The sequence below is a fragment of the Homo sapiens genome, chromosome 12, assembly GCF_000001405.40.
Source record: "Homo sapiens chromosome 12, GRCh38.p14 Primary Assembly".
Classification (NCBI taxonomy): domain Eukaryota; kingdom Metazoa; phylum Chordata; class Mammalia; order Primates; family Hominidae; genus Homo; species Homo sapiens.
In genome coordinates, this window is record NC_000012.12 from 7587031 (window position 1) to 8100091 (window position 513061).

General features: G+C 44.5%; 11 protein-coding genes, 1 long non-coding RNA gene and 8 pseudogenes across 31 annotated transcripts, besides 83 other annotated features; 10 read left to right on the forward strand and 10 right to left on the reverse strand.

Moving 5' to 3' along the window:
• Positions 1783-2077: an enhancer, noted in NCBI's record as "tiled region #13430; HepG2 Activating non-DNase unmatched - State 12:CtcfO, and K562 Activating DNase matched - State 12:CtcfO". NCBI's record gives its function as "activates a minimal TATA promoter and a strong SV40 promoter by Sharpr-MPRA in HepG2 and K562 cells {active_cell/tissue: HepG2 | K562}" and the evidence as "EXISTENCE:reporter gene assay evidence [ECO:0000049][PMID:27701403]".
• Positions 17224-18202, reverse strand: NIFKP3 (NIFK pseudogene 3; annotated as a pseudogene).
• LOC100131676 (clathrin light chain A pseudogene) lies at positions 19870-20591 on the forward strand (annotated as a pseudogene).
• Positions 21599-22099: an enhancer, noted in NCBI's record as "H3K4me1 hESC enhancer chr12:7761225-7761725 (GRCh37/hg19 assembly coordinates)". NCBI's record gives its function as "activates a minimal SCP1, AML or CMV promoter by ChIP-STARR-seq in primed H9 embryonic stem cells {active_cell/tissue: H9 hESC(primed)}" and the evidence as "EXISTENCE:reporter gene assay evidence [ECO:0000049][PMID:30033119]".
• Positions 23210-23410: a silencer, noted in NCBI's record as "peak1559 fragment used in MPRA reporter construct". NCBI's record gives its function as "represses an SCP1 promoter by STARR-seq MPRAs in K562 erythroleukemia cells {active_cell/tissue: K562}" and the evidence as "EXISTENCE:reporter gene assay evidence [ECO:0000049][PMID:32103011]".
• Positions 50816-51350: an enhancer, noted in NCBI's record as "OCT4-NANOG hESC enhancer chr12:7790442-7790976 (GRCh37/hg19 assembly coordinates)". NCBI's record gives its function as "activates a minimal SCP1, AML or CMV promoter by ChIP-STARR-seq in primed H9 embryonic stem cells {active_cell/tissue: H9 hESC(primed)}" and the evidence as "EXISTENCE:reporter gene assay evidence [ECO:0000049][PMID:30033119]".
• Positions 51792-51921: a silencer, noted in NCBI's record as "silent region_4202". NCBI's record gives its function as "represses an Ori minimal core promoter by ATAC-STARR-seq in GM12878 lymphoblastoid cells {active_cell/tissue: GM12878}" and the evidence as "EXISTENCE:reporter gene assay evidence [ECO:0000049][PMID:35858748]".
• Positions 53003-53102: a silencer, noted in NCBI's record as "silent region_4203". NCBI's record gives its function as "represses an Ori minimal core promoter by ATAC-STARR-seq in GM12878 lymphoblastoid cells {active_cell/tissue: GM12878}" and the evidence as "EXISTENCE:reporter gene assay evidence [ECO:0000049][PMID:35858748]".
• Positions 62370-83569, reverse strand: APOBEC1 (apolipoprotein B mRNA editing enzyme catalytic subunit 1). Of its 3 annotated transcripts, NM_001304566.1 has the most exons (6): positions 83556-83569; positions 78827-78852; positions 67575-67602; positions 65408-65805; positions 63993-64111; positions 62370-62666 (listed from the first exon to the last, which is right to left on the reverse strand). In NM_001304566.1, exons 2-6 carry the CDS (start codon positions 78840-78842, stop codon positions 62517-62519), a joined length of 711 nt encoding a protein of 236 aa, NP_001291495.1. In that variant the 5' UTR covers positions 78843-78852; positions 83556-83569; the 3' UTR covers positions 62370-62516. The 3 variants fall into 3 exon arrangements, with proteins under 3 accessions (NP_001291495.1, NP_001635.2, NP_005880.2); NM_001644.5 differs by lacking the exon at positions 83556-83569 and having other exon boundaries at positions 78827-78878; NM_005889.4 differs by lacking the exons at positions 67575-67602; positions 83556-83569 and having other exon boundaries at positions 78827-78878.
• Positions 79583-79877: an enhancer, noted in NCBI's record as "tiled region #10898; HepG2 Activating DNase matched - State 8:EnhW". NCBI's record gives its function as "activates a minimal TATA promoter and a strong SV40 promoter by Sharpr-MPRA in HepG2 cells {active_cell/tissue: HepG2}" and the evidence as "EXISTENCE:reporter gene assay evidence [ECO:0000049][PMID:27701403]".
• Positions 85309-85810: an enhancer, noted in NCBI's record as "H3K27ac hESC enhancer chr12:7824935-7825436 (GRCh37/hg19 assembly coordinates)". NCBI's record gives its function as "activates a minimal SCP1, AML or CMV promoter by ChIP-STARR-seq in primed H9 embryonic stem cells {active_cell/tissue: H9 hESC(primed)}" and the evidence as "EXISTENCE:reporter gene assay evidence [ECO:0000049][PMID:30033119]".
• Positions 85811-86310: an enhancer, noted in NCBI's record as "H3K27ac hESC enhancer chr12:7825437-7825936 (GRCh37/hg19 assembly coordinates)". NCBI's record gives its function as "activates a minimal SCP1, AML or CMV promoter by ChIP-STARR-seq in primed H9 embryonic stem cells {active_cell/tissue: H9 hESC(primed)}" and the evidence as "EXISTENCE:reporter gene assay evidence [ECO:0000049][PMID:30033119]".
• Positions 90413-90482: an enhancer, noted in NCBI's record as "active region_5919". NCBI's record gives its function as "activates an Ori minimal core promoter by ATAC-STARR-seq in GM12878 lymphoblastoid cells {active_cell/tissue: GM12878}" and the evidence as "EXISTENCE:reporter gene assay evidence [ECO:0000049][PMID:35858748]".
• On the reverse strand, positions 102754-108745 carry GDF3 (growth differentiation factor 3). Its single transcript, NM_020634.3, has 2 exons — positions 108431-108745; positions 102754-103674 (listed from the first exon to the last, which is right to left on the reverse strand). Exons 1-2 carry the CDS (start codon positions 108696-108698, stop codon positions 102848-102850), a joined length of 1095 nt encoding a protein of 364 aa, NP_065685.1. The 5' UTR covers positions 108699-108745; the 3' UTR covers positions 102754-102847.
• Positions 106589-107226: an enhancer, noted in NCBI's record as "H3K27ac hESC enhancer chr12:7846215-7846852 (GRCh37/hg19 assembly coordinates)". NCBI's record gives its function as "activates a minimal SCP1, AML or CMV promoter by ChIP-STARR-seq in primed H9 embryonic stem cells {active_cell/tissue: H9 hESC(primed)}" and the evidence as "EXISTENCE:reporter gene assay evidence [ECO:0000049][PMID:30033119]".
• Positions 117281-117954: an enhancer, noted in NCBI's record as "H3K27ac-H3K4me1 hESC enhancer chr12:7856907-7857580 (GRCh37/hg19 assembly coordinates)". NCBI's record gives its function as "activates a minimal SCP1, AML or CMV promoter by ChIP-STARR-seq in primed H9 embryonic stem cells {active_cell/tissue: H9 hESC(primed)}" and the evidence as "EXISTENCE:reporter gene assay evidence [ECO:0000049][PMID:30033119]".
• Positions 120681-121306: an enhancer, noted in NCBI's record as "H3K27ac-H3K4me1 hESC enhancer chr12:7860307-7860932 (GRCh37/hg19 assembly coordinates)". NCBI's record gives its function as "activates a minimal SCP1, AML or CMV promoter by ChIP-STARR-seq in naive H9 embryonic stem cells {active_cell/tissue: H9 hESC(naive)}" and the evidence as "EXISTENCE:reporter gene assay evidence [ECO:0000049][PMID:30033119]".
• DPPA3 (developmental pluripotency associated 3) lies at positions 124403-130529 on the forward strand. Its single transcript, NM_199286.4, has 4 exons — positions 124403-124622; positions 128153-128397; positions 129168-129209; positions 129937-130529. The coding sequence occupies exons 1-4, from the start codon at positions 124541-124543 to the stop codon at positions 130045-130047; spliced, it is 480 nt and encodes a 159-aa protein (NP_954980.1). The 5' UTR covers positions 124403-124540; the 3' UTR covers positions 130048-130529.
• Positions 130530-142352: 11823 nt separating this feature from the next.
• On the reverse strand, positions 142353-162511 carry CLEC4C (C-type lectin domain family 4 member C). 5 transcript variants are annotated; one of them, XM_024448873.2, is made up of 7 exons: positions 162083-162511; positions 160288-160453; positions 159301-159393; positions 154391-154501; positions 150399-150544; positions 143767-143882; positions 142353-142710 (listed from the first exon to the last, which is right to left on the reverse strand). In XM_024448873.2, exons 2-7 carry the CDS (start codon positions 160316-160318, stop codon positions 142566-142568), a joined length of 642 nt encoding a protein of 213 aa, XP_024304641.1. In that variant the 5' UTR covers positions 160319-160453; positions 162083-162511; the 3' UTR covers positions 142353-142565. The 5 variants fall into 5 exon arrangements, with proteins under 5 accessions (XP_024304641.1, NP_001358320.1, NP_001358319.1 ...); NM_130441.3 differs by having other exon boundaries at positions 142415-142710; positions 160288-160448; NM_001371391.1 differs by lacking the exon at positions 154391-154501 and having other exon boundaries at positions 160288-160448.
• Positions 150310-150510: a silencer, noted in NCBI's record as "peak1561 fragment used in MPRA reporter construct". NCBI's record gives its function as "represses an SCP1 promoter by STARR-seq MPRAs in K562 erythroleukemia cells {active_cell/tissue: K562}" and the evidence as "EXISTENCE:reporter gene assay evidence [ECO:0000049][PMID:32103011]".
• Positions 162121-162200: an enhancer, noted in NCBI's record as "active region_5920". NCBI's record gives its function as "activates an Ori minimal core promoter by ATAC-STARR-seq in GM12878 lymphoblastoid cells {active_cell/tissue: GM12878}" and the evidence as "EXISTENCE:reporter gene assay evidence [ECO:0000049][PMID:35858748]".
• Positions 162221-162400: an enhancer, noted in NCBI's record as "active region_5921". NCBI's record gives its function as "activates an Ori minimal core promoter by ATAC-STARR-seq in GM12878 lymphoblastoid cells {active_cell/tissue: GM12878}" and the evidence as "EXISTENCE:reporter gene assay evidence [ECO:0000049][PMID:35858748]".
• Positions 162581-162660: an enhancer, noted in NCBI's record as "active region_5922". NCBI's record gives its function as "activates an Ori minimal core promoter by ATAC-STARR-seq in GM12878 lymphoblastoid cells {active_cell/tissue: GM12878}" and the evidence as "EXISTENCE:reporter gene assay evidence [ECO:0000049][PMID:35858748]".
• On the forward strand, positions 178186-187091 carry NANOGNB (NANOG neighbor homeobox). The gene is made up of 4 exons (NM_001145465.1): positions 178186-178357; positions 182953-183285; positions 183409-183488; positions 186770-187091. The coding sequence occupies exons 1-4, from the start codon at positions 178256-178258 to the stop codon at positions 186819-186821; spliced, it is 567 nt and encodes a 188-aa protein (NP_001138937.1). The 5' UTR covers positions 178186-178255; the 3' UTR covers positions 186822-187091.
• Positions 179297-179896: an enhancer, noted in NCBI's record as "H3K27ac-H3K4me1 hESC enhancer chr12:7918923-7919522 (GRCh37/hg19 assembly coordinates)". NCBI's record gives its function as "activates a minimal SCP1, AML or CMV promoter by ChIP-STARR-seq in naive and primed H9 embryonic stem cells {active_cell/tissue: H9 hESC(naive and primed)}" and the evidence as "EXISTENCE:reporter gene assay evidence [ECO:0000049][PMID:30033119]".
• Positions 179897-180496: an enhancer, noted in NCBI's record as "H3K27ac-H3K4me1 hESC enhancer chr12:7919523-7920122 (GRCh37/hg19 assembly coordinates)". NCBI's record gives its function as "activates a minimal SCP1, AML or CMV promoter by ChIP-STARR-seq in primed H9 embryonic stem cells {active_cell/tissue: H9 hESC(primed)}" and the evidence as "EXISTENCE:reporter gene assay evidence [ECO:0000049][PMID:30033119]".
• Positions 185266-185433: a silencer, noted in NCBI's record as "fragment chr12:7924892-7925059 (GRCh37/hg19 assembly coordinates)". NCBI's record gives its function as "represses an EF-1alpha promoter that drives an FKBP-Casp9 reporter gene in an ReSE screen in K562 erythroleukemia cells {active_cell/tissue: K562}" and the evidence as "EXISTENCE:reporter gene assay evidence [ECO:0000049][PMID:32094911]".
• Positions 198722-198884: a conserved region, noted in NCBI's record as "conserved region; CR4". NCBI's record gives the evidence for it as "COORDINATES:sequence alignment evidence [ECO:0000200][PMID:19522013]".
• Positions 198722-202611: a biological region, named in NCBI's record as "NANOG 5' regulatory region". NCBI's record gives its function as "regulatory_interactions: NANOG".
• Positions 199941-200208: a conserved region, noted in NCBI's record as "conserved region; CR3". NCBI's record gives the evidence for it as "COORDINATES:sequence alignment evidence [ECO:0000200][PMID:19522013]".
• Positions 200284-200884: a DNaseI hypersensitive site, noted in NCBI's record as "-1.8 kb (P2) DH site; the nucleotide coordinates are approximate for this feature". NCBI's record gives the evidence for it as "EXISTENCE:in vivo cleavage assay evidence [ECO:0001075][PMID:25077040]".
• Positions 200512-201356: a conserved region, noted in NCBI's record as "conserved region; CR2". NCBI's record gives the evidence for it as "COORDINATES:sequence alignment evidence [ECO:0000200][PMID:19522013]".
• Positions 200581-200632: a promoter, noted in NCBI's record as "-1788 to -1737; P2 promoter". NCBI's record gives its function as "bi-directional promoter" and the evidence as "EXISTENCE:reporter gene assay evidence [ECO:0000049][PMID:25077040]".
• Positions 200595-201284: an enhancer, noted in NCBI's record as "OCT4-NANOG-H3K27ac hESC enhancer chr12:7940221-7940910 (GRCh37/hg19 assembly coordinates)". NCBI's record gives its function as "activates a minimal SCP1, AML or CMV promoter by ChIP-STARR-seq in primed H9 embryonic stem cells {active_cell/tissue: H9 hESC(primed)}" and the evidence as "EXISTENCE:reporter gene assay evidence [ECO:0000049][PMID:30033119]".
• Positions 200779-202368: a promoter, noted in NCBI's record as "-1286/-1 promoter fragment based on primers from PMID:21689639". NCBI's record gives the evidence for it as "EXISTENCE:reporter gene assay evidence [ECO:0000049][PMID:21689639]".
• Positions 200879-200928: a protein binding site, noted in NCBI's record as "PBX1 site 1; probe 11". NCBI's record gives its function as "positive regulation of promoter activity" and the evidence as "EXISTENCE:protein binding evidence [ECO:0000024][PMID:19522013]".
• Positions 201349-201365: a transcriptional cis regulatory region, noted in NCBI's record as "Lef #2 site; -1020/-1004". NCBI's record gives its function as "mediates positive regulation by Wnt/beta catenin" and the evidence as "EXISTENCE:site-directed mutagenesis evidence [ECO:0005528][PMID:21689639]".
• Positions 201971-202571: a DNaseI hypersensitive site, noted in NCBI's record as "promoter (P1) DH site; the nucleotide coordinates are approximate for this feature". NCBI's record gives the evidence for it as "EXISTENCE:in vivo cleavage assay evidence [ECO:0001075][PMID:25077040]".
• Positions 201988-202611: a conserved region, noted in NCBI's record as "conserved region; CR1". NCBI's record gives the evidence for it as "COORDINATES:sequence alignment evidence [ECO:0000200][PMID:19522013]".
• Positions 201989-202392: a promoter, noted in NCBI's record as "-380 to +24 promoter". NCBI's record gives the evidence for it as "EXISTENCE:reporter gene assay evidence [ECO:0000049][PMID:15743839]".
• Positions 202111-202402: a promoter, noted in NCBI's record as "-258 to +34 P1 promoter". NCBI's record gives the evidence for it as "EXISTENCE:reporter gene assay evidence [ECO:0000049][PMID:25077040]".
• Positions 202221-202300: a protein binding site, noted in NCBI's record as "probe containing 4 SBE (SMAD binding elements)". NCBI's record gives its function as "positive regulation of promoter activity" and the evidence as "EXISTENCE:protein binding evidence [ECO:0000024][PMID:18682241]".
• Positions 202252-202265: a transcriptional cis regulatory region, noted in NCBI's record as "Oct/Sox box". NCBI's record gives its function as "important for promoter activity; mediates response to hypoxia" and the evidence as "EXISTENCE:site-directed mutagenesis evidence [ECO:0005528][PMID:25271810]".
• Positions 202319-202368: a protein binding site, noted in NCBI's record as "KLF4 sites 1 and 2; probe 4". NCBI's record gives its function as "positive regulation of promoter activity" and the evidence as "EXISTENCE:protein binding evidence [ECO:0000024][PMID:19522013]".
• NANOG (Nanog homeobox) lies at positions 202372-212116 on the forward strand. Of its 2 annotated transcripts, none has more exons than NM_024865.4 (4): positions 202372-202735; positions 205920-206182; positions 207427-207513; positions 207649-212116. In NM_024865.4, exons 1-4 carry the CDS (start codon positions 202585-202587, stop codon positions 208063-208065), a joined length of 918 nt encoding a protein of 305 aa, NP_079141.2. In that variant the 5' UTR covers positions 202372-202584; the 3' UTR covers positions 208066-212116. The 2 variants fall into 2 exon arrangements, with proteins under 2 accessions (NP_079141.2, NP_001284627.1); NM_001297698.2 differs by having other exon boundaries at positions 207697-209031.
• Positions 202419-202468: a protein binding site, noted in NCBI's record as "PBX1 sites 2 and 3; probe 6". NCBI's record gives its function as "positive regulation of promoter activity" and the evidence as "EXISTENCE:protein binding evidence [ECO:0000024][PMID:19522013]".
• Positions 211316-211881: an enhancer, noted in NCBI's record as "OCT4-NANOG-H3K27ac hESC enhancer chr12:7950942-7951507 (GRCh37/hg19 assembly coordinates)". NCBI's record gives its function as "activates a minimal SCP1, AML or CMV promoter by ChIP-STARR-seq in naive H9 embryonic stem cells {active_cell/tissue: H9 hESC(naive)}" and the evidence as "EXISTENCE:reporter gene assay evidence [ECO:0000049][PMID:30033119]".
• Positions 211882-212448: an enhancer, noted in NCBI's record as "OCT4-NANOG-H3K27ac-H3K4me1 hESC enhancer chr12:7951508-7952074 (GRCh37/hg19 assembly coordinates)". NCBI's record gives its function as "activates a minimal SCP1, AML or CMV promoter by ChIP-STARR-seq in naive H9 embryonic stem cells {active_cell/tissue: H9 hESC(naive)}" and the evidence as "EXISTENCE:reporter gene assay evidence [ECO:0000049][PMID:30033119]".
• Positions 214767-215268: an enhancer, noted in NCBI's record as "H3K4me1 hESC enhancer chr12:7954393-7954894 (GRCh37/hg19 assembly coordinates)". NCBI's record gives its function as "activates a minimal SCP1, AML or CMV promoter by ChIP-STARR-seq in primed H9 embryonic stem cells {active_cell/tissue: H9 hESC(primed)}" and the evidence as "EXISTENCE:reporter gene assay evidence [ECO:0000049][PMID:30033119]".
• Positions 217763-218284: an enhancer, noted in NCBI's record as "H3K27ac hESC enhancer chr12:7957389-7957910 (GRCh37/hg19 assembly coordinates)". NCBI's record gives its function as "activates a minimal SCP1, AML or CMV promoter by ChIP-STARR-seq in primed H9 embryonic stem cells {active_cell/tissue: H9 hESC(primed)}" and the evidence as "EXISTENCE:reporter gene assay evidence [ECO:0000049][PMID:30033119]".
• Positions 218285-218804: an enhancer, noted in NCBI's record as "H3K27ac hESC enhancer chr12:7957911-7958430 (GRCh37/hg19 assembly coordinates)". NCBI's record gives its function as "activates a minimal SCP1, AML or CMV promoter by ChIP-STARR-seq in primed H9 embryonic stem cells {active_cell/tissue: H9 hESC(primed)}" and the evidence as "EXISTENCE:reporter gene assay evidence [ECO:0000049][PMID:30033119]".
• Positions 219943-220102: a silencer, noted in NCBI's record as "silent region_4204". NCBI's record gives its function as "represses an Ori minimal core promoter by ATAC-STARR-seq in GM12878 lymphoblastoid cells {active_cell/tissue: GM12878}" and the evidence as "EXISTENCE:reporter gene assay evidence [ECO:0000049][PMID:35858748]".
• Positions 220771-221270: an enhancer, noted in NCBI's record as "H3K27ac hESC enhancer chr12:7960397-7960896 (GRCh37/hg19 assembly coordinates)". NCBI's record gives its function as "activates a minimal SCP1, AML or CMV promoter by ChIP-STARR-seq in primed H9 embryonic stem cells {active_cell/tissue: H9 hESC(primed)}" and the evidence as "EXISTENCE:reporter gene assay evidence [ECO:0000049][PMID:30033119]".
• SLC2A14 (solute carrier family 2 member 14) lies at positions 225484-304166 on the reverse strand. Of its 6 annotated transcripts, NM_001286233.2 has the most exons (16): positions 285777-285885; positions 285081-285342; positions 284843-284918; positions 284149-284253; positions 283811-284032; positions 282833-282907; positions 276339-276427; positions 245692-245784; positions 244574-244734; positions 242736-242976; positions 241674-241836; positions 240465-240652; positions 234191-234295; positions 232452-232553; positions 230801-231004; positions 225484-227504 (listed from the first exon to the last, which is right to left on the reverse strand). In NM_001286233.2, exons 7-16 carry the CDS (start codon positions 276423-276425, stop codon positions 227286-227288), a joined length of 1563 nt encoding a protein of 520 aa, NP_001273162.1. In that variant the 5' UTR covers positions 276426-276427; positions 282833-282907; positions 283811-284032; positions 284149-284253; positions 284843-284918; positions 285081-285342; positions 285777-285885; the 3' UTR covers positions 225484-227285. The 6 variants fall into 6 exon arrangements, with proteins under 6 accessions (NP_001273162.1, NP_001273164.1, NP_703150.1 ...); NM_001286235.2 differs by lacking the exons at positions 276339-276427; positions 284149-284253; positions 285081-285342; NM_153449.4 differs by lacking the exons at positions 283811-284032; positions 284149-284253; positions 284843-284918; positions 285081-285342 and having other exon boundaries at positions 285830-285885.
• Positions 239295-239831: an enhancer, noted in NCBI's record as "H3K27ac-H3K4me1 hESC enhancer chr12:7978921-7979457 (GRCh37/hg19 assembly coordinates)". NCBI's record gives its function as "activates a minimal SCP1, AML or CMV promoter by ChIP-STARR-seq in naive H9 embryonic stem cells {active_cell/tissue: H9 hESC(naive)}" and the evidence as "EXISTENCE:reporter gene assay evidence [ECO:0000049][PMID:30033119]".
• Positions 246659-247159: an enhancer, noted in NCBI's record as "H3K4me1 hESC enhancer chr12:7986285-7986785 (GRCh37/hg19 assembly coordinates)". NCBI's record gives its function as "activates a minimal SCP1, AML or CMV promoter by ChIP-STARR-seq in primed H9 embryonic stem cells {active_cell/tissue: H9 hESC(primed)}" and the evidence as "EXISTENCE:reporter gene assay evidence [ECO:0000049][PMID:30033119]".
• Positions 252297-252970: an enhancer, noted in NCBI's record as "H3K27ac-H3K4me1 hESC enhancer chr12:7991923-7992596 (GRCh37/hg19 assembly coordinates)". NCBI's record gives its function as "activates a minimal SCP1, AML or CMV promoter by ChIP-STARR-seq in primed H9 embryonic stem cells {active_cell/tissue: H9 hESC(primed)}" and the evidence as "EXISTENCE:reporter gene assay evidence [ECO:0000049][PMID:30033119]".
• Positions 255240-256124: an enhancer, noted in NCBI's record as "H3K27ac-H3K4me1 hESC enhancer chr12:7994866-7995750 (GRCh37/hg19 assembly coordinates)". NCBI's record gives its function as "activates a minimal SCP1, AML or CMV promoter by ChIP-STARR-seq in naive H9 embryonic stem cells {active_cell/tissue: H9 hESC(naive)}" and the evidence as "EXISTENCE:reporter gene assay evidence [ECO:0000049][PMID:30033119]".
• Positions 264086-265285: an enhancer, noted in NCBI's record as "P300/CBP strongly-dependent group 1 enhancer chr12:8003712-8004911 (GRCh37/hg19 assembly coordinates)". NCBI's record gives its function as "activates an origin of replication core promoter dependent on BRD2, BRD4, P300/CBP, MED14 and CDK7 cofactors, with strong dependence on P300/CBP, by STARR-seq in HCT116 cells {active_cell/tissue: HCT116}" and the evidence as "EXISTENCE:reporter gene assay evidence [ECO:0000049][PMID:35650434]".
• Positions 272763-273558: an enhancer, noted in NCBI's record as "OCT4-NANOG-H3K27ac-H3K4me1 hESC enhancer chr12:8012389-8013184 (GRCh37/hg19 assembly coordinates)". NCBI's record gives its function as "activates a minimal SCP1, AML or CMV promoter by ChIP-STARR-seq in primed H9 embryonic stem cells {active_cell/tissue: H9 hESC(primed)}" and the evidence as "EXISTENCE:reporter gene assay evidence [ECO:0000049][PMID:30033119]".
• RPS20P29 (ribosomal protein S20 pseudogene 29) lies at positions 273419-273734 on the forward strand (annotated as a pseudogene).
• Positions 273559-274353: an enhancer, noted in NCBI's record as "OCT4-NANOG-H3K27ac-H3K4me1 hESC enhancer chr12:8013185-8013979 (GRCh37/hg19 assembly coordinates)". NCBI's record gives its function as "activates a minimal SCP1, AML or CMV promoter by ChIP-STARR-seq in primed H9 embryonic stem cells {active_cell/tissue: H9 hESC(primed)}" and the evidence as "EXISTENCE:reporter gene assay evidence [ECO:0000049][PMID:30033119]".
• Positions 275710-275910: a silencer, noted in NCBI's record as "peak1563 fragment used in MPRA reporter construct". NCBI's record gives its function as "represses an SCP1 promoter by STARR-seq MPRAs in K562 erythroleukemia cells {active_cell/tissue: K562}" and the evidence as "EXISTENCE:reporter gene assay evidence [ECO:0000049][PMID:32103011]".
• Positions 276599-277100: an enhancer, noted in NCBI's record as "H3K27ac hESC enhancer chr12:8016225-8016726 (GRCh37/hg19 assembly coordinates)". NCBI's record gives its function as "activates a minimal SCP1, AML or CMV promoter by ChIP-STARR-seq in primed H9 embryonic stem cells {active_cell/tissue: H9 hESC(primed)}" and the evidence as "EXISTENCE:reporter gene assay evidence [ECO:0000049][PMID:30033119]".
• On the forward strand, positions 283791-284640 carry LOC100130582 (myosin light chain 9 pseudogene; annotated as a pseudogene).
• Positions 285400-286080: an enhancer, noted in NCBI's record as "H3K27ac-H3K4me1 hESC enhancer chr12:8025026-8025706 (GRCh37/hg19 assembly coordinates)". NCBI's record gives its function as "activates a minimal SCP1, AML or CMV promoter by ChIP-STARR-seq in primed H9 embryonic stem cells {active_cell/tissue: H9 hESC(primed)}" and the evidence as "EXISTENCE:reporter gene assay evidence [ECO:0000049][PMID:30033119]".
• Positions 293880-294465: an enhancer, noted in NCBI's record as "H3K27ac-H3K4me1 hESC enhancer chr12:8033506-8034091 (GRCh37/hg19 assembly coordinates)". NCBI's record gives its function as "activates a minimal SCP1, AML or CMV promoter by ChIP-STARR-seq in naive H9 embryonic stem cells {active_cell/tissue: H9 hESC(naive)}" and the evidence as "EXISTENCE:reporter gene assay evidence [ECO:0000049][PMID:30033119]".
• Positions 294466-295050: an enhancer, noted in NCBI's record as "H3K27ac-H3K4me1 hESC enhancer chr12:8034092-8034676 (GRCh37/hg19 assembly coordinates)". NCBI's record gives its function as "activates a minimal SCP1, AML or CMV promoter by ChIP-STARR-seq in primed H9 embryonic stem cells {active_cell/tissue: H9 hESC(primed)}" and the evidence as "EXISTENCE:reporter gene assay evidence [ECO:0000049][PMID:30033119]".
• Positions 303883-304177: a silencer, noted in NCBI's record as "tiled region #8483; K562 Repressive non-DNase unmatched - State 4:PromP". NCBI's record gives its function as "represses a minimal TATA promoter and a strong SV40 promoter by Sharpr-MPRA in K562 cells {active_cell/tissue: K562}" and the evidence as "EXISTENCE:reporter gene assay evidence [ECO:0000049][PMID:27701403]".
• NANOGP1 (Nanog homeobox pseudogene 1) lies at positions 305332-312216 on the forward strand (annotated as a pseudogene).
• Positions 318303-318832: an enhancer, noted in NCBI's record as "OCT4-NANOG-H3K27ac hESC enhancer chr12:8057929-8058458 (GRCh37/hg19 assembly coordinates)". NCBI's record gives its function as "activates a minimal SCP1, AML or CMV promoter by ChIP-STARR-seq in naive H9 embryonic stem cells {active_cell/tissue: H9 hESC(naive)}" and the evidence as "EXISTENCE:reporter gene assay evidence [ECO:0000049][PMID:30033119]".
• Positions 320957-321488: an enhancer, noted in NCBI's record as "NANOG-H3K27ac-H3K4me1 hESC enhancer chr12:8060583-8061114 (GRCh37/hg19 assembly coordinates)". NCBI's record gives its function as "activates a minimal SCP1, AML or CMV promoter by ChIP-STARR-seq in primed H9 embryonic stem cells {active_cell/tissue: H9 hESC(primed)}" and the evidence as "EXISTENCE:reporter gene assay evidence [ECO:0000049][PMID:30033119]".
• Positions 322551-323080: an enhancer, noted in NCBI's record as "H3K27ac-H3K4me1 hESC enhancer chr12:8062177-8062706 (GRCh37/hg19 assembly coordinates)". NCBI's record gives its function as "activates a minimal SCP1, AML or CMV promoter by ChIP-STARR-seq in primed H9 embryonic stem cells {active_cell/tissue: H9 hESC(primed)}" and the evidence as "EXISTENCE:reporter gene assay evidence [ECO:0000049][PMID:30033119]".
• Positions 325862-326851: an enhancer, noted in NCBI's record as "H3K27ac-H3K4me1 hESC enhancer chr12:8065488-8066477 (GRCh37/hg19 assembly coordinates)". NCBI's record gives its function as "activates a minimal SCP1, AML or CMV promoter by ChIP-STARR-seq in primed H9 embryonic stem cells {active_cell/tissue: H9 hESC(primed)}" and the evidence as "EXISTENCE:reporter gene assay evidence [ECO:0000049][PMID:30033119]".
• On the reverse strand, positions 332200-349157 carry SLC2A3 (solute carrier family 2 member 3). The gene is made up of 10 exons (NM_006931.3): positions 348990-349157; positions 346780-346872; positions 345957-346117; positions 344215-344455; positions 343450-343612; positions 342654-342841; positions 338814-338918; positions 337380-337481; positions 335791-335994; positions 332200-334601 (listed from the first exon to the last, which is right to left on the reverse strand). Exons 1-10 carry the CDS (start codon positions 349002-349004, stop codon positions 334383-334385), a joined length of 1491 nt encoding a protein of 496 aa, NP_008862.1. The 5' UTR covers positions 349005-349157; the 3' UTR covers positions 332200-334382.
• Positions 347265-348218: an enhancer, noted in NCBI's record as "H3K27ac hESC enhancer chr12:8086891-8087844 (GRCh37/hg19 assembly coordinates)". NCBI's record gives its function as "activates a minimal SCP1, AML or CMV promoter by ChIP-STARR-seq in naive H9 embryonic stem cells {active_cell/tissue: H9 hESC(naive)}" and the evidence as "EXISTENCE:reporter gene assay evidence [ECO:0000049][PMID:30033119]".
• Positions 349286-349335: a silencer, noted in NCBI's record as "silent region_4205". NCBI's record gives its function as "represses an Ori minimal core promoter by ATAC-STARR-seq in GM12878 lymphoblastoid cells {active_cell/tissue: GM12878}" and the evidence as "EXISTENCE:reporter gene assay evidence [ECO:0000049][PMID:35858748]".
• Positions 351184-351531: a transcriptional cis regulatory region, noted in NCBI's record as "candidate enhancer chr12.441 targeted for multiplex CRISPR interference". NCBI's record gives its function as "positively regulates SLC2A3 gene expression with high confidence in K562 cells {active_cell/tissue: K562}" and the evidence as "EXISTENCE:mutant phenotype evidence [ECO:0000015][PMID:30612741]".
• Positions 371736-371845: an enhancer, noted in NCBI's record as "active region_5923". NCBI's record gives its function as "activates an Ori minimal core promoter by ATAC-STARR-seq in GM12878 lymphoblastoid cells {active_cell/tissue: GM12878}" and the evidence as "EXISTENCE:reporter gene assay evidence [ECO:0000049][PMID:35858748]".
• Positions 372781-372906: a transcriptional cis regulatory region, noted in NCBI's record as "candidate enhancer chr12.444 targeted for multiplex CRISPR interference". NCBI's record gives its function as "positively regulates SLC2A3 gene expression with high confidence in K562 cells {active_cell/tissue: K562}" and the evidence as "EXISTENCE:mutant phenotype evidence [ECO:0000015][PMID:30612741]".
• Positions 373679-374013: a transcriptional cis regulatory region, noted in NCBI's record as "candidate enhancer chr12.445 targeted for multiplex CRISPR interference". NCBI's record gives its function as "positively regulates SLC2A3 gene expression with high confidence in K562 cells {active_cell/tissue: K562}" and the evidence as "EXISTENCE:mutant phenotype evidence [ECO:0000015][PMID:30612741]".
• LOC124902871 (uncharacterized) lies at positions 376584-379991 on the reverse strand. The gene is made up of 2 exons (XR_007063198.1): positions 378157-379991; positions 376584-377978 (listed from the first exon to the last, which is right to left on the reverse strand). It is a non-coding gene; the product is annotated as an uncharacterized LOC124902871 (long non-coding RNA).
• Positions 380896-381608: an enhancer, noted in NCBI's record as "H3K27ac-H3K4me1 hESC enhancer chr12:8120522-8121234 (GRCh37/hg19 assembly coordinates)". NCBI's record gives its function as "activates a minimal SCP1, AML or CMV promoter by ChIP-STARR-seq in primed H9 embryonic stem cells {active_cell/tissue: H9 hESC(primed)}" and the evidence as "EXISTENCE:reporter gene assay evidence [ECO:0000049][PMID:30033119]".
• Positions 381609-382321: an enhancer, noted in NCBI's record as "H3K27ac-H3K4me1 hESC enhancer chr12:8121235-8121947 (GRCh37/hg19 assembly coordinates)". NCBI's record gives its function as "activates a minimal SCP1, AML or CMV promoter by ChIP-STARR-seq in primed H9 embryonic stem cells {active_cell/tissue: H9 hESC(primed)}" and the evidence as "EXISTENCE:reporter gene assay evidence [ECO:0000049][PMID:30033119]".
• Positions 383747-384460: an enhancer, noted in NCBI's record as "NANOG-H3K27ac-H3K4me1 hESC enhancer chr12:8123373-8124086 (GRCh37/hg19 assembly coordinates)". NCBI's record gives its function as "activates a minimal SCP1, AML or CMV promoter by ChIP-STARR-seq in naive H9 embryonic stem cells {active_cell/tissue: H9 hESC(naive)}" and the evidence as "EXISTENCE:reporter gene assay evidence [ECO:0000049][PMID:30033119]".
• Positions 394826-396025: an enhancer, noted in NCBI's record as "BRD4-independent group 4 enhancer chr12:8134452-8135651 (GRCh37/hg19 assembly coordinates)". NCBI's record gives its function as "activates an origin of replication core promoter dependent on BRD2, P300/CBP, MED14 and CDK7 cofactors, and independent of BRD4, by STARR-seq in HCT116 cells {active_cell/tissue: HCT116}" and the evidence as "EXISTENCE:reporter gene assay evidence [ECO:0000049][PMID:35650434]".
• Positions 405706-406595: an enhancer, noted in NCBI's record as "H3K4me1 hESC enhancer chr12:8145332-8146221 (GRCh37/hg19 assembly coordinates)". NCBI's record gives its function as "activates a minimal SCP1, AML or CMV promoter by ChIP-STARR-seq in naive H9 embryonic stem cells {active_cell/tissue: H9 hESC(naive)}" and the evidence as "EXISTENCE:reporter gene assay evidence [ECO:0000049][PMID:30033119]".
• Positions 407709-408630: an enhancer, noted in NCBI's record as "H3K27ac-H3K4me1 hESC enhancer chr12:8147335-8148256 (GRCh37/hg19 assembly coordinates)". NCBI's record gives its function as "activates a minimal SCP1, AML or CMV promoter by ChIP-STARR-seq in primed H9 embryonic stem cells {active_cell/tissue: H9 hESC(primed)}" and the evidence as "EXISTENCE:reporter gene assay evidence [ECO:0000049][PMID:30033119]".
• Positions 407740-408048, reverse strand: RPS20P28 (ribosomal protein S20 pseudogene 28; annotated as a pseudogene).
• Positions 427930-429378, forward strand: HSPD1P12 (heat shock protein family D (Hsp60) member 1 pseudogene 12; annotated as a pseudogene).
• Positions 429697-430840, reverse strand: LOC100462988 (heat shock protein family D (Hsp60) member 1 pseudogene; annotated as a pseudogene).
• Positions 439786-439975: an enhancer, noted in NCBI's record as "active region_5924". NCBI's record gives its function as "activates an Ori minimal core promoter by ATAC-STARR-seq in GM12878 lymphoblastoid cells {active_cell/tissue: GM12878}" and the evidence as "EXISTENCE:reporter gene assay evidence [ECO:0000049][PMID:35858748]".
• Positions 445371-445520: a silencer, noted in NCBI's record as "silent region_4206". NCBI's record gives its function as "represses an Ori minimal core promoter by ATAC-STARR-seq in GM12878 lymphoblastoid cells {active_cell/tissue: GM12878}" and the evidence as "EXISTENCE:reporter gene assay evidence [ECO:0000049][PMID:35858748]".
• Positions 445541-445780: a silencer, noted in NCBI's record as "silent region_4207". NCBI's record gives its function as "represses an Ori minimal core promoter by ATAC-STARR-seq in GM12878 lymphoblastoid cells {active_cell/tissue: GM12878}" and the evidence as "EXISTENCE:reporter gene assay evidence [ECO:0000049][PMID:35858748]".
• Positions 445686-468487, forward strand: FOXJ2 (forkhead box J2). 5 transcript variants are annotated; one of them, XM_011520761.3, is made up of 13 exons: positions 445686-446803; positions 447037-447147; positions 452789-453135; positions 455628-455702; positions 456671-456739; positions 456921-457061; positions 457730-457928; positions 460852-461259; positions 461667-461768; positions 462332-462541; positions 463320-463410; positions 463492-463590; positions 465732-468487. In XM_011520761.3, the coding sequence occupies exons 3-13, from the start codon at positions 452803-452805 to the stop codon at positions 465778-465780; spliced, it is 1776 nt and encodes a 591-aa protein (XP_011519063.1). In that variant the 5' UTR covers positions 445686-446803; positions 447037-447147; positions 452789-452802; the 3' UTR covers positions 465781-468487. The 5 variants fall into 5 exon arrangements, with proteins under 5 accessions (XP_011519063.1, XP_047285108.1, XP_011519062.1 ...); XM_047429152.1 differs by lacking the exon at positions 463320-463410; XM_011520760.3 differs by lacking the exon at positions 447037-447147.
• Positions 450282-450381: an enhancer, noted in NCBI's record as "active region_5925". NCBI's record gives its function as "activates an Ori minimal core promoter by ATAC-STARR-seq in GM12878 lymphoblastoid cells {active_cell/tissue: GM12878}" and the evidence as "EXISTENCE:reporter gene assay evidence [ECO:0000049][PMID:35858748]".
• Positions 451890-452019: an enhancer, noted in NCBI's record as "active region_5926". NCBI's record gives its function as "activates an Ori minimal core promoter by ATAC-STARR-seq in GM12878 lymphoblastoid cells {active_cell/tissue: GM12878}" and the evidence as "EXISTENCE:reporter gene assay evidence [ECO:0000049][PMID:35858748]".
• C3AR1 (complement C3a receptor 1) lies at positions 469814-479329 on the reverse strand. Of its 3 annotated transcripts, none has more exons than NM_001326475.2 (2): positions 479248-479329; positions 469814-473162 (listed from the first exon to the last, which is right to left on the reverse strand). In NM_001326475.2, the coding sequence occupies exon 2, from the start codon at positions 473153-473155 to the stop codon at positions 471707-471709; it is 1449 nt and encodes a 482-aa protein (NP_001313404.1). In that variant the 5' UTR covers positions 473156-473162; positions 479248-479329; the 3' UTR covers positions 469814-471706. The 3 variants fall into 3 exon arrangements, with proteins under 3 accessions (NP_001313404.1, NP_004045.1, NP_001313406.1); NM_004054.4 differs by having other exon boundaries at positions 469814-473165; NM_001326477.2 differs by having other exon boundaries at positions 469814-473165; positions 479191-479329.
• Positions 490099-490600: an enhancer, noted in NCBI's record as "NANOG hESC enhancer chr12:8229725-8230226 (GRCh37/hg19 assembly coordinates)". NCBI's record gives its function as "activates a minimal SCP1, AML or CMV promoter by ChIP-STARR-seq in naive H9 embryonic stem cells {active_cell/tissue: H9 hESC(naive)}" and the evidence as "EXISTENCE:reporter gene assay evidence [ECO:0000049][PMID:30033119]".
• Positions 494506-495705: an enhancer, noted in NCBI's record as "MED14-independent group 3 enhancer chr12:8234132-8235331 (GRCh37/hg19 assembly coordinates)". NCBI's record gives its function as "activates an origin of replication core promoter dependent on BRD2, BRD4, P300/CBP and CDK7 cofactors, and independent of MED14, by STARR-seq in HCT116 cells {active_cell/tissue: HCT116}" and the evidence as "EXISTENCE:reporter gene assay evidence [ECO:0000049][PMID:35650434]".
• Positions 495137-495356: an enhancer, noted in NCBI's record as "active region_5927". NCBI's record gives its function as "activates an Ori minimal core promoter by ATAC-STARR-seq in GM12878 lymphoblastoid cells {active_cell/tissue: GM12878}" and the evidence as "EXISTENCE:reporter gene assay evidence [ECO:0000049][PMID:35858748]".
• On the forward strand, positions 495244-510851 carry NECAP1 (NECAP endocytosis associated 1). Of its 2 annotated transcripts, NM_015509.4 has the most exons (8): positions 495244-495353; positions 502906-503006; positions 503165-503269; positions 504739-504820; positions 505646-505754; positions 505842-506025; positions 508571-508673; positions 509012-510851. In NM_015509.4, exons 1-8 carry the CDS (start codon positions 495259-495261, stop codon positions 509058-509060), a joined length of 828 nt encoding a protein of 275 aa, NP_056324.2. In that variant the 5' UTR covers positions 495244-495258; the 3' UTR covers positions 509061-510851. The 2 variants fall into 2 exon arrangements, 1 of the variants encoding a protein (NP_056324.2); NR_024260.2 differs by lacking the exon at positions 504739-504820.
• Positions 495427-495486: an enhancer, noted in NCBI's record as "active region_5928". NCBI's record gives its function as "activates an Ori minimal core promoter by ATAC-STARR-seq in GM12878 lymphoblastoid cells {active_cell/tissue: GM12878}" and the evidence as "EXISTENCE:reporter gene assay evidence [ECO:0000049][PMID:35858748]".

The following is a 513061-nucleotide window of genomic DNA, read 5'->3' on the forward strand; positions in this document are numbered from 1 at the left end:
GACAAGAGAAAGAAATAAAAAGGCTTCCAAATAGGAAAAAAAAAGTCAAACTATCTCTATTCACTGGCAATATAATTCTATACTTGGGAAAATCATAAAGATTCTGCCAAAAGGCTCCTAGAATTGATAGAAAACTTCAGTAAAGTTTCAGGATTAAAAAAAATCAATGTAGAAAAATCAGGAGCATGTCTATACACCAACAACATCCAGGCTGAGAATCTAATCAAGAATACAATCCTACTTACAATAATCACAAAGAAAATGACACACCTAGGAATATAGCTAACCAAGGATGTGAAAGATCTCTCCAAGGATAACCACAAGACACTGCAGAAAAAATCAGAGATGACACAAATAAATGGAAAAATGTTCCATGCTTATGGATTGGAAGAATAAATACTGTAAACATGGCCATATTTGCCCAAAACAATGTACAGATTCAAGATATTCCTATCAAGCTAACAACATCACTCTTCACAGAATTACAAAATACTAATCTAAAACTCATATTGAATCAAAAACCGAATAGCCAAAGCAATCCTAAGCAAAAGGAACAATGCCAGAGGCATTAAACTATCCAACTTAAAAATATACTATAAAGCCACAGTAACCAAAACAGCTTGGCACAAAACAGGTACCAAAAAAAAGTACAAAAACAGACAAATATACCAATGGAACAGAATAGAAAACTCAGAAGTAAAGCTACACACCTACAACCACCTGACCTTTGAACAGGCTGACAAAAACAAGTATTAGAGAAAGGACTCCCTATTCAATAAATGGTACTGGAATAACTGGCTAGCCATATGCAGAGGATTGAAGCTGGGCCCCTCCCTTTTACTACAAGCAAAATTAACTCAAAATGAACTAAAGATTTAAATGTAAGACCTCAACCTATAAAAATTTTGGAAGACAACCTAGGAAATACTCTTATCAACATCAGCCATGGCAAAGAATTTTTGGCTAAGTCGCTAAAACCAATTGCAACAAAAACAAAAATAGACAAGTGAGACATGATTAAACTAAAGAGCTTCTGCACAGCAAAAGAAATGATCAACATAGTGTGAAAAAAACATTTTAATGGTCCATCATTATGGTATGATACACCTAAGTACTGGTAACCAGCCTGTAGACATGACAAACCACATGCCTCATGCACCTAAAAAGTCACGATAAGTGAACAGAATGTAGACGAGGGGTGAGCTCATAAAAGAGAATAAAGTTTTGTTATTGGGAAATTGAAACTTAAGCAAGAAAAGGGACTGGGGTATGACCCTTTAAGGGGATAATGGAACTTGGGTGACATCTGGGAAGATTGTAACCCCATAGTACTCAACCAATGAGGAACTGGGGGAGGGACTTGTGTGCTAGGAAATGAATTGCATGCTGTAACTGCCCCAGGTGTGTCTGCCTACCAGACACCCAATCTTGCAAGACTGCCACTAAAAGTCTCACTTCTGCTGTTCTTTGTGTCTCTGAGTCCATTCTTTGGGGTTGGACAGGTGAATGTGTTTCTCACAAGCTTGGGGGCTCATCTGTGCCTGCATGAGGTGGGACTCTGGCTGAGACGGGAGATGTGTCCCACCCAATTTTAGGTGGCCCACTCTGAGCATTTTGGCTCCCCACAGAGGCCATAGACAAATTCAAGACTATTATTCAGGAGGCAGCAAAGGTGACACAGGGAGAAAAAGCAGGCACCATGGCAACCAGTCAACTTGTGCATGAGCCAAGGTAGGAAAATTGGACTGTAAGTACTGCCTTGGTGGTTGGGCATTTTTGGAGGTCATGTGTGCGTGACTGAGACACATCCCAGATATGAAGCAAGTGCAGAGTCCCAATCCACCATTCTGTTCTCCCATGAAGCAATTCTCTAGGTGTGCAAGAAACCTCCAGCAGGGGGAGTTGAGTACATAGGAAAAAAAACTCAAACACAGAGACTTACCGAAAATGGGAAACAGAAATTCTGGGCGGAGGGAACAAAGGAAAGCGGAAGCCAAAGTGACTTCCTCTAATATTCCCCCAGATAGCTCCTTGGGGAGAATTCTGCAGTTTTGGAGAGACAACCCTCCAACCAGGGACAAGAAAAAGCAAAAGATGATAAAGTATTTCTGTTTTATCTGGATCAAAGACTTTTTATTTTTATTTTTATTTATTTATTTATTTTTATTGATCATTCTTGGGTGTTTCTCACAGAGGGGGATTTGGCAGGGTCATAGGACAATAGTGGAGGGAAGGTCAGCAGATAAACAAGTGAACAAAGGTCTCTGGTTTTCCTAGGCAGAGGACCCTGAGGCCTTCCGCAGCGTTTGTGTCCCTGGGTACTTGAGATTAGGGAGTGGTGATGACTCTTAACGAGCATGCTGCCTTCAAGCATCTGTTTAACAAAGCACATCTTGCACTGCCCTTAATCCATTTAACCCTGAGTGGACACAGCACATGTTTCAGAGAGCACAGGGTTGGGGGGTAAGGTCACAGATCAACAGGATCCCAAGGCAGAAGAATTTTTCTTAGTACAGAACAAAATGAAAAGTCTCCCATGTCTACTCCTTTCCACACAGACATGGCAACCATCCGATTTCTCAATCTTTTCCCCACTTTTCCCCGCTTTCTATTCCACAAAACCACCATTGTCATCACGGCCCGTTCTCAATGAGCTGTTGGGCACACCTCCCAGACGGGGTGGTGGCCGGGCAGAGGGGCTCCTCACTTCCCAGTAGGGGCGGCCGGGCAGAGGCGCCCCTCACCTCCCGGACGGGGCGGCTGGCCGGGCGGGGGGCTGACCCCCCCACCTCCCTCCCAGACTGGGCGGCTGGCCGGGCGGGGGGCTGACCCTCCACCTCCCTCCCAGACGGGGCGGCTGGCCGGGCAGAGGGGCTCCTCACTTCCCAGTAGGGGCGGCCGGGCAGAGGCGCCCCTCACCTCCCGGACGGGGCGGCTGGCTGGGAGGGGGGCTGACCCCTCCACCTCCCTCCCGGACGGGGCGGCTGGCCGGGCAGGGGGCTGACCCCCCCACCTCCCTCCCGGACGGGGTGGCTGGCCAGGCAGAGAGGCTCCTCACTTCCCAGTAGGGGCGGCCGGGCAGAGGCGCCCCTCACCTCCCAGACGAGGGGGCTGGCCGGGCGGGGGGGCTGACCCCCCCACCTCCCTCCCGGATGGGGCGGCTGGCGGGGCAAAGGGGCTCCTCACTTCCCAGTAGGGGCGGCCGGGCAGAGGCGCCCCTCAACTCCCGGACGAGGCGGCTGGCCTGGCGGGGGCTGAACCCCACCTCCCTCCCGGACGGGGCGGCTGCCGGGCAGAGACACTCCTCACTTCCCAGACGGGGTGGCTGCCGGGCGGAGGGGCTCCTCACTTCCCAGACGGGGCGGCTGCCAGGCGGAGGGGCTCCTCACTTCTCAGATGGGGCGGTTGCCAGGCAGAGGGTCTCCTCCCTTCTCAGACAGGGCAGCTGGGCAGAGACACTCCTCACCTCCCAGACGGGGTTGCGGCTGGGCAGAGGCGCTCCTCACATCCCAGATGGGGCGGCGGGGCAAAGGCGCTCCCCACATCTCAGACGATGGGTGGCCGGGCAGAGACGCTCCTCACTTCCTAGATGGGATGGCGGCCGGGCAGAGACGCTCCTCACTTTCCAGACTGGGCAGCCCGGCAGAGGGGCTCCTCACATCCCAGACGATGGGCGGCCAGGCAGAGACGCTCCTCACTTCCTAGACGGGGTGGCGGCCGGGCAGAGGCTGCACTCTGGGCACTTTGGGAGGCCAAGGCAGGCGGCTGGGAGGTGGAGGTTGTAGCGAGCCGAGATCACGCCACTGCACTCCAGCCTGGGCACCATTGAGCACTGAGTGAACCAGACACCGTCTGCAATCCCAGCACCTCCGGAGGCCGAGGCTGGCGGATCACTCGCGGTTAGGAGCTGGAGACCAGCCTGGCCAACACAGCGAAACCCCGTCTCCACCAAAAAAATACGAAAACCAGTCAGGCGTGGCGGCGCGCGCCTGCAATCGCAGGCACTCGCAGGCTGAGGCAGGAGAATCAGGCAGGGAGGTTGCAGTGAGCCGAGATGGCAGCAGTACAGTCCAGCTTTGGCTCAGCATCAGAGGGAGACCGTGGAAAGAGAGGGAGAGGGAGACCGTGGGGAGAGGGAGAGGGAGAGATGCTGACCGTGGAAAGAGAGGGAGAGGGAGACCGTGGGGAGAGGGAGAGGGAGAGGGAGTCAAAGACTTTTTATAAAAGCCATCAGTGTTTTGGCCTAAGTTTGGCTCAGATGAGGATTGGGTGTGCCAAGCTTTAATTCTCTATGTGAATGATAAAACCACATCCTCACAAGAAAAGATACGTTATGTTCTCTGTTGGATCAAGGAATTAGCCCCCATGTTGCCCCTCAAGGAATAAGAAGAAAAAGAGCTTAGTAAAAAGCCCTTGCCTGGTGAAAAGCCCAGGGACCCCCTGTCACGCTTTCCCCCTCCATACGTCTCACAGAATAGGGGACGGGAAGATTAAGGGGCATCACGAGGGTTAGAGGAAGAAAGACCTGGAGACTGCGGGGGAGCCAAACCAGATGCTCCTTTAGAGCCTTACCCAAATTTAAGAAAAGAATTAGAACAATGTAAAAGGGATATTAAGGACTACTCTATCCTTTCCAAACAGCAGACATCTTGCATGTTCCCCATTAGGGAACTTCCCACGGGACAGGAAGAGATTGGCTTTGTAAATGCTCCGCTTACAAGTACTGAAGTCAGCAATTTCAAAAAGGGGATGAACCCACTCCTAGAAGATCCCCTTTGTTTAGCAGATAAGCTGGACCAATTCCTATGGCCCAGCTTTTACACCTGGGCTGAATAATACCTATTATAAATATTCTGTTCATAGGAGAAGAAAGGGGAATTGTTGGGAGAGTGGCCATGACTATCTGGGAGAGGCATCACCCTCCCAGAAAAGGAGTCTCATCAGCTGAGTAAAAATTTCCAAATGTCCATCCTGAATGGGATAATAATTATCCCATGGATCAGGCCCAAATGCAGTACCTCAGGGAAATAATGATTAAAGGGATTAAAGAGTCCACTCCTAGGACACAAAATATCTCTAAAGCGTTTGAGATTCAACAAGAAAAAGAAGAAATCCCCTCTTCATTCTTGCAGAGGTTCAGAGACCAAATGAGGAAATACTCAGGATTAGATCCATAGGACCCAGTAGGGTAAGGCCTTTTGAAGGTTAACTTTGTAACTAAAAGCTGGCCTGACATTACTAAGAAACTACAAAATATTGGTAGATGGAATGAGAAACTGATTAAAAAATGACTGAGGGAAGCTCAGAAGGTCTTTGTAAGGAGAGAGGAAGAGAAGCAGAAACAAAAAGTGAAAATCATGTTTTTCACTGTGGAACAGGTAGTTAGAAAAAGGTTAGATTAAGATCTCCCTCAAAAGAGACAAGGGAATGATAAATTTTGACACAGAGAGAGAAGAGAAATGCAGGGAAAAGCTCCTAAGACTATAAATGGATGTTACAAGTGTGGAAAGCCAGGGCATTTTAAAAGAGAATTTCCCAAATGGAAAAAAGAAGAAAAGGTGACCCCCTTTATGACCTTTGATGAAGGTTGGGGGGGGGGGTCAGGGGTTCCTTCTGAGTAGGTACCACCAGGAACCCTTGATAGATTTGAGGGTGGGACTCGAGGGGGAAAAAGTGACATTCTTAGTTGACACTGGGGAGGCTCGCTCCTCCCTAACTCACTGACCAAAGAGTACAGAACTCTCTAAGGAAAAACTGACAGTATCAGGGGTAAAAGGGGAGGGATTTTACATTCTGATATTCAAGAAAATTTTAATTATATTGAGACCAGATCAAATTGAGGGGTCACTCCTATATGTTCCTGAAGCAGGAACTAACCTGGGTCGAGACTTGATTGTGAGACTGGGTTTAGGATTAGGAATAGAGGAGGGACAAATAAAAGTAATGATGGACCTCCTAATAGAGGAGGAGGAAAGAAAAATCAATCCCCTTGTGTGGGTTAGGGAAGGCAACAGGGGAGGGCTAAAAATGACATCCTTATAGATTGAACTAAAACAACCAGGAGAAGTAATCTGCAGAAAACAATACCCGATTCACATTGAAGGGAGAAAATGTTTCCAACTAGTAATAGAGGGATTGATTAGAGATGGACTATTGGAACCCTCCATGTCATCATACAATATGCCAATTCTCCCAGTTAAGAAGCCTGATGGGTCATATAGATTAGTGCAAGATCTAAGGACCATAAATCAAATTCCCCAAACCTGCCACCCTGTGGTGCCTAACCCCTACACCCTCCTCAGTAAGATACCCTATGAACATAAGTGGTTTAGTGTGGTAAATCTAAAAGATGGATTCTGAGCATGTCCCCTAGACTTTAGGAGTAGGGATCTCTTTGCCTTTGAATGGGAAAATCCCATAAATGGGAGAAAACAACAGTACCACTAGACTGTGCTACCACAAGGTTTTACAGAAGCCCCAAATTTATTTAGTCAAGTCTTAGAAAAAGTCCTGGAGGAATTCCAACCTTCCAGGGGAACCCAGTTATTACAATATGTGGATGATGTTTTAATTTCTGGAGAGAGGAGGGCCAAGATTTCAGAAACCGCCATAAGCTTGCTTAATTTCCAAAGAGAAATGGGATTGTGAGTCTTCAAGAACAAATTGTGGCATGTTAGTGGCCATTTGTTAGTGGCCACAAAGCCATTGTGAGCTTTGGGAAGCTTTAGGTGGTATCTGGTTACCTTGGTAAGCCAAGCAGCTCAGCCACCCCTTTTCTCCCAAGGTTCTCCATGGAAAGAAGTGTACACAAAACAATGGGGAAGAAAGTGCCGTGTTACAGTTAGCTGGACTTGTGCTGAAACCCCAGTGTGGCTCTTTTTGGTAAGCTGGGGCGATTACTGGCAAGATGGCTGAATAGGAGCAGCTTCGGTCTGCAGCTCCCAGCGAGATCATCACAGAAGGTGGGTGATTTCTGAATTTCCAACTGAGGCACCCGGTTCATCTCATTAGAACTGGTTGGACAGTGGGTGCCACCAATGGAAGGCAATCCAAAGGGCATTACCTCACCCGGGAAGTGCAAGGAGTCAGGGAATTTTCTCCCCTACCCAAGGGAAGCTGTGAGCATCTGAGCCTGAGGAACTCTGACAGATACTGCACTTGTCCCATGGTCTTCGCAACCTGCAAACCAGGAGATTCCCTCCAGTGCTTACCCCACCAGGGCCCTGGGTTTCAAGCATAAAACTCGGCAACCATTTGGGGAGACACAGAACTAGCTGTAGGAGTTCCTTTATTCCATATGCCAGTGGCACCTGCAATGCCAGTGAGACAGAACTGTCACTTCCCTGGAAAGGGGTACTGAAGCCAGGGAGCCAAGTAGTCAGGCTCAGTGGGTCCCACTCCATGGAGCCCAGCAAACTAAGATCCACTGGCTTGAAATTCTTGATGCCAGCATAGCAGCAGTCTGAGATTGACCTGGAGGTTCAAGCTTGGTTGGGGAAGGGACATCCGCCATTGCTGAGGCTGGAGTAGGTGGTTTTACACTCATAGTGTAAACAAAGCTGCTGGGAAGTTTGAACTGGGCAGAGCCCACTGCAGCTCAGCAAGGCCACTGCTGCCAGACTGCCTCTCTAGATTCCTCCTCTCTGGGCAGGGCAACTCTGAAAAAAACGCAGCAGCCCCAGTCAGGGGCTTATAGATAAAACTCCCATCTCCCTGGGACAGAGCACCTAAGGAAAGGGGAGACTGTGAGCAAAGTTTCAGCAGAATTAAATGTTCCTGCCTCACAGCTCTCAAGAGAGCAGCAGACCTCCCAGCACAGCGTTTGAGCTCTGCTAAGGGTCAGACTGACTCCTCAAGTGGGCCTCTCACCCCCGTGTATCCTGACTGGGAAACACCTCCCAGTAGGGGCCAAGAGATACCTCATACAAGAGAGCTCTGGCTAGTATCTGGCAGGTTTCCTTCTGGGATGAAACTTCCAGCAGAAAGATCAGGAAGCAATCTTGGCTGTTCTGCAGCCTCTGCTGGTGATGCCCAGGCAAACAGGGTCGGGAGTGGACCTCCAGCAAACTCCAGCAGATTGGCAGCAGAGGGGCCTGACTGTCGGAAGGAAAACTAACAAGCAGAAAGAAATAGCACGTCCCCTCAGAGACCCCATTTGAAGGTCACTAACCTCAAAGACCAAAGGTAGATAAATCCACAAAGATGGGGAGAAACCAACACAAAAACGCTGAAAATTCCAAAAACCAGAATGCCTCTTCTCCTCCAAAGGATTGCAACTCCTCACCAGCAAGGGAACAAAACTGAATAGAGAATGAGTTTGATGAATTGACAGAAGTAGGCTTCAGAAGGTGAGTAATAACAAACTCCTCCAAGCTAAAGGAGCATGTTCTAACCCAATGCAAGGAAGCTAAGAATCGTGAAAAAAGATTAGATAAATTGCTAACCAGAATAACCAGTGTAAAGAAGAACATAAATGACCTGATGGAGCTGAAAAACACAGCACGAGAACTTCATGAAGCATACACAAGTTTCAATAGCCGAATCGATCAAGAGGAAGAAAGAATATCAGTGATTGGAGATCAACTTAATGAAATAAAGAGAGAAGACAAGATTAGAGAAAAAAGAATGAAAAGGAATGAACAAAACCTCCAAGAAATATGGGACTATGTGAAAAGACCAAATCTACGTTTGATTGGTGTACCTGAAAATGACGAGGAGAATAAAATCAACTTGGAAAACATTTTTCAGCATATTATACAGGAGAACTTCCCCAACCTGGCAAGACAGGCCAACATTCAAATTCAGGAAATACAGAGAACAGCACCAAGATACTCCTCAAGAAGAGCAACCCCAAGACATATAATTGTCAGATTCACCAAGGTTGAAATAAGGAAAAAATATTAAGGGCAGCCAGACAGAAAGGTCGGGCTACCCACAAAGGGAATCCCATCAGTCTAACAGCAGATCTCTCAGCAGAAACTCTACAAGCCAGAAGAGAGTGGAGGCCGATATTCAACATTCTTAAAGAAAAGAGTTTTCAACCCAGAATTTCGTATCCAGCCAAACTAAGCTTCATAAGTGAAGGAGAAATAAAATACTTTACAGACAAGCAACTGCTGAGAGATTTTGTCACCACCAGTCCTGCCTTACAAGAGCTCCTGAAGGAAGCACTAAACATGGAAAGGAACAACCAGTACCAGCTGCTGCAAAAACATACAAATTGTAAAGAACAGCAACACTATGAAGAAACTGCATTAACTAATGGGAAACACAACCAGCTAGCATCATAATGACGGGATCAAATTCACACATAACAATATTAACCTTAAATGTAAATGGGCTAAATGCCCAAATTAAAAGACACAGACTGGCAAATTGGATAAAGAGTCAAGACCCATCAGTGTGCTGTATTCAGGAGATCCATCTCATGTGTAAAGACACACATAGGCTCAAAACAAAGGGATGGAGGAATATTTACCAAGCAAATGGAAAGCAGAAGAAAGCAAGAGTTGCAATCCTACTCTCTGATAAAACAGACTTTAAACCAACAAAGATCAAAAGAGACAAAGAAGGCCATTACATAATAGTAAAGGGATAAATGCAGCAAGAAGAACTAACTATTCTAAATATATATGCACCCAATACAGGAGCACCCAGATTCATAAAGCAAGTCCTTAGAGACACCTACAAAGAGACTTAAACTCCCACACAATAATAGTGGGAGACTTTAACAGGCACTGTCAATATTAGATCAATGAGACAGAAAATTAACAAGGATATTCAGAACTTGAACTAAGCTGTGGACCAAGCAGACATAATACACATCTATAGAACTCTCCACCCCAAATCAATAGAATATACATTCTTCTCAGCACCTCATCGCACTTATTCTAAAATTGACCACATAGTTGGAAGTAAAACAGTCCTCAGCAAATGCAAAAGAACAGAAATCATAACAAACAATCTCTTAGACCCACTGTACAATCAAATTAGAACTCAGGATTAAGAAACTCACTCAAAACTGCACAACTATATGGAAACTGAACAACCTGCTTCTGAATGACTACTGGGTAAATAACATAATAATGGCAGAAATAAAGATGTTCTTTGAAACCAATGAGAATGAAGACACAATGGACCAGAATCTCTGGGACACATTTAAAGCAGTGTGTGAGTGAAATTTATAGCACTAAATGCCCACAAGAGAAATCAGGAAAGATCTAAAATTGACATGCTAATATCAAAATTAAAAGAACTACAGAAGCAACAGCAAGCAAATTCAAAATCTAGCAGAAGACAAGAAATAACTAAGATCAGAGCAGAATGGAAGGACATAGAGACAGAAAAAAACCCTTCAAAACATCAGTGAATCCAGGAGCTGGCTTTTTGAAAAGATCAACAAAACAGACCACTAGCCCAACTAATAAAGAAAAGAGACAAGAATCAAATAGATGCAATAAAAAATGGTATAGGGGATATCACCACTGATCCCACAGAAATACAAACCATCAGAGAATACTATAAACACCTCTATGCAAATCTAGAAGAAATGGATAAATTCCTAGACACATGCACCCTCCCAAGTTTAAACCAGGAAGAACTTGAATCCCTGAAAAAACCAATAGCAAGTTCTGAAATTGAGGCAGTAATTAATAGTCTACCAACCAAAAAGGCCAGGACCAGATGGATTCACAGCCAAATTCTACCAAAGGTACAAAGAGGAACTGATACCATTTCTTCTGAAACTATTCCAAAAAATAGAAAAAGAGGGAATCCTCTCTAACTCATTTTATGAGGCCAGCATCATCCTGGTACCAAAAGCTGGGAGAGATCCCACAAAAAAAGAAAATTTCAGGACAATATTCCTCATGAACATCTGTGTGAAAGTCCTCAATAAAATACTGGCAAACTGAATCCTGCAGCACATCAAAAAGCTTATCCACCACGATCAAGTTGGCTTCGTTCCTGGGATGCAAGGCTTGTTCAACATATGCAAATCAATAAACATAATCTGTCACATAAACAGAACCAATGACAAAAACCACATGATTATCTCAATAGATGCAAAAAAGGTCTTTGAAAAAATGTAACATCCTTTCATGTAAAAACTCTCAATAAACTAGGTATTGATGGAATTTATCTCAAAATAATAAGAGCTATTTATTACAAACTCACAGCCAATATAATACTGAATGGGCAAAAACTGGAAGCATTCCCTTTGAAAACCGGCACAAGACAAGGATGCCCTCTCTCACCACTCCTATTCAACATAGTAATGGAAATTCTGGCCAGGGCAATCAGGCAAGAGAAAGAAATAAAGGGTATTCAAGTAGGAAGAGAGGAAGTTGAACTGTCTCTGTTTGCAGATGACATGATTATATATTTAGAAAACCCCATTATCTCAACCCAAAATCTCCTCAAGCTGATAAGCAACTTCAGCAAAGTCTCAGGATACAAAATCAATGTGGAAAAATCACAAGTATTCCTATACACCAACAACAGACAAAGAGAAAGCCAAATCATGAATGAACTCCCATTCACAATTGCTACAAAGTGAATAAAATACCTAGGAATAAAATTTACAAGGAATGTAAAGGACCTCTTCAAGGAGAACTACAAACTGCTGCTCAAGGAAATAAGAGAGGACACAAATAAATGGAAAAACATTCCATGCTAATGGATAGGAAGAAGCAATATCATAAAAATGGCCATACTCCCCAAAGTAATTTATATATTGAATGCTATCCCCATAAAGCTACCAATGACTTTCTTCACAGAATTGGAAAAAAACTACTTTAAACTTCATATGGAACCAAAAAATAGCCCACATAACCAAGACAATCCTGGGCAAGTAGAACAAAGCTGAAGGCATCACGCTACTTGACTTCAAACTACATTACAAGGCTACAGTACAGTAACCAAAACAGCATGGTACTGGTACCAAAACAGATATACAGACCAATGGAACTGAACAGAGGCCTCAGAAAAAACACCACACATCTACAACCATCTGATCTTTGACAAACCTGACACGAACAAGAAATGGGGAAAAGATTCCCTACTTAATAAATGGTGTAAGGAAAAGTGGCTAACCATATGCAGAAAACTGAAACTGGACCCCTTCCTTACACCTTATACAAAAATCAACTCAAGATTGATCAAAGGCTTAAAGGTAAGACCTAGGACCATAAAAATCCTAGAAGAAAACATGGGCAATACCACTCAGGACATAGGCATGGGCAAAGACTTCATGACTAAAGCACCAAAAGCAATGGCAACAAAAGCCAAAATTGACAAATGGAATCTAATTAAACTAAAGACCTTCTGCAATGCAAAAGAAACTATCATCAGAGTCAACAGGCAACCTACAGAATGGGAGAAAATTTTTGTAATATATCCTTCTGACAAAGGGCTAATGTCCAGAATCTACAAAGAAGTTCAACAAATTTACAAGAAAAAAACAAATAACCCCATCAAAAAGTGGGCAAAGGATATGAACAGACACTTCTCAAAAGAAGCCATTTCTGCAGTCACCAGACATATGAAAAAGTGCTCATCATCACTGATCATTAGAGAAATGCAAATCAAAACCACAATGAGATACCATCTCACACCAGTTAGAATGGTGATCATTAAAAAGTCAGGAAACAACAGATGCTGGACAGGATGTGGAGAAATAGGAATGCTTTTACACTGTTGGTAGGAGTGTAAATTGGTTCAACCATTGTGGAAGGCAGTGTGGAGATTCCTCAAGGATTTAGAACGAGAAATACCATTTGATATGGTGATCCCATCACTGGGTATATGCACAAAGGATTATAAATCATGATACTATAAAGACACATGCACACTTATGTTTATTGCGGCACTATTCACAATAGCAAAGACTTGGAACCAACCTAAATGTCCATCAATAATAGACTAGATAAAGAAAATGTGGCACATATACACCATGGAATACTATGCAGCCATAAAAAAGGATGAGTTCATGGCCTTTCCAGGGACATGGATGAAGCTGGAAACCATCATTCTCAGCAAACTGTCATAAGAACAGAAAACCAAACACCACATGTTCTCACTCATAAGTGGGAGTTGAACAATAAGAACACAAGGACATAGGGAGGGGAACATCACACACTGGGGTCTGTCAGTGGGGTGGGGGGCTATGGGAGGGGTAACATTAGGAGAAATACCTAATGTAGGTGACAGGTTGATGGGTTCAGCAAACCACCATGGCACATGTATACCTATGTAACAAACCTGCACATTCACACATGTACCCTAGAACTTAAAGTATAAAAATTAAAAAAAGAACAAATTGCAATTTGTTGAAAAATAAGTTAAATATTCAGAACACCTGATTAGTGAAGGGAAGTGGAAAATAAACCCAGAAAGAATATCAGGAATAGTGGGTCTGCCTTTGTCTAAGACAAAGCGAGAACTCCAAAAAGTTTTTGGTTTAACTGGCTACTTTAGGTGCAGGCCCTCATTACAGCCCCAATCCTAGCCCTCCTATTTTTAGAGAAACTAGCCCATCTGTTTGTAATGGTAGACCAGGGTGTGGCCCTTGGGGTGCTCATTCAAACCTGGGGAGGGAAGAGGCAATCTGTTGCTTTTGTCTCCAAGCTTCTCGATTCTGACTCTCAAGGATGGCCCTAATGTGTGCAAGCAGTACCTGTCACCACCCCACTGGTAGAGAAAGTTGAAAGCTAATCTTTGGTGAGGCCCTAATAGTGAGCACCCCACATCAGGTCAGGAATATATTAAATCAAATATCTGGGAGAGAGTTAATGGATTCTCAGATTCTAAAATATGAAGCTATATTATTAGAAAAAGATGATTTGGCTGTAAGAACAAATACTTGTCTGAATCCAGCCAGTTTCCTATGGGAAGGAGAGGAGAACAAAGAGGCATAAGACCATAACTGCTTAGATATCGTAGAATACCAAACCAGAGTTAGACCAGACATTAGAGAAGCTCCTCTACATAATGGGATTAGGCTGTTTGTGGATGGGTCATCCCAAGTGATAGATGGCAAGATACATAATGGTTATGCTGTCATTGATGGAAATGAACACTCGTTATGTGAGGAAGGTAGATTACCTAATGGCTGGTCAGCCCAAACCTGTGAATTATATGCCCTTAACCAGGCCCTAAAGCTCCTTGAAGGCCGAGAAGGCACTATATATACTGACTCCAAATATGCCTTTGGGAGGTACACACTTTTGGAGAAAATCTAGCCAGAGCAGGGCTTAAGAAATAGCAAGGGAAAGGAACTGATACATGGGAAACTAATCAGCAGGTCTTAAAGAGCCTTCTGTTTTCAGCAGAGATAGCCATAGTTCATATAAGTGACCATGAGAAAGGGAACACTATGGAAGCTGTAGGGAACAGGCTTGCTGATGAAGCTGCCAAACAAGCCTCTCTACAGGAAGAAATTAGACTATTTAACCTAATTCTAGACATCTTGAAGGTAATATTAAGGCCCCAATTCACTAGAGAAGAGAAAGAGAAACTAGGCAAGATAGGGGCCACTCAGACTGAAAATGGAGGGTGGGTACTTCCTCATGGGAGAGAAATGATAAGTAAACCCCTGATGACAGAACTAAAGTCTATATTACACAAAGGGAGTCATTGGGAACCCCAGGCTCTGTGTGATGTAATACTTAAGAATTATGGGTGTATAGAGATTTACACCCTCACTAAATAACTATGTAGAAGCTGTGTAACTTGTCAAAGAATAAACAAAATGGTGATTAGAAAACAGGCCTTTGGAGGAAGACCTCCTGGACTAAGACCAGTTCAGAGCATTCAAGTAGATTTCACAGAAATGTCCAAGGTAGGAAGACCAAAGTATTTGCTGGTGATTGTAGATCACCTTTCCAGCGGGGTGGAAGACTTTTCCTTTCTGACAGCCACTGCTTGGAATGTGGTAAAAATAATATTAGAACACAGTGTACCTAGATTTGGCCTGGTGGCAAATATTGATTTGGACAATGGAAACCACTTTACCTCAAGGATGCTAAGGGGAATTATGGAAGGTTTACACATTAGATGTGAGTATCACACTCCTTGGCATCTCCATTCCTCTGGAGAGGTAGAGGGAATAAATCAAACTCTCAAAAAGCATATTACCAAACTAATCTTAGAAACTAAAATGGCTTGGAGAAAATGTCTCCCAATAGCACTCCTTAGGATTAGGACAGCCCCAAGAAAATACTTGGGATTGTCCCCCTCTGAGTTATTATATGGGCTCCTGTGTTTGGGCAGAGCTACAGATCTTCCTACTAGGGAAACCAAGGACCAATTCTTAAGAAATTGCATACTGGCTACATTCTCCATCGTGTCATCCCTTCGGTTAAAAAGACTTCTGATTGAAACTCCACCTCTTGAGTTCATGACTCACCACTTCCAGGCTGGTGACTCCGTGCTGATTAAGACTTGAAAAAAAGACAACATCCATCCAAGTTGGAAAGGTCCATATCAAGTACTCCTAACCACCAAGACAGACATGCAAACAGCTGAACGAGTGGACTCACTTTACTCAAGTCAAGGAACTGGTAAAAAAAGAAAAAAACAAAAAGAAGCCAGAAGGGAGAGGAAAAAAAAAATGGAGGCAGGGCAGGTTGGCTCATACCTGTAATCTAAGCACTTTGGGAGGCCGAGGTGGGTGGATCACTTGAGGTCAGGAGTTTGAGACCAGCCTGGCCAACATGATGAAACCCTGTCTCTACTAAAAATACAAAAATTAGCTGGGCACGGTGGTGTATGCCTGTAATTTCAGCTATTTGGGAGGCTGAGGTGGGGGAATCACTTGAACCTGGGTGGTGAAGTTTGCAGTGAGCCAAGATCGCACCACTGCACTCCAGACTGAACAACAGAGCAAGACCCCACCTTAAAAAAAAAAAAAAGAAAACCAATGCAAAGTGCATGGGTCACCTGAGGAAACCTTAAAATTAACTCTGAGAAAAAACTAAAAAGAAAACATGAGCTGGCCTCATCTCTGGAAGTCAGTATGGCTGGGATGGGTTACTATACAAAGAGCAGAAGGTCAAAATGGAAATTGGCAGGGGACTCTTCCATACCCAATCAAGTTAGTGATTAATTTGACCAAGACAGTAGCACCCCACACTATAAGATTTGATGCCTGCCAGGTTTTATCTCATGGGAATTTAGAAAACCAGAGACAGCTCTCACAGGTGGATAAATATCTTTGTCCTGAACCAGATACAGCTTATGATAGGGCATCACCCTGCTCCAGCTGGGATGATGTATGGTGGAGTACCAAATTTCATGGTTGGACAATAAACATGGGGTGGGTAACACTGAGCTGGAGACCCTTGAAGAATAAACTACATCTGTCCAAGGGCTCCCCACCAAATAACTGCCAGAATATAGAATGCAGTCCTACACTCATCACCATTGACAATCCAGCCGTTCTAGACCAAGAACCAAAAGTAGTGTCTTGAGTATATGGTTAGGGGCAGACATCACAGGAAAAGCCCCCATAGAGAGATTTGTTCTCAAACTGATTAAGAACTTGACCTCCCATTTGCCTGGGACTACTCCAACCCCAGTCCCTAACACACACTTTAATCCATCAAATAATGACCCTAAAAGAGTAGAAATAATTGAAGTAAAGGATTTATGGCAAACCTTAGAAACTGAGACAGGGAACAGAGATGTGAATGCCTGGGTCAAATGGCTCAAATTTTTGGTATAAACACTGAACAAGAGCAACTGCTACACGTGTGCTGTGGGAGGACCTCAGGCACAGGTGTTTCTGTTTCCCCTAGGCTGGGTATTGATCCTGAAGGAATGTGTTGCATGTTGGCTCTAAACCAGGACAAGGATGCATGGGGAAATGAGACTCATAAGAGTCTGTCATTGATCTTTCCCACATTGTGGAGGTCAGATTCCAGAGCAATCCCCTCCTTCTCTATAGGGAATATGAACCACTCCTCTTGCCTCTTTAGGCAGGGGCAGAGTTCAATAAGCCTATGGGAGAACTCTCGACTTGTACCCACATTCTAAACATCACAGGTAAGTCAGGCAATGGCAATTACTCAGCTTTTATATACCCTGGGCTGATGTCTGATGGTATTATGGGAACAGGAACCTCGGTAACCTGTTACCATCTAATTGGACCAGGACTTGTGCTTTAGTTCAATTGGCCATTCCCTTCACCCTGGCATTCCATAAAATACCTGAAAATACACATGGCCATTGGAACAAGAGAGACTTAACAAATTCTTTTTTTCTCATAAAAATATTATATTTTTCAGAAGAAATATTACACATAATACATTGAAAATCACTGATTGTTTTTCTTCTTTTTTCTGTGAATGTGTAGGTGTTTGAGTCTCTTGTATTTCTTCTTTTATACAGGATATGGGCTGTTAGAAAACTATTTCATTATATTTATCATCATCATTCATTTCAGCCACTTCAGATTTTTGTCTCTCCAAAAATACTGGTGTACAAACTGGTGTGGGGCCCTGGCTATCCACGGTCTTCTCAGGAGTGTCAAGAGTGCCAAAAACCCTTTTCTTCTTCTTACAGAAAACCTGGCCTTTTGTAGATGTCTGATGATTAGTTTTTAAAATACTTTCTGTTTTCTGTAAAATCAAAGAAGGAAAATCATAATCAATTCCTTTTTTAGCTCATTTCTTCCTGAGTAATCTTTGTTTCTTTTTAAATCACTCCTCCATCCGTAGCTTTTGTGTTAGTGTCCGATTCTGATTATAACATTTCACTGATGATAAGATGGCTGCTTAAATGGAATATTCCAGTCTTTAAAGAGCTCTTTGTGTACTTTTTCAGGTGGCATATAATGACACTCCAAGAGTCTTTCACCAAACAGGTACTTGTTCATTGTTTCATCAACTATCTTGGCAACATCCTCAAACTCAAACTTGCAGATGCATAGCCTTTGCTATTTCCAGTCCTTTTACTTCTGAACAGTCTGAACCATGTAACAGTGCCAAACTGGGAGAAATACGAAAAGATCTGGGTTTCATTAAGTAGGTGGCACACAAAGACTACTCTAGGAGTAAGTTGTTCTTGTTCTTTTTGCTGGGTTGTGCACTTGCAAACCTCTACCACCTCCTTTTGAAACTCGACATCTTCCTGCGGGTTAAGTGACAGGATTGGCCCAGCTGGTACAGAAAAGGCTGCCATGCCAAAAGCGGCCATCACTAACTCTACGAGGCACTCCTAGAAACGTCAGGTTCTCAGCTCCCCAACAAATTTTTTTGATCGTAATATATATGTTGCCTTCATAGGAGTCCCTAGAGGGGATGCCTAATGAATTTAAGGCCTGAAACCAAATAGCTGCTGGGTTTCAGTCAGCACTCCTCTCATGATCAGCTATTAATAAAAATGTGGATTGGATTAATTCTATTTATTATTATCAACAGAAATTCATCAATTATACTCGGGACACCCGAGTTTAATTAACTAGCCAGTTACATGCCACCAGCTGAATGGCCTGGGAAAAGAGGCTTGAGCTAGACATGATACTAGCAGATAAAGGGGGCATATGTGTTATGCTGGGTGGGAAATGTTGTATTTTCATTCCCAACAATACTGCCCCAGATTGAACTATTACAAAAGCATTACAAGGACGGAAAACTCTCACCAACAAACTGGCAGAAAATGCTGGAATTGATGACCGATTTACTGGTTGGCTAGAAGGTTGGTTTGGGAAATGGAAAGGCATGGTAGCTTCAGTCCTTACATCTCTCATAATTGTAGCAAGGGCCTTAAGGGCAGTGGGATGCTATATTATCCCTTGTATACTGGAACTAGCACAAAGGTTAATTGGAACAGCTATTAACAAACAAATGCCCATGACCTACCAGCAAAATAACTTACTGTTGTTAGACACTGAACCAGACTATGAAGAAGAAAGTAAAGTAGTCCTAAAATGATTTGAGGACGAAAGGACCCAAAAATTAAAGTAAAAATAAGACCAAAAGATGAAAAGAAAGAAAGAAAGAAAGAAAGAAAGAAAGCAAGAAAGAAAAGAGAAGAGAAGAAAAGGAAAGGAAAGAAAAAAAAGGGAACTTGTAAGAAAACATTTTAATGGTCCATTTTCAAGGCATGATAGACCTAAGTACTCGCAGCCAGCCTGCGGATATGACAAACTGCACAGCTTATGCACGTAGAAAGTCATAATAAGCAAACAGAATGTAGAGGAGGGGTCAGCCCATAAAAGGGAATAAAGTTTTGCTATTGGGAAACAAAAACTTAAGCAAGGAAGGGGACCAGGGTGTGACCCTATAAGGAGATAATGAAACTTAGGTGACGTCTGGGAAGATTGTAACCCCATAGTACTCGACCAATGAGGAACTGGGGGAGGGACTTGCGTGCTAGGAAATAAATTGCCTGCTGTTACTGACCCGGGTGTGCCTGCCTACCAGACACCTGATCTTGCAAGACTATCATTAAAAGTCTCACTCCCACCTGGTGCAGTGGCTCATGCCTGTAATCCCAGCAGTTTGGGAGGCCAAGGCAGGTGGATCACTTGAGGTCAGGAGTTCAAGACAAGCCTGGCCAATATGGTGAAACTTCATGTCTACTAAGAATACACAAAAATTAGCTGGGCACTGTGGCATGTGCCTGTAATCCCAGCTTCTCAGGAGGCTGAGGCAGGAGAATTGCTTGAACCCAGGAGGTGGAGGAGGCTGAGGAAGGAGAATCACTTGAACCCGAGAAGTGGAGATTGCAGTAAGCTGAGATCGTGCCATTGAACTCCAGCCTGGGTGACAAGAGCAAAACTGTGTCTCAAAAAAAAAAAAAAAGAATGACGAGGCCTTCACCATCCTGGAAGGTGGTGCCCCCAGGCCCCAGGCACATGGCAAGCTGGATGCTGTTGATGGAGTAATGAATGGTAAATACTACCAGGAAAGTAATAGTCCAACAGACAGTTGTGCAGCATTTCACAAGTGGATAGATTGCAGTCAGAGCCTGAAAGTATCCGTAAATGGAGAGAAGAGCAAACAGAACGCTTGGAAGCCCTTGATGCCAATTCTCAGAAGCAAGAAGCAGAGTGGAAAGAAAAGGCAATAAAGGAGCTAGAGGTGTGATATGTGAGATAGGATGAGCAACTACAGAAAACAAAAGCAAACAGGGCAGCAGAAGAAGCCTTTGTAAATGACATTGACCAGTTCTTCCCAGGCACTGAGTGGGAAAGTGTGGCCTGGCTGTGTAACTTTAACCCCAAGTCCAGAAGGCAGGCTAAAGACATCTCCCAGAGGTGCTCAGTCCTCATCTCCCTCAAGCAGGCCCCGCTGGTGCACTGAAGAGCCACCCTGTGGAAACATGTGCAGGAAACATCTGCAATATCTTAATCCTACTCAGCAAAGTTCTTCACAGTTATTGGATTAATTATGTTGAGTTATTTTGGACCAAACCTTTTTGTCTTTAGAGTTGATCATTGTTTGTGATTGCATGTTTCCTTCAACTGTGTTCTACCTGGCATTCAGAGAGTAGGGGGAGTAGGAAGAGGAAGAGAGAGAAGCCTCCCAACAGTAGCCTCGACCTATGCTTTTGTGCATTATTCTGAGAATAAATTTCTGTTTCAAACTATTAAAAACAAAACAAAACAGGCAAAGGATATGATACTTCCCAAAAGAAGTCATACAAGTGGCCAACAAACCTATTAAAAATACTCAGCATTATTAATTATCAGATAAATGCAAAGCAAAACCACAATGGGATACTATAACATGAGTCAGAATGGTCATTATTAAAAGGTCAATAACCAACAGATGCTGGTGGCATTGTGGAGAAAGGTAATGCTTATGCACTGCTGGTGGGAATGTAAATTCATCTAGCCAGTCTGGAGATTTCTCAAAAAACTTAAAACAGAGCTACCATTTGACTCAGCAATCCTGTTACTCTATATATACTCAAACCTTCCTAGCTAACATGGTGAAACCCCGTCTCTACTAAAAATACAAAAAAATTAGCCGGGCATGGTGGTGAGCCCCTGTAGTCCCAGCTACTCAGGAGGCTGAGGCAGGAGAATGGCATGAACCTGGGAGGCGGAGCTTTCAGTGAGCTGAGATTGTGCCACTGCACTCCAGCCGGGGCAACAGAGTGAGACTCCGTCTCAAAAAAAAAAAAAAAAAAGAAGATATATTATTTTACCAAAAAGACACATGCACTGGTATATTCATCACTGTGCTACTCACAGTAGCAAAGACAAAGAATCAACTCAGGTGCTCATCAATGGTAGTCAATGACAGATTAGATAAAGAAAATGTGGTACATTGCTTTGCTGGTGCATGTGCTTGTGGGCAGAACTTTCCTTCACTTCCCTGTCAGTGCCTGTGTGGGCATGCACCCTGACATGCCACAGCTGCTGGCATGAGTACACTGCACACCTTCAACACCCTGCTGTGCTGCTATTACCATTGAAAAAACAGCATTCACAGGCACAGAAACCACCAGACTTGCACTCACCAGCACCCTTCCCCCATGCCAACACTGCCACTGGCAGAAAACTACCGAGGGAGACCAGCAGACCTGTCCCCAACTCAGTGGTAGATGCTGCCCATGTTAACGTGCACACAGAGGATGTACACAAGCCCATGCCAACCGGTGCGCTGCCAACACCACTGCCAGTGCAAATGTGTGTATGGGCACCACTGGGTTCCCCTACCCCCATGCCATACAGCCACCACCAAAGCTGTGACTGCCTGCACAATGGCTGGCATATCTGCACTCACCAGCACCCCACTACAGTTGATGAGCATGCACCCTGCTGCACTGCTGTTGTTGCTGGCATATGCAAGTGAGGATGAATCCCACTGCTACCTTGCTACAAAGTGCTGTAGCTGGCACCATCCATCAAAGTGTTGTGACCAGTGGTCCAGGAACAAATTGGCCTCTCCAGTGTAGCAGGCTTCTAACCTTCAGGAGCTACAAAACAAAGCAAGGGGCTAATACCAGCTGCTCAGAATTACAGCACCACAGTCCAGTCCAGAAGTCCTGAGCTGAGCCTTGGACCCCTAAAATCTTCCAGAAACAAAGCCAGTTGCCTGAACCCACCTTATATCACAATCAAATCCCCAAGGACATAAAGAGAATAAAAGAAAAAAAAACCTACCCAAAGCTTAGCAACTTCAAAGTTTGAAGGAACATCAGACCACAAAGAGAAGAAAGAACCAGTGCAAGAACTATGGCAACTCAAAAAACCAGAGTGTCTTACTTACAAATGACCACAGTGGTTTCACAGCAATGGTTCCTAACCAGGCTAAGATGGCTGAAGTGACTGACATAGAATTCAAAATACAGATAAAAATGAAGATTATTAATATACATGAGAAAGTCAAAACCCAATCCAAGAAATCTAAGATTATAGAGCAATATAGGAGACAACGGATGAAATGGCCATTGAAAAAAAGAACTAAAATTATCTGAGAGAGCTGAAAAACACTCCACAAACATTTCATAATGCAATCACAAGTATCAACAGCAGAACTGACAGAGTTAAGAAAATAATCTCAGAGCTTGAAGACTGGCTCTCTGAAATAATTCAGTCAGAGAAAAATAAAGAAAAACAATAAAGAAGAATGAACAAAACCTCTGAGAAATATAGGCTTATGTAAAGAGACCCAGTGTATGACTCATTGGTGTGCCTGAGAGACAGAAAGAGAAACTAAGCAACTTGAAAAACATATTTCAGGATATCGTCCATGAAAATTTTTGCCAACTCACTAGAAAGGCCAACATTCAAATTCAGGAATTGCAGGGACAGGGAAGCCATGCAAAATACTACACAAGAAGACCATCCCCAAGACACATAGTCATCAGATTTTCCAACAACAAAATGAAAGAAAAACGTTAAAGGCAGCTAGAGAGAAGGGACAGATCACCTACAAAGAGAATCCCATCAGGCAAACAGCAGACATTTTAGCAGAAATCCTACAAGCTAGAAGAGATTAGAGACTATATTCAGCATTTTTAAAGAAAAAAAATTTAACCAAGAATTTCATATTCAGCCAAAGTTTTACAAACAAAGGAGCAATAAGATCCTTTTCAGACAAGCAAATGCTAACAGAAATTGTTACTGCCAGACTTGCCTTACAAGGATTCCTGAAGAAGGTGCTAAATATGGAAAGGAAAGACTGTTACCAGCCACTACCCCCCCAAAAAACCGCAAAACTTAAGTGACACTATAAAGCAGGAACACAAACAGCCTGCATCATTACCAGCTAACAACATGATGACAGGATCAAATCCACACATATGAGGGCTAACCTTGAATGTAAACAGGCTAAATGCCCCAATTTGAAGGCACACAGTGGCAAGTTAGATAAAGAGGCAAAACCCAGTGGTACGCTCTCTTCAAGAGACCCATGTCACATGCAATGACACCTATAGGCCCAGAGTAAAGGGATGGAGAAAAATCTATCAAGCAAATGGAAAATGGCAAATAGGAGTTGCTATTCTAATTTCACACAAAACAGACTTTAAACTAACAATGATTCAAAAAGACACAGAAGAGAACTAAATAATGATAAAGTGCTCGATTCAACAAGAAGACCTGTTAAATATATACACACCCAAAACAGGAGCACCCAGATTAATAAAGCAAGTTCTTAGAGACCTGTGAAAAGATTTAGATAACTACACAATAACAGTGGTAGAATTTAACACCCCACTAACAGTGTTAGACAGATCATTGAGGCAGAAGACTAACAAAGACATTTTGGACCTTAACTCAACACTTGACAAAATGGACCTGATAGACATCTACAGAATTCCCCACCCAAAAACAACAGAATATACATTCTTCTCATCTATGCATGTCACATATTCTAAAATTGACCACACAATTGGACATAAAACACCCCAGCAAATACCAAAAAAACCCAAACTCATACCAACCATACTTTCAAACCACAGTCCAACAAAAATAGAATCAATGCTAACAAAATTACTCAAAACCATACAATTAAATGGAAATTAAACAATCAGCTCCAGAACAATTTCTGGGTAAACAATAAAATTAAGGCAAAAATCAAGAAATTCTTTGAAACTAATCAGAGGGCCGAGCGTGGTGGTTCATGCCTGTAATCCCAGCACTTCGGGAGGCCGAGGCGGGCAGATCATGAAGTCAAGAGATTGAGACCATCGTGGCCAACATGGTGAAACCCCATCTCTACTAAAAATACAAAAATTAACTGGGCGTGGTGGCGCATGCCTGTAGTTCCAGCTACTGAGTAGGAGACTGAGGCAGGAGAATTGCTTGAACCTGGGAGTCAGAGGTTGCAGTGAGCTGAGATCGTGCTACTGCACTCCAGCCTGGCAACAGAGCGAGACTCCATCTCAAAAAAAAAAAAAAAAAAATTAATTAGAAAAACATACAACATACAAGAATCTCTGGGACACAACCAAATCAGCGTTAAGAGGGAAGTTTGTATCACCAACCACCCACATCAAAAAGTTAGATCACAAGTTAACAACCTAACATCACAACTAGAGGAACTAGAGAAACAAGAGCAAACTAACCCCAAAGCTAGCAGAAGGCAAGAAACAACCAAAATCAGAGCTAAACTAAAGGAGATTGAGATGTGAAAAACCATACAAAAGATCAATGAATCCAGGAGCTGGATCATTGAAAGAATCAGTAAGATAGACTGCTGGCTATACTAATAAGTAAAAATGAGAGAAGATCCAAATAAACACAACCAGAAATAACAAATGGGATTACCACTGATCCCACAGAAATACAAAAAACCCTCAGGGACTATAACAAACATCTGTATGCACACAAGCTAGAAAACCTAGAAAAAATGGATAAATTCCTGGAAACATACAATCTCCCAAGATTGAACCAGGAAGAGATTGAATCCCTGAACAGACCAATAATGAGTTCCAAAATTGAATCAGTAATAAAAAGCCTACCAACCAGAAAAAGCCCAGGACTATATGAATTCACAGCCAAATTCTGCCAGATGTACAAGAAAGAGCTTGTGCCATTGCTTCAGAAAGTATTCAAGAAAATTGAGGAGGAGAAACTTTTTCCTAACTCATTCTACGAAGCCAGCATCATCCTAATACCAAAACCTGGCAGAGACACACAAACAAAAAGGAAGTTTCTGGCCAATATCCTCAATGAACATATAAGGTTGGTGCAAAAGTAATTGCAGTTTTTGCCATTGAAAATAAAGGCCAAGTGGCCAAGTGTGGTGGCTCATGCCTGTAATCCCAGCACTTTGGGAGGCCAAGGCAGGCAGATCACTTGAGTCCAGGAGTTCGAGACCAGCCTGGCCAACATGACAAAACCCCATCTCTACTAAAAACACAAAAATTAGCCAGGTGTAGTGGTGAACACCTGTAGTTGCAGCTACTCAGGAGGCTGAGGCAGGAGAATCGCTTGAACCTGGGAGGCGGAAGTTGCAATGAGCCGAAATGGTGCCACTGGACTCCAGCCTGGGTGATAGAGAATCCATGTCAAAAAAGAAAGAAGGAAGGAAGGAAGGAAGGAAGGAAGGAAGGAAGGAAGGAAGGAAGGAAGGAAGGAAGGAAGGAAGGAAGGAAACAAAGAAAGAAAGGGAAAAGAAAAGCCAAAACTGCAATTACTTGTGCACCAACCTAATAGATGCAAAATACTCAACAAAATTCTAGCAAACCTAATCCAGCAACACATCAAAAAGCTAATCCATATGAACACGTACGTTTTATCCTATCCCTGAAATGCAACTTTGGTTCAACATACATAAATCAATAAATGTGATTCATCACATAAACAGAACCAAAACCAAAAACCACATGATCATCTCAATAGATGCAGATAAGGTTTTTGATAAAATTCAACATGCTTTCATGTTAAAAATTCTCAACAACCTAGTCATTGAAGGAATAGACTTCAAAATAATAAGAGCCATCTGTAAAAAACTCAGAGACAACATCATACTGAATGGGCAAAAGCTGGAAGCATTCCCCTTGAAAACCAGTGCAAGAAAAGAATGCCCTCTCTCACCATTCCTATTCAACATAATAAGGGAAGTCTTAACCAGAGCAGTCAGGCAAGAGAAGGAAGTAAAAGACATCCAAATAGAAAGAGAGGAAGTAAAACTATCCCTGATTGCAGATGATGTGATTCTATACCTAGAAGACCCCTATTCTCTGCCCAAAAGCTCCTAGATCTAATACACAACTTCAGCAAAGTTTCAGGATACAAAATCAGTTTGCAAAAATCAGTAACATTTCTATATACCAACAACTGTCAATTTGAGAGCCAAATCAGGAACACAATCCCATTCATAAAAGCCACAAAAAGAATAAAATACCTAGGAATATAGCTAACCAGGGAGGTGAGATATCTACAATGAGAATTACAAAACACTGATAAAATAAATCAGAGATGACACAAATGGGAAAACATTCCACGCTGATGAATAGAAAGAATCAATATTGGAGAAATGACCATACTGCCCAAAGCAATGTATAGATTCAATGCTACTTTTATCAAACTATCAACATTTTCTTTACAGAATTAGAAAAAAAAGCTATTTTAAAATTCATATGGAACCAAAAAAGAGCTCAAATAGCCAAAGAAATTTATTTAGTTATTTAGTTATTTATTTTACAAAAAGAAAAAAACCTGGAGGCATCACAATACCTGACTTCAAACTACCTTACAAGTAATGAAAACAGCATGGTACTGGTACAAAAACAGACACATAGACCAATGGAACAGAATAGAGGGTGCAGAAGTAGTACCACACACCTACAATCATCTGATCTTTGACAAAATCCAAAAAAGCAAGCAATAAGGAAAGGACTCCCTATTCAATGAATGATGTTGGGATAACTGGCTAGCCATATGCAGAAGATTGAAGCTGGACCCCTTCCTTACATCATATACAAAAATTAACTCAAGGTGGATTAAAGACTTAAATCTAAAACCAAACACTATAAAAACCCTGGAAGATAAGCTAGGTAATACCATTCTGGACACAAGACCTGGCAAAGACTTCATGACAAAGAACGAAAGCAATTGCAACAAAAACAAGAATTGGTAAATGGGACCTAGTTAAACTAAGAGCTTCTGCACAGCAAAAGAAACTATCAACAGAGTAAACAGACAACCTCCAGAATGGGAGGAAATATTTTCAAGCTAAGTATCTGACAAAGGTCTAATATCTACAATCTACAAGGAACTTAAATGAATTAACATTCCAACAACCCCATTAAAAAGTGGGCAAAGGACATGAACGGTCACTTTTCAAAATAAGACACTCATGCATCCAACAAACATATGAAAAAATGCTCAACATCACTAATCATTAGAGAAATGCAACTCAAAAGCACAATGAGATATCATCTCACACCAGTCAGAGTGGCTATATTAAAAAGTTAAAAAAAAAAAAAGTAACAAATGCTGGTGAGGTTGAGGCAAAAAGGGAATATTTATGCACTGCTGGTGGGAATGTAAACCATTTTACCCATTGTGGAGAGCAGTTTGACCATTCCTCACATAATTACCATTTGACCCAGCAATTCCATTATTGGGTATGTACCCAAAGGAATACAAATTGTTCTACTATAAAGACATACGTGCATGCATATGTTTGTAACCGCCCTCGATCCCTGGTGGATCGAGGAGGGAAAATGTGGGAATAAAGACAAGAGACCAAAGAAGACAAGCCTGGCCAACATGGTGAAACCCCATCTCTACAAAAAATACAAAAAGTAGCCGGGCATGGTGGCCGGTGCCTGTAATCCCAGGTACTCAGGAGGCTGAGGTGGGAGAATTGCTTGAACCCAGGAGGCAGAGGTTGCAGTGAGCCGAGATTACACCACTGCACTCTAGTCCTGGGTGACAGAGTGAGGAAGGAAGGAAGGAAGGAAGGAAGGAAGGAAGGAAGGAAGGAAGGGAGGGAGGGAGGGAGGGAGGGAGGGAGGGAGGGAGGGAGGGAGGGAGGGAGGGAGGGAAGGAAGGAGAAGGGGAAGGGGAAGGGGAAAGAAAGAGAGAAAGAAAGAAAGGAGAAAAGAAAGAAAAAGAGAGAGAGAAAGAAAGAAAGGAGAAAAGAAAGAAAAAGAAGAGAGAGAAAGAAAGAAAAAGAAAGAAAGAAAGAAAGAAAGAAAGAAAGAAAGAAAGAAAAAGAAAAGAGGGAAGAAGGAAGGGAAGAAAAGTTGAACTCAGAGAAATAGAAAGTAGAAACGTGCTTCCTAGGAGTTAGGGGTTTGGGGAAATGGAGAGATATTGGTCAAAGTGTGCAAACTTGCAGTTATAAGATGAATACATTCTGGAGAGCTAATGTGCTACACAGGGATTACAGTTAACAACTTGTTCTATACTTGAAATTTGCTAAGAGAGGCCTTAAGTATTCTTATCATAAAAAAGGTAACTGTGTGAGATGATGGATATGTTAATCAGCTTGATAGAAACAGTCGTTTCACAATGTACTTCAAAACGTCAACAGTGTACACCTTGACTGTATAACATTTTGTCAATTACACCTCAATAAAGCTGAAAAACATACGTACTAAAATAAAAATAAAGACATCTTATTTACTATATGTTGTTGATTCATTAACATTGAACTCATGGCCAACTGCACTATTGCTCATGCCCAAACAAAGCTTATCTAATACATATTTTCTCTTTAAAGCATGTCACAGACTTCTCGCACTTAGGAACACTATATAGGACTCTAGTACTGGGCTTGGGGATCATTTTAAACAGCAAAGTCACCAATAAAGGCACTCTCTCAGCCCACATCTTTCTCCTGTGTTGGATGCTTCTTGCCCTCGAACATCAGACTCTAAGTTTTTCAGCTTTGGGACTTGGGCTGGCTCTCCTTGCTCCTCAGCTTGCAGACAGCCTATTGTGGGACCTGTGATCATTTAAGTTAATACTTAATAAACTCATATATATTTATATAATAAACTAATATACATATAAACTCATATGATAATATGAATTCATTCGTTTTGTGTTATATATTATTACATTAGTTTGTTAAACTCATATGAGTGTATTATATAAACTCATATATAATACTCATAAACTCATATATATATGAGATATATATATGTATCCTATTAGTTCTGTCCCTCTAGAGAACCCTGACTAATACAGGCACAAAAATGAAAAAAAGTATCACCCCTAATAAACCACGAAAAAGACACAAAGACACAGACATAAGTAAGAAGCCAGTTTCCCCTTGTTCACTCTCAGCTGGGAATGTGCCCACTGACAGACACAAATTTTTTGCTGCTCTGCACATTTTCATGAATGACCTTGAGTATTAATTTTGGAGTTACAATCTTAACAAGCACGCATATTTGCAAATGCAGTATCCATGAATAATGAGAATTGACTGTACATGTAACTAGCCCCAGAGTTCTAATCTGTCATCTGGGTTTTGGATACAGTATCTTCTTCTTTTTTTTGAGACAGAGTCTTCCTCTGTTGCCCACCTCAGCTCACTGCAACCTCCACTTCCTGGGTTCAAGTGATTCTCGTGCCTCAGCCTCCTGAGTAGCTGGGATTACAGATGCATGCCACCATGCCCGGCTAATTTTTGTATTTTTAGTAGAGTCAGGGTTTCAACATGTTGTTCAGGCTGGTCTGTCTGCCTCGGCCTCCCAAAGTGCTGGGATTACAGGCATAAGCCACTGTCCCCAGACTGGATACCTTATCTTATCATGCCATTAGGGCCAATTGTCATATTATCTCCAGGCAAAAGTGATCAAGCATCAAATGTGCACTCTTACATTCCAACTATGGAGTGATAACCAGACTGTTAGTCTGCACAGGCTGTAATATCTCTGATATTACAAGCTCTGAAGGCAACTGAGCATGGCAATTCTGGCCATGGTCTACAACAGCATAATAGAGATCATCTGGCTCAAAATTTAAATTTAGCTCCTATACTGTAATCACCTTGAGAGCAAAAATCCCTTTGTGTCCATCAAGACTTATTACTCAAGGCCTTGTATGGTGTCTAACAGACCAATTGTTTTAGTATAATATGACCATGACTGCAGAAGGCTTACTGTACCTCCTTTCATGGGTAATAGGTGTCCCATTTAATAGAATTATTCAAAACCTTAATAGGCACACTTCAAACTGAAATTCCACGAACTCTGGCAGCTACGTGAAAAAAGTTTTAAATGACGTGGAAAGAAGACCACTGTTACTTCTCAAGTCATGCCATTCCTAACAGTTCACTTACTTCCCATGAGCCCCAGATTCCACAGTTGCTTGGCTTGTAAGGCCATTTATTTCCTGAAAACAATTTTCTTTTCTGAGAAGATACATTAGCTTCAATGCAATTTGTTATGGAATCATACTAAAAACAGGATAGATTCTGATTCCAAATTGTTGTTAATGAATTAAAAAGCTGAGGATTTCCTTGTATCTTTGAGTGACATTCTTCTTCAAGTCTCATCACCATCTTTATGTCTCTTTGCAAGATGTAGTAAATTATTTGGGAAAGTTTTGGATCAGAGAAAGTTGTTCTCAGGCTCATGTCATTTTCTTTTCTGTTTAGAAATTCATGAAAGACATTTTAAGAAACAGAATGAGAGCTATTCTTGGAATCATGGAATTTTAAAGCAGGAACATAAATTTTGACATGATTTTTATATAATATATTACATAATTATATAATTACTATTAACCTTATTTTATTTATTAATTTATTGATCAAGACTCAAAGAAGTTTTCAGCATGGTTCAAACTGTGGAGTGATGACGTATTGAGTCATTAGCAGCTAGTGAAAGCCTTTTAGCTGTTGGTGACCATTAATAAAAAATAACTACAAAGCATTACAAAAGAAAATAGAGTACGTCACATATAATCCTGGTAACTACAGTTTTATAAAACTTTTATTTGTACTTTATGAAAGTGTATGTGTGTGCCATACACATGTATGTGTGCATTTGTGTGTATGCACTGGGCCATGCTATTTCTTACTTTGGGCTGTCTCAGTCAAAAAAGTACAAAAATCACTGATCTAAATGAATTACTGATAACCCAAAGGAAATAAATAGTGTATTAGGAAATTGAACACAGGTTGCCTACTCCACATTTGGTACAATTTGTTCTGTACCAAAATTCAGAAAGATATGATAAAACTGTAATTTAAGGGATTTGGTATATTAGATTTATGAAGTCAAAATAGAGAAAACACTATAAAGTACAATAATCAAAATGATTCCATATTTCCAATAATTTTATAAATTATTAGTTTGAGTGTAGATTGAAGTATAAATTGGCAGCTCTTATCAAAATTTAATTATGCATACCTTTTGCCCAAAAGTTCTATTTCCAAGTACACTTTAAGAGATATGCTAATATGTAAGCATATATCCACAAGGATGCTTATTGCAGTATTTATTAAGCAAGGCAATAAAGGGAAGAAAAAGGAGACTCATGCAGTATCCATCAATAGGTGTCACTGTGGGACAACACAAAAATTGAAATTAGGCGTTAAGGTTTCATTCTGTAATAATCAATATTTTTGTTAGAACTCGGTTGAGGCCGGGTGCGGTGGCTCACGCCTGTAATCCCAGCACTTTGACAGGCCAAGGCAGGTGGATCACGAGGCCAGGAGTTCGAGACCAGCCTGGCCAACATGGTGAAACCCCGTCTCTACTAAAAATACAAAAATTAGCCGGGTGTGGTGGTGGGCACCTGTAACCCCAGCTATTCGAGAGGCTAAGGCAGGAGAATCGCTTGAATCCAGGAGGCAAAAGTTGCAGTGAGCCGAGATCGTGACACTGCACTCCAGCCTAGGTGACAAGAGCAAGACTCCATCTCAAAAAAAAAAAAAAAGAAGAAGAATTCGGTTGATAAAATATATGAATTAACTCTTTTGTGTATGCTTGTATCATTCTCTTACCAAAAAGACTTTGTGCAGACATGCCTATCTTAACCAGACCCATTTATGTATAACCTTGAACTGTGAAGGCCAGGATCTGTAGATAAAAGGATATATAAAATTAAGTTATTCCAAGTATTTAAATAGAACTCTGTTTTCTGTTGGCCACAGTGATCTATTTTACATGTAGGAATTTCTGCCACACAATATAAAATTGTTCAGGTATATATACTACCTTGCCTCAAAAAAATCCAAATTGACACAGATATATAATTTAAACCGTGATTTCAAAACTCAGACTATCACATGGTAAATATGAGTAGATGCTGAGGAAGAACAGGTGCTATATTTTTATAGCATCCATATGTTTTTTAGCCAACAGATACAACAGATATCTAAATCTAGAAACTTTTTTCTCCATGACTTCCCCAGGGTAAATAAGTATACAAGGAGTAATGGCAGATGAAAATGTCCTCCTCTAATTTTCTTTTTACTTTCCTAGTAGCATTTTGTCTTGACTACTAAAAGAATATATCTTCTAAATTTTTTTTTCTTTTTTAGTTTTTAATGACTGCCTTCCACAAGGAGCTGCCTCAAATACTGAAAGCTTGGTTTTTCCTCCAACTCTGAGCTTTGTTGATTCCTAGGGCCAGTGATTCCTGAAACGAACCTATTGCAGAGAGGGGCCTATTAAGTTTGATACTTAATCCTAGCATTAAAGTTACATAGGAAATATAGTTAGAGTTATATAAGGAATAATTCCCTATAACTTTTCTCTATCTCCCAAGAAAATAAAACAAGCCATATATAGTAAGTGTTCTCATTTCTCTACGTTAGCTTCACCTGCATCTGTAGTTGAAACAGTCTGGGCCTTTGAAACTTACAATCATTATAAAGATTTACATAATAAATAAGCCAGAGACAACTTTTTTTTACTCTCAGTCTTTAACTTAAAAGGTTGTTATTTAGCTTCACAAGGATATTATAATATAGATATTGATCAATTTTCAAAACGTTTTGATGGTACTAATTCAAGTACATTGTACTTGAAATTTGATTCACAAATTTCTGAGCATTGCCCATAGTATAAACCTGGCTGGGTATATATATTGAAGTTTCTTGATTTAAACGTATGAAAATTGTGTCAGTTTTTAAGCTTAATGAAGGTATGGCTCATGAGTATAATATATCTTCAAATGAGATTAACACACAAATTGACTTTTCTATGGTCATTGACCTTGATTAGTTATGCTTCTCTGGCTTTTGGTCAGCTGTGGAAATTATATAAGGGTTGCAGTTTAGGTCTTCATAGTTTTTGTATTCATAACTTCAGTAATATTGATGGCCTATGTTTTTTAGACTCAAAGAAGGATTTTAATAATTGATAATTTATTAATTTTAATAATATAATAATATTCATCCAATACATTAGTTAGCGGCTAAATATCTTAACCAACTGGCTTTACTCTACTTTTCCCTCCCTGGAAAAAAAAATGCAGAAGTGCCCCCCTACCGCTGCAGAATTGAAGCTGCTCCTTTAACTTTGCAAATTCAGTGTGAAATTTCACCTCAGGACTTGGTGAAAAGAGGTTTAATCTCTGTCTTTAGATTTATAGACTAATGCTCACTCAGCCATTTTTACCTTGCTTCTCCCTATGTTCATTAATCGTTGATTATTCTCAACAAACCACAAAAACACTGACACATTATAATTTGGTGCCTAAGCCAGAATAGTGGGGACTGCCTTCCATCTTCTTTTTGTTTTTTTGTTTTTGTAGCTTGTGGGCTTTTTAAAATTTTTATTGTTATTTGAAGTTCTAGGGTACATGTGCAGGACATGTCCATACCAAATTGGGTCAGCCAGAAGCTATGTATTAGGAGATGATCAAATCTGTAATGTTATCATTGCTGCCTATATATTTGCAATAATTTTTTATGGTTTTACCTATTCTAATCAATGGTTTCAGTAATTTATTAATTCCATTAATAATTGGGGCTCCAGATAAAGTATTCCCAGAAATACAGAATAGGTTTCTGACTTCTGCCCCTATCATTCCTCCTCTTGCAATAGTCTAAGCTGCTGCTAAACAGGGTGACCAGTCTACCCACCTGTTTGGGGCTTTGCCACAGTCTGAGCTGTCAAAGTGTCTGTCAAAATCTTAGGTTTATATGTATTTTGGAGTTGAGGTCAATTACTCACATATGTGGTCTGATGAGGTGTGACATAACACTCTTGCAGGGAGGGGGAATTACATTTTCCTATCACATCAAAATATACGTTACTCAAGTAGCAAACTATGGAAGTGGAATCATTTTAAAGCTTTAAAACAGCACTTTTAGCTGGAAATTTAGCCCAGGCAGGAGCTTCTGTAGATCAAACCATTTTCTCATTACACTTAGCAAATATTTCATCAATGTTAGATGCTACTAATTTTAACAGTTATTAATATTCAACCACAAACTATATCCAACATCAAAAATTGATATTTATTTGATCTGTATTAATTACAGCTGTGCTCTTGCTACTTTCTCTTCTAGTTTTAGCGCTGGCATTACTACACCTGTGCTATTCACAAACATAACCTTAATACTACTATGTTTGATCCCACAAAAAGAGGACACTTAATTTTATATCAATGTTTTTTTCTAATTTTTTCTCTTACAGAAGTTTATATTCTTATTTTATTCAGATTTAGAAGAGTTTCACATGTTGTAACATATTCAGGAAAAAAGAATTATTCAGTTACATAGGAATAGTCTAAAACATAATATCTATTGGTTCCCTAAGATTCACTGTATACACCTGATATGGCTTATACACGATTGAAAAGGCAAGCCATAGGCTGGGAGAAAATAATTGCACATCAAATATTTAATAATAAGTTTGTATCTAGAATACATAAAGAACTCTCATAACTCAATTTTAAAGAGTAAACAATAGGCAAAAAGATTTGAACAGACACTTCCCCAGGGAAGATAGTCACATGGAAAATAATCACCTGAAATTAACACCATTAGTCATTAGAGAAATGCAAATTAAAACCACAATCAAATACCAATACACAATGATTAGAATAGCTAAAATAAAAAGACTTTACAATACCACATATTGGCAAGGAGGAAGAATAACTAAAAATTTCTTATTGTTTAAATGCAAAATGGTACCATCATTTGGAAAACAATTTGGTGGTTTCTTACAAAGTTAAACATAAATGTACCACATAACTTAGAGACCCCAATCCTACATATTACCAAAATGAAATGTTTACACAAAAACCTGTACAAGATTGTTTATAGCGGCCTTATATGTAACTACCCAAACCAGAAGAACCCAAATGTCTCTCAACTAGTTAATGGATTAACAAGTTGCAGAACATCCAAACAATGAAACACTACTCCACAATAAAAAAGAAGAACTACCTATACATGCTACAACAAGGATGAATCTCAAATGCACTGTGCTAAGTGAATGAAGCAAGACACAAAAGTTTCCATACTGTATGAATTCACTGAATGACATTCTGGAAAAGACAAAACTATAGGAATAGAAAGCATAGGGTTTGGCAAAGGAGAAGTTAATCACAAAAGGACGGAGGGAAATTTTTTGTTGTAATTTAACTGTTCTGTATATTAATTATGGCAGTGGTTACATGACTATATCCCTTTGTCAACACTTGCAGAACTAATACACTAAAAGGATATATTTTGCTGTATTATACTTTAATATAAAGTACATAAAAAGATAAAGCAATAAACTTTTCAGAAGAAAACAGAGAACATCTTCATGACATTGGAGTAAGTGGTTTTCTTAAATAGTATACAATTACCAGAGGAAATAAAGACAAGTTCCAACAATATTAACATTAAGAATTTCTTTTACTCATTTATTTATTTATTTTGAGATGGAGTCTAGGCTGGAGTGCAAAGGCACAATCTTGGCTCACTGCAACCTCTGCTTCCTGGGTTCAAGTGATTCTCCTGCCTCAGCCTCCCGAGTAGCTGGGATTACAAGTGTCTGCCACCATGCCCAGCTAATTTTAGTATTTTTAGTAGAGACAGGGTTTCACCATATTGGCAAGGCTGGTTTTAAACTCCTGACCTCAGGTGATCCACCCGCCTTGGCCTCCAGAAGTGCTGGGATTACAGGCATGAGCCACCATGCCTGGTCTACATTAAGAATTTCTGTTCATTAAAAAGCACTACTAAAAAAGCTTTAAAGGTATCTCTCGTAAGGGGAGAAGTTTTGCAATTCAGATGTCTATGAAGGGCTTATATGCAGAATATATAAATGATTCCTACAGGTAATAAAAAAAGATAAACAACTTAGAAAAAATTGGGCAAGATACTTGAACAGATATGTCACAAAAAGTGATTTTCCAATAACCAAAGAGCATTTGAAAATTGCTCAATTTCATTAATCATCAAAGAAAACTCAAATGTTATATAACTACATCCCACTATAATGGCTAAAATGAAAAATACCTGAAAATTCCAAGTGTCAGTGAGGATGTGGAGCAAATAGATTTCTCAGGCTTGAGGGAGTATAACTAATACTGAGAGGTGAAACCAGCTGGACATCCTGGGTGAGTAGGGATTTGGAGAACTTTTCTGTCTTACAAGAGGATTGTAAAATGCACCAATCAGCACTCTGTAGCTAGGATTGTAAAACGCACCAATCGGCGCTCTGTAGCTAGGATTGTAAAACGCACCAATCAGCGCTCTGTAGCTAGCTAGAGGTTTGTAAAATGAACCAATCAGCAGGACATGGGTGGGGACAAATAAGGAAATAAAAGCTGGCCACCACCCGCCAGCAGTGGCAACCTGCTTGGGTCCCCTTCCGATGCTGTGGAAACTTCGTTCTTTCGCTCTTCACAATAAATCTTGCTGCTGCTCACTCTTTGGGTCCATGCCACCTTTAAGAGATGTAACATTTACCGTGAAGGTCTGTGGCTTCATTCTTGAGGTCAGCGAGACCACGAACCCACCAGAAGGAACCAATTCCATACACAAGACATCAAAAGACATGTACAAAATAGCCATAACAGTTTTATTTATAATAGCGCCAAACTAGAAAACACCAGCAGTAAAGTGAATAAATGAAATGTGGTCTATTCACACAATGGAGTGCAATATAGTAATGAGAATGAAAAAACTACAACCACAGCCAACAATATTATACATGGATCTCACAAACAATATATAAAATAAAAAATCCAACAGAGAGGATTATATCCTTTATAATTCTATTTATATGGATTTCCAAAGTACACTGGAAACGGTATTGTTAGATGTTTACCTACTGGTTATGTGATGGAGGATGGTAACTGAAAGAATGTACAAATGGGATTGGGGGTGTCAGCAATGTTTTTTCTTGACCTGGATGACAATTACATGAGTGTGTTCAATCTATGAAAGGTGTAGAAAAGAACAATGTAATTGTATGGTTTTTCGTATGCACTCAAACTTCAAAAACAACTTCAAAGTGTACTAAAAATTCTACTGAAGAAACTAGAAAAATAGGTTTAAGTAACCTAGAATGTGAGAAATATTTCAGTGTCTGAATGGATCCCACCTCCCCTTCAATTTTACTTTCAAGGCATTTCCCTTTCCGAAGTTGAGCAGCAGCTAAAATTCTTTCATGCCCTTGGTAGAAAATGTAAGGCTTCAGGCTCTGTGGAATCCTCACAGAGATAATTGATGCAACATTGTCATTTCTCTGGGTTAATGAGAGTTTATTATTTTCAGAAGGCTCTGGGGCAAGGATGAAGCATAGTGAATTGTAAAGTAACTGTGACTCACAGGGAGAGGGAGAACCCTGCTCCCTGTGAGCATGGCTTGTTCCTTCTGCTTCAACCCATCTGAAGAGGATTGTCGCAGATTGGATTTTTCAGAAGCAGATGCTAAAACAAAGTGGCATTTATTCCTAAAAAATAAATGTTTTTAGGAATTAACACCTTGGAAAGAAAGCAGAGTCGGGGAATGATGAGACAACAAAATGTGATACGAGAAGAATTTGAACTGTGATCCAGGCACAACAGAGACCAAGCTGAGTATCTGGACCGAACTGAGGGTCAGGCTGCTATTTCTCATGGCCCAATAACAAGATGATAATGTACTGGGGAGGAAGAGAGTTTTTATCTCTGTAACCAATTATAAGGAAAAGGCCCAGAAATTTTCGCCAGACCAACTCAAAATTACAAAGTTTTCCAGAGTTCATAGACCTTCTAAGCTATATGTCTACATGTAAATGTGCATTCATCTAAAGACATAAGTGATTAACTTCTTTTAATCTATAACTAAGGTCTGAGTCCTGATGACCTTCCTCTGGAGCCTCAGTAAATTTGCTTAATCTAAATGAGTCTAGATGCTGGGGTGATTACCCTTATCTTGTCTCCTGCTAAATCACAAAGGTTTGGGGAGTTCCTTCAGACTTCCAATAGACATGTTTAATCATGCTTTAAGGTTCGGGAAAGGCCTAGGCAAAACTCTTGCTGGGCTTTTGTTACATTCCAACCTGTGTATAAGAGCACTGGCTTTTAATAGTTAACCACTCTGAAACAGTTGTTATGGAGGCCTGCATTAGTGAGACCTGGCCTGCCACAAAGCCATCTTGGTAGGGAGGGCTGCAGGTGCTGACTGAGTATTTCAATAATAAATTTTTCTTTTTTTTTTCTTCTTTTGAGACGGAGTCTCCCTCTGTCACCCAGGCTGGAGTGCAATGGCATGATCTCGGCTCACTGCAACCTCCGCCTCCCAGGTTCAAGCGATTCTCCTGCCTCAGCCTCCTAAGTGGCTGGGAGTACAGGCGCACACCACCAGACCTGGCTAATCTTTTGGTATTTTAGTAGAGACAGTGTTTTGCCATGTTGGCCAGGCTGGTCTCGAACTCCTGACCTCAGGTGATCCATCCACCTCAGCCTCCCAGAGTGCTGGGATTACAGGCATGCCTAGCCATAAATTGTTCTGATGATGTATTTCTGGTTTATGGAAAGGAAAAAAAAATTACAGGAGCCACAGAGATCACAGTAAGTATGATGGCGGGGGGAAAGAGCTACTCTTCGCACCATCAGAAGTATAATTCAAGGCAATAACTGTCTCATTTTCTGCCCTCAGAGCTGTGTTTGCTACTTAAAATATCTGTGAACCAATGAAAATTTCAAATGAGCAGCAGGATGTAAAGCAAATGAGAAATTTAAGCTGTGCTCCCAGAAGGCAATTATTATTAAATATATGTACCACAGCATTATCATCATCATACACATGAAATCAATTATCACCCTAAGCAACCACAATTTCAGTTACCTTATTTTCCTTAGGAAGTCTACCATCACTTACCAGATTTTTACCTAAATGAATTATTATTCATGTCAAAGAACAATAGTTTATTATACCAACATTTGTAGCTATCATAGCTTTACTTAGTTTATATTTTTATGTCTGACTGATTTACTCTACACCACTTAAAATATTGCCAACAACCAACAACATAAAAACAAAATGCCAGGTGAAGAATACAAACAAAATAGCCTTTCTATCTCCACTTAGGATATTATCAATCTTTTCTTTCCCCCTTGCACGAATATTTTTAGCATTGGATCAGGAATTTAGGTTAGCCAGAACAACAACCCTCAAAGTCTTAAGCAAGTATATCATACTTAATTCCTGAAAAATAAGGACTGTAAAACTTTATCCCACATTAATTGAATGAAAATTAAACACTTTTATTAAGCTAAAACCTCATTAGACTAGTAGGCTCCAGCCCCATGGTACCACTCTGCATTTAAACAATAAGAAATTTTTAGTTATTCCTCCTCCTTGCCAGTATGTGGTATTGTAAAGTCTTTTTATTTTAGCTATTCTAATCATTGTGTATTGGTATTTGGTTGTGGTTTTAATTTGCATTTCTCTAATGACTAGTGATGTTAATTTCAGGTGCCTATTTTCTATCTGAGTATCTTCCCTGGGGAAGTATCTGTTCAAATCTTTTTGCCTATTGTTTACTCTTTAAAATTGAGTTATGAGAGTTCTTTATGTATTCTAGATACAAACTTATTAACTATATGATGTGCAATTATTTTCTTCCAGACTATGGCTAGCCTTCCAATCTTTTAATGGTCTTTTGAAGAAGTAAAGTTTTTAATTTTCATAATATCTACCTTATTAGTTTGTCCTTTGGTGTTGGTCTTATGTCCAAGAACTCTTTGCTTACCCAAGGTGACAAAGATTTTTCTTTTAAATTTTCTTCTTCCTAGTGTTGGTGATGAGAAATTGGAAGTCAATATAATTGTATTTCCTTTGAGTATTATGTGTTTTTCCACTCTGAAGTTTAGATGAAGATTTATGTTTTAGCTAAATCCTGAAAATTTCTCATTTATTGTTGTTATAATTATTATTGATTGTACTCTACTCCATTTAATATTTCTATAACTTGGATGCATATTGAAATTTCTGTATATGTATCCTCCGTATCTCTTTTATATTCTTTGTCATTATTCCCCTTTTACTGTATTTTGGGAGAATTACTTATTTAGGTCTCTCGGGTCAAAATTTTTCTGGCATTATCCATTCTGTTCTTCACCTACTATCTTAAGGATTTTCTTTCTATTTTCATAGGGCAAACTTTTATTTTTATAATCTATGGCTTTTAAAATTAATAAAATATCGTTTAGTCTCTCTTTGAATATATTACTTATACTTCTTTTCTATATCTTCTCTGTTTTTTAAAACATGTTTCCTTGAGTGTAAAGTATTTCATTTGTTGTACTTACTGTTTTCATGGTCTTGCAAACCAAAAATGAAGATTTCTTCCTTCTCAGGGGAATCAAGGAAGAAGCCTCTCACTCAATTATGAGCCCCCAAAGCTGAAATTCTATTTAAGCCATTCCCTGAATTTTCTACATGAGAAAACAAATTATTTTCATGTGCCATATCACTACCAAAAATAAATATTAAATACAGTTCCATTATGTACATGGTGTGTTAGTGCTCTTCAACATTTAATAATCTACTACTACTGTACATAATCATATGAATGCATATATGTAATTGTACGTGGAAGAATATACCCCATGCATGTCAAGTGCAAGTGCCTGGGCCAGGCAATTTCCAAAGCACCTCTTCAGGTAGTCAGTTTCCATCCTGGGCCCAAGTTCAATTTCCAGGTTTTTTTTGTTATGGTTTGGTTTTTGGGTTTTTTATGTTGCAGCTGTTTGTTTTGAGACAGGGTCTCACCATCCTGGCTGGAGTGTAGTGGCGCGATTTTGTGTTGTTGTTGTTTTTAGATGGAGTCTAGCTCTGTCGCCCGGGCTGGAGTGCAGTGGCGCGATCTCTGCTCACTGCAACCTCCGCCCCCCAGGTTCAAGCGATTCTCCTGCCTCAGCCTCCCGAGTAGCTGGGACTACAGGCGTGAGCCACCGCACCCAGCCCCCAAGTTCCAGCTTTGATTCTGCCTCTTACTAGCTGTGTGATCTTCAACAAGTCACTCAGTCTCTGCAAACCTCGGTTTCCTCATCTGTCAGTCCCGCTTCCTCTTTGCTGCGCGCGCTCTCGTTGCCTGGCAACGGGAGGCGACGCCCGGATTGAGAGAGAGTAGGTGGGTGCATTGGGTGAGCGCCCACGACAGAGGCCGTTTTGACCGTTGGGCCTTGTCAGTTCCTTAGGACTCGCCTGGGTCTCCAGTCAGTGGCCGGAGGCGACTCCCGGATTGAGCCTAAGTGCGTGCGTTGGGTGCGCGCCCACCACAGAGGTGGTTTTGACGGTTGGGCCGTGTGAGTTGCTAGGACTCACCTGGGTCTCCAGTCAGTGCCGGGCTGCCGCCCCTGCCGCCGCCGCCGCCGCCCCTGCCGCCGCCGCCGCCGCCGCCGCCCCTGCCGCCGCCGCCCCTGCCGCCGCCGCCGCCGCCGCTCCTCTAGCGCTCCTCTGTGGAGAGCGCCGCGGGCACCTGCAAGACGGGGGGCGCCCCTTCCACAAACCCGAGTAGGAAAACCAACCTAAGGGCTCCAGGTGGAGCGTTGCCAGATACAATACAGTAACGCATGCGCAGTCAACTTTGAATTTCAGATAAACGAGTTACTTTTGAGTACAAATATAGTATCATACAAAGTTATTCGTTGGTTATCTGAAATTCAGGGTTACCTGGGAGTGCTGTGTTTATTTGCTGAGTCTGGCACCCCGGCCCGGGCCGCCTCCCTGTCCACTCTGGCTGGGTCTCCCAGGCATGGGCAAGGGACCTCCTTCTACCTCCTGTGGCAACTTCTTCAGGCTGGAGGCAGCTGTCTCTGTGGAAAGGGGCTTTCGTATGTTGAGCCAAGATGCCTATTGGTGTATGTGAAAAATAACACTACTAGGCCGGGCACGGTGGCTCACGCCTGTAATCCCAGAACTTTGGGAGGCCGAGGCGGGCAGATCACAAGGTCAAGAGATCGAGACCATCTTGGCCAATATGATGAAACTCCGTCTCTACTAAAAATACAAAAATTAGCTGGGCGTAGTGGCGCGCTCCTATAGTCCCAGCTACTTGGGAGACTGAGGCAGAAGAATCGCTTGAACCCGGGGGGCGGAGGTGGCAATGAACCGAGATCGTGCCACTGCACTCCAGCCTGGCGACAGAGCGAGATTCCTCTCAAAAAAAAAAAAAAAAAGAAGAAGAAGAAGAAGAAAAAGAACCCTACTTAAAACAGGAAAGTTGGGTTATTCTCGTCGTTCATGGACAGGAAACAAGTGCTCAGGGAGATGACAAGCCTTGCACACTTCCCACTGATATGCTCAGAATTCCCACACAGAACCTTGACTTGGCCCAACCCTTAGGCCGGAAGTTTTCCCGTTAGAGATAATGGTCCCCTTCTCATATTCATCTTTCCGGAGCATCAGGAGGAGGCTGTTCCCGTTTTTATGTTATTTCACTTCAAGTGACGTTGAGATGTCTATGCAGTATTTTTGTCTTTGGAGTATATCATACTGAAGAAATACAGTGAAGATACTGTGTTCCAAAGTCAGATGTAATAATGCTTTCCTCTATGTGGTTGAGACAGCAATGCCAACTCAATAGGGAATTAGGCTTATTTGTGCCATTTAGTTTTCAGTTTTAATGACTGTATTTACATATACATGCATGCACCTTTCTCTGCTGCTTTGTATTCCTTTTCCCAGTACAAAAGATGGCATACTGTGTGCAATTTCTGCACCTTGCTTTCTTCACTTCACTCTGTGTCCTTGAGTTCACACCCTACTTTACAGAGCTTCCGCATTCTCTTGTATATCTGCACAATAATCCATTGTGTTGCTCTGCCTCATTAGTCCTGAATTTGATGAATATTCAAATGGAGCTCCAGTTTTATTATTGTAAATAACGGTGCAAATAACCATGTGCATCTGCCATTTCATATTTTTGCAAGCATATCTTTGAGATAGGATCCAAGAAGTGAGATTGGTGGTCAAAGGATAAACACGTGATTTTGTAGATTTTGCCAAATTCTCCTCCATAGGGGTTATATCATTTTGTTCTTTCACGGCTACCATATGACACAAGAGCAGTACTGGAGCCTATGAACCTCAGGATGTCAATGTTTCTGAAATTTTATGCAAATATTAGGTATATTTGTCCAGGGATAGGTCTAGATGCATTGGCATTCTGTCCTCTATAACTGCCGTGCTCATTCCTGTATCAGAGCCCTTCCTCATACCTGGAAGGCTCTTCTCTTCTTTGCCTTGTTTTCTGTTATTTCAGTAAATTTAAACTGAGCTCAAATGTCACCCCTCAGAAAAGCTTTAATTCACTTCCCTGACTTGTTCAGATCTCCTTTTGTGGGTTAATTTTAAACTCAGGGGTTCATGTGCATGTTTGTTACGTGGGTATACAGCTAATGAGGGGATTGAACATTGTAATCAATCGGCAATTTTTCAACCTCTACCCTCCCCACTTGAGGGTCCCCAGTGTCTTTATTTCTGTCTTTATGCCCATGTGTACCCATTGTCAAGCTCCCACTTTTAAGAAAGAACATGTGATGTTTGATTTATTGTTTCTGGGTTTGTTCACTTAGGATAATGGCCTCCAGTTCCATCCATGTTGCTGCAAAAGACATGATTTCATTCTTTTTTTCTTTTTTTTTTCTTTTTTTAGACGGAGTCTCACTTTGTCACCCAGGCTGGAGTGCAGTGGCCCAATCTCAGCTCACTGCAACCTCTGCCTCCCGGGTTCAAGCGATTCTTCTGCCTCAGCCTCCCGAGTAGCTGGGACTACAGGCGCGTAATAACCAGCTAATTTTTGTATTTTTAGTAGAGATGGGGTTTCGCCATGTTGGCCAGGCTGGTCTCAAACTCCTGACCTCAGGTGATCCACCCGCCTCAGCCTCCCAAAGTGCTGGGATTACAGGCATGAGCCACCATGCCCGGCCGGATTTCATTCTTTTCTATAGCTGCATAGTATTCCATGGTGTATATATACCACAATATCTTTATCCAAACAGCCATTAATGGACACTTAGGTTGGTTCCATGACTTCGCTATTGTAAATACTGCTGCAATAAACATATATGTGCTGGTGTCTTTTTTATATAATGATTTCCCTTCCTTTGGGTAGATACCCAGTAGTGGGGTTGCTGGGTTGAATGGTAGTTCTATGTTTAGTTCTTTGAGATATCTCTATGCTATTTTCCATAGAGATTGAACTAATTTACATTCCCACCAATGGTGTATACGTATTCCCTATTCTCCACATCCATGCCAACATCTGTTGTTTTTTGACCTTTTAATAATGGCCATTCTGACTCGTGTAAGATCATATCTCAGTGTGTTTTTAATTTGCATTTCTTTGATGATTAGTGATGTTGAGCATTTTTTTTTCCAATGTGTTTGTTGGCTGCTATTTATTCTTTCGAGGAATATCTGTTCGTGTCCTTTGCCCAGTTTTTAATGGGGTTGTTTGTTTTTCACTTATTGAGTTCCTTGTCAATTCTGGGTATAAATCCTTTATTGGAGGAATAATTTGCAAATATTTTCTCTCATTCTGTAGGTTATTTCTTTTGCTATGCAGAAGCATTTTAGTTTAATTCAGTCTCGTGTGCCTGTTTTTGTTTTTGTTATATTCGTTTTTGGAGCCTTTTTCATAAAATATTTGCCTAGGTTGATGTCCAGAAGACTTTTTCCTAGGTTTTCTTCTAGATTTTTTATGGTTTTAGGTATTTAATTTAGGTCTTTAATCCATCTTGAGTTAATTTTTAATATGGTGAGGGATAGAGATCCAGTTTCATTCTTCTGCATATGGCAATCCAATTTTCCAGCACCATTTATTAAATAGAGTGTCCTTTCCGCATTATTTGTTTTTATCAACTTTGTTGGTTGTAGGTATTGGCTTTATTTCTGGGTTCTCTTATTCTGTTCCATTGATCTAATTGTCTATTTCTGTACCAGTACCATGCTGCTTTAGTTACTATAGACTTGTGATATAATTTAAAGTCAGGTAATGTAATGCCTCTGGATTTGTTCTTTTTGCTTAGGACTGCTTTGGCTATTCAGGCTTTTTTCGTTCCATATGAACTTTAGAATTGTTTTTTCTAAGTTCGTGAGGAATGAAGTTGGTAATTTGATGGGAAATGCATTGACTGTAGATTGCTTTGGGCAATATGGTCATTTTAAGTATATGGATTCCTCCAACCCATGACTATGGAATGTTTTTTTGTTTGTGTCATCTACAATTTCTTTCACCAGTGTTTTGTAGTTCCCCTTGTAGAGATGTTTCACCTCCTTGGATAAATGTATTCCTTGGCACATGATTTTTTCATGGCTATTGTAAATGGGATTGAGTTTGATTTGGTTCTCAGATTGAACATTATTGATGTATACAAATGCTACTGATTTTTATATGCTGATTTTGTATCCTGAAACTTTACTGAAGTCGTTATCAGGTCTATGAGTCTTTTGGAGGAGTCTTTATGGTTTTCTAGGTATATGATCCTATCATCAGTGAATGGAGATAATTTGATTTCCTCTTTTCCAATTTGGATCCCTTTTATTTCTTTCTCTTTCCTGATTGCTCTGGTTAGGAGTCCAGCACTATGTTGAATAGGAGTGGTGAGAGTGGACATCCTTTTCTTGTTCCAGTTTTTAGGGGAAATGTTTTCAACTTTCCCCCATTCAGTATGATGATGTTTGTGGGTTTGTCATATATAGCTCTTATTATTTTGAGGTACATTCCTTTGACGTTTCATTGGTCGAGGGTTTTTATTATGAAAAGATGTTGAATTTTATCAAATGCTTTTTCAGCATCAGTTGAAATGATTGTTTTTTGCTCTGCATTTTGTTGATATGGTGCCTCATATTAATTGACTAGCATATGTTGAACCATCCTTGCATCCCTGGAATAAAGCCCACTTAACTGTGATGAATAATCTTTTTGATGTGCTTTTGGATTCAGTTTGCTGATATTTTGTTGAGGACTTTGGCATCTATGTTCATCAGAACAGCCCTCATTCAACTCTTCAGCTACGTAACTTCTACTAGTGACCTAATTCTTTGAGATGTCATTCCCTGCAGGAGGGCATCCTTGCTCTTCCAAGTCTAAGTTAAGAGGCATTATTTGGTTTTCTTACCTCGTCTTAGGCCTTAACAACACTGCCTTTTATTTGCTTTTAATATCTACTCATATGTAAATGTAACCTCTTCATAATAGGAAATATGTCTAATTTGCTTCCTAATTTATACCCCAGGCTGGCACATTGTAAGTGTGGAATAACTATTTGGGGAATAAATTCTTACATGGAAACATAACTGTTGCCCCTGTGTGATATATGTACTTTCAATATACTGGCATATTATCTACAGAAATATTAGAAGCTAAAGAAAATTAGAAGCTAAGAGAAAATTCTTAAAATCCCATATTCCCATTTAGGATATTGATTGTGATCTTATAAGCCAAGTTAGACTTAGATGACATGGAAAAGGACATATGTAGGACCTAATCGCCTTTTTTCTTTTGTAGCTTGAAAATGACAGCCTTGGTTTATTTTTATTTTTTACTGATCCATAATAGTTGTGCATATTTATAGAGCACATGTAATATTCTGATACGGGCATGTAGTATATAATCATCTAATCAAAGTAATTGCGATATCCATTAGCTCAAACATCATGTCATTTTCAGGGACATGGCTGGAGCTAGAGACCATTATTCTTAGCAAACTAATGCAGGAACAGAAAACCAAATACCATGTGTTCTCACTTATAAGTGGGAGCTAATGATGAAAACACATGTATACATAGAAAGGAACAACACACACTGAGGCCTGTTGGAGGGTGAAGGGTAGGAGGAGAGAGAGGATCAGGAAAAATAACAATGGGTACTAGGCTTAATATCTGGGTGATGAAATGATCTGTACAGCAAACCCCCATGACACAAGTTTACCCATGTAACAAACATGCACATGTACCCCTGAACTAAAAAGTTAAAAAAATTTGCTGAGCACGGTGGCACACGCCTGTAATCCCAGCACTTTGGGAGGCCAAGGCGGGTGGATCACGAGGTCAGGAGATCGAGACCATCCTGGCTAACATGGTGAAACCCCATCTCTACTAAAAATACAAAAAATTAGCTGGGCGTGGTGGCGGGCGCTTGTAGTCCCAGCTACTTGGGAGGCTGAGGCAGGAGAATGGCGTGAACACGGGGGGTGGAGTTTGCAATGAGGGGAGATCGCGCCACTGCACTCTAGCCTGGGCGAGAGAGCGAGACTCCATTTCCAAAAAAAAAAAGGTTAAAAATTTTTAAAAAAAGAAAGTCTATAGGGCCCAGACTTACCCAACATCTTTATACTTTATTGCACTGTGGCCCTATTAGACTTTCCTGTGAGTTGGATCCTGTCCAACTTCCCAAACAGATGCTGATACTTTGTGGGTTGTGTAGTTACTGATAATTCGTCATCATCTTCTCATAACTGAAAGCTCATGGAGAAATTTTGCCATCTAGTTTTGCTATAAATGGGTTTTGTTCATTGCTCCTTGGTTTTGCTGCCCTAGATGGAGATTTTTAAAGTGCACTGTACTAAAACCACCTACCTAGAATCTTCCCCATCTTCATTCTTAAAACACTTTTCTCTCCACTTGGCTTCTGGGATAAAAGTTTTCTGATTTATCTTTTATCTTATTGGCTACTGCTACTCAGCCAACTTTGCTGTTTCTTCGTCTTTGTCTTGATCTCCAGATGTTGGTAAATCCTGTGGATTGGTCTTCAATTTTCTTATGTCCACAATTCATATTCACATGTCTAAGTAAGGTCAACCATTCCTGTGACTTTAAGACAATGCATATGTAAAGCCCATTTTTTTAATCCCCAGATTTTACCTTTTCTATCAAATTCAGACATGAATAACTGTCCACTTGTATGTCTAATAAACATTTTAAAAGTTAACATAATTAAATGGAACTCTTGACTTCACTTTCAAACCACTCCTAGCCCTGTGTTCCTCATTTCAGTTAAGTGACAGTATCATTCATCTGGTTGTTCTTGCTAAAAATGTAAAAGTCATGAGTTTTCCCTTTGTAGCATACATTTATTCCATCAACAAATCCTGTCAACTAAACCTTTAATATATATCCCAAATCTTACTACTTCTCACCACTTGTATCTTTATTTCAGTAGAGATAATAGTCATATTTCCTAGTATGGATGAAAATAGTCAAACTCTATAAAATATGTGAAGAGATTTATTCTGAGCCAAATATGAGTGACCATGGCCCATGACACAGCCCTCAGGAGGTCCTGAGAACATGTGCCCAGGATGGATGGGGTACAGCTTGCTTTTATATGTTTTAGGAAGGCATGACACATCAAATACATTTAAGAAATACATTGGTTTGGTTCAGAAAGGCAGGACAACTCAAAGCAGGGGCTTCCAGGCTATAGGTAAATTTAAACATTTTCTGTATGACAGTTGGTTGAGTTTATCTGAAGAGCTGGGATCAATAGAAAGGAAATGTCCAGGCCGGGTGTGGTGGCTCACACCTGTAATCCCAGCACTTTGGGAGGCCAAGGCAGGTGGATCACCCAAGGTCAGGAGTTCGAGACCAGCCTGGCCAACATGGTGAAACCCTGTCTCTACTAAAAATACAAAAATTAGCTGGGCATGGTGGTGGGTGCCTGTAACCCCAGCTACTTGGGAGGCTGAGGCACAAGAATCTTTTGAACCCAGGAGGCGAAAGTTGCAGTGAGCCGAGATTGCGTCATTGCACTCCTGCCTGGGTGACAGAGTGAGACTCTGTCTCAAAAAAAAGAAAGGTATGTTCAAGTTAAGATAAAGAATTGTGGAGACCAAGTTTTATTGTGCAGAGGAAGCTCTCTGATAGCAGACTTCAGAGACAGCAGGTTGTAAAATGTTTCCTATCAGACCTAAAAGGGTACCTGGCTCTTAGTTGATTATCTCCTGGATCCAGAAAGGAAGAAAGGAAAACAAAGGGGAAAGGGGATTCTCTATAGAATGTGGATTTTTCCCACAAGGGACTTTGCAGGGCAATTTCAAGGTATGGCAAGAAAATATATTTTGGGGTAAAACATTTTTATTTTCTTTCTAGTTATGCCAGAGTCAGATTGGAAAGTAAGTCGTAATATACAGGATTAAATAAAACCCATCTGATGAGAATTTATGGTTTGTGGGTCATGACTCCCCATACCCCTTAATAAGGAATTTAGGCCAGATAAAAAATCAGAGCTTAGTCTTTACTAGATATCTGCTGTATTTCTAACTGGACTTCCTTACTTCACTTTTGCCCCACTATATCTGTTTTCCATACAGCAGGCAACCAGTTCTTGTTAATACATAATAAATCCTGCACTACCACAAATTTCTAAAATCCAGTTTACTCAAAAGAAAATCCAAATTTCTTTCCATGACCTATACTTCCCTACATAATCTTACCTTTGCTTGTCTCCCTGGCCCTATTTCCTACATTTTCTCACCTCATTTATTCCACTCTAACCACATTTTTTATTCCTTAAAAAATGCCAAATTTGTTTTGTTCCAATTTCAAATGCCTGCACCTTCTTCCATCTGCTTGAAATAAACTTTCTCCAGATTTTCACATGACCTGCTCATTTACTTTATTACCAGTATCCGCCCAGGTGCAGTGGCTCATGCCTGTAATCCTAGCACTTCGGGAGGCCGAGGTGGGCAGATCACAAGGTCAGGCGTGCGGGACCAGCCTGGCCAATATGGTGAAACCCCGTCTCTACTAAAAATACAAAAATTAGCCAGGCATGATGGCACGTGCCTATAATCCCAGCTACTCAGTAGGCTGAGGCAGGAGAATCGCTTGAACCCCAGAGGCAGAGGTTGCAGTGAGCCAAGATCAAGTCACTGCACTCCACTCCGGATGACAAAGAAAGACTCCATCTCAAAAAAAAAAGAAAATTACCAGTATCCTTGGCAAGTCCATCTAAAATAGGATTCACTGCTTCCAACACTCTCTAGCCTTTTACTTTGCTTTACTTTGACTTTACTTTCATTTTACTTTGCTTTACTACAACAATATCTATCATGAAGGTTGATATCAAATGATAATTTAGCTGATACAATTTTTGTTGAGCCTCCAACTGTGAATGAGAAAATAAAGCCTAAAGTTCATAGTACAGCTAATGACCATTAGATATTTTCTCTGTGAAAGTTTGCTAATCAGCTGAATAATTTTTCTCCTATAGGAATAGCAATAATTATAGTGGCTCATATAAAATATGCTCATGTATTAACATCCATCTCTACTGTAAATATATAATGAGCTTTGTGTTAGTCTGCTTGCATTACTATAAAAGAATACCTGAGGCTGGGTAATCTATAAAGAAAAGGGGTTAAGTTGACTCATAGTTCTACAGGCTGTGCATGAAGCATAGTGCCAGCATCTGCTTCTGATGAGGGCTTCAGGAAGCTTACAATCATGGTGGAAGGCAAAGGGGCGACAGTGTGCCACATGGTGAGAGTAGGAGCAAGCGAGATGCCAGACTCTTAAACAACAAGCTCTTGTGTGAACGAACAGTGAGAACTCATTACTTCAGGAGGGATCTACCCACATGACCCAAACACCTCCAAATAATACAGGAATTATTAAGAAATAACTTTTAGGCCGCTAGAAAGGGTAAAGGTTCTCAGTGGAAATTTTCCTGTAATAAGAAGCAACCCCCAAACCATTTCTTTTCTAACAGAAAGGCAGCTTGAAAAACCAGGCCGGCAAGCTTTGATATGCAAATGCTGGCGATTAGAAACTGGGTCCACCCAACATGGCCAACAGGAAGAGTGCCACCCTCTCCTCCTCATCACTACATGTGCCAAGTGTCATGATTGCCTCCAGATAACATGGATATCATGGTGACCTGCATTTGCATATTAAAGGAGTAAGGTAGGAGTGCCAGGTTTTTCACGGGCTATGTGAATGACACGCCTGGTCAAACCAATCTCCTGGGCCCTATGCAAATTAGACACCTCCTCCTCCAGCCTCCTGCTATAACAAACTACTCTGCCACACACGGGGTTTCTCTCTGGGAGCCCCCCTCCCTCTGTCCCTGTACTGGGAAGCTTCTTCCTTCTTTCTTGCTTATTAAACTCTCCACTCCTTAAAACCACTCTACATGTGTCCATGTCGCTTTATCTAAAACGATGTTAGACCAAGGACCCTGCTGTTCTTCCATTCATCAGAGCAGTTATCATTTTGGTTGCATTGACCGGGAATTCATTCATCGGAGTGGTGACTATAGAGCGAGCCCCAACCTCAAATCTCTCCTTCAATTTCAAGGCTCTCTTCTTACTATCCTGTTGCAAAATTTTCCTTCTTTCTCTATCCACGGTCTCTTACTCTCTCTCTGTGAAAAGTGCAGGGAGTTTTACAGTTCAGTGAAACAGGTCTGCTAGGAAAGATGGCAAACGCAGCAGGCAGTAACTCAACAAGCCCGCTCTCTGTGGCTGCGCTGGTGAGCATATAGTATTTCTAAGCCAACAGCGCCACCTAGTGGAAGTAGAAATCCTCTTCAGGGGCCACATTTTTTACGGTAACACTGAACTTCCTTTTGCACCACCAGAAATCAGGCTCTAACCTACTTCTGTGAACCGGAAAGTTCTGCCTTCAGCAATTAGAAGTAATATGTCCTCGACCGGGCATGGTGGCTTACGCCTGTAATCCCAACACTTTGGGAGGCCAAAGCGGGTGGATCACGAGGTCAGGAGTTCGAGACCAGCCTGGCCAATATGGTGAAACCCCGTCTCTACTAAAAACACAAAAATTAGCTGGGCGTGGTGGTGCACACCTGCGGTCCCAGCTGCTCAGGAGGCTGAGGCTATTGAATTGCTTAAAACGGGGAAGCAGAGGTTGCAGTGAGCTGAGATTACGTCACTGCACTCCAGCCTGGGTGACAGTGAGACTCTGTCTCAAAAAGAAGTAATATGTCTGCTGCCACATTTTAGTCTTGATATTGTCCCATAAGCAGGAAAATGGCCATTCTGTTCCTACGCTCTTTTAAGACATCTAATCTGTTTCCTGTTAAAATGGTATAATTAGTAGGGAGATTTTAAGTTCAGAAGTTAACCAGAACCATTTTTCTGAGGGTAAATGGTTTGGCATGGGCCATAATAGCAGGCAGTCTAGCACATTGCCTCTGTTAAAGGAGCCTTGACCAAAAACAACACAGTCTCTCCAAAGATCAATTTTTCAGGGAGCCAGGTAGATCACATAGGCTTAGGAAGTCAAAGGGAATCACACAAGGCAGATAAGCTAAGGTTGCGTGGGTAAAGTGTGGTTAATCCCATTGAGAGGTGACAGCGTGCTAGCAGTCCTCACAGCTCTCGCTCGCTCTCGGCGCCTCCTCTGCCTGGGCTCCCACTTTGGCGGCACTTGAGGAGCCCTTCAGCCCACCGCTGCACTGTGGGAGCCCCTTTCTGGGCTGGCGAAGGCCGCAGCCCGCTCCCTCAGCTTGCAGGGAGGTGTGGAGGGAGACGCGCGAGCGGGAACCGGGGCTGCGCGCGGCGCTTGCGGGCCAGCTGGAGTTCCGGGGGGGCGTGGGCTTGGCGGCCCCGCACTCGGAGCAGCCGGCCGGCCCTGCCGGCCCGGGGCAGTGAGGGGCTTAGCACCCGGGCCAGCGGCTGCGGAGGGTGTACTGGGTCCCCCAGCAGTGCCAGCCCACCGGCGCTGCGCTCGATTTCTCACCGGGCCTTAGCTGCCTTCCCGCGGGGCAGGCCTTGGGACTGCAGCCCGCCATGCCTGAGCCTTCCCCCGCCTCCGTGGGTTCCTGTGCAGCCGGAGCCTCCCCGACGAGCGCCGCCCCCTGCTCCACGGCGCCCAGTCCCATCGACCGCCCAAGGGCTGAGGAGTGCAAGCGCATGGCGTGGGACTGCAGCGCCGGTGCGGGATCCACTGGGTGAAGCCAGCTGGGCTCCTGAGTCTGGTGAGGACGTGGAGAATTTATGTTTAGCTCAGGGATTGCAAATACACCAATGGACACTCTGTATCTAGCTCAAGGTTTGTAAACACACCAATCAGCACCCTGTGTCTAGCTCAGGGTTGTGAGCGCGCCAATCGACACTCTGTATCTAGCTGCTCTGGTGGGGCCTTGGAGAACCTTTGTGTGGATACTCTGTATCTAACTAATCTGATGGGGAGGAGGAGAACCTTTGTACCTAGCTCAGGGATTGTAAACGCACCAATCAGCGCCCTGTCAAAACAGACCACTCGCCTCTACCAATCAGCAGGATGTGGTTGGGGGGGGGCCAGATAAGAGAATAAAAGCAGGCTGCCCGAGTTGGTAGTAGTAACCCGCTCGGGTGTCTCTCTGCCTTGGTGGGGCTTTGTTCTTTCGCTCTTGGGGTCCATACTACTTTTGTGAATTACAGCACTCACCACGAAAGCTTGCGAGACCACGAGCCTACCGGGAGGAACGAACAACTCCCGACGCGCTGCCTTAAGAGCTGTAACAGTGACCGCAAAGGTCTGCAGCTTTACTCCTGAGCCCGCCAGACCATGAACCCACCAGAAAGAAAAAACTGAACACACCTGCACATCAAAAGGAACAAACTCCAGACGCGCCACCTTAAGAGCTGTAACACTCACCGTGAGGGTCTGCGGCTTCATTTTTGAAGTCAGTGAGACCAAGAACCCACCCATTCCGGACACACCATCACTTAGTTCATCCGCTCCCATGGCTTGGGGGACCATGCTTACAATCGTGGGTGGCACATTTAACAGGGTCCCAGGAACCAGGGAAGGAAAACAGGACACTCCACTGTGTTATTCTCCGTCGGGGGTCATAGGGAATCAAAGTAGATTAAAAGGACACTTTTATTGCTTTTCTTTCTAGATGGGTAACAGATTATCTTCAGTTTGTGCCCCTCTGGCGTGCACTCTGAAACACTGAAACTTTCTTAGCCTCAGGACATTAAAGAGAAGAGCAACTCATTTTATTTTGCACAAGGGCATGGTATTTTTACTGAAACTTTGCAAGCAGTGTAAGATCAACCCAGCTCTTTTAGGAATCATATCAGGCACGCTCACTGAAAATAATTCCCCAAAATTAGAAAAGCAACTTCCAGAGGAGCCATCTGAAGATCCCCCTTCTTTGGGGGCCCCTTCAAGTTCCCTTCTCGTTACAGCCCCTTAGGCCTGTAATAAAGGGAGACTTAGCCAATTTTCTCACAACCCTGATAGGTATATAAAAGCTTTCCAGGCTGGGCGCAGTGGCTCACGCCTGTAATCCCAACACTTTGGGAGGCTGAGGCGGGCAGATCACGAGGTCAAGAGATTGAGACCATCCTGGTCAACATGGTGAAACCCCGTCTCTACTAAAAATACAAAAATTAGTTGGGCGTTGTGGCATGTGCCTGTAATCTCAGCTACTTGGGAGGCTGAGGCAGGAGAATCGCTTGCACCCAGGATGTGGAGGTTGCAGTGAGCCAAGATCACGGCACTGAACTCCAGCCTAGCAATAGAGTGAGACTCCGTCTCAAAAAAAAAGCTTTCCAAAATTTAACTCAGGTATTTCACCTCAGATGGAAGGATGTTATGTTGCTCCTAAGTCAGACCCTCACTGCAGCTGAAAAGCAGGCAGCTCTGATTTCAGAGATTAGCAACATATCTCCTATAATACACCAAAAGGGAAGAAAGCAGATAAGGAAAGAGAAGAAATAGCAGAAATGCCATTCCCAATTGGGAGGAAAGCAGTTTCCCTTGACAACCCTAATTGGGACCCCAATAACTCAGGAGATGAAAAGGAAGCTCTTTTTTAAGTGTGCATTAGAGGGCCTACGGAAAACCAGGGCCAAACCTCTCAATTACTCTAAACTGTCCATGATAAACAGCCAGATGAGAATCTTGTAGCCTTTATGGAAAGGCTGAGAGAGGCACTAACAGAACACCCCTCCTTATCCCCTGATTCAGTCGAGGGACAGCTCATCCTAAAGGACAAGTTTATTAGACAGGCAGCTGCCAATATTAAAAGGAAACTACACAAGCAAGCTATAGGACCAGATAGCACCTTAGAGAACTTCCTGAAAGTGGCCACTTTGGTCTTTTGTAATAGGAACCAGGAGGAGGCCCAAAAGAAAGAGACAATGGTCAGAAGGACAGAGACTCTAGCAGCAGCTTTGCAGGCTTGCAAAGTCCAGGATCCCGGAGGTGCATCTGCTAGTTGCTATCAGTGTGGCAGGCCAGAGCATGTTAAGAAAGAATGCCCATACAGCAAGACAAAGCCACCTCAACCCTCTCCAGCCTGTGGCAGAGACAACAGGAGATGGAACTGCCCCCAGAGGTGGAGGTCACTGGGTTCAGAACCAGTCTTACTGATGATCCAGCAGAACTGGATCCCGGGGCTCAAACTCCAGCTCCAGCGGCTCAAACTGCCATTACAGCACAGGAGCTCTGAGTGATTCTGGAAATTAAAAGAAGGAAAGTAGACCTCTTTCTAAACACTCAGCCAGTCTCTCTTTTTTCTCCTCTCTAATCCAGGCCTCCCCTCTTCCCATAGCACAACCAGAAGGGGCATCTCAGGAAAAACTCTACTCCAGTATTTTTCTCAACCTTAGTTGACACGTGCTTCCAAGCCATTATCATGACAGCTCGCTAATCAGAAAAGCCTCCAAGTTAACCCTAGGAAATAATTTAACTGTTTACACCCCACATAATGTGGCAGGATTACTGTCCTCTAGGGGGAGCTCTTAGCCAACAAACCGCCAGTAAAGCAAGAAGTACATAAGGCAGGATAAGCAGTAGTCACTCTAAATAACGTCTCTCCCCAGGCACAAGCGCTCAATTAGCTGAGCTAACAGCTTTTACAAGCACACTTGGATTAAGCAAGGGAAAGGTAGCTAACATTTATACTAACTCCAAGTATGCTTTCTTGGTTCTCCATGCTCATGCTGCCATTTGAAAGAAAAGACATTTTCGGCCAGGCGGTGGCTCACGCCTGTAATCCCAACACTTTGGGAGGCCAGACGGGCGGATCACGAGGTCAGGGGATCAAGACCATCCTGGCTAACATGGTGAAACCCCGTCTCTACTAAAAATACAAAAAATTAGCCAGGCGTGGTGGCAGGCGCCTGTAGTCCCACCTACCTGGGAGGCTGAGACACGAGAATGGCGTGAACCTGGGAGGTGGAGGTTGCAGTGAGCCGAGATCGCGCCACTGCAGTCCAGCCTGGGCGACGGAGCGAGACTTCGTCTCAAAAAGAAAGAAAGAAAGAAAAGACATTTTCTTACCATTAATAGATCCCCTATAAAAATATCACCAGGAAATTAGCAGGTTATCTTCAGTTTTTCTTCCACAAGAAATAGCAGGAATGCATTGTAAGGAACATCAAAAGGGAACAAATGAGGTAGCCAAAGGAAATAGGTTAGCTGATCAGGCAGTTAAGTCAGAGGCAAGGAAGCCTCAAGCCGTTAAGGCACTTAAGCCCCTTCTAATCTAGGAAGGCTCCATAAGAAAAATTAAACCTCAGTATTTCCCTGCAGAAATAAAATAGGCCACTTCTCGAGGACGTAGTTCCCAGCCCTCAGAAAGGCTACAGTCAGAGGATGGCAAACTCCATTTGCCAGCCTCCAGCCAATGTCCTTAAAATCCTTCACCAAGCTTTTCACTTGGGAAAGGATAAAACTTATCAGTGTGCTCAGAGATTGTTTTCAGGCAGGAAACCTCTAAATTGGTTAAGCATGTAACCTCTCTAGCTCACTTCCAACAAGAATTAACGCAACTAACAGAAGTCCAACCCCAGGAAACAGAACCACCTTTATTTAACCCAGGAAATTTGGTGTTAGTGAAAACCCTCATCTCTGTCTCCTTCCCTAAGCCAAGCTGGGAAAGGCCCTACACTGTTCTTCTTTCAACACCATTGGCAGTAAAAGTTACAGGAATCAACTCCTGACTTCCACATTCAAGTCAAAGCCTGAACAGCTGAGGGATCAACCTCTGACAGCCCAGAGGCACGTCCTGAATATCAATGTGGAGAAATAGAAGATCTTAAACTGAAAATCATAAAAGATAAGTAACTGAGTGAGGGCTACTCCTACCTCATCGGGTACTTTTTATTATTTCTGCCTTTCCTCTCAAAATCTGCCACCAAATATTAAAATTCCTTTTAAGGCATATTTGCAGCGAGATTTAATTATACATGGGATTGCATTTGTAACTTTGTAGATCCCCAAAGGGAAATGTTATATCTAGGCAAGTAAAGACTTAAACGAAAATTATTTACTATGCCACTCTTGTGGGAAATGTTATAGTTACACCACTATTTGCGATGGAACTATACACCGTGGCACCCACAATGCGGAATTTTGGTTGTAAAATTCTAATTGTTATAATATTTTGCCTGATTATCTTCCTTATCTTAGGATTAATAATTGCAGGAAAGATTTAGTCAAGGTTATTTTGCTTATAGCAGGAGTGATAGTTATGGATAAGAAGCAAGCATAAGGCCGGGCGCGATGGCTCATGCCTGTAATCTCAGCACTTTGGGAGGCCGAGGCAGGTGGATCACCTGAGGTCGGGAGTTCGAGACCAGCCTGACCAACATGAAGAAACCCCATCTCTACTAAAAAATACAAAATTAGACAGGTGTGGTGGCGCATGCCTGTAATCCCAGCTACTCGGGAGGCTGAGGCAGGAGAATTGCTTGAACCTGGGAGGAGGAGGTTGTGGTGAGCTGAGATCGTGCCATTGCGCTCCAGCTTGGACAACAAGAGCGAAACTCCATATCAAAAAAAGAAAAAAAGCAAGCATGAAAGTATAAAAGTTTTACTATCATTAAGTTTGATATGACTTTTTACTGAAAGTTGGTAATAGGATGCATTCTAAACTATTAAAAGAAGTTTATAAAGAAAGATTTTATATAAGGAAGGATTGTGTATGGTAAATTCTTGTCCTAAAAGGAAATGACTGGTTGTTTACAGGAAGGATGTTTAGGACAAGTCAGAGAGTTTGAGTATGTTGTAAGAGGGTCTGTGAAAGTCACAAAAGAATTTACTAATTAAAGGAAAGGAATTGCCAAGATTAATGCTAAAGTTATTTTAGCCACCCAATATCATATTTCTCCCAATCATATTGCAACTCACAAAAATGGCCTATGCCAAAAATTATTCTCTAATGGGAAGTCAAGGGGAAAATGTATGCTTTTCTCAAGGAAAATGTATGCTTTTCTCAAGGAAAATGTTACTTTTATATAAAGTCTCTGGTAATGTACAACGGCATCTAGTGGACGAAAACCGGTATTGCAACCCTTTGGTGTAACTAACAGATTTCAAACTCAGTTATGGTCTACAGAATTCCCTCTAATGGTGGTCATCTTAATACTCATACTCTAACCCTATATTTTAAATCTTCTTGTAAAATTTATCTCTTTTCACCTAGAAGCAATCAAACTCCAAACAACGCTGCGAGCAGAGCCACCCATGGACACACCATTCTTCCTAGAACACTTAGATCAACCTCAGGAGGAGGACCAACTGCTGTCCCTCACGTGACGAGCCTTTTCAACAGGAAGTAGCCAGAAAGAATTGTCATCCAACACCCCTTAACAGCAGTTAGGTTTACTTCTCTTGAGGCAGGGAATAATACAGGAGTTATTAGGAAATAATTTTTAGGCCACTAGAAAGGGTAAAAGTTCTCAGTGGAAATTTTCCTGTCATGAGAAGCAACCCCCAAACCATTTCTTTTCTAACAGGCAGCTTGAAAAACCAGGCCGGCAAGTTTGATATGCAAATGCCAGTGATTAGAAACTAGGTCCACCCAACATGGCCAACATGGCAATTCCCACCCTCTTCTCATTGTCACCACATGTGCCAAGTGTCATAGCCACCTCCAGATAACTCACACATGCTCAGGACATCTTGGTGGCCTGCATTTGGATGTTAAAGGGCTAAGGTGGGAGTGCCAGGGTTTTTTGTGGTCTACGTGAATGACACACCTGGTCAAACCAATCCCTTGGGCCCTATGCAAATCAGACACCTCCTCCTCCAGCTTCCTAATATAACCAACTACTTCCGTACCACACACGAGGTTTCTCCCTTGGAGCCTCACTCCCTCTGTCTCTGTACAGGAGAGCTTCTTCCTTCTTTCCTGCCTATTAAACTCTCTACTCCTTAAAACCACTCAAGGTGTTTCCGTGTTGTTTTATCTAAATCAGCAGGAGACCAAAGACCCTGGTGTTCCTTCATTCATCAGAGCCATATCGCCATTAGGATCCACCTCCAACATTGGGAATCACATTTCACCATGACATTTGGAGGGAACAAATATCCAAACCGTATCAGGCTTATACAGTGAATCTTAAGAAACCAATAGATATCATGGTTTAGACTATTCCTATTAACCGAATATGTTACATGTGAAACTCTTCTACATCTGAGTAAAATAACAACATAAACTTCTGCAAGAGAAAGAATCAGAATACAACATTGATATAAAATTGAGTCTCCTTGTGGGATAAAACAGCAGTATTAAGGTTATGTTTTTGAATAGCACAGGTATAGTAATATCAATGCTAAAACTGGAAGAGAAAGTAGCAAAAGCACAGCTGTAATTAATGCAGATCAAATAAATGATGATTTTTGACATTGAGATATAATTTGTGGTTGTATATTAATAATTGTTGTGATAAGATTAGTAGCACCTAACATTGATGAAATACCTGCTAAGTGTAATGAGAAAATGGTTTGATCTACAGAGGCTCCTCCCTGGGCTAAATTTCCTGCTAAAAGTGCTGTTTTAAAGCTTTAAAATGATTCTACTTCCATAGTTTGCTACTTGAGTGATACATGTATTGCTGTGATAAGAACATAGATTGTAATTCCCCTTCCCTGCAAGAGTAGTATGTCACACCTCATCAGACCACACATGTGAGTAATTGACCTCAACTACTAGACTCCAAAATACATATAAACCCAAGATTTTGACTGACACTTTGACAGCTCAGACTGTGACCTTAGTTAGTTACACAGAAGGCATTTTTATGGTGGACCTTGCCCCCGATCTGTGCTTGCAGCTTGATCTTTCAAGCTGTTTCTTTGTTAGAAAGGAATTCTACCAAGGACATGTCCTAGCTATCTGCCTAACTGGTACTTTTCACTCTCCTCTCATTCGTAAATTTATTATTTATTTATTTATTTATGGGGTTTTTTTTGAGATGGAGTTTCACTCTTGTCCCACAGGCTGGAGTGCAATGGTGCAATCTCGGCTCACTGCAACCTCCGCCTCCCAGGTTCAAGCGATTCTCCTGCCTCAGCTTCCTGAGTAGCTGGGATTACGGGCGTGCACCACCACGCCCAGCTAATTTTTGTATTTTTAGTAGAGACCGCGTTTCACCATGTTGGCCAGGCTGGTCTCGAACTCCTGACCTCAAGTGATCTGCCCTCCTCGACCTCCCAAAGTGCTAGGATTACAGGCATGAGTCACCGCGCCCAGCCTCATTAGTAGATTTAATATTATTATAAAGGAGTTATAAATTAGAATTGCTGTTACTCAGCTTATATGAGTAATTGATGAGTAGGCTAAGAGTTTTTTGTAATTGTGTCTGATTTAGCCCTTCTCATCCTCCTACTAAAAATGATAATATAGCGGTGGTTAATATTATGTTTAGGTTTGAGAAAGAAAATGAACATTTTATCTGAGGAATGTGAGCTCCTTTAAATTATCAAGCCCAGAGGAATATTTAAAATGTGACAGCAGGCTGGACGCAGTGGCTCACGCCTGTAATCCCAGCACTTTGGGAGGCCAAGGCGGGCGGACCATGAGGTCAGGAGATCGAGACCAGCCTGGCTAACACGGTGAAACACCGTCTGTACTAAAAATACAAAAAATTAGCCGGGCGTGGTGGCGGGCGCCTGTAGTCCCAGCTACTCGGGAGACTGAGGCAGGAGAATGGCCTGAACCTGGGAGGCGGAGCTTGCAGTGAGCCGGACATTGTGCCACTGCACTCCAGCGTGGGCGACAGAGTGAGACTCTGTCTCAAAAAAAAAAAAAAAAAAAAAAAAAAACTTAAAAAAAAAATGTGACAGCAATCACATCTCACTCTCTGCTTGAGCTAATTACCTCTTAAAGCCCCTTGCAACATGGGCTCTAGACTGACACTAAGCAGCCACAAAATGCCCTGTGCTGGACACCATGTATAGCCAATCACTAACCAATATTATTTCTGTAAACCAATGAGAATTCCTATCAAACAACTTCCGCAGGCAAGTCATGCAATGTCTCTGCAGGTCTCCGAAGCTCTCATGGAGATGGTAGCTCCTCTCTGCATCTGGTCATCCAGTCCTCTATAAATCACCTGTGAATCTCATGATATTCTAATTAAGAAACAAATAATAATAGATGTTACTACTTTGTCTTTTGTTTCCCTCTATCTGTGTCTTCAGAAATTGATTCCATGTAATTATTTGTCTGAAAACAGAGAAAGCCCCTACAGGGAAAATCCAAGATGGCTTCCAGTGATTTTCATGTCCTGAGTTTCAAATCCTTGTGTATGAGTCCCCTCTTACTCTGAGTCATGGCTGGCCTGTGTAACAAATAGAATACTGCAAAAGAAATAGGGTGTGATTCCAAGATGAAGTCATCAAAGTCGTGGAAATTTCCACCTTGGTCTCTCTTCGATCACTCGCTCTGGGCCAGGTATGGTGGCTCACACCGGTAATCCCAGCACTTTGGTAGGCCGAGGCTGGTGGATCACTTGAGTCCAGGACTTTGAGACCAGCCTGGGCAACACAGCAAAACTCCATCTCTACAGGAAATTTTTCAAAAGGTAAATTAATCTGTAGGAAGCCAACTGCCATGTCCTGAGGTTATTTAAGCAACCCTGTGGAGAGGCCTGTGTGGCAAGAAACTGAAACCTTCTACCAGCCACTAGCACAAACTTGCCAGCCATCTGAGCCTGCCACCTGGGAAGCACATTCTCCAGCCTCAGTCAAGCCCTCAAATGATTGCAGCGCTGGCTGCCATCTTGACTACAACCTCGTGGGGGACCTGAGACAGGAACACACAGATAAGCTGCTTCTAAATTCCTTACCCACAGAAACTGCCAGAGGTAATACATATTTATTGTTGGTTTAAGCTACAGAGTTTTGGGGTACCTTGTGAACATTTCTAGATTCTAAATGGCATTCACTCTTTAGTGGGTCATCATTGCTTGTTCTTGAATCAGTACACACACGGAATCATCCTATTCATCTCCAAGCCACAGAAGGATGTATCAGCCCTGTAGCTAAAAGGATGTGTGGCGGAATCGTTTGGTAATGGCAGTTTTGAAGATGAAGTCTGAAAAATGTAAGATGATTTTGCCATCTTCTTGAAATCTTTAAACAGGGTGGAAGACTCTGGAATAAAAAAGGATTATATTTAATCCTTAGGATGAATATTTTAATTAATAATATTATCACCACAAACATTTAAAAATGTCAGTTGGAAGACGATTTAACTATTTCTTCTTTTTTTTTTTTCCCAGACAGGGTCTGGTTCTGGACTCACTGCATTCACCCAGGCTGGAGCGCAGTGGTGCAATCACAGCTCACTGCAGCCTCAACCTCCTAGGCTCAAACAATTCTCCCACCTCAGCCTCCCAAGTAGCTGGGACTACAGGCACGCACCACCACACCCAGCTAATTTTTTTGTGTTTTTGTTGAGATGTGGTTTCGCCATGTTGCCCAGGCTGGTCTCCAACTTCTGGGCTCAAGCCATCCACTCCCCTCTGCCTCCCAAAGTGCTAGGATTACAAGCATGAGCCACTGCACCCAGCCTGAACCACTTTCAAGAGAATCCAATGGAACACGTACATTCTCTTCAATAAGATTACACACACTAATAAGAGAAAGGAGAATATCTGAAATACAGTAGAGCCAATATGTGTTGTAGTAACAAGAACAATAATAATGATAAAGCCAGACATGATGACACACGCCTGTAGTTCTAGCTACCCAGAAGGCTGAGGTCAGAGGATTGCTTGAGGCTAGGAATTCGGAGTTTGAGGCTGTGGGTTGCTGTGATGGTGCCTGTGAATAGCCGCTACACCCCAGCCTAGGCAACACAGCGAGACCCTGTGGCTTAAAAGATAATGATAATAAAATAAGAATAAAAATGATAAAATGTAATTAATATGGGGACCACCCATATCTTAGATCGGTTTACCCAAATTCCCTTCTCCACTTACCTCCCACAAACACACTTCTTGTTCTTAGGCTTAGATGTTGTTTGTTTGCTTGTTTGTTTACTTTGTTTGATACATAATTTTCTTTTTTATAGAGAGGGGGTCTCATTATGTTGGCCAGGCTGGTCTCAGACTCCTGGTCTCAAGCAATCCTCCCATCTTGGCCTTCCAAAGTGCTTGGATTACAGGCATGAGCCACTGTACCCAGCTGTGTTTTAGAAACAGGATCTTGTTATACCACGCAGGCTGGAGCATATTGGCGTGATCATAGCTCACTGCAGCTTGCAACGCCTAGACTCAAGCTTCCTGCGTAGCTGGGACTACAAGTGTGCACCACCATACCTGGCTCTGAGATTTTCTTAAGAGGAGCTAGCTAGTTAAATAACTAAATCTCAATATAAATGTCAAAAAGAAGATATGAGTCAAATTTTCTCAGGAAAGACCTTTGAAGAAGGATGCTTCTTTTTGCATCAACATTTGTGTCCCTAAAGTGACTTACTAGAATTATGCAGTGCAGCTCCAGTGCGTACAACATCATCCACAGAGGTGGGTATTGTGGCCAGTGAGCTTCATCCCCAGGTGGGTAGTTGACAAAATTCCTCCAGCAGTGATAATACTCTAAGGAAACACAAATCTTGGCTCATTCAACAAGCACAATGGTAAATTACTTAAGAAGATCCCCAACCTAGCTTCCCGTATAGAAAGCCTGTAGTCTCTAGTCTAGTTGCTGCTGGACATTAGACCCCCTAAAAAGAATAAAGCAGTTCATTTAAAGATGGCTGAGAGGCAAGACTAGAGAAAAGAGTTGTTGGCTGGGTGCGGTGGCTCACGCCTGTAATCCCAGCACTTTGGGAGGCCGAGGGGGGTGGATCACAGGTCAGGAGATCGAGACCATCCTGCCTAACACAGTGAAACCCCGTCTCTACTAAAAATACAAAAAATTAGCCGGGCGTGGTGGTGGGCGCCTGTAGTCCCAGCTACTGGGGAGGCTGAGGCAGGAGAATGGCGTGAACCCCAGGTGGAGCTTGCAGTGAGTCGAGATTGCACCACTGCACTCCAGCCTGGGCGAAAGAGCAAGACTCCGTCTCAAAAAAAAAAAAAAAAAAGAGTTGTTGTTTGTTTTTGTTTTTGTTTTTTGATACAGGGTTTCGCTCTGTCACCTAGGCCAGTGTGCAGTGGTCCAATCATAGCTCACTGCAGCCTTGAACTTCTGGGCTCAGGAGATCTTCCTACCTCAGCCTTTAAAGGTGTATGCTGCCATGCCTGTCTGATTTTTTTATTTTATTTTTTATTTTATTTTATTTTATTTTATCTTGAGACGGAGTCTCGCTCTGTCGCCCAGGCTGGAGTGCAGTGGCGCGATCTCGGCTCACTGCAAGCTCCGCCTCCCGGGTTCACGCCATTCTCCTGCCTCAGCCTCCCGAGTAGCTGGGACTACAGGCGCCCGCCACCACGCCTGGCTAATTTTTTTGTATTTTTTAGTAGAGACGGGGTTTCACCGTGTTAGCCAGGATGGTCTCCATCTCCTGATCTCATGATCCGCCCACCTCGGCCTCCCAAAGTGCTGGGATTACAGGCGTGAGCCACCGCACCTGGCCGGATTTTTAAATTTTTTTTAGAGATGGGGTCTCACTATGTTGCCCAGGCTGATCTTGAACCCCTGGCTTCAAGTGATCCTCCTGCCTTGGCCTCCCAAAGTTCTGGGATTATAGGCATGAGCCACCATGCGTAGCCAGGAGTTGTATTTTTGTAACTTTCCTTGTCATGAATTTCAGACCTAGTCCTTTATGACATTATTTTGGACTTTTACTTCTGAGACTTCCAGCCTGGGCTAACCAATCTTCTGGCCTAAAAACAGCTACTATCACCACAGTCTGTTGTAAACAATGAAGTTTCTTTGTTTACTGTTTTTACCTGATGCTCTCATAATCTGAATAGTTACTCCACTGTTAACAAGGTCCCTGAGACCTTGCCGATTTTGTTGATCCATGTGCCAAAAAAGCCGAGCTACGTAGATCACTAGAGTCACACCAGGGTGCCGACTCAGAAACTCTCTAATAGCCTGGGAGCATTCCCAGCAGGGACTCCAGGACAAGAACCAGGTGATGGAGCAGCTCATGGATGGGTGAAAATCTCTTTCTGACGTAAATTTTTTTATAAAATTAACTTCCACGTGATTGGTGGTGTTTTTGCCTGAGCTTCGCCAGATCTTCCGGCTCATGCCCCACTTGATTTCGTAGAGCAGACAGGCCTCTTTACGAAGTTCTCTGGGGTCATAGAAGACGTCAAACTCCCAGGGTTCGATTCTTCTCCTGAAATACAAAAAGCAGCCCACACTGTCATGCCACATTTAGAGAGATCTTAGAAATCTTTTCCTGCTCCCCTCTTCTTTTTTTATTTTATTTTATTTTATTTTATTTTTTTAAGATGGAGTCTCACACTGTTGCCCAGACTGGAGTGCAGTGGTGCAATCTCAGCTCACCACAACCTCCACCTCCCAGGTTCAAGCGATTTTTCTGCCTCAACTTCCCAAGTAGCTGGGATTACAGGCTCCCGCCACCATGTCCAGCTAATTTTTTTGTATTTTTAGTAGAGACGGGGTTTCACCATGTTGGCCAGGCTGGTCTCAAACTCCTGACCTTGTGATTCGCCCACCTCAGCCTCCCAAAGTGCTGGGATTACAGGCGTGAGCCACCACGCCCAGCCTCTGCTCCCCTCTTCTATCAGGCTGATCTGAGACATAACATCTCAGGAAACTTCTTTTTCTAGTATATGTCTCAAAGTTATCTGAAGAGGTCTGTTTGAATTATCAGATTTTTTTTTCTCACAAACATAGTGCACAGGTTTCTTCCCCCAGTCACATTATTTGGTGACCACTCTCTAATACCATTATGTTTTAGTCTTGAATTCAGGTGTAAGCGTGTCTTTGTTTCTCTTTTAAATTTTCCTTCATTATATTCTAACCCTTTTTTTTTTTTTTTTTTTTTAAGACATGGTCTCTCTAAGCTGGCCAGCCTGATCTCCCCTTCCTGGACTCAAGCTACTCTCCTGCCTCAGCCTCCTGAGTAGCTGAGACCACAGGTGTGCCCCACCATGCCTAGCTATATTCTAACTTTTCTATTTTACACCTAGAGGTGCTATGTTCCAATCCTTATCTTTTCTATTCCTCAATGGACTCTAACCAGATTTTCTCAAGTGTTGACGCCTCAAATTGCCAACAAGATTGTATTGTCAAGAACAGACAAAAGAGCAATTTAGCCTCAAGATTCTTCCACATTAGGATTCTATATACTAACTCCTATAAGAAAGAAATTCTACTTGCTCTCAGTGGTGTCTTTAGATTTAACACTCTCTATGTCTGAAAGCTGTAACTCAAGGGAAACTCAGAATTGAACTGCAGACTCTTCTTTGCAATATGGTTAAGTCACAAGCTTATTACATCCTAATAGTTCCCACTCATCCCTAAAGTATCACATTCATTTACTACATAGATCAATCCTTCCACCTATCAAGAGATAATATATTCCTTAACATGACTTCCCTGTCCTATGTCTGAAAAATGGGCAGACATTATAAAACGAAGATGAAGTTAAAGTGACAAATGAGTTTCCCAGGTATTTCACTAATGGCTATAAAAGCATGCGATTTAAAAAAAGAAGAGAAATTGTAAGACAATAACAGATAAGCAAGCTAGAAAATCATTTATTTAAAGAGATCAAAAGACATAAGAGCAAAGATATAAAAAACAATAACCATAGAAAATGAAACTGGAAAAGGCAAAAATGAAAGAAAGAATGGAAAATGGCAAAAGAGAAAAGGAACAATAAAGAAAGCTATATCCACAGTTCCTTTTTTTTTTTTTTTTTGAGACAGGGTCTCAGTCTGTTACCCCGGCTGCAGTGCAGTGGTGCAATCATAGCTCACTGCAGCCTTGACCTCCTGGGCTCAAGCGATCCTCCTACTCCTGCCTCAGCCTCCTGAGTAGCTGGGATTATAGGCGCATGTGCCACCATGCACAGCTCTTAAATACCCATTGATTCTTGATCAAATTAAATGGGCACTGTGATAGTGTTATTCTTACCTCAGAGTGGGGTCACCGGTTGAAGGACCTGTTGACCAAGATATGATTATGTCAAACAACACTCAAATATCAAATGAGTTGCTAAGAAAAAGTGCTCTATTATTCCAAACCTCCAAATCATCTCAGAAAATGGAATTTGAAGATTCTCTCATGGATTAATTGTATTGGACCAGCTCATTGTACCCAAGAAAAGCAAGATTTTTAAGGACTCTGCCAAAATCTCTTTTCCCAGATGCCCAATCCCAAACAAGGTAGTCTGCCTTAAGGCTTCAACAAAAATGATTAAGCACAATGGGAAAGTCACTTCTTAAAGCCTCTTAGAGGCCGGGTGCGGTGGCTCACGCCTGTAATTCTAGCACTTTGGGAGACCGAGGCAGGTGGTTCACCTGAGGTCAGGAGTTTGAGACCAGCCTGGCCAACATGGTGAAACCCTGTCTCTACCAAAAATACAAAAATTAGCCAGGTGTGATTGCGGGCACCTATAATCCCAGCTACTCGGGTGGCTGAGGCAGGAGAATCACTTGAACCTGGGGAGAGGAGGTTGCAGTGAGCCAAGATCGCACCATTGCACTCCAGCCTGGGCAAAAGAGCAAAACTCTGTCTCAAAAATAAAAATTAAAAATAGGCCCGGTGTGGTGGCTCACGCCTGTAATCCCAGCACTTTGGGAGGCTGAGGCGGGCAGATCATCTGAGGTCGGGAGTTCCAGACTAGCCTGACCAACATGGAGAAACCGCATCTCTACTAAAAATACAAAAAAAAATTGGCTGGGCGTGGTGGCGCATGCCTGTAATCCCAGCTACTTGGGAGGCTGAGGCAGGAGAATTGCTTGAACCCAGGAGGTGGAGGTTGCAGTGAGCCGAGATCACGCCACTGCACTCTAGCCTGAGTGACAGAGCAAGACTCCTTAAAAAAAAAAAAAGAAAGAAAGAAATGGAAATACAGGAAATGTTATGACACGATGGGTAGAGAAGCCTAATGTAGACATGGGCATGGACAGCTTTGAGGGGCCTCACAGGGAGTGGTGCAGACCATGGTGGTGGAGTAGTTTGGAAAATAGAAAAGGAGGTGGCATTGGTGGGGCTTTGATTTTATATATATAGAGAGAGAGTGCAGTGGCTTATACCTATAATCCCAGCTTTTTGAGATGCCAAGGCAGAAGGATCTCTTGAAGCCAGAAATTTGAGACCAGCCTGGGCAACACAGTGAGACCCCATTCCTACAAAATGTAAAATTAGCAGGGTGTGTTAGCACACACCTGTGGCTACTTGAGTGGCTGAGGAGGGAGGATCACTAGAGCCCAGGAGTTCCAGGTTACTGTGAGCTATGATTATGTCACTGTACATAGCCTGGGTGATACAGTGAGACCCTGTCTCTTAAAAAATTAAAATTTTATTTCATTTGTTATTTTTTTTGTGGAGGCGTGTTCTCTCTGTGTTGCCCAGGTTGGTCTCAAACTCCTGAGCTCAAGAGATCCTCCTGCTTCAGCCTCCCAAAGTGCTGGGATTACAGGCATGATTCACCATGCCTAGGCCAAATTTTTTTTTTTTAAAGAAAGAAATAAGGAAATAAATGGAAGATGTGTATTTGAGAATTTATATACCGCAGGCCTGCTGCTCCCCTGCATGACCCTGGTCAGATTACTCCATGGTTATGAAATCATGCCTCACCTGGCCTACAAACTAATCAGTGTCACTCCGTGGAAGAAAGTCTGGGCTGGAAAGGACAGAGGTTCAGTTTCCTGGGGTGCAGTGTGAGTGGCCCCGGCTTTGGAGTGATCTAAGCAGTACTTTGTTTAGATGGCTCTCCTGGCCCTTATCATCAGAGGAATATGGACCCCGCACTCTAGAGGAGGAAGTAAAACCAGGCAAAACCACGTCCTCCATTCAGACTCTCAAAGGTGGTTACAAACTTAAAATGGTCCATGAATCTCAGTCTAGTCTAAAGAAGCAACACAGTGTTGCAATCAAGAGCCAAGGCTCTAGGGTCAGAGAAAAATGGGTTATAATCCCAGTTTAGCCAATTACTTGCTCTAACACATTTGGCAAGTTTCCTAACCTCTCTAGACCTCAGTTTCCCCATTTGTCAAATGTAGACCCTAAGATTGCCTATTCCACAAGGTTGTCGGAAGACTCACGTAACACAATGAATGGAAAACATTTGCAAGGTGCCTGACGCAGCAGATGCTTCATAAACGTTAAGCACTGTTATTACGGCAGCCTTTCAGAGGGTTAGAAAGATGCCTGTTTTATGTTTATTTCAATGGCATGAACATCATTGACATTAAATGTCAACTTGGGAATTTTGAGGAGGTGAGAGCCTCCTGTGTAAGAATACTTCTCTTTCTTATCTCTACTATTCGGTTTGCCATGCATATGCTTATGGATTTTTAGTTTGGGTTGCAAAAATACCCACTTGGTGTCCTAGTGTGTTGTATATACGTGTGTGTGTGTGTGTGTGTGTGTGTGTGTGTGTGTGTAAATAGCTATTTAACAGAGGAAAAAGGGAACTAATAATACTGGTAACATAAACATCTCAATTACATATTTGGCATCCCAGCCAGAATCATTTGAACCAACTGCATTTCGTACTAAGTTACTACCCTTGAATTGAGCCTCATGTGTATGTTTCCTCGCCATGACTGCCAAATTGTTAGCTGAATGTCTAGTTGCATAACATAGAACCTAAGTTGAGCCAGTCCTTGGAATATGTCTCCAAAGTCAGAACACTTTTGAAGTGACTCTGAGGCTTTTTGCACCTTTAAGGCTGGAGAGAGGTGGATTGCACACTTTCTGACGTTTTATTTTTCATATAGAGGGCTAGCCATATACTGTGAAGTATGCTTTCTACGGTAGGCCCAGGCCATTCCCATGAAAAGAAAGTGAGCAAGGGCTGTGGAAAACTGAAGATAAGCCTGCATCTAGAGCTACTAAATTCCTTAAAATAAAAACAATCAATAACAACAAAACAAAATTAAAAAACAAACCAGGCTGTAGGCAGTGACTCACACCTGTAATCCCAGCACTTTGGGAGGCCAAGGCAAGATGGTCGCTTAAGCCTAAGATATCAAGGCCAGCCTGGGTAAAATGGGGAAATTTCCGTCTCTACAAAAAGATACAGAAGTTTAACCAGCTGTAGTGGTGCATGCCTGTAGTCCCAGCTACTAGGAAAGCTGAGGTGGGATAATCACTTGAGCCCAGGAGGTTGAGGCTGCAGTGAGCCATGAGCATGCCACTGCACTCCAGCAGGGGCAAGAGAGACAGACCCTGTCTCAAAAAAAGATAATAATAATTAAACTAAAATTATAAATAAATAACAAAAAAAATACCCAAAACTATTTCCTGGAAAAGAATTGAAGTCTATGACAAAAATGCATGGACTGATCAAAAGTCCCTAATTTCTTCCAATTTCCGAAATAGAATCACCTGGAAATTGATTTGTTCTGTTTTGTTTTGTTTTGTTTTGTTTTGTTTTGTTTTGAGACAGAACCTCACTCCACCACCCAGGCTGGAGTCCAGTGGTGCAATCTTGGCTCACTGTAAACTTTGCCTCCAGGGTTCAAGTGATTCTCGTGCCTGAGCCTCCCAAGTAGCTGGGATTACAGGCATGTGTCACCACACCCGGCTAACTTTTGTATTTTTAGTAGAGACGGGGTTTCACCATCTTGGCCAGGCTGGTCTCAAACTCCTGGCCTCATGTGATCTGCCCCTCTCAGCATCTCAAAGTGCTGGGATTACAGGCGTGAGCCACCGTGCCCGGCCAAAATTGGGTTTTTATTTCAGGTTTGATAGATGATTAAATAGGTGTTGGAGTCCTTGGTTACAGGTACATTATTTTTCAGACTCAGGCTGCGTTTTGAGAAAGGCGATACAGGAATTGGAGACTAAAGATTTTGATTTATGGCTTGATTACCCAACAGAGGTGTCACAGTGCCAGATGGTCTCAGAGTCAGTGGCATGAAGGAAAAAGGAAGTCTGTGAGACCTCACTGTAAGAGGCTCATGACAATAAAATTGAGTCTGAGAACTCTTCTCAAGCTAATATTTTTAAATAATAATCACTTGGCACATATTGATTGAAAATTTAGGCCAGGCGCGGTGGCTGACTTTGGGAGGCTGAGGCAGGTGGATCACCTTAGGTCAGGAGTTTGAGACCAGCCTGACCAACATGGCGAAACCCCGTCTCTACTAAAAATACAAAAATTAGCCGGGTGTGGTGGCACATGCCTGTAATCCCAGCTACTTGGGAGGCCGAGGCACAAGAATCACTTGAATCTGTGAGGCAGAGGTTGCGGTGAGCCCAGATCATGCCGTTGCACTCCAGCCTGGGCAACGAGAGCAAAACTCCATGTCAAAAGAAAAAAAAAAAAAGCACTTCCACCAAAAAAAGAAAATTTAAAAATATATTTATAGGCCGGGCGCGGTGGCTCATGCCTGTAATCCCAGCACTTTGGGAGGCTGAGGCAGGCAGATCACCTGAGGTCAGGTGTTCGAGACCAGCCTGACCAACATGGAGAAACCCTGTCTCTACTAAAAATACAAAATTAGCTGGGTGTGGTGGCGCATGCCTGTAATCCCAGCTACTCAGGAAGCTGAGGCAGGAGAATTGCTTGAACCCAGGAGGTGGAGGTTGTAGTGAGCCGAGATCGCGCCATTGCACTCCAGCCTGGGCAACAAGAGTGAAACTCCCTCTCAAAAAAAAAAAAAAAAAAAAAAAAAAAAATATATATATATATATATATATATATATGTTTATATTTGAAATTTAAAAATCACACACACACACACACACACAAAAGGAACTACCGGCAACCTGGAGTACTTGTGACCAACTCACCATTTAATTTGCACCAGGGAGATACAAATTAAAACCACAATGAGATATTCCTACACACCTATCAGAATGGCTATATGTGTGTGTATAGGTGTGCGTGCACAGACACGCATGCAAAACACCAAATGCTGGTAAGGATGCAGAGAAACTGAATCTGTCATACTTTGCTGGTGGGAATGTAAACTGGTACAGCCATACTGGAAAACAGTTTGCAAATTTATTTTAAAAAAGAAAAACTAAAAATGCAACTACTGGCCAGGCACAGCGGCTCATGCCTGTAATCCCAGCACTTTGGGAGGCCGAGGTGGGCGGATCATGAGGTCAGGAGATCGAGACCATCCTGGCTAACACGGTGAAAACCCAACTCTACTAAAAATACAAAAAACTGGCCAGGCGTGGTGGCGGGCGCCTGTAGTCCCAGCTACTCGGGAGGCTGAGGCAGGAGAATGGCGTGAACCTGGAAGGCAGAGCTTGCAGTGAGCCGAGATCAAGCCACTGCACTCCAGCCTGGGCGACAGAGCGAGACTACGTCTCAAAAAAATAAATAAATAAAATAAAATAAAGTTTCAATTTAAAGAAAGGGTATTTGGGCCGGGTGCGGTGGCTCACGCCTGTAATCCCAACACTTGGGAGGCTGAGGCGGGTGGTTCACAAGGTCAAGGGTTCAAGACTAGCCTGGGCAACATGGTGAAACCCCGTCTCTACTAAAAATACAAAAATTAGCCAGGTGTGGTGGCAGGCACCTGTAATCCCTGCTATTCTGGAGGCTGAGACAGGAGAATTGCTTGAACCCGGGAGGCAGAGGTTGCAGTGAGCAGAGATCATGCCACTGCCCTCCAGCTTGGGTGACAGAGCAAGACTCTGTCTCAAAAAAAGAAAGGAAGGAAGGAAGGAAGGAAGGGAAGGAAGGAAGGAAGGAAGGAAGGAAGGAAGGAAGGAAGGAAAGAAAGAAAGAAAGAAAGAAAGAAAGAAAGAAAGAGAGGGTATTTGGGCCAGGGACAGTGGCTCACACCTGTAATCCCAGCACTTTGGGAGGCCTAGGTGGGTGGATCACCTGAGGGTCAGGAGTTCGAGACCAGCCTAACATGGTGAAACCCCGTCTCTAATAAATACAAAAAATTAGCCAGGCATGGTGGCCCATGCTTGTAATCCCAGCTACTCAGGAGGCCGAGGCACAAGAATCGCTTGAACCCGGGAGGCGGAGCTTGCAGTGAGCCAAGAATGTGCCACTGCACTCCACCCTTGGTGACAGAATGAGATTCCATCTAAAAAAAAAAAAAAAAAGGGTATTTGATGGAAAACTATACAGCTATACAAAAGAATGAAATCATAAATCATGTCCTTTGCAGCAACATAGATGCAGCTGGAGACCATTATCCTAAGCAAATTAACACAGAAACAGAAAACCAAATATTGCATGTTCTCACTTATAAGTGGGAGCTAAACCTTGGGTACACATGGACATAAAGACAGGAACAGCCAGGCATGGTGGCTCACACCTCTAATCCCAGCACTTTGGGAGGCGGAGGCGGGTGGATCACAAGGTCAGGAGATCGAGACCATCCTGGCTAACATGGTGAAATCCCGTCTGTACTAAAAATACAAAAAAAAAAAAAAAAAAATTAGCCTGGTGTGGTGGCAGGCACCTATAGTTCCAGCTACTCGGGAGGCTGCAGCAGGAGAATGGCGTGAACCCGGGAGGCGGAGCTTGCAGTGAGCCAAATTTGCGCCACTGCACTCCAGCCTGGGTGATAGAGCGAGACTCCGTCTCAAAAAAAAAAAAAAAAAAAAGACGGGAACAATAGACACTGGAAAAGTCCAAAAGGACTGAGGGAGGGAGAGGGGAAAGAGCTGAAAAACTTCCCATTGGGTACTATGTTCACTATCTCGGTAGCAGAGTCAATACAAGCCCAAACCTCAGCATCACACAATATATACCCTTGTAACAAATCTGCACGTGTACCCCATGAATCTGAAATAAAAATTATAATTAAAAAATAAGAAAGAGTATTTGGTAGTGTGGAGAGAAGCCAGGATATCTTTGATGACAGATGATAGATAGATAGATAGATAGATAGATAGATAGATAGATATCTCTTTATAATTGTAATTATACATATTTTAAACCACAACTCGAGAGGAAGGAGAAAAGATAACTGAATGAGTAATAAGTGTAAAAAGATACTTGTAAAGAACATATGGAAAGATCCTATTGAACCAGCAAAAAAGGACCAGGCTCCAACTGGAGCCAAGTGGTTCCTGAAGACATTTACAGGGCAGTCCTGCTACATAAGGGACCTCAAGTGGACACAGATTCTCCCTTTGAATCGTGCTAACCTGGAAGGGGAAAGAGAAAAAAGCAACAATTGCTGCTCTTAGGTATAGAACCTAATAGTAGGTCCAGCACTAGAATTGAGAGATGGGAAGTAACAATTGATGTGGAAATGAGCAGTCATCTAAATTCCCAATGCACAGGGCTTCAGGGAGTGGGGATTATCTTGATCTCTCCCTTAGTCAAAAGAGTCCCTGGCTGGGTGCCATAGCTCATGCCTATAATCCCAACACTTCAGGAGGCTGAGGCGGGAGGATTGCTTGAGGCTAGGAAATTGAGACTACCGTAAGCAACACAGCAAGACCCCGTCTCTAAAAACAAAACAAAACAAAACCAAACCTTTTTTAAATTAGCCGGGCATGGTGGTGTGCACCAGTAGTCCCCACTGCTCAGAAGGCTGAAGTGGGAGGATCACTTGAGCCCAGGAGTTCGAGGCTACAGTGAGCCATGATCGCCATTGCACTCCAGCCTGGGCGACAGAGCAAGACGTTGTCTTTAAAAAATAAAAAAAATTTAAAAATTTAAAAAAAGACGGCCGGGTACGGTGGATCATGCCTGTAATCCCAGCACTTTTGGGAGGCCAAGGCGGGTGGATCACCTGAGTTCAGGAGTTTGAAACCAGCCTGGCCAATATGGCAAAACCCTGTCTCTACTAAAAATACAAAAATTAGCCGGGCATGTTGGCACGTGCCTGTAATCCCAGCTATTCGGGAGGCTGAGGCAGGAGAATCACTTGAACCTGGGAGGTGGAGGTTACAGTAAGCCAAGATCACACCATTGCACTCTAGCCTGGGCGACAGAGCGAGAGAGACTCCATCTCAAAAAAAAAGGAAGAAGAAAAGTACTGGAAGGAGACAAAAGGTGGTGGGGGCACCATATCGACCATATCAGAGATGGCAGTCAGAGAAGACATCTATAAAGAGGGACATTAAAGCTGAGACCTGAATGTAAATTTAGAGAGCAAGACATGTGGACGTCGGGGAAGGGGAGAGCTTTCCAAGCACAGGGAACACCAGGTGCAAACGACCTGAAGTGTGGACCTTGACTTGTTCAAGGAAGAGCAAGCAAGTCAGCTTGGCTGGGTCGGAGTGATCAAGACCTGCAATGGAGGGAGATGAGCAATGGAGGGGGTAAGCCACAGGGCCTTACCAGCTCTGGATAGTATGCTAAGTGTAAGAAGCCATTAGAGAGTATGGGGATGATTCAAGGGAGAGTACTGAATTTTAGAGACCTGCGCCTCTCAGGACTCAGAGGCTTGGGGATGTTCCTGGCAATAAAATGGGCGCTGACAAGGCCTGAACCTCTAAGGGTGATTTGGGGAGATGCAGGCAAGAAATTCATCCCACGCTCCTGGCCAAACCTTAACTCGCAGGTGCTATTTTTGAACAGAGAAGAGTCACAGGCTCTGGAAGACACTTCCTTTAAAACAGAGCATGCTTTACCCTAGGCTGTGTGTGTACCTGTTTGTGTGTGTTACTTTTTATGCATTTGCACTGGATGGTAGAGGAGTTGTAGAAAGGACTTGGGCATGGCATGGTTTTTTTGCAGAGAGTGGTTCTAGCTGGGGAGAAGAACTAAAATGAGAAATTAGCCAGATATCTAGGAAATAGGACGAAGTCAGGAAACACTATTCCAAGTGTGACCTGAAGAACAAATCTCTTACTTTTAAAGGAGGAATGGGGGATTTGAGCATTGGGAGGAAGGAGGAAGGGGGTGGCTGGCACGTTGGAATGAGCTCTTCTCAGATCTTAGTGCAAATTGGGGCCCTTGAACCAGTAATCTACTCCGAGGGAGCCTTACATAAACAGAGGCCACATCATAGGAAAAAGGCATTTGATGATGGGAAGACACTTTCTCTGAAAGAGCTGAAGCAGCAGTGAGAAGTTCAGAAAGGGACGGTGAGACATATGCTGTGTCTACACTGATCAATATTATTCCTGGGATGCAAAGACAAGGATACCAGCCACATGACTGGGGACAGTTTGAGGTATAGAACACACCACCTTCATAAGAAAAGTCCAGGGAAGGTATTAGCTACTACAATCAAATAATGTGTTTGGTCTTTCCCCCAGTATGCCACTTAAAAAAGAATTTTTTTTTTTTTCCCGAGATGGAGTTTTGCTCTTGTTGCCCAGGCTGGAGTGCAATGGCGCGATCTCGGCTCACTGCAACCTCCGCCTCCCTGGTTCAAGTGATTCTCCTGCCTTGGCCTCCCAAGTAGCGGGATTACAGGCATGTGCTACCGTGCCCAGCTAATTTTGTATTTTTAATAGAGACGTTGTTTCTCCATGTTGGTCAGGCTGGTCTCAAACTCCCTACCTCAGGTGATCCGCCTGCCTTGACCTCCCAAAGTGCTGGGATTACAGGTGTGAGCCATCACACCTGACCTTAAAAAAGAATTCTAACAGATGAAGAACATAAAGGAGAAAATAAATTGTTACTTCAACTCCAAACTGATATCTATATTACCTTCTGCCCCATCACACTCACACTATTGCAATAGTCTTCTAACTGGTCTCCTTGCTTCCAGTCCAAAACCCATCACATGTCAAGTAAATGTGTCTAAAGCACTATTTTAGTCATATCTCTGTGCTATTCATAAATTCTCCAAAGATATTCCCTCTACCATAAAGAAAAACTTTCATTCCTTGAGCCTGGCATTCGAAGTCCTCTATAGTATAATAACACTTCAAATTTGCTTTCTGGTCTTACTGCAAATTGTTTACATAAATTTTTTGTAGCCTAACCAGTTTATTCATTATATTCCAGACACAAGTCTCTATAAAAGCTTTTAAATTCTGTTCATCAATAGGATTCAATCAACCTGGAATCTCCTCTTCTTTGTCGATCCAAAGTCTGCCCTTCTGGCCTGGCATGGTGGCTTACACCTGTAATCCCAGTACTTTGGGAGGCCGAGGCTAGTGGATCACTTGAGCCCAGGAGTTCAAGACCAGCCTGAGCAATAAAGCAAGACCTCATCTCTACAAAAAAATTAGCAGGGCTGGTGGCCCATGCCTGTTGTCCCAGCTACCCAGGAAGGTGAGGCGGGAGGATCTCTTGAGCCCAGGAGGTCAAGACAGCAGTGAGCAGTGATCACACCACTGTACTCCAGCCTAGGCAACAGGGCGAGTCTTAAAAAAAAAAAAAAAAAAATTTGGTTAGGCATGGTGGCTCATGCCTGTATTCCTAGTACTTTGAGAGACCAAGGGTGGAGAATTGCTTGAGCCCAGGAGTTCCAGACCAGCCTGGGCGAAGTAGTGAACCCACCCGCTAGTCTCTAAAAACAAAATAAGATAAAAATTTTTTTAGGTCTACACTTCTCTTAGAATCCAGCTCAAATCCTAGCTCAGCTGAAATTACTTCCTTCAGCCTGAAGTGTTCTTCCTCTCCCATGCATTTTTCTAACACTGACTGTGCACAAATTTATCAATTAGTTATAGTCAATTCATTTGTCAATTAGCACATTGTTCTCATGCTATCACGTCTGTTGTTACCTTAAACTGTTATTTAAACAGTTGTACTTTTACTTAACTTTTTTTTTATTTTTGTGAGACAGAGTCTTGCTCTGTTGCCCAGGCTGGAGTGCAGTGGCGTGATCTCAGGTCACTGCAACCTCCGCCTCCTGTGTTCAAGTGATCCTCCTGCCTCAGCCTCCCGAGTAGCTGGGACTACAGGCATGCGCCACCATGCCTGGCTAATTTTTGTATTTTTAGTACAGATAGGGTTTCACCATGTTGGCCAGGCTGGTCTCAAACCCTGGGCCTCAAGTGATCCACCCTCCTTGGACTCCCAAAGTGCTGGGATTACAGGTGTGAGCCACAGCGCCTGGCTACTTAATTTTTTATCATGGTGAAACAAACACTGATTTGGTTAAAGTCACTTGGAGATGTAAATATTTACTAATAATAAACCATCTTATTTAAGACTAATATATTAATCAATAATAGGGAAGTTTGAAAACACCCACAGATGCAAGAATCAGCAGGACACACACACACACACACACACACACACACACACACACACACACACACACACACCATTCTTGCATTGTTCAAGAATACTTGCCAAGCCCCCGGATCCATTTTACCTTTCTCAGAAGTCATGGTGCTCTGTCTCTGGACTTCCTCCTCTGGAGTCATAAGTTGTGCTGATTGTTCCTGGACTTTGTTGCTTCAGGTGTGCCCACTGCCACCTGCTTGGGCAGAGGATGACTCATTCCCGCATCTCAGGCAGTTATGGGAATCTGAGCTGTCTGTACAAACAGGGGGCCGACTGAGAGGGACATTATCGTGGGGATTTGCATCTTTAGTGATGAGAAAGCCTATGATGCAAATGACATGAATTTTGTAGGGTGGATCACTGGGTACCAAATTCCAAAGTTCTTCAATGACATCTGAATTTGGTAAACTTTCTCTTTCTTTAAATAAAGATTAAGGCAAGGTGGATCCATCATTCTTTTTTGTTTTGTTTTGTTTTATTTATTTATTTTTCATTATCTCCTACTCTGCATCAAGGATGCATCATTCTTTTTTTTTTTCTTTGAGACGGAGTTTTGCTCTTGTCGCCCAGGCTGGAGTGCAATGGCACAATCTTGGCTCACTGCAACCTCTGCCTCCCAGGTTCAAGCGATTCCCCTGCCTCAGCCTCCCGAGTAGCTGGGATTACAGGCGCCCAACACCACGCCCGGCTAATTTTTTGTATTTTTAGTAGAGACGGGGTTTCACCATGTTGGTCAGGCTGTTTTTGAACTCTTGACCTCAGGTGATCCACCCGCCTCGTCCTCCCAAAGTGCTGGGATTACAGGCATGAGCCACCGTGCCTAGCCTAGGATGCATCATTCTTTAATGGAGAGATGAGAGGAAAAATAAAGTTAAGAGAGACTTAATCTGTAACTATAGCTTGAAAATTTTTATGTTATCTGGTGAGCACACTGTGGCCTTGGCTTTCAGCTGTTATTCACCTATTTCCAACTTCCTCTCATTTTGCTCTCTGTCCTACATCCGTGTTGGAGAGGGGAGGGGAGCTATTAGATACAAAATGAGAAGGACCTTGGCCTCTGAGTCAGCTAATTTGTGTACAGGTCTTTGGTGCTCTCTTCATCCTTGAATCTAAGATTAAGTGTGTGGCCAAGTCCACTTCTGCCCTTTTTTTTTTTTTTTGAGACAGAGTTTCGCTCTTGTCACCCAGGCTGAAGTGCAATGGCGCGATCTCGGCTCACTGCAACCTCTGCCTCCCAGGTTCAAGTGATTCTCCTGCCTCAGCCTCCCAAGTAGCAGGGATTACAGGCACCCACCACCACACCAGGCTAATTTTTATATTTTTAGTAGAGACAGGGTTTCTCCATGTTGGCCAGGCTGGTCTCAAACTCCTGACCTCAGGTGATCCACCCGCCTCAGCTTCCCAAAATGCTAGGATTACAGGCGTGAGCCACCTCTCCCAGCCACTTCTGCTTTTTTATCCCCCTTGAAAAAGTAAATGCCATACTTCCCTATGCCATTGCTCTCTGTTGCCTGAACCCTGGGTCAAGTTCAAGCCAAAAATTCCTCTGAGTCTCAGCACTTACTCCTAGAATTGAGGTCACTTTTTCAAGGCCTAAGTCTCCCTCTAGTGTCTCAAATCTAGAACTCCTGAACTTTGAATCTCAAGGCCCCATGAACCTGAAACCCGAATCCTACATACAAGACTTTACTTAGTTATGAAAGTCAACCTGGAGCCTCCATGAGATAAAGCAGGTGTTTCGACAGGGGCAGACCAGTGTTTTGAAGAAGGGGCAGAAATCCCACATCATCAATAAAGGCCCTTCAGAGACCAAGTTTTTCTAAGTTAGGTAAGAGTAGAATCATTGTAGAATAAAAGTAGGTTAGGCCAGGCGCAGTGGCTCGCGCCTGTAATCCCAGCACTATGAGAGGCAGAGATGGGAGGATCACCTGAGGTCAGGAGTTCAAGACCACCCTGGCCAACATGGCAAAACCCAGTCTCCTAAAAATATAAAAGTCAGCTGGGTGTGGTGGCAGGTGACTGTAATCCCAGCTTCTCGGAAGGCTGAGGCATGAGAATTGCTCGAACCCAGGAGGGAAGTTTGCAGTTAGCCGAGATCTCACCATTGCACTGCAGCCTGGGCAACAGAGTGAGACTACGTCTAAAAAAAAAAAGAAAAAAAAAAAAAGGTAAGATAATAGCCATCAACGATATCCATGTCCTGATCCCTGGAATCTGTTAAACATATGAACTTAAGTGCCAAAAGGGTCTTTGTCGTTAATTAAAAATCTTGAGATGAGAAGACAATCCTGGATTATGCAGGTGGGCACAGTCTAATCACAGGGTCCTTATAAGAGGGAGGTAGAAGAGTCAGAGTCAGGATGCGAAATGGAGATATGAGGATGAGAGCAGAATTCTGCTTGCTGGCTCAAAGGGAGCCACGATTCAAGGAATGAGGAAAGCCTGTAGAAGCTGGAAAAGGCAAGGAATGGATTCTCCCCCAGAGCCTCCAGAAGAAATGCTACCCTGATGACACCTTGATGTCAGCTTAGTGAGACCTGTTTTGTACTTCAGACCTCCAGAACTATAAAACAATGTGTGTCGTTTTATACCATTAAGTCTGTGGCAATTTCATGAAGCGGCAATAGGAAACTGATATGGTAGGACATGCTCCCAGGAAGTAAACATGCAGCAGCCAAGAGGGTGCAAAACTTGGGTTTGTTTTCTACTAGAATGCCTATTGAGCGCTTCGTCCATGTTCTGTTTTGTTTAAGAAAACTTGGAACTATGACATATGACAGACTATCATGTGGTTAATTATTTGTAAGTGAGGTCAAAGATAATCAAGGATGAAATGTAGCTATTCAGTTTAAGTCTGTCCTGCACCTGAAAATTTATGAATTTTGAAAAATGTATACATACACTTATGTAACTACTCCAGTCAAGATATTTAAAATTCCCATCACCCCAAAAGTTCTTTTGTTTTTTTGTTTTTTTTTAAGACAGGGTCTTCCTCTATCGCCCAGGCTGGAGTGCAGTGGCTTGACCTTGGCTCACTGTAGCCTCAGCCCCCCGGGTTCAAGCCATTCTCATGTCTCAGCCTTGCAAGAAGTAGCTGGGATTACAGAGATGCACTACCATGCCCAGCTAATTTTTGTACTTTTAGTAGAGATGAGGTTTCACCGTGTTGGCCAGGCTGGTCTCGAACTCCTGACCTCAAGTGATCCACCCACCTTGGCCTCCCAAAGTGCTGGGATTACAGGTGTGAGCCACCATGCCTGGCCAGCACCCCCCAATTCTGTGTGTTAGCAGCTATCCTCCTACTCCTAGTCCCAGGCAAATACTGCTCTTTCTGTCTCTATAGTTTAGTTTTGACTATTATAGAACTTCATACAAATGGAATCATGCATTGTGCACACTTTTGTGTGTTCTTTTGCTCAGCTTTTCCTTTTTTTTTTTTTGAGACAGGGTCTCACTATACAACTTTTTGTATTTTTAGTAGAGACGGGGTTTCACCATGTTGGCCAGGCTGTTCTTCAGCTTTTCTGTAAAATCGGTCTACATGATTAGGTGTATTGGTGGTTAATTTTCATTGCTGAATAGTATTCCATTGCATAGGTATGCTACGATTTGTATATTCTTCTGTCGATGTGATGTACTTTGGGTTATTTCCAATTTTAGGCTTTCATGAATAAAGCTGCTGTGAACATTTGTATACAATTCTTTGTGTAAACATGTCTCTTTTTCTTCCTCTTGGGTAAATACCCAAGAGTGAAATTGCTGGATCAAATAGGTAAATGCACATTTAACTCTTTTTTAAAAAATTGATTTTATTTTTTATAGGGACAGGGTCTCACTATATTGCCCAAGTTGGTCTTGAACTCCTGGGTTTGAGAAATCCTCCTGCCTTGGCCTCCCCAAAGTTCTGGGATTACAGGTGTGAGCCACTACACCCAGCTACATTTAACTGAAGAAAATGCCAAATTGTTGTTACCAGTTTACATTTTCATCAGGTGTATAAGAGAGCCCCAATTGTTATACAACCTCATCAGTACTTAGTAATGTCAGCCCTGTTAGTTACAATCATACTTGTGAGTGTGTGGTAGTATCTCATTGTGATTTTAATTTGCATTAAAATTAAATGCAATGAACATCTTTTCATGTACTTATTAGTTATTTATATATCTTTTTTCTGAAACTTGTTCAAATTTTTTGTCTTCCCTCCCTACCTCGCCCACCTCCCACCCACCCTGGAGACAAAATTTTGCTCTTGTTGCCCAGGTTGGAGTACAATGGCCCCATCTTGGCTCACTGCAACCTCCTCCTCCCGGGTTCAGGTGATTCTCTTGTCACAGTCTCCCGAGTAGCTGGGATTACAGGCGTGTGCCACCATGCCTGGCTGATTTTTGCATTTTTAGTAGAGATGGGGTTTCATCATGTTGGTCAGGCTGGTCTCAAACTCCTGACCTCAGGTGATCCACCTGCCCCAGCCTCCCAAAGTGCTGGGATTACCAGGTGTGAGCCACCACACCTGGCCTTGTCCATTTTTTAATTGGGTTCTTTGTCTCATTACTGAGTTGTAAGAGTTTTTTACGTATTGTGGATACAAGCTTTGTCATATCTGTATACAAATGCTCCTCAGTTTACAATGAAGTCATGTCTCCATAATCCCATCATAATTGCAAAATATTGTTAAGTTGAAAATTCATTTAATACACCTAACCTGGCCGGGTGCAGTGGCTCATACCTGCAATCCCAGCACTTTGGGAGGCCAAGGCGGGTGGATCGCCTGAGGTCAGGAGTTCGAGACCAGTCTGACCAACATGGAGAAACCCCACCTCTACTAAAAATACAAAATTAGCCGGGTGTGGTGGCACATGCCTGTAATCCCAGCTACTCCAGAGGCTGAGGCAGGAGAATCACTTGAACCTGGGAGGCAGAGGTTGTGGTGAGCCGAGATCGTGCCATTGCACTCCAGCCTGGGCAAGAAGAGCAAAACTCTGTCTCAAAAAAAAAAAAAAAAAAAAATACACCTAACCTACCAAACATCATAGCCTAGCCTACCTTAAACATGCTGAGAACACTTATATTAGCCTACACTTAGGCAAAATCATCCAACACAAGACTATTTTTAAATGAAGTGCTTAACATTTCATTCAATTTATTGAATACTGCACTTAACAGGAAAAATCGAATGGCTGTATGGGTACTTGAAATACAATTTCTACTGAATGCATATCACCTGTACACCATTGTAAAACTGAAAAATTCTAAGTCATGCCATCATTAAACTGGGGACTGTCTGTATATATTTCCCTTAGTCTCTGGTTTGCTTTTTATTTTCCTTAATGGTGTCTTTTGAAGAGCAGAAGTTTAATGAAGTTTTAGTAAAGTTCAGTTTATATCGATTGGATTACTTTTTATGGTTAGTGCTTTTTGTCTATGAAATCATTGTCTACTCAAAAGGCACAAAGCTATTCTCCTATATTTTCTTCTGGTACTTATATATTTTTAGTTTTAGCTTTTACAATAAACCTATGATACATTTCGAGTTATTTTTGTATATGGTGTGATGTCAGGGTCAGGATTCTTTTTTTTTTTTTTTTTTTTTTGAGATGGAGTCTTGCTCTTTCACCCAGGCTGGAGTGCATTGTCGAAATCTCGGCTCACTGCAACCTCTGCCTCTTGGGTTCAAGCAATTCTCCTGCCTCAGCCTCCCAAGGAGCTGGGAATACAGGTGTGCAGCATCATGCCCAGATAATTTTTTTTTGTACTTTTAGTAGAGATGGGATTTCACCACGTTGGTCAGGGTGGTCTCAAACTCCTGACCTCAAGTGATCCACCCTCCATGGCCTCCAAAAGTGCTGAGATTACAGGCATGAGCCACTGCACCTGGCCAGTATTCTTTTTTTTTTTTTTTTTTTTTTTTTTTTTGAGACGGAGTCTCGCTGTCGCCCAGGCTGGAGTGCAGTGGCGCAATCTCGGCTCACTGCAGGCTCCGCCTCCCGGGGTTCACGCCATTCTCCTGCCTCAGCCTCCCGAGTAGCTAGGACTACAGGCGCCCGCCACCTCGCCCGGCTAATTTTTTGTATTTTTAGTAGAGACGGGGTTTCACCGTGTTAGCCAGGATGGTCTCGATCTCCTGACCTCGTGATCCGCCCGCCTCGGCCTCCCAAAGTGCTGGGATTACAGGCGTGAGCCACCGCGCCCGGCACCTGGCCAGTATTCTTTTCTGTACATATGAATATCTGCATTATTTTTCCCTCATATGGATATTTAGTTTTATAGCATCATTTGTTTTAAAAAATATATACTTTTCTGACCAAGCACCATGGCTCACGCTTGTAATCCTAACACTTTGGGAAACCGAGGCGGACAGACTACTTAAGGTCAGGAGTTCAAGACCAACCTGGCCAACGTGGTAAAACTGTCTCTATTAAAAATACAAAAATTAGCCGGGCGTGGTGGTGCATGCCTGTAATCCCAACTACTCGGGAGGCTGAGACAGGAAAAGTCCTTGAACCCGGAAGGCAGAGGTTACAGTGAGCCAAGATCTCGCCAAAGTACTCCAGGCTGGGTGACAGAGTGAGACTCCATCTCAAAAAAGAAAGAAAGAAACACATATATGTGTATGTGTGTGTGTGTGTGTGTGTGTGTATACACTTTTCCCATTGGATTATCTTGGCACCTTTATTTAAAAACCAATTGGCAGGCTGGACACTGTGGCTCACACCTGTAATCCTAGCACTTTGGAAGGCAGAAGCGGGTGGATCACCTGAGGTCAGGAGTTCGAGACCAGCCTGGCCAACATGATGAAACCTCTTCTCTACTAAAAATACAAAAATTAGGCTGGGCACTGTAGCTCACGCCTGTAATCCCAGCATGTTGGGAGGCCGAGGCGGGCAGATCATCTGAGGTCGGGAGTATGAGACCAGCCTGACCAACATGGTGAAACCCTGTCTCTACTAAAAATGCAAAAATTAGCCGGGCATGTTGGTGCATGCCCGTAATCCCAGCAACTTGGGAGGCTGAGGTGGGAGAATTGCTTGAACCTGGGAGGTGGAGGTTGTGGTGAGCCGAGATCGAGCCTTTGCACTCTAGCCTGGGCAACAAGAGTGAAACTCCGTCTCAAAAAAATAAAATACAAAAATTAACCAGGCGTGGTGGCAGGTGCCTGTAATTCCAGCTACTCGGGAGGCTGAAGCAGAGAATCTCTTCAATCTGGGGGGCGGGGGTTGCAGTGAGCCAAGATCTAGCCACTTCACTCCAGCCTGGGTGAAAGAGCAAAACTCAGTCTCAAAAAATAAAAAATACAAAAAATACAAAATCAATTGGCAGCTAGGCGCAATGGCTTAGGCCTGCAATCCCAGCACTTTGGGAGGCCGAGGTAGGTGGATCACTTGAGGTCCAGAGTTCGAGACCAGCATGGCCAACACGGTGAAACTACATTTCTACTAAAAATACAAAAATTAGCTGGGTGTGGTGGTGCGCACCTGTAATCCCAGCTATTCAGGAGGCTAAGGCAGGAGAATCGCTTGAATCCAGAGGGTGGAGGTTGCAGTAAGCCAAGATCGTTCCACTACACTCCAGCCTGGGTGACAGAGTGCAACTCCATCTCAAAAAACAAACAAACAAACAAAAAAAAACTGGGTGCGGTGGCTCATGCCTGTAATCCCAGCACTTTGGGAGGCCAAGGCAGGTGGATCACTTGAGGTCAGAAGTTTGAGACCAGCCTGGCCAACATAGTGAAACCCTGTCTCTACTAAAAATACAAAAATAGCCTAGCGTGTTGGCCTGTGCCTGTAGTCTCAGCTACTCGGGAGACTGAGGCGGGAAAATCGCTTGAACCCAGGAAGCAAAGGTTGCAGCAAGCCAAGATCGTGCCACTGCACTCCAGCCTGGGTAACAGAGTGCGACTCCATCTCAAAACAAACAAACAAACAAACAAACAAACAAACAAAAACTAATTGGCCATATATGTGCATGAATTCATTTTGGAATCCTCTCATTCCATTGATCTATATGTCCATTATTATGTTTACACCACATTGTTATGATTATCATAAATTTATAGTAAGTTTTATTTTTTATTTTTTTTCGTTTTGAGACGGAGTCTCGCTCTGTCGCCCAGGCTGGAGTGCAGTGGCGTGATCTCGGCTCACTGCAAGCTCTACCTCCCGGGTTCAGGCCATTCTCCTTCCTCAGCCTCCCGAGTAGCTGGGACTACAGGCACCTGCAACCAAGCCCGCCTTAGTTTTTGTATTTTTAGTAGAGACGGGGTTTCACTGTGTTAGCCAGGACGGTCTCAATCTCGTGACCTCGTGATCCGCCCGCCTCGGCCTCCCAAAGTGCTGGGATTACAGGCGTGAGCCTCCGCGCCCGGCCAGTAAGTTTTTTTTTTTTAAGATGGAGTTTCTTGTCACCCAGGCTGGAGTGCAACGGCGTGATCTCGGCTCCCTGCAACCTCAGCCCCCCCAGGTTCAAGTGATTCTCCTGCCTCAGCCTGCCGAGTAGCTGTGATTACAGGCGCCCACCACCACGCCTGGCTAATTTTTTGTATTTTTAGTAGAGACAGGGTTTCACCATGTTGGTCAGGCTATTCTTGATCTCCTGACCTCAGATGATCCACCCACCTCAGCCTCCCAAAGTGCTGGAATTACAGGTGTGAGCCACCCGCACCCGGCCACTCTTATTTCACTTAACATAGTATCCTCAAGATTCATCCACGTTGTAGCATGTGACAGGATTTGTTTCTTTTTAAAGCCTGAATAATATTCATTATACGTGTATATCACATTTTGTTTTTTCATTCGTCAATGACATTTGTATTGCTTCTACCTTTTGGCTATTGTGAATTGTGGCGCTATGAACATAGGTGTGCAAAGATCTCTCTGAGATCCCTCTAAGTTTTTTGTTTTCTTTTTTATTTGTTTTTTTTTTTTTAAGTGAGATAAGGTCTCTGTTGCCCAGGCTAGAGTGCAGTGAAACAATCACAGCTCACTGCATCCTGAACTCTTGGGCTCAAGCAACCTGTCTGCCTCAGCCTCTCAAGTAGCTGTGAATACAGGTACTTGCCACCATGCTCAGCTAATTTTTTTATTTTTTATAGAGACTAGGTCTCACTATGTTGCCCTGGCAGGTCTCAAATTCCTGGGCTCAAGCAATCCTCCCTCTTCAGCCTCCCAAAATGCTGGAATTACGGGTATGAGAAACTGCACTCGGCTTCCTCAGGGTAGTTCAAGCTACTAGGAACTGAAACAGGAGGATTGCTTGAACCCAGGAGGTCAAGGCTGAAGTGAGTTATGATCACACCACCGGTACTTTAGCCAAGGCAACAGAGTGATTCCTGTTTTATGTTTATTTCAATGGCAAGAACATCATTGACATTAAATGTCAACTCGGGAATTTTGAGGAGGTGAGAGCCTCCTGTGTAGGAATACTTCTCTTTCTTATCTCTACTATTTGGTTTGCCATGCATATGCTTATGGATTTTTAGTTTGGGTTGCAAAAAATACCCACTTGGTGTCCTAGTGTATTGTATATATGTGTGTGTTTGTGTGTGTGTGTAAATAGCTATTTAACAGAGGAAAAAGGGAAACAATAATACTTGTAACATAAACATCTGAATTATGTATTTGGCATCTCAGCCAGAATCATTTGAACCAACTGCATTTTGTACTAAGTCACTGGGATTACAGGTGTAAGCCACTGCGCCCGACCTAAATTTTCAATCAATATGTGCCAAGTGATTATTATTTAAAAATATTAGCTTGAGAAGAGTTCTCAGACTCAATTTTATTGTCATGAGCCTCTTACAGTGAGGTCTCACAGACTTCCTTTTTCCTTCATGCCACTGACTCTGAGACCATCTGGCACTATGACACCTCCGTTGGGTAATCAAGCCATAAACCAAAATCTTTAGTCTCCAGTTCCTGTACTGCCTTTCTCAAAATGCAGCCTGAGTCTGAAAAATAATGCCGTAACCAAGGACTCCAACAGCTATTTAATCATCTATCAAACCTGAAATAAAAACCCAATTTTGGCCGGGCACAGTGGCTCACGCCTGTAATCCCAGCACTTTGAGATGCTGAGGCAGGCAGATCACATGAGGCCAGGAGTTTGAGACCAGCCTGGCCAAGATGGTGAAACCCCGTCTCTACTAAAAATACAAAAATTGCCAGGCGTAATCCCAGCTGCTTGGGAGGCTGAGGCAGGAGAATCGCTTGAACCCGGGAGGTGGAGGTTGCAGTGAGCTGAGATTGCGCCACTGCACTCCAGCCTGGGCAACAGAGTGAGACTCTGTCTCAAAAAAAAAAAAAAAAAATTAGCCCGGTGTGGTGACACACACCTGTAATCCAACTACTTGGGATGCTCAGGCACAAGAATTGCTTGAACCCTGCAGGCAAAGGTTGCAGTGAGCAGAGATCGCACCACTGGACTCTAGCCTAAGTGATGGAGGAGAGTCTGTCTCAAAACAAAACAAATCAGTTTCCAGGAGAAATTTCAGAAATTGGAAGAAATTAGAGACTTTTGATCAGTCTGTGCATTTTTGTCATAGACTTCAATTCTCTTCCAGGAAATGCTTTTGAGTGTGTATGGGGTTTTTTTGTTTGTTTGTTTGTTTTTTTAATTAAACAATTAATTGCAGTAAGGCAAACAAAAGTGAAATAAGTGGCCGGGCGCGGTGGCTCACGCCTATAATCCCAGCACTTTGGGAGGCCGAGGCGGGCGGATCACGAGGTCAGGAGATCGAGACCATCCTGGCTAACACGGTGAAACCCGGTCTCTACTAAAAATACAAAAAATTAGCTGGGCGTGGTGGCGGGCGCCTGTGGTCCCAGCTACTCGGGAGGATGAGGCAGGAGAATGGCGTGAACCCAGGAGGCAGAGCTTGTAGTGAGCCGAGACCGCACCACTGCACTCCAGCCTGGGTGACAGAGCAAGACTCCATCTCAAAAAAAAAAAAAAAAAGTGAAATAAATGTTCTAAGGAAAATCAGGGGGTTGTCTTCCCTAAGGCAAAAAATAATTCAGTACCACAGGGAAGTAACATGACTAGAATTGGGGTTTTTTTAATTTATGTTTTATTTTTTGAGACAAGGTCTTACTCTGTCACCAGGCTGGAGTGCAGTGGTGCAATGAAAGCTCATCATAAGCTCAAACTCCTAGGCTCAAGTGATTTTTCTCTCCTCCTCCGCCTCCCAAGTAGTTGGGACTATAGGTGCTCAACACTGTACAAGCTTATTTTATTTTTTTAATTGTTTTAGTAAAGGCGAGGTCTCGTTATGTTGCCCAGGCTGATCTGAACTCCTGGGCTCAAGCAGTCCTCCTGCCTGGGCCTCCCAAAGTGCTGGGCGTGCACCACAGCACCTGGTCCAGAATCGGGTTTTCAAAGAACCACCACAGCTGCAGTGTAGGGAATAGGTTAAAGGGCAATTGTCGTAACAAACCTGCCATAGATACATGGAAATAGAAAAAGCTGGAGTGGGAAATAGGTTACTTAAAAGGAATTGAATACTGCAAAAGAGTTCGTGTGTACTCACACACACAAAATCATAAACAGAGACAAAAGTAAAAATACCTGACTCAAGAGGAGTGTGCCTTTCATCGTCCCATAGTTTATCCATGCAGCCACTGAAATTATATGCAAAACATTTTGTGTTTATGTGCATTATTTTCTGGGGGAGTGTCTACATGTTTTATCAGGTTCTTAATGGGTCCTTCAATCCCCCAGACGTAAGGGTTTTCATAGATTTGCTTTTCCCCATTTAAGTCAGCAGAGGGCAGAAAAACAATAGAATTAGTAGAGCCAACCACAACACAGAAATTGCTCAAACTCCTCCAGTCCCTCTCAGTTTCTGCCATCTGTTTCCTGCCTTTGCTCTAGATAAAATTCCCTGACATCTCCCTCTGTCAAAATACTACTATCTCTGAATAACCATATCAAGATAAGCAGACCTTCTTCTTCTTCTTTTTTTTCTTTTTTTTTGAGACGGAGTCTTGCTGTCACCCAGGCTGGAGTGCAATGGCGCCATCTCGGCTCACTGCAACCTCTACCTCCCGAGTTCAAGCGATTCTCCTGCCTCAGCCTCCCCAGTAGCTGAGACTACAGGCGCCCGCCAACACGCCTGGCTAATTTTTGTATGTTTAGTAGAGGCAGGGTTTCAGCGTGTTGGTCAGGCTAGTCTTGAAATCCTGGCCTCAGGTAACCCATCCCCCTTGGCCTCCCAAAGTGCTGGGATTAGAAGCGTGAGCCACTGCGTCCTACCTCTTCTTTTATTTAGTTGGACTCAGTCTTTAATTTGCATTTTTCTTTTTTTAAATCATCTTTCCGGAAGAATTTAATTTTCTCATTTCTGTTTACACCTGCGGTAGTTATCATATTCTCTTTCACAACTGATATTGTTTTAATTACTATTGTTCCAGGAGACCTTGAACAATTACCCCATGAGGAGCCTAAAGCTCCCATATCACTTACCATATAATTATTGTATATTATTTACTTTTTGAAAGATGAAAATAGGGCCGGGCCCGGTGGCTCACAGCTGTAATCCCAGCACTTTGGGACTCCGAGGCTGGTGGATCACTTCAGGTCAGGAGTTCGAGACCAGCCTGGCCAGCAAGGCGAAACCCTGTCTTTACTAAAAATACAATAATTAGCCGGGTGTGGTGTCACGCCTGTAATTCCAGCTACTCGGGAGGCTGAGGTTCGAGAATCGCTTGAACTCGTGAGGCAGAGGTTGCAGTGAGCCCAGATCAAGCCACTGCACTCCAGCCTGGGCAACAGAGTGAGACTCTGTCTCAAAAAAAATGGAGGAGGAGGAGGAAATAGTTTGTGGCTAAAACAATTCTCAAGTAAGTTTCACTATCTCAGAAAGATAAATTTTACATTATCGCAACAGGGTAATAATGATTGCAGTGATAAATTTTTGATCAGAAAGAATTGCCCCTACTCTTGTTATTTAATGCTTTTTGTTATTAAAAGAGAGAAGAAAGAATCTATCTGTCCATCAAACCCACTTGAATATATATGTATATATGTATGCATGTGTGTTTGTATATATGTGTGTCTGTGTGATATACTTTTTTTTTTTTTTTTTTTAGACAGAGTCTTGCTCTGTTTTCTAGGCTAGAGTGCAGTGGCGCAATCACAGCTCACTGCAGCCTTCGACTCCCAGGCTCAAGTGATCCTCCCATCTCAGATGCGGCTGTAGTCCCAGTCTAGGACTACAGGGCGTGCCACCACACCCGACTAATTTTTTTTTTTTTCGGTAGAGATGGGATGTCCCTGTGTTGCCCAGGCTAGTCTCAAACTCCTGGGCGCAAGAGATCCTTCCGCCTCAGCCTTTCAAAGTGCTGAGATTACAGACTCATGCCTGTAATGTAAAGGAAAAATACAAAAATTAGCTGGGCATGGTGGCACGTGCCTGTAATCTCAGCTACTCAGGAGGCTGACGCAGGAGGATTGCTTGAACCCAGGAGGCAGAGGTTGCAGTGAGCTGAGATGGTGCCACTGCACCCCAGCCTGGGCGTGCACAGCCACTGTGCCCGGACCTAAAGGAATGCATTTATGTTTGCATGTATTGAAGAAAACCTAGAGCTAAACAGTAGCTGATGTGGTAAAAATAGATTTTATTCAGGGCGATTGCAATAGGGGAAAAGGGGCCTAGTTTAGAGTGGGCTTAATTCCAAATACAACAAGGAAAAATGGGTATGAAAGTATGAAGTGCCAAAGACCAGTAATTTTCCAATCTCTGACGGAAAACTTTCATCTCTGATGGAAAATTACTACGAAAAAAACATCAGGAGTAAGGGGGGATTCTGGCTAAATCAACCTAACAGAATTCTTTCTTTTTTTTTTTTTTCAGACTAGAATTCTTGCTGAAGACAAGCCAAGGTGATCAGACATCACCTGGGGGCAATGCAGGATGAGGAATTTGGTCACTTAATGACAGTGATCCTATATCAAGTTTGGGAATTCTTGCCAGAACTGAACACAGAAGCCCAAGGTCAAGCTGAGTAGAAAAGCAAGCTCAGAAGAGCCCCACCAAAGTTTGGTCCAGGAGAAAATCTCGGCATATGCAATCACTGACAGTGCTTTCTGACCTACGAAGAGTGGGAAAAAACAACAGAACATACCCCTTTCCTGTTGAAACAGGTGCCTGTTTTCAGTCAAAACTCTCGTCAAAAGTCAACAGATTCAAATATTTAAAGACACATGCTCCAAATATTCCACTCAAAAACAAAGCACAGAAACCACTGCGATAAAAGTTAAAGTGCTCAATATCATTTTGAGGAGAGAATAAAATGTTGAGAAAACAATCCTGCAACCACCCCTGGTGTACTGATGTTTATGCTCCATTGCTTTTTTGTTTTATGTAATTTTAATTTTTTCATTTATTATTATTATTATTATTATTATTATTATTATTATTATTATTATTATTATTTTGAGACAGGGCGTCATTCTATCACCCAAGTTGGATGGAGTGCAGAGGTGCAATCTCGGCTTACTGCAACCTCCACCTCCCAGGCTCAAGCAATGCTCCCGCCTTACCACAGGCCCACTTGTTCACACCCAGCAAATTTTTTTTTTTTTTTTTCAGAAATGGGGTTTTACCATGCTGCCCAGACTGGTCTCGAACTCCTGACCTCAAGTGAACTGCCCGCCTCGGCCTCCCAAATTGCTGGGATTATAGGCGTGAACCTATATGAGTCCCTTCATTTCATAAAAATGAATCCCTTTATTTTTAATTTTTTAGAGATTTTAATTTCTTGCTATGTTGCCCAGGATGGAGTGGAGCTCCTGGCATCAAGTGATCCTCCCCCTCAGCCTCCTGAGTAGCTGATAGCATGCCACTGAGCCTGGCTTGTTTTATTTTATTTACTTATTTATTTTTAGGCTAGTCGAGTGAAGCAGTGGGAGTGGATAAGGAGAAAAGATTGTTTTATTTTAAAAGAAACAAAAATTGCCGGGCATGGTGGTTCACACTTGTAATCCCAGCACTTTGGGGGGCTGAGGTGGGTGGATCACTAGGTCAGGAGTCTGAACCAGCCTGACCAATATGGTGAAAACCCATGTCTAATAAAAATACAAAAATTAGCTGGGCATGGTGGCACATGCCTGTAATCTCAGCTACTCAGGAGGCTGATGCAGGAGGATTGCTTGAACCCAGGAGGCAGAGGTTGCAGTGAGCTGAGATGGTGCCACTGCACCCCAGCCTGAGCGACAGAGAGAGACTCTGTCTCAAAAAAAAAAAAAAAAGAAAAAAGTCCGGGTGTGGTGGTTCACACCTGTAATCCCAGCATTTTGGGAGGCTGAGATGGGCGGATCACCTGAGGTCAGGAGTTCGAGACCAGCCTGATCAACATGGAGAAAACCTGTCTCTAGTAAAAACACAAAAAAATTAGCCAGGCGTGGTGGTGCATGCCTGTAATCCCAGCTACTTGGGAGACTGAGGCAGGAGAATCGCTTGAACCCAGGAAGCGGAGGTTGCGGTGAGTTGAGATCATGCCATTGCACTCCAGCCTGGGCAACAAGAGCGAAATGCCTTCTCACAATAAATAAATAAATAAATAAATAAATAAATAAGGAAAACAAAAATTAGGCCCAGTCTGAATTTAGGAAGTATAGTTTTACGATAAACTACTACTCAAAGGCCGAATCTCTATCTTATTTTTCTTTCTCCCTTCAAGGTGATGGGGTTCAGGACATACTATCCCAAAATACAGCACCTTGGTATCTGAGGAAACAGAAGCCCGAAAGTTCTTGCACTTTCTCCTGCCCTTCCTCTTAAAGCAGGCCATGAAAGAACTCTCTGCCCTTCCTCTGCATAAAAACTTCATTCTAGATGTATCCTCTCTATACCCAAAGAAAAGGAACATCTTTATCCTTAAAGACACAGAGGCACTAAGAAGAATCAGAACGAACAGGCTTGCTAAGTACTCCTCCAGTTCCTTTGTTTGTTTGTTTGTTTTAAGAGGTGGGGGTCTCACCATGTTGCCCAAGCTGGTCAAGCTGGTCTTGAACTCCTGGGTTAAAGTGATCCTCAGGCCTTGGCCCCCCAAGCAGCAAGGACTACAGGCTCACACCACAGTGCCGAGCCATTCCCAGTATATTACCATTAAATCAGACCTCCTTTGTCCAATCATACTTCTGCACAACTGTCTACCCTTTATCAAACTTAGCACAAGTTTCCCTGTTTGAGTCTTCATTTCTGAAGGTTCTCCTTTCACTAAAACTTAACGTTAAATAAATTTGATTGCTTTTCTCTTGTTAATCCTTCTTTTCTTTCTTTCTTTTTTTTTTTTTTTGAGACGTAGTCTCGCTCTGTCGCCAGGCTGGAGTGCAGTGGCGCAATCTCTGCTCACTGCAACCTCCGCTTCCTGGGTTCAAGCGATTCTCCTGCCTCAGCCTCCTGAGTAGCTGGGACTACAGGTACATGACACCATGCCTGGCTAATTTTTGTATTTTTAGTAGCGACGGGGTTTCACCATATTGGCCAGGATGGTCTCTATCTCCTGACCTCGTGATCTGCCCGCCTCGGCCTCCCAGAGTGCTGAGATTACAGGTGTGAGCCACCGTGCCCCACCAATCCTTCTTTTCTTATGTTATGTGTGCATCAGCCATGAATTGAACAATGGGTAAAGAAAGAAATCTCTTTTCCCTCACAAAGGCATTCAGTAAATGTGAAACTGAATAGAAATAAATTAAATTGATGGTAAAAATTCCTGCCATTAAATAAGATCATGAGTCTTAAAATGTTCTAAAATAGCTGTGCTGTACACATATGCTTAATTTACTTAAATTTTAGAATAAAGAGTCCTATCTTGCCCCAACCTGCCCAAATCACAGCCTATAACTTGGCTTACAGGGCACATACTCTGCCTATTGTAGACTGGTCTGACGAACATGAAGATTCTAGTAGAGAAATAGAATAATGTGGATCCCAAACCCATGAAGGCAGTTATGCATGCATTTCTTTAGTTTTAGGCATGATAATGACCTCAGGAGATAATCTGATTCATTCAGGAACAGAACAAACCAGCCAACCTCAGAACAACTGGAAAAAGGCAGTAGCCACTATTCTTTTTTTTTTTTTTTTTTTTTTTTGAGACGGAGTTTCACTCTCATTGCCCAGGCTGCAGTGCAATGGCGCGATCTCGGCTCTCCGCAACCTCTGCCTCCCTGAGGCAGAGGTAGGCGGATTGCTTGAGCCCAGGAGTTCAAGACCAGCCTGAGCAACATAGTGAAATGCCATCTTTACCAAAACAAAACAAAAAACAAAAAACATATATATATATATATATATATAAACACAAAAATTAGCTGGGTGTGGTGTTGCACACCTGTGGTCCCAGCTACTCAGGAGGCTGAGATGGGAGGATTGTTTGAGACTGGGAGGTTGAGGCTGCAGGCTCAAGCAAGATGAGGTGAGCCATAATCACACCACTGCACTCCAGCCTGGGCTACAGAGCAAAACTCTTGACTCGAAAAAAGAAAAAAAAAACTTTAATGTGAGCATTTTCAAATATGCACAATATATTAATTAAAAATAATACATACAGTTTGTGAATAATTAAATATGCCTACATTGGGATATATGCTAAATTTTTTCACACGTACATATTCAAATAATTTATACTCAAGTAATTTGTAGTGCTAGAAAGGCCAGGTGTGGTGTTACACACCTGTAATCCCAGCACTTTTGGAGGCCGAGATGGGCGGATCATGAGGTCAGGAGTTCAAGACCAGCCTGACCAACATAGTGAAACCCTGTCTCTACTAAAAATACAAAAATTAGCCAAGTGTGGTGGCACATGTCTGTAGTCCCAGCTACTCAGGAGGCTGAGGCGGGAGAATTGCTTGAACCCAGGAGGTGGAGGTTGCAGTGAGCTGGGACCCCACCATTGCACTCCAGCCTGGATGACAGAGTGAGACTCTGTCTCAAAAAAAAAAAAAAAAAAGTGCTAGATTTTAACCTCTACAATGAAAGTGACCATTTATTCTTATTTCCGAGGACCTAGTACACTAATTGGCATATAATAGACACACAATAAATATCAGTTGAATGAAATAAAAGTGAAACTGTGCAGATAATTTACTTCAGAAATAATCTGTGCTATGATTTGTAATGTTTGGCCAACATGATTTAGGATTACACCAATCAATATAAGCCCAAGGAAGCAGGTTTGACATATGATACAAATAAGAAAGCTAGGCTGGGCACGGTGGCTCACACCTGTAATTCCAGCGCTTTAGGAGGCTTTAGGAAGCGGGTTTGACATATGATACAAATAAGAAAGCTAGGCTAGGCACAGTGGCTTACGCCTGTAATTCCAGGGCTATATGAGGTCTGGCAGGAGGATCGCTTTAGCTCATGAGTTCGAGACCAGCCTGGGTAACATGGTGAAACCCCATGTCTACAAAAAATACAAAAAATTAGCCGGATGTGGTGGCAGGTGCCTGTAGTCCCAGCTGAGGTGAGAGAATCTCTTGAGACCGGAACGTGGAGGTTGCAGTGAGCCAAGATCACACCACTGCACTCCAGCCTGGCGGACAGAGCAGGATTCTGTCTCAAAAAAAAAAAAAAAAAAAGCTAGAGTTCTATCAAGCATATTGTAGACTAATTAGAATATTAATAGGAGAGATAAGATGTAAAATGACTAGAAAATGTCTTCAGTGTCTGGACCTGGAGGTTAATAAATCTTGCCATTGGGATAATTTACCTAATTCCTTTCCTCTGATTTCCCAATACACATTCAGATGATAAACTGATTTTCAAGTGTACTTTGTTTTTTCTTTTCTTTTTCATTCTTTTTTTTCCCCCTCCAACCCTAGCAGAAAGTTTTACTTTTTGTTTTCTGTTTTGTTTTTAATCAACAAGAGTGCTGGCTGGCCCTCTTCCCTTGGCATCTTTTTGTAAACTCATAGATTAAGTATACAGCTGGGTGCGGTGGCTCACACCTGTAATCCCAGCAATTTGGGAGGCCCAGGTGGGCGGATCACGAGGTCAGGGGTTCGAGACCAGCCTGGCCAACATAGTGAAACCCCATCTCTACTAAAAATACAAAAAATTAGCCGGGCATGGTGGCGGTGCCGGTAATCCCAGCTACTCAGGAGGCTGAGGCAGGAGAATGGCTTGAACCTGGGAGGCAGAGGTTGCAGTGAGCCGAGATCGCGCCATCGCACTCCAGCCTGGGCGACAGAGCGAGACCAGTCTCACAAAAAAAAAAAAAGAAAAAAAGAATCCTAGACCCACAGACAGAGGTCAGGGTTGAGACCACCGCATCCTCACCAAAGCACTGCTACCTTCACCAAAACATCCACCCATCTTTCTTCTGTTACATTCTTTTTTTTTTTTTGAGACGGAGTCTTACTCTGTCGCCCAGGCTGGAGTGCAGTGGCGCGATCTCGGCTCACTCCGAGTTCCACCTCCCAGGTTCACGCCATTCTCCTCCATCCTCCTGCCTCAGCCTCCCAAGTAGCTGGGACTACAGGCGCCCGCCACCACGCCTGGCTAATTTTTTGTATTTTTAGTAGAGATGGGGTTTCACCGTGTTAGCCAGGATGGTCTTGATCTCCTGACCTCGTGATCCGCCCACCTCGGCCTCCCAAAGTGCTGGGATTACAGGTGTGAGCCACCGTGCCCGGACTTTTTTTTTTTGTTTGTTTTATTTTAATTTCAGCGGTACAAGTGCAGGTTTGTTACATAGTTGAATTCCGATCTTGGGGATTTGTTATACAGATTATTTTGTCATCCAGGTACTAAGCCTAGTACTCAATAGTTATCTTTTCTGCTCCTCTCCCTCCTCCCACCTCCACCCTCAAGTAGGCCCCAGCGCCTGTTGTTCCTTTATGTCCATACATTAATTTCTTAGCTCTTTCTTCAACAAACGTAATCTAAAAGTGCCTTGTTATCATATTCATGCAGGTTATTACTGCGTTATCCAGGTTAGTGATTATTCCACTAATTTGTTCTAAATGATTGGTCCAGAGTCAATCTCCTACTCTCAGTCATAACAGTACCTTTCATTCAAATGATGCATTTGGCGAGGCGAGTGCTTTTTAAAGACCAGTTTCAGTTATGTTCAGGGACATACATTCAGAGTGGCCACAGGCTCCCTATGCTTTTCTCCATTCTCCTTACAAATTGCCCAAACTGCTGCCCTAATGAAGCTCTAGCTATGCAAAGAGATTTTGTGTCCCTTCTACGGGAATGATTGTTGCAATCCGTTTGAATGTCCTGAGTATCCAATAACGAGATAGCAAATCAATAAATCATGGAACATGCATATAATAGATTGCTATTCAGCTAGGAAAAAAATTAATTATATCACCGGCCGGGCGCAGTGGTTCGCGCCTGTAATCCCAGCACTTTGGGAGGCCAAGGCGGGCGGATCACCTGAGGTCAGGAGTTCAACACCAGCCTGACCAACATGGTGAAACCCCTTCTCTACTAAAAATACAAAAATTAGCCAGGTGTGGTGGCAGGTGCCTGTAGTTCCAGCTACTCGTAAGGCTGAGGCAGGAGAATTGCTCGAACCCGGGAGGCAGAGGTTGTAGTGAACCGAGACCACACCATTGCACTCCAACCCGGGTGACAAAGTAAGACTCCTTCTCAAAAATAATAATAAAATTGATTATATCTACACCTATCAACCTCTATGAATCACAGAAATAATAAATTGTGAGCTGGATTGAGTAGCAGGTGCCTGTAGCTCTAGCTACTCAGGTGGCTAAACAAGGAGGATCACTTGAGTTCAGGAGTTCAAGGCCAGCCTGGACAACACAGAAAGACCCATCTCAAAAACCATTTTTTTTTTCTTTTTGTTTGAGATGGGGTCTCACTCCGCCACCCAGAATGGAGTGCAGTGGCACAATCATGGCTCACTGCAGCCTCAACCTCCCAGGCTCAAGTGATCCTCCCACCTCAGCCTCCCAAGTAGCTGGGACTATAGGCACACCACACCACACCTGGCTAATTTTTGTACTTTTTGTAGAGACAGGGTTTTGCCATGTTCCCCAGGCTGGTCTCAAACTCCTGGGCTCAAGCGATCTGCCCGTCTTGGCCTCACAAAGTGCTGGGATTACAGGCATGAGCCACCATGCTCAGCTTCTGACCTAATTTTTTAAAAAATATCTTTGGAAGCCAGGTGCAGTGGCTCACACCTGTAATCCCAGCACTTTGGGAGGCTGAGACAGGCAGATCACTTGAGCCCAGGAGTTCCAGATCAGCCTGGGCAACATGGCAAAACCCCATCTCTACTAAAAACACAAAAATGAGTTGGGCTTGGTGGCACGTCCCTGTGGTCCCACCTACTTGGGAGGCTAAGGTGGGAGGATCACTTGAGCCCGAGGAAGTAGAGGCTCCAGTGAGCCATGATGGTGCCCCTACACTCCAGCCTGGGCAATGCAGTGAGGCCCCATTTCTAAAATAGATAGATAGATATTCCAATATGATTTGTATAATGTTTACATATTTGTGAAATAATGTTTTATACTGTTTATGGATAAAAATATATGTAGTAGGTCAGGGGTGGTGGCTCACACCTGTAATCCCAACACTTTGGGAGGCCGAGGCTGGTGGATCACCTCCTGAGATTGGGAGTTTGAGATCAGCCTGACCAACATGGAGAAACCCCATCTCTACTAAAAATACAAAATTTGCCGGGCACCGTGGTGCATGCCTGTAATCCCAGCTACTAGGGAGGCTGAGGCAGGAGAATCGCTTGAACCCAGGAGGCAGAGGTTGTGGTGAGCTGATGTGGCACCATAGCACTCCAGCCTGGGCAGCATGGAACATGTACATAATAGATTGCTATTCAGAGCCAAACTCCGTCTCAAATATATATATATATATGTAGTAAAATTTTAAAGAAATAAACAGAAAAGATATGCAACAAATTCAGGTTTGTGGTTTCTTTGGAAGGATGAGAAAAAAGATTGAGGGGGTTATGCAGGGGTCTTCACATATATTTATAATATAGTAAAATTATAATCTACATTTTATTATTTTGTAAATTGTTTGTTTATTACTCTGTTGCCTAGGCTGGAGGGTGGTAGCGCAATCACAGCTCACTGCAGCCTTAATCTCCTGGGTTCAAGCAATGCTCTCACCTCAGCCTCCTAAGTAGCTAGGACTGTAGACAAGTGCCACCACACCCAGCTAATTTCTTAATTTTTTGTAGATATGGGATCTCACTATATTGCCCAGGCTGGTCTCAAACTCCTGGCCTCAAGTGATCCTCTCACTTCGGCCTCCCAAAGTGCTGGGATTACAGGCATCAGCCACCAAGCCCAGACTAGAGTTTTTCTATATATATGCAAATTTTGCATTTCACCCCAAAATTTATCCATATTTGTTTTAATATTGATTTTATGTTAATTATACACGAGTCAGCTTATGCTTTTGACTCTGCAATTCCATGTCTGAAAATTTTCTAAGGGGGTGGGGACTAAAAAATGGACAATGATATGTGAACACAGAGTTACAACCCTATTCCATCATGAAAACTGCAAACTTCATAATGTCTAGTGATAAACGTTCTCTGAAGTAAATTATGGTATATCTAAACAAGCACATACAGTTGCAGCCATTAAATTAACTAACTAGGGCTAGGCGCAGTGGCTTACACCTGCACTCCCAGCACTTTGGGAGGCCAAGGCTGGTGGATCACCTGAGGTCAGAAGTTCAAGACCAGCCTGGCCAACATGGTGAAATCCCGTCTCTACTAAAAATACAAAAATTAGCCCGGCGCCGGGCGAGGTGGCTCATGCCTGTAATCCCAGCACTTTGGGAGGCCAAAGTGGGCGGATCACCTGAGGTCAGGAGTTCAAGACCAGCCTGACCAACATGGAGAAACCTCATCTCTATTAAAAATACAAAATTAGCTGGGTGTGGTGGCACATGCCTGTAATCCCAGCTACTTGGGAGGCTGAGGCAGGAGAATTGCTTGAACCCAGGAGGCAGAGGTTGCTGTGAGCAGAGACAATGCCATTGCACTCCAGCCTGGGCGACAAGAGCAAAACTCTATCTCAAACAAACAAAAAAATTAGCCAGGTATGGTGGCCTATGCCTATAATGCCAGCTACTCGGGAGGCTGAGGCAAGAGAATGGCGTGAACCCGGGAGGTGGAGCTTGCAGTGAGCCGAGATCGCGCCACCGCACTCCAGCCTGGACGACAGAGCAAGACTCCGTCTCAAAAAGAAAAAAAAAAAAAAGATTATATGTACAATGTGATCTGCACTATAGGAATCATATGGAACATCAATAAAAGACCAGAACGGGGCTGGTCTAACTAGGGCCCGGTGCAGTGGCTTACACCTGCAATCCCAGCACTTCTGGAAGCCGAGGCTTCCTTTAAAAAAATTAATTTTTTTTTTTTTTGAGACGGAGTCTTGCTCTGTTGCCAGGCTGGAGTGCAATGGCACGATCTCAGCTCACTACAACCGGTCTCCTGGGTTCAAGCGATTCCCGTGCCTCAGCCTCCCAAGTAGCTAGGACTACAGGCATGCACCACCATGCCCGGCTAATTTTTTGTATTTTAGTAGAGTCGGGGTTTCGCCATGTTGGTCAATCTGGTCTCGATCTTCTGACCTCATAATCCACCCACCTCAGCCTCTCAAAGTGCTGGGATTACAGGCGTGAGCCACCACACCCGGCCTCAAATATTTTTAATGTAATGCTGTTAGCATATCAGATTTGCCAGGGAGAGCCAGGGAGAGCTGCTGACCTTAGGAAAATTTGTTAGCTTCTCTAAACCTCAGCTTCTTTGTCTGTAAAGCATAAATAACAATACTTCCCTCAAAGACAGTGAAATGTTTGTAAAGTAACACGTAGGATAATGCCTGCCCATAATCGGCCATCAGTAAATGCCAGTGTCCATACTGTCATATGCATAATGAGTATGTTAGAACAGAAATTAACTATGATTATTAGGGCTCCAGGATGTGTGTGTGTGCACACGCATGCAAGTATGGGCATTGTTAATTATGGTGGGTTTTTCAGGAAGACAAATTATAAACACAGGTATATTGACATTTCGATCTAAGTGGTCATAAACCAGATAGGTAGTTTTATTAAAAGATTTACCCTAAGAACACTCCTTCTATTCCCATTTCTGACATCCTACCCACACCCACATTCATCGACTACCATGTCTTCATAATGTCGTAGAATGACATTGTCATTATTGTCCTGGTAGAGCATGGAAATGGGAGACAGCTTGGTGGGGATACACACAGCCTGGGGGATCTCTGGGTCAACGGCATGCATCAGGGCTTGCATGAAAGCATAATTGGAGCTGTTGAGAGAGATGGTCAGTGAGAAGGGACACTCTCCATGGCAGTAATTTGCCATGAACCCCTTGGGGGCAATGATCCACTTGTGCCAACCCAGGTCCCGGAAGTTAATGAATAGCTGGTGACGGTGGCAGAGGTTCTTACAAGAAAGCTTGGGGACAGGGATGGCTGCTCTCCTTTTCCGAGAAGGGTGGCACTGATCAGGGTTGAGAGTCACCACCAGCAGGGAAGCATGAAGGGAGCATCTTAGTCTGGCACAGGTGTCTTCAGGCTGAAAATTCACCCCTGAGTCTCTATCTTCTTTGACCAGTATCTCCAGGAATAACCCGAAATTTTTCCGGGGGTTGTCATTCCAATCCTTAGCTACATCCAGCAGGTTGAAGTGAACAGCACCTTGTGGCCATGGGACTGACCGCAACACAAACATTTTACCTGGCTTAGGGGTGGTCTGGCCCCACACATGAGGCTCCTGAACCAGGAACAGAGCCAGTTCCAGCTCTGGTCCCAGGTTATAGTAAGAATTGGGCCCCAAGTCCAGGCCCAGCTGGGCCAATGTCAACTGTTCCCTTTCTTTGATGGCAGACAGGTTAAAGTAGAGGAGCTTCTGCAGGCAGGAGGAAGCTTGGGAAATTTTCTTTGGGTAAAGAAAGAAACCTAGATGGGAAAAGAGACATGTCAGAGTCATAATGATGTATTTACTTCATATCCACCTATATAATAGAAATGCCAGACACCCACATATACAATATAAGGGCAGGGAAAGACACAAGCCCTGTCATTTGGGAGGGTTTGTTTCTCTATTCCTGAAAGCCAGAGGGTCCCCAGGTGCGGCGGCTCACGCCTGTAATCCCAGCACTTTGGGAGGCCGAGGCGGGCGGATCACGAGGTCAGGAGATCGAGACTATCCTGGCTAACATGGTGAAACCCCGTCTCTACTAAAAATACAAAAATTAGCCAGGCGTGGTGGCGGGCGCCTGTAGTCCCAGCTACTCAGGAGGCTGAGGCAGGAGAATGGCGTGAACCCGGGAGGCGGAGCTTGCAGTGAGCCGAGATCGCGCCATTGCACTCCAGCCTGGGTGACAGAGCAAGACTCCGTCTCAAAAAAAAAAAAAAAGAAAGCCAGAGGTTCTTATCTTCACATCCACAGGTTCCCAGAGATTCCTGGATGAAATGTAGAGGGTGCACGAACTTAGATGGGAAAAATAATTACATCATTATTTCCACTAAACTCTAAATGAAATTTAGCATTTCCTTCATTATGAATATAGGTAACAAATCCCAGTAATATCATCAGGGCCTATGACATTGTTATCAATAAAATCATAGGTGTGTTCATACGTTTAGTTGTTGCAAATAACTTAAAATATTTATGGAGTCCAGGCAAGGTGGCTCATGCCTGTAATCCCAGCACGTTGGGAGGCTGAGATGGGAGATTTGCTTGAGGCCAGGAGTTTGAGACCATCCTGGGCAACATAGTGAAACCCCATCTCTACAAAATAAATAAATAAATAAAAGAAAAGAAAAAGAAAAAAAAAAACAAAACACTTATGCTAACACTATGCCGAAATTTATGGTAGTTATAGGTATAGTCACCTCCCTAAATCTTGTTATGTATTACATGAATAAAGCATTATATATATTACTATATATACATTTGTCTTTAAAATATTTTAAAAGCCAGGCGTGGTGGCTCATGCCTGTAATCCCAGCACTTTGGGAGGCCGAGGCGGGCGGATCACGAGATGAGGAGATCGAGACCATCCTGGCTAACACGGTAAAACCCCATCTCTACTAAAAATACAAAAAATTAGCCGGGCAAGGTGGAGGGTGCCTGTAGTTCCAGCTACTCAGGAGGTTGAGGCAGGAGAATGGTGTGAACCCGGGAGGCGGAGCTTGCAGTGAGCCAAGATCACGCCACTGCACTCCAGCCTGGGCGACAGAGCAAGACTCTGCCTCAAAAAATAAAAAATAAATAAAAAATAAAAAAAGTTTTAAAAAAATTTTAAAATGTATTTCAATATTTAATTGGTTTCTTTTGAAATCCTAAATATTTTACTTTAGGCACTTAAACCATTATTCTGAGAAAGAGTCAATAGACTGGGCCGGGACATGGTGGCTCACACCAGTGATCCCAGCACTTTGGGAGGCCAAGGCGGGCAGATAACCTGAGGTCAGGAGACCAGACTGACCAACATGGAGAAAACCTGTCTCTGCTAAAAATACAAAAAAATTAGCCGGGCAGGGTGGCACATGCCTGTAATCCCAGCTACTCGGGAGGCTGAGGCAGGAGCATCACTTGAATTTGGGAGGCAGAGGTTGTGGTGAGCCGATATCACACCATTGTACTCCAGCCTGGGCAACAAGAGCAAAACTCCGTCTCAGTTAAAAAAAAAAAAAAAATAGCAACCTAGACAGTCAGGTGTTGTTGGCCAAAGTCCAATCATTCAGATTGGCTTTAATTTTTTTTTTTTTTTTCTGAGACGGAGTCCTGCTCTGTTGCCCAGGCTGGAGTGCACTGGCTTGATCTCAGCTCACTGCAACCTCCGTCTCTCGGGTTCAAGCAATTCTCCTGAATCAGCCTCTGGAGTAGCTGGGATTACAGGTGCACACCACGTCTGGCTAATTGTATTTTTAGTAGAGACGGGGTTTCACCATGTTGGCCAGGCTGGTCTCAAACTCCTGACCTCAGGTGATCCGCCCACCTCGGCCTCCCAAAGTGTTGGGATTACAGGCAAAAGCCACCACACCCAGCCAATTTTTTTTTTAAGTTTTTGTAGAGATAGGGTCTCTCTATGTTGCCTAGGCTTATCGAGAACTCCTGAGCTCAAAGGATCCTCCCACGTCTCAAAGTGCTGGGATTACAGTCACGAGCCACTGTGCCCAGCCTCTCCTCATATTGAAGTACAATGTGATTCTTCGATTTTTGTCCATGGATGCCCCTCTTCTGAAGTTACAAATGTGCTCTCCCTGTTTTCTAAGCTAACTTTCCTGCCTGAATTTTCAAATTTTACCTATTCCTCTAGGAAAAGGCCCAATACAGTCTACTTTTACTATTTGCATCTTCAATTTCTCCCTTTTCACAAATAACTCATTTGGCCTCTAATGCCATCATTTTGTTTGGTAGAATGACTTCACGCTTGAGTAGGTATTTTCTCTCTTTTTCTTTCCCCGAGATGGAGTCTTGCTCTGTCACCCAGGCTGGAGTGCAGTGGTGCGATCTTGGCTCACAGCAACCTCTGCCTCCCGGGTGTTCAATCGATTTTCCTGCCTCAGCCTCCAGAGTAGCTGGAATTACAGGCGCCCGCCACCACACCTGGCTAATTTTTTTTTTTTTTTTTTTTGGTATTTTTAGTAGAGACGGGGGTCAGGGGAGTGGGGGGAGGGCCTTACCATGTTGGCTAGGCTGGTCTCGAACTCCTGGCCTCGTGATCTGCCTGCCTCGGCCTCCCAAAGTGCTGGGATTACAGGTGTGAGCCACCACGCCCAGCCTTAAGTAGGTATTTTCTGAGGTCATTCAGCTTAGGGAGAAATTACAACTCAAACCGAAACACTCTTAAGCACCCCACCACCACACCTCTTCATTCTCAAGCATCATTCAAAACCTAACAAAATTTGGCTGGGCATGGTGGCTCATGCCTATAATCCCAGCACTTTGGGAGGTCAAGGCAGGCCATTGCCTGAGCTCAGAAGTTAGAGACCAGCCTCATGGTGAGACCTCATCTCTATAAAAAAGTACAAAAATCAGCCTGGCGTGGTTGCGTGCACCTGTAGCCTGTAGTTCCAACTACTCTACTCGGCAGGCTGAGGTGGGAAGATCGCTTGAGCCCAGGAGGTGGAGGCTGCAGTGAGCCGAGATTGTGCCACTGCAGTCCAGCCTGGGTGACACAGCAAGACCTGTCTCAAGGGGAAAAAACAAAAAGAGGAAGAACAAGAGGAAGAAGAAGAAAAGCCTGAAGTACTTGACCAGGCAAATTCTGAGGGAGTACTTCAGGCAGCCTGGATACAGCACGTGTGAGGATGAGACAAGAGTGCATGCTCTAGAAGGAATAGACTACTATGAGCTTGGAGTTGAGTGTGCAAGGAGAGGGTGTAAAAGGTGAGACTGGGGAAGTAAGCAGCAGGGTCAGAACAGGCAGGGCATGGTGGGTCAACTCTTGCAGAATTTTGCAGACGAGAATTTTACGTGGAGGAGCAGTACGACTCAATACGCATTTTTAAAAGGTAATTCTGGGCTGGGTGCGGTGGCTCAGGCCTGTAATCCCAGCAGTTTGGGAGGCTGAGGCAGGCGGATCACCTGAAGTCAGGAGTTCAAGACCAGCCTGGCCAACATATAGTGAAACCCTGTCTCTACTAAAAAATTAAAAAATTAAAAAATTAGCTGGGCTTGGTGACACACGCCTGTAATCCCAGCTACTTGGGAAGCTGAGGCAGAAGAATCACTTGAACCCAGGAAGCGGAGGTTGCAGTGAGCTGAGAAAGTGCCACTCTACTCCAGCCTGGGGGACAGAGCGAGACTCTCAAAAAAAAAAAAAAAAAAAAAAGGCAAACTTTATCTTGTATTCTCAAGGCCATACACAGTTCCTGGCTCACCATAGGTATCCAATAAGTGCTTCTTGGACAAATAAATATTCAAATCTTCTCTCCAGTTGCTGTAAAACTAACCAAGGCTCTAAATTCTGCATCTGAAACACCCGGGAGGTTGTATAGACATGCAGATTCTCAACACCCATTTCAGACTTTGAATAAGAATTGGGTGGGGAGAACTAGGGGCAGGAATGGGGTTGGAGGATCTACTGTTAATGGAAGACCTAAGTTATTTGGTGGGTGGTCAGTTTGGGAAAGTACTGGATCCCACTCACTGAGATCCTTTTAAAAGGATATGACAGTTGTATATATTATTGCTCTCTATTCACAAATCTAGAATAACCTTTGCCACCCAACAAGAGTAGCCAGGAGGTACAAATAAGGGAAGCAGGACTCCTGGGCAAACCAACCTCAAAATTTTCATACCCTGCTTGCCACATGGAAGACGGCAGGATGTGTATATATGGGCTGCAGGGTGGGAGACTGAGCTCTGATTCCTCCCTCACCTCTTTCATCTCAACTGAAGCACAAAGCAGTTGATTCAGAAAACAAAAACCTATTTCAAATCCTGACTTTGTTCTCACACACTAGCTGTATGATCTTGAATAGATTACAGGTTACCTACTGTCTGAGCCTAATTTCCTTACTGTTAGGAACTTGATAAGAATATCTAACTTCCTCTCAGGATCGTGGCTGGAATTAAATGAGACAAAATATGAAAAATACCAGCACAAGGCCATCAGTAATTGTCATTTCCTATTGTCCTTTCCTTTCTTCACACCACCCAGTTCCAGATGTTTTTCTGGATAACACTCTATTTCCTTACCTTGGTCTGGGAGAAAGCGAAGTACATTCCCGCGGACGCCCAGCTCCTTTACGTAGCATAAGTCTCGGGAGACCCCAGTGGTCGCTGCTGCCTCGCGATCCTGGAAAATTTTCTTCAAGATATAAGGCACAGGTTGGAACTTCTGGGGTGAAGGCGCCTTATCTAAGCCCAGAAATTGGAGAAAGACATATTCTTGAAATTGGACTGCCTGGCCCAAAGCCAGAATTAACAGGAAGCTGAAAGCCAAATCTGGCAAGAAACGAAGCATGGCCTCTGGAGTGGCTGTCAGACCGGGGAGAGCTCCACTGCCAGACTGCCCAACAATTCAGAGGCTGCTAATTTATCTGATGTAAGATAATCAAGTGTGAATTGCTCTCTTCCCAGCTCCTCAAAGGCCATTGGATGTGAAGAGGGAATTTTTTTTTCTCTTCTCTTGCTCTACTCTTCCAGGAAAAAGTTCACAGAACAAAGATTACCAATGCATGGACATAAATTCTACAACAATGTGAGGTTGTCAGCAGTAGACAGAGTGAAAAGGAGACATGCATTTATTCATTTAACAAACAGTTACTAAGCATCTATTATGTGCACGGTGCTGAGATAGGTGCTAGGAATAGAGCAGTGAATAATTCATAGACTTGTAATTAATCATCTACATAGACCAAGCTTGTCCAACCTGCGGCCGGAGGGTCACATGAGGCTCACGATGGCTTTGAATGCAGCCCCACACAGATTCATAAACTTCCGTAAAACATTATGAAACTTTCTTGTGATTTTTTTAAGCTCATCAGCTATCATTAGTGTTAGTATATTTTACGTGTGGCCCAAAACAATTCTTCTTCTTCCAATGTGACCCAGGGAAGCCAAAAGATTGGACACCCCTGGATTAGACAAATACTCAAGTAGATTTCATTATTTTATTTTTATTTTTATTTTTATTTATGTATTTATTTATTTTTGAGACAGGGTCTCGCTCTGTTGCCCAGGCTGGAGTGCAGTGGCCTGATCTTGGCTCACTGCAAGCCTCGACCCCCTGAGCTCAAGAGATCATCCCACCTCAGCCTCTGGAGTAGTTGAGACTACAGGCATAGGGCACCACTTCCAGCTAATTGTTTTATTTTTTACAGAGATGGGGCCTTGCCATGTTGTCCAGACTGGTCTTGAACTCCTGGTCTCAAGCAGTCTTCCCACCTCGGCCTCCCAAAGTGCTGGGATTGTAGGCATGAGCCACTACACCCAGCCGCCAGCCTTGTTTCTCACCACCCACCATCCTTAGTGTGGATGCTCTAATTACATTGACCTATTTGTAGCTCTGTGAGCTCATTTCATCTCAGAGCCTTTACACAGACCAAGTTCAAAGGTCACCTCTACTTCCACAGTTTCGACTCACCAAAATAGATTGAGATACTTCTTTCTCCCACTGAGCCATACTTGGGCATCCATTACAGTTTTTTTGTTTTTTTGTTTTTTTTGAGACGGAGTTTCGCTCTTGTTGCCCTGGCTGCAGTGCAATGGCACGATCTCAGCTCACCACAACCTCTGCCTCCCAGGTTCAAGCAATTCTCCTGCCTCAGCCTCCCTAGTAGCTGGGATTACAGGCATGCGCTACCATGCCCGGCTACTTTTGTATTTTTAGTAGAGACGGGGTTTCTCCATGTCGGTCAGGCTGGTCTCAAACTCCTGACCTCAGGTAATCCACCCACCTCGGCCTCCCAAAGTGTTGGGATTATAGGTGTGAGCCACTGCACCCGGCCCTCCATTACAGTTTCTGCAGTGCATTTTACTGTGTTTGCCTCCTTCCTTTTCAGACAACTCACACCTTGAGGATCAGAACTGTGTCTCTTTGCCTAAGTATCTTCAGTGTGTCTTTTTCCCCAAAGTATCTCCACTGGTGAAGAAAGTGTCCGGCAGGTAGCAGACATTTGATAAGTATCTGTGCAAAAAATAAATTAAGGAATTAATTGGTTGCTATTTCTAGAGGTCTCACTCTTTTATATAGTGAGGTCTTCCCCATTTCTTTTTTTTCTTTTTTTTTTTTAGAGACTAGGTTTGGGGAGTGTCTCACTGTGTTGCCCAGGCTGGCCTTGAATTACTGGATCAAGGGAATCTTCTGCCTCAGCCTCCAAGTAACTAGAACTACAGGCAGGTGCCACTGCTCGCAGGTCCCACTTCTCTTATCTCCTGTTTCTATCTTATTTAACACTTTTAAATTAATCTACAATCTTAACCTTTTTTCAACAATAAGAGTAGGTTGTATTTGGGTTTTCTTTATTTGACTTTCCTGACTTAAGGTCAGAAATCAGACTAACTGGTTCAAATTCTGGTTCCACTACTGATTAGTTATGTGACCATGAGCAAGCCACTCAAGTGTAAAATGGGAATAAAATATTCTTCGTTGCTGGGCGCGGTGGCTCATGCCTGTAATCCTAGCACTTTGGGAGGCCGAGGCGGGCGGATCACGAGGTCAGGAGATCGAGACCATCCTGGCTAACATGGTGAAACCCCGTCTCTACTAAAAATACAAAAGAATTAGCCGGGCATGGTAGCGGGTGCCTGTAGTCCCAGCTACTCGGGAGGCTGAGGCAGGAGAATGGCGTGAACCCAGGAGGCGGAGCTTGCAGTGAGCAGAGATCGCGCCACTGCACTCCAGCCTGGGATAGAGCAAGACTCCGTCTCAAAACAAACAAACAAACAAACAAAAACATTCTTTGTTAAGGTGCTGAGGGCAACTCGTAAAATAATGTACAGATGACATTCAGGACAATGTCTGCCGAATGGAAAGCACTCAATAAAAGTTAGCTATTATTATTATCGTCATTATTATTAATTAAAGAGGAGGTCGATCAGGTGCAGTGGCTTGTGCCTGTAGTCCCAGCCGCTTAGAAGCCTGAGGTGGGAAGATCCCTCGAGCTCAGGAGTGCGACGCCAACCTGGGTACTATAGCAAGACCCAGTTCCTAAAGGAAAAAAAAAAGGTTCAGCAGAGCACAAGCTAAGAGAAAAAGAAAAAAAAAAAAAAAAAAAAAAAAAAGGCAGGGAGAGAGGTAGTTTGATCATGGAGGGAAAAAGAAGTAATAGAGAATGTGCAGTTGCCTAGCAGGAAAAGCACCAAATCGGCCAGGGGATCTGAGTTAAGCACAGCATTTCCAATTACGATGTAATCGTAGGCTGGGCGCGGTGGCTCACTCCTGTAATCCCAGCACTTTGGGAGGCCAAGGTGGGCAGATCACCTGAGATCAGGAGTTTGAGACCAGCCTGACCAACATGCTGAAACCCCGTCTCTACTAAAAATACAAAATTAGCCTGGAGTGGTGGCGTTTGCCTGTAATCCCAGCTACTCAGGAGGCTGAGGCAGGATAATCGCTTGAACCCAGGAGGCGGAGATTGCAGTGAGCTGAGATCGCACCATTGAACTCCAGCCTGGGCAACAAGAATGAAACTCCATCTCAAAAATAAATAAATAAATAAATAAATAAACAATGTAATCTTAGGCAATTCACTCAGTCTTTTATGATATATACTCAGGCATGGAAATTTTTCAAAGTGAAGAATTGGAATGGTCTGATATGTCATACAGGGCTAACCTATTTGGGACTCACTTTGCTTACCTAAGAAATCATAGGATTGAATTTTATTGTTTTTAAAGATTCTATAAGCAGACCAGGTGCAGTGGCTCACGCATGTAATCCCAGCACTTTGGGAGGCCGACATGGGTGGATCACCTGAGGTCAGGAGTTCAAGACCACCCTGACCAACATGGTGAAACCCCATCTTTACTAAAAATACAAAACTTAGTGGGGCATGGTGGCAGACGCTTGTAATCCCAGCTACTCGGAAGACTGAGGCAGGAGAATTGCTTGAACCCAGGAGGCAGAGTTTGCATTGAGCCAAGATCACGCCACCATGCCACTGCACTCCAGCCTGGGCAACAGAGCAAGACGCTGTCTCAAAAAAAAAAAAAAAAAAAAAAAAAAAGATTCTATAAGCAAAGCCACTGTAATTCTGGACTTTGAGCCCAAATCAGAAAATAAAAATCAGCCAAGCACAGTGGCCAGGTGGATCATTTGAGGTCAGGAGTTCGAGACCAGCCTGGCCAACATGGTGAAACCCCATCTCTACTAAAAATACAAAAATCAGCTGGGCCTGGTGGTACATGCCTGTAATCCCAGCTACTCAGGGGGCTGAGGCAGGAGAATTACTTGAACCCGGGAGGTGGGGGTTGCAGTGAGCTGAGACTGTGCCACTGTTCTCCAGTCTGGGTGACAGAGCGAGACTTGTCTTAAAAAAAAAAAAAAAAAAGAAAAAGAAAAGAAAATCAAGGCAATATAGCTAGGTAGTATAGAATTGGTTCTGGAGTCATGGACTTAAGACTAAAATCCTAACTCAATCGCTTACTGGCTGTGGGTCCTGGAAAAATTGTTTCTCTGGTCTTTAGTTTTCTAATCCATAAAATGCGAAAAGGAGGGAGGGTGGGAGGAGGGAGAGAATCAGGAAAAATAATGAATGGATACTAGGTTTAACACCTGGATTAAACAATCTGTACAATGGGTCCCCGTGACACTCATTTACCTATGTAACAAACCTGCACATCCTGCACATGTACCCCTGAATTTAAAATAAAAGTTGGCCGGGCACGGTGGCTCACGCCTGTAATCCCAGCACTTTGGGAGGCTGAGGCGGGCGGATCACGAGGTCAGGAGATCGAGACCATCCTGGCTAACACGGTGAAACCCCGTCTCTACTAAAAATACAAAAAAATTAGCCTGGCGTGGTGGAGGGTGCCTGTAGTCCCAGCTACTCCGGAGGCTGAGGCAGGAGAATGGCCTGAACCTGGGAGGCGGAGCTTGCAGTGAGCCAAGATCACGCCACTGCACTCCAGCCTGGGCGACAGAGCAAGACTCCGTCTCAAAAAAATTAAAAATTAAAAAATTAAAAATAAATAAAAGTTAAGGACTGAGCGCAGTTGCTCATGCCTGGAATCTCAGCACTTTGGGAGGCCAAGGCGAGCAGATCACTTGAGGTCAGGAGTTCGAGACCAGCCTGACCAACATGGTGAAACCCTGGGTCTACTAAAAATATGAAAACAATTAGCTGGGCATGGGGGCGCGCACCTGTAATCCCAGCTACTCGGGAGACTGAGGCAGTAGAATCGCTTGAACCCGGGAGGTGGAAGTTGCAATGAGCCAGGATTGTGCCACTGCACTTCAGCCCGGGCGACAAACAGAGACTCTGTCCTCAATAATAAATAAATAAATAAAAGTTAAAATGATACAATAAAATAAAATGAGAAAAATATCAGTCCAGCAGAATTATTGTTATCATAAACATAAAAAATTTTCAACTTCACTAGTGAAAAAAAGAAATGCAAATTAAAACAATGAAATGTCTTTGTCTATCCAATTAGCAAGATGAAAAAAGACAACGGCTTGTGTGGATGAGGAAACAAGGAAATTAACGCTATTATACACAGGTCTAGGTATACATTAACATAACTTATCTGGAAGAAAAATTTGTAATATATACTAAATGTTTAAAAACTATTCCTGGCCAGGCGTGGTGGCTCACGCCTGCAATCCTATCACTATGGGAGACCAAGGAGGGTGGATCACATGAGGCCAGGAGTTCAAGAGACGTCTGGCCAATATGACAAAACCCCACCTCTATTTAAAAATTAAAATTAAAAATAAAAATTAAAAAAAATTTGAAAACCCAGCTGGGCATGGTGATTCATGCCTGTAATCCCAGTGCTTTGGTGGAGCAGAGGCAGGAGGATCCCTTGAGCCCAGGAGCTATGATTGCTCCGCTATGTGATTGCTCCGCTATGTAATTGCTCCACTCAGCCGGGCGCGGTGGCTCACGCCTGTAATCCCAGCTCTCAGGGAGGCACAGGCGGGAGGACAGCTTGAACCCAGGAGTTCAAGACCTGCCTGGGCAATATAGCGAGACCCCGTTCTCCACAAAAAGGAAGAAAAAAAAAAAGAAAAAAAAATTAAGTGTAATTGCTCCACTCTAGCCCAAGTAACAGAGCAAGAGCTTGTCTTGAAAACAAACAAACAAAAAACACTCAGGAGGAGAACGTCAAATATAATGAAGCTTCTTCTTCAACCCTTATACTCTACCACCCTCCCATTGATAAATGAGCTCCTTTTCCTAATAGAAATGTCTCGTTGTTGTTGTTTGAAACTTTTTTTCTCAACTGAATTGTGGACACCTCTTCCATCTGTTCTAAACATGATATGATCATTAGTAGGGATATAAGAAAGTTGAGGCCAGGCACGGTGGCTCATGCCTGTAATCCTAGCACTTTGGGAGGCCGAGGCAGGTGGATCACTTGAGGTCAGGAGTTAAAGACCAGCTTGGTCAACATGATGAAACCCCATCTCTACTAAAAATACAAAAATTAGCAGGGCATGGTGGCACACACCTGTAATCCCAGCTACTTGGGAGGCTGAGGCATGAAAATCCCTTGAACCCAGGAGGCGGAGTTGGAAGTGATCCGAGATCACAACACTGCACTCCAACCTGGGCAATAGAGTGAGACTCGGTCTCAAAAAAAAAAAAAAAAAAAGTTGAGAAGAATCTTCAGAAATTAAGGAAAACTCCTTGAGATGTCCTGTACTAATTACACGCCATGCCCTGGTGACCATTTCTACCTTTCTTACTAGTTTTCAAAGAAAGGAAATGAGTACAGGCAATGAGACATTATCGAAATAGGTTGAATAGAATTTGCCGAGGGTACATACAAAGCCAACATACCAAAACTAACTTTTGAAAAGAATCTCACGTCCAGGCACGGTGGCTCACCCCTGTAATCCTACCACTTTGGGAAGCCGAGGTGGGAAGATCACAAGGTCAAGAGATCCAGATCATCCTGACCAACATGGTAAAATCCCGACTCTACTAAAAATGAAAAAAATAAAATAAAATAAAATAAAATAAATCAGCCGGGCATGGTGGCAGGCACCTGTAATCTCAGCTACTCGGGAGGCTGAGGCAGGAGAATTGCTTGAACCCTGGAGGTGGAGGCTGCAGTGAGCAGAGATTGTGCCACTGCACTCCAGCCTGGGTGACAGTGCGAGACTCCATCTCAAAAAAAAAAAAAAAAGATTTACATTTTATATTATCTTCTTTTTTTTTTGAGATGGAGTCTTGCTCTGTTGCCCAGGCTGGAGTGCAGTAGTGCGGTCTTGGCTCACCACAACCTCCACCTCCCGGGTGTTCAATCGATTCTCCTACCTCAGCCTCAGCCTCCCAAGTAGCTGGGATTACAAGTGCCCGCCACCACACCCGGCTAATTTTTTGTATTTTTAGTAGAGATGGGGATTCACCATGTTGGCCAAGCTGGTCTTGAACTCCTGACCTCGTGATCTGCCCTCCTTGGCCTCCTCACTGGAATTACAGGCACGAGCCACCGAGCCCGGCCATATTATCTTCTTATTAAATTATGTCTAATTATCAATTCAGGGTACATAAAGGGCCAGGCATGGTGGCTCACGCCTATAATCCCAACACCTGATTTTTTTTTTCTTTCTCTTCTCTTCTCTTTTCTTTTCTTATTTTTGAGATGGAGTCTTGCTCTGTTGCCCAGGCTGGAGTGCAGTGGTGCAACTTTGGCTCACTGCAACCTCCGCCTCCTGGGTTCAAGTGATTCTTGTGCCTCAGCCTACACCACCAGGCCTGGCTAATTTTTGTATTTTTAGTACAGACAGGGTTTCACTATGTTGGCCAGGTTGGTCTTGAAACCCTGACCTCAAGTGATCTGCCTGCCTCGGCCTCCCAAAGTGCTGAGATTCCAGGCATGAGCCACCGCGCCTGGCTCCATACTGTACACTTTGATTTTGGGGGTTTATTTTTATTTTTATTTTTATTTTTATTTTTTTGAGAGAGTCTTACTGTGTCACCCAGGCTGGAGTACAGTGGTGTGATCTCGGCTCACTGCAGCCTTCGCCTCCCACGTTCAAGTGATTCTCCTGCCTCGGCCTCCCAAGTAGCTGGGATTACAGGTGTGTGCCACCACACCCGGCTAATTTTTGTATTTTTAGTAGAGATGGGATTTCACCATGTTGGTCAGGCTAGTCTCGAACTCCTGACCTTGTGATCCACCTGCCTTGGCCTCCCAAAGTGCTAGGATTACAGGCATGAGCCACCACACCCAGCCATACTGTACACTTTGAAAGTGTAGCAGGACGAGTCTCAGACAAAACTCCTCAGACACCAGATTAAAGAAGGAAGAGGTTGTTTTATTCGGCCGGGAGCATCGGCAGACTCGTGTCTTAAGAGCTGAGCTCCCCGAAAAAGAAATTCCTAGCCCTTTTAAGGGCTTACAACTCTAAGGGGTCTACGTGAAAAAGTTATAATAGATCAAGTAAGCATGAGAAACGTGACTGGGGGCTACATACATCAGCTTACAGAACAAAAAGTTTTACAGTGCTTTCTCATACAATGTCTGGAATTTACAGATAACACCAGTAGTTTTGGTCAGGGGTTAATAATATTATTATTATTTTAGCCACCAGGGCCAGGTGGTGGCGCCAAGGTCGTCTAGCTATTTATCTTACTTCTGTTTCTTTCCAACTTTTTGCTTTCTCCCTTTTCTCCTGTCTTATAAACTAGGGAAAAGGGGAGGTTGGGGAGAAACTGAGAAGGCCAACAGGAGAAGTGGTGGCCTCATACCATAAAAGGAGTCACCATGTGCAGTTCACACCTAAGAAGTGGGTAGTTGGGTGTGCCCCCCCACCCCTGTCTTGAGCATACATTGTTTGGAATTCTTCTGCAATTCTAAAGAGAGTTGGAACTCTTGTCCAAAACTTAAAAAAATTAGCCGACTGTTGGGGTTCATGCCCGTAATCCCAGCTATTCAGGAGTCTGAGGTGGGAGGATAGCATGAGCCCAAGAGTTCAAGGCTGCAGTGAGGTATGATGACGCCACAGCACTCCAGCCTAGGAGGCAGAGCGAGACTCTTTGTCAAACAAACAAACAAAAAATAGCCCAGAGAGAGAGTTGTCTCTTCCTGTCCAATTATTAATTTGTCCTATCATTTATTTATATCAGAGTGACCTCATGAATATTTATTTTAAACTTTGGGTGATAATCCAATACTACTTATTTATTTTGTGGCTCAAGCTGTTCCAGGTCTTTTAGTTGGCTCCTGTGCTCCTACCAACAGGTGTGTTGTTTTTGGTTCTTTTTTCTTTTGAGACAGTCTTGCTCAGTCACCCAAGCTGGAGTGCAGTGGTATGAACAAAGCTCCCTACAGCCTTGATTTCCTGGGCTAGAGTGATCCTTCTGCCTCAGCCTTCTGACTAGCTGGGACTACGGGCGTGTGCCACCACTCCCAGCTGATTTTTGTGTTATTAGTAGAGACGGGGTTTCACCATATTGGCCAGGCTGGTCTCGAACTCCTGACCTTGTGATCTGCCCGTCTCAGCCTCCCAAAGTGCTGGGATTACAGGCATGAGCCACTGCTCCCGGCCATGTTGTTTTATCTAATTCAAGGAGAGACAAGAGCCCTGGTGTTCCTTCATTCACCTGAACAGTATCAAAGTGATCCACCTGCCTTGGCCTCCCAAGGTGCTGGGATTACAGGTGTGAGCCATCACGCCTGGTCTGACAATGCTCTTATCTTACATATTTTCTTCCCAGTCCTAGAATTAGCCATTTCTCCAAGGAGCTCTCGTTCTTTTTATTGGAGAATGTTACTAGAAAGTAAGATCTCGCCGGGTGCGGTGGCTCACGCCTGTAATCCCAACGTTTTGGAAGGCCGAGGCGGTGGATCACCGGAGGTCAGGATTTCGAGGCCAGCCTGGCCCACATGGCGAAACCCCGTCTCTACTAAAAACACAAAAATTAGCCGGGCGTGGTGACACGTGCCTGTAATCCCAGCTACTTGGGAGTCTGAGGCACAAGAATCGCTTGAATCCGGGAGGCAGAGGTTGCAGTGAGCCAAGATAGCGCCACTGGACTCCAGCCTGGGCGACAGAGCGAGACTCTGTCTCAAAAAAGAAAAAGAAACAATGAAACACAAAGTTATTCTTAGGCAACACCCCACCAGCATTACTCCCTGTACATTCTGTGGAGCTCTATAAATACACAAAACAAGTCTTTCCTGAAATCTCATCCTTAAGCAAATCTGGGAATGCTAACAGTATTTACTACCCTCTTCTGAGAGGCCCGAGTGACCTTTAGTCAGGGTTCCAGATAGCCTCACTCAAACAGCGCATTTTGGGAAATCTACCACCCATCTTCCCCTCTTTCTATCAGAGCCACCATTTCTTCCAGCAAACTCTTTAGAGGGCTGTCATCGTATTGTCATCATTAAGTATTTTCCACTAAGCTATTAAATAATTGGCCCTGGGAGTATTAATTTCTCACTGTGGAATTCCAAAAACTAAGGAGGATTCCTGGAGAGGAAGGCAACTGAGGGCTGCGGGAGGTGAGGAGGAGGCGTGGACGCCAGGAGTTGTTTTGCTCACACGCCCCGCGGCGTCCCGCCTAGGTGAGCTCCGGACCCTCCCGCCCCACCCCAGCGGGGCTGCTCGACTCCGTCGTGCCCCCTTGGGCTTCCACTGCAGGAATGCAAGGCGGGTAACCTTCAAAGCCAGGTGGAAACGTCCGGTTTGAACCGCACATATGCTAGGGTGGAGAGTGAGAACGAATGCAAAGAGAGGCTAGCGTTGGGGTGGGGCTGCCGGGGCAAAGGGACAGGCCCGGGGGAGGCCCGGGCCGCCACGGTTAGAAAGCATGGAAAGAGCTTAAGTAAAATAGCTGCGTGTCGGCAGGGCGCGGTGGCTCACGCCTGTAATCTCAGCACTTTGGGAGGCCGAGGCGGGCGGATGACCTGAGGTCGGGAGTTCCAGACCAGCCTGACCAACATGGAGCAATCCCTGTCTCTACTAAAAATACAAAATGAGCCGGGCGTGGTGGCGCGTGCCTGTAATCCCAGCTACTGAGAAGGCTGAGGCAGGAGAGTTGCTTGAACCCGGGAGACGGAGGTTGAAGTGAGCCGAGATGGCGCCACTGCACTCCAGCCTGGGCAACAAGATCGAAACTTCATCTCAAAAAACAAAAAAAAAAAAAAGAAAAAAAAAGAAAGAAAAGAAAAATAGCGGGCCGGGCACGGTGGCTCACGCTTATAATCCCAGCACTTTGGGAGGCCGAGGCGGGAGGATTACCTGAGGTCGGGAGTTTGAGACCAGCCTGACCAACATGGAGAAACCCCGTCTCAACTAAAAATACAAAATTATCCGGGTGTGGTGGCGCATGCCTGTAATCCCAGCTACTCAGGAGGCTGAGGCAGGAGAATCGCTTCAACCTGGGAGGCGGAGGTTGCGGTGAGCCGAGATCGTGTCATTGCACTCCAGCCTGGGCAACAATAGCGAAACTCCGTCTCAAAAAAAAAAAAAAAGAAAGAAAAATAGCTGCATGTTGGTAGGGTTTTCCAAAATAGCAGCCCTCATCTTCCCCTTACCAGGCTTTCCCTCTCTGGAATACCATACACACACATACACGCACACACACACATATACATGTGTGTATGTATATATATATGAATTTGTTTCAAAATGGGAGGTCAAAAAAATATATATTTTTGTGACAGGGTCTCTGTGGCCCAGGCTGGAGTGCAATGGTGCAATCATAGCTCACTGCAGCCTTCAACTCCTGGGCTCAAGCCATCCTCCTGCCTCAGTGACCCGTATTGGGTACCCATATCGGGGACCACAGGCCTGTGCCATCAGCCCCAGCTAATTTTTACATTTTTTGGGGGAGACCTTGCCTCGCTTTGTTGTTCAGGCTGGCCTCAAACTCCTGGGCTCGAGAGATCCTCCCACTTCAGCCTCCCAAAGTGCTGGGATTACAGGCCTGAGCCGCCATGGTCGGTCCACTTAAAATACGTTTAAATAAATTTGTTATGCTTACCTCTTGTTAATCTGTCTTCTGTTATAGAAGTGTCAGGTATGAGGCTGGGCACGGTGGCTCACGCCTGTTATCCCAGCACGTTGGGAGGCTGAGGCGGGTGGATCACCTGAGGTCAGGAGTTCGAGACCAGCCTGGCTAACATGGTGAAACCCTGTCTCTACTAAAAAAAATTAGCTGGACATGGTGGCTCATGTCTGTAATCCTAGCTACTCGGGAGGCTGAGGCAAGAGACTCGCTTGAACCTGGGAGGCGGAATTTCTGCTCCCACTTCAGCCTTCAGAGTAGCTGGGACTGTAGGCACGAGCCACCATGCCCAGCTAATGTTTGTATTTTTTGTAGAGACAGGGGTCTCACTATGCTGCCAAGGCTGGTCTTGAACTCCCGGGCTCAAGTGATCTTCCGGCCTCCGCCTCCCAAAGTGCTGGAATTATAGGATTGAACCACCAGGCCCAGCCCTGTTTCCTCTATACACATAACAGATTTTCATAACTGAACTTACGAACTTTTTAAAATTATAACTCTTTACCATGTATCATTAAACACTTAAATAATTTTCATTACTCATCCAGACTCAATGCAATGTTCTTGTGGATTTCCCTATGTTCATTCTTGCTCCCCTTTCCCCTTCTCTTATGTGTTTTACAGCTGATAATTGTTTTCTCCCCCATTTTTTTCTTTTTCTTACTCCCCTCTTTCCTTCCCCACCTTTTTTTTTTTTTTTTTTTTTTTTTTTTTTGATACAGAGTATTGCTCTGTTGCCCAGGCTGAAGTGCAGTGGCCCATCCAGGCTCATTGCAACCTCGCCCTCCCTGGTTCAAGGGATTCTCCCACATCGGCCTCCCAAGGAGCTGGGATTACAGGCACATGCCACCATGCCCCGCTGATTTTTGTATTTTTAGTAGAGATGGGGTTTTGCCACGTTGGCCAGGCTGGTCTCAAACTCCTGGCCTCTCTGTTGGCCTTCCAAAGTGCTAGGATTACAGGCATAAGCCACTGTGCCTGGCCCCTTTACCCCTTTTTCCCCCACTTTTTTAAATTCAAAAAGTTGTATGTGCATATACTATAAAGTAGCACATAGTTCTAAGTTTCTTAAAACAGACACATGTCCCAACTGCCGTCCTCTGTTGCATTTTTCATTTTCTTTTTCCTATAAGCACCCACTTTAAACTTTGGTATGGATGGCTTTTGGGGGGCATTTGTGTATTTCTTTTCTTTTTTTTGTTTTTGTTTTTGAGACAGAGCCTCTCACTGTGTCACCCAGGCTGGAATGCAGTGGCGCAATCTGGGCTCACCGCAACCTCTGCTTCCCGGGTTCAAGCAATTTTCTCACCTCAGCCTCCCCAGTAGCTGGGCCTACAGGCATGTGCCACCACACCCGGCTAATTTTTGTATTTTTAGCAGAGGTGGGGTTTCACCATGTTCGCCAGGCTAGTCTCAAACTCCTGGTCTCAAGTGATCTGCTCCCAAAGTGCTGGGATCCCAGGCGGGAGCCACCACGCCCGGCCTTTGTGTATTTCTGTAGAGCAAGTTTTTTTGTTGTTTTGTTTTGTTTTTGAGATGGAGTTTCACTCTTGTTGCCCAGGCTGGAGTGCAATAGCATGATCTCGGCTTACTGCAACCTCTACCTTCTGGGTTCAAGCAATTCTTCTGCCTTAGCCTCCAAAATAGCTGGGACTACAGGCATGCACCACCACGCCTGGCTGATTTTTGTACTTTTAGTAGACACGGGGGTTTCACCATGTTGGCCAGGCTGGTCTCGAACTCCTGACCTCAGGTGATCCACCCACTTTGGCCTCCCAAAGTGCTGGGAGTCCAGGCATAAGCCACCGTGCCTGGTCTATAGAGCAAGTTTGTAATGATATGTCTTGATTTTTTCCATTTAGGCATCCTTGCTTGACTTCTAACGTGCAGATGTGGCTTTTTTCCTCTTCCTTCTCATGTATTAACATATTTCAAATTTGGTTCCTCATCCTTCTAATTTGCTTCTTTTCTTTTTTATTTGTCTTTTTTTTTTTTTTTTGAGACTGAGTCTTGCTCTGTCACCCAGGTTGGAGTGCAGTGGCACGATCTTGGCTCACCGCAACCTCCACCTCCTAGATTCAAGTGATTCTCCTGCCCCAACCTCTTGGGTAGCTGTGATTACAGGTGGTTGCCACCATGCCCGGCTAATTGTTGTATTTATTTTGTTCTGAGATGGAGTCTTGCTCTGTTGCCCAGTCTGGAGTGCAGTGGCATGATCTCGGCTCACTGCAACCTGCACCTCCTGGGTTCAAGCAATTCTTCTGCCTCAGCCTCCTGAGTAGCTGGGACTACAGGCGCCTGCCACTACGCTCAGCTAAATTTTTGTATTTTTAGTAGAGATGGGGTTTCACTGTGTTAGGCAGGATGGTCTTGATCTCCTGACCTTGTGATCCGCCCACTTCGGCCTCCCAAAGTGCTGGGATTACAGGCGTGAGCCACTGTGCCTGGCCTAATTTTTGTATTTTTAGTGGAGACAGTGTTTCACCATGTTGGCCAGGTTAGTCCCGAACTCCTGGCTTCAAGCAATCCACCTGCCTTAGCCTCCCAAAGTGCTGGGATTACAGGCGTGAGCCACTGTGCCCAGCCTAGGTTTTTTACAAATGAGAGTCTATTTCAGCCCTTTTTGTTATCTCACCTCCTAATCCTAAACCCCCTGCAATGGGATTTTTTTGTATTTATCTCTCCAGTGAAATTCTTGCGGACTGATTATCAGAGATTCCCCAGGCAAGAGGGAGATTAGCCAAGAGCTGAACAACAGAAGTAGAAAGTTCACAGTGCCGTAAAGCAGGGCTGCTTAACTTGAGCACCCATCAGAATCACCTGGGGATCACTTCTGGGTCTTCTGGCTAAATGCAGAATTGCCTGGGAGGCTTGTTAAAGCATTACCACTGGGCGCCAGTCTTTGATTCAGTAGGGCTGGTTTGGAGCTCAGAATTTGTATATCTAAGTTAACTAGGTGCTTGTTGTAAACTGCACTTTTTTTTTTTTCCCAAGAGGCAGGGTCCTGCCCTGTCTACCAGGCTGGAGTGCAGTGGCACGATCATAGGTCACTGCAGCCTTTAACTGCTGGGTGATTAAGCGATCCTGGAGACCACACTTTTGAGAATCACTTGCATAAAGTGTTGGGACATGATCTATGCCTATGGCTGCTCATTCTCTATGAAAATATTTCTTAATCATAACTTCAATTTTTGCTTTTTACCAAACCCAAACAAGGTTGCCTTTGAGTATTTTCTCGTGGTTTCCACCTAGAGAGGGAATGGGGGAACGTGCGTATTTGAATAAGACGGGAAAAAGATGAGAGGGGCAGCTGGGGACTTGTTCTTCCACCTCCTGCAGACAATCAGTGGTTAAATGTTGTTGTGCTTTGCTACAAATACAAGCATTTTTTTGTGGGGAGGGAGTAGCAATTTGTAAGGTTAGTTAATTTCAGCTGCTCAGAAATGTTAGGTACTGTTTATAGTTTATAAAGCAAATTAACAAATAAAAAATACATGTCCCTAAAATATCAAGCTATGAAAGTGTTCATAACAGATACTTCTTCATTATTCCTCTCTTCTTAGTAGCAGCAAAGGTTTAAGATGATTGAAGCAAGGAAAACTTAAAGGAAACTTTCTCAGCTTAATTGGGAGTTTATGGGCAGTGGTGGTGGTGGGGCGGGGGCGGTAAAAACTGCCATTCTCCTCTGCACTAGAACACTTAAGCCCAGTTCACAAAACAGAAGCCATCTCCAGGAGTAGAGTTTGGGAAAAAAAAAAAAAAAAAAAAACAAGAAAAAAACAACTTATATGTAAGGCAACCTCAGGGAGACAGAACCACAAAAAGAGGATTTTAATAAATTTTCTAGCAGATATGACATCCGACAGATTATTTTAATGCAAAGCAGATGAAGAACTACCCTATGAGTCTAAACTACACCCATTCACCTTTAATCATTTGGATCCCTTAATCCTCTAATCATGGGATCATTAACATTCAAATATCCTGGAAGATTGGCTTATCTGTATTTTAAAAGGAAGCCGGACCTATAGTTTACGTCAGTTCTTTGACCATTCGTTGGAGCTCCGGTTTTCAGCCTCTTTCCGGGCTACCTGGTAGCAATTTGAGGCTCTGTCATCAGTTTCTGCTACGTTTCAAAGATCCTGGAGAAGCCTAGTGTTGTGTCAAGACGCCGATGGACCCATCACAGTTTAATCCAACCTACATCCCAGGGTCTCCACAAATGCTCACCGAAGAAAATTCCCGGGACGATTCAGGTAAGCCAGATAATGCCCTTCTTGACTATCTGACTATAGGGGGGTTGGGAGGTCAAAAGGCTGCCGTCTTTTTTTTTTTTTTTTTTTTTTTTTTTTTAATGTTGACTTCAGTCTTTGCAAGAGGAATGTATTTAGGTAAACCTCAAACCAGAGGGAGTCAACACAGAGAGGTCAAAGACTTTATTAAAAGCGGTGATGGTGGTGGTGAGAAATGTATTATTTTATTCACTATGCTTAGGAGTACTTCAGATTTCTTTCTTTTTTTTTCTTTTTTTTTTTTTGAGACGGAGTCTTGCTCTGTCGCCCAGGCTGGAGTGCAGTGGCGCGATCTCGGCTCACTCCAAGTTCCGCCTCCTGGGTTCACGCCATTCTCCTGCCTCAGCCTCCCAAGTAGCTGGGACTACAGGCGCCCGCCACCGCGCCCGTTTTTTTTTTTGTATTTTTGGTAGAGACGGGGTTTCACCGTGTTAGCCAGGGTGGTCTTGATCTCCTTACCTCGTGATCCGCCCGCCTCGGCCTCCCAAAGTACTGGGATTACAGGCTTGAGCCACTGCGCCCGGCCAGTACTTCAGATTTCTAAGACCAGTTTCTGGGGATAAATAATTGGAATCACAGAACGCGGCTCGTAGCGTCGTTGCATCAGTATCTTCCCCAACAGCAAATACATGTCAGGAACGGTAAAAAGGAACAAATACAGAGACCAAATAAACAAAAGATAGGGAAAAAAAATGAAACAATATGAGAAACTTTAACTTCAGTTGAACCTAAAGTTTTTCTTAATCTCTCGCCAACATTATTTTTATTTATATATTTTTTTGAGACGGAGTCTCTGTCGCCCGGGCTGGAGTGCAGTGGCGCGGTGTCGGCTCACTGCAACCTCCGCCTCTCGGGTTCAAGCAATTCTCCTGTCTCAGCCTCCAAAGTAGCTGGATTACAGGCATGTGCCACCACGCCCGGCTAATCTTTTGTATTTTTAGTAGAGACAGGGTTTCACTATGTTGGCCAGACTGGTCTCGATCTCCTGACGTCGTGATCCGCCCACCTCTGCCTCCCAAAGTGCTGGGATTACAGGCGTAAGCCAGCGCGCCCGTCCTATTTTTATTTTTATTTTTATTTTTGACAGTGGGTCTCTCCATGTTGCCCAGGCTGGTATCGAACACTTGGGTTCAGTCCATCCTCTTGCGTAGCTGGGACTGCAGGCGTGCGCCACCGAGTCCGGGCTCTAAGCCAACATTTTTGAGACAGGCTTTCCAGCTAAATGTTAATAAACAGACTAACAGCTTCACTGGGAAAATGGAAGGGAGAGGCCGTAAACGTGCTCCGTAATGTAAATTAGTAGCAGGACCTCCACCGGAGGGCGGCTTATCTAGAAACTGCTTGGGTAATTCTGCTCCCTGATAGGCCGGGTCTTCCGGTGGAGAACTCCTTTCTTACAGCAGCACCCAAGCGCGGGCTTGGCCACAGAGGCCCTCCACGTGGTTTGAAGTCTTATTTATGACCCTGACAGCGGGGCTGGGTGTCTAGGGTGGTGGCGGCAGAAACCCTGGAGCCAACACCTTCGACTGCCCGATGCTGGGAGGTCTGGGAACTGGGCCGCTGGCGCGCTGACGCCCTCTGCGCCTGGTCTTAGCTGTGTCCCCTGCGTCCAGAAGAAAGAATGCTGGTCTATATATCCGAGTGGGAAAGAAAAATGAACGTACCCCCAGTCTCTCCCTTTCCTTGCGTCTGCCTTAGTACCTCACAGTTCCACAAAGGATCCTCGTTTCTATGTGCACAGGTCCCTAGACTTTGAGAATCGATCTCGAACTTTGATATTGTTTAATACTTTCACATATAGGGGGCAAAAAACAAAACAAAACACACATACACGGGCAGTTAACGATAACCTTCTTATTGTATGAGATATGCGTATGTATGGGATACGCCTCACAGTTCGGATGGGAGAGACGAGAATGAGTGGTTGATTTCCCAAAATAGAGTTTGAGTGAAGAGATCTAATACCATGAAGGAGCTGGGCAACTAAATTAGGGCTAACTGGAGAGGGTAACAGCCACTTACTTCGACTGCCCAGTTTTGCTTAAGGATGAGGATTCTGGGAGAAAATAGTATATGGGTTTTTCTTGTCTCTTTCACAAGATTCCACAGAATGTACGGTAGGTAATGCTTGTGAGATACTCAGTGGATCTCTTAAGTGTAAGTGAACAAAGCTAGCTCAGGGCAGCGTGTGGGACACGCTTGTAGCGCCAGCTACTCTGGACGCTGAGGTGGGAGGATCCCTTGAGCCTGGGAGGTAGAGGCTGCAATGAGCCATGATAGTGCCACTGCACTCCAGCCTGGGTGACAGAGCAAGACCCTGTCTCAAAAAATAACAGTCTACCATCCTGGCTAACACGGTGAAACCCCTTCTCTACTAAAAAATAGAAAAAAATTAGCCGGGCATGGTGGTGGGCGCCTGTAGTCCCAGCTGCTCGGGAGGCTGAGGCAGGAGAATGGCGTGAACCCGGGAGGCGGAGCTTGCAGTGAGCCGAGATGGCGCCACTGCACTCCAGCCTGGGAGGCAGAGCGAGACTCCGTCTTAATAATAATAATAATAACAGTCTAGAAAACAAGGGATTACAGTCATCCCTCGGTTATACTCTGGGAATTGTTCCAGGACATCCCCAAAATCTGTAAGTGATCAAGTGCCACAGTGGGCCCTGCGAAACCTTGTGAAAAAGGTTAACAGTGTGTGTGGGGATTTCGAATTTTGTGATTGGTTGGAAAAAATTCTCGCGTAAGTGGGACCCAAAGTTTAAACCCGTGTTGTTCAAGGGTCAACTGTGTTATCATGTGCCCCTGTACAAGTGACTTCTTCCTGCCTTGACTTTCCTTTTTTTTTGAGACGGAGTTTTGCTCTTGTTGCCCAGGCTGGAGTGCAGTGGCGCAACCTGAGGTCACTGCAAACCTCCGCTTCCCGGATTCAAGCGATTCTCCTGCCTCAGCTTCCCGAGTAGCTGGGATTACAGGCATGCACCACCACCACGCCTGGCTAATTTTGTAGTTTTATTTCTATTTTTATTTTTATTTATTTATTTTTTTGAGACGGAGTCTTGCTCTGTCCCCCAGACTAGAGTGCAGTGGCGCGATCTCGGCTCACTGCAAGCTCCACCTCCTGGGTTCACACCATTCTCCTGCCTCAGCCTCCCAAGTACCTGGGACTACAGGCGCCCGCCACAACGCCCGGCTAATTTTTTGTATTTTTTAGTAGAGAGGGGGTTTCACCGTATTAGCCAGGATGGTCTCGATCTCCTGACCTTATGATCTGCCCGCCTCGGCCTCCCAAAGTGCTGGGATTACAGGCGTGAGCCACCGCGCTGGGCTAACTTTGCGATTTTTGAGAAAAGACTAGAGGTTGTGCGTTGTTTACTGTGACCTTCCACCCTGAGGAATTTCCCACACAGCGCCCTGTTCCCCTGCTTAAGGGCAGACCTAGTTGATGTGTGAATGTTGAAGATCCCCTTAATGTAATGGCTTTTAACCTTCTCTTTCAGGGGCCTCTCAAATCTCCTCCGAGACGTTGATAAAGAACCTTAGTAACTTGACTATCAACGCTAGTAGCGAATCTGTTTCCCCTCTATCGGAAGCTTTACTCCGTCGAGAGTCTGTAGGAGCAGCAGTCCTCAGGGAAATCGAAGATGAGTGGCTTTACAGCAGGAGAGGAGTAAGAACATTGCTGTCTGTGCAGAGAGAAAAGATGGCAAGATTGAGATACATGTTACTCGGCGGAGTTCGTACGGTATGTTGATGTGATGTGGCCGGGGCTGTCCAATTCCGGAGAGTGACACTCATAAATTAAGACCTAATTAAGACTCCCTAGCTCTAGGCCCGGTGCGGTGGCTGAGGCCTGTAATCTGAGCACTTCGGGAGGCTGAGGCAGGTGGATCACCTGAGGACAGGAGTTCGAAACCAGCCTGGCCAACATGGTGAAACCCTGTCTCTACTAAAAATACAAAAAGTTAGCTGGGCCTGGTGGTGGGCACCTGCAATCTCAGCTACTTGGGAGGCTGAGGCTAGAGAATTGCTTGAACCCTGGAGGCGGAGGTTGCAGTGTGCCGAGATTGTGCCATTGCCCTCCAGCCTGGGCAACAAGAACAAAACAAGCGTCTCAAAAAAAGACTCCCAGCTCACGTCTGTAATCCCTGCACTTTGGAAGGCTGAGGTGGGAGGATCACCTGAGCTCAAGGAGTTCCAGACCAGCCTAGGCAATATAAAAAATTAATAAAATCAGCCATCTCTACAAAAAATTAATTAGCTGGGTGTAGTGGTGCGTGCCTGTAAGTCCCAGCTGCTGTGGGGTGGGTGGCTGAGGGCTGAGGCAGCTGGATCACTTGAGCCTGGGGGGTTAAGGCTGCAGTGAGCCATGATTGCTCCACTGCAATCCAGCCTGGGCAACAGAGAAAGACCCTGTCTCAACAAATTCCCTAGCTTCTCTCCCTTATATAGATGTGTAATATTAGTAATCTTTTTCTTGATAGTTTTCAATAAACATATTTTTTTCCCATGAAGCATGAAAGAAGACCAACAAACAAGGAGCCTAAGGGAGTTAAGGTAAGTATAATTTTTTTCTTTTTATTTTCCTTTTTTTTTTTTGGCTATATATGTGGATGGGTATCTGGTTTGTTTCCTTTTGCCGGAATAGGGAATTAGGGAATTTGCTTGGACTTTCTGAATCCCCAGGGACTCTGGATAAGTCAGTTCATGTTTGTAGTTTTTAAAAATATATTCTTTATTCTTTATTTTTCAGAGAAGTTTTATGTTCATAGCCTTTCCCCCACACCCCACACATGCCGCCTCTACTGTCAACGTCACACACCAGAATTGCACACTTTGCAGCTGATGAACTTACCCTGACAGGATTATCATCCAGAGTTCATAGTTTACACTAGGGGTCACTCTTGGTGTTAGGTTGATACTTTCACGTGCTGTCACAAATATCTTCACGGTAGCACTGTATAGTAAGAGGACAAACACTTCAGCAGAGTGTCTAGTAGCAGAATGAGTTACATTTAAGGCATTCAGAGAACGGAGACTAGAATGTTTTATTGACAGTCTGCACTTGTTACCATTACAAAATGACCCACAAGCTGCCATTCTGTGGTACCCATATTTTGATCTTTTTTTCTCCTAAAATGTTTTGCTTTTGGCCCGTGTGTCCTTTTTTGTGTGTGTTCCCTGTTCCAACACTTACCAAAATAAACAACATTATAGTTGAGGGCTTATTACATTTCTCTGGGGTACAATATTCCAATTAATCCATTTCATCATTTTTTTTCAGAAGGAATCAAGACCATTCAAATGTCCCTGCAGTTTCTGCGTGTCTAATGGATGGGATCCTTCTGAGAATGCTAGAATAGGGAATCAAGACACCAAGCCACTTCAGCCATAAATCTTATTCTTGCACCTTTTTTTCTTGGTAGTAATTTTATATAGCAGGTTGAGAAAGCTACTCTATGCTAGTATAGACTATACACCAATAATTTTGATAATGAGTTCTAGGATGTATTTTTCTTGTATCTTTTTCTTCCTACTATGATACTAGTAATTCATAAGGGATCTGTGTAATCTGAATGTATTTGAATAACTTTAGCTCTACTGTTTGATTTGACCCAAAGAAGCCAAGATGATATAAGTATTCCCATGTGTCTTAGAAGCCCAAAGTCAGTGAGATGAAACCCAACATCAAGAAATTGAAGCAAAGTTACTTATGGATAAAGAAAGCATTAGGTAGTTGGGCTATAGCATAATTAGATTTTCTGGCTTTCAAAAATTTGGATTGCAATCACAGCAAACTTTGTTATTTTTACAGTTTTCAGTACAAAAGTGTTTATATAGAAACAATAAAGTTGACATTTGAGTACCTTTTAAAAATTGTTCTTGATTTTATTCTTTTTCTTACTAACAATTAGATGAACAATAGTTTTATTACATTTCTAGAATGTAAATATCTGGCATTCTAATATTTTATATCTTCCCACTGGGAAGAAACTTCATTGTACATTTGGGTGAGATTGGAAAACACAGGCACAGATAGTTGCAAATATCAACTTCCCATTAGAGATGTGAAAATTGGAAGGAGGTAGAACAGAAGTGGAGCTTACTACGTTGTTGATAGGAAATATGCAGGGGTCCTCACACCAGGCAAGCAATTCTTTTTTGTTTGTTTGGTTTTCTGAGACAGTTTCGCTCTTGTAGCCCAGGCTGGAGTGTGATGGCACTATCTCAGCTCACTGCAACCTCCGCCTCCTGAGTTCAAGCGATTCTCTTGCCTCAGCCTCCTGAGTAGCTGGGATTACAAGCACCTGCCACCACGCCTGGCTAATTTGTGTATTTTTAGTAGAGACAGGGTTTCACCATACTGGCCAGGCTGGTCTGGAACTCCTGACTTCAGATGATCTGCCTGCCTTGGCTTCCCAAAGTGCTGGGATTACAGGTGTAAGCCACGGCACCTGGCCTCCAAGCAAGCAATTCTGCCATAGATATCAGCTGGGTGTCTAATTCAATTCCAGCACTGTCTACCTGGAAATAGCTCCAGATCTTACAGGTTGAAGGCTCAGTCCCACAAGACTGCCTGCACTTCTAATGCTAATCACAAGCTTCAGGTTGTCTTACCTGTGCTTTTGACTGACCAGCTACAAATCAGGGTTCCCTCGACCCCTTGCTTGAGTTTGATTAATTTGCTCTAGTGGCTCATAGAACTCAGGGAAACACCTTACTTATTGTGAAGGATATTACAAAGGATACAGATGAATAACCAGATGGAAGAGATGCATAGGGCGAGGTATAGGAGAAAAGACAAGCAGGGTGAACCACCCTTAAGGAGTGTGAAACTGTCCAGGAGCCCTCAGAACTCCTTTTGTGTTTTTAGGGAAGCTTCATTAGGTAGGCATGATTGATTACATCACTGGCCATTGGTTTATCAACTCAACCTTCAGCCCCTGTCCCTTCCCCTGGAGGTCCCGGAATGGGAGTGAAACTTTCAACCCTCCAATCACTTGGTGGTTTCTCCTGGCAACCTGCCCACATCCTGAGGGTATCTTGGAGCCCCCAGCAAAGCAGTCACCATTAGCATACAAAAGTTATCACTCCAGAGATTTTGAAGATTTTAGGAGCTATATGACAGGAAATGGTGACTAAGAACAAATATGTTTTATAATATCACAGGGAGAATTGGAAAGGATATCTGCATGATATGTAATAACCCAAGAAGATGCTATCCAGTGATTTCTTTGTGGTTTTTGTTTTGTTTTTTGAGATGGGGTCTCACTTTGTTGCCCAGGCTGGAGTGCAGGACCACACTGCCAAGTTTGGTCATCAGAAGTTACCCCACTGAAGAACTAAATTTAACATGGTCTACCAGCAAGGACAAATGTGGGGCAGATTGAGCATTGGTTATATTTCTTTTTTTTTTTTTTTTTTTTTTTTTTTGAGATGGAGTTTCACTCTTGTTGCCCAGGCCGGAGGGCAGTGGCGCAATATCAGCTCACTGCAACCTCTGCCTCCCATATTCAAGCAATTCTCCTGCCTCAGCTTCCTGAGTAGCTGGGATTACAGGCATGTGCCACCACACCCAGATAATTTTGTATTTTTTAGTACAGATAGGGTCTAACCATGTTGGTGGTATCGAACTCCTGACCTCAGATGATCTACCCACTTCAGCCTCCCAAAGTGCTGGGATTACAGGCATGAGCCACTGTGCCCGGCAGAGCATTTGTTATAACTTACAAATCGTTCCTAGTAGCAAAGCTAACTTTTATTATTTTTCTGTATGAGCTTGAAAATCACTGACTAGTTAAAAAAGGCAACTTATTTTTATTGCAATCATGTTAAATTTGTAAATTAATGAAAACATTAATTCTACATGTCACATGTCCTTTCGTATTCTTTTGAGATGCAGTCTCGCTCTGTCACCAATGCTGAAGTGCAGTGGTGCCATCTCTGCTCACTGCAACCTCCACCTCCCAGGTTCAAGCGATCCTCCTGCCTCAGACTCCCAAGTAGCTGGGACTACAGGCGTGTGCCACCACGCCCAGCTAATTTTTGTATTTTTAGTAGAGACAGGGTTTCACCATGTTAGCCAGACTGGTCTCGAACTCCTGACCTCAGGCAATCTGCCTGCCTTGGCCTCCCAAAGTACTGGGATTATAGGCATGAGACACCGCGCCTGGCTAGTATTTAGGTATATTTTTAAACCTTTCTATAATAATATCTTCCTTTCATGTATTTCCTGCTGAGAGCATCAGTTCAAGTTGCCCTGAATCTTTATGCTCCCAGTTTACATTTATTGAGTGCTAGGCATTATTCTAAGGATTTTACGTGCATTAGCTTATTTAAACCTCAAAACTTCTGAGATAGGTCACTTTCGGTGTCTTCATTTTACAGAAAAAAAAAAGCACAAAAGTAGTGAACTTGCTCAAAGTTACATAAGAAGTGGCTTATCCGAGATGGAAGTCAGCTAAGCCAAGTCGGTACTTTCTTCTTTTTTTTTTTTTGAGATGGAGTTTTGCTCTTGTAGCCCAGGCTGTAATGCAATGGTGCAATCTCGGCTCACTGCAACCTCCGCCTCTTGGGTTCAAGCAATTCTCCTGACCTCTCCCCGTGTCGGCTTCCCAAAGTGCTGGGATTACAGGCGTAAGCCACTGCGCCTGGCCCAAGTCGTACTTTCTACAGATATCTTCCTCTTCAGATTATATTATGGTGTGTTAAAATATTGCCATTACATTTTTCAACTGGTTGTAATATATGAAAGTTGTTTTTTTTCTATATTTACTTATTTGAGCCAGGGTCTCTCTCAGTTGCCCAGGCTGGGAGTGTAGTGAGGCTTGGCTCACTGCAAACTCCACCTCCCGGGCTGAAGCAATCCTCCCACCTCAGCCTTCTGAGTAGCTAGAACTACAGGCATGAGCCACAATGCCCGGCTAATTTTTTGTATTGTTTGAGGAGACAGAGTTTCACCGTGTTGCCCAGGCTAACGCTGTTAATTTCTCTATTTGCTGTTCACTCAACATTTTTTGTTTTACTTTAAACTTTTTTTAAAAAAATTTCAAACTACATAAAGTTGCAAGCTTAAGCTCATAAACCTGTGTGTACATTTTACCTAGATACAACAATTGTTAGCATTAGCCACATTTCATTTAACATTCTATATTTTCTCTTTTTAAACAGATATTTGAGAGTAAATTTCAGATAACACTTCATCCCAAAATAGTTTGTGTTTTCTTAGAACAAGAATATTGACTTATATAACCACAGTAGAAGGATAAAATTCAAGAAATTTATGGCCAGATGTGGTGACTCATGCCTATAATCTCAGCACTTTTGGTGGCTGAGCCCAGAGATTTGCTTGAGGCCAAGAGTTCGAGACTAGCCTGGCAACATAGTGAGATCCTAGTCTCTACAAACAAAAAATAAATTAGTCAGGTGTAGTGTTGGGGGCCGGGGGGAAGATGTGGAAGGGATAGGAAGCGGGAAAGGGGTAGGAAGGGATAGGAAGGGAGGAAATGGGCTAGAGGACCCCAGGGGTTCAAAAGGCAACTTATTTATTTATTTATTTATTTATTTTGAGGCAGAGTTTCGCTCTTGTAGCCCAGGCTGTAGTGCAATGGTGCAATCTCGGCTCGCTGCAACCTCCGCCTCCTGGGTTCAAGCAATTCTCCTGCCTCAGCCTCCCGAGTAGCTGGGATTACAGGTGCCTGCCACCTCGCCTAGCTAATTTTTGTATTTTTAGTAGAGACGGGGTTTCACCACATTGGCCAGGCGGATCTGGAACTCCTGACCTCAGGCAATGCGCCCACCTCAGCCTCCCAAAGTGCTGGGATTACAGGTGTAATCCCAGCACAGGCACCACGCCCGGCCCAGAGTTTATTTTTGTATTTCTGCTGGCCCACGCAGTCCAGCCCAAAGGGCCTATGGCCCAAGGCCCCACAATCAGGCCCCAGCGGTCACCAGCTCTGGTCTTGGACCAGCCCTTGGTGCCCACCTGTACCCCCACCTCACCCATTTGGTCACATGCACTGGTTGTCACTTTACTACAGCTCATTCCTTCCCAATAAAAGTTTCTGTGACTTAAAAAATATACATATATTTTTCTATATGATGTTAGATAGGGGTCCTACTTAATTCTTTTGCATATGGTTATCTAGCTGTCCAAGCAACATGTGTTGAAAAGACCATTCTTAAAAAAATAAATAAATAAATAAAAAATAAAAATAAAAAAAGACCATTCTTTCCCTATTGAGTTGTTAACAATCAATTGACTATTAATGTGAATGTTTATTTTTGAATTTGCTTATTACATTGATCTATACATTTGTTTATTTATTTATTTATTGAGATGAAGTCTTGCTCTGTTGCCCAGGCTGGAGTGCAGTGGTGCGATCTTGGCTCATTGCAACCTCCGTCTCCTGGGTTCAAGCGATATCCTGCCTCAACCTCCCGAGTAGCTGGGACTACAGGTGTGTGCCATCACGCCGGGCTAATTTTTGTATTTTTAGTAGAGACTGGGTTTCACCATGTTGGCCAGGCTGGTCTTGATCTCCTGATCTCAGGCCATCCGCTCACCTTGGCATCCCAAAGTGCTGGGATTACAGGCGTGATCCACCTCACCTGGCCTGATCTATATGTTTGTTTTTATGCCAATATCACACTGTCTTGGTTACTCTTGCTCTGTGGTACATTTTGAAATCAGGAAGTGTGAGTCTTCCAACTTTATTCTTCTTTTTCAAGTTGTTGAGACTTTATTAATTTAAAATATTATTAGGCCGGGCAAGGTGACATAAACCTGTAGACCCAGCTACTCCTGAGCTGAGGAGGGAGGATCATTTGAGGCCAGGAGTTCGAGGCTGTAGTGCCCTATGATCACACTGTGAACAGCTGCTGCACTGCAGCCTGGGCAACATAGTGAGGCCCCTTCTCTAAAAATAAATTAAAAATAGGCTGGGCACAGTGTCTTACGTCTGCTCTCCCAGCACTTTGGGAGGCTGAGGCAAGAGGATCACTTGAGCCCAGGAGTTTAATGCCAGCCTGGGCAACATAGCTAGACCTCATCTTTACAAATAATAAAAAAAATTAGCTGGGTGTGGTGGTGTGCACCTGTGGTCCCAGGTACTTGAGAGGCTGAGATCACGGCCCTGCTTGGGCAATAGAGTGAGACCTTGTCTCAAAAAATAAAAAATTGTTATAAGGATACTTTGGTTTGATATATCACTTATCAAATTTGTGCTGTGCCATAATGAGATTTCTCATATGCTTGTGGGCTTTTCTCTATTCTTTTGAATTCCTTATAAGATTGAGGCCAGGCACAGTGGCTCATGCCTGTAATTCCAGCACTTTGGGAGGCTGAGGCGGGTGGATTACCTGAGGTCAGGAGTTCAAGACCAGCCTGGCCAATGTTGTGAAACCTCATCTCTACTAAAAATACAAAAATTAGCCGGGCATGGTGGCGGACGCCTGTAATCCCAGCTACTCAGGAGGCTGAGGCAGGAGAATCGCTCGAACCTGGGAGGCGGAGATTGCAGTGAGCTGAGATCACACCACTGCACTCCAGCCTGGGCGACAGAGCAAGACTCCATCTCAGGAAAAAAAAAAAAAGAGAGATTGAAAATTAAGTTTATCTTAAGATCCATTATTTTTCAAAACAGTGAGAGTCTTGGCCAGGCACAGTGGCTCACGCCTGTTATCCCAACACTTTGAGAGGCGGAGGCAAGGCAGGTGGATCACCTGAGGTCAGGAGTTCGAGACCACCCTGGCCAACATGGTGAAACCCCGTCTGTACTAATAATACAAAAATTAGCTGGGCGTGGTGGTGCGTGCCTGTAATCCCAGCTACTCGGGAGTGGGACGCAGGAGAATCACTTGAACCCAGGAGACGAGGTTGCAGTGAGCCGAGATCACGCCATTACACTCCAGCCTGGGCAACAAGAGTAAAACTCCATCTCAAAAAAAAAAAAAAAAAAAAAAAGGTGAAAATCTAGTAATAAATATCAGGAAGAAATGGTGTGTGTAACTTGCTAAATGAGAGGTGGTAGATGAGATCTTTCCTATTTCCTGGTTACCAGGACCCATAGTCACATTTTAGTTTCAGAGTAACTCCAGCTCAGTTTCCTTCCTGCAGCGTTTGCTAAGGGACACCGTTTTGTAAGATCAGACACAAGAACGTTTTTCACTATCAAAAGTAGGCTAGCGATAGGATAAGAGAGTACATTTGGGAGAATGCCGACCTTATGTTACTGATTCCTATCTGCTTTATCTTTTTTTGGGAAAGGGCAGGGCATTTTATATGTACCCCCTCCTCCTTGCAGGATCAGATGTGACCAAAGTATCTTTGCCCACAAATAAAACTGGAGCTGGTGATTACATCTAATCTAATTGCTGAGCCATTGAACCAGCAGAGAGCCTGATAGCCAGGCCTGATGCTGCCGGTTGGTGAGAAAGGAGCGCAGGGTGATGCTAGGCAGAGTGTCTGCAAACAGCTGGCATTCCCACCATTTGGTGACGCAAGTACAGTTCAGAAAGTGGGTGGAACACAAACCATCTTGTAAGTAACCACCCATGACCTTCCCCCAACAAGGGACTGCTGGATGAGAATTCCCCAAAAGCAAAAGGTTGTGGGGATGGAGTAAAAGTTTAAGCCTCAGTTCCATTTTTATGACAAAGGACTGGGCAGAGACCAACACCCATAGAGCTCTCTAAAATCCAATCAATGCAACCCCATGAAACAGCCAAGTTTTAGGCCATTGCCACAGAGAGGAAACTGATGGCTGGTCAGTGTTGAGAATCCAAAACCACCCCTGACTATCACTGGAATGGGAGAGCTTTGAATCAAGTATAATTCAAACATTTAAAGTGAACATTTACACGTCAAGTATATATTTTATTACAAATTACTTTTTCATTATAGAGTATTATATTTCTAAATTCTAAACTTAATAACTGAAAGGTTTTTTTAATTTTTTTCTTTTTATTCATCATATCCAACCCCAATAAACTGGTTTTTTAAACATTTTTTATTTTTTTGAGGCAAGGTCTTGCTCTATAGCACAGGCTGGAGTGCAGTGACATGGTCATATCTCACTACACCCTCAACCTCCCAGGCTCAACTGATCCTCCCACGTCAGCCTCCTGACTAGGTGGAACAAAAGGCACACACCACCACACAGAGCTAATTTTTAATTTTTTTTGTAGAGATGGGGGTCTTGCTATGCTGCCCAGGCTGGTATCAAACTCCTAGGCTCAAGCGATCCTCCTGCCTTGGCCTCCCAAAGTCCTGGGATTACAGACATGAGCCACCATGCCTGGTCAAAAGTGTTTCAGTAACTGAAAATGACCCAAATATCGTGGAACTGGACTAATATTTCATTAATGAAGACCTGCTACGCTGGAAAAAAAGGGTTTCACAGACCCCAACGGTAGCAGGTATTGAAATCAACAAAACAATTTCACATTTATATCTTAGTTGAGTTTCCTCAATCAAACAAGCTTTATGTATATAACTTTAGGTTTCATGCTTCAATATTACATTATAACTTAGGTATCTTGAAATAAATGAAATAGAATTCAATGAAATTCTGATTAATCTTTCTACTCTTGTATACTTTCTGTCAAAAGTTACTGTAAGGGCTGGGCGTAGGATTACAGACTCATGCCTGTAATCCTAGCACTTTGGAAGGCTGAGGAGGTCGGATCACTTGAGGCCAGGAGTTTGAGACCAACCTGGCTAACGTGGTGAAACACCGTCTCTACTAAAAATATAAAAATTAGTTGGGCATGGTGACATGTGCCTGTAGTCCCAGCTACTCGGGAGGCTAAGGCACAAGAATTTCTTGAACCCGGGAGGCAGAGGTTGCAGTGAGCTAAGATGGTGCCACTGTATTCCAGCCTGTGTGACAGAGCCAGACTCTGTCTCAAACCAACAAACAAAAAGTTACTGTAATATGCTGAATGGCCCTCAGATATGCCCACACTCTAATCTCCAGAGCCTGCAAATGTTACCTTATATGGCAAAAAGGACTTTGTAAATGTGATTATTTTAAAGATCTTGAGTCTGGGAGATTGTCAGGATTGTCCAAGGGGGCCCGGTGTAATCACAATGATCCTTATGAGAGGGACACAGGAGAAGTCAGAGTTAGAGAAGACAGTGTGATCACAGAAGCAGAGATTTTGGAGAGGCGCTCTCTGAAGGCAGATGAAGTGGCCACAAGCCAAGGAATATAGGTGGCCACTAGAAGCTGGAAAAGTCAAGGAAGCAGATTTTTCTCTCACAGCCTGCAGAAGGAACTAGCCCTGCTGCCTCCCTGACTTCAGAGAACTGGGTCTCAGTTTGGACTTCTGACCTCCAGAACTATAAAAAAAATTAACTTGTGGCCAGGCACAGTGGCCCACACTGTAATCCCAGCACTTTGCGGGGCCGAGGCAGGTAGATGGCTTGTACCCAGGAGTTCGAGACCAGCTTGGGCAACATGGCGAAACCCCATCTCTGCCAAAAATACAAAATAGCTGGGCACGTTGGTGCATGCCAGTCCTAGCTACTTGGGAGGCTGAGGTTGCAGAGCTGAGATCATGCCACTACACTCCAACCCGGGTGAGAGTGAGTCCGTCTCAAAGAAAAAAATAATTTGTGTTGTTCTAAGCCATTTTGCGTTGATTTGTTACAGCAGGAACAGGAAACTAATGTGGCTATCAAATGTAATTTTCCCATCTGCTCAGGAGGTGTCCACCTCATAGTGCTGAGCTTGTGTATGAAATGATATTGCACAACAGCAAATGTAGATCAGGGGTTCTCAATCCCAGAAACTTAAACATGAGGATATCTGGGGTGAGGCATTTTTTAAAAAGCTCCCTAGGATTCTGATTATAATCTGCAAGCAAGGCTTAAAACTACTCATAGGGATGGGCAAATGAGAGGAATTGGTTAAGTTGATTTGTAAGAGTTAAACTGATAAATTCTACCTACAGTGGTTAAGGTGAGGTCAGATCTTTCTGGCTTTTTGTTTTTTTCTTTTGAGATGAAGTTTCGCTCTGTTGCCTGGGCTGGAGTGCAATGGCGTGATCTCGGCTCACTGTAACCTCTGCCTCCCAGGTTCAAGCGATTCTCCTGCTTCAGCCTCCTGAGTAGCTGGGATTATAGGCACCCGCCACCATGCCTGGCAAATTTTTTTGTATTTTTAGTAGAGAGGAGGTTTCACTGTGTTGGCCAGGCTGGTCTCAAACTCCTGACCTCAAGTGGTCCACCTGCCTCGGGCTTCCAAAGTGCTGGGAATACAAGTGTGAGCCACTGCACCCGGCCAAGTTCAGCTCTTTCAAAATAGCCCATCCTAAAGGAGAGTGAAGAAATCAGTGGCCGAAGAAATGAAATGATTCTGTTGCATCAAGATGATCAGGGCACAATCTCAGAAAGTTGGAAGTCATATTGGGAAAATCTACAAAAGTAGTCATGGATGGAACCAGCTTTATTGTAATTCTGATCACTATACCAGAGCAATGCATTACTCTGATGTAAATATGATGTATTTTTACTATACTAGAAATAAAGTGACCTGTGGGAACTTCAGTAAAAAGAATAAGAACAAATCGGGGAACATTTGAGGTGGCAATCCATACACAGAAACTTTGAACCAAAGAAAAACTTATTGGGGGCCAGGCGCGGTGGCTCACGCCTGTAATCTCAGCACTTTGGGAGGCCGAGGCGGGTGGATCATGAGATCAGGAGTTCAAGACCAGCCTGGCCAAGATGGTGAAACCCTGTCTCTACTAAAAAAAAAAAAAAAAAATAGAAAAAATTAGCCGGGTGTGGTGGCGCAGGCCTGTAGTCCCAGCTACTTGGGAGGCTGAGGCAGGAGAATCGCTTGAACACAGGAGGCAGAGGTTTCAGCGAGCCGAGATCGTGCCATTGCACTTCAACCTGGGTGACAAGAGCGAAACTCCGTCTAAAAAAAAAGAAAAAGAAAAAAACTTATTGGGATATGAGGACAAGGAATATAATTCTGTTTGCCAGCTAACCAGGAGAATAATCATCTCTAATCTCCCTCTCTGTGCACCTTGAGGTGAGGTGCCAGCCCAAGACTGAACGAATATCAAGAAGCCCAAGTAATTTATTGGACCTAAGCAAGAACACTGCCTTCTTTGGATATCTTGTGTTCTTGTGTATCTTGCTGCATAGTCTGCTTTCAGCTAAAAGTAATAAATCAGAACGAAATGGAAAACCTTTTGACCAAACACAGAAAGTACATCAAATACTGACATCAGTACTGCATGATTGGTTTGCTAGGGCTGTTATAATAAAATGGCACAGACTGCGTTACTTAAACAGCAAATACTTATTTCCTCTCAATTGTGGAGGCTGGAAGTCCAATATCAAGGTGTCAGCAGGGTTGGTGTCTTCTGAGGACTCTCTCCTTGGCTTGCAGATGGCCACACTCTTGCTGTGTCTTCACATGGTCGGCCCTCTGTGTACGTACACCCCTGGTGTCTTTGTGTGTGTTCAAATATCCTTTTACTTATTTCTTTAATTTCTTTCTTGAGACAAGGTCTTATTCTGTCACTCAGGCTGGAGTGCAGTGGCGTGATTGTAGCTCACCGCAACCTCAAACTCAAGCGATCCTTCCACCTCAGCCCCCTGAGTAGCTGGGACTACAAACGTATGCCACCATACCTGGCTATTTTTTTTTTTTCCTTTTTTGAGACAGAGTTTTGCTTTTGTTGCCCAGGCTGGAATGCAATGGCGTGATCTCGGCTCACTGCAACCTCCGCCTCCCAGGTTCAAGTGATTCTCCTGCTTCAGCCTCCTGAGTAGCTGGGATTACAGGCATCCACCACCATGCCTGGCTAATTTTTGAGTTTTTTAGTAGAGACGGCGTTTCACCATGTTGGCCAGGCTGGTCTTGAACTCCTGACCTCGTGATCCACCCACCTCGGCCTCCCAAAGTGCTGGGATTACAGGCGTGAGCCACCGCACCCGGCCACCTGGCTAATTTTTTAACAAAAATTTTTGTAGAGATAGGGTCTTGCTATATTGCCCAGGCTGGTCTGGAACTCCTGGACACAAGGGATCCTCCTGCCTTGGCCTCCCAAAGTGCTGGGACTATAGGCATGAGCCACATTACCTGCCTGAATTTCCTCATAGGACATCAGTCAGATTGAATTAAGGCTCCTAATGTCCTCGTTTCAACTTAATTTCCTCTCATAAGGTTCTATCTCCAAATAGACTCCCATTCTGAAGTACTGTAGGTTACGGCTTCAACATACGAATTTGAGGGGACACAATTCAGCCCATAACAGGCACTTCACCCGTCAGCTGTCGGAAAATAAGAGCAGATGTGGCCGGGCGCAGTGGCTCACGCCTGGAATCCCAGCACTTTGGGAGGCTGAGGTGGGTGGATCACAAGGTCAGGAGATCGAGACCATCCTGGCTAACACAGTGCAGTGAAACCCCGTCTCTACTAAAAAATACAAAAAATTAGCCAGGCGTGGTGGCAGGCACCTGTAGTCCCAGCTACTGGGGAGGCTGAGGCAGGAGAATGGCGTGAACCCGGGAGGCGGAGCTGGCAGTGAGCCGAGATCGTGCCACTGCACTCCAGCCTGGGCGACAGAGTAAGACTCCGTCTCAAAAAAAAAAGAAAAGAAAAGAAGAGCAGATGCTCATGCTCCCTCTGTTTTTCTGCAAAAGCATTCTCCAGCAGTCTCTGGCACATAGAAAAATGTTCACTAAACACTCATTTTATGAATGAATAAATGAATAAATGAATAAATGAATGTGTGAATGGATTATATCATAAGTGTAATAGGTGACAGCCTGCTGAAACATTTTAGGGGCATTCCTTGTACAAAACTTACACATAAATTAAAAAATCAATTTAGCTTTCTACAACGGTGGATGCCAACCCAAACACATTTCCAGGGAGAATATTTCATTTATATGTAGATCTTCTTCATCTTGCAAATTGACTTCTGAGGTACATGACAGTGAATGTCATTCCAGCCCCATTCTTCTGAAGAACGGAAATTTATTATCGCACAACGCTCATCAAGGTTATTGGGTTCACCTGAGTGCCAGAATCTGAAAGGTAGATAAAGGACAGTGGTGTTTTGAAACCGTGGTTTGGAAAAGGTTAGAGACTGGGAGAGGGCTAGGGTTAAACAGTGCGAAAGTCAAGGTCACGTCTACCCAAACCACCTTCTCACTTCTGCTGCCACGTTTTGTAAAACCTCATGTTCAGGCAGTTTCCTCTCCACTTGTGTCTCTGGTATTTCCCCTGAAAACTGTTCCCATATGACCTAGTACTCTGTCATCTTAATCAACTCAAGCATATGTTGAACATCCTACTGGCAGATGTCCAAGAGGATTCCTTCAGTTTAGCCATCCCTATGTCCAATTGCCATAGAAATTCCAACTCACAGAGTTAAATGATTCAAATATTTTTTTTCCCTAGTCACAAGTATTAATCAGGTTCTATGCACTGCTTTTGGAGTCTGAAGAACTAGGTAAATTCCCTGGATCTGCTACTTAGTCTCTGTTATTTAGTGCAAGTAATTTAATTTCCCTGATTCTCAGTTCTTCTATCTGAAAAAATGGGAACTAGAACAATGTCCTTACGTATTTGACATAGTTGATACAAATGTTAAAAGTGGTAATCTGTACTAAAGTGCTTTAAAATTTGTAAAGAAATACATAAATGGCCGGGGATGGTGGCTCACACCTGTAATCTCAGCACTTTGGGAGGCCAAGGCAGGTGGATCACTTGAGGTCAGGAGTTTGAGACCAGCCTGGCCAACATGGTGAAACCCATCTCTACTAAAATTACAAAAATTAGCTGCGTGTGGTGGCACATGCCTGTAATCCCAGCTACTCAGGAGACTGAGGCAGGAGAATCACTTGAACCCAGGAGGCAGAGGTTGCAGTGAGCCAAGATCATACCACTGCACTCTAGCCTGGGTGATGGAGTGAGACTCTTGTCTAAAAAAAAAAAAAAAAAAGCACAACCCTTGATGTCAAATAGACCTAGGTTTTAAAAAGTGTTGTGGGTTTTATTGTTTGTTTGCTTAATAGCTGATGGAACACCCTAAACCCCTACATGATCAGGACCCAGTGTCCTTTACCTCATTCTATACTCACGTGACATTTTCATTGTATGGTGTCTGGTCAACCCATTGCCAATGTCGCCGACCCCCTGGATCTGACAGCCCCAGAAAATAAGAAGAATTTCTTTTCAGATTCTGAATGATGAAATCCTGAGGGAAGAAAATGGAAGAGTCATAGCTGATAGAGCAGGAGCACCCTCATCTGGGACGAACACCGCCACTTTAAGTTCCAGCTCCCTTTCTAGCCTCATGCATTTCAAGGAAATCACTTCTCTTCTAACTACAAGCAGACAGAAAGAGCAGACAGCAAAACACAGATAAGACAGCTCAGGCACATAGGGAGGTGGAGGAAAAGTCTCTTGGGTAACTGCCAAACTTCACCCTCATACAATGGACCCCAGTAAAACAGTGGGCCTTAATAAGCACATTCCTTTCCCTTCAGGTGCACTAAGATAGGAAAGCTAAAGGCAGACTGGGGGGATATGCCTGCAGCTGCACAAAGATGTATGGGAACAGACATACAACTCTCCCTCCCAGATAAGCACAACAAAGAGACACAGAAGCAGTCCAAGCCTCTGATAAACTCTCCCACCCTGAATCCTTAAAAACTCTTGGTCTGTAAGAGAGTGGGCCTCTGATCTAACTCAGCCAGAAGCTCCTCTCAGGTTTATTTTCTCTAAAATAATTCTCTAAAATAGACTGGCAAGCCACCTTTCGTATTTCTTTCCTCTTTCTTTAATTCTTACAATAGCCTTTAGGGGACTCAAGTTGAACTGAGTTCTTACCGCCATAGGAAGAAAAGAATAAAAGGAGAAGACCCAGGAGTAGCCACAAAGGGCCCCTGTCCAGCAGCAGAGGCCTCTGGCTGAGCAGGGCTGGATCAAAGACATCACTTGTGAGCATGATGTTTGGCACGTACAGGAGCACGCTCTAGCCATGGCCATCATAAATCCTCATGTCACACTTGCTTTCCTATTTCTTTGCTAAGTGACAGCATTCTTCAAGACTCTGCATGTAGTGAGGAAATTCTCCCTCACTCCTAATATATTCTTCTTGTAAAGGGAGTCTGTAATCTCAACTACTCGAGTGGCTGAGGCATGAGAATCGCCTGAACCTGGGAAGTAGAAGCTGCAGTGAGCCGAGCTCACGTTATTGCACTCTAGCATGGGTGACAGAATGAGACTCTGTGTCCAAAAAATGCAAACCCACCCCCTGCCCAAAAATAAAAAACAACTTTGCATGAACACTCCAAATGCTTCAGGTCACTTTTTTTTCTTTCTTTTTTTAGACAGAGTCTTACTCTGTTACCCAGGCTGGAGTGCAGTGGCACGATCTCGGGTCACTGCAACCTCTGCCTCCCGGGTTCAAGTGAGTATCCTGCCGCAGCCTCCTAAGTAGCTGGGATAACAGGCATGCAACATCATGCCTGGTTAATTTTTGTATTTTTAGTAGAGACGGGGTTTCACCATGTTGGCCAGGCTGGTCTCAAACTCGTGACCTCAGTTGATTTGCCTGCCTAGGCCTCCCAAAGTGCTGGGATTACAGGCGTGAGCCATGATGTCCAGCCACAGGTCACTTTATTTTTTTATTTTTTTTATTTATTTTTTTGAGATGGAGTCTCACTCTGTCGCCAGGCTGGAGTGCAGTGGTGTGATCTCGGCTCACTGCAACCTCCAAATCCCTGGTTCAAGCGGTTCTTCTGCCTCAGGCTCCAGAGTAGCTGGGATTACACGCACGAGCCACCATGCCCAGCTAATTTTTTTGTATTTTTAGTAGAGATGGGGTTTCACCATGTTGGCCAGGATGGTCTCGATCTCCTGACCTTGTGATCCACCCTCCTCGGCCTTCCAAAGTGCTGGGATTACAGGCGTGAGCCACCGTGCCCGACCACAGGTCACTTTAAAATAAAGATATTTATGGCCAGGTGTGGTGGTTCACGCCTATAATCCAAGCATTTTGGGAGGCTGAGGATGGCGGATCACGAGGTCAGGAGATCAAGACCATACTGGCTAACATGGTGAAACCCCGTCTCTACCAAAATACAAAAAATTAGCCGGGCATGGTGGCAGGCAGCTACTCAGGAGGCTGAGGCAGGAGAATGGCATGAACCCAGGAGGCGGAGCTGCAGTGAGCGGAGATCGCGCCACTGCACTCCAGTCTCGGCGACAGAGGGACAGAGCAACATTCTGTCTCAAAAAATAAAATAAAGATATTTATAATAGTAGTAGTTAAAATTAGTCATTGTCTACTATATGCCAAGTATTATGCCATGAGTTTGCATAAGTTACTTCACGTAAATTTTACAACTACTACTGTGAGGAAGATAGTGTGGCTGTCTCCATTTTACTAAGTCTCAGGAAACAGATTTAGAAAGATAAAGTTGTCAAACGTCACACAACTAATAAATAACAGAGATCTAACTCTAGAGCCAGTATTCTTAACCAGTACATGTTCTGTGTTACAAGAAAGATAGAGGTCTATAATCAAATTTTAGAAAGCCAAATTTTTTTTTTTTTTTGGAGGTGGAGTCTTGGTCTGTTGCCAAGGCTGGAGTGCAATGGTGTGATCTCGGCTCAGGGCAACCTTTGCTTTCTGGGTTCAAGCAATTCTCATGCCTCAGCCTCCTGAGTAACTGGGACTACAGGTGTATGCCACCACACCTGGCTAATTTTTGTATTTTTAGTAGAGATGGAGTTTCACCATGTTGACCAAGCTGGTCTTTTTTTTTTTTTTTTTTGAGACTGAGTCTTGCTCTGTCGCCCAGGCTAGAGTGCAGTGGCGAGATCTTGGCTCACTGCAAGCTCCGCCTCCTGGGTTCACGCCATTCTCCTGCCTCAGCCTCCCGAGTAGCTGGAACTACAGGCTCCCGCCACCATGCCCTGCTAATTTTTTGTATTTTTAGTAGAGACGGGGTTTCACCATATTAGCCAGGATGGTCTCAATCTCCTGACCTTGTGATCCAGCTGCCTCAGCCTCCCAAAGTGCTGGGATTACAGGCGTGAGCCACCGCACCTGGCCCCCAAGCTGGTCTTGAACTCCTGGCCTCAAGTGATCTGCCCACCTTCGCCTCCCAACATGCTGAGATTACAGGCGTGAGCCACCACACCCAGCCGTCATATATTTTGTTTTGTTTTACTTGTTTCTTTTTGAGATGGAGTCTTGCTCTCTCACCCAGGCTGGAGTGCAGTGGTATGATCTCGGCTCACTGCAACCTCTACCTCCCAGATTCAAGCAATTCTTCTGCCTCAGCCACCCAAGTATCCGGGACTACAGGCATGAAACACGTCGCCAGGCCTCAAATAATGTTGTACAAACAAGAAAAGATATTTTGACATAGGTTTTCAGATTATTTTGAATGTACATGAACATATACGAGACATTGTTAGTGGTTTGTGTGCTTCCCTCCCTCTCCGCCATATCAATTTATCTATTCATTCATTCATTGAACATTCAAGCAGTCTATTGTCTGCCCAGACCCTGTGCTAAATGTGGCATAAGAAGTCAAAACAAATAAAAGTTTACAACATGGCTGGGGAGACAGGATGAACAGCACTTTTGAAAACTTTGTACGGTTAGGCAAAAATTAGAGTCCAGAGCCAAGAAAGAGGTAAGGGTAAATAGGCAGTAAATCAGACCTCATATAGATTATGATCTGGCTTTGAATCATTTGGATATTGTAGAAATTTCAAGCCCTGAAATTGCCATAATGTACTGTAGGACTTGTGCCAAGGCATGTGGCAAAAGCAAATGAAAATACTCTTTGGAAGAGAATAATATCTGAGGCCTCCAATTTTTTTTTTTTTTTTGAGACAGTTTTGCTTTTTCACCCAGACTGGAACGAAGTGGCATGATCTTGGCTCACTGCAACCTCTGCCCCCTGGGTTCAAGTGATTCTCCTGCCTCAGCCTCCCGAGTAACTGTGATTACAGGCATGTGCCACCATGCCGAGCTAATTTTTGTATTTTTAGTAGAGAAGGGTTTCGCCATGTTGGCCAGGCTGGTCTCAAACTCCTGACCTGAGGTGATCCACCCGCCTCAGCCTCCCAAAGTGCTAGGATTACAAGCATGAGCCACCGTGCCTGGCCTCCAATTATTTTTATAAATAATTTTTCAAGTACAACATCCATCACACAAGGATAATTTGAAACATTCCATAGGCCAGGCATGGTGTCTCAGGCCTATAACCCCAGCACTTTGGGAGACCGAGGCAGGCTGATCACTTGAGGCCAGGAGTTTGAGACTAGCCTGGACAACATGGTGTAACCCTGTCTCTACTAAAAATACAAAAATTAGCCAGGAGCGGTGGCATGCACCTGTAATCCCAGCTGGTCAGGAGGCTGAGTCAGAAGAATCACTTGAACACAGAAGTCAGAGGTTGCAGTGAGCCGAGATCACACCACTGCACTCCAGCCTGGGGTGACAGAGAGAGACTCTGTCTCAAAAAAATAAAAAAAGAAGATCTGGGCACAGTGGCCCACACCTGTAATCCCAGCAATTTGGGAGGCTGGGGCAGGTAGATCACCTGAGGTCAGGAGTTCGAGACTAGCCTGGCCAACATGGTAAAACCTCATCTTTACTAAAAATACAAAAATTAGCTGGGCGTGGTTGCAGGCGCCTGTAATCCCAGCTATTCAGGAGGCTGAGACAGGAGAATCGCTTGAACCCAGGAAGCAGAGGTTGCAGTAAGCAGAGATCTTGCCACTGCACTCCAGCCTGGGCGATAGAACAAGACTCTGTCTCAAAGAAAAAAAAAAAAAAAAACGGCCAGGCACGGTGGCTCACGCCTGTAATCCCAGCACTTTGGGAGACCGAGGCAGGCAGATCACGAGGTCAGGAGTTTGAGACTAGCCTGGCCAATATGGTGAAACCCCGTCTCTACTAAAAATACAAAAATTAGCCAGGTGTGGTGGTGGTCGCCTGTAATCCCAGCTACTCGGGAGACAGAGAGGAGAATCGCTTGAACGCAGGAGGTGGAGGTTGCAGTGAGCTGAGATCGAGCCACTGCACTCCAGCCTGGCGACAGAGCAAGACTCCATCTCAAAAAAAAGAAAAAAAAAGCAAAAACCAGTAACAGCAAAAAAACAAGCTTAAGTGTTGAACATTATAAAGTTTGACAGCATATTTGAAAGAGAAGCAAGATCAATTCTAGATTTGAAAAATACAATAATTGAATTTAGATGTTAATATATGGCTTTAATAGCAGGATAGACATAGTTGAAGAAGATTAGTCAAGTGGGAGGGCCAGGTGTGGTGGCTCACGCCTGTAATCCCAGAACTTTGGGAGGCCGAGGTGGGTGGATCACGAGGTCAGGAGTTCAAGACCAGCCTGGCCAACATGGTGAAACCCCCGTCTCTACTAAAAATACAAAAATTAGCTGGGTGTGGTGGCACGCACCTGGAGTCCCAGTTACTCGGGAAGCTGAGGCAGGAGAATCGCTTGAACCTGGGAGGCGGAGGTTGCAGTGAGCCAAGACCGTGCCATTGCACTCCAGCCTGGGCGCCATTGCACTCCAGCCTGGGCAACAGAGTGAGACTCTGTCTCAAAAACAAAAAGAAGATTAGTGAACTGGAATAGAAGGACAGAAGAAACTGTTTAAAATCAAGTACAAAGAGAAAAATAGATGGAAAATGTTGAAAAGAAGGTAAGAAATGCAGAGGATACAGTATGAAGGACTAATGTTTAATTGGTTGACATTTCTTAGATGGCAAATATTAATATCATTTTTCCATTTTTCAAATTCACTATTTTATTTGCCTGAATTTTTTTTCTTATATTTTTAAAATTAAAATTCTTCAGGATCAAATTTCAACATCAATGTTTGCCTGAAGTTTGCTCCGGAATTTGTTTTATTAAAGTTATTGTTAGCCAGACGTGGTGGCTCACACCTGTAATCCCAGCACTTTGGGAGGCCGAGACGGGCAGATCACGAGGTCAGGAGATCCAGACCATCCTGGCTAACACAGTGAAACCCCATCTCTACTAAAAATACAAAAAAATTAGCCGGGCGTGGTGGCAGGTGCCTGTAGTCCCAGCTACTTGGGAGGCAGGAGAATGGTGTGAACCCGGGAGGCTGAGCTTGCAGTGAGCTGAGATTGTGCCACTGCACTCCAGCCTGGGCAACAGAGCAAGACTCCGTCTCAAAATAAATAAATAAATAAATAAAAATAAAAAATAAAGTTATTGTTGGCCACACATGGTGGCTCACGCCTATAATCCCAACACTTTGAGAGGCCGAGGCAGGTGGATCATTTGAGGTCAGTAGTTCAAGATCAGCCTGACTAACATGGTGAAACCTCGTCTCTTCTAAAAATACAAAAATTAGCCAGGCGTGGCGGTACATGCCTATCCTCCCAGCTACTTGGGAGGCTGAGGCAGGAGAATCACTTGACCCCGGGAGGCGGAGGCTGCAGGGAGCTGAGATCGTGCCATTACACTCCAGCTTGGGTGACAAAAGGAGACAGTCCCCCCAAAAAAAATAAAAATAAAAGTCATTTTTGAGTGTTCCAGATTAAGGAGATTTTCCTGTGTTTTTTGTTTTTTGGGTTTTTTTTTACCCAGAAGTTTTTTTTTTTTTCCTGTCTTTGAACTTTCAGGGCAATAAAAAGACTCTTTATCAGTTAAGAAAGGAAACAGATTAGCTGACCACCTTGCCTGTTAGAACATACCTGTTCTTCCCTGGTGTTGATCACCACCAGATCAGCCCCCATCACAGAACAGTTCTTTTGACTCTTAGTCCAAGATTGCATCCCAGTAGAAATAAAGTAGCAACTAGACTGAAATGAAGTCCAAGGGGTTGGGCAGCAGCTCCAATCTTCCCAAATGAGTATAGAAGAAGAAAAAATATTAACAGAGAATTCTCCTCACATAAAGTTATAAGCTTAGCTTGCTAAGGTTTAATTAGTTTTCACCTATGGATCTCCACGGATTTTCCAAAGCTGAACTCATTTACTGGTGTATTTACTAATCCCTAGATCATTTCACTCTATACAGGGACCAGCAAACTTCCTGCAAAAGGCCAGATAGTAAATATCTCAGGCTTTTTGGGCCATACGGTTTCTGTTGCAACTGCTTAACTCTGCTACTGCAGTACGAAAGCAACCACTGGCAATATGTTACCAAAGAAAAAAAAAAGAACATGAGTATGGCAATAAAATGCCATTTACAAAACTAGGCAGCTTGTTGAGTTTGGCCCATGCCTTAGTTTTCCAGGCCCTGCTTTAAACCCACAAAAATGATCTGAAAGACAAATACTTTAACTTCAGGTTCTCATCATTCATTGGTGGTCATATATGAACCATGTCCACATCTTTAGCAAAAATAAGCTTCGCAATGTTATATTTGTCACTAATAATTATAGATATAAATATCATTTAGAGTTTAGCATCCCATTATAAAGAATGAGTCCAGAGTAAGACATATCTGGGTTGCAACCTCATTTTCTGTGCTGTAATTTTGGGAAAATTATATAACCACTCTAAGCCTTAAATATTTTTCTTTTCGTTTGTAAATGGGAATATTTCTCACTCAGAATGTTGAGAGGTTGAGGTGACATAATACATGCAAAACACTTAAGAGCAGTACGTGCTGAAAAATATCCATCTCTCCTCCTTCGAAGCACCAGTTTCTTCCACTGTCAGCACAAACGAGATTATATACATTCCCTCTAACAAACAGTGACAATGTAGACCATATCAAAATGTTTTTCTTTATATTTTGACATACATTATACCAAAATAAATATTTAAAAATTTTTTTAGAGACAGGATCATGCTTTGTCATCTAAGCTGGAGTGCAGTGGCATAACCATGGCTCACTGCAGCCTTGACCTGGATTCAAGTGATCCTCCCACCTCAGCCTCCCAAGTAGCTGGAACCACAGGGGCACGCCACCACACCCAGCTAATTTTTTTTGTATTATTTGTAGAGACAGAGTCTTGCTTCGTTGCCCAGGCTGATCTGGAACTCCTGGGATCAAGTGATCCACTGGCCTCAGCTGCCCTGAAGTGCTGGAATTACAGGCATGAGCCACTGAGCCTGGCCTCCTATGATAGTTTTGTTTTGTTTTTAATTATACTTTAAGTTCTAGGGTACATGTGCACAACGTGCAGGTTACATATGTATACATGTGCCACTTTGGTGTGCTGCACCCATTAACTCGTCATTTATGTTAGGTATATCTCCTAATGCTATCCCTCCCCCCTCCCCACCCCACAACAGGCCCCAGTGTGTGATGTTCCCCACCCTGTGTCCAAGTGTTCTCATTGTTCGATTCCCACCAGTAGTTTTGAAAAAGAAACTCTTGTCATCTTTTTACCTCTCACAGTTTTTCCCTATAAGTAAAGAATGAATTATTTCATTCTTTTTTTTTGAGATGGCATCTCGCTCTGTCGCCCAGGCTGGAGTGCAGTGGTGTGATCTCGGCTCACTGCAACCTTCGCCTCCCGGGTTCAAGCAATTCTCCTGCCTCAGCCTCCGGAGTAGCTGGGACTACAGGTGCCCGCCACCACGCCCAGCTACTTTTTATATTTTTAATAGAGACGGGGTTTCACCATGTTGGCCAGGATAGTCTCAATCTCTTGACCTCGTGATCCGCCCGCCTCGGCCTCCCAAAGTGCTGGGATTACAGGGGTGAGCCACCGCGCCTGGCCTGTTTCATTCTTGAAATAATTGTTTGATGCCCTTTGGGTCCATATTTCCTTCCTGCAAAGGATTAAGGCCATAGAGGCATTTCTGGGGTGGAACTTGTCTCCCTCCGGCTCTGCATACGACGCTGTAGGCAGTCCCTGATCCTGGACACAGCCGACCAATTATCCCTGAGGAGGTGAGTAGGCCTGGACTAGGGAGCAACAGTTTGGCCTCACTCTAGGCCATATTTCATGGTTTGATTTTACCATCAATAAAGCTGATAATTTTATTTTATTTATTATCTTTTTTTTAGACAGGGTCTCACTTTGTCACCCGGGCTGGAGTGCAGCAGTGTAATTGCTGCTTACTGTAGCCTCAACCTCCGGAGCTCAACTGATCCTCCCACCTCAGCCTCCAAAGTAGCTAGGACTATAGGCACATGCCACCATAGCTCGGTAATTTTTTTTTTTTTTTGAGATGGAGTTTCACTCTTATTGTCCAGGCTGGGACAATCTCAGCTCACCACAACCTCCACCTCCCAGGTTCAAGTGATTCTCCTGCCTCAGCCTCCCGAGTTGCTGGGATTACAGGCATGCGACACCACGCCCGGGTAATTTTGTATTTTTAATAGAGACAGGGTTTCTCCATGTTGGTTAGGCTGGTGTCGAACTCCTGACCCCAGGTGATCCACCCGCGTCGGCCTCCCAAAGTGCTGGGATTACAGGCATGAGCCACCGTGCTGCGCTTGGGTGATTTATTTTTAAGTATTTTGTAGAGTTGAGGTCCCATCTTGTTTCCCAGGCTGGTTTCAAGCTCCCGTGCTTAGGTGATTACCCCTCCTCAGCCTCCCAAAGCACTGGGATTACAGATGTGAGCCACTATGCCAGGCATAATTTTATTCTTATCTGAATCCTGTGTATATTTATTTTTCAGTTAATCCAGAACTGTATAGGGAGAGGGATATATTTACTGTTGAACTTAGTGATTAATTGGATGCAGGGGTGAAGATGATAAGCAAAGAAAAACTGCTGGCCAGGCACGGTGGCTCACGCCTGTAATCCCAGCACTTTGGGAGGCCGATGCGGGAGGATTGCCTGAGCTCAGGAGTTCACGACCAGCCTGGACAACAAGGTGAAACCCCGTCTCTACTAAAATACAAAAAAATTAGCCGGGCCTGGCAGCGTGTGCCTGTAGTCCCAGTTACTTGGGAGGCCGAGGCAGGAGAACTGCTTGAACCTGGGAGGCAGAGGTTGCAGTGAGCCGAGATCGCGCCACTGCACTCCAGCCTGGGCGACAGAGTGAGACTCCGTCTCAAAAAAGAAAAAAAAGAAAAGAAAGAAAAAAGAGAAAAAAACTGCTAAGAATGATTCTTGAGTTTTAGGCTTTAATATTGATGGGAGCAGGAGGAAGTGAGACAGTTCTGAGGACCCCTGTTTGATACTTTAATTTTGAGGTGTCTATTTTTTTTTTTGAGACGGAGTCTCGCTCTGTCACCCAGGCTGGAGTGCAGTGGCGCGATCTCGGCTCACTGCAAGCTCCACCTTCTGGGTTTACACCATTCTCCTGCCTCAGCCTCCCGAGTAGCTGGGACTACAGGCGCCTGCCACTGCACCCAGCTAATTTTTTGTATTTTTAGTAGGGACAGGGTTTCACCGTGGTCTCGATCTCCTGACCTCGTGATCCGCCCGCCTCGGCCTCCCAAAGCGCTGGGATTACAGGCTTGAGCCACCGCGCCCGGACTTTTTTTGCATTTTTAGTAGAGATGCGGTTTCTCCGCATGTTGGTCAGGCTGGTCTCAAACTCCAGACCCTCAGGTAATCCACCCACCTCGGCCTCCCAAAGTGTTGGGATTACAGGTGTGAGCCATTGGGCCCAGCCTGAGGTGTCTATTTAAGATACCAAGTAGATAGTTAAAGAATGCAGTAGGAAAAACCAGGCTGCAGTTGATAATTTTAGTGCTGAAGATATAAACCATCAGACTAGGAATTTGATTAATAGCAAGGGAAGTCTTGTTGCCCATTGCAGAGTTGTACCTTCTATGTCCTTTCCTTCCATGACGCAGGTCAGGCTTGGATGATACTGTTGATACTCTCGTAACTTGGACAGCCTCTTGACAGTTTTGCTATACATAAAATTGTGAGGCACTGGGAAAGAGAAATCGGAGTTAGTTCTCATTCTTTTAAGTGGATCTATGTTGTACTATACAATCTTATGCTGTGGACAGGCACAGTGACTCACGCCTGTAATCTCAGCACTTTAGGAGGCCGAGGTGGGAGGACCATTTGAGGTCGGGAGTTAGAGACCAGCCTGGCTAACATGGTGAAACCCCGTCTCCACCAAAAATATAAAAATTATCCAGGTGGCCAGGCACAGTGGCTCACACCTGTAATCCCAGCGCTTTGGGAGGCCGAGGCTGGTTGGATCACTTGAGGTCAGGAGTTTGACCAACATGGTGAAACCCCGTCTCTACTAAAAATACAAAAATTAGCTGGGTGTGGTGGCGGGCACCTATAATCCGAGCTACTTGGGAGGCTGAGGCAAGAGAATTGCTAGAACCCAGGAAGCAGAGGTTGCAGTGAGCCGAGACCGCGCCATTGCACTCCAGCCTGGACGACAGAGCAAGACTGTGTCTCAAAAAAACAATTAGCCAAGGGTGGTGGCAGGCGCCTGTAATTCCAGTTACTCAAGAGGCTGAGGCAGGAAAATCACTTGAACTTGGAAGACAGAGGTTGCAGTGAGCCGAGATCGTGCCATTGCACTCCAGCCTGGGTGACAAGAGTGCAACTCCATCTCAAAAAAATAAATAAATAAATAAATAAAAATAAAGAATCTTATGACTTTACGGCTGGGCATGGTGGCTCACACCTGTAATCCCAGTACTTTGGGAGGCCAAGGCGGGTGGATCACCTGAGGTCAGGAGTTCAAGCCCAGCCCAGCCAACATGGTGAAACCCTGTTTCTACTAAAAATACAAAAATTAGGTGGGCATGGTGGCACATGCCTGTAATCCCAGCTACAGGAGGCTGAGGCAGGAGAATCACTTGAACCTGGGAGGTGGAGGTTGCAGTGAGCAGAGACCGTGCCATTGCACTCTAGCCTGGGCAATAGAGCCAGACTTTGTCTCGAAAAAAAAAAAAAAAAGCCTGGGCACAGTGGCTCATGCTTGTAATCCCCAGCACTTTGGGAGGCCGAGGTGGGTGGATCATGAGGTCAGGAGTTTGAGACCAGCCTGACCGACATGGTGAAACCCCATCTCTACTAAAAATACAAAAATTAGCCAGGCGTGGTGACACGTGTCTATTAATCCCAGCTACTCAGGAGGCTGAGGCAGGAGAATCACTTCGACCTGGGAGGCGAAGGTTGCAGTGAGCCGAGATCGCACCACTGCACTCCAGCCTGGCAACAGAACGAGACTCCATCTCAAAAATAAATAAATAAATAAATAAATAAATAAATAAATAAATAAATAAACGTTATGCTCTTACAAAGTCTGCAACATCTCTCTCTTGCCCATCCCATTTCAAGCCGTACTGTTTTTTTCTCATGCTTCTTTCTGTGCAGGTCCAGTAAAAAATATGTTCTTAACCCTATCTTATATTCATTTATCTTGTTTGTTTATAAGTTTACATACGTATATATCTTGATTTCCCCCTACAATAACATACAGTCTAGTGAAGGAATTTCATTGTATTCACGCTATATACCCAGCACCTAGAAAAGTGGCCTGCTCATAGTAGGTGTTCAGTAAGCATTTGTTGACTTACTAGGTAACAGCATCTAATTCTATTAATCCTGAAATATCACAGGTCTTTTGGTTTTTCCATAGTTTTCTGATGGCTGTAACTGTAAGTAAACCATTTGGGTCAAATTAAATATAAGGTAAAACCTAACCCTTTGGAGACATTTAGACATCTTTTGCTAAAAACGGTCTCTTTTGTTCACTGGCAGGCACATAGAGCAAGATCTGACTTTTCACTTATCCTCACTTAATTCTTTTTTTTTTTTTTTCTTTTTTTGAGATGGAGTCTTGCTCTGTCGCCCAGGCTGGAGTGCAGTGGCGCGATCTTGGCTCACTGCAAGCTCCGCCTCCTGGGTTCATGCCATTCTCCTGCCTCAGCCTCCTGAGTAGCTGGCACTACAGGCGCCCGCCACCGCGCCCGGCTAATTTTTTTTGTATTTTTTTTTTAGTAGAGACAGGGTTTCACCATGGTCTCGATCTCCTGACCTCGTGATCCGTCCGCCTCGGCCTCCCAAAGTGAGCCACCACGCCCGGCCTTAATTCTTTATTCATGTATTTCATCATTCTGATTTTGAGACTAAACCTAGTCAAACTCTTCTATTTTCTCTGAATTTATGTCTTTAAGTTCTTGCATGTCTTCTTTCCTCTCAGATAATTAAATAACCATCTTGTATTAGTCCGTTTTTGCATTGCTATAAAGGAATACCTGAGACTTGGTATTTATAAAGAAAAGACATTTTACTGGCTCACAGTTCTGCAGACTGTACAGTAAGTATGGTGCCAGCATCTGCTCACCTTCTGGTGAGGCCTCAGGAAGCTTTCAGTCATAGTGGAAGGCAAAGCGGGAGCTGGCATATCACATGGCAAGAGAGGGTGCAAGAGAGAGTGAGGGGGAGGGGCTGATCTCACCCCAACTCAGAGCAAGAACTCACTTATTCCTTCGAGGAGGGTGCCAAGCCATTCATGAGGGATCCATCTGCATCACTCAAAACCTCCTGCCATGCCCCACCTCCAACAGTGGGGATTTCAAATTTCAAGTGATAGTTGTCCCTTCCAAATTTCAAATTTTCAACATGAGACTTGGAAGGGACAACTATCCCAACCATATCACATCTTTAAGCCCTTTTGTCTCTTGCCCTTTGTTATAAAAAGCAAAGCAAAGTTTAACTTTAGTAATAATTCTGCCTCTTGGGGTTACATTGAAAACTGTGAGATGTATTTACAACTAGAAAGAAACTGAAGACTGTATCATCAACACATTTTTACTTGACATAGGAAGTCATCGTATTCAGTAACTTCCTCACAGATGTTTCATTTCTGTTTCTAATCATAATATTAGATAATAGAGCACATTTTGACACCCAAATAGTAAACAAGAGAGTTGGGAAATTTCTCAGGTGTCACAAAAATATAAAACTTGGCAAAGGGAGTAGCAATTAAATAATAGTTTACTTTGTTTATTTTTCCATTGTATCACTGTATAAACATTTATTTTTATTTTTATTTTTTGAGACAGGGTCTCTCTGTCGCCCAGGCTGGATTGCAGTGGTACGATTATGGCTCACTGCAGCCTCAACTTCCTGGGCTCAAGCGATCCTCCTGCCTCAACCTCCTGAGTAGCTGGGACCACAGGCACATGCCACCATGCCAAGTTATATTTTTTATTTTTTATGGAGACAGGGTCTCATTCTGTTGCCCAGGCTGGTCTTGAACTCCTGTCCTCAAGCGATCCTCCCACCTGAGCCTCCCAAAGTGCTCACAGGTGTGAGCCACTGCCTGGCCATATGAACAATTTTTCCTGTCATGTTGGGAAGAATCTCACATGAAGATTAAAACCCCACAGTAATACAATTATAGCATCATAGAAAGAATAATAGTTATGTTCCCAATAGAGACTTTTTTAAAACAAAGGAGCAGATCAACTAGATGGTACCCACCATCAGCACACCCATCAAAGTGGAGTTATTGTTATAGAATGAATTGCGTCCTCCCCAAGTTCATATATGGAAGTCCCAAGCTCCAATTTGTGGTATTTGAAGATAGGGGCTTTGGGAGGAAATCAGGTTTAGATGAGGTTATGAGGGGGGGCTCTCATGGTGAGATGAATGCTCTTATAAGAAGAAACCGTGACGAGCTAGCACTCCCTCCATCATGTGAGGACACAGCAAGAGGGCATCAGCTGTAAGCCAGGAAGAGGGACCTCACCATACCCAACCATCCTGACATCCTCATGTCAGACTTCCAGCCTCCAGAACCATCAGAAAATAAATATCTGTTTTTTAACTCACTCAGTCTATGCTTTTTTTTTTTTTTTTTTTTTTTTTTGAGACAGAGTCTCACTCTGTCACCCAGGCTGGAGTGCAGTGGCGTGATCTCGGCTCACTGCAACCTCTGCCTCCTGGGTTCAACTGAGTCTCCTGCCTCAGCCTCCCAAGTAGCTGGGATTACAGGCGCGAGTCACTGCACCCAGCTAATTTTTGTATTTTTAGTAGAGACAGGGTTTCACTATATGGTCCAAGCTGGTCTTGAACTCCTGACCTCAGGTGATCTGCCTGCCTTGGCCTCCCGAAGTGCTGGGATTACAGGCATGAGCTACCACGCCTGGCCCAGTCTATGGTATTTTGTTATGGCAGCCCAAGCTGACCAAGACAGTTATGATCACATTTGAAAAATGCAACTAAAACCAGGCAAAGAAACCTGGAAGTACACACAATTATCCAGAATAATTAATAATAGTAATAACTCATTTTATTAGAAACATAGCCTTCTCAGTTAGGGTTGCCATTTTATGTCAAGAAAGGGGAACGTGGCCGGGCGCGGTGGCTCACACCTGTAATCCCAGCACTTTGGGAGGCCAAGGTGGGCGGATCACGAGGTCAGGAGATCGAAACCACCCTGGCTAACACAGTGAAAACCCGTCTCTACTAAAAATACAAAAAATTAGCCAGGCATGGTGGCGGGCACCTGTAGTCCCAGCTACTCGGGAGGCTGAGGCAGGCGAATGGCATGAACCCGGGAGGTGAGCTTGCAGTGAGCCGAGATCACGCCACTGCACTCCATCCTGGGCGACAGAGCGAGATTCCGTCTCAAAAAAAAAAAAAAAAAAAAGAAAAAAAAAGAAAGAGGAACGTGTTTCTTCAGGAAATTGATAAAATGTGATTGGGAAAAGGACCAAGAGATGACTGCACTCCAGCCAAGAACTTACCCACAGAACTCACAGTGAAACAGACACTGAGGAGCAAGATGGATACGACTGCCATGGACCAGACCTTCAACTGGAACCACCAGAGTCCTTTCTCTGTCAGATCAGCATGACAAATGCACAGTCATAATCCCCACTGCCAAAGAGCCAGGAAACCAGAGTCCCAAAAATCTTAGAATAATAAAGTCAGGCTATGATCAAAACTAATTAAAACAGAAAAAATGTGAAAGCAAAAAGAGATTATAGAAATTATCTCAGAACAAATGACCAGATAGTACCCTGGAACCCAAGACAAATCCAGGCAAAACTCTCAGAGTAAACTGTACTTTCCAATTCCTTACTCTCTTTTCCCTTGAATTGCACAGCCTTGGCCTCAAACTTCCAGGCTTAAGTGGTCCTCCTGCCTCAACCTCTGAGTAGCTGGGACTTTAGGCATTTGCCTGCATGCCTGGCCAAATTCATATTCCTTTAAGGCCTTCTAGGCCCGAGTTGTTTTTCTTTTTTTCTTTTTTTTGAGATGGAGTTTCACTCCTGTTGCCCAGGCTGGAGTGCAATGGCACGATCTCGGCTCACTGCAACCTCCGCCTCCCAGGTTCAAGTGATTCTCCTGCCTCAGCCTCCCAAGTAGCTGGGATTACAGGCATGTGCCACCACGCCTGGCTAATTTTCTATTTTTAGTAGAGACAGGGTTTCTCCATGTTGGTCAGGCTGGTCTCGAACTCCTGACCTCAGGTGCTCTGCCCACCTCGGCCTCCCAAAGTGCTGGATTACAGGCGTGAGCCACCGCGCCCGCCCGGCCTTTCTTTTTTTCTTTCATCTTTCCCTGATCCAAGTATCTTGGGTCCATACCTGTTTCCATACTGAAATTACTATTATTTATGAAAAGCTGTCTACTTCTTCTTCCAAAGTCATCCCTATCACCTCAATGCCTGTTTCCCACTCCATCCTGCTCCTACTACCTTCCCTAGAACTGAGAAGATGAGTGCTTACCTCGGTCTTGAGGCTCTTCTTCAGGCACCATTGTGTGTGCGCACACCCTTTGGACTTCCTCTATCAGGTGGGTGCAGAAGCTCTTGTATCACTTTCTCCAAAGATGTTACTTTCGGGGTGTGGTTCTTTCAAACAAGCCAAGCCCTTAGATCCTTCTTCGCCTACTCTTGCAAAGGAAGAGATGTGACTTAGGAGACTCTGCAGTGAGCTAAAGCTTTCAATTTAAAACATACATCATGTTCAGAAATAAGGAAACACAAACAAGGAAATCGAGAAATACATGAAAAACAGTTCATGGTTGCAGGTCTGATTGTCTTTTTTTTTTTTTTTTTTTTTTTTTTCTAGACAGGGTCTCACTCTGCCACCCAGGCTGGAGTATAGTGGTGCAATCTCAGCTCACTACTACCTCTGCCTCGCGGGTTCAAGCGATTCTCCTGCCTCAGCCTCCCGAGCAGCTGGGACTACAGGCATGTGCCACCATGCCCAGCTAATTTTTGTATTTTTAGTAGTGACAGGGTTTCATCATACTGGCCAGGCTTGTCTCGAACTCCTGACCTCCTGCCGTTGCACTCCAGCCTGGGCAACAAGAGCAAAACTCCATCTCCAAAAAAAAAAAAAAAAAAGCCTCTTTCATTTGTAAATTGCCCAGTCTCAGGTATGTCTTTATCAGCAGTATGAAAACGGACTAATACAGCCTCCCAAAGTCCTGGGGTTACCGTTGTGAGCCACCACGTGCCCGGCCACTGCTGAGTAATCTTAAATAGAGAAAATCCATTATAGCCTATGCTACTCAAATGGAGATGTTTGGTTGAAGGATGGTTACAACTACTGGTGAAATAGACACTGAGAAAGAAAGAACCTAGGTATTCCAGAATCTTCCCAGAGTTCAACTGAGATTTAATTGTAGAGTAGTGAGAAAAAAGTTTTGAGCTGGGCACGGTGGCTCATGCCTATAATCCCAGCACTTTGGGAAGCTGAGGTGGGCGGATCACGAGGTCAAGAGATCGAGACCATCCTGGCCAACATGGTGAAACCCCGTTTCTACTAAAAATACAAAAATTAGCCAGGTGTGGTGGTGCATGCCTGTAGTCCCAGCTACTCAGGAGGCTGAGGCAGGAAAATTGCTTGAACCCGGGAGGCGGAGCTTACAGTGAGCCGAGATCGTGCCACTGCACTCCACCCTGGGTGACAGAGCAAGACTCAGTCTCAAAAAAAAAAAAGTTTTGAGTTAGCAGCCATCCTTTGAGATATTTTAGGACCCAGACCAATGAGATCCTTTCTAAGCTGTATACTTGCTGAAACAACTTAAAGTCCTGTTTGGTCTCTTGTCTACCTCCCATTTACAGTTCCCTGAACCTCCCTCTGCCCCTGCCTCAGGGGTTCTCCCTGTTGCTTTCCTCTGTCTTGGATTAAAATGTAGAGTATGAGGGTATTCCTTTGAGTATACAATGCTGAGAAGAAAGGAGCAAAGGCAAAAATGAGAAAAATAATTTAAAATAGAACAAATTATAAAAGCAGAAAGAATGACAAATTATTTTCTCAGAAGAAAAGCAGAATTGCATGTAGGCCCAGCTCAGGTGACATCCCAGCAGAATGCTTTGAGTATGACCAGAGTATTGCAAAAGCTACAGCTGAAGAGGATAAATCTAGATAAGAATTGGTAGATGGTTTGCTCACTACTTCTTCCCCCGGTTGGTGAGGGAGGGAGTCCCAACCCAGGGTTATGGGTGGCTGGACACACAACACCCGACACTGGACAGATAAGACTGACAGCAGTTCAGCTGCATGTACTCACGGCCTGAGGCAGGAGGGCACCGCACACCATGCAGGGTCAGACAGAGGTTGCACTTGGGAGCAGGGTGACTGTGGGAGGCAGGATCTGCTGTAACAAGAGGGTGAGGTGGCCCCTTGGCTCTTGAGGGAGGATGGGATTGGCTTCTTTAAAGAATTTTGTGGCCAGGTGTAGTGGCTCGTGCCTATAATCTCAGCACTTTGGGAGGCTGAGGTGGGCGGATTGCTTCAGGCCAGGAGTTCAAGACTAGCCTGGCCAACATAGTGAAACCCCATCTCTACTAAAAATCCAAAAAATTAGCCAAGCATGGTGGCACACGTCTGTAATTTCGGCTACTCAGGAGGCTGAGGCACGAGAATCACTGGAATTTGGGAGGCAGGGATTGCAGTGAGCCGTAATCGTACCACTTCACTCCAGCCTGGGTGACAGAGTGAGATTCTGTGTCAACGAAAAAAAAAAGAGAAAAAAAAGATTTTGTGGGCCTTCAGGGAAGTGAAATCTATTAGCTTGAGGACCAGGTGGAGTGCAGCTGGCCCAGCTGAGATGGAAACTGGCTGAGTGAGAAACAGAAATATTTTTTTTTTTTGAGATGGAGTCTTTCTCTGGTCACCTAGGCTGGAGTGAGTGCAGTGGCTAAATCTTGGCTCACTGCAACCTCCACCTCCCGGGTTTAAGCAATTCTCCTGCCTCAGCATCCCGAGTAGCTGGGACTACAGGCATGCGCCACCACGACTGTCTAATTTTGTATTTTTAGTAGAGACAGGGTTTCTCCATGTTGGTCAGACTGGTCTTGAACTCCCAACCTCAGGTGATCCGCCCACCTCAGCCACCCAAAGTGCTGGGATTACAGGTGTGAGCCACAATGCCTGGCCATTTTTTGTTTTTGAGACAGGATATCAGTCTGTTGCCCAGACTGAAGTGCAGTGTCTCGACCTTCACTCACTGTAGCCTTGACCTCCTGGGATCAAGTGATCCTCCCACCTCAGCCTCCCGAGTAACTGGGACTATAGATACACGTCATTACACCTGGGGATCTTTTAAATTTTTTTTGTAGAGACAGGGTCTCGCTATGTTATTTCCCAGGCTGATCTCGAACACCTGGGCTCAGGTGATCCTCTTGCCTTGGTCTCCCAAAGTGCTAGGATTACAGATGTAAACCAGCATGCCTGGCCGGTGATGCTCTTTTAACATGAGTACCCAGTGTTTGGAATCAGGACAGGGCATCAGTTAGGTTTTGCTGTATAATCAATTAACTTAAAACTTAAAATACACAGCTATTCAATTAGTTCATAGTTCCCGAGAGTCAGCAATTTGGGCTGAACACCACTGGGTGATTCTGGTTTGGATTGGATCGGATCGGTTCCATCTCAGCTGAGCTCACTCTGCAATAAGCTGGTGGGCTGGGTGGGGCTGGCTGATTCACGTCTCTCTTTGGTCATCCTCTAGCGGATTAGCCTGGATTTACGTACATTGTGGCAGGAGGATTCCAGTAGTAGCAAGAAAACAAACCCTATTGTGTACATGCTTTTAAAAACCTGTGTGCCAGGAAATCACCAAATCACTCCAGCTATAACATTAAAAGACAACCACTCTCTTCCACTTAAAACTTATTGGCTGGCCACAATGCCTCACACCTGTAATCCCAGCACTTTGTGGGGCAAAGGCAGGAGGATTACTTGAGGCCTGGGCAACATAGTGAGACCTTCTCTCTACCAAAAAAAAAAAAACAAACAAACAAACAAACAAAAATTAGCCAGGTATGGTAGCATGTACCTGTAGTCCCAACTACTTGAGGGGCTGAGGTGGGAGAATCACCTGAGCCTTAGAGATCAGGGCTGCAGTGAGCTATAATCAAGCCACGGTGCTCCAGCCTGAGTGACAAAGACCCTACCTCTAAGATAAAATAAAAACCAAGAAGAAAAAGAAACCTCCCCAATATGTCAGTATTTACGCCTTCAGAAAAAGATTTCTATGTGAATAATGTTATATATTTGCAACATATTATCAAGCAAAGAAACCAGTAAGAGGCCAGGCACAGTGGCTCACACCTGTAATCCCAGCACTTTGGAAGTGTGTGGCAGGTGGATCACCTGAAGTCAGGAGCTTAAGACCAGGCTGCCCAACATGATGAAACCCCATCTCTGCTAAAAATACAAAAATTAGCTTAGTGTGGTGGCACTAGCCTGTAATCCTAGCTACTCAGGAGGCTGAAGCAGGAGAATCACTTGAACCCAAAGGCAGAGATTGCAATGAGCCGAGATCGTGTGTCCAGAATTGATAGGTTCTTGGTCTCACTGACTTCAAGAATGAAACCACGTACCCTCGCGGTGTTACAGCTTTTAAGATGGCACGTCTAGAGTTACTCGTTTCTCTCGGCGAGCTTGTGGTCTTGCTAGCTTCAGGAGTGAAGCTACAGACTTCCGCGGTATCACAGCTCATAAAAGAACCGTGGACCCAAACAGCGAAAGAACAAAGCTTGCACAGCACAGAAAGCAACTCGCAACCGGTTGCAACTGCTAGCTCGGGCAGCCTGCTTTTATTCTCTTATCTGGCCCCACCCACGTCCTGCTGATTGGTAGAGCCGAGTGGTCTGTTTTGACAGTGCGCTGATTGGTGCGTTTACAAACCTTGAGCTAGACATAAAGGTTCTCCACGTCCCCGTCAGATCAGTTAGATACAGAGTATCCACATAAAGGTTCTCCAAGGCCCCACCAGAGCAGCTAGATACAGAGTGTCGATTGGTGCATTCACAAACTGAGCTAGACACAGGGTGTTGATTGGTGTGTTTACAAACCTTGAGCTAGATACAGAGTGCCTATTGGTGTATTTACAATCCCTGAGCTAGACATAAAGGTTCTCCACGGCCCCACCAGACTCAGGAGCCCAGCTGGCTTCACCCAGTGGATCACTGCACTGGGGCTGCAGGTGGAGCTGCCTGCCAGTCCGCGCCCTTGCGCCCGCACTCCTCAGCCCTTGGGTGGTCGATGGGACTGGGCGCCTTGGAGCAGGGGGTGGCGCTCATCGGGGAGGCTCGGCCGCACAGGAGCCCATGGCGGGGGAGAGGTGGGAGGCTCAGGCTTGGCGGGCTGCAGGTCCCGAGCCCTGCCCCGCGAGAAGGCAGCTAAGGCCCGGTGAGAAATCAAGTGCAGCGCCGGTGGGCTGGCACTGCTGGGGGACCCAGTACACCCTCTGCAGCCGCTGGCCCGGGTGCTAAGCCCCTCATTGCCCGGGGCCGGCAGGGCCGGCCGGCTGCTCCGAGTGCGGGGCCCGCCAAGCCCACGCCCACCCGGAACTCCAGCTGGCCCGCAAGCGCCGCGCGCAGCCCCGCCTCTCCCTCCACACCTCCCTGCAAGCTGAGGGAGCCGGCTCCGGCCTTGGCCAACCCAGAAAGGGGCTCCCACAGTGCAGCGGTGGGCTGAAGGGCTCCTGAAGTGCCGCCAAAGTGGGAGCCTAGGCAGAGGAGGCGCTGAGAGCGAGCGAGGGCTGTGAGGACTGCCAGCACGCTGTCACCTCTCAATTGCGCCACTGCACTCCTGGGTGACAGAGGGAGACTCTGTCTCAAAAGAAAGAAAGAAACCAATGAGAAAAGCAGTCCTTAGGGTTTAAGATTCTATTTTATAGCTAGCCAGGTGGAGATATTGGGCTTGTGTAAGAGGAAGTTAGTGGTCAGACCACGCAGGGTGAAGTGAGAGTTTAACTTATCCAATAGCAGAAAGAGCCATTAAAGGCACTAAAGCAATGTGGTGAAAGGATCAGATTATATTTTTTTATTTATTTATTTTTTGAGACAGAGTCGACAGAGGAAGACTCCGTCTCAAAAAAATAATAATAAAAAAAAAGTCCAACTTTGAATGTATTGTTTGCAGAGGATGAAGTGGCAAAAGAGACAAAGAAGAATATCCAGAGAAATAGGAAAAGTGAGTGTCTTAGTCCATTCAGGCTATTATTATTTTTTTTCTGAGATGGAGTCTCGTTCTGTCACCCAGGCTGCAGTGCAGTGGCACGATCTTGGCTCACTGCAACCTCCACCTACCGGCTTCAAGTGATTCTTCCGCCTCAGCCTCCCCAGTATCTGGGACTACAGGCGCATGCCTCCACGCCCAGCTAATTTTTGTATCTCTAGTAGAGATGAGGTTTCACCATGTTGGCCAGGCTTGGTCTCGAACTCCTGACCTCAGGTGATCCACCCACTTTGGCCTCCCACAGTGCTGGGATTACAGGCATGAGCCACCAGGCCCGGCCCATTCAGGCTATTATAAGAAAATACTGTAAACTGGGTGGCCAATAGCAGCTGCAATTTATTTCTCACAGTTTTGGAGGCTGGAAAGTTCAAGATCAAGGCACTGGCAGATTTGGTGTCTGGCAAAGGCCCACTTTCTGGTTTATATATGGCTCCTTCTTGCTGTGTCCTCACATGGTGGAAGGGATGAGCCAGCTTTCTGGGGTCTTTTATTATAAGGGCACTAATTTCACTCATTTGGTTGAACCCTCATGACCTAATCACCTTCCAAAGTCCCCACCTCCAATACTATCACCTTGGAGGTTAGGATTTCAACATATGAATTTTGGGGAGACACAAACATTCAGACCATAACACCAAGTGTCAAGAAAGCCAAGGGGGCCGGGCGCGGTGGCTCAGCCTGTAATCCCAGCACTCTGGGAGGCCGAGGCGGGCGGATCATGAGGTCAGGAGATGGAGACCATCGTGGCTAACACAGTGAAACCCCGTCTCTACTAAAAATACAAAAAATCAGCCGGGCGTGGTGGCAGGCGCCTGTGGTCCCAGCTACTCAGGAGGCTGAGGCAGGAGAATGGAGTGAACCCGGAAGATTGCAGGCATGAGCCACCGTGCCTGGTAGTTCTTTATCACTTTTAGCATCTATTTCATTTTAAAAATCTGATTGATTTTTAAAATGCTACTACTAAATTTTGGCTTTCCCTAAAAAGAAGCACCAGGGCTCATGGACAGCATGTATTTTTTAGAATTTTTAAATCAATGAGGAAATGAAAGCCAACCTCAAAAATGAGAAGCAGAAACTTCCAGTTTGGATTGTGGCTTAAATAGCTTGTGGCAGACCAATTGTTTGCTGAGACCAACCAGGAAAGCTGGATCAATACAAAAAAACTATTAGGAAGCATCAGAGAGGCTTCCACAGAACAAGGAATTTCAGGAGCCAAGACCCTAGAGAGAGAGAAAGCTGGACATGGCATCTGCTGGCTCTTCAGCAGTGACTGAAGGACTGAGTGTCTGTGCAGTGTCTGTACAACTGGGAGGCTGGTAACTAAATAATAAAACTTTAGACAAGGACTCCTCTATGAATAATGAAGAGCTGAGAATGGACCTTTTTTTTTTTTTTTTTTTTGGAGTAAGGGTCTCATTCTATTGCCCAGTCTGCAGTGCAGTGGCCCAATCTTGGCTCACTGTAACCTCCACCACCTGAGCTCAAGCCATCCTCCCACCTCAACCTCCCAAGTAGCTGGCACTACAGGCACACACCACCATGCCCAGTTAAGTTTTGCATTTTTGGTAGAGATGGGGTTTCACCAGGTTGCCCAAGGTGGTTTCGAACTCCTAGGTTCAAGCGATCCGCCCACCTTGTCCTCCCAAAGTGCTGAGATTACAGACATGTGGCACTGTGCCTGGCCCAAGAAGAGACTATTAATTCATAAAGAATGAAATCCAGTTTGTTATATATTTATTTATTTATTTATTTATTTATTTAGGACAGAGTCTTCCTCTGTTGCCCAGGTTAGAGTGCGGTGACCTGATCTCAGCTCACTGAAACCTCTGCCTCCCAGGTTCAAGCGATTCTCCTCCATCAGCCTTCTGAGAAGCTGGGACTATAGGTGCGCGCCACCACTCCTGGCCAATTTTAGTATTTTTAGTAGAGACGAGGTTTTACCACGTTGGCCAGGCTGGTCTCAAACTCCTGACCTCAGGTGATCTGCTGGCCTTGGCCTCCCAAAATGCTGGGATTACAGGCGTGAGCCACCATGCCCGGCTATTTTTTTTATTTTTTTATTTTTGAGATGAAGTCTTGTCTGGCTCTGTCACCCAGGCTAGAATGCAGTGGTGCATTTTAACTGATTGCAGCCTCCACCTTCCAGGTTCAAGCAATTCTCGTGCCTCAGCCTCCCAAGTAGCTGGGATTATAGGCATGAGCCACTGCCCAGCTAATTTTTGTATTTTTATTTTTATTTATTTATTTATTTTTTAGACGGAGTTTCACTCTCGTCGCCCAGGCTGGAGTGCAATGGCACGATCTCAGCTCACCACAACCTCCGCCTCCTGGGTTCAAACGATTCTCCTGCCTCAGCCTCCCAAGTAGCTGGGACTACAGGCGTGCGCCACCACACCCAGCTAATTTTTGTATTTTTAGTAGAGACGGGATTTCACCATCTTGGCCAGGCTCCTCTCGAACTCCTGGCCTCATGATCCACCCGCGTCGGCCTCCCAAAGTGCTGGGATTACAGGTGTGAGCCACCGCGCCCGGCCAATTTTTGTATTTTTAGTAGAGACAGAATTTTGCTATGTTGCCTAGATTGGTCTCAAACTCCTGGACTCTAGGTATCCGCCCGCCTCGGCCTTCCAAATGGCCTGTAACTTCCATTACAGGCGTTAGCCACTGAGCCTGGCCTAAAATTTTGAAATTAGTTTTGAACAAACTCAATGCCTGTTTGAATCAAGGTAAAATCTACTTTAACTCCGTCTGCCAAAGCAAAAGCAAAAGCAAAAGCAAAAGTAAATTGTCGGCTGGTCGCAGTGGTTCACACCTGTAATTTCAGCACTTTGGGAGGCAGAGGCAGGCAGATCACCTGCGGTCAGGAGTTTGAGACCAGCCTAGCCAACATGGTGAAACCTTGTCTCTACTAAAAATACAAAAATTAGCCAGGTATGGTGGTGTGTGCCTGTAGACTCAGTTGCTCAGGGAGGCTAAGGCAGGAGAATCGTTTGAATCCGGGAGGCAGAGGTTGCAGTGAGCTGAGATCGTGCCACTGCACTCCAGCCTAGGCAACAGCGAGACTCCATATCAAAAAAAAAAAAGTAAATTGTCTCTGGAAAAAAAAGAAGATTGGCCGGGCGTGGTGGCTCACACCTGTAATCCCAGCACTTTGGGAGGCCAAGGCAGGCGGATCACCTGAGGTCAGGAGTTCGAGCCGGAGTATGAGCTTTCATATTAAAAGAAAGTCTGAGTGTGGTGGCTCATCCCTATAAACTCAGCACTTTGGGAGGCTGAGATGGGAGGGTCGCTTGAGGCCAGGAGTTCAAGATCAGCCTGGGCACCAAAGTGAGAGCCCCATCTTTACAAAAAATCTTTTAAAAATAGCAAGGCGAGATCAGGCGTGGTGGCTCACTTTGGGAGGCCGAGGCAGGAGGATCACCTGAGGTCAGGAGTTCAAGGCCAACCTCACCAACATGGCGAAACCCCATCTCTACTAAAAATACAAAAATTAGCCAGGTGTGGTGGTGCATGTCTGTAATCCCAGCTACTCGGGAGACTGAGGCAGGAGAATCACTTGAACCCAGGAGGCAGAGGTTATGGTGAGCCGAAATTTTACCACCGTTGCACTCCAGCCGGGGCAACAAGAGCAAGCCTCCACCTAAAAAAACAAAAAACAAAACAAAACAAAACAAAAAACAGGTGAGATGGCATGCACCTGCAGTCCCAGCTACTGGAGAATCTGGGACGAGAGAATTGCTTGAGCCCAGGAGTTCGAGGCTGTAGTGAGGTATGATGGTGTCACTGCACTCCAGCCTGGGCAATAGAGCAAGACTCCATCTCTAAAACAAATAAACAAAATGAAACAATATTTTCTCTTAACTTTAGAAACATTACATTTTCACCATGGAGAATGTAAATAATACAAAAAGTGAAAAGAAAAAATGAAAAACCACCTGCAATTCAATTACTTAGAAAGAACCATCCTGAACATCTTGTTTTTCCTTTTAGTCTTCTTAGCTGTAAACATGATATAATGTTTATATTACCATATACCTTTTTACAGGCATCAAGAGAGGCATGGAATTAAAAATGAGACTGCCCCAGGCACATGTGTAGGCGTGGAGTCTTGACCTGAGCATTCCATTTGTGGTTGAGACAGAAATGGAAGATTCAGTGCTGCCTCAGCAGGTGAGTCTCAGGGTCTAAAGGAATGCCTTTCAACAGAGGACTTTTATCAAGGAACAATTCGCAATTCCAGCACAGGCATATTTTTTGAAAGCCTATCTCCCTCTCTTCCTTCCTTCCTTCCTTTTTTTTTTTTTTTTTTTTTTTTTGGTTAGTTTCAGACATTAGGTTACTCTCTATGGGAAAGTTTACATCTTTATTGAAAACAATATTTTAAAATTCTTTGATATAAAAATACTGGGAGGCCAGGCGCGGTGGCTCGCACCTGTAATCTTAGCATTTTGGAAGGCCAAGTTGGGCGGATTGCCCGAGGTCAGGAGTTCGAGACCAGCCTGACCAACATGGTGAAACCCCATCCCTACTAAAAATACAAAAATTAGCCGGCATGGTGGCGGGCGCCTGTAATCCCAGCTACTTGGGAGGATGAGACCGGAGAATCGCTTGAACCCGGGAGGTGGAGGTTGCAGTGACCGGAGACCGCACCACTGCACTCCAGCCTGGGCCACAAGAGCAAAACTCTGTCACAAAACAAACAAACAAACAAACAAACAAACTGGGAATGCCTCTCTGCAAAATGGATCTCCAGAAATGTGTATTTCATATTTAGAAACTGCTAGCATCTGGAACACCAGGACATTTTCTCAAGTACATGTGAAAATACATTGTCAGCCGGGCTCGGTGGCTCAAGCCTGTAATCGAGGTGGGCGGATCACGAGGTCAGGAGTTCCAGACCAGCTCGGCCAACATGGTGAAACCCCATCTCTACTAAAAATACAAAAATTAGCCGGGCATGGTGGTGCGTGCCTGTAATCCCAGCTACTCGGGAGGCTGAGGCAGGAGAATGGCTTGAACCAGGAGGCAGAGGTTGCAGTGAGCCAAGATCGCGCCACTGCACTCCAGCCTGGGCGACAAGAGTGAGACTGCGTCTCAAAAAAAAAAAAAAAAAAAAAAAATCAGGCTTTGCTGGGTTTCCCCACTCAGTCTATTACCATTAGGTCGTTCCCTTTTTGTCCAGTCACATTTCTACACAGCTGTCCATTCTTCAGAGAAGCTAAGCATAAAAACAGACACTTTTTTCCTGAGTTTTTCGATCTTCATCTCTGAAGATTCCTTTGTCAAGTAAAACTTGGATTAGATAAATTTGTTATGCTTTTCTCTTGTTAATCTGCCTTTTGTTATTGGAGTGTCCTCCTGACTCTTACTATCAGGAGGAAAGGGATCACACCCTCTCCGCCCCTACACAGACATGCAAATTTTTGAGCCCCGCGTGTGAATTACTGAATCAGAAATTCTGGGGTGGGACCCAGGAACCTCATTTCAACAAGCCTTCCTGGGGATTATTATGCATGCTGAACTCTGAGAGCCACTGGCAGGGAGGGGGAAGGGGAAAGGCGGGTAGAATGCTTTCCAGAGGATATAGGGTTTTGCCATTTCAATAATTCCTATGGTTGTTCCTCTCCAATAGAATAGCTGTAAAGAGCTTCCTAAGAAGAAAAATGTACTAGAAAATCACTGTGCCACCTCCTTTTTGTGTCTACCCTTTAATCAGGTCATTGTTAAGCAGATTTGTCAAATTATTCAAAGCAGGTTTGAATAAATGTGTTGTACAGAGACTTCAGGGGGTTTATTTATCTGCGTTTTGGCAGGATTTCCCCTGTGGCTGGAAAGATTCAGATGCGCCTTCTTTCTTTCTTTCTTTTTTTTAGGCAGTCTCGCTCTGTCACCCAGACTGGAGTGCAGTGGCGCAATCTTGGCTCACTGCAACCTCCGCCTCCCGTGTTCAAGCAATTCTCCTGGCCCAGCCTTCCTAGTAGCTGGGATTACAAGTGCACGCCACAACACACAATGCCCGGCTAATTTTTGTATTTTTCGTAGAGACAGGGTTTCACCATGTTGGCCAGGCTGGTCTCGAACTCCTGACCTCAGGTGTTCTGCCCACCTCGACCTCCCAAAGTGCTGGGATTACAGGCGTGAGCCACCGCGCCCGGCCCCCAGATGCGCCTTCTTTCATCGCTTACCTGTACTGTTGTTCTTTTTCACTTTGGAAATGTAAAACCATCTATTAAGTATAGTTAATAGATGGTTATTATTCTCAAACAGCTAGGTAGATCAGAACAGAAATACCACACATGATTCTCAAATCCTCCAGGACAATCCTTCTCATTTCCCTGGATGACATCTTTCTTACTTTTGAGATTTGTAATCAGACAGGCTTTCTTCCTCTCCTGGCTCTGCCACTTAACTAAGCTGTGATCTACAAGTTACTGCCCTGCTCTAAACTTCAGCTTCGCAGTTGGTTCCATAGCTCAGGGGTTAGAGCACTGGTCTTGTAAACTTCAGCTTCCTCATTTATAAAATGAGGACTTGAATAATTTCTATCTCATAGGATTAGTTTAAGCGTTAGAGAATATTTATTTTTATTTATTTATTTTTTGAGACGGAGTTTCGCTCTTATTGCCCAGGCTGGAGTGCAATGGTGTGATCTCGGCTCACTGCAACCTCCACTTCCCAGGTTCAAGTGATTCTCCTGCCTCCCACTCCTGAGCAGCTGGGATTATAGGCGTGCGCCACCATGCCTAGTATTTTTAGTAGAGATGGGGCTTAGTAGAGATGGGGTTTCACCATGTTCGTCAGGCTGGCCTTGAACTCCTGACCTCAGATGATCTGCCTACCTGGGCCTCCCAAAGTGCTGGGATTACAGGCGTGAGGCACCGTGCCCGGCCGACAGGGTCTGATTTCTAGAAAATCCAAATCCTGAAAACACACTGACACCCACCCCCCACATCACACACACACACACACACACACACACACACAAACTAAGGTCCCTTGCAATCTCAATCACTATCCCTGCAAAATTCAGACTCGCAAGAATGAAAGCCACACTCCATTTTCTCCATTTGTTTGTAAGGTTGGTTCTGCACAGACAGATGAAACTACTTCACCCTGCAGAACTGCTCTATTTTCAGTGCATTTTATTTACCTGGATCCTAAGGACCACTGTCTTCACCGGATTAGTCACCTCTGGGTCAGGTCCTTCTTCCATTTGAGATTTGAAACCAAACAGCTTTGTTCCTTTTTAGTTTTTGCCACTTTCTAAGCTGTGTACCTAAGACATGTCACTTACCCTCTCAAAGTGTCAGCTGGTTTATACACAAAACGGGGGAATATGTGATGTAGCTATCATCATAGGCCTGAAATGTCCATTTCAGTTCTTACTAGTCTAAGCCTTCTCTAGCCTCTGCTCCATATTCTCTGCCAAGGGTTAAATCTCTATTTTCTTTTTTTTTCTTTTTGAGATGGAGTCTCACTCTGTCGCCCAGGCTGGAGTACAGTGGCGCGATCTCGGCTCACTGCAAGCTCTGCCTCCCAGATTTACACCATTCTCCTGCCTCAGCCTCCCAAGTAGCTGGGACTACAGACACCCACCACCACGCTCGGCTAATTTTTTGTATTTTTAGTGGAGACGGGGTTTCACCGTGTTAGCCAGGATGGTTTCAAACTTCTGACCTCGTGATCCGCCCATCTCGGCCTCCCAAAGTGCTGGGATTACAGGCGTGAGCCACCACACCTGCCCAAATCTCTATTTTCATAAGATGCATCTGCAAGGGAATAAAATACTCATCAGAGCCTAATTGCTTTTGGATAAGGTGAACTTGGAAGGGTTAGAACAGGAGCATATTATTCTCTGTCGATAACTGTCCCTTTAACCTGTTCTGTTGACTTGCCTTGCCCTGACCCCAGAGGAAATCTCAAGCAGATCCCAGAGCCTTTCCAGTCTCTCTTGCTTCCTAACAAATAATTACCTTTATTTAGGTATTTAAAAATCCATTCTCAGCCGGGCACAGTGGCTAATGCCTGTAATCCCAGCACTTTGGGAGGCCGAGGCAGGAGGATCTCTCTCTCTCTTTTTTGGGGGGACGGGGGGCGGGAATGGAGCTTCCCTCTTGTTGCCCAGGCTGTAGTGCAGTGGCGCGATCTCAGCTCACTGCAACCTCTGCCTCCCAGGTTCAAGCCATTCTCCTGCCTCAGTCTCCCAAGTAGCTGGGATTACAGGCATGAGCCACCAAGCCAGGTCTCTGTTTCTTTTTTTTTTTTTTTTCTTTTTATTTGAGACGGAGTCTCACTCTGTCGCCCAGGCTGGGGCACAGTGGCGCGATCGAGGCTCACTGCAAGCTCCACCTCCTGAGTTCACGCCATTCTCCTGCCTCAGCCTCCCCAGTAGCTGGGACTACAGGCGCCTGCCACCATGCCTGGCTAATTTTTTTGTATTTTTAGTAGAGACGGGATTTCACCATGTTACCCAGCCTGGTCTCGAACTCCTAATCTCAGGTGATCCACCCACCTCAGCCTCCCAAAGTGCTAGGATTACAGGTGTGAGCCACCGAGCCCAGATTTCTCTGTTGCTTTTTTTTTTTTTTTTAGAGAGGGAGTCTCGCTTTGCCGCCCAGGCTGGAGTGCAGTGGCATGATCTCGGCTCACTGCAAGCTCCGCCTCCCAGGTTCACGCCATTCTCCTGCCTCAGCCTCCCGAGTAGCTTGGACTACAGGCACCCACCACCACGCCCGGCTAATTTTTTGTATTTTTTAGTAGAGACGGGGTTTCACCGTGTTAGCCAGGATGGTCTCGATCTCCTGACCTTGTGATCTGCCCACCTCGGCCTCCCAAAGTGCTGGGATTACAGGCGTAAGCCACCGCGCCCGGCTTTTTTTTTTTTTTTTTTTGTATTTTTTAGTAGAGACTGGGTTTCACCGTGTTAGCCAGGATGGTCTTGATCTCCTGACCTCATGATCCACCCGCCTCGGCCTCCCAAAGTGCTGGCATTACATGCATGAGCCACCATGCCCAGCCCTTTTTTTTTTTTTTTTAAGACAGAGTCTTGCTCTGTCGCCCAGGCTGGAGTGCAGTGGCCGGATCTTGGCTAATTGCAACCTCCACCTCCCAGGTACCAGCAATTCTCCTGACTCAGCCTCCTGAGTAGCTGGGACTACAGTTGCGTGCCACCACACCCAACTAATTTTTTTTTTTTGGAGATGTACTCTTGCTCTGTCACCCAGGCTGGAGTACAGTGGCACAATCTTGGCTTACTGTAATCTCTGCCTCCCAGGTTCAAGAGATTCTCCTTCCTCAGCTCCTAAGTAGCTGGGATTACAGGCATGCGACACCACACTCTGCTAATTTTTTTGTGTTTTTAATAGAGACGGGGTTTCACCATGTTTGTCAGGCTGGTCTCGAACTCCTGACCTGATGATCCACCTGCCTCGGCCTCCCAAAGTGCTGAAATTACAGGCGTGAGCCACTGTGCCCAGCCTAATTTTCGTATTTTTTAGTAAAGACAGGGTTTCACCATGTTGGCCAGGCTGGTCTTGAACTCCTGACCTCGTCATCTACCTGCCTCGGCCTCTGAAAGTGCTGGGATTACAGGCGTGAGCCACCGCACCCGGCCTTCTCTGTTGCTTTTGAAGATCTCTTCCCTATGAGTGCCTATTCCCCGAATTTGCTTTTTGGGAACTTATCTCTTACAGCTGGCCTGTGGAACTCCCTCCTCAGCCCCCAGCTTCTGATGTCCGTGTTCCTTTCAAGAGGAGCTGCTAGGATGGAAGACCTGTAAGGCCATAGGCAGCAACTCTAATGTGCCCAGGACAGCTCAAAAGCAGCCCCTATCAAATGTTTACTCCCCTAGCTTACCTGCATCTGAGGGGACTACCAGCGACCATGACGAACAGAGACCTCCTGTCCACATTTAGCCACCGTGGACAGCTCCTGATTGCCTCTCACTTTTCAACATTGTCATGCTTGAGTCAGGTGTCGGATCCTGGGTATCCCCAAACACAAAAGTCAAACTTTGAGTGATTTTTTTTTTTTTTTTTTTTGAGACAGAGTCTTGCTCTGTCACCCAGGCTGGAGTGCTGTCGCGTGATCTCAGCTCACTGCAACCTTCACCTCCTAGATTCAAGCAATTCTCTTGCCTTAGCCTCTGGAGTAGCTGGGATTACGGGGTGTGCCACCACGCCAAGCTAATTTTTGTATTTTTAGTAGAGATGTGATTCCACCATGTTGGCCAGGCTGGTCTCGAACTCCAGACCTCAAATGATCCGCCTGCCTCAGCCTCCCAAAGTGCTGGGATTACAAGCATGAGCCACCGCACTCGGTCTTCAGTGATTCTTTAAAATTCTCTTCTCTGCCGGGCGCGGTGGCTCACGCCTGTAATCCCAGCACTTTCGGAGGCTGAGGCAGACGGATCACGAGGTCAGGAGATTGAGACCATCCTGGCTAACATGGTGAAACCCCGTCTCTACTAAAACTACAAAAAATTATTAGCCGGGCGTGGTGGCGGGCGCCTGTAGTTCCAGCTACTTGGGAGGATGAGGCAGGAGAATGGTGTGAACCCGGGAGGCGGAGCTTGCAGTGAGCCAAGATCATGCCACTGCACTCCAGCCTGGGTGACAGAGCAAGACTCCGTCTCAAAAATAAATAAATAAATAAATGAAATGAAATAAAATAAAATAAAATTCTCTTCTCTTAGCTGAGATTAACGAAGTGGTTAACAAGTGGTTAACAAGTGGTTTCTTCTACCAGAGTGTGAGGCTGGTTGTGTGACCAGGTAAGAGTATAGTCGGAGGCCAGGCACGATGGTTCATGCCTATGATCCCAGTACTTTGGGAGGCCAAGGCAGGCAGATCGCTTGAGGTCAGGAATTCCAAACCAGCCTGGCCAACATGGAGAAACCCTCATCTCTCCTAAAAATACAAAAAATTAGCTGGGCATAGTGGCACTTGGTTGTAATCCCAGCTACTTGGAGCTGAGGTAGGAGAATCACTTGAAACTGGGAGGTGGAGGTTGCAGTGAGCCGAGATCACACAAGTGCACTCCAGCCTGGTGACAGAGTAAGACTCTGTCTCAAAAATAAATAAATAAATAAATAAATAAATAAATAAATAAATAAATAAAATGGGCTGGGCAGCGGTGGCTCACACCTGTAATCCCAGCACTTTGGGAGGCCAAGGCAGGAAGATCACCTCATGTCAGGAATTCGAGGCCAGCCTGGCCAACATGGTGAAACCCTGTCTCCACTAAAAATACAAAAATTACCCGGGCGTGGTGGCAGGTGCCTGTAATCCCAGCTACTCGGGAAGCTGAGGCAGGAGAATCGCTTGAACCTGGGAGGCGGAGGTTGCAGTGAGCCAAGATTGCACCATTGCACTCCAGCCTGGGGGACAAGAAAGGAGACTTCGTCTCAAAAATTAAAATAATAATAATAATAATAATAATAATAATAATAATAATAATGGAATCAGGGGTCTCACCGTGATGCCCAAGCTGTTCTTGAACTCCTGAGCTCAAACAATTCTTCTGCCTTGGCCTTCCAAAATACTAGGATTACAGATGTGAGACACCTCACCCGACCAAGTAGCATTTTCATAAAATATTTATGTATTTATTTATTTTTAACATGGAGTCTCACTGTCTGTCCCCGAATGGAGTGCAGTGGCAGTATCTTGGCTCACTGCAACCTCTGCCTCTTAGGTTCAAGCGATTCTCCTGCCTCAGCCTCCAAGTAGCTGGGATCACAAGCACGTACTTCTACACAAGCTAAGTTTTGTATTTTTAGTAGAGATGGAGTTTTACCATGTTGGTCAGGCTGGTCTTGAACTTCTGATCTTAAATGATCTGCCCGCCTTGACCTCCCAAAGTGCTAGGATTACAGGCATGAGCCACCACGCCCAGCCCTACATTTTTTTTTTCCTGTCTCTCCACTGTATTTTGGAAAGCATTTTCTTATCAGTATATCTCACTATTTGGGACACTCTGCAACATGTAAATTGAACATTTTTCATATGGCTATTTGAAAAGTTTTTTTTCTTCATGGCTCCAAAAATAGATGTCAGGAAATGTGTTCTTTTTGTGGAATTCCTTTTGTGAATTGCCACTGGGTGCTCATATTTGTGGCCCACTGACATCCAAAAGATGGATGACATCTACCTTATCTGGTCGGTCATCTCTGTAACCTCCCTACCAAGGACTAATTGGTCTTTAAAACTCCTCAATGCACCGGGCGCGGTGGCTCACGCCTGTAATCCCAGCACTTTGGGAGGCCGAGGCGGGCAGATCACGAGGTCAGGAAATCGAGACCATCTTGGCTAACAAGGTAAAACCCCGTTTCTACTAAAAATACAAAAAATTAGCTGGGCGTGGTGGCGGGCGCCTGTAGTCCTAGCTACTCTGGAGGCTGAGGCGGGAGAATGGCGTGAACCCGGGAGGCGGAGCTTGCAGTGAGCCGAGATCGCGCCACTGCACTCCAGCCTGGGCGACAGAGTGAGACTCCGTCTCAAAAAAAAAAAAAAAAAAAAGAAGTGGCAGTTGTCTGGATATATTTTAAAGAAAGAAAAGCAAGACTTTCTGACAGATTGAGTTGAGCTATGAGAAAGGGAAGAAGTGAAAGACAGCACCAAGCTTTTTGACTCAAACCACTGGGCAGATGGAGTTGGCTTTACTAAGATAGAGAGGCCTGAGTGGGTCAGCGTTCAGTGAAGGGAGCCATAAACTGAGTTTGGGAATTTTAAGTTCAATTCACATAACTTATTAGACATCCAAGCAGAGATATTGAATTGGGAGTTTGACATAGAAGACTGGAAATAAAAATTTGAAAATAATCTCCCTTTTGGGCAGTATTAAAAACCATGAGATTAGATGACCTGGATTAGAGCTACATGTAAAGGAGATAAGAGGTGAAGGGATTTAACCTTGAGTGTGATTGAAAAAGCACAGGGACAGAAATCAGTAGGGGAAAGAGGAGCAACAAAGAAAGCTTTGAAAGAGCAGCCATTGACTTGAGGAAGCCCCAGGAAAGGATGGTGTTCAGGAAGTGGGAGAATAAACTCTTTCAATGTGGAGAGAGATCCCGATACTTCAGAAGCCCCTGATCATTCAAGTAAGTAAGATGGGGACAGGCCAGGCACAGTGGCTCACACCTCAAATCCCAGCACTTTGGGAGGCCAAGCGGGGCAGATCGCTTGAGCTCAGGAGTTGAAGACCATCCTGGCCAAGATGATGAAACCCCCCATCTCCACCAAAAATACAACAATTAGCCGGGCTTGGTGAGGCACGCCTGTAGTCCCAGCTACTCAGGAGGCTGAGGCAAGAGAATCCTTCGAGCCCAGAAGGCAGAGGTTGTGGTGAGCTGAGATCCAGCCACTGCACTCCAGTCTGGGCTTCAGAGTGAGACTCCGTCTCAACAAAACAAAACAGCAAACAAACAAAACAAAACAAACCCACTATCTCACCACCACGATACCCTTAAAAGAAAATGGGGATGGGAAATTGGCCATTTGATTTCTTTTCTTTTGTTTTTGTTTCTTGAGTCACAGTCTTGTTCTGTTGCCCAGGCTGGAGTGGCACAATCTCAACTAACTGCGACCTCCCCCTCCCGGGGTTCAAAAGACATGTCCGATTAGTTTTTTGTATTTTTAATAGAGACGGGGTTTCACCATGTTGGCCAGGCTGGTCCTGAACTCCTGACCTCAAGTGGTCCACCCACTTCGGCCTCCCAAAGTGCTGCGATTACAGGAGTGACCCTCCACGCCTGGCCTTTGTTTTGTTGTTGTTTGTTTGTTTGTTTTGAGACTGAGTTTTGCTCTGTTGCCCAGGCTGGAGCACAGTGGGGCGATCTCAGCTCACTGCAATCTTTGCCTCCCGGGTTCAAGCGATTCTCCTGCCTCAACTTCTCAAGTAGCTGGGACTACAGGCGTGCGCCACCAAGCCTAGCTAATTTTTGTATTTTTAGTAGAGACAGGGTTTCACCATGTTGGCCAAGCTGGTCTCAAACTCCTGGCCTCAGGTGATCTGCCTGCCTTGGCTTCCCAAAATGCTGGGATTACAGGCGGGAACCACCGTGCCTGGCAGCCATTTTACTTTTTTTGCAATGTCAGGGTCATTAATGTCTGACTCTGAAGAGGAATGTGTGGAAGTGGATGTGAAAGCCTGATTGGAGAATATTCAAGAGAGAATGAGGGGAGAAAAATCACCAACAGGCAAAGAACACATACAGAGAACTCTTTAAAATTTTCTTACACTTTATCACATTCTGTAAAAGAAATTGAGAAGAGGAGTGGTAGCAATAGAAGGATGTGGGTTACAAGAGGGTTTTTTTTTTTTTTTTCTAACAAAAGAAAACTTGTGGCCTGGTGTGGTGGCTCACGCCTGTAATCCCAGCACTTTGGAATGCCAAGGCGGACAGATCACTGAAGCTGACGATTTCGAGACCAACAACAGCACAGTTAGCTGCCATCCCACCTCACCCACTGCCGTCTCTTAAAAATAAATACATTATTTTTTTAAAAGAAAATGTATACCAATTAGCAGACACTCCGAATTTTATCCCACCCTCATCTCTGATAATCACTAATTTACTTTCTGTCTCTATAGGTTTGCCTATGCTGGACATTTCATATAAACAGAATCATACAATATATGACTTTTTGTATTTCAACTTTCACTTAACTTGCTTTCCTTTTTCCTCTTTTTTTTTTTTTTTTTCCGGTGTGGCAGGGTCTTGCTCTGTCACCCAGGTGGGAGTGCAGTGTCATGATCAGGACTCACTGCAGCCTTGACCTCCTGGACTCAAGTGATCCTCTCACCTCATTTTTTTATTTTTTGCGGAGAGGAGACCTCACTCTGTTGCCCAGGCTGGTTTTGAACTCCTGGGCTCAAGCAGTCCTCTCGCCTCGGCCTCCCAAAGTGCTGGGATTACAGGCGTGAGTCACCACATCCAGCCCCCGCTTAGCTTGTTTTCAATATTCATCCATGTTGAGCATGAATCAGTATTTTATTTCCTTTTGTGGCTAAATAATAGTCTATTGTATAGATATAATACATTTTGTTTAAAGGGGCAATTGCTGGGTCATATGGTAACTTTAAATTTTAGAGAAACGGTCTTTTTCTGCCTCTATTGAGATGATTGCATGTTTTTTTCCTTTATTCTATTCATATGATGTATTACATTGATTTTCCTATTTTGAACTAATCACATATTTCTAGAATAAATCCTACTTGGTTATGGTGCATAATCGTTTTACTGTGTTGCTGGATTTAGGATTGCTAGCATTTTGTTGAAGTTTTTGCCTCCATATTCATAATGGACATTAATCTATAGTTTTTTAGGGGTGATATCTGTCTGGTTTGAGTATCAGTGTGATGGTCTTTAATGTGGCAACTTGGGTAGGCTATAGACCCCAGTTATTCAATCAAACACTAGGTGCCACTGGCATATTTCTTTTCTTTCTTTCTTTTTTTTTTTTGAGAGGGATTCTCGCTCTGTCATCCAGGCTGCAGTCCAGTGGCACGATGTCAGCTGGCAGGATGTCAGCTCACTGCAAGCTCCGCCTCCCTGGTTCTTGCCATTCTCCTGCCTCAGCCTCCGGAGTAGCTGGGACTACAGGCACCCGCCGCCATGCCCCGCTAATTTTTTGTATTTTTAGTAGAGACCGGGTTTCACTGTGTTAGCCAGGATGGTCTCAATCTCCTGACCTCGTGATCTGCCCGCCTCAGCCTCCCAAAGTGCTGGGATTACAGGCGTGAGCCACCGCGCCCGGCCGGCATATTTCTTTTCTTTTGAGACAGAGTCTTGCTCTGTCACCCAGGCTGGAGTGCAGTGGCTGGGCTGGGATTATAGGCATGAGCCACCACGCCGGGCCTTGTTACTGGCATTTTTAGATGTAATTAAAATCCATATTAATCGTCTTCAAGTAAAAGGGATTATAATCTGAGAAAGCCTAATCCAATCAGTTAAGGCTTTAAGAGGAAATTCTGCCTAGGGAGAGCAGCTCCATCGCACACTGAAGGGTTCCAGCCATCCTTTCGGACTTGCCAAGACAGTTCCAAGATTGCGTAAGACAATTCCCTGCAATGAATTTCTTCTTATTTTTATTTTTATTTTTTTTGAGACAGAGTCTGGCCCTGTTGCCCAGGCTAGAGTGCAATGGTGCGATATCGGCTTACTGCAACCTCCACCCACCGGGTTCAAGCAATTCTCCTGCCTCAGCCTCCCAAGTAGCTGGGATTATATGTGCCTGCCACCATGCCTGGCAAATTTTTTTTTTTTTTTGAGATGCAGTCTCACTCTGTTGCCAGGCTGGAGTGCAGTGGTGCAACCTCAGCCCACTGCAACCTCTGCCTCCTGGGTTCAAGCAATTTTCCTGCCTCAGCCTCCCAAGTAGCTGGAACTACAGGTGCATGCCACCACACCCAGCTAATTTTTGTATTTTTAGTAGAGATGGGGTTTCACCATATTGGCCAGGCTTGTCTCGATCTCCTGACCTTAGGTGATCCACCCACCTCGGCCTCCCAAAGTGCTGGGATTACAGGCGTGAGCCACCACCTCCCGGGTTAAAGTGATCCTCCTGCCTCAGCCTCCCGAGTAGCATGGGGCTACGGGCACGTGCCACCATGCCCGGCTAATGTTTGTATTTTTAGTAGAGACGGGGTTTCACCATGTTAGCCAAGATGGTCTCAATCTCTGGACCTCATGATCTGCCCGCCTCAGCCTCCGAAAGTGCTGGGATTACAGGCATGAGCCACCGTGCCCAGCCTCAAGTTCACTTTTTCTTTGCTCTATGTTTTCCACCAATGTACAACATTGCTAATTTAGAAAAATCAAATATATTCTCCCAGGGAAGATTGTTGACTATGCTCTGAAAGTCAAATTTAGCTGCAGCTTGATTTTATTCCACGGATCTTTTTATACAGAAACAATCAGCTATGCCTTGGGATCAAGATCCAGAACAATCAACTGGAAATTACAGTGAAGATGAACAAAATGGAAAGCAGAAATGGAGAGAAGAAGGAGAAGCAGGCAGAAAGAGAGAACGAGAAAAAGAAGAAAAAAACGAAAAGGAGCTGCAAGATGAACAGGAAAACAAAAGGAAAAGGGAAAATGAGAAACAGAAACAGTATCCCGAGAAAAGATTAGTCAGCAAATCCCTCATGCATACTCTCTGGGCAAAGTTTAAGTTAAACAGGTGCCCCACTATACAAGAGAGTCTATCACTGTCATTTGAATTTGACATGACACATAAACAGGTATGACAACATTAATAGACATTTCTTCATTGATAGACAAAGTCACTTGTATAGTACTATTGCTATATAGACCAATATCCTTATTCCTGTATTAATCACCTCCCACACCTCATTTTTTTGTAGATAAGTCAATGGTTTTGTAAAACGAGGAAGAAATATAATAAAGAAATGTCCAAGAGAAAGCATAAGAAAAAACATATGAGGTAAGAAAGTGTTTCTTGTAAAATAAAAGGAAGTAGAAGGAATATATTGACTTCCGGAGTTGGTTTGTGTTTCCATCATTATTGGGTATGCCCATAAACTTTTTTTTTTTTGAGACGGAGTTTCGCTCTTGTTACCCAGGCTGGAGTGCAATGGCGCCATCTCGGCTCACCGCACCCTCCGCCTCCCAGGTTCAAGCCATTCTCCTGCCTCAGCCTCCCAAGTAGCTGGGATTACAGGCATGCGCCACCACGCCCAGCTAATTTTGTATTTTTAGTGGAGACGGGGTTTCTCCATGTTGGTTAGGCTGATCTCGAACTCCCAACCTCAGGTGATCCACCAGCCTGGGCCTTCCAAAGTGCTGGGATTACAGGCGTGAACCACCACACCCGGTGCCCATAAACTTTTTAATGTTCCAGCCAGTGGCAGAAAAACCACTTACTGTGTATTTTTCACTCTACTCAAAACACCACACAGGCACACACTCACATATGCATGCCACCATTTAACATGTAATCATATTACCAAATGTACAAATACAGACATTAGCTTTTTATTGATTGCAGTACAGAATTGATAATTTTGTCCTGTTTGTTCCTTTGATGCTAAATATATCTGATGATTGTTGTTCCTCTCTAGTTAGTGGCAAAAGCTCATGTGATTTTTGGAAGGAATTAAGGACAGTATCAACAGCTTTTTTGTTTGTTTGTTTGCTTGTTTTTGAGACGGAGTCTTGCGCTCTCGCCCAGGCTGGAGTGCAGTGGCGCGATCTCGGCTCACTGCAAGCTCCGCCTCCCGGGTTCACACCATTCTCCTGCCTCAGCCTCCTGAGTAGCTGGGACTACAGGCACCCACCACCACGCCCGGCTAATTTTTGTATTTTTAGTAGAGACGGGGTTTCACTGTGTTAGCCAGGATGGTCTCGATCTCCTGACCTTGTGATCCGCCTGCCTCGGCCTCCGAAAGTGCTGGGATTACAGGCGTGAGCCACCGCGCCCAGCCAATATCAACAGTTTTAACAGCACTAGACCGTATATAGAATTTTAATGTATTATTTATGTATATTTATTTAGAAATGTTTAAATATTATCTCACTTGATCATTGTTTTTTGTTTGTTTTGTGAGACAGAGTCTCACTCTGTCACCCAGGCTGGAGTGCAATGGCGTGATCTCTGCTCACTGCAACCTCTACCTCCTGGGTTCAAGCGATTCTCCTGCCTCAGCCTCCCGAGTAGCCGGGGTTACAGGCACGCGCCACTATGCCCAGCTAATTTTTGTATTTTTAGTAAAGACCGGATTTCACCATGTTGGCCAGGCTGGTCTCAAACTCCTAATCTCAGATGGTCCGCCCGCCTCGGCCTCCCAAAGTGCTGGGATTCTAGGTGTGAACCTCCACGCCTGGACTCACTTGATCATTAAGCAAAATATGGTGCACCCGGTTATCAATCCCAGGAGAGCAGAACAATGAACACTGGTTACCAACACCGAGGGAATGACTCCCACCACATGGAGGATTGCAAAGATCATCACTGTGCCAACCGACAAGAATAGAACTCCAAATGTCTCCACTCAATGCACCTCAGTATCAGAGTTGTGCAAAACAATGCAGTCAAGCCATGGGTGGAGCAATGCTTTACTTACAGAGCAAGATCAGCTTCCTGGCAGCCAGTGCAGGGAAATTGGCTATGCGTACCCCTCTGGCACATTGGGCTTGCCACAGGGAAAGATAGTCTCACAGAAGACAATAAGCCAGCACAGGTTACATGGGCTCTTTTTTTTTCGAGACAGTCTCACTCTGTCGCCCAGGCTGGAGTGCAGTGGCACAATCTCGGCTCACTGCAAGCTCTGTCTCCCAGGTTCATGCCATTCTTCTGCCCCAGCCTCCTGAGTAGCTGGGACTACAGGTGCCCGCCACCACGCCCAGCTAAGTTTTGTATTTTTAGTAGAGATGGGGGTTTCACCATGTTAGCCAGGATGGTCTCGATCTCCTGACCTCTTGGTCTGCCCACCTCAGCCTCCCAAAGTGCTGAGATTACAGGCGTGAGCCACCGCACCCGGCCTTTTTTTTTTTTTTTTTTTTAATTTGAGACAGAGTCTTGCTCTGTTGCCCAGGCTGGAGTACAGTGGCCCAATCTTGGCTTACTGCAACCTCCACCTCCCAGGTTCAAGCAGTTCTCGTGCATTAGCCTCCCTAGTAGCTGGGACTACAGATGTGTACCACCACACCCAGCTAATTTTTGTATTTTTAGTATACATTAAGTTTCACTATGTTGGCCAGACTGGTCTCGAACTCCTGGCCTCAAGTGATCTGCTTGCCTCCCAGAGTGCTGGGATTACAGGCATGAGCCACTGCACCCATCTGGGCTCTTTTACCTCTTGGTAAGGAAGTATTCCAGGCCCAGGATCTATTCTTATGCGGCCAAGTGGGGATTAAAAGAGTTACATGCATGAGACTGCATTTCCCAGCAATCATTACTCTAAATTATAAATGAGGAAGCGTATATTTTCAGTTATAACTCGAGACATAGTCTAGGCTCTATCAATTTGTTTCACATGTAGTGTTGTTTACTCTTAGTGTCCTCTATTAAAATCCAACTGTGATAGTTTTTTTTTTTTTTTTTCAAAGATGGGGGTCTCACTATGCTGCCCACGCTGGTCTCAAACTCCCAGGTTACAGTGATCCTCCCACCTCAGCCTCCCGAGTAGCTGGGATTGCAGGTGTACCTTACCATGCCCAGCTGGTGTGATGGTGTTTCTAATGTTCTTGCACCATTTCTGCCTCCATAACTTTCTTACCACTTTGAAATTTTAAAATGTATTTTAGAAAGATTACTTTGGCCTTCAATGAAAATTGTTTTCCAGATTTAACATATTTTGATGTGTATATTAAATATATAGACAGCGGCTGGGTGCGTGGCTCATGCCTGTAATCCCAGCACTTTGGGAGGCCAAGGCAGGTGGATCACCTGAGGTCAGGAGTTTGGGACCAGCCTGACTAACATGGTGAAACTCCATCTCTACTAAAAATACAAAAAAAAAAAAAAAAAAAAAAAAAAAAAAAAAGCCAGGCTTGGTGGCAGGTGCCTGTAATCCCAGCTACTCGGGAGGCTGAGGCAGGAGAATTGCTTGACCTGGGAGATGGAGGTTGCAGTCAGCCGAGATTGTGCCATTGCACTCCAGCTTGGGTGACAAGAGTGAAACTCCATCTCAAAAAAAAATTTAAAATAAATAAATATATAGACTGTGTTGCGAAACTCTTTTTTTTTTTTTTTTTTTTAAACAGATGGAGATCTCTGTGTTGCCAAGGCTGGTCTCGAACTCCTGCCCTCAAGTGATCTTCCTATTTTGGCCTCCAGAAATGCTGTGATTACAAGCATGAGCCATCGCACTGGCTAAGACATTTTACATGACACCATTCTCACCAATAAATGGAGTTCTGAAAGGATAAACAAGAAAACATTAACAGTCGTTGATTCCGTGGAGTAGAACTAAATGAGGGGTATGCAAAGGAGTTTTTATGTGTTTTATTTTTACCCTACTGTAGATTTAAAGTTTTTATAATGGATGTTAATTGATTTTATTTAAGAAAAAAAATCGAGTCAAGGCCGGGCACAGTGGAGCACGCCTGTAATCCCAGCACTTTGGGAAGCCAAGACGGGTGGGTTACCTGAGGTCAGGAGTTCGAGACCAGCCTGACTAACATGATGAAACCCTGTCTCTACTAAATACAAAAAAATTAGCCGGGCGTGGTGGTGTATGCCTGTAATCCAAGCTACTTGGGAGGCTGAGACAGGAGAATCGCTTGTACCTGGGAAGTGGAGGTTGCAGTGAGTCAAGGTCGCACAATTGCATTCCAGTCTGGGCAACATGAGCGAAACTCTGTCTCAAAAAAAAAAAAAAGAAAAAGAAAATAAAAAAATCAATGAAGAAATTACCAACCTGTGGAAATGTTTTGAGACTGAAAGGGAAATCCATTATAGAAGCTAACGGGTTCAGTGCCTTCTGCAATTTGTCAATATATTTCTAAACATCCCCTCCAAACATGACTTTTCTCTACAAATGTGATTATACTCCTGGAAGGGCAATTTGTTGTTGTTGTTGTTTTTGTGATAGGATCTTGCTCTGTTGCCCAGGCTGGAGTGCAGTGGTGCAGTCTCGGCTCACGCAACCTCTGCCTGGGTTAAAGTGATTCTCCTGCCTCAGCCTCCCAAGTAGCTGGGATTATAGGCGTGAGCTACAGTGCCCAGGCAAGGGTGACTGTTTTCTGATGTGTGACTTGAGTCAGAGGACTAAGGTCATTTAGATTTTTTTTCTTTTTGAGATGGAGTTTCCCTCTTGTTGCCCAGACTGGAGTGCAATGGTGCGATCTTGGCTCACCACAGCCTCCGCCTCCCGGGTTCAAGTGATTCTCCTGCCTCAGCCTCCGGAGTAGCTGGGATTACAGGCATGCGCCACCACGCCTGGCTACTTTTGTATTTTTAGTAGAGACAGGGTTTCTCCATGTTGGTCAGGCTGGTCTCGAACTCCTGACCTCAGGTGATCTGCCTGCCTCGGCCTCCCAAAGTGCTGGGATTACAGGCATAAGCCACCACGCCTGGACCAATCTTTGTATTTTTTGTAGAGACTGGGTTTCATCATGTTGCCCAGGCTGATCTTGAACACCTGGACTCTACCAATTGTCTCACCTCTGCCTCACAAACTGTTGGAATTATAGGCATGGGCCACTGTGCCCGGCTTCTAATATTCTTTAAATGCTTTTCACCTTAAACTAATTTTGTTGTTTATTATTAAGAACACTGATATACTCTGCATAGCTTGCCATCACACTTAGGATAAAATTATGATTCCTGACTATGGCCTGTAAAAACCTAAAAGATCTGGTCCCTGCTAAAGTCTCCAATCTCATCTGACCACATTCCCTGACTTGCTCGTTACACGCCAAACACACCTTCTTTTGTTTCTCAGAGACAGTAAGTTTCTTACCATCTCCAGACTTATGCTCTTGCTGTTCCCACAGCTTACAATGGTCTGCTTGCAGATTTGAGAGTGGCTGCCTCCTTTGCAACATTCAGATCTCACTTCTAATGTCACCTATTCAAAAATGTTTTCTGTGACTACCTATCTGAAGTAGCCCTACACATACTCAGTCATCTGGTCATATTATTTATTTTTATTTACTTTATAGCACTCAGCATCATCTAAAATTACTATATTTATATATTGCTTCATCTCTCTACCCCCACCATAATGAGAGCTCTCTTAGTGTTGGAAACTTGTTGATCTCATTCATTGTCATAATCACATGTATTTCAACTAGTTTCTGATATACAGTAGGTACTCAATAAATATTATTGAATAAATATGGAATAAAAATTTATTGGCCTGGCGCTGTGGCTCATGCCTGTAATCCTAGCACTTTGGGAGGCTGAGGCCGGTGGATCACTTGAAGTCAGGAGTTCAAAACCAGCCTGGCCAACATGGTGAAACCCAATCTCTACTAAAAATTCAAAAAAATTAGCCAAGCATGGTGGCAGGCGCCTATAGTCCCAGCTACTTGGGAGGCTGAGGCAGGAGAATCGCTTGAACCCAGGAGGCAGAGGTTGCAGTAAGCTGAGATGGCACCACTGCAATCCAGCCTGGGTGACACAGCAAAACTCCATCTCAAAATAAATAAATAAACAAATGAATTAATTAAATTAAAATAAAGTGTATAAGTTAGTAGGGTTTGATACATTATTTCATGGGGAATTTAATATTTTTCTTTTTTTTTGAGATGGAGTTTCCCTCTTGTTGCTCAGGCTGGAGTGCAATGGTGTGATCTCAGCTCTCTGCACCCTCCGCCTCCCAGGTTCATGCAATTCTCCTGCCTCAACCTCCCCAGTAGCTGGGATTACAGGCATATGCCACCATGCCTGGCTAATTCTATATTTTTAGTAGAGATGAAGTTTCTCTGTGTTGGTCAGGCTGGTCTCGAACTCCCAACCTCAGGTGAGCCACCACGCCTCACCAATATTGTATTTTTAGTAGAGATGGTGTTTTACCATGTTGGCCAAGCTGGTCTCCAACTCCTGACCTCAGGTGATCCGCCCACCTCAGCCTCCCAAAGTGCTGAGATTACAGGCATGAGCCACCACACCCAGCCTGTGGTGGTAATTTTTGAGCTCCAGTTTCTATCCCCAACTTTTGAGACTTTCACTCTCCAACTCAAAAAAAGAACACTAGTTAGAAGATGAGAAAGCCCAGGCGCTAGTCTATAAGTGTGTTACTGTACACATCAGCCATTCTTACAGGCTTCCTGCCTATACATCTTTGGTAGTTAGATAAAATGCAGTCTTTTTACCACATTTTTGGATCACAGAAAATGACCGTGAAGCTAAGGAAGACAGGGAGAGTGGAATTTAAGATTAGCCATCAGCCCATCTTTCATTAGCCATTTCTCTAATCCAGTCCTGAATTTTCCTCTTTCCAGTAATATGTAGGGTAGCACTATGTTCAAAGCGGCCACTGGGATTTAGGTATTTTAATATCTGTACTGTGTTTCTAGATAAGTAAAAGAACCAGGTGAATTTATCAGCCCTCAGTAAACCTGGGGGAGCCAGTTTATTGAACTAGTGCTCTTAAGTAGAGGACATTTCCAACTTTGGTAAGTTTATCTCCCATTCCCTATATCACGGAGTGAGAGAAATTTGGAGAAAAGAATTTCTATTTCCTAATCTCAGTTTTTTTTTTTTTTTTAGATGGAGTTTTGCTCTTGTTGACCAGGCTGGAGTGCAATGGCGCAATCTCGGCTCGCTGCAACCTCTGCCTCCCAGGTTCAAGCGATTCTCATACCTCAGCCTCCCGAGTAGCTGGGATTATAGGCATGAGCCACCACACCTGGGTAATTTAGTTATTTTTAGTAGAGATGGGTTTTCTCCATGTTGGTCAGGCTGGTCTCCAACTCCTGACCTCAGGTGATCCACCCCCCTCGGCCTCCCAAAGTGTTGGGATAACAGGCGTGAGCCACTGCGCCTGGCCGGCTCATTTCTTTTGATCACTTACTAATATTTCATTGTGTAGATGGACCACAGTTTATCCATTCACCCTACTGAAGGACATCTTGGTAAATTTTAGCAACTGTGAATAAAACCGCTCCAGCCGGGCACGATGGCTCACGGCTGTAATCCCACCACTTAGGGAGGCCGAGGTAGATGGATCCCCGAGGTCAGGAGTAAGAGACCAGCCTGGCCAATATGGTGAAACCCTGTCTCTAATAAACATACAAAAATTAGCCGGGTGTGGTGGCGGGAGCCTGTAATGCCAGCTACTCCAGAGGCTGAGGAGGAGAATGGCTTGAACCCAGGAAGCGGAGGTTGCAGTGAGCCAAGATCGAGCCACTGCACTCCAGTTTGGACGACAGAGCTAGACTCCATCTAAAAAAAAATTTCCTAACCCCCATTGTGATGATAATAGGAGATAGGGCCTTTGGGAGGTGATTAGGCAGTAAGAGTGGCATCTTATAAATGAGATTAGTGTACTTATAAAAGAGACAGTGTAGAGCTCTCTCCCCGATTTTAGTCACCTGTGAACCAGGAAGCATGCCCTCCCCAGACAGTGAATTTGCTGGAGCCTTGATCTTGGACTTCCCAGTCACCCAGAACACGTGTTGGTGAGGATGTGGAGAAAAGAGAAAGTTTTTACATTGATGGGAAGCTAAGTTGGTGCAGTCATTATGGAAAGCAGTATGGAGATTCCTCAAAAAATTAAAAACAGAACTACTGTATAATCCAGCAATTCCAATTCTGGGTATATACCCAAAGGAAATGAAGCCAGCCCCTTGTAAAAATAACTGCATCCTGGCTGGGTGTGTTGGGAGTCCAAGGTGGGTGGATCATCTGAGGTCAGGAGTTGGAGACCAGCCTGGACATCATGGTAAAACCCTGTCTCTACTAAAAATACAAAAAAATTGGCTGGGTGCGGTGGCTTATGCCTATAATCTCAACAATTTGGGAGGCTGAGGTGAGAGGATCAGCTGAGGTCAGGAGTTCGAGACTAGCCTGGCCAACATGGTGAAAACTCCATCTCTACTAATAATACAAAAATAAGCCGGGCGTGGTGGTGCACATCTGTAATCCCAGCTACTCCGGAGGCTGAGACAGGAGAATTGCTTGAACCCAGGAGGCGGAGGTAGCAGTGAGCTGAGTTCAGGCCACTGCACTCCAGCCTGGGCAACAGAGTGAGGCTCTGTCTCCAAAAGAAAAAAATACAAAAAAATTACTCGAGCGTGGTGGCGGGCGCCTGTAATCCCAGCTACTACGGAGACTGAGGCAGGAGAATCGCTTGAACTTGGGAGGTGGAGGTTGCAGTGAGCTGAAATCACACCATTGCACTCCAGCCTGGGCAACACAAGCAACCCTAACTGCTTCTACATCCCATATATAAGAGAGATCAGCCAGGTGCAGTGGTTCATGCCTGTAATCCCAGCACTTTGGGAGGCCAAGGCAGGAAGATCACCTGAAGTCAGGAGTTTGAGATCAGCCTGACAAATGAAGAAACCTCATCTCTACTAAAAAAAAAAAAATACAAAATTAGCTGGGCGTGGTGGTGGGTGTCTGTAATCTCAGCTACTCGGGAGGCTGAGGCGGAAGAATCACTTGAACCTGGGAAGCAGAGGTTGCAGTGAGCCGAGCTCGCGCCATTGCACTCCAGCCTGGGCAACAAGAGCAAAACTCCGTCTCAAAACAAACAAACAAATACAAACAAAAAACATTATGTTGTATACCTTAAATTTAAACAATAATTAAAACAATTTTTTAATTTGGAACAAATACTAGAAAAAATAGTGATGTAAGACTGTTCCTTATTTTTATTTTCTTTATCTATTTATTTTTGAGACAAGGTCTCACTCTGTTACCCAGGCTGAAGTGCAGTGGCCTCATCTTGGCTCACTGCAACCTCCAACTCCCAGGTTCAAGTGATTCTCCTGCCTCAGCCTCCCAAGTAACTGGGATTACAGGCGCTCATCAACACGCCCAGCTAATGTTTTGGAATTTTAGTAGAGACGGGGTTTCACCATGTTGGCCAGGCTGGTTTCGAACTCCTGACCTCAAGTGATTTGCTCTCCTAGGCCTCCCAAAGTGCTGGGATTATAGTCGTGAGCCACGGTTCCCAGCTAGTTTTAAAGATTTTTAGATGGTTAAGGGCCAGGCGCCGTGGCTCACGCCTGTAATTCCAGCACTTTGGGAGGCCAAAGCAGGCGGATCACGAGGTCAGGAGATCGAGACCATCCTGGCTAACATGGTGAAACCGCGTCTACCAAAAAACAAAAAATTAGCCAGGGCTGGTGGCACGCACCTGTAATCCCAGCTGCTCGGGAGGCTGAGCCAGGAGAATCCCTTGAACCTGGGAGGCGGAGGTTGCAGTGAGCTGAGATCACGCCACTGCATTCCAGCCTGGGCAACAGAGTGAGACTCTGTCTCAAAATAAATAAATAAATAAATAAAAATATTTATACATGGTTAAAGTATGTATTGTGGGTGTATATTTTTATTCTTGCTAACATTTTACCAGAAATAAATTAAAACATAGTTAATTATCTTTCTTAAGTAAATTGAATGTATTAATATGGAAATTGGATCAGGAAAAAAAATCAATTCCCAATACCTTACAGTTCCCAGTAATACTCGGTATGAATAAAGACAGATTAGAGCACAGGACATTTGAGGATTTGGTAATTTACTTGGGAATTTACTCAGAACCATGTATTTTAAACGTCTCTAAGTCCAGGCATGGTGGCTCACATCTGTAATCACAACACTTTGGGAGGCCCAGGAGGGAGGATCGCTTGAAGCCAGGAGTTCCAGACCATCCTGGAAAACCTAGCAATACCTCATCTCTACAGAAAAAAAAAAGTTGCACTCCAGACTGAATGACAGAGCAAGGCCTGTCTCAAAAACAAAAAATGAAAAACAAAATAAAGAAAACCCTCACATCAACCACGTTGGATAGTAATATAGCTGTTCAACAGATAATGGAACTAAGAAAATTAGACAAGTTAAATTAATTCACCCAAGATTCAAGTAGTTGGATTAATGGTAAATCTGGAATTTAAACCCAGGTCTGACTAACCTTATCACTAGAGGCTGCCTTTTCAGATTCCCCAAAACCATATCATCCTATTTATAATTTGTAAGCGCTACAGTAGAAGAATGGGATTAATCTGAGAGAATTTTGCAGGAGGAAAATAGAATACAAAAAATTCCATCTACTCTGACCTTAGAATTCTCACTTTTCTTAGTTATAAAAAAAACAAAGATCTTAAGGAAAGACAATAATGCTTTTAAAAGCAGTGGGTATGAAACAAATTATGTCTTCAGAGGGTAGGCAATAAGTACAGATAGAGGAAAAGGGAACAAATAGGAGACCAAACGCGAGAATAGGTGAGGCCGTGGGTGAAATGGGAGTTCTTACGATACAGTAGAGCAACCGTCATAGCCGAGAGGAGCCAAAGGAGACATAATGAGTAAATAGAAGATATCCTGGACGCGATTCTAGAACATAAAAAGAACAAGTTTTTAGGCCGGGCACAGTGGCTCACACCTGTAATCCCAGCACTTTGGGAGGGCAAGGAGGGAGGATCACTTGAGCTCAGGAGTTCAAGACCAGCCTGGCCAACATGGTGAAACCCTAGCTCTACTAAAAATACAAAAAATTAGCCTGGCGTGGTGGCTCGTGCCTGTAATCCCAGCTGCTCGGGAGACTGAGGCAGGAGAATCTCTTGAATCTGGGAGGTGGAGGTGGCAGTGAGCCGAGATCGCACCATTGCACTCCAGCCTAGCTACAGAGTGACCTCTCAAAAAAAAAAAAAAAAAAAGCACACATTAAAAAAACAAGTTTTTAATCTATGGTCTTTTTATGTTCCAGAATCCTAAACATTAATCAATATTAATAACAGGATTCCATCAAGATTAATATTGATTAATCAAAATTAATCAATATTGATTACCCAATATTGATTAATTAATTGTGACAAATGTACCATGCCTAGGTAAATGTTAATAATGGCAGAACTTGGCCAGGCATGGTGGCTCGCACCTGTAATCCCAGCATTTGGGAGGCCAAGGTGGGTGGATCACAAGGTCAGTAGATCAAGACCATCCTGGGCAACATGGTGAAACCCCGTCTCTACTAAAAATACAAAAATTAGCTGGGTGTGGTGGCACATGCCTGTAATCCCAGCTACTTGGGAGGCCTGAGAATTGCCTGAACCCGGGAGGTGGAGGTTGCAGTCAGCAGAGATCACGCCACTGCACTCCGGCCTGGCAACAGAGCGAGACTTTGTCTCAAAAAATAATAATAATAATAATGGCAGAACTAGGCCAGGCGCGGTGGTTCACACCTGTAATCCCCATCACTTTGGGTGGCCGAGGTCGGTGGATCACTTGAGGTCAGGGGTTCGAGACCAGCCTGGCCAACATGGTGAAACCCCGTCTCTATTAAAAATACAAAAATTTAGCTGGGCGTGGTGGCAGGTGTCTGTAGTCCCAGCAACTCAGGAGGCTAAAGCAGGAGAATTGCTTGAACCTGGGAGATGGAAGTTGCAGTGAGCCCAGATCACATCACTGCACTCCAGCCTGGGCGACAAGAGTGAAACTCTGTCTTTAAAAAAAAAAATTATCAACTGGGTACAGTGGGTCATGCCTGTAATCCCAACACTTTCGGAGGCCAAGGTGGGAGGATCGCTTGAACCCAGGAGTTTGAAACCAGCCTGGGCTGGGCAACATAGCAAGACCCCATCTTTACAAAACATAAAAAAATTAGCCAGGGCACGTGCCTGTGGTCCCACCGCACTCCAGCCTGGGCGACAGAGCAAGATTCCATCTTAAAAAAACAACAAAAAAAGACTCATCACTTTTGTGTAGCACCAGGGTCAGCAAACTATCTCCAAAGGGCCAAGTAGTCAACACATAATAATTTGCAGGCCAGGCACGGTGGCTCACGCCTGTGATCCCAACATTTTGGATAACATAGTGAGACCCATTCTCTACAAGTGTTTTTTTGTTTTTGTTTTTTAATTAGCCAGGGGTGGTGGCACACACCTGTAGCCCTAGGGACTAGGGAGGCTGGGGCAGGAGAATTGCTTCAGACCAGGAGTTTGAGACTGCAGTGACTTATGACAGCATCACTGCACTCAAGCCTGGGTGACAGAGCAAAACCCTGTTTCTTTTTTTTTTTTTTTTTTTTTTTTTTGAGACGGAGTCTTCCTCTGTCGCCCAGGCCGGAGTGCAGTGGCACCATCTTGGCTCACTGCATCATCCGCCTCCCAGGTTCAGAGATTCTCATGCCTCAGCCTCTAGAGCAGGTGGGATTATAGGTGTAGGCCACCATGCCCAGCTAATTTTTGTATTTTTAGTAGAGATAGAGTTTCACCATGTTGGCCAGGCTGGTCTTCAACTCCTGACCTCAGGTGATCCTCCTACCTCAGCCTCCCAAATTGCTGGGATTACAGGCGGGAGACACCTTGCCTGGCCAAAACCCTGTTTCCTTAAAAGAAAAGAAAAGAAAAAAAAAACAAAAAAGACACAGAAATTTGAATTTTGTATACTTTTCACAAGTTATAAAATATTATTTTGATTTTTCCCCTAATCATTTAAAGATGTGAAAATCATCCTTAGTTGGCTGGGCGTGGTGGCTCACGCCTGTAATCCCAACACTTTGGGAGGCCGAGGCAGGCGGATCACCTGAGGTCGGGAGTTCAAGATCAGCCTGACCAACATGGAGAAACCCCGTCGCTACTAAAAATACAAAATTAGCCGGGGTGGTGGCGCATGCCTGTAATCCCAGCTACTCGGGAGGCTGAGGCAGGAGAATCGCTTGAACCTGGGAGACGGAGGTTGCAGTGAGCCAAGATTGCGCCACTGCACTCCAGCCCAGGCGACAGATCGAGACTCTGTCTCAAAAAAAAAAAAAGAAAGAAAGAAAAATGTGGTACTTAAATTCAGCCTTAAAAGATGAGCAGAGGCCGGGCTCCGTGGCTCATGGGCCCGGCCTTTCCTTCCTTCCTTCCTTCTCTCTCCCTCTCTTTCTTTCTTTCTTTCTTCCTTCCTTCCTTTCTTTTCTTTCTTTCCTTCTTTCTTTCTTTCTCTTTCTTCTTTCTCTCTCTCTTTCTTCTTTCTTTCTTTCTTTTCTTTCCTTTCTTTCTTTCTTTCGATGGAGTCTCGCTCTGTCACACAGGCTGGAGTGCAGTGGTGCGATCTCAGCTCACCACAACCTCCGCCTCCCAGTTTCAAGCGATTCTCCTGCCTTAGCCTCCCAAGTAGCTGAACTACAGGTGCCACCATGCCCGGCTAATTATTGTATTTTTGGTAGAGATGGGGTTTCACCATGCTGTCCAGGCTGGTTTCAAACTCCTGACCTCTCGATCCTCCCGCCTCCGCCTCCCAAAGTACTGGGATTATATGCGTGAGTCACTGCGCCTGGCCGGTGATATAATTAATTTTTTTCCTAGCTGAATAGCAATCTCTGCTCACTGCAACCTCTGCCTCACGGGTTTCAAGCAATTCTCCTGCCTCAGCCTCCTGAGTAGCTGGGATTACAGGCAAGCGCCACCATGCCTGGCTAATTTTTGTATTTTTTTTTTTTTTAGCAGAGACGGGGTTTCACCATGTTGGTCAGGCTAGACTCGAACTCCTAACCTCGTGATCCACCCACCTCAGCCTCCCAAAGTGCTGGGATTACAGGCAGGAGCCACAGCACCTGGCTGAACTCTTTCTTTTACATAATTAAACTTATTTGCTCCTGGTGGCAGGGACCTCTTGCCCCCTCTTCCTCCAACCCCTTTACAATAACTGAAATACTCTGATGTCCTGCAATATTCTTACTATTTATTTATTTTTTGTAAAAAGCTTTTAATACTACTCAACTGCAGTAGTGAGGGGGGGGGGGAAGTAGAGCAAGGAGTATGATCTGTAACTGATCCTGAACAATCAATTGGGATAACTCACTGCCTAGATAATTCACTATTTAGATGCTGTATTATTAGGGTCAACAGCTAACTGGAGCAACAGCTAAAGTCAAGATAAGAGAATTGTCATAGGTGCTGGACTTTTCTCTCCTCAACATCATCACTTCACCTTCCTGAACTCCGCCCACATGTTCTTCTTCCTCCTTCTCTAACACCTACTGAGAAATTGAGAAGGCGATTCTCTTCTGGCCAATAATATTATACTATTTCAGAGCAAGGTTCTATATGCTAAACTTTGGAAGGCATTCTTAGATATTCCTCCTCCCTGCGGGCTAGACTTACTAGGGGTTAAAAAGAAATCCCTTTTTACATTGGGTCAAAGGTCCCCTGAGGGTAGGGTGGGAAGGAGGAAGTCATAAATACCCTGGCAACAATAGTGTTGGTCAAGGTCAGGACCATTTTTTTTTCCTCCTATTTTTCAGGAACCAAAAAATGGTCAGGACTATTTTTGACAATTCGGCTTGATGGTTTAGTCTTCTGAACTCTCCAGTAGACCTTAGAACTTGGTATACATAGTAATTCAGTCCTTGAATATTAAAAGCCTTTAGTTAGAGTAAGATCTGACAAATTCAAAGCTGAGCCGTGAGTCAGAAATTTTTTTCTCAGCACCATAGGAAAAAAATCATAATAAAAAAATTAAGAGAAGAAATGTGTTGTTTTGTTTTGGGTTATTTTTTTGAGACGGAATTTCGCTCTTGTTGCCCAGGCTGGAGGGCAATGGCGTGATCTTGGCTCACCGCAACCTCTGCCTCCTGGGTTCAAGCGATTCTCCTGCCTCAGCCTCCTGAGTAGCTGGAATTACAAACACATGCCACCATCCTTGGCTAATTTTTGTATTTTTAGTAGAGACAGGATTTTACCATGTTGGTCAGGCTGGTCTCGAACTCCTGACCTCGTGATCCGCCCGCCTCGGCCTCCCAAAGTGCTGGGATTACAGGCGTGAGCCACTGCACCTAGCTGCTTGTGTTTTTATAGGTATAACAGGCAAAATAAGTGAAGAATATGCTGTATAATTCCATCTGTAATCTTCAAACTAGCAGTTTCCGTAGCTGTGGTGTTCATCTTCCCATCATTGGTAATTGGAGAGTAACTCTACCTCCCAGAGGAAGGAGGACTGTTGTAAATTAAAGGCTCATTGTTCAAGCCTCATTGAATTGTCAGTGTAGGGGACCTGAGGCAAAGAGCATTGTTGTTTTCAAGAGTTATTCTGTATATCACATTGATGTGCAGTTCAATATTTAAATGTAAGGAAATGACTCCTACTCTCTATTTGTTTACAAAACCCTAGTTCTCATTTATGCCCATTCCTTCATCAACAAATAATGATTTTCTACTTTTTGCCTGGTTCTCTCTAGAAGAGTAGTTCTTAAACAATAGCATTCAGAAAAATCACCTGGTTTCAATGGTAGGCTGTCATGAAAAAAAAAAAAAAATCACAGGGAGAATTTTAAAACACAGATTCCTGGTCCCAACCACCAAAGATTCCTATTCAGTGGTGAAGCCCATCAATCAGCATCTCTAACAAGCTTCCAAGTGGTGCTGAGGATGCTGGTGAATGATCCATTCATACTCTTCTAGGGCTGTAGATAATAAATTAAACAGGCAAAAATAAAAATAGGCTGGCGCGGTGGCTTACACCTGTAATCCCAGCACTTTGGGAGGCCAAGGTGGGTGGACCACCTGAGGTCAGGAGTTCTAGACCAGCCTGGCCAACATGGTGAACCCCGTCTCTACTAAAAATACAAAAAAATTAGCTAGGCATGGTGGTGTGTGCCTGTAATCCCAGCTACTCTGGAGGCTGAGGCAGAAGAATCGCTTGAACCCAGAAGGCGGAGGTTGCGGTGAGCCGAGATTGCGCCATTACACTGTAGCCTGGGCAACAAGAGGGAAACTCCATCTCAAAAAAAAAAAAAAAAAAATTGCCCTCACAGAGCTTATATTCTAGTGGTAGTAGGGGGATAAATCAGATAGGTAGCTAGCTAGCTAGCTAGATAAATAGATAGATAGACAGATAGTATATTACCTGTGTCGCCTGGCCAAAGGGTAGGTTCACATTTGGCATGTGTGTCAACTCAAGCTGCACTTGACCTTTCCTAATCATCTCCAACACTACCTATTGCCCTATCCAAATCCTATCACTTGAATTATTCAAAAAGTCTCCCATCTTCATTTTGGTGGGATTTGGTCAGCTCCTTTACTGCAACCTGTTTTATCAGGAAGGTCTTTATGACCTGTATTTTGTGCTGACCTCCTATCTCATCCTATGACTTAGAACACCTTAACCATCTGGGAATGCAGCCCAGTAGGTTTCAGCCTCATTTTACCCAGCTCCTATTGAAGATGGAGTCGTTCTGGTTCACACAGCTCTGATAGTAATCTGCTCACTAAGTGTTAGTTGCCGTGTTCTCTCCCACAACTCCCTCCTGTTGCACCCCTGCCTTTGAGTCCTGCTAAACAACAGTATTGGAACCCATCATTTTCTCTCATGCCTTTACCCAAACTGTTAGTTTTCTGGTATTCCCTTCTCTCCACATTTTTCCTTCTCAGATCACTGAGGATCGTCCAATCTTCCCTGCCCATCCCTCCCCTACCCCAACCTCCATTATTTGTACTCTCTTAGCATCCAGTGCACTTTTTTTCCTTACTTATTACACAACTTTACACTTACAATTAACATTATAATTGTCTTTTTGGTCTATTTGATCTACTCTACTAAATCTTTTTTTTTTTTTTTTTGAGACAAGGTCTCACTGTGCCTCCTCGGCTGGAGTGCAGTGGCGTGATCTCGGCTCGCTGCAACCTCCGCCTCTGGAGTTCAAGTGATTCTCCTGTCTCAGCCTCCCTAGTAGATGGGATTACAGGCGTGCACCACCACGCCCAGCCCAGTTAATTTTTGTATTTTTAGTACAGACAGGGTTTCACCATGTTGGTCAGGCTGGTCTTGAACTCCTGATCTCAGATGATGCACCTGGCTCGGCCTCGCAAAGTGCTGGGATTACAGGTGTGAGCCACCGTGCCCAGCCGTTAGCTCATTTTAACACATCCTTAGTCCAGCCTGTTCCAAAAAATCTAAAGTCAGATAGCTTCCTAAACCTCAACTTTATTCCAATTGCTTTCCTTGGCGAAGAATGTAGTAAGTCGGCCTTCCAGCCACCAGCCCCTTCCCTTTGGTCTTTCACTCCGGAGGCTCTTACCCTAGACACAATGGGACAGGGAGCGGGGGATGGGGGAATTCAGCTCAGGCTTTTATGCAAAGACCCCCTTCTGCAAAGAACAAAGCTTCTGGTACCTGCCCTTTGGAGAGCTGCGGGCAAGCTCAGCCTCGGTGAGTCTTGGTGGCCTTGACAGCCCCCACTTAACAAACTGTGCTGATTAAGAGAGACAGGAGGGCAAGTTTTTCCCTTCTTTTAAAGAAATCATCCTATTTCCTACGAGACATAGACTATCTGCCTGAAGCATGATGTACTAGCCCCACTCACCGGCTCCCTGATGCCCCTATGCTTAATCTTCTCCGGAATGGTAGTCTGAGAAGAAAAAAGATTACGCCCAATTTCATTTCCTTGTTTCACATCAAGCAATACTTTTCGAGTCTTTGCATTGTGAACAAAAGTCAGCTTGTGTGGGAGCAAAGCCAGCTGCTCTGGGTGCAGACCCAGGAGCAGAGTGCAGAGGAGAATGAGTCAAAGAGTTTTGTCTTCAAAAATTACATAATCGGGATTTGCTAAGAGTTTACTTTTCGGTATGGAAGACTGGAAAAGAGAAAGAAATCTTAGGTTTCTTGAATGTTGGGTTTGGGAATAGGAAGGAAAATCGAAAACTGTAGACTTTGTCCATAAATGTTAGTGCTGGAACCCCACTCTAAAAACTTTGTTCCTTTGGAAAACACCTCCCTTCCCCCAGAAACACACACACCCACACGAGATGGGCACGGAGTAGTCTTGAAAGACATGACAAATCACCAGACCTGGGAAGAAGCTAAAGAGCCAGAGGGAAAAAGCCAGAAGTCGACTACCTGGGAGGAGGGATAGACAAGAAACCAAACTAAAGGAAACTAAGGTAGGTGCTGAAAACAAGTACCATTTTCAACATTAACTGATGCCTTGGCTTCATGCTATAATGCCATGTTGTGTTTCACTATAACCTCAGAGTGAATGAAAGAGGAAAATGGAGCTAGTTGAAATTTCTGCCTAAACTAGCCAGATTTTGAGACACTAAGTTATCTCAAATCAAGAAATCACCCTAATGAGAATTTCAATAACCTCAGGAATTTAAGGTGCATGCATCCCCCACCCCCCCCTTTTTTTTTTGAGACGTAGTCCCGCTCTGTTGCCCAGGCTGGAGTACAGTGGCGCGATATCGGCTCACCACAACCTCTGCCTCCCAGGTTCAAGGGATTCTCCCGCCTCAGCTTCCAGAGTAGCTGGGACTACAGACACCCACCACCATGCGTGGCTAATTTTTGTATTTTTAGTAGAGAGGGGGTTTCGCCATGTTGGCCAGGCTGGTTTCAAACTCCTGACTTCAGGTGATCCGCCTGCCACGGCCTCCCAATTTACTGGGATTACAGGGGTGGGCCACCGCGCCCGGCCTTTTTCTTAATTTTTAAAAATATTAAAGTTTTATCCCATTCCTGTTGAACCATATTCCTGATTTAAAAGTTGGAAACGTGGTGAACCTAGAAGTATTTGTTGCTGGGTTTGTCTTCAGGTTCTGTTGCTCGGTTTTCTAGTTCCCCACCTAGTCTGGGTTACTCTGCAGCTACTTTTGCATTACAATGGCCTTGGTGAGACTGGTAGACGGGATTAACTGAGAATTCACAAGGGTGGGTCAGTAGGGGGTGTGCCCGCCAGGAGGGGTGGGTCTAAGGTGATAGAGCCTTCATTATAAATCTAGAGACTCCAGGATTTTAACGTTCTGCTGGACTGAGCTGGTTGCCTCATGTTATTATGCAGGCAACTCACTTTATCCCAATTTCTTGATACTTTTCCTTCTGGAGGTCCTATTTCTCTAACATCTTCCAGAAAAGTCTTAAAGCTGCCTTAACCTTTTTTCCAGTCCACCTCTTAAATTTTTTCCTCCTCTTCCTCTATACTAACATGAGTGTGGATCCAGCTTGTCCCCAAAGCTTGCCTTGCTTTGAAGCATCCGACTGTAAAGAATCTTCACCTATGCCTGTGATTTGTGGGCCTGAAGAAAACTATCCATCCTTGCAAATGTCTTCTGCTGAGATGCCTCACACGGAGACTGGTAAGAAAGAAATTTATCCTTGAAAGGCCAAGTTCCTTAAGGGAAAAGAGAGAAGGAGAGAGGGTTAAGGGATCATTTCCCTCTTGAGCAATGATGGACCATTACTATAAAGAAGTGTTATTATCAACTAATCCTCTGGAAACCCCTTTTTCCATTATAACTTGGTGGCACCTGCCCTTTGAACTATGTCCCAGGTCTCAGGAGTGTGCATTGAGTTGAAGGACACAGAATTCGGCAGTTGAACAGTGTGCAGTAAGTTTGAGAACCTATGGGCTTAGGCATGGTGGAAACAAAAATGTATCGTTATAGTTAAATGAAGGTGATGTGTACATCTTCACATAGTGCTGGACACATGTGAATAAATAGCAGATTTATTGCTAATTAGCCAGAAGACCTAACGTCATAGCTCAGGGATGAGCATGATTTTGTTTTGCCAAAAATGGCATGGCAAATCACGATGAGATTTCTGTAATACATAATTTGGGTAATTCTTTCTATGTCAGTAACGGCTGTCTCTTCTCCATTCTCTGGGTTTGTGGATGTTACTGGGCAGCTCTGAGTTTGGGAGCACCTCCCATGTCTAATTCTCCTAAGTCCTGGGAAGCGTTGACCCAACTTTATGGTAAAGATAATTCCAGAAAGTTTAATCTACTGACAGTCAAACAGAATGTAGCTAGAAGTCCAGTTTGGCTTCAAAACCTGTGCTAGTACTCATGCTTCTGACTGGTAGCTGCAAGGGGTGGGGGATACTCGGGATACTCATAAAGCCGCTACCACTTTTTTGAAAATCAATTTTTCAGTAGTTTTCAAAAACTTGAGAATGAACCAACTTTACCAAGAATGCCATTGGTAACACTGAACGCTGTAAAATAGCTTAAAAAGCGCATTTACATTATGACTACAGTTGTAAAGAGTAGGTTGTGGAAAAGGAATAAGTAAACATGATTGCTATATTTGAGCCTCAGATTTGAATGTCACCCTGCTTTTCCTCTTTTTTAGAATCAGGGACTCACTTTGTCACATAGGCTGGAGTGCAATGGTGTGATCATGGATCACCGCAGCCTCAACCCTGAGATCAAGTGATCCTCTTGCCTCAGCCTCCCAACTACTAGGACAAGAGGCGTGTGTCACTATGCCCAGCTAATTAAAAAATTATTTTTGTAGAGACAGGGTCTCACTTTGCAGCTCGGGCTGGTCTTGAACTCCTGACCTCAAGTGATCCTCCACCCTCAGCTTCCCAAGTCGCTGGGATTACAGGCGCTGACCCACTCTGCATGGCTATTCACCCAGTTTTTCTAAACTATGCATTAATGTTCTTGCCTTTATAATTTCTTTCTTTCTTTCTTTCTTTTTTTTTTTTTGAGACAGGGTCTCATTCTGTTGCCCACGCGGGAGTGCAGTGGCGTGATCTTGGCTCACTGCAACCTCCGCCTCCTAGGTTCAGGTGATTTCTCCTGTCTCAGTCTCTCGAGTAGCAGGTATTACAGATGTATGCCACCACGCCTAGCTAATTTTTGTAGTTCTTAGTAGAGAAGGGGTTTCGGTGTGTTGGCCAGGCTGGTCTCAAACTCCTGACCTCAAGTGATTCACCTGCCTTGGCTGGGCACCGCGCCTGGCCACCTTTATAATTTCAAATGTTAAAAATACATTGCTGGGTTTGGGAATGAGCAAGTGGGGATGTGTTTTCTTTAGCACACATCAAGTGACAGTTTATATAGGTAGCTAATATTTAGGATTTTCCCCAATTCTAATCATTAGTTGAAAGGCTTCCTCTGCTTTTCAGATCTACTTGCAAGAGAGAAGAGATTGTTAATTTTTGCTGTTTTAGAGCCTGTCCCTTTGTTATGTGACTGCAGGGGTAGAATTGAGAGTTGAACACTGGGAAAACCGCAGAGCAATTAGGTATATAAGTGATGACTAAATCTAGATATTCATTTCTAGTTACAAAATCAGTAAATGCCAGGCCCTATGCTAGAGAATTTCAATTGGTTACCTCATTTTAATTAATAAAAAAATAATTTTAGAGATGAGGTCAGAGCTAGTAAAGGGAAGGCCTGGATTGAAACAGAAGCTTATCCGGATTCACATATCCTGCTGGTCCTAGCATTGAGAACTGGGCAGTCAGTTGCTGGTTTTGTTTTTTATTTTTTTGAGACAGTCTCACTCTGTCACCCAGGCTGGAGTGCAGTGGCACTCTCGGCTTACTGCAATCACGGCCTCCTGGGTTCAAGTGATTCTCCTGCCTCAGTCTCCCCAGTAGCTGGGATTACAGGCATGCGCCACCACTCCTGGCTAATTTTTGTAATTTTTAGTAGAGATGGGGTTTCACCATGTTGGCACGCTGGTTTTGAACTCTTGACCTCAAGTGATCTGCCCACCTTGGCCTCCCAAAGTGTTGGGATTACAGGCATGAGCCATCCCACCTAGCTGAGGTGCTGGTTTTATAGAATCCCCAGAATCATGGCATTTAAGCAATCATGTAGGTGTTGATGAAGATCATAAACAAAGTGATTTAGGGTGAGATGCAATACGTGAAAATTGGTGAATCTCCATTCTGACCTATTAACACCCAGTGTGGGAGCTTTTGAGCATCAGTTTAAAGCAAAAGGTGGTAGCGCCGGCCTGATGAGGTGGCTCACACCTGTAATCTCAGTACTTCGGGAGGCCGAGGCAGGCGGATCACGAGGTCAGGAGTTCGAGACCAGCCTCACCAACATTGAGAAACCCTGTCTCTACTAAAAATACAAAATTAGCCAGGCGTGATGGTGCCTGCCTGTAATCCCAGCTACTCAGGAGGCTGAGGCAGGAGAATCGCTTGAACCCAGGAGATGGAGGTTGCAGTGAGCCGAGATTGCACCATCGCACTTCAGCCTGGGCAACAAGAGTGAACCTCCATCCTAATTTTAAAAAAAAGGGGTAGCGCCGCTCAGCAATGCATTGGCCACCATTATAGATCTCTCCCAACGCAGTCTATTATGTACAAAATGGAGATACTGATAAGACTTCTTGGAGTAATACTATATAAAGCTTGCCAAAGTGCCAGGGCTGCTTAAGAAATTGCTTCTTATTACTTAGATCTGGGGTTCTGGGAATTATCAAAGTACTTTGAAAACAATTTTTTTAAAGGATATTTTAATATTTGAAAAATTTTAGACAAAAGTGTCCTTTTATTTGTTCCCAACAGTCTCTCCTCTTCCTTCCTCCATGGATCTGCTTATTCAGGACAGCCCTGATTCTTCCACCAGTCCCAAAGGCAAACAACCCACTTCTGCAGAGAAGAGTGTCGCAAAAAAGGAAGACAAGGTCCCGGTCAAGAAACAGAAGACCAGAACTGTGTTCTCTTCCACCCAGCTGTGTGTACTCAATGATAGATTTCAGAGACAGAAATACCTCAGCCTCCAGCAGATGCAAGAACTCTCCAACATCCTGAACCTCAGCTACAAACAGGTAGGCTTGTTTTGTCCTTGGAATAAGGTGAACAAAAATTGGACTAATTTGCATGGCTAAGACCTCTGTGGATGCATGTAGATGTGTGTACTATGTGTCCGTACATCGCCTCTTGCAAATAATTTATGAAGATGAAATGCTTTTGTAACTTCCTTCACCTCTTTCTTTCCTTAAATATTCTATTATGTGAATAATTATGTCATAATTTAACCACTTTCTTGCACAGACCAATATTGTGAAAATCTTTCCAACGTTTCCTTAATAAAAAAGAAGTATCTAACTCCACTTACCAGGGTAGGAGAAACCCTAACTCACACTGGTTCTCATTAAAATAAAAACTTTTTTTTTCCTTTTTTTCTTTCTGCCAGCAACTCCAGCTTGTTTTGTTTTTTATCTGTGTGCATTCAATAAGGCCAATCATTGTTTATTACTTGTTGGCCATTTTCCTTCATTAATTGGCTTATCCTCTTCTAGGCTTTATTTCCTTCTTTTCTTTTGTTTATTTTTGAGACGGAGTCTCACTCTGTCTCCCAGGCTGGAGTGCAGTGGCCTCATAATGAGACATCATAATGACATTAGCATTACTTGGTTTAAGTACAAATGGATGAAACCTCCACCTCCTGGGTTCAAGGGATTCTCCTGCCTCAGCCTCCCAAGTAGCTGGGATTACAGGCGCCCGCCACTACACCTGGCTAATTTTACTGTATTTTTTAGTAGAGATGGGGCTTCACCATGTTGGCCAGGCTGGTTTTCAACTCCTGACCTCAAGTGATCCACGTGCCTCTGCCTCCTAAAGTGCTAGGATTACAGGTGTGAACTACCACACCCGGCCCTTGCCTTTATTTTCTATCCAAAATGTTCATTTCTCTCTTTTTTTCTGAGACAGTCTGGTTCTGTTGTCACGCAGCTGGAGTGCAGTGATGCAATCTTGGCTCACTGCAGCCTTCACTTCCCAGGTGCAAGCGATCCTCCCGTCTCAGCCTCCTGAGAAGCTGGGACCACAGACGTGCAGCATTACACCCGGCTAATTTTTTGTATTTTTGTAGACACGGTGTTTCCTCATGTTGGCTAGCCTGTAGCGAACTCCTGGGCTCAAGCAATCTGCCCGCCTTGGCCTTCCAAAGTGTTGGGATTACAGGCATGAGATATGGCACCTGGCCAGGAATAAAAGTTAGCAATATACTTTGATTCAAAGTACCTCTGTATTATGAATATTTTACAATTTCTATCATTTTTTCCTGCAGGTGAAGACCTGGTTCCAGAACCAGAGAATGAAATCTAAGAGGTGGCAGAAAAACAACTGGCCGAAGAATAGCAATGGTGTGACGCAGGTAACAGGAAACTTCATTCTGTTCTTTCCTTTCAGTGATCTTTCAATCTTGTCCATCCCTGAAACACACAACTCCAGTCACAGACAGTTCTGGTTGTCCTTGTACCCTTTCTGTTAATCCCTCCTTCTCTTTCAGAAGGCCTCAGCACCTACCTACCCCAGCCTTTACTCTTCCTACCACCAGGGATGCCTGGTGAACCCGACTGGGAACCTTCCAATGTGGAGCAACCAGACCTGGAACAATTCAACCTGGAGCAACCAGACCCAGAACATCCAGTCCTGGAGCAACCACTCCTGGAACACTCAGACCTGGTGCACCCAATCCTGGAACAATCAGGCCTGGAACAGTCCCTTCTATAACTGTGGAGAGGAATCTCTGCAGTCCTGCATGCAGTTCCAGCCAAATTCTCCTGCCAGTGACTTGGAGGCTGCCTTGGAAGCTGCTGGGGAAGGCCTTAATGTAATACAGCAGACCACTAGGTATTTTAGTACTCCACAAACCATGGATTTATTCCTAAACTACTCCATGAACATGCAACCTGAAGACGTGTGAAGATGAGTGAAACTGATATTACTCAATTTCAGTCTGGACACTGGCTGAATCCTTCCTCTCCCCTCCTCCCATCCCTCATAGGATTTTTCTTGTTTGGAAACCACGTGTTCTGGTTTCCATGATGCCCATCCAGTCAATCTCATGGAGGGTGGAGTATGGTTGGAGCCTAATCAGCGAGGTTTCTTTTTTTTTTTTTTTCCTATTGGATCTTCCTGGAGAAAATACTTTTTTTTTTTTTTTTTTTGAAACGGAGTCTTGCTCTGTCGCCCAGGCTGGAGTGCAGTGGCGCGGTCTTGGCTCACTGCAAGCTCCGTCTCCCGGGTTCACGCCATTCTCCTGCCTCAGCCTCCCGAGCAGCTGGGACTACAGGCGCCCGCCACCTCGCCCGGCTAATATTTTGTATTTTTAGTAGAGACGGGGTTTCACTGTGTTAGCCAGGATGGTCTCGATCTCCTGACCTTGTGATCCACCCGCCTCGGCCTCCCTAACAGCTGGGATTTACAGGCGTGAGCCACCGCGCCCTGCCTAGAAAAGACATTTTAATAACCTTGGCTGCCGTCTCTGGCTATAGATAAGTAGATCTAATACTAGTTTGGATATCTTTAGGGTTTAGAATCTAACCTCAAGAATAAGAAATACAAGTACAAATTGGTGATGAAGATGTATTCGTATTGTTTGGGATTGGGAGGCTTTGCTTATTTTTTAAAAACTATTGAGGTAAAGGGTTAAGCTGTAACATACTTAATTGATTTCTTACCGTTTTTGGCTCTGTTTTGCTATATCCCCTAATTTGTTGGTTGTGCTAATCTTTGTAGAAAGAGGTCTCGTATTTGCTGCATCGTAATGACATGAGTACTGCTTTAGTTGGTTTAAGTTCAAATGAATGAAACAACTATTTTTCCTTTAGTTGATTTTACCCTGATTTCACCGAGTGTTTCAATGAGTAAATATACAGCTTAAACATAAATCTTTGTTAAATTTTTGGTTGGGGTGGAGAAGGAAATTAGCTGAGGACACTGCTATCTTAGAAATGCATAGAAATAGCTGAGCGTGGTGGCCTATGCCTGTAGTCCCAGCTATTTGGGAGGCTGAGGCAGGAGAATCGCTTGAACCTGGTAGGTGGAGGTTGTAGTGAGCCAATATCACACCACTGCACTCCAGCTTGGGCGACAAGAGCAAAACTCCCATCTCAAAAATAAATAAATAAATAAGTAAATAAATGAATAATAAATAAATATGCCAGTTTTAGAATGAATGAATAATAAATATGCCAGTTTTAGAAAAAAGGGCACTTACGTGCATTGTACATGTGCATCTACAAATGTAATGGGTTATTTCCGTGTATGAATCTGTAATTGATGCTAACATTTAAAGTTTCATCAGAGGCCTATATGTAAGTAAATTCTAAGGCTAGTTGAAACAGATTTATGTTCTCACCTTAAGAGCAGCTACGCAGGCATCTGTGAATTATACTAATAATCCTTTACTGTCCTTTTCCCATCTTGTGCCTGCCCTAAATGTATCTGATCTGAGAGCACGTCCCTTCACTCTGAAGCAGCATGATGCAGGTTATCAGAGTGGTTTTTTCCAGTCTTTTCTCTCATTATTTCCCCAATTGTCCAATGTTACTAAGACTATCCAGTCTAATTCCAAGTGTTTTTTTTTTGTTTTATTTTGTTTTTTTTTAAGACTGGAGTCTTACTCTGTTGCCCAGGCTGGAGTGTAGTGGAGCGATCTCGGCTCACCGCAACCTCCGCCTCCCGAGTTCAAGTGATTCTCCTGCCTCAGCCTCCCAAGTAGCTGGGACTACAGGGGTGAGCCACCATGCCCAGCTAATTGTATTTTTAGTAGAGACAGGGTTTCACTATGTTGGCCAGGCTGGTCTTGAACTCCTGACCTCATGATCCACCAGCCTTGGCCTCCCAAAGTGTTGGGATTACAGGCGTGAGCCACTGCGCCTGGCCTATCGTTTGTTTTTTTAGACAGTCTCTCTCTATTGCCCAGGCTGGAGTGCAGTGGCACAATCTTGGCTCACTGCAACCTCCGCCTCCTGGGTTCGAGCAATTCTCCTGCGTCAGCCTCCTAAGTAGCTGGGATTACAGGCACCCAACATTACACCCGGCTAATTTTTGGTATTTTTAGTAGAGATGGGGTTTCACCATGTTGGCCAGCCTGGTCTCGAACTCCTGACCTCAGGTGATCCACCTGACTCGGCCTCCCAAAGTGGTGGGATTATAGGTGTGAGCCACCGTGTCTGGGCAATTTTTTTTTTTTTTTTTGAGATGGAACTTCACTTTTGTTACTCAGGCTGGAGCACAATGATGCAATCTCTACTCACTGCAACCTGCACCTCCCAGGTTCAAGTGATTCTCTTGCCTCAGCCTTTCGAGTGGCTGGTATTACAGGGATTTGCCACTATGCCCAGCTAATTCTTTGTATTTAGTAGAGATGGGGTTTCACCGTATTGACCAGGCTGGTCTCGAACTCCTGACCTCAGGTAATCCACCCTCCTCGGTCTCCCAAAGTGCTAGGATTACAGGCATGAGCCACAGTGCCCAGCCTTCTTTTTTATTTTTTTAAGACGGGCTTATTCTGCTGCTCAGACTGGGGCTTAGTGGCACCATTTCACCTCACTGTAGCCTCGACTTCCCGGATTCAAGCAATCCTCCTGCCTGAGTCTCTCAAATAGCCCAGACTATAGGTGCACACCACCATGCCAGCTAACTTTTGTGTTTTTAGGAGAGACGGGGTTTCCCCATGTTGGCCTGGCTAGTCTCAAACTCCTGAGCTCAAGCAGTCTACCAGCCTTGGCCTCCCGAAGTGCTGAGATTACAGGCATGAGTCACCAGCCTAGCCCTGTATTATGTTTTCTGAACTTTTTTTTTTTTAATCACCCAGTATTAATCTTCAACCTCTTGGCAGGTAAGAATTTAGAGATCTATTTGGAATAATCTTTAAAGTAACAATAATAACTACAGTCAAAAGCAGTAAGATTAGTGGGCCAGGTGCCGTGGCTCACACCTGTAATCCCAGCACTTCGGGAGACCAAGGCAGGTGGATCACCTGAGGTCAGGAGTTCAAGTTTAGCATGGCCAATATGGCGAAACCCTGTCTCTACTAAAAATACAGAAATTTGCCAGAGGTCTTGGTTTGCGCCTGTAATCTCAGCTACTTGGAAGGCGGAGGCAGGATAATCACTTGAACCCGGGAGGTTGCAGTGACCCCAGATAATGCCACCCCACTCCAGCCTGGGCGACAGAGCGTCACTGTCTCAAAAATAAACAAAAATAATAGGAGATTAGGCAAAAAGGATAGTACAAGGCTCTCTGTTTAACATTTCTTCCTTTCTCTAGAAAATTTTCCTTTCTTTTCCCAAAAGGAGGTGTGTGTTACTTCCAATGCTATATTTTAGTAGCTTTACCATATTTTAGTTTTTAAAATTCATTATTTTGATTTCTCAGCTTTCATTTTCATTTCAGTTTGTACCTGAAGGAGAGAAGCATGGATTGAATTTGCCTGGGTTTTCCGAATTTCATAATATAAATTTAAAACTCAGAAGTGGGAGGAATACAGGCCTTGATTAGTGAATTTCAAGCTCAGTTCTCGGGGTGAAGGACAAGGTTAATTCTACTCTGAGTAATTCTACCGTTCAGAAAACCTGGTGTGTCTACAGGAAAAAATACAGGCTGTGACTACAAACCTAAAAGTAAAGGCAAACAACTGCCAGACAGAGGCAGGAAAGTGGGGGAGAGCCCTTGGTAAATATTGCATGCCTCCTGGGGCCCCCATGGGCTTTGACTCAAGGGGGAGATGAAGGGAATTTGTTAAAGAAAGAAGTCACTGGGACAGACAAAAGCTTCCGGCACAGGAAGTTAGTTCGACTAAGGATACCGAAATGTAGGAATTTGAATGGGTTCCTGGGTGTGAGGTTGAAGTGAAACTTGATTGAAAAGAAGCTGCTGGTGGTGAGTCTCTCCTTAAGCTATTCCTGGCTTCTGGGTAGTTGGTGTAAACTCTGTGGTCCTTGAATAAAGTGTGCTTGAGAATTTTAGAAGGTTAAGCATCTGAGAAATTACTTCAATGCAGTGGTAGCACTACCTCTGATGATACTACCAAGCAAACTATTAAGAAACAGAAAAGCTCACAGATCAAATTAAGATGCTAGAATCGTATTAAATCAATTAAATACATGGAACAAAACAGGCAAAAAGATGGGATACATTAATCCATTTAGGATAAGGTGCATGTGGAGTAGAAAGGGTAGCAGTGTTTACATGTCCTCTGATAACACTGGCGTAGTCACAAGAGCTAAGGACAAGAACCAAGGGTGAGAATTTGAGATTCAATTAGGGCCAGGGATCTGCAGAACAGATGTACCTGGAACATGGGTGTCAATGTGCTCTTATCAGAGAGACAAAGGGGCAGTTATTCCTGGCCACGAAAGTAGTTCTTGGCTCATTGAGCAGCTATGAAATCTATTTGCAGGCCAGGCATGGTGTCTCAAGCTTATAATCTTAACACTTTGGGAGGCCAAGGTGGGTGGATCACCTGAGGACAGGAGTTCAAGACCAGCCTGGCCAACGTGGCGAAACCCCGTCTCCTAAATAAAAAGTAGCCGGGCATGATGGCAGGGGCCTATAATCCCGGCTACTCAGGAGGCTGAGGCAGAATTGCTTGAACCTGGGAGGCGGAGGTTGCAGTAAGCCGAGATCGCACCATTGCACTCCAGCCTGTGAGACAGAGCAAGACCCCGTCTCCAAAAAAAAAAACCAAAAAAACAAAAAAACTGAAATTAAAATGAGTTCCGTTTGGAGGTAAATACCTTTAAGAGTACTTTAGATTTACATAGCACTGGGCTGGGCACGGTGGCTCACGCCTGTAATCCCAGCACTTTGGGAGGCTGAGGCTGGTGGATCACAAGCTCAGGGGTTTGAGATCAGCCTGACCAACATGATAAAACCTTGTCTCCACTAAAAATATAAAAATTAGCTGGGCATGGTGGCACATGCCTGTAATCTTAACTACTCAGAAGTCTGAGGCAGGAGAATCACTTGAACCCGTAGGTGGAGGTTGCAGTGAGCCGAGAGCGCCACTGCACTCCCGCCTGGGCAACAGAGCGAGACTCCATCTCAAAAAAAAAAAAAGATTTACACAGCACTCAACAACATAGGAAAATATTTATAAACTGTATTACACTTGAACCTTAAGCTATACTCTGAGGTTAACTACCATTTGTGGGTTAAGAAGCTAAAGCTCTGTTTTTCTTTAAGACAAGTGCAGTAGTGAGAAGTGGGGAAGAGTAGAACAAGGAGTTCGATCTGTAATTCACTGTGAACAAACAATTGAGGTAACTGACTACCTTCAGACGAGGCTGGAAGTTTTTATTTATTTAGTGACCGACTTTTGGTCTTGTTTCCCAGGTTGGAGTGCAATGGCACGATCTTGGCTCACTGCAACCTCCACCTTCCGGGTTCAAGTGATTCTCTTCCCTCAGCCTCCTGAGTAGCTGGAACTACAGGCACCCACCAGCATGCCCGGCTAATTTTTATATTTTTAGTAGAGACGGTGTTTCACCATGGTGGCCAGGCTGGTCTGGAACTCCTCCTGACCACAGGTGATCCACGTGCCTCGGCCTCTGAAAGTGTTGGAGTTACAGGCATGAGCCACCCCACCCAGCCACATTATATGTTTAAATTTTGATTTAAATTTAAAATTTGAATTTTAACTTTTAAACTAAAATTTAAATTAAAAATTAAATTTTAAATTTAAATTAAAAAAATTAAAAACCCTGTTACCCAGACTGGAGTGCAGTGGTGCATTCATGGCTCACTGCAGCCTCAATCTCCTAGGCTCAAATGATCCTTCCGCCTCAACCTCCTCAGTAGCTGGGGCTATAGGTGCACACTGCCACACTCAGCCAATTTTTAAAATCTTTTTTGTAGAGACAGGGCTCTTGCTATGTTGCCCAGGCTAGTCTTGAATTCCTGGGCTCAAGTGACCCTCTCGCCTGGGCCTCTCAAAGTGCTGAGATTACAAGCATGAGCCACTGCATCTGGCCTCGGTAATAATTTTTATAGAAGAAAAAAGCTAAAAGCTTAAGCAACATGCCAAAGGTGGTACTGGTTGTATGTGGTAAAATCTGGATTCAAGCCCTTAATTGCTTGACTCCAAAGCCCCAGATGTTGCTCTCTGTTGCATTATGTTATATAGCTTTGCAATAACCCCAGAAAGTTACATAGTTTGATGTGGAATGAACTCCCCTCTTCCTTCGAGTCTGATGTCTTATCAGACACCATATGTGAGAACTTGGGAGTGAACTCAAGCTTCCCTCAAGAATGTTAACATCAAATTCGATCAGATCCAACCCCAAAGGTGGGTGTTTTGACCTCAACTACTGAACTTCAAAAATACATATAAACTCAAGAGTTTGACAGACACTTTGAGAGCTTAGGCAGTAGCAGGGTTAAACTTTGTTGATCGTTTCTCAGAAAATCAAGAGTGCATGCTATAGGCGGGGTGTGGCAGCTCGCACCTGTAATCCCAACACTTTGGGAAGCTGAGACAGGTGGATTGCTTGAGCCCAGGAGTTTGAGACCAGCCTGGGCAGCATAGTGAGACCCCAGCTCTAGAAAAAATACAAAAAAAAAAAAAAGTAGCCAGTTATGCTCGTGCACACCTGTAGTTCTAGCTACTTTGGAGGCTGAGGCAGGGTGATCCCTTGAGCCCATGATTTTGAGACTGCAGTGAGCCTGTGTGACAGATGAAGACTCTTGTTTGTTTGTTTTTTGTTCTTTTGTTTTTGTTTTCTTAATGAGTGTGCTCTCTAATATGCTGCACTCTGCACTCAAGCCCTCTTCTAGCTTCTGAGAGCTCAGGCTACAATAGGAAGATACTCTGTTAGCCTTGAAGCTAATCTTTATTTTTCTTTATTTTATTTTATTTTTTGAGACAGAGTCTCGCTGTGTCACCCAGGCTGGAGTGCAGTGGCGCAATCTCGGCTCACTGCAACCTCTGCCTCCCAGGTTCAAGCAATTCTGCCTCAGACTCCCAAGTAGCTGGGACTACAGGCACACGCCACCATGCCTGGCTAATTTTTGTATTTTCAGTAGAGGCAGGGTTTCACCGTGTTGGTCAGGCTGGTCTCCAACTCCTGATTTCGTGATCTGCCTGCCTCAGCCTCCCAAAGTGCTGGGATTGCAGGAATGAGCCACCATGCCCAGCTTTTTTTTTTTTTTTTTTGAGATGGACTCTTTTTCTGTCTCTCAGGCTGGAGTGTAGTGGCTCACTGCAACCTCTGCCTCCTGGGTTCAAGCAATTCTACCTCAGCCTCCCGAGTAGCTGGGATTACAGGTATGTGCCACCACACCCAGCTAATTTTTGTATTTTTAGTAGAGATGGGGTCTCAAAAAAAAAAAGGGAGAAAGGATGGTAGCATAAGACGGTATACTAGAGAAACACTAAAATAGGATAGGCAAAATATGAGCCTTTAAAAGCTTTAAGGAGTAACATACTTAGATTTGCATTTTAGATTGTTCTCCCTGTACTACGGGAAGGTATTGGAAGGGAGCAAGACCAGAGATTAGTCTATTTTAATGATTATGCCTATTTATAAGGGCCTAGATTAGGATTCATTGGGAAACAGTGTGTTACATATGACAGAAGTAAGGAGATGATCAAAGAATGATTTCATAGCCGGATGTGGTGGCTCATGTCTGTAATCCTAGAACTTTGGGAGGTCAAGGTGGGTGGATCACTTGAGGTCAGGGAGTCCAGGACCAACCTGGCCTATGTGGTGAAACCCCTTCTCTACTAAAAACACAAAAAAATTAGCTGGGCATGGTGGCGGGCGCCTGTAATCCCAGCTGGCTTCAAGCAATCCACCTGCCTTGGCCTCCCAAAGTTTTGAGATTACAGACATAAGCCACTGTTCCTGGCTCAAGTATACCACCCTAATCAAAATTATTTTTGGAGTTTTTTTTTCCTTCTTCAACAGTTATGTTAGAGATTATGGATTTTTTTGTTTGCTTTTGTTTGTTTGTTTGTTTTGCGACGGAGTCTGGCTCTGTTGCCCAGGCTGGAGTGCAGTGGCGTGATCTCTGCTCACTGCAACCTCCACCTTCCAGGTTCAAGTGATTCTCCTGCCTCAGCCTCCTGAGTAGCTGGAATTATAGGCATGCACCACCACACCTGGCTAATTTTTTGTATTTTTAGTAGAGACGGGGTTTCACCATGTTAGCCAGGATGGTCTCAATCTCCTGACCTCGTGATCTGCCCGCCTCGGCCTCCCAAAGTGCTGGGATTACAGGCGTGAGCCACTGGCCCGGCTTTTTTTTCTTTTTAGATGGAGTCTCGCTCCTGTCTGGAAGGCTGGAGTGCAGTGGTGTAATCTCGGCTCACTGCAACCTCTGTCTCCCAGGTTCAAGTGATTCTCCTGCCTTAGCCTCCCAAGTAGCTGGGATTACAGGTGCCCGCCACCACGCCCAGCTAATTTTGTTTTTGTTGTTGTTTTTGTGCAATTGGTTGTCAGCCCATTTTACACATTCTTCTAGAATTGGCCATTTCTCCAAGAAGCATTAGTTACTTTTAGCAAGGAATAATATTTAGAGATCAGAACTGATCGCTGGTATTGCTATAATTAAGGGTAGTTGCAGATATTGACTTTATGTGCAGACAATTGAAAATCCAGAAAAATCTCAGAAGTCTTTCTGTGACTTCTCCTCACATATTATCCAAAATTGACATAAGCCCATGATTAAACTAACAATTTGGCAAAGCGAATGAGATCATTACAATTTGCCTCCCACCGCTGGGTATAGTGGCATACATCTGTTATCCCAGTATTTTGGGGGCCGAGGCTGAAGGAACACTTGAGGCCAGGAGTTTGACACCAGCCTGGTCAACATAGTAAAACTCCATGTCTACAGAAAAATTTAAAAACTTAGCCAGGTGTGATGGTGCGTGCCTTTGGTCCTAGCCAGTCAGGAGGCTGAAGCTAGAGGATTGCCTGAGCTCAGGAGTTTGAGGCTGCAATGAGCTATGACCGCACCACTGCACTCCAGCCTGGGTGACAGAGGGAGACCCTGTCTCTAAAAAAATAGTAATAAAATAAAATAAAAAGATTTACCTCCTAACTAAAAGACATGGCCTTCAGAAGAAGTTAAGATAATTGTATGTGAATGGAAAACGAATAGTTTCTGCTACAGCAACCAGTGTATATCTGCTCTAGTACAGCTACAACTAAATCAATTTTACAAGGTAGAGAGTCCAGGAAGACTACCAAATATATATAGAAACTGCATATTTGATTAAGAATTCTAGTTTAGATCACTATATTATTAGTTAGAAAAACAGGCCGGGAGCAGTGGCTCACGCCTGTAATCCCAGCACTTTGGGAGGCTAAGCTGGGCAGATCGCGAGGTCAGGAGTTCAAGACCAGCCTGGCCAACATGGCGAAACCCTGTCTCTATTAAAAATACAAAAAGTAGCCGGGCGTGGTGGTGGGCACCTGTAATCCCAGCTACTTGGGAGGCTGAGGCAGGAGAATCGCTTCAATCCAGGAGGTGGAGGTTGTAGTGAGCAGAAACCAAGCCACTACACTCACTCCAGCCTAGATGACAAGAGCAAGGTTCTGTCTCAAAAAAAAAAAAAAAAAAAAAGAAAAACAAGGCACAAAACCATATGAATGATTTATTCTATTTGAATTAAAAAATATAAGTCACATAGATACAAACATTTTCTGGGAGGATAAAAACATACGCCCAAAATTTACATTTCAGATGAATAGATAAATAATAAATTATTTAGGAAATAAAAGTAACAATTCTCAGTTTGGGGGAAAGTTGATAGAGTCCTGCTTCATTCTAGGTTACATGAAAGCTGGGTGCCATGGCTCACACCTGTAGTCCCAGCAATTTGAGAGGCTGAGGTGGGAAGATCACTTGAGCCCGGGAGTTCTAGACAAGGCTGGGCAACATAGCAAATTCCCATCTCTACAAAAAATAAAACAAATTAGCTGGACACAGTGGTGCTTGCCTGTAGTCCCAGCTGCTTGGGAAGCTGAGGAGGGAGAATCAATTGAGCCTGATGGTTGAGGCTGCAGCGAGCTGTGATTGTGCCACTGCACTCCAGCCTGAGCGACAGAGAAAGACGCTGTCTCAAAAAACAAACAATCAAAAAACAATAGGCCGTGAGAGGTTGCTCACACCTGTAGTCCCAGCATTTTGGGAGGCCTAGGCGGGTGGATCACTTGAGGCCAGAAGTTCAAGACCAGCCTGGCCAACATGGCAAAATCCAATCTCTACAAAAAAATACAAACATTAGCCGGGCGTGGTGGTGCATGCCTGTGGTCTCAGCTATTCGGGAAGCTGAGTCAGAAGAATCACTTGATTGAACCCAGGAGGCAGAGGCTGCAATCAGCCTAGATCATGCCACTGCATTCCAGCCAGGGAGATAGGTGTGAAACTCTGTTTCAAAAAAAAGAAAAAAGAAAAGAAAATACACACATTAAAATCTCAGCTCCACCATTATGACCTTGGGCAAATTATTTTGCAGGCTTTTAGGTCTTCCCTTTTGTGTAAATAGAAATAATACTTGAAGTGATTTCTGTCATCTAATATGTATTTTGTCTAGCTCATAGAACATATACAATTAATGTCAGTTACCTGCATGGCAATGTAAAATGTGATCATCCTTTGATACACCCCCTAGGACTGTATGCCAAGGCATTAATCAAACAACCACATAAAGATACTCATTACAGCACTGTTGGTAATAGCTAAACAATTTTTTATTTTTATTTTTATTTATTTATTATTTTTGAGGCGAAGTCTCAATCTGTCACCAGGCTGGAGTGCAGTGGCACGATCTCGGCTCACTGCAACCTCCACCTCCCGGGCTCAAGCAATTCTGCCTCAGCTTCGTGAGTAGCTGGGACTACAGTTGCGCACCACCAAAGCCAGCTAATTTTTGTATTTTTAGTAGAGACGGGGTTTCACTGTGTTGGCCAGGATGGTCTCGATCTCTTGACCTGGTGATTTGCCCACCTCGGCCTCCCAAAGTGCTGGAATTATAGGTGTGAGCCACTGCGCCCGGCCAAAAATATTTTTTTAAATCTAAATGTATATCAATAGGACTTTCCTTAAATGTGTTATGATATATTGGAGTACTTATGTAGCCATAAAAAACAAAAAAGATGGCCAAGTGCAGTGGTTCATGCCTGTCATCCCAGCACTTTGGGAGTCTGAGTCTGGTGGATCACAAAGTCAGGAGTTTGAGACCAGCCTGACCAACATGGCAAAACCCCGTCTCTACTAAAAATACAAAAATAAGCTCGGCATGCTGGCCGAGTGCCTGTATCTCAGCTACTTGGCAGGCTGAGGCAGGAAAATTGCTTGAACCCGGGAGACGGAGGTTGCAGTGAGCTGAGATTGAGCCACTGCACTCCAGTCTGGGCAACAGAGTGAGACCCTGTCTCAAAACAAAACAAAACAAAAACAAAAAGGATGAAGCAGATTTAAATGTATGGGAAAATTCCATTATTAAGGTAAAAGAGCAGATTCGTTTATAGGTTGTGATCCCATTCATGTCATATATGGAGATAAATTAAGTGTGGAAAGATAGATACAGATATAGAAATAAAAGTAATAGTTATCTCTAGGAAATAAAATTAGGAGGCATTTTTTGCTTTTCCTCTATTTTTAGAACATATCTGACAAAAATAATAGATAAATCTATTTGGAAAGCATAAGAGTAGCCTCTATGGAACTAAATAATTGCTAGTAAAAGTAACATTTCCGTGAACATTTTTGAAATATGAAAATAACTCAAGTACTTGTACTGATACCTTTAGGACATGCTAGAATACTGGAACTCTTGCTTTTGAAACACAGATTAGACTGTCCCTCTTTGGGCAAAGCCATTAAGTCAATGTTAAGCTCACTGAGAGAGTCACACCCCCCTCTAGTGGTCTACCGTGGCACTGGGCTCACCAATCTCCCAACTGTTTTACAATGATAGGGAACTTTCCTTAACCATCACATGTTCAGGGACAAGGGAATGGATGCCCAGACATATTCTTCAATTACATGTGGTTCAAGATAGAAATCAATTGAGAATGATGGATCAGATATACTCAGATGTACTTGATGAAGTAGAAGTTCCTCTAAATGGAATAAACTGGAGGCCCTAGGGAAAAAAAAATGGATTGAAAACCTTAGCAGAATAAGTGACACTGCTTTTACAAGTGATTCATAGTGGTTATAAACTAAGCCAGCAGGCAGACATGGAAATGTTCTTGGAAGAGTGTGTTTAGATATTGTAATGAAGATACAAATTTGCTGAGGACATTGGAAAAAAGAAATCTGTTGCTGTGGAGTTTAACTAAAAGTGTATCAGTCTCTTTCATCTTTTTTTTTTTTTTTTTGAGACAGAGTCTTGCTCAGTCGCTGAGGCTGGAGTGCAATGGTGTGATCTTGGCTCACTGCAACCTCCGTCTCCCGGGTTCAAGCGATTCTCCTGCCTCAGCCTCCTGAGTAGCTGGGAAGTAGCTGGGATTATAGGCGCCGCCACCATGCCCAGCTAATTTTTAATTTTTGTATTTTTTAGTAGAGACGGGGTTTCACCATGTTGGCCAGGATGGTCTCAATCTCCTGACCTCGTGATCCGCCCACCTCGCCCTCCCAGAGTGCTGGGATTACAGGCGTGAGCCACTGTGCCCGGCCTCTCTTTCTCTTTTGTCACCTATTTAGCTTTAGAAAATTGGGTAGCAAGCCCGCAGGTGTGTATGAACAGGGCCACGGTTGAACAAAGACTAACAGAAGGCAAGCTGAACAGAGTGTCGGAGTCATAGGATTGGCTTCAGCTTCCCTCACAGTTTATAAGAGATCCTTGTGGAGATTCATGGTCAAGATCATGCGTTAGCTGAGGAAAATTCAGAGTTTATTAGAATCAGAACATCTAGCACAGCTACAGTATGGGACAGGTGCGGGACATCCAGCAACATGGCACCAGGGAGGTAGGCTCCTGGGATCTACTGCCAGTCTTTAGGAGTAGTTCACAGCCCAACACTTGTGGGGGATGACGTGAGCTAGTCATTTTGGATTGAAAGCTTGATGTTGCAAATATTATGTTGTAGAAACTCTGGATTCTCTTGTGTTCTTCTGGGCATTTTGTATTTTTGTTCTAGTAGGCAAAAACGTTATCTTCCCAGCAACGAGCAACAGCTGATCTCTCTATCCTGCTCTAGGGTCTTCATCTGCTGCTTTTTGGCCTGGAGACACCTGTGCTTGCAAAATTCGCTGGTCAGTCAGGAATTTGGGCAGAAAATATGATCAGACTTTTAGGAATGACTTTCTCTATGGTTTTTTTTCCCCCCTTTTTAGTTGTTTTTGGTAGGATTCACTCCTATTTTTTTTTTTTTTTTTTTGAGACGGAGTCTCGCTCTGTCGCCTAGGCTGGAGTGCAGTGCCATGATCTCGGCTCACTGGAAGCTCTGCCTCCTGGGTTCATGCCATTCTCCTGCCTCAGCCTCCCAAGTAGCTGGGACTACAGGCGTCCGCCACCACACCCGGCTAAAATTTTTTTGTATTTTTTAGTAGAGATGGGGTTTCACCGTGCTAGCCAGGATGGTCTTGATCTCTTGACCTCACCATCCACCTGCCTCGGCCTCCCAAAGTGCTGGGATTACAGGTGTGAGCCACCGTGCCCAGCCAATTCACTCCTAATTTCAAACTGCTCTGTTGGTTTTGGGCACTTCCAGCCATAAAATTTCAGCTTTCTGCACACGGCCCTGGGTTCATTCCCCAGCACCATCACCAAAAAAAAAAAAAAAAAAAAAAAAATAGATTTCAGTTTTCTGTCACCTGAGCTGTGGAGGAATGAGGAATACATTCATTTTTTTTAATCTTTTTTTTTTTTTTTTTTTTGAGACAGAGTCTTGATCTGTCGCCCAGGCTGGAGTGCAGTGGCGTGATCTTGGCTCACTGCAAGCTCTGTCTCCTGGGTTCCTGCCATTCTCCTGCCACAGCCTCCCAAGTAGCTGGGACTACAGGCACCCGCCATCACGCCCGGCTAATTTTTTTTGTATTTTTAGTAGAGACGGGGTCTCACCGTGTTAGTCAGGATGGTCTTGATCTCCTGACCTTGTGTTCTGCCCGCCTCGGCCTCCCAAAGTGCTGGGATTACAGGCGTGAGCCACCGCGCCTGGTCAATCATTTTATTTTTAACATTACTTATTTTTATTTTTTACTTTTTTTCAGTTTACATTTACATGAGCATTTATTTTTTATTTTTTATTTTTTATTTTTTTTTGAGACAGTGTCTGGCTGTGTCACCCAGGCTGGAGTGCAGTGGATCGATCATAGCTCACCTCAGCCTCGAACTCCTGAGCTCAAGTGATCCCCCTGCCTCAGCCTCTCCAGTGGCTAGAATTTCAGATATGCACCACCACACCTGGCTAATTGTTTTTATGAAATAAAATTTTTTTAAATTTATTTTTGTAGAGACTGGGGTCTTGTTACATTGTCCAGGCTGTCCTTGAACACCTGGCCTCAAGCTATTGTTCTGCCCTGGCCTTCCAAAGAGCTGGGATTATAGGCATGAGCTACATGGGCCGGTCCAAACTTAGTGTACTCTTTTTTTGTCTTCTCCCAGGCTGGAGTACAGTGGTGCTATCATGGTTCACTGCAGCCTCCAACTCCTGGGTTCAAGCAGTCCTCCCACCTCAGCCTCCCGAGTAGCTGGGATTATAGGTGTGCACCACCATGCCCAGCTAATTTTTTTTTTTGAGATGGAGTCTCCCAACTGTTGCCCAGACTGGAGTGCAATGGTGCGATCTCGGCTCAAAGCAACCTCCGCCTCCCAGGTTCAAGCGATTCTCCTGTCTCGGCCTCCCAAGTAGCTGGGATTACAGGCACATGCCACCGCACTCTGCTAATTTTTGTGTTTTTAGTAGAGATGAGGTTTTTCCATGTGAGCCAGGCTGCTCTAGAACTCCTGGGCACAAGTGATCCGTCCACCTTGGCCTCTCAAAATGCTGGGATTACAGGCGTGAGCCACTGCCCCTGGCCTGACTGTAGGATTTATCAGGCTTTACCCTGTCTAAGTTTATGGGTTTCTGCTCCTACCAGGAAGGTCCTACTCTTTCCCTGCTTTTCTCAGTGTTCCTACCTTTCAATAATAAAAAAACAATTGGCCGGGCGCGGTGGCTCACGCCTGTAATCCCAGCACTTTGGGAGGCCGAGGTGGGCGGATCAGTTGAGCTCAGGTGTTCAAGACCAGCCTGGCCAACATGGTGAAACCCCGTCTCTACAATACTACAAAAATAGCCAGGCATGACAGTGTGTGCCTGTACTCCCAGCTACTGGGGAGGCTGAGGCGGGAGAATTACTTGATCCCTGAAGACTAAGGTTGCAGTGAGCCGAGATCACACCATTGCACTGCAGCCTGGGCAACTGAGAAAGACTCCATCTCAAATAAATAAATAGTTAATTAATTAAAAAAACAATTGTAATGTGAAAGGCTTGGTCGCTCGAATCTGAAGTCCAAGCTAGTCAGGAGGCTGAAGCCGGACAGTTGCTTGAGCCCAGGAGAATAGCCCGGGCAATACAGTGATATCCTGTTCCCCTCCTCCGATAAAAAACAATTATAATCCTTGGGAAGACAAATTTTAGTATAATATACTTTTTTTGTTTTTTGAGATAGGGACTCTGTCACTCAGGCTGGAGTGCAGTGGTGCGATCTTGGCTCATTGCAGACTCAATCGCCTGGACTCAGGTGATTCTCCCACCTCAACCTCCCAAGTAGCTGGGACTACAGGCATGTGCCACCATGCCCGGCTTGTTTTCTTTTGTTTTTTGAGATGGACTCTCCCTCTGTCGCCCAGGCTGGAGTGCAGTGGCACGATCTCGGCTCACTGCAAGCTCCGCCTCCCGGGTTCACTCCATTCTCCTGCCTCAGCCTCCTGAGTAGCTGGGACTACAGGCGCCCGCCGCATGCCCCACTAATTTTTTTTTTGTATTTTTAGTAGAGACGGGGTTTCACCGTGTTAGCCAGGATGGTCTCGATCTCCTGACCTTGTGATCCGCCCGCCTCAGCCTCCCAAATTGCTGGGATTACAGGTGTGAGCCACTGCGCCCGGCCGAAGGATTTTAAGTAGGATAGTGATATACAGTCCGACTTCTGTATCTGCAGATGCAAAGAACTACAGATGGAAAATATTTGGGAAAAAAGACAATACAACTATAAAAAACAATACAGTTTAACAATTATTTACATTGTATTAGGTATTAAAAGTAATCTAGAGATGATTTAAAGTGCATGAGATGATGTGCATAGATTATTTGCATTTAAATCATCACAATAATAATTATATGCATTTTTTTTTGAGACCAAGTCTTGCTCTGTCACCAGGCTGGAGTGCAGTGGCGTGATCTCAGCTCACTGCAAACTCCGCCTCCCAGGTTCAAAGGATTCTCCTGCCTCAGCCTCCTGAGTAACTGGGACTACAGGTGCATGCCACCACACCCAGCTAAGTTTTGTATTTTTAGTAGAGATGGGGTTTCACCATGTTGGCCAAGATGGTCTGGATCTCTTGACCTCGTGATCTGCCCGTCTTGGCCTCGCAAAGTTCTGGGATTACAGGCATAAGCCACTGCACCCAGACTATATGCATTTTATATAAGGGACTTGAGTATCCCTGAATTTTGTTATCTAAGAAGGGGTCTGGGAACCAGTCCCCTGGGGATGGCAAGGGACTGCTGTATGTCACATGGATGCCCTGACAGCAGTGTGGGATGAATTGTAGAGAGCAAAGACTGGAGGAGGAAGGAAGTGGAAAGGAACACGAGAAAAACAGAAAAAAAAAAAAACTAGTTCTCACTGGGGAAAGAAAGCAACATAATTCATCAAGTATGAAAAGCAAGGCACGAAGGCTTTTTCACTTAATCTGCATAATAAACACATATTGCTATTCTCTTTTTTTTTTTGAGACAAAGTCTCACTCTCGTCCCCCAGGCTGGAGTGCAATGGCGCAATCTTGGCTCACTGCAACCTCTGCCTCCTGGGTTCAAGCGATTCTCCTGCCTCAGCCTCCCAAGTAGCTGGGATTATAGGCACCTGCCACCACGCCAGGCTAATTTTTGTATTTTTAGTACAGACAGGGTTTCACCATATTGGCCAGGTGGTCCCAAACTCCCGATCTCAGGTGATCCGCCCTCCTTTGCCTCCCAAAGTGCTGGGATTACAGACATGAGCCACCGGGCCCGGCCAAATATTGCTATTCTCTTATGTATGAGACTCTAAGAACAGAGTCTCATACAAGTCTCAAGGTCACAACAGGTACTGAGTAGCCAACTCAGGATTTAAAGCTGATTTTGTTGTTACAGGAACGGCAAAAAATAAATAAATAATGTGCTTGTGATGTCATGTACATTCAGAATTTTTATTTTAAAACAAAGAATCAAACAAACAATAATGGAAAATCCATATGGAAATATTCACAATCTTCTCAGTGAGAAATAGGAAAACAACTTCCCTGCCTTACTGCCAAACTGAGGAGCCAGAAGTTGACGTGAAGTTGGAAGGCCACCTTTCCAGCTAAACCCCACTCCATAGCTACGTGCATTTTTATTCAAAGGCTCCAGGAGCAGAGGGAACAGTGAGAACTGAGAACCAAAATACTGTCACTGGCAAGGGTTTGGCTAAAGGGTCTGAGATGTGTAAGCACCAAGAAGGGAAAGGGAGACTGAGCAACATATGAAAAAGGGGCTGTAGGAACAAACACAGAGAAAATAAGTCAACAATAACATACTTCCACCCAGAGCAAAGTGACAGTGCACATACATTCATCCTCTCAAGTGTGGGCTGCACTGCACATTGACTCATACTGTCTAAACCTGGTTTATTGGAAAGATTCAAGTCCCCTGAGGGCATTCGGCATAGGACCACAGTGACATGGTAACAGACATACGCAAGCGTGCCGTGAGCCTAAAGCAACAACACACTTTAGATAATAATCGCTCAGAAAAAAATCCTCTCCCAGAGCTGAGGTTACAAATTCCAAGTTTGCTGTAAACATTCTTTGGGGAATTCCTTTAAAGGTATGAGTTAAAATAAAACAGAAAATCAACACCTAAAATCTCCTAAAGAACAAAGTGGAGAAATAATGAATCTCTACCAAGAACCAATTATTTTAGGTTTCTCATTTGGATGGCTCTCCCACTAGATAGGTGGCGGGATTACTTCAAAAGTAATGAGACTACTACAAGGAGTTATTTCGTCCAGTGAGGGGAACAGGCTTTCTAGAAATCACTTTCTCTTCCCTGGACTCCATCCAAAATTAGAACCCATCAACCGCCATTAACTACAATGCCCATATTAGTTAATAATCCTAGATTTCAAGTACTACTACATGTAAACTATTATCTTAAAGATAAAGTTCCAAAGGAAATGAGTAGCTTTATTAAATAGGCATACAACTTTTCTGAGAAATCAAAGAGTTTCCATCTGAAGGACAGAAATTGTTAAGAGGTAATGTACAGACCTCAGGCACCACATCATTTACCCTCCAATAATGAACAACATTTCTCCCTGAATTCTTATTGCACCTTAACCTCTCCAGCATCAAATCTTTTACTCTATAACCTCTCTTTAAACACCTCCCTCTAATCTCAATTTCCTTCTGTTTTTATTATTTGGCAAAATTACACTTAAAAAATAAATATTTATGTAATTAAACCAGAGGATAAGATAAATAAAACTCAAGTTAATTTGCCGCGTAGAGCTGTATGGAAGTGAGGAAGGTGCTCTTACATAAACACCCTCCGGCTTCCACACTCATATGTATCTGCTTCCTGGTAAGTCTGAGGTTGGGGCAACTGCACCTTACTTTTCCTCTCCTATATCCTCTAGTGCGGCAATATCAGAACCCAAGGGAGGAAAAGCTGGCAAAGTTGTCATGTGCCAAGCGGCCAATCCCTCCTGAAATGAAGGTAGGTTCACTCGGTCTCTCCTAAGCAGAAGAGGATGTCCAGGAAATAAAATTTAAAAAGCCATTGAAGATCCAACAAACTGCAGCCTTGGGGTGCTCATGGAGTGCGTGGGATGAGAAAGAAATCAAGTAGCAGCATTCAGAAGCAGTCCTGGGTTCATCCTGATAAAGTCTCTCCCTTGTTGAGGGAGAGGTGGCTTTCCCATGCCGGGAGGGAGGTGGAAGGAGGCATGACTTAGACATTGGTGGTGGTCTCCTTAGCAGGCTCGATGCTGTTCATCCCCATGACGCCGTCCTTCCCAGATCTATCTGCACCGTGTGCCTGCCCTTCAAAGGCCCGTGTGATATCCTCAAAAGTCCTGCCACGGGTCTCAGGGACTTTGAAGAAGGTAAAGGCCAAGAAGGTAATGAGGAAGCCGGTGAAGATAATAAAAACGTAGGCTCCTAAATAGTACTAGTGAAAGGACAGAAAAAAGGAAGGTTGATATAAAAATCTGGTCATTGACAAATACAATTTCCTTCACATTCATATTTCCAATAGGCTTCAAGCTATAACCCTTCCATATTTAATGAAAACATAAAGGTTTCTTCAGAGATTTACTTATGATTCTATTGCTAACTTACTATATTTCTCTGTATTTTTCTTTCTGTCATTTTTTTTCATTAAAGTTAGATGCTTCCAAATGTCTACTGAGTATTTTTGGACTTTTGAGTATTATTATTATTATTATTATTTGGAGATGGAGTCTCACTCTGTCACCCAGGCTGGAGCGCAATGGCAGGATCTCGGCTCACTGCAACCTCCTCCTCTTGGGTTCAAGCGATTCTCCTGTCTCAGCCTCCTGAGTAGCTGGGACTACAGGTGCCCACCAGCACGCCTGGCTAATTTTTGTATTTTTAGCAGAGATGGGGTTTCACCATATTGGCCAGGCTGGTCTCAAACTCCTGACCTTGTAATCTGCCTGCCTTGGCCTCCCAAAGTGCTGGGATTACAGGCGTGAGCCACTGCACCTGGCCTTGAGTATTATTTTTAAAATCTGTGTTGCTGAGCTGGGTGTGGTGGCTCATGCCTGTAATCCCAGCACTTTTAGAGGCTGAGGCAGGTGGATCCCTTGAGGCCAGGAGTTTGAGACCAGCCTGGCCAACATGGCAAAACCCCGTCTCTACTAAAAATACAAAAAAAAAAATTGCTGGGAGTGGTGGCACGTGCCTGTAATCCTAGCTACTCAGGAGGCTGAGGCAAGAGAACCACTTGATCCCAGGAGGCAGAGGTTGCAGTGAGCCGAGAGTGAGCCACTGCATTCCACCGTGGGCAACAAAGTGAGACTCCGTCTCAAATAATAAAAAATGAATGGTTCCCAGTTTTGCCATCCCATTTCAATCTTTTCTGCCGTCATTTTTTTTCTATGTATTGTTGAAAATCTGGTTTATAGCCTTTGATGTCTAATCTTTCATAGCGTCAGTAATTACAGTAGTCCCCAGTTATCCAGTTTTGTTTTGTTTTGTTTTTTTTGAGACGGAGTTTCGCTCTTGTTGCCCAGGCTGGAGTGCAATGGCATGAGCTCCGCTCACAGCATCCTCCGCCTCCCAGGTTCAAGCGATTCTCCTGCCTCAGCCTCCTGAGTAGCTGGGATTACAGGTATGCACCACCAAACCTGGCAAATTTTGTATTTTTAGTAGAGGTGGGGATTTTCCATGTTGGTCAGGCTGGTCTTGCACTCCCAACCTCAGGTGATCCTCTCGCCTTGGTCTCCCAAAGTGCTGGGATTACAGGTGTGAGCCACCGTGCCTGGCCAGTTTTGTTTTTTTTTGTTTTTTTGTTTTTGTTTTTGTTTTTGAGATGGAGTTTTGCTCTTATTGCCCAGGCTTGAGTGCAATGGTGCAAGCTTGGCTCACTGCAACCTCTGCCTCCCATGTTCAAGCAATTCTCCTGCCTCAGCCTCCCAAGTACCTGAGATTACAGGCGCCTGCCACCACACCCAGCTAATTTCTTGAATTTTTATTTTTTATTTTTTTTATTTTTTTTATTTTTTTTGAGACGGAGTCTCGCTCTGTCGCCCAGGCCGGACTGCGGACTGCAGTGGCGCAATCTCGGCTCACTGCAAGCTCCGCTTCCCGGGTTCACGCCATTCTCCTGCCTCAGCCTCCCGAGTAGCTGGGACTACAGGCGCCCGCCACCGCTCCCGGCTAATTTTTTGTATTTTTAGTAGAGACGGGGTTTCACCTTGTTAGCCAGGATGGTCTCGATCTCCTGACCTCATGATCCACCCGCCTCGGCCTCCCAAAGTGCTGGGATTACAGGCGTGAGCCACCGCGCCCGGCCATTTCTTGAATTTTTAGTAGAGACGGGGTTTCTCGATATTGGCCAGGCTGGTCTCGAACTCCTGACCTCATGATCCTCCCACCTCAGCCTCCCAAAGTGCTGGGATTACAGGCGTGAGCCATCTCACCCATCTTCTTTTTTCTTCTTCACAATTTTATGGACAAAAGATATATTCTTAAACTGGGCACCATGGTGCCTGCCTGTAATCCCAGCACTTTGGGAGGCTGAGGTGGGAGGATCACTTGAACCCAGGAGTTTGAGACCAGCCTGGCCAACATAGCAAGCCCCTGTCTCTATTCGTAAATTGTTTTGTTTTGTTTTTGAGATGGAGTCTAGCTCTGTCACCCAGGCTGGAGTGTCATGGCAAGATCTTGGCTCACCACGAACTCCACCTCCTGGTTTCAAGCGATTCTCCTGCCTCAGCCTCCCGAGTAGCTAGGACTACAGGTTTGTGCCACCACGCCTGGCTAATTTTTGTATGTTTAGCAGAGATGGTGTTTCACCAGATGGTCAGGCTAATCTCGAACTCTTGACTGCAAGTGATCCGCCCACCTCCACCTCCCAAAGTCCTAGGATTACCGGCTTTGAGCCACTGCTCCCGGGTGCAATTTAAAACTTATGATTTGTTTATTTCTGGAATTTTCCATTTAATATTTTTAGACTGCAGGTAACTGAAACTGCAGATGAGGAGGGACTACTGTATTACTATTATTATTATATATATTTTTTGAGACGGAGTTTCTGTCTTGTTGCCCAGGCTGGAGTGCAATGGCCCGATCTCAGCTCACCGCAACCTCTGCCTCCTGGGCTCAAGCGATTCTCCTGCCTCAGCCTCCCAAGTAGTTTGGATTACAGGCATGCGCCACCATGCCCGGCTAATTTTGCATTTTTAGTAGAGACAGGGTTTCTCCATGTTGGTCAGAGTGGTCTCTACCTCCCGACCTCAGGTGATCTGCCTGCCTCAGCCGCCCAAAGTGCTGGGATTACAGGAGTGAGCCACCTCGCCCAGCCTGACTACTGTATTATTAAGGTGTATCTTCAATATGTCAGCCTACGTAGGCTGGTTTTAAGATAAGGTGAGTTGGCCGGGCATGGTGGCTCACGCCTGTAATCCCAGCACTTTGGGAGGCCAAGGCGGGCAGATTACCAGGTCAAGAGATCATGACCATCCTGGCCAACATGGGGAAACCCCATCTCTACTAAACATACAAAAATTAGCTGGGCACGGTGGCGGGTGCCTGTAGTCCCAGCTACTCAGGAGGCTGAGGCAGAAGAATCGCTTGTCAGTGAGCTGAGATCGGGCAACTGCACACCAGGGCGAGACTCAGTCTCAAAAATATATATATATATAGATAGATAGATAGATAGATAGATAGACAGATACATAGATAGATACATAGATACATAGATAAGGTGAGTTTACTTACAGCAGCAGAGGGGAAGAGCAATCCGACTAGGAAGTTGGAGGTCCAGTTGGAGCAGCCGGCCACTGCCATCGCAGCTGGGCGGGGGCCCTGGCTGAAGAGTTCGGCCACAATAAACCAGGGAATGGGGCCTGGTCCAATTTCAAAACAGGCCACAAAGACCAAGATAGCCCCAATACAGACAAAGCTCATCCCATTATAGTGATTCTGTAAGAGGAAGGAACACAGAAGATTAAATTTAAAGACAGTGTAACCCAGGATCTAGGTTCCCAGAGGCAACTAATGGCAAGCTCCTCCTGTCCTGACGTACAATACAAAGAGTGGCTGTGGAATCAAAAGGCTTGGATTTATTTTTATTTTTATATTTATTTTTTGAGACGGGGTCTTACTCTGTTGCCCAGGCTAGAGTGCAGTGGTGCTATAACAGCTCACTGCATCATCGACCTCCTGGGCTTAAGCAATCCTCCCACCTCAGCCTCTCAAATAGCTGGGACTTGAGGCATGTGCCACCACACCTGGCTAATTAAACAAAAGGTTTTCGTTGTTTTTTTGGCTGGGCACTGTGGCTCACGCCTATAGTCCCAGCACTTTGGGAGGGTGAAGTGAGTGGATTATTTGAGGTCAGGAGTTGGAGACCAGCCTGGCCAACATGGTGAAACCCTGTCTCTACTAAAAAACACAAAAATTAGCTGGGTGTGGTGGCGCATGCCTGTAATCCCAGCTACCAGGGAGGCTGAGGCAGGAGAATCAATGAAGCCTGGGAGGCAGAGATTGCAGTGAGCCAAGATGGCGACATTGCACTCCCAACTGGGTGACACAGCAAGACCCTGTCTCAAAAAACAAAAAACAAAAACAAAAAAATACTTTTTTTTTTTTTAGAGACAGTTTCTTGCCATGTTGCCTAGGCTGGTCTTGAACTTCTGGGCTCAAGCAATCCTCTCACCTTGGCCTCCCAAAGTGTTAAGATGACAGGAATGAAGCACTGCACCCAGCCAGGCTTGGATTTTTGAATCCCATCTATGTGATCTCATATATGTCACTTTGTACTGAGACCCCGTCATCATCCATAAAGTGTGATTACCTTGATATTATTTTAAGAATTAAATTAGGCAGGGCACAGTGGCTCATGCCTGTAATCCCAGCACTTTGGGAGGCTGAGGCAGGTGGATCACCTGAGGTTGGGAGTTCGAGACCAGTCTGACCAACATGGAGAAACCCTGTCTCTACTAAAAATAAAAAATTAGCTGGGCGTGGAGGTGCATGCCTGTAATCACAGCTACTCGGGAGGCTGATGCAGGAGAATCACTTGAACCCAGGAGGTAGAGGTTGTGGTGAGCTGAGATTGCACCACTGCACTCCAGCCTGGGCAACAAGAGCAAAACTCCGTCTCAAACAAACAAACAAACAAACAAAAGAATTAAATTAGATAACTTATTTTATAAACCATAATAATGTTCTCTAAATGTAAAGATTCTAACAGTTTACCTCCAGTTCTCTGATGACCCATGTTTCTTAAAAACTCTGGGCATCTTGCTTCTCTCCTCTGACTTTATTGACAAACTGCAACCTTAACAACCCACCCCTTGTGTCACAGAAGTCAACTGTAACCTCTCTTCTTTCCCCCTCCCTTTTTTTTCACCCAAAGAGCACTTACCTTTAATAACAAAGAAACAGTCATGAGCGTGGAACAAAAAGCCATCCCTCCAAGGCCTATCATATGCAGAGTCCTTCTTCCTGCCCTTTCCACCAGAAATAGCTGGAAGAAGAATATGACATGAAACTTCAGTTTTCCTTTCCATGAAAACAGCATCTGAGCTACTTGAAATCTGCCTTACCAACAGCAGGACACTTGTTATGGATACCCCTCCTGTGATTTATGATTTTATATACATACATATTGTGTGCCATTCACAGGTCCTGGCTCAAAATCCCCATAGCCCTTGGTAGAGTCTTTTGTCATAATGTTGGGATGCTTCAGGCCTCAGGAGCAGGCCTCAGATAACAGAATTCTTCTCTGACTTTCTCCTGCCCTCCCACTTGGCAGGACGCTAATCTGACTGTGGGTCATAAAACCCTCATTTCAGAGAGGGTCCTGCCCCACACCCTAGAGGAAGAAACGCTACAGAGAGGCCAACAAATCATCTAAGCAGACAGGCCCAGCTGGGTTCAGATCATTCCCTTTTTGTCCAATCACAGGTCAGAACAGTTGTCCATGCTTCAATCATGGAGAACCAATTAAGTCTGCATAAAAGGCCCAAAAGGTAGGGTATGGGGAGCTTCCAGATATCTGAACCCGTGGAAGCTGACAGGAAGGTCAGCAACAACTCATCTATGTGCTAGGAGTGCACCCCAACCCCACAGAGACAGAAGCTCCCATGCTCAGGATCCCTCCAGACCTCGCCCTGTGAATCTCTTCATCTGGTTGTGTATTTCTGTGCTTTAAAATATCCTTTAAATCAAACTAGGAAACAATTTTCCTGAGTACTGTGAGCCACTGTAGCAAATTAATCAAACCCAAAGAGGATGTCGTGGGAATCCTGATCTACAGCTGGTGAGTCAGAAGCACAGGTAAAACAACCTGGAGCTTGTGACTGGCATCAGGAGTTGGGGGCAGTCTTGGGAAATCGGCCACCAACCTGTGAGCTCTGATGCTATCTCCAGGTAGTGTCAGAATTAAATCACAGGACACCTAGATAGTGTCCACTACGGAACTGATTGCTTACTTGATGGGGACAAATCCTTATATATTTTGGGGGTCACAGAAATCTTCTGTTATTATTGTTGTTTTAGTGTAAAAACAGAGGAATAACAGTTTGAAAGTTTTTCCAAACACCTCTCCTCCAATTCCAAGTTCAAAACATACTGTATAGTCCCTTCTATACTTCCTCTTTTCCCATCCATCCATATTTGCTTGAAGAATGAAGACTACATTCAGCATTGAATGTATCTCTTTTTTCCAAAGGAAAATTAAACAACAGTCCGGGCACGCTGGCTCACACCTGTAATCCCAGTACTTTGGGAGGCCTAGGCAGGTGGATCACCAGAGGTCAGGAGTTCAAGACCAGCCTGGCCAACATGGCGAAACCCCGTCTCTACTAAAAATACAAAAATGAGTTGGGCGTGGTGGCGCACACCTGTATCCGAGCTACTTCGGAAGGCTGAGGCAGGAGAATCACTTGAACCCAGGAGGCTGAGGTTGCAGTGAGCCGAGATTGCACCACTGCACTCCAGCCTGGGCAACAGAGCAAGACTCTGTCTCAAAAAATTTAAAAAAATAAAAATAAATAACAAAAAAGGTGTAACTAAATAACGGTGGAGCCATGCAATCCATCTTTGAACATCTGTAGCAAGGATTCATTTCTCCCCCCAAAATTATCAAACCATCCAACTTACAGAAAGTAAAGTGAAGATAGTATTAACCACACCCGCGCTGATGGTGGCATAGATGGGCTGTTGAACACCTGCATCCTTGAAGATTCCTGTTGAGTAATAGAACACCTAGGAGAAAAGAAAACATGCAGCTTTGATAAAATTCTGCACACCACTTACACAGAACCCTCAAAAAATACTTAAGGCTGAGCGTGGTTGCACAGGCCTGTAATCCCAGCACTTTGGGAGGCCAAGGCAAGCAGATCGCCTGAGGTCAGGAGTTTGAGACCAGCCTGGCCAATATGGTGAAACCCTGTTTCTACTAAAAATATAAAAATTAGCTAGGCATGGTGGCACACACCTGTAGTCCCAGCTACTTGGGAGGCCAGACAGAACAAGACTCTGTCACCATAAAATAAAATTTAAAAAATACTTAAAAGTCCCAGGAGGTAAGAAGTCCTTTTACTACAATTTTTGTTCAATCCTAATATCCCTGAATTATCTTCTGAATCTTATCTCCTTTCTCTTTTTCTTTTTTGACGGAGTCTCAATCTGTCACCCAGGCTGGAGTGCAGTGGCACGATTACAGGCTCCTGCCACCGCGCCCAGCTAATTTTTGTATTTCTTTCTTTTTTTTTTTTTTTTTGAGATGGAGTCTCTCTCTGTTGCCCAGGCTGGAATGCAGTGGCACGATCTCGGCTCACTGCAACCTCTACCTCCCGGGTTCAAGCGATTCTCCTGCCTCAGCCTCCCAAGTAGCTGGGATTACAGGCATGTGCCACCAGGCCTGGCTAATTTTTTGTATTTTTAGTAGAGGCAGGGTTTCACCATGTTAGCCAGGATGTTCTTGATCTCCTGACCTCATGATCCGCCCGCCTCGGCCTCCCAAAGTGCTGGGATTACAGGCGTGAGCCACCACGCCTGGCCAATTTTTGTATTTTTTTAGTAGAGACATGGTTTCGCCATGTTGGCCAGGTTGGTCTTGAACTCCTGACCTTGTGATCCACCCACCTCAGCCTCCCAAAGCGCTAGGATTACAGGCGTGAGCCACTGCACCTCGCCCTCCTTTCTCTTTTTAAATGTTCTCAATTTTAGCTACTAATGTCCATTGTTGCTTCTAACTATGCTTATTCCCACTGTTCCATTTCCTCTTGCTTATGTCTACTTCACCAACTTATATGAAGGTGTAGGCTGGGTGCAGTGGCTCACGCCTGCAATCCCAGCACTTTGGGAGGCCGAGGCGGGCAGATCACGAGGTCAGGAGATCGAGACCATCCTGGCTAACGTGGTGAAACCGTCTCTACTAAAAATACAAAAACAAAATTAGCCAGGCGTGGTGGCGGGCGCCTGTAGTCCCAGCTACTGGGGAGGCTGAGGCAGGAGAATGGCGTGAACCTGGGAGGCAGAGCTTGCAGTGAGCCGAGATGGTGCCACTGCACTCCAGCCTGGGCAACAGAGCGAGACTCCATCTCAAAAAAAAAAAAAAAAGAAAGTGTAATTCCTACTAACTGGTTTCTTTTTTATAAGTTGAGACAGCAACTCACTATGTTGCCCAGGCTGGTCCTAAACTCTTGGTCTCCAAGTGATCCTCCTGCCTCTCAGCCTCCCAAGTTGCTGGGATTATAGGCATGTGCCATCAGGCCCAGCTAAATGCTTTTTTAATTGACTCTTCCCCAAACCCTCAAAACACTGATAGGCACATTGATGTCTCAATTTGATAGTGAACTAATTGAATAACCTTATCCTGCTCCTTGAATAAGCAGAGATTGGGCTGTATTTCCTAGGCCTAGGCCCTTTTGAAGTGTTTTATGAAATAATACCAGCTACTATTGCAATTTAATATATATTAAATAAATTACTATGTTTGTTATTTACTAGGCACTGCGCTAAAATGTAAGGTTGCTGGCCGAGCACAGTGGTTCATTCCTGTAATCCCAGCAATTTGGGAGCCCAAGGCTGGTGGATAACCTGAGGTCAGGAGTTCAAGACCAGCCTAGCCAACATGGTGAAACCCTGTCTGTAATAAAAATAAAAAAATTAGCTGGGTGTGGTGGTGGGTACCTATAATCCCAGCTGCTTGGGAGGCTGAGGCAGGAGAATCGCTTGAGCCTGGGAGGTGGAGGTTGCAGTGAACTGAGATTGTGCCACTGCACTCTAGCCTGGGCAACAGAGCGAGACTCCATATCAAAAAAAAAAAAGAAAAAAAAAGTAAGGTTGCTACAACTATCACAGCTATGAGAAACTGGCCATGCGCAGTGGCTCACGCCTCTAATCCCAGCAATTTGGGAGGCCAAGGCGGGCAGATCACCTTAGGTTGGAGTTCAAGACCACCCTGACAACATGGAGAAACCCCGTCTCTATTAAAAATACAAAATTAGTAGGGCATGGTGGCGCATGCCTGTAATCCCAGCTACTCGGGAAGCTGAGGCAGGAGAATCAATTGAACCCGGGAGGTGGAGGTTGCGGTGAGCCGAGATCGCACCAGTGCACCCCAGCCTGGGCAATAAGAGCGAAACTCCGTCTCAAAAAAAAAGAAAAGAAATATTGAAATATTGGACTCAGACCTCAAGTTAACAAGGGAACATTATCTAGGTTACCCAGGTTCACTTCAGTTTATTTCACCCAGAGTAGTTGCCTCCATAGCAATATTTATTAGTCTTTTTGATAATATGGACCTCTACATTGGGATTTACCTTCTCAAGAAATAACTATTTAAATCCCTAAGATGTAAGATGTAAACTATGTATACTTATATTTTCTAAAATAAGATTATAATTGGCCAGGCGCAGTTGCTCACGACTGTAATCCCAGCACATTGGGAGGCTGAGGTGAGTGGATCATCTGAGGTCAGGAGTTCAAGGCCAGGCTGACCAACAAGGTGAAACCCTGTCTCTATTAAAAATACAAAAATCAGCCGGGTGTGGTGGCAGGTGCCTGTAGTCCCAGCTACTCAGGAGGCTGAGACAGGAGAATTGCTTGAACCTGGGAGGCAGAGGTTGCAGTGAGCCGAGATCGAGCCACTGCACTCCAGCCTGGGCAACGGAGTAAGACTCTGTCTCAAAACAAAACAAAACAAAACCTCAACATATTATATGATGACGTCAAGCTTGTGGGGAAAGATATTAGGTTGGTACAAAAGTAATTACTTGAGCAGTTTAAACAAGCAATAAATAGTTATCACAATTATCTACCTTATCACAATGTCTACACATCAAAAACCTAATGTACATGTACACATCTCAATAAAACTTCTTGGGCCAGGTGAGGTGGCTCACACCTGTAATCCCAGCACTCTGGGAGGCATAGGCGGGCAGATCACTTGAGGTCAGGAGTTCGAGACCAGCCTGACTAACCTGGAAAAACCCTGTCTCTACTAAAAACACAAAATTAGCCAGGCGAAGTGGTGCACGCCTGTAATCCCAGCTACTCAGAAGGCTGAGGCAGGAGAATCACTTGAACCCAGGAGGTGGAAGTTGCAGTGAGCCGAGATTGTGCCACTACACTCCAGCCGGGGTGACAGAGACTCTGTCTCAAAAAAAAAAAAAAAAAAGAATACATTGTTTGCACAAAAGTAGGTTGGAAAAGTGATTTCCAAGCCTGCTATGCATCAGACTGATTGATTGATTGATTGATTTTTAGATGGTGCATCCACCACGCCCGGCTAATTTTTATATTTTTAGTAGAGACAGGCTTTTGCCATGTTGGTCAGGCTGGTCTCGAACTCCTGATCTCAGGTGATCTGCCAGCCTCAGCCTCCCACAGTGCTGGGATTAGAGGCATGAGCCACTGTCCCCGGCCCAGATTTATTTTTTTACAGGCAATTTCCAGCCCTCTTACACGGAGACTCTGGATTCAGCTGACTCAGGAATCCCATCCCCCATAATTCCGGTGCAGCTAACTTTGGGTGATGATTATATGTGGAGCAAAATCTGCTCATTGACTAAATTGGGAGCCACTTTAGTCCAACAATAATTAAGGTATAGGCTGGGCATGGTGGCTCATGCCTGTAATCCTAGCACTTTGGGAGGCCGAGGCGGGTGGATCACTTGAAGCCAGGAGTTCAAGACCAGACTGGTCAACATGGTGAAAGCCCGTCTCTACTAAAAATACAAAATTAGCTGTGTGTGGTGTCGGCCGCCTGTAATTCCAGCTACTTGGGAGGCTGAGGCAGGAGAATCACTTGAACCCAGGAGGTAGAGGTTGCTATGAGCTGATATTGCGCTACTGCACTCTAGCCTGGGCGACAGAGCAAGACTACCTCTCAAAAAAAAAAAAAGAAAGAGCAAGCCAGGCGCGGTGGCTCATGCCTGTAATCCCAGCACTTTGGGAGGCCGAGGCGGGCAGATCACAAAGTCAGGAGATTGAGACTATCTTGGCTAACACACAGAAACCCAATCTCTACTAAAAATGCAAAAAATTAGCTGGGCATGGTGGCACGTGCCTGTAGTCCCAGCTACTTGGGAGGCTGAGGCAGAAGAATCGCTTGAACCCGGAGGCAGAGGTTGCAGTGAGCCAAGATTGCATCACTGCACTCTAGCCTGGGTGACAAAGTGAGACTCCTCTGTCTCACAAAAAAAAAAAAAAAGAAAGAAAAGAAAAGAAAGAAAGAAAGTATGCACATACCACTCTGAAGTGGGAGGAGTCTGTTCCTCAGAATGCTCATGGATCATCTGTAATTTCCCACAGGTGATTTTTTTCTGACCCTGTTTTGCAGGGCCCAGACTGTGGTGAGGCAGCTAGGGAGTTGCCTCAGGTGCATTCTTTTATTCTTTCTTTTTTTTTTTAAACAGGCACAGAACTAACGCAAGGTACATTCTTTAAAGAGGTGCTCATTCTCAGGGCTACACTTGCACGTAGCTGCCTCACCTGCCTAGTCCCAGCTCTGCTGCTCTGGAAAGTCTCGGGAGCACATTTTTCTCCAGTAATACGTGTGGCCTACATTATCATTTCCAAATGAGGAAATTTGAGACTGGGATTCATCAAAATCACCTAGGAGGCTTTTTCTAACTACTGTGTATTTCCTCCCAAGTTTTTTTTTTTTTTAAGACAGGGTCATGCTATATTGCCCAGGCTTGACTCCTTGGCTTAAGTGATATTCCCACCTCAACCTCTGAGTAGTAACTGGGACTACAGGCATGAGCAGCCACCACACCTGGCTCCTTGTACATTCTGATAAAACAGCTTCTAACCCCTCACAAGAAGCACTGCCACTTCAAATACAAATATCTGGTGTGTTAGGTAGGAGAAAAGGCCAAGAACCAACTTAGTATTAAAATGCTCAAAATACTAAGTTTTGCAAAATGCTTTGTTACAAAATGATTTAATCCCATTGATCAAAGACTAATGGAAAACCCTCAGGGGATGAAGTACAAGGGTGCTCTTCATATCCGTATTTTATCCACAATTGACTAGAAGGCACAGGAGTACTCTCTTCCCACAATCCACACTCAATAGCAGGAAGCTGATATTTGCATGGAATACAAGGGTTACCTGTCAAATGCTAGCTTCTGTTTTGCCGCCCTCTTTAAACTATCATGCTCCCTATTCTACTTGTAAAAACATAGAGACTGGTAAAGTCAGCTCAGTCTGAAGTTGCCAGTGTACTTCCAGGCTCGCTCTTTTTTCTTTCTTTCTTTCTTTCCTTCCTTCCTTCCTTCCTTTCTTTTTTCTTTCTTTCTTTCTTTCTTTCTTTCTTTCTTTCTTTCTTTCTTTCTTTCTTTTTCCTTTTTCTTTCCTTTCCTTTCCTTTCTTTCCTTTCTTCTCTCTCTTTCTCTCTCTCTTTCTCTCCTTTCTCTCTTTCTCTCCTTTCTCTCTCTCTCTTTCTCTCCTTTCTCTCTCTTTCTCTCCTTTCTCTCTCTCTCTTTCTTTCTCTCTCTCTCTTTCTTTCTTTCTTTCTTTCTCTTTCTTTCTTTCTTTCTTTTTATTTCTTTCTATAAGGAGTTCTGCCCTGGTTGCTCCGGCTGGAGTGCAATGGCGCAATCTCCACTCACTGCAACCTCCGCCTCCCAGATCCAAGAAATTCTCCGGCCTCAGCCTCCTGAGTAGCGCACCACCACGTCCAGCTAATTTTTGTCTTTTTTTTTTTTTTTTTTTTTTAGACGAAGTTTCTCACTCTGTCACCCAGGCTAGAGTGCAATGGCGCAATCTCAGCTCACTGCAACCTTCGCCTCCCGGGTTCAAGCGATTCTCCTGCCTCAGCCTCCTGAGTAGCTGGGACTACAGAGGCACACCGCCACCATGCCTGGCATTTTAAGTGAAATATTGTAAGACACGTTTGACCCTAAAGTATCACACTCACAGCATTGATCCCAGAGAGCTGCTGAGAGAGCTGGAGCACAATGGAAATGATGATGGGCTGTCGGTAGCTGGACACTCTAAAGAGCTCCAGCACGGTGACTTGCTTTTCTTGTGACATCCTTGCACTCTCATCTTTCATCTCCTGGATGTCTTGGGATACATCCTGGGTGCCCCACAACCGCTGGAGGACTGGTGAAAAGAAGAAAGAGGAAAGGATAAAGAGAATGTGCTGCCCCAAATTCATTCTTCCTGTAAGGCAGCCAGGAAAGGGCCGCACGAGGTGAGGTGATGGGTAGCATCCATTCCTGAACCTGCCCTCTCACCTCATTCTTTAGGGGCTGAAAATTTTACTCAAGAGTAATCAGAGCCCAGTGCGGTGGCTCGTGCCTGTAATCCCAGCATTTTGTGAGGCCGAGGCTTGTGGATCACCTGAGGTGAGTTTGAGACCAGCCTGGCCAACATGGTGAAAGCCCATCTCTAATAAAAATACAAATTAGTCGCTGCTTTGTCTATCGAGTAGCCATTCTTTTATTCCTTTACTTTCTTAATAAACTTGCTTTCACTTAAAAAAAAAATACAAATTAGATGGGTTGGGCGCGGTGGCTCACACCTGTAATCCCATCACTTTGGGAGGCCAAGGCAGGCGAATCACAAGGTCAGGAGTTTGAGACCAGCCTGGTCAACATGGTGAAACTCCATCTCTAATAAAAACACAAAAACATTAGCTGGCGTGGTGTCGCGCGCACCTGTAGTCCCAGCTACTCGGGAGGCTAAGGCAGGAGAATCACTTGAACCTGGGAGGCAGAGGTTGCAGTGAACCGAGATTGCGCCACTGCACTACAGCCTGGGCAACAGAGCAAGACTCTGTCTCAAAAAAAAAAAAAAAGTACAAAAGTAGCCAGGCGTGGTGTGGTGGTGGTGGCACATGCCTATAATCCCACCTACTCCGGAGGCTGATGCAGGAGAATCGCTTAGAACCCAGGAGGCGGAGGTTGCAGTGAACCGAGATCGCACCACTGCACTCCAGCATGGGCAACAGCATGAGATTCTGTCTCAAAAAAAGAAAAAACAAAGTAGAGTAATCAGAACCATCTTCACTTGGATTCTGACGGGCAGGGAAAGGGTACGACAGAAAATAGATCCAGTACCCTCACCCTTAAAACAAACCACAACCATATACTTTGTATACTAAAGAGTGAAAGATACTCACTCCGCGTAGCATTCTCCTCTTTTTTTCTGTTAATGAGCAAAAATCTGGGACTTTCAGGGCAACATGGAAGGGCTGCACTTTGCAGGATAGCTGGAAGGATGGTAAAGCCTAATAGCACCGGCCATAGCTCTTCAGACCCAAGGATGAGTTCCAGACCAAAGATCTAGAAACCACACAAAGATAATGCTATAAACCCCATACTTCACAGGCCACAAGTTCATTGAAACACAAAAAGTTGGCTGGGCGCAGTAGCTTACGCCTGTAATTCCAGCACTTTGGAAGGCTGAGGCAGGTGGATCAGGAGTTGAAGACCAGCCTGGCCAAGATGGTGAAACCCCGTCTCTACTAAAAATACAAAAATTAGCCAGGCGTGATGGTGGGCACCTGCAATCCCAGCTACTCAGGAGGCTGAGGCAGAGAATTACTTGAACCCAGGAGGCGGAGGTTGCAGTGAGCCGAGATCGCGCCACTGCCCTCCAGACTGGGCGACAGAGTGAGACTCCGTCTCAGAAACAAAACAAAACAAAAGTTCAGAAAATCATACATTATTTTACCATTGAAAAAAATTTAAAAATTGCCGGGCACAGTGGCTCACACCTATAACCCAGAATTTTGGGAGGCCGAGGCGGGTGGATCACCTGAGGTCAGGAGTTTGAGAAAAGCCTGGCCAACATGGTGAAATCCTGTCTCTACTAAAAATACAAAAATTAGCTGGACGTGGTGGTGCACACCTGTAATCCCAGCTACTCGGGAGGCTGAGGCATGAGAATCACTTTAACCCAGGAGGCAGAGGTTGGGCCGAGATCATTCCACTGCACTCCAGCCTGGGTGACAGAGTGAAACTCCCTCTCAAAAAAAAAAAAAGAAAAAGAAAAAAGGAAAAAAGAAATTGTGCTTCTTTTCCTTTCTCTACTCAACCTGCTTCTTCAGCTACTATCTATTATCTAAAACTTCCATATGTAATTGAACATGTGCCAGATATTCTTCAGTGCTTTACCTATGTTAACTTTTTTAATGACCCATGAAACTAACACTCATTAAGTATGAGAAGTTCTAGAGTACCTGGGCCACCAGAATTCCAATAACTATGCCCAGCTGGTTGAGAGTGCCAAAGGCACCCCTCAGGGCAGTAGGCGAGATCTCTCCAATGTACATGGGCACAAAACCTGTGCAGAGTCCGCAGAAGAGGCCAATAACCAAGCGGCCCAGGATCAGCATTTCAACTGACTCAGCTATTTTACACAGTCCCATAAGGCAGCCACCAGTGGCAGCCAACAGGTTGACAATCAGCATTGAATTGCGCCTGTAAGGTTAATCAAAGACAACATGGAATTAGCAAAGTGAGAGGCTCCTAACTTCTCCTCTTCTGTACTCATTATTCTGCTCTTCTCCAGGCTTATATCAACTCCTTTTTTGGTCTAACTTTTCTTTTTCACTTTCTTTTCTTTTCTTTCTTTTTTTTTTTTTGAGACAGAGTCTCGCTCTGTTGCCCAGGCTGGAGTGCAGTGGCGCGATCTCCGCTCACTGCAACCTCTGACTCCCAGGTTCAAGCAATTCTCTGCCTCATACTCCCGAGTAGCTGGGATAACAGGCGCCTGCCACCATGCCTGGCTAATTTTTTTGTATTTTAGTAGAGATGGGGTTTCACCATCTTGACCAGGCTGGTCTTTAACTCCTGACCTCATGATCCACCCACCTCGGCCTCCCAAAGTGTTGGGATTGCAGGTGTGAGCCACCACGCCCAGCCCTTTTTTACTTTCTATTATCAGAACGTTTCTAGTTGGGAGCCAGGCATGATGGTGCCCACTGGTAGTCCCAGCTACTCAGGGAGCTGAGGTGTGAGGATTGCTTGAGACTGGGAGGTCGAGGCTATAGTGAGCTATGATTGGGCCACTGCACTCCAGCCTGGGTGACAGAGCAAGACCCTGCTTCTTGGGCAGAGGGAGGGCAGAGGGGGAAGAACATTAGCAAGTAAAATAGGTTGCCTTATCAATTTTTAAATGTGAATTACATTCTTGCATTTCTAGAATATCTAATTGGCAAATTAAAACAGTTCCTTTGTCAGTCATAACTGAAAATATATTCTACCTTCTAAAATAGATTACTAAGCTAGTATAAAATAAGAAGATTCAGTTTTCAGCCAGGCACAGTGGCTCATGCCTGTAAGCTTAGCACTTTAGGAGGCTGAGGTGGGCGGATCACGTAAGGTCAGGAGTTCGAGACTAGCATGGCCAATATGGTGAAACCCCATCTCTACTAAAAATACAAAAATTAGCCGAGCGTGGTGGCGGGCACCTGTAATCCCAGCTACTTGGGAGGCTGAGGCAGGATAATTACTTGAACCCGGGAGGCAGAGGTTGCAGTGAGCTGAGATTGCACCATTGCACTCCAGCCTAGGTGACAAGAGCAAGACTCCATCTCAAAAAAAAAAAAAAAGACGATTCAGTTTTCTTTTTTTGGCCATTATCCACATTTGCCATAGACTAAAGATAATTCCTACCAATCCTGTGTAGAGGTAACAAAAACATTTATATGAGACCCCAGTTTTGTTTTTTTTTTTTTTGAGAAAAGTAATCAACTTTGGACCTTGTAAATTAAGTATGTTCCTGGAAACCCCATAGTTGAGCTTACTAGGGAATAATTCTGAACTATCCCTAACTGGACTGCAAAGGCCAATCACTCACACAGTTCATCTCTTGCACAGCTGGGTGGGAGCTCTCCAGGGTAGTAGAGCTCCAAGCAAGGGCAGTCATATTCGGGGCCAGTTGGGCTAGTTTCCCTTGATTAGAATTCAAGGTGTTCTTATTCAAAGGCATCATCACCTCCCTGCCCTAACTCTCCACACTTGTCCCCAATGCATCTGGTAGAGCCCACTTCCTTGCCCAGTTTCTAGTCAATACCTGCCAAAGCGGTTAACAAAGAGTCCGACGGAAAAGGAGCCGATCATACCCCCGACGGAAAATATGGCCACAGACAAGGACCAGAGATTCGTGAGCAGCACCTCAGAGGGAGGGGCATTTGCCTTGTCCGTCAAAGTTTTATTGATAAATTCCTTTATGATCTGCAAAATAAAAGGTGGGAGGACAGACTATTACAGTTGGATGAGAACAAAAGATACAAATATGCTGGGTGCAGTGGCTCACGCCTGTAATCCCAGCACTTTGGAAGGCCGAGGCGGGTGGATCACCTGAGGTCAGGAGTTGCAGACCAACCTGACCAACATGGTGAAACCCCGTCTCTACTAAAAATACAAAATTAGCCAGTTGTGGTGGCGCATGCCTGTAATCCCAGCTACTCGGGAGGCTGAGGTAGGAGAATCGCTTGAACCCGTGGGGCGGAGTTTGCGATGAGCCGAGATAGCGCCATTGCACTCCGGCCTGGGTGACAGAGCGAGACTACATCTCAAAACAAACAAACAAACAAAACAAATATTAGGGATCATTTCCTCCCTAGAGAATCAAGGGAATAAATAGACGGGAATTGAAGAGGCAGATAACATATTGGAATTAATGTTAACTCTCCCTGGAATAGTAATTTTTCATTTGTCCTGAATATCCCAGTAGGTGGCAGCACTGATGTTCACCCCAGCCCTCTGCTAAGCGAACCTGGCCAGCTTGGTAACTAACCCCTAAGGGATAATACAGGAAGTGTATTACTATAGGGTGAAAGAGTGGGAGGAAGAACAGCACTGCCCAGGGTATAAGGAGTAAATGACCTTTTTCCTTTGATTAAATGACCCCACTAATTTTCCCCACCAATATTGTCTCCATCTTCAGTCTTGGACAGGATAGATACAAAGTTTAATTCCCCTAGTTGGGGGAGGGACCCTCACTAACTGTGTTGCTCAGGATGGTGTTTAACTCCTGGGCTCAAGTGATCTTTAAGCCTCAGCCTCCGGAGTAGCTGGGACTCCAGGCAGGTGCCACCATGCCTGGCCTTAAATTCTGAATTCTTGAAACCCTACTTAAAGGAATAATTTCCCTATTCCAGATTCTAATTCTTGTGGCCTGGCACTCACCGTCTCAGGAGCATTGATGACCCCAGTGTTGTAGCCAAACTGGAAAGAGCCGATTGTAGCAACTGTGATGGCAAAGATCAGAGCTGGGGTGACCTGGAGAGACAGAGGACAGGGAGGAGAGAATAGTCCTTAAAACTTGTAATTGATGACTGTTTCTTATTAATTATGGAGCTGTATTAGGAGAATCTGACCTATGAGTGGTATGAAAAGGACAAACATCAAACGAGATTTAGGTAATTAATCGGGAAGACAAAGTAATAGATTATACTAAAGAACTTATCTGGAGATAAGAATGTGAAGTTAACTTGGTAAAAGTGGAAAAGAAAATTGGAGAAGGAAGAAGTTAAGAGAAACTGGGTTGGTCAGTTTGGAAATATTTAAAAACCTGCATCAGGTGAAGGTAGGCATAGAATTCCACTCACGAACTGGGAGGAAAGAGGACAACACAGCCTTGGGTAGGATTACTAAGAATTGATCATTTTGGAAACAAATACAGTGCAGTCTGATCTGTACCCCAGACTCCACGGAAGCCCAGTGGTGGTGGTAGGGGGAGGTGGTAGTAGTTTGTGTCTTCACTGCTGGGTGGCTCTTTGAGTCTCTTATCTCTCAGGACCATGTAACCTACTGGATCTACTCACTGCATCCTGGCCCCATTTCAGTCTTCTGGTTTATTAAATACTGTTCTGCTATCCCTAACCTAACCCCCGGGTGGGGGAAGAAAGAACACTCGGCTCACTACAAACCTAACAAATAAGACATTTCTGGCCGGGCACGGTGGCTCATGCCTGTCATCCCAGCACTTTGGGAGGCCAAGGCAGGTGGGCCAAGGCAGGTGGATCACCTGAGATCAGGAGTTCGAGACCAGCCTGGCCAACATGGTGAAACCCCATCTCTACTAAAAATACAAAAATTAGCAGGGCATGGTGGGGTGTGCCTGTAATCCCAGCTACTAGGAGGGGCTGAAGCAGGAGGATCGCTTGACCCTGAGAGGCGGAGGTTGCAGTGAGCCGAGACCGTGCCACTGCACTCCAACCTGGGCAACAGAGCAAGACTCTGTCTCAAAAAAAAAAAAAAAGAGAGAGAGAGACATTTCTTAGTGGGGAGAACCAGTCGTCTTCACCTTGCCTGGAATAATTCAGCTGGGCAAGTGGATATTATTTTAGATTTCCACCTTGGGGCAGCTCAATTTCTATACCTGAAGCCATCTTCTATGTCCTTTCCCGCACCCCCACCAATCCCTTCAACCTTTCCTATCTTAAATTCCTTTCCTTTCAGGTCAGACAGGGTAGACCACAGGCTGAAAGCTTCAGTAGAACTGACCTTGCCTGCGGCCTCTCAGATGTCTCAGTCACAACTAAGCATCGATACCCTGGAGGGCCCTGCCAGTACAATGCTCTCTGTTAAATCTTTTTCTTTTTAGTAAAAGTCCTTTCTTTCTCCTCTCATCATTCACTATCTTTGAGAGCCTTTTTTTTTTCATTAGTCTCATAACTTTCCATCCCTTCTCTTATTTTCCTTCATTTTCTTTCTTTTTTGTAGAGATGGGATCTCACTGTATTGCCCAAGGCTGGTCTCAAACTCCCAGCCTCAAGTGATCCTCATGCCTTAGCTCCCAAATGCTGGGATTATTTTTAAAGGTTACAATTGGAATTAAACTGAGTCTTGAGAATCTAAAAAATGTGTTGACCTGGGCACAGTGGCTCACATCTATAATCCCAGCCCTTTGGGAGGTCGAGGCAGAAGGATCACTTGAGCCTAGCAGTTTGAGAGACCAGCCTGGACAACACAGTGAGACCCCTTCTCTCTCTCTTTTTTTTTTTTTTTTGAGACCCCTTCTCTATCAAAAAAAAAAAAAAAATTAGCTGGGTATGGTAATGGCAGGTGCCTATAGACCCAGCTACTTGGGAGGCTGGGGTGGGAGGATCACTTGAGCCCAGGAGATAGAAGCTGCAGTGAGCTATGCAGCCTGGGCAACAGAGTGAGACCCTGCCTCAAAAAAGAAAAAAAAAGTGTGTTGAGCATATTGAGACAAGTGTTCCTTGGGCAAATGGCACCTAGGAGGAACCTGATGCTCAAAAACCAGTTCTGCACTGGGCTGGCCCCCAAAGCAACAGAGATGTCCAAGCTTAGATAGTCCTTCACCCTGGCCACTAGAGAAGAGTTGCTCAATATAACTGTTTGTTGATGTGCTTCGAGAGACTGGTTGGTTGAGCTGGGTCTTCAGTGTACTTTGGGAGGAGCCTGGCTCAGTCACAGTCACAGCTCTGGTGATGAGGCATGAGGGATTAAGTATGTCAGGATGGGCCAGTGAGGCTAGCTGCCCTCAGACACCTATGCTGTGTCATTTGATTCCTTTTGAAATCTTTCTGTAGCTCTATTAAAAAAAAAAAAAAAGAGGAAATGTGAGGTGCGATGGGTAAATTTCAAAACAGAGTAAGTTAGTGAGAATGTTATAAAATTTACACCTACAGCCTGACCAGTATGGTGAAAGCCCGTCTCTACTAAAAATACAAAAATTAGCCAGCCGTGATGGCGTGCGCCTGTAGTCCCAGCTACTCAGGAGACTGAGACAGGAGAATTGCTTGAAACTGGGAGGCAGAGGTTGCAGTCAGCCGAGATTGCGTCACTGCACTCCAGCCTGGGTGCCAGCGAGACTGTCTCAAACAAACAAACAAACAAAATTTACACCTAATACTTTAATGTAGGTCTGCCTAGAAAAAAAGGAATGAATAGAATAATTGTCTGAGGTCGCTTAGTTCCAGATGCAGTTATCTGCAGAATGTAAATTTCAATTCTAGAATCTAAATCTGCAGAATGTAAATCTCAATCCTAGAATCTAAATCTGCAGAATGTAAATCTCAATCCTAGTTTCATGCAGCTTTGTGGGATGGGTGCTTGCTAGTATGATAACCAGGTGGAAAACAAACATAAAATCTAAAGTCAGGGAACACAAGCCTTTAAACGCATTGAGGTAAAGACAGGGAAAACTGTCTCTTTCATAAAACAATGTAAATGGCATTTCAAGACACACACAAAAAGCTAGTAACTGCTCTAAAACTTTGCTTGCATCTGTAATAGTCCTCATAAAGAACGACTTTTGTTAAAGCAACTTTTTAATCTTCCTTTGTTAGGTTAGTGTAGGCAGAGTTCACTTTGAATTTGATAACACTGTAGAAAATAAGTCCTCAGGATTAAGAAAGAAAACATTTGAGAAATGTTGATTTTCCTGTCTAAACTGGGTTTAAATCATCCATCCATCACTCCCGTTGATCCTGAAGGGCCTAATCCCAGCTCTCAGGCCTGTCCCACTTTCACGAAGGTCTTCCTTCCTCTTTCCTCTCCCTTCTTCAAAAATGAATCCGTTCCACATCAGGGCTAGGTGAATTATCCTAAATCAAAATTTGAATCGTGTCAGAGTCCTACTCAAATATCTTCAATGATTATTGAATAAAGCCTGGCCAGTACTGTCCAATACAAATATAATGTGAGCCACAGATATAACTTTTTTTTTTTTTTTGAGACGCAGTCTCACTTGGTCACCCAGGCTGGTGTGCAGTGGCATGATCTCAGCTCACTGCAACCTCTGCCTCCCCGGTTCAAGCAGTTCTCCTGCCTCAGCCTCCTGAGTAGCTGGGACTACAAGCGTGTGCCACCACGCCCAGCTAATTTTTTGTATTTTTAGTAGAGACAGGGTTTCATCATGTTAGCCAGGCTGGTCTCGAACTCCTGACCTTGTGATCTGCCTGTCTCGGCCTCCCAAACTGCTGGGATTACAGGCGTGAGCCACTGAGCCCAGCCCAACCACAGATGTAATTAAAAATTTTTCTGCTGGGTATGGTGGCTCACACCTGTAAGCCCAGCACTTTGGGAGGCTGAGGAGGGCGGATGGATCACTTCAGTTCAGGAATTCAATACCAGCCTGGCCAATATCACCAATCCCCATCTCTACTAAAGACACAAAAAAATTAGCCAGGCGTGGTGGCACACGCCTGTAATCCCAGCTATTTGGGAGCCTGAGGCACCAGAATCACTTGAACCCGGGAGGCGGACATTACAGTGAGCCTAGATCATGCCACTGCACACCAGCCTGGGTGACCAAGTGTTCAATTTTACAAAAAAAAGAAAATTTCAGTAGCCACATTAAAAAAATAAAAAGAAACATATTGGCCAGGCACCGTGGCTCATGCCTATAATCCCAGCATTTTAGGAGGCTGAGGCAGGTGGATCACAAGATCAGGAGTTCAAGACCAGCCGGGCCAATATAGTGAAACCCCATCTCTAATAAAAATACAAAAATTATCCGAGCATGGTGGCACATGCCTGTAATCCCAGCTATTCGGGAGGCTGAGGCAAGAGAATCGCTTGAACCTGGGAGGCAGAGGTTACAGTGAGCCAAAATCACGCCACTGCACTCCACCCTGGGTGACAGAGTGAGACTCCATCTCAAAAAAAAAAAAAAGTTAACGTGTTAACTAACTTGTGGTAATAATTTCACAATATACATGTATATCAAAACATCATGTGCACATACTTTAAATGTATACAATTTTATTTGTCAATTATACTTCAGTGAAGCTGAAAAGATATTTTAAAAACTGTAATAAAATAAATGTAAGATAAAGTAATAAAAGATGGTTAACATGGGCCAGGCGCAGTGGCTCACACTTGTAATCTTTGGGAGGCCAAGGCAGGAGGATCACCTGAAGTTGGGAGTTCAAGACCAGCCTGACCAACATGGAGAAACAACATCTCTACTAAAAATACAAAACTAGCCAGCCATAGTGGCGCAAGCCTGTAATCCCAGCTACTTTGGAGGCTGAGGCAAGAGAATCTCTTGAACCTGGGGGCGGAGGTTGCAGTCAGCCGAGCTTGCACCATTGCACTCCAACTTGGGCAACAAGAGTGAAACTTCGTCTCAAAAAAAAAAAAAAAAAAGATGGTTCACATGGTAACCATTTTTCTTCTTTTTTTTTTTTTGAGATGAAGTCTCACTCTGGCTGGGATTACTGGCATACACCACCACGACTGGCTAATTTTTTATTTTTATTTTTTTCGAGATGGAGTCTCACTCTGTTGTCCAGGCTAGAGTGCAGTAGCACAGTCTTGGCTCACTGCAACCTCCACCTCCTGCGTTCAAGCAATTCTCCTGTCTCAGCCTCCCAAATAGCTGGGACTACAGGTGCACGCCACCACGCCTGGTTAATTGTTGTGTTTTTAGTAGAGGTGGGGTTTTACCATATTGGTCAGTCTGGTCTTGAATTCCTGACCTCAGATGATCCACCCACCTCGGCCTCCCAAAGTGCTGGGATTATAGGTGTGAGCCACCATGCCCAGCCTACCTTTTTTGTTGTTGTTATGTGTTTTTACCACAATTTTTTTTTTTCGAGACAGAATCTCGCTCTGTCACCCATGCAGGAGTGCAGTGCCGAGATCTTGGCTTACTGCAACCTCCACCTCCCACGTTCAAGTGATTCTCCTGCCTCAGCCTCCAGAGTAGCTGGGACTACAGGCGCCTGCCACCATGCCTGGTTAATTTCTGCATTTTTAGTAGAGACAGGGTTTCACCATATTGGCCAGGCTGGTCTTGAACTCCTGACCTTGCGATCCACCTGCCTCGGCCTCCCAAAGTGCTGGGATTACAGGTGTGAGCCAACGTGCCCGGTCCACAATTTTTTTTAAAAAATGGAATTTGCCTTACTAGAATTTTGAACTTGGAAGACCAGGTACCCCTTTCTTCTTTCTTATTTCCCCCATTTCCCCCTTTTGCAATGGGAATGTCTAGCCTATGCCTGTCCCACAATTATATTATGAAAGCACATAACTTGTCTGGTTTCCCAGGCTCAGTTTGGAAAAAAATTTGCCTCAGGATTAATCATACCTCTTTTCTCACCCATACCAAATTTAGATGATATTCAGATGAAATTTTGGATTTGGAACTCATGCTGGAATGGGTTAAGACTTTAGGGCCTACAGGGATAGAGATAAATGTATTTTGGATGTGAGGACATACATTTTGGGGGGCCAGAGGGCAAAGTGTTATGGACTAAATTGTGTCCTAAAATTCATATGTTGAAGCCCTAACCCCTAGTAACTTAGAATGGAACTGTATTTGGAGATGGAGCCTTTAAGGAGGTAATTAAGATTACATGAAGTCACTAGGGTGGGGCTCTAGTCCAATAGGACAGGTGTCCTTATGAGAAGAGGAAGAGGCATTAGGCCTGTGAATAGAGAAAAGGCCATGTGAAGACACTGAGAAGACAGCCATCTGCTACTGAAGGGAGAGGTCTCAGGAGAAACTAAGCCTGCTGGCACCTTGATCTTGGATGTCCAGCATCTAGAACTTTGAGAAAACAAATTCCTGTTGTTTAAGCCACCTGTTTGTGGTATTTTGTTATGGCAGCCTTAGCAGACAATAAATATATACTGTCAAGTAATAAGGGAGCATTTTGAAGAAGAAAATATCAAGGTAAGGCGATAAAGGGTTGGGGCTGGGGAAGATTAAGATAGAGTGGTTAGGGTTCCTCTCTCAGTAGAGATGATACTTGCACAGAAACCTGAATCACACGAGAAAGTCAACCTTGGGAGTATCTGAAAACAGCATTTCAAACAGAAGGCATTTCAAACGCAGACACCAAAAGGAGGACTCGTGCTTGGCAGGGTGTCAAAAGGCGGATTTGGCAGGAGTGGAGTGAAGCGGGGGCAGAGTGGCAGGAGAAATGATGTTGAAGACAGCTAGGAGTCTGCTCATGCAGGACGCTGTAAGCAGTCATGAACGTTCTGGTTTATATTCCGAATGTGACAGACAGCCAGGAAGCTACGAAGCCATTTTAGTTTTTTGAGCAGAAGCATGACATCAGTTGATTCGTGTTTTTAAAAAAGTATGTGCTGTTGAATGGAGAAGATGCTGAAGGAGGGTGCTGTGGTTTAAATGTGTGTTCCCTCCAAAATTAATGCAGAAACTTAATCCTAATTGTAGTGATATTAAGAGGCAGGACCTTTTGGGAAGTGACTGAGTCATGAGGGCTCTGCCTCCATGGAGGGAGTAATACCCATACAGAAGGGGCTTCGGAGGCCAGGCTCGATGGCTCATGCCTGTAATCTCAGCACTTTTGGAGGTCAAGGCGGGAGGATCGCTTGAGTCCAGGAGTTCTTATTTCCCCCTTTTGGACCAGCCTGGGCGACACAAGGAGACCCTGTCTCTACAAAAAAAAAAAAAAAAAAAAAAAAAAAAATACAAAAAATTAGTGAGGCATGGTGGTTTGCACTTGTAGTCCCAGCTACTCGGGTGGCTGAGGTGGGAGGATCACTTGAGCCCGGGAGGTCAAGCCTGCAGTGAGCTATGATTGCACCACTGAACTCCAGCCTGGGAGACAGAGCCAGACCCTGTCTCAAAAAAAAAAAAAAAAAGTGCGGTGGGGGGACTTCAGAGAGTTTGCTCCTTTTTTTTTTTTTTTTTTTTTTTTTTGCCCTTCTGCCTTCCACCATGTGAGGACACATCACTCGTCCCCCTAATGAGGACGGAGCAACAGTCGCCATCTTAGAAGCAGAGAGCTGCCCTCACCAAACATCAAACCTGCGGGTACCTTGAACTTCCCAGCATTCAGAACTGTGAGAAATACATTTCTACTGTTTATAGATTACTCAGTTTTGTTTTTGTTTTTGTTTTTGTTTTTTTGAGACAGAATTTCGCTCTTGTCGCCTAGTCTGGAGTGCAATGGCGTGATTTCGGCTCACTGCAACCTCCGCCTCCTGGGTTCAAGCGATTCTCCTGCCTCAGCCTCCAGAGTAGCTGGGACTACAGGCACCCGCCACCACACCCACACCCAGCTAATTTTTGTATTTTTAGTAGAGACAGGGTTTCACCATGTTGGTCAGGCTGGTCTCAAACTCCTAACCTCAGGTGATCCGCCCACCTGGGCCTCCCAAGGTGCTGGGATTACGGGCGTGAGGCACTGCGCCTTGCCTGTGTTGTTTTGTTATAGCAGCATGAACAAACTTAGACAGAGGGTAGGGATAGGAGCATAGAGTGGGTTGCTGTTGGATTTGAAATATATTTTCAAGGTGCAACCTACTGGCGGTCTAGACGTTGAGCACAAAAGAAAAAAAGGAGTCAAGAATGATCCTAAAGGTTTTGGCTGGAGCAACTGGAGAACTGGAGTTGCCATTTACCTCAGTCAGGAAAGCAGACAGAGACCTGAGGGTCAAATCAAGACTTTTATTTTAGATGCGCTAAGTCGGCGATGATGCTAGGGTAATGCACTAAAAATAGTGTTCCCTTTCTCTTTCATCCCAGAGGCCGGGAACATAAAGATAAAAAACATGTTCCTCCCTTTAAGTTCTCATGGTGGTGAAGCGGATGGAGAGAGACATATAAACAAGTGTTTCGCTTTGTTTTTTAATTAATAGGATTTATTGGGGGTGGGCAGTTTTAGGTTTACAGAAAAATTGAGCAGAAAGTACACAGAGTTCCCATGTACTCCCTTAACACCCCTAATACTAACATTTGCATTAGTGTGATACATCTCTTATATTATTATCATTATTATTTATTGTTATTATTTTTTTCTTGCACTCTGTCACCCAGGCTGGAGTTCAGTGCCATGATCTCGGCTCACTGCAACCTCCACCTCCCACGTTTAAGCGATTCTCCTGCCTCAGCCTCCCAAGCAGCTGGGATTACAGGCACCCATCACCATGCCCGGCTAATTTTTGTATTTTTAGTAGAGACGGGGTTTTGCCATGTTGGCCAGGCTGGTGTTGAACTCCTGACCTCAGAAGATCTGCCTGACTTGGCCTTCCAAAGTGCTAGGATTACAGGCGTGAGCCAGCTCGCCGAGCCACATCTGTCATGTTAATAATTGATGGGCTAATATTGATATATTATTATTACATAAAGTCCATAGTTTATATTCAAGTTCATTCTTTGTGTTGTATATTCTATAGGTTTGATAAATGTATGATATCATACGGAACAGCTTTACTGCCCTAAAAATCCCATGTTCCAGGCTGGGTGCAGTGGCTAACGCCTGTAATCCCAGAACTTTGGGAGGCCAAGGTGGGCAGATCACGAGGTCAGGAGTTCGACACCAGCCCAACCAACATGGTGAAACCCCATCTCTACTAAAAATATAAAATTAGCCGGGCGTAGTGGTGCATGCTTGTAATCCCAATTACTCAGGAGGCTGAGGCAGGAGAATTGACTGAACCCAGGAGGCAGAGGTTACAGTGAGCCGAGATTGCACCATTGCACTCCAGCCTGGGCAACAAGAGCGAAACTCTGTCTCAAAAGAAAAAAAAAAAAAAGATCCCATGTTCCACCTCCCTTCCCTACTCCTCCAACCCCTGGCAATCACTGATCTTTTTGCTGTCTTTTTGCATAGTTTTGCCTTTTCCAGAATGTCATACAGTTGGAGTCATACATTATGTAGCCTTTTCAGATTGGCTTATTTCACTTAGTGATATTCATTGAAGGTCCCTGCATGTCTTTTCGTGGCTCATTTCTTTTTATCACTGGATAATATTCCATTATTTGGATGCACCACAGTTTATCCCTTCACCTACTGAAGGACATCTTGGTAAGTTTTAGCAACTACGAATAAAACTGCTCTAAACATTCGTTTGCAGGTTTTCATGTAGATGCATGATTTCAACTCATTTATGTAAGTACCAAGGAGGGTGATTGCAGGATCACAGACAAGGGTTTTAAAAGTCATCTTCACTTGATCTTAGCCAAAAGGCCGAGAAGCGGGAAAAGACTTCTTCTATACAAGTGCCAATATATAAGCAACACAGATAATTGCTTGCATGAAGTGAAGACAGTTCTTTGAGTTCCTTAACTTTTCTCTAGCAGTGCTCTAAAGCTATAAATGTCCTTCTTTCTCTGTGTAGCTATCAGTGGGACACAATCACCAGGCTACCACCCCCCTCCCCCCACTCACAGGAAAACAGCTACATGATGACTGAAGTGCTTAGCTGACTCACATCTACTCTTTCTTTTTCTCTTTTTTTTTTTTTTGTTTTTTTTGTGATGGAGTTTCGCTCTTGTTGCCCAGGCTGGGGTGCAATGGTGCGATCTCGGCTCATCGCAACCTCCGCCTCCCGCGTTCAAGTGATTCTCCTGCCTCAGCCTCCCGAGTAGCTGTGATTACAGCCATGTGCCACCACACCCAGCTAATTTTATATTTTTAGTAGAGATAGGGTTTCTACATGTTGATCAGGCTGGTCTCGAACTCCCGACCTCAGGTGATCCGCCCGCCTCAGCCTCCCAAAGTGCTGGGATTACAGGTGTGAGCCACCGCGCCTGGCCACATAAATGTTTTAATATAGGCATGCAATGTAAAATAATCACCTCATGGAGAATGGGGTATCCATCTCCTCAAGCATTTATGCTTTGAGTTACCCCCTCATCTTTTTAGACCCTCAGACAACTTAGTCAGCTGACCAATCCTTCCTGAGAAATAAATGTTCTTTTTCACCCTTTTTTATGTCTTCCTGAGGAAGGCTGACGGTGAATGAAGCGCATTAGACTGAGAATAGCTGCTGAGTAGAAAGCCGGTGGGAAAACAGAGAATTTCCTGGAGGCATGGGAGGGGCACGCTGTAATGAGTGGGAATGTCACAGGCGCTGTTTCAAAAAGAGTGGATGAAAGCCTGAGAATGCGGCTGTAAAGGCTACTGGAAGGCTCCTCGGGCAGGGGACAGGATGTGAGCCCCTGGAATAGACTCATAAAAGAAAATGTTAGCACATACCATTGAATTCACTGAGACACATGAGAAAATATGGGAAAGTCGGAGAGTGGAAGAAAATGTAAAGACCCCCCTCCTCCCCAAAGAGTACGTTGTGTAGTGGGGTAGAGTGGAAAATCAATCCAAGAAAAGTAGCAAACGGACCCAAAGATGAAGAGGAAGAAAAGAAACAGCAACACGAAACGAAAAAAAAAGCCACCAGATTTGTTGCAACGTTGATGTAAACCTGGCCGTCTTCCTGAACCAGTGACCCAGGGTTTCCGCTTCCCTTTGCTGTCATCTTGCTCAAGTCTAGAAGCTGAAATATCATCATCAACTCGACATGAGGGGATAACCTCTGGATCCACTCATCAGATGCTCATCAGACGTTCCAATTACAAAACTGAACCTCTTCTTAGTGCTGGGGCGGTTAGAATGCAAACATTTCAAGAAAAAAACACATTGTTTTCTAGTGGTGATAGAATTGAGGGTGAGTTCTTCCTTCCTTTATTGTTGTCTTTTCTTTTATTTTTTTCTACTTTACTGAAGGGCACATGCAATAAAGCAGATAAAAATGCACTAATCTGGAGTTTACAGTTGGGTGAATATTTATATCTGTATTCACAGGCATAACCATTAACCAGATCAAGATCTAGATTCTTTAACATTTCTTGCTCCTCAAAAAGTTTCCTAGTGCTGGTTCCAGTCTATAGCCTCCTTCTCCAGAAGAAATTGCTATTTTTACTTCCGCCATCATCAATGAATTTTGTTGTTCTTGACCTTTAAATGGAACCATACAGTATGTACTCTTTTGTGCTCAGATGTTTTTTCACTGAGCATCGTGTCTACGAGTACTATGTGGTGGTGTTGGTAGTTCATTCCTTCTTACTGCTGAGTAGTATTCCACTTTTGGCTATGACAACATTTACTTATCTATTCTCCCACTGATGTATGCATCATTGTTTCCAGTTCGAGCTATTATAAACATTCCTGATATTTGCTGAATGTATGAATTCTTTTCTCTCGATTGTATACTTGTTGTATGCTTAGGAATGAGATTGCTGGGTTGCTATTTTTTGCCAGTAAATAGTAAACTCCTTTTTTTTTTTTAGACAGGGTCTCACTCTGTCACCCAGGCTGGAGTTCAGTGGCACAATCTCGGCTCATTGCAGCCTCCACCTCCCAGGTTCAAGCAGTTTTCGTGCCTCAGCCTCCCGAGTAGCTGGGATTACAGGCAAATGCCACCACATCCAGCTAATTTTTACATTTTTAGTAAAGAGGGGTTTCACCATATTGGCCAGGCTGGTCTCGAACCCCTGACTTCAGCTGATCCACCCGCCTTGGCCTCCCAAAGTGCTGGGATTACAGGTGTGAGCCACCGCACCGGGCTGTAAATCGTAAATTCTAAGCAAAAACAAGTGAGCTACATCTTTGTCTTAATATGTATATGGTATTTTAATAATCTTTTTATCCATTATTTCAATTGATCCTCAAAACTTTTGTGGTAAGTAAGTAAAGTAGTTAACATTATCACCATTTTATAGGTGCAAAAACTGAAAGAGAATTTAAATGATCAATTTAAGGTCAGAATATTAATAAGTTGTGAATTACGACTAGAAACTGCATTTTCTGATCCCTAGCCACGTTCATTTTTCCTTATACATTCTTTCTATTTCACTAGCCTCGTGAATGGAGAGGTCACCCAATCATCCCGTTTGCCCAGGACTATCTCAGTTTTAGCACTGAAAGTACCTGGGCAAACCTCTATGGTTGGTCATTTTACAAAACAAAGAAAGGGGTCAATGGATATCACAGCTTGCAAATGGCAGAGAAAAACAAAACCAACTTGATTTAGTCTATTCATGCTCCTCCATTCCCAAAGGAAAGTTATTTTTAATCAAGGAACAATAAAATAACCACACATTTATGTACTATGTATGTCAACTGTATTGCTTGACTTCGGAAATCATCTAGACTAGTGCTACTCAAATTGTGGTCCGGGGACCAGCAACATCAGAATCTCCCAGGATCCTGTTAGAAATGCAAACTCAAGGCCAGGCGTGGTGGCTTACGCCTGTAATCCCAGTACTTTGGGAGGCCGAGGCGGGTGGATCATGAGGTCAGTAGATTGAGACCATCCTGCCTAACATGGTGAAACCCCATCTCTACTACAAATACAAAAAATTAGCCGGGCGTGGTGGCAGGCGCCTGTAGTCCCAGCTACTTGGGAGGCTGAGGCAGGAGAATGGCATGAACCCGGGAGGCAGAGCTTGCAGTGAGCTGAGATCGCGCCACTGCACTCCAGCCTGGGCGACACAGCGAGACTCCATCTCAAAAAAAAAAAAAAAAGAAATGCAAACTCAAGGCCAGGCGTGGTGGCTCACGCCTGTAATCGCAGCACTTTGGGATGCCAAGGCGGGTGGATTTCCTGATCTGAGGAGTTTGAGACCAGTGGGGGCAACCTGGCAAAACCCCATCTCTATCAAAAATACAAAAAATTAGCTGGGCGTGGTGGTGCATGCCTGTAAACCCAGCTACCCAGGAAGCTAAGGCAGAAGAATAGCTTGAGCCTGGGAGGTCGAGGCTGCAGAGAGCTGAGATGGTGCCACTGCACTCCAGCCAGGGTGACAAAGGGAGACCTTGTCTAAACAAAAAAAAGAAAGAAAGAAAGAAAAAGAACTAGAAATGCAAACTCAAGCCCCTCCTATCCCCCCAGACCTACAGAATCAGAATTACTGAGAGTAGAGCTCAGGAATTTGTGTCTAACCAGCTCTCCAGGTGGAGGTCAAAGGAAACGGTGGAAAAAGGAAGCTAAAGTTTGAGGGAAAACTGATCTAACCAATTTTATTTACAGATATTTGGATATTTATATAATTTAAAGATCTCTGAGCAGAATTATTCCATTGCTTTAACTCACTCAACAACCCTTCCCTACATGAAACAAATCTCATTATTGGTTAAAAAAAAAAAAAACTTTATCCTTATTAAATCTCTTATCTAACATTCTGGTCCTAAATAAGAGTGGATAATATCATTTCATGTTGGTTTTTTTCTTTATTGGTCTTTTTCTAAGGGCATTCCAAGTGTATTTCATGTATCACTTAAAGTATGGTGTCCAGAACTAATCTTAGTGAAAAAACTATAGTATATCAAAAGAAAGACCTTGTGGTTACAATGTGAATATTCATAATTTTTTTTTTTTTTGAGATGGAGTCTCGCTCTGTCACCCAGGCTGGAGTGTAATGGCGTGATCTTGGCTCACTCCAACCTCTGCCTCCTGGGTTCAAGCGATTCTCCTGCCTCAGCCTCTGGAGTAGCTGGGATTACAAGCGCCCGCCACTACACCCGCCTAATTTTTTTGTATTTTTAGTAGAGACAGGGTTTCACTGTGTTGGCCAGGCTGGTCTCGAACTCCTGACCTCATGATCCACCTGCCCTGGCCTCCCGAAGTGCTGGGATTACAGGTGTGAGCCACCACGTCTGGTCCTGAATATTCATAAATTTTAAAAGAAAATATACCTGTGGCGGCCGGGCGCAGTGGCCACACCTGTAATCCCAGCACTTTGGGAGGCCGAGGTGGGTGGATCACCTGAGGTTGGGAGTTCAAGGCCAGCCTGACCAACATAGAGAAACCCTGTCTCTACTAAAAATACAAAATTAACCAAGTGTGGTGGTGCATGCCTGTAATCCCAGCTACTCAGGAGGCTGAGGCAGGAGAATCACTTGAACCTGGGAGGCAGAGGTTGCAGTGACCCAAGATTGTGCCATTGCACTCCAGCCTGGGCACCAAGAGAGAAACTCTGTCTCAAAAAAGAAAAGAAAAGGAAAGAAAATATACATGTGGCTGATCTGAGTACAGTGGTGTTTGTACCACTGTACCAATTATGAATTTCTTTGTTCCTTTTCCACTCACACTGCTTCACTTGACTAGCTTTAAGAAGAAAAAAAGAACTATACATGTTTAAGAATCATGAGACCTAGAAACAAAGAAAGGAAGAATAGTTCATCTGAATCACAAGGAAGGGAAAACAGATGACAGGTTAATTTACAACAGAAAGGATTTGCTGAATGAGTTTTGCCAGCAGGGACTGGATTTGGGCTCCCAATTTGTGTTTTCTTAGGGTTTTGTGTAACTTGGCTGGTATCAGTCTTCATAGTTTCTCTGTACTCTGTTCTAGGACTCAATCCAAAAGGTCACCTTCCAGCTCCAATCTGGCTTCTCTTAGCCCATCTATTCTAGCTCTCTCTTTTCCTTCCCCTCATTCTTCCCCAGAGAGAGGTTGCTATGGGGATGTCATCATCATAGAAAGCCAGCTGGTAGAGAGAAGCAGTGACAGAAGCAGAAACAAAAGGGTGCAGAAAGAAAAATAAAAGACGAAGGTAAAAACAACAGGCGCAGACATAGGTGAGAATTGAGAGAGTCAAAAGAGGAACTACACAGGTGATAAAATGCCATCAACACATTTACTTCTAGAAATGGATGGAGGCATTGCCCACAGTTAGAGGAACACAGCAGAGGAACCAAGGCAACAGACACGAGCAAACCCAGGGACCTGAAATAGATGTAGAGACACAGGAGGAGAGAGACACGGTCAGATGACAAACCCAATTTGCAGGATTCTGCAGAAAGCAGCTGCAGACAGAATCTAGCTAAGCATAGAGACTGTTTCAAGGCAGCGTTTTATTTATCCTCATCTGCCTCCCTGAGTCATTTCTATTTCCAAGGAATGAAGCAGTGGGAGGTTATAAAGGGGTTACCTTCACTTCCTTATTGTTTTCCACTTTGTTTTCTTGCCTGTCATCTTCTGACGTGCACAGAAAGGAACCTCCCTAGGACAACCAAAAGCCAGGAATATGTCCCTTAGACACAGCTCTTATGTCTTGACTGTTCTCCTGCCATCTCTTCAATATTTGTATCTCAGATTGTCTTTTTTTTATTATTATTTTTTACAATTCCCTTTCTTGTTCTTTGTTTTTCTTTTTCCATTTACCCCAGGTAGCCACTAACTTAATGCTCCTTACGTCTATTCCATTCTCTTTTCCAGTCTCTATTACCTAGTCATCCTTGTCCCCGCCCATCCTAGCCACAAATTCTGCTTTTTCCAATTCCATTTTTTTTTTTTTTTGAGACAGAGTTTTTGCTCTTGTCGCCCAGGCTGGAGTGCAATGGCGCAGTCTCAGCTCACCGCAACCTCCACCTCCTGCGTTCAAGCAATTCTCCTGCCTCAGCCTCCCGAGTAGCTGGGATTACAGGTGCCCGCCACCATGCCCGGCTAATTTTTGTATTTTTAGTAGAGATGGGGTTTCACCATGTTGGCCAGGATGGTCTCGAACTCCTGACCTCAGGTGATCCACCCGCTTCGACCTCCCAAAGTGCTGGGATTACAAGCATGAGCCACCGCGCCCGGCCTCTTTTTTTTTCTTTTTTTGAGACAGAGTCTTGCTCTGTTTTCCAGGCTGGAGTGCAGTGGTGCGATCTGGGCTCACTGGACTCCGCTTCCCGGGTTCAAGTGATTCTCCTGCCTCAGCCTCCAAGTAGCTGGCATTACAGGAACCTGCCACCTCGCCCGGCTAATTTTTGTATTTTTAGTAGAGACAGGGTTTTGCCATGTTGGCCAGGCTGGTCTGGCACTCCTGACCTCAGGGTAGTCAGCCCACCTCCGTCTCCCAAAGTGCTGGGATTACTGGTCTGAGACACTGCGCCCGCTTTCACTGAGTTCTTATTTGGACCTCTCAATCTTCGGGCAAGATAACATCTTGATAAAAACATCCATACATTGGGCGTGGTGGCTCATGCCTGTAATCCCAGCACTTTGGAAGATCGAGGTGGGAGGATTGCTTGAGTCCAGGAGTTCAAGACCACCCTGGGCAACATGGCAAAACTTCATCTCTACAAACAATACAAATAATTAGCCAGGTGTGGTGGCGCCCACCTGTGGTCCTAGCTACTTGGGAGGCTGAAGTGGGAGGATCATTCAAGCTCTGGAGGTTGAGGTTGCAGTGAGCCATGATCATGCCACTACACTCTAGCCTGGGCAAGACAGCAAGACTGTTACACACATAAGTAAATCAAGAAAGAACAGCTTTCTAAACCCAGAAAGAATTGAATGAGCTTTTTTTTAAAGGTGATGAAAAAAATTAAAATGTATGTGGATATATATTGAAAAAGTCTGGGCTGGGTGCAGTGGCTCATGCCTGTAATCCCAGCAATTTGGGAGGCTGAGGCAGGCGGATCACGAGGTAGGGAAATGGAGACCAGCCTGGCCAACCTGGTAAAACCCCGTCTCTACTAAAAATGCAAAAAAAAATTAGCCGGGTGTGGCGGCGGGCACCTGTAGTCCCAGCTACTCGGGAGGCCTTGAGGCAGGAGAATCGCTTGAACCTGGGAGGTAGAGGTTGCAGTGAGCCGAGATCAGGGCACTGAACTCCAGCCTGGGTGACAGAGCGAGACTCCATCTCAAAAAAAAAAAAAAAAGGAAAAAGTCTACAAAATGCACAACACTCTGCTGTACGATGCAGGGAACCCAAAGTCCCTGACCTCAAAAGTTACAATGTGGTGCTGGAGGGGACAAGACAAGAAAGTGCTAAAAAAAAAAAAAAGAGCCAAGAATCACGAGATTTTATTCACGTGGAAACACCCAGAAAGGCTTCTTGAAGTTGGTATTTGGAAGGGATCTTGGAAGATGGGTAGACTAAGAGATAAGAGATAAAGATTAGACAAGAGCATTTCAGTAAGGTGGAATGGCCTGGGCACATGTCTGGTGGTGGGCAGTTTGTGGGAAGGCTGGGGAATGGTGCTTAGTCCAGTTTAGCTGAGGAATAAGGCACTTACAGGAGTCTAGGAAGAGATAATGCTGGAAAAGCAAGTTCGGGGATGCTGCAGCAGTCTTTGAATACCAGTAGTTCTACTTCAAGTGTAAGCCCTCAGGTGAGGAATGAACTAATTTATTTATTATTATTATTTTTTTGAGACGGAGTCTCGCTCTGTCACCAGGCTTGGAGTGCAGTGGTGTGATCTCGGCTCACTGCAACATCCGTCTCCTGGGTTCAAGCCATTCTCCTGCCTCAGCCTCCCAAGTAGCTGGGATTACAGGCGTGCACCACCACACCCGGCTAATGTTTGTATTTTTAGTAGAGACGGGGTTTCGCCATGTTGGCCAGGATGGTCTCGATCTTTTGACCTCGTGATCCACCCACCTCGGCCTCCCAAAGTGCTGGGATTACAGGCGTGAGCCGCCAGGCCAGGCCATTTATTTATTATTTATTTATTTTTAAGGCTAGTCAAGTGAAGCTGTGAGAGTGGAGAAGGAACAAAGAAAATTGTTACTGGTTGTGATCAGTTGGTTGTAAGGACCACTGCATTTAGACCAGCTATGAAGGAAAATCTTAGGGCTTTTTTTCTCTGTCACAGCACCTACATACTACTTGTGTTCCACATACATCAAATGTGTCTCTTTTATCCTAGATGCTTTGCCTCAGTTAAAATGTTTTTTCTTGGTCTGTGCTTTTTTCACTCTTGCTTTTCCATTGTTTTCCTCGACCTCAACCCTGAACCCCAATTTGGTTGCTTCAGAGGCTTTCTGGAGAGAAACACCCTTGGTACAACAGCAGAAAGCATTTTCTGCAAGCAATCTTCCCTCACCTGTGTTTTTAGAACAAAGACAAGGTTGGAAGTTAGAAAACGTAAGTATCAGCACAGACTGTGGTACAGACTACGCTACAGACTGTGCTGAAAACTTAAGTCATTAAACCTGTGTCTCAGTTCTCTAATTCTAGAAGGTGGTCTTATGGCTGAAGAAGGATACTAGCTATTTTATTCTGTGCAGTCTCAAGGGTTCTACAAATACACAGCCCTAACAAATACTTCCTGACCAATGCATCTGAAGTAGTCATCACCCCGGAAGAAAGGTGAAAAATTATATAAATATTTCAACTACAAATCAGGTGTTCACTTATCAATCCTCTTTCAAATATATACTTGAAACTGCCAAGTTTTTGGAGCCTTTCCCTGGTTCATGTTTGGGTCTGGAACATATAGACATAGTCAATAATAATTTAATAAATGACTAGCTGACTGAATAAATCTCTAGCTCTAAATATAAAAGCATTGAGATCAGGAAACATTACTGTCCTCTATCTTTAAAATAATGAAAATGTAATAAGTAAAAAAGCATTAGGAAAAGATTATTTTTGCCACTAGATTCTAAGTGGTTAACATAGAATTTGAAGAATCAGAAGCATGTGAAAACAGTGACTTAGTTGTATCTGGGTATGGCTGAGAAAGAATTTTTCTCCCCTTTCATCTTTTAATCTCCATTAGACATTGCTCCTCTCAGGTAGCCTGAGAATGAAGCTATTTACTTTTGTCTCATTAGCTCTTCTTTGATCCTGACAGCTGCAGTCAATACAAAAGAAATGCCACAGCCCCAGGAAAAGATTCCAATGTCCCCACGTGGAGGACGTGCAGAGACAGCATCATTCTTTGTCTCCCACATTCTTATCTACCTGGTGACGGGACAGTGACTTCTGCCCCCATCTCTCTCACTAATAAGTAGCTAGTCAACATGATTAGTATAGCCTCATTCCAAAATAGCTACATGTCTCACTAGGGGTCCTAAAAGATAAGAACAGAGCTTCTAGTTTAAGTTGTATTGTATTTACTTAGTTTTTAGAGATGACAGAAGAAAAACAGGATTACTTACCTCCTCAAGAAAAACCTTACAACTGTAACAAATGAATAAACGTGGGGAAGAGAAACAGAAGGCCAGAAAGGAAAATGAGATATGGTGAAAGTATAATTTTTCTTTAAATAACAGTATATGAACATAGTGTCCAAATTTAATCATCGGGCACTGTTAATATTAAAAAAATTATGTAGATTGAGAATGGTGACAGAAAAATGTAAACTTTTCCATTTTACAAAAGTGGAAAAAAGCAGTGCTTCATTTTTTCCCCATCTAGAAAGATTATTCACAGATGATTTCTATGTAATAAAAGAAGAGAGCAGTGATTAGTTGGAAGTAGAATTATTTCAGTAAGTTTAAAACTTTTCTAACTTTTTCCCATAAAGTTAATAAAATCAGAGAAATACCATAGTCCCAAATATAGGTATTACTGACATTTGGGGCCAGACAATTCTTTGTTACAGAGGCTTGTCCCATGCATTACAGAATGGTTAGCAGAATCCCTGGCCTCTCCCCACTAGAAATATGTAATCCCTTTCTTGTAATCATGACAACAAAAATATCTCCAGATATTGCCAAATGTCCACTGGGAGCAAGTCACCACTGTTTGAGAACCACTGCCTTAGACACCATGCACCTTGATTTCAGCAAGACATCTCAGAAAATCTCCAATGAGATCCTGTGCAAAAGGCTGAAATACCTCACCCATCTGACACTCAACTGTTTGGGAAACTCATTTATTTTGTATATAGGCAGGAGGAAACAGAGAAAAAAGAAAGGTTTTCTCACTAAAATTCAAAGCACAACTCATAGAAAGGCTTTGGTCTCTCTCAGGAAGCACATACTCTCTCTCTCCTTTTAAATTATTACAAAATATCCCAAACATACAAAGCAAAATGTTAATATCTGATAGCTTCAATTGGTTATTTGATTTCCGAATCCAACAACGGATTAGATGAAAATAAGAAGAGACATTGTATGCCACAGGTAGGAACACTGACACACTAATGACAATAAGAAAGAAAACAGGGCTGGGCATGGTGGCTCATGCCTGTAATCCCAGAACTTTGGGAGGCTGAGGTGGATGGATCATGAGGTCAGGAGTTTGAGAGCAGCCTGACCAACATGGTGAAACCTTGTCTCTACTAAAATTACAAAAATTAGCTAGGCATGGTGGTGCGCGCCTGTAATCCCAGCTACTCAGGAGGCTGAGGCAGGAGAATCGCTTGAACCCGGGAGGTGGAGGTTGCAGATCATGCCATTGCACTCCAGCCAGAGCAACAGAGAGAGACTCCATTTCAAAAAAAAAAAAAAAAAAAAAAATTAGCCAGGCGTGGTGGCGCACCTGTAGTCCCAGCTACTTGGGAGGCTGAGGCAGGAGAATCTCTTGAACCCAGGAGACAGAGGTTGCAGTGAGCCAAGATCTCACCACTACACTGCAGCCTGGGTGACAGAGCAAGATGCTGTCTCAAGAAAAGAAAAAGAAAGAAAACAGATGAATTATAAAAGGCAAACATATTTCTGAAAGAATGGCAAATCCGAGGGATGACAGTCTTACATTTTGTATATGATTATTCTGGTCACGTTAGTCCTTGGCATCCTACCTTATATGGCATATGACCAACCAGGATGATGACATGTCTAGAAACAGGTCATGAAGAACAGCTGGAGAAACTAGAATTGATTGTTTAGCTCAGAAAATAAAAGATGGAGAATGTGATAACTTTCTTCCAATATTGAATGTGCTTAGAAAAGTGTGTACTTTTCAGGAACCCTGAATGGAAATGAGCATCAAATTTATATAACATTTATAGTCACCTTAGTGTAACTGCAAGAACTTTCTGATAACTAGAGCTATCCAAAATATAATGGGTTGTCTCGTAAGTTAGTTAAGTTTTTCAATGATGGCTTTCCCCCTGACTTCCAGAGTCAATATCACTTGATCTTGGCCAAAAGACTGAGAAGTGATTAGAGTCATATATCTATAGCCTGTCTTATTTGTATCTGGGTGGTCAAAAAGCCTCTCAAATTAAGCATAGCCAAAGGAGAAGTCCTGTTTATCTTTCAAACTCCCAAATCTTTTCCTTCTCTAGTCTTTTACATCTCAGTAAATATTTTATCACTGTTCACCAAATTGCAAAAGCTAGGAGTTATTCAGGATTTTTCTCTTTCCCACACCTTCCATATCTAATCCACCAACAAAAACTGTTACCTTTATCTCCAAAATACTCTTAGATTCCTTCCACTCGCACATGTCTGCTACACCATACTTGTCAAAGCCATTATAAACTGTCCCTTGATCTACTGAAGTAGTCTCCTAATGAGTCTCACTGATTCCTCTCTTTTCTTTTGTTTTTTGTTTGTTTGTTTGCTTTTTGAGATGGAGTTTCACTCTGGTTGCCCAGGCTGGAGTGCAATGGCCCACGAGTGCAATGGCTCACAATGGAGTGCGATCTCGGCTCATGGCAACCTCCGCCTCCCGGGTTCAAACAATTCTCCTGCCTCAGCCTCCTGAGTAGCTGGGATTACAGGCATGTACCACCACACCCGGCTAATTTTGTATTTTTAGTAAAGATGGGGTTTCTCCATGTTGGTCAGGCTGGTCTCAAACTCCTGGCCTCAGCTGATCTGCCCACCTCGACCTCCCGAAATTCTGGGATTACAGGCATCTCACTTTATTATTTTATTTTTTATTTTTTGAGATGGAGTCTCGCTCTGTCACCCAGTCTGGAGTGTAGTGGCGCGATCTCAGCTCAATGCAACCTCCGCCTCCCGTGTTCAAGCAATTCTCTGCCTCAGCCTCCCGAGTAGCTGGGATAACGGGTGTCTGCCACCACGACCAGCTAATTTTTGTATTTTTAGTAGAAACAGGGTTTCACCATGTTGGCGAGGCTGGTCTTGAACTCCTGACCTCGTGATCCACCCACCTCGGCCTCCCAAAGGGCTGGGATTACAGGCATGAGCCACCGCATCCAGCCAGGTATCGCACTTTATATATAGCTTGGGAAATCAATGAGCATCATCTGTCCAGTCTTCATCACTTCCCAGAGTAACCCCTTGATTCCCACTCTGGACATTAGGCATTCCATCTTTACATCCTCTTAAGACAGTTATGTCAATTTCAATTTCTTTTCAGGGAGGGCAGGTAAAACAAAAGCATGCTTCCTCTATTTGTTTTCATTTTTATTTCTTGGAGATGGGGTCTCCCTATGTTGCCCATAGACTGGTCTCAAACTCCTGAGCTCAAGCCATCTTCCTGCCTCAGCCTCCAAAAGTGCTGGGATTACAAGCATGAGCCACTGCGCCCAACTCTCTGTTTGTTTTTTGATGACCACCCCCTTGCTCCCCAAATGGCTGTATCAGCAAAGTTGGGAGCTTAAGAAGAAATCTAAACAGGCCATTACTACCCCTGCAGCTGCCTGTTCTCCTCAACCAGTGTGATGCCACCCTTACCCGAAACGTTTACACATGTACCACTGCTTCTTCCACAAATGCTCCTTTTTTTTTCTTTTTCTTTGTTTTTGTTGAGACAGGGTCTCACTCTGATGCCCAGGCTGGAGTGCAGTTGCACGGCTTCAGCTCACTGCAACCTCCGCCTCCCAGGTTGAAATGATTCTCCTGTCTCAGCCTCCTGAGTAGCTGGGATTACAGGCTCACTCCACCAGCCCGGCTAATTTTTGTATTTTTAGTAGAAACGGGGTTTCACCATGTTAGCCAGGATGGTCTTGATCTCCTGACCTCGTGATCTGCCCGCCTCAGCCTCCCAAAGTGCTGGGATTACAGGTGTGAGCCACCGCGCCTGGCTTACAAAAGCTCCCTCTCAATGCACCAGCCTCACAACATGAAGTAGACTTTTAAAAAATCATTTTATAATTATAATTAGCCATATCATATTGTAAAAATTTTTATATTTTTAATGCAAAACCAGACATGTAAAATTCTGACTAAGTTGATTACACGTATTTAACAAAGTCATTTTCCAAAACTTCAGCTTTCATGGGTTTTGTTTCCTAAAACTGGTTTTCTTAAGAATGTGCCTGCCCAGTCGTAGTGGTGCGTGCCTATAATCCCAGGTAGTTGGGAGGCTTAGGCGAGAGGATCACTTGAGGCCAGCAGTTCTGGGCTGAAGTGTGCTTTGCACATCAGGTGTTGACACTAAGTTTGGCATCAGTATGATAATCTCCCACGAGCGGGGGACCACAAAGTTACCTAAGGAGAAGTGAACTAGCTTCTCCACAGAGCATGGCCCATATAAGTCCCGTGCTGATCCGCAGTGGGATGGCGCCTGTGAATAGCCAGTTATTGCACTCCAGCCAGAACAACATAGCAAGATCCTGTCTCAAAAACTAATGTGTGTGGTTTGCTCATTTTTCTTTTCTACTTTTCGCTACTTTCTTCTACTTTGCAAAAGAAAAGCTATCTCTAACCCATGTTAAACTTTTACTGTGGTGCAAGATGCACAATTTAAGAGTGCATAGCTGCTGAGGAAGAGCACTATTGACGGCATCGATGGAGATGATTAAACGGAGCACCACCCTACTTTATCCAAGTGTGATTATCCATGGATGAATGACATCAGTATCTTCAGGGAGGCTGTTAGACATACAAATTCTCGGCTCCACCCCAGGCCTGCTGAGTCACAATTTCAGCAGAGTGGGATCAGGAAATCTGTATTAACAAGCCTTTGAAGTGGGTATTAATGAATGCTAATTTTTTTTTTTTTTTTGAGACAGAGTCTCGCCCTGTCGCTCAGGTTGGAATGCAAAGTTTTAGAAGGATCAATTGGTAAACAAACCCTAATTTCCAGAGTATATTTGTCTTAGAATTAAGAAGATGGTTGGGCCAGGCACGGTGGCTCACGCCTGTAATCCCAGCACTTTGGGAGGCCAAGGCGGGCGGATCACGAGGTCAAGAGATTGAGACCATCTTGGCCAACATGGTGAAACCCCATCTCTACTAAAAATACAAAAATTAGCTGGGTGTGGTGGCACGTGCCTGTAGTTCCAGCTACTCGGGAGGCTGAGGCAGGAGAATCGCTCAAACCCAGGAGGTGGAGGTTGCAGTGAGCCGAAATCTTGCTACTATACTCCAGCCTGGGTGACAGAGCAAGAATCCGTCTCAAAAAACAAACAAACAAACAAAAAACATAAACAAAAACCATTCATAAAACACATATAGGCCAGGCACGGTGGCTCACGCCTGTAATCCTAGCATTTTGGGAGGCCAAGGTGGGTGGATGACTTGAGGTCAGAAGTTTGAGACCGGCCTGACCAAAATGGTGAAACCCCGTCTCTATTAAAAATACAAAATTACCCGAGCGCAGTGGTGCACACCTGTAATCCCAGCTACCTGGGAGGCTGAGGTAGGAGAATCACTTGAAGCTGGGAGGTAAAGGTTGCAGCGAGCCAAGATCGCGCCATTGCACTCCAGCCTGGGCAACAAGAGTGAAACTCCATCTCAAAACAAAACAAAACAAACACATATATTCCTTTCTAAAAATTAAATAGTTCTCTTGATCTTACCTTCAGCTTGAGAGGATAGAACAGTACCCTATATCTGCGCTCCCTTTTATTTATTTTTGACAGAGAGTCTCCCTATGTTGCCCAGGCTGGTCTTGAACTCCTGGGCTCAAGCAATTCTCCTGCCTCAGCTTCCCAAGTAGCTGGGATTACAGGCAGGTGCTGCTGGGCCTGGCCCATATGGTCCTTTTTAAAGCAAAATTCCAGGCCAGGCATGGTGACATGAACACTTTGGGAGGCCAAGGCAGGAGGATCACTTGAGGCCAGGAGGTTGAGACCAACCTGGCCAACATGGTGAAACCCCGTCTTTACTAAAAACAACAAAAAAATTAAAATTAGCCTGGTGTGGTGGCTTGCACCTTTAATCCCACCACTTGGGAGGCTGAGGCAATAAGTACTGTTTGAGCCCAGGAAGTGGAGGCTGGAATGAGCCGAGATCGTGCCACTGCACTCCAGCCTGGGTGACACAGCAAAACTCTTATCTGAAAAAAAACAAAAACAAAATTTCTCCATTTCCTTAAATAATTCCCTATTGAACCTATACCAGTAAGGCATTTGCCCCATTTCTCTATTTGAACCATTCCTGTCAGTCATCAACAAACACTATCTTATGAAATCCAATGGTCAATTCTCGAGCCTTCTTACTCAACCACTCAACATCTGACAAAACCTATCATTCTCTCCTTGTTCATATAAATGGGTTGTATTTTATTACTGAGTTGTAAAAGGACTTTACATATTCTAGATACAAGCCCCTTATCATACACATGATTTGCTATAATTGTCTCCCATTCTGTGGGTTGTCTTTTCACTTTCTTGGGTATCCTTTGAAACACAAAAATTTTAATTTTCTTTTCTTTTTCTTTTTGAGATGGAGTTTCGCTCCTATTGCCAAGGCTGGAGTGCAATGGCATGACCTCAGCTCACCACAACTTCCGCCTCCCGGGTTCAAGCGATTCTCCTGCCTCAGCCTCCCGAGTAGCTGGGATTCCAGGCATGTGCCACCACACCCTGCTAATTTTGTATTTTTAGTAGAGATGGAGTTTCTCCATGTTGGTCAGGCTGATCTCAAACTCCCAACCTCAGGTGATCTGCCTGCCTCAGCCTCCCAAAGTGCTGGGATTACAGGCGTGAACCACCCTGCCCAGCCCCAAATTTTAAATTTTGAATATATCCAATATACCCAGTTTTTCATTTGCTCATGCTTTTGTTGTCATAGCTAAGAAATCATTACCCAATCCAAGATCACAAACATTAACATTTATGTTTTCTTCTAAGAGTTTTATGGTTGTAGCACTTTCATCCATTCTGAGTTAATTTTTGTATACAGTATGAGGTAAAGGTCCAGTTGCATTTTTTGGCATACAGTTATCCTCTTCTCCCTTCACCATTTGTTGAAAAGACTATTCTTTCCCCCATTGAATAATCTTGGCACCCTTGTCAAAAATCAGTTGAACAGGCTGGGCGTGATGGCTGGTGCCTGTAATCCCAGCACTTTGAAAGGCTGAGGAGGGCGGATCACCTGAGGTCAGGAGTTGGAGATCAGCCTGACGAACACGGTGAAACCCTGTCTGTACTAAAAATACAAAAAGTTAGCTAGGCGTAGTGGCGCATGCCTGTAATCCCAGCTACTCAGGAGGCTGAGGCAGGAGAATCACTTGAACCCAGGAGGCAGTGGTTGCGATGAGCCAAGATGGTGCCACTGCACTCCAACCTGGGTGACAGAGCAAGACTCCGCTGTCTCAAAAAATAAAAAAAAAAAGGAAATAAATTTTGGAAAGGAAGTGATAGTCAATGTGAGGTGCAAAATATACAGGTTTTGCAAGGAGCCCATTTATTATACATGACCAGGGCTAGGGTATTAACCATGGGAATAAATGACTGAGGTGGACTGGAAAACAAGATGATTGGAAATGAGTGGACAAGAAACTGAGGGCCAGTTGTCTCCATACATCATGGAATAGCCAGGACTGATGACAGTAGGAATGGTGAAAACCAAGAGAATGAATCAGGCTTCTAAATTTTCAGAGAATGTGGGGGAAGTGACCCAGGAGTTCAGTAGATTATTACAATATCCTGATGGCATGCACTGAAAAGAAGCTGAGTTTTTAAGGGATTAGCAACAGTTTGAAGTAGGCAAAGAGCAGCATCATAAGAGTTACAAACGAAATGCTGAACCTACCCTGTAGTACTTTCAGAGAAGTGAGATCCTCTAACTTGAAAGATCAAGAAGGGGATCATGGGAAACGTGGCATTTATATGGACCTTGAAAGATGAAAAGAATTTTGAGAGAAATAGACTTGGAAAGATAATTCCAGGCAGAGAGATGCTATTACCAACCAAAGAGCTGACACTGCTCCACCCACGCCTGGTGCTTTTGCAAATCCGCCTCCAGAGCCCGTTGCTGTGGTGCTAGTAACATCCTTGGTATTACCAGAGCTGGTTAGCAGTTGGCCACCAGGTGGCAGTGTATATCTTTGCGCCATCCCTCCCAGTACTGGCCCTGGAGAAAAACTGGAAGTGAGAATTAGCACAGGTACAGCTGAGGTGAGATCAGTGGCTTGTGGATTGTGTATTTAGTTAGGCCTGAAGAAGCAAAGCCCTCAGAGAAGAGGATAAATTTGGGAACATTTAGGGAAAATATCAGGCAGAAGATAAAAGGAAAGGAAATTGCCTCAGGGCGAGAGTATAATGAGGTCTAAAAAGTAGTAGGGGGCTCTTGGAGGGACAGCCATGTCCTCCTGGCCATTCCTTTAGGAACTAGTTGGTCAGGATAGCCACGCTGCCCTAGGCTTTACAAAACTCCGGAAATACACTCTTGGAACCAGAGGTGATAATTCACTGAATGAGGATTACCCCAACCAGCCACAGCGGGAAATCCTTGGAGAAGGTGTGCGCTGATTGGATCAGAGGCACAAAGGAAAAGAATCCCAGCATGAAGGACCAGTTGGAATGCCAAGACTCCATAAATCACTGCAAGAAAAACGCCTTATGGTGAGGGTTCTGGGATTTGGGATCATTTCCAGATGAGAATCCACAGATGACTCACTGCCTCACACAGTCCTTCTGAGGTTGTTAAACAGATTGTTTCCATCAGTATTGAGTCAGGAATTGAGGCTGCTCCCCACTGCACTTACTTGTCAACTTTTTTTTTTTTTCCTGAGACAGAGTTTCACTCTTGTGGCCCAGGCTGAAGTGCAATGGCGCAATCTCAGCTCACTGCAACCTCTGCCTCCTGGGTTCAAGCGATTCTCCTGCCTCAGCCTCCCGAGTAGCTAGGATTAGAGGCATGCACCACCATGCCCAGCTAATTTTTTATTTTTAGTAGAGACGGGGTTTCTCCATGTTGGTCGGGCTGGTCTCAAACTCCAGACCACAAGTGATCCACCCACCTCGGTCTCTCAAAGTGCTGGGATTACAGGCGTGAGCCACCTCGCCCGGCATCAACTGTTTTCATAAATTAATTATCAGTTGTTTAAAGAAAGAAGCAGCCAAAAGGAAGAACCAAAGAGAGAGGGGAGATGTGAAGATCTGTAGTGCAAGGTGAGGAAAAGGCACCAGAGCAACATTGGAAGAGAGTTTGGAGCAATAGTCTTTTTTTTGGTGGGGGGGAGGCTTGTTTATTCCCCATAATAATTTTCAAAAACTATGTATTTCCCCTACACATTTTTAAGTTGACATCTAAGAAAATTTTTTTATGTTTAAGTAGCTTCCAGGGATTAATTTCTGCTGTCTATTATCTGGTATACATGCTTTCAGTACCACTGCTAGCTTTTCCATTGCTTTTGTGCAAATTAGGCAAAGGTGCCCTTTTGGGAAAAAGCAGGTTTTCTAGGAACGGTACTCTTGTGTAAAGAAAAAATGTGCCCCTTCCTCTGGATGAGGAGGAGAGCCTGGCCAGTGGATTGCAGGCTGTATTTCAGCCTCTACTTATCCCACAAAACCGCACAACTAAGTTTCAGCCCTTCACTTGTCCCGAAAACCATACAAACCATACATAAAAGCTTTGTAAACTTTAACTGAAAAAAAACAGGCCATGCGCGGAGGCTCACCCTTGTAATCCCAGCACTTTGAGGGGCTGAGGCAGCAGATCTCCTGAGGTCAGGAATTCCAGACCAGCCTGGCCAACATGGTGAATCCCCATCTATACTAAAAATACAAAAATTAGCCAGGTATGGTGGCGCACACCTGCAATCCCACCTACTCGGGAGGCTGACGCAGGAGAAATGCTGGAACCCGGGAGGCAGAGGTTGCAATGAGCTGAGATTACGCCACTGCACTCCAGCCTGGGCGACAGAGCGAGACTCCATTTCAAAAAAAAAAAAACAAAAACAAAGGCCAGTGTGGTGACTCAGGTCTGCAATCCCAGCACTTTGGGAGGCCAAGTCAGGTGGATCACGAGGTGAGGAGTTTGAGACCAGCTTGACCAACATGGTGAAACCCCGTCTCTACTAAAAATACAAAAATTATCTGGGCATGGTCGCGCATGCCTGTAATCCCAGCTACTCAGGTGGCTGAGGCAGCAGAATTGCTTGAACCCAGGAGGCGGAGGTTGCAGTGAGCCGAGATCACGCCACTGCACTCCAGCCTGGGCTACAGAGCCAGACTTGTCTCTCAAAAAAAAAAAAAAAAAAAAAAAAGAAGACACCAAACTGCATGCGGTGGCACATGTCTGTAATACCAGCACTTTGGAAGGCCGAGACAGGGTCCCCCAGCAGTGCCAGCCCACCGGCGCTGCGCTCGATTTCTCGCCGGGCCTTAGCTGCCTTCCCACGGGGCAGGGCTCGGGACCTGCAGCCCGCCATGCCTGAGCCTTCCCACCCCCTCTGTGGCCTCCTGTGCGGACGAGCCTCCCCGACGAATGCCGCCCCCTGCTCCACGGCGCCCAGTCCCATCGACCACCCAAGAGCTAAGGAATGCGAGCACATGGCGCGGGACTGGCAGGCAGCTCCACCTGCAGCACCGGTGCGTGATCCACTAGGTGAAGCCAGCTGGGCTCCTGAGTCTGGTGGGCACTTGGAGAACCTTTATGTCTAGCTCAGGGATTGTAAATACACCAATCGGCACTCTGTATCTAGCTCAAGGTTTGTAAATACACCAGTCAGCACCCTGTGTTTAGCTCAAGGTTTGTGAGTGCACCAATTGACACTCTTTATCTAGCTGCTCTGGTGGGGCCTTGGAGAATCTGTGTGTGGAAACTCTGTATCTAACTAATCTGATGGGCACGTGGAGAACATTTGTATCTGGCTCAGGGATTGTAAACGCACCAATCAGCCCCCTGACAAAACAGGCCACTCGGCTCTACCAATCAGCAGGATGTGGGTGGGGCCAGATAAGAGAATAAAAGCAGGCTGCCCAAGCCCGCATTGGCAACCAGCTTGGGTGTCCTTTCAAACTGTTGAAGCTTTGTTGTTTCACTCTTTGCAATAAATCTTGCTACTGCTCACTTTTTATGTCCACGTTGCTTTTATGAGCTGTAACTCTCACCGCAAAGGTCTGCAGCTTCATTTTTGAGCCCAGCGAGACTACGAGGCCACCGGAAGGAACGAACGACTCCTGACGCGCTGCCTTAAGAGCTGCGACACTCACGGCGGAAGTCTGCAGCTTCACTCCTGAGCCAGCAAGACCACGAACCCACCAGAAGGAAAACACTCCGAACGCATCTGAACATCAGAAGGGAGGGACTCCAGACGCACCACTTTAAGGGCTGTAACACTCACTGCGAGGGTGTGCGGCTTCATTCTTGAAGTCAGTGAGACCAAGAACCCACCAATTCCAGACACATGGCCACCATTGTGAAACTCCATCTCTATTAAAAATACAAAAAAATTAGCTGGGTGTGCTGGTGCATGCCTGTAGTCCCAGCTACCTGGGAGGCTGAGGCAGGAGAATGAACCCAGGACACAGAGGTTGCAGTGAGCTGAGATTGTGCCACTGCACTCCCGCCTGGGTGACAGAGTGACTCCATCTTAAAAAAAAATAAAAAATAAACCTTGGAATACGGACATAGCTCATTCAATTCATTGACATATAAACTAAATGACAAACATACTGTTTATGGAGAAACCTGTGAGCCACATCTTTTGGCTTTGGAAGCCAAAAGCCTAACTTCCTTTTATTTCAGATGAAAACTTATCTCCCTATATCAACCATCTTCCTTTTTTTTCTTTTTTTCTTTTTTTTTTTTGAGACGGAGTCTCACTGTTGCCCAGGCTGGGGTGCAGTGGCATGATCTTGGCTCACTGCAACCTCCACCACCCGGGTTCAAGCGATTCTCCCGCGTCAGCCTCCCGAGTAGCTGGCACTACAGGCATGTGCCACCATGCCTGGCTAATTTTTTGTGTTTTTTAGTAGAGCCAGGGTTTCACTGTGGTAGCCAGGATGGTCTTGATCTCCTAACCTCGTGATCTGCACGCCTCGGCCTCACAAAGTGCTGGGATTACAGGTGTCAGCCCCCGCGCCCGGCCACCACATTGTTTTGATTACAGCTTACTGCTGAATTTTGAGAGTGCTTTACATTCTCTAGAAACAAATCCTTTGGGATATGTGGTTTGCAAATATCTTCTCTGAATGTAGCCTATCTTTTCACCATATACATGGGGCCTTTTGCAGAGCAAAAGCTTTTCATTTTGATAAGCCCAAATTTATCAATTTTTCCTCTTGTGGTTTGAGCTTTTAACGTCTTTTGTTGTTGTTGTTATTGTTGTTTGAGATGGAGTCTCGCTCTGTCGCCCAGGCTGAGTGCAGTGGTGCAATCTCAGCTCACTGCAACCTCCGCCTCCCGGATTGAAGCCATTCTCCTGCCTCAGCCTTCCAACTAGCTGGGACTGCAGGTGCGCACCACCATGCCTGGCTAATTTTTTGTATTTTTAGTAGAGACGGGGTTTCACCATGTTAGCCAGGATGGTCTCGATCTCCGGACCTCATCATCCGCCGGCCTCGGCCTCCCAAAGTGTTGGGATTACAGGCGTGAGCCACCGTGCCCGGCTGAGCTTTTACTGTTAAGTCTCTTTTACTATAACACAGGCATGCTCACTTGTTTATGTAATGAACGTGGCTGCTTAAATGCTATGACGTTGGAACTGAGTAGCTGTAGTGGTGACTGAGCCGCTATGGCCCACAAAGCCTCTATCTGCACAAAAAGAGTCAGCCGACCCAGGCTCTAATCAGATAAGCCTCCATACTCTTAGGGTATTTTCATATGCCTTTCCCTCTATCTGAAACACTCTTTCTTCAGATCTCCTCATGGCCGGCTCTTTATGTCACTCTGGTTTCTGCTCAAATTTACCGTAAAGAGGCCTTCCCTGACCACACTACAGGTATATCTCGCTTTATTGCATTTTGCTCCTATTGCGCTTTTTTACAAATTGAAGGTTTGTGGCAATCCTATGTTAAGCAAGTCTATTGGCCTCATTTTTCCAACAGCATGAGCTCACTTTGAGTCTCTGTGCCACATTCTGGTAATTCTTGTAATATTTCAAACATTTCGTTATTATTATATCTGTTATAGTGATCTGTGATCAGTGATCTTTGATATTACTATTGTCATTGTTTTGGCATGAACCATACCTATATAAGACAATGAATATACAAAAATTAGCCAGGCAGGCTGGGCACGGTGGCTCCCACCTGTAATCCCAGCACTTTGGGAGGCCAAGGTGGGCGGATCACGAGGTCAGGAGATCGAGACCATCCTGGCTAACATGGTGGAACCCCATCTCTACTAAAAACACAAAATATTCGCCGGGCGTGGTGGCACATGCCTGTAGTCCCAGCTACTCGGGAGGCTGAAGCAGGAGAATCTCTTGAACCTGGGAGGCGGAGGTTACAGTGAGCCGAGATCGTGCCACTGCACTCCAGCCTGGGCGGCAGAGTGAGACTCTGTCTCAAAAAAAAAAATGAAAATAAAAATAAAAAAAGACAATAAATCTAATTAATAAATACTGTATGCATTCTGACTGCTCCACTAACTGGCCATTCCCCATTTCTCTCTCCTTCTCTCTCTTCTCAGGCCTCCCTATTTCCTGAGACAATAATATTGAAAATTAGGCCAATTAAAAACCCTAAATGGCATCTAAGAATTCAAGTGAAAGAGTCAAACATATCTCACTTTAAATCAAAAGCTAGAAATGATTAAGATTAGTGATAAAGGCATGTCAAAAGCCAAGAGAAGCCAAAAGCAAGGCCTGTTGCACCAAACAGTTAGCCAAGCTATAAATACCAAGGAAAAGTTCTTGAGGAAAATTAAAAGTGCTACTCCAGTGAACACACTGAAAGTGTGACAGGGGCCGGGCATGGTAGCTCACGCCTGTAATCCCAACACTTTGGGAGGCCGAGGCGGGTGGATCATCTGAGGTCAGGAGTTCGAGACCATCCTGGCCAACATGGCAAAACCCTGTCTCTACCAAAAATACAAAAATTAGCCAGGCATGGTGGCGTGCGCTTGTACCCAGCTAATCCCAGCTACCCAGGAGGCTGTGGCAGGAGAATCGCTGGAACCCAGTGGGCAGAGGCTGCAGTGAGCTGAGATTGCACCACTGCACTCCAGCCTGGGTGACAGACCAAGACTCTGTCTCAAAAAAAAAAAAAAAAAAGAAAAGAAAGTGAAACAGATGTATTGCTGATATGGAGAAAGTTTTAGTGGTCTAGATAGACCACTAAACATTTTCTTAAGCCAAAGCCTAATCCAGAGCAAGGCCCTAACTTTCTTTAATTTTTTCTTTTTACTTTGAGATGGAGTCTTGCTCTGTCGCCTAGGCTGGAGTGAGTGCAGTGGCATGATCTCAGCTCACTGCAACCTCCACCTCCTGGGTTCAAGCTATTGTCCTGCCTCAGCCTCCCAAGTAGCTGGAACTATAGGCGCCTGCCACCACGCCCAGCTAATTTTTATATTTTTTAGTAGAGACAGGGTTTCACTATGTTGGCCAGGCTGATCTAGAAATCCTGGCCTCAGGTGATCCACCCGCCTCAGCCTCCCAAAGTGCTGGGATTACAGGCATAAGCTACTGGGCCCAGCCAACTTTCTTTCATTTTATGAAGGCTGAGAAAGGTGAGGAAGCTGTAGAAGAAATGTTAGAAGGTAGCAGAAGTTGGTTCATGAGGTTTAAGGAAAGAAGCTGTCCCTATAACTTAAAAGTACAAGGTAGGTGAAGCAGCAAGTGCTGATACAGAAGCTACAACTAGTTATCCAGATTTAGCTAAGATAATTGATAAAAGTGGCAACACTATACAACAGATTTTCAGTGTAGATGAAAAAGCCTTACATTGGAGGAAGATGCCATCTAGGACTTTCATGGTTTTTTTTTTTTTTGAGACAGAGTTTCACTTTTGTCGCCCATGCTGGAGTGCAATTGCTCAATCTCGGCTCACGCCTGTAATCCCAGCACTTTGGGAGGCCGAGGCGGGTGGATCACAAGGTCAGGAGATTGAGACCATCCTGGCTAACACGGTGAAACCCCGTCTCTACTAAAAACACAAAAAATTAGCCGGGCGTGGTGGCGGGGGCCTGTAGCCCCAGCTACTCTGGAGGCTGAGGCAGGAGAATGGCTTGAACCCAGGAGGCGGAGCTTGCAGTGAGCGGAGATCTCGTGCCACTGCACTCCAGCCTGGGCGACAGAGGGAGACTCCGTCTCAAAAAAAAAAAAAAAAAAAACAAAAAAAACATTCGTGATTCATGGGAGGAGGTCAAAATGTCAACATTAACAGAACTTTGGAAGAAGTTGATTCCAACCATCATGGATGACTTTGATGGGTTCAAGACTTAAGTGGAGGAAGTAACTGTAGATGTGGTAGAAATAGCAAGAGAACTAGAATTAGAAGTGGAACCCGAAGATGAGACTGAATTGTTGCAATCTCATAAGAAAACTTGAATGGATGAGGAGGTGCTGCTTATGCATAAGCAAAGAAAGTGGTTCTTGGCTGGGCTCAGTGGCTCACACCTGTAATCCCAGCACTTTGGGAGGCTGAGGCAGGCAGATCACAAGGTCAGGAGTTTGAGACCAGCCTGGCCAATATGGTGAAACCCCATCTCTACTAAAAATACAAAAATTAGCTGGGTGTGGTGGCGTGCGCCTGTAGTCCCAGCTACTCGGGAGGCTGAGGCAGAAGAATCACTTGAACCTGGGAGGTGGAGGTTGCAGTGAGCCGAGATCGTTCCACTGCACTCCAGACTGGGTGACAGAGTGAGACTCTGTCTCAAAAAAAAAAAAAAAAAGGAAGTGTTTCTAGACATGGAATCTACTCCTAGTAAACGTGTTGTGAATATTGTTGAAATGACAGCAAAGGATTTCAAATATTACGTAAATTTAGTTAATAAAGCAGTAACAAAGTGTGAGAGAACTGACTCGAATTATGAAAGAAGTTCTACTTGGCTAAAATGCTATCAAACAGCATCACATGCTACAGAGAACTCCTTCGTGAAAATAAGAGTCTATAATAGATGCAGCAAACTTCATTGTTGTCTTACTTAAATAAATTGCTACAGCCAACCCCAGCCTTTAGTAACCACAACCCTGATCAGTCGGCAGCCATCAATGCTGAGGCAAGACCCTCCAGAGGCAAAAAGATTATGACATGCTGAAGGCTCAGATGATTGTTAGCATTTTTTAGCAAGAAGGTATTTTTAAATTAAGGTATATACATTTTGTTTAGACACAATGCTATTGTACAGGAAATACACAACAGTATAATGTAACATAACTTTTATATGCACTGGGAAGCCAAAGTATTTCTGACTCACTTTATTGGATATTAGCTTTCTCTCAGCAGTCTGGAACCAAACCTGCACTATCTCTGAGGTATGCCTGTATTTAGAATAATCAAAATCCTCCCCGTCCATTCCACCATTTTCTATCCCTTTATCTTGCTTTATTTTTCTTCTTAGAATTTATCACTTCCTTCTCTATCAGGGTAGTCATAGGCACCAAGAGTGCCTGTAGTATAATAGCTACTCGAGAAATATTTCAGTGAATAAATGAGTCATGAAGAACTACTACATCTTCCCAGAAAAAAGCTACATATTAGCCTGTAACTTGTTTTGTTAGAGAAAAAATACTTGAATAAAAGAATATGTCTGGTCAGGCACAGTGGCTCGCTCATGGCTGTAATCCCAGCATTTTGGGAGGCCGAGGCAGGTGGATCACCAGAGATCAGGAGTTCAAGACCAGTCTGGCCAACATGGCGAAACCCTGTCTCTACAAAAATACAAAAAAATTATGCCGGGCTCGTTGGCTCAAGCCTGTAATCCCAGCACTTTGGGAGGCCGAGGCGGGCAGATCACCTGAGGTCGGGAGTTCAAGACCAGCCTGACCAACATGGAGAAACCCCATCTCTACTAAAAATACAAAATTAGCCGGGCATGGTGGCTCATGCCTGTAATCCCAGCTACTCGGGAGGCTGAGGCAGAAGAATCGTTTGAACCCAGGAGGCGGAGGTTGCGGTGAGCCGAGATCACACCATTGCGCTCTAGCCTGGGCAACAAGAGTGAAACTCCATCTCAAAAAAAAAAAAAACAGTGTTGACTAAGTATGCTCTGCTTCTCTAAGTGTCACATTAAAATGTTCAGAAAAAATCTGGGAGTTGGAGATGCAAAGCATTCAAGATGCGGGTAAGTTCCCAGAAAATAAGTTTAGTGAGTCTTTCCAGAGGTGAGCACATGTGGCAAATTAGGCATTACGTAACTTAACCACCAGATGCTGCCTATCCTACCCTCCAGCCCAATCCAAAGGCTCATATGTTGCTGAATACATTTTCTTGATCTTTATCACAGTATGCAAGTACAATGACTCAGTTACACTCTATAGTCTGCTCTAGAAAAAGTTATTATTACTGTGTACATTCATATATTACTCTATGTTACTCTTCACGCGTATATAGCCATGGTTCTTTCCAAGGAAATTCCCGCAAAACCAGTTGCATATGATTATTACGGAGGCCTGTTTGCAATTACAATGCTGATCATAAATATTTTATCATTCGTCTTGTTCTTGATAATATTAAAGCACAAAAGGCTGCAAATGGCAAAGAGTAATTGCTTATGAATAAAAAGATTTTGGGAATGTACCAAGTCTGTTGGCTGTAACAGTCTCTCCCACCACCACTTACGTATATTACACATTATCAAGACATGAAAAGTTTAGGAAGATGATAGGTACTGTGATTATCAACATAACTCTGACAAACCAATTTGATATCTGACATCAGTTTTAATACTCACATTCTGTCTGTTGTCCATCTCTCTGCTATCCTAGGAATTGACTCCCTCTCCAATTTCTCTTCAAGGTACTGCTTCCTGTAAATTGTAATTGTCTAGTTATTCATTTACTCCATCTACTTAAGCTCCTTGAGGGAAGAGGCTGTGATTTAGCCCCCTCGCCAATGGACACTCCAATAAATACTTCTGGAAGAAAAGTGAAAATTTATATAATTCTATTGATGTTTTAGATTAACTCAATTCTGGGATCCTCAACAAAGTTTATTCTACTCATTCAGTAGCCATTGAGAAGCATTTTTTCAAATAAGGGTTCTGGGGAGAGACAGCTGAAGGTAAGGTAAAAATGTCTCTCCTATATTTTGAGTTGTTTCTCTGTCACCAACTAGCAGTTTCCCCATCTGCAAAATGAGCAAGGATTGGATTAGGTAATCTTGCTGTCATAAAATTCTGTGATTTAATGTGGTTTACCTTGCCATATAAAATTTAAAACACTTAGAACAAGCCACCTCTCCTCATAGCATCACCTTAGCCTAAACTGCTTCAGTGAGCCACAGTGAAGTTGGAAGTCGTGATTCTGCTTAACCAGTTACCAAATGTGAGTCTGTTTCCTCCTCTACCAGCTCTGCTGACTTGGACTGATAGTTCTGAAGGTCTGCTGAGATACGTTATGTTGAACACCTGTGTTATTTCCTGAGTCTATTAGGAGGAGGAGAATTAGGACAGACTGTCCCTTCCACTATTCCACATCCTCCTTATTTCATTTTCATTTCTCTCTGCTACCTTCCCCACCCTGCGCCTCACTGTTTTTGTTCCTGTATCAGCTAGTTCTTATCTTCTAGGTCATTCACACTTGGAAAAAACAAATAAAGTCAAACCAAAAAAAACCTCAGAACTCTTTTAACTCAAATAAATATACTTTTCAAAAAAAGTAAAGTAGTATGGTCAGCCCAGCTCCAAGAACCCAGTGAAGCCCCCACCCACCTGAAGCCAAAATGTTCAGCAAGTGGACCAAAGCCAAGACCACCAAGAAGCGACCACAGCACAAGGGGCCACATCCAATGTCTTCGTGATGTTCGACCAGTTCCACATCCAGGAGTTTAAGGAGGCTTTCAACATGATTGACCAGAACCATGATGGCTTCAATGACAAGGGGGACAGCACGACAAGCTGGCTTCACCGCGGAAGAACCCCATGGATGAATACCTGCAGGGCATGATGAGCGAGGCCCCAGGGCCCATCAACTTCACCACTTCCCTCACCATGTTTGGGGAGAAGCTGAATGGAACAGACCCCCAGGATGTGATCCAAAACGCCTTCACCTGCTTCAACGAGGAATCCTCAGGTTTCATTCATGAGGACCACCTCCAGGAGCTGCTCACCACCATGGGTGACAGCTTCACAGATGAAGAAGTGGATGAGATGTACTGGGAGGCACCCATTGATAAAAAAAGACAAGTTCAACTAGGTGGAGTTCACCTGCATCCTCATACATGGCGCCAAGGGCAAAGATGACTAGGCCACCCCAGCCCTCGCGACACCCTGGCCCCCCCGCCAGTCATCTCCCCACCCCCGGCACACACTGGTCTGTACCAGCTCTCTGCCCACGACCTTCTCTCAGGGGATCCTCCCTTTGAGGGCTTCGGGTCCCAGCTCCCAGTGGAGAAATCACGCCAAGAGAAGTGCAGTGCAGGACTGAGGCAGGTGTTCTCACTGTGACCCTAGGGCCCTGGGCTGGAGTCTCTGACCCCTCCAGGGAAAGACCGCCTTATGAAGAGATGGGCCTCCAGGACCTGGAGGTACTGAGAGAAAGCCCCCAAGACAGCCATTCCTGGGCTGCTCCCCAAGGAGGAAGGGAACCTGTGTGCCCCCAGGAGGAAGGGACCCTTAGTCCTGAGATCCAATACCATTTCACATGCATCCCCACCCAAACACAAGTTCACCAAAGTCCCCTCTCAGAGGACAGGACACTAGACTCCTCCCCTACACCCTGTTGAGACACCAGCGCACACCCACCCAGAGCAGCCACCCATCGTGGGAGTGTGCTCAAGAAGCCATCTGTCCCAGGGGAGGCAGAATCTCCAATAGAGGGCTGAGCATGGAAAAAAAACAAAAAAAAGAAAAAGAAAAAAAAAGTAAGGTACTATTTATTTATCTGTAAAATTAACTCAGATTAATTCTTCTTAAAAATCAATGGAAATTCTAAATTTAGTCTGTGTATTAAACTGGGACAAAACTAATAACAGTATTTTACCAAGGACACTTGGCCTTACTCCCCTTCTGTCACACTTCAGACATAAATCACTGAATGAATCCAGCACTGAATAAATGAATGATCCATAATTTCCTAAGACAATTCCAATTTTCATCTTGCACAAATCTACAAAGCTGATGCACCCGCACAGCACTTGAACTCCTGGTAGGTATCTTTCAAGGCCAAGGCAGTTCCTCCTCCCGAATCCAGTTCCCTCCGCCTGGATCATGCTCCCAAGGCTCCCTCATTTCATTCAGGTCTCCTGCCAAAAGACACTTCCTCACAAAGGCCTCTCAGACCGACCCCTTCCCCACTCCCAACTTCACAGTCCACTCCCCTAGCCCTACTACATTTTTATTCATGAAGATTTACGGCATTTTGTTACGTATCTATACATTTTCTTGTCTGTCTCTTCCCTAGAATATACAGTCCAGCAAGGCAAGGGCTGGGGTGGCTTCGTTTGCTGTGGGATCCCAGCACCTAGAGCGGAGCCCAGGACATAGTAGGTGCTCAGTAAATCACAAATCTCTTCTCCAAGGCTCCAAGGCTAGTTTCCCAGAGCCGCAGCTCTCTTCTTTCTTAGCCCGGCCCACCTCCGAGTAGCCGCCCACCTCTACTCTAGCTCGGCCACCTCTACCCCAGCTCAGGTCCTCATTCCCGCACCCCCCGGCCGCAGGGACGGCGCGGCGCACCCACCTCCCAGACCCCGCGACTGCGGTTGGGCCCCGCGGCTTCGCTCAACCACGCACCTCCCGGGCCGCTGCGCCCCCGCCGGCCCCGCCTGCAGCCGTTGGGACCCACTAACTGCCTCGAAAAGCCTAGGATTCGACTTTGAATGGTCCGTTAATGTGGTTACAAAACGTGACTCGGTTCATCGGGAGCCCTCCGTAAGCAAGACAAGCACCCACCTGCGGTCAGAGCAGGGGTCCGGCTCGCGGTCGGGGTTGTCCGGCCCCTCCCGGCTTCTCACCTGCGCACCGCACGGTCCAGCCCCGGCGGCTGCTGGGGATCCCTCCGAGCGCCCCCTCAGGCGTCTTCCTGCGACCGGGCGGGGGAACTCTTTACGGGGAAACAGTTTTGGGACCCACCACCCTTGGCGCCGCCGTTAGGAGGGTGTGAACGTATCTATTTTCAAAGATACCCGAGCCCCTCACCGCCTGCAGCAGGGAGATAGTGCCCGGGCTATCCCCGCGGGCGGGCCGGCTGGGCTGGGAAGGCCCAGGGCGAGATCCTGTAAAGAGTTATTTCGGGCCGCGCACGGTGGCTCACACCTGTAATCCTAGCACTTTTGGAGGCCGAGGAGAGCGGATAACTTGAGGTCAGGGGTTCGAGACCAGCCTGGCCAACATGGCGAAACCCAGTCTTTACTAAAAATAACAAAATTAGGGGGCTTGGCGGTGCGCTCCTATAGTCCCAACTGCTTGGGAGGCTGAGACAGGAGAATCGCTTGAACCCAGGAGGCGGAGGTTACAGTGAGCTGAACTCCGCCATTGCACTCCAGCCTGGGTAACAGCTCAAGATTCCGTCTCAAAAAACAAACAAACAAACAAACAAACAAACAAACAAACAAAACAGTTATTTCAGACTCAGGAGCTCTTTTTGGATGAAAAGCCCCGCGGTCGTTCTCTCCACCTCCTGGAAAAGACTCTCTAGGTTTTCGGCTTTGGAGTAATAAAGATCATCCCCTGCTGCCCCATTGGTGCCATCCAGGGTAAGGCCCCTGCAGACAGCACGAAGGTGTTTTGGAGAGATTGTTCTCCCCTAGCCCAAGCATAAGGCTTACCTTGGAATTACCTGGAGCCTTACCACGACAGCATGGCCTTCAGTACAGGGTTGACAAGTCAATAGCAAACAAGGGCCATTAAAAGGGTCTATACTGCACTTCTTAAATGAGGATATCTCAGTCAACAATAAACATGTCAAAAGGCATGCAACTGAATTGTTGATCAGGGAACTTCACATTAAAACTACATGAGATACCAATTCGTGCCCACTAGAATGACTAAAACAAAGATGGGAGTTGGGGTGTGGAGAAAAAAGGAAGTGAATGCCAAACCTGGGGAATGTGGAACATTCAGAACTCTCACACATTTGTTAATGGGGTACAAATTGATAAATTGTTTGGCAATATTTATTAGAACATATGGCTACCCCACGATCCAAGAATTCCACTCCTAGGTATACACTCAACAGAAATGTATACATATATTCACCAAAAAGTAGGTACTAAAATGTTCATCTCAGCCTGGCCTTTGCAATCAGTATTTTAAAAGTATATTTAGGCAGGATGCAGTGGCTCATGCCTGTAATCCCAGCACTTTGGGAGGCCGAGGCAGGTGGATCATGAGATCAAGAGTTCAAGACCAGCCTGGCCAACATGGTGAAACCCCGTCTCTACTGAAAAGACAAAAACTAGCCGGGCGTGGTGGCATGCGCCTGTAATCCCAGCTACTCCGGAGACTGAGGCAGGAAAATTGCTTGAACCCGGGAGGTGGAGGTTGCAGTGAGCCGAGATCACGCCACTGCACTCCAGCCTGGGCCAGAGAGCAAGATTCCATCTCAAAAAAATATATAAATATATATATAAATATATATAAATATGTATATAAATATATAAAAAATATATAAAAATATATATAAATATTTATATAACTATATAAACATATATAAATATATAAATATATAAATAATATATAAATACGTATTTATATATAAATTATATATAAATACGTATTTATATATAAATTATATATAAATACATATATAAATATATATTTATATAAAAATTATATATAAATACATATATAAATATATATTTATATATAATTTATATATAAATATATTTATATATAAATTATATATAAATATATTTATATATAAATTATATATAAATACATATATAAAAATTATATATAAATACATATATAAATATATATTTATATATAAATTATATATTAAATATTATATTTAATATTCTATTTAAATTTAAATATTTAAATATTATATTTAAATAGTTAAATATATTTAAATATTATATTTAAAATTAAATATATATATTTAATTATATATAATATATAAATATATTAAAATATATTTATATTTATATATTTATATATGTATTTTTATATATTTATATATATATATATAATTTCTTTGGGAGACCAAGGCAGGCAGATTACCTGAGGCTAGGAGTTCAAGGCCAGCCTGCCCAACATGGCAAAACCCCATCTCTACTAAAAATACAAAAATTAGCCGGGCATGGTGATGCACGCCTGCAATTCCAGCTACTTGGGAGAATGAGGCCTGAAAATTGCATGAATCCGGGAGGCAGAGGTTGCAGTCAGCCAAGATTGCACCACTGCACTCCAGCCTGTGTGACAGAGTGAGACTCCCTTTCAAAAAAAAAAAATTAAAAAAAATTATTGCTATGAATTGAATGTTTCTACCCCCTCAATATTAACATGTTGAAATCCTAAACCCCAGTGTGATGGTATTAGGGTATAGAGCCTTTGGAATGTGATTAGGTAATAAGAGTGGTGTCTCATCAATGAGATTAGTGTACTTATAAAAGAGACACCAGGGCCAGGCTCAGTGGCTCAAGCCTGTAATCCTAACACTTTGAAAGGCCGAAGCAGGTGGATTACCTGAGGTCAGGCGTTCAAGACCAGCCTGGCCAACATGGTGAAAGACCCCGTCTCTACTAAAAATACAAAAAATTAGCCGGGTGCAGTGGCGCATGCCTGTAATCCCAGGTACTCTGGAGGCTGAGGCAGGAGATTCTCTTGAACCCAGGAGGTGGAGGTTGCAGTGAGCTGAGATCGTGCCACTACACTCCAGCCTGGGCTACAGAACAAGACTTCGTCCCAGAAAAAAAAAAGAGACACCAAGCTGGGTGCGGTGGCTTATGTCTGTAATCCTAGCACTTCGGGAGGCCGAGGTGGGCAGATCACTTGAGGTCAGGAGTTTGAGACCTGCCTGGCCAGCATTGTGAAACCCATCTCTACTAAAAATACAAAAAAAATTAGCCAGGCATGCTGGCACATGCCTGTAGTCCCAGCTACCTGGGAGGTGGAGGCAGGAGAATGGCTTGAACCTGGGAGGCAGAGGTTGCAGTGAGTCGAGATCGCGCCATTGCACTCCAGCCTGGGTGACAGAGCAAAACTCCATCTCAAAAAAAAAAAAAAAAAAAAAAAAGAGAGACAACAGGGAGCTCTCTCCTGGATTTCTCCTTGTGAGGACGCAGCAAGAGTACAGTCACCTGTGAACCTGGAAGCATGCCCTCCCCAGACAGTGAATTTGCTGGGGCCTTGATCTTGGACTTCCCAGCCACCCAAATCAAGTGTTGGTGCTGAAGTGGAGAAAAGAGAAAGTGTTTACATTGGTGGAAATGTAAATTGGTGCAGCCATTATGGAAAGCAGTATGGAAGATTCCTCAAAAAATTAAAACAGAACTACCCTATGATCCAGCAATTCCACTTCTGGGTATATATCCAAAGGAAATGAAACCAGCACCTTGTAAAAATAACTGCATCCCATATTCATTGCAGCATTATTCACAATAGCCAAGATATGGAAACAATCTAAACGTCTGTGGAGAGATGAATAGTAGCTTAGCCAACTTAATGGGACCTAAGCTCTGTCAAAGATTTTAAAACTCACTGATGCCAGGAAAGTTCTGGGTGCAAAGAAAAAAAAATTAGGCGAGTATGGTGGCATACGCCTGTAGTCCCAGCTACTCAGGAGGCTAATATACGTATTTGACTGTTCCCATATCCCATATATAAGAGAGTTCATATAATTTTTTTTTCTGTCTGGCTTATTTCAATTAGCATGATATTCTCCATGTTGCTGTGAATGGCAAGATCTTGTTTTTTAAAGCTGAATAATTTTTTTTCTTTTTTTTTTTTTTTTGATATGGAGTCTCGCTCTGTCACCCAGGCTGCAGTGCAGTGGCACAATCTCCGCTCACTGCAACCTCTGCCTCCCGGATTCAAATGATTCTCCAGCTTCAGCCTCCCAAGAGCTGGGATTACAGGCGCATGCCACTCGGCTAATTTTTGTATTTTCAGTAGAGACAGGGTTTCACAATGTTGGCCAGGCTGGTCTTGAACTCCTGACCTCAGGTGATCCACCCGCCTCGGCCTCCCAAAGTGCTAGGGCTACAGGCGTGAGCCACCATGTCTGGCCAAAGCTGAATAATATTTTAAAATTTTGTTAACACAAGGTCTTGCTCTGTTACCTAGGCTGGAGTGCAGCAGCATGATCACAGATCACTGCAGCGTCAACCTCCTGGGCTTAGGAGAGAGAGTACAAAATTTTTTCTTTTTTTTTTGAGAGGGAGTTTTGCCCTTGTTGCCCGGGCTAGAATGCAATGGTGAGATCTTGGCTTACTGCAACCTCCACCTCCCAAGTTCAAGAGATTATCTTGTCTCAGCCTCTGGAGTTGCTGGGAATACAGGCACAGGGCATCACGTCCAGCTAATTTTTGCATTTTTAGTAGAGGTGGAGTTCACCACGTTGGCCAGTCTGGTCTGAAATTCTTGACCTCGGGTGATCCGCCCGCCTCGGCCTCCCAAAGTGGTGGGATTACAGTCGTGAGTCACCAAACCCAGCAAAAAAATTGTTTTACATTTTTGTTTTAAATTCTATTTATTTATTTATTTAGAGATGAAGTCTCACTTAGTTGGCCAAGCTGGAGTGCAGTTCACTACAACCTCCACCTCCCGGGTTCAAGCAATTCTCTTGCACCAGCCTACCAAGTAGCTGGGATTACAGGCACATGCCATCATGCCCAGCTAATTTTTGTATTTTTAGTAGAGAAGGGGCTTCACTATGTTGGTTAGGCTGGTCTCGAACTCCTGAGCTCGTGATATGCCTGCCTCAGCCTCCAAAAGTGCTGGGATTACAGGCGTGAGCCACCATGCCCGGCCTTATTGTTTTTTATTTTTTATTTTTTTGAGACAGAGTTTCACTCTTGTCGCCCAGGCTGGAGTGCAATGGCGTGATCTTGGCTCACGGCAACCTCTGCCTCCTGGGTTCAAGGAATCCTCTTGCCTCAGCCTCCCAGGTTGCTGGGACTACAGGTGGCAGCCACCACGCCTGGCTAAGTTTTGTATTTTTAGTACAGACAGGGTTTCATCATGTTGGCCAGGCTGGTGTCAAACTCCTGACCTCAGGTAATCTGCCTGCCTCAGCCTCCCAAAGTGCTGAGATCACAGGTGTCAGTCACTGTGCCAGCCCTGGGTTCAAGTGATTCTCCTGCCTCAGTCTCCTGGGTAGCTGGGACTACAGGCACCCATCACCATGCCTAGCGAATTTTTGTATTTTTAGTAGAGACAGGGTTTCACCATGTTGGCCAGGCTGGTCTTGAACTCCTAACGTCAAGAGATCTACCCACCTAGGCCTCCCAAACCGCTGGGATTACAGGCATGAGCCACCCTGCCCAGCCAGTTTTAAAGATTTTTAGATGGTTAAAGTATATACTGTGGGTGTATATTTGTACTCTTGCTAACATTTTACCAGAAAAAAATAAAAACATAGTGAAATATCTTTCTCAAGTAAAATGAATGTATTAATATGGAAATTGAGCCAGGTGGGGTGGCTCAGGGCGATAATCCCAGCACTTTCGGAGGCCAAGGTGGGCGGATCACGAGGTCAGGAGATTGAGACCATCCTGGCCAACATGGTGAAACCCTGTTGCTAATAAAAATACAAAAATTAGCTGGGCATGCTGGCACCTGCCTGTAATCCCAGCTACTCAGGAGGCTGAGGCAGAAGAATCACTTGAACCAGGGAGTCGGAGGTTGCAGTAAGCTGAGATCCTGCCACTGCACTCCAGCCTGGGCGACACAGCAAGAGTCCGTCTCAAAAAAAAAAAAAAAAAAAAAAAAAAAAACAATTTGTCTTTCTTTTTTTTCCTCAACCTTACTCTAGAAAGTAGGGGTGTCTGAAGCCCATTCCTTTGGCCTTGGCTTTTCAGACAGCATTATCTTATAACTGTCCTTGAAGTGAGCTGCTTACATAGGAAAACTTCTTCTTTTCTTTTTAACCCTTGCCTTACCACATTCCGGGCCTTAGCTTTTACTTTTCTTGGAGTGAATAAATGCAGTACTCATTATTATTATTATTTTAACGTCTGCCTCAGCTTGAGGCCAGGAGTTCCAGACCAGCCTGGAAAACCTAGCAAGACCTCAACTCTGCAAAAAAAAACAAACAACAACAAAAAAAAACAAAAGTTGCACCCCAGCCTGGATGACAGAGCAAGGCCATGTCTCAACAACAAAAAAAGAGGCCAGGTGCTATGGCTTATGCCTGTAATCTCAGCACTTTGGTAGGCCAAGGGGAGCGGATCAACTGAGGTCAGGAGTTCAAGGCCAGCCTGCCAAACATAGGGAAACTACATCTCTACTAAAAATACAAAAAAATTAGCCAGGCATGCTGACAGGTGCCTGTAATCCTAGCTACTTGGGAGGCTAAGGCAGGAGAATCGCTTGAACCCTGGAGGTGGAGGTTGCAGTGAGCCAAGATCACGCCACTGCACTCCAGCCTGGGCAACAAGAGTGAAACTCTGTCTCAAAAAATAAATAAAAAAAATATAACAACAAGTTTTTTAGGCCAGGCACAGTGGCTCATGCCTGTAATCCCAACACTTTGGGAGGGCAAAGCAGGAGGAACACTTGAGCCCAAGAGTTCAAGACCAGCCTGGCCAACATGGTGAAACCCCATCTCTACTAAAAATACAAAAAATTAGCCAGACATTGTGGTTCCTGCCTGTAATCCCAGCTACTAGGGAGCCAGAGACAGGAGAATCATTTGAACCTGGAAGGCGGAGGTTGCAGTGACCCGAAATGGCACCACTGCACTCCAGCCTAGGCCTCAGAGTGACATCTCCAAAAAAATAAGAAACAACAGGCCGGGCATCATGGCTCACACCTATAATCCCAGCACTTTGGGAGGCCGAGGCGGGTGGATCACCTGAGGTTGGGAGTTCAAGCCAGCCTGACCAACATGGAGAAACCCCATCTCTACTAAAAATACAAAATTAGCCAGGTGTAGTGGAGCGTGCCTGTAATCCCAGCTACTTGGGAGGCTAAGGCAGGAGAACAGCTTGAACCTGGAGGCGGAGGTTGCAGTGAGCCGAGATCGCGCCATTGCACCCTAGCCTGGGCAACAAGAGCAAAACTCCGTCTCAAAAATAAATAAATAAATACATATTTTAAAAAGAAACAACAACAACAACAAAAACACACACAAAAAATCAAAGCTGAGGCAGGAGAATCGCTTGAACCCAGGAGGCGGAGGTTGTAGTGAGCCAAGATCACACCACTGCACTCCAGCTTAGGCAACAAAGCAAGACTCTTGTCTCAAAAAAAAAAAATACTGATTAATCAATATTAATCAATATTGATAACAGAATTCCATCAAGATTACTACTGAGGCTGGGTGTGGTGGCCCATGCCTGTAATCTCAGCACTTTAGGAGACTGAGGCGGATGGATCACGAGGTCAGGAGATCGAGACCATCCTGGCCAACATGGAGAAACCCTGTCTCTACTAAAAATACAAACATTAGCTGGGTCTCAAAAAAAAAAAAAAAAAAAAAAAAGAGAGAAATTGGCCGGGCGCAGTGGCTCATGCTTGTAATCCCTGCACTTTGGGAGGCTGAGGCGGGTGGATCACAAGGTCAGGAGTTCAAGACCAGCCTGGCCAACACACTGAAACCCTGTCTCTACTAAAAATACAAAAATTGGCCAGGCGCGGTGGCTCACGCCTGTAATCCCAGCACTTTGCCAGGCTGAGGCGGGTGGATCATCTGAGGTCAAGAGTTCGAGACCAGCCTGACCAACAAGGTGAAACTCGTCTCTACTAAAAATACAAAAAATTAACTGGCGTGGTGGCAGGCGCCTGTTGTCCCAGCTACTCAGGAGGCTGACACAGGAGAATGGCGTGAACCCGGGAGGCGGAGGTTGCAGTAAGCCGAAATCGCACTGAGAGGTGACAGCGTGCTGGCAGTCCTCACAGCCCTCGCTCGCTCTCGGCACTTCCTCTGCCTGGGCTCCCACTTTGGCGGCACGTGAGGAGCCCTTCAGCCCCCTGCTGCACTATGGGAGCCCCTTCCTGGGCTGGCCTAGGCCGGAGCCAGCTCCCTCAGCTTGCGGGAGGTGTGGAGGGAGAGGCGCGGGCGGGAACCCGGCTGCGCGCGGTGCTTGCGGGCCAGCACGAGTTCCGGGTGGGTTTGGGCTCGGCGGGCCCCGCACTCGGAGCGGCCGGCCGGCCGGCCCTGGTGGCCCCGGGCAATGAGGGATTTAGCACCTGGGCCAGCGGCTGCGGAGGGTGTGCTGGGTTCCCCAGCAGTGCCGGCCCACCGGCGCTGCACTCGATTTCTCCCCAGGCCTTAGCTGCCTTCCCATGGGGCAGGGCTCAGGACCTGCAGCCCGCCATGCCTGAGCCTCCCCGCTCCACCTCCGTGGGCTCCTGAGCCTCCCCGACAAGCGCGGCCTCCTGCTCCACGCGCCCAGTCCCATCGACCACCCAAGGGCTGAGGAGTGTGGGCGCAGGGTGCGGGACTGGCAGACAGCTCCACCTCCAGCCCCAGTGCAAGATCCACTGTGTGAAGCCAGCTGGGCTCCTGAGTCTAGTTGGAACTTGGAGAACCTTTATGTCTAGCTAAAGGATTGTAAATACACCAATCGGCACTCTGTATCTAGCTCAAGGTTTGTAAACACACCAATCAGCACCCTGTGTCTAGCTCAGGGTTTGTGAATGCATCAATTGACACTCTCTATCTAGCTACTGTGATGGGGACATGGATAACTTTTGTGTCTAGCTCAGGGATTGTAAACGCACCAATCAGCGCCCTGTCAAAACAGACCACTGGGCTCTACCAATCAGCAGGATGTGGGTGGGGCCAGATAAGAGAATAAAAGCAGGCTGCCCGGGCCAGCAGTGGTAACATGTTGGCCTCCCTTTCTACACTTGGAGGCTTTGTTCTTTTTTTCTTTGCAATAAGTCTTGTTGCTGCTCAGTTTTTGGGTCTGCACTGCTTTTATGAGCTGTAACACTCACCGTGAAAGTCTGTAGCTTTACTTTTGAAGCCGGTAAGACCAGAAGCCCACCGGGAGAAACGAACGATTCCAGACGGGTTGCCTTAAGAGAGCTGTAACACTCACCGTGAAGGTCTGCAGGTTCACTCCTGAGTCAGGGAGACCACCAACCCACCAGAAGGAAAAAAGTCCAAACACATCTGAACATCAGAAGGAACAAACTCCAGATGCGCCACATTTAAGAGCTGTAACACTAACCGCGAGGGTCCATGGCTTCATTCTTGAAGTCAGTGAGACCAAGAATCCCCCAATTCCTGACACAGCGCCCCTCCACTCCAGCCTGGGCAACGGAGCGAAACTTACCTCTCAAAGAAAAATAAAAGATATTTATTTGAGGCTAGCGTCGGCAGTGGCTCACACTTGTGATCTCAGCACTCTGGGAGGCTGAGGCAGGCACGTGGATCACTTGAGCTCAGGGGTTAAAGACCAGCCTGGTCAACATGGCTAAACCTCATCTCTACTAAAAATACGAAAGTTAGTCCAGCATAGTGGCGCACGCCTGTAATCCCAGCTACGTGGGAAGCTGAGGCTGGAGAATCACTTGAACCCAGGAGGCAGAGGCTGCAGTGAGCTGAGATCTGGCCACTGTAGTCCAGCCTGGGTGATGAGTGAGGCTGTCTCAAAAAAATTTGCTTGAGACTTGTTCACCACTTGGAAGTTGTTTCTCAATTCAAGTTTAAAAAAAAAAAAGGACTAAGACTCTTAAATGCTCTCCTGGCTAGGTGTGGTGGCTCGTGCCTGTAATCCCAGGACTTCGGGAGGCCAAGGTGGGCGGATCACAAGGTCAGGAGTTCAAGACCATCCTGGCCAACATGGTGAAACCCTGTCTCTACTAAAAATACAAAAATTAGCTGGACATGGTGGTGGGCACCTGTAATCTCAGCTACTCCGTAGGCTGAGTTGGGAGAATCGCTGGAACCCAGAAGTCAGAGGTTGCAGTGAGCCAAGATCATGCCATTGCACTCCAGTCTGGGTGACAAAAGCAAGTCTCAGTCTCAAAAAACAATCCAAAACCAAACAAAACCACAAATGCTTTCTTTTTCTTTCTTTCTTTTTTTTTTTTTTTTTTTTTTGAGATGGAGTCTTGCTTTGTCTCCCAGGGTGGAGTGCAGGGGCGTGATCTTGGCTCACTGCAACTCAGCCTCCTGGGTTCACGCCATTCTCTTGCCTCAGTCTCCTGAGTAGCTGGGATTACAGGCGCCCGCCACCATGCATGGCTGATTTTTTGTATTTTTAGTAGGGACAGGGTTTCACCATGTTAGCCAGGATGGTCTTGATCTCCTGACCTCATGATCCGCCTGCCTCGGCCTCCCAAAGTGCTGAGATTACAGGCATGAGCCACCACGCCCGGCCTCTTTTTCTTTTTCTTTTTCTTTTCTTTTTTTTTTTTTTTTTTTTTTTGAGACGGGGTCTCTCTCTGTCACCAGGCTGGAGTGCAGTCTCGGCTCACAGCCTCTGCTTCCCAGGTTCATGCCATTCTCCTGCCTCAGTCTCCCGAGTAGTTGGGATTACAGGCGCCCACCACCACGCCGGGCTAATTTTTTGTGTTTTTAGTAGAGACAAGGTTTCACCATGTTGGCCAAGATGGTCTCGATCTCTTGACCTCATGCTCTACCTGCCTTGGCCTCCCAAACTGCTGGGATTACAGGCATGAGCCACCACGCCTGGCCCACAAATGCTTTCTTAAATCTGAATTAACTTTTCTTTCTTTCTTTCTTTTTTTTTGTTTGAGGCGGAGCCTTGGTCTGTCGCCCAGGCTGGAGTGCAGTGGCACAATCTCGGCTCACTGCAAGCTCTGCTTCCCGGGTTCACGCCATTCTCCTGCCTCAGCCTCCCAAGTAGCTGGGACTACAGGCGCCTGCCACCACAACTGGCTAATTTTTTGTATTTTTAGTAGAAACGGGGTTTCACCATGTTAGCCAGGATGGTCTTGATCTGACCTCGTGATCTGCCCGCCTCAGCCTCCCAAAGTGCTGGGATTACAGGCATGAGCCACCGCGCCCAGCCTGAATTTCCTTTTCAACATCACACTATGTGCTATAAGTTTGAACTCTTTCTTTCACATAATTAAACTTATTTACTCCTGGAGGCTGGGACCTCTTGCTCCTTCTTCCTCCAACCCCTTTGCAATAACTGAAATACTCTGATGTCCTGCAATATTTTAAGTATAATATTTATTTATTTTTGTAAAAAGCTTTTAATACTAGTGAAGTGCCGTAGTGGGGGGATGGGGAAGAGTGGAACAAGGAGTTTGATCTGTAACTGACCCTGAACAATCAATTGGGATAACTCACTACGTAGATAATTCACTATTTGGTTGCTGTATTATTACGGTCAACAGCTTCATTTTATCCCACATCAGCTAACTGGAGCAACAGCTAAGGTCGAGATAATAGCATTGTCATAGGTGCTGGACTTCTCTCTCAACATCATCATCACTTCACCTTCCTCAACTCTGCCCACATGTTCTTCCTCCTTCTCTAACACCTACTGAGAAATTGAGAAGGCGATTCTCTTCTGGGCTGTTAATATGCTGTTCCAGAGCAAGGTTCTATTTTTGTTTGTTAAACTTTGGAAGGCATTCTTAGATGTTTCTCCTCTCCCTGCGGGCTAGACTTACTAGGAGTTAAAAATAAATCCCTTTTTACATTGGGTCAAAGATCCCCTGAGGGTAGGGTGGGAAAGAGGAAGTCATAAATACCCTGGCAACAATATTGTTCAAGGTCAGGACTATTTTTTTTTTCCTCATATTTTTCAGGAACCAAAAAACGATCAGGACTATTTTTGACAATGCAGTTTGATGGTTTAGTCTTTTGAACTCTCCAGTAGACCTTAGAATTTGGTATACATAGTAATTCAGTCCTTGAATATTAAAAGCCTTTAGTTAGAGTACAATCTGACAAATCCAAAGCTGAACCATGAGTCAGAAATTTTTTTTTCCAGCACCATAGGAAAGAAAAAATAATAACTAAAAAGAGCCAGGTGTGGTGGCTCACGCCTGTACAGCATTTCGGGAGGCCGAGGCGGGCAGATCACGAGGTCAGGCATTTGAAACCAGCCTGGCCAACATGGCAAAACCCCATCTCTACTAAAAATACACAAATTAGCCAGGGGTGGTGGCAGGCGCCAGTAGTCCCAGCTACTCGGGACGCTGAGGCGGGAGAATCGCTTGAATCCAGGAGAGGGAGGTTGCAGTGAGCCGAGATAATGCCATGGCACTCCAGCCTGGGCAACAAGAGCGAAACTTCGTCTCAAAAAAAAAAGTTCTTGTAACTCTCCAATTTTCTGAATGTTAATGTTTTAGCTATTGGAAATGATTCATTAATTTGTTAAATTGGTAAGTTTTTTTTTTTTCATGCTGCCAAGCACCGTAGTCTGAGCAGTGCTTCTCTAATTTAGTATATACAAAAATCAGAGATTCTTTCAAGCTCTATATCATGGGGAGTGAAAAAAGAAAAGTAAACAGACAAACAAACAAACAAAAATCAGAGATTCATAAAGGACAGATTTCTGGGCCCACCTACGAGATTCTTATTCAGTAGGTCTCGTGTGATGCCCAGCCCAATAAGTGATGCTCATCGTGGAAAAAGGAGTCAATGGTGTCTCATATATTTTTCTGTTAGTTGAATCTTTTATTCCACTTCAAAATTTCTTCTCATGGTAAGGTCATTGATGAAACAGCCATGAGCAAGTTAATTAAACTGGTTCATAGATACATATGTGAAGATTTATTGTATTGTTCACTATGTAAGTTTGAAATTTTTCTTTTCTTTCCTTCTTTTTTTTTTTTGAGATGGAGTCTCACTCTGTCGCTCAGGCTGGAGTGCAGTGGTGCGATCTCAGCTCACTGCAACACCCACCTCCCAGGTTCAAGCAGTTCTCTGCCTCAGCCTCCTGAGTAGCTGGGATTACAGGCATGTACCACCACGCCCGGACAGCTTTTTTTTTTTTTTTTTTTTTTTTTTTTTTGAGACAAGGTCAGGCTGTCCCTGAGGCTGGAGTGCAGTGATGCAATCATGGCTCACTGAAGCCTTGACCTTCTGGGCTCAAAGGATCCTCCCACCTCAGCCTCCCAAGTAGCTGGGACCACAGGCATGTGCCACCTCGCCCAGCTAATTAAATTTTTAAAATTTATTTATTTATTTATTTATTTATTTATTTATTTATTTATTTATTTTGAGACAGAGTTTTTCTTTGTTGCCCAGGCTGGTCTCAAATACCTGGGCTCAAAGCAGTCCTCTTGCTTTAGTCTCCCAAATTGCTGGGAGTGCGTGAAGTACTGCAGCTAGCTAAAATTTTTCATAATAAAAAGGTTCTTTTTGTGTTTTTATGGGTAAAATAGGCAAAATAGTGAAGAATATGCTGATAATTCCATTTGTAATCTCTAACTAAACTAAGTAGTTTCAGTAGTTATGGTGTTCATCTTTCCATCATTGGTAATTGGAGAGTAACTCTACCTCCCAGAGGAAGGAAGGAAGACTGTTAGTTGTGAATTAAAGACTCATTGTTCAAGGCTCATTGAATTGTCAGTGTAGGGGACCTAAGGCAATGACCACTGTTATTTTCAAGAGTTATTCTGTATATCACATTGATGTGCAGTTCAATATTTAAATGTAAGGAAATGACTCCTACCCTCTATTTGTTTACAAAACCCTAGTTCTCATTTATGCCCATTCCTTCATCAACAAATAATGATTTTCTTTTTTTTTTTTTTTTTGAGACTGAGTCTTGCTCTGTAGCCCAGGCTGGAGTGCAATGGCGCGATCTCGGCTCACTGCAACCTCCGCCTCCCAGGTTCAAGCAATTCTCCTGCCTCAGCCTCCTGAGTAGCTGGGATTACAGGCACCCACCACCACGCCCGGCTAATTTTTGTATTTTTAGTAGAGATGGGGTTTCACCATGTTGGCCAGGCTGGTCTCCAACTCCTGACCTCTGGTGATCCACCAACCTCAGCCTCCCAAAGTGCTGGGATTACAGGCATGAGCCACCGCGCCCGGCCAAATAATGATTTCCTACTTTTTGCCTGGTTCTCTCTAGAAGAGTAGTTCTTAAACAATAGCATTCAGAAAAATCACCTGGTTTCAATGGTAGGCTGTCATGAAAAAAAAAAATCACAGGGAGAATTTTAAAACAGATTCCTGATCCCTACCACCAAAGATTCCTATTCAGTGGTGAAGCCCATCAGTTAGCATCTCTAACAAGCTCCCAGGTGGTGCTGAGGATGCTGGTGAATGAACCATTCATACTCTTCTAGGGTTGCAGACAAGACAATAAATTAAACAGGTGAAAAATGAAAGTAATTGCCCTCACAGAGCTTATATTCTAGTGATAGTAGGTAGATAAATCAGATAGATAGATAGATAGATAGATAGATAGATAGATAGATAGATAGATAGATAGTTAGATAGATAGATAGAATGTATGTTACCTGTGTTGCCTGGCCAAAGGGTAGGTTCACATTTGGCATGTATGTCAATCCAAGCTGCACTTGACCTTTTCTAATCATCTCCAAGTCTACCTATTGCCTTATGCAAATCCTATCACTTGATTTATTCAAGAAGTCTCCCAACTGTCATCTCTGTTGGCACCCATGCCTTCCTATAATCTAGTCCCAATGTATTCGTCAGAATGATTTTTTTGTTGTTTTTTAAAGACGGTCGTATCAAGATACTCCTTAGCTCAAAATCTTCCTTTGGCTTTCTCTCATTCAGAGTCACGAGTCAAACTGCTGAATCACAGAATCCTTCCTCTGGCCCTGTACTTTACAGTCTGTCTTTGCCTCCTTGGGTTCTCCCACAGCACCATGAAGTTGGCCCCTCATTGATCCAGGAAGAAGGCAGGAAATCTCCAGAATCAGGGCTTTTGCCACCAATGTTGTCTCTCTGGTTCTTCCTCCAGAAATCTACCTAGCTTTAACATTACCTCCTTAATGCAGTGTCCCCCTCCCTATCCTCCATTTGATTCTTCATTATAGCACTTAGGAAAGGTCAACTGCAGCTTCGGTTGGCACACATGCCAAATGTGAACCTACCCTTTTGGCAAGAGAAACAGGTAATCTCCACCCCAGCAGTCCTGTGACACAAGCAGTAATGAAAGAAATAAAGAAATGCACGTTTTTAAAAAGCATAATCATTTTTTGACACTCTGCTGGTTCACCAAGCCCTTGTTCATGTGCTGATCAAAAACGCACTCAATGGTGGAAAACAGAAGCATGCAAAAGCAATACGATTACAAGAAAGATGCCATTGAATTCTAGATATATTTTGAAGGCATAGTTGACAAAGATGTCTTTAAGATTTTGGACTGGCCGGGTGCAGTGGCTCACACCTGTAATCCTAGCACTTTGGGAGGCCGAGGTTGGCAGATCACAAGGTCAAGAGATCGAGACCATCCTGGCCAACATGGTGAAACCCCGTCTCTACTAAAAATACAAAAATTAGCCAGGCGTGGTGGTGCATGCCTGTAGTCTCAGCTGCTCCGGAGGCTGAGGCAGGAGAATCACTTGAACCTGGGAGGTAGAGGTTGCAGTGAGCTGAGATCGTGCCACTGCACTCTAGCCTGGGCAACAGAGCAAGACTCCGTCTCAAAAAAAAAAAAAAAAAAGAAAAAAGGAATATCAGGAGAATATAGACTAATTAGAAGAGATTTAATTTAAAGCTTACAGTCCTTTTCTACCTATGGTCACCTACTTACTTCTCAGGTCTCTGGACTCTAATTTCCAATGACCAATTTGACACTCCATCTCTATATAAACCAAGATGATCAAATATATACATACACAGGTATCAGGCCTTGGGCTAGATATAATTAAGATGGCTACAATATGGACAAGACAGTGCCTCATGCATATTAATGTTACAGGAAAAGGGTCCTGATCCAGACCCCAGGAGGGTTCTTGAGCACAAGAAATAATTCAGGGCAAGTCCACAAGGCAAAGTGAAAGCAACTTTATTAAGAAAGTAAAGGAATAAAAGAAAGGCTACTCCATAGACAGAGTAGCCCAGAGGGCTGCTGGTTGCCCTTTTTTTTTTTTTTTTTAAGACTGAGTTTCGCTCTTGTTGTCTAGGCTGGGGTGCAATGGTGTGATCTCAGCTCACTCCAACCTCTGCCTCCCGGATTCAAGCAATTCTCCTGACTCAGCCTCTCAAGTAGCTGAGAGATTACAGGCATGCACCATCACGCCCGGCTAATTTTGTATTTTTAGTAGAGACGGGTTTCTCCATGTTGGTCAGGCTGTTCTCGAACTCCTGACCTCAGGTGATACACCACCTCGGCCTCCCAAAGTGCTGGGATTACAGGCGTGAGCCACCGTGCCTGACCTGGTTCCCCCTTTTTTTTTTGAGATGGAGTTTTGCTCTTGTTGCCCAGGCTGGAGTGCAGGGGTGCAATCTCGGCTCACTGCAACCTCTGCCTCCCAGGTTCAAGCGATTCTCCTGCTTCAGCCTCCCAAGTAGGTGGGATTACAGGTATACGCCACCACGCCCGGCTAATTTTTGTATTTTTAGTAGAGACAGGGTTCCATTATATTGGTCAGGCTGGTCTCGAACTCCTGACCTCAGGTGATCCACCCGCCTTGGCCTCCCAAAGTGCTGGGATTACAGGCATGAGCCTGGTCGTCTGGTTGCCCATTTTTATGGTTATTACTTGATGATATGCTAAACAACGGGTGGATTATTCATTCCTCCCCTTTTCGGAGCATATAGGGTAACTTCCCCAGGTTGCCTTGGCATTCCTAAACTGTCATGGCGCTGATGGGAGTGTAGCAGTGAGGACTACCAGAGGTCACTCTCGCCACCATTTTGGTTTTGGTAGGTTTTGGCTGGCTCCTTTACTGCAACCTGTTTTATCAGCAAGGTCTTTATGACCTGTATTTTGTGCTGACCTCCTATCTCATCCTATGACTTAGAACATCTTAACCATCTGGGAATGCAGCCCAGTAGGTTTCAGCCTCATTTTACCCAGCTCCTATTGAAGATGGAGTCGTTCTGGTTCACACAGCTCTGATAGTAATCTGCTCACTAAGTGTTAGTTGCCGTGTTCTCTGCCACAACTCCCTCCTGTTGCACCCCTGCCTTTGAGTCCTGCTAAACAACAGTATTGGAACCCATCATTTTCTCTCATGCCTTTACCCAAACTGTTAATTTTCTGCAATTCCCTTCTCTCCACATTTTTCCTTCTCAGATCACTGAAGATCGTCCAGTCTTCCCTGCCCATCCCTTCCCGACCCCATCCTCCATTATTTGTACTCTCTTAGCATCCAGTGCACTTTTTTCAGTACTTATCACACAACATTATAATTGTTTTTTTGGTTTATTTTGATCAACTCTACTAAATTGTTAGCTCATTTTAACACGCCCTTATGCCAGCCTAGTCCAACAAATCTGAAGTCAGACAGGTTCCTAAACCTCAACTTTATTCAAATTGCTTTCCTTGGCAAAGAACATAGTAAGTTGGCCTTCCAGCCACCAACCCCCTTCCCTTTGGTCTTTCACTCCGGAGGCTCTTACCCTAGACGCAATGGGACAGGGAGCGGGGGATGGGGGAATTCAGCTCAGGCTTTTATGCAAAGTCCCCCTTCAGCAAAGAACAAAGCTTCTGGTACCTGCCCTTTGGACAGCTGCGGGCAAGCTCAGCCTCGGTGAGTCTTGGTGGCCTTGACAGCCCCCACTTAACACACTGTGCTGATTAAGAGAGACAGGAGGGCAAGTTTTTCCCTTTTTTAAAGAAATCATCCTCGACATGGACTACCTGCCTTGAAGCATGATCTATCTAGTTCCACTTACCTCCTCCCCGACGCCCCCATTCTGACTCTTCTCCAGAGTGGAGGTCTGAGAAGAAAAAAAGAAATGCCGCATTTCATCTCCTTGTTTCACACCCAGGAGTACTTCTACTCTCAACAGTTGGAGTCTTTGCATTGTGAACAAAAGTCAGGTTGTGTGGGAGCAAAGCCAGCTGCTCCCAGTGCAGACCCAGGAGCAGAGTGCAGAGGAGAATGAGTCAGAGTTGTGTCTTCAAAAATTACGTAATTGCGATTTGCTAAGAGTTTACTTTCTGTTTGGGAAATTGGAAAAGAGAAAGAAATCTTACTTTTATTTCTTTTTTTTTTGTTTTTTTCGAGACAGGGTCTCACTGTCACCCAGACTGGAGTGCAGTGGCACAATCTCGGCTCACTGCAACCTCTGCCTCCTGGGTTCAAGCGACTTTCCTGCCTCAGCCCCGCCGAGTAGCTGGGATTACAGGCGTGTGCCACTACAGCCCGGTTAATTTTTTTGTATATTTTAGTAGAGACGGGGTTTCACCATGTTGGCCAGGCTGATCTCGAACTCCTGACCTCAGAGTTATTCGCCCACCTCGGCCTCCCAAAGTGCTGGGATTATAGGCGTGAACCTTCGCACCTGGCCAGGTTTCTTGAATGTTAGGTTTGGGAATAGAAAGGAAAATGGAAAACTTTAGACTTTTTTTTTTTTTTTTTTTGAGATGGAGTCTCACTCTGTCCCCCAGGCTAGAGTGCAGTGGCATGATCTCAGCTCACTGCAACCTCTGCCTCCCGGGTTCAAGCAATCTTCCTGCCTCAGCCTCCTGAGTAGCTGGGACTACAGGTCCGTGCTACCACACCCAGCTAATTTTTTGTATTTTTAGTAGAGACGGGGTTTCATCGTGTTAGCCAGGATGGTCTCCATCTCCTGACCTCGTGATCCGCCCGCCTTGGCCTCCCAAAGTGCTGGGATTACAGGCGTGAACGACAGCACCCAGCTACTTTAGACTATTTATGTCCATAAATGTTAGTGCTGGAACCCAACTCTAAAAACTTTATTCCTTTGGAAAACATACCTCCCTCTCACCTCAAACAAACAAACAAACCCAAACACACAAGATGGGCATGGGGTAATGTTGAAAGACATGACAATATCATCATTCCTGATTTAAAAGTTGGAAACGTGGTGAACCTAGAAGTATTTGTTGCTGGGTTTGTCTTCAGGTTCTGTTGCTCGGTTTTCTAGTTCCCCACCTAGTCTGGGTTACTCTGCAGCTACTTTTGCATTACAATGGCCTTGGTGAGACTGGTAGACGGGATTAACTGAGAATTCACAAGGGTGGGGGGGTGTCCCCCCCAGGAGGGGTGGGTCTAAGGGTGATAGAGCCTTCATTATAAATCTAAAGACTCCAGGACTTTAGCATTTTTCTGGACTGAGCTGGTTTCCTCCTGTTATTGTGGAGGCGACTCACTTCATCACAACTTCTTGATACTTTTGCTGCTGGAGGTCATATTTCTCTAAGATCTTCCAGAAAAAAGTCTTAAAGCCATCTTAGCCTTTTTTCCAGTCCAGCTCTTAAATTTTTCCCACTCTTCTCCAATAATGACATGAGTGTGGATCCAGCTTGTCCATAAAGCCTGCCTTGCTCCAAAGCATCTGACTGTAAAGACTGGTCACCTATACCTGTGATTTGTGGGCCTGAAGAAAACCATCCATCCTTGCAAATGTCTTCTGCTGAGATGCCTCACACAGAGACTGGTAAGAAAGAAATTTATCCTTGAAAGAAAGGCCAAGTTCCTTAAGAGAAAAGGGAAGGAGAGAGGGTTAAGGGATCATTTCACTCTTGAGCAATAATACCCCATTACTATAAGCAAGTGTTAATATCACCTAATCCTCTGAAAAAACCCCTGTTTCAATTGTAACTTGGTGGCACCTGCCCTTTGAACTATATCCCAGGTCTCAGGAGTGTGCACTGAGTTGAAGGACACAGAATTCGGCAGTTGAACAGTATGCAGTAAATTTGAGAACCTATGGGCTTAGGCATGGTGGAAACAAAAATGTATCATTGGCCGGGCGTGGTGGCTTACGCCTGTAATCCCAGCACTTTGGGAGGCCGAGGTGGGCGGATCACGAGGTCAGGAGATCGAGACCATCCTGGCTAACACGGTGAAACCCCATCTCTACTAAAAATACAAAAAATTAGCTGGGCGTGGTGGAGGGCACCTGTAGTCCCAGTTACTTGGGAGGCTGAGGCAGGAGAATGGCATGTGAACCTGGGAGGCGGAGCTTGCAGTGAGCCGAGATCGCGCCACTGCACTCCAGCCTGGGTGACAGAGCGAGATTCCGTCTCAAAAAAAAAAAAAATGTATTATTATAGTTAAATGAAGGTGATGCGTACATCTTCACATAGCACTGGACACACAGCTATAGCAGATTTATTGCTAATTAACCGGAAGACCTAACATCATAGCTCAGGGATAAGCATGATGTTTTTGTTTTGCCAAAAATGGCATGGCAAATCATGGTGAGATTTCTGTAATTAATATATAATTTATGTAATTACCTTCTTTCTATGGCAGTAACGGCTGTCTCTTCTCCATTCTCTGGGTTTGTGGATGTTACTGGGCAGCTCTGAGTTTGGGAGCACCTCCTATGTCTACTTCTCATCAGTCCTGGGAAGTGTTGATGAAACCTTATGGTAAAGATAATTCCAGAAAGTTTAATCTACTGACAGTCAAACAGAACGTAGCTAGAAATCCAGTTTGGCTTCAAAACCTGTGCTAGTACTTACGCTTCTGACTGGTAGCTGCAAGGGGTGGGGGATACTCAGGATACTCATAAAGCCACTATCACTCTTTGGAAAATCAATTTTTCAGTAGTTTTCAAAAATTTAAAAATGAACCAACTTTAGTTACAAAATCAGTATATGCCAGGCCCTATGCTGGACCATTTTAATTGGTTACCTCATTTTAATAAACGAAGGAATAATTTTGGAGATGAGGTCAGAGAGCTAGTAAAGGGAAATCTTGGACTGAAACAGAAGCCTATCAAAATTCACATATCCTGCTGGTTCTAGCATTGAGAGCTGGGCAGTGAGTTGCTGGCTTTATTTTTTATTTTTTAAGACACAGTCTCGGGCCGGGCGTGGTGGCTCACGCCTGTAATCCCAGCACTTTGGGAGGCCGAGGCGAGCGGATTGCCAGAGTTCAGGAGTTCGAGACCAGCCTGGGCAACACGGTGAAACCCCCATCTCTACTAAAATACAAAAAATTAGCTGGGCGTGGCGGCATGCCCCTATACTCCTAGCTACTCGGGAGGCTGAGACAGGAGAATTGCTTGAACCCGGGAGGTGGAGGTCAGTGAGCTGAGATTGCACCACTTCACTCCAGTCTGGGCGACAGAGCGAGACTTCTGTCTCAAAAAGAAAAAAAAAGAAGATGCTTATCATGGGCCGGGGGCAGTGGCTCACACCTGTAATCCCAGCACTTCGAGAGGCCTAAGCAGGCAGATCACCAGAGGTCAGGAGTTCAAGACCAGCCAGGCCAACACAGTGAAATCCTCTCTCTACTAAAAATACAAGCAAATTAGCTGGACATGGTGGCGCGAGCCTGTAGTCCCAGCTACTTGGGAGGCTGAGGCAGGAGAATCACTTGAACCCAGGAGGTGGAGGTTGCCACCAGCCGAGATTGCGCCACTGCACTCCAGCTTGGGCAACAGAGTGGGACTTTGTCTCAGAAAAAAAAAAAAAAAAAAAAAAAAAGATGCCTATGGCCGGGCGAAGTGTCTCACACCTGTAATCCCAGCATTTTTGGATGCCAAGGCGGCTAGATCACTTGAGGTCAGGAGTTCAGGACCATCCTGCTCAACATGGTGAAACACTGTCTCTACTAAAAATACAAAGAATTAGCTAGGCATGGTAGCGGGTGCCTGTAATCACACCTACTCAGGAAGCTGAGGCACGAGAATCTTTTTTTCTTTTTTTTTTGAGACAGAGTTTTGCTGTTGTTGCCCAGGCTAGAGTGCAATGGCGTGAACTTGGCTCACCGCAACCTCCACCTTCCAGGTTCAAGTGATTCTCCTGCCTCAGCCTCCCAAGTAGCTGGGATTACAGGCATGTGTCACCACGCCCAGCTAATTTTGTATTTTTAGTAGAGACGGGGTTTCTCCATGTTGGTCAGGCTGGTCTTGAACTCCTGACCTCAGGTGATCCACCCGCCTGGGCCTCCCAAAGTGTTGGGATTACAGGCGTGAGGCACCGCCCCCGCCGAGAATCTCTTGAACCTGGGAAGCGGAGGTTGCAATGAGCGGAGATCACCCCACTGCACTCCTGCCTGGGTGTCAGAGCAAGACTCTGTCTCTAAATAAATAAATAAATAAGAAGGTGCTTATTACTTAGATCTGGGGTTGTGGGGATTATCAAAGTACTTTGAAAACAACTTTTTTAACAGAATATTTTAATATTTGGAAAAAGTTTTAAAGAAAAGCATCCTTTTATTTGTTTCCAACAGTCTCTCCTCTTCCTTCCTCCATGGATCTGCCTATTCAGGACAGCCATGATTCTTCCACCAGTCCCAAAGGCAAACAACCCACTACTGCAGAGAAGAGTGCCACAAAAAAGGAAGACAAGGTCCCGGTCAAGAAACAGAAGACCAGAACTGTGTTCTCTTCCACCCAGCTGTGTGTACTCAATGATAGATTTCAGAGACAGAAATACCTCAGCCTCCAGCAGATGCAAGAACTTTCCAACATCCTGAACCTCAGCTACAAACAGGTAGGCTTATTTTGTCGTTGCAATAAGGTGAACAAAAATTGGACTAATTTGCATGGCTAAGATCTCTGTGGATGCACATAGATGTGTGTGGTATGTGTCAGCACACTCCCTCTTGCAAATAATTTAAGTATGAAGATGAGGTATGTTATGGCTTAACCCTTCACCCTTCACCTCAATAGAGTTTTTATTTTATTTTATTTTGAGATGGAGTCTGGCTCTGTTATCCAGGCTGGATTCACCGTGGCACAATCTCGGCTCACTGCCTCAGCCTCCCGAATAGCTGGGATTACAGGCGCCTGCCACCGCGCCTAGCTAATTTTTGTATTTCAGTAGAGACGGGGTTTCACCATGTTGGCCAGACTGGTCTTGAACTCCTAACCTGAGGTGATCTGCCTACCTTGGCCTACCAAAGTGCTGGGATTACAGGCGTGAGCCACCGTGCCTGGCCTCAATAGAGTTTTTAAAAAAATAAACAAAGTCTCCCAATTCCAAACAATAGGAATAGATCTTCATCACACCAATTTGTACTTTATTTCTTATACTTGAGGTTAGATTCTAAACCCTAAAGATATCCAGACTAGTATTAGATCTACTTATCTATAGCCAGAGACAGCTTCTATCAATGTTGTCCTTAACAGCCAAGGTTATTAAAATGTCTTTTCTCAGGAAAGATCCAATAGGAAAAAAGAAAGAAACCTCTCTGATTAGGCTCCAACCATACCCCACCCTCCATGAGATTGACTGGATAGGCATCATGGAAACCAGAACACGTAGTTTCCATACAAGAAAAATCCTATGAGGGATGGGAGGAGGGGAGAGGAAGGATTCAGCCAGTGTCCAGACTGAAACTGAGTAATATCAATTTCACTCATCTTCACACGTCTTCAGGTTGCATGTTCATGGAGTAGTTTAGGAATAAATCCATGGTTTGTGGAGTACTAAAATACCTAGTGGTCTGCTGTATTACATTAAGGCCTTCCCCAGCAGCTTCCAAGGCAGCCTCCAAGTCACTGGCAGGAGAATTTGGCTGGAACTGCATGCAGGACTGCAGAGATTCCTCTCCACAGTTATAGAAGGGACTGTTCCAGGCCTGATTGTTCCAGGATTGGGTGCACCAGGTCTGAGTGTTCCAGGAGTGGTTGCTCCAGGACTGGATGTTCTGGGTCTCGTTGCTCCAGGTTGAATTGTTCCAGGTCTGGTTGCTCCACATTGGAAGGTTCTTCACCTCTTTCTTTCATTAAATATCTATTACGTGAATGTGATATAATTTAACCACTTTCTTTTCTTGCATAGACCAATATTGTGAAAATCTTTCCAATGTTTCCTTAATCAAAAAGAATTATGGGCCGGGCGCAGTAGCTCACACCTGTAATCCCAGCACTTTGGGAGGCCAAGGCAGGCAGATTACCTGAGGTCAGGAGTTCAAGACCAGCCTCGCCAACATGGTGAAACCCCGTCTCTACTAAAAATACAAAAAATTGCCGGGCGTGGTGGTGGTTGCCTGTAATCCCAGCTACTCAGGAGGCTGAGGCAGGAGAATTGCTTGAACCCATGAGGTGGAGGTTGCAGTGAGCCGAGATCTTGCCACTGCACTCCAGCCTAGGCGAAAGGTCAAGACTCCGTCTCAAAAAAAAAAAAAAAAAAAAAAAAAAAAGAATTACATAACTCTACTTTCCAGGTTAGGAGAATTCCTAACTTACACTGGTTCTCATTAAAATAAAAACTACCTCTTCTTTTTCCTTTTTTTCTTTCTGCCAGCAGCCTCCAGCTTCTTTTGTTTTTAGCCCTTATTTTGTATCGAAAATGTTCATTTCTCTTTTTTATTTTTATTTTTTTTAAAACAGTCTTTGTTGCCCAGGCTGGAATGCAGCTGTGCAATCTTGGCTGACTGCAACCTCCACCTCCCAGGTGCAAGCGATCCTTCCATCTCCGCGCCTGAGTAGCTGGGACCATAGGCACACACCATTATGCCGGGCTAATTTGTTACTTTATTTTATTTTTTTGAGACGGAGTCTCGCTCTGTCGCCCAGGCTGGAGTGCAGTGGCGCAATCTCGGCTCACTGCAAGCTCCGCCTCCCGGGTTCAAGCCATTCTCCTGCCTCAGCCTCCCGAGTAGCTGGGACTACAGGCGCGCGCCGCCACGCCCGGCTAATTTTTTTTTTTTTTTTTTTTTTTTTGTATTTTTAGTAGAGACGGAGTTTCACCATGTTAGCCAGGATGGTCTTGCTCTCCTGACCTCATGATCCGCCCGCCTCGGCCTCCCAAAGTGCTGAGATTACAGGCGTGAGCCACTGCGTATGCCTGGCTAATTTTTTTAATTTTTGTAAAGACAGGGTTTCACCATTTTGGCGAGGCTGGCGCGAACTCCTGGGCTTAAGCAATTCGCCCACCTTGGCTTCCCGAAGTGTTGGGATTACAGGTGTGAGACATGGTGCCTGGCCAGGAATAAAAGTTAGTAGTATTCTTTCATTCAAAGTACATCCGTATTATTAATATTTTATAATTTCTGTCATTTTTTCCTGCAGGTGAAGACCTGGTTCCAGAACCAGAGAATGAAATCTAAGAGGTGGCAGAAAAACAACTGGCTGAAGAATAGCAATGGTGTGACGCAGGTAACAGGAAACTTCATTCTGTTCTTTCCTTTCAGTGATCTTTCAATCTTGTCCATCCCTGAAACACACAACTCCAGTCACAGACAGTTCTGGTTGTCCTTGTACCCTTTCTGTTAATCTCTCCTTCTCTTTGAGAAGGCCTCAGCACCTACCTACCCCAGCCTCTACTCTTCCTACCACCAGGGATGCCTGGTGAACCCGACTGGGAACCTTCCAATGTGGAGCAACCAGACCTGGAACAATTCAACCTGGAGCAACCAGACCCAGAACATCCAGTCCTGGAGCAACCACTCCTGGAACACTCAGACCTGGTGCACCCAATCCTGGAACAATCAGGCCTGGAACAGTCCCTTCTATAACTGTGGAGAGGAATCTCTGCAGTCCTGCATGCAGTTCCAGCCAAATTCTCCTGCCAGTGACTTGGAGGCTGCCTTGGAAGCTGCTGGGGAAGGCCTTAATGTAATACAGCAGACCACTAGGTATTTTAATACTCCACAAACCATGGATTTATTCCTAAACTACTCCATGAACATGCAACCTGAAGACGTGTGAAGATGAGTGAAATTGATGTTACTCAGTTTCAGTCTGGACACTGGCTGAATCCTTCCTCTCCCCTCCTCCCATCCCTCATAGGATTTTTCTTGTATGGAAACTACGTGTTCTGGTTTCCATGATGCCTATCCAGTCAATCTCATGGAGGGTGGGGTATGGTTGGAGCCTAATCAGAGAGGTTTCTTTCTTTTTTCCTATTGGATCTTTCCTGAGAAAAGATATTTTAATAACCTTGGCTGCTAAAGACAACTTGATAGAAGCTGTCTCTGGCTATAGATAAGTAGATGTAATACTAGTTTGGATATCTTTAGGGTTTAGAATCTAACCTCAAGAATGAGAAATAAGCTGGGCGCGGTGGCTTACATCTGTAATCCCAGCACTTTGGGAGACCAAGGCGGGCGGATCACGAGGTCAGGAGATCGAGACCATCCTGGCTAACACGGTGAAAACCTGTCTCTACTAAAAAATACAAAAAAGTTAGCTGGGCATGGTGGTGGGCGCCTGTAGTGCCAGCTACTCGGGAGGCGGAGGTTGCAGTGAGCCAAGATCGCGCCACTGCACTCCAGCCTGGGCGACAGAGTGAGACTCTGTCTCAAAAAAAAAAAAAGAAAAAGAAAAAGAAAAGGAAATAAAAGTACAAATTGGTGTGATGAAGATATATTCCTATTGTTTGGGATTGGGAGGCTTTGTTTATTTTTTTAAAAACTCTATTGAGGCTGGGTGTGGTGGCTCACACCTGTAATGGCAGCACTTTGGGAGGCCAAGGTAGGCAGATCACCACAGGTTAGGAATTCAAGACCAGTCTGGCCAACATGGTGAAATCCCGTCTCTACTAAAATACAAAAATTAGCTGGGCATGGTGGCAGGCGCCTGTAATCCCAGCTACTCGGGAGGCTGAGCGGAGATGGTGCCACAGCAATCCAGCCTGGATGACAGAGCCAGACTCCATGTCAAAATAAAATAAAAACTCTATTGAGGTGAAGGGTGAAGCTTTAAGTTGTTACATACTTCACTGATTTCCTCAACCCTTTTTGGCTCCGTTTTACTATAGCCCGTATTTTGTTGGTTATGACTAATATTTGTGGAAAGAGGTCTTGTGTTTAGTGCATTATAATGGCATCAGTACTACTTCGGCTGGTTTAAGTACTAATGAATAAAACAACCATTTTTCCTTCAGTTGACTTTGGCCTGATTTCTCCTAGTGTTTCAATCAGTAAAAATACAGCTTAAACATAAATCTTTGTTACGTTTTTAGTTGGGGCGGGGGAGTAAATTAGCTGAGAACACTGCTATCTTAGAAATAGATAGAAAAAGCTGAATGTGGTGGCCCATGCCTGTAGTCCCAGCTACTTGGGAGGCTGAGGAAGGAAGATCGCTTGAGCCCTGGAGGACTCACTCCAGCCTGGGCAACAGTGAGTCCCCTGCCTCAAAAAATGGATAGAATTGAGTAAGTGGCTGGGCGAGGTGGCTCAGTCCTATAATCCCAGCACTTTGGGAGGCTGAACTGGGTGGATCATGTGAGGTCAGGAGTTCAAGACCAGCGTGGCCAACATGGCGAAACACCATCTCTACTAAAAATACAAAAATTTGTTGCAAGAGGTTGCAGTGAGCTAAGATCACACCACTGCACTCCAGCCTGGGCAACAGAGTGAGATTCCTGACCTCAAGTGATCTGCCTGCCTCTGCCTCTCAAAGTGCTGGGATTACAGGTGTGAGCCACTGCGCTTGGCCTTTTTTTTTTTTTAAGATGGTGTGTCACTAACATTTTAATAAAATTATTGGTTCTTACAAAGGGCAGATAATGAAGCTCCAATAAATTTGAGGAAATATTAAATAGTAATTCAGAGCCTAGAAATTTTGGAAAAAATATCTGGCTTCTCTTTGCTTTGGATTAAGTTCAGCTACAAAGCATGGGGGTAGTTTATATTTCTGTTATCCTGATGAGAAATCTGATGTGGTAGATACCACCCTCCACCTGCCGAAAGGATAATCTTGAGTAGATAATGGAACCAGTTTTACTGATCTAATGAGCATAGGAATTGTTCAGGGCCTTGGTGGCAGTTAACACGTGTGTGATGGCTGTGTGGGCAGCACTGATGGAATCTACAGGGCCTTCCCCAGTTTAGGAGATGTTAAGTATGACTGCAGGGTTACTGAGAGGCTGAGGAAAGATGCCTGACTTGAGGTCTGGGATCTGCGAGAGGGAAGATTTTGAGTTGCACATAGGCTTGAAGCATCTCATGTTGAAAGCATCAAGCTGGGGACTGAAGAAAGGAAGTAAGAGATGAGAGAAAAAAAGGAGATTGGTGTCTGGTTTTCACTGTTTAATTTGCTTTTGGAAATTAACCATTAATGGAAATACGACTTGTTTCCTACATCCAATAGGTCAATATTCAAGTTGAGGTGAAGACCTAGGGCAGAAGGTAGTAAAACCCACAGTCACCAAGAAACCAAAGAAAGGCTGTACGCAGTGGCTCACACCTGCAATCCCAGCACTTTGGGAGACTGAGGCAGGCGGATCACTTGAGGTCAGGAGTTCAAGACCATCCTGGCCAAATATGGTGAAACCCCATCTCTGCTAAAAATACAAAAATTAGCCGGTTATGGTAGCTCACACCTGTAATCTCAGCTACTTAGGAGGCAAAGGCAGGAGAATCGCATAAATTCTGGAGGTGGAAATGGCAGTGAGCTGAAATTGCACCACTGCACTCCAGCCTGGTGGAGAGTGAGACTCCAGCTCAGGAAAAAAAAAGAAAAAAGAAAATTTTCTTCTTTTCTTTTTTTTTTTTTTTTCCTGAGACACAGTCTCACTCTGTCACCCAGGCTGGAGTGCAGTGGCGTGATCTTGGCTCACTGCAACCTCTTCCTCCCAGGTTCAAGTGATTCTCCTGCTTCAGCCTTCGGAGTAGCTGGGATTACAGGTGTGTGCCACCATGTCTGGCTAATTTTTGTATTTTTAATAGTGACAGGGTTTCACCATGTTGGTTAGGCTGGTCTTGAACTCCTGACCTCGTGATCCTCCAGCCTCAGCCTCCCAAAGTGTTGGGATTACAGGCGTGAGCCACTGCATCCGGCCTGATTTCTTTTCTTTTCTTTTTTTTTTTTTTGAGATGATTCTCGCTCTGTCACCGGGCTGGAGTACAGTGGCACAATCTTGGCTCACTGCAACCTCTGCCTCCCGGGTTCCAGCAATTCTCCTGCCTCAGCCTCCCAAGTAGCTGAGACTACAGGTACGTGCCACCACGCCCAGCTAATTTTTGTATTTTTAGTAGAGGCAGGGTTTCACCATGTTGGCCAGGATGGACTCCATCTCTTGACCTGGTGATCTGCCCACCTCGGCCTCCCAAAGTGCTGGGATTACAGGCGTGAGCCACTGCGCCCAGCCCCGATTTTCTTTTTTTTTAAAGAATCATGGCTTTTGGTTGCAAGTCTGAAATAAATTTGCTCTTAAAAGCAAATTATTTAAGCAATAGAAAAATACATAATGAAGTTGATCTAGTAATTACACCTATTCAGATATAAACACTAAATAATTCAGCATATATTCTTACAGATTTTCAGCCAAAGATATTTTAGTACATATAATGTAGATGTTAATGGGTGGTTTTGTAAATTATAACACTATTATATTTTCTGGGTTTTTTTCTGAGACGGAGTTTCACTCCTGTTGCCCAGTGCAATGTCACAATCTTGGCTCACTCCAACCTCCGCCTCCCACGTTCAAGCGATTCTCCTGACTCAGCCTCTGGAAAGCTGGGATTATAAGCATACATCACCACACCCGGATAATATTGTATTTTTAGTAGACACGGGGTTTCTCCATGTTGGTCAGGCTGGTCTCAAACTCCCGACCTCAGGTGATCTGCCTGCCTTGGCCTCCCAAAGTGCTGGGATTAACAGGCGTGAGCTACCGTGCCCGTCTTTTTTTTTTTTTTGAGGCGAAGTTTTCCCCTGTCGCCCAGACGGCTGGAGTGCAGCATGCGATCTCATCTTACCATAACCTTCACATCCCCAGTTCAAGCCAATTCTCCTGCCTCAGCCTCCTGAGTAGCTGGGATTACAGGTGCATGCCACCACGCCTGGCTAATTTTTGTATTTTAAGTAGACACAAGGTTTCACCATGTTGGCCAGGCTGGTCTTGAACTTCTGACCTCAGGTGATCCCTCGGTCTCCCAAAGTGCTGGGATTACAGGCATGAGCCATTGTGCCCCAGTTTTTTTTTTTTTTTTTTTTTAAAGACAAAGTCTTGGCCAGGCAGGGTGGCTCATGCCTGTAATCCCAGCACTTTGGGAGGCCAAGGCTGGTGGATCACCTGAGGTCAGGAGTTTGAGACCAACCTGGCCAACATGGTGAAACCCCGTGTCTACTAAAAGTACAAGAAATTAGCCTGGTGTGGTGGCACGCGCCTGTAATCCCAGCTACTCGGGAGGCTGAGGCAGAAGAATTGCTTGAACCTGGGAGGCGGAGGTTGCAGTGAGCCAAGATTGCACCATTGCACTCCAGTTTGGGCAACAAGAGCAAATTCTGTCTCAAAAAAAAAAAAAAAAAAAGACAAGGTCTGGCTCTGCTGCCCAAACTGGGGTTCAGTGGTGCCATCTCAGCTCATTGCAGCCTCGACTTCCTGGATTCAAGGAATTCTCCTGCCTCAGCCTCCCAAATAGCTCAGACTACAGGCACGAACCACTATGCCCAACAAACTTTTGTATTATTTATTTATTTTTTTTGAGATGTTGCCCAGGCTGGAGTGCAGTGGCACAATCTCCACTCACTGCAACCTCTGCCTCTTGGGTTCAAGCGATTCTCCTGCCTCAGCCTCCCAAGTAGCTAGGATTACAGGTACCACACCTGGCTAATTTTTGTATTTTTAGTAGAGTTGGGGTTTCACCATTTTGGACAGGCTGGTCTTGAACTCCTGACCTCAAGTGATCCGCCCGCCTCAGCCTTCCAAAGGGCTGAGATTACAGGCGTGAGCCACCGTGCTCGGCCTATCATAGATAACTTTCTATACACTAAAATTGGATCTGGCTCATTCATTTTAATTACTATGTAATAATAAATATTACAGATGTATCACGATTTAAGTTGTTTTTATTTTTGTTTTGACTTTTGAGCACTATATATAACTATTAACATTTTTAAAAAATTTTTTTAAAAATTTTTTTGAGACGGAGTCTTGCTCTGTCACCCAGGCTGGAGTGCAGTGGCACGATCTTGGCTCACTGCAACCTCCGCCTCCCAGGTTCAAGTGATTCTCCTGGCTCGGCCTCCCAAGTAGCTGGGATTACAGGCGCCGGCCACCACGCCCGGCTTATTTTTGTATTTTTTAGTAGAGATGGGGTTGCACCACGTTGACCAGGCTGGTCTCGAACTCCTGACCTCAGGTGATCCACCTGCCTCGGCCTCTCAAAGTGCTCAGATTACAGGCATGAGCCACCGCACCCGGCCTGCTATTAACATCTTGACATTAATTTAAATAAATGTTAAGGTGTAGATTTTTTTTTTTTTTGAAACAGAATTTTGCTGTTGTTGCCCAGGCTGGAGTGTAATGGCACGATCTCAGCTCACTGCAACCTCTGCCTCCCGGTTTCAAGTGATTCTCCTGCCTCAGCCTCCCAAGTAGCTGGGATTACAGGCATGCACCATCATGACTGGCTAATTTTGTATTTTTAGTAGAGATGGGGTTTCTCCATGTTGGTCAGGCTGGTCGTGAACTCCTGACGTCAGGTGATCTGCCCGTGTTGGCCTGCCAAAGTGCTGGGATTACTGGCATGAGCCACCACGCCCGGCCGATAGCTTTTTTTTTTTTAGACAGAGTCTCGCTCTGTCGCCCAGGCTGGAGTGCAGTAGTGCCATCTGGGCTCACTGCAACCTGCGCCTCCTGGGTTCAAGCAGTTCTCCTGCCTCAGACTCCCAAGTAGCTGGGATTACAGGCACCTGCCACCATGTCCGGCTAATTTTTTGTATTTTTTAGTAGAGATGGGGTTTCGCCATCTTGGCCAGGCTGGTCTTGAACTCCTGACCTCATGATCCACCCGCCTTGGCCTCCCAAAGTGCTGGGATTATAGAAGTGAGCCACCGCGCCCGGCCGATATGTTTTTAAAAATTAAAAAATGCCATTCTTTATGTTCCTGCTCACTTCATGGCTAAATGAGAACTAATCACTGACTACTATTAGCCAAGTGATTAAAAGTTAAAAAATGTAAGCTCTATGTTGTCTTTATGGTCCAAAAACTTAATGCCTAAGAAGGTGAAAGATCAGCAAATAAACATTAAAGCAAAATTCACTATACATAAGCCACCTTAAGAAGAGGCTTGAAAAGTTGCCAATAAGAACTTGGAGATGTGCCAACCTAATTTAAGGCTTTTCAGCTTATCCTTTCTAGGTCACCGGATCACCAACAATATAAACAAATATAATAATAGGAGATTAAGCAAAAAGGAAATTATAAATTCACAAGTCAGGCTCTCCTTTTTACATCTCTTCCTTTCCCCTAGAAAATTTTGCTTTCTTTGTTCTTTTCCCAAAAGGAGGTGTGTGTTACTTCCAACATTATATTTTAGTAACTTTACCATATTTTAGTTTTTAAAATTCATTTTCTTGATTTTTCAGCTTCCATTTCCATTTCAGTTTGTACCTGAAGGAGAGAAGCATGGATTGAATTTGCCTGGGTTTTCCGAATTTCATAATATAAATTCAAAGCTCAGAAGTGGGAGGAATACAGGCCTTGATTAGTGAATTTCAAGCTCAGTTCTCGGGGTGAAGGACAAGGTTAATTCTACTGTAAATAATCCTACCATTCAGAAAAGCTGGTGTGTCCAAGGAAGAAAAAACAGGCTGTGACTACAAACCTAAAAGTAAAGGCAAACAGCTGCCAGACAGAGGCAGGAAAGTGGGGGAGAGCCCTTGGTAAATATTGCATGCCTCCTGGGGCCCCCATGGGCTTTGACTCAAGGGGGAGATGAAGGGAATTTGTTAAAGAAAGAAGTCACTGGGACAGACAAAAGCTTCCGGCACAGGAAGTTAGTTCGACTAAGGATACCGAAATGTAGGAATTTGAATGGGTTCCTGGGTGTGAGGTTGAAGTGAAACTTGATTGAAAAGAAGCTGCTGGTGGTGAGTCTCTCCTTAAGCTATTCCTGGCTTCTGGGTAGTTGGTATAAACTTTGTGGTCCTCGAATAAAATGTTCTTGAGAATTTTAAAGGGTTAAGCACCTGGGAAATTACTTCAATGCAATGGTAGCACTACCTCCAATGACACTACCAAGCAAACTATTAAGAAACAGAAAAGCTCACAGATCAAATTAAGATACTAGAATCATATTAAATCACTTAAATACATGGCACAAAGCACAGTAAAAAAAGATGGGATACATTAATCCATTTAGGATAAGGTGCATGTGGAGTAGAAAGGGTAGCAGTGTTTACATGTCCTCTGATACACTGGCGTAGTCACAAGAGCTAAGGACAAGAACCAAGGGTGAGAATTTGAGATTCAATTAGGGCCAGGGATCTGCAGAACAGATGTACCTGGAACATGGGTGTCAATGTGCTCTTATCAGAGAGACAAAGGGGTAGGTATTCCTGGCCACAAAAGTAGTTCTCCTTGGCTCATTGAGCAGCACTTTTTTTTTTTTTTTGAGATGGAATCTTGCTCTGTCACCCAGGCTGGAATGCAGTGGTGTGATCTCGGTCCACTGCAACCTCCGCCTTCTGGGTTCAAGTCGTCATTCTCCCTCAGCCTGCTGAGTAGCTGGGACTACAGGTGCATACCACCACACCTGGCTAATTTTTCTATTTTTAGTAGGGACAGGGTTTCACCATATTGGCCATGCTGGTCTCGAACTCCTGACCTCATGATCTGCCTGCCTCAACTTCCCAAAGTGCTGCGTTTATAGGTGTGAGCCACCACGCCCGGCCCCAAATCTCATTTCTTAAGTCTCGTCCTTCCTCAGCCTTTCAGTAATCCTACAGTCATACTTTTGTTTTGAGACAACATTTTGCTATGTTGTTTAGGCTGGAGTGTAGTGGCACGATCATGGCTCACTGCTACCTCAACCTTTTGGGTCTAACAGATCCTCCCACATCAGCCTCCCTAGTAGCTGGGATCACAGGCTAATTTTTTTTTTTTTTTCTATTTTTTGTAGAGACAGGCTCTCACTATGTTGCCTAGGTTGGTCTCCAACTCCTGGACTCAAGGGATCCTCCCATCTTGGCCTGCAAAAGTGCTGGAATTGCAGGTGTGAGCCCCACCAGGCCTGCAATCATACTTAGCCCTCAAGCTGTGTAAGGCTCTGTAGGTTCTTTCAGTGCAGTCCACACAACTATCACACACAGTTCCTGGTCAATTCTTATCTCATTATGTCAATAAAAGTGACTCCTTTTATTTACTCAGAGTTGCTGCCCTCTATCGGTGCGGGGGGCGGGAAAGACCATGTTTTAAGTATCTGCCACATCAGTCTTTTCTTTTTTTTTTTTTTTTTTTGAGTTGGAGTCTCCCTCTGTCTCCCAATCTAGAGTGCAGTGGCAGGATCTCAGCTCACTGCAACCTCCACCTCCCGGGTTCAAGCAGTTGTCTTGCATCAGTCTCCTGAGTAGCTGGGATTACAGGTGCACACCCACCATGCCCAGCTAATTTTTGTATTTTTAGTTGAAGTGGGGTTTCACTATGTTGGTCAGGCTGGTCTCAGACTCCTGACCTTGTGATCCGCCTGCCTCGGCCTCCCCAAGTGCTGGGATTACAGGCGTGAGCCACCACTCCTGGCCACATCAGTCTTTGTCAGGATAAGAGAGATGATCATTATTCTTAACTCTTAGCGATGTATTTTTATTATGCCTTTTTTAAAAAACATGTTTTTTCCTTTTTTTTCCTTACAGTTCTATAGGTCAGAATACTCTGCCTCTTTTTATTTTTTTTTGAGATGGAGTCTTGCTCTGTCTCCCAGGCTGGAGTGCAGTGGCATGATCTTGGCTCACTGCAACCTTTGCCTCCCGGATTCAAGCGATTCTTCTTCCTCAGCTTTCCGAGTAGCTGGAATTACATGTGCCTGCCACCACGCCCAGCTAATTGTTGTATCTTTAGTAGAGACGGGGTTTCGCCATGTTGGCCAGGCTGCTCTCCAACTCCTGACCTCAGGTGATCCGCCTGCCTCGGCGTCCCAAAGTGCTGGGATTACAGGCGTGAGCCACCTCAGCAGTCCTACTCTGCCTCTTACGTCACTTACATCTTCCAAAAGAAGAGTGAAAAACAGGCCGGGCGCAATGGCTTACACCTGTAATCCCAGCTCTTTGGGAGGCCAAGGCAGGCGGATCACCTGAGGTCAAGTGTTTGAGACCGGCCTGGCCAACATGGAGAAACCCCAACTCTACTAAAAATACAAACATTACCTGGGCCTGGTGGCATGTGACTGTAATCCCAGCTTTTTGGGAGGCTGAGGCAGGAGAAGAATCGCTTGAACCTGGGAAGCAGAGGTTGCGGTGAGCCAAGATGGCGCCACTGTACTCCAATCTGTAATAGAGTGAGACTCTTTTTCAAAAAAATAATAATAATACATAAATAAATACAAACATTAGCTGGGCGTGGTGGCACGCGCCTGTAATCCCAACTACTCTGGGGGCTGAGGCAGGAGAATCATTTGAACCTGGGAGGCAGAGGTTGCAGTGAGCCAAGATCCTGCCACTGCACTCCAGCCTGGGCAACAAGAGCAAGACCCTGTCTCTGAAAAAAAGAATAGTGAAAAATAAAGTGAGTTCCAATTTGGAGGTAAATACCTTTCAGAGTACTTTAGATTTACACAGCACTCAATTACATGAGAAAATATTTATAAACTGTGCTTCACTTGAACTGTAAGCTATACTCTGAGGTTAACTGCCATTTGTGTGTTGACACTCTAAAGCTCTGTAAGTTTTTTTTTTTTTTTTAAGACTAGTCAGGCCGGGTACGATGGCTCACACCTGTAATCCCAGCACTTTGGGAGGCTGAGCTGGGTGGATCACCTGAGGTCAGGAGTTCAAGACTAGCCTCACCAATACGGTGAAACCTCGTCTCTACTGAAAATACAAAAATTAGCCCAGCATGGTGGTGCACGCTTGTAACCCCAGCTACCTGGGAGGCTGAGGCAGGAGAATCGCTTGAATCTGGAGGCGGAGGTTGCTGTGAGCCGAGATCATGACACTGCACCCTAGCCTGGGTGGTCTCGGAAAAAAATAAAAATAAAAATTGCTGGGCGAGGTGGCTCACACCCACATCTGTAATACCAGCACCTTAGGAGGCCAAGGCGGGCAGATCACTTGATGTCAGGAGTTTGAGACCAGCCTGGCCAACATGGTGAAACCCTGTCTCTACTACAAATACAAAGATTAGCCTGGTGTGGTGGCATGTGCCTGTAGTCCCAGCTACTTGGGAGGCTGAGGCAGAAGAATCACTTGAATCCCCGAGGTGGAAGTTGCAGTGAGCCCAGTGCACTCCTGCCTGGGCGACAGAGTGAGAGTCTGTCTCAAAAAAAAAAAAAAAGGGAATTTGAGACCAGCCTGACCAACACAGAGAATGGAGAAACCCCATCTCTACTAATAATACAAAAATTAGCCGGGCATAGTGTTGCATGCCTGTAATCCCAGCTACTCGGGAGACTGAGGCAGAAGAATCGCTTGAACCCAGGAGGCCAAGGTTTCGGTGGGCTGAGATCGCACCATGGCACACCAGCCTGGGGATCAAGAGCGAAACTCCGCCTCAAAAAAACAAAAAAACAAAAAAAAAGAAAAAAGAAAAAAAAGAAGGAAAGCAAGCTTATTAGGAAAGTAAAGGAACAAAAGAATGGCTACTCCAGAGGCAGAGTAGCCTAGCCTGGTGCAGCCACTTTGGAAAACAGTTTGATAGTTTCTCAAATGGTTAAAGATAGAGTTACTATATAACCCAGAAATTCTACTCCTAGGTATATTATCCGAAGAAAATGAAAATGTATTGTGATGGTTAATATTGAGTGTCAATTTAATTGGATTGAAGTATGCAAAGTATTGTTCCTGGGTGTGTCTTGTCTGTCAGGTGTTGCCAAAGGAAATTTACATTTGAGTCAGTGGACTGGGAAAGGCAGACCCACCCTCAATCTGTGTGGGCACAAGCTAATCAGCTACCAGTGAGGCCAGAATAAAAGCAGGCAGAAGAACATGAAAAGACCAGACTGGCTTAGCCTCCTGGCCTACATCTTTCTCCTGTGCCAGATGCTTCCCGCCCTTGAACATCGGAATCTAAGTTCTTTAGCTTTGGGACTTGGACTGGCTTCTTTGCTCCTCAGCTTGCAGACGGCCTATTGTGGGACCTTACCTTGTGATCGTGTGAGTCATACTCCTTAATAAACTCCCTTTTATATATACATCTATCCTATTAGTTCTGTCCCTCTAGAGAAGCCTGACTAATACACATATGACCACATAAAAAAGTTGTTCATAGGTGTTCACTGCAGAATTCTTGACAATAACACCAAATTGGAAACAACCCCATCCATTCACCAATAAATGGATAAACAGGCTGGGCGCGGTGGCTCACGCCTATAATCCCAACACTTTGGGAGGCTGAGGTGGGCAGATCACTGGAGGTCAGGAGTTCCAGACAGCTGGGCAAACATGGTGAAACCCTGTCTCTACTAAAAATACAAAAATTAACCGGGTGTGGTGGTGTGCACATGTAGTACTAGCTACTTGGGAGGCTGAGGTGGCAGAATTGCTTGAACCCAGGAGGCAGAGGCTGCAGTGAACCAAGACTGTACCACTGTACTCCAGCCTGGGCAACAGAGTGAGATTCTGTCTCAAAAAAAAAGATAAATTAAATGTAGTATGTCCGTGCAATGTAATATTATTCAGCCATTAATAGGAATGAGGTACTGACCCATGCTGTAACATAGATGAATCTTGAAAATGTTATGCTAAATGTATAAAGCTAGTCACAAAAGATCACATATTGTGTAATTCCTTTTACATAAAATGTCCAGAATAGGTAAACCTATAGAGGTAGAAGGTACATTAGTGGTTGTTTAGGGCTGGGGTAATGGAGAGAGAGGCACAATAGTTAAAGGGTCCAGAGTTTCTTTTCCGTTTTTTTTTTTTTGTTTTTGTTTTTGTTTGAGACAGAGTCTTGCTCTGTCAGCCAGACTGGAGTATAGTGGCATGATCTTAGCTCACTGCAACCTCCAACCTCCGTCTCCCAGGTTCAAGCGATTCTCCTGCCTCAGCCTCTGTAGCAGCTGGGACTACAGGCACGTGCCACCACACCTGGCTAATTTTTGTATTTGTGGTAGAGACAAGGTTTCACCATGTTTGCCAGGCTGGTCTCGAAATCCTGACCTCAAGTGATCCACCTGCCTCAGCCTCCCAAAATGCAGGGATTATAGGCATGAGCCGACGAGCCTGGCCAAGATGTATTATATTTTTTAATACATTGCTAGATATGATATTCTAATAATTTGTTTGCCTCTATATGAATCAATAAAATTGGTCTGCCTGAGACCCTGTCTCAAAAAAAAATTTTTAATAAATAAATAAAAATCTAATGTGATAATCTACTATTATTTGAAAAGCTTATCCCATTATATTTGTTATTGCTTATATAATTAGATTTTTTCCTATCATTCTATTATCTGCTTTCTACTTTGTAATGCTTTTTCTGTTTTCTCTTCCCAAACCCTTTTCTGTTCTTTTAAAGGTAGTTGGTTGTCTGGCCGGGCGTGGTGGCTCACCCCTATAATCCCAGCACTTTGGGAGGCCGAGACGGGTGGATCACCTGAGGTCGGGAGTTCGAGACCAGCCTAACCAACATGGAGAAACCCCGTCTCTACTAAAAATACAAAAAATTAACCAGGCGTGGTGGTGCATGCCTGTAATCCTAGCTACTTGGGAGGATGAGGCAGGAGAATCACTTGAACCCGGCAGGCAGAGGTTGTGGTGAGCCGAGATCGTGCCATTGCACTCCAGCCTGGGCAACAAGAGGGAGATTCCGTCTCAAAAAAAAAAAAGGTAGTTGGTTTGTGTGGTGTGTGTGTGTAATTCTAGCTACTCGAGAGGCTGAGGCGGGAGGATTGCTTGAGCCCAGGAATTCACGTCCAGCTTTGGCAACATAGCAAGATTCCATCTTTTAAAAAAAAAAAAAAAAATTGGTTGGTTTGTTTTTCTTTACGTAGTCTGTTTTTTTCCCCCATGTAAAATATTTGGAATTTATCATCTATAAGGCTTATTCATTTAATAGTGACTGGGTTCAAGCGATTCTACTGCCTCAGCCTCCTGAGTTGCTGGGATTACAGGCGTGCACCACCATGCTAGGCTAATTTTTGTATTTTTAGTAGAAACGGGGTTTCACTGTCTTGGCCAGGCTGATCTCGACCTCCTGACCTCTAGTGATCCACTCGCCTCAGCTTCCCAAAGTGCTGGGATTACAGACGTGAGACACCATGCCCATCCAAATTTTTGGATTTTGTTTTGTTTTGTTTTGTTTTTGGAAATGGAGTTTTGCTCTTGTTGCCCATGCTGGAGTGCAATGGCCTGATCTCAGCTCACTGCAACCTCTGCCTCCCGGGTACAAGTGATTCTCCTGCCTCAGCCTCCCGAGTAGCTGGGATTACAGGTATATGCCACCATGCTCGGCTAATTTTGTATTTTTAGTAGAGACAGGGTTTCACCATGTCGGTCAGGCTGGTCTCAAACTCCTGACCTCAAGTGATCCACCCACCTTGGCCTCCCAAAGTGCTGGTATTACAGGTGTGAGTCACTGTGCCCAGCCTTTTGTATTTTTAGTAGAGACAAGGTTTTGCCATGTTGTCCAGGATGGTCTCGAACTCCTGACATCAGGTGATCCACCCGCCTCAGCCTCCCAAAGTGCTTGGATTACAGACGTGAGCCACTGCGCCTGGCCTCTTATTTTATAATTGACTACTTTGAACTCTGAGTTGAACTGGCATTCCTCCAGAAAAGATTTACATTTGCTTCTCTCAGTTGTTTAGGACCTGTACTAATCTAGAACCGCTTTAAGTTATATTTTCTATTTGTAGATTTTTAGCCACACAGTTAGCATAAAATCAGACAACGACACTGCATGGGGACCAATGTGTAGTTAAGAATTCTTGGCGAGATTTTTTTTTCCTCCTCTGTCCAGCACCAAGGTGAAAAAGCAAAAGAGGACTGCTGTCTTCTTCTGAACCATGGTTTGATCTCTTGTTCATCCTTTATGCAGAGATCTCCTTTTAGACTACCTAGACTTTATCTTGGGCCTCCACACTCCATGAAGCCTTCCTGGGAAAAGTCCAATATCAATGAAGCTTCCCAAATCTATGAAGAAGGAAAAAGCTACAATTTTGTTGTTGTTGTTGTTGTTGTTTTTTGAGACGGAGTCTCGCTTTGTCGCCCAGGCTGGAGTGCAGTGGCACAATCTCGGCTCGCTGCAAGCTCCTCCTCCCAGGTTCACACCATTCTCCTGCCTCAGCCTCCCGAGTAGCTGGGACTACAGGCGCCTGCCACCATGCCCCGCTAATTTTTTGTATTTTTAGTAGAGACGGGGTTTCACCATGTTAGCCAGGATGGTCTCGATCTCCTGACCTCGTGATCCGCCCGCCTCGGCCTCCCAAAGTGCTGGGATTACAGGCATGAGCCACTGCGCCTGGCCAAAAGCTACAATGTTTTAAAAAGAGAGATGATTGAGAATTTTCTAAATATTTGTTGTGTGTACTTACGCTTTTAAAAGTAGAATATAATCACGGCAAAATGTTTATTTTATTTTTGATACAGAGTTTCGCTCTTGTTGCCCAGGCTGGAGTGTAATGGCACTATCTTGGCTCACCGTAACCTCTGCCTCCTGGGTTCAAGCGATTCTCCTGCCTCAGCCTCCCGAGTAGCTGGGATTACAGGCATGAGCCAGCACGCCCGGCTAATTTTGTATTTTTAGTAGAGACAGGGTTGCTCCATGTTGGTCAGGCTGGTCTCGACTCCCAACCTCAGGTGATCCGCCAACCTTGGTCTCCCAAAGTGCTGGGATTCCAGGGGTGAGCCACCGTGCCAGCCCAGCAAAATATTTAAAAAGCACAAGATGGAAAAAATTTAAAAGTAAATGTCTTCTCAATAAGATCTCTTCCCATTATTCAGAGGTAACCATTATTAACAATTTATTCAATATCACTCCGGAAACTATGCTTATCTAAGCCTACATAAGTAAGATTCCTTTTCTTATCTTCCTTCTTTTTTTTTTTTAAACAAATGGGGTCATACTGAATATGTTATTCTCTAATTTCTTTTCTTTACTCAGTGATACATCATGGATGTTGTAACATAGCAGCACCAAATATCTACCTAATTATGTAGAGTATCTGCATAGTACTATATTCCACGGATGTTTCAAAATTTATGTTTACCAGTTTCTTATTGGGATATTTAGGTTTTATTTTTTATTTATTTTATTTATGTTTTTGAGACAGAGTCTTGCTCTGTCGCCCAGGCTGGAGCGCAGTGGCGGGATATCGGCTCACTGCAAGCTCCACCTCCCGGGTTCACGCCATTCTCCTGCCTCAGCCTCCTGAGTAGCTGGGACTACAGGCGCCCGCCAGCCACCATGCCCGGCTAATTTTTTGTATTTTTAGTAGAAACAGGGTTTTACCGTGTTAGCCAGGATGGTCTCGATCTCCTGACCTCATGATCCGCCCGCCTCAGCCTCCCAAAGTGCTGGGATTACACGCGTGAGCTACCGCGCCTGGCCAGGATATTTCAGTTTCATATCTTTTCTTTTCGAGATAGGGTCTCCCTCTGTCGCCCAAGCTAGAGTGCAGTGGTATGACCTCGGTTCACTGCAACCTCGACCTCCTGGCTCAAGCGATCCTCCTGCCTCAGCCTCCCGAGTAGCTGGGATCACAGGCACGTGCCACCACACCTGACTAAATTTTAAATTTTTTGTAGAGACGGGGGTCTCTCTATATTGCCTAGGCTGGTCTTGAACTCCTGGCTCAAGTGATCCTTCTGCCTCGGCCTCCTAAAGTGCTGGGGTTACAGGCGTGAGCCACTGCACTCTGCCCTCCCTGTGTTCTTCACCACTTCCTCTTCCCTTCCAAGGCCACCAGTAAATCTATCTTCTTTCTCTCTGTAGAATGGCCTATTCTGGAAATTTCGTCTCAATTGAGTAATATAGTATGTGGTCTTTTATGATTGGCTTCTTTCACTTTTTTTCTTTTGTTTATTTTTTTGAGACGGAGTCTCAGTCTGTCGTCCAGGCTGGAGTGCAATGGCACGATCTCGGCTCACTGCAACCTCTGCCTCCCGGGTTCAAGCGATTCTCCCGCCTCAGCTCCCAAAGTGCTGGGATGACAGGCTCGAGCCGCAGCACCTGGCCAATTTTCTCATTTAAAAAAATGAAACTTAGCCGGGCGCGGTGGCTCACGCCTGTCATCCCAACAGTTTGGGAGGCCTAGGCGGGCGGATCACCTGAAGTCGGGAGTTCGAGACCAGCCTGGCTAACATGGTGAAATCCTGTTTCTACTAAAAATACAAAAAATTAGCCGGGCGTGTAGCTGGGCGTGGTGTCGCGCGCCTCTCATCCCAGCTACTCGGGAGGCTGAGGCAGGAGAATCGCTTGAACCCGGGTGGCGGAGATTGCGGTGACCTGAGATCGTGCCATTGCACTCCAGCCTGGGCGACAAGAGCGAAACTCCGTCTCAAAAAAAAAAAAAAAAATTAATGTAATCCCTGAAATGTATCCCAACTCAGGCGTCAACCCTATCAAGTAACACAGCCTAGAGCAATACAGAAAGGGCAGTTAAATTCACTTACCTGCATTGGAAGGCAGGTCAAGGTCGCTGGGTTCCAGGTATATCCTGGGTCATAGCAAAGAATATTAGTGATGATGAGCAAACTAAGATAGAATGACAGGGTTCTGCAGCTGCCCACGCCTGCGCAGTGAAGAGGACTCGCGGGGTAACCAGAGCAGCCCAGGCCCAGCCTTTTTGCAGGGTCTCCAGTTTCTCGCCCCCCCCGCTTCAGCACCCCCCTTCCCCTCCCCCTTCCCCCCCCCCGCCGCCCCACCGCCTCCGTGCGCCAGTCCCAGCCTCATGCGGCCGCCGGGCTATTGGGAGGTGGGTGGTCGCGGCCGCAGCGCCAAGTCGGGCTGGCGGGCTCAGTGCTCGCTGGGGGCAGGGCGGCGAACTGGAGGAAGAGGGTGGACGTTGGTGAGAACCGCAGTTTCAGCCACGCCAGTGCAGCGAAGGCCCCCGATCAAAAAGACAGATTTGTTACTAGATGATTCATCGGTGCCATTCTTTGGGTATCTACAGCTCATGATGAGAGAGGACGGCGTGATGAAGGCCCACAGCGCGGAGCCCAAGCGGGCCTCATAAGCCTCACCTGCAGTTTGGCTGAAACATAACCTCGCAGCTCTGAAGCTCCAGGCCCAGAGGCGCTCCCTCCACCTTTTCCTTGTCTCACTTGCCCAGCCCTGAGCAGGCGACCCCTAGCCCAACCTCAACCATCTGGGGCCACTTGGAACCTTGGCCAAGTTTCTGCAACAAACACTTGATTCCAAAAAAAAGGAGGGTGGCGGGGTGGGGGACTTGAAATTTCTCTAAAAGCCCAGGTGGCTTTGGGAGGTGTGGAAGGGGGAAATCCCCTCAACCAATACCCACTATTATCTACCCAGCCATCTAACACTTATTGTGCTAGTTATAAATTTATTGTCTGTCAGCTCCGAATTCATCCCTCAATACCTGCTTTTTTTTTTTTTTTTTTTTTTGAGACGGAGTCTCGCTCTGTCGCCCAGGCTGGAGTGCAGTGGCACGATCTCGATCTCGGCTCACTGCAAGCTCCGCCTCCCGGGTTCACGCCATTCTCCTGCTTCAGCCTCCAGACCAGCTGGGACTACAGGCGCCCGCCACCACGCCCTGCTAATTTCTTGTATTTTTAGTAGAGACGGGGTTTCACCATGTTAGCCAGGATGGTCTCGATCTCCTGACCTTGTGATCCGCCCGCCTTGGCCTCCCAAAGTGCTGAGATTACAGGCTTGAGCCACTGCGCCTGGCCAATACCTGCTTTTAAAAGGTTGGAATTCCTTTAAGCATTTCCTTTTTAGAGTACTAAGAACAATGCTTTCTTAGTAGATGGTGCTGGAAGGATACTGCAGGATGAAGGGGGATTCTCTTGCTGGTTCCAGTGCCTGCACCATAGGTTAGCAGTATAGATGAGAGAAAATTTGATGGTGACCTGCCCCAGCCACACCCTGGCCTGGTGGTCACTTTCCACAGGGATGCCACACTCTAAGCCTCCCACCCCTCTGGTGCCTCGACTCCATCTGCACATCTGCATGTCTGGTCACCAGCTGTGTGTTCCCTGCTTGCCCAGGGACTGCACACCAGCACTGACCCAGGCAAACTACCAGACTTCTCTGCTCTCCAGTAGACTGAAACTCTACATTCTCCAATAAGGTGTGCACGTCAGTTTTGAGGAGATGGCAGTGGCCTTCCTTCCAAGTTTGTCATTTCTTGGATAATCTCCCTCAGCTCTAGGAAACTGCATTTTGTCTTATACCTTTTTTTTTTTAAAGGAGTTTTGTTCTTATTGCCCAGGCTGGAGTGCAATGGTACGATCTTGGCTCACGGCAACCTCTGCCTCCCTGGGTCAAGCGATTCTCCTGCCTCAGCTGGGATTACAGGCGCCTGCCACCAAGCCCGGCTAATTTTTCTTTGTATTTTTAGGAGAGACGGGGTTTCAGCATGATGGCCAGACTGGTCTCGAACTCCTGACCTCAGGTGATCCACCCACCTCAGCCTCCCAAAGTGCTGGGATTACACGTGTGAGCCACCGCGCACGGCCTATAGCTTGATATTCTTTATATTATTTCCAAAAAAAAAAAAGTGTCATTTTTGTCTTCTGATAGGACCCAGACTGACACTTTAAATAAACATCACTTAGGGCCGGGTGTGGTGGCTCACGCCTGTAATCCCAGAACGTTGGGAGGCTGAGGCTGGCAGATCACGTGAGTCCAGTTCAAGACCAGCCTAGTCAACATGGCCAAACCCGATCTCTACACAAAAATTAGCTGGGTGTGGTGGCCTATGCCTGTAGTCTCAGCTACTTGGGAGACTAAGTCAAGAAAATCGCTTGAACCCGGGAGGCTGAGGATGCAGTGAGCCGAGACCACACCATTGCACTCCATCCTGGATAACAAGAATGAAGCTCTGTCTCAAAAAAAAAAAAAATGCATATAACAAGATGTGAAATTGGAGAGGCAAGGCTTTTAGGCAGATAGGGCAGTTGTGAAAATGAATCAAGGCAATTTAAACTGGGACCTAAGGTCACTAGATTTGTCAGTCATGGTGAAGGAGTTTGGATATTATTTTAAGTGGTAAGATGTAACTGGAAGGCTTTAAGCAGCAGAGTAACATTCAATTTTAAAAGATCACTCTGGGCCAGGTGCGGTGGCTCACACCTGTAATCCCAACACTTTGGGAAGGCGGAGGTGGGCGGATCACTTGAGGTCAGGAGTTCAAAACCAGCCTGGCCAACGTGGTGGAACCCCATCTCTACTAAAAATATAAAAATTAGCCGGGTGTGGTGGCGCATGCCTATAATACCAGCTACTTGGGAGGCTGAGTCGGGAGAATGGCTTGAACCCAGGAGGCAGAGGTTGTAGTGAGCTGAGATCACACCATTGCACTCCAGCCTGAGCAACAAGAGCAAAACTCTGTCTCCAAAAAAAAAAAAAAAAAAAGACTGGAGGAGGAAGTAAAAAGAACACAAGAGAAAAACAAACAAACAAAATAGCTAGTTCTCAGTGGGGAAAGAAAGCAAAATAATTTATCAAGTATGAAAAGCAACAAATGAAAGCTGTTTTCTTTTGAGACGGAGTTTCGCTCTTGTTGCCCAGGGTGGAGTACAATGGCGCGATCTCTGCTCACCGCAACCTCCGCCTCCCAGGTTTAAGCGATTTGCCTGCCTCAGCCTTCCCAAGTAGCTGGGATTACAGGAATGCGCCATCATGCCCAGCTAATTTTTGTATTTTTAGTAGAGACGGAGTTTCTCCATGTTGGTCACGCTGGTCTTGAACTTCCGACCTCAGGGGATCCACCCGCCTTGGCCTCCCAAAGTGCTGGGATTACAGGCGTGAGCCACCGCGCCTGGCCACGAAAGCTTTTTCATTTAATCTACATAATAAACACATATTGCTATTCTCTTATGTATGAGACTCTAAGAACACAGTCTCATGAGTATGAGGGTCTCATACAAGTCTCAAAGTCAACAGGCACTGAGTAGCCAAGTCAGGATTTAGAGCTCATTTTGTGGTTACAGGAAGGACAAAAAGTAAATAAGCCCATAATGTCGTGTACATTCAGAATTTTTATTTTAAAACAAAGAACCAGAGTAACAATAGAAAATCCATATGGAAATATTCACAATCTTCTCAGTGAGAAATGGGACCCTGCCTTACTGCCAACCTACTGTTTGAGGAGCCAGAAGTTGACATGAAGTTGCAAGGTCACCTTTTCAAGCTAAAGCACACTTGATAGCTATGTGCATTTTTTTTTTTTTGAGACGGAGTCTCGCCCTGTGGCCCAGGCTAGAGTGCAATGATGCGATCTCCGCTCACTGCAACCCCTGCGTCCCGGGTTCACATGATTCTCCCGCCTCAGCTTCCCAAGTAGCTGGGATTACAGGCGCCCGCCACCACGCCCGGCTAATTTTTGCATTTTTAGTAGAGACAGGGTTTCACGATGTTGGCCAGACTGGTCTCGAACCCCTGACCGCCCGCCTAGGCCTCCCAAAGTGCTGGGATTACAGGCGTGAGCCACCGCATCCGGCCTCAGCTACGTGCATTTTTATTCAAAGGCTCCAGGAGCAGAGGGAACAGTGAGAACTAAGAACCAAAATACTGTCACTGACAAGGGTTTGGCTAAAGGGTCTGAGATGTGTAAGCACCAAGAAGGGAAAGGGAGACTGAGCAACATATGAAAAAGGGGCTGTAGGAACAAACACAGAGAAAATAAGTCAACAATAACGTACTTCCACCCAGAGCAAAGTGACAGTGCACATACATTCATCCTCTCAAGTGTGGGCTACACTGCACATTGACTCATACTGTCTAAACCTGGTTTATTGGAAAGATTCAAGTCCCCTGAGGGCATTCGGCATAGGACCACAGTGACATGGTAACAGACATACGCAAGCGTGCCGTGAGCCTAAAGCAACAACACACTTTAGATAATAATCGCTCAGAAAAAAATCCTCTCCCAGAGCTGAGGTTACAAATTCCAAGTTTGCTATAAACATTCTTTGGGGAATTCCTTTAAAGGTATGAGTTAAAATACAACAGAAAATCAACACCTAAAATCTCCTAAAGAACAAAGTGGAAAAATAATGAATCTCTACCAAGAACCAATTATTTTAGGTTTCTTATTTGGATGGCTCTCCCACGAGATAGGTGGCGGGATTACTTCAAAAGTAATGAGACTACTACAAGAAGGAGTTATTTCATCCAGTGAGGGGAACAGGCTTTCTAGAAATCACTTTCTCTTCCCTGGACTCCATCCAAAATTAGAACCCATCAACCATCATTAACTACAATGCCCATATTAGTTAATAATCCTAGATTTCAAGTACTACTACATGTAAACTATTATCTTAAAGAAAAAAGCTCCAAAGGAAATCAGTAGCTTTATTATATAGGTATATGACTTTTACGAGAAGTTAAAGAGTTTCCATCTGAAGGACAGAAATTGTTAAGAGGTAACGTACAGACCTCAGGCACCACATCATTTACCCTCCAATAATGAACAACATTTCTCCCTAAATTCTTATTGCACCTTAACCTCTCCAGCATCAAATCTTCTACTCTATAACCTCTCTTTAAACACCTCCCTCTAATCTCAATTTCCTTCTGTTTTTATTATTTGGCAAAATTACGCTTAAAAAAATAAATATTTCCATCATGGCATATATATACCTATGTAACAAACCTGCACATTCGGCACATGTATCCTGAAACTTAAAGTTAAAAAAAAAAAATTATGTAATTAAACCAGAGGATAAAATAAATAAAACTCAAGTTAATTTGCCACGTAGAGCTGTATGGAAGTGAGGAAGGTGCTCTTACATAAACACCCTCCGGCTTCCACACTCATATGTATCTGCTTCCTGGTAAGTCTGAGGTTGGGGGAACTGCACCTTACTTTTCCTCTCCTATATCCCCTAGTGCGGCAATATCAGAACCCAAGGGAGGAAAAGCTGGCAAAGTTGTCATGTGCCAAGCGGCCAATCCCTCCTGAAATGAAGGTAGGTTCACTCGGTCTCTCCTAAGCAGAAGAGGATGTCCAGGAAATAAAATTTAAAAAGCCATTGAAGATCCAACAAACCGCAGCCTTGGGGTGCTCATGGAGTGCGTGGGATGAGAAAGGAATTAAGTAGCAGCATTCAGAAGCGTCCTGGGTTCATCCTGATGAGGTCTCTCCCTTGTTGAGGGAGAGGTGGCTTTCCCATGCCGGGAGGGAGGTGGAAGGAGGCACGACTTAGACATTGGTGGTGGTCTCCTTAGCAGGCTCGATGCTGTTCATCTCCATGACGCCGTCCTTTCCAGATCTATCTGCACCGTGTGCCTGCCCTTCAAAGGCCCGTGTGATATCCTCAAAAGTCCTGCCACGGGTCTCAGGGACTTTGAAGAAGGTAAAAGCCAAGAAGGTAATGAGGAAGCCGGTGAAGATAATAAAAACGTAGGCTCCTAAATAGTGCTAGAGAAAGGACAGAAAAAAGGAAGGTTGATATAAAAATCTGGTCATTGACAAAGTCAATTTCCTTCACATTCATATTTCCAATAGGCTTCAAGCTATAACCCTTCCATATTTAATGAAAACAGGTTTCTTCAGATTCGCTTATGATTCCATTGCTAACTTACTGTAGTTCTCTCTAGTTTTCTTTCTGTCATTCCATTTCATTACAGTTAGATGCTTCCAAATGTCTACTGAGTATTTTTGGACTTTTGAGTATTATTTTTAAAATCTGTGTTTCTGGGCCGAGTGCGGTGGCTCACGCCCATAATCCCAGCACTTTGGGAGGTCAAGGTGGGAGGATCACTGGAACCCAGCAGTTTGAGACTAACCTGGGCAACTCCATCTCTATTTATGAATTTTTTTTTTTTTGAGACGGAATCTCGCTCTGTCACCCAGGCTGGAGAGCAGAAGGTTGATCACAGCTCACCATGAACACCTCCTGGGTTTAAGTGATTCTCTTGCCTCAGTCTTCTGAGTAGCTAGGACTACAGGTGTGTGCTACCGCAATGGTGTGATCTCGCTCACTGGGATTACAGTCATGAGCCACGACACCCGGCCTAATTTTTGTATTTATTGTAGAAACAGGGTTTCACCATGATAGTCAGGTTGGTCCCCAACTCCTGACCTCAAGTTATCCACCCGCCTAGGCCTCTCAAAGTGCTGGAATTACAGGCTTGAGCCACTGTGTCTGGCCGCAAATTAAACTTTATGAATTATTTATTTCTGCAATTTTCCATTTAATATTTTTAGACTACAGGTAACTGAAACTGAAGAAGAGGAGGGACTGCTGTATTTTTTTATTTATTTAGGGATGGAGTCTTGCTTCCATCGAGCAGGCTAGAGTGCAGTAACGCGATCTCAGCTCGCTGCAACCTCCACCTCCCAGGTTTAAGCGATTCTCCTTCCTCGATCTCCCAAGTAGCTGGAATTACAGGCATGCACCACCATGCCCAGCTAATTTTTGAATTTCACCATGTTGGCCAGGCTGGTCTTGAACTCCTGACCTCAGGTGATCCACCCGCCTCAGCCTCCCACAGTGCTAGGATTACAGGCATGAGCCACCATGCCAGGCCCAGACTACTGTATTATTAAGGAGTATCTTCATGTCAGCTTACATAGGCTGGTTTTAAGATAAGGTGAGTTTACTTACAGCAGCGGAGGGGAAGAGCAATCCGACTAGGAAGTTGGAGGTCCAGTTGGAGCAGCCGGCCACTGCCATCGCAGCTGGGCGGGGGCCCTGGCTGAAGAGTTCGGCCACAATAAACCAGGGAATGGGGCCTGGTCCAATTTCAAAGAAGGCTACAAAGACCAAGATAGCCCCAATACAGACAAAGCTCATCCCATTATAGTTATCCTGTAAGAGCAAGGAACAGAGAAAATTAAATTTAAAGACAGTGTAACCTAGTATCTAGGTTCCCAGAAGCAATTAACGGCAAGCTCCTCCTGTCCCTGACGTACAATACAAAGAGTGGCTGTGGAGTCAAAAGGCTTGGATTTATTTTTATTTTTATTTTTTGAGACAGGGTCTTACTCTGTTGCCCATGCTGGAGGGCAGTGGCACTACAATAGCTCACTGCATCATCGATCTCCTGGGCATAAGCAATCCTCCCACCTCAGCCTCTCAAATCGCTTGGACTTGAAGCATGTGCCACCACACCTGCCTAATTAAAAAAAAATTTTTTTTTTGGCCAGGAGCTGTGGCTCACGCCAAGGCAGGTGGATTATCTGAGGTCAAGAGTTGGAGACCAGCCTGGCTAACATGGTGAAACACAGTCTCTACTAAGAAGTACAAAAATTAGCTGAGCGTGGTGGCACGTGCCTATAATCCCAGCTACCTGGGAGGCTGAGGCAGCAGAAACACTTAAGCCCAGGAGGCAGAGGTTGCAGTGAGCTGAGATCCTGCCACTGCTCTCCAGCCTGGTGACAGAGTGAAACCCTGTCTCAAAAAAAAAATTTTTTTTTGTTTTTTTGTAGAGAAAGTTTCTTGCCATGTTGCGTAGGCTGGTCTTGAACTTCTGGGCTCAAGCAATCCTCTAACCTTGGCCTTCCAAAGTGTTGTGATGACAGGCATGAACCACTGCGCCCAGCCAGGATTGGATTTTTTTTTTTTTTTTTGAGAGAGAGTTTCGCTCTTGTCGCTCAGGCTGGAGTGCAATGGCACCATCTCAACTTACCACAACCTCTGCCTCCTGGGTTCAAGCAATTCTCCTGCCTCAGCCTCCCAAGTAGCTGACATTAGAGGCATGCACCACCACTCCTGGCTAATTTTCTATTTTTAATAGAGACGGGGTTTCTCCATGTTGGTCAGGCTGGTCTTGAACTCTCGACATCAGGTGATCCGCCTGCCTCACCCTCCCAGTGTGCTGGGATTACAGGCGTGAGCCACCGCGCCCAGCTGAGGATTGAATTTTTCAATCCCATCTATATGATCTCATATATGTCACTTTGTACTGAGACCATGTCATCATCTATTAAGTGTGATTACCTTGATATTATTCTAAGAATTAAATTAGATAATTTATTTTATAAGCTATAATAATGTTCTATAAATGTAAGGATTCTAACAGTTTACCTCCAGTTCTCTGACGACCCATGTTTCTTAAACTCTGGGCATCCTGCTTCTCTCCTCTGACTTTATTGACAAACTGCAACCTTAACAACCCACCCCTTGTGTCACAGAAGTCAACTGTAACCTCTCTTCTTTCCCCCTCCCTTTTTTTTCACCCAAAGAGCACCTACCTTTAATAACAAAGAAACAGTCATGAGCGTGGAACAAAAAGCCATCCCTCCAAGGCCTATCATATGCAGAGTCCTTCTTCCTGCCCTTTCCACCAGAAATAGCTGGAAGAAGAATATGACATGAAACTTCAGTTTTCCTTTCCATGAAAACAGCATCTGAGCTACTTGAAATCTGCCTTACCAACAGCAGGACACTTGTTATGGATACCCCTCCTGTGATTTATGATTTTATATACATACATATTGTGTGCCATTCACAGGTCCTGGCTCAAAATCCCCATAGCCCTTGGTAGAGTCTTTTGTCATAATGTTGGGATGCTTCAGGCCTCAGGAGCAGGCCTCAGATAACAGAATTCTTCTCTGACTTTCTCCTGCCCTCCCACTTGGCAGGACGCTAATCTGACTGTGGGTCATAAAACCCTCATTTCAGAGAGGGTCCTGCCCCACACCCTAGAGGAAGAAACGCTACAGAGAGGCCAACAAATCATCTAAGCAGACAGGCCCAGCTGGGTTCAGATCATTCCCTTTTTGTCCAATCACAGGTCAGAACAGTTGTCCATGCTTCAATCATGGAGAACCAATTAAGTCTGCATAAAAGGCCCAAAAGGCAGGGTATGGGGAGCTTCCAGATATCTGAACCCGTGGAAGCTGACAGGAAGGTCAGCAACAACTCATCTATGTGCTAGGAGTGCACCCCAACCCCACAGAGACAGAAGCTCCCATGCTCAGGATCCCTCCAGACCTCGCCCCGTGAATCTCTTCATCTGGTTGTGTATTTCTGTGCTTTAAAATATCCTTTAAATCAAACTAGGAAACAATTTTCCTGAGTTTTGTGAGCCACTGTAGCAAATTAATCAAACCCAAAGAGGATGTCGTGGGAATCCTGATCTACAGCTGGTGAGTCAGAAGCACAGGTAAAACAACCTGGAGCTTGTGACTGGCATCAGGAGTGGGGGGCAGTCTTGGGAACTGGGCCACCAACCTGTGAGATCTGATGCTATCTCCAGGTAGACAGTGTCATAATTAAAAAATCGCAGGACACCTAGATGGTGTCCACTACGGAACTGATTGCACACCTCACGGGGAAAAATTCTCACATATTCTGGGGATCACAGATAACTTCTGTTGATTATTGTTGTTTTAGTGTAAAAACAGTGGAGTAACAGAGCTTGAGAGTTTTTCCAAGCACCTTTCCTCCAATTCCAAGTTCAAAGCATACTATATAGTCCCTTCTATACTCCCTCCTTTCCCATCCATCCCATATTTGCTTGAAGAGTGAAGACTACATCCAACATTAAATTTATCTCTTTTTCCCAAAGGAAAATTAAGCAACAAAAAGGTAACTAAATGATGGTAGGGTCATGCAATCCATCTTTGAACATCTGTAGCAAGGATTCTTTTCTCCCCTCAAAATTACCAAACCATCCAACTTACAGAAACTACAGTGAAGATAGTATTAACCACACCCGCGCCGATGGTGGCATAGATGGGCTCTTGAACACCTGCATCCTTGAAGATTCCTGTTGAGTAATAGAACACCTAGGAGAAAAGAAAACATGCAGCTTTGATGCAATTCTGCACACCAGTTACACAGAACCCTCAAAAATAAACTTAAAAGTCCCAGTGGGTAAGAAGTCCTTTTTCTAGGTTTTCGTTCAATACTAATATCCCTTCTGCAAATGAATTATCTTCTGTATCTTATCTCCTAGTCTGGATCTGTCACCCAGGCAGGAGTGCAGTGGCACAATCTCAGCTCACTGCTACCTCCACCTCCCAGATTCAAGCGATTCTCCTGCCTCAGCCTCCTGAGTAGCTGGACTACAGGTGCCTGCAACCACACGCAGCTAATTTTTGTAGTTTAAGTAGAGATGGGTTTTCACCTTGTTGGCCAGGCTGGTCTCGTACTCCTGACCTCAAGTGACCTGCTCGCCTTGGCCTCCCAAAGTGCTAGGATTACAGGCATGAGCCACCGCACCTGGCCCTCCTTTCTCTCTCTAAATGTTCTTAATTCTAGCTACTCATTTACATTGTTTCTTCTAAAAATGCTTATTCCCACTGTTCCATTTCCTCTTGCTTATGTCCACTTCACTAACTTACATAAAGGTGTAATTCCTACTAACTGGTTTCTTTTTTATAAGTTGAGACAGCAACTCACTGTTGCCCAGGCTGGTCCTAAACTCTTGGTCTCAAGTGATCCTCCTGCCTCTCAGCCTCCCAAGTTGCTGGGATTATAGGCATGTGCCATCAGGCCCAGCTAAATGCTTTTTTAATTGGCTCTTCCCCAAACTCTCAAAACATTGATAGGGACATCGATGTCTCAATTTGATAGTGAACTAATTGAATAACCTTATCCTGCTCATTGAATAAGCAGAGGTTGGGCTGTATTTCCTAGGCCTAGGCCCTTTTGAAGTGTTTTATGAAATAATACCAGCTACTAATGCAATTTAATATATATTAAATAAATTATTATGTTGTTTGCTAGGCACTGTGCTAAAATCTAAAGTTGCTATAACTACCATAGTTAAGAGATATTAAAATACTGGACTCAGACCTCAAGTTAACAAGGGAACATTATCTAGGTTACCGAGGTTCACTTCAGTTTATTTCACCCAGAGTATTTGCCTCCATAGCAATATTTATTAGTCTTTTTTATGAATATGGACCTCTACATTGGGATTTACCTTCTCACGAAACAACTCTTTAAATCCCTAGTACGTAAGATGTAAACTATGTATATTCATATTTTCTAAAATAAGATAATTGTGTTTTGAAACTGAGATTTGTAGAGTCATTATTGAAAAACCTGCTGCTCTAGGGCTAATTAACACTGTTAAGAAATCTCAACATATTATATGATGGCGTCAAGCTTGTGGGGAAATATATTAGGCTAGTGCAAAAGTAATTACTTGAGCAGTTTAAACAAGCAATAAATAGGTATGCCAATTCTTTTCCTTAACATAATGTCTACACGTCAAAAACCTAATGTACATGTACTCATCTCAATAAAATTTCTCATAGTAAAATGACTTTGCTATCTAGTGTCACCAAGCAAGGTAACCCCTACATCATCTCACCTAAATAGTTTACTCTGCTAGGTAAACATGATACAATGCAACCTCTTACCCATCTGCCCATAAGGGAAATTAGAAATCATCATTTGTGCAAAGTAGGTTGGAAAAGTGATTTCCAAGCCTGCTGTGCATCAGATTTATTTTTTTACAGACAACTTTCAGGTCTCTTACACAGAGATTCTCAAATTCAGCTGACTCAGGAATCCCAACCCCCATAATTCTGATGCAGCCAGCTTTGGGTGAGATTATACCTAGCGCAAAATCTACTCATTGACTAAATTGGGAGCCAGCTTAGTCCAACAATAATTAATGTACATGCCGGGCGAGGTGGGTCACACCTGTAAGGCCGGCACTTTAGGAGAGAGAGCTGAGGTGGGTGGATCACCTGAGGTCAGGAGTTTGAGACCAGCCTGGCCAACATGGTGATATCCCTCTATTCTCTACTAAAAATACGAAAAAATAAGCAAGGTATGGTGGTGGGCACCTGTAATCTGGGCTGTAATCCCACCTGTAATCTCGGGAGTCTGAGGCAGGAGAATCATTTGAACCCAGGAGATGGAGGTTGTGGTGAGCTGAGATTGCGCCACAGCACTCCAGCCTGGGTGACAGAACAAGACTTCACCTCAAAAAAAGGATGGGCCAGGCGCAGTGGCTCACGCCTATAATCCCAGCATTTAGGAAGGCCGTGGCAGGCGGATCATGAGGTCAAGAGATCGAGACCATCCTGGCCAACATGGTGAAACCTGTTCTCTACTAAAAATACAAAAATTAGCCAGGCATGGTGGCACACGCCTGTAGTCCCAGCTACTCGGGAGGCTGAGGCAGGAGAATCGCTTGAACCCAGGAGGTGGAGGTTGCAGTGAGCCGAGATCGTGCCACTGTACTCCAGCCTGGGCGATCGAGTGAGACTCTGTTTCAAAAAAAAAAAGAATGTACACACCATACTCTGAAATGGCAGGAGTCTGTCCCTCAGACTGCTCACGGATCACTTGTCATTTCTCACAGGTGATCTTTTACTGATCCTGTTTTGCAGGGCCTGGACTGTGGTGAGGCAGCTAGGGAGTTGCCTCAGGTGCATTCTTTCATTCTTTCTTTTTTCTTTTTTTAAACAGGCACAGAACTAACGCAAGGTACATTCTTTAAAGAGGTGCTCATTCTCAGGGCTACACTTGCACGTAGCTGCCTCACCTGCCTAGTCCCAGCTCTGCTGCTCTGGAAAGTCTCGGGAGCACATTTTTCTCCAGTAATACGTGTGGCCTACATTATCATTTCCAAATGAAGAAATTTGAGACTGGGATTCATCAAAATCACCTAGGAGGCTTTTTCTAACTACTGTGTATTTCCTCCCAAGTTTTTTTTTTAAAGACAGGGTCATACTATATTTCCCAGGCTTGACTCCTGGGCCTAAGTGATATTCCCACCTCAGCCTCCCGAGTAGTAGCTGGGACTACAGGCATGAGCAGCCACCACACTTGGCTCCTCATAGATTCTGACATAACAGCCTCTAACCCCTCATAAGAAGCACTGCCACTTCAAATACAAATATCCTGGTGTGCTAGGTAGGAGAAAAGTTCCAAGAACCAACTTACTATTTTGAGCATCAAAATGCTCAAAATAGTAAGTTTTGCAAAATGCTTTGTTACAAAATAATTTAATCCCATTGATCAAAGACTATCTGAAAACCCTTAGGGGATGAATCAGTATTTAAAAAGGTGGGACAAGGGTGCTCTTAATATCCATATTGACTAGAAGGCACAGGAATACTCTCTTCCTACAATCCACAGTCAAATGCAGGAAGCTGATATTTGCATGGAATACAAGGGCTACCTGCCAAATGCTAGCTTCCGTTGTGCCGCCCTCTTTAAACTATCATCTATCATGCCCTCTTTAAACTACCATGCTCGCTATACTAGTTGTAAAAACAGACTGGTAAAGTCAGTTCACTCTGAAGTTGCCAGTGTCCTTCCAGGGTCTTTTTTTTTTTTCCTTTTTTTAAATTTCAGAGACACAGTCTCACTCTGTCTCCCAGGCTGGAATGCAGTGGCATAATTATAGCTCACTGCAACCTGAAACTCCTGAGCTCAAGTGATCCTCTTACCTCAGCCTCCTGAGTAGCTGGGACTACAGAGGCACACCGCCACCATGCCCGGCATTTTAAGTGAAATACTTTAAGACACGTTTGACCCTAAAGTATCACACTCACAGCATTGATCCCAGAGAGCTGCTGAGAGAGCTGGAGCACAATGGAAATGATGATGGGCTGTCGGTAGCTGGACACTCTAAAGAGCTCTAGCACGGTGACTTGCTTTTCTTGTGACATCCTTGCACTCTCATCTTTCATCTCCTGGATGTCTTGGGATACATCCTGGGTGCCCCACAACCGCTGGAGGACTGGTGAAAAGAAGAAAGAGGAAAGGATAAAAGAGAATGTGCTGCCCCAAATTCATTCTTCCTGTAAGGCAGCCAGGAAAGGGCCGCACGAGGTGAGGTGATGGGTAGCATCCATTCCTTTTTTTTTTTTTGAGACAGAGTTTCACTTTTGTTGCCCAGGCTGGAGTGCAATGGCATGATCTCAGCTCCCTGCAACCTCCACTTCCCGGGTTCACACGATTCTCCTGCCTCAGCCTCCCAAGTAGCTGGGATTACAGGCATGCGCCCCCATGCCCGGCTAATTTTGTATTTTTAGTAGAGACAGGGTTTCTCCATGTTGTTTCAGGCAGGTCTTGAACTCCTGACCTCAGGTGACCCGCCTCGGCCTCTTATAATGCTGGATTACAGGCATGAGCCATCACACCCTGCCTGATAGCATCCATTCCTAAACCCGCCTTTTCACCTCATTCTTTAGGGGCTGAAAATTTTACTCAGGAGTAATCAGAACCCTCCTCACTTGGATTCTGAGAGGCAGGGAAAGAGTGTAACAGAAAGTAGGTCCAGTACAATCATCCCTAAAACAAACCACAACCATATAATTCATGTAGTAAGGTGTGAAGGATACTCACTCTGCTTAGCATTCTCCTCTTCTTTTCTGTTAATGAGCAAAAATCTGGGACTTTCAGGGCAAAATGGAAGGGCTGCACTTTGTAGGATAGCAGGAAGGATGGTAAAACCCAGTAGCAGCGGCCATAGCTCTTCAGACCCAAGGATGAATTCCAGACCAAAGATCTAGAAACCACACAAAGATAATGCTATAAACCCCATACTTCACAGGCCACAAGTTCATTAAAACACAAAAAGTTCAGAAAATCATACATTCTTTTACCATGTGAAAAAATAAACAAATTGTGTTTCTTTTCCTTTCTCTACTCAGCATGGTTTTTTTTTTTTTTTTTTTTTTGAGACGGAGTCTTGCTCTGTCACCCAGGCTGGAGATCAGTGGCACAATCTCGGCTCACTGCAAACTCTGCCTACCGGGTTCACGCCATTCTCCCGCCTCAGCCTCCGGAGTAGCTGGGACTACAGGTGCCCGCTACCACGCCCGACCAATTTTTTGTGTTTTTAGTAGAGATGGGGTTTCACCATGTTAGCCAGGCTGGTCTTCATCTGCTGACCTCGTGATCTGCCCACCTCGGCCTCCCAAAGTGCTGGGATTACAGGCGTGAGCCACAGCGCCCGGCCTCAGCCTGCTTCTTCAGCTACTATCTATTATCTAAAACTTCCATATGTAATTGAACATGTGCCAGATATTCTTCAGTGCTTTACCTATGTTAACTTTTTTAATGACCCATGAAACTAACACTCATTAAGTATGAGAAGTTCTAGAGTACCTGGGCCACCAGAATTCCAACAACGATGCCCAGCTGGTTGAGAGTGCCAAAGGCACCCCGCAGGGCAGTAGGCGAGATCTCTCCAATGTACATGGGCACAAAACCTGTGCAGAGTCCGCAGAAGAGGCCAATAACCAAGCGACCCAGGATCAGCATTTCAACCGACTTAGCTACTTTACACAGTCCCATAAAGCAGCCACCAGTGACAGCCAACAGGTTGACAATCAGCATTGAATTGCGCCTGTAAGGTTAATCAAAGACAAAGTAGAATTAGCAAAGTGAGAGGCTCCTAACTTCTCCTCTGTCCTCATTATTCTGTTCTTCTCCAGGCTCATATCATCCCTTTTTTTTTTAATCTAACTTTTGTTTTTCACTTTCTATTATCAGAACATTTCTAGTTGGGAACCAGGTGTGATGGTGCCCGCCTGTAGTCCCAGGCACTCAGGGAGCTGAGGTCGGAGGTCGAAGCTGTAGTGAGCTATGATTGGGCCATTACACTCCAGCCCGGGTGACAGAGCAAGACCCTCTTTCTTGGGGGGTAAAAAAACAAAAGAACAACATAATCAAGTAAAACAGGTTGCTTTACCGATTTTTAAATGTGAATTCCAATTGCATTTCTAGAATATCTAATTGGCATTTTTTTTTTTTTTTTTTGGAGACGGAGTCTTGGTCTGTCACCCAGGCTGGAGTGCAGTGGCAGGATCTCGGCTCACTGCAACCTGCGCCTCCCAGGCTCAAGAGATTCTCCTGCCTCAGCTTCCAAGCAGCTGGGATTGCAGGCGCATGCCACCACGCCCGGCTAATTTTTTGTATTTTTAGTAGGGACAGGGTTTCACCGTGTTAGCCAGGATGGTCTCGATCTCCTGACCTTGTTATCTGCCCGCCTCAGCCTCCCAAAGTGCTGGGATTACAGGCGTGAGCCACGGCACCGGCTTTTTTTTTTTTGAGACGGGGTTTTGCTCTTTCGCCCAGGCTGGTGTGAAGTGGCCAGATCTCAGCTTACTGCACCCTCTGCACCCCCACTGCAGGTTCAAGTGATTTTCCTGCCTCAGCCTCCGGAGTAGCTGGAATTATAGGTGCCTGTCACTACGCCCGGCTAATTTTTGTATTTTTGGTAGAGACAGGGTTTTGCCATGTTGGCCAGGCTGGTCTCGAACTCCTGACCTCAGCTGATCCACTTGCCTCGGTTTCCCAAAGTGCTAGGATTACAGGGGTGAGCCACCACACCGTGCCTAATTGGCAAATTAAAACAGTTCCTTCATTAGTCATAAATGAAAATATATTCTACCTTCTAAAACATATTGTTAAGCTTCTATAGAATAAGACTTTTTTTTTGTCATTATCCACATTTGCCATAGACAAAAATAATTCCTACCAATCCTGGGTAAAATAATAAAAACATTTATAATACAAGTAAACAACTTCGGACCTTGTAAATTAAGTATGTTTCTAGAAACCCCATAGTTGAGTTTACTAGGGAATAATTCTGAACTATCCCTAGCTGGACTGCAAAGGCCAATCACTCACAGTTCATCTCTTGCACAGCTGGGTGGGAGCTCTCCAGGGTAGTAGAGCTCCAAGCAAGGGCAGTCATATTCGGGGCCAGTTGGACTAGGTTTCCCTTGATTAGAATTCAAGGTGTTCTTATTCAAAGGCATCATCACCTCCCTGCCCTAACTCTCCACACTTGTCCTCAATGTGGCTGGTAGAGCCCACTTCCTTGCCCAGTTTCTAGTCAATACCTGCCAAAGCGGTTGACGAAGAGTCCGACGGAAAAGGAGCCGATCATACCCCCGACGGAAAATATGGCCACAGACAAGGACCAGAGAGACGTGAGCAGCACCTCAGAGGGTGGGGCATTTCCCTTGTCCGTCAAAGTTTTATTGATAAATTCCTTTATGATCTGCAAAATAAAAGGGTTGGTGGAAGAACAGACTGTTACAGTTGGATGAGAACAAAAGACAAACATTAGGGATCATTTCCTTCCTAGAGAATCAAGGGAATAAATAGACAGGAATGGAAGGGGCAGATAACGTATTGGAATTTATGTTAACTCTCGCTGGAATAGTAATTCTATTTGTCCTGAAAATCCCAGTAGGTGGCAGCACCGATGTTCACAGTCTACCCCAGCCCTCTGCTAAGGGAACCCAGCTTCTTTGTAACTAACCCCTAAGGGATAATACAGGATGTGCATCACTATGAGGTGAAAGAGTGGGAGGAAGAACAGCACCGCCCAGCGTTCCGGGAGTAAGTGAGCTTTGTGCTTCGATTAGATGACCCCACTAATTTTCCCCACCAATATTGTCTCCATCTTCAGTCTTGGACAGGATAGATACAAAGTTTGTCTTAAAATCCCCTAGTTTGGGGAGGGACCCTCACTAACTGTGTTGCTCAGGATGGTGTTTAACTCCTGGACTCAAGTGATCTTTAAGCCTCAGCCTCAGGAGTAGCTGGGACTCCAGGCAGATGCCACCATGCCTGGCCTTAAATTCTGAATTCCTGAAACCCTACTTAAAGGAATAACTTCCCTATTCTAAATTCTAATTATTGTGGCCTGGCACTCACCTTCTCAGGAGCATTGATGACCCCAGTGTTGTAGCCAAATTGGAAAGAGCCGATTGTAGCAACTGTGATGGCAAATATCAGAGCTGGGGTGACCTGGAGGGAGGGAAGACAGAGGAGAGAATAGTCCTTAAAACTTGTGATTGATGACTGTTTCTTATTAATTATGGAGCTGTATTAGGAGAATTTGAGTTATGAGTGGTATGAAAAGAACATCCAATGAGATTTAGGTAATTAATGGGGAAGACAAAGGAATAGATTATACTAAAGAACTTATCTGGAGATAAGAATGTGAAGTTAACTTGGTAAAAATGAAAGAAAATTGGGGAAGGAAGAAGTTAAGAGAAACTGGGTTGGTCAGTTTGGAAATATTTAAAAACTTGCATCAGGCAAATGTAGGCATAGAATTCCACTCACGAACTGGGAGGGCAGAGAAAAAGACAGTCTCGGGTAGGATTACTAAGAATTGACCATTCTGGAAACAAATACAGTGCAGTCTGATCTGTACCCCAGACTCCACGGAAGCCCACTGGTGGTGGTGGAGGGGGTGGTAGTTTGTGTCTTCACTGCTGGGTGGCTCTTTGAGTCTCTTATCTCTCAGGACCATGTAACCTACTGGATCTACTCACTGCATCCTGGCCCCATTTCAGTCTTCGTTTATTAAATACAGTTCTGCTATCCCTAACTCCCGCGCAGGGGAAGAAAGTACTTACTCTGAACCCAACATATAAGGGCGAACCCAACATATAAGAGACATTTCTTAGTGGGGAGAACCGGTCATCTTCACCTTGCCTGGAATAATTCAGCCGGGCGAGACATTTTCCATTTCTACCTTGGGGCAGCTCAATTTTTATACCTGAGGCCAACTTCTACGCCATTCCCCCCCACCCCACCACCCAAAATCCCTTCAACCTTTCATATCTTAAACTCCTTTCCTTTCAGGTCGGGCAGATTAGGCAGCAGGCTGGGAGCTTCAGCAGGAGAAGTGACCTTGCCTGCAGCCTCCCAGATGTCTCAGTCCCAGCTAAGCATCGGTACCCCGGAGGGCCCTGCCAGTGCAATGCTCTGTTAAATCTTTTTCCGTTTAGTAAAAATCTCTTCTGTCTCCTCTCATCATTCACTATCTTTGAGAGCCTTTTCTTCTTTAGTCTCATAATTTTCCATCCCTTTCTTATTTTCCTACATTTTCTTTCTTTCTGCTTTGTAGAGATGGGATCTCACTATATTGCCCAAGGCTAGTCTCAAACTCCAGGCCTCATGTGATCCTCCTGCCTTGGTTTCCCAAATGCTGGGGTTATAGGTGTGACCCACCACACCTGGCCCCTTATTTTTAGTTAAATTTATCTTGGTAAAAAATGCCTTTCTTGCTGCGCGCAGTGGCTCATGCCTGTAATCTCAGCACCTTGGGAGGCCGAGGCCGGCGGATCGCCTGAGGTCGGGAGTCGAGACCAGCCTGACCAACATAGAGAAACCCCGTCTCTACTAAAAATACAAAATTAGCCGGGCCCGGTGGTTCATGCCTGTAATCTCAGCTACTCAGGAGGCTGAGGCAGGAGAATCGCTTGAACCCGGGAGGCGGAGGCTGTGGTGAGCTGCGGTCGCTCCATTGCACTCCAGCCTGGGCAACAAGAGTAAAACTCAATCAGAAAAAAAAGAAAAGCCTTTCTCCCTGCAAATAATGCATATACAACACTCAATATTTTAGTATGTCCTGCACTCACGATTTTAACCCTAATAGGAAGGACAACTGGAATTCTTTCTCCTTAGCATCCACGAACCCCATATGTTATAGGACAAACAGATGGCCAGACCCTGGCCTGTGCCTCCAAACACAGACCTTTTCAAGGTCTAATGCTTCCAGAGAAGTCTTCACACTGGCTCTGAGACCCACACTTGTAATCCATACAACCAAGCAGCCCGATCCTCTAAACACTCAACCATCTCGTCCTCAGTGGCATATGGTTACCTAAAATAAACCTGAGAAGCAAACACAACTTCTCCGGGTGACTTTCCTATGATAAGGTGAACAGAACTGTATGACATTCAAAGAGAACTGATGAAGCGGCAGCAGTGCAGGCTAGAGACGAAATGAAAAGGCCTTAAGATAGCTTGGTGACTTAGGAGAAAATAGAACAAGGAGATTACCATTAATATTTGCCTTTCTGAGTGTATCCCAAACAAGCAAAAATAACCAGTAATTATATCATTCTTACCTTCTGTGTCCCCATCGCTGTAATCTAATTCAAGTCTTCAAGAAAGATCTAGGGGTGATTCCAGAAACAGCTTTTTCAGCCAACAAAACCTTCAAAATGTCCTTCTCAGCAGCAAGTTTTCTCCACGTCCTCAGGAAGGATCCAAAGTCTTACCATTACAGCATCTCTGGGTCTCGCTGGGATCATGACTATTTATAATCTCCGCAAAGGGTGGAGCCTGAAAGGGCGACAAGCCCCCAGCCCCACCCCACCCCACCCCACCCCCCTGAAGCAATCTTGTGATCTCTCGGAATTCTGTGTTATCAGAACTACCCCCGCCCCCGCCCCACAGACAATAACGCCCTCCCTCCCCCCTCTCTTAAAACCACATCCTTCCACTCTCTCCACCCTGGGTTTTTTTTTTTTTTTTTTTTTCAAAAGCTCATCCTTACTCCTTCCCTCTTCTAATAGCAGCTAGAGCCTCTTAGTTTCACAGACAAAATACTACCAGAAAAGCCTGGAGGGAGGGCAAATACACTATTTTATGCTCTCGCATCTGCTTGGGATTAAAACAATCTACAGAGAGATTAGAATAAATCTATCCATACAAAACGAAGTCAAGTGGGTGCTACTATCAGAGATTTAAGGTTGTTAGAAAGAGTGTTAGTAAGAATTCTTGATCCTATGAATTTATAGGCTGGGTCTACAATCTTTTTTTTTTCTTTTTTTTTTGAGACGGAGTACACAATCTTAAAGGGGAGGGAAAGACAGCCTGAGAGAAGAAAATCAGGGAAATAATTTTGCCAGTGTTCCTTTCTTCGCATAATCTCACCTGGAGGGAAGAAAATCTGAATTTCTAGGAGCCAGACCAACTATCAGGGCAGTAGGAATAAGAGGTTCAACTGTTTATGGAATACAATCCATATCCTTTTTTTTTTTTTTTTTTTTTTTTTGATATGGAGTCTCTCTCTGTCGCCCAGGCTGGAGTGCAGTGGTGCGATCTCGGCTCACTGCAACCTCCGCCTCCCGGGTTCAAGCAATTCTCCTGCCTCAGCCTCCCGAGTAGCTGGGACTATAGGCGCCCGCCACCACGCCCCGCTAATTTTTGTATTTTTAGTAAAGACGGGGTTTCACCATATTGGCCAGGCTGGTCTCAAACTCCTGACCTTGTGATCTGCCCGCCTTGGCCTCCCAAAGTGCTGGGATTACAAGTGTGAGCCACCGCGCCGAGCCCTATATTTAATAAGGCATTTGCCATATCACCCATTCTGAATTCTGCATCACTTTCTGCTAGTCTCAAGCTTATAGCATCTAGAAATGCAATAAATACCGAATTCAATTAAGCAGGTATTTGCCGAATACACGCTATGTATCAGGTACTCTCCAAGAAGCTGGTGATTCTTCAGTGAATAATAGAAAAAAAGGCCGGGCGCGGTGGCTCACGCCTGTAATCCCAGCACTTTGGGAGGCCGAGGTGGGCGGATCACGAGGTCAGGAGATCAAGACCATCCTGGCTAACACGGTGAAACCATTCTCTACTAAAAATACAAAAAAAAAAAAAAAAAAAAAAAAAATTAGCCGGGCATGGTGGCGGGCGCCTGCAGTCCCAGCTACTCGGGAGGCTGAGACAGGAGAATGGCGTGAACGCGGCAGGCGGAGCTTGCAGTGAGCCAAGACAGCGCCACTGCACTCCAGCCTGGGCGACAGAGCAAGAATCCGTCTCAAAAAAAAAAAAAAAAAAGAATAATAGGACAAAAGAGTTCTGACCCACAAGTCATTTATAGTGTTTCCCTTCTTCCCTTTTTATAAAGTATAAAAAGGGACTAGGGCAAGTAATTCTCACATAACTGGAAAAGATTATTAATATCCTATTAGTTATGGACTGTGAGTTTCTTGAAAGAAAAGTGTTACATAAGTATCTGATTACTAAGCTATACAAGAAAACTGAACAAGCTAAGCAGGAGAAGAAAATAGGAATGAGAACTGAGGGAGGGATAATCGGGGAGAGAGAAGAGTGGTTCCAGGTTGAGAGTAAACAAAGCAAAACAACTTGGTTTGTGTTTAAACAGCTGGGTAAGTGAGAGATAGTATCTAGGCTTTTTTGGAGGAGGAATATCAACTATCAAATTCCTAATGCCCATTCATTTGTAGCTTGCAACCCTTTCAGTACTGGAGGTGGCAGGGTGGGTGAAGGACGCTTGGTAAAGAGATAAACTTTTTCCCAGTGGTGAATTGGAGAAAGTGTATCTTCCTTTAGGGTTTTGGTTGAGGGCCTAGAATTCAAATTGATACTGCTGGACCCGAGAAAACTAGATTACTGTTGCTTCCTTTGCTTTAACGAGGATATTGTTAAAATCTGATTTGATGACAACTCCCCTCCCCCATCTCACCATTGCCTTCCAGGAAATGCTGAGCCAGAGGCCCCTTTAGTCACCACAGCAACTGAATTTAGTATCTAAAGGAAAAAGGATATCCCAAAGGGCAGTGCTGTCCAATAGAAATATAATATGAGCATGTCACATTATGGTTTCTAGTAGCCACACTAAAAATTTTAAAAGAAACAAGATAAATTTTTTTCATAATTATTTTATTTAACCCAATATATCCAAAACATTGTCATTTCAGCATGCATTCAATATAAAAATTAATAGTTTACTTTTTTGTACTAAGTCTTTGAAACATATTGTATATTTTAAATTTACAAATTAAAGGGATATGTAGCCCCACCAAAACAACAAAGTTGTGTTTATCAGGAAAATATTTTAAGTTGCATATCGAGCGTTGCATGCAGGCAAATTGCATACAGCCAAGCCTGGCCGCCTAGCCCAGTCGTACACCAGGGTGGTCTTGATCTCTTGATCTCTCTTTTTTTTTTTTTTTTTTAGACAGAGTCTTGCTCTGTTGCCCAGGCTGGAGTGCAGTGGCGCGATCTCGGCTTACTGCAAGCTCCACCTCCCGGGTTCACGCCATTCTCTTGCCTTAGCCTCCCGAGTAGCTGCGACTACAGGCGCTTGCCACCGTGCCCGGCTAATTTTTTGTATTTTTAGTAGAGACGGGGTTTCACCGTGGTCTCCATCTCCTGACCTCGTGATCATCCCGCCTTGGCATCCCAAAGTGCTGGGATTACAGGCGTGAGCCACCGCGCCCGGCGATCTCTTGATCTCGTGATCCCCCCACCTCAGCCTTCCAAAGTTCTGGGATTGGCTGGGCGCAGTGGCTCATGCCTGTAATCCCAGCACTTTGGGAGACTGAGGCGGGCAGATCACCTGAGGTCACGAGTTCGAGACCAGCCTGGCCAATGTGGTGAAACCCTGTCTCTATTAAAAATACAAAAATTAGCTGGGCGTGGAGGCGGGAGCCTGTAATCCCAGCTACTGGGGAGGCTGAGGCAGGAGAATCGTTTGAACCCAGGAGGCGGAGGTTGCCGTGGGCAATTGCACTCTAGCCTGGGTGACAAGAGGGAAACCCCATCTCCAAAAAAAAAAAAGTGCTGGGATTACAGGTGTGAGCCAGCTCGCCCGGCCCTGGCCATATATATTTTTAAAGGTTACAATTGGAATTCAGCCGAGTCTTGAGAATCTACAAATGTGTTGACCTGGGCACAGTGGCTCACATCTATAATCCCAGCATTTTGGGAGGTTGAGGTGGAAGGATCACTTGAACCTAGGTGTTTGAGACCAGCCTGGGCAACACAGTGAGACCCCTTCTCTACAAAAAAAAAAAAAAAAAAAAAAATTAGCTGGACGTGGTAATGGCAGGTGCCTATAGACCCAGCTACTTGGGAGGCTGAGGTGGGAGGATCACTTGAGCCCAGGAGGTAGAAGCTGCAGTGAGCTATGCAGTCTGGGCAACAGAGTGAGACCCTGCCTCAAAAAAGAAAAAAAAAAGTGTGTTGAGCATATTGAGACAAGTATTCCTTGAGCAAGTGGGACCTAGGAGGAACCTGATGCTCAAAAACCAGTTCTGCACTGGGCTGGCCCCCAAAGCAACAGGAATGTCCAAGCTTAGATAGTCCTTCACCCTGGCCGCTAGAGAAGAGTTGTAATGTGAATCTCAATCCTGGAATCTAAATCTGCAGAATGTAAATCTCAATCCTAGTTTCATGCAGCTTTGTGGGATGGGTGCTTGCTAGTATGATAACCAAGTGGAAAACAAACATAAAATCTAAAGTCAGGGAACACAAGGCTTTAAACGCATTGAGGTAAAGACAGGGAAAACTGTCTCTTTCATAAAACAATGTAAGTGGCATTTCAAGACACACTAAAAAGCTAGTAACTGGACCAGGCGCGGTGGCTCACACCTGTAATCCCAGCACTTTGGGAGGCCAAGGCGGGTGGATCATCTGAGGTCAGGAGTTCGAGACCAGCCTGGCCAACATGGTGAAACCCTGTCTCTACTAAAAATACTAAAAAATTAGCTGGGAGTGGTGGTGCGTGCCTGTAATCCAAGCTACTCAGGAGGCTGAGGCAGGAGAGTCACTTGAACCTGGGAAGCAGAGGTTGCAGTGAGCCGAGATTGCACCACTGCACTCCACCCTGGGCAACAAGAGCAAAAACTCCATCCAAAAAAAAAACAAAAACAAGACCAGGCGCAGTGGCTCATGCCTGTAATCCCAGCACTTTGGGAGGCCGAGGCGGGTGGATCACAAGGTCAGGAGATTGAGACCATCCTGGCTAACACGGTGAAACCCCGTCTCTACTAAAAATACAAAAAAATTAGCTGGGCGTGGTGGCGGGTGCCTGTAGTCCCAGCTATTCAGGAGGCTGAGGCAGGAGAATGGCGTGAACCTGGGAGGCGGAGCTTGCAGTGAGCTGAGATTGCGCCATTGCAATCCAGCCTGGGCGACACAGCAAGACTCCATCTCAAAAAAACAAAAAGAAAAACAAAAACAGAAACAAAAGAGCTAGTAACTGCTCTAAAACTTTGCTTGCATCTGTAATATTCCTCATAAAGAACAACTTTTGTTAAAGCAACTTTTTTATCTTCCTTTATTAGGTTAGTGTAGGCAGAGTTCACTTTGAATTTGAAAACACTGTAGAAAATAAGTCCTCAGGGTGAAGAAAGAAAGAATTTGAGAAATGTTGATTTTCCTGTCTATAGTGGGTTTAAACCATCCATCCGTCACTCCTGTTGGCCCTGAAGGGCCTAATCCCAGCTCCCAGGCCCTTACCACTTTCAGAAGGGTCTTCTCTCCTCCTCCCTCTCCCTTCTTCAAAAATGAATCAATTCCACATCAGTGCTAGATGAATTATCCTAAATCAAAATTTGAATCGTATCAATTTCCTACTCAAATACCTTCAATAATTATTGAATAAAGCCTAGACCAGTACTGTCCAATATAAATATAATGTGAACCACATATGTCACTTAAAATTTTTCTTCTGGGCATGGGGTCTCACACCTGTTGTAATCCCAGCATTTTGGGAGGCTGAGGCGGGCAGATCACTTGAGGTCAGAAGTTCAATACCAGCCTGGCCAACATTGCAAAAGCCCGTCTCTATGAAAGATACAAAAATTTAGCCAGGTGTGTGCTACGTGCCTGTAACCCCAGCTACTTGGGAAGCTGAGGCATGAGAATCACTTGAACCCAGGAGGCAGACGTTGCAGTGAGCCAAGACAGTGCCACTGCACTCCAGCCTGGGTGACAGAGTGAGACCCTGAGTCAAAAAAAAAAAAATTAAGTAGCCACATTAAGAAAATAAAAAGAAACACATTAATTTTAATATTATCCTTTGTATACCCTAATATACCCCCAAATTCTCATTTCAGCATTAAATTAATATATATAATTATCAATGAGATATATCTTGACTCTTCAGCATGATCCCAATTTAGGATGCCAGGCTTAGAATATACTTAAAATATACACCCAAGAAAAAAAAATTGGAAGTATACCTACCCTTTGCCCCAGCCAATCTAACTATTTGTCAGTTTTCAAACAGGTCCCATTCCCTGCCTCATAGTTTTTACTTTATCTTACTTTGCCTTAAAAAATAAATCCCCATCCGGGCGCGGTGGCTCACGCCTGTAATCCCAGCACTCTGGGAGGCCGAAGCGGGCGGGCGGATCACGAGGTCTGGAGATCGAGACCATCCTGGCTAACACGGTGAAACCCCGTCTCTACTTAAAATACAAAAAAATTAGCCAGGCGTGGTGGCGAGCGCCTATAGTCCCAGCTACTCGGGAAGCTGAGCCAGGAGAATGGCGTGGCGTGAACCCGGGAGGCGGAGCTTGCAGTGAGCGGAGATCGCGCCACTGCCCTCCAGCCTGGGCGACAGTGCTAGACTCCCTCTCAAAAAATAAATAAATAAATAAATAAATAAATAAATAAATAAATAAATCCCTTTCATTCCTGCTCGTACAAATCTTTCCCATCCTTTATGGGTCAATTCTAATGCAAGATCCTTCTGGCCAAAGGACATACATTTGAAGATTATGCGTATCTTTTTTTTTTTTTTTTTTTTTTTTGAGACAGTCTCACTCTATCGCCCAGGCTAAAGTGCAGTGGCGTGATCTCGGCTCACTGCAACCTCTGCCTTCTGGGATCAAGCGATTCTTCTGTCTCAGCCTCCCGACTAGCTGGGATTATAGGCATGTGGCACCACGCCCAGCCAATTTTTGTAGAGAGGGGGTTTTAACATGTTGGCCAGGTGGTCTCAAACTCCTGACCTCAGGTGATCCACCCACCTTGGCCTCCCAAAGTGCTAGGATTACAGGTGTGAGCCACCGTGCCCAGCCAAAGATCATGCATGTCTTATAATACTATATTTTATCTTGAATTTTAGGTATGTAGGTTGGAACTCCATGGGAGCATGATCTGGCTTGTTTTGAGCAGGCCTAGAATAGAATGGAAACCCACTACATGTTAGTTGAATCAATGAATGATTGTATGTAGAAGTTGTGGAAGTTGGAGGGTAGTGAAAAACCTGATGAAGACCTTCAAGTGTTTTTTTTTGTTTGTTTGTTTTTTTGAGACAGAGTCTCACTCTGTCGCCCAGGCTGGAGTGCAGTGGCACGATCTCGGCTCACTGCAACCTCCACCTCCCAGGTTCATGCCATTCTCCTGCCTCGGCCTCCCAAGTAGCTGGGATTACAGGTGCCCGCCAGCATGCCTGGCTGATTTTTTGTATTTTTTTAGTAGAGAAGGGGTTTCACCGTGTTAGCCAGGATGGTCTCAATCTCCTCACCTTGTGATCTGCCCGCCTCGGCCTCCCAAAGTGCTGGGATTACAGGCGTGAGCCACCGCGCGGGGCGACCTTCAAGTTTTAAATGAAACATCATCTCTTCCAGGAACTTCATCCCTCACAACCTGTTTCTATGTCTTTTAATTTTTTCTTTCTTTTTTTTTTTTTTTTTGAGATGGAGTTTTGCTCTTGTTGCCTAGGCTGGAGTGCAATGGCACACTCACTGCAACCTCCCCATCCCGGGTTCCAGTGATTCTCCTACCTCAGCCCCGCAAGTAGCTGGGATTACAGCCTCCCACCACCACACTCAGCTGATTTTTTTGTATTTTTAGTAGAGATGGGGTTTTGCCATGTTGGCCAGGCTCTCAAACTCCTGACCTCAGGTGATCTGCCCGCCTCGGCCTCCCAAAGTGTTGGGATTACAGGCGTGAGCCACCATGCCTGGCCAGCATCTTTTAATTTTCTTCTTCTTTTTAATTTAAGAGATAGCATCTAGCTATGTTACCCCAGGCTGGACTATAACTCCTGGGCTCAAGCGATCCTCCTGGTAGGTGGGACTACAGGCACACTCCATGCTCCTCAGAGTCTCACCTTAATTGTCTTCTTCATCACCCTAATTCACATGTGAATCCCTTAAGAGCAGGGATTTTGTGTCTTCTTTCTATTCACAGGCACTTCACATAGTCCTGGACATATGCATGAATGAACCGTTGACTGAATGACATGTCGGTCTAAAGAAAGAAACTGAGGCAAAATTAATATAGGTAGGGGGTGTATTTGGGCCAAGGTTGAGGACTGTATCCTAGAAATCACTAGGAAGTGCTCCAGAGAACAAAAGAGAACCTTGAGATTTTAAAGAAAAAAGGATTAATCAGGAGAAGGGTGAAAACAAAAGTTGTGTTTCAGGAATTCTCACAGGTTTACAGAAATAATATTGATCGGCCAGGCTCCATGGCTCACGCCTGTAATCCTAGCACTTTGGGAGGCCGAGGCAGGCAGATCACCTGAGGGCAAGCATTTAAGACCAGGCCAGGCGCGGTGATTCACACCTGTAATCCCAACACTTTGGGAGGCTGAGGTGGGTGGATCACCTGAGGTCAAGAGTTTAAGACCAGCCTGGCCAACATGGTGAAACTCTGTCTCTACTAAAAATACAAAAATTAGTTGGGCATGGTGGCACATGCCTGTAGTCCCAGCTACTCGGGAGGCTGAGGCAGGAGAATAGCTTGAAACCGGGAGGCAGAGGTTGCAGTGAGCCGAGAGCACGCCACTGCACTCCAGCCTGGCAACAGAGTGAGACTCTGTCTCAAAAAAAATAAATAACATTGATCAGTGATTGGTTATACCTAGTTGAACTATAGGATATGAGTTATGGTGTCCAATGTACTGTATCATTCAATTAATTTTTTTTTTCTTCTAGACGGGGTCTTTCTATGTCACCCCAATCTCAAGTGATCCTCCTACCTTAGTCTCCTGAGTAGCTGGGATTACAGGCACGCACCACCATGCCCATGTTAATTTATAGCTGTTGATGCTGACACTCAATCTAGAGTTCATATAGAAGGCCACATCAAAATAATGACTTGGCTCAAGCGGGGATGGGAAGTGACTGCAGTCTTATTTCAATGCCTCTCTGGACCTGGTAATTTAAAGGTGATTCAGATTCCTCAGATAAAAAAGTTTATTGTTGGCCAGGCACAGTGGCCTGCACTTTGGGAGGCCAAGGCGGGCGGATCACCTGAGATCAGGAGTTGGAGACCAGCCTGCCCAACATGGGGAAACCCCGTCCCTACTCAAAATACAAAAATAAGCTGGGCATGGTGACGCATGCCTGTAATTCCAGCTATTTGGGAGGCTGAAGCAGGGGAATCGCTGGAACCCAGGAGGCAGAGGTTGCAGTGAGCCAAATCGCGCCACTGCACTCCAGCCTGGGCAACAGAGCAAGACTCCCTCTCAAAAAAAAAAAAAAAAAAAAAAAAAAAAAGTTTACTGTATTTCTCAGAACAAATGAACAAACTAAAACTTATGAACACTTCAGTTCCCCCTAAAGCATTTGGTTTAGGAAGGTCACACAGTCATGCTTGCAGGCCACACAAACAGGGCACAGCTGACAGTGAAACCAAGGTTAGTAAGTACATTATTTTTATTTTTAAATTATAGAGACAGGGACTCACTATATAGACCATGCTGGTCTCAAACTTCTGGCCTCAAGCTATCCCCCTGTCTCAGCCTCCCAAATTGCTCAGATTATAGGTGTGAGTCACCACACTTGGCCAAGGAGTACATTAACCCATAACCAAGTATGTGAAGTTTACTTTTACTCTTTTTGTATGTTAGCCTTGAATACATAATATAGGACTTTTGGAAAACTCAAACAACAAACTCATGATGCTCATAATTGACACATTTACATCATTCCACACAGTCTGAAACTGGGACAAAATACTGCAACCAGGATTGCCTTGGAAAATCTGGGCATCTGGTCATTGTATTAATGTAGTATTCTCATCAACTCTCTGGGTAATTTTTAAACTTTTGAAATGTGTAAGTTCCTCACACATAGAAAGGCTTAATCATTGTTGAATTAATTGTAGAGGGTATAGAAACAATCTGGATCTTTCTTCCTTTTTATAATAAATTGCAATAGGACTTCAATTCTGCCAGCCATAGGTCCTTTTGTTTTACAGTAGCCATCTTTGTCACTCATAGGTATTAAAACATGGCTTGGGGAGGCCTAGGTGGGGGCATCGCTTGAGCCCAGGAGTTCAAGACCAGCCTGGGTGATGTAGTGAGAACTTGTCTCTACAAAAAATTTAAAAATTAGCTGAGCGTGGTGGTGTGTGCCTGTGGTCCTAGCTACTTGAGAGGCTGAGGTGGGAGACTTTTGAGCCCAGGAGGGCAAGGCTTGCAGTGAGCCGTGATCATGCCACTGCACTCCAGCCTGGGCGACAGAGCAAGGCCCTGTCTCAAAAAACAAAAACAAAAACAAAAAAACCCAAAAGAAACAAAAAACCCATGCCCTGAAATTGTTAAAGCAGATACCTATTTTAATGTTGAGCAGGCCGAGCCCGTTAGCTCACTCCTGTCATCTCAGCACTTTGGGAGGCCAAGGCCAGTGAATCACCTGAGGTCAGGAGTTCGAAACCAGGCTGATCAACATGGTGAAATCCCATCTCTACTAAAAATACAAAATTTGCTGGGCTTGGTGGCACATGCCCGTAATCCCAGCTACTTGGGAGGCTGAGGCAGGAGAATCACTTGCTTGAACCCAGGAGGCAGAGGTTGCAGTGAGCCGACATTGTGCCATTGCACTCCAGCCTGGGCAATAAGAGCGAAACTCCATCTCAAAAAAAAAAAAAAAAAAAAAAAAGAAGTTATCTCTTTAAATGAAATAACATCTTTAAATAAAATTTAAGAGGCTGAAATTTAAGCGACTAAAATTTAATATTCCTAGTCTCTAATACCAGGATTTGTAGTGAACTCTATTCCCAGAATAGGGCAGTAGTATTGAATTTGGGGGACATGGTTCAGTCCATAACACCATGTTACTGGAGATTCACTCCTTTGTATTCTTCCATCTGGAATATTCTTTCCAATCAGCTAACTCCTGATCATACTTCAATAACCAGCATTTCTTCTCATTTGTGAAACTTTCCCAGAGAAACCTAAGAAGATCTCATTTCCTTTGTGCCACCAACCATCTCAAACATACCCATAATTTAGTACTTATTGAATCCCATGGTGAATATTTGCTTACCTTTCTAAGCTGTGAGCACTCTAGGGGCAGAGACTTGATTTTACCTATCTCTGTATTCACAGTGCCTAATAAATAGGTGATCAAAATGTCAAATTAGGGGAATAAAACACGTCCAAAGTATATCTTTAGGACCGCTAATATCTAAATAAGCTACAACCTAATTAGATAACATAATTATAGAAGAGATTCATTAATAAAATTACTTTTATAAGTCTCAAAAATGTCCCTTAGATAAGTAAATCCTTCTAGGAATGTAGGTAGATGGGGCATGATAACCCAATTAAGATAATACTCTTTCTTCCTTTCCTTTCCTTTTTCCTTCCCTTCCCTTCCTTTCCCTCCCCTCCCCTCCCCTCCCCTCCCTCCCTCCCTCCCCTCCCTTCTCTTCCTTTCCTTTCCTTTTCTTTCTTTTTGAGATAGGGTCTAACTCTGTCTCCCAGGCTGGAGTGCAGTTGTGTGGTCTCAGCTCACTGCAACCTCTGCCTCCTGGGCCCAAGCAATCATCCCACCTCAGCCTCCTGAGTAGCTTGGGCCACAGGTGTGCGCCACCACACCCAGCTAATTTTTTGCAGAGACGCGGATTTACCATGTTGCCCAGGCTGGTCTGGAACTCCTGAGCTCAAGCCATCCACCCGCATCGGCCTCCCAAAGTGCTGGGATTACAGACAAGAGCCACTGAGCCTAGCCATTTTATTTCCCATGCATTGTTTTCGTCTTTTTATTTTATTTTATTTATTTATTTTTGAGTCACAGTCTCGCTCTGTTGTCCAGGCTGGAGTGATCTTAGCTCACTGCCACCTCTGCCTCCTGGTAAAGCAATTCTTGAGCCTCCACCTCTCCAGTAGTTGGGATTACAGGCCCATGCCACCAAGCCCGGCTAATTTTTGTATTTCTAGTAGAGACGGGTTTCACCACGTTGGCCATGCTGGTCTCAAACTCCTGACCTCAAGCTATCCACCCACCTCGGCCTTCCAAAGTCCTGGGATTACAGGTGTGAGCCACCACACCTGGCCTGCCTTGTTACTTCTAAGTAATTATTTTTATTTTTCTTTAAACAAGTACTTTTTATTTTTAGATGGAGTCTCGCTGCAGTGTCTCGATCTCGGGTCACTGCAACCTGCGCCTCCTGGGTTCAAGCAATTCTCCTGCCTCAGCCTCCCGAGTAGCTGGGACTAAAGGTGAACACCACCACACCCAGCTAATTTTTGTATTTTTAGTAGAGACCGGGTTTCACCATGTTGGCCAGGATGGTCTCAGTCTCTTGACCTCGTGATCTGCCCACCTTGGCCTTCCAAAGTGCTGGGATTATAGGCGTGAGACACCTTTCCCAGCACAAGTACTTTTTTTTTTTTTTTTGAGACTGAGCCTCGCTCACTTTGTTGCCCAGGCTGGAGTGCAGTGGCGCGATCTTGGCTCACTGCAAGCTCCGCCTCCTGGGTTCAAGCCATTCTCCTGCCTCAGCCTCCCGAATAGCTGGGACTACAGGCACCCACCACCACGCCCGGCTAATTTTTTGTATTTTTAGTAGAGATAGGGTTTCACCATGTTAGCCAGAATGGTCTCAATCTCCTGACCTCATCATCCACCCGCCTCAATCTCCCAAAGTGCTGGGATTACAGGCGTGAGCCACCGTGACTGGCCACAAGCACTTTTTCATATTTAGCAGAGATTAAAATGGTTCTACCATACTATAACATCACATATATTATACTTATTGTTAAGAATCAATAATGTCTGAATATGCTCTAATCAATATCTAGAAAGTAAGTCGATCATTATACTTGATAAAGGAAGACCTGAGAAAAAAAGGAAGAACCAGGTTACTAAGAGGCGGAAGTGAATGTTTATGTCACAATTACCATACAAAAAACCACTACCTTATACAACAGCTGCCCACAATTTAGCCCCCAAATCTCCCCAATCCCTATATGCCAAACTAATTCTGAAAGACTTGCAGTGCAAAGCAAAATCTTTGTGTTTATAGACTCTCTCCAGTGTTTTAATAACAGCTTTTTCCCCAGGATTGGAGAAACAAGTGACACTCCTTGCAGAGTATTTCAGTGCTTCCCTGAAATGACCATCTACTCTAAAGCAGAAGCTCTTTCTCTGACACCTCCCTTGCAGATCACAACTGCCTATTAACCTTGGGCAGGGCTGCACAAATATTCCCCTTACTCATTGTATATCCTCTTTAACACCCAGCAGAATGTAAAAGGTATGAGACAATCTGAGACTTGGCATTATTACTTTATCTACTTCCTCTTATTGTCAATACTAGAAAAAAATAGGTAGGAGAGAGAATTTTTACAGTTTGGTGTAGTTAACTAAGCAGAGGTTTGGACATCAGAACAGAAAAATGTGAAGCCCAGCTCTGGAGCATGAACTAGAGTTTGGATATTCAAACAAGTCACTTTCTTTTTTTTTTGTTTGTTTTTTGAGACAGAACCTTACTCCGTCGCCAGAGCTGAAATGCAATGTCACTATCTCGGCTCACTGCAACCTCCGCCTCCCGGATTCAAGCGATTCTCCTGCCTCAGCCTCCTGAGTAGCCAGGATTACAGGTGCCTGCCACCAAGCCCAGCTAATTTTTGTATTTTTAGTAGAGACAGGGTTTCACCATGTTGGTCAGGCTGGTCTAACTCTTGACCTAGTGATATTTTTCATCAACTATTTATTGAATACCTACTGTTTTCTAGATACACTACTAGGCACAGACAATATAGGTTTGCAGTGAGCCGAGACTGGCCATTGCACTCCAGCCTGGGCAACAGAGCGAGACTCTGTCTCAAAAAATAAAATAAAATAAAATACTCACCTCAAAGGCCAGGTATGGTGAATCCTAGCACTTTAGGAGGTTGAGGCGGGAGGATTGCTTGAGCCCAGGAGTTTGAGACCAGCCTAGGCAACACAGTGAGATCCCATCTGTGTAAAAAATAAATAAATCAAAAAAATGCATAATGACTGACTGAAGAAATGAATATTTGTTTGGGCTATAGAGTGTATGTGCCTTTTTTTCACTTACATTGTCTCATTTGATTTTTCCAATAATTTTGTGAGATGGGTATTCAAACCTCCAATTTAAATACTGAAATTGAGATTTAGAGAAAGAAAATGACTTGTTTGAGGCTGGGCGCGGTGGCTCATATCTGTAATCCCAGCACTTTGGGAGGCTGAGGCGGGCGGATCACCTGAGGTCAGGAATTTAAGACCAGCCTGGCTAACAAGGTGAAACCCCATCTCTACTAAAAATACAAAAATTAGCCGGGCATGGTGGTGTGTGCCTATAGTCCCGGCCATTCAGGAGGCTGAGGCAGGAGAATTGCTTGAACCCTGGAGGCAGAGGTTGCAGTGAGCCAAGATCTTGCCACTGCACTCCAGCCTGGGCAATAGAGTGAGACTCTGCCTCAAAAAGAAAAAAAAAATTGAGACAGAGTCACTTTGTCATTTAGGCTGGAGTGCAATGGCGCCATCATGACTCGCTGCATCCTAGAGCTCCTGGCTCAAGCGAGGTCGGGGCTGCAGTGAGGCATGATGCCATGAACTTCCTGCCTCAGTCTCCCAAGCAGCTGGGAATACATGTGCAGACCACCATGCCTGGCTAATTTTGTTGGTTTTTAGTAGAGACACAGTCTTCCCATGTAGCCCAGGCTCGTCTCAAATTCCTGAGCTCAAGTGATCCTCCTGCCTCGACCTCCCAAAGTAGTGAGATTACAAGGCATGAGCCACTGTGCCCAACATCTACATTTCAGTACGGAAGATATTTGTGATATTTTATTTTATGTGTCAACTTGGTTGGACTACAGTGCCCAGATATGTGGTCAAACCTCATTCCAGTGCCAGGCGAGGTGGCTCACGCCTGTAATCCCAGCACTTTGGCAGGCCGAGACGGGTGGATCACCTGAGGTCAGGAGTTCAAGACCAGCCTCAACATGGAGAAACCCCATCTCTACTAAAAATACAAAATTAGCCGGGCGTGGTGGCACATGCCTGTAATCCCAGCTACTCGGGAGGCTGAGGCAGGAGAATTGCTTGAACCCAGGAGGCGGAGGTTGCAGTGAGCCGAGATCGCGCCATTGCACTCCAGCCTGGGCAGCAAGAGCGAAACTCCATCTCAAAAATAAATAAATAAATAAATAAAATAAATAAAAAATTTAAAAAAACCCTCATTCTAAATGCTTTTGTGAGAGTGTTTGGGATGAGATTTATATTTCAATCAGCAGAGTTTGAGTAAAGAAGGTTATCTTCCATAATGTGGGTAGGCCTCATCCAATCAGTTGAAGACCTGATAGAACAGCAGACTGACTCCCTGAGCAAGAGAGAATTCTGCCAGCAGAGGGGCTTCAGACTTCAACTGCAGTATCAGCTCTTCCTGGGTCTCTATCCAGTCAGCCCTTCTTGCAGATTTCGGACTTGCCAGCCTCTATAATCATGTGAGCCAGGCCGGGTGCAGAGGCTCACACCTGTAATCCCAGCACTTTGGGAGGCCGAGGCAGGCGGATCACCTGAGGTTGGGAGTTCGAGACCAGACTGGCCAACATGGTGAAACCCCGTCTCTACTAAAAAATAAAAAAAATTAGCCAGGCATGGTGGTGCGCGCCTGTAGTCCCAACTACTCAGGAGGCTGAGGCAGGAAAATCGCTTGAACCTGGGAGGCAGAGGTTGCAGTGAGCCGAGATCATGCCACTGCACTCCAGCCTAGGGTACAGAGTGAGACTCATCTAGAAAAAAAAATGAAATAAATAAATAAATAAATAAATAAATAAATAAATAAATCTCTCTACACAGGCAATCATGCTTGCACATACACACACACACACACGTATGCACCCTATTGGTTCTAACCCTAACTCATACAGATTTTGGTACTAAAAAGTAGGGTGTTACTATAACAAATACCTAAAAATGTGGAAATGGCTGTGGAAGTGGGTAATGAGTAGCAGCTGAAGAATTTTGAGGTAAATACGAGAAAAAGCCTAGATTGCCTTAAAGGGATTCTTGCAGCCGGGTTCGGTGGCTCATGGCTGTAAGCCCAGCACTTTGGGAAGCCGAGGCGGGTGGATCACCTGAAGTCAGGAGTTCAAGACCAGCCTGACCAACATGGGAAAACCCTGTCTCTACTAAAAATACAAAATTAGCCAGGTGTGGTGGTGTGCAACTGTAATGCCAGCTACTCAGGAGGCTGAGGCAGGAGAATCGCCTGAACCTGGGAGGTGGAGGTTGCAGTGAGCTGAGATCTCGCCATTGCACTCCAGCCTGGGCAACAAGAATGAAACTCTGTCTCAAAACAACAACAACAACAACAAAAATGATTCTTGGTAAGAATATCAACATTAATCAACACTAAAAGTGATTCTGTTTCTCCATGGGACCCTCTGAAAAATAAATATACAAAATAAATAAATAAATAAAAAGGCGATTCTGTGAGTTCCCTGAGGGAAATGAGGAACATGTTATTGGAAACTGAAGAAAAGGCAATCTATGTTATAAAGTGGCAAAAAAAACTTGGCTGAACATTGTGCCAATGTTTTGTGGAATGAACTTGTTTGTCATGAAATGCATATTTAGCTGAGGTGATTTCTAAGGAAAATGCTGAGGATATAGCCTGCTTTCTCCTTGCTGCTTATAGTAATATGTGAGAAGAAGAGATAAACTGAATGAGAAATTGTAAGCAAAAAGGAACCATTATTTGGGAAATTCTTGGCCTATCTATATTGCAAAGTACTGAGAAAGCATGTTCTGGAGAGAATACTGTGAGTGTGGCTAGAAAATCATTTGATAGTTGGCCGGGTGCGGTGGCTCACGCTTGTAATCCAGCACTTTGGGAGGCCGAGGCGGGCGGATCACGAGGTCAGGAGATCAAGACCATCCTGGCTAACATGGTGAAACCCGTCTCTACTAAAAATACAAAAAATTAGCCAGGCGTGGTGGCGGGCGTCTGTAGTCCCAGTTACTCAGGAGGCTGAGGCAGAAGAATGGCGTGAACCCCGGAGGCAGAACTTGCAGTGAGCTGAGATCGCGCCACTGCACTCCAGCCTGGGCGACAGAGCAAGACTCGGTCTCAAAAAAAAAAAAAAAAAAAGAAAATCATTTGATAAAGAAATAATGGGCTGGGCGTGGTGGCTCGGGCTCGTTATCCCAGCACTTTGGGAGGCCAAAGTGGGTGGATTACCTGAGATCAAGAGTTCAAGACCAGCCTGGCCAACATGATGAAACCCTGTCTTTACTAAAAATACAAAAATTATCCGGGCGTGGTGGCACAAGCCTGCAATCCCAGCTACTTGGGAGGCTGAGGCAGAAGAATCGCATGAACTCAGGAGGCAGAGGTTGCAGAGAGCCGAGATCGCACCACTGCACTCCAGCCTGGGCAACACAGTGAGACTCTGTCTCAAAAAACAAAAAAAGAAAAATGGAATTTGCCTTGCTAGAATTTTGATTTGGAAGTCCAGGTACCCCTTTCTTCTTTCTTATTTCCCCCATTTCCCCCTTTTGCAAGGGGAATGTCTAGCCTATGCCTGTCCCACCATTATATTATGGAAGCACATAACTTGTCTGGTTTCCCAGGGTCAGATTAGAAAAACAAATTTGCCTCGGGATTAATCACACCTTGAGTCTCACCCATACCAAATGTAGATGATATTCAGATGAGATTTTGGATTTGGAACTGATGCTGGAATGGTTGAGACTTTAGGGCCTGCGGGGCGCGGTGGCTCACTCGCGCCTGTAATCCCAGCACTTTGGGAGGCCGAGGTGGGTGGATCACGAGGTCAGGAGATCGAGACCATCCTGGCTAACACGGTGAAACCCCGTCTCTACTAAAAATACAAAAAAAATTATCCGGGAGTGGTGGCGGGCGCCTGTAGTCCCAGCTACTCAGGAGGCTGAGACAGGAGAATGGCGTGAACCCAGGAGGCGGAGGTTGCAGTGAGCCGAGATTGCGCCACTGCACTCCAGCCTGGGCGACAGAGCGAAACTCCGTCTCAAAAAAAAAAAAAAAAAAAAAAAGATTTTAGGTGCTGCTGGGATAGAGATAAATGTATTTTGGATGTGAGGACATACATTTTGGGGGGCCAAAGGGCAAACTGTCATGGACTTAATTGCGTCCTAAAATTCCTATGTTGAAGCCCTAACCCCTAGTAACTTATAATGGAACTGTATTTGGAGATGGGGCCTTTAAGGAGGTAATTAAGGTTACATGAGGTCACTAGGGTGGGGCTCTAGTCCAATAGGACAGGTGTCCTTATGAGAAGAGGAAGAGGCATTAGGCCTGTGAATAGAGAAAAGGCCATGTGAAGACACTGAGAAGACAGCCATCTGCTACTGAAGGGAGAGGTCTCAGGAGAAACTAAGCCTGCTGGCACCTTGATCTTGGATGTCCAGCATCTAGAACTTTGAGAAAACAAATTCCTGTTGTTTAAGCCACCTGTTTGTGGTATTTTGTTATGGCAGCCTTAGCAGACAATAAATATATACTGTCAAGTAATAAGGGAGCATTTTGAAGAAGAAAATATCAAGGTAAGGCGATAAAGGGTTGGGGCTGGGGAAGATTAAGATAGAGTGGTTAGGGTTCCTCTCTCAGTAGAGATGATACTTGCACAGAAACCTGAATCACACGAGAAAGTCAACCTTGGGAGTATCTCAAAACAGCATTTCAAACAGAAGGCATTTCAAACGCAGACACCAAAAGGAGGACTCGTGCTTGGCAGGGTGTCAAAAGGTGGATTTGGCAGGAGTGGAGTGAAGCGGGGGCAGAGTGGCAGGAGAAATGATGTTGAAGACGGCTAGGAGTCTGCTCATGCAGGACGCTGTAAGCAGTCATGAACGTTCTGGTTTATATTCCGAATGTGACAGACAGCCAGGAAGCTACGAAGCCATTTTAGTTTTTTGAGCAGAAGCATGACATCAGTTGATTCGTGTTTTTAAAAAAGTATGTGCTGTTGAATGGAGAAGATGCTGAAGGAGGGTGCTGTGGTTTAAATGTGTGTTCCCTCCAAAATTCATGCAGAAACTTAATCCTAATTGTGGTGATATTAAGAGGCTGGACCTTGGCAGGGCGCGGTGCTCACGCCTGTAATCCCAGCACGCTGGGAGGCCGAGGCGGGCGGATCACCTGAGGTTGGGAGTTTGCGACCAGCCTGACCAACATGGAGAAACTCCGACTCTACTAAAAATACAAAATTGGCTGGGCGTGGTGGCGCATGTCTGTAATCCGAGCTACTCGGGAGGCTGAGGCAGGAGAATCGTTTGAACCCGGGAGGCAGAGGTTGTGGTGAGCCGAGACCGCGCCATTGCACTCCAGCCTGGGCAACAAGAGTGAAACTCCGTCTCAAAAAAAAAAAAAAAAAGCCGGGCGCGGTGGCTCACGCCTGTAACCCCAGCACTTTGGGAGGCCGAGGCGGGTGGACCACAAGGTCAGGAGATCGAGACCATCCTGGCTAACACGGTGAAACCCCGTCTCTACTAAAAATATAAAAAATTAGCCGGGCGTGGTGGCGGGCGCCTGTAGTCCCAGCTACTCGGGAGGCTGAGGCAGGAGAATGGCGTGAAGCCGGGAGGCGGAGCTTGCAGTGAGCCGAGATTGCGCCACTGCACTCCAGCCTGGGTGACAGAACGAGACTCCGTCTCAAAAAAAAAAAAAAAAAAAAAAAAAAAGGCCGGACCTTTTGGGAAGTGACTGAGTCATGAGGAGTCTGTCTCCATGGATGGATTCATCCCCATATAAAAGGACTTCAGAGGACAGGCAGGGTGGCTAATGCCTGTAATCTTAACACTTTCAGAGGCCAAGGCGGGCGGATTGCTTGAGTGCAGAGGTCCTTATTTCCTCCTTTTGGACCAGCCTGTGTAACACGTGGGGACCCTGTCTCTACCAAAAAAAATACAAAAAATTAGCCGGGCATGGTGGTTTGCACCTGTAGTCCCAGCTACTCGGGTGGCTGAAGTGGGAGGATCACTTGATCCCAGGAGGTCAAGCCTGCAGTGAGCTGTGATCGCGCCACTGCACTCCAGCCTGGGCGACACGGTGAGAATCCATCTCAAAAAACAATAACAACAAAAATTACGCAGTCTATGTTACTTTGTTTTTGTTTTTTGAGACGGAGTTTTGCTCTTGTTGCCCAGGCTGGAGTACAGTGGCGCAATCTCGGCTCACCACAACCTCCGCCTCCCGGGTTCAAGTGATTTCTCCTGCCTCAGCCTCCTGAGTAGCTGGGATTACAGGTGCGCACCACCACGCCCAGTTAATTTTTTATTTTTTAAATTTTTTATTTTATTTCTTGAGACGGAGTCTCACTCTGTCGCCCAGGTTGGAGTGCAGTGGGGTGATCTCAGGTCACTGCAAGCTCCGCCTCCTGGGTTCACGCCATTCTCCTGCCTCAGCCTTCGGAGGAGCTGGGACTGCAGGCGCCCGCCACCACGCCCGGCTAATTTTTTGTATTTTTAATAGAGACGGGGTTTCACCATGTTAGCCAGGATGGTCTCGATCTCCTGACCTCGTGATCCGCCCACCTCGGCCTCCCAAAGTGCTGGGATTACAGGCATGAGCCACCGCGCCAGGCCAATTTTTTGTATTTTCAGTAGAGACGGGATTTCATGATGTCGGTCAGGCTGGTATCGAACTCCTGACCTCAGGTGATCCACCCGCTTCGGTGCAGGGATTACAGGCTTGAGCCACCGCGCCCTGCCAGTCTGTGTTACTTGGTTACAGCAGTATGAACAAAGACACAGGGTAAGAGTGGGAGCATAGAGACCAGTTAGGAGGCTACTGGTCCAGGTGAGAAATGACTTGGTAGTGGGTTGTTGTTGGATTTAAAATGTATTTTCAAGGTGCAACCTACTGGTGGTCTAGATGTTGGGCATAAGTGAAAAAACGGAGTCAAGAATGATCCTAAAGGTTTTGGCTGGAGCAACTGGAGAACTGGAGTTGCCATTTACCTCAGTCAGGAAAGCAGACAGAGACTTCAGGGTCAAATCAAGACTTTTATTTTAGATGCGCTAAGTCTGAGATGTTGTTAGGTTATGCACTAAAAATAGTGTTCCCTTTCTCTTTCATCCCAGATGCTGGGAATATACAGATAAAAAAGATGTTCAGGCCGGCACAGTGGCTCACACGTATAATCCTAGCAGTTTGGGAGGCCGAGGTGGGTGGATCACCTGAGGTCCGGATTTCCAGACTAGCCTGGTCAACATGGTGAAACCCCATTTCTAGTAATAATACAAAAAAAATTAGCTGGGTATGGTGGCCTACGCCTGTTATCTCAGCTACTCAGGAGGCTCAGGCAGGAGAATCTCTTGAACCTGGGAGGCTGAGATTTCAGTGAGCCGAGATCATGCCATTACACTCCAGCCTGGGCGACAAGAGCGAAACTCCGTCACACACAAAAAAGATGTTCCCTGCCTTTAAGGTCTCGTGGTGGTAAAGGGGATGGAGAGTGACATATAATCAAGCGTTCCGCCTTTGTTTTAATTAATAGGCTTTACTTGGGGTAGAACAGTTTAAGGTTTACAGAAAAATTAAGCAGAAAGTATACAGAGTTCCCATCTACTCCCTTAACCCCCTTACTAGTAACATTTGCATTAGTATGATACATCTGATATATATATATGTATATATATGTATATGTATATATATACATATATATGTATATATATATGTATATGTATATATACATATATATATGTATATGTATATGTATATATACATATATATGTATATGTATATATATATATGTATATATATATATATATATAGAGAGAGAGAGAGAGAGAGAGAGAGAGAGAGAGAGAGTTTTGCACTCTGTCTCCCAGGCCGGAATGCAGTGGCATGATCTCGGCTCACTGCAACCTCTGTTTCCCATGTTCAAGCGATTCTCCAGCCTCAGCCTCCTGAGTAGCTGGGATTACAGGCACCCGTCATCATGCCCGGCTAATTTTTGTATTTTTAGTAGAGATGGGGTTTTGCCATGTTGGCCAGGCTGGTCTCGAACTCCTAACCTCAGGTGGTCTGCCCGTCTTGGCCTCCCAAAGTGTTGGGATTACAGGCTTGAGCCACCGCGCCTCGCCACATCTGTTATATTAATAATTGAGGAGCTAATATTGATACATTATTATTACCTGAAGTCCATAGTTTATATTTGGGTTCATTCTTTGTGTTGTATATTCTATGGGTTTGATAAATGTATGATATCATACAGAACAGCTTTACTGCCCTAAAAATCCCATGTTCCACCTCCCTTCCTTACTCCTCCAACCCCTGGCAATCACTGATCTTTTTGCTGTTTTTGCATAGTTTTACCTTTTCCAGAATGTCATACAGTTGGAGTCATACATTATGTAGCCTTTCCAGATTGGCTTATTTCACTTAGTGATATTCATTGAAAGTTCCTCTATGTCTTTTCATTGCTCACTTCTTTTTATCACTGGATAATATTCCATTATTTGGATGCACCACAGTTTATCCCTTCACCTACTGAAGGACATCTTAGTAAGTTTTAGCAACTATGAATAAAACTGCTCTAAACATTCGTTTGCAGGTTTTCATGTAGATGCATGATTTCAACTCATTGGTGTAAGTACCAAGGAGGGTGATTGCAGGATCACAGACAAGACAAGGGTTTTAAAAGTCATCTTCACTTGATCTTAGCCAAAAGGCCGAGAAGCGGGAAAAGTGTTCTTCTATACAAGTGCCAATATATAAGCAACACAGATAATTGCTTGCATGAAGTGAAGACAGTTCTTTGAGTTCCTTAACTTTTCTCTAGCAGTGCTCTAAAGCTATAAATGTCCTTCTTTCTCTGTGTAGCTATTAGTGGGACACTATCACCAGGCTACCACCCCCCTCCCCCCACTCACAGGAAAACAGCTACATGATGACTGAAGTGCTTAGCTGACTCACATCTACGCTTTCAAAACCAGAAGCACATGGCAATCTATGGGCACTTTTTTTTTTTTTAATTTCTTTTGAGACAGAGTTTCGCTCTGTCACCCAGGCAATGGCGTGATCTCAGCTCACAGCAACCTCCACCTCCCGGATTCCAGTGATTCTCCTGGATTACAGATGCCCACCACCACGCCTGGCTAATTTTTGTATTTTTAGTAGAGACAGGGTTTTATCATGTTGGCCAGGCTGGTCTCAAACTCCTGACCTCAACCTCAAGTGATCAATCCAACCACCTCGGCCTCCCAAAGTGTTGGGATTACAGGCTCGAGCCACTGTGCCTGACCTATGGATACTTTTCAATACAGTGTTTCATAATTAAAGGTCTACATTCTTTTAACAGGGCTTCTCCCTAACTTTGGTAACCCTCCAGTGCAGCAGAGCCTAACTCCCTGGAAAAGATTCACCGAGTTCTCTAGGAGGAAAAAGACTACTGAAGCCCCAGGATGCTGTTTATCAAATGGGGTTCTAAAATGGGCTAGGAGGTGTGGTGCTTTATGCCTATAATTACCTTGCTTTAGGAGGCTGAGATGGGAGGATGGCTTGAGGTCAGGAGTTTGAGACCAGCCTGGGGAACATAGCAAGACTTCATCTCTACAAAAAAACTTTAAAAATGAGCCAGGTGTGGTGGTGCCATGCCTGTAGTTCCAGCTACACCGGAGGCTGAGTAGGCAGGATCCCTGAACCCAGGAGTTTGAGGCTGCAGTGAGCCACTACCCTCCAGCCTGGGGAGCAGAGTCAAACCCTGTTCCCTCTTTATCTGCCACCCCCACCCCCCCAAAAAAAGAAAGAAAAAATAACATAGACTAGGCAAATACCCCCGAAAGTGAATGCAAATGTATTTTAGTGTACTCTTGAGGGGCGGTGAGGTGCAAACTCTCTTATCACAGTCTCAAAAAGGAGTACAAGACTCAGAATACAGCCAGATTGGCCTCCGGGCATTGAATGTGGTAGGAAGTGGGGAGGAAGCCACTGCAGAGGAGCCTTAGTGTGGAAACAGCAGGTGTGGTCTGCTTGCAACAGAGGTTCTCCTCCCACTTTTAGGGACGGCTCCTGGTGGAATCACAAAGAGCAAGCTCCTTTCAAGCCTGAGGCCCCAATTCCTTTCAGGCAAGGGGAAGTTAAGAGAAAGGGCAGGTAACATTAGTGCCTGATTAAGGTACTTAAGCAAAATAGCACTACAATCCTCAGAACATGCCATAGTCTGAAGAGACAAAAACTCTTCACCCTCACTTGTATAAGGGGTCACTGTAATATTTTAGCATTTGCCTTTAGCAACTTGAAGAGGAAGAGATGTGAAGTAGCAGCGGCAAAGCTCTCTTAAGTGAAAAAGACTCGTGTATTTTCCTTTTCCATACATTTGACACCACAGGCATTTAACACATTTTTAACATTCAGTGGCTGTTACATACTATACAGTTTTCTAGCTATTATACTTGTAGTAATTCTATGACCTGATGCATATTCTACTATACATACTTCATTTACAAGTGCCACACAATCTTTCTGTGTAGTGAAAAATCAGCTTCCCGGCCGGGCGCGGTGGCTCACGCCTGTAATCCCAGCACTTTGGGAGGCCAAGGCGGGCGGATCACAAGGTCAGGAGATCGAGACCATCCTGGCTAACATGGTGAAACCCCGTCTCTACTAAAAACACAAAAAAATTAGCCGGGCATGGTGACGGGCTCCTGTAGTCCCAGCTACTCGGGAGGCTGAGGCAGGAGAATAGCATGAACCCGGGAGGCGGAGCTTGTAGTGAGCCGAGATTGCGCCATTGCACTCCAGCCTGGGCGACAGAGCGAGACTCTGTCTCAAAGAAAAAAAAAAACAAAAAAAACCCGTCTTCCCTAATTTATGCATTTTTCTTACAAATAACACAAGCTGTTGACCTCTTATTTTTAGCCTCCCAGCTGAATAGGGCAGTTACAGAAATATTTGGATGAGGCGGGCCCAGAAACCAAAGAATTTCTTCCTGTCTGTATCTACCCTGTAGGTTAGCCCCGCCTGCTGGCGTCTTGCTTTTGTAAAAGGCTGCGTAAGCAAGTGCAGACGTGAGTTGCAGATCATCTTGAATCTCCGGAGCGACAAGCTCCATCACTCAAAGCGGATCAAATACTCTGGTCCCTTCTTTGTTCTTCTGTTTCTCTTCTCCTCCTATGGAATTTATCCTCCTGTTGATGCCACCGAGCGATACGACAACATCTTTATCTCCCTCAGCGTCCTGTTTTCCTTCATCCTCTTTGGTTCTTGGTCTGTTTGGCATGGATGTGCACAATCTCATGGGAGTGCAAAATCTCGAGTACTTCTTGCATGATTCAATGCAAATTTATTGCAGCAATACTCTACCTGTTTTTAAAATGTGTGCAACAAGTGTTGACTTCAGTGGCCTGACCCTATAATCCTGTAACTGTTTAAGTGTTCGGACATGGGAAGTTGCTTTGATTACAACCACAATATTCAAAAACTAGATTCCATGTAGATTTATTTATTTTCTTTATTTATTTTTTGGAGACAGGGTCTTTCTCTGTTGCAAAAAGGAGCTGGCTGGAGTGCAGTGTCACGATCTCAGCTCACTGCAGCCTCGACCTGCTGGGCCCAAGTGATCCTCCTGCCTCAGCCTCCTGAGTAGCGGAGACTATAAGCACATGCCACCATGTCCAGCTAATGTTTGTATCATTTGTAGTGACAAGGCTTCACCATGTTGCCCAGGGTGGTCTCGAACTCCTGGGCTCAACTGATCCACCCTGGCCTCCCAACGTGCTAGGATTACAGGCGTGAGCGAACCCCAGGTAAATTTTAAAATCCAGCTTAATTCCAATTACATGTAAGTGGCTGCTTTAAGCTAATGGAAAATAAGCAAGTTTATAATTTTTAAAAAATGAAATTCAAAATTAAGAGATAACCCATGAAATCTTATACCCTGACAAGTGGCCCTTTAAAGGCTGTGGACCTTACCTTGATATTCTCTGGCCTTCTTCCCCTAGATACTATTAATAAACAGCAGCAGACTAACGTAGTGACAACAAGAGTGAATAAGAAAGACAAATGGCCTGAAAAATCCACAAGGGGATATAAGTCTGGGTTCGTTTATTTATACAGATCTACTATGTTGCCAAACCCAGTTTATATTCTGAGGATACTATGGTGTGGTAGGAGAACTCCATTTCCTGTTTGCATAGAATTTAAATTCTACTGGGATGAGGCTATGTATTCATTTTTACGTTTTATTTCTTTTTTGTTGTTGTTCTCGAGACAGAGCCTTGCTCTGTCGCTCAGGCTGGAGTGCAATGGTGCAATCTCAGCTCACTGCAACCTCCACCTCCTGGGTTCAAGGGATTCTCCTGCCTCAGCCTCCCGAGCAGCTGGGATTACAGGCGTGCACCACCACGCCCAGCTAATTTTGTATTTTTAGTAGAGATGGGGTTTCTCCATGTTGGTCAGGCTGGTCTCAAACTCCCGACCTCAGGTGATCCACCTGCCTCAGCCTCCCAAAGTGCTGGGATTATAGGTGTGAGCCACCGAGCCTCCGCCCCACCCCCACCACCATTCTTCTTAACGATCTAAATTTAGACTTTCCAAACATACTCGAAGTAGATGTGAGGAGCTTAATCAAATCATCACAGAAACATTCGTCTCTGTAGTGGTAGAAATAGGTACTTGATAAATCAAACTGTCAGTTTCTTCTGTTACCTCATTTATAATTCATAACAATATTTAAAATTTGCTATTGTCATCCTCATTTACACCAAGAAATCTCTAAGTAATTTGCTCAAGGACCCACAGTTTGGGGCAGAACTAGTTGTCCATACTATACTATAGTATACTACATTGTTGTAGATTAAGAGAAATATATCCAATGTATGTTAAGAAGAAAGAATCCGGGGCCGGGCGCGGTGGCTCACGCCTGTAATCCCACCACTTTGGGAGTTCGAGGTGGGCGGATCACGAGGTCAAGAGTCCGAGATCAGCCTGGCCAATATGGTGAAACGCCTTCTCTACTAAAAATACAAAAATTAGCCGGGTGTGGTGGTGCGCGCTTGTAGTCCCAGCTACTCAGGAGGCTGAGGCAGGAGAATCGCTTGAACCCGGGAGGCGGAGGTTGCAGTGAGCCGACGTCGCACCGCCACTGCACTGCAGACTGGACGACAAAGCGAGACTCCGCCTCAAAAAAAAGAAAAGAAAAAAGAATCCGGGATAGCCACTCTTTCTCCATCCACGTCTATCCTACCCTTTTACGCCTAGAAATGGAGCCTGTTCTTGCCCCTTCTTAGGCAGCTTGTCATAAACAGGAAGCATGTGTCCTGGGTGCAAGACATCTGGAGACTGACGATAAGTGGCTGTTCAAGGGTTGTAGGAAAAGGGAGACATTCTCCCCCGCGAGTTTAGTAAAGATTCTATTCTTAGGCTCTAGAGAGAAGGTGAAAGGAAGTTGAGGATGCCAGGCAGGGAGGCTGGATAAGGGAAGGAAAGCTCTTGCTACTTATCAGTGTTCTGTCTGCAAAGAAGAAACGTCAAAGGGAAAAAAGGGGGAGTCTCCTTCAGTAATAATGGCTTTGCAGAGCTGATTACCTTTCAGTTCAGTTAAACCAGGGGTCTGAAACTATGGCACTGGGTCCAAATCAAGCCCAACACCTGTCTATCACCACACATAAACTAAGAATGATTTTTGCATTTTTAAATGATTGAGGGTGGGGGGGAATCAAAATAATTATTTTGTGGCTTGTGAAAATGATATAAAATTCAAATTTCAGTGTCCACAAGTAAAGCTTTATTGAAATACATTCACGTTCATTCATTTATATATTGTCAAGGGCTGCTTTTGCACTACATATGGTCAGAGTGGGTAGTTATGACAGATTGAATGGCCCACAAGGCCTAAACTATTTGCTATCTGATCCCTTACAGTAAGTAAAGTTAGCCAACTTGTGATTTAGACAGTAGAGGAATCAAATGAAATAGCATCAAAAAGTTGTAGGATCATTGGGCCATTCTAACCCTAAGTCAGAGGAAGAAATGGAATGGGAAGTAGAGGGTGAACAGAAAGAACACAATACATCTGAGTGGGACGCACACATGTTGAGTAGTAAAAATCTCTGAGGACTTCTTGTTAGGGGATGCCAAAAAGTGGGCCTACCAAGAAGATATAAAAAGGCTGAGATTAGGGCGGGGTGCGGTGGCTCACACTTGTAATCCCAGCACTTGGAGAGGCTGAGGCGGGTGGATAACCTGAGATCAGGAGTTCGAGACCAGCCTGGCCAACATGGGGAAACCCCATCTCTACTAAAAATACAAAATTAGCCATGCATGATGGTGCGTGCCTATAATCCCAGCTATTCGGGAGGCTGAGGAAGGAGAATCACTTAGAACGCGGGAGGCAGAGGTTGCAGTGAGCCAAGATCATGCCATTGCACTCCAGCCTGGGCGACAGCTCGATACTCTGTCTCGGAAAAAAAAAAAAAAAAAAAGCTGAGATTAGGAAATAGAAATTTTTTCTCCAAATTTCTCTCATTCCATGATATAGGGAATGGGAGATAAACTTAGCAATGTTGAGAATGTCCTCTACTTAAGGGCACTAGTTCAATAAACTGTTCCCCAGGTTCACTGTGGGCTGATAAATTCACCTGGTTATTTTACTTATCTAGAAACATAGTACAGATATTAAAATACCTAAATCCCCAGTGGCCGCTTTGAACATAGTGCTACCCTCCATATTACTAGAAAGAGGAAAATTCAAGACTGGATTAGAGAAATGGCTAATGAAAGATGGGCTGACAGCTAATCTTAAATTCAACTCTCCCTTTTTTCCATAGCTTCATGGTCATTTTCTGTGATCCAAAAAGGTGGTGAAAAGACTGCATTTGGCCAGGCGTGAGGGCTAATGCCTGTAACCCCAGCACTTTGAGAGGATGAGGCGGGCGGATCACTTGAGGTCAGGACTTCGAGACCAGCCTGGCCAACATGGTGAAATCCCGTCTCTATTAAAATACAATATTAGCCGGGCATGGTGACGCATGCCTGTAATCCAAGCTACTCAGGAGGAAGCTAAGGCAGGAGAATTGCTTAAACCCAGGAGGCAGAGGTTGCAGTGAGCCGAGATCAGGCCACTGTACTCCAGCCTGGCAACAAGAGCGAAACTCCATCTGAAAAAAGAAAAAAAAAAACACAAAAATTACCACTATCATCACCCATCTACCTAATGAAGTGTGGGTGAAGAAAACAGATGTGGAGAACAGCGCAGGAATAATAACTTTAGTGGAATTAGTCCCTGAATAAACCATTATAAATAGAATACATTTAGCTGGGCGTGGTGGCACGCACCTGTAGTCCCAGCTACTCGGGAGGCTGAGGCAGGAGAATCGCTTGAATCCGGGAGGCGGAGCTTGCAGTGAGCTGAGATCGTGCCACTGCACTCCAGCCTGGGCAACAGAGTGAGACTCCAGCTCAAAAAATAAAATAAAATAAAATAAATAGAATACATTATTAAACATAAATTACTAACTTGTTTATCCTATACTGACTGTTATCATGGATAGATCCTGAGTCATATTTCTAAATACATTATGGGAGCCTGTAATAAAAAAGTCACATCCTACATGACGCTTTAAAGTCCTGTGTAGTTTTATAATATGATTGTTTTAGTTCATTTATTCACAAATTCAGATTTTAGTGTGGCACAATAGGTGTGTTTAAAGCAGAACGTGCTTGAACTTTGTAATGATTGTCCTTCTACAAGATGCTGGACGCTGTTCTAAAGACACATATGTCATATGGTAAACATGTCTAAACAAAGTCCTACAAAGTTTATTTATTTATTTTTAAAATAAATATGTCTTTTGTTTTGTTTTTTTGAGATAGGGTCTCACTTTGTCACCCAGGCTGGAGTGCAGTGGTGCAGTCACAGCTCATGCAGCCTCACCTCCTGGCCTCAGGTGATCCTCCTGCCTCAGCTCTCTATTACTCCATTTTCACACTGCTATAAAGAACTACCTGAGGCCGGCCGGGCACGGTGGCTCACACTTGTAATCCCAGCACTTTGGGAGGCCGAGGCGGGCGGATCACCTGAGGTCAGGAGTTCGAGACCAGCCTGGCCAAAATGGTGAAACCCCCGTCTCTACTTAAAATACAAAAATTAGCCGGGCATGGTGGCAGGCGCCTATAATCCCAGCTACTCGGGAGGCTGAGGCAGGAGAATTGCTTGAACCCGGGAGGCGGAGGTTGCAGTGAGCCGAGATCGCGCCATTGTACTCCAGCTTGGGGGACAAGAGTGAGACTTCGTCTGAAAAAACAACAACAGCAACAAAACAACAACAACAAAGAACTACGTGAGGCTGAGTGCAGTGGCTCATGCCTATGATCCCAGCAGTTTGGGAGGTCAAGGTGGGTGGATCACCTGAGGTCAGTTCAACACCAATCTGGCCAACATGGTGAATGAAACTCCATCTCTACTAAATATACAAAAATTAGCTGGGCGTGGTGGCGCATGCTTGTAATCCTAGCTACTTGGGAAGCTGAGGCAGGAGAATGGCTTGAATCTAGGAAGCCGAGGTTGCAGTAGCTGAGATCACACCATGGCACTCCAGCCTGGGCAACAGAGCAAGACTCTGTCTCAAAAAAAAAAAAATAATAACTACCTGTGACTGGGTAATTTATAAAGGAAAAAGCTTGGTAGGGTGTGGTGGCTCACGCCTATAATCCTAGCAATTCGGGAGGCCGAGTTGGGCTGATCACGAGGTCAGGAGTTCGAGACCAGCCTGGCTAACGTGGTGAAACCCCATCTCTACTGAAAATACAAAAATTAGCCGGGCGTGGTGGCAAGCATGTGTAATCACAGCTCCTCTGGAGGCTGAGGCAGGAGAATTGCTTAAACCCGGGGGCGGAGGTTGCAGTGAGCCGAGATCACGCCACTCCGCTCCAGCCTGGGCGACAGAGGGAGACTCTGGAAAAAAAAAAAAAAAGCTTTAATTGACTCACAGTTTCACATGGGTGGGGATGCCTCAGGAAACTTACAATCATGGTGAAATGGGAAGCAGGGCACGTCTTACATTGCAGCAGGAGAGGTGGCAGAGGGCAGGGGGGAGACCACCACACACCTTTCAACTATCAGATCTTTTTTTTTTTCTTTTCTTTTTTTTTTTGAGACGGAGTCTTGCTCTGTCGCCCAGGCTGGAGTGCAGTGGCGCGATCTCGGCTCAATGCAAGCTCTGCCTCCCGGGTTCACGCCATTCTCCTGCCTCAGCCTCCCGAGTAGCTGGGACCACAGGTGCCCGCCATCACGCCCGGCTAATTTTTTGTATTTTTAGTAGAGACGGGGTTTCACCGTGTTAGCCAGGATGGTCTCGATCTCCTGGCCTCATGATCCACCCGCCTCGGCCTCCCAAAGTGCTGGGATTACAGGCTTGAGCCACCGCGCCCAGCCGAACCATCAGATCTTGTTAGAACTCACTCATTATCACTAGAACAGCATGGAGGAAACTGTCCAAATGATCCAATCACTTCCCACCAGGACCCTCCCTTAACAGGTGGGGGTTACAATTTGGGATGATGTTTGTGTGGGGAAACGGAGCCAAACCATATCAGCCTCACAAGTAGCTGGGACCACAAGCCTATGCCACTTATGCTGCACTAATAATTTTTAACATTATTTGTAGAGATGAGGTCTTGATACATCGTCCAGGCTGGACTCGAGTTCTTGAGCTCAAGTGATCCTTCCATCTCAGCCTCCCAAAGTGCTGAGATTAGAGGCTTGAGCCACCAGGCCCAGCCTATTTAATGTTTTGTTTTTTTAAAATTTATTAGAAAAAAAATTTTTTTTTTGAGACAGAGTCTTGCTCTGTCACCCAGGCTAGAGTGCAATGGTGCGATCTCGGCTCACAGCAACTTCCACCTCCTGGATTCCAGTGATTCTCCTGCCTCAGCCTCCCGAGTAGCTGGGATTACAGATGCCCACCACCACGCCTGGCTAATTTTTGTATTTTTAGTAGAGACGGGGTTTCATCTTGTTGGCCAGGCTGGTCTCAAACTCCTGACCTCACAGGTGATCCACCCGCCTCGGCCTCCAAAGTACTGAAATTATAGGCGTGAGCCACTGCGCCCGGACTAATGTTTTAGTTTTTTAAAGATAGAGATTGGCGTCTCACTATATTGCCCAAGCTAGTCTCAAACTTGTAGGCTCAAGCAATCCTCCCACCTGGGCAAAGATTACAGGTGGGAACCACTGTTCCTGGCTGAAAGTTTATGTTAAGTGTCATGAAGGGGCACTACCAAGTGCATAAAAAATAAAATACAGGCTGGGAGCGGTGGTCCACACCTGTAATCCTACCGCTTTGGAAGGCTGAGGCAGGAGGATAGCTTGAGTCCATGAGTTCAAAACCAGCCAATCCTATCTCAAAACAAGCAAACAAAGCTGGGCATGGTGATGTGTGTCTGTAATTCTAGCTACTCTGAAGGCAGAGGCAGGAAGGATCCCTTGAGCCTAGATGTTAGAGGCCAGCCTGAGCAACCTAGCGCAACACTGATTCTACAAAAAATAAAATACAGGCTGGCCGCGGTGGCTCACGCCTGTAATCTCAGCACTTTCGGAGGCCAAGGCGGGCCGATCACCTGAGGTCGGGAATTCCAAAACAGCCTGACCAACATGGAGAAACCCCATCTCTACTAAAAACACAAAATTAGCCGCCAGGCACCGTGGCTCACGCTTGTAATCCCAGCACTTTGGGAGGCTGAGGCGGGTGGATTACGAGGTCAGAAGTTTGAGACCAGCCTGGCCAATATGGTGAAACCCCGTCTCCACTAAAAATACAAAAAAAAATTATCTGGGCGTGCTGGCACGCGCCTGTAGTCCCAGCTGCTTGGGAGGGTGAGGCAGGAGAATCGGTTGAACCCGGGAGGCGGAGGCTGCAGTGAGCCGAGATGGTGCCACTGCACTCCAGCCTGGGCAACAGAGCAAGATTCCGTCTCAAAAAAAAAAAAAAAAAAAAAAAAAATTAGCCAGGAGTGGTTGTGCATGCCTGCAATCCCAGCGACTCCGGAGTCTGAGGCAGGATAATCGATTGAACCCGGGAGGCGTAGGTTGCAGTAAACCTAGATCGCGCCACTGCACTCCAGCCTGGGCAATAAGAGCGAAACTCCGTCTCTAAAAAATAAAAATAAAATAAAATAAAATACAAATTTAGTCCCAAGACAGTTGTGCCCATAGTCCCAACTATTGTCCCAGGTATTCAGGAAGCTGGGACAATAGCTGGTATTCAGGAAGGTGGGAGGGTTGTTTCAACCCAGGAGTCTGAGGCTGCAGTGAAGCCGTGATCGCTCTGCTACACTCCAGTCTGGGCAACAGGGTGAGACCCTGTGTCAAAAGAAAAAAAACTACATAATACATAAATACAACGCCATGATATATAAATCACGTTGTTTTTTGTTTGTTTTGTTTTGCTTTTGAGACGGAGTCTCACTCTGTCTCCCAGGCTGGAGTGCAATGGTGCGATCTCGGCTCACTGCAACCTCCACCTCCTGGGTTTAAGCGATTCTCCTGCCTTAGACTCCCGAGTAGCTGGGACTACAGGTGCCTGCCACCACACCCAGCTAATTTTTGTATTTTTAGTAGAGACAGGGTTTCACCATGTTGACCAAGCTGGTCTTTGAACTCGTAATCTCAAGTGATCCGCCTGCCTTGGCCTCCCAAACTGCTGGGATTACAGGTGTGAGCCACCATGCCCAGCCAAATCACCTGTTTTTAAACCATAGAAAAAGGGGAAGATAAATGTCAAAGGAGGACTGTATTTACAACTCAACAGTAAGGAAAATAAAGTCCTTGATTTAGATTCCCCCCCTTTCCAGTTTTCCACTTCTTTCTCCTCTCAAGCACCTTTTCTGCCTGGCAAGAAGCATGCAAAACAAACTACCCATTTGCTTTTCTTCTTCTTCTTTTTTTTTTTTTTTTTTTTTTTTTTGGAGACATAGCCTCACTCTGTCACCTAACCTGAAATGCAGTGGCTCGGTTAACTGCAACCTCCACCTCCCACCTCCCAGGTTCAAGCTATTCTCCTGACTCAGCTTCCCCAGTAGCTGGGATTACAGGCGTGCGCCACCATGCTCGGCTAATTTTTGTATTTTTTAGTAGAGATGGGGTTTCGCCATTTGGACAGGCTGGTCTCGAACTCCTGACCTCAGGTGATCCACTAACCTCAGCCTCCCAAAGTGCTGGGATTACAGGCATGAGCCACCGCGCCCGAACTACAATTCTTGGACGTCTCCATTAATTCTTACTGCTCTTCCATCCCCAATCTTGTCTTTCTCGGTGTCTTGATTACTTGAAAATCATCCCTTCGTCTCTGTTTCTCGAGCAGTGCCCCTTCCGCAACAGTACGCGCTCTCCTTTTTTTTTTTTCTTTTTTTCTTTTGAGGCAGGGTCTCAGTCTGTTGCCCAGGCTGGAATGCAGTGGCGCGATCTCGGCTCACTGCAACCTCCGCCTCCCGGGTTCAAGCGATTCTCCCGCCTCAGCCTCCCGAGTAGCTGGCATTACAGACGCCCGCCACCAGGTCCGGCTAATTTTTTTGTATTTTTAGTAGAGACGGGGTTTCACCATGTTGGCCAGGCTGGATTTGAACTCCGGACCTCAAGTGATCCGATCTCTTCGGCCTCCCAAAGTGCTAGGATGACAGGCGTGAGACACCGCGGCCGGCCGCGCTCTCCCTTTCTTGCACTCGTCTTTATCTTCTAAGCCCTCCACATGCTTTTAAACTGTCAGTCTTTTCATTTTTATTTCTTCCTCTTGGACGCATTTACCCAAATTGGCCCGAGGGAGGCTGAGACAGCAGATACGAAAGAAAAATGTGTGTATGCGTGAGTCTTTGGGTGGCGAAGAAGGAGGAGGAGGAATGTAGCTCGGGGCTCGGCCCCCGTGCTGGGATTCCGAGGGCGGGGGACAGGATGCGCGCGCGGCGGGTAGCGTGCCACACGGCACGTCCCGGCCGCTGCAGGAAGGCGGGGCTCAGGTCCCGCCGACTCCCACATGCTGGGGGACACCGGGAGCGCCTCCCACTCCCAGCCCGCCGGAGAGCCTTGCAATTTTCAGGAATCGGCGTCTTCTCTGGAAAGCCGCCAAAGGTTTTAAGAGGGTTTCGCCTTAAGGGCAGATGTTTTGTGCTAGGCCAGTAATCCTCAAACGTCCCTTTTAGCCCCACTCAGCTGTGTGAGTTTCCATCCCCATCCCCTCCTCTCACCCGACCACGTTGCCTCTTTAGCTGCAGGTCCTTTTATTGCTCTTCTTTCCCACGTACACTCCACGTTTCACATTTCACGCTTCCACACAGCCTCCTATGTTTACAAACTCTCTCCCTTCATTATGCCCGAGCAGCACGCTGAGTCTTTTTTAAAGTCAATTTTATGTATAAAATGTACACAATACAATTCAAACCTTTTAGGTGTGCAGGTGGACGACTTTTCTCTCTCTCTCTCTCTCTCACACACACACACACACACCAGTGTTGCCACTACCCCAATCCGCACAGAAATTTTCATCATCTTAGAAAGCTCAGCATCCTGAATCTTGGGCAGTTAGCCTGTCATTTTTCAATCACGACTTACAGGTTTTCTCCCTCACGCATTCACTTTTTCATATGTTGGTGAAATATTTACGTAAGTACCACGTATGAACCAAACACTACGGAAACAGAAACAACCGGGAAACTAGAGCAACTCAATGTAAAAGGGAAGGCGCATACAATAAGACACATACTTTTGTTTCCCCTTCACCTATAGTATTTCTGCTAATCCTTCCCCTTCCCCTTTAAAAACAATTAAAAAAATTTTTTTGTGAGTATGTAGTAGGTGTATATATTTATGGGGTCCATGATGTTTTAATGCAAGCATGCAATGTAAAATAATCACCTCATGGAGAATGGGGTATCCATCTCCTCAAGCATTTATGCTTTGAGTTACCCCCTCATCTTTTTAGACCCTCAGACAACTTAGTCAGCTGACCAATCCTTCCTGAGAAATAAATGTTCTTTTTCACCCTTTTTTTATGTCTTCCTGAGGAAGGCTGACGGTGAATGAAGCGCATTAGACTGAGAATAGCTGCTGAGTAGAAAACCGGTGGGAAAACAGAGAATTTCCTGGAGGCATGGGAGGGGCACGCTGTAATGAGTGGGAATGTCACAGGCGCTGTTTCAAAAAGAGTGGATGAAAGCCTGAGAATGCGGCTGTAAAGGCTACTGGAAGGCTCCTCGGGCAGGGGACAGGATGTGAGCCCCTGGAATAGACTCATAAAAGAAAATGTTAGCACATACCATTGAATTCACTGAGACACATGAGAAAATATGGGAAAGTCGGAGAGTGGAAGAAAATGTAAAGACCCCCCTCCTCCCCAAAGAGTACGTTGTGTAGTGGGGTAGAGTGGAAAATCAATCCAAGAAAAGTAGCAAACGGACCCAAAGATGAAGAGGAAGAAAAGAAACAGCAACACGAAACGAAAAAAAAAGCCACCAGATTTGTTGCAACGTTGATGTAAACCTGGCCGTCTTCCTGAACCAGTGACCCAGGGTTTCCGCTTCCCTTTGCTGTCATCTTGCTCAAGTCTAGAAGCTGAAATATCATCATCAACTCGACATGAGGGGATAACCTCTAGATCCACTCATCAGATGCTCATCAGACGTTCCAATTACAAAACTGAACCTCTTCTTAGTGCTGGGGCGGTTAGAATGCAAACATTTCAAGAAAAAAAAAACATTGTTTTCTAGTGGTGATAGAATTGAGGGTGAGTTCTTCCTTCCTTTATTTTTGTCTTTTATTTTTTTCTACTTTACTGAAGGGCACATGCAATAAAGCAGATAAAAATGCACTAATCTGGAGTTTACAGTTGGGTGAATATTTATATCTGTATTCACAGGCATAAACATTAACCGGATCAAGATCTAGATTTTTTTTTTGCACCACCATGCCCAGCTAATTTTTTTTTTTTTTTTTGAGATGGGAGTCTTGCACTGTCGCCCAGGCTGGAGTGCATGGCGCCATTGGCTCACCATAACCTCCAACTCCCGAGTTAAAGTGATTGTCCTGCCTCAGCCTCCTGCGTAGCTGGGATTACAGGCACGCGCCACCATGCCCGGCTAATTTTGTATTTTTTAGCAGAGATGGGGTTTCTCCATGTTAGTCAGGCTGGTCTGGAACTCCTAACCTCAGGTGATCCACCCCCCCGCCCCCCGCTCCTTGGCCTCCAAAGTGCTGGGATTACAGACATGAGCCACCGAGCCTGGCAAAATCTAGATTCTTTAACATTTCTTGCTCCTCAAAAAGGCTCCTTGTGCCGGTTCAAGTCTACAGCCGCCCTTGCCAGAAGAAACCAAGATTTTTTTTTTTTATTTTTCGAGATGGAGTCTTGCTCTGTCCACCCAGGCCGGAGTGCACTGGTGTGATCTCAGCTCACTGCAACCTCCGCCTCCCGGGTTGAAGCCATTCTCCTGCCTCAGCCTCCCGAGCAGCTGGGATTACAGGTATAAGCCACCACTCCCAGCTAGAAATCACAATTTTCACTTCTGTCATCATCAATGAATTTTGTTGTTCGTGACCTTTAAATGGAACCATACAGTATGTACTCTTTTGTGCTCAGATGTTTTTTTCACTGAGCATAGTGTCTATGAGTACTATGTGGTGGTGTTGGTAGTTCATTCCTTCTTACTGCTGAGTAGTATTCCACCTTTGGCTATGCCAACATTTATTTATCTATTCTCCCACTGATGTACGCGTTATTGTTTCCAGTTTTGAGCTATTATAAACATTCCTGTCATTTGCTCAATGTATGAATTCTTTTCTCTTGGGTGTATAATTAGGAATGAGATTGCTGGGTTGCTTTTTTTTTTTTTTTGAGACGGAGTCCTGCTCTGTCACCCAGGCTGGAGTGCAGTGGTGGCCATCTCGGCTCACTGCAACCTTCACCTCCTGGGATCAAGCGATTCTCGTGCCTCAGCCTCCTAAGTAGCTGGGATTACAGGCATCTACCACCATGCCCGGCTAATGTTTTTGAATTTTTAGTAGAGACAGGGTTTCATGATGTTGGCCAGGCTGGTGCTGAACTCCCGACCTCAGATGATCCACACACCTTGGCCTCCCAAAGCGCTGGGATTACAGGCGTGAGCCACCGCACCCGGCCTGGGTTGTTATTTTTTGGCAGTAAATAGTAAATTCTAAACAGAAACAAGTGGGCTACATCTTTGTCTTAATATGCGTATGGTATTTTAATAAAAATCTTTTAAATACATTATTTAAGTTGATCTTCAAACTTTAGTGTGAAGTAAAGTAGATAATGTTATCGCCATTTTACAGGTATAAAAGCTGAAAGATAATTTAAATGGCCAATTTAAGGTCATAATATCTCGTTTTTTTTTTTTTGAGACGGAGTCTCGCTCTGTCATCCAGGCTGGAGTGCAGTGACACGATCTTGGCTCGCTGCAAGCTCCGCCTCCTGGGTTCATGCCATTCTCCTGCCTCAGCCTCCTGAGTAGCTGGGACTATAGGTGCCCGCCACCACGCCCGGCTAATTTTTTGTATTTTTAGTAGAGACGGGGTTTTAATGTATTAGTCAGTATGGTCTCGATCTCCTGACCTCGTGATCCGCCTGCGTCAGCCTCCCAAAGTGCTGGGATTACAGGCGTGAGCCACCGTGCCCGGCCAAGGTCATAATATTAATAAGTTGTGAATTAGGATTAGAAACTGCATTTCCTAATTCCTAGCCAAGTTCATTTATGCTTACATATTCCTTTGATTTCACTGGCCTCGTGAGTGAAGAGGTCACCCAGTCATCCCCTTTGCCCAGGACTATCTCAGTTTTAGCACTGAAAGGCTCTGGGCAAACCTGGAAGGTTGGTCATTTTACAAAACAAAGAAAGGGGTCAGATAGATATCACAACTTGCAAATGGCAGAGAAAAACAAAACCAACTTGATTTAGCTCATTCATGCTCCTCCATTCCCAAAGGAAACTTTTTTTTTTTTTTTTCAGACAGAGTCTTGCTCTGTCACCCAGGCTGGAGTGCTACAATGTGATCTCCGCTCATCGCAACCTCTGCCTCCTGGGTTCAAGCGATTCTCCTGCCTCAGCCTCCCGAGTAGCTGGGATTGCAGGCGCACGCCAACACTCCCAGCTAATTTTTTGTATTTTTAGTAGAGACGGGGTTTCACCATGTTGGCCAGGCAGGTCTCGAACTCCTGACCTCATGATCCGCCCGCCGTGGCCTCTCAAAGTGGGTGGGATTACAGGCATGAGCCACCATGCCCAGCAGGAAAGTTATTTTTAATCAATGAACAATAAAATATCCACACATTTATGCACTATGTTTATCAACTGTATTGCTTGACTTGGAGATCATCTAGACTAGTGCTACTGAAATTGTGGTCCATGGACCAGCAGCATCAGCATCTCCTAGGATCCTGTTAGAAATGCAAACTCACCAGGCGCGGTGGCTCATGCCTGTAATCCCAGCACTTTGGGAAGCCGAGGCGGGCGGATCAGGAGGTCAGAAGTTCAAGACCAGCTTGGCCAACATGGTGAAACCCTATCTCTACTAAAAATACAAAAATTAGCTGGGCGTGGTAGCGCGCACCTGTGATCCCAGCTACTCAGGAGGCTGAGGCAGGAGAATCGCTTGAACCCGGGATGTGGAGGTTGCAGTGAACCAAAATTGCCCCATTGCGCTCCAGCCTAAGTGACGGAGCAAGACTCTGTCTCAAAAAAAAAAAAAAAAACAGATTTCTGAGCAGAATTTTTCCATTGCTGGCTGGGCACAGTGGCTCGCGCCTGTAATCCCAGCACTTTGGGAGGCCAAGGTGGGTGGATCACCTGAGGTCAGCAGTTCCAGACCAGCCTGGCCAATATGGTGAAATCTCATCTCTACAAAAGAAATACAAAAATTAGCCAAGCGTGGTGGTGTGTGCCTGTAATTCCAGGTACTCGGGGGGGTAGGCAGGACAACTGCATGAACCCAGGGGGCAGAGGTTGCAGTAACCAAGATCTAGCCACTGCACTCCAGCCTGGGTGACAGCGCAAGATTCCGTCTCAAAAAAAAATTTTTTTTCCATTGCTTCAACTCACTCAGTAACCTTTCCCTACATGGAACAAATCCCATTGTTGGTAAAAAAAAAAAAAAAAAAGGAAAAAAGAAAAGAATCATCCTTATGAAATCGCTTATCTAACATTGTGATCCTTAATGAGAGTGCATAATATCATTTCAAGTTGGTTTTTTTCTTTATTGTCTTTTCCTAAGGCCATTCCAAGTGTATTTCATGTACCACTCGAAGTATGGTGTCCAGAACTAATCTTAGTGAAAAAACTATAGTACATCAAAAGACCTTGTGGTTACAATGTGAATATTCATAAGTTTTAAAAGAAAATATACGTGTGGCTGGTCTGAGTACAGTGGCATTTACAACTAACTGATCACAACCAGTTATGAATTTCTTCATTACTTTTCCACTCACACTGCTTCACTTGACCAGCTTTAAAAAGAAAAAAAGAACTATACATGTTTAAGAATCATGAGATCTGGCTGGGCGCAGTGGCTCACGCCTGTAATCCCAGCACTTTGGGAGGCCGAGGCAGGTGGATGACCTGAGGTGAGGAGTTCGAGACCAGCCTGACCCACATGGAGAAACCCTGTCTCTACTAAAAATACAAAATAAGCCAGGCAAGGTGGTGCATGCTTGTAATCCCAGCTACTTGGGAGGCTGAGGCAGGAGAATTGCTTGAACCTGGGAGGCGGAGGTTGCGGTGAGCCGAGATCACACCATTGCACTCCAGCCTGGGCAACAAGAGCAAAACTCTGTCTCAAAAAAAAAAAAAAAAAAAAAAAGAATCATGAGATCTAAAAACAGAAAGAAAGAATAATCTGAATCACAGAGAAGGGGAAAATAGATGACAGGTTAATTTACAACAGAAAGGATTTGCTGAATGAGTTTTGCCAGCAGGGACTGGATTTGGGCTCCCAATTTGTGTTTTCTTAGGGTTTAGTGTAACTTGGCTGGTATCAGTCTTCATAGTTTCTCTGTACTCTGTTCTAGGACTCAATCCAAAAGGTCACCTTCCAACTCCAATCTGGCTTCTCTTAGCCCATCTATTCTAGCTCTCTCTTTTCCTTCCCCTCATTCTTCCCCAGAGAGAGGTTGCTATGGGAATGGCATCGTCATAGAAAGCCAGCTGGTAGAGAGAAGCAGTGACAGAAGCAGAAACAAAAGGGTGCAGAAAGAAAAATAAAAGACGAAGGTAAAAACAATAGGCACAGACATAGGTGAGAATTGAGACGGTCAAGGCCAGGCGCGGTGGCTCATGCCTGTAATCCCAGCACTTTGGGAGGCCAAGGCGGGTGGATCACGAGGTCAGGAGATCAAGACCATCCTGGCTAACACAGTGAAACCCCGTCTCTACTAAAAAAAAAAAATACAAAACATTAGCCAGGCGTGGTGGTGGGCACCTGTAGTCCCAGCTACTTGGGAGGCTGAGGCAGGAGAATGGCATGAACCCAGGAGGCAGAGCTTGCCACCATGCACAGCCGAGATCGTGCCACTGCACTCCAGCCTGGGCGTTAGAGCGAGACTCCGTCTCAAAAAAAAAAAAAAGAGAATTGAGACAGTCAAAAGAGGAACTACACAGGTGATAAAATGCCATCAACACATTTACTTCTAGAAATGGATGGAGGCATTGCCCACAGTTAGAGGAACACAGCAGAGGAACCAAGGCAACAGACACGAGCAAACCCAGGGACCTGAAATAGATGTAGAGACACAGGAGGAGAGAGACACGGTCAGATGACAAACCCAATTTGCAGGATTCTGCAGAAAGCAGCTGCAGACAGAATCTAGCTAAGCATAGAGACTGTTTCAAGGCAGCGTTTATTTATCCTCATCTGCCTCCCTGAGTCATTTCTATTTCCAAGGAATGAAGCAGTGGGAGGTTATAAAGGGGTTACCTTCACTTCCTTATTGTTTTCCACTTTGTTTTCTTGCCTGTCATCTTCTGACGTGCACAGAAAGGAACCTCCCTAGGACAACCAAAAGCCAAGAATATGTCCCTTAGACACAACTCTTTTTTTTTTTTTTAAGACAGTGTCTCGCTCTGTCACCCAGGTTGGAGTGCAGTGGCCCGATCTCGGCTCACTGCAAGCTCTGCCTCCCAGGTTCATGCCATTCTCCTTAATCAGCCTCCCAAGCAGCTGGGACCACAGGTGCCCACCACCACGCCCAGCTAATTTTTTGTATTTTTAATAGAGACAAGGCTTCATCGTGTTAGCCAGGATGGTCTCGATCTCCTGACCTCGTGATCCTCCTGCCTCGGCCTCCCAAAGTGCTGGGATTACAGGCGTGAGCCACCGTGCCTGGCCTAGACACAACTCTTATATCTTGACTGTTCTTCAATATTTGTATTTTTGTCTTTTTTTTTTTTACAACTCCCTTTCTTGTTCTTTTTCTTTTTCCATTTGCCCCAGGTAGCTACCAACTTAATGCTCCTTATGTCTATCCCGTTCCTTTTTCCAGTCTCTATTACCTAGTCGTCCTTGTCCCCACCCCTCCTAGCCAAAATTTTTGCTTCTTCCAATTCCATTCTTTAACCGAGTTCTTACCTGGGCCTCTCAATCTTTGGACAAGACAACATCTTGATAAAAACATCCAGAGCCCAGGCGTGGTGGCTCATGTCTGTAATCGCAGCACTTTGGGAAACCAAGGTGGGAGGATTGCTTGAGTCCAGAAGTTCAAGACCAGCCTGGGCAACATGGCAAAACTTCATCTCTACAAGTAATACAAATAATTAACCAGGCATGGGGCCACTTGGAAGGCTGACATGGGAGGATCAGTCAAGCCCTGGAGGTCGAGGTTGCAGTGAGCCGTGATCATGCCACTACACTCCAGCCTGGGCAAGAGAGCAAGACTGTTACATACATACACATAAATCAATCAAGAAATAAGAGCTTTCTTTTTCCTTCTTTTTATTTTTTTGAGATGGAGTTTTTGCTGTTCTCACCCAGGCTGGAGTGCAGTGATGCAATCTCGGCTCACTGCAACCTCCACCTCCCGGGTTCAAGTGATTCTCCTGCCTCAGCCTCCCGAGTAGCTGGGACTACAGGTGCCCGCCACCATGCCTGACTAGTTTTTGTATTTTTAGTAGAGATGGGGTTTCACTGTGTTAGCCAGGATGCTCTGGATCTCCTGATCTCGTGATCCACCCGCCTCAGCCTCCCAAAGTGCTGGGATCACAGGGGTGAGCCACTATGCCCGGCTGAAATAACAGCTTTCTAAATCCAGAAAGATTTGAATGAGATTTTTTTTAAAGGTGATGTTGAAAAAAATTAAAATGTATATGCATCTATATTGAGAAAGCCTTCAAAATGCACAACGCTGTGCTGTACTAGGCAGGAAACTCAAAGTCCCTACCCTCAAGTTATAATCTGGTGCTGGAAGGGACAAGATAAGAAAATGCTAAAAAAAAAAAAAAAAAAAAAGCCAAGAATCATGAGATTTTATTCATGTGGAAACACCCAGAAAGGCTTCTTGAAGCGGGTATTTGGAATAGATCTTGAAACATGGGTAGACTCAGAGATAAGAGATGAAGATTAGAGGGTTGGGCACAGTGGCTCACGCCTGTAATCCCAGCACTTTGGGAGGCTGAAGTGGGTGGATCATGAGGTCAGGAGATCGAGACCATGCTGGCTAACAGGGTGAAACCCCATCTCTACTAAAAATACAAAATAAATTAGCGGGGCGTTGTGGTGGGCGCCTGTAGTCCCAGCTACTCGGGAGACTGAGGCAGGAGAATGGGGTGAACACGGGAGGTGGAGCTTGCAGTGAGCCGAGATGGCGCCAGTGCATTCCAGCCGGGGCGACAGAGTGAGACTCTGTCTCAAAAAAAAAAAAAAAAAAAATCAGAAAAGAGCATTTCGGGTGGGCGTGGTGGCTCACGCCTTTAATCCCAGCACTTTGGGATGCCAAGGCAGGCAGATGACCTGAGGTCAGGGGTTCGAGACCAGCATGGCCAACATGGGGAAACATGTCTCTACTAAAAATACAAAAATTAGCCGGACGTGGAGGCACACACCTGTAATCCCAGCAACTGGGGAGGCTGAGGCAGGAGAATTGCTTGAACCCGGGAGGCGGAGGTTGCAGTGAGCTGAGATCACGCCATTGCACTCCAGCCTGGACAACAAGAGCTGAAACTCCATCTCAGGGGAAAAAAAAAAAAAAAAGAGCATTTCAGTAAAGTGGAATGGCCTGGTAGCGGGGCGTTGTGGTGGGCGCCTGTAGTCCCAGCTACTCGGGAGACTGAGGCAGGAGAATGGGGTGAACACGGGAGGTGGAGCTTGCAGTGAGCTTAGATGGCGCCAGTGCATTCCAGCCGGGGCGACAGAGTGAGACTCTGTCTCAAAAAAAAAAAAAAAAAAAATCAGAAAAGAGCATTTCGGGTGGGCGTGGTGGCTCACGCCTTTAATCCCAGCACTTTGGGATGCCAAGGCAGGCAGATGACCTGAGGTCAGGGGTTCGAGACCAGCATGGCCAACATGGGGAAACATGTCTCTACTAAAAATACAAAAATTAGCCGGACGTGGAGGCACACACCTGTAATCCCAGCAACTGGGGAGGCTGAGGCAGGAGAATTGCTTGAACCCGGGAGGCGGAGGTTGCAGTGAGCTGAGATCACGCCATTGCACTCCAGCCTGGACAACAAGAGCTGAAACTCCATCTCAGGGGAAAAAAAAAAAAAAAAAGAGCATTTCAGTAAAGTGGAATGGCCTGGGCACATGTCTGGTGGTGGGCAGTTTGTGGGAAGGCTGGGGAATGGTGCTTAGTCCAGTTTAGCTGAGGAGTAAGGCACTTACAGAAGTCTAGTAAAAGATAACGCTGGAAAAGCAAGTTCGGGGATGCTGCAGCAGTCTTCGAATACCACTGGTGCTAGCTCAAGTGTAAGCCCTCAGGTGAGGGATGAACTAAATTATTTATTATTTATTTTGTATTATTATTTTATTTATTTATTTATTTTGAGACAGAGTCTCACTCTGTCGCCCAGGCTGGAGTGCAGTGATGCGATCTCAGTTCACTGCAACTTCCGCCTCCTGGGTTCAAGTGATTCTCCTGCCTCAGTCTCCTGAGTAGCTGGGATTACAGGCACCCGCCACCATGCACAGCTAATTTTTGTATTATTAGTAGAGATGGGGTTTCACCATGTTGGCCATGGCTGATCTCGAACTCCTGACCTCGTTATCAGCCTGCCTTGGCCTCCCAAAGTGCTGGGATTACAGGCGTGATCCACCACTCCCGGCCTTAGTTTTTGTATTTTTGGTAGAAACGGGGTTTCACCATGTTGGTCAGGCTGATCTCGAACTCCTGACATCAGGTGATCATCCACCTCAGCCTCCCAAGTGCTGGGATACAGGTATGAGCCACCGCACCAAGCATTCTGTGCTTTTTTAAATCTCGTCTTTCTATTGCTTTCCTCGACCCCAACCCTGAATCCCAACTTGATTGCTTCAGAGGCTTTCTTGATAGAAATGCATTTGGTACAACGGCGGAAAGCGTTTTCTGCAAGCAGTCTTCTCTCACCTCTGTTTTTAGAACAAAGACAAGGTTGGAAGTTAGAAAACCTGGGTATCAGCAAAGACTATGGTACAGACTGTGCTACAGACTTCGCAAAAACTTAAGTCATTAAACCTGTGTCTCAGTTCTCTAATTCCAGAAGGTGGACTTATGGCTGAAGAAGAAGAATGCTAGCTATTTTATTCTGTGCAATCTCAAGAGTTCTACAAAGGTACTGCCCAAACAAATACTTCCTGATCCATGCATGTGAAGTAGTCATTACCCGAGAAGAAAGGTGAAAAATTATGTAACTGTTCTTTTTTTTTTTTGAGATGGAGTTATGTTCCTGTTGCCCAGGTTAGAGTGCAATGGCACAATATTGGCTCACTGCAACCTCCGTCTCCCGGATTCAAGGGATTCTCCTGCTTCAGCCTCTGGAGTAGCTGGGATTACAGGCACCCACCACCAGGCCCAGCTACCTTTTTGTATTTTTAGTAGAGATGGGGTTTCACCATGTTGGCCATGCTGGTCTTGAACTCCTGACCTCAGGTGATCCACCCACCTCGGCTTCCCAAAGTGCTGGGATTACAGGCATGAGCCACCATGTCTGGCCAAATTATATAACATTTTAACTACTAATCAGATATTCACTTATCAGTCCTCTTTCAAATATATACTTAAAACTTCCAAGTTTTTGGAGCCTTTCCTTGGTTCATGTTTGGGTCTGGAACATATAGACATAGTCAATATATAATTGAATAAATGACTGGCTGACTGAATAAACCTCTAGCTCTAAATATAAAAGCATTGAGATCAGGAAACATCACTGTTCTCTATCTTAAAAATAATAAAAACGTAATAAGGAAAAAAGCATTAGGAAAAGGTTTTTTTTTGCCACTAGATTCTAAGTGGTAACATAGAATTTGAAGAATCAGAAGCATGTGAAAAGAGTGACTTAGTTGTATCTGGGTGTGGCTGAGAAAGAATTTTTCTCCCCTTTCATCTTTTAATCTCCATCAGACATTGCTCCTCTCAGGTAGCCTGAGAATGAAGCTATTTACTTCTGTCTCATTAGTTCTTCTTTGATCCTGACAGCTGCAGTCAATACAAAAGAAATGCCACAGCCCCAGGAAAAGATTCCAATGTCCCCACGTGGAGGACGTGCAGAGACAGCATCATTCTTTGTCTCCCACATTCTTATCTACCTGGTGACAGGACAGTGACTTCTGCCCCCTTCTCTCTCACTAATAAGTAGCTAGTCAACATGATTAGTATAGCCTCATTCCAAAATAGCTACATGTCTCACTAGGGGTCCTAAAAGATAAGAACAGAGCTTCTAGTTTAAATTGTATTGTATTTACTTAGTTTTTAGAGATGACAGAAGAAAAGTGGGATTACTTACCTCCTCAAGAAAAACCTTACAACTGTAACAAATGAATAAACATGGGGAAGAGAAACAAAAGGCCAAAAAGGCAATGGGATATGGTAAGAATATAATTTTTCTTTAAATAACAGTATATGAACATTGTGTCCAAATTTAATCATCGGGCACTGTTAATATTGAAAAAATTATGGAGATTGAGAATGATGACAGAAAAATGTAAACTTTTCCATTTTAAAAAAGTGGAAAAGAAACAGTGCTTCATTATTTTCCTACTAAAGTCTAGAAAGATTATTAACAGATGATTTGTATGCAAGAAGAGAGCAGTGATAGGCCGGGCACGGTGGCTCACACCTCTAATCCCAGCAATTTGGGAGGCCGAGGCGGGCGGATCACCTGAGGAACGGAGTTCAAGACCAGCCTGACCAATATGGAGAAACCCCATCTCTACTAAAAATACGAAATTACCTGGGCGTGGTGGCACATGCCTGTAATCCCAGCTATTTGGGAGGCTTGCTTGAACCTGGGAGGCAGAGGTTGCGGTGAGCCGAGATGGTGCCATTGCACTCCGGCCTGGGTAACAAGAGCAAAACTCTGTCTCAAAAAAAAAAAAAAAAAAAGAGAGAGAGAGCAGTGATTAGTTGGAAGCAGAATTATTTCATTAAGTTTAAAACTTTTCTAACTTTTTCCCATAAAGTTAATAAAATCAGAGAAATACCATAGTCCTAAATATGGATATTACTGACATTTGGAGCCAGACAATTCTTTGTTACAGAGGCTTGTCCCATGCATTACAGAATGGTTAGCAGAATCCCTGGCCCCTCCCCACTAGAAGCTTGTAATCCCTTTCCTGTAATCATGACAACAAAAATATCTCCAGGTATTGCCAAATGTCCACTGGGAGCAAATCACCACTGTTTGAGAACCACTGCCTTAGACAGACACCACGCACCTTGATTTCAGCAAGACATCTCAGAAAATCTCCAATGAGATCCTGTGCAAAAGGCTGAAATACCTCACCTATCTGACACTCAACTGTTTGGGAAACTCATTTATTTTGAATATACGCAGGAGGAAACAAGGAAAGAAAACAGGATTTCTCGCTAGAATTCAAAGCATAACTCATAGGAAGGCTTTGGTTCCTCTCAGGAAGCACTTTCTCTCTCCTTTTTTTTTTGAGACGGAGTGTTTTTTGACAAGGAGCTCTTGTCTCCCAGGCTGGAGTACAATGGCACAATCTTGGCTTACTGCATCCGCTGCCTCTGGGGTTCAAGCGATTCTCCTGCCTCAGCCTCCCTAGAAGCTGGGATTACAGGTGGTTGCCACCACGCCCAGCTAATTTTTGTATTTTTAGTAGAGACAGGGTTTCACCATGTTGGCCAGTCTATTCTCCAACTCCTGATCTCAGGTGATCTCCCTGCCTCGGCCTCCCAAAGTGCTAGGATTACAGTCGTAAGCCACTGCGCCCCGCCTCTCCTTTTAAATTATTACAAAATCTCCCAAACATACAAAGCAAAATGTTAATATCTGATAGCTTAAATTGGTTATTTAATTTCCAAATCCAACAACGGATAAGAAGAAAGTAAGAAGAGACATTGTGGCCAGGCGTGGCGTGGTGGCTAACGCCCATAATTCCAGCACATTGGGAGGCCGAGGCAGGTGGATCACCTGAGGTCAGGAGTTCAAGACCAGCCTGGCCAACACGGTGAAACCCTGTCTCTACTAAAAATACAAAAATTAGCTGGGCATGGTGGCATATGCCTGTAATCCCAGAGACTTGGGAGGTTGAGACAGGAGAATCGCTTGAACCCAGGAGGCAGAGGTTGCAGTGAGCCAGGATTGTGCCATTGCACTCCAGCCTGGGCAACAAGAGCAAAACTCCATTAAAAAAAAAAAAAAAAGAGAAGAAGAGACATTGTATGCCACAGGTAGGAACTCTGACACAATCATGAAAATAAGAAAGAAAATAGCGCCGGGCAAGGTTGCTCATGCCTGTAATCCCAGCACTTCGGGAGGCCAAGGTCGGCGGAGCACTGGAGGTCAGAAGTTTGAGACCAGCCTGGCCAACATGGTGAAATCCTGTCTCTGTTAAAAATACAAAAATTAGCCGGGCAAGGTGGTGTGTCTCCAAAAAATAAAATAAAAAAAAAGAAAACACAAATTATAAAAGTCAACCATATTTCTGAAGGAATGGCAAATCCGAGGGATGATACTCCTACATTTTGTGTATTATTTGGGTCATGTTAGTCCTTGGCATCCTACCTGAAAAGGCATATGACCAGCCAGGATGATGACATGTCTGGAAACAGGTCCTGAAGGACAGCTGGAGAAACTAAGATTGTTTGTTTAGATTAGAAAATATAAGATGTAGCCTGGGTGCGGTGGCTCACGCCTGTAATCTCAGCACTTTGGGAGGCTGAGGCGGGCAGATCACCTGAGGTTGGGAGTTTGAGACCAGCCTGACCAGCATGGAGAAACCCATCTCTACTAAAAATACAAAATTAGCCGAGTGTGGTGGTGCATGCCTGTAATCCCAGCTACTCGGGAGGCTGAGGCAGGAGAATCACTTGAACCCGAGAGGCAGAGGTTGTGGTAAACCAAGATCGCACCACTGTACTCCAGCCTAGGCAAAAAGTGTGAAACTCCGTCTCTAAAAAAATAAATAAATAAAATAAAAGATGCTGGGAGAAAATGTGATAACTCTCTTCCAATATTCGATGTGCTTAGAAAAATATGTACTTTTCAGGAACCCCGAATGGAAATGGACATCAAATTTATATAACATTTATAGTCACCTTAGTGTAATGGCAAGAACTTTCTGATAACTAGAGCTATCGAAAATATAATGGGCTGCCTTGTAAGTTAGTTAAGTTTTTCACTGATGGCTTTCCCCCTGACTTCCAGAGTCATATATCACTTGATCTTGGCCAAAAGGCTGAGAAGTGATCAGAGTCATATATATATATAGCCTGTCTTATTTGTACCTGGGTGGTCAAAAAGCATCTCAAATTAATCATAGCCAAAGGAGAAGTCCTGTTTATTTTTCACACTCTCAAATCTTTTCCTTCTCTAGTCTTTTACATCTCAGTAAATGTTATCACTATTCACTCAATTCCAAAAGCTAGGAGTTATTTAGGATTTTTCTCTTTCCCACTCCTTCCATATCCAGTCCATCAACAAAAACTGTTATCTTGGCCAGGTGTGGTGGCTCATGCCTGTAATCCTAGCACTTTGGGAGGCCGACGCGGGTGTATCACCTGAGGTCAGGAATTTGAGACCAGCCTGGCCAACATGGTGAAAGCCCGTCTCTATTAAAAAAAAAAAAAATTAGCTGGGCGTTGGTGGTGGGCATCTGTAATCCCAGTTACTTGGGAGGCAAAGGAGGCTAAGGCAGGAGAATTGTTTGAACCCAGGAGGCAGAGGTTGCAGTGAGCTGAGATTGCGTCACTGCACTCCAGCTTGGTCAACAGAGCAAGACTTCGTCTCAAAAAAAAAAAAAAAATAGTGTAGAATAAATCAATGGTGTTGTCATACAATAAAATACTCTGTAGCCATTAAAAAGAATGAAATATCACAATATATATTGATTTGAAAACATCAAGCCAGGTGTGGTGGCTCATGCCTGTAATCCCAGCACTTTGGGAGGCCGAGGCAGGCAGATCACCTGAGGTCAGGAGTTCCAGACCAGCCTGACCAACATGGTGAAACCCTATCTCTACTAATAATACAAAATTAGCTGGGCGTGGTGGCGCGTGCCTGTAATCCCAGCTACTTGGGAAGCTGAGGAAGGAGAATCGCTTGAATCCAGCAGGCGGAGGTTGCAGTGAGTCGAGATGGAGCCATTGTACTCCAGCCTGGGCAACAAGAGCAAAACTCTGTCTCAAAAAACAAACAAACGAAAAAACAATGTCATGTTTTATTGTGGCTATTTTGAGAACGGGCTGTGCACAGTGGCTCACACCTGTAATCCCAGAACTTTGGGAGGCTGAGGCAGGAGGGTCACCTGAGGCCAGGAGTTCAAGAACAGCCTGGGCAACAAAGCAAAATCTCATCTTGGGCGTGGTGGAACCAGATCTACTAGGGAGGCTACTAGGGAGGATTGCTTGAGCTTTTGAGTTTGAGGTTGCAGTAAGCCATGATTGCACCACTGTACTCCACCCTAGGCAACAGAGAAAGATCCTATCTCAAATCAAAACAAAAGCAAAGGGCGGGTGTGGTGGCTCATGCCTGTAATTCCAGCACTTTGGGAGGCCGAGGCGGGTGGATCACAAGGTCAGGAGATCAAGACCATCCTGCCTAACACGGTGAAACCCCGTCTCTACTAAAAATACAAAAAATTAGCTGGGCGTGGTGGTGGGGGCCTGTGGTCCCAGCTACGCAGGAGGCTAAGGCAGGAGAATGGCGTGAACCCGGGAGGCGGAGCTTGCAGTGAGCCAAGATCGCACCACTGCACTCCAGCCTGGGCGGCAGAGCGAGACTCCCTCTCAAAAAAAAAAAAAAAAAAAAGCAAAACCAAAAAAACCTTTTGAGTATGTGTATATATTAGCACACATATTATGTACACACATTGTAAATGAATATAGACACATTCTACTTGAGTACATGTATAATTTTACAAAAATGGCATCATATAACACATGTATCATGTCAGCATTTTGATATTTTTCTCACCCAACAATATATCATGGAAATTACTTACATCAATACATTCAGATATGCTTCACAATGGTATGTAATGTGTCTGGGAACCCCATAATTTACTGTCCTTTTAGGTTGCTTTGCTATTACAAATATTGCTGCAATAAACATACTTGTCAATTTATCCTTGTGAATTCCTTTTTGTTTATTTATTTATTAATTAATTAAGAGATGGAGTCTCACTCTGTAACCCAGGATGGAGTACAGTGGTGCAATCTCGGCTCACTGCAACCTCCACCTCCCAGGTTCAAGTGATTCTCCTGCCTTAGCCTCCTGAGTAGCTGGGATTACACGTGTGCGTCACCATGCTTAGATAATGTTTATTTTTTAGTAGAGGCAGGGTCTCACTATGTTGCCCAGGCTAGTCTCAAACTTTCAGGCTCAAGTGATCCTCCTGTGTCAGCCTCCCAAAACACTGTAATTATAGGTGTGAGCCAGTGTGCCCAGCCTCCATTTCTTTGTGAATTTCTGAGGGTATTTTGTAGAAAAAACTTGTAGATATGGAATTGCTAGTTCAAAGTTACATGTATTTTAAATTTCAAAAAGAATTGCTAAATTGCCCTCTCTTGAATAACTAATTTTTATTCCTGCTATTATAATTATATAAAGAGTACCTTTTTGTTAGAGCCCCGCCAAAACTGATATCCATCTCTTTTTAATTGTGCAAGCTCATAGGTGAAACAGAATATCATTTCTGTGCTGATGGTTAGCAAAGTATATTCACACACATTCATGTTTTTACTGTAGTTGATAAGATTTGCGTGGTTTGCTTCCTCATACAAGATACCCACCATTACTTCAAAAAAGGCAGTGGCAAAAAGTATGTTTAGAATGATCTAATTTTTTTTTTTCTTTGAGACGGAGTCTCGCTTTGTCGCTGAGGCTGGAGTGCAGTCACGCGATCTCGGCTCACTGCAAGCTCCACCTCCCGGGTTCACACCATTCTCCTGCCTCAGCCTCCCGAGTGGCTGGGACTACAGGCGCCCGCCACCACGCCCAGCTAATTTTTTTAGTAGAGATGGGGTTTCGCCGTGTTAGCCAGGATGGTCTCGATCTCCTGACCTTGTGATTCACCACCCTCGGCCTCCCAAAGTGCTGGGATTACAGGCGTGAGCCACCACGCCCGGCCAATTCTTTTTTTTTTTTGAGACAGGGTCTTGCTGTTACCCAGGCTGGAGTGCAGTTGCACGATCTCAGCTCACTGCAGCCTCAACTTCTGGAGCTCAAGTGATTCCCCCATCTCAGCCTCCCCAGTAGCTAGGACTACAGATGCTCACCATCATGGCTGGTCTTGAAGTGTGTAATTTTTATAGAGACAGGGTTTCACTTTATTGCCCAGACTGGTCCCGAACTCTTGAGATCAAGTGATTCACCCGCCCCTGCCTTCCAAAGTGCTGGGATTATAGGCATGAGCCACTGTGCCTGGCCTCAATTCTTTTTTTTTTCCTGAGACAGAGTCTTGCTCTATCATGCAGGCTGGAGTGCAATGGCAGGATCTCAGCTCACTGCAACCTCCACCTCCCAGTTCCAGCAATTTTAGTGCCTCAGCCTCTCAAGTAGCTGGGACTACAGATGCACACCACCATGCCCGGCTAATTTTTGTATATTTTGTTGAGATGGGGTTTTGCCATGTTGGTCAGGCTGCTCTCAAACTCCTGACATCAGGGGATCTGCCCACCTTGGCCTCCCAAAGTGCTGAGATTACAGGTGTGAGCTACCACACCTCTTCCCTTAATTCTTATAAATAAATGAATTATACAGAAACACATACACCGGGTGCAGTGGCTCATGCCTGTAATCACAACACTTTGGGAGGCCGAGGCAGGTGGATCACCTGAGGTCAAGAGTTGGAGATTAGCCTAACATGGAGAAACCCTGACTCTACTAAAAATATAAAAAATTAGCTGGGCATCGTGGCGCATGCCTGTAATCCCAGCTACTCCGGAGGATGAGGCAGGAGAATCGCTTGAACCCAGGAGGCAGAGGTTGCGGTGAGCCAAGATCACTCCATTGCACTCCAGCCTGGGCAATAGGAGCGAAACTGTCTCAAAACAAACAAACAAATGAACAAAAGACAGAAACACATACACACATGCACATGTGCTGCACAGGAAAAAAAAATGGAGCATTATACCAAACTATTAATAGTGGTTAACTCTAATGAGTAGTATTATAGTAACCTTTCACTTATCTGATTTTTCTTTGAAATAATAAAAATTTAAAAATAAGCATGCTTTGTTTTATAGCAAAAAATAACACTCAGTGGAAAATACATTTAAACACAGACTGGATTATATCATTGTAGTGCTCAAAACTCTTCAATGGCTTTCTGCCAATAGAATAAAATTCATATTCATTATTGTAGCACTCAGGGCTTTACACAATTTATCTTAATTTCCATTTACTTACTCCTATCTAATCTGGTCACACCAGACTACCTCTGCATTCTTTTTCTTGTAATTTTCTCTGCTTGAAATATGTTATTTACCCTTTCTGTCTGTTGACACACCCTTCAAGGTCCAGCTTAAATGTTCCTCTGCTCTTGTTCTTTCCAACTCTGAGAAATAACCATGCTTTCCTGAGTGTTTACCGTTCATTAGAGAGGAAGCATAGGAAACTTATAAGACTCATAACTTCCTGTGGGGACACTGCATATGACTGTGCAGATTGCATCTGACTGCGTGCACATTGGGGTTTATGGAACTGGTGCCGCCCAGGGTCAGGCGGTGCACAACTTCTGGTCTTGAAGCGGGGACGTGGGGACAGACACATAACTCAGGCAAGAGGTAGTAGGGGTGTGAAAGTGTCTAGGCAGTCTTCCTCTTTAAGTAGTAGTCACTCTAACAAAGTAAGATGGAGAGAGATAAGATTAAGTAGTGTGATAGGTTGAGGGTACAGTGTGAGCATGGGCTTGAAGTATGGTGTGTTTGTGATTTCAGCATGACTGCAGTGGGGAGTGCCAAGGGGTGAGAAGAGGCCAGAAGGAGAGCAGGGATAATATCACAAATATCCAAGCATGCCAGGTACGACAGGTCAAGGAGTTTGGAATTTTTTTTTTTTTTTTAAGACAGAGTCTTGCTCTGTCTGGAATGCAGTGGCACAATCTCAGCTCACTGCAACCTCTGCCTCCCAGGTTCAAGCGATTCTCCTGCCTCAGCCTCCCAAGCAGCTGGGATTACAGGCGCCTGCCATCATGCCCAGCTAATTTTTGTATTTTTAGTAGAGACGGGGTTTCACCATATTGGCCAGGCTGGTCTCGAACTCCTGACCTCAGGTGATCCGACGCCTTGGCCTCCCAAAGTGTTGTGATTACAGGCCTGAGCCACCGCACCCAGCCTGGACTTTCTTCTGAGTACCCCAGAGAGCTGGTAGGTTACGTGCAGTAGTAACATGATTGAATTTGGATTTTAAAGAGATTACTGACTACACTGTAGAAACTAGTAAGGAGGCTGTTATACAAAGAGATGACGAGTACTGAAACTGAAGTACTGGCAGTGGCTCAGAATCTCAGGTACATCTAATGCAAAAGTACATCTAATGCAAACTTCAGCTTTCCAGTACACTTCCTTGAGAGGCACATCTCATGATTTCTTGTTTGATTTCATTTTTACTCAACACAGATGGGAAAAATAGGACATAGGCACAGTTATGATAAAAAAAAAAAAAAAGAAAGAGCTATGACAAAGCAAGAAAAGTAACACAGAATCTGACCTTGGAGTTTTCATTCAATAAACATTTAATGATCAATTACCATATATTGGGCCCTCCTGGCACTGTTCTCTGTATACTCATGGAGAGATACCACATTCTTATGTCTTAAAGCCATTGCTGCGTTTCTAGATACGTGCTATCTGCTTGTACGGAAGAGGCTTTCTGAAGTCTGGTTGCCCTCGTTGTAGGAGAACATCTTCTAACAAATATTTGAGCCAGTCTAAGTTTCTTTCTTCACAACAGAGGCAAGGGTACATATTCACTACAAGATCAAGTGCTGACAACTTGGCATTTGCTCCTTCTTCTTTAGCATTTTTGACCTTGAATCCTACTGGTCTTGGAATAACTATGAATAACTTTATGTCCATCCCCTGCAAGAAGCCTGTCTCGCCTTTCCCTCTCTCTGCCATGTTGGAATGAACTATTGTTACCCAGACCTTTCACAGTTTTCACCAAGGGGATTTCCCCATGTCTGGGGCATGTTTATATTCATTTCTAATTGATCCATATCACTCTCCCTCTCCTGTTTGGCTTCTATTGCAGCCACTTTGGAGCCACAGATAAGATTTAAAGCCTAAGAAAAACAGAAGAGGTGTCTGGGAGGGAGCATAGGCAAGACAAGGGGAAAACTGAAGCAAGTTGACAACCCCCAGGCAGTAGGTACAGGAATCCCTGTCTACAAAGTCCTCTATTGCCTAGAGACACCAGTTCATACTTAAGTTTCAGAGTTAGTTTCTGGGAACACTAAGAACTATGATCTGCAAGGTTTTTCTAGTTCTATATCTAGTTCTAAAATTTTACAATTCCCATTGTAAGATATCACCAACATATCTATTCACAAGGTTCATTTGTAAAGAGACCTAAGCAACTCTTTTTTTCGTAAACAATTCTTAATTAAAATTAGGATTGAGGATTTGAGACTCGTAGATACATTTGGGAATAGTAGAAGTTAAACTTCTGGGATTTATCCTATAGTTCCTTCAGGAGATTCCTATAAAAGCTATCGGGGCTGGGTGCGGTGGCTCACGCCTGTAATCTCAGCACTTTGGGAGGCCGAGGTGGGCAGATCACGAGGTCAAGAGATTGAGACCATCCTGGCCAACATGGTGAAACCCTGTCTCTACTAAAATAAAATACAAAAATTAGCTGGGTGTGGTGGCACGTGCCTGCAGTCCCAGCTACTCGGGAGGCCGAGGCAGGAGAATGCCTTGAATCTGGGAGGCGGAGGTTGCAGTGAGTCAAGATCACACCACTGAACTTCAGCGTGGGCAACAGAGTGAAACTCCGTCTCAAAAAAACAAAAACAAAAACAAAAACAAAAACAAAAACAAAAAAAACCTATCTAAAACATTGGTTCCTTTTGGTTTCTCTGACAATCTGAACATCATTAGCAAGACAAAATAATATTAGCTAGAAAATTAAAGTTGTGCGATATGTTTTGAAGGAAAGTAATTTCTTAAGATGATGGATAAAAGAAATAGGTAGGGTTGCCAGATTTAGCACAAACAAACAAACAGGATATCCAGTTAAATTTGAATTTCAGATCAAAGATGAATACTTTTTAAAGCATAAATATGTCCCATATAATGTTTGAGACATAGCTATACTAAAAAGCAAACAAACAAAACACTATTTTATCCAACAATCTTAAACAGGTTGCTAAAGTTCTGTTCCACCCAATAGGCTGTTAGGAGGATTAAATTAGATAAAGTGCGGCCGGGCGAGGTGGCTCACCCCTGTAATCCCAGCACTTTGGGAGACTGAGGCGGGCGGATCACGAGGTCAGGAGATCGAGATTATCCTGGCTAACACGGTGAAACCCCATCTCTACTAAAAACACAAAAATTAGCCGGGCATTGTGGTGGGCGCCTGTAGTCCCACCACAGGTGGTGGGCTGAGGCAGAATGGTGTGAACCCGGGAGGCGAAGCTTGCAGTGAGCCGAGATCGCGCCACTGCACTCCAGCCTGGGCGACAGAGTGAGACTCCGTGTTAAAAAAAAAAAAAAAAAGAAAAACTATCTCTAATGCATCTTAAACTTTTACCAGGGTGCAAGAAGAACAATTTAAGAGTGCACGGCTGCTGAGGAAGAGCACTGTGACAGCATCGATGGAAATTATTAAATGGAGCAGAACCTTATACTCTGGAACTTTGCTTAGGGTTTGCTTACCAACTGATGCTGCTAAAATTTTAGCAGTCATTAAGAGTCACTTCAAAGGCTTCTTAATACAGATTTTCTGATCCCATTCTGCTGAGATTCTGACTCAGCAAATCTGGCGTGGAGCTGAGAATTTGCATGTCTAACAGCCTCCCTGAAGATGCTGATGTCAGTCATCCATAGATAACCACCACACTTGAAGTAGTACTGGATTTATTTGTTTTGGAATGGTGCGGTGGCCCACGCCTGTAATCCCAGCACTTTGGGAGGCCGAGGCAGGCTGATCATCTGAGGTCAGGAGTTTGAGACCAGCCTGGCCAACATGTCGAGACCCCATCTATACTAAAAATACAAAAAGTAGCCTGGCGTGGTGGCAGCTACTTGGGAGGCTGAGGCAGGAGAATCCCTTGAACCCAGAAGGCGGAAGGTGCGGTGAACTGAGATTGCGCCACTGCACTCCAGCCTGGGCAACAAGAGTGAAACTCTGTCTCAAAAAAAAAAAATTAAGAAGATAATTGTTATAGGGACATATATTAATATTTTTATTTGAGATAAAAAAAGAAGTCAGGCTTCCAAAGCCAAAAGATTTGGCTCACAGGTTTGCCTACAAACAGTAGCTTTGTCATTTAGTTTATATTTCTATAAACTGAATGATCTTTGTCTGTATGCCAAGGTTTTTGTTTGTTTGTTTTTTAACTTAAAATCTACAAAGCTTTTGTGTATGGTTTGTACAGCTTTGGGGACAAGTGAAGGGCTGAAACTTCGTTGTGCAGTTTTGTGGGATATGTAGAGGCTGAAATACAGCCTGCAATCCACTGGCCAGGCTCTCCTCCTCATCCAGAGGAAGGAGCACATTTTTCTTTACACAGGGGTACCATTCCTAGAAAACCTGCTTTTTCCCAGAAGGGCACCTTTGCCTAATTTGCAGAAAGGCACTGGAAAAGCTAGCAATGGCCCTGAAAGCATGTATACCAAATACCGGACAGCAGAAATTAATCCCTGGAAGCTACTTAAACACAAAAAAAATTTTCTTAGATGTCACTTAAAAACATGTGGAAGGAATCGCTTGAACTCGGAAGGCAGAGGTTGCAGTGAGCTGCGATCGCGCCAGTGCACTCCAGCTTGGGCGACAGAGCGAGATTTCGTCCCACCACCCCAAAAAAAACAAACAGTGTAGAGGAAATACATAGTTTTTTTTTTTTTTTAATTATTACCTGAGTAAACAAACCAAAAGAAGAAGAAGAAGGCCATTGCTCCAAACTCTCTTTCAATGTTGCTCTAGTGCCTATTCCTCACCTTGCACTGCCAATCTGCACATCTCCCCTCTCTGGTTCTTCTTTTTGGCTGCTGCTTTCTTTAAACAACTAATATTTATGAAAATAGTTGACAAGTAAGTGCAGTGGTGAGCAGTCTCAATTCCTGACTCAATACTGATGGAAGCAATCTGTTTAACAACCTCAGAAAGACTGTGTGAGTCATTTGTGGATTCTCATCTGGAAATGATCCTAAATCCTAGAATCTTCACCACAAGGCTGTTTTTCTTGCAGTGATTCTTGGAGTCTTGACATTCAAACTGGTTCTTCAAGCTGGGATTCTTTCCCTTCGGGTCTCTGATCCAATCAGCGCACACCTTCTCCAAGGATTTCCCGCTGTGGCTGGTTGGGGTAATCCTCATTCAGTGAATTGTCACCTCTGGTTCCAAGAGTGTATTTCCGGAGTTTTGTAAAGTCTAGGGCGGCGTGCCTATTCCAACTAGTTCCTCAAGGAATGGCCAAGAGGACATGGCTGTCCCTCCTAGAGCCCTCTGCTACTTTTCAGGCCTCATTATACTCTCGCAATTTCCTTTCCTTTTATCTTCTCCCTGATCTTCTCCCTAAATGTTCCCAAATTTATCCTCTTCTCTGAGGGCTTTGCTTCTTCAGGCCTAACTAAATACACAATCCACAAGCCACTGATCTCACCTCAGCTGCACCTATGCTAATTCTCACTTCCAGTTTTTCTCCAAGGCCAGTACTGGGAGGGATGGCGCAAAGATATACACTGCCACCTGGTGGCCAACTGCTAACCAGCTCTGGTAATACCAAGGATGTTACTAGCACCATAGCAACGGGCTCTGGAGGCGGATTTGCAAAAGCACCAGGCGTGGGCAGAACAGTGTCACTTCCTTCTTTGGTAGTAGCATCTCTCTGCCTGGAATTATCTTTCCAAATCTATTTCTCACAAAATTCTTTTCATCTTTCAAAGTCCATATAAATGCCACTTTTACCATGATCCCCTTCCTGATCCTTCAAGTTAGCGGATCTCACTTCTCTGAAAGTACTACAGGGTAGGTTCAGCATTTCGCTTGTAACTCTTACGATGCTGCTCTTTGCCTACTTCAAACTGTTGCTCATCCCCTAAAAACTCAGCTCCTTTTCAGTGCATGCCATCAGGATATTGTAATAATCTGCTGATCTCCTGGGTCACTTCCCCCACATTCTCTGAAAATTTAGAAGCCTGATTCATTCTCTTAGTTTACACCATTCCTACTGTCATCAGTCCTGGCTATTCCATGATGCATGGAGACAATTCATCGAATAGGCTGGCCGTCAGTTTCTTGTCCACTCATTTCCAATCATCTTGTTTTCCAGTCCACCTCAGTCATTTATTCCCATGGTTAATACCCTAGCCCTGGTTATTTATAATAAATGGGCTCGGCTGGGTGCGGTGGCTCACACCTGTAATCCCAGCACTTTGGGAGGCTGAGGTGGGTGGATCACGAGGTCAGGAGTTCAAGACCAGCCTGGCCGGGATGGTGAAACCCCATCTCCACTAAAAATACAAAAATTAGCCGGGTGTGGTGGCAGGTGCCTGTAATCCCAGCTACTCAGGAGGCTGAGGCATAGAATTGCTTGAACCTGGGAGGTGGAGGTTGCAGTGAGCTGAGATCACACCAGTGCACTCCAGCCTGGGCAACAGAGCAAGAGTTCGTCTCAAAAAAAAAAAAAAAAAAAAAGGCTGCTTGTAAAACCTGTATTATTTTGCATCTCACACTGACCATCACTTCCTCTCTAACCATTTCTTGATAGAAGCAGGATCTCTACACTATTAACCCTCTCAACTTTTCACTGCCCATCACTCTTCTATTTTTACTTTCCACATCACCCGACTTAAATTCTTTGATTCATCACCCTAAACGCTTCCTTGCATAAATGAGCAACTCCTGGGCACTCCCTTCCCCCGTCACATTCTCTGGTAAGAACGCAACTTTTGGCCAGGTGCGGTGGCTCACACATGAAGTCCCAGCACTTTGGGAGGCCAAGGCAGGCAGATCGCTTGAGGCCAGGAGATCAAGACTATCCTCGTCAACATGGTAAAACCTCGCCTCTACTAAAAAAAGAAAAAAAAAATGGCATGAAAATTGCTTGAACACAGGAGGCGGAGGTTGCAGTGTGTCGAGATCACGCCACTGGACTCCAGCCTGGGCGACAGAGCGAGACTCTATCTCAAGGTGTGCTACATTTGAAAAGAACTGTTTGAGTTCTCTAATTTATATAAACAGCCATCTGGAGAAGAGGTATGGGAACGGATATTAAGGGTATAGGATAATGGTGGAAGCAACATAGAGTTGGATCAGGCTGAATTTATTGATTTGGGCCCACTAAGTAGGGACTCTGCTTTTAATGTTGCAGCTCGGAAAGTTACAAAACCTTCTAATGTTTATTTGCTTGGTTAGCTGAAATATGGATTACAAGATGGCCCACTGTGAGCGAGCTGGAAATGCCTGATCTCCCTTGGTTTAATGTAGAGGCAGGGATCCAAAGGCTTAGGGAGATTGGGATGGTGGAGTGGGTTAGTCACTTTAGACCTACTCATCCCGGCTGGGAAGGTCCAGAAGATATACCCTCGACCAATGCCGTGTGAAATAGATTTGTGAGGGCAGTACCTGCATCTTTGAGGAGCCCTGTAATTGCTCTTCTCTGTATGTCAGAATTTTTTTTTTTTTTTTTTTTTTTTTTTTTTGGAGACAGTCTCACTCTGTCGCTCAGGCTAAGAGTACAGTGGTGCAATCTCGGCTCACTACAACCACAGCCTCCCAGGTTCAAGTGATTCTCCTGCTTCAGTCTCCTGAGTAGCTGGGATTACAGCCACCCCCCACCCCCCAGCACTATGCCCAGCTAATTTTTTTTTTTTTTTTTGTATTTTTAGTAGAGACAGGGTTTCACCATGTTGGCCAGGCTGGTCTCGAACTCCTGACCCCATGATTCACCCGCCTCAGCCTCCCAAAGTGCTGGGATTACAGGCATGAGCCCCCACGCCCGGCCTGTATGTCAGATCTAACAGTGGGAACCGCAGTCACTCAACTACACAAATTAAATACAATGGGAATAATTGGATGCCAAGGTGGCAGGAGCCAAGTGGTGGCACTCAACCATCAAAGACAAGGTAGGTGTAGCTACCATAATGAACAGCAGAGGCAAAGTGGCAATCAGAATAGTCTGACTCTTGTAGAGCTCTGGCATTGGCTAATCACAGTGTTCCTATAAGTGAAATTGATAGGAAGCCTACTGCATTGTTACTTAATTTATACAAGCAGAAAACTTCTAGATTTAGTGGACAAAAAATGAATTTGAATTATAAAATCAGAGAATCACCGCCACTCAATTGATTTCCAGACCTGAGCCAGTTTACAGACCCAGAACCCCTTGAACAAAGGGGAGACCGGGTCTCCTTGAGGAAGGACCCCATTACATTACTGATCATTTATGTAATGAATCTTTCTCCCATCCTTCCCCAAGGAGACCTCTGTCCTTTTTTTTTTTTTTTTTTTTCTGAGATGGAGTCTCACTCTGTCACCCAGGCTGGAGTGCAGTGGTGTGATCTCGGCTCACTGCAACCTCCGCCTCCTGAGTTCAAGCGATTCTCCTGCCTCAGCCTCCTGAGTAGCTGGGATTACAGGCATGTGCCACCACGCCCGGCTAATTTTTGTATTTTTAGTAGAGATGGGGTTTCACCATGTTGGTCAGGCTGGTCTTGAACTCTTGACCTTGTGATCCATCTGCCTCGGCCTCCCAAAGTGTTGAGATTACAGGTGTGAGCCACCGTGTCTGGCCAACCTCCATCCTTTTACCAGGGTAATTGTGCATTGGGGAAAGGGAAATGATCAGACATTTTGAAGACTACTGGACACTGGCTCTGAGCTGATGTTGATTCCAGGGGACCCAAAACATCATTGTGGTCCTCCAATTAAAGGAGGGGCTTATGGAGATAAGGTAATTAATGGAGTTTTAGCTCAGGTCTGACTTACAGTGAGTCCAGTGGGTCCCCGGACTCATCCTGTGGTCATTTCCTCAGTGCCAGAATGCATAATTGGCATAGACATACTTAGCAGCTGGCAGAACCCCCACAGTGGCTCCCTGACTGGTAGGGTGAGGGCTATTATGGTGGGAAAGGCCAAATGGAAGCCAACAGAGCTGCCTCTACCTAGAAAAATGTAAATCAAAAACAATATCTCATCCCTGGAGGGACTGTGGAGATTGGTGCTATCATCAAGGACTCGAAAGACACAGAGGTGGTGATTCTCAGCACATCCCCATTCAACTCTCCCATTTGGCCTCTGCAGAAGACAGGTGGATCTTGGAGAATGACAGTAGATTATCGTACGCTTAGCCAAGTGGTGACTCCAATTGCAGCTGCTGTACCAGATGTGGTTTCATTGCTTGAGCAAATTAACACATCTCCTGGTACCTGGTATGCAACCATTGACTTGGCAAATGCCTTTTCCTCCATTCCTGTCCATAAGGCCCACCAGAAGCAATTAGCCTTCAGCTGTCAAGGCCATTAATATACTTTTACTGTCTTACCTCAGGGGTATATCAACTCTCTGGCTTTGTGTCATAATCTTATTTGGGGAGATCTTTTTTTTTTTTTTTTTTTTTTTTTTTTTTTTTTTTGAGACGGAGTCTCCCTGTGTTGCCCAGGCTGGAGTGCAATGGCGCGATCTCGGCTCACTGCAACCTCCGCCTCCCGGGTTCACGCCATTCTCCTGCCTCAGCCTCCCGAGTAGCTGGGACTACAGGCGTCTGCCACCTCGCCCGGCTAATTTTTTGTATATTTAGTAGAGACGGGGTTTCACCGTGTTAGCCAGAATGGTCTCGATCTCCTGACCTCGTGATCCGCCCACCTCGGCCTCCCAAAGTGCTGGGATTACAGGCGTGAGCCACCGCGCCCGACCTCATTTGGGGAGATCTTGATCACTTTTTGCTTCCACCAGCTATCACACTGTTCCATTACACTGATGACATTATGCCGATTGAATCCAGTGAACAAAAAGTAGCAAACACTCTGGACTTATTGGTGAGACATTTGTGTGCCAGAGGATGGGAAATAAATCCGACTAAAATTCAGGGAACTTCTACCTCAGTAAAATTTCCAGGGGTCCAGTGGTGTGGGGCCTATTGAGATATTCCTTTTTTTTAGAGATGGAGTCTTGCTCTGTCGCCCAGGCTGGAGTGCAATGACACGATCTCGGCTCACTGCAACCTCCGCCTCCCAGGTTCCAGCGATCCTCCTGCCCCAGCCTCCCAAGTAGCTGGGATTACAGGCTACAGGCTACACCATGCCCAGCTAAATTTTTTTTTTTTTTTTTTTTTGAGACGGAGTTTCACTCTTGTTGCCCAGGCTGGAGTGCAATGGTACAATCTCGGCTCACTGCAACCTCTGCCTCCTTGGGTTCAAGCGATTCTCCTGCCTCTGCTTCCTGAGTAGTTGGGATTACAGGAATGTGCCACCATGCTCAGTTAATTTTGCATTTTTAGTAGAGATGGGATTTCTCCACGTCGGTCAGGCTGGTCTCAAACTTCCAACCTCAGGTGTTCCACCCGCCTCAGCCTCCCAAAGTGCTCTGATTACAGGCATGAGCTACAGTGCCTGGCCCCTTATGCCTGGCTGATTTTTGTATTTTTTAGAAGAGACAGGGTTTTGCCATAGTTGGCCAGGCTGGTCTCGAACTCCTGACCTCGTGATCCGCCCGCCTCGGCCTCCCAAAGTGCTGGGATTACAGGGGTGAGCCATGGTGCCTAGCCTAATTTTTGTGTATTAGTAGAGACAGGGTTTCACCATGTTGGCCAGGCTGGTCTCGAACTCCTGACATCAAGTGATCCGCCTGCCTCGGCCTCCAAAAGTGCTGGGATTACAGGCATGAGTCACTGCACCTGGCTGAGATACCCCTTCTAAGGTAAAGGATAAGTTGCTGTATTTCGCCACTCCTATGACCAAGAAAGAGGCACAATGCCTACTGGGCCTATTTGGATTTTGGAGGCAACACATTCCTCATTTGGGTGTGTTAGTTTGGTCCATTTATTGAGTGACCCGAAAGGCTGCCAGTTTTGAGTGGGGTCCAGAACAGAAGGCTCTGCAACAGGTCCAGGCTGCTTCTGCCACTTGGGCCATATGACCCAGCAGATCCAATGATGCTTCAGGTATCAGTGGCAGAGAGGGATGCTCTCTGGAGCCTTTGGCAGACTCCCATAGGTGAATCACAGCAGAGACCTTTAGGATTTTAAAGCAAGGCCCTGCCATCTTCTGCAGATAACTACTCTCCTTTTGAGAGACAGCTCCTGGTCTGTTACTGAGCTTTGGCGGAAACTGAACGTTTGACTATGGGTCATCAAGTCACCATGGGACCTGAACTGCCTGTCATGAACTGGTTGCTTTCTGACTCATCTAGCCATAAAGTGGGTCATGCACAGTAGCATTCCATCATCAAATGGAAGTGGTATATATGTGATCGGGCTTCAGCAGGTCCTGAAGGCACAAGTAAGTTACATGAGGAAGTGGCTCAAATGCCCATGGTCTCCACTCCTGCCACCCTGCCTTCTCTCCCTGAGCCTGCACCGATGGCCTCATGGGGAGTTCCCTATGATCAGTCGACAAAGGAAGAGAAGACTAGGGTCTGGCTTACAGATGATTCTACACGATATGCAGGCACCACCCGAAAGTGGACAGCAGCAGCACTACAGCCCCTTTCTAGGACATCCTTGAAATACAGTGGACATCTTCCCAGTGAGCAGAACTTCGAGCAGTGCACCTGGCTCTGTATTTTGCATGGAAGGAGAAATGGCCAGATATGCGATTATATACTGACTCATGGGCTGTAGCCAATGGTATGGCTGGATAGTCAGGGACTTGGAAGAAGCATGATTGGAAAATTGGTGACAAAGAAATTTGAGGAAGACATGCAGATGGACCTCTCTGAGTGGTCAAAAACTGTGAAGATATTTGTATACCATGTGAGTGCTCACCAATGTGTTACTTCAGTGGATAGCATGACTCAGTGGATAGAATGACTCGTTCTGTGGACGCCACTCAGCCTCTTTCCCCAGCCACCTCTGTCATCACCCAATGGGCCCATGAACAAAGTGGCCATGGTGGCAGGGATGGAGATTACGCATGGGCTCAGCAACATGGACTTCCACTCACCAAGGCTGAGCTGGCTACGGCCACTGCTGAGTGCCCACTTTGCCAGCAACAGAGACCAACACTGAGCCCTTGATATGGCACCATTCCTTGGGGTAATCAGCCAGCTACCTGGTGGCAGATTGATTATATTAGACCTGTTCCATCATGGAAAAGGCAGAGGTTTGTCCTTACTGGAATAGACACTCTAGATATGAGTTTGCCTATTCTGCACGCAATGCTTCTGCCAAGACTACCAACCGTGGACTCACAGAATGCCTTATCCACCGTCATGATATTCCACACAGCACTGCCTCTGACCGAGACACTCGCTTTATGGCTAAAGAAGTGAGGCAGGGCAGGCGCCTGTAATCCCAGCACCTTGGGAGTCCAAGGTGGGCGGATCACCTGAGGCCAGGAGTTCGAGACCAGCCTGGTCCAACATGGTGAAACCCCGTCTCTACTAAAAATACAAAAATTAGCTGGGCACGGTGGCAGGCGCCTGTAGTCCCACCTACTTGGGAGGCTGAGGCAGGAGAATCACTTGAACCCGGGAGCTGGAGGTTGCAGTGAGCCGAGATTATGCCACTGCACTCCAGCCTGGGTGACAGAGTGAAACTCCATCTCAAAAAAAAAAAAAAAAAAAATAGCAGGGTGAGGTGGCCGGCACCTGTAATCCCAGCTACTCAGGAGGCTGAGGCAGGAGAATTGCTTGAATCCGGGAGGCAGAGGTTGCAGTGAGCTGAGATAGCGCCATTGCACTCCAGCCTGGGCAACAGAGCAAGACTCCATCTCAAAAAAAAAAAAAAGAAAAAAAAAAAGAAAAACTGTGGCAGTGGGCTCATGCTCATGGAATTCACTGGTCTTACGGTGCTCCCCATCATCCTGAAGCAGCTGGATTGATAGGACTGTGGAATGGTCTTTTGAAGTCAGAATTACAATGCCAACTAAGTGACAATACTTTGCAGGGCTGGGGCAAAGTTCCCCAGAAGGTCATGTATGCTCTGAATCAGCGTCCGATATATGGTACTGTTTCTCCCATAGCCAGGATTCACAGGTCCAGCAATCAAGGTGTGGAAGTGGAAGTGGAAGTGGCACCACTCACCATCGCCCCTAGTGATCCACTAGCAAAATTTTTGCTTCCTGTCCCCGCAACATTATGCTCTGCTGGCTTAGAGGTCTTAGTTCCAGAGGGAGGAACGCTGCTGCCAGGAGACACAAGAACGATTCCGTTAAACTGGAAGATTGCCACCTGGACACTTTGGACTCCTTCCTTTAAGTCACCAGGCTAAGAAGGGAGTTACAGTGTTGGCTGGGATGATTCACCTGGACTATCAAGATGAAATTAGTCTACTACTCCACCACAATGGAGGTAAGGAAGAGTATGCATGGAACACGGGAGATCTATTAGGGCGTCTCTTAGTATTATCATGCCCTGTGATTAAGGTCAATGGGAAACTACAACAGCCCAATCCAGCGAGGACTACAGATGACCCAGACCCTTCAGGAATGAAGGCTTGGGTCAGTCCACCAGGAAAAAAAACGACGACCTGCTGAGGTGCTTGCTGAAATCACAGGGAATACAGAATGGGTAGTAGAGGAAGGTAGTCAGCTGGGTGCGGTGGCTCACGCCTGTAATCCCAGCACTTTGGGAGGCCAAGGCGGGTGGATCGCAAGGTCAGGAGTTTGAGACCAGCCTGGCCAACATGGTGAAACCCCATGTCTACTAAAAATACAAAAATTAGCCAGGTGTGGTGGTGGGCACCTGTAATCCTGCTACTCGGGAGGCTGAGGCAGGATAATTGCTTGAACCCAGGAGGCAGAAGTTGCAGTGAGCCGAGATCGCACCACTGCACTCCAGCCTGGGTGACAGAGCAAGACTCTGTCTCGGGGCGGGGAAAAAAAAAAAAGAAGGTAGCCATTAATACCAGCTACAATCACGTGACCAGCTGCAGAAACGAAGACTGTAATTGTCATGAGTATTTCCTCCTTTTTTGTTAAAAACATGTTTGTGCATGTATACACTTGTACTAAGAAAATACCTTTATTGAGGCCGGGTGTGGTGGCTCACACCTGTAATGCCAGCACTTTGGGAGGCCGAGTCAGACAGATCACCTGAGGTCGGGAGTTCAAGAACAGCCTGACCAACATGGAGAAACCCCATCTCTACTAAAAATACAAAATTAGCTGGGCGTGGTGGCGCATGCCTGTAATCCCAGCTACTTGGGAGGCTGAGGCAGGAGAGTAGCTTGAACCCAGGAGGTGGAGCTTGCGGTGAGCCAAGATCATGCCATTGCACTCCAGCCTGGGCAACAAGCGCGAAACTGTCTCAAAAAAAAAAAAAAAAAGAAAGTATCTTCATTTTATTTCCTTTTCCTTTATCATGTGACATAAGATTTACTGACTTCATATCCGCATTTAAGTATTGTTAACTTTATATAATAGTATTTGGGCTGGGAATTGGTGCATTTCTGGTTGTATGGAGGATAGTTGTATTATGTTAGCCATAATTATGATCTCATTATTGTCTTTTTTTTTTTTTTGAGATGGAGTCTCACTCTGTCGCCCAGACTGGAGTGCAGTGGCGCGATCTCGGCTCACTGCAAGCTCCGCATCCCAGGTTCATGCCATTCTCCTGCCTCAGCCTCTTGAGTAGCTGGGACTACAGGCGCCTGCCACCATACCCAGCTAATTTTTTGTAGTTTTAGAGATGGGGTTTCACCGTGTTGGCCAGGATGGTCTTGATCTCCTGACCTCATGATCCACCTGCCTCGGCCTCCCAAATGCTGGGATTACAGGCGTGAGCCACCGCGCCCGGCCCATTATTGTCCTTAGTTGAAGATTATGTATGATCTCAGGAGATGTGTATGAGTTCAAGTTGACAAGGGGTGGACTTGTGATGGTTAATACTTAGTGTCAACTTGATTGGATTGAAGGATGCAATATTGATCCTGGGTGTGTCTGTGAGGCTGTTGCCAAAGGAGACTAACATTTGAGTCAGTGGACCGGGGAAGGCAGACTCTCCCTTAATTGGGCGGGCACCATCTAATCAGTCACCAACGAATATAAAAGCAAGTCAGAAAAACGTGAAAAGGAGAGACTGGCGTAGACTCTCAGGCTACATCTTTCTCCCATGCTGGATGCTTCCTGCCCTTGAATATCGGACTCCAAGTTCTTCAGTTTTCAGACTTGGACTGACTCTCCTTGCTCCTCAGCTTGCAGACAGCCTATTGTGGGACTCTGTTATCGTGTAAGTTAATACTTAATAAACTCTATCTATCTATCTATCTATTTATCTATCTATCTATCTATCTATCTATCTATCTATCTATCTATCTATCAATCAATCATCTATCTATCCTATTAGTTCTCTCCCTTTAAGAGAACCCTGACTAATACACATATGCCTTTCCCTCTATCTGAAACACTCTTTTTCCAGATCTCCTCATGGCCGGCTCTTTATGTCATTCTGGTTTCTGCTCAAGTTTACTGTAAAGAGGGCTTCCCTGACCACACTACAGGCACTTCTCGCTTTATTGTGCTTTGCTTTATTTAGTTTGCCCCTATTGCGTGTTTTTACAAAATTGGTTTGTGACAATCCTATGACAAGCAAGTCTCTTGGCCTCATTTTTCCAACAGCATGAGCTCACTTTGGATCTTTGTGCCACATTCCGGTAATTCATGCAAAATTTCAAACTTTTTCATTATTATTGTATCTGTTATCATGATCTGTGATCAGTGATTTTTGATATTACTATTGTCATTGTTTTGGCATGAACCACAGCCACATAAGACAATGAATTTAATCAATATATATTGTATGTGTTCTGACTGCTCCACCAACTGGCCATTCCCCCCGTTTCTCTCTCCTCTCTTTTCTCAGGCATCCCTAATTCCCTGAGACTATAATATTGAAATTAGGCCAGTTAATAACCCTACAATGGCATCTAAGTATTCAAAGTGAAAGAAGAGTCAAACAGCATTCGTTTTAAATAAAAAGCCAAAAATGATAAGGCTTAGTGATAAAGGCATGTCAAAAGCCAAGATAAGCCAAAAGCAAGGCCTGTTGCACCAAACAGTTAGCCAAGCTGTAAATGCAAAGGAAAAGTTCTTGAAGAAAATTAAAAGTGCTACTCCAGTGAACAAACAAATGATAAGGAAGTGAAACAGATGTATTGCTGATATGGAGAAAGTTTTAGTGGTCTGGATAAATCACTAAACATTCTCTTGGCTGGGCGCGGTGGCTCACACCTGTAATTCCAGCACTTTGGGAGGCTGAGGGAGGTGGATCACGTGAAATCAGGAGTTTGAGACCAGCCTGGCTAACATGGTGAAACCCGGTCTCTACTAAAAATACAAAAATTAGCTAGGCGTGGTGGCTCACGCCTGTAACCCCAGCTACTCGGGAGGCTGAGGCAGGAGAATCACTTGAACCCAGAAGGCAGAGGTTGCAGTGAGCTGAGATCACACCATTGTACTGCAGCCTGGGTGACAAGCGCAAAACTCTGTCTCAAAACAAAACCCAAAGAAAAACAAAAAAAGCCAGGCACGGTGGCTCACTCCTGTAATCTCAGCACTTTGGGAGGCTGAGGAGGGTGGATCACCTGAGGTCGGGAGTTTGAGACCAGCCTGACCAACATGGAGAAGTCCCATCTCTACTAAAAATACAAAATTAGCCGGACGTGGTGGTGCATTCCTGTAATCCCAGCTACTTGGGAGCCTGAGGCAGGAGAATCACTTGCACCCAGGAGGCGGAGGTTGCGGTGAGCCAAGATCATGCCATTGCACTCCAGCCTGGGCAACAAGAGTGAAACTCTGTCTCGAAAAAAAAAACAAAACAAACTAACAACAAAAAACATTCTCTTAAGCCAAAGCCTAATCCAGAGGAGGGCCCTAACTGTCTTTAAATTTTTTTTTTTTTTTTTTTTGAGATGGAGCCTTGCTCTGTTGCCCAAGCTGGAGTGCAGTGGCGCAATCTCGGCTCACTGCAACCTCCGCCTCCTGGGTTCAAGCGATTCTCCTGCCTCAGCCTCCCAAGTAGCTGGGCTTACAGGTGCCTGTCATGCCTAGCTAATTTTTGTATTTTTCAGTAGACATAGGGTTTCGACATGTTGGCCAGGCTGGTCTCAAACTCCTGACCTCAGGTGATCCACCTGCCTCAGCCTCCCAAAGTGCTGGGATTACAGGCGTGAGCCACTGTGCCCAGCCAATTTTCTTTAATTTTATGGAGGTTGAGAGAGGTGAGGAAGCTGCAGAAGAAAAGTTAGAAGGTACCAGAATTTGGTTCGTGAAATTTAAGAAGCTGTCTTTATAACCTAAAAGTGCAAGGTGAAGCAGCACCTGCTGATATAGAAGCTGCAACAAATTATCCAGAAGATCTAGCTAAGATAATTAACAAAAGTGGCAACACTTAACGACAGATTTTCAGTGTAGATGAAACAGCCTTATATTGGAAGAAGATGCCATCTAGGACTTTTATAGCCAGGAAGGAGAAGTCAATATCTGATTTCACAGCTTCAAATGATAGGCTGACTCTCTTTTTAGGGGCATTAGCTTCATTATGTAAATCTGCTCGGCTTATGCCCTATAAATGGAACAACAAAGCCTGGATGACAGCATATCTGTTTATAGCATGGTTTACTGAATTGTTTTTTTTTTTTTTTTAATTTTTAACTTATTGGCTGGGCATGGTGGCTTACACCTGTAATCCCAGCACTTTGGGAGGCTGAGGTGGGAAGACTGCTTGAGCCCAGGAGTTCGATACCAGCCTGAGCAACATAGTGAGACTCCACCAATTAAAAAAATTAATTTTTATGGGTGTATAGTAGGTGTATACATTTATGGGGCACATGAGATATTTTAATACAAGTATACAATGTGTAATAATCACATCAGGATAAATGAGGTATCTATCACTTCAAGCATTTATGATTTCTTTGTGTCACAAACTTTCCAATTATACTTTTTATTTTTAAGTGTACAATAAACTGTTTACTGTAGTCACCCTGTTGTGCCATCAAATACTACATCTTATTCACCCTATTTAAATATATATATACACATTTGAGACACAGTCTTGTTTTGTCACCCAGGCTGAAGTGCAGTGATGTGATCTTGGCTCACTGCAACCTCCGGCTCACAAGTTTAAGCAATTCTCATGCCTCAGCCTCCTGAGTAGCTGAGACTACAGGTGTGCACCACCACGCCCGGCTAATTTTTTGTATTTTTAGTAGAGACGGGGTTTTGCCAAGTTGGCCAGGCTTAACTATATTTTTGTACCCATGAGCCATACCCACTCCTCCCGCCTCCACTACTGATCTCAGCCTCTAGTAATCATCATTATATACTCTATCTCCATAAGTTCAATTGTTTTAATGTTTAGTTCCCACAAATGAGTAAGAACATGTAAAGTTTGTCTTTCTGTGCCTGGCTTATTTCACTTAACATGATGGCCTCTAGTTTCATCCACGTTGTTGCCAATGACAGGTTCTCATTCTTTTTTATGGTTGAATAGTACTCCATTGTGTGTGTGCATATATACACACACACACACACACACACACATATATACACACACACACACACACACAGAGCACATTTTCTTTACCCATTCATCTGTTAATGGACACTTAGGTTGATTCCAAATCTTGACTGTTGTGAATGGTGCTGCAATAAACATTTGTATGTCTTCTTTGAGAAATGTCTATTTAGATATTTTGCCATTTTTAAGTTGGAATTTACTGAATATTTAGATTTACTGCTCAGAGAAAAAGATTCCTTTCAACATATTACTGCTTACTGGCAACACACCTAGTCATCCAAGAGCTTTGATGGAGACATACAAGAAGACTGATGTTGTTTTCATACCTGTTAATATTGCATTCAGGTGGCAGCCCACAGATCAAGGAGTAATTCTGACTTTCAAGTTTTATTATTTAAGAGATATATTTCATATGGCTTATAACCACCATAGATAGTGACTTCTTGGATGGATATGGGCAAAATAAATTGAAAATCTTCTGGAGAGGATTCACCATTCTAGATGCCATTAAGAACATTTGTGGCCAGGCATGGTGGCTCATTCCTGTAATCCCAATGCTTTGGGAGGCAGAGGCAGTCATATTGCTTGCTTGAGTCTAAGCTGGGCTTGAGTCCGAGAGTTTGAGACCAGCCTGGGCAACGTGGTGAAACCCTGTATCTACTAAAAATAGAAAAAATTAGGTCGGGGGAGAGGTGGGACACAGTGGCAGGTGCCTGTAGTCCCAGCTACATGGGAGGCTGAGGTGGGAGGATCACCTCAGCCTGGGAAGTTGAGGTTGCAGTAAGTATGGTTTACTGATTTTTTTTTTTCTAATGCTTAACTTATTGGCTGGGCATGGTGTGATCATACCACTGCACTCCAGCCTGCGTGATGGGAGTGAAACTCTGCCTCAAAAATAAATAAATAAAAAAAGAATTTCCTACCACCAAATTTTTAAAAAAAGAACATTCATAATTCATGGGAGGAGCTCAAAATATCAACATTAACAGGAGTTTGGAAGAAGTTGATTCCAACCCTCATGGATGACTTTGATGGGTTCAAGACTTGAGTGGAGGAAGTAACTGCAGAAGTAACTGCAGAAATAGCAAGAGAACTAGAATTAGAAGTGGAGCCTGAAGATAAGGCTGAATTGTTGCAATCTCATGAGAAAACTTGAATGGATGAGGAGTTGCTTCTTATGGATAAGCAAAGAAAGTGGTTCTTAACATGGAATCTACTCCTAGTAAACAGCCTGTGAATATTGTTGAAATGGCAACAAAGGATTTCAAATATTACATAAATTTAGTTAATAAAGCAGTAACAGGGTGTGAGAGAACTGACTCCAATTATGAAAGAAGTTCTACTGTGGGGAAAATGCTATCAAACAGCATCACATGATTCAGAGAACTCTTTCGCGAAAATAAGAGTTAATAGATGCAGCAATTCTTCTTCTTCTTCTTATTATTATTTTGAGATGGAGTCTTGCTCAGTCACCCAGTCTGGAGTGCAGTGGCGCGATCTCAGCTCACTGCAAGCTCTGCCTCCCGGGTTCACGCCATTCTCTTGCCTTAGCCTCCCGAGTAGCTGGGACTACAGGCACCTGCCACCATGCCTGGCTAATTTTTTTTTTTTTTTTGTATTTTTAGTAGACACGGGGTTTCACCATGTTAGCCAGCATGGTCTTGATCTCCTGACCTCGTGATCCACCCCGCTCGGCCTCCCAAAGTGCTAGGATTACAGGTGTGAGCCACCGCGCCTGGCTATTATTGTCTTATTTAAAGAAATTGCTACCACCACCCCCAGCCTTCGGCGACCACGACCCTGATCAGTCAGCAGCCATCAACGTTGAGGCAAGACCCTCCACCAGCAAAAAGATTGTGACACGCTCAAGGCTCAGGTGATTGTTAGCATTTTTTTTTAGCAAGAAAGTATTTTTAACTTTTATTTATTTATTTATTTATTTATTTATTTATTTATTTATTTTTGAGATGGAGTCTCGCTCTGTAGGCCAGGCTGGAGTGCGATGGCGTGATCTTGGCTCACTGCAAGCTCCGCCTCCCGGGTTCATGCCATTCTCCTGCCTCAGCCTCCCGAGTAGCTGGGACTACAGGCGCCCGCCACCACACACAGCTAATTTTTTGTATTTTTAGTTGAGACGGGGTTTCACTGTGTTAGCCAGGATGGTCTCATTCTCCTGACCTCGTGATCTGCCTGCCTCGGCCTCCCAAAGTGCTGAGATTACAGGCATGAGCCACTGTGCCCGGCCTATTTATTTATTTTTTTGAGACAGAGTTTTGCTCGTCACCCAGGCTGGAGTGCAATGGTGCAATCTCGGCTCACTGCAACCTCCGCCTCCCACGTTCAAGCGATTCTCCTGCCTCAGCCTCACAAGCAGCTGTGATTACAGGCATGCGCCACCACGCCTGGCTAATTTTTTTGTATTTTAGTAGAGACGGGGTTTCACCATGTTGGTCAGGCTGGTCTCGAACTTCTGACCTCAGGTGATCCGCCCGCCTCTGCCTCCCAAAGTGCTGGGATTACAGGTGTCAGCCACCGCGCCTGGCTGTATTTTTATATTTTTTCGAGATAGAGTCTTGTTCGGTCGCCCAGGCTGGAGTGTAGTGGTGTGACGTCAGCTCACTGCAACCTCCTCCTCCTCCTGGATTCAAGCGATTCTCCGGCCTCAGCCTCCTGAGTAGCTGGGATTACAGGCTCCCGCCACCACGCCCAGATAATTTTTTTGTATTTTTTGTAAAGACGGGGTTTCACCATGTCAGCCAGGCTGGTTTTGAACTCCTGACCTCAAGTGATTCACGCACCTTGGCCTCCCAAAGTGCTAGGATTACAGGCGTGAGCCCCCACGCCCGGCCGCAAGAAAGTATTTTTAAATTAAGGTATATACATTTTTTTTAGACACAATGCTATTGTACCCTTAACAGACTACAGTATAGTGTAAACATAACTTTTACGTGCACTGGGAAGCCAAAATATTTCTATGATTCACTTTATTGAATACTAGCTTTATCACAGTTGTCTGGAAACAAACCTGCACTATCTCTGAGGTGTGCCTGTATTTAGAATAATCAGTATCCTTCCTCTCTAACCATTCCACCATTTTTTATCCCCTTATCTTGCTTTATTTTTCTTCTTAGAATTTATCATTTCCTTCTCTATCAGGGCAGTCCCAGGCACCAACAGTGCCTGTAGTATAATAGCTACTTGAGAAATATTTGAATGAATGAGTCATAAAGAACTACTATATCTTCCCAGAAAATTAACCTGTAAATTGCTTTGTTAGAGAAAAAAATACTTGAATAAGCCGGGCGTGCTGGCTCACGCCTGTAATCTCAGCACTTTGGGAGGCCGAGGCGGGCGAATCACCTGAGGTCAGGAGTTCGAGACTAGCCTGGACAATATGGTGAAATCCCGTCTCTACTAAAAATACAAAAATTAGTGGGGCGTGGTGGCGGGTGCTTGTAGTCCCAGCTACTCAGGAGGCTGAGGCAGGAGAATTGCTTGAACCTGGGAGGCAGAGCTTGCAGTGAGCAGAGATCGTGCCACTGCACTCCAGCCTGGGCAACAGAGCGAGACTCTGTCTCAAAAAAAAAAAAAAAAAAAAAAAGAAAAAGTACTTGAATAAAAGAATAGTATGTCTGGCTGGGGCGCGGTGGCTCATGCCTGTAATCCCAGTGATTTGGGAGAACAAGGAGGGTGGATCACCTGAGGTCAGGACTTTGAGACCAGCCTGGCCAACATGGCGAAACCCCGTCTCTACTAAAAATACAAAAATTAGCAGGGCTGTGGTGGCACATGCCAGTAATCCCAGCTACTCTGGAGGCTGAGGCGGGAGAATTGCTTGTGCTCAGGAGGTGGAGGTTGCCATGAGCTGAGATTGTGCATTGCACTCCAGCCTAAGTGACAAGAGTGAAATTCCAACTCAAAAAATAAATAAATAAATAAACAAATAAATAAATTAGCTGGGTGTCGTGGCGTGCACTTGTAGTCCCAGCTACTCGGGAGGCTGAGGCAAGAGAATCGCTTGAACCCCGGAGGTGGAGGTTGCAGTGAGCTGAGATTGCACCACTGCACTCCAGCCTGGGCGACAGAGTGAGACTCCATCTCAGAACAAAACACACAAACAAAAAAAACAAGTAACTTCAGGTCTTAAGTAGTAAGATCTAATTGTTAAATAAGTACGGGAGGCACAGCCAGGCTCTGCAGTAGGGGGAGTTGGGTGGGGAGCTGGGATTGGGGGTGGGGGGCACAGCAGCTTCCTTCTTGGTTGGTACAGGAATAAACACCCAAAAAAGGGGATCGTTCTCTGACTAATTTCTGTGTCTCATATCTTGTTTTATTTATTTTCTTTATTATTATATTTTTTCCTTTTTGTGGAGAATGGGGTCTTGCTATATTGCCCAGGCAGGTCTCGAACTCCTGGGCTCAAGCTATCCTCCTGCCTCTGCTTCCCTAAGAGCTGGGATTACAGTCATGAGCCACCGCGCCTCATATCTTGCTTTTACAGTGCTTCCTCTAAAGTCCTTCCAAAACAGTCTTAACAATTGTCATGTAAACCTATCATCTTTAAAATGTGTTGACTCCTTAGGAAGAGGAACTGCTACCCTTCACTAAGTATGCTCTGCTTCTCTAAGTATGTCTATTAAAATGTTCAGGAAAAAATCTGAGAGTCTGAGATGCAAGGCATTTAAGATGCCAGTGAGTTCCCAGAAAGCAAGCTTAGTGAGTATTCCCAGAGGTGATCACATGTCGCAAATCCTTCACTTTAGGCATTATGTAATTTAACCACTAGATGCTGTCTATCCTACCTTCCAACCCATTCCAAAGGCTCATATGTTGCTTAATACCTTTTGTGAGTCTTTTCAGAGTATGCAAGTATAGGACGGGCGTGGTGGCTCACACCTGTAATTCCAGCACTTTTGGAGGTCAAGGCAGGCAGATCACCTGAGGTTAGGAGTTCGAGACCAGCCAGGCCAACATGGTGAAATCCTGCCTCTACTAAAGACACAAAAATTACCTGGGCATGGTGGTGCATGACTGTAATCCAAGCTACTTGGGAGGCCAGGGCAGGAGAATCGCTTGAACCCAGGAGGTGCAAGTTGCAGTGAGCTGAGATTGCGCCATTGCACTCCAGCCTGGGCAACAAGAAACTCAGTCTCAAAATAAATAAAATAAAATAAAATAAAATAAAGTAAAATATAAAAGAATAGAAAAAATAATTTAAAAAAGAGTATGCAAGTACAATGACAGTTACACTCTATAGTCTGCTCTATAAGAATAGTTATTATGGCCAGGTGCGGTGGCTGACGCCTATAATCTCAGCACTTTGGGAGGCCAAGGAGGGTGGATCACCTGAGGTCAGGAGTTCCAGACCAGCCTGGCCAACATGGCGAAACCCCGTCTCTACTAAACATACAAAAATTGGCCGGGCGCAGTAGCTCACGCCTGTAATCTCAGCACTTTGGGAGGCCGAGGTGGGAGGATCACGAGGTCAGGAGATTGAGACCATCCTGGCTAACATGGTGAAGCCCCATCTCTACTAAAAATACACACACACACACACACACAAAAATTAGCCAACGTGGTGGCATGCACCTGTAGTCCCAGCCACTTGGGAGGCTGAGGCAGGAGAATCGCCTGAACTTGGGAGGCAGAGGTTGCAGTGAGCCAAGATCACGCCACTGCATTCCAGCCTGGGCGACAGGAGCAAGACTCTGTCTCAAAAAAAAAAAAAAAAAAAAGAATAGCTATTATTGTGTATATTCATATATTACGCTATGTTACTCTTCACACCTATATAGCCATGGTTCTTTTCAAGGAAATTCGCTCAAAACAAGTTGTGTATAATTTTTACTGAGGCCTGTTTGCAATTACAATGCTGATCATAAATATTTTATCATTCTTATTGTTCTTGATAATATTAAAGCACAAAAGGCCACAAATGGCAAATAGTAATTACTTATGAATAAAAATAATTTGGGAATATACCAAGTCTAGTGGCTGCAATAGTCTCTCCCACCACCACTTACGTATATTACACATTATCAAGACAAGAAAAGTTTAGGAAGATGATAGGTACTGTGATTATCAACATAACCCTGACAAACCAATTTGATATCTGACATCAGTTTTAATACTCACATTCTGTCTGTTGTCCATCTCTCTGCTATCCTAGGAATTGACTCCCTCTCCAATTTCTCTTCAAGGTACTGTGTCCTGTAAGTTGTAATTGGCTAGTTATTCATTCACTGCATCTACTTAAGCTCCTTGAGGGAAAAGGCTGTGATTTAGACCTCTGGCCAATGGGCACTCTAACAAATCCTTGTGGAATAAAGTGAAACTTCATATAATTCTAATGATGTTTTAGAATGACTCAATTCTGGGATCTCCAACAAAGCTCATTCCACTCACTCATTCAGTAGCTTGTGAGAAGCATTTTATCAAATAAGGGTTCTGGGGAGAGACAGCTGAAGGTAAGGTAAAAACGTCTCTCCTGTATTTTGAGTCGTTTCTGTCACCAACTAGCAGTTTCCCGATCTGCGAAATGAGCAGGGATTGGATTAGGTGATCTTGCTGTCATAAAATTCTGTGATTTAATGTGGTTTACCTTGCCATATAAAATGTAAAACACCCTCACTTGCGGACGACGACCTGCCTCGTCGCGCACACGCCCTGCAGCCGCCCCGCAGAAATGCTTCTTCCGTTACCCACAGTCTTTCCCCAGATGAGACTGCTGTCCAGGGTACTGGCCCCTCATCTCACTCGGGCTTATGCCAAAGATGTAAAATTTGGCGCAGATGCCCGAGCCTTAATGCTTCAAGGTGTAGACCTTTTAGCCGATGCTGTAGCTGTTACGATGGGGCCAAAGGGAAGAACAGTGATTATTGAGCAGAGCTGGGGAAGTCCCCAAGTAACAAAAGATGGTGTGACTGTTGCAAAGTCAACTGACTTAAAGGATAGATACAAATTAGAGCTAAACTTGTTCAAGATATTGCTAATAACACAAATGAAGAGGCTGGAAATGGCACCACCTCTGCTACCGTACTGGCACGCTCTATTGCCAAGGAGGGCTTCAAGAAGATTAGCAAAGGTGCTAATCCAGTGGAAATCAGGAAAGGTGTGATGTTGGCTGTTGATGCTGTAATTGCTGAACTTAGAAAGCAGTCTAAATTTGTGACCACCCCTGAAGAAATTGCACAGGTTGCTACAACTTCTGCAAACGGAGACAAAGAAATTGGCAATATCATCTCCAATGCAATGAAAAAGGTTGGAAGAAAGGGTGTCATCACAGTAAAGGATGGAAAAACACTGAATGATGAATTAGAAATTATTGAAAGTGGCTGGGCGAGGTGCCTCATGCCTGTAATCCCAGCACTTTGGAAGGCCGAGGCGGGGGAATCGCCTGAGGTCAGGAGTTTGAGACCAGCCTGACCAACATGGTGAAACCCTTTCTCTACTAAAAATACAAAATTAGCTGGGCGTGGTGGTGTGTGCCTGTAATCCCAGCTACTTGGGAGGCTGAGGCAGGAGAATCGCTTGAACCCAGGAGGCGGAGGTTGCAGTGAGCCGAGATGCAACATTGCACTCCAGCCTGGGCAACAAAAGTAAAACTCCATCTCAAAAAGAAGAAAAAAAGAAATTATTGAAGGCATGAAGTTTGATCGAGGCTATATTTCTTCATACTTTATTAATACACCAAAAGGTCAGAAATGTGAATTCCAGGATGCTTATGTTCTGTTGAGTGAAAAGAAAATTTCTAGTGTCTAGTCCATTGTACCTGCTCTTGAAATTGTCAATGCTCACCGTAAGCCTTTGGTCATAATCGCTGAAGACGTTGATGGAGAAGCTCTAAGTACATTCATCTTGAATAGGCTAAATGTGGGTCTTCAGGTTGTGGCAGTCAAGGCTCTTTTGGTGACAATAGAACCAGCTGAAGAACCAGGTGAAAGATATGGCTATTGCTACTGGTGGTGCACTGTTTGGAGAAGAGAGGTTGACCTTAAATCTTGAAAACGTTCAGCCTCATGACTTAGGAAAAGTTGGAGAGGTCAGTGTGACCAAAGATGATGCCATGCTCTTTTTTTTTTTTTTTTTTTGAGACGGAGTTTCGCTCTTGTTGCCCAGGCTGGAGTGAAATGGTGCGTTCTCAGCTCACCGCAACCTCCGCCTGCAGGGTTCAAGTGATTCTCCTGACTCAGCCTCCCCAGTAGCTGGGATTACAGGCATATGCCACTACGCCCAGCTAATTTTGTATTTTTTTTAATAGAGACGAGGTTTCTCCATGTTGGTCAGGCTGGTCTCGAACCCCCGACCTCAGGTGATCTGCCCGCCTCAGCCTCCCAAAGTGCTGGGATTACAGGTGTAAGCCACGGCGCCTGGCCTTTTTTTTTTTTTTTTTTAACTTTAAACAAATTTTTATTACACAAAGGTCATCACATAATTGGATATTTCTCTACTTTGTACACAATTATTCTTGCTCTCCACAGAAAGGCTGCTTAACTTCTCATCTGGTGGTGGCAAGCACTAAATCCTGATTTTAACAGAATAGTAGTAAAAATGCTTCAGTGATTTCAGTTGAAAACAGTACATTGGTACATGGCTCTTGTACTCAGTATCAGGAATGTACAAATGTCTTTTTATTAAAAAATACAAAATAAATTATCTGTAGGCACGGACAAGGACAGCAGTAAACCACTGTATATTTTGCCAACTGAAACCAGTAACTGATGGTTGTAGTGATTTCTTAAACATCAGCCAGCCTTTTCTTCATTTTCTCCAACTGTCTTCTCTGAAGTTATTGGTGAGGAACACTGCCTTGGGCTTCCTGTCACAGTTCATGAATAAAGGTAAAGCACTATTCTAGGAGTTAGAACATGCCACCTCCCATACTACCTCCCATTCCACCCACTGCACCCATTCCAGGGTCCTTCTCTTCTTTAAGAATTTCTGTGACTACAACTTCTGCTGTAGTTAACAGAGAAGCCACACCAACAGCATCCAATAAGCAGTTCTCACAAACTTTATTGGGTCAATAATTCCGTTTTCCACCATATTCACAAAATCTCCAACATAGCATCATAACCAACTTCTGAGGAAATTTGCATAATTTTCTCAGCTATCAAAGATACTTCAACACCTGCATTCTTAGCCATGGTCATTGCTGGAATTTTGAGTGTTCTTTTAATAATTTCTATATCAATTTTTTGATCTTCATTAGTTGGAGTCCATGAGTCCAAGGCTGGAATGCACCAAAGCAGGACACAACCCCCTTCCAAAACAATGCCTTCTTCAACAGCAAAGCTTGTAGCATTAAGGGCATCTGTAACTCTGTCTTTCTTTTCATTCACTTCAACATCACTTGTCACACCAACCTTCAGCACAGCTACTCCATCTGAAAGTTTCGCCAGCTGTTCATTCAGTTTTTGCTTTTCATATTCACTAGTTGTGACATCTAACTGCTCAATGACTTCTCAAATACGTTTTTCAATTTGAGCCTTATTACCTTTTCCTTTTAAGAGCATGGCATCGGCTGGGCGCGGTGGACTTGTCAGAAGTTTTCAGGAGTTTTGCTCTTGTTGCCCAGGCTGGAGTGCAATGGCGTGATCTCGGCTCACCGCAACCTCTGCCTCCCGGGTTCAAGCGATTCTCCCGCCTCAGCTTCCGGAGTAGCTGGGATTACAGGTGCACGCCACCACGCCCGGCTAAAATTTTTGTATTTTTAGTAGAGATGGGGTTTCTCCATGTTGGTCAGGCTGTTCTCGAACTCCTGACCCTGTGATCCGCCCATCTCGGCCTCCCAAAGTGCTGGGATTACAGGTGAGCCACTGCGCCCGGCTCAGATTAACTCTTCTTAAAAAAATCAATGAAGGGCCGGGCCCCGTGGCTCATGCCTGTAATCCCGGCACTTTGGAAGGCCAAGGCAGGTGGATCATGAGGTCAGCAGTTCAAGACCAGCCTGGCCAAGATGGTGAAACACCGTCTGTACTAAAAATACAAAAATTAGCCAGGCGTGGTGGCGGGCGCCTGTAATCCCAGCCACTCGGGAGGCGAGGCCGAGGCAGAGAATTCCTTGAACGCGGGAGGCGGAGGTTGCAGTGGGCGGAGATCGCACCACTGCGCTCCAGCCTGGGTGACAGAGCGAGACTACGTCTCAGAAAAAACAAACAAACAAACAAATAAAAAACAATGGAAATTCTAAATTTAGACTGTGTATTAAACTGGGACAAAACTAATAATAGTATTTTACCAAGGGCATTTGGCCTTACTCCCATTCTCTCAGACTTAAGACATAAATCACTGAATGAATCCAGCACTGAATAAATGAATGATCCATAATTTCCTAAGACAATTCCAATTTTTATCTTGCACAAATCTGGCCCCAGGCCGCCGCCGCCGCGCCCGGCAGTGACAGCGACCGCGCCGCTGCGCTCCCGCCGGCCCCGCCCGCAGCCGCTGGGACCCACTAACTGCCTCGAAAAGCCTAGGATTCGACTTTGAATGGTCCGTTAATGTGGTCGCAAAACGTGACTCGGTTCATCGGGCGCTCCCTGTAAGCAAGACAAGCACCCACCTGCGGTCAGAGCAGGGGTCCGGCTCGCGGTCGGGGTTGTCCAGGCCCTCCCGGCTTCTCACCTGCGCACCACACGGTCCAGCCCTGGCGGCTGCAGGGGATCCCTCCGAGCGCCCCCTCAGGCGTCTTCCTGCGACCGGGGAGAGGGAACCCTTTACGGGGAAACAGTTTTGGGGCCCACCACCCTTGGCGCCGCCGTTAGGAGGGTGTGAACATTTCTGCTTTAAGAGATACCCGAGCCCCTCACCGCCTGCGGCAGGGAGGTGGTGCCCCGGCTATCGCCGCGGGCTGGCCGGCTGGGCTGGGAAGAAGGCTCAGGGTGAGATCAGGCAAAGAGTTCTTTCGGACTCACGAGCTCTTTTTGGATGAAAAGCCCCGCAGTTCTCTCCACCTCCTGGAAAAGACTCTATAGAGTTTTGGGGTTAGGAGTAATAAATATCATCCCCTGCTGCCCCGTTGGTGCCATCCAGGGTAAGGCCCCTGCAGACAGCACGAAGGTGTTTTGGAGAGATTGTTCTCCCCCGACCCAAGGGTAAGGCTTACCTTGGAATTACCTGGAGCCTCACTATGACAGCGTGGCCTTCAGTAAAGGGTTGATAAGTCAGTAGCAAACAAGGGCTATTGAAAAGGTCTATACTGCACTTCTCAAATGAAGATATTCCAGTCAATAATGAACACGTCAAAAGCACGCAACTGAATTGGTCATCAGAGAACTTCAAATTAAAACTACATGAGATACCAGTTCTTGCCCACTAGAATGGCTAAAACAAAGGTGGGGCGGGGTGGGGGGGGCGGGTGTGGAGAAAAAAGGAAGTGAATGCCCAACCTGAGGAATGTGGAACATTCAGAACTCTCACACATTTGTTAATGGGGTATAAATTCATAAATTGTTTGGCAATATTTATTAGAACATATGCCTACCCCATGATCCAACAATTCCACTCCTAGGTATACACTCAACAGAAATGCATACATATGTTCACCAGAAAGTAGGTGCTAAAATGTTCATCTCTGCAGTATTCATAACAGCTCCAAACTGGAAATAATCCAAATGTCCATTAACAGGAGAAAGGAGAAATATGTTGTGGTATATTGATACAATGGACTGTTTATTATGTAGCAATGAGTGAAGATGCAATTGTAGTCCCAGCTACCTGGAAGGCTGAGGTAGGAGTAACGCTTGAGCCCCAGAAATTGAGGCTATGGTGAACTATGATCATGCCACTCACTCCAGCCCAGGCAACAGAGTGAGACCCTGTCTTTATAAAATAAAATAGGCTGAGTTCGGTGGCACATGCCTCTAATCCCAGCACTTTGTGGGGCAGAGGTGGGCAGATCACAAAGTCAGGAGTTCAAGACCAGCCTGGCCAACATGGTGAAACCCTGTCTCTAATAAAATAATAAGGATTAGCCAGGTGTGGTGGTGGGCACCCGTAATTCCAGTTACTTGGGAAGCTGAGGCATGAGAATCGCTTGAACCAGGAGGCAGAGGTTGCAGTGAGCTGAGATTGCGCCATTGCACTCCAGCCTGGGCGGCAGAGCGAGACTCCGTCTCAAAAAATAATAATAATAAAGTAAAATAATAAAATAGTGAGTATACTACAGCCACATGTAACCATGTGAATAAATCTCACAAAGTTGAAAGAAACCAGTTGCAAAAGAGAACATATTGAATTATTTAATTTATAGAAAGGTCAAAAACAGGCACAACCAACCTATGGTGTCATAAATCTAGATTGTGATCACCTTTTGGGAGGTTGTGATGGAAGGGATGCAAGGGCTTATGGGATGTGTTGTGTGACTCAGTTTGGATGCTTGTTCACTTTGTAAAAACAATCATTCAATTGAACATTTTTTGGCATGTGGTTTACTTAGTTTTTTGATTAAGAAAAAAGGCCTGAAGTGTTAATTTGTGCAAGTTTCCCCTCAATTCAATTCAACATACATTCATTTTATAATCACTATAGGAGGTAGGCACTATGGAGACTGGAAAGATGTCTCTGCCTTCTAGGAGAAGGTGGCACAAACACAAAAGCCATCAACTGGGAATAGTCTTTGATCCTATGCTAATTATTAGAGAAGCCCAAAAATTATCTTGGGAAAAAAGGTATGCATCTGGCATAATTTCTTCTTCTTTTTTTTTTTTTTTGAGACGGAGTCTTGCTCTGTCGCCCAGGGTGGAGTGCAGTGGTGCGATCTCAGCTCACTGCAACCTCTCCCTCCCGGATTCAAGCGATTCTTCTGCTTCAGCCTCCCGAGTAGCTGGGATTACAGACGTGCACCACCATGCCCAGCTAATTTTTGTATTTTTTAGTAGAGACAGGGTTTCACCATGTTTGCCAGGCTGGTCTTGAACTCCTGACCTCGTGATCCGTCCGCTTCAGCCTCCCAAAGTGCTGGGATTACAGGTGTAAACCACCGTGCCTGGCCCATAATTTCTTTGTTTGTTTGTTTGTTTGTTTGGGAAGGAGTCTCGCTCTGTCACCCAGGCTGGAGTACAATGGCGTGGTCTCGGCTCACTGCAATCTCCACCTCCCGGGTTCAAGCGATTCTCCAGCCTCAGCCTCACGAGTAGCTGGGATTACAGGCACTGCCATCACGCCCGGTTTATTTTTGTATTTTTGGTAAAGACGAGGTTTCACCATCTTGATCAGGCTGGACTTGAACTCCTGACCTCAGGTGATCCACCCACCTTGGCCTCCCAAAGTGCTGGGATTACAGGCATGAGCCACTGCGCCTGGCCCCTTCCCTCTTAAATATTAATATTTACTTGTAGTACTAATTTTAATTAGTTATAAATGAAGGCCCAGTGGTCAAGTGACTTGTTCAGAATTGTTCAGTAAGTCCGAAGCAGGCTGGACAAGAAGCTAAGCTTTCTCCTTACTATGGCAGAGATCTCACATTACCTCAGTGGCTTCAGAGCCCTGTCATACTGGCCAAAGTGTTCACTCAGAAAGGACAGGACAAAGTAGTACTTTTCTTGATGTTAAATGTATTTAGTTATTAAATTCTGAGACTGAAACTTTCCTTTTTTAATTTTAAATTTTTTGGGGGGGCAGTATTGCTCTGTCGCCCAGGCTGGAGTGCAGTGGTGTGAACTTCTGGGCTGAAGCGATCCTCCTACCCAAGTTGGCCAAGTAGCCGGAACGACAGGCATCACCACCACACCTAGCTAATTTTTTTGTTAAATTGTATTTTTTTGTAAAGACAAGTCTCGCCATGTTTCGTAGGCTGGTCTCGAATTGCTGAGCTCAAGCAATCCTCACCCTCCCAAAGTGCTGGGATTATGGGCATGAGCCACTGCACCCAGCCCTGAGACTATAACCTTCCTGTCTTTCTGGTGGAAGGTTTTAATTAATATTAAAATGTTGATTCTTTTATAAAATGATGGGCATAGTAGACTTTAGTTGGTAATTAATGTCTTTACCTGAAAATATAAAAAGTTCTGTGCTCTCTCATATTTCCCCACTGGTTTATAAAATGAAAAAGTTTAGAACAGACTTTTGCTTCATTCTTATGCTGCTTCTGGTTCAACATCCTTTTGTTTCATTCTACATTTTATTTGTTACTAAGAAAATCTGTGGGGTTTTTTTTTCTTTTTTTCTTTTTTTTTGAGCCAAGGCCTTGCTCTGTTGCCCAGGCTGGAGTGCAGTAGTGATCCTTCCACCTCAGCCTCCTGTGTAGCTGGGACCACACCACTGTAAGCCACCTGGCCCGGCTTATTTATTTATTGACATAGGGTCCACTTTGTCACCCAGGGTGGAGTGCAGTGGAACATACACAGCTCCACTGCAGCCTCGACCTCCCAGGCTCAAGCAATCCTCCCACTTCAGTCTTCTGAGTAGCTAGGACTACAGACATGAGCCACCACGCCCTGGAGGGAAATCTTTTAAATGTAGATCCATATATTCTTGTAGTGGATATAGGTGACCCATGTTCTATTTCCTTTATATACCTTCCTCTGCAGAGACTGGAAAACCAAAAACTATACTTTCCAGATTTTTTCGCAACTAGGATTCTAGTTGTAAATTGTGGATCTATCAATAATTTGCACACATAAGAAACTTGAAAAGTGGAAGCCAGGCTGGGGTCAGCTGCTGGCCGCTTTGGCTGTTGCTGCTGGTCAGCAGAGTCATGGGAATGCTGGGTTTTTCTGCAGCAGTGTTCCAATGTCTATTCACTAGTTCCACGGCTGTTTTTTTTTGTTTGTTTTTGTTTTTGAGAAGGAGTCTCGCTTTGTCACCCAGGCTGGAGTGTGGAGTGCAGTGACACGATCTCAGCTCACTGTAACCTCTGCCTCCCAGGTTCAAGCGATTCTCCTGCCTCAGCCTCCCAAGTAGCTGGGATTACAGGTGCCCGCCACCACACCCGGCTAATTTTTGTATTTTTAGTGGAGATGGGGTTTTACCATGTTGGCCAGGCTGGTCTCGAACTCCTGACCTCAGGTGATCCACCTGCCTCGGCCTCCCAAAGTGCTGGGATTACAGGTGTGAGCCACTGTGCCCGGCGTTTCATGGCTGTTGAAAGGTGCTGAGGCTGTGTTAGCAACAGTAGCTGCCCAATTCCTTGATCACAACTAGGGCAGTAAGTTCTCCTTTTTTTCTTTATTTTTAATTTTTTTTCTTTCCATACTCATGTCAGTACAGGGGCATGTGTTCCTGAACTCAACAGCTGCAGCAATACAGTCTTGATTTCTCATCTTTCTAAAGCTTTCCTGGTGGGTGAATTTAGCAGCCTCATTCTTGGAGCCATTTCTGATATACAGCAGAAACCCCCTTTCTCCAGTACTTCCAACGATTTTGTAAGCACATTAAGCCCCAGTATTAAAGCCTTTCCTACTTAAGTGGTTTCTAGTTACTGCAGCCAGCCCTGACAGATCTAATACCTGATTGAGCAGTAGCCCACTGCCCTTTTCTTCTTTTTCTTCTTTCCATAAATGCCAAAGGCAATGCAACCCAGTGCTTTCATCCCTGGTCTTTTGAGGCCTGGTGTTTGTTTCTTGGGCTTCCAGGGATGAAAGAAACTCATGATTACTATTGTTTAAGAAGGGCAGGCAGCCAGGCTTCAGGAGGAATCATGAATTGAGGATTTTTCTAAGGCCTCAGGTTCTATGTAACTCAGTATGTCATGTTCTTACCAATCAAGGTACCACCCCTTTACAAATTGGAGGGCTTAGATCTATGGTTAGGACAATACCAGTTCTTTCCTTCTTCAGACTTGGTGTTGGGCTCTAGGTTCCCCTTGCTAAAAAAAATTTCTGCTTTTGCTTATTGCCCATCATCAGGGGGAAAGTGACAGTGCTGTAAGTGTATGAATTATTAGCCTAAAAATAATTTTTTGTATGTTTTTCATGATTTATTTAATATCACTAGGAACAAAGGGCACTTTTCCCTCAAACACAATTCTTGAAAATATTAACATCTCCCCTCTCTTTTGGCATAGGTAATATACACTTTATTATGCCAGAATTATTTACAGCCCAGTAATAATTTTTCCATGGCATTTTTGTTATTGCAAATATAGCTGCCTCCTGCTCCTTTCCTTGTTCCTAAACTATCGCCACAATGATACTAAAGAGCCAGTATTGTATATACTCTTTTGTAAACCACCTGACCTAGAAGACCCTAGAGAATCGTAAGATAGGATCTCTTTTGATAAGCAGAAAATACCGTTGCAGAATCTTGACCAATAGCCCCCGCAGAGTCTTGTGGTAGGGATAGTTATAATATGAAAGGGAAATTCTTGTCCTCAAGTTTAGAGCAGTTTTTAGACAATGTTAAAGCATCGCTGAGCTCTAAGTATAAGAAAAACTCTGGACTAGGCTGGGTGCAGGGGTTCATGCCTGTTATCCCAGCACTTTGGGAGGCCGAGGAGGGTGGATCACGAGGTCAAGAGATCGAGACTATCCTGGCCAACATGGTGAACACCCGCCTCTACTAAAGATACAAAAAAATTAGTTGGGTGTGGTGGCATACCTGTAGTCCCAGCTACTTGGGAGGCTGAGGCAGGAGAATCGCTTGAAGCCAGGAGGCAGAGGTTGCAGTGAGCCAAGATCACGCCACTGCACTCCAGACAGAGCAAGACTCTGTCTTAAAAAAAAAAGGAAAGAAAAACTCCGGACTAGAAAAAAAGTGTACATCATGCTAAGGAAGCAAATGATTCCATAACTAACATAGTATAGATGATACCTCTCAAGCTCTCAAATAATTTCTTCCTAGTCTCTTGCCTCAGATTGTAGGATAAACACTTTATGTTCCATTCACTGAATGTAGAGGACATCTTTTCACTAATCCCACCTATCTTTTCAATTTTTCCAGGAAGGTAGGTTGAGGGGAAATCTGCTTTCAAATTTTAAAGGCCTCAAGGTGTTAGGAGGAAAACAGCATTTTCTCATGGAAGTAGCATCTCAGGTAGGTTTGTGAAGTAGCATCTCAGGTAGGTTTGTGAAGCAGATCTACTTCAAGTCTCGCATTTTTAGGATTTTTCCAGCATTATTTTTTTATTTATGAGACGGAGTCTCGCTGTGTTGCCCAGGCTGGAATGCAGTGGCAACATCTCGGCTCACCGCAACCTCGCCTCCCTAGTTTAAGCGATTTCCGGCTAATTTTTGCATTTTTTAGCAGAGACTGGGTTTCACCATGTTGGACAGGCTGGTCTCGAAATCCTGACCTCAGGTGATCCGCCCGCCTTGGCCTCTCAAAGTGCTAGGATTACAGGCGTGAGCCACCGTGCCCAGCAGTGTACTTTATAAAAGTCTTCTCCCTCTGGTTTGGTTCACATCATCAGTTGACTACCTACTATGTATCCGACACTGCCGGGCACCAGAGATAAGATGTAGTTCTCAGCAAGGCGCGGTGGCTCACGCCTGTAATCCCAACATTTTGGAAGGCTGCGGTGGGCGGATCATTTGAGGTCAGAAGTTCGAGACCAGCCTGGCCAACATGGTGAAACCCCGTCTCTACTAAAAATACAAAAAACATTAGCTGGGCGTGGTGGCGGGCGCCTGTAGTCCCAGCTACTCGGGAGTCTGAGGCAGGAGAATCGTTTGAATCCCGGAGAGTGCAGTGAGCCGAAATCACGCTTCAGCCTGGGTGATGGACCGAGACCCTGTCTAAAGAAAAAAAATGAATAAAAAAAATAAAAAAAGATGTAGTTCTCTAACGAGGAAGGCTTCTGTATGTGATTAATGCCCTTCATTCAGAGAAATCTTTACAGTTCTTTTCACCTGCATCTACTCTCTCCAACTATTATACGAATGGTTTCTAACCCAACTGCTTGAATACTGTGATCCAGGGTCAGTCTTCAGCTTTCTAATATTAGAGAAACTTAGTTTTCCCTGTCCTTGTCTAAAGGCAGGGTGAAACCCTTTTCCTTTCCTCCGTGTCATTCATTCTCTTATGTAACGTAAACAAATGGGAAGTCTGGGACCAAAGGCTCATAAGAATTTAATTATCATGCAGATTCCAGAAAGCCAGTGTACACGCAGACTTCGGAGGCAGTAAACAGGAAACCATCGATCCCGTGCAGGAAATGACCTTGTTTGAAGGCAACGAAGGTGTCGCGGATTTCCCTCGTTTTCCTTCAGTTCCTTTCTAAACTCATTTCCGTGTTTCAATCAGTTTGGTCCTTCTCTACATTAACAGAGTCCCCCCGGCCCAGAGAGAATGGCAAACAGACCCTTCCCTTTAGTGGACATTTTTATGTCTTGTTTTACATCACTGCAAATCTCAGCCAATCAGTAGTTGGGGTAGGAGGTACCAAAATAATCCTCACTTCCTCCCCCAAATACCACCCCTCGCGTGCGTCATCCTGTGATAGATTACCAACGCAGCCAATCAACAAGCGATCTTGGGCCGGGCCTACCCGAACCCCAGCCAATTAAGAGGAAGATGAAGAATTGGGGCGGAGGATGGAAAACTTGCCACCTCTTTTGGAAATGATTTGAAGAGGTGCGTCCGGAACGAGGGAAACTTACGACTTTTGCTAACGATCGCGGCGTGCTGTGTATCTCCTGTGCCAGTTCTGTCTCCCCAAGACCCCACCCCAAGATGGGCCCCATGGCCCACGTACCCGGCCCCCAGTTTCAGTAGGACGTGTCCTTATCCCTGAGGTCCTCCAGAAAGGAACCCAACCCCAATGGCCCGTGCTTCACACGCTCCTCCCCGCGCCGGTGGAGTAGGGGGCAGGAGAGACCTGCTGCCTCTGGCGCCAACCTTTCCATTCAGTGCGTCTTTCCTGCCTAGCCCACGTTCCCGGGCCGGAGCTGACACGGGGGTGGGAGGAGCCGAGTGCTTGCTCGTCTTGGGCAGAGGCGAAAGCTTCTTAAGGTGGAACAGGAATGTTGGGCTGCTGGGCCTCTACCGCTGGGATGTGCCGGCCCCTGCTTCCCAACCTCGCCTCCCAGTTTTTCATCTCTTGTTCCCTGGCTCCAGTCTAATTTTTAGGGGAGTGGAAATCAAACAGGCTGGGAAGAGGATAGAAAAATAACGTAGAAAAGCTGGGCGCGGTGGCTCACGCCTGTAATCCCAGCACTTTGGGAGGCCAAGACGGGCGGATCACGAGGTCAGGAGATCGAGACCACCCTGGCTAACACGGTGAAAACCCGTCTCTACTAAAAATACAAAAAATTAGCCGGGCGTGGTGGCAGGCGCCTGTAGTCCCAGCTACTCGGGAGGCTGAGGCAGGAGAATGGCGTGAACCCGGGAGGCGGAGCTTGCAGTGAGTCGAGATCGTGCCACCGCACTCCAGCCTGGGCGACAAGAGCGAAAACTCCGTCTCAAAAAAAAAAAAAAAAAAAAAAGGAAAGTTAACGTAGAAAACTGTAAATAATAAACAGTTATGTAAAGGAAATACAAACTATACAGATAACTTCACCTTTATGATTTAATATCTTGCGTTCTATTCCCCCCATTACTTTTTATTTTTTCAATTCCCATAGAGTCAATGGTGACCCCATTATCTTTTAAAGTAGCAGTTAGAATTTTTCTGATGGTGCAAATGTAAGCTCATATTTTGTCTGATAAATATTACTAAATGAATCGTTTCTATGTTGGTTTAGTTTCTCTCTAATAGACCTGACTAGAGTCATTAAAAGAGGTCAGAACTCTGTGTCTAGTGGCGGCAGGCTACCCCCTACTCCGTTGATCACAGGTCCCCAGGAATCTGGAAGAGTGGAGATGCGGTCTTGGCTGTGGTTCAGTTGTCTCATTTGTAAATGGGAATAACATTTCCCCACCTCGTAGGTTTAGTGTCAATCCTAAAAGACCTAGTGTAAATGAAAACATTGTAATCTGAAAGGTGTAAACAGACATTAGGTAGTATTACACATACAAAGCATATAATAATAGTAAACATAGTCCTAGCTATGTTCCAGCATTTTTAAACAGTACTTTAAATTTAATTTTTATTTTTTGAGATGGAGTCTCCGATCTGTCGCCCAGGCTGGAGTGCAGTAGCGCGATCTTGGCTTACTGCAACCTCTGCCTCCCAGGCTCAAGCGATTCTTCTTCCTCAGCCACCCGAGTAGCTGGAGCTACAGGTGCGTGCCGCCACACCCGACTAATTTTTGCATTTTTAGTGAAGACAGGGGTATCACCATATTGGCCAGGCTAGTCTCGAACTCCTGACCTCGTGATCCGCCCGCCTCAGACTCCCAGTGTTGGGATTACAGGTGTGAACCACCACGCTCGGCTAAACAGTACTTTTTAAAAAATTGTTTATCTTGTAATAATTCAAACACACACAAAAGTAGAGAAAATAAGATTTTTTTTTTTTTGAGACAGTCTCATTCTGTCACTCAGGCTGGAGTGCAATGGCACGATCTCAGCTCACTGCAACCTCCGCCTCCCGGGTTCAAGCAATTCTCCTGCCTCAGCCTCCCGAGTAGCTGGGATTGCAGGCACCTGCTATCATGCCCAACTAATTTTCATATTTTTGTAGAGACGGGGTTTCTCCATGTTGGTCAGGGTGGTCTTGAACTCCTGACCTCAGGTGATCCACCTGCCTTGGCCTCCCAAAGTGCTGGGATTACAGGCATGAGCCACCACGTCTGGCCCAGAGAATAGCATTTTAAAAAAACTGTTGTAAAAAGCAACATTCGTTCAATCTTTCATCTATCATCTGTACTCCTCTCCCCCATTACTTGATTATTTTGAAGCAAATTTCAGGCATTTCATGTCTAAATACTTTAGTATTCATAAATATTCATAAAATGGTAATTCCATTAGCACCTAAAGTATACAATAATTGTTTGATATCGCCCTCAGTATTGGAATTTTACCAGTTGTCTCATAATATTTTTTCCAGTTGCTTTGTTTTAATCAGGATCCCTCAAAAGGTCTACATATTGTATTTGATGGACATGTCTCTTGGTCCACATATATTGCATTTGGTTGATAAGCCTCTCAGTCTCTAGGTCCTTCCTCCTTCAGGCATTTAACTAAATATATTACATGTATAAAGGCACATAATCCCTTCACAACATTATGAAATAGGTACTATTATTATCCCCATTTTACTGATGAGGAAACTGAGTCACAAAGCAGTTAAATGACTTACCTAAATTCTCACAATTATTAGGACTCACAGTTGAGAACCACTATTTTTGTTTCACGTAATACACAGTCTCTAATAAGTGCTTCCAAAACGTGCGTTGTAGCATATTAGTCTCCAATTTTATAAAGAATAGTTTTGCTCAAGGTAAATTAACACTCATGAATAATTATATAACATGTTTTATTACAAAGAAGAGTGGATCCTTACATTTTAATTTCTGTATGTTTCAGTGACTTAAAAAATCCTTCTCCGTATTACCCGCCTTAATAGAAAGTAAAGTGAGAATGAATGTAAGTGCTTCCCCCCAATCTTAGGGCAAAACCATACCAAACCAGCCTTGTCAGTTTCTTTTAATTTTAAAAATTACATAAGCAAATCTACACAAACACTAATTATAGATACATTAAAAAATGAAGTAAATTAAAATAATCCATAAACTCACATCTTTGGTGTGTATCCATCTTCTATGTGTCTATTGGTATGCACACAAATATATGCATGAACATATATATATTTTAAAAAGCAACTATATGATTGCATTATACAAATTTTAAAATATTATTTTCTCACTCAAATAAGTCAGATATATAAAACAATGGTTCTTTAAAATAATGTATGCCTACTGCAAAATATCTAAATGATAAAGAACATTATAAAAATAAAACAACTCCACTCACTCTACCTTTCAGAGATAAATACAATTATTCTTGCAAATGCTAAATAGTACTCTGTTGTACAGATGTGCCATAATATATTTAAAATTACCCTATTTTGGATATTTAGGTCTTTTCTAATTTTCCAGTTACAAAAAATACTGCAGCAAATGTCTTGTAAAAACCAAATAATTTCTTGAGCTTTTTATTTTTCCAAATTGCCAGGAAGATTCTAATCCTTCCCTCATGTTTCCATTTTTAGTACAACTGCCTGTCACTCAAGCCCTCCAATTTCCATACACAGGAAATGTCAAAAACGGTTGAAACATAACAAAACATCTAATACATAGCAAGAAAGATTTGCCGCCAAATTATCTGCGTGTGGGAGAATTATTTAATGCCTCAAAGAGAGGAAAAATACATCTTTAAACCTGAATATAGGAAGTGTGAGCAGGAAGAACAGGCTTGTTTTGGTTTACTGCCTTTAATTTTGAGGATGACTTTAAATTCTGATCGCTCCGGACAATGGTATAGAAGTCAAGAGCTGGGCATCGGAGTCATTTGGATTTAAGTCCTGACTCTGCTACTTACTAATTAAGCGAACTCACACATAGTATCTGTAAGTCACAATTTTCTCATCTGTAAAAGAAGTATAATAATAGTGTCTTAGGGAATCGCTAGAATCATCAATGTGACAACACATGCAGAATGCTCAGTGCAATGCCTGGCATATTGTAAATATAATTATTCATATAATATATACATACAACTTAAGTATGCAGTCTTTTGGGGGCAATTCAAATATTTTGCAAGCAATATTTTTGTATTCGTATTATCTTTTTTTTTTTTTTTTTTTGAGACGGTGTCTCACTGTCTCCCAGGCTGGAGTGCAGCGGCACGATCTGGGCTTACTGCAACCTCCGTCTCCCAGTTTCAAGTGATTCTCCTGCCTCAGCCTCCCAGGTAGCTGGGATTACAGGCACGCACTACCACGCCTGGCTAATTCTTTTTTTTTTTTTTTTTTTTTAGACGGAACCTGGCTCTGTCGCCCAGGCTGGAGTGGAGTGGCGCGGTCTCGGCTCACTGCAACCACCGCTTTCCGGGTTCAAGCGATTCTCCTGCCTTAGCCGGCACTACAGGCGTCCGCCACCGCGCCGGGCTAATTTTTGTATTTTTAGTAGAGACAGGGGTTTCACCACGTTGGCCAGGCTGGTCTCCAATTCCTGACTTCAAGTGATCCCCCCGCCTCGGCCTCCCAAAGCTTTGGGATTACGGGCGTGAGCCACTGCGCCTGGCCTCCTATTATCTTATGTGCTATAAAGTAGAGAGTAGGCCGGGCCGTGTTTCCTGCCTGTAATCCCAGCACTTTGGAGGCATAAAAAGGGAGAATAGTTTAAACCCAGGAATTAAAGACCAGCCTCGGCAGCATACTGAGACCCTGCCTCTATTTAAAAAGAAGAAAAAGATAAAGAAAGAAAGGAAAGAAAGTAGGGTAGTTTGATAAAAGTTTAAAAAGCCTGAGTATGGGCCGGGCGCGGTGGCTCACACCTGTAATCCCAGCACTTTGGGAGGCCGAGGAAGGTGGATCACGAGGTCAGGAGTTCGAGACCAGCCTGGCCAACTTGGTGAAACCCCATCTCTACTAAAAATACAAAAATTAGCCGGGCGTGGTGGCGCGCGCCTGTAATCCCAGCTGCTCCGGAGGCTGAGGCATCCCAGCTGCTGGGGAGGCTGAGACAGAAGAATCGCTTGAACCCGGGAGGCGTAGGTTGCAGTGGGCCCAGATCGTGCCATTGCACTCCAGCCTGGGCAATAAGTGAAACAACACCTCAAAAAAAAAAAAAAAAAAAAAAAAAAAGCCAGAGTATGAAATATATGAGAATTTGCAGCAGAATAATATGACTTCAGGATGTGACAGCTGTAAAGGGTAAGCAGGCCAAGTATCAAGGTCCCTTCTTCGCTGAGCAAGATTGCGGAGAACAAGGGCCATGCACAAGTTTAGGAAGCTGAAACAAGGAACAGGACCCAGATCTTCTGATGTTTATTTCACCGTTACACGCTCATTTATCATGTATCCACTCATTCAAGGAGCATTTACTGAATTCCAGGATGATATAAGGGTAACATATAAACTTCACCCCAATCTTCACCTCAATGCTCATGATCCTTTATAAATTATCTCGAGGGAAAGAGAAGCCCATCAAAGACAGTCCTGAGAAAGCTGGGGCTGTTCATCTGTATACGGAGTTTAACAGAATGAAACGCCGGAGTTGGGGTGTCAGCTGGAATTGACGGTATACGGTGCGCACTAGGGACTCTCCCGACGGGGAGCAGTGAGTTGTCATCCCGGGTAGACGGCGAACTCCCGGAGCCACGCGGCCGCAGGTGGGCGAGGGCGGCGAGATCCCTCGCCGGCGTGAGAGCGGCCGTGGCTCTCCAGGCGGAGCGCACACCGGGTAGCGAGGCTCGCGGCTCGGCGCTGCCCGCGGCTCGGCGTCTCCCGGCTCCTCCTTAACCCGCGCCGGGAGGCGGTGGCGGCAGCGGCCGGCGGGCGGGGGAGGGGGAGGGGCGCGGAGCGCGGCGCGGAGGCCGGGGAGGAGCCGGGGCCTGCAGCGGAGCCGAGCCGAGCCCGAGCCCGCGCCGAGCCCTGACACTGTCTGCCCGCCTTCTGGCTCCCCGGGAGCCCAGACTGGTCGGAGCCCGAGCGGTGGCAGCGCGGGGAGCCCCACGCGCCGAAGGGAGCGGACCCGACAGGACGGCCCTAGAGGAGGTGCTGCCGCCACAGTAGCAGGGACCGGAGTCTCGAGCCGCGGCCTCCCGGACCGTGCTGCCCAGGCCAGCTCAGGGACAGCCGGGAGTACGAAAGCCCCACCCTCTGGGGCACCCCGGGAGCGGAGGCGGGAGCGGGGACGCGAGCAACCTCTCCCCCTGTTGGAGAGAAAAGACCCTTACCACTCGGGTGAGGGAAAGAAGAGACCCCTGGAGGGGACGCCTCTCTCCTGCCTAGAGGCGAGGAAGACCCCTGTACTGGCCGGGGAGGAGACCCCCAGAAGTGGAAAGAAGGGAGCTTTCCGTAGGGAAGCAGAGTGAGACCACCCTAGCGCGCCCCCGCCCCTCCAAACACACACTCTCAACAGTTCAGGACTTTGGAGGCAAAGAGAGACGGGGCTGTGCCTGTGGAGTAGGCACCCTCGGCCCACCACTATTCACAGGAGACAGGAGTCCTTACGTTCAGAAGCCACTCCAGGGAAAGAAGAGGAATCGGCTTTCAGCCTTCTGGAGAGGGGAAGACCTCCCCCTCAACTTCCTCGTGCCTAGACAGTGGAACGGGGTGGAGCCCCTCCGCTCCTATCTCCAGCAGACAGAAAGAGCCCTCCACCTCAGAAAGATCCAGTTTGGGGGGGAGGGGAACTCCCCCAAGGGGGAGGAGACAACTCCTGGTTGGGAGAGGCTCCTCCCCTCCTCCCCCGGGTAACAAGCAGGGTGTGGGGGGTGTGCCACCTTCCCCAAGTAGGACCTCCTTCTCCTCCCCCTCCCCCTCCTCCAACCTTGACTCCTCATCCTCAGGGGACCCAGTTCCCCTCACCAACTTGGGAGGCTCAGCCTCGTCCAGGAAGAGCCACTGAGGATGAGAGCCGTCACCTGCCTCTGAAGAGGGGAATCCCTCCAACCCCAAACTCCAGTACCAGGTGGTTCCCTCCCTTTGCCGGAGGAACCTTGGAGACAGGTTAGTGCTTTCTTTCATCTTCTCTCTGTCATTGTCTGGCACTAGTGGGTGTAGGGGGTTGAGCTGGTGGATCGTGGGTTTCACTGCCGGGGAAGACAGAGTGATGACTCAGAAAATCCAATGGGAAATGTGATCCAAGGGAGCTCCTGGATTTGAACCCACATCTTGCTGCAGAAGCTCTGAGAAATGGGTTTCTTAGTGTTTGGGGACTAAAGGGATGGGATTCATTTTAGGTCCCTTAGGGAAGTGGATGTTTTCATGCTGAGGAAAAGGGTTATCGGAAAACAGCTGCATTTTGAGAACATGCATACTGTGTAGCAGTGATTTACACAACCCAACCAGTGGTAAGATTCCCATACCACCCTTCACCCTTGGGCCTTTTCCCCTGGAGAGTGGGCTGTCATGAAAATCACGGTGGCATCTGGGGTCCTGGCCTTGCCCAGGGCATGCCGAGGTCAGCTTAGTGTTCACCAGAGGTGTTCCCTCCAGCTTACTGCAATTATAGCTCCCTTGACAAGAAAAGCAATCTGTTCCTGCTCATCCTATCTCAGATACCAAGAGGCCTCCTCTCCTGACATTTCCATTCCTAGCTGGATGTATGCCTCTGCCCATAAAATCCAAAGGGAAAATGGGAATCCCACATGTTCTGAGGCGAGAAGAAAGTGTGCAGGGGAATGCCAACTCCCGGGTTAAAGTGCTTCCTTGATGCTGGCCCTGAACCACTGCCCCAGTCCCCTTCTCGACTCCTGTTTTTTGCTCACAATTCTTCAGGAAAAATTAGATCCTGGATACGAAGGGAGGAGGGCTGCTGCTCCGCTTCTGTCCAGACTTCCAGTTAAACAAGTTGACCACTGGAGAGATTTCACTTCTGAGGAGTATATAAAGTTTCCTTCCAGAAAAGTACCTAATAGTCTCATCCTCTCCCTTCCTGTTTCTTGTTCAGTTCTGAGTCCCTCGAACCTTGTGTTAAAGTTTTCCTTCATAAGCTAGGGAATTATCAAAGTCCAGAATCTTCAGAAAAGGCAGGAAAAGGGTACCAGGAAATCCTCCCCTGAAGCCTAGGCTGTTTTTAGGAGAGGTCACTAGCTGGTTGTCTGCTTTCCTGCCTCACCATTAGCAGATACCTTATCTTCTGTCTCACAGCAAGGACAAGTTGTGAAGGAGGCTTCATCTGACTTGGCCTTTCATATTTCCTCCTCTCTCTGGGGCATGGGTGAGGTCTACCTAAATTCCTGAGTACAGTCATTTGTCCTGGAAGCTACTGGTGGTATATGAGATAGGGCACAGGTTTGTGTGGCTGTGCTATAGGACAACATGCATATACTTCTTAATTCATGTGAATGTGGCTCTCTGTTTCAAGTGGGTATGTGTGTGGAGACAGGTACTTATGTGCTTTTCAGACTATACTCCAGTTACCTAGAATTGTATGTTTCTGGTGGGCCTCTAGAAGCAGGTGCCTCTGTACAAGGACATGGATAGGTGGTGGTAAGGATGGCCACCTGAGGGGAAAGGCTTGGCCTCCCCCCAGTCAATGGGAGCCCTCGTGACGGTCTACAGGACAGTCCTTTAAGCAGCAGGGCAACCCAGTCTCAGGCTGGGATCATTTCTTCTAGGACTAATAAGAGAGCTTCATTGCTGATACCTCTGGTCTCAGAAGGATGAGGATCCTTGACTCCTAACTCCAGAACTCCTTCCCCTACCTTTTACAAAAGAGGCCTCGCTGGTTAACAGCAGCCTGTTTCTTATAAAGTACTTCACCAGATGCTGGCGTGCACCTGCCTGAATGGCTCAGGGTGAACTATATCACAACATCTCCAAGTACACCACCGCCACGCAGTTTAACTGGCCCTGCTTGGACTGAGTTCCCTAACCCTGCTTGCTTCTCTGGAATCAGTTAGAAGTAGGTGGCTACTGAGTGGGATTAACTGTGGTTTAGAGAGTGTGCTTTCCCAGACCATGTCTTATGACTACACCTAGTTCCCCCGGGAAGATAAGAGATGATAGTTCCTCATTCCTTCATCCTTAGAGTCTTCCTGATCCTAGCATTAGCCAGTACTGGGTGATATTATCTCTAAAGGAAAAGTTTGAGATTCTGACATCCTGAAAACCATTGCAGATGCAGTGCAGGCTTTGTAATGCAAACCACTGCAGGCTTGCTGCTTCCACTTCTACCTCTATAGTCTGTCAGTTTGCTAATTTTTAATTTCTAGTATTCTCTTTTTTCCCCATTTAAAAACAACAGCTACATTTATTTAGCACTTACTAAGTGCTCTAAAAATATTAACTCAAGGTAATCCTTACAACAATCAAAATAGTGGAGCTGGGATTGAAACTCAGGCAGCCTAACTCCTCATGTGCTACACCTAGCCACTGCCCTCTTTGTTCTAGCATTCTGTATGGGGCAGGAAGTCATCACACCTTATTACCTGACATTGGCATTAGAACAATTAGTGGCCTTTCAGATAAAATGGGAAGAAAACTGAGCCTGTTATTGTGGATCTTACATGTTTCATCCAGGATCGGTCTTTCACTCCGAGAATGTCTATGTGTCTGTTTTTCTCTGCCTTTCTCCCAGTTCTGTAGTCTTCATTAGACGTCGTGTGGATGTGATGGACCCTGCCCTTTGGCTGCCTTTCCCAGCTTCTATGGGTATTTCCTTTCAGTCTTCCAGCACACAGAGAAGAATGTGGCCTGACTCAGGTTCTGCCCAAGCCCCGTGGCACAGGGCCCTGGAGAGAGAGGTCTGGGTAACTAGGTTGGTTGGACTGAGAAATGGAAGTACCTCTTGTTTGCCTTTCTAATAATAGCCCTGAACATTAGCCTCGTGCCATTATTTTGGGGAGCGTGGAATGTGTGGCAGCCACCAGCTCATTAAGTTTCATTCACTTCCCTCCAGGGACGATGCTTTGGCAGGGTTTATGGGTTCATCTCTTTTATGGAAGGGGGAAACTGAGGCATCAAGACTTCACTGGGGGCCAGGCATGGTGTTTCACACCTGTAATCCCAGCACTTTGGGAGACCGAGATGGGTAGATCACCTGAGGTCAGGAGTTCAAGACCAGCCAGGCCAACATGGTGAAACCCCACCTCTACTAAAAATACAAAAAATAGCCGGGTGTGGTGGCGTGTGCCTATAATCCCAGCTACTCGGGAGGCTGAGAAAGGAAAATCGCTTGAACCTAGGAGATGGAGGTTGCAGTGAGCCGAGATCGCGCCACTGTACTCTATCCTGGGCCACAGAGCAAGGCTTCGTCTCCAAAAAGACAAAACAAAACAAAACAAAAACAAAAAACACTTCATCAGAGAGGCACGGATGGTTAGGGACAGTCCAGCAGGATTTGGAATAGAACCAAGGAACCTCAGTCTCTGAGGCTCTACATGCTGGGCTGCCCTTCACAAATGGGGAAGTGAAGAGGGTGAGGAAGTGGGATGGGTCAAAGGAGAACGGTGCGGAAAGATCAAAAGAATCAGATGCTACAAGCTGCTTGTAGCTGGTGAGATTTGAATATATTTTGAGTGCTGGGGGCTGTATCTGGAGGGCTGACTGGAAGGGGGCTGGAGAAAGGTTAAATTTAACCTCAGTGTCCTAACCTGGTGCTAGGGTAAGGGTAGGGAAGGGCGTAGAACAACTTGCAAAAGGCTGAGAGTGCTTCCCTTTCAGGAACTCACTGTGATTGGCATGTGCCAAATGGGTTCTTCTGTAAGCCCTCTAAACACTTTAAATCCACTCTCATGCCCCTGTCCAATGCTGGGAAAGTTGTTTCAAATGAACATCAACTGAAGGCCTCCGTGCTCTTAAGATGAAATTTCCTAGGGATCTTTAGAAGGAGATAAATAGGGAATAGGGCAGAAGTACTTTAGGGACCTCCCCATCTGGGGAGGACCCAGGAGGACCCTGGTCATTGGAAACCTGCTCATTGGCATGCCACTCTTCAGCTCAGATGACCCAGCTACAGGACTGTGATCCTGCTACAAGTATACAAGTATATATGTGATCTGCTATAGCCCAGGGACTGGGGTGTTTTGACTTAGTAGTATTGGAAGGTGTGAGGTTCCTGGAATGATTAAGTGTTCCTATTAGTTTCCAAGTTTCCATGGTTAGGGCAAGGTGGCAGTGGGATGAAGAGGATAGTGGGAGAGAAGCTAAGGATAAAGGGGAAACCCTTCATGACGCTATTTATAAACATGCCAGCCCCCCTCGCTCCGCCCCTTTTCTCCTGTCAAACAATTCTTGGGTTAGAGTTGCGTCTCTTGCTGCCCCCGCCCCTGAGGCACTAAGGTGTTTCCTTCAGCCTTGTGGAGTGAGTGTGTTGCTGGTTAGGAGCTGGGTACTTGTGCACACATGCAGATTGCCATCTGCGTGGGTGGGACCTTGGGGAGAGGGGAGTAAGTCAGAATGCTGACCCCTAGGAGAAAGGCTTAAGGGTCAAGGGCAGAAGAATCACTACCTAGGATAGAAGAGGGAGCTGAGACCCTGAAGGATGTGTTGGAGTCAGGAGAGAGGGGGACATGGTCCTATCTGCTGTTGAGCTTTGGCCTGCAAAGTGTGTGGATCTGTTGTATTTTATGGATACGCTTGTGCATATATCTGGCTGTGGATTTAGAGATCACTTACATCATACGTTTCTGTTCAGGATTCTGAACTTTGAGGCAATCTAGTCCTGGCTCCTCAGGAGAAGTGCCCTGGTGGGACTGAGGAAGACAATGTTAGCTGGCATCTGGCGGCTGTGCAGGCACAAACCTGCTAGGCAGCAAGTGCTTAGGGGGTTGCTGGCATCAGCTCTAGGGGAGTGCCAAATGGCTACCTAGGGGTTCCTGCCAGCCTTTCTAGACCCTGCAATACAGATATCACCCATCGTTCTTCACCTTCCCTCGCAAGATGTCACTAGCTATACCTCTCTGCTGGCAAGAGTGCCCAGGCAGTGTGGGTGGCAGCAGGGCGTGCAAGCATCAGGCGTAGGCGGTCTGGCAGCTCCAGGAGTTTGCATGGAGGTGCAGCGAGCGTGCCTGCCTGGCTGGGAAGGAAGGAGGGAGGAGGAGGGCGGAGAAGGGGAGCCAGCTCCGAGCTCCAGAGTGGCTATTTTTAGCCAGGCTATCTGATTGTTACCGGTAGGCACACAGCTGGGTGTCTCCCTGGCTCGGTGAAGCCCAGCAGGCTGAGAGGTGGGAGGTCCTTGTGGATGACTTCTTCCTGGTGTTGGTGTCTGTGGGCGGGAGCGTGCAAGGGGTAGCTTAAAAAGTGTGAGGGCAGCTGTGTACTTCAGGATGTGTTGCTTCTGTGTGTGACTTTGTCCTCTGGTGGTAATGTATGCTGTATATGTAATCGTGATCTCTGTGTATGTGCTTCACTGTTTATGAGTCTGTCTGCTGGTTGTCATGTATACTTTATGCCTGGGATATATCTAATATGCCTCAGGTGCACATGTGTGTGGGATAAAAAGGGCAAGTGCTCGTAATGCATCTAGTAGGAAACATCTTTAGACGTGTTGGTGTGTGCTTCATCCGTGTATGTTTGTATTTAGGTAGACTTTTGCTTTATATGTACGTTCGTGCCGTCTATCTGTGCATGTTGTATGAAAATATAACAGGTGTCACATGATTGCAGAATGGACTTTTAATTTTACCTGCTATCTAAGTGGGGTTTTTCTTTTTTCAAACCCATTCCTACATAGTTTAAAAATACTATGTTGTAGGGCTATGAGTAAGGTGAATTGAGGAAATAGCTCCATTTGGTGTGAAGTTTGGTCTCTTTTAGTCTTACATGGAGAGGCCCCTTGGCCCTGCTCCACAATAAGATGTAGGGTAACTAGCAGTCCATCATCTGGTAGATAGATCTGCTTGGGGATTCTGGGAACACCTGGTGGAAGGCCATGCCATGGGTGTCTTATGGGAATGAGAGTAGGAAGAAACTCTACTTCCCTCAAACAAAAGGATTTGAGTATTACTTGCCCCCAGTATTTTCGTCTCCTCTTTGTCTTCTCTGCAGAACCCAGAAGTACCATGGCTTCTGACCTAGAGAGTAGCCTCACCTCCATAGACTGGCTCCCCCAGCTGACCCTCCGAGCTACCATTGAGAAGCTTGGAAGTGCCTCCCAGGCTGGGCCTCCCGGGAGCAGCCGCAAGTGTTCACCAGGGTCACCCACAGATCCTAATGCCACCCTGAGCAAAGACGAGGCAGCAGTGCACCAGGACGGCAAGCCACGATACAGCTATGCCACTCTCATCACCTATGCCATCAACTCCTCTCCAGCCAAGAAGATGACCCTCAGCGAGATTTACCGCTGGATCTGTGATAACTTCCCCTATTACAAGAATGCTGGCATTGGTTGGAAGGTGGGAATGCTTCTATAATCTTGGCTTAGGTTTAGGCTTCAACAGCCTTTTTAGAGAAAAAGGTTTTGTTTCTTCTTGTAACCTGTTCAGTTTACTCTGGTTTGTCTCAGAGATGTGAAAACTTAAAATCTCATATGTTCTGCCCTCTACTTTTTTTTCAGAGTTGAACAACTTTTATAAGGTATATTAGGGAAACTCCAAGCCATTAAGTATAGTGATGGGGATGGCAGGACGCTGTTGCTCATCACACCCTCTTATCTTCTTTTTTTTTTTTGAGACAGAGTCTCGTACTGTCGCCTGGGCTGGGGTGCAATGGCATGATCTCGGCTCACTGCAACTTCCACCTCCCAGGTTCAAGCGATTTTCCTGCCTCAGCTTCCTGAGTAGTTGGGATTACAGGTGCCCGCCACCGTGCCCGGCTGATTTTTTGTATTTTTAGTAGAGATAGGGTTTCGCTATGTTGGCCAGGCTGGTCTCGAACTCCAGATCTCATTATCCACCCGCCTCAGCCTCCCAAAGTGCTGAGATTACAGGCATGAGCCACTGCACCCGGCCCACATCCTCTTGTCTTCTGATCCCTCAAAGAGGATATTCACTCATTTCACAAATGTTTATTGCCATTCTACGATGTTCCAGTCACTGTGCAAGGCATGGCATCACTCCTTCCTACCTAGAGGTAGGAGTCTAATCTAGAGCATCAGATTTCCATAGCTCCATTGCACAGTCATCATCTTTTGAAAAGCTGCATTCCAAGAAAAATCATAATATAATTAGGTTCTTTACAAACAGCTGGCTACCAAGCAAGTAATGAGAAGTTAAGTTGTTTGGCTGGAGATGAAGAAAGAAGGGGCTCCTCTCCTAAGCAAAGCAAGAAGGCTGATAGGCTCAATTTTTTGGAGCAGTAGCTCATTTGTCAATTGTTGAGTAGGAATAGGAACTTTATATGTAGTTCTCTCACTCTATAAATCCCCAGTTGACATACAAACCATGTAGTGAGTTGGAGACTATTGAAAGCACTCAGCTTTCTTTTCTTTTCTTTTTTTTTTTGTGGGGGTGGGGGACAGGGTCTCACTGTCCCCAGACTGGAGTTTAGTGGCGTGATATCAGCTCACCATAACCTCCGCCTCCTGGGTTCAAGCAATCCTCCTGCCTCAGCCTCCCGAGTAGCTGGGATTACAGGCGCCTGCCACTGCAACCAGCTAATTTTTTTTGTATTTTTAATAGAGACGGGGTTTCACCATGTTGGCTGGGCTGGTCTTGAACTCCTGACCTCAAATGATCCACCTCCTGCCTCAGCCTCCCAAAGTGCAGGGATTACAGGTGTGAGCCACCGTACCCAGCCTCTCTTTTTTTTTTTTTTAATTTTAAGACAGGGTCTTGCTCTGTCACCCAGGCTGGATTGTAGTGGTACAATCACAGCTTACTGCAGCTTGAACCTGGGCTCAAGCAATCCTTCCACCTAAGCCTCCTGAGTAGCTGGGACTACAGGCATACACCACCATGCACAGGAACTTTTTTTTATTTTGTAGAAATGAGGTCTCACTGTGTTGCCCAAGCTGGCCTCAGGCTTCTAGACTCAAGTGATCTTCCCATCTCGGCCTCCCAAGATGCTGGAATTACAGGCATGAGCCATTGTGCCTGGCCCATTGAGCTTTCCCTTTGTAAATATGTCCCTGCTAGCTACCATAATCCCCAATCCCACCCAACACACACATTTTTTTTTTTTTTTGAGACGGAGTTTCGCTCTTGTTCACTAGGCTGGAGTGCAGTGGCATGATCTGGGCTCACTGCCACCACTGCCTCCTGGGTTCAAGCGATTCTCCTGTCTCAGCCTCCTGAGTAGCTAGGATTGCAGACATGTGCTACCACGCCTGGCTAATTTTTGTATTTTTAGTAGAGACGGGGTTTCACCATGTCGGCTAGGCTGGTCTCGAACTCCTGACCTCAGGTGATCAGCCCACCTCAGCCTCCCAAAGTGTTGGAATTATAGGCGTGAGCCACCACGCCTGACCCCAACACACTTATACAATATTTCTTTCCTCCAAATGTGAACATTCTATGGGCTATTGAGAAAATGAAGGTGATCTGTGTTTTTGTTTCACTCAATTTATATAAAAAGTTTTAAAACATTGTTCTTTTGCTATCAGTAGGGTAGATTGAGGAACTGGGCAGATGTGATTGTGAGGCATTTATATACTTGTTACTCGGCTGGAAAGATTGAAAAACTATATAATCAGTTTTTTCAGAAGCATTAGTAATCAAATTTATAGCCATTCCCTCCCATCAGTTTAATCTCTGCATTTTTCTTATCTCATTGCTATTGCTATTTGATGCATAATTCCCTCCATCGGTGTAGTTAAGAGGTACTGAGCTTACCCTGATACTTCAACTGCATGGTGTATTATGTTTTTTTGTGTGTCCCTCTGTGTTCTATTGGAAAATGTTCTGCTCTGCATAATGCTCAGGCCTAACTTGCTTCTCTGCCTCTCCAGAATTCAATACGGCACAACCTTTCTCTCAACAAGTGTTTCCGGAAGGTGCCCAGACCTCGGGATGACCCTGGGAAGGTAAGATACTACTGTAAGCATTGAAAGGAGGAGTAGGAAGGAGAGTGAAGTAGTTGACAGTCCAGAGTCCTGTGGCTGTTTTAATTACCCAGAAGAGGAAATCATGCTAATTAGAGAAGCATCTTTATTTTTTTCTCAGAGGAAGCTTGGTTGTCAAGCTTATGGGCCCCCAGTAGAATGGGTGACTGAGAAAGACTGTGAGGCCAGGCGTGGTGGCTTATGCCTGTAATCCCAACACTTTAGGTGGCCGAGGCGGGCGGATCAACTGAGGTCAGGAGTTCAAGATCAGCCTAGTCAACATGGTGAAACCCCATCTGTACTAAAAATACAAAAAATTAGCCAGGCGTGGTGGTACATGCCTGTAATCCCAGCTACTCAGGAGGCTGAGGCAGGAGAATTGCTTGAACCTGGGAGGCAGAGGTTGCAGTGAGCTGAGATTGTGCCATTGCACTCCAGCCTGGGCAACAAGAGTGAAACTCCATCTCAAAAAAAAAAAAAAAAAAAAAGACTGTGAAATCTTTTTTTTAAAAAAATAGAAATACTTAGTGTAAAGTTGACTTTCATGCTCCCCCTTTTTTGTGTGGCACTCTTTTTTCCTAGATGTAAAAGGTAGACTTAATAACCTTTGTACAAACATCTCTATACAAAAGTCCCTGGTGTTTCCCCCGTAAAAGAGAAGGGATGGATCATTCTCTCCATTTGACAGATGTGGATGCTAAAGTCCAAGCAAGTTTTGCCTCAGGTCAGAAGGGAAGGGAGAGGCTGTGTCTGGACATTTCCAGCTCTTTGAGCTAGATGCCATTGTTCTGCCCCTCCAAAACAATCGAGGCCTGTGTTTGGACCACAGGATTACCTCTGGCATACTCAGTGAGTTTCTAGGACAAATTTGCTCTTCATTAATACCCAGAACCCTGGGAGGTTCTGAATGTAACAATTTTGTTTTCTGTGGGAATGGGATCTCCTTCCAGGGTTCCTATTGGACAATTGACACCTGCCCTGACATTTCCCGAAAGAGAAGACACCCTCCAGATGATGATGTAAGTTCCCAGCTCATGAGGAGATGCCATATCTGAGCCAGCTGCTCCTTCCACCTCCTCTTATGGACGTTCAGTCCTTTCAGAGGCAAAGGTGGAAGGAATACCAGCAGAGGGGAAACCATGGGTCTTGGGAGGATATTGCGCCTCTGCTTATAGATTTCTTTTTTTTCACAACCCTCAGCTGTCCCAAGACTCACCAGAACAGGAGGCAAGCAAGAGCCCACGGGGAGGCGTTGCAGGGAGTGGAGAAGCCTCACTGCCTCCTGAGGGGAATCCGCAGATGTCACTTCAGAGCCCCACATCTATAGCCAGCTACAGCCAGGTAGGAAGCAGATATGGCAGGGGTCATGGGATGGGTGGTGAATAGATTCAGATGTCTCCCTGTTTATTCAGAATTATGTATTGAGTATCTGTGATATATGAGGCAGATAAATTGAGAAGGAAGGGGAAGGCAAAAGAGGGAAATAGAGAGAGAGAGAAATAGAAAGGCATAGCAGAACTTTGAGAAACATCAGGAAAAAAAAGCTGGGCACAGTGGCTCATGCCTGTAATGTCAGCACTTTGGGAGGTCGAGGCAGGCGGATCACGTGAGTCCACGAGCTTGAGACCCGCCTATCCAACATGCCAAAACCCCATCTCTACAAAAATACAAAATTAGCTGGGCGTGGTGGCATGTGCCTATAGTTCCTGCTACTTGGGAGGCTGAGGCATGAGAATCACTTGAACCGGGGAGGTGGAGCCTGGGCGACAGAGCGAGACCCTGCCTCAGAAACAAACAAACAAACAAAAAAGAAGAAATGGAGACTGATGAGAGAAAGAGGGTAGATTCAAGATAAGAACTAATGAGGAAAGAAGGAGAAAATGATGCTGGGTCATTGAAGAGCTAGGCGAGGATGAAGAGGACAGACAGGAGAGCCTGGTGACCATTGAAGGGTTTTATTGGTCCCTCAGCTGGGACACTGATCAGGAATTTCTTACCTGTTTTTGCAGGGCACAGGATCTGTGGATGGTGGAGCAGTGGCAGCAGGGGCTTCAGGCCGAGAAAGTGCTGAGGGTCCCCCTCCCCTCTATAACACCAACCATGACTTTAAATTCTCCTACTCAGAGATCAACTTTCAGGATCTAAGCTGGTCCTTCCGCAACCTCTATAAGTCCATGCTGGAGAAGTCCTCTTCCTCCTCTCAGCACGGTGAGTCTGGAGTTGGGATGGGTGCAGGGAGACTTTTTTATCTTGTTGAACAAGTGGGGTGACATTTTCTTTTTTCCCTTAGTTTTTTATTTTTATTTTTTGTGAGACAGGGTCTCACTCTTTCGTCCAAGCTGGAGTGCAGTGGCACGATCTGAGCTCACTGCAACCTCCGCCTCACGGGTTCAAGCAATTCTGTCATCTCAACTTCTCGAGTATCTGGGAGTACAGGCACGTGCTACCACGCTTGGCTAATTTTTGTATTTTTTTTTTTTTTTTTGAGATGGAGTCTCGCTCTTGTCGCCCAGGCTGGAGTGCAGTGGCGCAATCTCGGCTCACTGCAACCTCCGCCTCCCGGGTTCAAGCAATTCTCCTTCCTCAGCCTCCCGAGTAGCTCAGACTACAGGCGCATGCCACACCCAGCTAATTTTTGTACTTTTAGTAGAGACAGGGTTTCACCATGTTGGCCAGGCTGGTCTCGAACTCCTGACCTCAGGTGATCTGCCTGCCTTGGCCACCCAAAGTGTTGGAATTACAGGCATGAGTCACTGTGCCTGGCTTAAGTTTTGTATTTTTAGTAGAGACAGGGTTTCACCACGTTGGCTGGGCTGGTCTCGAACTCCTGGCCTCAAGTGATCCACCCACCTTGGCCTTCCAAAGTGCTGGGATTACAGGCGTGAGCCACCGTGCCCGGCCATATTTCTTTCTTTATTTTTTTGAGGCACAGTTTCGCTCTTTGTTGCTCAGGCTAGAGAGCAGTGTCGCGATCTCGGCTCACTGCAACCTTCGCCTCCCAGGTTCAAGCAATTCTTCTGTCTCAGCCTCCCAATTAGCTGGGATTACAGGCTCCCGCCACCACGCCTGGCTAATTTTTATATTTCTTAGTAGAGACGGAGTTTCACCACGTTGGCCAGGCTGGTCTTGAACTCCTGACCTCAGGTGATCCACTTACCTCAGCCTCCCAAAGTGCTGGGATTACAGGCGTGAGCCACTGTGCCTGACCCATATTTCTTATTTTTAACACAAAGAGAGGTATCACTACTCAGAGGAAATATTTCATGAACTAAAACTGTTTGGAGTCAAGTGAGCTCATCTGTCCTTGTGCAAATACAGCTGTTTCAGGAGGCAAGCTAGGCTAATAGCTTCAGAAAGTGAATTGGAGGATTGCCCCTTCCAGGACTAAGGGCAGTGATTTTAGGGCTGCAAGTGAGTCATTTGGAGGACGACCACGAGGGGGCAGCAGCAGTACCCTCTCCTGAAGAATCCCTGCGTTTCATTGTGAGAACAGTTTCTTTTTAGTGTATTTACATTTATGTTACTTTTATTGTGAAAAATTGCAAACAGATGCAAAAGTGTGGAGAAAAATATAATAAACCCCTGTGTTCCATCCCCCAACTTTAAGTTATCAGTATTTTATTAGGCTTGTTTTGTTTACCACTGAGCCTTCTAAAAATTGGAGTAATTTAATGGAATTCACATATACCATGTCATTCCACTCATAAATACAACTTCGATATACACCTCTAAATGATGACTTTCTTCTAGTTATCTACCATGACATTATCATTCCTAACATAATTGATAATACATCCTTAATATCAGCTAGTATCTTGTCCGTGCACATTTTCCTAATTATCATATGAGAATGACTTAAAGTTTTTACTGGGAGGCCCCTTGAGAGAACATCTGGTTCGGCCCTCTGCAATATCTGTGTGTTCGTTTTTTAAATAACTTAGAGACAGTGGTGAAGTTGATTTCAGGTGAGGCATTAGACCTTCTCATTCTGTGCAGTAGCCCTATGTTGGCAGCAGGGGCTGAATGGAATGATAAAAACTGGTTAGGAGTCACTTTTTGGAAAACTTATATTCATTTTCATGAATTTCTTCTTGTATATCACAGGGGATCAATTCCTAGAGTAGTGTCCAAGACTGTAGCATTTGCTCAAAAAATGAATCCGACTCAGGTGGTTGGTTGATTGGAGGAGGGAACATGAGAAACTGTCAGAAATAAAGTAAAAAATTAGATTGGGTGAGGACAGCCTAGAGTTCACTCAAGTTTTATTGTGACCGAAAGCCCCTAGTCTCAGACTTTTGTTCTTCCCAGCCTGTCTGCTTGAGAAATAACTCCATCCTGTCTCTGCTCCTTACCCAAGCTACATTTGTTTATAGAGGGTACAGGAATGACTTGGCAGTAGCAGAGTGTAGAGAAAATAAGGGGCCGGTCGTGGTGTCTCATGCCTGTAATCCCAGCACTTTGGAAGGCCAAAGTGGGCGGATCACCTGAAGTCAGGAGCTCGAGACCAGCCTCAACATGGAGAAACCCCGTCTCTACTAAAAATACAAAATTAGCCAGGCGTGGTGGTACACACCTGTAGTCTCAGCTACTCGGGAGGCTGAGGCAGGAGAATTGCTTGAACCTGGGAGGCGGAGGTTGCGGTGAGCCGAGATCGCACCATTGCACTCCAGCCTGGGCAACAAGAGCGAAACTCTGTCTCAAAAAACAAAAAACGGAAGGAAGAGGAGATAGTAGACAACTGATGGCTTTGTTTTGTTTCTGATTTACTTTTTTTTTTTTCCCTAAACACTAGATGACCAGGGATGGTTTCCTTTTTAAAGTTCACCTGCTGGGAAACTGTGATTTCAGGCCTTCAGCCAAATCCCTAAAAAGTAGCATTAAATGCTACACACTGACCTTTTTAGTAAGATTTCAGTGGTCTCCACACTGTCAGGGCCCTCCTCTAACCTAAGTGCCTTCCTGTCTCTTGTACCTGCCAGGAGGGCCACAGGGATCTTTGCTGCCCTAGAATGTTCTTACCCTTTTAACTCCACAGTTTTAGTCTGAGGCTTCCCATCTCAACCCAGGGAAAATCCCATTTTGTGAAAAATGCATTGCTTAAGTCACTTGCCTGCTTCCTCCCCACCTGCAGGCTTTTCTTCTCTCCTGGGGGACATCCCACCCTCGAACAACTACTACATGTATCAGCAGCAGCAGCCACCGCCACCTCAACAGCAGCAGCAGCAGCAGCAGCCGCCACAGCCACCTCCCCAGCAGTCCCAGCCACAGCAGCAGCAGGCACCTGCCCAGGGCCCCTCAGCTGTAGGGGGTGCTCCTCCACTGCACACCCCAAGCACAGATGGTTGTACCCCACCAGGGGGAAAGCAAGCTGGGGCGGAAGGCTATGGGCCTCCCCCTGTAATGGCCATGCATCCACCCCCGCTGCAGCATGGAGGCTACCACCCTCATCAGCACCATCCCCACTCCCACCCTGCCCAGCAGCCACCACCTCCACAGCCACAGGCACAAGGCCAGGCTCCCATCAACAACACTGGCTTTGGTGAGTAAGGAGGGTGCACAGTGATCTAGAGGAGGGTGGGGTGATGTCCTTGTCCTAACACCGGCATGGAGGTGCAGTTAGTTAGGAAGTTAATGATGGGTCTTTTAGGCTTCGCTCCTTCATGTGAGCTAATCTGAACAAAGTTACTACTTAGAGCTCTGTCTTATAGAATTCCTGGATCAATTGAGATTGTTTTACATATTCTCCTGACTATGAGCCTGGCTGTACTTAAAGCGTAGCTAGCTTTTCCAGTCCTAAACTCCCAGGGAGGGAGAGTCCAAAACTTGGAAATGCAACTGCTAATCTGTATAGATGCAAGAATCTTGCATGTAGTCAGCCTGGTATCAGTTGACTGCTGTCTTACACTTCACTCTATCTTATTATCCACTTTCCCCTCCTCTTTACAGCCTTTCCTTCTGACTGGTGCTCTAATATTGACTCTTTAAAGGAAAGCTTCAAGATGGTGAATCGGCTCAATTGGTCCAGCATTGAGCAGTCACAATTCTCAGGTTAGTGATCAAAGGACGAAGGAAGAGAGGGATACACTGTAAGGGAAAACCCAGTAGAAACTGGAACCGGAAGGGGGTGGTTAAATGAAGTTGCAGAAATGAGGATTTCATTGTTTTTCTTTCTTTTTACACAAGATGGATCATATTTACATTATTTTCAAATTAACTCAAATTAATCTTGTCTTAACTGAAAATGTGGCAGTGAATAATCCTAGTCCATTCTGTCTTTGGGAGGGAGAAGGCCCTCAGGAATTTAGAGACCGTGGACCACGATTTTGTAGTTTTGTCACCACTCACTGACAGTGTGACCTTGGCTGAGTCACTCAGTCACATTGAAAGTTTATCTTACTCATCAGTAAGATGGCAATTATAAGAATTTGGTAAGGGATCAAATAGAATGAGAGTTTGAAAATGCAGAGCTCTGAAAGATATAAATTGTTATTGTTAGTGCCCGTTATCAGTGGGGGTGATTGATGGTGTGTTTGGAACAGTGAGATAGGGCGGGGTCTGATAGGGGCTTCCTACCTCTGCAAGGTTTGCATTGCTTGCTTCCCTCTTTGTAGAACTGATGGAGAGTCTACGACAGGCAGAGCAGAAGAACTGGACCCTCGACCAGCATCACATTGCCAATCTGTGTGACTCCCTCAACCACTTCCTTACTCAGACTGGTCACGTGCCCCCTCAAGGGGGTACCCACCGCCCACCAGCCCCTGCCCGTATTGCTGACTCCTGTGCCCTCACCAGTGGCAAACAGGAGTCAGCCATGAGCCAAGGTACTGCACCAAGCCAGTTGCCATGGAGGTGGAGACTATGTTGAAAAGGAAGCATAGGAGAAAGGCAAAAGAGAACTGAGAGAAAGGATTTTATGGGGCAGTGACCCAAATTGAGCAGTGGAACTAGTTTATCAGTTGACTGAATATCTGTTGAATCAGTGAAGTCCTAAACTGAAAAATGCAAAAGAAATAGACTGTATGATTCCTTTTTAGACCTCAGTTTGGGAGATCAGAATTGTTTAAGAAAAGGGAGGAGATTTGTTAGAGAAAGGCTGTATTTTAAATTTGCGTCTCAGTAATCCCTACCGCCTGGGTGATACCGGATGAAATGGTGGTTCTATGCTTATGTGATGTTCAAACTAGTGAAATGAGAGAGATGTCATGATTATGTTCCTGTTTCTTGCTTTTTGTTTTTGAGATGGGGTCTCGCTCTGTCGCCCAGGCTCTGGAGTGCAGTGGTGTGATCACGGCTCACTGCAACCTTGACCCCTGGAGCTCAGGTGATCCTCCCACTTTAGCCTCCTGAGTAGCTGGGACTACAGGTGTGTACCACCATGCCCAGCTAATTTTTTTTTTGTATTTTGTGTATAGCTGGGGTTTCACCGTGTCGCCCAGGCTATCTTCAAACTCTTGGACTCAAGGGATCTACCCACCTCGGCTGCCCAAAGTGTTGGGATTACAGGCATGAGCCACCATACCTGGCCCTGTGTTTCTATATTTTTCTTCCTTATATCTTTCCTATTTCACAATTGTACTATCCATTTCTTTTTACCCTCAGTGGTGAGGACTGACAGCTTCTGCAGAAAGCCTTCATGCCTGCAGGAGCTACAGAACAGGGCAGGGAAGAGAGAAGGAGGATGGGAGCAAGGGTATATTTTTTTCTTCCCTGCTTTGTTGAGTACAGTGACCCGCCCCCCCCAACTCAAGTAACTCTTGTCTTGCTTTGGCAGTGAACTCTTATGGGCACCCACAAGCTCCCCACCTCTACCCTGGCCCATCACCAATGTACCCAATCCCCACCCAGGACTCAGCAGGATACAATCGCCCAGGTAAGAGCTAAGAAGCTTGTTTCAAAACCGTTGTACTCTGATGAGTTGCTTTGCTTTCCTTTGACTCTGAGCTGGCATTCTGTGCATTTTTGCCTGCATCTCGCTGGAGGGAATGAGCCTTTATAATTCCCAAGGCTGGAGGATGGGTTACCTGCTAAGAAGGTGTGTGTCGGGGAGACTAACGAAGACAGTGTCCCCTCCCCTCCCTTCCCCTCCCTTCCTTTCCCTTCCCCTTCCCTTCCCTTCCCCTTCCCTTCCCCTTCCCTTCCCCTTCCCTTCCCCTTCCCTTCCCTTTCCTTCCCCTTCCCTTCCCCTTCCCCTTCCCTTCCCCTTCCTTTCCTCTTCCCTTCCCCTCCCTTCCCTTCCCCTTCCCTTCCCTTTCCTTCCCCTTCCCTTTCCCTTCCCTTCCCTTTCCTTCCCCTTCCCCTTCCCTTGCCCTTCCTTTCCCCTTCCCTTCCATTCCCTTTCCCTTCCCTTCCCCTTCCCCTTCCCTTCCCTTCCCTTTCCCTTCCCCTTTTCTTTTCTTTTCAACAGAGTCTCGCTCTGTTGCCCAGGCTGGAGTACAGTGGTGCGATCTCAGCTCACTACAACCTCCACCTCCTGGGTTGAAATGATTCTCCTGCTTGAGCCTCTCAACTAGCTGGGACTACAGACCCACACCACCATGCCTGGCTAATTTTTGTATTTTTAGTAGAGACGGGGTTTTGCCATGTTGGCTAGGCTTGTCTTGAACTCCTGACCACAAGTGATCCACCTGCCTCTGCCTCCCAAAGTGCTGGGATTACAGGCGTGATCCACTGGCCCCGGCTAGATGTACTTTAAAATTAGCAACTGCAATAGTAAAAGGAAGTGAAAGCATACATATAAGCAAAAGATAGCTATGTGCAACATTTTTGTGTGGCTTTGGAATCTAGATGGAAGATGTGCTCAGGCAAATAAAATGAATTTGTTATCCACACATACTTGCTGTGTGCCCATGTCTGCTTTCCTGTCACCTGATCTCTAGAATCAGGGGTCTGGGACTGAAGTATCTCTGATAGTGGGGGTGGGGCAGGGAGACACTAAATTGCCACAGACAGAACAAAATGAACAGGTCCTTCACATTTAGACACATAGAAAAATCACTGTTATTCTGCCTAACCACACGTGTTTTCAATTTTGGGGGTGACATCTGACTCTCTCTATTCTTTGTCCATATAATATAAATACAGATTTCTATACTGCTATTTCATGTGATATTATCTTCTGTTTGTTTGTTTGAGTCAGAGTCTTTTTCTGTTGCCCAGGCTGGAGTGCAGTAGGCAATGGTGTGATCCTGGCTCACTGCAACCTCCGCCTCCCAGGTTCAAGTGATTCTCGAGCCTCAGCCTCCCGAGCAGCTGGGATCACAGGCGCCCGCCACTGTGCCTGGCTAATTTTTATTTTTTAGTAGAGACAGGGTTTCACCATGTTGGCCAGTCTGGTCTAGAACTCCTGACCTCAAGTGATCCACCCATCTCGGCCTCTCAAAGTGCTGGGATTATAGGCATGAGCCACCACGCCCAGCCATATGATATTATCTTCTGTATGTTATTTTATCATTATCATATGTTTTCAGAAGTACAATTTTTTTTTTTTTTTGAGACGGAGTCTCGCTCTATCGCCCAGGCTGGAGTGCAATGGCACGGTCTTAGCTCACTGCAAGACCTCCCGGGTTCATGCCATTCTCCTGCTTCAGCCTCCCGAGTAGCTGGGACTACAGGCACATGTGACCACACCCAGCTAATTTTTTGAGTTTTTAGTAGAGATGGGGTTTCTCCATGTTGGCCAGGCTGGTCTCGAATTCCTGACCTCGTGATCCGCCTGCCTTGGCCTCCCAAAGTGCTGGGATAACAAGTGTGAGCAACTGTGCCTGGCGTCAGAAGTATAATTGTTAATGGCAGCATAATATTTAATTGCTGTGGAATGTAATTTACTCTAGTTTATTTCCTGAGACCTCACTGAAATGGTGACCTGCAACCAAAATTAACTCCAGCTGATAAGGGCGATAGCCTCACAAGGCCTTCTTCGTGGTGTTATCTGGGGCTGAGCACTGTCCTTGTAAATTGAGGGAACAGCTTCCCATCCACTCTCCTTTTACTCTCTTTCTTTCTTTCTAACAGCACACCATATGGTCCCTCGGCCATCAGTGCCACCTCCTGGTGCCAATGAGGAGATCCCTGATGACTTCGACTGGGACTTGATCACTTAGTGCATCACAGAGTGTGGACATCAGCCCAGGGCCGCGTGGTGAAATCTGGCAGTGGGGAAAGAGCAACCCCAGCCCGTCCCTTCCCCCCGTCTGTATATAGACATATATCCTCTTTTTGTTCTTTCTCTGTCAGAGAAGCCACTGCAAGATGCTGCCGAAGATAACCCTCTCTTTCCTGCCTCATTCTTCTCTCTTCCTTCCTGTTTTTTCCTAGTTCTTTTATTATTATTCTTATATTATTATTATTATTATTGGTTATATACTGTCCATAGTCTCCTGTCCCTACATCATGGATCATGTCCACCTTTTGCTAATTTAAAATCATCAGGCTGGAAGATGAAGCCATGATAGCTACAGAGAAAGGTTTTAGACTCCAGTTTACCTTTCTCTTGGAGAAACTCAATGCTAATCCCACCTTTTGGCCCTAAATTGTTTTTTGTTCCCATCAGTTTCAGGCCAGGACTGGAGAGGCCACATTACCAAGTAGAAAGGGTCTGAAACATTACTTGGCAGCCAAGAATTTGGAGGTTTTAAAATGGTGCTAATTCTGTCCTCTGAGGTCTTCCTTGTCCCTTTATACCTTCAATCCTTACTTCTGCCAGTCTGTATTTCCTATCAAGGGTGAAAGTGATGATGGTGGTGCAGGAGGGTGACAATAAAATCCTAGTGGAATTGGAGACCATTGGAAGGGATGGAATATAAGTCAGTGTGAAACTGAGTATACACTGCCATGTTACATCAGTGTCCATTGGCTTGTTTTGAGCCTGTTCTCTAAGAAGATAGGATTGGTTTTAGCCCAAACTCTGCTTCTATGGTAGGGCATGAGGACAACTATTCAGCATGGTTTTAGCTTCTTGGAGATGATTCCAACTTAACTATTTTGGCTTTTTAAACATAATTTTCTCTGAAAATTAATTGTGGCTCTTATTTGCATTTACGAATGATCTTCCCATCCCTTTTTCCCATTCAGCAAATATTAGTTTGTCCTCCTTTAATTGTTTGCCCAAATCTTCCACCCATCTTTTTTCTTCCCTCATTTTCTGGGATTCTCAAGAAAGAAAAAGTAACCCATTATCACTCTGAGTTTCGTCGTGCCCTGAGACATGATGGGAATCTCATTCCCACCTCTCATAGCAGAGCCAAACCTTTAGTGTTGGTGGTAGGAGGATGGGGAGAGGAAAAAAGAGCTGGCAAAGAAATGGATAGGGAATATTTTAGTTCTTTAAATATATAGGCAGATGCTTCTCTTGGAATCCAGATCATCTGGCTGAAGCTTTTGCAAGTAGGCTTTGAGGGGTGAAGGAGATTGGTGGAGGAGAGTAAATAATCTAGAGGCAAGAGTTCAGTGAGGGCCAAGGGGGACCCCCAGAAAAAGGTATGGAGCTAACTCATCTCTTTTACAAGGGGTGGCCATGACTTACTGTTGCAAAGTACTCAGTGTATATTTAATGTTGATTGTTGAATTTTAGTTACGAGAGGGAAGAACAATTTTACTTCTGTCCTTATTTCACTTGCTGAAAAGCTGTGGGACAAAATGTATGGAATAGACAAGGCCACTTTCTTTGTGATTTCTGCTTTTCATGCATATTATTTTATTTACCCATAATTTCCAAGAGGTTTGGCGTTCCGCTCTCCTGCTTTTTTCTTTCATCCACCCCTTTCCTTTTTTTGGAAGGGGGTTATATATGAGAGTTCATTGAAGAAGTCCAGTGAGGCTGAAGTAAAGGGGCAAGATAGGGCAGTTAACTAAAGAGCACTTTATTTCTTTGAAGCCTTTCTAAGAAAGAAATGGGGGTGCGAGTGGCTTGAATCTCCCATGATGTTGGAGGGCACTTAGTGGGGTTGAAGTATGACATAATATTTCCCATTGGGGAAAGGAGAATTTCTCTTAGAGGGTGGCAAAATGCCTTTGCCCAGTGTCCCTATTTTAGGCATCTTTTCCTTCCTTATTCCTTCCAGTCAGGGTGTGTCCTATACAAAACTTCCCATCAGTTCTCCTCAATATTCCCCATTTGTAAATGATCACTTCTCTTTTCTAAACCCTTTTCCTGTTCAGATCCATACAGGATTTGCAAGGGTAGGATCATACATGCAAATGCCCCTTGTTCATCTGTGTCTTCTGCAAACTAGTCTCATGAAGAATTCTGGCGTGCAGCCAGGGTAGCTGAAGTTTGGGTCTGGGACTGGAGATTGGCCATTAGGCCTCCTGAGATTCCAGCTCCCTTCCACCAAGCCCAGTCTTGCTACGTGGCACAGGGCAAACCTGACTCCCTTTGGGCCTCAGTTTCCCCTCCCCTTCATGAAATGAAAAGAATACTACTTTTTCTTGTTGGTCTAGCATTGCTGGACACAAAGTGTAGTCATTATTGTTGTATTGGGTGATGTGTGCAAAACTGCAGAAGCTCACTGCCTATAAGAGGAAATAAGAGAGAAAGTGGAGGAGAGGGACAAAAGGAGTAATTATTTGGTATAGATCCACCCATCCCAACCTTTCTCTCCTCAGTCCCTGCTCCTCATGTTTCTGGTTTGGTGAGTCCTTTGTGCCACCACCCATAATGCTTTGCATTGCTGCATCCTGGGAAGGGGGTATATGGTCTCACAAGTTGTTGTCATTGTTTTTTTGCATGCTTTCTTAATAAAAAAAAAAAAAGAATGTTTACAGTTTTATCTTACTGGTAGTGGTCTCAAGTTTCTTTTGGCCAGGGAAGGAAAAGAGAAACGTGAAAGAATTTAGTCTCAGTTCGTCTTTATTCCTCTTCCACCTTCCACCACTGGGTTGAATTAGTTGACCCTGACACGTTTTGTGACCTTGGTGGGAAAGAAGAATCAAAGGCACGTCCTTAACGTGCCTCTTTTCAAATGCTATCAAGTATGATGACATATTGCGGGAGAGTCAGTCACCCCTTGTAGGTTGGTATATGGAGTAGGCCCACCTTGCTTGCATTTTAGGATAGTTTAAAGATTTAAGATATTATACTTTGGGGCTGGGCGTGGTGGCTCATGCCTATAATCCCAGCAGTTTGGGAGGCCGAGGCAGGCAGATCACCTGAGGTCAGGAGTTCGAGCTCAGCCTGACCAACATGGTAAAACCCCGTCTCTACTAAAAACACAAAATTAGCCGGGCGTGGTGGTGCATGCCTGTTATCCCAGCTACTCTGGAGGCTGAGGCAGGAGAATCGTTTGAACCTGGAAGGCGGAGGTTATAGTAAGCCAAGACTGCACTGTTGCACTCCAGCCTGGGTGACAAGAACGAAACTCTCTCTCAAAAAGAAAAGATATTGGTTGGGCGCGGTGGGTCACACCTGTAATCCCAGCACTTTGGGAGGCCGAGGTGGGCAGATCACAAGGTCAGGAGTTCGAGACCAGCCTGGCCAACATGGTGAAACCTCATCTCTACTATAAATACAAAAATTAGCCGGGTGTGGTGGCAGGCGCCTGTAATCCCAGCTACTTGAGAGGCTGAGGCAGAAGAATTGCTTGAACCCGAGAGGTGGAGGTTGCAGTGAGCTGAGATCGTGCCAAGTGTGCCACTGTGCTCTAGCCTGGGCTACAGAGTGATACTTCATCTCAAAAAAAAAAAGAAAAGATATTATACTTTGGACAGGAGCTGTGTTCCCATCTGGGACTTCCTGGAGAAGATACAGTACAAAATAGTTACAGGTACTCACCAGGTTTTCATCAGAAATGAGGGAGCTCTAATTGTAGGAATTTCTTCAGAATACATTTCCAAAGCAAATGGAAAAGAAAAGGAGTCCAGAAATGCTGATTACTCGTTGTACATTAAATCTTTATAACTGCGTCAAGATTATTCACCTTGATATCCTATACACTAACCCCAGGAGTTTAGGTCTTATTCCCAGGGTCTTATGGGATGTGCTGGGGTTTCTGGAAGCCTGGCTAATTGCTATTATAGCAAGTCTATAGTCACTCACTAGGAGACTTATTTGCTGCATATTTAGAGATGTGATATATTCTGAATGTGAAACAAAAGGATTCATAAATCTCTGAGCCTCGCAAGGACCCATGAGAAAAAAAGCATTTATTCATATCAAATATATAAGCAAATTAATATATAAGCTGGAAAGGTAGCACTTCAAATCTTATGTCAGACATTCTTCACAACTGAAAGAATTCCTAGTGATTTGTAATTTTTCTGCATATACTTTATAAAAAATCTGTAGTCCAGACCCTCACCTCAGCCATTGAACAGATAGTGTCTTGCAGGTCTAAAACACATGTCATTTTCTGTTTTTAGACTACATCATTGTATTTGGTTTAGATGAGGCCACGTTGTGATACAAACAAGCCAGAAATTTCAGACGTTTGACACAAACATTTATATATACAGAAAAATGAGAAGGTGGTAGGGAGTTAGGTAATTTTGTTTTAAATGAAAAAGGGACAGAAGGAAAGCTATATAAATGGTTGGAGTGTATAGACAAAGTAGAAGAAAAATATGTGGTCATGAATGAATTAAAATATGGTTATTAATGAATGTTGGGATGCTGGATAAACAAATTAAAAATATGGGGTGCTTGGATAAACATCTTCATCTTTCAAAACAAGAAGTCGTTTTATCATGCCTCCAGAAAAGAGCAGCATAAGCACATGATTTAGAAACATCATGATAATTATCAAAGGAAACATCTAAAATTGTGCAAGGATTATCTCTGGGAAATGAGAGTGGGAGGAGGGAACTTTTGGGCACAGTGAGGTAGGAGACCTCATATTTCATTATATACCTTATTAAATTATTTTAAAACTATGTGCATGTATTACTTTGGCAAAGAAAAGGATTTAAAAAACCCAGAAGATATATTTGGTAATTTTGGCATGTAAGTTGCCTGTCGTCATGTTTTAAAATGTGATGGCAAGCCTGGTAGGGTACTCAGTTGCAGAGAGTAGAAGAATTGCTGCTCCATCCTCCACCCTCTTTCTCCTTCCACTTGAAATACTTTCTTAGAAAGTATTCATTTGGAGCAAGAGGAAGGGAGTAACTAGAATCTTACGAAATTAGAGGTTGTTTGAGGCACAAAGTCTGATGTGGAAGATTTGGAGGCTGGGGAGTAATAAGGAAATTAAGGAGCTTAGGAAGAGGAGTGGAAAATAGGTGCCCAACCGGTAGGCAGTTAGAAGAAACAGAACTCCCCAAACCACAGCTTTCATAACATTTCATGAGTCAGTTTTCACACAATAGATGCTTATTTAGTTGTAATAGTGGAAACTCTATGTAATAGTGGAAATTTCTATATCCTGTACCCAGGGGTGTTCCCAGGGACAGGCATCATTGCATAACCCTATGCTCCAGACTCAGTCTCATGGCTTCTTGTCTTCACAGGCATTTTCTTTTTGCACTTTCTTTTCGTTTAAAACCATCAACACCACACGACAACAAAGCATTAGGATATATGATCATCTTTCACTCACGTAGGAGAACAAGAAATGGTTTTAAATGGAATCTGGAAGACTTAGACAATGCTAAGGAAAAATTTAATGATGGAAATATCGACAAATATTCAACATCATTTAAAAACAAAGTAGCTTCTCTTATTTCACATAGCTTAGTTTGGGATAGAAATAGAACTAATGTTTACAATGATTCTTACATTTAGCATTAATCAGAAACGAGGGTTTGTTAAGTGCCCTTGCTGGGTCCCAACCCCCAGAGATTCCGATTCAGCAAGTCTGGGATGCGGCTTGAGAATTTGCATTTCTAACAAGTTTCTAGGTGATGCTGATGTCAATAGTCTGTGTACCGTTTGAGAACCGCTGGATTGATTCTTTGACAGTTTTTGAAGTCCGCTGCTCACCATATCACTTCATCCTCTTATAAACTTTCACTATGTGATTGCCTAAGAGCCCCTGCTTGTTGGCTGCTCCACATTTTCACACAGTTGTACTATTTCTTTCTGAAATGACATTGTTTGAGGGACAGTGGGTGGAACGTGTGAGCTCCTCACTGAAGGCTGCCTCCAGAATTCCCTGAATGGACTGCCTTGCTTTCTTCCTAAAATCTTTCCCCAAGAGGGCATAAAGGAAGGGATTAAAGCAACTATTGGCAGATGCTAGAGCAATGCATACATGATCCCAGGACATCAGAGTTTTCCCCAAGGGAGTTTCTGGGTCAGTAAGCAATGACAGGACTCCAAAAATGTGGTATGGAGTCCAGCAGACAAGAAAGACAGCCACCACCACCACGGCCACTCGAAAGGTTTTGCTCTGAGACTTGGCGAAGCGGCCCCTTTGCATTCGGAAGACAATGAAGCTGTAACAGGCTATCATGATAACAGAGGGCAGCAGGAAACCCACCACTAGCCTAGTGATCGTTATTGCCACGAGGGGTGTTGGCACTTGATCGTCATCTGTGAATTGGCCTAAATTGTAATAATCCTGGAAACCTTGTGGTAGCTCAGACTCGTAGAAGGAATTGCTAGAAGCGCTAGGGAACAGCTTTAAATGAGTAGAGAGAAAAGCATCAGAGTTATCCAGTGGGCTGGTTTCGTGATCTTCAATAGGAAACCCACTGGGGATTTTAGGTGAGACCACATCAGCAGGTTTAAATACATTAGAATACAGATTTTGACTTGTTAACCTAGCAGAACCCCTAGGGAGTGAATCTGCAGAAGGTCTTTGAAATGTTTGAGGTTGGAAGACAGTGGGGACTGTCCAAGGATGATCATTTGTTTGGAAAGAGGAAGGATCTAACCTATCATTCATTTCTCCAGGCGGCTGAACAATGTTTTCAAGAGACCTGTTTTCTAGTGGATCTCCATAAAAGTCTGGATAATCTAATGAGCTGGAGAGACCAAATTTGTAGCCACATCTATTATGGTTGTCTGTAGTGAAGATTTCCCGGTACACGAACACAGGAATGCACATCACAAAAGCCACCACCCAGATACATCCACAGATAGAGCAGGCCATCCCTACATTGCGATGATTCTGACACCAGATTGGCTTGAATACCACAAGACAGCGATCCAGGCTAATGGCAGTAAGCAGGAAGACACTGGCAAACATGTTGAGGACAATGATGGAGGGGATGAGCTTGCATAGGAACCTGCCGTAGGGCCACTGTCCCTGGAGAGCCAAGTGAGCCAGCGAGAAGGGCAAGGAGAGGCAGCAGAGGAGGTCCGCCAAGGTGAGGTGGAGGAACCAAATTGTGTTCACTGTCCGCTGCATCTTCAGGCCAGCCACCCACAGCACCAGCCCATTGCCTGGCAATCCCAGTAAAAAAGTAAGGCTGAGAATGACCATGGAGAGAATTACTGGGGGCTCATTCCATGGCTGTGAGAGTAGGTCAGTTGAATTGGTCTCAGCAGAGAAAGACGCCATTGCTAAACTTCTGCAAAAAGATGAAAAAAATGTTAAAACAAACAGTATCTTTTTGAAAATGCATACATATTCTTAGGATTCTAATCTTCCCACATAAAGATGTGGGATCATGAAACCAGAAGGTCCTCACGCTGTTTTAGTTTGCCTTCCTTCACCTCACACGGGACCACATAAAAGCATTCTCTGATAGACAATTATATTTATTTATTAATTTATTAATTATTTTTCAGACAGAGTCTTCCTCTGTCGCGCAGGCTGGAGTGCAGTGGATTGATTTCAGCTCACTGTAAGCTCCGCCTCCCGAGTTCAAGCGATTCTCCTGCCTCAGCCTCCAGAGTAGCTGGGATTACAGGCGTGCACCACCACGCCTGGCTAATTTTTGTATTTTTAGTAGAGACGGGGTTTTGCCATGTTGGCCAGGCTGGTCTTGAACTCCTGACCTCGGGTGATCTGCCTGCCTTGGCCTCCCAAAGTGCTGGGATTATAGGCATGAGCCACCATGCCCATCCTATGATAGACAATTTAAAATCTACTGTATTGATTTATGTGTGTATCAAAATCACAGCCTCATCTGGAAGTCCATATTAGTGTAAATTTCTCCTCTTTCTTGTACTTTCAATCTTGGTTTTTCCACTGGCTCCTTTCTTCACCCAGTGTGTTTAAAAATAAACAAATAAGCTAAATAAGTAAACACACAAAAATATCTGGACTGGAGGTCTCCAACCTGAGGTCACGAAAGGGTTTTAGGAAGTTCCATCACCACCTAAAATGATATGCAAAACTTCAACTTTACATATTCTCATTTCTCTGAGGGCAGAAGCTTCATCCACTCTCCCCACCAGATTTTCAGAGGACTCGCCGCCACAGAAAGAGGTACTCTAGACTCAGCGATGTCTTTTAGATACAACTCCATCTCCTTTTGCTTTCAAATTTTCCAAGAGTTGTTGGCCCTCTGCATTGACTTCCTCACTACCTATCATTTCTTTCTTATTTATTTGTGTTTTATGACCGTAACTTGGGAAAAGAGCTTTATTATTACAAAAGCAAAAAATATGCATGAAGAAAATTGGAAAATATAGACAAACAAAAAAGAAAATAAAAATATACTCACTAGTCAGTGATTATTATTTTAGCACCTGAATTTATATCCTCTTGACCTTTTTTTATGTGTGTGTGTGCATTTAGGTATACACATGCGTATCTTTAGACAGCAGGGGCTGTGATGGCTAGAAGCCTTCTAATATGTGGGACAGTGCTTCATTTATTTATTTATTATTATTATTATTATTATTTTTGAGACAGAATCTCCCTCCGTCATTCAGGCTGGAGTGCAGTGATACAATCTCGGCTCACTGCAGCCTCTGCCTCCCGGGTTCAAGCAATTATCGTGCCTCAGCCTCCTGAGTAGCTGGGACTGCAGTTGCCCACCAACGTACCAACTAATTTTTGTATTTTTAGCAGAGACAGGTTTTGCCATGTTGGCCAGGCTACTCTTGAACTGCTAGGCTCGAGTGATCCTCCCTCCTCTCCCTCCCAAAGTGCTGGGATTACAGGTGCGAGCCACCGCGCCTGGCCCTAACAAAAAAATTTTAATTGCCAAACACATGTATCATAACATTTACCATCTTCACCATTTTTAAGTACACAGTTCAGTAGTGTTTACCATATTCACGTTGTACAACCAATTTTCAGAACTTTTTCATCTTACAAAACTGAAAATGTGCTCAGGAAAGAATTCCCCATTTTCTCCTTTTCTCAGCCCCTGGCAATCACCATTGTACTTTCAATTTCTATGAATTCGACTACTTTAGATATCTGATCTAAGTGGAATCACACAGTATTTGTCTTTTTGTGTCTGGTGTATTTCACTTAGCATAATGTCTTCAAGCTTCCTCCGCGTTGTGGCATGGGTCAGAATTTTCTTTCTTTTTAAGGCTGAATAATATTCCATTGTAGGTCTATACTTCATTTTGTTTATCCAGTCATTCCACAGAGGACATCTGGATTGCTTTCACCTTTTGACTATTGTGAATTATGCATCAATGAACATGGGTGTAAATACATATTTTTTATACATTTTTTTCTTTTTTCAGTTAGCAGTCTCCACATTATACAATATGTACCATAAGGAATACCCGACCTTTATCTGTTTTGTTTCTGTTTGTAAAGATGGGGTCTTGCTATGTTGCTCAGGCTGGTCTCCAACTCCTGGGCTCTACTGATTCTTCCTCGGCCTCCCGAAGTGCTGAGATTACAGGCACGAACCACCATGCCCCCCCTTTTATATGATTATTTTTCAACTGTCCCTAAGACATCTTTTATAGCTGGCTTGTCCACGACAATATCTACTTCAGATCGCACTTTCTTCTTAAGTCTCTTAATTTAGCATAATTTCTCTTTTTCAAGGATACTGCTTTGTTTTGGGGCCTACGCCTACTGTTCTGAACACTAACTTCTTCTTTTTTTCTTTTTTCTTGAGATGGAGTTTCGCTCTTGTTGCCCACGCTGGAGTGCAGTGGCGCGATCTTGGCTCACTGCAACCTCCTCCTCCCGGGTTCAAGTGATTCTCCTGCCTCAGCCTCCCAGTAGCTGGGATTACAGGCATGCGCCACCATGCCCGGCTAATTTTTTTTTGTATTTTTAGTAGAGAACGGGGTTTCTCCATGTTGGCCAGGATGATGTTGATCTCCCGACCTCAGGCGATCCGCCCGCCTCGGCCTCCCAAAGTGTTGGGATTACAGGCGTGAGCCACCGCGCCCGGCCCTTTTTTTTTTTTTTTTTTTTTTTTTTGTGATGGAGTCTCGCTCTGTCTCCCAGGCTGGAGTGCAATGGTGCGATCTCGGCTCACTACAGCCTCCGCATCCCGGGTTTAAGCAATTCTTCTGCCTCAGCCTCCCGAGGAGCTGGGATTACAGGCGTGTACCACCACGCCCGGCTAATTTTTGTATTTTTAGTAGAGACGGGGTTTCACCATGTTAGCCAGGATGATCTTGATTTCCTGACCTGGTGATCCGCCCGCCTCGGCCTCCCAAAGTCCCGGGATTACAGATGTGAGCCACCAGGCCCGGCCGGCCACCAACTTCTTAATTCTTTGTAATGTATCTTCTGCTTCCATAATTCTGCTAAAATTACTTCTAAAAACCAAATCCAAACGTTTGTTTCTCAGTCACCTTCCACAATATGTGTCATTAGATACACTGACTTCTTAACACTCTCTTCTCTTGGCCTCTGTGATATTACCTTCCCCTAACTGTGAACATGCTCGTAAATGTACCCTGCTTTATAGCTTTCCTGAACAATTCACTATTCCAACTTAATGCCATTTTCCGTTCCATGGCTAATGCTGTTTACTTCTATCTGGAATTATGCCCTTCACCAAGTCTTCAGCTTCTTAATTTGTGTGTGTGCGCATGTTTGAACCTTTTTTTCATATTCTATATGCAATGACACATTTTATCTTGTACAATAATTATAATGGCTGTCTAATCTATTATTCTGGATTTAAACTTTATGATGGTAAAAAGGAGTCTTATTCATAAATGCTCATTTCACATAATTTAACATAATGCCTTATGAGACACCAAGGTTAAAGATTATGTGGAAAGGCTGGGCGCAGTGGCTCATGCCTGTAATCGCAGCACTTTGGGGGGCCGAGGGGAGAAGATCGCTTGGGGCTAGGAGTTCAAGACCAGCCTGGCTAACATGGCAAAATCCCATCTCTACCAAAAATACAAAAATTAGCTGGGTGTGGTAGCTCACACTTGTAATCCCAGCTACTTGGGAGGCTGAGGCACGAGAATCGCTTGAACTGGAGAGGTGGAGGTTGCAGTGAGCTGAGATTGCACCACTGCACTCCAGCCTGCATGACAAAGAGACTCTGTCTCAAAAGAAAAAAAAAGAAAAAAAAAATTACTTGAATAGATGGATGCCCATTTTGGGGGTTGACTTTTTTTTTCTTTTGCAATTACATCTAAAATTCTAATTTGTATCCATGTAATCCTTACCCAGGCCTCTTCCTTAATTCCCATGCTGTCCCTTTTAACTTTCTTTTTGTGAAATTCCTAATTTTTACTGGATAAAATAACATTTTACTTTTATAGAGGCTCAAAATATTTTTGTGACTTGAAAGTAGTTCTGCTGAGTCAGCCAAATATTGCCATAGGGCCTCATATGATTAGCAGAAGTTAAAATAGCAAGTCAACAAAATAATAAAAAAGAAGACATGGGCTGGGCACAGTGGCTCACACCTGTTATCCCAGCACTTTGGGAAGCCAAGGCAGGCAGATCACCTGAGGTCAGTTTGAGACCAGCCTATCCAACATGGAGAAACTCTGTCTCTACTAAAAATACAAAATTAGGTGGGCATGGTGGCACATGCCTGTAATCCCAGCTACTCAGGAGGCTGAGGCAGGAGAATCGCTTGAACCTGGGAGGCAGAGGTTGTGGTGAGCCGAGGTTGCGCCACTACACTCCAGCCTGGGCAACAAAAGCAAAACTCCATCTCAAAAAAAAAAAAAGAAGAAGAAATTATTCTCATTCCCCTTTCCATGGCCTTGTCTACTCAGATATTTAAATACTATCACGGTACCCCCCTAAAATATTGAGAGAAGAATAGAGTCATGGGATGCTAGGGCTGAAAGAAAACTTGGTAATCATCTCTCCTCTCCTCATTTTGTTGTTGTTGTTGTTGTTTGTTTGTTTGTTTGTTTGTAGAGATAGGGTCTTGCTATGTTGCCCAAGCTGCTCTCAAACTCCTGGACTCAAGCAATCCTCCCATGTTGGCCTCACAGTGTGCTGGGGTTACAGACATGAGCCACTGTGCCCAGCCTACGTTTTCTCTGCTTTTATTTCTCAAGTTTGACAGTGAAACTCAGCAAATTAGATTACAAGCATATAATCATTACTAGGGAGGTTCTTGGATTTCAGGTCCGAGGACTGTTAGGCAAATGCTGTTTTTACTACCAAAAAAAAAAAAAAATCACATTAAAAAAAAAAAGATATATGGTATTGCTAATAAAGGGGAAGCTGCCGAGAACTGCATGAACTGAAGTAGCAGGGACTGCAAACAGCAAAATTTTAATAAAAATAGAGTTATCTGTCATGAGCTATATGTTAAATATTGTTATTATCTGTTTTGAAATGAAAGTATGTAGGAGTCAGGGATTAAAAGTCCTTTAGAACAAGGCTGGGTGTGGTGGCTCACGCCTGTAATCCCAGCACTTTGGGAGGCAGAGGCGGGTAGATCACCTGAGGTCAGGAGTTTGAGACCAACCTGGCCAACATGGTGGAACCCTGTCTCTACTAAAAATACAAAAAAATTTAACTGGGTGTGGTAGCACGTGCCTGCAATCCCACCTACTCAGGAGGCTGAGGCAGGAGAATCGCTTGAACCTGGGAGGCGGAGGTTGCAGTGAGCTGAGATCATGCTACTGTACTCCAGCCTGGGCAACAGAGTGAGACTCTGTCTCAAAAAAAAAAAAAAAAAAAAAAAGTCCTGCAGAGCAAGATTACTTTTTACATTTCTTCAAGTTAATTTGGCTAAAAATACCATACCTTTATGTGTTTAAGATTAGTAGAGGATTAAAAAAAATTATTACTAAGTTGACCAGCCGTAATTTAAAGGTAATTAATATCCTGAAACTAAAATTCCACTGTGATAGAGAAAGAAAAGTGGACCCCAGAATCAAATTGTAGTAATAGGATAACAGAGTCAGTAGCAATAAGGAATGGGCAAAAGAATAAAAAAAAGAAAGAGGAAATGGAAAGGGAAAAAAAGTGCAATCAATTATTTGAAAAACAAATTAATGGGGACAGCTGGAATCAAAGTTCAGGGTGAAATACATAGCCAATTCAAAGAAAGGAAAGAAATGATGTAAAAATTCACTATTAATTCCACTATGAAAATATTAAAAGCAAAGACAAATGCAATGTGGAATATTTAGAAAAAGGAAGTTAGACATAGAGATAAGATAAAAGAATTCAAAGTCAGAGAAGGAATAGGGGAAATAGAAGATAGTGACACTCAAACTCATTACCTATAATGAGCAAAACAGGCTAAGCACAAGTCATCAGGTAGGTCTAGGTTTTCTTACCAAAAAACTGAGACAGTAGCTGAAGGCTTCAGCACCTGGATGTCTCCACGAGTCCTGTCTGGTCCCCACACTTAGCCACAGTGAAGTCATGAAGTATGGCAAGAAAATTTGCTGAGCTTTCTCTTCTTCTGTTCTCTCTCTGTTTCCGGCAATAAGTTAAGTCTTATGCTCTAGACCACTATCTGACCTCACAGGAAGAGTTTCAAAGTGAGTCATTTCTAAATGGCTTAGAAAGGCAAAGCAGGAAAACAGAAGTAGGAGTTTATAATCCTGAGACATTTTCTGCAGCACACAGAGAATGGTTAGAGAGAGGGTACCTCTGTACATAGGGTTCAACTTTATAGGTTTTGTTTAGAAATGAAAAAAAAAAGACTCTATGAGATGTGAGGGTTGGAGTGGGGAGTGGTTGGGGAGGAATGACCTGAATAAACTCATTTAATTAATCTCAAATAACATATCTGAAATGCTTGATATATGTGAAAAACGGTGCCATGTCAAAATCAGGATGAATTAAGCTATATTCTAATCTCCAGAGATTCACAATCGAGTGGGAATATGTACCCATACATATACACACAAAGCTGTAATACAAACTAGGCTATAATAATAGAAGTAACAATAGAAGTAAAATAATAGAACACTCTAGCCAGGGGTATATATAACCCAGGGCAATCTAGGAGAGTCTTAAGATAGAAATAAGATGTGGGCAAGTACTTAATTAAGTACCTGTAGGAATTCTAGAGACAGAAAAAGGTGAAAAGCTGCTTAGGCTATAAGTGGAGCCTAGTCAAAGGCAGGTAGGTGGTAGAGGGCAGGTAGGTGGGGAGGTAGGTGGGAGAGCTTAGTGGTCACTGGAGAACAGGCTGGAGTCTAGGTGCTGTTTCATCAGGAAGGAGTACAGAAGACTGAAGGTAATTCCTGCTTAATGAATACTATGCTGTAAATAATTCTTATATTATTCTTTTAGATATATGCATATACTCTTTTAGATATATGCATATAAAATAAAGTTTATTTGGGTCAAATGTATTTGAACACTGTTGTCTGTGATATAGGCTTCAGTCTATATTAATCAACTTGTCCAAACCATAATATCTGCTCCTCTGCTTGTTTGCAGTCAAGTCACCACGGAATATTTTTGAGGCAGAAAGATCAAAAGAAAAATGCCAAGAGTTGAGTAGTATTTATTAGTTTATTTCCATTGTCATCATCTAATTACAAAAATAGAACATACTTTGTTCTAGAAGAGATAAATTGAAATAATACAGAATTATAATGGGTAAAAAAAATGAAAGATTTTCTTTTCAATTCCACTGCTCGAAGTAACTATTTTTAATAGGTTAGTGTTCATTCTTCCTGATTTTTTTTTTTCTGAATATAGCACACATTTTGTTTGTTGGAGACAGGGCCTCAGTCTGTCGCCCAGGCTGGAGTGCAGTGCCACCATCTTGGCTCACTGCAACCTCTGCCTCCTAGGTTCAAGCAATTCTCCCACCTCATCCTCCTTAGTAGCTGGGACTACAGGCATGTGCCACCACAACCGGCTAATTTTTATATTTTTTCGGTAGAGATGGGGTTTTGCCATGTTGGGCAGGCTGGTCTTGAACTCCTGAGCTCAGGTGATCCACCTGCCTCAGCCTCCCAAAGTGCTGTGATTACCGGTGTGAGCCACCCCACCCGGCCTAACACACATTTTTCTAAAAGGTAGTTTTGAACATAAATGGGATGGTAATTTATGTGTGATTTTATGTCTTGCTTTTTTACTTAACAATATATCAAAACATACTTCCATGTTAGTACATATAATCCTATTGATTATTTTGGGTTTTCTTTCCTCCAATATTTGGAAATATTGAATAATATAGGTATCCAGAAAGCATATAAAATGTAGGATTATCATATATGTACATATATATCTAATTAAAATATATTTTATAAAAACAATTAATTCCCCATGGTAAAAATTAAATATGAGAAGATTAAAGTAAAAACCAAAATTTCCTAAACACCTAGCTATCCTCTTTCCACTTTCCAGATGTAGTCTCTCTCTTAAATACGCATATTCTACTACGCATATTGTTTTGTTCTATTTTTTCCACTTATCTTTTTATATCAGGACATCTTGGCCCAAATTACACTTTTTTTTTTTTTTTTCCTGAGACAGAGTTTTGCTCTTGTCACCCAGGTTGGAGTGCAATGGTGCGATCTCGGCTCACTGCAACTTCTGCCTCCTGGCTTCAATCGATTCTCCTGCCTCAGCCTCCCAAGTAGCTGGGATTACAGGTGCCCACAACCACACCTGGCTAATTTTTTGTATTTTTAGTAGAGACGGGGTTTCACCATGCTGGCCAGGCTGGTCTCGAACTCCTGCTCTCAGGTGATCTGCCCACCTCGGCCTCCCAAAGTCCTGGGATTACAGGCGTGAGCCACTGCGTGCGGTCCCAAATTATACTTTTTAAGTTGCTCCATATTATTCCACTTACTTAATTATTTTTCGTGGAATATTGTTTTTATCCAATTTTAAATGATTATAAACAAAACTCAATGAGCACTATAGTATTTACATGTATTTCTGTAGAATAGAGTTTTAGAATTGGAATTGCTAAGTCTAAGAGCACACACTTTTACATTTTGAAAGATACAGAATTTTCCACTAAAGAGACTTCACAAATTGTCACACTAAGTTCAGTACCATAAACATATACTCTGCTTCTGCTCCTGCTCCTGATACAGTGTGTTGCACTGCGGAAGATGGAGGAGGAATGAGAGATGTATATAACTGTAATACAGTAGGGGCTGTTAGGAGGGCACAATACACCCTGGGAATATGAAACCGTAAGAGACTAATTCTCATGGAAGCAAACCCACGATGATGCACTGAAGAGGTAGCATTGGGGCCATAAGGATGGGTAGAAATTTGTCAGGCAATAGTACTGTAAAATAATACCTTGTCTCTCTCTCTCCCCTACCATGAATTTCTTGTCTGTCTCCAGTGGCTGCTACCTTGCCTGGTATAACAGGTCTGTGGCACCAATAAGTGAATGAATGTTTGTTTGAAAAGGATGTTGACATCTGAATATAATTCAAATAATTAACTTGAGTCCTTAGAGTTGTTTCTGGCATGAATTCACTTTTACTAATTTCTCTCTCTCTAAAGATTACACAGCAATGTGGCTGGGTGTGGTGGCTCATGCCTGTAATCCCAGCACTTTGGGAGGCCAGGGCGGGCGGATCACCTGAGGTTAGGAGTTCGAGACCAGCCTGGCCAACGTGATGAAACCCTATCTCTACTAAAAATATAAAAATTTAGCTGGATGTTATACAGCAATTTAAACTGGTTCAAGAGCTCCCAGCTGTGTTCTTTGGATTTTTCAGGAAGAAAATTACTAAAAACTTGTTGTGAATAGTGCTCCTGTTTCTGGATGACCTCTCTCTCTTCTTAAAAAGTACTGGTTGTTTTGTGGTGTATTGTGGAAAGCTCTGAGGAAGTTATGTGATTCACTTCTGTTTTGTTCTATTCTGAATATCTAAATATAAATTTCTAAAAGCAGAGATCAGATGCTTTGGAAAAAAGAAAATTTGAATGTATGTTGCAAAGGCAGCCATATTAAAACCTTTTACCAGTCACTTGACTAATTCTACACTGTAATTGATGGAGATCTGTATTAAAGCTTGTTTGGCCAAAATAAAAATGTTAGAATCACAGATCTCTAGCTTGTTTTCTCTGAGAGAGTTAAATACATTATAAAGTTACTGTCCTTAAAGACTTCAACAAAAAATGATTAAATCCGTTATTAGATAATTTGTAGTAACCTATGCTCTAAATTAAATATAACTAAGTGCCAAAAACTGTGGATGACACAGACAAATGCAATGGCTGGTCAGCAAAGGGTAAGATTGATTGATGGTGGCTAGAATTAGCTGGAAAATTTTTATGGAAGAAAAGATTCATGAGGTGAATAGAGCACTAGACCAGGAATGTGGAGACATACATTTGACTTTCAGTTTTGTAATAACTACTCGACCTTGGGCTAGATACTTGACCTAGAAATTTGTTGTTGTTTTCTTAGGTGGAAAATTAAAGGTTGGATTAAATGGTCTTTCAGGTTTCTTTTACATCTAACAATCTATAATTCTCTCATTTGAGCAGGGAGATTGAAGCTGAGAGGGCATTTCAAGGGAAAAGCATGAGCACATATTAAGGGGGAGGTGAGCCCAACACAACTAAATGGCACAGGTACATGGCGTTGGTGGGAGTAAAAAGGGTATTCTAAGGACTAAGGGAGGGCAGGTAGAAAGCCTGGGTTTAAGTCTCAACTTTGCCACTTACTAATTGTGTTACTGAAAATAAGCTTCTCACACTGTATGTTCTCGTTTTCTTATCTGCAAAACAGGGACTGTGTCAGATATCATCTATCGATACTCAAGCCGCCCACACCCTTCCTTATTATCTATTAGAAACCTATGGACTATGTCTCCTCTACCTTCTCTCCAGCTGGGTTCTGAATAGGATCTTCCGGAAGGACATGTTCATGTGTCAATGGAAAGTAAGGAGAAAGGGGAACTATTGCTTTTAATTTCATAACTTGGTTGTGCACAGAGATTGCAAATCTATTTTAAAAGTAAAAGAGGCTGGGCGCGGTGGCTCATGCCTGTGTCCCAGCACTTTGGGAGGCCGAGGCGGGCGCATCATGAGGTCAGGAGATCGAGACCATCCTGGCTAACACAGTAAAACCCCGTCTCTACTAAAAATACATAAAGAAATTCGCCAGGCGTGGTGGTGGGCGCCTGTAGTCCCAGCTACTCTGGAGGCTAAGGCAGGAGAATGGCGTGAACCCGGCAGGCGGAGCTTGCAGTGAGCCGAGATCGCGCCACTGCACTCCAGCCTGGGTGACAGACCGATACTCCGTCTCAAAAAAATAAAAATAAAAAAATTTTAAAAAAAGTAAAAGAAAGCGGTCACTCACGCCTGTAACCCCAGCATTTTGGGAGGCCAAGGCAGGCAGATTGCCTGAGCCCAGGAGTTCAAGACCAGCCTGGGTAATATGGCAAAACCCCCCTCTACTAAAAATACAAAAAATCAGCTGGGCATGGTGGTGCACACCTGTAGACCCAGCTACTTGGGAGGCTGAGGCGGGAGGATGGCTTGAGCCTGGGAGGTTGAGGCTGTAGGGAGCTATGATAGTGCCACTGTACTCCAGCTCAGGCAACAAAGAACCTGTCTCAAAAAATAAATAAAAATAAAAATAAATAAAAGAACAAAGACTATGAAATAGAATAAACATTAAAATTGTTAAAGGAAAAGCAATATGGGAGAAAGGGATATCATTTAGCACCTGATTTCTGCAATGGAGGGGGCAGGTGTGGCAGCAGTGGCTGCTGGCTGCTGGAGGCTCCAGCAGGATTAATGGTTCCAGCAGCAAGCAGCAGCAGCAGCAGCAGGCCTGTGAGTTTAGATTCTTGTTAAGTGGCAGCAAGAACTCCCATCCTTAAAAGCAAGTGCATGCTTGCCTATTCTAGGTAATATCCTTTTCCATTTTTTCTCTTCCAATTGTAGGAAAGCATCCTCCTGCAGTAATTGATACACAGCTAATATCATCTTTTCACTTTTTATTCCTCTACTTCTTTTGACACTTCTGTAGCCAAGTCTTGTTTTTCTTTTTCTTTTCTTTTCTTTTTTTCTTTTGAGACAGGGTCTTGCTCTGTTGCCCAGGCTGGAGTGCAGTGGCTTGATTGTAGCTCACTGCAGCCTTGAACTCCTGGGCTCAAGTGATCCTCCTGCCTCAGCCTCCCGAGTGGCTGGGACTACAGGCATGCACCACCACATCCAGCTATTTTTAAATGTTGTTTTGCAGAGATGGGGTCTTACTATGTTGCTCAGACTGGTCTTGAACTCCTGGCCTCAACTCCCAAAATGCTATGATTACAGGCGTGAACCACGATGGCTGGCCCAAGTTCTTGTCTCATATATCCCTTTTGAAGTACCTACAATGGTTTTAGATTTCCTGGCTGGAAAATGACTAATTCAGGGAATATTCTCTACCTACTCTATAGTATTGTCAGGAGTAGATTAACAGACACACAAAGCTCTTAAAACAGTACCAGCATATACGGAACTTAACAAATATTAGCCATTATTATGTCAAAAAACTAATGTGAATTACAGTTGCTTATTAGATCAAAATTATTTTCCATCTTAGACAAGTGGCAAATAATTTACAAAATGTTCCCTTCCCAGTGTGAAATCATACCCTTTTTGTCAAGTCAAATTCTAACCTATGGCCCTCAAAGATGTAGATTAGATGTACTCTTTCCCCGCTAGAGTATAACTGCCTAATTATCCACATAGTTATGGTAAAGCCAAGTAGGAACACAAATTGAAGAACAAAGTTGCCCAGAAATTAAAAATAATTCAGTTAAAAAGTAAATAAAATAAAAAACTGTTAACTCTACCATAATAACAAGTATCTATGCCTGGATCTTGAAAGAAATCAGCCAAATTTGGCATGATAACTCAGACAAATCTTAGTGATTTAAAGAAAATCTAACAAACTTTGCTTATTCTATCGATTTATTGGTTTTTGACTTTCTATTATAGAGTGTATCTAGAATAGCCAGGTAGGAGAGGCTGAAGTGGAAGTAAACTGAATGTAGGTACATGTTTCATTAACACCCTTTGTGACTTTAGTTCTATAAAGGCAAAAGTGAACAAGGAGATAAGGGAGGAGACCACCCCTCATATTGTCTTATGCCCGATTTCTGCCTCCAAAGAAAGAAGAAGTAAAAACTAAAAGGCAGAAATGGAATCCACAAGCAGACAGCCTGGTGCCACACCCTGGGCCTGGTAGTTAAAGATCGACCACTGACCTAATTGGTTATGTTATTTATAGATTACAGACATTGTATAGAAAAGCACTGTGAAAATCCCTGTCCTGTTCTGTTCTGATCTAATGACAGTGCATGCAGCCCCTAGACACGTAACCCCTGCTTGCTCAATCGATCACGACCCTCTCAGGCGGACCCCCTTAGAGTTGTGAGCCCTTAAAAAGGACAGGAATTGCTCACTCAGGGAGCTCGGTTGTTGGAGACGTGAGTCTTGCTGAAGCTCCCAGCCGAATAAAGCCCTTCCTTCCCTTCTTTAACTCGGCGTCTGAGGGGTTTTGTCTGCGGCTTGTCCTGCTACAGAGACAAGTCTTCTGTGTATGTCCAACTGATCTAATGAGAAGTCATAGAAGCTTTTTTTTTGGAGGGGAGACAGAATAGAGGACTACTGAGGGGTAGATGGCTCTCGTCAATGTAGGTCAAGATATATTTTTGATACAAAAATTAGCCGGGCATGGTGGTGCAAGCCTGTAGTTCCAGCTACTAGGGAGGCTGAGGCAGGAGGATTGTTTGAACTTGGGAGGCAGAGGTTGCACTGAGCTGAGATCGTGCCACCGCACTCCAGCCTGGATGACAGAGGAGACTCCGTCTCAAAAAAAAAAAAAAAAAACAACAAAGAAGAAAATGTGTTCTCCATTTCTTTTCTCCTTTGCTCTTTCTTCTCCATTTCATTCCCACTAAAATGCAGGCAAAAGAAGGTGAAGACACATAAACATTTCAGATAAAATGCTCCTTCTAAATCTCTTCAAATCATACTACACTGGGCAGATTTGTTAGCCATTAGGAGAAAAGGTGTTTTTTTTGTTTTTTTTTTTTTTGAGATGGAGTCTCGCTCTGTCGCCAGGCTGGAGTGCAGTGGCATGATCTTGGCTCACTGCAATCTCTGCCTCCCGGGTTCAAGCGATTCCCCTGCCTCAGCCTCCCGAGTAGCTGGGACTACAGGCATGCACCACCACACCTGGCTAATTTTTAGTATTCTTTTAGTAGAGACAGGGTTTCACCGTGTTGGCCAGGATGGCGTCGATCTTCTGACCCTGTGATCCACCTGCCTCGGCCTCCCAAAGTGCTGGGATTACAGGCGTGAGCCACCGTGCCTAGCGAGAAAAGGTTTCAAAGTGGCAATTATATTTTAGTTGTTATGTTCTGTTGTATATCTTCTGAAGTGCCAAAATATCAATTGTATCATTGTTTATATTTCCCTAAACAAACATAATACTTATTTCAAATGCTAGTTAGTATTAGTAATAACGTACACAGGATGGTTTATTAACTAGGCTCTGTGCTAAGCACTTCATTGGTTGTATGCCGTTTAACTCACGCAGCAACCCAATGATGAGATAGGTAACTCATTGTCAAACAGGACACTGACATGCAAAGTAGCTATTTACCTAAGTTCACACCACTATGTAAATGACAGAGCTAGAACCAAAGAGCTGGCCTCCAGAGCTTCTGCTGTTAGCTGGAATGTTTCCCTAAAAGTGAATACTCTCATTATTTTAGGCAGTCATATTTTATAAAGTCATGGGGAACACATCAAACGATCAATACTTTTTTTTTTTTTTGAGACTGAGTCTCGCTCTGCCTCTCAGGCTGGAGTGCAGTGGCGCAGTCTGGGCTCACTGCAATCTCCACCTCCCGAGTTCGAGCGATTTTCTTGCCTCAGCCTCCTGAGTAGCTGAGATTACAGGCGTCTGCCACCATGTACGACCGATCAATACATAATCTTGTTTTATGTGTGTTTCTGTTTAAAGATGGCTTATTTATTAATTAATTATTTTTAAGACGGAGTCCTCCTCTTGTCGCCCAGGTTGGAGTGCAGTGGCGCGATCTCGGCTTACGGGAAACTCCGCCTCCTGGGTTCAAGCGATTCTCCTGCCTCAGCCTCCCAAATAGCTGGGATTACAGGCGCCCGCCAGCACACCCAGCTAATTTTTGTATTTTTAGTAGAGACTCTGTTGGCCAGGCTGGTCTCAAACTCCTGACCTCAGGTGATCCACCCGCCTCGGCCTCTCAAAGTGCTGGGATTACAGGCGTGAGCCACCACGCTCGGCCAATGGCTTATTTCATATACTTTGCTGATTTATCAGCATTGACCTTTATAACGAAAGCTCTATAACTCATCCCTGAATGAAGTGTAGCTAACACGCATGTTTCCTCTGTAAGGTGTATCAAAGCCTTCTTATGTTTAGGAATACTAGACAGTATTTCAGCACTACGCTCGGTGGCCATTTTAAATGATAAAATCATTTAAAAACAACAAAAAACCAAAAATTCAAAAAAAGGGGCACTAAATAGACTGCGAAAAGGATACTTGTTTATAGTATGAAAGCTAAAACAAGAAGGCAGTATCACCTTGTTTGACAGCTGGATAAATTCTAGTAAGTACCTGATTTGCAAATATGTGATCCATAAATAACAAGTATCTACTGTAATCGCTGTAACTATTGTATATTCTGTCCCTTTTATAGATGAAGAGGTTGAGGACAGAAGGAAAACATTATTGACAGAGAATTGCATATTGGTTAACGACCTGGGTTTAGAGATAATTAGATATATGTCTACCACTTATGGCTGTGGACAAATTATTTAATCACAATGTATCAGTTTCTTCATCTGTAGAGTGGGCATGATCATAATAGTACCTATGTCATATGATTAGTGATATAATGCATATAAGCATGTAGAACAGGACTCAGTACTTGATAAATGTTAGTTATTACTATCATTTAACCATAGACATAGCAATGCTAGTAATACATACAAACATTTAACTATAAGTTATAGTCAGCTGTTGCTTTGGTACCAGGAATTTCGGGTTCTGTTCCTGACACTTAAATATTAGATGAGCAAGTCACTGACCTTTCTGTAACTCAGCATACTTTTTATGAAAATGGGAATAACATTACCTACTCTACGAGATTGTTGTGAGAAATAAATGAGATAGTATGCGTGAAAGCATTTTGTAATCTTAAAGATCTGATATCAATATTACGTAATATGATCGTCATTATTATTATACAGAATGTTTATTGTTAAAATCGGTATCTGAGAACTTAGTTGCTCACCATAATTTATTGTGTGTTATATCATATATTTGGAAGAATGCATATAATTAATAGATACATTCTGAATAATAAAATTACCATCCATGAGCTTACCATTCAGCATCAGAAATAGAATGCTACCATTTTCTCTCAAGCACCCTCTGCAAACTACCCTGATCTACCTCCTGCACCTCCTTACCAAGTAATCACAACTGGAAATTTTGTATTTATCATTTTCTGTTTTTTTGAGACAGAGTTTCGCTCTTGTGTGCAGGCTGGAGTGCAATGATATTTGTTAATGGTATTTGTGCAATGGCACGATATTTGTTAATGGTATTTGTGCAATATTTGTTAATGGTATTTGTGCAATGGCATGATCTTGGCTTACGGCAACCACTGCCTCCTGAGTTCAAGTGATTCTCCTGCCTCAGCCTCTGGAGTAACTGGGATTACAGGCACTTGCTACCACGCCCAGCCTGTATTTATCATTTCCTTACATTTCATAAAATGTTTACACAATCTTAGATTTGCCTTTTTTTGAAGATTGTATAAATGGGACAGTTTTATTTTTAAATTTATTTTCCCCGCTTAGTATTTTATTTTTGTCATCTATTCATGTTGATGCACACAGCAAGTAGTTCATTTGTGTTCACTATTTATACTATCCCATTGTTTGTTCTAATGATGGACATTTATTTCCAATGTCTTGCTATTATAAATAGTAAACAGCACTGCAGTGAAATTCTTGCGCATTTTTCCTACTGTATATTTGCAGGAGTTGCTCTACCTAAGTAGGGAATTCAGGGGTAATGAGGTATGAGCATATTCCATTTTACCAGATACTGCCGAAGTTCCCATTGCCCCACATCCTTACCGGCACTGGGTATTGACAGATATTTAAATTTTTGACAATCTGGGGTGTAAGAAATGTCCTCTAAGGCTCTTCAATGAATAAGCTCATCACTCTGGAAATCAGCTATTTCCTTAGTAAGTCATCTGCACTCTAGTAACCATAGCAGGTAGTAGAAATTCTTTCTGCTGGGTTTTCGTTTGATGGTGTAGTAGGGGGATGATGGAGTTGGGGGAAAAAGCAGATATCTTTAGTTTTCGGGCCTGGTCCTTCTCCTAATTACACCCAGCACCTGCCAGATGCCTCACATCCTCATTAAGCAGCGGAGAGTCACAAAGGGTGAGTCATTGCTGTAAATCTCCCTGGGGCCAAGTTTTATTCATGTTCTGAAGCTATTATATAGCTTGGACATGTAGGAGGAAAGGATATTTCCCTTAAATCATCAGGAAACAGAATTCTAACTTAAAGTGTCCCAAGTGAGACGTATCCTTTGCTTTTCAGGCTGTAGAACCTGATGTCTTTTCTTCATGAATAGTATTAATACTAAAGTAGCTTTGATCCTAAGTTCTGTAGTTATAGGACTCTCAATCTTTTTTATTTTTTTCTCTCTCTAGGTTTCTAGATTATTGTCATTTAAACTACAAATATTGATTGAACACCTACCATGTGCCAGGCACTGTTCTAGGTGTTGGGGATACAGCAGTAAATAAATCAAAGTTAGAATTCATTACCCCTCAGATTTGAAGATTGTCAAATTTACAAGCAAAGCCAGTTTAACCTGACACAGCAGCTACAGCACAACACTGCAGAGCAAGGAGTAGGTATGGCTAGATTTAGGTCAATGGCTGACTTTAACTGCTATTTGATTAAAATATGAGATCATGGTAAGACCAACACAGCGTTTTCAACTTTAAAAAATGTTCGTTTTTTGAATTGTTGAAATTGATGGAGGCCTTACCTATCTCACAGTGGAAAGAGTGTTAGTTTGTAAATCATGAGATATGAAGTTCTGATCCTGACTGCATCACCAACTATGTCTTTGGATGAGATCTGAACTGAAAGGTTACTAAGGTCCACTCTAGCTAAAAAAAATCCTGTAAACTATGATTCGAATCTCATTACAATTTTTATTACCACTGCATGTGTAGCAACTTCAGGATTTAGGAAAATTATACTTTAACAAATACCATTGATAGCAGTACCCTGAGCAATGATAAGTCAGAATTTAATCTGTGATAAATACCTTTTTGTGTGTGCGTAAAGAAGAGCTGGGAAATATGTTACTGGTAGGGCTAAGTTAAGAAAACCATAAGTTATTTTCATGTTTAAATGACATCTAAAAGTGACCAAGATTTGAGATGGGTAAGGCCTCCATGAATTTCAACAATGCATTTAAAAAAACAAGCTTTTGTTAAACTTGGTTAAATCATATACTTACAAAGCCACATACAAGAACACTAGCTTGACTTAGCACAGTCTACTCAGCCCAGAACCTGTGAGCTGTGTAGCTACTACCCCCCGGTGGTGGGCAAAGATAAGTTCGAGACAAGACATTTTTAATTTTTTTATTTTAGTTTATTTTTTTTTGATACGGAGTCTCATTCAGTAGCCCAGGCTGGAGTGCAGTGGCATGATCTTGACTCACTGCAACCTCCGTCTCCTGGGTTCAAGCAATTCTCCTGCCTTAGCCTCCCAAGTAGCTGGCATTACAGGCATGCACCACTATGACCAGCTAGTTTTTGTATTTTCAGTAGAGACAGGGTTTCAACATGTTAGCCAGGCTGGTCTTGAACTCCTGACCTCAAGTGATCTGCCTGCCTCAGCCTCCCAAGGTGCTGAGGTTACAGGCGTGAGCCACTGTGCCGGCCCAAGACATTTTTAATTATTTTGATTGGGAAAGAACAAATCATCCCTGTTAAGGCAGGCTGAAATGATCATTCATTTAGCAAATAAACATACAGAGTTCTTACTATAGTCTGAAAACTGTGCTAGATACTGGGAAAACACAAACCTGTTTCTTTCCCTTGGAAAACAGAGATGCCAACAAGCAGTTGAATGCAATGTGCTAAGAACTAAAACAGCTGTACAAATGTTGTGGGAGCATAGAGGAGGCAGTTACCAGTTCTATTTAGAGAAGTTGAGGAAAACTTCTGAGATAAATTGATATTTAGATTAGATCTAAAGGCATCTTACCAAGGAATGAACGGGAAGTGCATTTCAGTCTGGACAAATATGTTCAGCATGAATAAAAATGGCATGTATGGAAAATTATGGCAATGTGATCAGTTAAGCTAGAGAAGACATCGTGGGTGAGAGTGAGGAAGACTGTATTTTTTTCTGTTTCTGTTGAGATGAAGCAAGAGAAGGGAAATTTAAATTTATATAAAGAAAAAACATGGTTAAGTAAGGGTTTTTTTTTTTTTTTTTTTTTAGGTGAAAGGACTTGAATATACTTACATGGTGAGGGAAAGGGGTGAATGGAAAATGAGTTTTAAGATACAGGAAAGAAAGGAGATAACTGATTAACCAGGTCCCTGAGGAGATTGGTCCCTGAGGAGAATCCAGGGCACACACAAGTGGATAGGAGAAAGAATAGATGAAGATGCAGATAGGAGTATGAATAGGGTGTCATTAAGTTGAGAGAGTTCACACAAACTTTATTTTCTTAGGGAAGTAGTAAGATGTTTTACCTGTCAAGAAAGAAAAAGAGAAGACTTAGAGTTGAAGGCCTGAAAGGGCAGCAAAATTTGGAACAACCATTAAAGGGAATGAAAATAAAAACTAGCAATGGCAAATCTGGGTGTTAAGGGCAAAGCTGAGACTCAAACCCATAAACTTTTAGGGACACCAATCTTTATAATTGTGTGATTTGCTTTTGGAGAATGATGGAGGGAGATGGTTGGAATATATAAGACTGGAGTCTTTTGGGTTGGCTGTGATGGAAAGACAAAGAGGAAAGGAAACTTAAGGATGCTGGCAAGAGAACTGTTGAAACAAGGAGATGGGAGGAATAAAGAGAAGGCTAACAATGTGCAGAACATGAAGAAGAACAGGTGAGGTAGAAAAGAGAGGTAAAGATAGTTAGAATTTATGTCAAGAGATTGTATGGCTAGGAAGAGTTAACTATATGGGCTTTGAAATCTCTAAAAGATTTGGGAGAAGAGGAAGAGTATAAACTAGTAAGAAGGTGAACCAGAAGCCAGAATCCTCCAAAAATGATTGCCAGTGATAACACAGAACAGAGAAAAAAAAAGAGGTACAATGTGGTGTAGTCATATGACCTAGGCTTCAGATGAGATCATAGGGTCAGAAATAAGGAACAACAAGTAATAAACCACTTTTCTGTCTTTATTTTTCTTTTAACATGTATTCAGTGACAATAATAGCTATATAAATCTTAAACAACAGAGAAATATATGGAGGAGAAAATAAGTTTCTTTCCCCCACTTAGCCTTATATCCTTTGAAAGCCTTCTCAATGCATTTACATGCATGCATATATAATTTTGGGGTGTTTCGACAAAAGTTGATAATGCTGTATGTTTTTTGCAGTTGGCTTTAAAAAATCTTGGATCTCTTTCAATGGCTAACCCTTTAGTTCAAAACATCTCATAGTAATAGATATACCATTAACCATTTCCCATTGATAGATGGTCATTTTGTTTCCATTTTTTTCACTATTACAAACAATGCTGTAGTATTATTGTACATACTTTTTTGTGCATATAAGGATTTCTCTACAATATTTATTAGTGAAACTGCTAAATTGAAGATTACGTCCAATTAATATTTTGATAAATTCTGTTAATTTCCCTTTTAAAAATGCCGTGCCAATTTACATTCCTGCCAACAGTGTATGAGATTAGACTGTTCCTCACGTCCTCGCCAGGGATAAATGTGGTAATTCTTTTTGAAATTTAAGATATCACTTTCCAAGGTGGAGCAGACAAATTAGAGGCAGGTTTGCTTTTTTTTTTTTTCTCATTAAACTTTTTTAATGGGTCTCAAAATTCTGTGACAAATTTTTGGATGTTTCCATTAAAAAGTACTGATTTAAAAAACTAATAACTTAAAACTGCCACACGCAAAAAAGAAAACCAGTGGTCCACAAAACATTCTCCTTTCCTTCTGAAGAAGAAAACCAGTGGTCCACAAAACATTCTCCTTTCCTTCTGAAGGTTTTACGATGCATTGTTTTCATTAACCAGTCTTTTACTACTGAACTTAAATGGCCAGTTGAAACAAACAGTTCTGAGACCGTTCTTCCACCACTGATTAAGAGTGGGGTGGCAGGTATTAGGGATGATATTCATCTAGCCTTCTGAGCTTTCTGGGCAGACTTGGTGACCTTGCCAGCTCCAGCAGCGGTGAAGACTGCTGCTGTTGTAATGAGGCAGGCTTGAGTTTCTGTCTCAGTTTTGCCACTTGCTATCTGTACTGTCAGGGTGTTGTGGTTAAGTTTACCTTTGGGGCGCAGAAAAAGCATATTTATGGTGAGAGTTCGGTAGCATTTATCATTATAATAGAACTGGGAGCTAATATAGGCCATTAGATAGTTCATTATGCTTCCGATTTTATCAGGAATTGGGTTGATCCCACGTATAGTCTATTTAACAGGATCAAATTTTCCAAAAAGATAATCGGAATACACGCCGAAAGTGTGGCAAAACATTTTAACAGGTGTCGTCCTGAAAAATCGGAGATAAAGAGTGTAAGGCACTAAATCAAGTTGGGTGTTTTCAGCGTTTAGACTCTGGAGAGTTGAAATCCACGGTGTCTATGACCAGATCATACATCATTCTCTGCAGGTACCTCGTCTGGGACTACCGGCTGGAGGTTGCCTCTTTTCTGCCAGGAGACTACAGTTAGGAAGTGACTCCTGTAAGAAAATCCGTCACGATTCAATATGGTCCTCGTCCTCGTAGGACACTCCAGGCACCTGCCTAGAGTAAGATGGCGCTTTTCGTAAGCACCTCTCCAGGACAGAGATTTCCATAACGAGAGTCACGCACTTGCAGGCCATCTTTGCCATTATCCAAGACGGTGAGCCGTGCAGCCTCATCGTTTCCAGGTTTCAATATGGCTCCCCGCGTCACCGAAAAGGTTAATCTCAGAAACTAACTTGAACTCGCGCGGAAGTGACGCAACAGAAGTTGTCGCGCTTTGCATCTCCGCCTCCCGTGCTCCGCCTCCGGTCTTACGTTTCGCCCCCGGCAGCGCCGACAGCGGACCCAAGATGGCGACCGAGTTGGAGTACGAGTCTGTGCTGTGTGTGAAGCCAGACGTCAGCGTCTACCGGATTCCGCCCCGGGCCTCCAACCGCGGTTACAGGTACTAACCCCGAGGCGCTGCCGCACACGCGTACTCTGTCGCAGATGACAGCTTCCTTCTCAGCTAGCACGCTGTCCGTCCCTGCCACTACTACCTCTGTATTGTCACCTTGCTAGCCTCCCTACCTGGGTTGTCATCTCCCTGACCACCTGCTCCATCTCCACTCTGGACTGTCATCACCATATTTCTGCCGTTTTTTTTTTTGTTTTGTTTTTTATTAAATTACCACTCTGCGTTATTCCACTCTGCCTCTCCCGTAATCCCCTGGGGCACCCATCTGCTCCCCATCATGCACTTTCAGTCGTGCTTGCTCCATTGCCAGTCCCCTTTCATTCGCTCTTCCCTGCGTCCTTCAGCTTATCATCCTCATCCTTTCTCTCTCTCTCTCTCTCACACACACACACACACACACACACACACACACACACACACACCTTTCCAGTTCCCCATGCACATTTATGGGTAATCGTGTTGCTTGCCACTCTGGATTATCTGATTTATTTTTTGTACTGTTGTCAATTTCGTCACCAACTGTCATCATCCACCATTCGGTTTTTCCTTCAGCAGTTTTACCAGTGAGCAAAGGTTATGATCATAAGCTTTACAACGGTTGTTCATTCTGTTTCTTCTCATTGTATTTTCTTGATGATTATATAGTATTTTCTGTCTTCCTTCCCTACCTCCCTTCTTAACCTCTCCTACACCTTTTCCCTCCAAAGTTGAGGCAGCATTTTTCTCTGTTGGGCCTAACTACCTACCTTGTAATCCAATGACTGTGAGGTTCTGAGGATGCTATAGGACATTATGTAGTTGAAAGACAGTTCACTGGGCTTCATGTTAAACCATATGAGTGTGAGCCCTTTCCAAGCCTCAATTTTCTCATCTGTAAAATAGAAAAAAAAACCTGTTAGTGATGATACCTGCGCTCTTATAATGTGCTTAACAAGGGTTTTTGGGAGAGTAAAATTAAATCATATAATGGATGTGAAAGAATGTAGGAAATGCAATAAAGCAGTTACAAATACTATTTGTTTGTTCTTTTTTTTTTTTTTTTTTTTTTTTTTGAGATGTAGTCTCACTTTGTTGCCCAGGCCGGAGCGCAATGGCTCAATCTCAGCTCACTGCAACCTCCGCCTCCTGGGTTCAAGCGATTCTCCTGCTTCAGCTTCCTGAATAGTTGGGATTACACGCATGCACCACCACACCTGGCTAATTTTTGTATTTTGAGTAGAGATGGGGTTTCACCAAGTTGGCCAGGCTGGTCTTGAACTCCTGACCTTGTGATCTGCCCACCTTGGCCTCCCATAGTACTGGGATTACAGGCGTGACACCACGCCCAGCCGTCGTTTTTTTTTTTTTTTTTTTTTGTTAGAGAGGCAGGGTCTCGTTCTATCATCCAGGCTGGAGTGCAAGTGGTGCAATCACAGCTCACGGCAGCTGTGTACTCCTGGGCACAAGGGATCCTCCTACCTCAGCCTCCCAAGTTGCTAGGGCTACAGGCATTGCCTCACAATGCCTGGCTAATTTTTAAATTTTTTTGTGTAGACAGGATCTTGATATATTTCCCAGGCTGGTCTCGAACTCCTGGCCTTAAGTGATTCTCCTGCCACAGCCTCCCAAAGTGTTGAAATTACAGGTGTGGGCCACTGCACCTGGCCAAGATACTGTTCTTATTCTTCTCTCTGACCCACATCATCATTGTGATTTTTCCTCCTGGCATTTATCATTACCTTGGCTGAAAAGTTACCCTCTCCTTATGTCTGTTATTTTGCCCCTTACTGGCGTTTTATTCATCATGAATCAATATTTTTATGCTTGCTGACCTGTGCGCTGGGCCCTGTGGGTTGCACCTTTGGCAAAGAGGTAGCAGTTCTGTTTTTAATAAGCTTTTAGTTGGACCCCAAACTGACCCTAAGTAGAAATCAACATGCTTTTAGATGGTAGTTACAGGTACTATATGAGTCACTTAAACATCACCTTCTTTGGGAGGCCCTATGTGACCCTTCCATTCTGGTTTAGATATGCACCCTGTGTGCTTCCATAGCACCTTTTTCTTTTTCTTTTTTACTTTAAGTTCTGGGATACATGTGCAGAATGTGCAGGTTTGTTACATAGGTATGCATGTGCCATGGTGGTTTGCTGCACCTATCAACCTGTCATCCTCGCCCCTCCCCCGAGAGGCCCCAGTGTGTGTTGTTCCCCTCCCTGTGCCCATGCGTTCTCACTGTTCAACTCCCACTTGTGAGTGAGAACATGTGGTGTTTGGTTTTCTGTTCCTGCATAGCACTTTATTCTTATCTCTATTCCAGGGCTCTTCATTTTGTATTGTAATGGATTACAGTGGATTGTACAATGGATTGTTTAGTCTCCTTTTTTCTCCAGGCTAGACTGTGAACAACTTGAGATCTTTTTAACTTTATATTCCCAGGGTCTAGCACAGTATCTGGTACACTTTGGGCACCCTGTAAATGTTGACTGAAAGAAGAAATCAGTAGATTACACAGAGAAACCTAATCACATAAAGTGGCATTGATTGAACTGTTAAATAAGGTCAAATAGCTCATTACTTCCAACTTTAGGAGTTAAGACTCCTAAAGGATATGATACATATTGAAGTGGGATTATATTCTTTTTCTTGAAGTTTTTTTTTTTTTGAGATGGAGTCTGGCTGTGTTGCCCAGGCTGGAGTGCGCTGGCGCAATCTCAGCTCGCCACAACCTCCGCCTCCCCGGTTCAAGTGATTTTCCTGCCTCAGCCTCCCAAGTAGCTGGGACTACAGGCACGTGCCACTATGCCCAGCTAATTTTTGTATATTTAGTAGAGACGGGGTTTCACTGTGTTGGCCAGGCTGGTCTCAAACTCTTGACCTCGTGATCCGCCTGCCTTGGCCTCCCAAAGTGCTGGGATTACAGGCGTGAGCCACCGCACCCGGCCTACTTCAAGCTTTTTAAAACACCTCCCCTCTCACCCATCTTCTCTATCTTCACTTCTTAGTTTTCCACAACCTTTATACTTACATCAGTTAACTGCACTGAGCCATTAAAGCAGTTTCTTAATTTTCCTCTTTTTCCTGTTATCCTTCTGTGTTTTCCATGTCTACTGGCATTTTTTATCCTCCAAGAGGCACCTTATCATCAATCACTTTTTTAGTACAGCACATGAAGAGAGCGGAATTAAGTTTGAATAACGATATTTATTTGCTGGGTTACCTTTGGCAAATCACCACTTTTGAATGTTAGTTTCTTCATTTGTAAAAATGACTATAACAATACTTACCTTGTAGGATCCTCTCACTTAATCTTCTTTTTTTTTTTTTTTTTTTTTTTTTTTTTGTTGTTGAGACAGAGTCTCGCTCTGTCACCCAGGCTGGCGTACAATGGTGTGATCATGGCTCACTGCAATCTGTGCCTCCCAGATTCAACTGATTCTCGTGCCTCAGCCTCCTGAGTAGTTGAGATTACAGATGTGCACTGCCATGCTTGGCTAATTTTTTGTATTTTTAGTAGAGATGGGGTTTCACCATGTTGGCCAGGCTGGTCTTGAACTCCTGGCCTCAGGCAATCCACCCACCTCAACCTCCCAAAGTGCTGGGATTACAGGCATGAGCCACTGCGCCTGGCCCTTTCACTTAATTTTCACGAGAATGGGCATAATGCCTGGCACATAATAAATGCTTGATAAATGCTGGTTTTCTTTTTGTTTGCATAATCTTTCTTATTTACCAGAACCCACTTTATATTATAAGCAGGATTTATTCTCTAGGCTGACATTAAAGGACAAACTGGGCTTTTTAGAAAGCAGGAGGAATTTTTCCTTTGAGTGACTGGTAAGATTAGAGAGAATAATTGATTTTAATTCACCTAGTGTAAGCTGTTCGTTCCCAGACTTTCACTGACCAGACTTCTAGACTATGGGAAGGAAAATTTGGGTTGACAAGAAACTTATCAGGCTGAGTGCGGTGGCTCATATCTGTAATCCCAGGACTTTGGGAGGCCGAGGCGCACGGATCACTTAAGGTCAGGAGTTCCAGACCAGCCTGGCCAACATGGTGAAACCCCGTCTCTACAAAAATACAAAAAACTTAGCCAGCCGTGGTGGCGCACACCTGTAGTCCCAGCTACCTGGGAGGCTGAGGCAGTAGAATTGTTTGAACCCGGGAGGCGGAGGTTGCAATGAGCTGAGATCATGCCACTGCTCTCCAGCCTAGGCGACAGAGCAGGACTGCGTCTCAAAACAAACAAAAAGGAAACTTACAAATGCTTAGAAAACAATCTGGGTGCGGTGGCTCACTCCTGTAATCCCAGCACTTGGGGAGGCCAAGGCGGGCGGATTTCCTGAAGTCAGGAGTTTGAGACCAGCCTGGCCAACTTGGTGGAACCCCGTCTTTACTAAAAATACAAAAGAAATTAGCTGGGCATGGTGGCCTGTGCCTGTAATCTCAGCTACTCAGGAGGCTGAGGCAAGAGAATTGCTTGAACCCGAGGTTGCAGTTAGCCAAGATCGCGCCATTGCACTCCAGCCTGGGTGGAAGAGTGAGACTCTATTACACACACACACACACACACACACACACACACAAATAAATAAATGGTTAGAAAACAGTTTTCCAACCTATAAAACTATTTTTTTTTAAAAAAAAATTCTTCACTACCCTCTTCCCTTAGCTAAATCAATATTAACCTCTATAATGCGTTTCAGTGTAATGAAAGAATAATGGACTTTAAAGTTAGGCATTATTACTTACTGTGTTATCCTTTCCATCATTTAGAGAGAAAGAGAGGTATGACAGGCTTTTCATGCCTATTTCACATATCTACTATAAGGACATAATAAGATGTACATTTGGAATCTTACTGTGAATCATCATAGTGGTTTTTTATTTATATATATATAAAGTTTTATTACTAAGGTAAATGAAAATTTGTAAGGTAAGTTAAAAGTATTGTCAGAGGACAAGCAAAATCAAGAGTTCTTTAGATTAGGTCTTGGAGTAGGAAAGGAACTAAGGCTCAAGGCTGAGGGAATCTGCTGCCATGAATATCCATTTACTTACAGAATTTGTTAAGTATCGGACACTAGATACACAAGAGAAATAAGGAACTCATCCAAGAAAAACACATTTAATAGACTTGTTCCTAATTTTTTTTTTTTTTTTTTAGAGACAGGGTCTCACCCTGTTGCTCAGGCTGGAGTGCAGTGGGGCGATCATAGCTCACTGCAACCTCAAATTCTTAGGCTCAGGCAGTCCTCCTGCCTTGGCCTCCCAAAGTGCTGGTTATAGGCGTGAGCCACGGTGCCTGGCTGTTCCTAATATTTTTAATAGCCCATTTACATGAGCTCTTGGTGGCATGATTATAATAAGTAATAACTCATTAATATAATAGATGAGGAACTTTAGAGCTCTCTAATCTGGATCAGATTTAGGTACTTGAGGGTCTTTGAGGGCAGGGAATCAAGAGGGAAGAGAATGGGAAGGACTTATTTTACAGATCCTGTTCAAAACCTGTGCTAATTTTCACTTTCATTTTCCTCCTTTCAGCTTTTTACCTCTCATCTTGTTAAACTCATTCTTGTTCAAATATACCTTGTGGTTGCTTTTTTAGTCTTTAAGTATTAGTCTTTGGTTTCTTAGAAGATGAATTATTAATAACTTTTACTTTGCTAATCTGTTTTCCATACTCCTGGCAAAACAAATCACAAATACAATGTTTTGTAAAATTCATCATAAATAATCTTAGTTGTTGTTCAAGTTGATTATAACACGTTTTATAAATTTCTGATGTTTTCATGGCCGTTTGTATCTCCAGCCCAGATGTCTTTCTTGAACTCGTCTCATATATTTTACTGCCTACTCTACATCTCTTGAAAATCTACTAGACATCTCAAACTCAGCATATTTAAAACTGAATCCCTGATCCTTCTTCCTAGATGTGTTCCTTCTCATCTCAATAATTGGCAACTCTTTGCTCAGGCTAAACACCTTGGAGTTGTCCTTGGCTTCTATCCCCTATCTAATCCATTAGAAAATCCTGCTGCTTTTACCCTAAATATATCCTTCTCTTCTATCCCATATCTAATCCATTAGAAAATCCTGCTACTTTTACCCTAAATATATCCAGAATATAGCCACTTCTGCTACCATTGTGACTTTTCTAGATTACTGCAGTAGTCTCTTAGCTAATCCCCCTGCTTCAGTCCTCTTATCCCAACAGCTTTTCTCCAGACAGCAGATGTAGTAATCTTTTTAGAATATAAGGGAGATCATGTCACACCTCTGCTTAAAATTTGTAATAGCTCTTTTTTCACTCAGAGTGAAAGCTGAAGTTGTTACTATGACCCACAAGGCCCTGCGTGATCTGGCCGTCTGTTACCTCTCCCACCTTGTCTCTTCCTCTGTTCTAACCACAGTGCTTCCTTGTTGTCTCTCAAACATGCCAGGCATGCCCCCACCGTAGCACCTTTGGGCTAGCTGTTCCTTATGTCTAGAATGCTTTTCCCCCAGACATCTGTATGGATAACTCTCTTGCTTCACATTCTAGCTCACATTTCACCTTAATGAGACCTACCCCAACCACCCTCTTGAATGCTACAACTTGTTCATTCTCCCACTGTCTTCTTAATCTTCCTAATTTGCCTCTACATTTTCTTTTTACCTTAGAACTCACCACTTTCTAAGATACTAATTATGCTGTTTATTATGTTTCTTTTTTATTTTCTATCTTCTGTTAGGATGTAAGCCTCATGAGGGTTGGAATCTTTGTTTTGGTTGCTGTTGTATCCTAAGCATCTGGAACAGTGATGCATCTGTCCTAATAAGTACTGTATAAATATTGATTGAATTCAGTGAAAGATAGTATATTTACTGATTTGGGAGGGCTCCCATTACCTAGGATATTTAATGTAGTAGACTTTGTTGTTATCTGATTAGTAAAGCATGGTTATCTAGTATACCATCTATAGTTTGAAAATAGCATCGTTATGAGAAATTTTATTTATTTCTTTATTTGAGACCAAGTCTCGTTCTGTCGCCCAGGCTGGAGAGCGGTGGCGCAGTCTCGGCTCACTGCAGCCTCCACCTCCCAGGTTCAGTTGATTCTGCCTCAGCCTCCCAAGGGATTTCAGGCGCACGCCACCATAACCAGCTAATTTTTGTATTTTTAGAAGACGGGGTTTCACCGTGTTGGCCAGACTGGTCTCAAACTCCTGACCTCAAGTGATCCACCCACCTTGGCCTCCCAAAGTGCTGGGATTACAGGCTTGAGCCACCATGCTCGGCCAGAATTTTATTTTTTATTGCTTTTATTCGTGCTTTTCCATCTTTTTAATGATGCTTATTGGACTCCAAAGTCCTCAAGTAGTAGCATTGTCTTTTACTTGCTTTGGACTGTATGTAACATGAGGCATCTAAATAGATCATGAATTATTCTTGTTGATTAATAGGTAGAAAGAATAGGCAATCCAGGATAGGGAAATAGAAATACAGTCAAAGATTGTGGGTGGGCGTTAGTAAATTAAGGACATGTGCCTGAGGCTTCCTCTTTTCCTGTCCTAGGGCCTCTGACTGGAAATTAGACCAGCCTGATTGGACTGGTCGCCTCCGAATCACTTCAAAAGGGAAGACTGCCTATATCAAACTCGAGGATAAAGTTTCAGGTAATCTTTGCGGGTGACCCTCTAACATTAAGAATATTAATTTGGTGTGCTTTTATAAGTACCTTCAATTTGGGGACTGGAATGGAAATACTACTTGTTAATTGGGGTTCTGGATTTTGGCTTGCTTTACTCAAAAAAGTCTTTCTCTTATCTGTCAGGGGAGCTCTTTGCTCAGGCACCAGTAGAACAATATCCTGGTATTGCTGTGGAGACGGTGACAGATTCTAGCCGCTACTTTGTAATCCGGATCCAGGATGGTACTGGTAAGAGAACTGGGATTTTGAGTGGAACGAAGTTAGGAAAACAGGTGAATGCACAGCCATGAAAAGTGTTTCCGATTGCATTTATCTTTCTTTGGTTTACTTCATTTTTTCTTCCCTTTCTCTAAAGTTGCTCTAGTTGCTAAAGGAAAAGTATTAACATGTTATTTGTAATAGATAAGCACGAGTTCAAGATGTGGTAATTCATATGTAGACTTAAATAAATGAAAAACACATATCTAACAAATGAATTAACACATTTGGCACTTTAGGAGGCCGAGGTGGGTGGATCACCTGAGGTCAGGAGTTTGAGGCCAGCCTGACCAATATGATGAAACCCTGTCGCTACTGAAAATAAAAAATTAGCCAGGCGTGGTGGCAGGTGCCTGTAATCCCGGCTACTCGGGTGGCTGAGACAGGAGAATCACTTGAATTGGGGAAGTGGAGGTTGCCGAGATCACGCCATTGCACTCCAGCCTGGGCAACAAGAGCAAAACTCCATCTCAAAAAAAAAAAAAAGAATGAACACTTTTTGCCCGTTTATTGTTCGTGGTAGTTTTTGGTGGGACTATCTTGAATCATCTTACGTGTGGGGCAGTCATTCTTACTCTTTTCTCCATGGTCTATAACAGAGGTTGGCAAACAGACAAATAATAAATGTTTTAGGTTTTGCAGGTCAGGTGGCCTCTGTTGCAACTACTCAGTTTTGCTGTTGTAGTGTGAAATCACTGTAGAAAATATGTAAACACATTGATACCACTATGTTCCATGAAACTTCTTCTACAAAACCAGGCTATGGCAGGATAAAGCCCATGGGCTCTATGTAGTTTATCGACTCTTGGTCTATGAGAAGATATTTCACATTCAGACTTTGTCTAGTTAGGGTGACTGTTATATTTTCATTGGGCAAAATTTGCCATAGAGCAGCAGTCCTCAACCTTTTTGGCACCAGGGACCCGTTTTGTGGAAGACAGTTTTCCACAGACCGGCATTAGGGGATGGTTTCAGGATGATTCAAGTGCATCACATTTATTGTACACTTTATTTCTATTATTATTACATTGTAATGTATAATGAAATAATTATACAACTCACTATAATGTAGAATCAGCGGGAGCCTTGGGCTTGTTTTCCTGCAACTAGACGGGGGTGATGGGAGACAGTGACAGATCATCAGGCATCAGATTCTCATAGGGAGCTCATAACCTAGATCCCTCACATGTGCAGTTCACAGTAGGGTTCACACCCCTCTGAGAATCTAATGCTGCCACTGATCTGACAGGAGGCGGAGCTCAGGTGGTCATGCAAGTGACGGGGAGCGGCTGTAAATACAATGAAGCTTTGCTCTCTCGTGTGCAACTCACCTCCTGCTGCATGGCCTGGTTTCTAACAGGCCACAGACTGGTGCCGGGGGTTGGGGGCTCCTGCCATAGAGGATACTTCCTAGTCGAGTCTTCCTACGTTTTCCACAGGGCGCAGTGCTTTCATTGGCATTGGCTTCACAGATCGGGGAGATGCCTTCGACTTTAATGTCTCCTTGCAGGATCACTTCAAGTGAGTGAAGCTTGTCCTTAGTTACGAGGCTGAATGCTTATAGGAATGCTGCTTCTCACATGAATGGGCAGTATCTCTTTTCCTCCTGGTTTCTTTGTTTCTTAAACTATTTCATTGTGAATATAAATCTCCCCATTCACTTTTGTTTCCTTAGGTCATCTTTGTATCTATTCTGTTTCCTTTCCTTATAGCCTGCAATATATTTCAGATCCCTTGTGCAGTAGTTTGAAATGATGCTCTGTCGAATTTGCCCCGTCTTTTAGGTGGTAGAGGGAGGCCTATGGTAACAGCAGGGCTTTATGTGGGGAGTCGTGTGCCACTCTTGTTACCTTATGTAGCTGACATGTTTTGTGACTTTTGCAACATTTCTTTAGCCCACTTGATTTTGGTGCAGCTGTGGTTGACAGCACTGTGCACACTGTCAGCTTCCTACCTCAAGAGCAAGCATATCTCTCCTTTTCTGCCTTAGGACTCTCTGAAGTTATAGAAAGCTAAGAGCAAGCTTTAACTTGGAAAGACTAAGAAACTAACACCCCCTCAGGAGCAGCCCTCAACTGTGGGGAATGGGAATTGGTGGCTAAATACCATCCTTCTGGAAGGGGCAATTCTAATACGTATTCCGTGAGATTTCTCAGAGAGTCCCCAGTGGAATTGAACCCCAGTTGTTTTCTTTCTTGGCTTTTTTCCCTTCTGTTTCTCACTCTTTTTTATCTCTCACTGTGTTTTCTGGAATCTCATTTCATAAAAGTAAATACACCCAAATTTGTATGTCAGACTCTGCTTTCAGGAAATCTCAAACTAAGATAACTTGCTGTGTTCCCAAAGGTGGGTAAAGCAGGAATCTGAGATTTCCAAGGAATCTCAAGAAATGGATGCTCGTCCTAAGTTGGATCTGGGCTTCAAGGAAGGACAAACCATCAAGTTGTGTATCGGGGTGAGTATGGTTTTTAAAAATTTTGTTTTCCTGTGCTTCCATAAGCCTATGACATCTTTCTCTTGCTCTTCTTTTTTTCTTTTGTAGAACATTACAAACAAGAAAGGAGGTGCTTCTAAGCCCAGGACTGCAAGGGGTGGGGGTCTGAGCTTACTCCCACCCCCGCCAGGAGGCAAAGTCACTATTCCCCCACCATCCTCCTCAGTTGCCATCAGCAATCATGTCACCCCACCACCCATTCCGAAATCTAACCATGGAGGCAGTGATGCAGGTAAATCTAGTACTTCTAATTTTGAGAAATCCAATCTTATGTTTTAATTAAGCAACACCTGTTTGTCAAGGAGAGTTAATGTTTTTGCTATGAAATAGCTCATGGTACTGACAAGGTGATTCTGTCAGCTTCTAGCAAGGAATCAAAGCTTTTCTAGTGAACTAAGAGTCATAGTATCTCATAGGTTCTTTGGCAGAAAATATTTGCTTATTAAAATGACAATTTCCTTCATTTTTTTCTTGGTTAGATGCTTATAAGCTTTTGAGTCAGATGGACCAAGATTTTGGTCATGGCTCTGCTACTTTATATTTGAATGTGCTTGGTAAACATTACTTAAGTTTTTTGAGTTTCAATTGCCTTATCTACAAACTGGAGATGTAAAACCACCCCAGCGGGGACCTTGGCTCATGCCTGTAATCCCAGCACTTTGGGAGGCTGAGGTGGGTGGATTGCTTAAGCTTAGGAGTTTGAGATCAGCCTGGGCAACATGATGAAATCCCATCTCTACAAAAAAAATACAAACATTAGTTGGACGTGGTGGTGCACGCCTGTAGACCCAGCTATTTGGGAGGCTGAGGTGGGAGGATGGCTTGAGTCTGGGAGGCTGCAGTGAACCATGATTGTGCCACTGTACTCCAGTGTGGGTGACAGAGTGGGACCTTGTCTCATAAAAAAACAAAGAAACAAACAAAAATAAATAAATAAATAAATAGATAAAATAAAATAATTACCACCCCAAGGTCATGAGGGTTAAATGATTGACAGCACCTAGCATAGCACTTGGAACATAGTAGGCATTTAGTAAATGTTATTAAACTTTCCCATTTCTTCACAAGAGCAATTGGGAGAAAAGAAGATATCTAGGTTTGTCCATACACTTTCATTCTTTCTTTCTGTTTGGTGGGAGAAAGAATAAATATGGTTATATCTTCTCATTTGAAAAATGAGAGCATTGGAACTGAGAAAAGAATTTTTCTGAGATTAGAGAACTGTGTCTTAGAATCTGAGAATTTTAACTTAATGTATTGGACAGTGCAGATAATTTGTTGAATTGATTACTAAGGGTAAGCTTTCTCTTTCTGGAATTTTTGAGGTGAAAATATTATAGCCTGCTTCTTTTGGTAAGTGTTGCCAGAAGCCACTGGGGATAGTATCTAAGATTTTTTTTAAATTAAATTATTATTTTGAGATAATCGTAGATTAACATGCAGTTGTAAGAAATAATATGAAGAGATCCTGTTTACCCTTTTCCCAGTTTCCCTCAATTGGTAATATTTTGTGGAACTATTGTCAAGTATCACAAATGAAAAATTGATGTTGATACCACTTTCTCATCTTACTCAGCTTACACCATTTTACATGTTCTCATCTGTGTATATTTGTGTGGATCTGTATATTTAGTTCTATGCAGGATTTTTTGTTATTTTTTGAGATAGGGTCTCACACTGTTGCCCAGGCTAGAGTACAGTGGTGCAGTCATAGCTCACTGCAGCCTCAAACTCCTGGGCTCAAGAGATCCTTCTGCGTCAGCCTCCCAAACATCTGGGACTACAGGTGCACACTGCCACACCAAGCTAATTTTTTAATTTTTGTAGCAACAGAGTCTCACTACGTTGCCCAGGCTGGCCTTGAACTTCTGGACTTCAGTGATCCTCCTGCCTTGGCCCCCTAAAATGCTGGGATTACAGGTGTGAGCCACTGCATCTGGCCAGTTCTTTGCAGTTTTGTCATGTGTAGGTTCATGGATCCACCATCATTTCAGGTTATAGAACAGTTTAATCACTACAAAGATCCCCTGTGTCAACCTTACACAACCACACCCATCTCCCTCTCATCCTTTCTTCCCCCATTCCTAACGCTTGGCAATCACCAGTCTGTTCTCCATCTTTATAATTTTGTCACTTCAGGAATGTTCTATGAAAGGAATCATACAGCATGTAACCTTTGGGACAGGCTTTTCCCACTCAGCATAATTCCCTTGAGATTCATTCAAGTTGTGTGTCAATAGTCTGTTTCTTTTTATTGCTGAATAGTATTCCATGGTATGGATATACCAGTGTGTGTAACTATTGCCCATGGAATGACATCTAGGTTGTTTACAGTTTTTGACCATTATGAATAAAGCTGCCGTGGCATTTGTATACAGATTTTTGTGCAAACATAAATTCTCATCTCCAAGATTTTTTTTTTTTTTTTTTTTTTTTGAGACGGAGTCTCGCTCTGTCGCCCAGGCCGGACTGCGGACTGCAGTGGCGCAATCTCGGCTCACTGCAAGCTCCGCTTCCCGGGTTCACGCCATTCTCCTGCCTCAGCCTCCCGAGTAGCTGGGACTACAGGCGCCCGCCACCGCGCCCGGCTAATTTTTTGTATTTTTAGTAGAGACGGGGTTTCACCTTGTTAGCCAGGATGGTCTCGATCTCCTGACCTCATGATCCACCCGCCTCGGCCTCCCAAAGTGCTGGGATTACAGGCGTGAGCCACCGCGCCCGGCCCTTCCAAGATTTTGATTATGTTTTTCTTTTTTCTTTTCTTACCTTGTGTTTAGATATCCTTTTAGATTTGGATTCTCCTGCTCCTGTCACGACACCAGCACCAACTCCAGTTTCTGTAAGCAATGACTTGTGGGGAGACTTCAGCACTGCCTCCAGGTAATGGGCATAGTGAAACTAGCATACTCTCAATCAGGGTGTAGGAGATATGTACAGTCAATTGAAATCTTTGATCTGGAGAAGCAATGGATATGCAGGTCACATAGAGTCTTTTGGAAGAGTTCTAGTGAAGGAAATATAGTAGTGCTGGGAATGGGGGGACAAAAAAGCTGTAGGATGAGGTTTGAGTGGGATATTTCAGGCCTTTGTAAGTAGAATTGCCATGAAGTGTGGTTTTGGAAATTCTAGGCAGTGATTTCTTAGAAACTATTAAGTAAAGAATGGAGTTGTTATCCTAATATTATGTCTCTGGCTTTCTCTGTTCTCCTGTCTTGCAGCTCTGTTCCAAACCAGGCACCACAGCCATCCAACTGGGTCCAGTTCTGAATGGCATTGGCAGGACATTAAGGACAGACTTGAGGAATAAAAATGACCTTGAGGGCACCAATCTGTGAGGGAAGTTAGGAACCCATTTCCTCCCCAGAACCAGAATGACTGGACAATCTTTTTCATAGCTTCTCCATCACATTCAAGCTGGTTTATGTCACTCCCCTGTGTTGTTACTTGTACAGCCAAGAAAGTATCTGTTATCTCCTGCGTAGTACCAAGGTAGGGGACTAGTGGATCTTATCATAGTTTTGGCTGACTATGCAGGGCTTAAAAGGCCAGCGTCTGTTTGAGGGGGAATGACCTCTAACATCTGTAAAATTTGTCTCATCTTTTAATTTCTTTAACTTATTTCAAAATCATCTCATGACCCTTGTGTGCCTCTTTGTGAAGCCCTATTTAGCAATTTCAGGGGAGTCAAAAACCTTGCAACTTCCTTCTCCACTAACCCAGGACTAAAAATGGACAGGCTGACCTCAGTGTTTACAAATTCAGAATTTTGATAGGGGTAGATATGGAGAAAGACCTATTTCCTGGGTCTCTGCTGTGTAGTCTCCTTCAGGCTTATTGTGCTCAGTGAACATCCAGTGCTGGGTGCAGCTCCATCACCCTCTTGTGTGTTTACATGTCTCTTTCTATGATAAGAGGGTTGTGTTGGTGGCACCTCCACTACTCTTTTCTGTTTGTTGAGTTTGAATTGTGTTAACATCTTTGATCAGTGGGTGTATCTGTAATGAAGGAGGTTCAAGAGGCTGTGCTTTCCAAGTGATAGTCTATAGGAGTGTTTAATTTCTTGCAGCTCCATCTGGTTGCTGCATTTGAAGCATGGCATTAATTTGTATTTGCCCTGTTCTTTGACCTAAAGTTGAAGGGTTTAGAGTTTTTAACCTGATCTGTAGAGCAGAGAGGTTGAAAGCACTTAACTCTTGTTTAGTATCCTCATTGCCTTGCTGCCTGGGTATCTGGCCCCTTTCCATAAACATTTCTTTTCAGTTCATGTAGTTCTTTAATAGAAAGCTGCTATTATGTATATTGTCATTTGTGAAGGAAGTTGGAGAGTCACAGCTTTACTGTGACAGGTTTTGCCCAAGGCTTTGATACCTGTCACCCAGGGTATCTTAAAAGCAAGTTGTTCTCCCACTACTTTCCTTTCCCTCTGCCCTGCCATTCCTATTACAATGCTGTGAAAAAAGTTCTGCTTCTTAGGTGAATGGGTACTTTCTATTTTGTTTCTAAACGAGCAATTTTGAGGATGAAATGGGAAGATATCATTGCTTCCTTTTTGCACCTATTGGGTATGTACACTCTGGCCGAAGGGAGTCCTTATGTTTAGTTTCAAAATATATTACTTTCCTGGATTCTCTTCTTCACTTTTTCTGACTTTGGGTCCATTTTCTTTTCATTGCCTCCTTTTCCAGGCAGCTCTATTCTTGCAGAGCCATAGCAGGACATGTTAAAATTCCAATAGAAAACACTAAAAGGAAAGTCTGTGGAATCACTAGTGACTAAATACTGGGAACCTATTTTCTCAATCTTCCTCCATGTTGTGTTCTTTGTATTCTTGAGATGATAATATATTATGTATTTGAATTCCTGAAAAATGGAAAATGTTTAAGATATATGTATATAAAGTGTATGCTGTATTGGTGCAATAATGGTAATTAAAAATATGAAAAAAGTGTCTCTTTTATCTTTTAATTTGCTTATTTGATTACCTTTTAAATTTAATTGACCAAATATAAGTGGACCAGTAGTTAATAAAGGATATTTATATCACTCTTTATTAAGAAATAAGGCTTTTAAGAAGTTGAGACTAGACCTCTGTGTTCATGGTTCTAAAATGACAGAGCACTCTGTGTAATCAATGAATATTCATTATTTATTTTCTGGTACAGTTAATTTAATTTGCTTCAAATTATCTTCATGATCTAGGCCACCTCTTATATCTTAACTGTAATCAGCAGAAATGAAAGGGATCAGTATAAGAGAAATAACTAAGGTCAGAACCACAGACTTTGGAAACCAGAAAAGGTCTTGGGAGTTCTTGTTCAGTGATTGCCACAGGAGATAAATTAGCTAGATGTGGTTGGTGGTTTACTCCTGTAATTCCAGCACTTTGAGAGGCTAAGGTGGGAAGATTGGTTGAAGCCAGTTCAAGACCAGCCTGGGCAGTATAGCGAGATCTTATCTCTACAAAAAATCTAAAAATTAGCTGGGCATGGCAGCATGTGCCTGTAGTCCTAGCTACTTGGGAGGCCGAGGTGGGAGGGTCACTTGAGCCTGGGAGGACGAGGCTGCAGTGAGTTGTGATTGTACCATGGTACTCTAGCCTGGATGATAAAATGAGACTCTCTCAAAAGAAAAAACAAAAAACATGAATCAAGGCTGGGCATGGTGGCTCATACCTATAATGCTAGCACTTTGGGAGGCTGAGGCGGGTGGATCACCAGAAGTCAGGAGTTCGAGACCAGCCTGGCCAACATGGTGAAACCCTGTCTCTACTACAAATACAAAAATTAGCTGGGCGTAGTGGTGGGTGCCTGTAATCCCAGCTACTCTGGAGGCTGAGGCAGGAGAATCACTTGAACCTGGGAGGCAGAGGTTGCAGTGGGCTAAGATTACACCACTGCACTCCAGCCTGGGTGACAGTGAGACTCCATCTCCAAAAAAAACAAACAAAACCCCCCCAAAACCATAAAACTATAGCTACAGTAATTTGTTAGTGGATACACAGTATGAAAATATGAAAATTGGTATCAAAAACAAAATGTGGCTGGGTGTGGTGGCTCACGCCTGTAATCCTAGCACTTTGGGAGGCTGAGGTGGGAGTATTGCTTGAGACCAGGAGTTCAAGACGAACCTGGCCAACATAGTAAGACCCTGTCTCAAACAAAACAAAAAATATATATGGGAGGGAAAGTTAAAGTGCAGAGTTTTTGTATGTGATTTAAATTATCAGCTTAAAATAAACTGTTAAAAAGTGTTATGTAAACCTCATGGTAACCACAAAGCAAAAACTATAGTAGATACACAAAAGATAAAGAGAACAATCAAAGGACTATAGAAAATCATCAAATAACAAAGGAATAGAGCAAGAGAGGAAGAAAGGAACAAAGGGCCCACAAAACAATCAAAAAACAATTTGAAAAATGGCAGCAGTAAGTCCTTACCTATTAATGATTATTTTGAATGCAAAATGGATTACATTCTCCAATCAAAAGACAGAGTGGCTAAATGAATTAAAAAAACAAGACTCAACTGTATCCTGCCTACAAGAGCATCACTTCACCTTTAAGGACACATAGAGACTGAAAGTTAGGCATGGAGACAGATATTTAATGCAAATGGAAACCAAAAGAGGGCAGGGGTAGCTATATTACTATATAGTCCCTCCTTATCTGAGGTTTTGTTTTCTGTGCTTTCAGTTACCTGCAGTCAACTGTGCTTTGAAAATACTAACTGGAAAATTACAAAAATTATTCATAAGTTTAAAAGTGGCACACTGGGGGCCGGGCGCGGTGGCTCACCCCTGTAATCCCAGCACTTTGGGAGTCCGAGGCGGGTGGATCATGAGGTCAGGAGATCGAGACCATCCTGGCTAACATGGTGAAACCCCGTCTCTACTAAAAAATAGAAAAAATTAGCCGGGCGTGGTGGCGGGCACCTGTAGTCCCAGCTATTCGGAAGGCTGAGGCAGAATGGCGTGAAGCTGGGAGGCGGAGCTTGCAGTGAGCCGAGATCGCGCCACTGCACTCCAGCCTGGGCGACAGAGCGAGACTCCGTCTCAAAAAAAAAAAAAAAAAAAATAGTGGCACACAGTTGAGTAGTGTGATGAAATCTCACACCATATTCCTTTGCCCTGCCCTGGATGTGAATCATCCTTTTGTCCAATGTGTCCATTCTATATACATTACCTACCTATTTGACACTTGATAGTCCTCTCAGTTATCAGATTGTTGTGGTATTGCAATGCTTGTACAAATTCAGTTAACCCTTATTTT

What these genes read in the sequence shown, in the direction of transcription:
- DPPA3 (NM_199286.4), top strand. Translation starts at nt 124,541, where the DNA reads ATGGACCCATCACAGTTTAATCCAACCTACATCCCAGGGTCTCCACAA. An exon ending in AAATTCCCGGGACGATTCAG is followed by an intron (nt 124,623 to 128,152) that starts GTAAGCCAGATA and finishes CTTCTCTTTCAG; the next exon opens with GGGCCTCTCAAATCTCCTCC. An exon ending in TACTCGGCGGAGTTCGTACG is followed by an intron (nt 128,398 to 129,167) that starts GTATGTTGATGT and finishes TTTCCCATGAAG; the next exon opens with CATGAAAGAAGACCAACAAA.
- SLC2A14 (NM_001286237.2), bottom strand. Translation starts at nt 304,097, where the DNA reads ATGCAAAGACTCCAACTGTTGAGAGTAGAAGTACTCCTGGGTGTGAAA. An exon ending in ATGGGGGCGTCGGGGAGGAG is followed by an intron (nt 245,785 to 303,965) that starts GTAAGTGGAACT and finishes CTGTCTCTCCAG; the next exon opens with GTCACCCCAGCTCTGATCTT. An exon ending in CTATCTTCACTTTACTTTCT is followed by an intron (nt 232,554 to 234,190) that starts GTAAGTTGGATG and finishes TTCTTCTTCCAG; the next exon opens with CTATTTCTGGTGGAAAGGGC.
- NANOGNB (NM_001145465.1), top strand. Translation starts at nt 178,256, where the DNA reads ATGCACCGGGCGCGGTGGCTCACGCCTGTAATCCCAGCACTTTGGGAG. An exon ending in TTGACATGACACATAAACAG is followed by an intron (nt 183,286 to 183,408) that starts GTATGACAACAT and finishes ATTTTTTTGTAG; the next exon opens with ATAAGTCAATGGTTTTGTAA. An exon ending in CATAAGAAAAAACATATGAG is followed by an intron (nt 183,489 to 186,769) that starts GTAAGAAAGTGT and finishes TTTTTTAAACAG; the next exon opens with ATGGAGATCTCTGTGTTGCC.
- NANOG (NM_024865.4), top strand. Translation starts at nt 202,585, where the DNA reads ATGAGTGTGGATCCAGCTTGTCCCCAAAGCTTGCCTTGCTTTGAAGCA. An exon ending in TGAACCTCAGCTACAAACAG is followed by an intron (nt 206,183 to 207,426) that starts GTAGGCTTGTTT and finishes TTTTTCCTGCAG; the next exon opens with GTGAAGACCTGGTTCCAGAA. An exon ending in ATAGCAATGGTGTGACGCAG is followed by an intron (nt 207,514 to 207,648) that starts GTAACAGGAAAC and finishes CTTCTCTTTCAG; the next exon opens with AAGGCCTCAGCACCTACCTA.
- NECAP1 (NM_015509.4), top strand. Translation starts at nt 495,259, where the DNA reads ATGGCGACCGAGTTGGAGTACGAGTCTGTGCTGTGTGTGAAGCCAGAC. An exon ending in GCCTCCAACCGCGGTTACAG is followed by an intron (nt 495,354 to 502,905) that starts GTACTAACCCCG and finishes TTCCTGTCCTAG; the next exon opens with GGCCTCTGACTGGAAATTAG. An exon ending in TCCTTGCAGGATCACTTCAA is followed by an intron (nt 504,821 to 505,645) that starts GTGAGTGAAGCT and finishes GTGTTCCCAAAG; the next exon opens with GTGGGTAAAGCAGGAATCTG.
- SLC2A3 (NM_006931.3), bottom strand. An exon ending in TTCGTCAACCGCTTTGGCAG is followed by an intron (nt 344,456 to 345,956) that starts GTATTGACTAGA and finishes TTAACCTTACAG; the next exon opens with GCGCAATTCAATGCTGATTG. An exon ending in CTGTTTCTTTGTTATTAAAG is followed by an intron (nt 335,995 to 337,379) that starts GTAGGTGCTCTT and finishes TTGCTCTTACAG; the next exon opens with GATAACTATAATGGGATGAG.
- C3AR1 (NM_001326475.2), bottom strand. Translation starts at nt 473,155, where the DNA reads ATGGCGTCTTTCTCTGCTGAGACCAATTCAACTGACCTACTCTCACAG.
- CLEC4C (XM_024448873.2), bottom strand. Translation starts at nt 160,318, where the DNA reads ATGGTGCCTGAAGAAGAGCCTCAAGACCGAG. An exon ending in AGAAGAGCCTCAAGACCGAG is followed by an intron (nt 159,394 to 160,287) that starts GTAAGCACTCAT and finishes CTGATCTGACAG; the next exon opens with AGAAAGGACTCTGGTGGTTC. An exon ending in TCAACACCAGGGAAGAACAG is followed by an intron (nt 143,883 to 150,398) that starts GTATGTTCTAAC and finishes TTCTTCCCTCAG; the next exon opens with GATTTCATCATTCAGAATCT.
- APOBEC1 (NM_001304566.1), bottom strand. An exon ending in ACCGGTGACCCCACTCTGAG is followed by an intron (nt 65,806 to 67,574) that starts GTAAGAATAACA and finishes TTTGTATTTCAG; the next exon opens with GAGAAGAATCGAACCCTGGG. An exon ending in AGCTGCACTGCATAATTCTA is followed by an intron (nt 62,667 to 63,992) that starts GTAAGTCACTTT and finishes TTTTTATTCCAG; the next exon opens with AGTCTTCCACCCTGTTTAAA.
- FOXJ2 (XM_011520761.3), top strand. Translation starts at nt 452,803, where the DNA reads ATGGCTTCTGACCTAGAGAGTAGCCTCACCTCCATAGACTGGCTCCCC. An exon ending in ATGCTGGCATTGGTTGGAAG is followed by an intron (nt 453,136 to 455,627) that starts GTGGGAATGCTT and finishes CTGCCTCTCCAG; the next exon opens with AATTCAATACGGCACAACCT. An exon ending in GAAGGAGGATGGGAGCAAGG is followed by an intron (nt 463,411 to 463,491) that starts GTATATTTTTTT and finishes TTGCTTTGGCAG; the next exon opens with TGAACTCTTATGGGCACCCA.
- GDF3 (NM_020634.3), bottom strand. Translation starts at nt 108,698, where the DNA reads ATGCTTCGTTTCTTGCCAGATTTGGCTTTCAGCTTCCTGTTAATTCTG. An exon ending in TCGCTTTCTCCCAGACCAAG is followed by an intron (nt 103,675 to 108,430) that starts GTAAGGAAATAG and finishes TTTCCCATCTAG; the next exon opens with GTTTCTTTCTTTACCCAAAG.